Below are 576,716 nucleotides of genomic sequence, written 5' to 3'. Positions count from 1 at the left end.
TTCAGGAGGAAATGAGAAAAGGAAAGACAAAAAAAGTCTGAGCAAGGTACCAAATTGCACAGACAGACTTGCAAGTAAAAATCAATAAAGCCAAGCTACCTTAGTTAACACATTTTACCCATTTGCGGAGTTAAGAGTATGTGCAGAGTTCTTTGTACAGCAAATACTCTGAGAGAACATGAGAGCATCTTTCCAGAAAGACAAAAAGCTGAGATGAGGCTTCATCTTTTTCTGGGTTTTTGAGACCAGCAAAAGCCACCCCACCACCCCATTTGCAGAGCTGAGCTGTTGTTTTGCACAGTTGCGAGTTAACCCCCTTCTTTGATGTCCGTGGTCTAGAGAGCTTATCAGAAGGTAATTTAGAGGTTGCTTCCATTTCCTTAAAAACACTGAACTTACATTCTTTAAAAAAACAACACACCTATCCAGTATAGACCAGTGTCAAGCCTGCCTTTCTGGTATACCTTGGTCCTTTGGCAACCCAATACAGACACTGGGCTGCCTGACAATCAGCTGCAACACTGTACAGGAAGGATTAATATCTGAATGTAAAAACAAATGGACAGGATATCTAGATGTTGCAGATGTTCCAAAAAGTGCAGATTTTCATGTGCTGGGGTGGGTGGCACTGCAGGCAGGAGAAGGCGGAATTGGTAGAAATTACCTCTCCAACATCCACCTGCAGGAGCATCCAGTTTGTGGAGTTCTACTCTGTGGAACTCTAGATCCAATGCAGATGTTGGATGTTGTTGGACTGCAACTCCTATCAGCCCTAACCACCATAGCCAGTGGTGGGGGATGATGGGAGTTGTAGTCCAAGAACATCTGGAAGGCCACACATTCCCCATTCGTGACGTAAAGTGAAAAAGAGGGCCAATGACTACTGGGCTGAATAGATGATGGTATACACGAGGCCTGTGCTGCGAAGATTGGTATCATCACTTGTTTCAAAGTGACATGTGGGTGTAAATGATATATTAAGGATGCACTGTTAAAGGGAAAATGGCTGTTGCTGGGTTGGGATGAAATAACTCTCTTTTTTTCATTCATCAAAGCAGAAGGGAAATAGCTGACACTGTAAGAAGTTGGTGGTAAGTCCCCAGCTTGGCACGACGGTCGGCCTGTCTGGCGCTTTTTTGTTAATGGGTGTACAGTCAGATACTTGACCAGGGAATTACCCCGGGAAATCCGTCTCTAAGCAATTATGATGCAGATTATACGTTGTTTAATCTGCATCATAATCTGCAGCTGCTTTTTGGTGGTCAGAAGAAATGCTTTCGCTTTTGTGTGGGCACCGATAAAATTACTCCAGTGGGAAGATTTATCCCTACAACACTGATCTGACACTACGAGTGGTGATACTGTTCAAAGAACCCTTTCAGCTGTGGCGGGTGGAAGGGCAGGGAGAGAGAGATTCATATTGGGGCCACAACGCTAGGGGAGGTTTCCTTCTGCACTATTTTCCTGATTGAACACCCTTCCCCCAACATACATATACAGCTACTATAGTACACAGGTACCATAATGAGATTCATTATAAGAAATAGACGTGTGGGTGGGAATGCGGATGTTAAGTAGGTTGAGAAAAATATTTGGCCCCAAGAAGTTAAGATAATTTAATCCCTACTAGAGTTGTGCACTGGCCACAAGATTTGGTGATTTGGAAAATGGCCTTCTTGGCCTGGTGGAAAGACTCTGCCGCCATCCACTATGACTCAGTTACTGAACCTGAGTTGAGATTTGAGAATTCAACATTCTCCCACTGATTTTTATGGGAAATGTAAAAATAGCTATAACTGCCCCCCCCCCCCCGGTTTCTCAGAAGTACATGAAATTTGCAGGCATAGTAGTGTTTTAGGAGGGAATTACAACTGCAAATTAACAGACAATCAGGTGCAGGGGTTTGTGTGTGTGTGTGTGTGTGTGTGCTGTGCATCTCTATGTTTTGATTATTATTTGTTAAGGGCACCTTTCTATTTCTTGGCAGAAATGGATGAAATTTACAGAGACAGTTGCTCCTTCTGTGGGGATCATGCCTGCCAGATTTCTGATGAATAAGTACAAGATTTTGGGGGGCCAAAGCAGTCTTTACATCAGGGATGGGCAACATGTCCCTCCTGCAGTCATATTTATTTATTTATTTAAACAGCTCCTGCTACCCCAAATTGCTGTTGAAATTCAGCAATGGAGAGGAAAAAACCCTGCACTTTCCCTATAAAACAATTTATCAGCAATTTGGCAGCAGCAGGGGTTGCTTCCCCCAGTATGATCTAGGGGGGAAAGGAAATTGGCCCCTGGACTCTTTGAAGTTGCCCATTGCTGCTTTACATTTTGAGGGTATCCAAAGAAGGATGCATTTATCCCCCTATGTTCCATGTGGACCATTGATCTGAAAATGATAGACAAAATAAAGGCAACCCTAAGTAAGAAACCTGCTACATTTCATAGAATCATAGAATAGCAGAGTTGGAAGGTGCCTATAAGGCCATCGAGTCCAACCCCCTGCTCAATGCAGGAATCCACCCTGCAGAAGGATAGGTGCAGTGGTTTATGTGGAAGGAGAGTCCTTAAATTTTGAGGTGGATGAGTGATTCTCTGTTTTTTATCTGGGCAATCTGTATGAAGATGACAAACATCATAGAAGGTTCCCAGGCAAGAAACATACAAAGTTTCAGAAGGATAGGTGCAGGGGGTAAGGAGTTATGATGACTGAAAACTGGTTAGACAAAAATGAAGATTTTTCACTACAGGGACAAGTCTGAGAGGATTAATTTAGGGTACAATCCTTTGCTTATTTAGACAGAAAAAAGTCCTATAACTTCTGGCATAGGGGAATTGTAGGACCTTTTTTGTATAAACATGCATAGGATTACAACCTTAACAAATGAGAAGGGGAAAGGAAAGGATATTGAAATCATAAACAAACAGAGTTTGAAGCCACCCCATCCTACCCCAACACATAACCTGACTTCCTACCTGCTTGCTAGGAACAAAACAACTGAGAAAAGAAGGCTCTGAGAAGCAGTTTTGTATATTTCACAATCCCTTCCCCAAAGCAGAGCGATTGGCACGCCCCTTGTAAAATGGGCCCTATGTGTAGAAAGTAGACCTGTCAGTCACTCCACCACACGCACCCCCTCCTCTCTCCCATTAGCATTTAGAAAGAAATGAAACCAAAAGACACAACCTTTCCGAAGCCTGAATGCAGACAAAGGGGGAGTCTACGCCAGCTATTTATTGTAGTTGTCACTAACAGGCCACATGACATTGTCCTGCTCCCATGGTGATCTTGGCTTCACCTCTCACTTTTACTGGAATGATCATTCTGCCATGCCCGGCACAGCCTGGGCATGGGGAGAGGATTGCGGGCAGGGTAAGGGAAGAGAGGTGCCCAATTATGATTGGGTAACTGGGTTAACGACAAGCCAAAAACCAGGCACTTACCCCTCCCAGTTTATTGTGAAGAACGTTTGCCCTGTGCTCCCCCCTTTTGCAAGGTCGTTGCTGTTTGCCGTGACCTCTGCACTCAGCGAACAGCCAATTAGTTGTGAAGGATATGTGCTTAGGAATCAGTGTGTTTTACCACAGAGTGGTTGTTGTTTTTTTTAAAAAGAAAGAAATACAAACGTATCTCTTTGCAGGAGCACATATTCGACAGAGTTTCTATCCCCCATGTGTTGCTGTGTGTCTGCGCTCCTGCGCATCCCTCATGAATAATTAAAAAAATATCCTGTGCCCCATAGCCATCTCCCAAGCCCCGCCCACTTCTAGAAATACACACGTGGAACCACTGTAACTGGGCACACACGCTCCCACAATGGCACTCCTGTAATTGTGGCGCAGATCAGTCACATGTGCCCCGTGAGGGGCGATTGCGGAAGCGGGGAACCTTTGGGACCATGCCTCTTCCATTGCCAAAGGGCTACAGGTGTAAATTAGCCCTTTCATGCAGAATTTGAGGGTGGGGGCAGACTTCGTCATCTTGCATTTATAACCTTCCCATGTTTTACCATCACGCACAGTGACTTCTGATTGGTAGTGCTAGGAGCTGTCCATCTGGAAGCACTCCAGGGGCTTGTCCATACGGCTGTTTACACTGCCTTAAATGCACATCTTTCCATTTTCGGACAGATGACGCAGCCACAAATGCAAAGCCATCAAGGGGCAAACCCTGGGAAATACACTCCAAAAAAGTTGAGCATTTACCCCGACTTTTTTGGCAGCGGAGGCGGCTCGGAGGATCTTAAAAACTAAAAAAAAAAGTAAAACACACACACATAAAAACAGGGGAGGAGTAGAGGAGCAGTGCCGTTCATCTCCCCCCCTTTTTTATTTTTATCATTTAAATCTGTGGAGCTCCACAGAAACAAATATAAATATAAAGGGGAGGACTGGTCAACCCCCATCTGAATATAGAGAGCACCACATATTGGGAACTTTAAATTTAAAAAAAGGGGGGGACTGCCCCGTTCCTTCCCTCCCCCACCCCGTTTCTTTTTTAAAAAAAGTTTTCAAGAGGATGAGTTTTCAAGAGGCACCGGGTAGGATCAACCCCCATCTGAAAAATCGCACTTGCCTTCCTTCCCATGCAACCCCTGAGAAGAAAGGCAAATGCGGGTGCAAGGCGCCTCCCGGTGCCAAAGCGCCTCCTTATAGCTGGGGCCCAGGTTTCTGGGCAGCACCCTCTACTTCCATTGTGGTTCTTCTGGAAATGTGATGCTTGCTCATTCTCTTTTCCTCCACAACCCTTCTGTCAGCTGCAGCTGGAGTTGTGTTTTAGGCCGTAGCTAGACCTAAGGTTTAACCCAGGATCATCCCGGGTTCGTCCTTGCCTGAGCACTGGATGCCCTGTGTGGCACCTAGATGAACAGGTTTGACCCCAGGACAATCCTGGGATAAACCTTAGGTCTAGCTACGGCCTTACTAGTGCTATTAAATCATTCAGTTTAATCATGTCTCAGGGCAAGACCAGAAGCACTGCATGGTTAATTTTGTCTTCTGGGCAGTTTGAAACAAAATGAGACGGAAGTGACGGTGTTTCATGGGCAACCCAGGTAGGTTGTGGAAAAGGATTCTGGAACTGCTAATCAAGACCCCTGTCTTCAGTTTTAAACAGATGTCAGGGTTCTTCCCCACATAGCTTTAAGCTCAATGCTAGCAGAAAGAGTAATGTTAACCAGACATCTATTCAGGTTAAAATATTATTTTGGTTTCTCTTGGATATGTTACAACCAGCTGTCTCTTCACAGATATCATTTTTGGTTGAAAACAATTTGATTTCCTTCCAATTTGGTAAAACCAGCCTGCATCAGATGCAGCTGGATGTAACAGCACAGGGAATTCCATGTTTTAAAAGACCAGCCTTCCTCTAACGGGCTCAAGGCAGCATCCATGATTCCCTTCAACTTTTATCCCCACAACTACGGTGTGACGTAGACTATATTGACACGTACTGACTGTCCTAAAGGCAACCAGGAAGCTTCTTGGTTGAACAGTTATTCGCAGCTGGATCTCTTTGCTCTAAATCCAACACTTTAGTTGCTATACCACTCTGGTTCTCCACCATCTGGCTAGATGGTGGGAATGGGTCCTGTTCAGATGTTAACACCAATGCAAGGACTCAACATGTAAAGCAGGAGTGGACAACTTGTGACCCTCCTGCTGTTTTGACCTACAATCCCATCAGCCCTAGCTAGCATAGCCAGTGATGAGAGATAATGGGACTTGCCATCTAAAACATCTTGAGGGGCACAAGTTGTTCACTGTGGTTGTAGAGGGATTAGCAGGACAGCACCTCTCAGTCCCTTTCCCAACATCTGTGCATTTGTCGATATCCATAAAGGGGAGCATGTGCTTGTACAACTATATATGTGCAACGGCTCTTTACAGACATTACATTCTGATGAATCTGCAGGTGTGGGGCAGGGCAGGGCAAGACCAGCAGGGTACACAATAGTGGAACTACTGTGATCCCCTCCTCCCCTCCATGTGCTGAGCATAGGCATGGAAGTCAAGGTATGAACAGGGCTCTGGTATTTTGTAAAACTGGTAGTGCACACAAATGAGTTTTATAATCTCAAATAATGAGAAATGTTGCATTCAGAGTGATTCTGTTCAGCGTAGTGATGTACTCGGAGTGATCTTGTTCAGGGCAATCCATTCCATTCCCCCTCCCACACAGTGTTCCTTTCCCATCCTTTTAGGGGTTTTTTCCCCCTCTGAAGTGTTTTTTGTACTTCTCCAATCCTCAGGGTTAACCTGAGCCTGCCAATACCTCTCTCTTGTGTAATGATGCCAGTTTGAGTACACAAAGCTGGACACACAGAGAACCAAGTTTGCTATTAGTATAGATGATGATGATGATGACGACAACAATGATAAGTGGGGCCTACAACAAAACGTGCACCTCCAAGTGCTCCCTGTTGAGGCTTCTAGCCAATTCACTTCACTGCTTTTCTCATTTACTATGCAACAGCCAGTCAGCACCCGTGCCCACTGAGCACGCTCAGACACCCTCAGGCTGCATTGTGGGGGCTTCCCCTCCAACAATTTTTTCCCTAAATATTTTTTTTGGGTACTTCCGCAAACCATGGGGTTCCCCTGAATCTGCTAATGTCTCCTTCTTGTGTGTGGACAGGGCCATTTTGGCCACATAAGCAACGTCACTTGGAGAACTGAAATCTCTATGATAATACTGATTAAGGGCACATATTCAGATCACTTTTTAAACTAGTTATGCGACCCCCAAGCACTCAGCTGAAAACTTTTCTTTTTTCTAAAGCTTTTAGAACTTGATTTTGACTTTACTTTTATATTGTTAGTTTTACTCTCCCCTCTGCATGTTTGGTTCATTCCCTTCCCTTTCTTATTGTTTTATTATGATTTTATTAGAATGTAAGCCTATGCGGCAGGGTGTTGCTATTTTATTGTTTTACTACGTACAGCACCATGTACACTGATGGTGCTATATAAATTATTATTAATAATAATAACTGCTCTAAGAATGTGTTGTTTTTTTTAAAAAAAAAATCAGTTTCATCTGTTTTGGCAGGAAAATCAGAGCTTGATCTATTGTTTCCGTACATGGGAATTGTTAATAAGGAAAGATATTGGTACAAAACTAACTTCCAGATGTTGAATAACTTGCACTTTCCTTTTTAAAAAACTTCTTTATTTAAGAACACATAAATCATATATATACATAACGATAATATTCCTCTTCATTTCTTAGCTATACATTCTACTTCTTAAACTAACTCACATTAATAAGTGCCCCCCACCCTCGGGATCTTATTCTACTTTCCAAAATTGCATTGAGTCTTCTGGAGGTGTTCTTCCTCTCCCTTTTGACAATACATGTTCTAGGTACAATTTCCATATATCTTCAAAATCATTGTTTTTTGTTATTCCCCTTCTAAATCTAATATTACATGTTAATTTATAATTTATAGCAATATCCCATATTTCTTTATACCAATCTTCTATATCATAATCTCCTTGAACCTTCCAATTTCTGGATATCATTAACCTTGCAGCTGTTAACAGGTTCATTATTAATTCTTTTTCCATCTGGTTACATTTAAGATTTCCATACATTGATAACAATGCTACACTTGGTGTTTCTTCTAAATCCATTCCAGTTATTTCATTTATCTCTTTATACACCAGTTTCCATAATTTTTGTACATGTTCACAATTCTACCACATATGTATATACGTTCCTTTCTCCTGACATCCTCTCCAACAAAGTATCAAATTCTCTTTATTTATTAAGTTTAATTTTATTGGAGTTAGATACCAACTCCAAATTATCTTATAATAACTTTCTTTTATCCTTACAGACATATTTTTCAACACTCTTTATTTCCATATCCTCGCCCAGTCCTGTTGCTCTATTTTCTCCTTCAAATCTGTTTCCCATACCATCCTAACAGAATCTTCTTGAGTTTTAATTTCCAATAATATCTTATATATTTCACTCATTAATCCTTTTATTGATTTATTTTCTTCTTTTTCTTTCTCTTTTTGTAAGATCAAGTCCTCAAATTTAGTGTTCTTTCTACAATCTCTATTATCCTTTAGCCATTTTTTGGTCCATTGTTCCATTTGGATACAATTGAACCATGATATATTTCCCCCTTTTAATTTTCCTTTTATTTCTTCCTTAGTTCCCATCTTCTCCATCCAATCTCTTATTTTAAATACTTTCTCATCTTTTAATTTCTTTACCAACCCCCTTTTTATAATTTTAGGAAACTCCCTCATTACCACATAATTGGGGAATGAGGGAATTATTGGGGAAATGACTGTAGCCAATTTACTTTTATATATTCTCCATATTTCTAACACATTCTTTAAAAGAGGGTTCTCTATTCCCCTCCTCCACTTTTGATTGTGGTCCTTGAAAAATATATTCTCTAACTTCCAATCTAACTCTTTTCCCTTTTTCCCCTCTAACCAATTTAAATCTCCTATTCCTATTATTACAGGGAAACACGGGAGTGTTTCCCTGTGTTATAGGCGATCAGTGAAAAGAGCATTCCACCATGTTAAGGCCGAAATTGGGGGTGGGTCATTCTGACGTTCATAAAATGGAAAATGTTTCACCAATCTTTCTGAGACGGAGACCTGCCAGAAAGAAATGCTGGTTTTACATACTCTGCACGTTTCAAGAAGATTTATGAAATATTGAGAGCAGGATGGCAGTTCAAAATGGGGGAAAACCTCTCTGGCTCCAAATGGCTCTTTTCTATTTCCGGGTGGCTATGATTTTTTTGCTCGCTAAAAGCTCCGAATTGGGACCCTTACCCTTCAAACCAACGGTGGGATCTTGTCCCCCTGTCCTTCTAGTTGGTGGAATTGCTTTTCTTTTTTCAAAATTCGCTTCCAGTGTTTTTTAATGAACATTTCTTTGCCCCATTAAAGTGAATACAGACTCATAACTCCTAAATTGAGCATGCTCAGTAGCATCGCTCTCCCCCTCCCTCCTGTCTCAAATAGATTGGAATGTTGGAAATAAGATGGCCGCCTGGCTCATTTAGGAGCCATTTCCTTCTGCAGATAAGCCAAGACCCTGTCTGGGCCCTCTCCTTCCCCACAGTGCTGTGAAGGCCAGGGAGGGAGAGAGAAACTATTTGCCTTGCTTGGAGGGAGGCCCTTCCCTGGCCTCCAAGGAAAAAGAAAACCTGGCTGGCTCAGGTAGGGGTTTGATTGACTTTGTTGTGTGTCTGTGACTGTGAAGAGGGAGGTGTGGGTGGGTGTGTTTGAAGTGCTGGTGCATCCTTCTTAATTCAAATTAAAGAATATATGGCAAACTTTCCTTTGGGGTGGCAGTTCCTCACCCAAGCCTCTTAAAGTTTAAACTTTATGGAAAGAAATATTTTGAGACTAGGAAAGAAAGGAGGTTAACCCTGGCCTATCTGCCATGAGTTTAAACTTCTTCAGGTAGTGTGTGTTTCTTTAAAAGGTGCTGAACTAGATTTTAAGTTTTCTTTTATAGATTTGTGTGTGTGTGTGTGTGTGTATTTTGAATTTGAACACAGATAAAGGTCTCTTAAAAAAATCTCTGGTGTGAAGGAAGGTGAATAGTTTTGGTTGTACATAGAAAATATTTCCTTTCTCTGTGTACCTGCTTCTTATAAGCTAAATCTGCTGTTTTATGTTTGTATGAAAGGAAAACATTTCCTAAAATGTACATGCATGAATCTTATACCCAAAACATTACTTCACACCAGAGAAATAGTTAAGGGACCTAGTTTTTGCTACAACCTGGCACCCTCCAGTTGCTGTAGACTTAGATTCACAGAATCATAGAATTCAATGCCCCTCAGTAGTTGCAGTAATCCAGGGCATGTAGTCCTCTTCATCCTCCTCTTCATTTTATCCTCACAATGACCCTGTGAGGTAGTATAGGCTGAGGGAAAGCTGGGAAGGGGGGGGACATAAGGAATTATATTTCTGGGTGTATTTATTTATTACATTGATATACCGCCCCATAGCCTAAGCTCTGCAATAAATACCTAAATGTGTTGTTAACAATGATCTCCAGTTTTTGACATAGCAAGAAAATACGAGCAAGGAAGCAACATTTGGTGATGCCTTTCATCTGGAAGTTATGTGATATGTGGGTTATCAAGCAGTTATATGAAAAATGCTAGATACTCTGATCCTTGGTTTGAGTGGATTCTTTAATGTCAATATAGTAAAAATTATAAATTTTAGTGTAATTTTTAAAATAATTACACTATAGTGTCATAATTTAAATTTTTTAAATAGTGTAAATTGGGAAATTATTTTTTTTAAAAAAATTCTCCCCTGTGTGGGTTCTTTGATGTCTACTCAAGGTCCCACTACAGCTGAAGCTTTCCCCACACCCCATACATTTATATGGCTTCTTTCCTGTGTGGTCATCTGTTACACAAAGCCAGAAATTCAATAAACAAAAAACCTACGGTTTACAAAACAACGTTAAAGGCTCTACAGTGTTCAACTAAACTCCAAAAAGCAGGGAAATTGGGAGTTAAGGCTCACAGGCCTACAACGTCACATCCTCCCTAAGGAGTCAGAAAGTTCCAGTGAAATTCTCATTCTCCCAAAGCAGATATAAACCATGAGGACAGGATGGAGAATAGGATACGCAGAGGTGACTGTGGGGTTGTGGAAAACTGATGACGAACAACTTAGGGCAACCTATTTATCTTTTTATATATTTATTTATTACATTTCTATACAGCCCAATAGCCGGAGCTCTCTGGGTGGTTTAGAGCAGCCCTTCCCCAACCTGGTGCCCTCTAAAGCTGTTGGACTACAACTCCCATCATTTCAAGTCAGTATGTCCCATGGACAGGAATGCTGCAACTTGTACTCTCAAACATGTGGAGAGGTGACTGTGGGGTTCTGGAAAACTGATCGGGGAATGCTGTTCTAGAGCAAGGGCAGGCAAAATGTAGATCTCTAGATGTTTTGGCATTCAACTCATAAAAGTCTCTGTCAGCATGGACAGTGATCAAGAATGCTGTGACCACAGAGGATTTTTCTTATGTGTTTAGCAGTGTGAGAACAAACGCAGAGCTACCACCTAATAGATTCATGTGTAAGGAAGGATTATTTTAAAAACTATTGATGAAAATGATTTTTGTCCTCACCATAACATGGGAGTTGCAGCGCAGCACCAGGCTGGAGTACCAGGCTGGAGAAGGATGGTTTATACTTGGATCTTATACATGTCTTCTCAGAAGCCAGTGCCACTGATTTTACTAGGGCTTCCCCCCCAAGTAGTATAGGATTGCAAACTAATCTCAACTGAAAGGAGTTCAAGACACCCAAACTAATCCTTTTCTGTTCCTCTGTCACTCTGATGAGATGATGTATTGTGGAGGGATTGTGGGGAGTGAACAGTATATTTTGTATGAACACATTTTAAGAAAAAACATTGGTTCTTTGAAGGGCAGGGTATTTACCAAAAGCTGAAAATGCCAGCCCTTGCTCTGGTTCTACATCTCCAACAAATAGTGCCCCTTCTGTTATCAATCGTGCTGCTCTATGCGAGATGTGTGTGAGAAAAAAAAATTGCACAGCCCCTGTATTTGGTAAGGATATAGAACAGCGTTCCCTATCTTGTTGTCCCAGCTTTCCTGACCATGGGACATACTGACTTGCAATGAAGGGAGTTGTAGTCCAACACTTTTGGAGGGCACCAGGTTGGGGAAGGGCTACTCTAAACAAAAAAGAGAAGTAGGTGGCCCTAAGTTGTTCATCATCAGTTTTCCACAACCCCACAGTCACCTCTGCATATCCTATTCTCCATCCTGTCCTCATGGTTTATATCTGCTTTGGGAGAATGAGAATTTCACTGGCACTTTCTGACTCCTTAGGGAGGATGTGGCGTTATAGGCCTGTGAGCTTTAATTCCCAATTTCCTTGCTTTTTGGAGTTTGGTTGAAAACTGTAGAGCCTTTAACGTTGTTTTGTAAACTGTAGGGTTTTTGTTTATTGAATACTCTATTACATATCTCAACTGATTTGCTACATAATATAACTTAATGTTTGGGAGCCCTAAGCCCCCTGTTCTCTGCATTTTGTACCATATTTTCTTATTAATTCTTGCTTTTCTATCTCCATTACAAAAATTGTTGACCATAATTTGCCAACTCTTTATTTCCTTTTCTGATATCTTAATTGGTAATATTCTAAACAGAAAATTAATTTTTGGTAAAATCCTCATTTTTATCAACACTATTCTCCCAAACCATGATAATTGTATCTTTTTTATATTCCTCTAACTTTCCTCTTACTTCTTGCTTTAAACTATTACAATTTTTCTCTTCCATATCTTCCAAATTTTTTGTAATCTTAATTTCTAAATATTTAACTATTTCTTTTAATTTAATTTTTATTTCCTTTCCCCCCATTCCTTCTCTTCTACTTTGCTGTCATTAAACAGCATCGTTTCTGACTTTGACCAATTCATTTGTAATCCAGTCATTTCCCCAAATTACACTTTCCTTTTGATGCGTACTGCTACTAATATTTTGAAGCACACTTCCTATATCAGAGTGCATTTCATCATTTCCCTTTGGTGTTCTTTTAAATCGATCCCTTGTGATAGCAAAATCTGTTCTCAAAAAGAAAAGCACCCCTCGCCCCACTTTTCAAATGAAGTGTTCGTTTTCGAAGAAGACTGTAAGAGACTGGTAACCTATTTACCTACAGGTTCTCTTATATATGTAATTTAAGAAGATGTCTATCCTGCCTTTCCACTGTAATCACAGTGTTCAGGTGTCTTGCAACAATTCAGAATTACCAAATTATCATTACCTAATAATAATAATAATAATAGCATTAAATAATATATTAACATACTGTGATTCTAAAGGGAGTATATGGAAATGGCAAAGAGGAAGTGGGAAGAAAAGAATGAGAATCTTGTCAGTATTTTTTAAAAGATTGCCATCATCATGTCTACAAATAGTGATTTAATTTTTCCAAGTAGTCTAAATGGCACCATTCCCACCCAAGAGGGAATTCTCAGGGGAACCCCGACCTTTGCAAAACCTCTTTGGGGGAAGCCCCACTAAAACAGCCCAAGGAGAACTGATCATGCCCAGGAGGCATGGATTGCTGATTCACTGCTAAAGGGGGAGACAGGAAACAGAAAAATTCTGGGTGACAGGGTATAGAATGGAGTATGCGGGAAAAGGACACAGATGGTCTGCACAAACCCTGAACAGAAGGAGCACTCCATGCTGCCAACATTTTGTTGCTAGTGCCACTGCTTGGATCTAAAACCGATTGGCCCAGTTCACATGTTGCAACAACCCATCAGTTGTTTAACCACTCTGCATCCACTTTCTGAAACATGAATCCATGGTTTGTTGTTGGGTTAAAACTCTGGATTGTTTAACCATCCACAACCCAAAGCGCCAGGTTTAGGTGTCATGATTAACATTCCAGGAAAGGGGTGCTCCTGTGTTGTTTAGCAAAGGGAATGCAAACTGAAAGTGGTGAGCAGGTGGGAGGCAGTGTGCTATCTCATTTCTGCATGGCCCCACCAACTCATGGGTTGTTTAAGCCATGAATTGGCATGATGTGCGAACCATCTCAATGTTAAGAACATAAGAAGAGCCACACTAGTCCAGCATTTGGCTTGCACAGTGGCCAATCTGATGCCCCTGGGAAGTCCACAAGCAGGACATGAGTGCAGCAGCATCTTCTTGCTCATGATCCCAGCAACTGGCGCATAGAGGCATACTACTACTACTACTACTACTACTACTACTAATAAATTTATTTATTTGATACTCGAGGTAATATACAGCCATGACGGTTAGTAGCCACTGATAGCCTTATCTTCCATGAATTTGTCTAATTCCCGTTTAAAGCAATCCAAACTGGTGACCATCACTGCATCTTGGGGTTGCAAATCCCAATGTGCTGTGTGAAGAAGTATTTCCCTTTAACTGTCCTGAATTGCCTGCCATTCAGTTTGTTACATTGTGCCCTGCTCCAAAGCAGCTTTCTATGATTATTCTCAACTTTCGCAATCAATTTCTAAGCAGTTCCCTGCTGCCAAAGAAAAGAAAAGAAACAAAAATGGTGGGGGGAATCCTGTTTGTCACATCCTGCATTGCCAAAGGCAATGATCTGAAGGACTCCTTCTCCAGTTCATTCATTTCCCTGCTCACTGGCAACTGTTGTTTTGTCTCCTCCCACCCCTTCCCTGTATCCAGTTCTGCTTGCTGGTGGCAATGGTAGTTCCTGTTTAGACAATGTGGTTTGTACGCAGTTGGGTAAGAGTTGACTCAGCATGGGATTTTAAACTTCATGCAGCTCTACTGCTGCTGAGGCCACTGAGAAAGGGCACAAGGGATGGCAGCTGGTGGTGAGGAAACACAACAGCACTTGTAGAAACATAGAAAGCTGCCCTATATGAGGTCAGACTACTTGGCTTTTTTATTTTATTTTTTATTTATTGCATTTATATCCTACCTTTCTTCCATCGTGGAACTCAAGGTGGCTACCTGCAGTTCCCAGTTGGTCTCCCCTTCAAGCACTGACTCCCCTCCAAGCACTGCTGAAGCTAAGCACTGCTTAGCTTCAGCAAGGTGGCAGCTTCATGGGCTTTCAGAGCATGCCTTGGGACTCACCTAGCTCAGAATTGTCTACTCGGGCTGGCAACAGCTGTCTGAGATCTATTGCTTTGGTCTGAGAATGGTGTTTCCCATCAACTCCTACCAGGCATGTTGGAGAAATCCACAACAGAACTGTCAGGGAAATTCCCTGGTCCCGTTAGGAAGGAAGCAAAGTCCAAGGCGGGTCCTGATACAAAGGCTTTTATTCAAATTACACATGTAGGAGACAGGTAGCCCCCAGCAAGCTGGAGGACAGACTCTCTGACCATCACCCAACCATGACAAACTTTTGCACATTCAAGTTGAGCTTCGATGAGCTCATTCTTTCCCTCCTCCCTCCTGCGACTGATTACAAGTCCATAAATGTTCCAAAACGAAACTACTTTTGCATTAACAATGCCCAATATTATGGCACCAATAAACGGTACAAATGTAACTTTCTGTTCCTGATAAGCACTCCAACGGCAGCTGGAAAGTCCTGGCGCCTGCTTTGGCTATGGGGCGGTATATAAATTTAATAAATAAATGAATAAATAAAAATGCTCAGTCAGGGGTCTATGAAGACGTTTAAACAATGGAAGGATGAGATCATCCTGTCCATGGTGATATACTTGCATCAGAAATGCAAGGTTTTCAGATATGAACTTCTGGAAAGCGTGATGAGTGACTGGGAGGGGCTAGGAGTCAGTTAGCTTTATCACACCAGCATTATACTGTGCAATTACTGCGAATTGCATGCAAAGGACTCCGAAGTTTTCCAGCTTATAATCTGCTTTTATTGTGAAGTACTCCCATGCATCCTGCTTTAATTGTGCTATAAAGCCAAAAGACCCGACCTATTTTGCTACTAGTTTTGGAGCGAATCATTTGTTGTTTTCTGAGCGGCCACTGGGGGCGCAGGAGCAGGATTTGATACTTTTAAGCTTCAAATTAAACAAATGCTTACATCTGCGTAAGTTTTAAAGATAAAGATATCAACATTGGCACAGTAATAGATATTAAGGAGAGCTTTAAGCATACCAAATTTGAATCGGATTGGGTCATCCGTTGATTTTTTATGGTTTTTTTTACATTTCCCCCTTAAACCCTTTTCCTGGTATGCAAAGGATCTCAGGAGTGCTGCCACCCGGGGTGTGACTTAGCTAACAACAATGACGACAACAACAACAGCTTAGCGCTGTAGGGGATAATTAGAGGGAAACAGGTACGTGGGATGAAGCTAAGTGTGTGGGAGAGAAGCAAAGGGAGCCCTGGATTGCCAGTTATTTGGCTTTTCTAAATTTTATTAGTCCAGAAGGGGTGGGGGCAGAGTGTTAAGGATTCTGGGGTGCTTGTCTACTTTTCATCTGAGACATGAATTTTGGGGCTTTTCAGATTTCCCTGTCAGAACCAGATGAGTTCAGATTTTTATGAATCTGACCCACTGATTCCATGGTGTGCCGGCTTTACCCCTGTCAGGTAGACTCTGCAGACCTTTTGGAATTTTGCACAAATTTCATCATAGAAAAATAGCAAAGGAAAAAAACCCTGGATACGTGAAAATGTGTATTTTGGATACACCTATTCAGAAATCTGATCCCTCACAAGGCGCATTGTGCTTGCACTCTGCCTGTGTGGATTTCTTGCTTTTACTTTGTTTTGTGTATATCTTTCCATACCTCCCTTCTGGAATTGACGAGTTCAGCTGAATTGTTGACAGCATCCTAGCACATGCACCTTTAAAAAGCAAGACCACTTCTAGACATTGGCGCCTGGTGCTACCTATTCATTTCTCTTCCATTGGAAAATCACAATCTTTACGGGGGGAGGGGAGGAGAAAGCATTATTGTATAATCATATTATAGAACCATAATGCCATAATAGAAACATTTGTATGTTTTTGTGATTTTAAATTTTTGTATATTGTTTTTAAGTGTTTTTATCCTATGTAGAGAGCTTTGGCTATGGAACATTAGGGTGTTAGAGAGCTATACCTGCCTTTAAAAAAAACAAAAAAAACTACCTGTTGGAGTGTTTTAGCAATAATTTAAAAAGAGGGTCATCGAATGACTCCAACTGCAAAAGCTATCATAAATTAGTGCTGAGCAGCAAATGGCCTTCCCATGGCAGCTATGTCACTCCCACTGGTGAGGACAGACCATGTACACATAGATGTACGCATAGATAAAATCCCACCACCTACCACTTTCTAGATGGTCATTTGGGGTGGGGTGTCCTGAGTTGTGGGGCCCTTGAGACTCTAGCCCCAAAGCCCCAGCCACATTGTCTGTAGAAATTAATACTGCTGTTGTTTATAAACTGTGTAGGGTGATATATTACTATTCAGTGGTACAGGAGTGTCTCCAAGAACACAGACATTGGGCTGGTTCACATGTAATGGCAAATCATGGGTTAATTAATTAATTAACCCATGATTTACCATGCACAAGTGGTAGATAGTGGGTGTACTGCTGCAGCGTGTCATCCAACTGCTTTTAATCAACAGCCCACTATTGGCCAAGTTGTAGGTTGCTGACCATGATGTCTGAACACAGAGTGCTGGATTGTTTGGGGGCTAAACCCAGGGTTTAACTTATGACTGGTTGTTGGGTTAAACTCTGGGTTGTTTAGCCCCTAAACAACCCAACATTCTGGATGCACATGTCACACTCACAACCCAGCCAATCATAGGCTGTTGATTAAAAATGGAAGTGAGTAGCAGGACGGAGGGAGGGAGCTCCCACTCATGCACAGTCATACCACCCTGAACATGACTGAAATCATGAGCTAACAAACGATTTTCCATTACATATGAACTGGGTCATTGTGTTCCAATGGATCTGGAAATACACCTTTTGTTCCGTGAAAAGGACTATGTATTAATCTTGGCATTGTGCTTGATGAAATTTTTTAGAATGCAGCTTGGGTAACTTCAGTCATTTATACTTTTCTTCTTTGTACATTTTATTTTAATAAAGGCCTTGACTGATGCAAATAAAGGTATCTATCTTGTATCATATTTTGTTCTGTATTTTACCACAGACCAAAGTGCTGCATTTCTAGGTTAGCTCTTATGCACGTTCATCTCTCCATAAAACTGTAAACCTGGCGAAATGCTGAAAGATAACATTGTGATATTCTCTCCAGATCAGTGAACTGGTTCAGATGAAGTATCTTCTCTGATTAATGTTAATTATGTTAAATGATATTCTATATAACAATGTGTGTGTGAGAGAGAGAGAAGGGGGAGTGGGGAGTATTTTAATAGACAAAGGAACAAGGGGACCAGAGATTGAACAGAATATACATCCTGCTTTCTTATAGAATCAGTGGTCATGTTTCTTGGACACTGTAGAGAGTTGAAGAAATCTGCAGTGTAACTCTGAACGTGAAGAAGAGAACTCAAGTTAAAGGGCATTCTCCTATATTTAAAACAAACAATAGACTCAAAAGCAGGCAAACACTAAAACAAATATAATGCACAATCAGCTTCAAAGAACCACTATTACTCCCACATACAGATACGGAATAAGATGTTCTAATTTTGCACACTAGATGGTGCTAAATTACTCACTGGTATTTCTTTGGCAGGCTAACTAGAAGCTAAACAAAAGCCATTGGAGGCTGCTGACAAGGCTAAAGTTGCCGCTATTGTTTTATGGTCATGTGGTAGATTAAGATGCTTAAAATCCAAACTGGTTACAGATTTTTTGGGGGGGACAATTACACTTATTAAATGGTATAGCAAATTCCTGTGAAAGTTTTGTTTTTCTGGTTGTTGTGGTTGCTGTTTTTAAAGCCTAAAAAACCTACAGGCTGCCTTCTTAAAAGATCAATTCACATAACCAAACCTGTGTAGCAAGAATGTTGGTCATGTGAATCTAAACAATGTGCTTAAAAATTCAACAATGCACTTAAACATGATTTATAGAAGACACAGATGCACCACAAAGGATCCCGAAATGCCTGTGTAAACAGAAATGCCTCCCACCTTCCTAAAAGTCGGTAAGGACAAGCATAGCTGGATCTCACTCAGAGTATAAGCATGTGTCCATTTTCACTAGCAAAAACCATTTGTAGGTCTTCTCTCTTCCAATTGTAACCTAAGTACTTATATCCTTGTTATATGTTGGGAGATCTTATATTCATGACATCGCAGTGGAAAACACAAAAAGACTGGACATGTTTTTCCTGGAAGCGATGCTTATTTTCTAAAATGAGAGGTGTCTTAGAGCATCTCTCCATTAAGGAAAAACCCCCGCTCTCTTACAATGCTTTTTTCCCCCTCAGGCCTTTCCGTGTTCACTATGGGCTCTGTTAGATATGACCATGTGATTTGTAATTAAAACTTTCCCCTCTGGGCAATGTTCCACACAAAGCTCAATGAAAAGAGTGCCATCTAATGGCAGAATTAATCCCGCATTAATTTAGATACTGGGTTATCTCTGGGTGGGGTTTTTTGTGGGTTTTTTTAGCAAGATTTCCAGGGGAAGACATGAGAGATGTGCTGGGGTTGACAGCATCATGTAACAGACCTGCAAATTTCCATGAGTGGCCAATCATGAGCATACAATAAATCGCTCATGTAGAGAAGCTCTTACACTCCGACCTGCCGCTAAAGTAGTAGCCCTTCCAGCCATTTTATAAGTGTACAGGGCTAGTTGTATGTACATGCACCATGTACATTGATGGTGCTATATAAATAAATAAATAATAATAATAATAATAATAATAATAATAATAATAACTCAATGACAAAGGAAAAGCAATCTGTGCGTGCTCAAAAGCCACTCATTTCTTTATCAGTGCTAAGCTCTGGGGAACCTTGGCTCAGTTTAAGTTCTGGCTGGAATAAAATTTCAGACAAAAATTATCAAAGAACATAAGTTAGGTCAAACTTTATGGGACATTACAGTAATATGCCGATTGAAGTACAGGTATTAGAAGGAGAAAATCCCTTCTGGGCTTATTTGTAAGCCTTTGTCCATGTATGTGATTGAAATGAGATAAAATCATCTCAAGATAAATGATGCAGAAAAAATCAGTTGAGACAAAAAAAAATGCAAAGGAATTGTATTAATTGGGACAAGTGGTAAGACATGGATAGAAAATTACATGGATAATGAAAGGGGTCTAATTTTGAAATCGTTATTTCCTCAGCTTTGCTCTCAAATAAAATGTTGGTTGATCCAAACAGTTCCTTAATAGTGCAGGGACTTCAGTGAAGTAAAACACAGGCAAGTCCTCTTTCTGTACCAACCAAGCTAAGCGGAACAATTTAAGCAGGAAGAACTACAGCAAAAATGACCAGGTGCCGTGGTTTAGTTTTTATAATAGCTGCACTTAAGTTTGCACCCTGTCTTCCTCCCTTGCTAGATGCTAGTTGGGGCATGGCTTAGGTTGTGCAAGTTTGAGTTCCCATTCTGCAGATGCCATGACACCTGTATGGCAAAGACTTTGGGGAGAGAAGAGCACATGCTTTGCATGTATAAAGTCCCTCGCTTGACCCTGGCATAACCCATTACAAGGATCTCAGCTAGTAGCCTGAGGACCTTGGAGGAGCCACTACCAGTCCGCTACTACTGAGCTAGATGGGTTGTTCAATGCCGGGACCACTGGCCTGTGTTGTCCCTCCACTTCCATTTTGTCCCACATGCTATTTAACCACTGTTACAGGCTGTCTAAAGTTTGGGGATTCAGTGCTACCAGTATGCTGATAGCACCCAACTCTCTCTCTCCCTTCCATCTAAATCCAAGGAAGCTACTCTAATTCTAAATTGGTGTCTGATGTCAGTAATGGACTGCATGATGATGAACAAATTGAAGCTTAAGCCAGACAAGACAGAGGTGCTCTTTATTAGTCAAAAGGCAGATCAGGGAATAGAGATTCAACCTGTGCTGGATGGGTTTACACTTTCCCTGATGGCTCAGACTCATAGTTTTGGTGTACTCCTGGACTCTCTTGTGAACTTGGATGCCTAGGTTCCAGCAATGGGCATCCCCACAGCTGAGGCTAGTGCGCCTACTGCTCCTGTTCCTAGAGATGTCTGATCTGGTCATGGTCATGCATGCCTTAGGAACAAATCTAAAAACATGCGCTACTGGCAGTAGTATTAGAGGAGTCAGTTTCTCCAAGATGTCAATGCACATGAAAAACATCTTGGGCCTAATCTACACCAGGCAGGATATTGCACTATGAAAGCGGTATGAAAGTGGTATATAGGAGGCAGGAGCCACACAAAGCAGGATATAGCACTATGAAAGCCATATGAAAGCGGTATATGGCATGTGTCAATGGGCCCCAACAGTTGTCAGTGCACTTTAATACCGCGATAAAGCAGTAGTGTGGTTCCTGCCTTTTATATACTGCTTTCATAGTGCAATATCCTGCCTGGTGTAGATAAGGTGCTATTTACAACCAGAAATTAAATGACAGGCTTAAAAGTAGGGATGTGCTCTGCTTCTAATCGGACCGGAGAAGCAGGAGCGGAGCGGGGGGCTTCGCCTGCCCTTAAGGCGGAGGCGAAGAGGATTGGGGGGCCGGCGGAGTGTGGCGAAGAGGACCGAGGTGAAGGCGGATCCTTCGCCTCGATCCGGAGCTCCGCCGGAAAGGTAAGTGGGGTTTACCGGGCCCTGCCGCTGTCGCCCGTGCGGCGACGGCGGCAGGACCTGGTAACCCCCCTCCCCACCCTCCTCTCCCTTACCTGCCTCTGTCCGTGGTCCATCAGCATCTTCAATTGAGCCTGCGGTTCCACCAGGAAGTCTGGGCCGCTTGCGGCCCAGACTTCCTGGTGGAACCGCGGGCTCAATTGAAGACGGCGACGGACCACGGACGGAGGCAGGTAAGGTCCCCCTCTCCCTTGGTCCTTTACCGGGCTCTGCCGCTGGGACTGCCTTGAGTCTTGGCATACATATGTATCCCTGGACAAGCTATCATGGTGGCAAGTTTGAGGTTTCTAAAGTGCAAATTGACAGAGCTATGGAAAGGGGTGTGAATGGGGTACCTGGTTTTCATAAATTCCCCAAAAATCAGGGGATGATGGGACTGCCTTGAGTCTCAGCGTGCGTGTGCACCCCTGGATAAGCTTTCATGGTGGCGAGTTTGAGATTTTTAACGTGCAAATTGACGGAGCTATGGAAAGGGGTGTGAATGGGGTGCCCGGTTTTCATAAATTCCCCAAAAATCAGGGGATGATGGGACTGCCTTGAGTCTCAGCGTGCGTATGTATCCCTGGACAAGCTATCATGGTGGCGAGTTTGAGATTTTTAACATGCAAATTGACGGAGCTATGGAAAGAGGTGTGAATGGGGTGCCCGATTTTCATAAATTCCCCAAAAATCAGGGGATGATGGGACTGCCTTGAGTCTTGGCGTGCATGTGCACCCCTGGATAAGCTTTCATGGTGGTGAGTTTGAGATTTTTAACGTGCAAATTGACGGAGCTATGGAAAGTGGTGTGAATGGGGTGCCCGGTTTTCATAAATTCCCCAAAAATCAGGGGATGATGGGATTGCCTTGAGTCTTGGCGTGAGTGAGTATACCTCCATGAGGTGTCATGGTGCCAAACTTGAGGTTTCTAACTTTAACAGAAAAAAAGTTGTATACTTTTTAAGCTTAATGCAAGCCTATGGGGGGGGAAACGGAGCTCCGAGCGTAGCGGAGTGGACATAGGCGGAGCGGGGGCGGGGCGGAGCGGCCCAATCCGCAAATCATGAATCTGGAAGTGGAGCGGAGCGGGGGGTCCGTGCACACCCCTACTTAAAAGGTGGCACATTTTGGACAGATAGTGAAGCTCTTCAAAATTTGCCACCCTATAATTATGCCCCAATCTGCAATCTAAAACAGGGCTTTGACACAGCTCATCGTCAGCATAGCCTTATGTGAAGGTTGTGGTTGACTTGTGTATTTACCACTGAATCCAGGCTTTTTCTTTGAGTGGAAAAGTAAACCCTCTATTCTATAATTTGAGTATTTACTTTTGTTGGCATCAGTGCCTGAGCCAGGAATCCTGTCTTGCAAATTAGGCCTAAGGTAAGTAATACAGGACAGAGACTCACATATTTCTATCTCTGCATCAGCACGACTTCCTGTCTCTAAGTGCTTCTGTCTTTATTGTTTTATTATTGTTTCCACCCTTACTATGAAGCTTCCAAAGTTCCTGGAAGAAATCAAGGTACAAGGTTATGGCAATCCCAGGAACATCTCTTGAGTACTGTCATTAAAGCTTTAGGCAGTGATCCAGAGAAGTGATATGTGTGCACAGCCAGAACATCTTTTGCCCGTGAGAGATGAAATCCTCAGCCAATTCAATCATGCTTCTGTTCAAAAGGAATATCTGCAGGGATTTATATCAGGCTGTACAGGAATTCCTTCAGTTGTCAAGATTTCCAATGCTACAACTGATTTTAAGCCACTACGCATGTAATAAATCTCTTCAAGATATATAGATATAGATATAGATATATAAAATCTGGTTAACAACAATTCTTTGCTTCTCCTCCATATTTTAGATCCCTTCTTGAAATGTAATCTTCATTCAGAGAATTGCTCTGAGATTGAAATGGAAATATTAATTCCTACTTTGGGACCAATTCAGAGGACTACTTCTTTTAACATTGTTCAACCCTCATTTCAAAGGTTTTTCAGAATTCAGATCCCTGCAGCCTTGGCACATGTCAGAGTGCTTAGAAGGCGGTTACTATACCCAACAGATCAACTCATGCTGGCTTGGCCATATTGAAAAACAAAGCTACAAGCTTTTGTTCACTAATCAGTGCAATTCATCAACTATGGCTATAATCCAAAGAAGTGTTAAGATGATGCAGGGGAGAACCACTCACAGAGCTAAAGCTTTGCTAGCAAAGCTGTAGCGTTTCCCACCGGCGAATAGACAGGCCACAGTTCTGTTTTTACAAGCATCTTGTCTCTTCAAATGTGGAAACCGCTGCAACAGAAACAGCAAGCAAACTATTAGCTTTGCACATGTATCACTTTTCTGGATCACTGACTGAAACTTTAATCATAGCATTCAAGTGGGGGATGGGAGGAAGAGAGAAACCCTAGAATTGATTATGTCCTCATGAGAGACTGGCTACTGCTTGAAACTGATCCTTTTTCGTTTCTGCAACCAAAACAGGAACATACATTTCCTTGCATGAGTTCAAGATGTTATCAGTTAGCTGCAGATTTTATGTCCCCTCTCATGCACGTGATTCAATATCTGAGGCCTTTCTCTGAGGGCCACTGCCAAATGAAGTTTGGTTGATGTCCACTAGAAACAGGGTCTTCTTGGTGTTGGCACTGGCTCTATGGAATTACCTGTCCAGAGAGGTCCACCAGGACCAAACAGGCATACGTGGTTTTTTTTAAAAAAAAAAACCTCAACAACCTGGTTTTTCAGAAAGCCTTTAGCTAAGCTAGGGTGACCGTATGGAAAGGAGGACAGGGCACCTGTATCTTTAACAGTTGTATGGAAAAGGGAATTTAGCAGATGTCATTTGTATGCATGCAGCACTTGGTGAAATTCCCTTTTCATCACAACAGTTAAAGATACAGGAGCCATGTCCTCCTTTCCACATGGTCACCCTAGGTTCATAGTGTCCATCTTGCAGGTGCTGTATGCATACAAATGACACCTGCTGATACTCCCTTTTCTATGCAACTGTTAAAGATACAGGAGCCATGTCCTCCTTTCCATATGGTCACCCTAACTATGCCCCCAATAAATATTATTGATTCTTTTTAAAAACACACTTCCATGTTCACTTGTATCATTGCAATTCTCAGGATAAAAACCACTGTTTAAGAATATCCCATTTAGAGCTGACATTTTGGCAACACTATAAATCATCTTGCACTGGTAAAAGTCAGTAGTAAATGAGAGATGTGGGCATAGAAGGTAACACAGTAGAGTATTACAGCTTTCATAACTCTAAATCCATCAAATATGAAATCACAGAGGGATTATGATCCAGAAACACTAGTGAATAGTACATATTTAGTCATAGACTTATCTACTCAAAAGTAAGTCCTATTGGGTTCAAAGGGGTTTACTCACAGGTGTGCATACAGGATTGCACCCAAGACTACACTCCTATAATTCTTAGAGGGAAGTAAGCCCCATTGAAATCAGTGTAATTTATAACAAAGTAAACATGGTCTGAAAAGTCCCATTGAAACAAATTGGGAAGTTGGTTTAACTTAAATCCCCCTACTATCAATGAGACATACTGTATAGCCCAGTTTTATGCATGTCACAGTGTTCAATGGGGCATACTCTTAGGTAAATGTACATGAGATTGCAGCCTTAGTCACAACTAAGGGCCAAACTACATATTAAATTACACACAAACTTTTTTAAAAAATGCTTAAATTGGACACATTTATTTTGAATGAGAAGTAGCCTCAAGGAACCTCAGTCATGAATGTGATTCAGATTGGGGCACTGTACCTCCTTATTTACTATTACTTCCCACCATTATTCACCTCCCCTGACTATTTGCCTCCAAAATTGCAAATAGCACCTTCGACAAACAGCATCTTTGAGGGCAAATAGCAGCCAGGGGAGGGCAATATTTTGTGACACACTGGTATGGAGCCCCAATCTGGATCAGGAACATGTTCCTGTTCCATGCTGGAGTCCCAAACAGCTGCTTTTCCTTCAAAATAAGTGTGGCCAACTTTAGCATGTTTTATTTTTAAAAGTGTAAATAATGAAACATATCGTTTAGTCCTAACATTAGCTGGACTGGCCCAGGGCATTCTTCTTAATTGACAGAAAGTATCATGGTACAGGTAGGATGATTCAGTCAAAATATAAGTAGCATTTTCATGTGTGGGAAAAGTATCATTATCTGTTTATATAAGTGGCGCATCATCATTAGAGCCGTTCAGCTTAGAGGGTTCCCATTTGTGATGTCAGATCATATAAGTCAGCCAGCAGAAACCCTGGGAAACTTGCCAATGAAGCAAAAGTGTGTGGGGAATATATATCACAAACAATTTTTAAATAATTCCTACTAGACTGACCGAATTACTAGAAATGAGCAGAATCATGATCAATACTGAGACTATTTTGCAAGGGAGACTTCTCCTTCCCTGTGTCTTTAATGGCTAGACTTCACATCCCATTTATAAATGGCCTTCTTCAATCTATCTTACATGACGTCCTGAACACCCTTACTAGAAAGCTATATTGAACACAGTGGAACTTCTAAGTAAAAACAAAGAAGCACGCACAGGATTGTACTGCACACATGAACCCCCAAGCGTCCTGAAGTGAGGGAAGTCCATAGTTCAGTGGTGAAATACACTAGCTCCAAACCCTAGGATGGAAGAAAGTATATTTCGCTAGCTAAAAATGGCCCCTGCTTTGCTGGTGTCTCTTGCTGCTCAGCTGTCTGGCTCTTCCCAAAGGAGCAGCAAACAATAGACGCGAGTGACGTGGCCCTGCTGGCAGCACTACTACAACTCCCTTGCCTGACAAGTACCTGATAGGCAATGCTATTTCTGGGTGTATGGCTTCCCTCCCACCTGACCAAGTCCCATAATTCCTTAGGTCAACGCAGCTCGTAAAGTGAAAATTGGACTGAAACTCCAGCCTGTTTATTGCATCCTTAATTGTGCTTTCCTTGTCCTTGGAATGTGAATTAGAGTGTTGGAAACTAATAATTAGCCATTGTTTTCGTTTAAAGATGTGCGCATTTCTGCTGGCTTGAAATCTAGCAATCTTCCTTAGGAGGCTACTGTAGCAGCAGAGTGCACGCCTCCCTACAACATTTAAAGCATGTGATTTTGCTAAGTGTAACTATCACTGACTTCAATAGCTGGAATTGTCCATTAGCAACAATGTCACTAACCCTAAATTACCCTATCAGTAATTCAGTAACCGCTGCCACCCTCTAGCCACCTTTCTCACACACATCAGTAATCACTAAGAAGGACTGGGAATTGGCAGTCTGTGAGCTACGATAGTTTTATCTGGACTTGGGACTTGGTTAGGTTTTTAAAAGGATGTGCTACTTGCAGTATCAGAGGCAGTATGCCTATATAAACCAGTTGCTGGGGAACATGGGCGGGAGGGTACTGTTGCACTCATGTCCTGCTGGTTGGTTTCCGGTCAACAGCTGATTGGGCACTGTGTGAACAGAATGCTGGACTAGATGAGCCCAGGGTTTGATCCAGCATGGCTTTCCGTCCCAGCCGGCGAGGACGGAGTTGGGGGGCAGCGGGGGCGGGGGCGGCGGCGGGAAGGACGTCTCTTCGTCGGCTCTTCAAAAGGCAAGTTACACGCTCGCTTTCACGCCGCACTGGGGTCGCTTAGAAGCGATCTCAGAACGACGTGCGGATTCCCCCCAGGTCTGCCAAACATGTGACCCGAAAAGTTGAATAAAACCCAGTAGTTTTAAATTGTGGCCTGCTGGATGTTTGACAACCCCCTTGTTTTAGCAATTGCAAGTAAGCAGCAAAGGCTGGTCAAGGTCTAGTAGGCCACCATAAATGGCTGATCAGCTATGTTCAGCTTGGTAGATCATGGGTTATACAGTCTTGACTTAGACATTTCCTTAACTTCAAAATCTAACCCCTCTAAGTCTAAATCTGGATACATGGGAGTTATCTGTTTGGCACAAGATCAGTCTGACAACCAGTGGGTTATTAACACAGACCATACAAGTTCAGGGGGTAGTTTCCAATGCTAACATTCTGCTAGGACTAATGAACTTGTGCTAGCACAGGGGTGGCCAACACACGTCACTCATGCTGCCCCCTGTTGTTCCCTGCCATGCCTATCTTTTTTACCTGGAGAAAAAGGGTGAGAAAGTTGCAGTTTGTTACCAAAATTCAGCAGCAAACCACTATGGAGGCTTAGAATGGATAAATTAAGCTCAAAAACAAGCTAAATTCATCCAATCTAAGTCTCTGTAGTAAAGGCTATGATCTAAGTATGACTCTCTCCTTTTTTTTGTGGCACGGGGCCATTGGAGGATAGGGCTGCCCATGACTTACCCTTGACCAGAAACAAAAGAAGGCAGGGCTCCTGCAGCTTTAACTGTTGGGATGACAAAGGAATTTCACCAGGTGCTGCATGCATACAAATGACACCTGCTGAAATTCCCTTTTCTATAAAACTGTTAAAGATACAGGAGCCCAGTCCTCCTTTCCATATGGTCACTCTAGTATAAGGGCAACATATCCTGAAACTTTGGTTTGGCAGCTGGTATAATTGTGATGCACAGCTTTCTCTTAATTACATAGCAAACAATACACATCAACGGATTCTGCTCCCAGCTTTGCATTAATTGCCGACCATGCTGGTCATTAACTTCGGACCATGTTGTCCATTAGTGTTTTAACTCCTGAACTTCTGTCTGAGCTTCTGCTCAGCTTATGGGCAACCGCGAGGATGGGCAACCTGTGGCCCTCTAGATGTTTTGGCTTACAACTCCCATCAGCTCTAGCCAGCGATGAGAGATCATGGGAGTTGTAGGCCAAAACATCTGAAGGGAGACAAGTTGCTCACCCCTGAAATATTATCATTTGCTTTTTGCGAAAGTGTCTAATGGGTAATAGGATGCAAATAAGAGGGTAAAAGACTTAAGAAGATGTTTCCTGACACTTGAGTATCCTTTAGAATAATTAAAACAAGATGCCTATATTATAAAGTATCCTCTTTCCTCAGAAACGGCAATTCCATGGCACTGAGGTGTGTGCAAAAGGAGGAAGTCTTCTGAAATGCACCATTACAAGGCCACATGTTTGCCTGTCCACCTGTGTGTTTGACCTATCTGCTCCTTTTGTTTAAATTGAGTCAGAGCAAGCAGTAAAGAACCCGCGATGCGTCTGATCTTTGCAGGTGTTGAGAAGCAAGAATGGAGAAAGAAGCACACGTCGGCAGAAAGTTCTTTCTCCTCCCTTCCCTTCCCTTTTCCTTTTGAGGCTCTAAGCCAAAGCGCTCTGATCCTTATCTGTAGCCTGCAGAGCCCTTCGAATGAGGTCATCCAGGAAGTTTAACCACTCCTGTATCATTGTCACTATATCCTAGACGTTTGTGCAGTAGAATTCTGCCTGCTGCCATGATCTAATTTATGACACCAGCCGGCACATCTGTTTAAAAACTTATTCCATCCAGGCACACATCCTGTTAATTGGGTTTTTCATGCACACTAACATTGCAAAGCACCAGCCATGTGGAAGAGAAAATCCTTTGCTTTGATCTCAGGGTTAAGCAATGGAAATCTGAATGTGAAAAATTAATGGGACAATGTATTCGAGCCTTTGGTTTGGCATCTGCAATAATTACTTTTGGAGTGGGATGATAGTTCATATGCTTTGCATGCAGAAGATCCAAGGTTCAACCCTGAGCATCTGCAATGGAAAGGATCAGGGAGTGGGTGATGGAGATGCAGGAGATGGAATAATGGGCTCAAGTTACAGGCAGTCAGCTCTTTCCTCTTTTTGCTGTCTGAACAACTGATCAGGAATAGGAAGGACAACTTGGTTCCCATATATATATATATGAAGTTAGCAAGGAGTGGAGAGCTTTGTGGGCACTTTTGGAGTTCCCTGTGTGTTCCAGGGCACCAATGGTGCCACAGTATGGATCCCTGCCTTAGGGAGTTTTGCATGATGATGTGGCCCACAAGCAGGGGTTGTTGTTGTTGTCGTTGTTGTTGTTGTTGTTGTTGTAATATCTATAAGACAACATACCTCACTTTTATTTGAAAACAATTCTGAAATGGGATTTGAACTCCAATTAATACATTTCTATAAGAAAGGCAAGTAATAAAGAATTGAGGAAAATTGTCAGCTGAGAGGTCAGGGTTTGCTTAGATCTCACTGAAAATGCTCTAAGGTTTAGGAGGTGTCTTTTTGCTACTGAACACCTGTCAAGCCTTACAATAAAAGCTCTGCAGTGCAGAATATATCTGGATTCAGCCAACTCATCTTCCGTGTGTGTGGAGGGAGCAGGAGGTGGGGAGGGGTCCTGCATCATCTTTACAGTTGTCACGGAGACCTGAAAGGCCTATTGTTCCTTGCATTCTTACAGCTTTGGTTTTACGCTTAAAGTAATCACTCAGGAGTGCCTGGGGCTCTGTTGGACTGAATGTACACTGCCTGCCTACGGTGGAAACACAAGTACCTTGCTGATTACTGATGTTTTAACAATTGCTGGCTCTAGTGAGAAAGACACAGCTGCCTGATGACGGAAATGATTGGAGGCCTATGTTGGGTTGTCTCCCAATATGTGTGTTCGACCTTGAGGGCTACTTGCATCCTGTTCTACATGGGCAGCCTTAACTGGGTCATAGTCAAACAGTCCACATAGAACAGGAAAAGCAACTTCACAGCCCTCCTTTGTGAATTGTTCCCCCACCCCCCACTCCGTAACATTTTAATCTGTTCAAGACTTCAGGCCCATATTGTTGCTGCTCTTATCAGCTACATTGTTCCCCTGATATCACGTGAGAAAAAAGACAGCCGATCATTCTGTTGGGAAGTGTAGGCTTTAGTTTTCAGTGCCTTAGTTGGAAACCTCATTTGGTTTATGAGCTTGTAGTGACACCACACCAATAATCTTTGTATTGCAGAGTTTCTACCTGTCCCCATCACTACCACCACCACCACTACTGAATGAAAAAGGATTTGAAATCACACAGAACACTTACATGTATGTGCACATACTTTCTACAAATTTTATAAGATAGAATCCTAGAAACTAACTACATTGTCAACTTTTCCCACACAGTATCTTGCAGAGGGGTGGATCTAAGACCATTCCTCTGCAACCTCACAACTAGATCAGGTCCACCAATGTGTGTACATTTTAAGTACATACATATACCAATATATATTACATGTGTTACAACGAAAGCCCACATTTTAGTCTATGTCAACATTCACATGCTAGATAGAAAGCAAGCCTTTCTGGAAACATTTATTTATTTATTTATAATACTTTTATGCTGCATAATAAAATGAAATACCTAACCAGTTCATGATAATCAAGCCACTCATTCCAGAAGAATGTCCAAGATTGCTTAGACGTGCTTCAGTTCAAGTTGAAAAGCAAAGTCGGGGCTCCAGTTACCTTTGTGGGGTAAGAGGAATCCAAATTACTTAGTAGACTTACACACAAATCTTTTCCCTCTGGAAAAGGTAAGCAAGGAAGATCATTTTAATTCTGTTTAATCCAGGAACACTGAGGAGAACAGGGAGTTGAAAATTCATTGATTTGTGTATAAATTAATTATATTTTAACAAGTGCTAATTGACTATGGAAATAAAACTTAATGAACAAACTTGATTTTAAAAAGTCATGGGATCTGATTTCTAAAGGTTTTAATAAAGATTGGAACTGGTAATGACAAATGAAGAAATTGATATAGTCTTGATTAAACTATAGCCAGAGAGAGCAAAATGTTAACTAGTATTTGGATGCCTTCAAGGCACAATAGATTTTTTAAAACTTCCTTTTTTATTACTGGTGTCAAATGTGACAGAAGGAAATGAGCTTTCACTATTCAATTAAAAAAAATAGCAAAGCAAGATAAAAAATAGGCCTTGAATTTGGTTGGAGGATTGGAGGAAGGGAAAAGCAATTAGGGAAAAATATGAATCTAAGTTTAATACAGACTCCAATCGCATGCAACTGTCTCAGAGATTGAACACGCACAAACAGTCCCTTTGCATGAGGTCTGGATCACGTCTCATGTTAAAGCTTATGAACTTGTCTTATACTTCATAGAAAACATAAAAGGATTAATAAGGGGGGAAAAAAGGGAAAGGAGATCAATTTTTGAGCAAAGCAGTATTTGGGTTTGGATTGGCATTTGATTTCAGATGCATCAAGTTTGTATATAGTTTGGTCAAAATAACAATAGGATAACTGAAAATCCTTTGCCTATTGCAACTTGCAGCCATACTGTCCTGAGTGAGGCCGACTTTATCTGAACTAAAAAATAAGCAAGGACAGAACTGGTGGCTGTACTATGGGAAAGACAGCCTGGGTACTGCAGGTTATATTTTGAGGCCAAGGGCCAGTGGAAGCTGGCGGCTCTGATGGCGATGGGACAGTGAATCCATCCAGGTTTCAGTCAGAACTCTAAAGGAGCTATCCAAGATGCACCTTGGGTAGCTCCTCTAGAGTTCTGAGTGGTAGATTCAATGCCCTACTGATATTGGAGTCTCCAGCCTCCACCGCCAAGGGCCATAGCTCAGTGGTGAAGTATATGTGGTGAAGATCACAAGCTGAATATGAGCCAACAGTGTGTTGTGGGACGGACGCAAGAAATAAAGAGACGACACAAGTATTGGAATTAAACTGGGCCACTTTTATTCAAGATCTGCAAAGGGGGGTTCAACAGGGCATCCAGCCAGGCCTGCGTCAGGCCTTACTAAGCGAAAGGGGGCGAGCTTTCCCGGTCCAGCGGGTGGCGATCTGCCTCGCCGCCCTGCTGTCCCTCCCCAAGGTGGGGTAGGGAGACCTTCCTTTGTCACCCCCAACCCATGCCGAAGGCTCAAGGTGGGTGAGAGAGGTTGGCCTCAAGGGTGGTCCTTATCCCCCAGCCTGGCCACAAGGCTCAACACGGGGGGCCCTCGGGAGTCACCCATCACTGTAACAGTGCCTTGGAAGCTCACCATAATATTCCCTCTGGATGCCCTTCCCTACCTGCCAGCTAGGTGACCAAATAACTCAGAGCCAAATTAGCCTAGTTATACTCCCCCGTTGTCTTACAGTGTGGAGTAGGCGAAACAACTCACGTCCAATTCAGGGCGTGAGCAAAAAATTCCTACTCGGCCCCATAATGGCGACCAATGATCACACTGTCTACAGGGAGGGAGGGAGGGAGCAGCGGAAGCAAGAGGGCTTGGGAGGGGTACGACACGTCCTTATATTGGACTAAACCCCTCCCATTCATGGTGACACAAGCATGTGTCAGCAAGGGTGGCCCCGTCTCTTTCCATGCTCCGCCCACAAATCCCTCCCCATGCCCAGGCTTCGCCGGGCATGGCAGAATGGGCCTTGTGGGACGGACGCAAGAAATAAAGAGACGACACAAGTATTGGAATTAAACTGGGCCACTTTTATTCAAGATCTGCAAAGGGGGGTTCAACAGGGCATCCAGCCAGGCCTGCGTCAGGCCTTACTAAGCGAAAGGGGGCGAGCTTTCCCGGTCCAGCGGGTGGCGATCTGCCTCGCCGCCCTGCTGTCCCTCCCCAAGGTGGGGTAGGGAGACCTTCCTTTGTCACCCCCAACCCATGCCGAAGGCTCAAGGTGGGTGAGAGAGGTTGGCCTCAAGGGTGGTCCTTATCCCCCAGCCTGGCCACAAGGCTCAACACGGGGGGCCCTCGGGAGTCACCCATCACTGTAACAGTGCCTTGGAAGCTCACCATAATATTCCCTCTGGATGCCCTTCCCTACCTGCCACAGGGGGCGGCAAGCCACTTGCTTAGTCGCTCCCCCCCCATCTCTCTAGAACACTTTGGAGACCCCTTTGCAGATCATGTAAGAATAGGTCGTTTCCGATATCGGACAGGTGTACACCGTCCTGACGATATAGCTCCCTCCGGGTGAGTGTGATCGCGGGGTGCATGATGCTGACATCCCCATGTTTACAGAGCTCACGGAATATTTCGCTATTAACCCGCCGCCGAGCCCTCTCCATCGGCTTGATCGCTCCGGAACGCCATTCGAACCTGGGAAGTATACAAGACCAAATTATAACTATTCCCGGCCAACGCTGCCGAATGGTGTTAAAATCAGCAATCGCTTGTAGTATTAGCGCCTTGCCCTTAAGCAGCCCCAGGTCATTTCCTCCGAGGTGAATCATGAGGACGTGGGGTGGTGCGGCCGCAGGCGTGTCCTGAAATAGAGTGGGTAGTAAGCGTTCCCACCGCATTCCACGTCTCCCCCGCCACTGAATGTTGGCGAACCGGCTGCAGCCCAGCTGGGTACCGAATGAAGACGTAGCCGCTCTTTTGCCAGCCCAGAAGACCATGCTGTGGCCACAAATGACGACGCGAACAGTCGCCCGTCTTCTCGCATGATCTAAAATAGACAGGGCCGTTAGCAATTGGACTATAATTCGCATTATGGTAATTGTCGAATATAGGAACGGTACGCTACCGACTTCCATCGACCAATGCTTTGAATCGCTTGCTGCGGTAGCTGTAAAGTAGCCGCCGTGGATGCTGCCCCTATTCTGAATGAATGTGTGCCGTAGGCTGCCACCTGCAGGCCTAACGCCTGCAGTGCTGCTTTGGTAACAGTCCAGAATTGGAATTTCGTTAATGGTGTTGAGTCAATATGACAGAAAAGGTAGCCCTCCCGTTCACCCCGGACGTTAATGTAATTTTGTAAGGCCTTTACAGGGCAGATGTCGTCTACTGGGGCGCGGTTCAGCAATATTTCAACACCCCTTCCGGTCTGGTCCGTCTTGGACCTCCTCAACCGTATAGTGACTCCGCGTTTGAATGATAGATCACTAAATAACAGAGCAGTATGCGTGATGTCGTTTTTAGAACACGCTAGAACCTCGGAGATCCGAAAGGCCCCGAAAAATGCTGTTACTGCAACTGCGTGAAATAGCAAAGCTTCATAAGGTGACTGGCACAAGGTAAGCCATTGTACTTTGAGGCGTGCCAATACATCTGGAGTGATCGGGAGGCGGTTATCTTTCGGCGGAGGCGAGGTCTTAGACCAACCTTTTACTGCCTGCCTAATACGGAAATCGGATGTGTTGTCAATCACACCCCGCATTTTTGATAAGAATGCCAGAGCCGCTAATTTACCGGATATGGTCCTTGCCGAAAGGCCTTTCCTATGAGCCAAAACACAAAATTCTAAAATATGATCAACGGGGATGGGCCACAATGGGGCGAGTTGTTTGGATACCCTAAAAGCTTGAAACTCCTTACCTGCGCGCTGGTATGAAGCTCTAGTACTCGGCGCTACTGATTGCCACACAGCGCGCTCGACTTCATGCTGCCAATGTCCCATAGGGTTGGGGGCATAGGCTCCGGCTGCTGACGCGCCCATGGTGCCAATTCCCTGAAGCGAAGCACCTGCTGGCGCGACAAAGCGTCAGCTATGGAGTTGTCTAGGCCTGGGATATGCCGGGCGCGAAATAGGATATTATATCGTAGGCAGTGTAGCGTGAATGCACGGACCAGATTCATAACTCTAGGGTTGCGTGAGGTAAGCGTGTTGATAACGTGTACTGTTGCTTGGTTGTCGCACCAGAAATGAACAACGGAATTAGCCAGCTCCTTCAGCCAAATGTGCGCTGCAACGTAAATTGGGAAAAACTCCAAAAATGTCAAATCGGATGAAATGTTTGAGCGCTGCCATTCCGTTGGCCATTTCTCAGCACACCATCTGTCACCCCAGATTACGCCGAAGCCTAACGTGCCTGATGCATCGGAGTGGATCTGCATCTCTGCTTCTAAAAGCAAGTCTTGTCTCCAAAACGAGACTCCATTGAACCCGGTCAAAAAGTTTTGCCAAATATATAAATCCTGCTTCATTGCCTCTGTGACTCTAACCCTATGGTAGGAGCGCTTTAGGCCTGACATAGCATCGCATAGTCTACGTATGAATGCTCTGCCGGGGGCAACCACTCTACATGCAAAGTTGAGATGGCCTACTACTTCTTGTAACTGATGTAAGGTCACCTTCTTTGCTTGTGTAATTTGGGTTAGAAGTTGGCGCAGTGTATGCAGCTTATCCGAAGGTAATCTGCAACATTGCTTAATGGAGTCTAATTCAATTCCCAGGAAAGTTATGGTCGTGGTAGGGCCCTCCGTTTTGTCCTCCGCTAGGGGCACGCCCAAATCTTCGGATAGGGCGCGGAATTCATTCATAGTGTTGAGACAAAGTTTTGTGCCAGCTGGGCCGACGAACAGAAAATCGTCAAGATAATGTATAGAGTTTGCAAATCCCGTTCTGGACTGTAGTGCCCACTCAAGAAAAGAGCTGAATTTCTCAAATAATGCGCACGAGACCGAGCATCCCATTGGCAGGCTTTTATCTACATAAAAAAGCCCTAGAAAGTGAAATCCTAATAAATTGAAGTCGTCCGGATGAATTGGAAGGATGCGGAAGGCCGACTTAATGTCGCACTTTCCCATCAGAGCGCCTTGACCGTTCGAGCCCACCAGTTTGATGGCGGAATCGAAAGATGCGTAACGCACTGAACATAGTTGGTCAGGGATGTAATCATTTACGGATTCTCCCTTGGGAAAGGAGAGATTATGAATTAATCTATATTCGCCAGGGTGTTTTTTAGGTACGATACCTAATGGGGACACTCTTAAGTTAGGCAGAGGCGGACTCAAATAGGGGCCGGAAACCCGGCCGGCGGCTATCTCTTTTTGAATTTTATCCTTGACTACGTCTTGCATACTGTTCACAGAATTATGGTTGTTAGCAAATGAGGCGTTCCTGGTACCGACAAAGGGGATACGAAAACCATTGGTGAAACCGGCTAACAACAATTCAGCATCATGTTTGCGGGGATAACAGCGAAGCAGGATCGAAAGGGGGCCCAACTTAACTGGGCTGGGACCCTTTTGGAGGAGGCTGTGACTGCTGGCCGCCTTGACGACGTCCCCCTTGACCCTCTTTAAAGGAATTCCTTCCCGATCGCGCTTTGTGGCAGTTGGATGAAGGGTGTGCACCCCCACACACGATGCATTCGTGTCTATATTTACAGGGGGAGCGTAAGCACAATCCCTTGGAATTGTACTCCCAGCAAGGCGGGCGTGATTGAACCCCCCGCCCCGCACTCCCCTTGAAGGTGGCGGGTTGTTTCCTTTCAAGAACATGGCCGCTATCGGCCCTATCGCCCGAAGCTGGTCTGGCCGGAGTCATGAACTGGAGCCACAGGTCATGATCCCTTATGTCCCAATGTAGCGTATGATCAAAGGCCACTTTTTTACGGAAGGCTTCATCGTAAGCCAACCAAGCACCGCCCTCGTACTCGACATAAGCTCTGTAAATCATGTCGAGATACTTAGTCAAGACGAACGCTTTTGTAGGGAAGCGCTGCTGCAAGACCCCCATGTAAATCAAGAACCCAGGCAGCCAATTGCCCCAAGTCCGGGCCGCTTTGCGCCTCCTTAACTGCTCTAACTCCTTTGCAGACAGCTTCTCTTTTTCAGCGCTTTCTAACTCTCTGAAGAGCAGTGAGAAGATGTCCACATACTCTCCCTTCACTATCTTTTCTCTGGTGGAAGGAAGTAGATGATAACCGAGAGGTGTGGAGGCGCTGCCTTGTGGTAATGCGTTGCGCTCCGCCCCAGAAAATGGGTCTGAGTCATTGTTATTTTCGCTATCATTATGTACACCACCACCCACCGGGCCTTGCCAAACTGATGCACAAGCGGCAGTATTTGTGGATGGGCCAGCTTCGTGTGTCTCCAAACCTAAGGGTTGCGTGTTAATTGTGTTGGAGGACGGCGGTTGTGAGACATTAATCCCCACGCCCCCGCTGATGGGAACGGGCCAGGCGGTGGCGGAAATCCCTGGTGTAGTACTCCCAGGCGTGTCCTGGGCGGCAGGTGTGAGTGGATGTGACAAATGTGGCCAGTGCATGGCGGTCATCCACGGGAACCAACCCCACGGGTTCATGTGGGGCGTTGGCATTGTGTGTTGCGTACCTGGACTAGGTAAAGCTGGCACAGCTGCGATCGGAGGCATTGCGTCCGTGGGTGCTTGTGACTGCTGCGGGCCAAGTTCGCGTTGGGCGTTGTCGTCCTCGACAACCACTGCTGGCGCCTGGCTCTGTTCCATAGTTGTGGTGGGTGTGGGGTCGATGGCTTCGATCCTGGCCGCTAGTGAATGAAGCAAATCCATTTGAGTTTGGTTACGCGTCCTGCGGGGCCTTCCACTTGCTGGCTGAGGAGCCGCCGAGGCCGAGGCGGCCAAGCCCCGGCTCCTTTCTAGAGCTTGCACTTTTGCCAGCAAGGCGGCTACCTGCGGAGCCAATTCCTCGTCAGAGGAATCATCCTGATGCCTTACTCTTTTTGACTGAGTGCGAGGGGCTTTCCCTTTTCCCTTGGCACCGCCTAATCCTTTTTTGGGGGGCATCGTGGTTCGAGTAGCAGGTTATAATCTGGGGGCGTCTGTCAAAACTCAATTTAAGGCAAAGGCAAAATGCCGGAGCGTGGAGCGAGCCCGTGCTCAAGCACGCACACACGCCGCGAACCAGGGACGAACGAGTGGCGCTGGCCGAGGGAACACACGGCCTGTGAGCCGAACGTGCGCTCTTCCTCGGACACAGCGCCAACCGCTCCCCGCGACCAAAGTGAGAGCTGGTCTCGAATGCCGCTAGACCACGATTAATCCAGCGACAGTCAATCCCACGCGGGGGGCTGCAGGCCTCCGCGGCGCGAGCGGCTAGCTGTGAGGCTGCCTCTCAGAGCACGCGGCCCCCACAGCTCCCCCACGCCGCTACAACACCTGCTCGCGGGAAGGGTCCTGTCCCTAAGCACGGGCGATGTCCGTAACAGAGCAAGTCCGCCCACACAGCCCCAAACAGTTCCACTAATGCAGAAAACTGAGCAACGTATCAAAAGCTGTTTTAAATACTGTGGTGATATATAAGCGGGCCAAGTGGGCGCTAGCTAATTTCAGCTGATAAGGCTGTCACCACGTGGAACTAAGACACACACACACACCCACGCACACACACACAAAAAAAAAAAAAAAAAAAAAAAAAACGAGACCGAAACTGAAACCAAAAGTTAGGGTCGGCTAGAGAGCAGCAGGCTGCGGAGCGGCCAGGCAAAGAACTGCGAGGGGCTGGCTGTGCACAGGAGGTGAACCGCAGGTAGGCCCCAGGCGCAGCTAATCCACGTGGCGGAGCAGGGAGCTAAGCGGGTGGAAACGTTGGGCGCGGCGGAGGGCTAGGCCGAGCCTCGGGTAGCGAGGATGGGGCTAGGCCCGTTGTGGCGCGATGGGCAGCAGTAGCGGAAGCGGGGCCGAGAGGCCCAGGCGCGACCGTCAAAGGCGCGCCGAGGAGAGGAGCTGCAATGCCAGGGGCGAGTCCCGGCTAAGCCACGTGGCTGCGCAGGGAGCAGCTAGGGAGGCAGGAGATGCCGGCGGCGCGAGAGCGAGAAGCCGGGGAGACTGAGCCGCGGTGGAGCTAGGCTGGGCTGAGGCTGAGCCGCGGTGGAGCTAGGCTGGGCTGCGGCTGTGCCGGGGCGGCGGAGAAAAGGGCCCCGAGGACAGGGGCTAGGCCACGTGGCGGAGCGGGGAAAAAATTAAGGCGATCCGCGAGAAGCCGGGGAGACTGAGCCGCGGTGGAGCTAGGCTGGGCTGAGGCTGAGCCGCGGTGGAGCTAGGCTGGGCTGCGGCTGTGCCGGGGCGGCGGAGAAAGGGCCCCGAGGACAGGGGCTAGGCCACGTGGCGGAGCGGGGAAAAAATTAAGGCGATCCGCGGCGCCGCGTGGGAGAGGCCGGCTATGGAAGGCAGCAATGGAAGGCCCGGTCGCGGCACCGTAGCGCGGCGATCCAACGGGCGGCGTGGTGGTGCGGGCCGGGTCGCGGCAAAGAAGAGCGGGGCTATGCGGGGCCGCGGCTGAGGCGGAATGCGGCAGCGGCGGGATGGGAGGAAGGGCAACGCGGTGCTGTGCCGGGCCGCGGCTGAGGCGGAGGATGGGCAGCCGGGTCGCGGAGTGAAAGGGCAGCGTGGGAGGCAGGAAGTGAAACTTCCGGTAAACCGAAAGTGAAAGTAAACGCGCCCGACCGGATGCTCAGCAATCCCTCCCTCCTTCTCCAAACCTGAGGGCCGAAGCCCTATGAAGCTCGTCTTGGGCTGGCGAGAGGCTCTTTGCGGGCGGAGGAGAAGCTTCTCCACGTGGCACACGAGCAGCCAGAAGAAGCTTGTTCTCCGGGAAGCAGCGGAAGCAAGAGGGCTTGGGAGGGGTACGACACGTCCTTATATTGGACTAAACCCCTCCCATTCATGGTGACACAAGCATGTGTCAGCAAGGGTGGCCCCGTCTCTTTCCATGCTCCGCCCACAAATCCCTCCCCATGCCCAGGCTTCGCCGGGCATGGCAGAATGGGCCATGTGGGTGCAAAAAAAAACCAAATGCTATTTTGGGCTGCATTAATAGAAGTATAGCTTCCAAATTGTGTGAGGTACTGGTTCCTCTCTATTCGGCCCTGGTTAGGCCTCATCTAGAGTATTGCATCTAGTTCTGGGCACCACACTTCAAGAAGGGTGCAGACAAGCTGCAGCGTGTTCAGAAGAGTTTACCCTGTGTTTACCCTGGAGAAGAGAAGATTGAGGGGAGACATGATAGCACTTTTCAAATACTTGAAAGGTTGTTACACAGACAAGGGCCAGGATCTCTTCTCGATCACCCCAGAGTTTAGGACACGAAATCATGGGCTCAAGTTACAGGAAGCCAGATTCCGGCTGGACATCAGGAAAAACTTCCTGACTGTTAGAGCAGTACAACAATGGAACCAACTACCTAGGGAGGTGGTGGGCTCTCCCACACTAGAGGCATTCAAGAGGCAGCTGGATAACCATCTGTCAGATATGCTTTAGGGTGGATTCCTGCATTGAGCAGTGGGTTGGACTCGATGGCTTTATAGGCCCCTACCAACTATACTATTCAATGATTCTATGTGTTCTATGCAGAAAGTTCAGTCCTTGCTATCTCCAGTTAAAAGGATTGGGTAACAAGTATAGGGCCGCTTTATATGCTGACATAATCTGAACATATTGTTCAGTCATAGTCTCTCTTTTATAAATATTTCAGCAAAGATACTTCTTAAAAGCTAAGTACTAAAATGATAACATTAGATGTTAACTCTAGAAACTACAGTTACTAGAGTTTCTTCTATCAATCTTCTCTCTGCTTCACTATAAATGGAGCCTTCGGTTAGGATAAACTAGGGTAGCCATGTGAAGACAGCCCTGTACTCTATTTGAAGGCCATTCTAATCCAAGTCTGGTTTAAAATTAAGAAACCATAACAAGGGAGAGCTAGCCTTGAAATTCATCATGAATAGTTAGCAGCAGACTGAGGAGACACAACACAGGTTTCTTGGTCACAGACTTCCCCATTCTATATTTTATTTTATTCCTATTTATATCATAGAAATTAATTCTAGATTTGCATATGTACATAGAACTTTTTGTACATCTATCTGTACATAGAACATAAGGAAAGCTGAGCGAAGGAAGATAGATGCTTTTGAACTGTGGTGTTGGAGGAAAATTCTGAGAGTGCCTTGGACTGCAAGAAGATCAAACCAGTCCATACTCCAGGAAATAAAGCCAGACGGCTCACTTGAGGGAATGGTATTAAAGGCAAAACTGAAGTACTTTGGCCACATAATGAGAAGACAGGATACCCTGGAGAAGAGGCTGATGCTAGGGAAAGTGGAAAGCAAAAGGAAGAGGGGCCGACCAAGGGCAAGATGGATGGATGATATTCTGGAGGTGACAGACTTGACCTTGGGGGAGCTAGGGGTGGCGACGGCCAACAGAAAGCTCTGGCGTGGGCTGGTCCATAAAGTCATGAAGAGTCGGAAGCGACTGAACGAATAAACAACAACAACAATAATAGAACTTTGCATATCCAAATGTGCAAATCAGCATCCTCTCTGTTAATTTGGCACTGAAACGGTTAAATGATTTTTGCTAACAAAAGACCGAAGGAGCTGGTTCAAACTGAAGATGGCTTATTTGATCTGGAATTGATCCGTATATGAAGATGAGTAAACAATTTGAAACGTTTTAATATTCTGCAAAAAACAAAACACAAAAACAAAACCAAGTTTGGAAAAAACTGTGGTGCAAGTGAAAAGCAACATATTCAAGGAGAAGACAGCACCAGATTAGGATATGAGGAGATAAAACAAATATTTGGATGGAAGCTTCTGCAGCTCTTGTATTATTAAACACATCTACGGTTTGGAAGGCTTCTCTTTCACATGCTTTGAGCTTTCTGAAATTCCCAGGGAATCCAACTGAGTCTACTTCGATGCCTTTCCTGAAGGCAGAATATCAAATTGCTATCATTCTAATAGAACAGGTAGTGTTGAAGTGTGGCTGAGGGAGGCCTTGAAGTATATATCTTGAAGAGTATTGTTTTGTCTCTTGCTAGAAGGACTGTTTGAAGGTTGGTCTCAAATGTATGGGAACATATTCTTATTTTTTTAAACAAGGTGCATTGCCAATATCTCTTTTAGGTTATTTTAACTGAAAGTGTGCATACAGGTACAATCCTGATTCAATCCAAACAAATTGCAAACACTTCTGGAATGGAGTGTTGTTATTTTTAAGATGTTATGATGGTCTTTATATATTTTATATTTATTCCTGTGCTGTTTGTTGTTTTCTATTTTATTTAATTCTTTTAGCTTTCATGGTTTTATATTTTCTTATTTTAGTTCTTTAATCCGCCCAACTTCCTTTGTTGGGTGGATTAAAAAGATAATACATAAACAAATACAGTAATATAACTTTTTTAAAAAAGTTATCTGTGCCAGCAACAAATAGCACTTGGTTTCCCTACAGCTGTTTTGTTTTGTTATGGCCATATGAGTTGTTAAAATCCAGAGCATCTCATCTTTCTTTCTTCCAAAACAAAGAAATCTCTACTCCTCGTGGATTGTTCATTTATTTATTTAAGACATTTCTATACTGCCCTTCAGTTCAAAAATATCCAGGGTTGGGAAGAAAAAAGCTTTTGAAAAGTTATGAAAGAGGTTCACAACTCTTGTAGAATCAGGTTGTCTCATGTAACACAGTGTAACCATACAGCAGCCGCCAGCTGAGTGTTGAGGATCCTTGGACTCGAGTTACCTTCTTGCATGCATTGTCCTTCTTGTTCAAATTTAATGCCTCCTTAGAAAAGATTATTGTTTTACTCTGTACAGCACCATGTACATTGATGGTGCTTTATAAATAAATAAATAAATAAATAAATAATAATAATAATAATATTCTTCAGGTTCTAGAAAAATAAAATGTCGCAAAGCTGTATTTTTATGCTTTCAGGTCTCATAGTTTCTAAGCCTGTTTCAATTTTTTTTGTCTCCAAGACTAAAATCCAGGTGGAAATGATTGCAGAGTGAACAGAACTGTATACATTTCCCACTCCCTCGATTTCAGAAGGATGCGCAAATATCTACACTCGTCTACCCAAATACTTCCTTGATGTTTCCAGCTTTCCCCCAAATAGGAAAGCTTATAGCCAAGAGATAGCCTCTTCAAAACTGAGGACCCTGGGGATGAAGATGGTTTTTGACATACCTTCCTTGTAACACAAGAACTTCAGACTTGGAGGCTTTCTGGCATGTGTGTTGTACACTATGTATGCAATCGGCTTTACCCTGACACCTTGGCTCAAAAATCCATTTTGGCTTCAGTGAAATAGCTTCGGGAGGCTGGCAGAAACGTGATTACCATCTCTAGATGGAGGTTCTCCATCCTACCCCACAGGTAATATTGACCTGCCCTGCTGCTGCAATTATCATTGGAGACTTTCCTGGTTGTGCCACATCTTGCAGATGTTCACATGGTGACATTCAGGAAGAAGGACTTTTCCCTAGTGGCATCCAACTCTTTGGAATACCCTCCCTTCAGAAATAAAGCAGCTGTCAACCCTGATGGAGATCAGTTGCATGTTGAAGCTTTTTTTATTAATCTCAGCATTTGATGATCTGTGTTGCCTGTCATTTCCCCCCCAGTTTTCAAAGGCCAGTGGTTATGCTTTAATATGTTTTTGTTATATTGTAGATTTATATTTGTAGATTTATATCATGGTTTTATTGCTGTACACTGCCTGGCTATGCTGATGGTGGCAGCAGCAAGCTTTTCTCCGCCCTTGATGCTTCACTTGAAGGGTCCTTTCTACAGTGAGGCATTGGCAGGGAAGTGGCCCAGAAGTCTACCTGTGCTGTGACAACACAGGCAATATCCAGGGCCAGCTCCCTGCAATGTCTCACTCTAAGGAAGAATCCCTCATGATGAGTCATTTGGGCCAGGCTCTCTGGAGAGCTGCGCTAGCTGTTCTCTCTTCTGAATGGCTGGCAGGGCTTCCTAGAGAGTTTACTCACCTGATGCCATGCTTAGAGGAATCCTCAAAGCAAGGCATCAGGTGGTGGCATTCCAGATAACTGTTGTACCAGCCATTCTTGCCACAGCAGAAGAGTGGAGTGCTGGGTAGGGTGTGCAGTTCTCCTGGGGATGAAATCAACCATCCTTCAGGACCTGCCATCTGAGGTGGGGGATTCATAGAATCATAGAATCATAGAATAGCAGAGTTGGAAGGGGCCTACAAGGCCATCGAGTTAAACCCCCTGCTCAATGCAGGAATCCACCCTAAAGCATCCCTGACAGATGCTTGTCCAGCTGCCTCTTGAAGGCCTCTAGTGTGGGAGAGCCCACAACCTCCCTAGGTAACTGATTCCATTGTCGCACTGCTCTAACAGTCAAGAAGTTTCACCCTACCTCAATGAAGAACCAGCCCTGTATCACCAGTCCAGTTTAGAATGCTCACACTTTGCCAATAGAACACATGGAAGAATGAGGAAATCCATAAAAAATAATAACCCTTAACCACTATGGCTATGAACAAAACAGAAGCAATAAATTCTATAGACAGAAATAAGTGATCTGTGCTAATCTTGAATATATTTTCTTATATAAATCCTCTTGTCAGGGATCATGCTACTTCTGTATTCTGTATGGCACCTAACACGCTGATAACATGACTTTGTAAATGAAACACAACTCTCTTTTCACTTCCTAACTGGAAGGCAGAAAATTAAAAAGTGTGTGTATTGACTCTTGTAATTATTATTTAAATAATTCAACAGTGGGTGCACGCTAGAGAAACAAAACTGATTTGGCATCAGAAACAAATGTAATCAGTGTGTATTACAAACAAGGTAATTGCAAAATACAATGTTTAGTCCTATGCCGAGCTGTCAAATCTGTTAAAAGTGCTTCTAAAATTCCTACTGCTTTTATTGTTCTGTCCCCATAACAGTCAGAACTCAGGTTAGTAACAATTAACCAATGCTCTCAAAATGACCCTTCCCTTGATATTAATACATTGCAATCATGTATCCATTCTTATTCCTGCCTTGAAGAAAATCTGTATCTTTCTGTAAAATACATCTTTGGTGAAATGACACAGATGTTAAACTGTATTGTACGCTACTCCTGATGCTCTTAAATCAGATAACTTTCCCTGCTAGGCATTGTATCCAATTTTAGTCTAACTTAAATCCCATTCATTTCAATGGGTCTACTTTAAGTAGTACTAATATTGAATATAAACCTTGGTGATAAAGTGGTGGCAATTATTCTTTGGACTTGAGATGCCCCCACATAAAAAAGGCATGCGTAATCCAATTTTGATCCATTTTAATTAGGTGTGGGCAAGTTGTAGCCCTCCAGATGTTTTGGCCTACAGCAGCCGTAGCCAGCATAGCCAATGATGAGGAATCATAGGAGTTGTAGGCCAAATCATTGAAAGGACCACAAGTTACCCCTCCCCCCGGATTTAAATAATGACTACGTGCTGGAGTACACGCATACACTATGAAAGCTTAATTTATTGTTGTTTATCTGTAGCAGGCGCTTACAGCTCAAGAAATAAGACTTTCTTTAAACTGAATAATGGCTTGTCTCTTTGGCAGTGGGAGCTGCTTGTAAGTAAATAACAATGAAAATCTGGCTGTGCAGGTGGTTTGCCCTTGTACATGCACACAACTCATGTGTACGCAATACATGTGTACACAGCATACGTACATACTAATGTATGAGAAATTTGTTTCTCTTTGTTTTTGATCAGGATTTACCTAGTTTACACCTTCTGAACATGGACTTGAATGCAATCTGCAGTCAAAATCTGTACATTTACAAGCTTGCAATGTGATTTATGGATAATTTAAAAAATGTGTTCAAGAGGATGCATACATTTTTTAAAAATACGCATAAAATGCATACTTTTGGAAAATATGCATAAACACACTTTAATCAAGGGGAGAACAATACATACATTTTAGAGATGACCACAACTGATGTGTAAATTTTGAAAAAATATGTGCAGATTTTCACGGGAAAAGAAAAACCAAAAAAATGCACAATCTGTTACAGACATGAGACAGAATGAGCTTTGAGGTGGAATTTGGAGAACTTTGACGAGTTCGGAGTTTGCTTGTATGCCCATCCCTACATGTACAACACAGGTCCCAACCCAAACAGGAAGAAGCGTGGAGGCAGGGCGGCGGCAGAGGCAAAGGAGCCATGCAACTAATTCTGAGAATTCCAACGGGCGTTAGAATTATTTTGCTTGAAAACCAGCCTGCTTTGCCACATGGCAAGTGGCCTTTGAAACAGAGGGCAGTTTCAAAAGTGATTTGTGATATGACATGGAGGAAGGACTGCTCTTCAAAAGGAAAGACAATTCTAGGATTCTCCTGGGCTCATGCAAGTTCCATGTATAAGCTGAAGTAGCTCTTTCGAACCCAGCCCACAGCTGGCTCCGCTGTACTGTTGGCAAATGCTGAGGCAAAGAGGGGAGTCACTTTTAAGAATCCTAACTCTGAGGCAAACAAGAAGAAGCCATCTTTCCCTGCCCCCAACCATCTTGGGGATAGATTTGTGTTTCTGGATTTTGTGGCAGATACAACCCCCAGGAGCAAACAGCGGAGGGTGAGGATTCTTTTCTGTGGGAAAATAGTACAGGGGGGTTTAAACTTTTTCCTTATGCTATGGCCTTGATCCAGATCAAGGGCTCCTGCAGCTGCTTTTTGTGGAAGAAAAAGAAGTGGTAGTTGTAAACACACATTTTAAAGTAAGTGCCTAACGCAAACATGTAGATTGACCCTAAGCTTCATAACAGGTCATGAGGAAACAGCCAGGCATAAATAGGCCACACTGTGCGATGAAAAACAAACGAACCTTAACCTTGCAATCACATTGCCTATGTATCTTGTATCTGGATTTGGGGGGTCATGTGTGTCAAGAATCCCTGATGTATTTCTACAAATTTTGCATACGCTGCGTGTAGTACTTTTTCAGACTTTTAGAAAACAAAGGGTGAGCACGTCCATCATCAGAGAGCATTTCTGCAAGCTTAACCGTGATCTGCAAGGGGAAGAGCAGTATATTAGCAATGGCATTTTTATGACACAGAAGCAGAGACTCCCAATAAAATTGTTAACAGCTTTAATTTCCCTGAGGGGGCATAACAACCCCAACCCCTTCCTCTTATATGTTAAAATGACAATATTATTGGTGACATGAGCCAATATTTGTAGCTGAGCTATAGCAAATCTCTGCTCAAAGCAATTTTCTTGTTTAGACCGTGTGTGTGTATGTGTGTGTATGTATACATGCCTGCAGTATTGTGACTAGAGCTGAAATGCTGTTAGTAACTTATTTCATGCACTTTGGGCTAAATCATCCAATTAAAAATATATATATTGCAGATGAATAAACTAATGGCAGTACTTCAGAGCAATTCTATACTCACATTATGCTAGGAATGACTGCTTGTATCCCTGGGCTTCTCTCAAATCCTATAGCTCCTCAGATCTTCAGTATAAGATTGCGCTCCAGTTTTCTAAAGTGAGAGGTGCTGTGGCTGAAGTCACTGCCTGGAATTTGCATCTTTTTGCCCCTTGTTTGTAATCCCATGTATGTGGGTGGATGAATTTACTCACCGGTGAGGGACAGGCACAAATCTTCCTTATTGCAATCTATGGATTTAAACTTCACCCTGCATGCCCAAAGCATGGTTTGATTTAATTTGAGCCCCTGAAAGTATGTAGTAAAAGTTTAATAACAGGACAGCAAATAAAGATAACTCAAAGGAATGGGAGAATCAAAAGAAGGCAACACATGATTACTGTTATTGCCATTATGCATTTCAGATAAACCCCCTCACAAAGTGGATGACAACGTACTTTAAAATCAAATTGTAAAAACAATTAATATTCAATACATAAATCATTACATTAACAAATAAGATATATAACACAAGACGTAGTGCTGGGCACCAACTTGGATGTCTCTAAAAGACAATTAAATTCATGGAGGATAAGGCTATCAGTGACTACTAGTCATGATGACTAATATTACCTCAAGTATTAGAGGCAGTAACAGGACATTACTCTTGCATTCATGTCCATCTTCCAGTTTTCCCATAGGCATCATGTACAGTGCTTTGTTAGAAAGCACTATATAAATTCTTCTTCTTCTTCTTTGATGGGAATAGAATGCAGGCTCAAAGGGTGTCAACGAGGACGAGGGCTTTCTTCAGTGATGACCCCCCCACCCAATTATAGAATGAGCTCCCCAGCATTGCTATGTTTTGGGTGCCTGGTTAAGACCTTCCTTTACTCCTAAGCATTTGGCAGCATTTGATATTGTTTGGATATGTGTGTGTGCCTATGTGTGTCTGCTTTGTTTATATCCTTGTAGTATAACTGTTTTATATGATGCAAAGTACTGTATTTTAAAGGCATTTAATCTTTGTAAGCCACCCAGACAGCTTGGACTATTAAGCAGTAATAGGAATATAATAATGAAATGAAATTAAATGAAACACCTAGGAACAAAATTACAATAGAGGTTATCAGGCTAATGTTGAACCCATGGAGATGGGTGGGGAAATGCCCCTTCTCACTGTTCTGACATTCAAAACAACTTTATAGGATCATAAAACCCAATGGGCTAGCCAAATAGAATGGATGGGCCTTAATTTTAAAGGCCTCCTTCTCACAAGCAGCAAATGACGACGAGGAATACTTTATGCTGCTGGTGGGGGATAACATGTCTGAATATTCTATCTATCTATCTATCTATCTATCTATCTATCTATCCATCCTACTTGTATATGAAACTAGCTTTCAGGGAGAAGAGTTTTAGCCTAGTCCTCTCCCTAACATTCAGTTTTTGTGTGAAGAGCTTTGGGGGAGGGGCATGAGGATCATTCACTTCCACATCTGGAGTGCTACTGCAGAAAAGACCCTGCCTCACAAGAGACCCAGACAAACTTCTTTAGGTGGTGGGACATACAAAGTGATCTCAACCTATGGGGAAATTCACATAGAAGGAGGAAGCCATGTGACTCTCACCCCCACCTGAAATACAGTGTACACTCTCTTTGTGCAAACTAGGTAAGAACCTACCATTCTGGTGAACTCCACATGAATGGCAGAACAGTGCCTGGATGGCTGCTATATTTTGGAAATCAGATTTTCCAATAGTGATCAAACATGCTGATTTTAAGGGCTGTCCATTATTCCATCCAAAAATAAAAGCATGGCTTATATGTATGTGTGTATATATAATAGCAGAAGTGACATTAAAAAGTCTTGGGAGTATTTCTAAGAATATGTACAGGCTGTTGATGTGTAGACTGAATTTATACCTATTTGCTAGAGCATTCCTGTCAACTATTTAGCTGGCAAAATAATGTATGCCTCACTCAGGACCCATGTTAATACTTTAGGAGAGATTTGTTTTGCCTAACAATAAACATTTATTGCTCAACAAATTTATGACAACATAAAATGGGACAATGGGCGTGAAGATCCCCTGGAAATGGTATTTTCTGATCATTTGGTTTGCCAGCGGATAGGGCAGATATAGACATGGAGTGAAAACCCAGGTGTGTGATAAAATTACACACCACACCTAACTTCCACATTTTCCTATAAGAAAGTGCCTTTAAGAAAATGAAAACAGCAAAGACTCTCATGGTACCTTAAAGGCTAACAAATTTATTATGGCATCAGCTTTGTGGACTACAGTCCACTTCATCACACTCATGAAGTATTATCCCGAGTTACAAGTAATTATACACATATTGTTGGAGGGTGTGTGCGTGCATGCTTAATTGCAAACAATGAGGTCAGAGGGAATATACAGTGATAATTACTTCATTAATAGTAGCCACTCAAAGAACAGTTGTTGGGCAATAACACAATTATCCTTGCCGCCGGTGAACTGATCAACACATATAGGGAGACTGGCAACAAAACAAAATACGCATTGGTCCCTCTTCAAGCCAATGGGGATAGAAAGGATGACCTGCTCGTCCCTTGCCCCAGTAACCACAAACAACTCATTTCCCAAAAGCTGGGATCGTTGCAATAAGAATGCAAGGCGGCAGTCATTTCTTATTTCATCACTCTACACTCCAGGTGAAACAAGTGACCAGAGCGTCCCCACCTGTGTAGTCTCCTGTGTTTCTACCGTATGTGTACTTGGCAGAGAAGTAAAAGAGGGAAGAGTATGAGCTACAGGCTCTACGGCGCCAGAAGGCGTCTCCGGGCGGGAATGAAGGCGGAGGTCGGTGGAGGAAGATGAAAAAGGCAACGCGTTAAAACAAGCTCTCTCGTGACTATTGTTCAGCGCGTAGTCGTCTTCCTTCTCTCGCCCACTCTCTGGATTTTGTTTGTCCGCGTCACAGCAGTTGAACTTGAGGGGGGAAACAGCATCCCTAGGGGAGGGGCAAAGAGCGCTTAGGCTCCTGGCGCATTCGCTGCACCTGTGGGATGAACGCCTCCCGCCGGGGCCTACTTTGGCCGGGGAAGCTCCCTTCCCGCGCAATTTGAGCTTCGTGACTAGCGAGGAACACGCAGGTTCCCCCCACCCTGCCCCCAGCTTTCCCTTCCCATCCCAAAGCCAACGGAGGAGGCGGGGAACGCCGTCCCTGCTATGACAGCTGCCAAGGCGCTCGCCTGCAAGGCGCGCTTTGCATAACAAGAGAAAGGTGTGTGCGCGCGCGAGCGAGCGAGCGTGAGGCTGCCGAAGCAGGAAGAAGGAGGCGGTGAGCGAGCACGGCGGGCTCCTCGGGAATTTAGCATGCATGGCTGGGGGCTCCGTCAAGATGCAGCCCGCGTGTGACAGGGCCGACTCGTTGCTCCTCAGCCGGAGCCCCTCCGGCGCCAGAGACCAGGAGCAGCAAGTGCAGCTGCGGCAAAAGCTGAGGGAACTGCCGGCGTTGCTCCGGAGCGGACTGACGCTGCGGAGGAAGAGCTCAGCCGCCGGGGGCCGGGTGAGTGAGAGACCCGTCGCGTGCCCCCAGGAGCCCCAGCTTAGTATAGTAGGGAGCCCTGTCCTGCCCGGGGCTGTTTAGCCTTCCGGCCTCGTAGACCAATGGGCGGTCTGGGAATCCAGGCAAACCCTTGCGGTGCTTTCTCTGCGTGCGTTTTGCACTTCGCATGGTTTTTTAAAAAAACAGCAATCCCTCATGCACACGACTTATGCACAGTTACACATGAGTAGCCGCCATGGGAAAAGAAGGGGAGTCTGGGCTTCACAGAAACGGCGTAGTAAGGCTACAGCCCTAAATCATTTCGCATCCTAACGCAAGCCTCGTCAAAGTCCGTGGGGTTTACAAAACCTACGGCGATCTAAGGTTTGGGGGCCTTCAGGTAGTGGCTTAAACACGCTGAATTTAAGACTATATGCATGTGGTCGCGGTTAGGGTAGAGGCCTGCTGAGAGGAGGAAGGATGTGAGGAGGCCACTGACTTCCCTTTGGAATTATTTACTCGAGAGTAATTAGGATTGTAGTTTAATTTTAGCCATAGTTATGTAGAAGTAAGCTCCACTGACTTCCATGGGATTTTATCCCAGGAGCGCATGGATAAGATTAAACAGTTAGTTTTAAGGCATTCCAAAGGAGTGTCCCTAGTGTACTGCTTTGGCTTCTGAAAACTGTTGTGACCATCTTATTGAGGCATGAGCTTTGGCAGGTTATGTATTTTTATGCTGTTATCAGCCAGTTTCATCCTTCTGATGAAGCAATGTGTTGCTCATGTCACAATATGCCAGTTAATCCGTCAGGCGTTGTGGCACTTTTGAAGATATAGTGATTTACTTATTTGCAGCTCGATGCTGTACACAAGTTGCTTAGGCATATAACCCTTGCTTAGGTGCATCTTTCATTGCCTTGAGTAGGATTCCTTCCAAGGCAAGCAGAGATAGGGTTTCAGCTTTGTCCTTTGACATAAGCTATTCAGGTGAATAGTTTAAATGAAATGTGATGGAGCTAATTTGCAGAAGATGACATGCAAGGCATTCTGGTATGCATTCTGTGGACAATATAATGTGTTGGGCTTGCTGATCATGCACCCAGTCAGCTGCAATTTCAGTGTCTTTAGTGCTGTGAATTGTTGTTGGATGTATGAGGGTTGTCAATATCACTGGTACAGAAGATAATTGCAGCTGTTTGTTTACTGTGTCTTGCTACAGGATATCATCTTTAATTTGTGTCTATCTCCTACTGATGAATCATCAGAAATGTAACGGATAGGGCTACAATCTGATTAATGGTTTAAGTGTGGGTTCGAAGTCCTTCGCCTATCCTGTGCCCTGGTGCCAAGAGCTAAGCAAGGCAAGAGGAAGATAGAGGCAATTATACCTTCATTCTGAAATGTAAAAAGCGTTTAGATGGGCCTCTGAGCCCATCAAACTCGCTTTTGGTGGTCTGGGAGGGAAATGGAGAGGCCATAGGATATTGCGCAACCTGGCCTCTCCTCTTTTTCCCCACCAGCATGCCCATTTTTCTCCCTCTCAGAACAATGTCCAGTTATGATCTTATAAGATAAGCTTGTGGTGGGTAGGAGGGGAGATAGGTGAAGAGGGAAGAGGGAAGATCTATAATCAGATCCCTTCATAGTTCTGTCAACAGGCCCAGAGCAAGAGATCTTTAGTACACCACAGATGCTGTCTAGGGTCCTCAGGATTCCTCACTAGATAAATTTTAGTTTTAGTCTAGACCAGTGGTTCCCAAAGTGGGCGGTACTGCCCCCTTGGGGTGAGTGGGATTGCATAAGGGGGCGTTAAGAGGCAGGGGGCCACTCGAGGTGGTCTTTTCTGAGAAGCACCTCTCCTGAAGGTCTTAAAACCCAGGGACATTTTTATGGGAGAAGGTAGTTTGGTCCCAAGCCATATAGGGGAAGAATCCACACATGTATTAATACCGTTTAAGAAGAGTCCTTTTAACGGTGAATTGAAATGTTTCAAAAGCACCAAAACGCTAATGAAGAGGCGGGTGCTTTGGATTTTGAATAAATATTCAATTAATTGTTACTGTTTTGAATTTTATTGCTATTATCTTCCTTAGTGGATCGTTGAAAACAGCTATTCTGAATAATGATTTTTATAATGTAGGGTAGGGCACACTGGGCATGAGTTTGTGGAACCAAGGGGGCAGTTACCTGAAAAAGTTCGGGAACCACTGGTCTAGATTGTGGTCCTATACACACTGGAGTAAGTCCCAGTAAAGTCCAGTGGGGCCCTCTTAGACACCCATAAGATTGTATTATTGAGAGCCCTCAATGACTGGAGCCCCCAAAGTTGGGGGTTTCTGATCATCCAGTGCAGGGTGGGAGGAACGGCAGAGGCTATCCTCACCTCCTTGTTATCTTGCCCTGTATTTTTCATTAGATGAGCTTCGCCCCACCCATCTAGCTGGTGCTTCAGTGGGGAGGCTAGAAGAGGCCTCTCTAATCTCCTCCTTTCCCCATCTGCCAAAATGCCCCTTTTTCTTCCTCTCTGAGGTCAGCCTTAGAGCCCAGCCAGTGCACTTTATTCTATGCCAGCTGCAAGGGCTCGGGGGTGGGGGTGGGGGTGGGGGTGGATCTCCAATTTACCTTTCTGAATTTGGTGAATTTTCTTTGTCCTCAGAGTGGGGAATCTCCACTACCCTATGGCCTTCAGACAATGTCTAGGGACCATAGGATTGCTCCCATAATCATTCTATTGATTAAGTTTGCATATGGTAACATAATTCTGTAGCAAGCTTTGTTTCTAGATGATGCACGCATGTGTTGTAGTGGCTGTCATCTTAGAAGAGGCATTCTTCCAGTAAGAGATGGGACAATGCCTCCTAAGATGATGCTTGCCATCTACACTTTTTATAAGCACTTTAATTTAAAATAGTAATTTTATAAAAACATTTTAGCTGCCCAATTAATTGGGGCATCATTTTTGGTTGGGTCATTCTTAACCCCCCCCCCCAAATAAATAAAGCATTACATCCCTATTAATGAGCTGTCTTCTTTTGGCATCCATAGACCCATTGTTTTGTTCTGCATTTATAGCAGGCAGAGAACTCGTTTTTAGTCACCTGCTAAACCAATTGCCTAACATGTTTGGTATCAGCTTTGCGAGGGCAAATCATGGATACATGTTTCTTTAATGATAGAAATAATTGTGATTAATCCAGAAAAAATGTACAGTTTCATTATATCATCTATATGTTACATTTGAGGCAAAATTCATTTTTGATAAGCCTTGTAAGGCTTATATAACTGCATTGAGCCTCTGACATTTAGGAACATGTGAATAATGCAGGTTAGAGATTAGCTGCCTTATGGGGAATAGGTTACATATGGCATTTAAATACTGGTGTAAGCACAGTAATTCTCTTAAATATTATATGTGTACCCAAAGCTCTGTACAAACAGTAATTACTTATGAAAATTATACTTGTATGGCATCAGGAAGCTCTGAAATGAGGTTGCTCACAAATAGCACATTTGCCACGTCCTAGTTAAGACTGTCCTTCATTAGTCTATGTGAGTTATAAAAGTGTAATTACTGTTGTCATATCCAATTTTGCAAAAGGGATACCAAAATAGAGAGAGGATAAATGGCAATCATAAGGCAGCTGAGTGACACACCCGAAAATGTAGACAAAAATCTTTGCCTCCCAGTCATGTATTTCTGAAGCTAGTTATTAGTCTTAAATTATGAGTAGACTAAGAAGAACTGATGTGAATAAATTGTAATGCTAATATGTGTAGGTGATGTGGTTTGGTTTGTGTGTGCAACATTGTGTATATATTGTGACATACACATTGGATTTGTTGACTCATCAGGCAATGAAAACATTCTGAAGACTTAAGTGTCTAGAGTTGCTATATCATTGGAGAGACACGTGGGCATTCAATAGGAACCACAAAGGCTGATGTTAAATTGTTTTAAACTTGAAGGGGGGGGGGAAGAAAAATCTTGGAACTCAGTATTTGTGGGCAGTTAAAGCAGATTCTCATCACCATAGAATAGTGGAGTTGGAAGGGGCCTATAAGGCCATCTCCTTATCTGAATTAATGTGCTGCCAGAAAAAGTTCTGATATTATGTGTGCTTGTGCAGAGATCACAATGGAAGTGCAAATAGGAAATAGATTAGCCTTTCCCAACTTCCAGAACTTTTGGATTTCAGCTCCCATCAGCCCTGGCCAGGATAGCCAGTGTTCAGGGATGATGGGAACTGTAGTCTAAAACATTAGAACCAGGTTTGGGAAGGCTTATAGATGTTTAAAATGAGAAGAGATTGTACTTTAATTTGAAAAGAGCAAAATCAAGTATAGAGAGAATACTATTTTGCTGGAATGTTTAATGCTCTCTTCTAGCTTTTAGTTATTGGGGTGGGGGTGGGGGACTCCTACTGCAAATAGGTGCCAAAGCATTTTTAAAAACTGCAGGAATGAAAGATGTGATGGATGAAATGCTGGGAGGCTCAGCCAACCTGCACTGTAGTGACATGTCAGTAGATCTGCACACACAGCAGCATGACTGTATTATGGAATGATGTGGGGGATGTAATAAGGTGGGTTTTAATGGATTGTAAGGGTTCATGGATAGATGGATGGATGCAACAAATAATGTTGTTGCAATTGAACACTACCAGTACTTTGTGAATGCAACCCTCTGGCTATCATTATTGCCACCCCTTAGTGATTGTGTAACAGAGTTCAGGATGCTATAGCAAATGGGCTGATGACATCCCCTAAAGAAATACTTTATATATTCCAACATCATATGAGGGCAATGGGCTGTTATCTCTTGGATAGTTCAGAAACACCTCTCCAGCTTTCTTATTCCGTGTTGATAAAGTGTTGTAACACTGGTATTCCATGTTGTAGTTTTAGTTCGTGTATGTGAGGCTTTCAGTGGACAGCACTACCTTTCGTGTTTTGTGTAGAAGTATTATCAAAGGGGATATGTGCATTCTGTTCCTTGGACTTGTGTGAGGGGTTTCCTCTTTGTTTTCACTCTCGTTTGAATAAGGTGGATTCTAAGGAGCTCATTGTACAGTTTGCATCAGTGCATGGAGAACCTGCCTTAAGGGCAGTGAATTAGATCAGCCCCTATGATTCCATGAATATTTGAAATTGGGGACATAGATCATAGAGAAGTAGCATTTGCTTTAAAGCTGTAATTTATATTTGTGGCCTTTAGTTTTTAAAGCCTGAACTTTTATTGCCATGGAGATTCAATTTAGATAATTTGTAGCATGTGTCATTATGTGACTAAAAATAAACCCTTTGTATAATACTGAGCTTTTCATATCGTAACTCTCTATTTAGATATTCCCAAAGTAAAATAAATCAAGATAAGCATCTTGCCATGTTTTCCTTTACTCTTTTAACTGGTTTGTGCAGCAGTGGTGGAAATATGTAAATAAAGAATAAACATGCTACTTTTCTTTTCAGATATCAATTGTGATTTTTTTTCCACAGTTAAAATATTGCGAATCTTTCCCCTTTTGGATTTAATAATCAATACTACCATCATTTTAGTGGATTCTCTCCTTTTCATTTTCTTTTTCTTTTTCTTCATTTGGATCCAGCAGATTTTTGATGGTAAAGACACTGCATCTTTAGGAAAAGAGGTGCTGGTGTTAAGTTTATCAAGAAATACTCTCTGAAAGAGAAGTCCTTCCTCCTAATCTTTGATGTGCTGGGGATCTTTTTAATTATTCAGTAAGAGGAAACTGAACTCTGCTGAACAACTTTAGGGACACATTCATCCATTCACTTTCCAAAGAAAAGTCCTGACATTGGAAACAGATGCTAAGGCTGAGCTACAGTGAGTCCTAGGAAAAATTCAGTCCTACAAATCCACCCAGTGTCCCATAAAATCCCTTTTATCTTAAGCTTAGTTGCTAAGTTTGGTGTCTTCACATGAAATGTCTAGTTTAGAATTGCACTGCTTTCATCCTATAGGGGCTTCAAGCTCATTCCCTACTGTATGGTGCAGAGAGTAATTGGGGGTATGGATTGATTTGTACTACTACATTTGAGACATGCTTTTTTTGGTCTAATGGGCATATTAGCCCATTCATAAATTCTGAAAATATGAAATTAGCTGAATTCAAGAGTTGGGTGCCCACAAACCTTGTCCTAATCTATTCTAAACAGCAATGAATTGATAAAATTTGGGAGACCATGATTTATACCATACAAACTTACAGCACATGGATCAAGGAAAGAACTGCAATTATGGCATCTCAATTTAGTTTTTCTCTTCTATGTGTAAACCCTTCAAGCTTCTGAACACGTTCCAGTCAAACTAAATGCATATATCTGATATGACTATGATTTGGCTGTATATTTTATGCACCCAAACACTTTCAATAAACTCAGTTTTACAAGCTCACATATTCTCCTCTTCCTCCACATATATAGTACTTTAAAGCATTCAAAGTGCTTCAAGTTATATAATGTTAATCCTTACCACAGTTATGTAACATAAATCAGCATTATTATTATCCCCCATATTGTACCTGTGGGGACTGAGCCTGAGAGAGTAGCTTACCTAAAGCCACTTGGTAAATTCAGAGCAGAGGTGAGAATCAAAGCAGGGACTCAGCCACTCCATCGTACTAACTAACATACTAAAGAACTGTAAGCAGTAAGCCTGTATTTCACTCTTAATTAGTGATCTTGTTATGTGGTGGCCTTTCTGTATGTGTTGCCTGTATTATTAACATTATTTCAAAATAAATGTGCGTTTGTCAGTTGATTAAAACAACACTTTTGAAAGAGCAGTTTTGAAACAAAAAAGCATGTGTTGTAGCAAACATCACCATGCCACCTTTTCTTAAAATGGCATTTGACACCTGCATAGAAGTAGGGTGAGTATATAGAAAGGAGGACAGGGCTCTTGTATCTTTAACAGTTGTACAGAAAATGGTATTTCAGCAGGTGTCATTTGTATGCATGCAGCACCTGGTGTAATTCCCTCTTCATCACAACAGTTAAAGCTCCAGGAGCCCTGCTCTCCTTTGTATCTGGTCACTCTAATATAGCTCCTGCAGCTTTAACTGTTGTGATGAAGAGGGAATTTCACCAGGTGCTGCATGCATACATGTTATAATTTTGTCCTTTAGGACAAAATACGTCTTCATCTACCTTCCCATTTGGAGGCTCAGAGGCTGGCATCAAGGAATAGGGCTCTGTAGGTGGTAGTCCTTCAGTTCTGGAAGCCTCCCCCAAGGGAAGCTTGGCTAAGGACGACACTGTTATCTTCTCGGCACCAGGCTAAGACTTTCCTGTTCTCCTAGGCTTTTAAGGATTTTTTTTTAAAGTCTTAAAGAGTATTTTAAACATTTCCTTGTTTATGTGTTTTATTATTCTTGTCCCTGCAATCTGGTTTTATCTTATACCTGAGATTATATTCTGTGTTGAGTTGATCCATTTATTAGTTTTATATGGTTGGTTTCAGTTCATTTCATTTTTATATTATGTTTTGATAAAATGGCTAGAGAAATTTATTTTATGAGGCTCTTAAATATGGCTCTCCCTCTACTCGCCTGCCTGTATCTTTAAAATATGCAGAGGAGATTCTTCTCCAGCCTCCCATTATGACCCCCTGCTCCTGAGTTCAGTAAAAAACAATATTTGGGGGAGGGGGTAAATGGCATCCATAGTGGTAATAGAGTGCCAAAAGGGTAAAAATGAGCTTGTATGCTAATTTTGATCCTTTTAGTGCTTCATATCAGTTTTATTTTTTTAAAAAAGGCACCCACAGTGAATCTGGGGGCGAAAATGTCCCCCCCCCACACCCAACAGTTGCTCACCCCTGGTATAGGCAAACCCCTCTCTTCTAAATAAGAGACATCAACAGAAGCTGCTACTAAATGAGCTGTTTTCATCCATACTCCACATTCAAAGGGGAAACCATCAGGTATTGCTATAGATTTCATATAAGATATAACAAGCAGTGTGTGTACATACTCGGAATCTGTGCAAAATGGGCAGGGGGGCTACAAGAAAATCCCTTAGTTAAAAAATCAAGTCTAAAGTTATATGATCAAGGAATTTTGAATAGGAGTATTTTAACCAAAAAATTCTGGCTGAATTCCAGGTTGACTAATTACATTTTGCCTGTGTAATAATTGCTATGGCATTTCAGATGGAAATGATGGCCATTTACTGTCATAAACCACTGATGTGCACTGTTAAAAGAGCTGCTTCATTTCATCCCATAGGTGGTTGCATTTTGGTACAACATGAAGTGACTTTAGAATATGGAGATGCCATACAACATGAGTATACATCCTTATCTTTTTAAAATGTGCATGTATTTTTTAAAAAATCAATACTACAGTAAACATTGTGAGTTACGTGGCTTGATGTCTTATAGTCCCTTTATCAAACCTTTTCAAATAACAAGGTTTATGCTTAAGTTTATTTCTTATTAACAGTTATAGATGTTTTCTAAAAAGTAATCAAGGTGGTGCACAGCATTTTTTTAAAAAAAGAAACCTTAAAACAACAAAAATAAGAATAAAAAGAGTAAAACATTAGAATGTTAAAAGTTCATAATTTAAAAGGCTACATTAAAAAGATATGCTTTCACACACTTTTTAAAACCAATGAACCATTTACTGGGGGCCAATAAACATATTTGACAGCCTTTTCCTGAATGCCTGATGAACAGGTCTCTTGGTAATGCACCACCGCCCCCCGCAAAAGTGCCTCTTCTGCAGATTCTAATGTGTGAACAGGTTCATAATAGACAGGTGGTCCCTTAGATAGCCAGGTCCAAAGCCATGGAAGAAGCAATCCTATGGCCCCTAGACATTGTTTGAGGGGCCATAGGAAATTGGATATTTCCCACTCTGAGGTCAGAGTCAGCACTCCCAGCTTGGAAAGGGGAGTCAGAGATCTGACCCTCCCCTCCCCCACCCCCTTGCAGCTGGAGCAGAAAGAACTGTGCCACTTGCCCTCCAAGTTTGGAAAAGTGACCTTGGAGTGGGGACAAAAGAGGCATTCCAGTGGGCAGGGATGGAAGGAGACCAGAGAGGCTAGGATATGAGCTATCCTGAGGCTTCACCTGTCGCCTTCCCTCACCCTCCAAAGCGCCATTGCTAGATGGGGTGGGGTGGGGTGGGGAGGGGAAGCCCATCTAGTGAAAAATGCAGGGCAGAAGGATGGGGAGGCAAAAGTCAAGAGGGCAGCCCACATGGTTCTTTCTGCACTGGTGGGGTTGAGGAGGGGGTGGATCTCCAACTCCCCCTTCAGAAATCGGAGCACTGACTCTGAGGTTGGAATCCTGTAGCCCCTCAGACACTGTCTAGGAGTGATCGGATTGCTCCCTTAGTAGATATAAACCCACTGTAACAATATTCAGAGCTTGCCTTGTAAGCTTTCAGGTATGAGCTAACCCACTGCTATTGTCTCACCTAATATGGTGGTGGTTTCGGTTTTGGATGTGGTTAGAGTATATAATCCAGCCATCTCTCTGTCATGACTGCTCCTGCAGGGATAGTTTTACTTCCTACTAATTCCATTTCACTACTGATGTTTTCCTGCAAAACCTTAAGAAACATATAATTGTATTAAAAAAATAAATACCCAGCCCTTCATCTGTTGTGTTTTTCTTTCTTAAAAAAATATTTTTGGAAGGTGATTGTGACCAGTCTCTCCACTTTAGATCCACATCTCCAGGTTCTCTCCAAGTATCTGGGCAGGTGAATCAGGCAGGAAGCAGGTGGGAGGGAGCAGCAACTGGGTGCTAAGACATCCTAGGATAGGCTTCTAAGTGCTTAAACATCTAGGATCAGCTTCTAGGTGACAGAGCACAGGTCCAACAACTGTAATTCAGCAGCTGGCAATAGGTCAGCTACTTCATCTCCTGCAGTGTTCTCAAGATCTCAGGTATCTCCTCCCTAAATCTGGCTTCCCAGTCACCAGATCTGTCACTGGAGAACTGATACTTTAATTGAAGTAGGGTAACAGCATCAATGCAACAAAACTCCCCTCTCCCTCTCATTGCTACCATATCTGTCAGTGTTGGAACTTTGCCACTGGCTTTCTTTGCTTTCTAAAGGCACAAGTGTGCTCCCTTGTTTCAATGGTTCTGCCTTTTGAGTAAGAAAATCTCCCCACCTCTCGGCAAGCACCAAAATGTCAGCAGCAAGGAAAAGGAGTCTCATTGTCTTGTGTGGGGAAAAGAGTGTAGTTGTCTGGTGTAGGGATTAGATAATACACAATGAATAGGATTAGTTCTCATAAAGAACTATTTTTGGAAGTTCTTCCTCTAATCAGTTATTGATTGCTGGGAGTGAATATTTCATGTTGTTCCTCTGCACCTAAATGCAGAGGAACATATCAAGAGCTAGCTTTTCTTGCAATTGTATTAGTTAGAACAACTAGTCAAAGTGTAAAGTTTGAAAAATGGTACCTCTTCCCAATGGAAAACTACAGATGGTGCACCACATATGGCAGGGTTTAATTGCTTAGTCTGTCTTTTTGAAGAAACCATTGCTGTTGGGATGACATTCTTTAAAGAGCGCTATGGAACAATCAATCTGTTGTAGCCTGTTTTCTCAAACATTTTTTGTGACTGTCTGACATGAGCGGGGATTGATTACGCATCTTGCATGTTTTACATGATGAAGCAATTTAATTATTTTGTTCATTATATTTTTGATGATGCATTCCTGACTCCTATTAATATTTTTGTCCTGAAATTATAGGTATGTGAATTCATGTTTTGTAATGTTGCCTTCCCTTTTAAGTCATATGTATGTGGGCAACATACTTAAACCTAACCAGGATCTACACTACTGCTTTATAATGATTTATAATGGTTTTGACAAGTGTTCAGGCACAGGATGCATTGCATATACAATTTTCAAACCCTTTTTAACCCTGCTTGGTGTAGATCTGGCCCAAATAACACAAAATATTGGCTCTGCTGCCTCAGTTTTGTCTTTATGCTAGTGGTCACTGGAACCCTTTTTTAATACAACTAGCTGTACCCGGTGTAACATACGCTGTTGTAGTATATCTTAAAGTTTATTAATTAAATATCGCGGGGGTGCGGGCTGCTTGGAGGCCGCCAATACAGCGCCATCTGGCAGATCTGGGAGGTCGGGGGAGGGGGGAGCAAGTATCCCCCTCTCCCCGGGGTTCCTGTCAGTCTTGGGCCGCCCACCGAGCTCGCATGAGATTAGGCTGGGGCCTCGGCTTGCAGCAGGCGAGCGGCCTCCCACCCAGCCACCAAGGGCCCTGGCCGTGCCTCGCTCATGCTCCAGACCGTGGCACTGCCCCCTTCGTGGGGGGGGGGGGAAGCGAGCAAAAAGGCAGAAAGGGGGGTAGGATTACCTCGGAAAGCCCAAAGGAGTCGGGTGAGGGGCTTAGCAACCTGTATCAGCTGAAGCCTTTACGGAAGCATACCTAAGCGTTTTATATATATAGATAATTTTTGGACCACTTAAAGTACAATTCTATGCTTGTTTAGGGGGCGGGGGGAGTCCTAAAAGTCCCAGCTTAGAGATTTTTTTTAATGTCTAAACAAGCACAGGATTGCACCTTTAATCATAACGTAGAAATTGCTTAGAGGCTGTTGATTTAGATATTTTCATGGTGCCTTTAAAAATGCTCCTTCTCCCTGCTAGATAACCATTTTAGCTCAATATAGTTTGGTTCTTAAGTTCTTTCTTGTAGAAGCAAGTTCAAAGCTGCCTCAACTGTAACATGGCTGTGCACATCTATTTTTAGATGTACACCTTACCTTTTTAAAGATGTAAAACAGAACTTAATTCCTTTGTAAGCTGTGAACAAGATTTGTGATTTAGTGTTGAGGTTAGTGCATATTTATAGAAAACCCTAACATCCTTATTCTGAGTCAGCAGTTATAAAATACTTTCAACTCTGAAATCTAAACAATTGTTCTTGCAGAGTCAGGTTTTTGTTGGCTTCTGAGACAATACCAAAGCTAGACAGGAATAAAATGAAAAACTACATTATTCTAATAGGTAAACGTTTCCCAAAATAGATAAGGTGTTTAACAAACATACATTTAGAAGAATAGCTGACAAAGCTGCTATTTGTTAGTATTTCCTTAATGCTGAAAGAAAAGAAGCCATACTGAAGGTGAAATAGCTGGATTGATTGACACTATTTAAAAACAAAACACCAAAACAAACTGATGTGGTTGGTAATTCAGACTTCACCCACATTTAGAAGGGAATATTCTTATTGGCCAGATGAGTTTGAGTCTCTGGTTTCTTCTGTGTAGGGTTCTTTTTCTTCTTTTTTGGTGTGTGTATATGTGTGTGTTTTCCCCAGGAACAAGTTTGTATTACTTGGAACTGTTTATCCAGAACATGTGAGGATTTAAACTGGGTAAGCACCATTTGCCTGAATATGTGAGGGTAAGGCCCTGCACCTTATGTTCTTATGTGCACCAGACCCAACCCCCTCCATCCCCACAGCGAGGCCTGAAGGAGCTTTCTGATTACGGTTGCTTGAATGCAAGTAGAACTCAACACACAATTGAGTGGCACAGATGAAGCACCCCACCTCACAACTAACTTCAGTTGGATTGTGGCATTTGTGCTTCATAAAAGCTTTAACTCTGAAGGGACATGTATGTGCATATAGTGTTAATTACGATGTATCAAAGGCTGTAGCCTTATGCACAAGTAATTAAGACTCCGTGGACTTAGCAGGACTGACATCTAAGTAAATATGCTTACCAAATTCATTGTTAATTTAAAGTACAAATTCTGATCATTCTTGCCTTTCAGAATTCAGTATTAATTCATTGAAAGATAAAATAAATTTCAGCCTGTCATCTGAAAGGCAAAGCCGCTGTCTGAAATGCAATGAGGGAACACAACATACACATTACTTTTCAAGTTTTTGAAAACTGTTTATTGAAGCTTTTATATTGTACTGCCAAAAGTTATGCTTTGATCTGTTCTACTCCCTTCTAAAGTATGAAAGGCACAAAATAGCATATTATTCAGGCTCTTCTAAGATATAGCTGATGGCATAAAAATTGCAAGGATTTTACTTTGTTTCCTTAGCAACAGCTGTTTATGTTCATATTTATGCCCACCTCCCATTGTGGCATATGTCTGCTGTTTTGGACTAAAAGGTACAGTCTCCTTTCATTCATTATCCCCTTCCCAGACAAAGTAGCTGCCTTGAATCACCCATTTAGAACTAAATTCCTCCTTGTGAGCTGCACTATATGACATCTACAATGCATCGTTAAATTATGGTGTTAGCTTCCACAAAATGTGGTGATGTCCACCAAGTTAGACAGCTTAAAAAGGACAGCTGGGGCAAGGATAGATTCACAGAAGATAAGGCTGTTAATTGCTACCAGTCATAGAATCATAGAACCATAGAATAGTAGAGTTGGAAGGGGCTTATAAGGCCGTTGAGTCCCCAGGCTCCCATTCAGCTGTCTTATCTGACATAGATCTTTAGCTTGTCTTTTCTCTGGTAACATTTCCACCTTGGTTACTTCAATATCCATGGATAATCTCACAGACCCAGCTACTTTCTCTCTCTGACCTGCTCCTTTGCCCTGATTTCCCCACTCACTGACTTGACCATTCTCTTGATCAGGTGTTCTAAGGAATGCTTTATGTCAGATCTCCCTTTGATGGAATTCCACCTCTCTGACCCTCTTGTTGCTTTCAGTATTTCACACTTTCTGCCTCTTGCTCCTTTTGTGACTTAAAATTGATTGACATAGAGATGTTTCTTGACCTCCAACTGCCCCAAGTTTACCCCACTGGCAAGTACCGCTCCAGGAGATGAAATCACTCCTGCTTTGAAAATAGTATCAGAGCAGTACTCCCATGTGTTCCTGCTCCACTACACCACTGAACAGCACACAGAGATGTCTGAGGTTCCCTGATACAGCAGTGGAGTTAAAATGCACATGGAATTATAATGTCTTGGACATACAGTACAGAAGAAATGTGAAAGTGATGCTAGAGCCTGCATATTTTGTCTTGGAAAAGCTGCTTATTTTATAATGCTGATATCCATTTCTCAAAAATGGCAATATCTGCTAAGCTGGCAAGTGTGTGAGAATTATTTGCCTAGGCCTTTAGCAAACCGAGGAAATATATGTAAAAAGCAAGCTGTGTTCTAAATATGTTGTGAAACTCCTAAATGATTATTTTGAGTCATTTAGAAACTCCTAAATGATTATTTTGAAATGATTATTTTTTTTAAAAAAAGTAGTCTAATTATATAGATCTGGTTCTTGATAACATTTTAATTATGCTTTAATGATTGGATCCAGGGCTCCACTCATGGACGGGGCCACTATCTTAATTTCAATGATTCCCATCTTTCTCCTCAGCACCCAACTTGGTCCCCTGAGTCTCTGTATAACATTTTCACAGAGCTGGAGGGAACAGGGAGGGGGTGGGATTCACTTCTGCCAACTCAGTTGCACATACCTAAGTCTAGATTTAATCCTTAGTATAATGTTGTAATGTAGCTTGCCTTTATCAGTTGGGTTTGCAGTATGGCTAAAGCAAATGAGTAAATGGAGCTTACATTATATTTTCATGCATCTTCAGTCTTAGACTGCACTGAGTATTGGAGTAATTTGCCACCCAAGGCTATGTATCAGAACATAAAATCGATCCAGGGAAACTGTCTGATTGTAAATATTATGCACCACACATTGCTTCCCAGTTAACAAAATCCAGTACAAAGAGTGCCTTGTCACCCACCATTGTTGCCCACAGAGTCAGAGGTCTGAAGTATCCTATGTTCCTCAGCTGTCCCCTGAAGCAACGTAGGATTGCTCCCTAAATCAGATAAAGGCACATTTAAAATTCATTCTCTACCTGTATATGTGTGCAGAATTTTAGAAGCATTTATTACCATGGCTTTAAAATTAGACTGGAAAATGTGAAAATATTACTGGACCTTTTATCTCCATTTTGATTATTTCTATAAAAAGCTTGGATGTACTTTATGGGGATCTTACAATGGATTACTCTTCTCTCTAGTTATGTTCCCAACGTGCATTACAAAGGGTTTATGAACATAATTCCCTGTGCATTTTGCTGCAACTAATTTCACTTTATGTCAAAGGAATTGGATTCACTCACTCATAGCAGGATGTAGAGAACATGGTGTTAAAAATAGAGGTATTTCTAAATGAAAGCTTGGAAGTCAATTCTGGCAAAATGCAGTCTGACACATACTTTTAGTCTCTCTCTTTCTGATGTAAGCATTTCCTTCCAAAGTTTCCCCCTCTTCTAGAAATGACTTCATTGTAATGTTGTAGGAAATAAGATAATGTAAATAATTCCCTTTTTCGTTGATACTTTTTAGTTAACACAAAGAACTAAAGAACTCACTATTGTACTTTGAAGTAGCAATAATGTGTGCCTAGTTTTTCCAGTAATTATGTTTCAGAAATTGTTGCATTCATGTATTTGATAACATTTGTTTGCTTGACTAATAGATGTTATGTTCTCTCATGTTTGTATTTATGCATTATTATATTGCAACAGAACGTAAGAAAAATGTTGTTTACCTTGAATTGAGAGATGATGTGAGTCAGTCTTTGCATGTATTACTTGTGTGTAGAGCAATCACAGATATAATGGGGAGTGGGATCATGCCATTGTCCCACCTCGCACGTCATGTCCTCCGCTGATACTGCCTTCTTGCTGTCCAAGTAATGTGGAAATTGGCAAAGGGGCATCCACACTTGGGCAGCTACTCGCATGTATGATTGGTTCCCTGATTGCATGGATCGCATATGCACAAGTAATTGGTCATGCATAGAGAGTTTCTTTGTCAGATGTGAATGGTCAGTGGGGGATAAAACAATGGATGTGGTGCCAGCAGTGTAGACCCCATCTCTACTCTATCTGTGATTTTCGTGCATAGGAAAAAGCTCAGGTGCCTCTCATATTTGGTGGGGAAAGGTGGAATCTCTCTAGTTTGTTTTCTAATCCTCCCCAGATCCTTCCAGCGCCACAAAACATGTTCTAATAACCATTGATAGCCAATTTTCCCCACCCAAACAAAATGTCAGACATGGTTCCTACATAGCAGAGGGTGCGGTGAGGCCAGGCAAAGGCAATTTCAAGCCGCCACTCTTGCTTGCAATAATCAGCAGATCATTATTTGACTCACCAATTTCACCTTCCTTGTTAGTAGCTGCCAACAATAAAAAAAAATATATCCCCCACTGGAGAAACAACTGGTGGGTGTGTAACTGCATATTAGGCATACTGGAAATTTAGAGTGACGAAGAGACAGAGTTGCGTGCTTCCTTTTTATATGTGTGTTTTTTGCTTTGTGTGTTTGACAAATTAAAATAGGACCTACATCACCTGAATCTTAACCAAAGTTTTATACTGTGTTTCCTGCCATCAAGTACAAGTAAGAGAAGTCTGAAGGGGCAGACCCGTCAGAGTGTGAGCAGTATGAGATTATCAAGTGAGCCACTGAATAGGAAGAGATTAGCAAGTACAGTATCTTCCAATTTAAAACATGATAAAACTTGGTTCTGAGTTGACCAATAAAAGTAAGACCAGCTCTAGCTTCATTGGGATGCACTTCTCATATAGAGGATCATAGGTCTATAGATTTTAAAGAGGGTTGTGAATGTGGAATTTTTATTTTATTCTTCACCTTTCCACTCTATGCCCCTACTTGCGTCTTACTAAGAAAGATCTAAAGAATTTCCATTCTGTACTTTTCTACTAGTGTTGCAAATATAAAAATATTCTTAAATCAGTTAAGGTTATGTCAGCCTTCCCCTGCCTGGTGCCTGCCAGATGTTTTGGGTGACAACTTCCAGTATTCCTGATAGTTGTCGATGCTAGCTGGGGCTGATGGAAGTTGAAGTGCAAAACATCTGGAGGGTACCAGTTTAGTGAAGGCTGGGCTATGTAATTTGGATGACACAATGAGCATGTGGAAGTTCTAGAATATCCCCAATTTTGGGGGCCAATGGGTACATTTGGAATTTTGAGATAGCATCATGGACGGTAACACAAAATGGCTGCCATGGGGCTTCCCATTGATGAAATGGCTGCCATGGTGGGCATGGCCAGTCACAAAATGCCCATTTCCTAGAAGGCAAAGTGGTGAGGCTAAAACAAAAGTAAGTTGCCCAAGAACTTTAAAAATCAAGACGAAGCAGGGCATTAAGTTTGGGACCACAGTGTGTAGAAAAGCCCAATTAAAAACAAAACTATATGGCTTTTCTATATGCTAATTTACACTTTGATTTACATAGACATTTTATGAGTTTTTCATTTTTATGAATATTCTAAAACTTCCATGATAAACCTTTCATTGCTGGTATGATTTAAGGAGAAACTGTACAGCTGCTTAAACCATGTTTGCAATAAAAATAATTGAATGATTTCTTTTAGTCCCTTCTGCTTCACTGAATTTATGCTTAGACTTTCCTGCTATGCACCTAAGGCCCAGCACTGTAATTAAGTAGAAATAATGGTCTTTTGTTCAAAGTAGAATTAAACCTACAAGAAAGCTTTGTTTCCAAAGAATGAAAGGAAATTACTTTCCATGCCCATCTTCCCCAAACCCTATGCCCTATTCAAAATATTAAGTACCTTTTTGCTTTTGTTTTTTCCAGATTAGGGGGATTATATTTTTCAGGTTAATCCTGCTATCATGTAAGCATATTTGTAACACTGCTTTAGCTCCTGAATTGGGAGAGAATATGATACCATTACAGATTTCCCCACCCCTCCATACAATTTGAAACACTAGTTTGCTGAAACACTAGTTCTCTAGCACACTTAGTGAAGGTGGCAAGAGTTGACAATCATTAAAAAATGGGTCAGGATTCCCCCTTCTCTATTATCATGACTGGAGTATTGGGGTCCATGGCCTTTTTCTTGACTTCGATGGCTCTTTTTATGCTTCAGTGCTGAACCTTACTGGGCCAGTTTACAGAAAACTGTACTCCATCTTCAGAGGTTGAAGATGCCCCTGTTTACCCTTCATAAATGAGCTCCTATAATTCAATTTAATAAAATTCTGGCCCAGGGAGCAAGTTACCTAAAGGCTTTTCTCTCTTGTCTTCCTATGTTGTTATGTTTTGTTGCCTTTATGGGTTTTCTGCAGCATCAACTTTGCATGGTAGTGGTGCAGAGTTCATTTTGCTGTCCAGTTCTTTGAACATACAAACACAGGAAGCTGGTTTATACCAACCCAGACCATTGGTCCACCTAGCCCAGTATTGTTGACACTGATCAGCAGCAGTTCATCCGCTACCTTCGCTCTTGTTCCCGGGCTGCTGAACGCCTTTGGCGTAGGACCAGGGACTGGGCGGACTTCATCCATTACAAATTTGTTCTCTCCTCTTTCTCTTCTGCCATTTCATTGGCCAAACAGCAGTATTACTCTATGTTGATCCAGTCAAATGCTATGCATCCTCAGCGGCTCTTTGCGTCCTTCAATTCTCTTCTGAAGCCTAATCTACCATCTCTCCCCGCCTCTCTGTCTGCTAATAACTTTGCCTCTTTTTTCAATGCTAAAATCCAAACTATTCGCTCTGATCTGGCCAGCTCTGCTTCTCTTCCAGTTCCTGTTCCTCATCTGTCGGTTCCTCCTGCAAATTTCTCTACCTTTCCTTTGGTCTCAGCTGATGAACTTTCCACAATACTGCACTCTTCGAAGCCTTCCACTTGTTCTCGTGATCCAATTCCTTCTCGCGTCTTTATTAATCTTATCCCTGCTATCCTCCCTTCCTTGCTTCATATTATTAATTCTTCTTTGTCCTCTGGTTCATTCCCTTCTGCTTTTAAACACGTTACAGTCTCTCCAATTCTCAAGAAACCTACTCTTGATATGCTATCTCTGTCTAACTACCGACCTGTCTCTTTGTTGCCTTTTGTTTCAAAGATCCTGGAGCGTGTGGTCTACTCTCGTTGTCTTGATTTTCTTTCTAGTAACTCTGCTCTGGATCCTTTTCAATCTGGATTCCGTCCTTTGCATTCCACTGAAACAGCCCTTACTAAGATTACCAATGATCTTCTTATTGCCAAGTCTAAAGGCCTTTATTCCGTTATTATTCTCCTTGATCTAACTGCAGCCTTTGACACGGTTGATCACGATCTTCTTTTAGATTCCCTTCATGACCTCGGATTTTGTGGCTCTGTCTATAACTGGTTTGCCTCCTATCTAGCGGGTCGCTCTTTCAGCGTGTTGGCTATTGGCAGCTCGTCTTCATCTTTTCCCCTTTCAGTAGGGGTTCCGCAAGGCTCGGTGCTTGGCCCGTTGTTGTTTTCTTTATACATGTTGCCCTTGGGTAATCTTATTCAATCTCATGGCCTCCAATATCATCTGTATGCCGATGATACACAATTATATCTTTCATCTCCGGATCTTTCTCCAGATGTTCACAATCGTATCTCGGCATGTCTTTCAGATATCTCAGCTTGGTTGCTTCATCGTCATTTGAAACTTAATATGGCAAAGACTGAATTGCTTGTTTTTCCTCCTAAACCTTCTCCTCATCTCTCATTCTCTCTCACTGTCAATAATGTTACACTTACTCCAGTCAAGGAAGCTCGTAGTCTTGGCTTTATATTTGATTCCTCGCTCTCCTTTATTCCTCATATTGAGGCAGTAGCTAAATCCTGTCATTTTTTCCTGTATAATATTGCCAGGATTCGATCATTTTTGTCTGTCTCTTCTGCCAAGACTCTTGTTCATGCATTGGTTATTTCTCGGTTGGACTACTGCAACGTTCTTCTCACTGGCCTTCCTTCTTCTCACATCAGTCTGTTGGTTTCTGTTCACCACTCTGCCGCAAAGATCATCTTCTTGGCTCGCCGCTCTGACCATGTTACTCCACTTCTGAAATCTCTTCATTGGCTTCCAATTCACTTCAGAATCCAATATAAACTTCTCCTGTTGACCTACAAAGCTTTTCACTGTCTAGCTCCTTCCTATCTTTCCTCTCTCATCTCACACTATTGCCCCGCTCGTGCTCTTCGCTCCTCTGATGTCATGTTTCTCACCTGCCCAAGGGTCTCCACTTCCCTTGCTCGGCTTCGTCCATTTTCTTCGGCTGCCCCTTACGCCTGGAATGCTCTTCCAGAGCATTTGAGAACTACAAGTTCAATCGCAGCTTTTAAAGCTCAGCTAAAAACTTTTCTTTTTCCTAAAGCTTTTAAAACTTGAATAGTTCTGACTCTTATACTGCCTGTTTGGTGCATTCTCTTACCCTCCTTATTGCTTTATTATGATTTTATTAGAATGTAAGCCTATGCGGCAGGGTCTTGCTATTTATTGTTTTACTCTGTACAGCACCATGTACATTAATGGCGCTATATAAATAAATAATAATAATAATAATAATACTCAGGTAACATCTCCTAGCACTACCTGGAGATGCTAGGGATTGAACCTGGAAACTTCTGCGTGCAAAACATGTGCTCTACCATTGAACTATAGGATCTTTTTGTATTTATATTTGCGTCCAGCTATTCCTTTAGGAGTTTAAGTGGTATATCTGGGGCTCCCAGGTGTTGTTCAGGTCTACATGTGAAACATTAGACGCTGCTTGTACCAATGGACAAACCAATGGTCCATCTAGTCCAGTATTTTCTACACTGACTAGCCGTGGCTTTTCGGGGTTTCAGACAGGGCCTTTCCTATCCCTATGTGGAGATGCTGTGGATTAAACCAGGGACCTTCTGCAGGTCAAGCATATGTTCTACCACTGAGCTACCTTAATTTCAGAAGAGAATGTGCATTAGACACATTGAAACCACTTGCTCTTGGGCCATAATCTCATCTACTGTAACAATTACTTTAGCCACAGAAAAAGGTTTCCCAAAACTGTGGGGATAGATATGTATAAATTAGTTCTGAATCAGGATTCATATCTTTATTTTACTTTATAGGTAAGCATGTATGTGTTTCTTAGTATGTTCTTGAGTTTGTTTAGCCTAAGCAGTTTTTATTTCTTTTAAAGCATATGTTTTGAATTAAAGCATTTTCAAAGGTCACATTGATTTGAAGGATGGAAATTTGTTGGTTTTAAAAGAGTATGAAATTGGTGGAACAGTAGGTAATTCAGCTCTAAAAGCAGATCTGCTTCTTATAGATAGGGCAGTTGAAGGACATGTTCCTGTATAGCAGCCTTCCAAAGCCTGGTTTCCTCCAGATGTATTGGATTACAACCACCAGTATTATGGGAGTTGTAGTACAACACATCTAGAGGGCACCAGGTTGAGAAATGCTGCTGTACAGCATATTGAGACTTGGGTATTGATTTTGTTGTTGTTGCTGCTGCCATTCTGAATTCTCACTGGGCTGAAACTACTGTTGGGTACAGGGAATATAAAGAGCAATAGACTGTAACCCAAGAAAGTGGATCAAAGTATAAATGCTTGGTGGTTAGTTTTATAAATCCAATAACTTGCACAAGTGCTTTCACTCAGTTTCAATTTGTCCAATTTACCTGAATTGCTGCTGGATGAGGAAGCACAATGCCAACAAAGAAGAAACAAAGGGGATGGGAGGTTCCTTTGTATGAAACAGTGGTTTTTCTCAAAATGCAACCCTTCCTAATTCTAAGGCTGTTCAGGCAGTTGTGCAAGCAGAAGCAGAGAATAAAGTGGGACAATGGGATAGAGCAAAACACAACAAAAGAGAGAAATGCCGGTTTCTTTGCTAATAGTTTGTTTAAATCTACTTCCTCCCATTGAAACCAATGGGAAGGAATTAATGGTGTCAGGTACAGGATTGCATAGTTTGGGGCCTGTTTGGTGACTTGTTGAGGGAATGGCCTCCCACATGGATCTATGACCATGAGCAATGGCAATAGAGCTTTCTGCTGCTTCACCGGGGCGGGGTGTGTGTCTCTCCCATGGACCTCTCTCTCCCCATACAGAGAGAGAGAGAGAGAGAGAGAGAGAGGCCCCTCATAGGACTGACCCATTAAAGTGCTTTGGCTGGATCATGGCCAATGTTCTTAATATTAGCAAATTGATAATTGCATGGATAATGTGTAGTTTGGCCCTTTGATTTTAGCAGAATTTTGGTTGGTTGGTTTATTACATGTTTATATTGCCCAATAGCAGAAGTTCTCAAGTGATTCACAACAATTAAAATGGTAAAATACAAAACAATAAAATATAGATGATAAAATACAATATAAAACTTTAAAACTTCAGTATAAAAATAAGGTAATCAAACAGAGCTAGCAGCAAGAAATGTAAAATATTTTACCAAATAAAAAACTAAAATTCTAAAATGCCTTGGAGAATGAAAAGATCTTCACCTTGTGCCAAAACAAGCACAAAATAGGCAAAAAGTGAAACTCTCTGGGAAACTCATTTCTGCAACGGTGTGCAGAAATCCCAGAAAAGGCACTCCAGCTAGTAGCTACTTCACTTGCTTTGACAGGACCTCCTAGAACAGGATTGCTGAAGCTGCTCCTAGGGTCCAGGAAGATATATATGGGAGGAGATGATTCTTCAGGTAACCTGGCCCCAAGCTGTTTAGGGCTTTGAATATTACCATCAGCACTTTGAGTTTGGCCTTGAAATGGACTAACAGCCAGTGCAGATGAAAGAATGCTGGCAAAATATGATCATACTGGCCAGTCCCTGTTAATAGCCTTGCTGCCCTATTTTGGATCAGCTGAAGTTTCTGGACCGTTATCAAAGGCAGCCCCATGTGTAATGCATTGCAGTAATTCCGATGAAAGGTTATCTAGCTGAGCTAACGGTTCAGATACAGATATAGTTAATATATCAGCCTAAGCTGAAAGGTGCCTCTGTGCCATCGGGTCCATCTGCGCCTGTTGTAGGATTGAAACCAATAATAGCTTGGATACAATGAGTAGTGGATTTTGCCTAAAATAGTTCCATACTTACAAAATGAATGACATTTATGGATTTGTTTAAAGCAGCTATTTTAAAATATAAACTATTACAAGAATCTTGCTAATTGTCCTTTTTGAGATAGGGCAGACAGACCCAATGTAGTTGAAAGCTTGTTTTTAACTTTAAAATGTGAAAGCCATGTTCGATTTAGCCATGTTTGACCTTTTCATGATATGTATTGGTGGTTCAGTGCATATTTTAAAGCTCACCTTCTGCTACCGCAATATCTGAATGTCAATTTTCAGCTTAATTTTCAGCTTGATTGTTCATATGTTTTCGGATGGTAAATTCTTGATTTAATTTATTCAATTATAGTTATATTTGCAATTCACTCTGCAGGGTAAGTTACCTAACCGGAGAACAGAAATAGTTCTGCTGCCAAGTTAACTAACCCCACAGAGAATTTTGAATACTGAATACTTAAAACAAGCTAATAACTGTTCATAAGGAGAAGAAAAATGTAAACATCCCAGCAGCCTTGAAAAAATTAAATTGTGGGCAGGTGGTTCATACAATCAGGGAGATGGCTTTCAGTCTGTTCTGGATGGGTTTACTGTTCAGGTGTTAACTATTGATGATGGGCCAGTTCAAGACCTCAGACTCTCCCTGCTTATGGTTCTTTATCTTTAAATCAGACTTGGATGGAATGGATGGAAAAGGCTTTCAAGTAGAGGAAGCTGTCAAATAGAGGACCGTCCTCAGTAAAAGAGGAGACATGGCCACTCTATGAAGGCTAGGGGAGTAAAGTTAATGGTAGACCACACCTAGGGATGTTGGAGAAATCCACAGCTGATTCAAAGGAATTCATGTTTCTATCAATCTGACCTGTAGATTCCACAATGGACTGGCTTTTTCCCAAGTTAAGTGGTTTCCCTGGACCGTTTTTTTTTACTTTTGTATTTGCACAAGTGTGCATTAGTGTCATTTTGCGCATGCACAAGAACAACATTCTAGTTTAAAAAACAAAACAAAATTCTGCTATTGAGCAGACAACAGAATCAAAGATGTCGAATGATCCACAGAACAAAAATGGAACAGATTTAACAAAATCTGTACATCCCTAACCACACCACATCACTTGTATTTTGACCACTATTTTCACCCAGAGAAAAATAAATCCAGCCAGGTCAGAAGTCAAGGGCATTTGGCATTATTCCCCTTGGGCACACTTCTCCATTTGACATCATAGCTTTAAACTCAATATTGACAGCAAGGTCTAGTTCAGCTCTAAAGCAATGTGACACTTCTAAAGATATATAAACAAGGGGACAGAAAATAGATCTAGCAATGTTCTGTTCATCTCTATTTTGTGGTGTCTTTTGTCAAGATAATAGTAATACAATGTGTGGCTGCATATGCTTATGTGTAGGGAAGAATGTACTATTTCAGCACACTCTGTTAAACAGTTAACAATGAGTTTTTTCACCCCCTGAAGAGAGGTGCTGATGTTCCTTACAATTTTAGCTGATACTGCATGACCCACTTTGCTCTTCTAACAATGTACAGTAGGAGTGATTTTAACAATGTCTCTGCTATTAAGATTCATCCCTTTTTATTAATCAGTTTATTTTGAAGAGTAACAATACAGTAAAAGAAATTGTATTCCAAAACAGTTGATCTAGAATGAATTTAATTCTTCCTTTGGTCAACCCACCCATTAAGCTATACCCTCCTTTATCTATCCTTCCAGTCCCAATACCAGGATGTCTAAACTGCATAACACACGGTTAACAATTTTTTAAAAAATAGAGTGCAAAAGAGAAGAATGGGTAAATATATAGACATAATCTAATGCTAGGTGCAAGCATTTTCTTGGGGAAATGAGAGCACCTCAAGACTGTGTTTTATAGTAATAATAATTATGCAGTTATACAGTTTTTAAAATATTTGTAATTTTCTGGGATTATTTGGATCAAAACTGCTGGGGCATTCACTGTTGTAATAAAGGAATACATGATGAAAAAAGTTGCCCGAACACCCTCATTATGCTTCATATGTTTGTTAATAGTGTTTGTAATATATTTTTCTTGCAGATAATATCCAGAAGGATTTCAAATCCATATCTGGAAAATCCTCCCAGCAAGGTATTGACAACTCATGTAACTCTTGTTTCATGCTTTCATTCTTTTGAGCTATTTCATTAATCCTGCCTGAAGCTAGATATATTTGTTCATCTTTCAGCTTATGTGAGTCAAAGTTTTCTAATGTAAATAGTTTTAATTTAGCTGATAAGGAATTTCATATCCAAATACAAATAGCTCGGTGAAATCATGCTTGTACTTGTCAGTTGTGTTCTGCAACTTTTATGTAGTACTAATGCTATAACCTTGTATGCTTGCATAATTTATGGTTTGCCCAATTTGTTTTTTCCTTTAGATTTATGGAGAGGGTGCCTCATGTGCTGGAAGAGCACTCAGAAATGTTTTCGTTCTACAAGCTTCTGATCTGATGAAAGACAGAATGTCTCTGATGGGACTTTGCAGGTAGCCATGTTTTCGTTGTTTTAACAAAACGTAGTTTCCTCTTTGCTATTCCTCCCTCCCTCGCATTTGCAGAGCTAAATTTGTTGCTGAGCATATCTGCAGTGGAGATTTATTTCTGGAAAAGGAGTACAACTTTCCCTCCTTAATCCAAAATGTTTCTGAATTGCTCTTAATATGGCACTTTTTCCCATGCCAATGATCCTGATGGAATTTAAAGCTAATTTTTATTCACACTTTATGTTGTATAACTTTTTATGTGCTATGCTATTTCTGGAAAAAAATCATGAAGATCTATGGATTGGTTAAATACATTCTGTGTGATCTAGTCTATGCACATACTTCCAAGTGGCAAGCACATAATATTTCATTTTGTCTCCTCTCCTGAAAAAAAAAATCAAAAACACTTTACTCAAGATGGAAAGGGCTTTCTTGTGTTAGTAAGTGATATATGACAGAATTTCAAATGTGCATTTTTATTGCGTAATATAATAGAAGTCAACAAATAGGAAAAATGGTCATAAGAATCTGTCCTCAGTGAGGCAGTGTAGCAATGTTTGTGGCTTGAATAAGTGGTTCTTATCCTTTGGTATACATGGCTATTATTAAAATTTTATCTTGGTTTATAGCGTTTGGTTTGCGTTCCTTGCACAGTGATTATAAGAGTAATTCACAATATTTGAGAACAAAATTAAAGATGGCTAGCTAAGCATACAGCAAATTGGCCTTCCTCTTTCAAACCAATGAACTCCAAAAATAAAAACAAACGCCATTCCTTTTTATAAATTATTAGGTTTAAAATAGCCTGCAGATTCATTATTTTATCACACTGAAAAGTGATGTTGTGACTTCTCAATTCCACAGAGATATAAAGAATACTAATAAAAACAAAAGGCTGAAATGTTGTGATTTTCTACCTGCAGGACTCTGATCCATTCAGATCAGAGATCAGGTTATATTTACGTAAGGAATAAAATTCTTGTAAAATCCAGTATTCTTTTAAAACTCTTTGGTACAGTATGCCCCTAAAACATATTTGCTTTACATCATGTAAGCCAGGGCTAGGCAAATTTCACATCGGCCTAATTTTCAAAAGCCTCTGCATGTTTTCAAACCTCTGGCAAAAGCAGGCTATTCCTTCCCTGGCATCCCGCTGCATAGGAAGGAAGATGGAAGGGGAGAAAAGCTGTGGCAGAAAGAGAGAAGAAAGCAAGTGGCAAAAAGAGAAAAGGAGTGATCCACCCACTTTTGGATTTGGCCCTGTTCATCACTGTCTTCAGCCCCACTCACAACCAACATGTGGCCTCCCAACAGATTTCTTGCAAGAGAATGCAGCCCTTGGACAGAGAAGAGATTGCTCGCTTCTCATTTAAACCATACATTTCCTCATAAGTTTCCTGAAAGAACCAAGCTTTTCATATACAGAATTTTAGGAGCTGCTTGTTGACTGTGGAAATGTCCCATACATTTGCATGTTGGTGAAATATGTCCTTTTTATTGCCCACATATCTGCCCATGCTAGAAAGAAGGGTGCTGGTTAATGCCACAGCCAGATTACAAAGAAGAGAGAAAGTTGAAACAGATGAGGGGAAATGAAAGAATATTCAAGTGACTTCCGAAGAACTCAAATTATCTGTATATACCAACGTAGAAAGGCCAACAGAAGCCTAGCCTGAAGAAATTATTTATTCCATTTTGAGATAATGAGGAAGTTGACACATAGCGATTAGGTCCGGCCGATTGTGGTGAGGGAAGCAACCGTTGTGGCTGCCCTTGCATGTACTGTGCGCATGTCCGCCATTTGCATTATTCCCTGTGCTGCAACACCAGTTGACGTGTTGTCTGAATGTGTTGCAGTGGGGAGGGGTTGTACATGCCCTACAACCTACGATGTGCAATAGAGGTTGTAGGGTGGAAACAATTGCCCTGCATGCCAGGTTTGCATGCCACGCGAACCAGCACTGCAATGAGGGAAATAATGCAAATGGTGGTCGCGAATGCGACACATGTGGGGTCAGGGGGAACAGCCATGATGGTTGCTTCCCTTGCCTTGATCGTCCGAACTCACCCAGTATTTTCCAGAGGAGAAGGAAATGATTGATGGACTGCATTGAACACCAGGATAAGATTTAATTGAATGTGATGAAGTGAATGCATCTGCTTCTTTTTTCATGAGTTACATTGTCAGTTAAGGTCCAAGTGACTTCTATATAACATGGAGTGCTTTCTTATTGGCTATGGCTAGTACACCAGCTATGACCTGTCCTGGATAACTGATAGTCAGGCCATGGTGATCGCTAGACTGTGCACAGACACCTACCCACCCCCGATTTGACTCAGAGGCCAATTCGGAGCTTCCAAATCACCCCCATTCAACTCAGGGTGCCTTGGTCTCAAACCACCTCACTTCGACTTCAATTCTGAAGCTGAAGCAAGAGAGGCTGCTGCAGTTTCCTGGCCACCCATGGGTACCTGGGAAAGCTGGGTACGAGGGTCACTGGGAGTCCATTGGACTTCCCCCTCCCAGCTGCTGCCCCTGCTCACTCCCAGCAATCCACCCCCCCCCCAGCTGATACCCCTGCTTGCCTGCCGGCCTGCAGGACTTACTGTGGCCTCCATGCGTGCCGACGAGCTGCCCAGCTTCCTCTCCGGACTACCATGTATTTAGTGTTGTAAAGTATGGCAGGCTTTGAGCTTTGGGACTGAGGTGAAACACAGCCCTGGTTATCTCTTGTTTGGATTACTTCATTACATGGGTTGCCTTGGAATACATTGCAAAAGCCATTGTTAAGACAAAACGTAGCTGTCCAGATTTTTTTACAGTTCATTATTTCACCAGTTTCAAAAGAACTTTCTGAACCTGAATAGGTTAAAAATGTGAGGGGACAGAGCACTCCCTCAGTGTGTTTTGTCACCCTCGGCTTGTGGAGGGCAACAGTCTGGAGAGGAGAGCCTTTGGATCCTATGGAGAGTCACCACAGATAGTCTGAAGAGGAGAACCTGCTCTGTCAGCTTCTGTGAGTAGAGGGCAATGAGACACAACAAGAGAGAGTTGCAGGGCTGGAATACTCTCTCCCCTTGCGTATTTCCCCTATTTGGATTTAGCACACTGTTGTGGCATCCAGATTTTATGTTGTGCTCTGAGTTTCCTTTCCATTTAGATATTGCTCTGGTGGCATTGTTTCATGTGGTGTACCTCAGAATCCCACGCATGTTTATTCAGAAGTAAGCCCCACAAGTGCACTGGGACTTATTCCCATGTAAATGTGGTTAGGATTACAGCCTCAATCATCTTTGCTTCTGTCTATTTTATTTTGTTAGGAGAAGCTGCATTGGATCCGAACTCGTAGACTGGCTTTTAAAGCGCTGCCCTTTCATTAAGAGCAGATCTACAGCAGCTGGTGTCTGGCAGCTCCTACTGAATATGGGAATTGTGTTATCAGGTCAGTTTATGAAAGCAAGTCCAACCTGTTTTAGGAAGGTATTCAATTTCCTTTGCTGTCCTAGTCTTTCTCAGAGCATTTGATTTATGATGCTTACAAAGAAAGAAAGAAAAAGACCAATATCTGTTGTAATGAAACTGGGCTCTCTCAGTGCTGCATTAGTGTATATTTATATTTCACATATGATCTTTCATATCCTGAATTACTATAATGAGAGATTTACTAGATATTTTGCCCTTAGAAATACCGGGTAGTTTCCAGAATGTAATAATATTCTTCCCCCATTCTGTTCTCAGCCAGTGGCTAGCTACTTGGGAATTGAATGAGATCAGAGCTTTGCAGAAAATGGAAGATTTAGTAAGGGAACACAACTCAACAATTGTGATTACAAGTCATAAGGGTTAGCTATGATTGTCTAGTGAAGACATCTCATAGGAGAGGAAAGGCAGAGAAGGAGAGTTTTGAGGGAGTTTTGAGTTGTGGTCGCATAACATGAATTCTAGCTTTAGAGAAGGGGAAAGAGGGAGGGGAAGTTACAGTATAACTTGGAGGAAATGGAGAAAGAAAATTTAAAATTGGAGAGAGAGAGAGAGAGAGAGAGAGAGAGAGAGAGAGAGAGTTATTACTGACCCTTTAAGTTCCGTCCAAGGCCCAGGGAGTACAGTTGATCCAAGGAAGCTCTCAACCCTTGCTGAAGAGGCAATAGTGAGGGAGGAATGCATAGAAGAGAAAGAGGAGCAAAGCTCCAATGAACCTTGCAGAGAGAAAGGAAATCTGGGGGATTTCAGTGAAGGAATCCTCATAAAAGGGAGCAGAACTCAGGAAAGTCTTAAGATGCAAAGAAATTTATATACTTGTGCATTTGTAGCTCATTGTATCTGGAAGTTAGTAATGCTAGGAAGCAGATCTCCAGGTAAACGCAAATGAAAGCATTGCCTAAAAAAAGAGTCACCCGTGAAATAAAGTACATCCTGTTGCTGATTAGGGATGTGTGAAAAATTTGCTCTGTCAAGCTTCTTTTTTTAAAAAAACATATTTATCCACTTCACGCTTTTTCAACTGCTTGAATAGTAGAAATGGCTGCTGTGGTTTGTAAACCATGCACAGCCCAGTTCATAGCAAGCTTCTCTATATGATCTGTATACTGAACAAATCTTATGAAGAAAATGCAAGTGTTTTGGCTTGTGTGAACTGTCCCTCAGGTGTAGACTGAAGTCTAATTACTTGATGAAACTCTAAGCACTTAGTTTATATCTTTTGATTTTGTGGCAAGCTGTTAAAAAACCCTTTAAAATTCATTGATTATTTTTTCTTCTTTTTAAACAGTGGATAGACAGATTTATTTTCAAGACAAGTACGTTTTCTACCAATTCTCTGCTGATGAGTGTACGTATTCACATATTCACATATTCTGTGAATATGACAGAGATGATGGATGGAAAAATGGTGTGAAACTTTTACTGCAGCTAGTGCCTGTAATTCCTCCAAGGATTAATACATGCAATCTGTAAGTATATTTTCCATAACTACTCTTGCTTAATGACCTGCAGTATACAGATTATATCAGGGCTCCATAACCTTTTTTATCCCAAGGGCTGCATGTGATGCTGAGTTGGGGGCTACACGTACAAGTGCATGCAAATACATATACAAATATGCATCCTCAAGTTGAAAAGATTGCAGTAGCTCCCGTGTAGCTTTCCACACACCTGCAGTGCAACCTTGTAGAATTACAATCCCCAACAACCAAAGCATTTAAACCTCCCCCCCACAAACAATTGTGCCACTGAATGTATTGGTTATTGTAGTACTCCCTCATTGTCTTACTGGTGGCTTTGAAGGGGGCTGTAGGCCCAGGAAACACTACAAGTCCAGTGATACCTTACGTCTGTACTACTATCTTCCCTGGGACCCCGGTGGTCGGAGTCTGTTGCAGCAATGGATTCCTCTCCAGTACCTGGCACTCTCATATACTCATGTATACTTCTGGACCAATTTGCCAGCTTGAGCGCTGTGATAGATGGCAACACAGATAGTAGCACTTCATTCAGCTTTGCCATGACAGATCATTTCTCCAACAGTCAATCCCTAGTCATCAGAGAATGAGATATGCCAGGCTTCTCCAGCCAGTGAGTGCAGCTACTTTGTTTGATCTGCTCTCTTCCTGGCAAAATGACAGAAGTAGTTAAGGGGGGATTTGGTTTGGGTTCTCATGGGGGTCCATACATAGGGCCTTGGGGCCTCCCATGGCTTGTGGGTTGTGCATCCCTGGATTATATATAACTAACAAGGAGGATGTTGTCTATGTAAGTTCCTATATATAATACACTGAAGGCCGTGGTTATAATAACAGAACACAATTAGGGTACTTAGCACTCAACCACAAAAACTCACATTTAAAGTGGAAAATAAATGAACATTTTAATATTTTTCTACTGTGGGTGAATCATATTTGCATCAACCCTACATATGCTGTCTAGGATACTACTATATAATGGTCATAATCAAACTTACAGAAAGATATCTTCCTCTTGTTGATACACAACCTTTAACACATAGAAATAAAGCTGCTGGATCAGTGCTTTAACACAGTGAAACAAAGCCTCCAACAAGGCGGAAGTGTTCAATGCATAGGTAAATCAAAAACAGTTCATACCAGAATAATATACAATGTATCAGCATTTTACAGAACAGCATGTGAAATTTTTTTTTAGGACACTATTGTACCACCCAACAAGTTCAATATTCTAGGTGTCTAAGTAAAAAGTAGGCAGGTGTCCAGTACAGTGCCCGTTTCGAAATATCTTCATCAGGAGGATGCTGTAGAATAATAAAACACATCACTAAGGTATTAATCAAAGTCATACAGTTTTTCATCCATTAAGTGCAAAAAGGAAGATCAAAATGTGTTAGCCTCACCACCTTATTCAGAGAAGGAGCCGTGGCTGTATGCTTGGGGTGAAGCCCTCCCAATGACACTATCTGTATTAGGGTATAATGAAAATTGTAAGATACCCAGAGATTAGATTAAATATTTAGTGCTACACACAATACGGGTTGAGTTTACCGCCTTATAATTCTCATGTGTAGATCAGCCAAACAGTACCTTAAATGTTCGTTTATTTTCCACTTTAAGTGTGAGTTTTTGTGGTTTTTGTAAGCACCCTAATTGTGGCCTATGTACGTCCCTACCATAATATATTACTTATAGTGTAAGGGGCCACATACACGTTTGTTCTTTGTTTTTATCCAAATCAGGCTGGAAGAATACAGTTGTCTGTCTGATTATCTGTAGGGAGCAATCATGTAGGGTATGTATTAGACTAGCTATTCACTATTGGGTGCTTTCATAAAAACCCATTTATTTATGTTTGAGCTAATACTACATCTTGGAGTTTTAACAAATGAAGAAGCAAGGACTTGAATAAACAATGGGTGGCAAAGTCATGAAGAAAGGAAAGGAGAAAAAAATGTGGGGCTGGGAGGGGTGGCTTAGGGACAAAAGAAAATTTGCTGTTGGTGGAAAGGAAGCAGACAGGCAATAGAATCTTTGAAGCTCATGTATCAAGGAGGCATAGGGTGGACAGCTTTTCCTGCTATAAGTGTTCCTTTACGTTTTATGTGACATATAGAAGGGAAGAAAACAGAAGCCTTCTCAGATCTAGTCCTGGAAGTCAAGAGGCATTAAGGAAAGGATGTGCATTTCATAAGTTGGCTTGAATCAGCTAGCCAAATCCACTATAGAAGGAGAGTGCAGGGGCAAAGCTGGGCCGCAGTTGGTCTAGCTAGGTTCCATCTGTGGATCATGAAAGTCTGGTGAGATGAGGACAAAGCCTAGTTCAGCTCAGATCTCACCATTCTTCTTTGACCTTAGAGTGAAAGAAATATTTCCTTTGGCTCCAATTCCTGAAGTCTCAGTATATACCACTGTAAAGGCTGCTATGTAATAACAGAGGCTAGAAGGAACTCTTTAGCTTCTCTTAGTTTTAGAAGCTAAAACTCTTTAGATTCTTAATCTGGGCATGTTTGAATAAAATGAAAACGTTTGATTGAAATGATCATAGAAACATTTTAATTATGTATAATATTTATACTTTGGTCATAATATGCACCCAGTTTCCCTGTTTATTTTAAGTGAAGCAGTCTAATTGGAGCAATTCTTGTTCCTCAGCCTCAGGTTTGCTTATGAGACATTTTATATGCATTTTTAATCTTTTTCTTTAAAAAGGAACAATAGAAAAATAGAAGACACATCTGAAACCAATGCTGAAATTCTTGCTCGCCTCACTTCTGCAGTAAGTCTTTCACAAGATCTTTCTTGATCAGATTGAAAAGTTATTTATTTGTGACAGGATGTAATTTTGCATCACAGTTCTTGTACCTTTGTATGTGTGACAATTTAATAGCAGTTAAGTTAACAATGGACCTGTTCAGATGACATGCTAAGGGCCACTAGCCCTTTTGCAGCAAATTGTTAGTGAGCATGTTTAAACCATGGTTATGTACACCATGACGTTAGATTAAGGGGCATTTATATGAGGGGTTGGGAGCTCTCTGGAGAGCTGTGCCAGCTATGTTTTGAGGGGTCCATTCTTAAAGCAAGGCATTCCAGGTGAAGTGGGTATGAAGATCACCTGGACTGATGCAGCACAGGCAATCTCCATCCAGAATGCCTCACTTTAAGGAAAGATCCTTTGAAGCATGGATCCTTCTACCATGGCAAGAGTGAATACCCTCAACCCTGGAAAAGCAGCTGCTCCACCTGTCCCTATGATTACTGTCAGAAAGAACTCAGAAAGGGAAGCAGGTCTGTTTGAGACAAAAACAATCAATTAGCAGGTGGGAATGTTTCTCTTGGATTCTGAGGGGATTCCTGATAATCAAGAGGAACAAATCAGCCCCAGTAGTTTGTTGAAATAGGCCGAAGTGACATTACCTGAGCAGACCTTGGGTATAATTTGTTATTTATTAACATTAGAAAGCCTCCTAAGTTATAAGGAAGTGATACAGGTCACAGTCCTCTCCACCGTCATTCTATACCTTGCTTGCCCAACTTTTCTTCTCTGAGCTTTCTCAACTCCTACCTTCTGGATCCAATCCATGAGTTGTGCAAATATCTGTCTGCGTTGTAATAAACTGTTGATGCCAGTACCTTATATGTTGATTGGAAGTCTTCCACTCCTTTCCCCTGCTTGGGTGTTCTAATTCTTGACATGATACGCCATGACATTTGATTAAGAGGCATTTCTTTGAAGGGAGTGCTCTCTGGAGGGCTGCGCAAGCCACACAAAGTGGTTGACACAGCTCTCCAGAGAACTGGCCAGGCCCAAATTCCATGCTTTGAGGGGTCCTTTCTTAAAGCGAGCCATTCTGGGTGAAGTGGGTATGAAGATTACCTGTGCTGCTACAGCACTGGCATTCTCCAGGGCCAAATAATCCAGAATGCCTCACTTTAAGGAAAGTTTCTTCAAAGCATGGAACAAGTGGTGGGGAGAGTAAAGAAGAGGAGGAGGAATGGTGGTGGTGGTGGTTGAAGTATAAGAGGTTGGAGTGAGAGTGGTGGGGGGAGAAGAGATGAGCATGGCCAGGGTGTAGGGGAGTGAAGAGAGGGGGCGAGGTGGTCGCATCTCCACCTGGAGGCCAAAATACCACCTTGCTTCAGGTGCCAAAAAACTAGTGTCAGGCTTGATCCTAATACGTGTTGAACAGGTATACGTGCTTGTTGTACTTAATGTGTAGATGGGAATACCTGGTAACAAAGCCATGAAGGCAACAATCCCCCTTTTTATAATTTGCCTTACAGGAACTATAATTCATTGGGTGTATTTCCTCTGAACCTAGAAATCCTATTTTAGCCACTTTGGCTAATACTGATCCATAGATCTGTCCCTCATAAATAGGCTTAATCCCATGTTGTCATATCCACAGGAAAGTCAGGTTTAAGGCAATATTGTTGGTATGCCAGGCTCTGAAGTAAGAATTTAGAAGTTGGATTTCTTAATCTGCATTAAGAAGTCTGATTGAAGGGCTCTAAAATGGGGATAGAGAGCAGCTGCATACAGGAAAGCTGGCAGACTTGGAGGGTAGAGGATCAATGGACAGGTTGATAGGCAGAAAAATGTAGAATAAAATTAAGGAAGCTAAGGATCTGGCTGCTGCCCAAGAGTAGACAGTGATGTCAAAGCATCTATTGTTCAGCCAGGTGTGAAGGAATAGAAGCTGTGCATAGATTTAGGGACTTCTTTGTCTTGGCTGGTTCATCACAAGGGGCACTAGCAAGTACACCACAGGGCTCCGAGATCTACCGCTTACCATACAAAGAATTTGTTAGGATAATGATTAAATAGCTTTGAACTTCTTGGACATGGAGCTAGGAATCTTACCTTCATACAAAATTTCCTCAAAATGAAGCAAATCCTGCCTCTATCAGGGTTGCGTGCAAAAGGATGATTTTGCAAGTTAAACAGTGTAACAATAATTGATGCATAAAATATTAATATAAATTGTAGCCACATAAACTAAAGTCAAGGTTAGGGAACAACTAATTATGTATGCGTGTGTGATGTAGCTAGAGCCAGTTAGGCATATTTTCTTGGCTTTGCCCCTGCGTGTTTCCCACGGGGGTTCAGTACTTATAACATTGCTTTTGGAAGTATTTTTTCTCCCTCGAAACAATAGTGCAAGTCTCTTTTTCTTGATGATTCAGGCTAGAACCTGTTAGTAAAGGAAATGCATACTTGTTTGAAACAATGGAAGGGCAAGGAACTTTTGAGTGATAATAGCTGTGTTGAATGGTGCCAAGTTGGTCAGATTGCAGGAAACAACTGCAGTGCAGAGGGTTCACTTTCCGAATGCATCTGCAAGGCTACTAAAAGGGACCGAGCATTAGAAATACATTTATTGTGGTTCTTTGCCAGCTCCACTGATTTCTGGTCCATTTCTGTGCCCCATTCAAAGTGTTAGTTTTGATTTTTAAAACTCTTTATGTCTTGTGACCAGGTAACATTAAATATTGTCTGTCTCTGTATGCACCTTGACTTTGAGATATTTGTTGGGGGCTCTTTTCCATGTGCTTTTGCCAAATGAAGTGTGATGGGCGGTTGCAGAGAGAGGGCCTTTTTGGTGGTGGCATCCCAACTCTGGAATATCATTGAAAGAGAGACTTACCTGGCACTTTCCTTGATGTCCTTCCAGTGCAGGCAAAGATCTTATTTTGGCCAGCTGTTTAATCTATTTTACTGGTCAGCTTTAATCAGTTTTTATCTCAGCTTTTTGTTTTTAAAGATGTTCATATGTATATTTATGGTGTATGTTCTTCTGTTTGTGTTTTAAACCTGCTCTCCCCATTTTGTTAGCCACCCTGGGAATTCTGCTGAAAGGCAGATATAAATATCCAAAATAAAATGAAATAAATAATTCACAAACACAGTGTTAGTATATTAGTAGTTTAATAACACAGCAATCTTATATTCTTATTTATCCTTGGGGTGAGGGAAGATAAGCCACAGCTACAGTATGTTGGTGGTACAGCTGCTCTGTCCTATGCCTCAACTTGGGAGGAGAAGAGAGGAAAACACAAATACACAGGCTGTCTATTCACTAGCGGGCCAGGTTTAAAGTTTTAGTACCAGTATATAAAGCCCTAAACAACTTGGGACCAGAATACCCAAGACAGCACCTTCTTATTAATTTACCTGGTCACTGTGGTCATCAGGTGGCATGCTCCTGGTGGTTCTGCATGGACCTATGGCCCAACTGGAGTCCACCTGGAGAAGAGCCTTCAGTGTAGCAGCCCCCTTTCTATGGAAATCCCTGCCTCTAGAGGACAGGCAGGCACTAACATTGTGGCTTTGGTGCCTCCTGAAAACCTCTTTATTTCAGAAAGACTTCCTTGACTGAACAGCCACGTTTTTTACTGGTATTCTGTTTTTTAAAATAAGACATTTTTAATGTGTTTTTTGTTGTTGTTTTTAAAATCTTTTTGTCTTTTATTGTTCACTCGTCCAGAATCTGTTTAGAAGTGGAGTGTTATATAAATGTTGTAAATAAATAAAATAAAACTCCAAAAATAGCCTAAAACCAGCAGATACATCAACTGTGTTCCTGACAAAACCACCAGGGGCAGCCAGTGAGTAACAATACCTACACACGGAGGGAGGAAATGAACTAACATGATGGGGATATGTGCACTGCACACCCCTGCGTTACTACACCCAACACTCAAGACAATATCTCAGTGCTCCCATGCTATCAGCCCCAGTGAAACTGCCAACAATGGATTCTGCTGCTGCAATGTTCCATCCAGCCTTTCAGGCAGGCATTTGAATCCTCTTATGCTCCTAAAAAGCACTGTTCTTAAGCACAATATATAAGAGGGAGGGCATAGAGCCTTTGTAACACAGCAGAAGTCACAGGGCAGGACTCCTACGGAGAGTACATGCATGTATATCAGTGAACATTAAAGACTGTTCCAACACAAAATTTATCGGTGTAATAACCTCCTCCCAAAGAGAAGCAACTACTGGACATTGCCAAAACATATGTTTAAAAGAAGCATTAGCTGTATTGTACCACCAGCAATTAGCCAGATTAGACAATCCATTATTAAAGAGTTGTTGTGTCCAACAAAAGTGTTTGTTGAATAAGACACAGCCTAAGATCCATAGACATGACAGGTAGATGTCAAAGTCGTGATCCACTGATTAGGCATTTTGTGGTGGTGCCCCCAGCATAGTCTCAAATTCCCTAATGTGTCCACAGGTTCAAAAAGTTTAGACGGGGGCTGCCCTATCTCTGCTCTCTTTGGTGAAGTTTCATCTCTTTGGGAGCAACTTTTAATAACGTTCCCAGTCTCAGTGGAGTAACCAATGGGAATTTTCTTGCATCAGGACTCAGGCTGGTGTAAGGTTACACTGTCAACAGAAGTGTGGCTGTGAATTGAAGGGGTAAAGGTTATGGCGTAAGTGTGCTTCTCCCACATGCCGTCTGTGTACTACTACACGCCGTTTCAGTTGTTCTGCTGGTAGTCTATTTCAACTTCCATTGGCATAGCAGGACTTCTGCCAAATCTTGAAGTCCCACAGTGGATATTGTGTATAGGATTGTCTCCTAAGGTAGTAAAAACAAAAAAACAATACATTAGCAGAAATCAATCCATCAAAAAAGTAGTATAAGGCAATATAAGAAATAGTTAAAGGAAACACATAATAGAAAAATAAGAGTAAAATAAGTTCCGTATATAACCTAATAGTTACTGATAGAAGCAATTATAATAAAGTTGTCTAGTATTGCACATTGCTTTGAATTCCAATATTCTGAAGAAGTCTCCATTCTCAAATATCAAGGGAATTTCCCCATATTTAGCACAAAGATACCATATAATTTTGTTAGGTGCCACAGCAGACTCAGTTTGGCATCCGTCTTAATAAAATTAAATTTTGCACAAAAGAGCTGATATACAAGCATATTTAACGCAGTAGAATTCTGCAACTATAAGTTTTGGATATATGGGGTTATATCCAGCATTGTCTGAGCACATTTCCACTTGTGCAATGGAACTTTCCCTCCCTCTCCTATTCCTTGCTGCTTCCCAATCCCCCTACATCTGCTCTGGAGCAAGTTTGAGCAGAGGAAAATCCATTCCATTGACAGATGCAATTCCATTGGCAGGAGCTGCTAGTTGGATACAACCCATGATGTTACACAATTTTAAAGTCAGCCTACTACTACAGAGAGAGTTAGGGGACACAGCGTGAGCTGTGGTGTGGGGTGAAGGGGTTTCCCCAAAATTGGGCAGAGGTGGATCCAAGGCAGATCTTGGATCCAACCTGGGTGAATAAAATATGTAAATCACATCTCCGACCCCTATTTTACATATTGAGACATTGAAACATTGGCTCCAGCTTTTAAACCTTAGTTAACAGAAATTACTTGTTAAAAAGAACGGAAGTCTGTTCCAGGCACATGGCATGATAACTGACCACCTAATGTATTTAACTGTTTAAATAAGCACAATTATCTGAGATAGGATATCGTTTAGATAGAATATTTACTTGTTCGCGGCAAGCCTTACACTGGCAATTGGTGAGCAAAGGTGATCCTTTTTGAATTCACATCTGCAATATGACATTAATATTACAGTTTTGTCAATAGGTCAGTTTCCTGAAGCGTGCGAGGCAGGGAGCCAGAGCGGGGAATGAAGTTGCATATATGTGCACTGGGTGAATAAAAGTTAAAACCATAAATTTCACCTATTGAAAATGAGTAAATGGAACTGGAAGCAAGTTTGTTTTAGCAACAGATGAGACAAAATAAGCACCTGAAAAGCACCCGAAGTGAACATCTTAAGGCCCAGGACTAGATATATATTCATATTTATTTTCTGCATTTATATCCTGCCTTTTTTTCCTCCAAGGAACCCAAGGTGACATACATAATCCTCCTCCTCTCCATTTCTATCCTCACAACAACAACAACCATACTGTGAAATAGGTTGGGCTAAGAGTCTGTGACTGGCCCAAAATCACCCAGTGAGCTTGCATGGCTGAGTGGGGACTAGAACCTGGATCTCCCGACTCCCAGTCCAACACTCTGACCACACTGGCTCTTTGAATAATTTGGATGACAAACTCAGAACAATAGAGTTGATGTATTTTTATTGATCTAAATAGTGTATGCAAATTAACTCTGTTCTGCATTATCTGGCTTTTCTTGAAGATTTGGGATACAGAAAACAACAAAAGATTTTAGCAATAGTCTTAACTCAGAACAGAAATATTTGCCCCACTTCCTTAATAGTCTGTAAGATTTCCCTGCTCCTTCTCTCTAATATAATTTTGGCATTTTGCAACAAACTAATTTATCAAGATGGAAATAAATTTGGAAAGTGTAGTAGAGGCTTTAGTCTTGTGCTGTTTTAAAAAAACAAAACAAAAACACAATTCCGCAAAGTTTATAGAACCTTGAATAAGCCATTGTAGGCAAATAACCCTTTCTTTTGGGATTTAAGTATGAATGAAGTTTAATTCATGCTTTTATTTTTAAACAAACAAGCATAAACATCTCTGGCCCAATAAAGATTTTTCAGCTCTCCTCAGTGAGAGATCTGAGTTTCACAAAGTAGTAATTAAATCGGAGTGATTGCTATCTTTATGCAAACTGCTTCAGTTTCTTTGGTTGACCACACACACTGTTAATCCCTTACCATTTAATTTTCAATATGTGTTGGCTTGTATATGCAGGAGCAATCATCAGAGTATTAATTGAACACAAATTGATTGAGTTACGATTGATTCAGTTGTGATGCCTGCTGAATCTGGCGGTAATCTCAAAATGGCATTTCCCAGACATTTGAACTATGACATTAATCTCTGCCATGACCATGCGAGCTCTAATATGACATCTGACCTTTTCTTCCATGATTATCCAACTGGGTTTTGACCATAGAATTTAAATTATTAAAGCAATTATTAAGGGGATATCAAAGAAGTGATTAGTATAGCTGTGAACTACTTCATATGGAAGTATTGAGCGCTTGAAGGATCTGAGGCTAATCACAATGTGTACATTCCTTTTTCAATACTGAAAATTCACATCTTGGGCTATAAAATCCGTTTTTAAAAAATTAAGCATTATTTTGTGCATTACTTTCCAGTAGCCATAATAGCAAAAAAGAGGTATGCTAGTTTTAGTTCCCAGGACATGAAAGGGAAATCTAGCTGTAGCTGCTTAACAAAACCTGGAGAAAAAGGAATGATAGCGAATGCATAAGAATTATTGCCACCTATTATGGTCTAGAGGAAAATGAGGCACTTCTGATGAATCAATGTGGTTAGAGTAGTTAGGCCAAATCCACATATCTCTTGTCTATGGAAGCTGTGATATTTAGTCAGCCTTTACATTGGCTTTTGGGCAAAGTTGCAGAAAACAGTGACTTCAGTTTGTTGGGCTGGACATATAAACATACAGTTCTGTCACTAGCAGAGCAGTTAACAGTTGGCAAAGGCTGATTAAATCTCTCAGCTGGCACGTACTGCAAAGTTGTCCAGATTTCAATCAGATAAGTGCATTTTAGCTGATATCATGATTTGAATACTGCCACTGTGCTGGTAGCAAGCTTGGTGGGATACTGGCTGTGTTCACACAACACACTATCCCACCCAGTTCGTTGTTGTGGGTTATTACGTTGTCTGAATGCAACACATTTTTCTATAGGGTGGGTTGTATTGTCTGAGCGCAGCACATTTTCTGCTGGGTTGCTCGTTAACCATGCAGTGTGGCTTGTTAACCACCCTGAACAACCCAACAACAAGCAATTGGTTCACAAGTTGGCTTATCCAACAAAAATAAACCACACTGCATGGTTAACAGGCCTGCCTGTGGAAAATGCACTGCGTTCAGTCAACATGTTAACCCACCCTGCAGAAAATGCACTGTATTCAGACAACACAATAACCCATGGCAGGTTAGTGTGTTCTGTGAACCCAGCCATAGTCATCATCATCATCATCATCATCATCATCATCATCATCATCATCATAATAATAATATGATTAAATTTCTTTACTGCTTCATTGCTGAAGCTCTCTGTGCAGTTCACAAAAATTAAAACCTCAAGGTACAGCAAAAAACAATATAAAATATAAACGCTTAAATCTACAATATAAAAATACAACCAGAATAAGACCTAGCAACAATGCAGAGATTTAAAATACATATTTAAAACAGCAGAGCTAAAAGACTAGAATGCTAAAATGCTGGGGAAATAAAAAGGTGCTTAGAGGAGTACAACATAGGCGCTAGGCGAACCTTTCTAGGGGTCTAATTCCAAAACCAGGGTGCCATGGCAGAAAAGGCCCTCTTCCTTGTAACCACCCATCTCACTTCCTTTGGCAAGGGCTCTCAGAGAAGGACCCCTGAAGATGATCTTAGGGTGCAGGCAGGTAACTATGGGAGGAGACGATCCTTCAGATAACCTGGCTCCAGGCCATTTAAAGCTTTTAATGTTAACACCAGCAGTTCGAATCTAGCCCAGACATGGATTGGCAGCTGATGCTCATGTCAATATTCTGACTTCCTCCCATCTATGCCATTTCTGAAATCTGCCGAAATACAGAGAAAGTATTCTAGCCTTCTTGACAGGTGGACTACTTACACCAGTCATTTCTTCACATGGGAAACTGTGTTGAATTAAAAGGGATAAACTATCATGTTTTGAGCTGAAGGGAATGTTAAAAGAAATAGATTTTTTTGTTGTTGGAATTATTTTGATTTTTAAATTTTTTTAGTATTCTATCCTATTCTTTACCAGCATTTCCTATACTAACCATAATGGCCACTTAAGTATTTGTTTTCCTGAAAAATGTGGATACCTGGATGCTGTCGTGTTTTTCAGAAAGCTCCTGCTTTCAACAGGAGGCAAACGACGTGGCTTGCTAAGTAATCCACAAAGCTTTTATTAATCAACTCTTCTACATGAATACAGTCTAAACTCTTGGAAATGTCTCCCTAGGCAAAACTATGCAAACTAAGCAAGACAATTGTCAGCTCAAGAAGAATAGGAAGCCACTTCCCAAATACCCGTAACTTCAGGGAGCCTGGTGCAGAGGCAGGTTCTGGCGTAATTGAACCGACTTTCTCACGCCTTCTTTCCGTGCCGTGCGTTTCAGCTTCCAGCGGACCCTAGCATCAGCTAGCTTGTCAGGATGCTCACCTCCGGAAGAAACCTCACTTCCCACTGAGTGTGTAGGATTTAGCCTTGAGGAGATAAGCTCTGGAGAGGGCTGACTCCCAGCTGGGGAATCACCCATGAGAGCTTCCTGCCCCACTGGTACAGGCTGGCTGGTGTCTGGCGCTGGGTCTTCTAGTTCTGAATCTGATTCTGATTGATTTCTTGAAACATCTTCTCCCAAGACAGGGGCAGTAGTGTTAGACATGACAGATACTGATCTCCACAGCAATATAGGTGATCAAATCCCACCAATTGCCAATCTTGCAACTTCTCTGGGCAGGAGAAAACTTCTCTGAGGGGCAGAAATGATGGCATTTAATGAGACAAATACATGCTTCTGGTGCCAATTGTGAATCATTTCCCATTTTAACTACCTCTACTCCTGGTACAGCTACCTTTGTTTATAGCAATATTCCAGTTGCATATATGCCATTGGGTGCTGTCATCTGGAGTTTTGGAGTGCGTTGTCATCATGACACGCAGCTCTGCTTCTCCTTCTCATCTACATCAGATGAGACTGTGGATGTGCTGAACCAGTACTTAGCTGTGACAATGGATTGGATGAGAGCTAATAAACTGAAACTCAATCCAGACAAGACTGAGATGCTGTTAGTGGGTGGTTCTTCTGACCAGATGGAAGGTGCTCAACCTGTTCTGGATGGGGTTGCACTCACCCTGAAGGAGCAGGTTCGTAGCTTGGGGGTTCTCCTAGAAATGTCTCTGTCACTTGAGGCCCAGGTGGCCTTGGTGGCACGGAGTGCCTTCTACCAGCTTCAGTTGGTGGTCCAGCTATGCTCCTATCTGGATAGGGATAACTTGGCTTCAGTTGTCTACACTGTGGTAACCTCCAGGTTAGATTGCTGCAATGCACTCTGTGTGGGCCTGCCTTTGAAGATGGTTCAGAAGCTGCAGCTTGTGCTAAATGCAGTGGTCAGACTGGTAACAGGGACCAGTAGGTCTGAACATATAAGACTGACTCTGGCCTGCTTGCACTTGCTGCCTGTACATTTCCGAGCTTGATTCAAGGTGCTGGTTTTAACCTATAAAGCCTTACAGGGCTTGGGAACACAATACCTGACAGAACGCCTCTTCCGACATGAACCTACCTTTACGCTACGCTCAACTTCTGAGGCCCTCCTCTAGGTGCCTACTCTGAGGGAAGCTCGGAAGACAGCAACAAGGGAGAGGGCCTTTTCTGTGGTTCCCCCCCCCCCCCAATTCTGGAATGATCTCTCCAATGAGGGCTGAGTGTTCAAAATTTGTTTTAAATGTTAACTGTTTTTTAATGTTTTAAAATTTTGTATATTGATTTTTAATGTTCAGTCTTTTCAATCCAATCTTTTTAATCTTTGTAAACCACCCAGAGAGCTTCGGCTATGGGGCGGTGTATAAATGCAATAAATCATCATAATAATTGATCATAACTGTTTATGGTATGCAGCTTTTTACTAAAGCATGTTTTTTTGTTGTTGTAAATTTACTATCACTTGGGTAATAATGCAATCCTATGCATGTTTATTCAGAGAAATGTTCCATTGTGTTCAATTTGATTTATTGCCAGGGAAATGAGCATAGGATTGCAGCCTAACTCCATTTTGGTCATAAGTTCATGAGCCCCAGACTGCTGGTAGCGCTTGTTACTGCAGCTTAAAGAGGGTGGATAAACTATGTAGGAATCTTTATTGTTCTTATTGTTACATGGTTGAAAATCAATAAAGACTATTCCCCACCCCCCTCCACCCCCCAAAACCACGTTTGCTCTATATATGTAATAGCTTTGTGATTATCAGCACAACTCTAACACTTTATCTTCTTGGTGTGTTAGATGCAGAGAGAATTGGCAGCTGTTCTTGCTATGAAGGCAAGAAAATCAGGCAAGTATACCAAGCTTTTGATTCTGCATTTTTTTTGAACTATTGAAACAAATAAATATATAGAACTGTTTGAATTTAACAAGAAATTTTAGCTAGCACTTGCTTTTTCCTCCAGATTTTTCGTTCCCTGTTGTTCAAAATAATGTTTACTTGATAACAACAATTAAGTTGCTGTTTCAGTTTTTTGGGGAAATTTTTTTACAGATCAAGTGTTCTGTTTGTTTGCTTTTTTGTGTTTCCAAAATTAATTTTTATATATGATTTTCTGCAGTTGAAATATGTTGGTCCTGATTCTAAATGTTTTTGTTTTCATTGTATGATCACTGATGTACAGAGTCATGTTTTTCAATAGTACCAAATGACTTATTTCACTTTTAAAAGATTGCCTCCTAAATAAAATGTGTGTAATAAAGGGAAAGCTTGAACATAGTTGTTCATTTTCAGTGTCGAACAGGTGATGCGTATGTTTAGGGAGGGTGCATGATGCATGGATTGCGTGCAATATGCAAAAAGGACTTGGTCTGTGATATCGTCCCTGATTTTTCTCCCTTCCTTAGTTTCAGTCAGTGCTATTTGCATATGTTGCTTGCTGATATTTACATGGCAAATGGAAGACCTGTGAAAACATAATTACCTAATTTTGGTGACACTCAAATCAATACATATCTGAAATTAAATATGTCCATGAAATAATGTCAGTAGTTTCATTTGTATGCCAATTTGGAGATGCAAAATAATAGTTTCCAAAATGAAGTGGATGTTTAAGTTAATGAACAACATCAGTCAATTACCTTCTCTTAGCATTGATAAGAGTAACTAGAGTTAAATTTTTCTAGTAAAAACTTAGCTTGGCTTTGTATCAGATTGAGAGGCTTTAGTATTTTAATACATTTTTCATCGCTTTTGCTATCAGAAAAGTAAAATAATGGTACAGAGTGACATCAAGAGAAGGATGTGTTGGTGATGCAATCTTTTTAGGCATTAGACCTGCAGCAATGTTTCTTTGACCAGTTGAACTGGCATGTACTTGTAATTTTGAGTATGCATGCAGTTTTTTTAATTTAATGAAACACTGTATATTACAAACGGTGGCAATGGAAACTGTTGTGATAGGGTTCGGCATGTTGCTTTGACAGCTCCATTCATTGTTGCAAAACTTTGAAGCTCAGTTAATGGATGTGGTATACCTCTTGTGTATGTGGAAAGATCTATTGGCTTTGAGCACAGACTTGAAATCACATTATTATTTGGCAACAATTTTGCTATTTTTTGATGCCTGTAAGCAGATTTTCTCAGAAAGCATTGATTTGTTCCTGCTGTGGGACTTGCACACTTGTGAGTGTTTACTGTGAAATCATCTGTCTATGAAGTAAAAGGTACTTAGATATTCAAAGAGTGCATCCTAAAATGCAATTGCTGACAGCTATGTTAATTAAATGACTTGTCCTTATTATCACTGAGATTTCATAGATTTGCTTTTTAAAAAGATAAAATATTAAAAGGACTGAATTTGAGAACAGAAAAATAACCATGCTGTCCAATAATTATTGCTTCTGGGATTGACCCATGGAATTTGTGTCTCATAGAGCCAGATTTAGTTGTGGTACAAGTAATCCAGAACACCTGCAGAGCCAAAACAAATCCCAGGCTTCAACTGATCTTTGGGATTGGGAAGGGTTGGATTTCATTCCCTTTCCTCCATAGTTCCCAGGATTTGGAGGAAGACTTGTGTTCATCTTACTCATCAGAGCCTAGCTCCTCCCTCGCTATAGTGAGGGGATGAGTGAATGTAATGAACCCTGAATGGGTGGTAATTTCTTCTACTTTTAATAATAATGCTCTCCACAAAGTTTTAAAGATGATTTAGTCCCCTGATCTAGAGAACCCCCTAAGAAATTATTAGCGTTCTCCCCCCTCCACTATTAATGTCATTGAAAATATTCATTAATTATTAAAATTTATTTATTTATTTGAAGTATTTTTATGCTGCTCCTCACCCAAAAGGTTCTGAGAGCAATATATTATTATTATTATTATTATTATTATTATTATTATTATTTATTTATTTATTTATATAGCACCATCAATGTACATGCTGCTGTACAGAGTAAAACAGTAAATAGCAAGGCCCTGCCGCATAGGCTTACAATCTAATAAAATCATAATAAAACAATAAGGAGGGGAAGAGAATGCCAACAGGCACAGGGTAGGGTAAGCAGGCACAGGGTAGGGTAAAACTAACAGTATAAAGTCCGCACAACATCAAGTTTTAAAAGCTTTAGGAAAAAGAAAAGTTTTTAGTTGAGCTTTAAAAGCTGTGATTGAACTTGTAGTTCTCAAATGTTCTGGAAGAGCGTTCCAGGCGTAAGGGGCAGCAGAAGAAAATGGACGAAGCCGAGCAAGGGAAGTAGAGGCCCTTGGGCAGGCGAGAAACATGGCATCAGAGGAGCGAAGAGCACGAGCGGGGCAATAGTGTGAGATGAGAGAGGAGAGATAGGAAGGAGCTAGACCGTGAAAAGCTTTGAAGGTTAACAGGAGATGTTTATATTGGATTCTGAAGTGAATTGGAAGCCAATGAAGAGATAAACAATGCAGTCTCTTCCTGCAGGCTTACAATCTAAAAATGACATGACACACAAAGAAAAAGGAATGGGAAGGGAAGAGGGATGGAAAAAGTAATAGTTTTAGCTGGGCTGGTGAGCCCTGTTCTCTCCCTCATATTCCTGAGATTAGTGTGCTGGAATAGCTGCTGGTTGAAATGGTTGAGGGAGGAGGAGCCTTCCCTCTTATTTATTTATTAGTAATATTTATATACAAGGAGCTTCAGCTGTTGGGCACTATAAAAATGCAAATAATAATATAGTGAAAAGTCTAAGCAGTTTACATATACACATTAAAAATCATTATTTAAAATCTCTTTATTTTGCCCCACCTTTTTGCAACAAAAGACATCCAACCTGGCTGATTATAATCTTAAATGTAAAAAAGTAAAACACATCATAAAAGTAACAAAACAGCCAAAAAAGAAGCCACAACAGCAAAAATATAAGTCAAGGCAACTGTGTGAAGGGGAAAGTGTTTTAAGGGCTTTCAGATTTTATCACATGGGATACAATTACAAGAAAAGTATATATTACAAAAATGGCAGGCAGATGTTGTTAATGGCTTCTTCCATGTTCTACTGTGCCTGGGCACGGTAATGGACTGGATGAGGGCTAATAAACTGAGACTCAATCCAGACAAGACGGAGGTACTGTTAGCAGGTGATTCATCTGTCCAGCAAGGTGATGTTTGCCCTGTCCTGGATGGGGTTGCACTCTCCCTAAAGGATCGGGTCCGTAGTTTGGGGGTGCTCTTGGATCCAGAACTGTCACTGGAGGCACAGGTGAACTCAGTGGCAAAGAGCACCTTTTATCAGCTTAGGCTGATATACCAACTGCGCCCTTATCTGGACAGAGATAGCCTAGCTACAGTTATCCATGCTCTGATAACCTCTCGTTTGGATTATTGCAATGCATTATACGTGGGGCTGCCTTTGAAAACGGTCCAGAAACTACAACTGGTACAAAACAGGGCAGCACGGTTACTAACAGGGACTGGCCGACGAGACCACATCACGCCAGTTTATTACATATAGAAATGTAATAAATAAATAAATAAATAAATAAATAGAAAGTGGAAGAAATTAAGCTAATTGGTGACACTGAGTTGTAAACTCACTTCAGACAATGAATGTAAAAAAGTAATCCATAGTAATTAGAATGCATTCTAGATCATAATCCAGTATACAAAGCATTATAATATTAGTTCTTTAAATACAGTCATGTCTAATTTCTGGTGCTTAATTTTGTGGCCTACCTCTCTTGTGGTCAGTTAGCCAGAATAGAGAAAATGAACACTAATTAACTCTGCTTGTAACACAGTGTCACACAGGCCATGTTCTAAAGCCAGAATAGAGAAAATGAACACTAATTAACTCTGCTTGTAATACAGTGTCAGACAGGCCATGTTCTAAATTTTTAATTTTAATTGCAGAGCTTTTTTTTTTTTTAAAAAAAGATGGGACTCCTCCTTTCTATCCTGCTATAGCTATCATTTGCTGTTTATTCCTAAACACTACAAAATGATAGGGATGCTCCTTTATATTTTGCAGAGATATGGAGCTGGCTTGATAGGGTTCTGTTTCGTATTTGATATCTGAGGAAGGGATCCTTTGGGACTGACTTTGTCTCTGGAAACTAAACTAGCATAATGAGTAGCCTTCTCTGCAAATTCAATATTACCTTTACACCTCAGGTCAAAAGAAAGTTAATGACCATTTGCACTCCAGAGATAAGAAATTGCATTTTATTTCATATTTTTGTCAATTTAAAAGTATAGCATTACTCTGGAGTAATTTATATTTAAATTGATTTAAATTGCACACCATAATCATTGCGGAGACTAGAGAACATTGGTGGAAAAAGCTACCAGCAGTGATATTTTTAAACTTGGTATAAGCAGTTATTGCCATATTGAACCCAACAGATAGATGAGATAAAGTTGGAAATGACAACCATATACTAAAAAATGATATGCTTGAATGGAAGAGCAGGAGGAACTGTAGGTACAAAACACATTTTGTTTTGTGTATGTGTATTTGTGATTGCTTCAGCAGATCTCATCATCAAAGGCAAACTGCCTTTAAAATTGAAAACCTCTTATCTCTTTTCCAGTAAAAACTGTTGAAGCAAAAGGAACAAACATTCAATTATAGAAGGTTCTTATGTGTCTCACTTCTTATTGGAATAGTGCTCTAGAAGTTTGCATTTGGCTTTTTAGTTATGCATTCAAATGGTACCTATTCAGCATAATTTTAGATGTCATCTTAACAATTTTGGCCATCTATGCATTTAGCAAATGCAAGATCAATGATTTCTTCAGATGCTTTGGATTAATTCAATTTGGTGCTCTCCAGATGCTTTGGATTAATTCAATTTGGTGCTCTCCAGATGCTTTGGATTACAACTCCCAGAATTCCTGACCTTTGGCCATGGTGGGTGGGGTTGATGGGAGTTGAAGTCCAAAACATCTGGCACTAGGATGAGGAAGGCTGGTTTCTGAATTTTTATTATAAAATAGATAATGTATCTCCACCATACATACTTTCTGTTTTGTACTATGAAATTGACACTTGGCCTGTTTGCAAGTCACACTAAGCTACTCTAGAGAATAAGCTATGGTGGACTGGGTTTTTCCTCACTAAGATGTTCAGGTGCATGGCTTGGCATGGCTTCTTTTCTTCTCTGTCAGCAGTCTACACACCCCAGTCCTCAACACAAAGGTGTCGACTGGATTTGCACGATCATGGAGGGAAAATAAACCAGGGTGGCTTATTTTCTCTCCCAGTGTGGGCAGTTGTGAGCTGCCTAATTAGCATAACTACTCTCACTGGGCGCAGGCTGTCATGATGTCTGAACCCAGCAAGGGTGAGTGGCTGCGATGGTTTACAAACCACCCTGAAACCCATGGTTTATTCTAGAGTTATCTTTGTGTTGAGGTCTGGGCTGTGGAGACATGTCCTATGGCAAAGAAAGAACTCCCCACGGTCCATTATATTTCCTCAAAACCATTATGCTCTATTAGTCTTGAATCCTTTCAGATCCCTTCCTCCAGTTAGGGGAATATTGCTGGTATTTGTGTGGGTCAATATTGAGTTGGCGGAAGCTTTCAACTGTTAGCATTGCCAACAAGGGAATTGCCTTGTGTTTTGTATATCTGCTTAATCATTCAGCACAAAATGGTCAATGTTAATGTTAATCGTTAACACCCTTATAAAGCTAGAGGGAGGAAGTTGACACCTTCCTTGGCTTTATTGTTGCAGTCTATTTGGCTGCACAATGTGTTGACCATAATTCATTAGTTTGTGTTGAGAAGTTTATCTCTCCAACCAGAAGTAGTAAAATAAAATTTAAAAAAAAATCTGCACAATGCAATAGAAAATTCAAAGGCCATGCATTTTATGGTTCTTTATAAATTGTACTTAGGGATAAACCAGCTTAAAAAATATTTTTTGAAGAACTATCAAGTTTGTTCTCAGCTACATATAACACAAAATGAATATGTAATATTCATGTCCAGTACTCCGGATCATATCTGGGAACCATTCTTATTCCGTTCTTATTCTCCTTGATCTAACTGCAGCCTTTGACACGGTTGATCATGATCTTCTTTTAGATTCCCTTCATGACCTTGGATTTTGTGGCTTTGCCTCCTATCTAGCGGGTCGCTCTTTCAGCGTGTTGGCTAATGGCAGCTCGTCTTCTTCTTTTCCCCTTTCAGTAGGGGTTCCGCAAGGTTTGGTGCTTGGTCCGCTGTTGTTTTCTTTATACATGTTGCCCTTGGGTAATCTTATTCAATCTCATGGCCTCCAATATCATCTGTATGCCGATGATACACAATTATATCTTTCATCTCCGGATCTTTCTCCAGATGTTCACGATCGTATCTCGGCATGTCTTTCAGATATCTCAGCTTGGTTGCTTCATCGTCATTTGAAACTTAATATGGCAAAGACTGAATTGCTTGTTTTTCCTCCTAAACCTTCTCCTCATCTCTCATTCTCTCTTACTGTCAGTGATGTTACACCTACTCCAGTCAAGGAAGCTCGTAGTCTTGGCTTTATATTTGATTCCTCGCTCTCCTTTATTCCTCATATTGATGCAGTAGCTAAATCCTGTCATTTTTTCCTGTATAATATTGCCAGAATTCGATCATTTTTGTCTGTCTCTTCTGCCAAGACTCTTGTTCATGCATTGGTTATTTCTCGGTTGGACTACTGCAACCTTCTTCTCACTGGCCTTCCTTCTTCTCACATCAGTCTGTTGGTTTCTGTTCACCACTCTGCCGCAAAGATCATCTTCTTGGCTCGCCGCTCTGACCATGTTACTCCACTTCTGAAATCTCTTCATTGGCTTCCAATTCACTTCAGAATCCAATATAAACTTCTCCTGTTGACCTACAAAGCTTTTCACTGTCTAGCTCCTTCCTATCTCTCCTCTCTCATCTCACACTATTGCCCCGCTCGTGCTCTTCGCTCCTCTGATGCCATGTTTCTCGCCTGCCCAAGGGTCTCTACTTCCCTTGCTCGGCTTCGTCTATTTTCTTCTGCTGCCCCTTATGCCTGGAACGCTCTTCCAGAACATTTGAGAACTACAAGTTCAACCGCAGCTTTTAAAGCTCAGCTAAAAACTTTTCTTTTTCCTAAAGCTTTTAAATCTTGATTTTGTTCTGACTTTATACTGTTAGTTTTACCCTACCCAGTGCCTGTTTACCCTACCCTGTGCCTGTTTGCATTCTCTTCCCCTCCTTATTGTTTTATTATGATTTTATTAGAATGTAAGCCTATGCGGCAGGGTCTTGCTATTTACTGTTTTACTCTGTACAGCACCATGTACATTGATGGTGCTATATAAATAAATAAATAAATAATAATAATAATAATAATAATAATAACCATCTTGAAGCACGTATGAGGGACAGAAATGGTTTAATAAGTATACAGACAATCCATTATTATTTAGAAGCTGTGATAATGCATTAGCTGGTAGCTTTGAAATATAAAATATATTGGTGAGATCTCGTAACTCAAGCTATTACTCCATGTTACCAAATCAAAGAAATTTCAATGTGTTTTCTTGATAAACATTTTCTAGTGTATATGTATATATTTAAATGCAATTTTGGGTGAAAATGAATATCAAATGATCTCAGTAAATAAACAGTGGATTCAGTATTAATTGCATTTTAAATTAGGCATGTGTTCCTTTTGGAACAGCAATTCTTCATGTATCATAACTCCACATACTGTTATATATTCATGTACAACATGCCATCTCTAGTGACCATTATTTTATTTCTCCCACCCCAATTTATTGTTTGGGTAGCCACAATATCCATAACTCCAGCCCATTTAAAAACAAAAAGCACACAATCCACATCCTGGAAACAGCTTTGTTGGAATTGATTTAGTTTTGGGGATGTGTATGTTACAAACACATTCGATAATAGGCTCTTGGCCTTAAATTCTTTCTTCAAAACCACTTGAAAATAGGTTTGTCACATGTCGTCTTTTACAGTCCTCTATTTGAAGGGCTCCCAAAAGATGATCTTCTGTTTGAAAGTGTTCTTTGTTTGAAGGGCTGTCCTGTCTTATTCTGGTTTAAAGAGAATAACCATAAGAATTATTGCCCTTAAACAGTTAGCATCTGGAGAGAAGACTGAACAGGCATGCACACTAGTCACTTGTGCCCTGCCTTCACGGCTCCGTGTTGCTGCCACTTTGCCTTAATCCCAGCAGTTTCGCTGCTGCAGGGTGATGGTAGGTAATCCTGATTGCTGTGGCATTGGGCATGTTGGGTCTGCGACCAGCCTGGCTTCCGGTGGCCAATCAGTGGTTGCCATCTACCCTGGAATGCCCCCTGCTCGACGGCAGAGCGAGATCACACAGTGGAAGGGCCATGGTGACCTCGCTTCTTTGGGAAAAGTCAGGGCAAGACCATGACTTTCCCAATCGTAGATTCAAGGAAAAGCCCCATGGTGTCTGCGAATCCGCAGCTGCATCGTATAACTAACACAGTGTTAGCCACCGCAGGGCTTAGAAGATGTATGGATAGACCCCTGTTAACAGTATTCTACACAATGGTGAGATATACTGTATTTCTGCTTAAATTATAATAATGTCTAGATTTGCATCTATGTATAAATTAGAATACACCAATTTGTGCAAATCACTGTCCTCTTTTCTTGTGATTTATAAGTGTCTACTCTACCTGAAACCATTCTCTATGTGGCAGGTTCTATTTGCCATATTACAGTGTAGAACAGAATTCTCTCTGAGTGGTAAACTACTGAAAAATAGGTATTAATAATGGAAGTGCTGAACCAATCTTAATTTCAGCTGCAGCAAATGATACATGATTATTATCCATCTTAACTGAATCTCCCATTAAGGTCAGGGTAGGTTATTTCTCCGAAAGAGCTCTGAAGAAATTAAATAAGCCTTACTTAGCAAGAACAGTAATCCCCTTTGTGTATAAATATACACAGTCTCTCTCCTGGAGCAGGCCTTTACTTTATTATTGGTTTTATAGAAAATCTTGAAGGAAAATCCTTCCTGTTGCCCACAGGGGAGTAAGGAAATTAAATAAAGGCATAGCCTTCTGATCTTTAAGTGACCATTAAAAAAATCAACATCCTGAACTCCTTAGGCTCATTTGTAGATGGACTTATTTGAAATTGCACTTCAGCAAGCTAATGCTCATTTAACATCCTCAAATCTTTTTATTCATGGTGAACTTTTCCATGGGTAAAACAGGAGAAATACTATAGCTAGAAATGGGGTGTGGTAGTAATAAATCTGACTGCAGTATTTGTACCCTATTCACACTGTTTGTGCTATATTGAACGGATGTGTGGCTCTAATAAACACAGCTTTTGTGTTTAAGTAATAGGAGTGGTTTCCTTTACTCTCAGTTCAGGGATGAATAGACAAGCATTGTTTGTTGGCATTATGGGAATTTTTTATTGTAGGTCCTGACTTTAATCCAGAGTTTGTAAGGCATGCTGAATTTTGAGAGAACTTTCAGATAATTGAGATTTTCTTACTTTTTAACATAAACCAACCACGGTTCACTTTTCATTTTGCTTCTTTTAAAATCTATTTTAAAGTGTTTCATTCTGTTTTTATTTTATCTTGTACACTGCTCTGAAATTTGGAATGGGGAGCGGTATATAAATGTTGTAAATAAATAAATAAAATAAACCAGGATTTATAAGACAAGAACAAACCCTGGTTTAGCTTGTAAACAACATGCTATGCAAGCCATTTCTGGTATGTTTTTACCGACTTGCCCTAGCTGGAGAAGCCAAGTGGGAGTGAACAGCCTGCCTCACCAGTATGTAGTTTGTTCATGGCAAGCTAGGCTTATTGTCCGAATGTGGCCTATGGTGGTTTTTCCAATAACAAGTATGGAGTGCTAGTCCTCTTTAAAAAAAAAAAAAAAAGTATAAAGTTAAGTACTAGAAAGTGGGGAAATATTGCTTAAGGTTAATACTTTGTGAGAGAAATTATGCAATATACTTGCACAGTACATTTCTGTACCATCTGATTTGCACAGACATCTGTACGTTTGTTTAATACGCATGAGTTCATAGGGAAGTTCATGAATTCTTAACTATGGCATAAGATGATAAATAGATTTGGACCAAAACTGCGACTGTTTAAAAAGATTGCAAGTTTTTAAAAGTAAAATAGGTAGGTAGCCACCATAATCTTTGTACATGACTCTTCAACTCTTATCACCCTTTAGTTGTTTGCTGTAGGATTTTCTTTATCCCTTTAATTGCATCACTTTTGCTGCCTCTTACAATTTGTACTTTCTTCTGAAACATCCGCATCAGCCAACTCCAGGTGTTTTGGACTAGAATTCCCAGCTTTCCTGACCATTGGTCATGCTGCCTGGGGCTGATGGGAATTGAAGTTCAAAACATCTGGACGGTACTAAATTGGAGAAGATTGACCTACGTGACCTCTCTCCATTTAAAACTGCATCTTTTCCATGAAGCCTTGGTTCAACACCCATTCTCTAGAGAATCTAAACCTAAATCGTAACTGTATATATTCATGAAAAATATTATGTCAAGTTACTCTTGTCTCTGTTTTTGCTCCCTTCCATTCTCCACTGTTAAACTGAAAAATTAAGTTCATTGCAGCAGCGAATTGTATTCCCCCCCTTTTTACTCTGTTAAGCCTTTGATTGAGTGATGATTTAACTTTATTAAGCATCATCAGCACAGTGGTGCAACACTATTTCAGTGCGGTTTCTTGGAATTTTGTAGAGCTTGAAAATTGCTTTCTAGACAATCTGTTTTTTTAGATTTGCTTTTCTATTATTTTTTTAAGCTCTTGTTCTCTCCTCACCCTAGTGGCACTGTTTTGATCAAAATAAGAGCTCCTTCCTTGGCTGTGTTAAAACAGAAAAAGGGCCATGCTGGATCAGACTAAGGGGCCGTCTAGTCCAGCACTCTGTTCACACAGTGGCCAACCAGCTTCCTGTGTGAAACCCATAAGTAGGACATGATTGCAACAGCACACTCTTGCTTGTGTTCTCCAGCAACTGGTATACAGAGACATGCTGCTTCTGATACTGGAGGTGGCACGTAGCCATCAGGACTAGTAGCCATTGATAGAGCTCTCCTCCGTGAATTTTGTCTAAATATTATCAGGAGATGCAGTCGAGAGGCTCCTGCATTGCATCTATTTCTGTCATGGTCCTGGAGTCTAGGCACCCTACTATCAGAGGGGTTGAAGACAGTGCCTGAGAATGACTCCTTGGGAGCCCCAGCTGTGGGCATCTCTCTGTTACTATAATATCTCTAAGGACACCTGAACCCTTCCAACTCTGCCAAGAGCCAGCACCAGTAGAATAGGGCACTGATACTTAAGTACCTACAGTTGCCTTGGAAGGTTGGAGCTGGAAATAATAATCTGAACAATTAAACTTACAGTTGTCTAAAAGAATTGCTTCAGCAATATCCTAGCTTATTGCTTTTATGTGTTCTGTATCTATCCTGACTCTACCCAGCTCCAGAATGAGCTGAATGAGGCCCGGCTCTCCTGCTCAACCTCAACACTGCCTTCTGTTGGATCAGGCTGGAGCAGAATAGTATTTCCCATTCTTGTGGTGGTTCTCCTTGCTGTAGCTGAAACATCTAGTACAGCTTTCCATGTGGGCCCTCTTAGATACACAAATGTCTCTACACCTGTTCCAAGAAGCATCTACCCCTTATTTGGTGTTCCTTGTTCAATATGGAGGATTCACACCAGTGTTAATGGCAGTTGTAGTTGTAATAAGAAAGTTACTACAGTGAAATAGTAAGCCAGGGGTGGGGAATATCTGGTGTTCCAAATGTTGTTGGACTGCATCTCCCATCAGCCCTAACCAACCAAAGAAGAGGAATTATGAGAATTGCAGGCCAACAGCATCTGGAGGGCCACATAAAGTGTAAACTGATTGAGTACAGGGGAAGGTTTCCTAGGAAAAATAATCTACCACCTCATAAAGTGACATATGATTTTAAGGAAGCTAAATTGACTTGAGAAAGCAGTTTCATACCATACTTCTGCGTGCAGTACATACATGCTTGCAGGCAGACATACAAGCTTGCATGCACATAGGTAAAAATAAAATGAGCCAGAACTGTTAGAATTGGTGCCTATTTCATATTTCAGAAAATAGATTTGATTTGCCTGACTTCAATGCATGTCCAAAATTTGATAATATTAATCCTGTACTTGAAGAGCTAACAAGACACAGATGTGATGCAGTTGTACCATGTTTGATGGTTTATCTAGTTCTATGTCCAGTTTTCCAGGAAAGAACACACAGTATTAGTACTGCCCTATTCCAAGCAACTTTATCCTAGGATTGAACTACTTACGTTTTTGCTATGATTGTGTTCTGAAGTCCATCTTATACATGTTTCTCATTTCTTCTAGCCTTAGCAATGAATCAAAATGATGAAAATAGCAATGAAGAAACAGCAAAGCAAGAAGATCAGAAGGATGTCTGTGATGCCCAGGTACAAAAAAATTAATGTTGAGATTCTTGGACCTTCTTTTGAAACATGCCACTTGCTAAGACCTGGGCCAGATCTACTCCAAGCAGGATATACCACTATGAAAGTGGTCTGAAAATGGTATATTGAATGTGTCATGGGCCCCAACAGATGTCAGTGCACTTCAAAAACGTTTTAACGCAGTCGTGTAGATCCTGCCTTAGTTCTGAAAAGAAAGGTGTAACCCAATGCAACCAAGCATGATATGGAAAGCTACTTGATTTTGACCTTTGCAGTTTTCTGCAATTTAAATACCTAACCTCCACCTGGGAATAATAAGTGTATCCTTTTTTATATTTCTAACATATGGCTTGTGTGGTTAGCGGTGTTTTTAGTGAGCTCTGCATACTGCACTCAGATTTTGATTTCTGAAATTAATTGGTGGTTTGAGGATAGTACACTCAGTTTATCTTCCTGCTCTGTACTGAATGTGGGCATAACTAGGGTGACCATATTTGGGAAACCAAAAAAGAGGACACCTAGTGTGTGTGTGGGGAAGCAGCTTTCTGAGTCCTGCAGAAAGTACGTTATTCCCCCACCACTTTAAAGAACCCGATTGGAGTGGAGGAGGGGAAAGGATTTCATTCTGCATCACCACCATCCACTCCAATTGGGGCCTTTTCTATAATGTCCACGAATGACCCACTTTCCCCTTTAAGACCTCAATTGGAGCTCAGGGTGGGGGAATGATGTGCCTCAAGAAAGCATGTCATTCCCTCCTGCCATGCTAATGGCAGCCTTAAAGGGGAAGGTGTGTCATTCCAGGACATTATTGAAAATTATAGAAAATCCCCCCTGACACCATGGAAAGAACAAAAACCAGGACAAATCCGGGGAAATCCTGACAGTTGGTCACCCTAGCATAACTGCCTTTCTCAGAGGTTTGTCTTCTTCATTGATAGGCAGTCACATTTTGGTGATAGCTGGTCACCAAACATTCTATGTAACCAAATTTCTTTATTAAATTGGTCTTCATTCTATTGAGAGGGATTAGATTTATTGCATCATTAGACAAGCATTTTATTGTATGCTTGCTATTGCCCACTTGCAGATGTTCATGCATCCTTTAGACGACAGTGTCCACCTCCTACGTGCCTCCTGCTTCTTCTTGCCTGTTTTCCAATCCAAAATGGTCTCATTTTAATCTGACTTTTTTAAAAAATGGAATGTGCCACCCTTTCCTGCTGTGTGCAGGAAAAGCAGAGCGATCAAAACAGCCCCTGAATGGGCCACATGGTCTCTGTTTACTTCCTCTTTCCCCGGTTAGAAAGGGGTAGTGTGGGACAGGAGCAGGGGCAGAGAAGTGATGGTAGAGAACCACAATTTTCCTCCGTCTGATGTTGCTCTTATTCTGGCATAAGCTTTCTTGGGCTAGAGTCCACTTTGTTAGATGTATTAAGTGCTATCCTCAGTTATAATGGATGTGCACTCCCCCCTCCCATGTAATATATAACACCTGTGCTATATATTAGGCAAAATATAAAATGTGGGGCCAAATGTTAATGAAATACAAGGTGTAGCAGTGGATCAGAGATATTTCTATGTAGGGGTGAAATGTATACAAAATAAGAACAGTTTACCTATTCACAACAGTAGTCATTGTGAGAATACTGTGCTACTTAAACATACATAGTGGGAAAGAAGTCTAGAGATCAGATGGTTCAGCTAGAACCTATCTTTGAAATATTTGTTGGAAGTGTGGTGTCTTTCCAAGTTGACAGCAGAGTATTGTGGGAGATTGAAATGTTCATCCAGTGGCTTACGGGTGATGCCATTTGTCTCATCAGCCTTGTATCTATTTTTTTCTCTTGCCTATACTGGCCTGTTTGTTCCATGTAGATAGCAGAAGGTGATTGTTGGCAGATGATAGCATATATCACATTGGAAGGTAAAGCAAGTGAATAAGCTCCTGATAGCATGCTTGATAGTATTGCCTGTAATAGTATTGCCTGAGACAGATAGAGATGGTTTGTTTATCAGTTACATAGCCTGCATTTGCTGGTGAGTTGTCAATAAATTATAGACCTGTCTAAGAGTTAACTACACTTGCTTTTTAACTTCCAAGTAAGCATGTCCCGTCCCCCTGATCTGGATCAGGATCACTGTGCACACGTATGGGAGGTTCAAACTCCCCCCTCGCTCTGCCTGTTCCTCTGTTCCCACATGCATGGAGGGGGGAAGAGAGAGAGAGAGAGAGAGAGAGAGAGAGAGAGAGAGAGAGAGAGAGATCATCCTCTCATTGGCACCAATCAAGTTTTTTCCTCTTTTTTTAGCCCCCATGTGAGAGGAAGAATTTAGTGTGATGGTAGTGATTGGGTGGAAGGGATCCCTTGGGTGGAAGGGATCCTCTTTGGCACTATGTGCTTAATGTAGCATATAGTAATGTAGTGAGGAACTGGAACAAATGCAATTGTTGGAACTGACTGAAGATGTCAGGGCTGTTTGCACAACCTGGCAGCCACTGGGGGCTGTGGCATGTGTGAGGTGCTTGTGGACATGATTTTGAATATGCAGCAGGTTGTGTCATGCGAATCTGCCGAGCATAAGGTATGCGAGAGTTAAACAACTCTCTTATAACCTGTGGTCTGTTTTGTTTAACCCTCACAAAACCCACACTCAACAGGTTTGCACAACACAACAAACCCCAAATGGAAATTGCATGTGCAACTTGGCATCCACGGGTGCCGCTGCTCGCCATGGATTAAATAACCCATATAGAGCTACATTGGGTAATCCAAACCTTGTCAATGGATTTTGTGGAGTGTGCTGGCTGCTGGGTAGTAGCTGGAAGCATATAGATGTGGATAGTGGAAGTGGAACTTTGATATAAAGTGGTAGCTATATGGCAACCATATATTTGCACAGTGGTGTTATACCTACCCTTCTGGAATTTGTCACTGATCACATAAGCTCATATAAATGTTCAAATGAACACCGGTCTGTGTTCATCTGCTTCATGTCTACTTGCCTGCCAGAATTGGCCTCTTTATTACTCCTACATAGCTTTATTGCATTTGCATCTCCTCTGTTTGCGGTCTGGCTCCCTCATTAATTAAGAAATGGCTTTGTTTAAAGGACTGAGCAACATAGTTGTTGAGGACATGGATTGTTGCCTCTGTTGGATGTTTAAAATTTAATTTCCTAAAATCAAATTCAATGTTGGAAATCTATTTCAATAACATTTTATAGTGTCAAACTAGCACAAACATAGGAGTTCCGTGATGAGGTTCTACCTCTTCGTTAAGATTAAAAGTAGTAGTAGGCAGGAGTGTTGTTAGTCACCTATGAGATTCTTGGTCCAGGCCCATAAGACCCAAACCTGCATAAAATTTTCATAACATGGTTCATGTTATACATGCAAATGTAGAAATCATTACTAGGTTTTGTTTAAATCTCACAGGCGGCAAAGGCAGCCAATTAATTTCTCATCCAAACAATCTCAACTAAAATATTAAATGAATTTGCATCCTGCCCTAGGCCATCTCAAACCAATGGAAAAAATGTTTTCTAAGCTTAATTGCCATGCAAAGAGATATTTTTGAGATGTGGGGTGCTTTACAGCATGTAGAGAGGAGAGAGTGCTGGGGAACATGGGTGGGAGAGTGCTGTTGCACCGTGTCTTGCTTGTGGGTCCCTGGTCGACAACTGGTTGGCCACTGTGTGAACAGAGTGCTGGGACTAGATGGACCCTTCGTCTGATCCAGCATGGCTCTTCTTGTGAGCGTGGGTTGTTGTTGAACAATGGGAACTTGTTGAAACAAACAGCTGCACTAACAAACCTTTGTTTGTTAACCACAAACAAGCCATGAAGAGAACCCATAGGTAGTTGTTGGGTTGTGAACCCAGTTACTGCCTTGAGACATGCTGTGTTCTTTCTGCTTGAGATACTTAAGCAGAGATTGGATGGCCATTCTCCCATCAGGCTGGTTCTGCTTGCTATTATAATTAGTTTATTTGAATGCTCATTTCAAGCTTTCTTTGTTCATGATTTAAAAACAAAAGAATGCATTAAGTATTCATCTGCTCTAATAGGCAGCATGCTAATAAGATTATATGGGTGGATTATAGAAAACAACAGTAATTTAATTTCAGTGAATCCAGTCATTCAATTTGTCTGGAAGCTACTTTGAACATTTCACAAGTATTGTTAAGTGTATATTAGCTAACTTCCCACTTTTTACTTCATGGAAATTGTTTAGGGTGTTGAAATGGGACAAAAGGGACAGGACCAGAGCAAAAGTAAATACTATAGTTTCCAGCCCATTTCTATACTGCCCCATAGCTGAAGCTCTCTGGGTGGTTTACAAAGATTAAAAACTAAAAATACAATATGCCAAATTTAAAAACATAAACACCACACTAATAGATGGCGGTAGGTTTTTTTCTGCAGACCAAAAGTATTTGTAAATAAAGATGACCATTTAACAAGAGGTAACTCTCCAAGCGTGCATATAATCTCTCAGTAAGACAGCCAGCTTTATTGTTTTGCCAAGTATGGAGCAGAATCTTACTACCCTCCTGTTAGATTTCTGATCAGGTGCCAAAATGTCAGATGATCCGCTTTCACTTGGCAGGCCAATACAAATGAATGGCTTACTAAGTGGTTTTATGCACACTTGTTATTACTTGGTAAACGTTCATCTATGGATTTTTTGATGGAATGCAAAACTCAGGTTTAAAGGAAGCAGAGATGACATTTCTTGCACTTTTTCTATATCCAGCAGGAGTTTCTGTGGAGTAAAGCTAGAATATCCCTGAGGATAAATCTTGCTTAGTAATATTTTGTGTTGAATATTATGAAAGTGATTTGCCCTCTATTTCCCTGGGGATCCAGTATTTCACCTTCATGTCACTTCTAGTTTATTTATTTATCAGTGTTATGGCTTTCCTCTAGGGACATCTTTTCCCAGACTTGCTTTACAGCTAAAACTGCATAGTCAACATTGTGGGGCTGGGGCATGACTATTGCAAAAACTGCAGTAGCAAGTAATTTGTCTTTCATGTTGTGCTGCTTTGAATGCAATTTTTCTACCCAGTTAGTTTCACAGCTTCTTTTTCTGTAACCCTTTCTCATATTTGAATCGGCATGTAGAACAAGCACATTACTGACTCTAACACCCAATATTCCTGCTTTGGGTAGAAGGAGGCCCTATGTGCATATTATTGTATGTATGATTGGAACTGTGACTGCAGAATGTTTTCAATCATGGGTACAGACCGTACATGTATGAATGTGCATGGGGCCTATTTTCACCTTTGACCCAATATGCAGATGGCGGGGGAGGGGCAGCCGTCACAATCCCCTCCTCCTCCTTTTCATAATACATGGATCCAAATGTGAGAGGACGGCTTATAACATAAGGTTTAGTTGGGTTATCTGACACTACTCTGGAGTGGTGCACTTGATTCATTCCTGGTGTGTATGTGTACGCGCACACACCCACACATATCAAATATATTTTTTTTTAAAAAAAAATTCAAAATGCTGTGAGCTGTCTTGCTTGAGTACATGGCAGAATTATGAGCATAAAACAATGGCTTTTATCCAATGTTACTCTAACTTGTCCCATTCATTCCAATGGATCTACTCTAAGTAGGACCAACATTGGATACAATCCACTGTATTTGCTTTTATACCTTTTCCAGCTCCATTATGTGTGAAGCAACATTAGAATGATTGGGTATGTATTTGCTTGCTATCATTTCTATTTAACACACTTCAAAGCCTGTATTTCATACTTACAAAGAAGGGTGGAGTGTGAGAAATAGAAGCTTGTGCTGTTATTTTTAGGGATGACTCTCTTGCTCTCCATCCTTTTCCAGGGCTGTTCTTGGCTAACTTTCCCATGGATTTCTAACCTCTTGCTACGTTTCTCTTATGTAACAGGAAATAGGTTGACGGGAACAAATACACTGCTGGCATATCAGCTGCAACCATAATAGCAGCTGATTTAGTTCATGTTGTCTTCATTCGGCTTAAGCAGATAGCATAGTATAAAAGGACTGTGAGACCTTTTGGTACCTTTTCCCCCCAAGAAACAACTATCATTCTATTCAGTACAAAACTGCAGAATTAAGAATGACGGAGAAGATGTCTTTTTGTTGAAGTTAAAAGTATATGAGTGTCATGTCCTGGGACTGTGGATTTAAGTATCTCTTCGCTTTCCCTCCATCTCTCAAGGCAGGAGTTATGTGCAAGCTTCAAGAACGAGAGGATATTGGACGCCTTGAACTTGTCCAGAAACTGACAAAAGAAAATGGTGACCTTCTACAGAAAGATAAAAATGAGCCAGAGAAGACAGACCAGGTAGGACATTTTCAGTTTGTGTTTTTTCAGGAGAGTAAAGTCACTTGATACAACCCAGCAAAGTGAGTCATCACTAATTCCCAGCTGAATCAATGGAACTCAATTTGCAGTGCAATCCTATACATGTTTTCTTAGAAGTAAGTCCTATTGAGTTCAGTGAGACTTACTCCCAGGTAAATGCATATAGGATTGTAGTGTTAATCATAATTTAAGTCCTGTTCCATAGCTTTGAATGGGACCTAATCATGACTACATTTTGCTGGATTCTGCCCTTTCTGTCCCTTTTAAAATAAATGTAAAATTTAATGTAGTTTAAACCTAGAAATAGCATTGCTAGTAATCGGCATGAAGCATTGAAGGTTTTTTTTATGAAATCAAATCAGAATCACTAAAAGATGTTCAAAGTGGTAAATGTATGATTTTTTTCTGAGAACATATTCCTAAAAAATCATTTTCATACCCACCCCCATTTTTTAAAAAATCCATTTAACTTGCTAAACTACAAGGGGCACAGTTGAAATGAATGGAAAAGTGAAATTACAGAATGCCTAAGCTAATTGGAGTCCATTCTATCTCCAAATATGGAAGAAGGGAAAACTTACTCTGTATCATAAATTCATTTTTGTGTGTGTGCATAGTTATACTACTTCAAGACACCGAAGTAAATTTTGTCTGTTTTTGTAAAATTTTTAGAAGTCTGCAAGCAAAATAACAACAGCTTCCATCACAAAACTATGCAGGGGGCTGTTTGAGCCCAAGTATTTCACTTGTGCCTTTTAGGTTTCTGTTTTGCTTTCTGTTCTGTGTTCTCCTGTAGGACCTACTGATAGCTCAATGAGATGCAGTACAAAAATTAAAGTTGACATTGGCTCAGTTCAGACGACATATTTCTCTATGGTGGTTTTAGAACTCTGTGGTGGAGTTTTTACACTACCATTGAGAAATGTGTCATCTGACTGAGCTTAAGTCTTTGTTAGGCAACTTGTTTTGTTTTTAAAGTTTTTTTTTAAGTTTGTGGATTGGAAGATATTTCTGTTAGCTGCAGCTGCAAGCTAATTTAGAACTCCCCAGAAACAAAAACAAAAAGTCTGTTTGAATTCTGGTATGTAGTATATGTAAGGTTCACCGATATTTTCTTCAGCCCACGATCTGGTTTTATGGAGTTCTTGTGACAAAATGGAAAAATAGCTTTCTAAATAAAGTGTTTGTCTTTTACCGAGCAAAAACAGGAAATGAAACCATATTTAAGTACAGTCTGACCCTCCCATGAAGTGGTGAACACCCCTGTCCCTGCCTCCCCGAGGCAGCAGAACAGGAGGAATGGTGAATTGCACACTTCTTCCCCACCTCCAGAAGGCTTCCTTCTGTGGGTGCCATTAGGCACATGCTGCTGGGTGAGTGGGTGCTCCAGAGAGCCTTGTCTGCTCCTCTCCCACTGTGGCATTTGCCTATAGCAGGAGAACAGACTTGACAGGGCTCTCTGGAGCTGCTGCTTGGGCCGGTGCCAGACTATTTTGTGCCCTAGGCAAGGTGAGCTACTTGACCCCCCCCCAAATTGCCAACTTCAATTTTTAAGAACAGATGTTTTGTAGAAAAAATGAAAAGCACAAAACTTGAACTTATTATGTTTTTTCTTAAAACAGCTAATTTGTATAAAACTGTGAGGTCTGCGCCCTAGGCGGCTGTGCAGTTGGCCTAATAGTAGCACCGGCCCTGTTGGCGGCGCAACAGCAAGTGCTCCAGAGAGCCCCAATAGCCATATCATTCTGCCGTTGCACCAAATGCCGCAGGGCAAGAGAAACCAGCAAGGCTCTCTGGAACAGCCACCTGCCCTCCGGCTTGCTCTCAGTATCTTCGTAGAGTGATCCAGAAGGTGGATGGGCATCTCTATGAAGAACCACATTAGCCATAAAAAGTGGCTGGCACAGCTCGACCAGGCCCAAATGCCTGGCTCTGAGCAGTCCTTCCTTAGAGCCAGGGATTGTGGGAGGGAATATTCCTGGAGATTGCCTTTACTACAAGTGACCTCCAGGGACATCCCCTCCTACAATGCCTGGCACTGAAGAAGGGCCTCTCAGAGCTAGGCATTTGGGCCTGACATCTATCCACAGAGCCGCAATGGCAGCAACAGTGGTAACAACAATGGTGGTGGCAATGGGGAGGTATGTGGGAGACGGAGTGCGTCGGGGGAAGATGGCATACAATGGGGGGGCAGGGAAACATGACATGCAGTAGTGGGTGGTGGGGAAGCATACACACACACACACACACACACGTATGTTCTCCATCATGTATAAAATAATTAGCCAGGTCACATCCCTATAACATAACTACCCCTTGACTAAGCTGCTTAAACTTGTTCTCACGGTATAATTTTCTAGTACCTGAATGCCATTAGCAATTATTTATTTATTTGATTTCATTTCTATACCGCTCAATAGCTGAAGTGCTCTGGGCAGTTTCCAACATTGTTTGATAAGTTCTGTAGGATTGAAGATGTGTTAAGAAAAGTTGTGCAGTTCTTACTCTAATGTTATATCACACACTACTTCATAGCTACCTCATGTAACATTTATGTCATAAGCCTCATCATATCTAGGGTTTGAGCATATTGTATCCATCCTTGGATTTGCTGTGTATACATGGAAGTTAGTATCAAAGGATAGTTCCTGGCAAGTTTCACGATTGTGGAAAAAGTATTAGAATTGCATATGCAGTGGTATGGTGAAATTCCAGAAAACAGAGGTGTTGGGTATCGTTTATTGCAATTGGAAGATGGGCTCTTGCAATGTTATCCATTTCGCTATATCTTTCCTATGGTAGAAATAGGCACTACTACTTCACAGATATTTTGACAACTTGATTCACATGCTATACTTGAATGCACTGAAGTCACCAGGTGGGTGATTTTTCCATCTCGATTCATGCGGTGAATATGTTGTCTAAATGAACTCCCGAGTAGTAATGGCTGGCATGCTGAAGAGAACCTCTGCAGGGTAGAGTTTGTCTTGGCATGGGAAATAACAGCTATTAGTGCATTAGGGCACCTTCTTAAAAATATGTCAACCGTGCAAATATGATGTGATAGAATTACCCGGTGGAAACACATCAAAAAGTAATTTACTAAGTTGTGGAAACATAATAATTTATGCAGTATAAGCATAAGGATACACTCCTACTTAATTTACATTATTAAATCTGGTCATTGAATTTGAGCTTCCTTGGCACAGAATTCAAGTGTTTGGCACAAAATAGAACCTTGAATGTAAGTGTGTATTAATCTTGGATTCAGTAATGAATATGTAGAAGAATAATTCAGTTCTGAAAATGTAAAAGGAGGAAAGGATTTTGTTTTTCATATGTTGCAAACATTGATGTTTAGTGCTGAGATTTAAAAAATAATAATCTAAGAGGTCTATAAAAATGAATGGCTTAATATATTTGGTTTTGTTTGCTCCATATTCCATACCATATAGTAGAGCGGCTTAGCATCAAAACCATGCACATTGTGATACAAGTGTAAAATTTGGCAGGACGGTACTTTTTACCATATAGATTAAAATTAGATATAGGGGCATCTTGGGAAATCATCGTAACAGCCGCCATCTTGGAAAATGGCACCCAAAATCAGTTTTCTCATAACTCTGTAATTTTTAATATCACAGAACAGATGTCTCAGTACAGAATTAAAGAGCATAAAATTTGCTATGAAAAAGCTTCCTATCAATCTTTGCTAGGAACAACTCTTGTCAAGATATTAAGGTTTTATTCCTACCTCTGTCTGAGAAGTCAACAAGATGCACTATCTCACCCTCATTTCAATCTTGTACTTTGTGTTGGAAGCCTGAAACTTTCAGAGGTCATATTTTACACCTTTTTGAACAAGAATATGTATTGAGGCATTAATTTTGCGGGGCAGGGGAAGGAAGTTGGTGAAAACAACGTGAAATTTCTATAAGAGGCTGCTTTTTGCTTGAGATTGATTTCAAGTATAATATGATTTCTTCTTATTGTTTTTAACTTTTCTTAATATCTCCAAAATGGAATTTGGCTGCTGAGCTAAAGAGGTCCAGCATCCTTGCACCCAAGGGGGTTAATCCTCAAAGTCTGCCTGAAGGTGTGTGGTTTCTGGTAGCAAGCAAAGCCATTATACTGAAAGTAACAGCAAAATTTCCTTTTAGTAATACAGGAATGTGTTGGTAGCATACCATAAAAAACTAATGTATGTAAAGTGTGCATCCATTAAAGTTTTGCATTTGCTATAAAGCAAAAGCAAAAAAAATAATATCCATCCTACCAGCAGCTGCTTGTTAATAAAGGATCATGCATATTCCATCAGGTAGAATGAAAGTAGAGATTTGTATACATTTCTGATTATTTCCCATTGAATGATTGTGTTCGGATGCCATGCCACAACTTGTCATGGGTTATTTAACCCACAATGAGCCAGGGCACCCTCAGGCATCAATTTGCATATGCAACACCCACTCAGAGGTTGTTGTGTCATGTAAACTGTGCAAGCATGGGTTATGCAAGGGTTAAATACCCTGCACATTACCGGTGCTCACCGGATTTGCCCAATGCAATATCCCCCTGAGCAAGGGTTGCATATTCAAAATTGTGGCTGCATGCACTCCACATGCACTGCAGCCTTATGGTGGGTTATTTAACCCACCATGAGGCTGCAGAACTTGTGGATCTCATGCTATTCCAAAATGCTATTAAAATAATGGGCCGTCATATGAACAGCCCTATTGTCTATGTAAGTTTAACTCGAGGAAAACTGTTCGTTCCAGGTACTTTTGGGTTGGCTCTTCCTGAGGAGGAAGTGTGTCTTTTCCTCCCTGTACTTTCCCTGAAAAAGAGGTTAAATGTATGTCAGCAGTTTTGTACACACAAACGATGTTGGATAAAGGTCAGGTTCCAGCCTTATGTTGTTCTGTTTTGCTGTTATTTCAGAGATGCAATGTAGTTTGTATCTCTACCCCCACTTCCTAATACATCCTGCAATCTTCCAGGCAAGTCTAGGGAAAGCCCTTGTCTTATAAGCAGGAGAGTCCCTGTCATTGAGTGTAGACAATACTGAGCTAGCAGTTGTGCCATCAGGGCAGGACTTTGGAGCCAATGCCCAGGGCTCCACACAGCAGAATGGGGTAGTGGGTGGGCAAATGCATCAGGGCTGGCTTATCACCTTTTAGAGTAAGTGAGCTAGTCTAGAATCTAAAATTATCTAACTGCATCACTTTGAGCTAGATGGACCAATGGTCTGATGCTATATAAGGCAGCTTTCTATGTTCTTTGCCCCTCAGTCAAGTTGACAATTTTTCTGCTGTCTCTTATGATTTGTATATTGGCTCTGAATACCTAAATCATGTCATACTCCAGTTATCAAATTGCTCCTCAAAGCTCTCTTCTTTTGCAAAATCCGCTTAATTTTTTTCCTGTCACAGCATGACTATTAAATTGTTCATTTCAGTGCATTAGCGTTCCCCATCGTTCCAAGTTGTTTTCTCACTCCTTATTCAAATGCTGCTTCTTAAAGGATCCATATGCACACTGTAAGATGGACAAGGTTCTGTAGAAAATTAAATGCAGTGTAGCATGTGCATTACAAATGAGAACTTACAACTATAAATAGAAGTCCTTCCCTTGGCATGATTGGACATTCTCTTGATAGTCATGGAATGTATTGCAATATTTTTCTTCTTTAAAATTCAGAGGATACATACTTAACCTGTATGGGTATACTGCCCTCACGCAGAGGGACTCCCATAGGACTCAACACAGACTTTTTCATTTATTCCCTATTTATTTATTTATTTATTTATTTATTTATTTATTTATTTATTTCCTTGCTCTCTGAGCATGCACAGACAGTGCATAGAGTAAACCAGAGAATGGGAAATCTTTGCTTACCTCCTATAGCTCCATCTAGGCTCTTGATCAAGCCAAGGAAAGGGGCTTGATGGGATTATGGGAGTTCTACACAGGTCTTCCATTTGCCACAATGGCTGCATCAAGCTGCTTGTGCTTATACCAAAAGAGAATGGAAAACAGGAACCCTGTAGGAATACCTTTGTGTACGTACGTAAGATCATCCCCGTAATATGGGAAATAACTCTACACTTGAATTACCTGAAACTCTTTTTCTGAGAAACCTCATGTGTATTGATGATGGTATGAGAATACTAATTAGCTCATGGGAAATGGATAGTGATTAGGCTCAATCCATAAATGGTCAATTAAACTAAATTCCCATGTGAAATATCAGCCAGTTTAAATTTTGCAATATTGAAATTCCCCATTGTTAGACTATTTCAAACAACTGAGTTGTTGTCAATGGAATGAATATTAGCACATTCCAGATGTGTGTGCAGTATCAGCATGGCCTTACATGAATGCATCCACCATGCCTGAAAAAAGAATAAAGGCTATGAGTTTGGGGAGTTGCTTCTGGGCAATTTATAGAGCAGGGGTGGGGAACCTCAGGCCTGGGGGCCAAATCCAGCCTGCTTGGAGTCCCAAACAAGTCCTCCACGGTTCTCCAGATGGCAACTCAACCCTTTCCCCACAACCACTGATCGTTTGGTGGCTTTCGTTCAGTTCCCCCCCTTTCTAAAAAGTTTAGATGCCTTTCCTACGGCTAAGCACTTTTCAAATAATTGAAAGGTTGTCACACAGAGGAAGGCCAGGATCTCTTCTCAATCTTCCCAGAGTGCAGGACACAGAATAATGGGCTTAAGTTACAGGAAGCCAAATTCTGGCCAGTCATCAGGGAAAAACTTCCTGACTGTAAGAGCAGTATGACAATGGAACCAATTACTTAGGGAGGTCGTGGGATATCCCACACTAGAGGCCTTCAAGAGGCAGCTGGACAGCTCCATGTCAGGAATGCTTTAAGGTGGCTTCCTGCATTGAGCAGGGGGTTGGACTGAATGGCCTTATATGCCCCTTCAAACTCTACTATTTATGATTCTAAATGACAGACATATTTTGTAATTTGGGCTCCCCCCCTTCTGCCTTAGGCCCTGCCCACCACTGGAATGTGGCCCCTGGGAGCTTCTCTAAAATGGAATTAGGCCTTCTGGCTGAAAGAGGTTCTGCACCCCTGCTGTACAGAATACCTAAGTGTGAATAGAAACCTACTGTGTAGGAAATCATTGAGATAGCAACCTGCTATCTAAAACATTATATGTTAATCTTCCATAGGTCCTGTTGAAATGTTACTCCCCACTCCAGTACAAAGATGTGAGAGAACCTGTGTTGTAGCAGTTTCAGTAAGGGAACTAAATAAAACAAATCCAAATAATTGTTATGATTTATCACTTCAGAAGTTACTGTCTTTGTGCAGTGAACGAAGGGTGGGAGGATATGGGCAAACTCCAAAACTGCTCTTGATCTTACCGCATGTAGACATGGAGGGGAGACAAATGTCTGAGCATGCTCCAGTTTGCCAGTTTTCCCAGTAATGGTAGCTCCAAAACTAATTGTCTTGAAGAGGTACCTGTTACTGGATGGGCAGAGAGAGATGCTATTGTTGGCTTTATGTGATGATTGCTGAGCCTGCTAGGAGAACAAGCCCAGGAATGGAATGGGAATATTGACTTCAGATGTGCTGCACCCCAGAATGTCAGTGTGCTGGATACCCATGAATTTGTTATGATGGTTGGAGAAAAATGATCTCTTTAAGCTCTCTAAAAAAGCTAATAGAACATTTTTAATGTCTCCAGATTATTCTTGTATTATCAAGAGGAAGAACACTGTTGGTTACAGGGGAGTTTCCTGGTCTTAAGGCAAGCATTTCAGTATTTATTTAAGGATTAAAAAAAACATTCAAGAAAAATACTGCTGGTGAATCTTAGGGACAAAATGGACATTAGTTTAAATCAGTATTTAGCAGCTATGTCTTTATCTGCCTCCTATTTTTACTCTAGAATAGACACAGCGGTTTCACTCCAGATTGGTCTCTCTCTCTCTCTCTCTCTCTCTCTCTCTCTCTCTCTCTCTCTCTCTCTGTGTGTGTGTGTGTGTGTGTGTGTATGTGTGTGTGTTAAGATCAGGATTTGAGAGAAATTCATTGGGAGAATCCATTGCTAAAAAACTTGTCATGGTAATTGTTTTCTTTTTAAACAATGAATTGCTGTGCCAAAGAAGAAGAAAACATGTTTTGAGATCACCTTGTTTTCTAATTGTTTATAAATTGATATGACAGTAACTTCTCAAAATATAAGCTAAACAGGATGCTACTTACATGCTTCCATCTTATGTTAACTGGAACTTGCACCTGTTCACAAAAATGTTTGGAAGCCTTCTGCTAAAGATCTGTAATTGTTTGTTTGTCAGGTGCTTGCTTTTCATTTCCTCAAAAAGCTTCTTAACTGATGAACAGCACATTTCCTTCAGGAGAAGCTGAGGTGGATTCAGTTCAGAGTAGTTTGATATTTGGCTTCTCTTTCCCCATGGCTGACCTTTGCCCTTCCTTCATCTACAATCTATGTATATTGGAAGGCCAAAAGGGGGGAAAGGATATTAAATCTTCCTTTGGATCAATTGCAAACAGTTAGCCTTCCTATTTTATTAATTGGTGCCACAACATCTATAGACTTTTCTCTTAAAGCAGATGTGGGAAACATGCAGCCTATGGACTGCCTGTACACCCCATGATTGTTTTTCCAGCCCCCACTGCCCCATCTGCAAAGTTTGCCATGACGGCAACACCCCGCCCCCACACACACCCAACATATTTTGCAAGAAAAGAAGGAGCACAGGGAAGCAGAATTACAGGGGCGTGATTCTGCTTGAAGATAAGTGTCTTGTTTCCTTCCAAAATTATCAGTTGTTTCCCCATCCACTGGATGGGGAAATTCAGCATCAGAGGCAGTTTTAAGGGGGTGGTGCATCCCTCATTGGTTTGGAAGGAAATGTGGCCCTCTGAACCCCAGAAGTTGCCTAATCATGTTTTAAAAGTTCTACAAGTGGACGAATAGTGCTTCTGATATTTTACTTCTTTTTTTTAAGTGTTTGCTGTAATACATGCATATTTTTGTATGTTATTGCTTCAGTTTTTAGAACATCCAAAAACTCCTTATTTATTAAGATCATTCATTTGAGATTACTGTTTTTTTTCTTTTACATTTGAAATAGCTTGCAGTTACCTGAAATGTTATGCTTAAGACAAACTTTAAAAACCTCCCACTGAATCATGCATCTTATTTGAACCTTACAGCACATATGAATTGTATTCAGGTTGAGTCATATTTAAAATAGAACCATTGAAATCAATGGGACTTAAGTCAGTCATACAGCCTGTTCAGACAACATGCTAAGCACTGGTTAGGCTGCTAACTCATTTGCAGCAAAGCATTAGTGAGTATGAAGCCACAATGGTTACAAATGGTTCACACGACATGCTAAGCCAGTGGTTCCCAAACTTTTTCAGGTAACTGCCCCCTTGGTTCCACAAACTCATGCCCAGTGCACCCTACCCTACACTATAAAAATCATTATTCAGAATAGCGGTTTTCAATGACCCACTAAGAAAGATAATAACAATAAAATTCAAAATAGTAACAATTAATTGAATATTTATTCCAAATCCGAAGCACCCGCCGCAGGCTTGCGGAGGGAGGGAAAAGAGAGCGAATGCCTGTTTTGCAGCTGATGTGGCGGGTCACACCAAGCAGGGTATGTCTCTTCATTAGCTTCATTCATTTTGGTGCTTTTGAAACATTTCAATTCACCGTTAAAAGGACTCTTCTTAAACGGTATTAATACATGTGTGGATTCTTCCCCTATATGGCTTGGGACCAAACTATCTTCTGCCATAAAAATGTCCCTGGGTTTTAAGACCTTCTGGAGAGGTGCTTCTCAGAAAAGACCACCTCTAGCGCCCCCTTGCCGCCCCTTTGCCTCTTAGCGCCCCCTGCCACCCCCTTGCCTCTTAACGCCCCCCTACGCAATCCCACCGCCCCCAAGGGGTGGTATCGCCCACTTTGGGAACCACTGTGCTAAGCTATAATGTTTAGCTCAAAATGCTTCACCATCGTGGCTTAGCATGTCATCTGAACAGAGTCATAGATTTCAATTGATCTAGTCTAAGTATGTCTTGATGCAGCCCTATACAAAAAGTCTGAATGTAATTTAATATCTTTGTCTCTATAAAAATAAAACTTTGATAAAAATGTAACATGTTGTTACATGTTATAATGATATCAGTATAACAGGAGAGCCTGAGAAATGTTAGTGTACAAAGAAGTTCATATAATGCCTTTACACCACATTTCTCCCCACATTTGTTCCAGATGTTTGCTAAACTTTAAATAAAACAAAAAAAATAATCCTGTTTTGTTAATTGTTTCTATTAGTAGCTTATTCCATATGGAACAACAGCTTAATAAAGAAGGAAGTTCCATTAAAATTATACTTCAGATAATAGACTATATTTAATGTATGTGGATGACTATTTTTTTTCTTAACATAGGAAGAGTCATCCTGGAAAAGATCAAAGACCCATCTACTCCAGAATTCTGCTCCCACAGTAGGAAGCCTACTCTAGGGAATGCACAATAGCATTCTCCTGCTCATGTAGTATATAACCCATCATGACTAGTAGCCGTTGACAGCTTATTCTCTATAAATTTGTCCAATCCCTCTTTAAAGCCATCGGAATTAGTGGCCATTGCTAAGTATTGTGGTAGTAAAATCCATAACTTTAACTGTGTGCTGTCTGAAGAACTGCTTCCTTTTATTTGTCCTGAATCAATTTCATTGCATGGCCCTGGTTTATGAGGAAGGAAGAAAAATGTCTCCCTGTCCACTTTCTTTCATGCCTTCCCCCTTACCTTTTTCTAGGCTAAAGAACCCCTGATTAAAAGTAGCTCAAGTAGATACATTTTTTGCATGTTAAATGTTTAGGAATGGGATTGGAATTGGGTGCTCAAAACTGTGTAAGTATCTTACATAGATTGGAAGATCTCAAATGGCAGGGGGTGAAAGTATATGAAGCAAAGCAGATACATGGGCAGTCTCTTTCAGATTGCATTGGCACATTCATTTCCAGAGGATCAGACTCAAAGGCCGCAACCATTAGTACACTTTCTGGGAATAATCCCCATCTGAACAAACATGCATCGGATTATGCTGTAAAGTAGTTAACATTCTCTTCACCAGTGATATTGCTTACAGTGGGGCTATTCACATGACACTGCCTGCCATGAGTATTTTAACCCATGATGAGGCTGTGATGCATGTGGGGCATGTGCAGTCGCCATCTTGAATATGCAACCTCCTAGCAGGGGTTGTCATGTTGTGTGAACCCTGCGAGCATAGTTTATAATCCTCACATAATCCACACTTGCTGGGTTTGCATGATACAACAGCCCCTGAATGGGGTTTGCATAGGCAAACTGATTCCTGGTTTGAAGAGTAGTTCATAAGGCAAAGTGATGGAATTCTTTGGAATCTATGTGTTCATAGATATGCCTTATCTACTGATAAATAGACTGATTTTTGACTGTAGCAGTTTTAGAGTTGTCTAACTTACGCAGATAATTAAAATTCTCTCAGTTCAACAGATTTTGATCCCTTTGAGACAACTTTTACAGGAGAGAACAACACCTTTTAACTGAAACATTGGTTTGTTTGCTAAAGGGACTATAATCCTGCAGTCTCTCCTACTGGGGGAAGGGGAGAAGGCGGGCCTTGCCAGTTTCCTATTCCTCCTCCAACATCTGACTGTCAGGCTTTGCCGGCTGACCAATGCTGACTTATGAGGAATGGCCGCAAATCTCCTGCAGATAACCCTCAATAAAACTGTCAAGGCCAAGGAAGAAGGGAGGCGAGATGAGACAAAGCAGGGCTTGGGAGATTACCAGTTCTTCGAAGCCAATTCACTGAGGTAGAGAAGAGTCCTTTTTCCAGTCCAGGGTCCAAAATCCAGGGAAGTCCAGGTGGGGCAAGGTTCAGGGTCTCGGAACAGGCAGAGGAAAGTCGGCGTGTTAATCTGAAGTTGCATTTCAGTGCTGACCAGCTTTATCTCCAGTGTCCTGGAGCAGCTGCTGGTAATTAGTCCCCAGTCTCCTGGCAGGCTTTCTTCCTTAAACTAGCAAACACTCATCTCCATTGCTCTCCTACATTAAGTGTCTTTCGCTCTGCAGGAGTCAATGGAACTTGGTCCTCTGAATCAGACAGAGGGCCTGTGGCAGGGCATTGGCCATTATCTGGCAGTGAGGGCTCTGGAGCTATTTCTGTCATAGGACCCTCACTGCAATCTGACCTGCCTCTTCATTGGAAGAATTCGAGGGAGGCATGACACTGACTCTGTCCTGGAGAGTCTCCCTATCATCCAGAGGAGATTTTTAGGGGGCTGCAGAAAAGAAGGAGGAATCCAAGAAAATTGTTTCTCTCCCCCCGCCCCACCTGCTTACAGGATCATATTGCTTTGTTTTATTATGTAAATCAAAAGTTTCCTTAGGATGAAAAAGTTTAAGGAACCTGCACTTTCTCCCAAAAGTCCCTTCTATTTGTTGCACTGTACGATATATCTGTTAAATACAAAGCTTTGTTATGCTCCTTTTGAGGAATTACCTGTGTAATTCACACTACATAGCTATGAAACAGTTAGTGTAGCTTATGAGGATCATCTCCAGTGCTGGGCAGTGTGGTGGCACATCAATGTTTAGGTTGTTCTGAGTTAGATGCCTTGGCTGGTTGTATGTAGCCTCTAGGCCTTTAAGTCATCTAGCCTTGATTTAAAATGTTCTCAGTCGCGCTTGCAGCAATTAGCAATTTTAATCAGTGTTGTATTTCAGTTGCATGGCTATAAAGTTTTATGACGCCAGGTGCAAGATGGTGAAAGAATTGGTCCTTAGATGTCAGCAGGGAATTGATACATTGAATTAGTGTGGAAGTTTCTCTTTGTCTTTCCTAATTATCATTTGTAGACTTATCTGCAGTGGGTTTTTTGTGGGTTTTTTTTGTGGTGTGTGTGTTAAACCCACACATGAAAAGACAATGAATGCCTGAATTCAGAAACATGGGTTTCGTGTTTAATTTCGTGAAAAGTATATTATTAATAGAAACAAATTCTGGCCTATTAGCTACTATGGAATAAGTATTTATGAAATATCAGGAGTCTCTGGTCCTTTGGTGGTGGTAGGGAATTAATCACTGCAAATGTAAGAATCTAAGGGAGAAATCAAATGCATGTTTAGGCAGGAAAAAAAGGGTCCTACAACTCCCAGCTTTCTTGAGCCAACATGCTGGCTGGGAAATGCTGGGAGTTGTAGAATGTTCTTTGGTATAAACATGCATAGGATTGCAGCCTAGGAAGTTTCCTCCTGGAACAGAGCAAGTAGCATGTTTTCCACAGTAGCCAGCTACCGTAGTTTGAAATTTGGCCCGCAAGCCTGATGTTCTGCAGCCTTGCTGTGTACATTGTGGAAAATTGTATCGATGAATCTTCAGAGGAAGCTTCTCTTCGATGGCCTTTATTAAGGATATAATTTCCCCCCATCCATAATTCAGAGCAGTAAGGAAAAAGTAAGCACCATAGTTTTGCTGTAATATTTGTACTGAAGGGACGTGTGTATTAGTGGACTGTGCTTGTTTCTGGATTGATGTGTGAAATATTCATCATATAAGCTTATCACACTCTAGCAAACTTACTGTGTAATTAGATTGCTCAGAATTTAATACCGTTGAATTCAATGGTGCATTCTGAAAGCCAGGGTGGTGTAGTGGGAAGAGGGCTGGACAGGGACTTGGGGAATCCAGGTTCTAGTCCCCCCTCGGCCATGGAAGCTCACTGGGTGACTTTGGGCCAGTCACTGACTCTCAGCCTGACCTACCTCAGTGTTGTTGTGAAGATAAAATAGAGAGAAAGTGAATCATGTAAGCCGCCCTGAGTTCCATGGAGGAAAAATGGAGGGATATAAATGTAATAAAAAAATGGGACTTACTCCCTGTTAAAAATGTATGGAATAATAGCCTTCTAGGTCTGTACTTTTAAAACTCACACGTGTTTCTGGAATCCTAATGAAAGTAGATCACTTTCACGAGAGAAAAAGGTCTTCTCAAAATGATTCAAATTCTTGTTCCATGCATTGAGTTATTTTAATTTATTCTTCAGCTCTCTGTTCCAAGATGCTTTAGTCCCATTGAAATCGATGGGATTTAAGTTATTCATGACTAACCATGACATTACATTATGGTTCGTTATGGGAATTTATCTATTTAGCGGTTTAACTTCTTTCCTGTGTTACACAGTGTAGAACAAAGGCACGTCAATCTTGGAAACTAGGCCTGAAAGCCCTGTTGAAATAAATGGGGCTGATGCCAGTCCAGCATTTTCAGAATTGGATGAAGTAAGAGCCAAGAGAGTGCACGTGTCACTTCTGCTTTTATGACAATTAATGGTTCCAATCCTTTTACAGCTGCTTGCTTCCAATTTACCATGTACATGTTAAGTGCTTGCCACTGCAAACTCCACTCTTCTTTCCATAGACAATATGCCTAATGTACATCAGCTGTATTGCATTGTCTAGGAGAGGGACCAAATGTTAAATGATCAAGGGCTTTTATAAAAATGAAAGCCGGCAGGAAAAACTGCTTCATCATGAGAAATCAGTGCCAATGTCACACGATCTCATACATCCTTGGCATATATATGGAATAAAACATTGGATTTTGTTTGTGCTAGCCATTTAAAATCATGGAGGTGAGTACATTCACCCTGCCACTGTATTTAAGTAAATATAATACAGTGAGTTAGGGTAAGATTTAATACCAAATTTTCAACACTTTTTCCTTATAAATTCAATCAAACACCTTGTACAATTTATTTTTTATAGCTTGATTTTCATGTTTAGGCTGAGGATTTGTAGTTCAAGGCAGGATCTACACTATTGCTTTAAAGCGCTTTATAACAGTTTTGACAATTGTTGGGGCCCAGGACACACTCTATATACAGTTTTCAAAACGTTGTCAAAGCGCTTTAAAGCAGTAGTGTAGACCCATTCTAGATAATCCTTTTGATTTACTTGTTACCTCATATTTATGCTTTCTCTGCTTTTCTGGAAGATGTGAGGCAGATGGTTGTGGATATTACAGCTGATGAGATCTTGGAGCTCTAGGTTAGTTAGGAGTTTCCACCTATAAAGTGGAAAGTGTGTGTGTGTGTGTGTGTGTGTGTGTTTGTGACGTAAGTATGTCCCAAAATGTTTACCCACTTCCACATATGGTACTGTCTTAATGCTGTTCACCCAGACAGGTCTTCATGTACATGGATCAGAAAAAAATCTAAAAACATGAGTTTTGGGGTTTTAAGTATTTTTAAAGAATTTTATAAAAAAGCTAGGTTTATGCCTTACAATTTCCAACATGCCTTGGGTGGGAAGCCAGACTTACTGGCCTTTGGTGGCCAAAACCAGCTGTAAGAGTAGGTCTGTGCTTGGGGGCCAATTCTTGCATTTTTGTTAAGTTTTTGGGTATATAGGATAGGATATGTACTACTATCTCATCTGTTCACAGAAAGATTCATTCCCCCCGGTTATGCAGAAAAATACGCACATAATTCCGTATGAGAGTTTGCAACAATTTACAAAAATTATTAATATGTAATATTTAGTGTATTTCTCCCCATTCCATTCCACTTTTCCTCATGGCATGTGTTTCAGCTGAAACTTATGTATTTTCCTGTGAATGAATTTGCCTAAATTTGGGGAAAGTGAGAAACAAAACGGATGTCCGCAGCCTCTGTGCAGCCTCAGGAGGCCAGTCTGCAGCAGATTCCACAGTTCAGATTCTTAGAAATCTGAACACATTTTTTTAAAAATTGAATTTCTCCAGCATCCATAACTGTAAGATTAGTTATTTTTTTAATTTCATATAATTTGTACCCACTCATGGTTATCAAAAATAGTCAGAAAGGTGTCCTTTCACATACATGTTTTAAAGAGTGCTGGAAAAGGCAGATTTTACTGGAGTGTTTTTTTCATTGTTCAACAAAAGAAAATTCTCTGAGATCTCAGGGCAAAACAAAAAATACCAGTGTTTACTTAGGATGCTTTGCATTTCATGGCAGCTATCATGTGACTTAGTTGTTACCATGGCAGCTATGCATTTGTCATTCCATAACTCGCATAAATGCTCAGATTGCTCTTGTTGGGATAACTTATTCCCTTCTTGAAGTCATATACCACTGTGCAGCATAATGATAATGAAAACAATGCCTGGAGAGAGCGGGGGGGGGGGGGACGGGACTTGGCTATTTAAAGTGATAGAATTACAAATTATACATCAACTTATAGATACAGCAATTTAAATTATTTTGGTCAGAACAGGTTTCCTAGTTTTAAGTTTGTTTTAGTTTTTTCATGGAATAAACCCAATTAACAGTAGAAGTAACATTAGTAGAATATTACATTGTTATATTATCTGTAGGGTATTTTCATAATGTTGCCCATTTTCTTTCAAATGATAGCATGGCAGGCACAAGATGTCCAATTTTAAAACTGCAGCAAATTGTAGATTTTGACCACACGATCTCAACAGAATGTCTTGTGCAACAAGCCCCACTGACATGGATGGATTTTTTTAATTCCCATCCATTACAGTAGAGCATATGTATGAAATACTCTCAGTAAATTGTAAAGCTATGGCTATTGAGTGTAAGATTGCCATGCTAATTTTTAAGCCAGAGACTTCGGTTGCTATTTCTTATCTTCTTCCCTACCTCCACAATTTTATATAAACTAATAAGATTTGTGGGGGTGGGGGGAGCATATGTTATAAATGACTCAGTTAAAAAAAGCTGTATCAAGTTCGGTCAAAATGGAAAAAAAGGATAACAAAAATGCTGAAATGGCAAGAGCAGGACAAACTACGGAGATGACTTGTTTATTCCTTTTTTATATACTGTGGTTAGATTTATTTAGCGTAGCTATATAACAAAGTATTGAATTAATTTCTTTAACCTTTCTTACACAAGAAATTCCAAACTCTCACAACGAGAGAATAACTGATAAATATTTGTAAATATTATATAGTGTAGCTATATAACAAAGTTTTGAATTAATTTCTTTAACCTTTCTTACACAAGAAATTCCAAACTCTCACAACGAGAGAATAACTGATAAATATTTGTAAATATTATATAGTGTAGCTATATAACAAAGTATTGAATTAATTTATTTAACCTTTCTTACACAAGAAATTCCAAACTCTCACAACGAGAGAATAACTGATAAATATTTGTAAATATTATATAGTGTAGCTATATAACAAAGTATTGAATTAATTTATTTAACCTTTCTTACACAAGAAATTCCAAACTCTCACAACGAGAGAATAACTGATAAATATTTGTAAATATTATATAGTGTAGCTATATAAGAAAGTATTGAATTAATTTCTTTAACCTTTCTTACACAAGAAATTCCAAACTCTCACAACGAGAGAATAACTGATAAATATTTATAAATTGTAATACCCTATAAGTAACACATAAAATTTAACACATAAAATATAGTGTGGCATAATTTCTTGTACAAGTGAAGACAGAAACACCAGATAGAAAAGGGGTGTGTGTGTGTGTGTTTGAGACTGTGACTGAGTGTGTTTTAAACACACTGACTTTGTTCGCATGACACGACAACCCATAGTGGGAGCCGGGAAGGCTAGATCTCTCTTAAAGGGACTGGCTGGATTCTCAAGGAAGTGTGGAATGGAAGCAGGGCACCCACAAGTGTCAGCCCAACATTTAAAACCGTGGGGATCATCTTGCTAAGTGAGTGATATTGTCTTCTTTTCCTGACCTGAAATTGTCAAAGGCTTTCAAATTAGCACATATACAGTTTCATCTTGTCAGTTTCCTTGTATGTTTCATACTCTACTTCATTCCCTTTGACAACTGAAACAAACAAGGGCATTGACACAGCAGGGCTATATATATTTGACAGGCTCAAGTGTACACTTGCACAACTTAAAGACCAACTAATATCACTACTACTACTACTACTACTACTAATAGAAGACATTTGCACAAATTCCTGGGGCCATAACACCCCTGTTTGTGCAAATGTTGGGGCCTGAAAAAAAGAGAGTAAAAAGCCAGGCAATGAAAATGCGGTCATGATTTGAGTGAGGATGGGTAAGGCATGAGCAGATGTGACGGGTTCTGCTGCACGGAACTCTGGGATACTGAGTGGAGGACCAAGGGGGAAGGAGAGGGAGACAGATGATCAGGTTTATCCTGGGTTTGGGGTAAACACGACCATCTGTCAAGCACACCATGGGTTGTTCTGAAAATAATCCACACTGCATGGCTTATTTATGTTGTGTCGTGTGAACTCACCTTCTGAGTTCTATAGCTTCAGTTATTGGATGTTATAGAAATGTAATAAACAAATATTCTGGGCTGTAATGTTCTTTGAAAAGTGCTATATCTTGTACATTGTTGTTTATCTGTGTATATGTGTATCTCTGTTTTACTGTTTTATGGTTGTATGATTTTATTGTGCCTTATTGTGCCAATCCCTGCTTTGGGATTGTTTTGTACTGGAAAACTTAATATGTTTTATAAATGAATGAATAAAATACAGAGAATCCAGTATGTTTTGTGGAGCTACTTTGGCGCTCTAATATAATTGATGTTCCTCAAAATCGCAATGTTGTGTGATGCTTCTGGATTTCCCCCCTAATAATTGTGAATGGTGTGTGTGTGTGAGAGAGAGAGAGAGAGAGAGATGTATAATATGTTTTTATTTCCATGCAATCAAATCTTCTTTATTCAGCCGGTAAAAATGCCTTTTTATTCTCCTTGGTACCCATATAGATATAAAAGAGATGCAGAGCCCTCATTGCTATGCCAAATCATGCAGTGACATGAGTGAGCATTGTTTATGGATTAAGAAATGATGGAGCAGGCTCCAGTGATGAGAGGAGGGTGCTAATTCTTTTTTGCATTCATTCCTTGCTTCCTATTCAGGCTGTATGTACCATGTGGGTGATACATGGTCTTTCAGTTATTGTCAGCCTGAACCCGTCTCCTCCTGTAGTGAGGCAACTAGAACTTGAGCTGCAGGAGCTATAGCAGTAGCCTTGGTGAAGTACTTGGGGTAGAATTGTCTAACAGTGCCCAATTGGTGTGTCTGATTCCACTCCCTTAAAATCACTATAGTTACAAAAAAAAAAAAAACACAGCTGGGAGGGTTTAACCCTTTTCTTCCTCACCATGGTCCTGGTAAAAATAACCTGCCCTGAAAATTTATTTATTTAAAACATTTGTATCCCGCCCTATATCACTAGGATCTCAGGGCAGCGTACAGATAAAATTATTATAATATAAAACAATAAATACACACAGCAAAAAACAAATTAAACCATTAATCAAGTTAAAGCCAGTATATAATTTAAAAACAATGAAAACAATTAAAACTGTTAAAACAATGTGCGAGCTTGGTGAATTTAACCATTAAAGGCTTTGTTAAAAAGCCATGTTTTTACTTGGTGCCGGAATAAACCAGTTGGGCTTCCAAGGGGAGGGCATTCCACAGTCGGGGTGCCATAACAGAGAAATCCCTCTCCCATGTCACACCATAGCATATGTCTTGTGTTGGTGGGATGCGGAGGAGGGCTCCTCCAACAGATCTCAAGTCTCAGGCAGGCATGTATAAGGAGAGGCGCTCCCTCAAGTATCGAGGTCTGAAGCCATTTAGGGCTTTAAATGTCATTACCTACCCTTTGAATTCCGACCGGAAGTGTATAGGCAGCTAGTGCAATTCCTTTAACACCAATGTTATGTGGTCTCCGTAAGATGTGCCTGCCAGCAGTCTAGCTGCTGCATTTTGCACTACCTGCAACTTCTGAGTTGTCTTCAAGGGCAGCCCCACATAAAGTGCATTGCAGTAGTCTAATTGGGAAGTTACCAGTGCATGCACTACTGTGGCTAGGTTGTCCCTGTCCAGAAAAGGCCGTAGCTGGCGGATCAGCCGAAGCTGGCCCCAAGTACTCCGGGCCACGGAGTCCACCTGGGTCTCCAGTGACAAGGATGGATCTAGGAGTACTCCCAAGCCATGCACCTGCCCCTTCAGAGGGAGTGCAACCCCATCCAGAGCAGGTCGCTTACCCAAGTCCAGGACTTGGGAACCACCAATCCACAGAGCTTCCATCTTATCAGGGTTCAGCTTCAGTTTATTGGCCCTCATCCAGCCCATTACAGCCTCCAAGCAAGCACTGGTGCAGCACCTTCACCACCCCAGCTGATTCCGACGACAAGGAGAACTAGAGCTGAGTATCATCAGCATACTGATGACACCCAGTCCCCAAACCCCTAATGTCCTCACCCAGCGGCTTCATATAGATGTTGAACATCATGGGGGATAGAATAGAGCCCTGTGGCACCCCACAGCTTAATAGCCATGGGGTAGAACAGGAATCCCCCAATACCAATCTGGAATTGGCCCCACAGGAATGGAACTATTGTAACACAGTGCCTCCTACTCCTATCTCACAGAGCCGATCCAGTAAGATACCATGATCAATGGTATCAAAAGCCGTTGAGAGATCCAGGAAGATCAACAGGGTAGCACTCCCCCTGTCGTTCACCTGGAGTAGGTTGTCGGTCAGAGCAACCAAGGCTGTTTCAGTGCCGTGCCCTGACCTGAAACTAGACTGAAATGGTTCCAGATAATCAATTTCTTCCAAGAATGTCTGAAGCTGCCCAGCCACCACTTGCTCAAGCACCTTGCCCAAAAAGGGGATATTAGTGATGGGGCGGTAGTTCTCACATACCTCTGAGTCCAGGGAAGTCCTCTTCAGGAGAAGGTGCACTACAGCCTCTTTCAAGGCAGCACTCCCTGACAGAGGGAGGCATTTACCAACTCCTGGACCCACCCAATCAATCCACCTCTACTGGATCGAATTAGCCAAGATGGGCAAGGGTCAAGCTTACATGTGGTGGGACGGACTGATTCAAGCATCTTGTCCACATCAGGCTGCAACAACTGGAAATGATCCCAGGAAACATGACCAGATGGGGCACTGGACACCTCCTCAGGCTCTGCGATAACTGTGGCATCAAGTTCTGAGCGAATACGAGCAACTTTCTCCTCGAAGTGCCTAGCAAATTTATTACAGCAGATGATTGAGGGTTTCAATTCTGGTTTCTCTGAGCCTCTTCCCAACAAGCTCTTCACCACTCGGAATAGTTCTGCTGGGCGGCATTTTGAAGATGAAATTGAGGAGGCATAATAAGTTTTTTTTTTTGCCATCCTCACTGCCGCATAATAGGCACAACGAAGAGTCTTTGCTAAATAAAAGATTTTAAAATTCCTTGTACCTTTGAAAAAGTTCCTATGCTCCCCAAACTGATGGGAGCGTCTGCTGGTAGAAGGCATAGCAATGCTGATCATTACTCTTGATTATTTTTTTAAGGACTACATGACAAGTATGGCAGAGTTCTCCAAATAATTTAAAACTTCCAAATAGTTAATAAAATGATGCACTTCTGAATGGTTATGTTACTTATCACTAGTAATATCACAGAAACAATCTGATAATTGCCTGTGACACTTTGCACTGCAGTATTTTACGCTGCAGTACTGTTGCAATTGACACGCTATCCTGCAAGTGAAAGAAAATCTCAGCAAAGAATATTACCATTCGAAAGCTAGGGAAGTGACTGACGAGGGGGCTGTCTAAATGCTTGGAAAGCCACAGGGTGGGTGCTAGTGGCACAGGGTCAATTATGTGACAACTGCAATTGCATACCCATCCCGGGGCTTTCCGACGAAGCTGCAGAGAAAAAAAAGTCAGGGACTTACCCTGACTTTTTTCTCCAGAGCGAGGCAGGGCAAGCCTTGCTCCAGAGTCACAGCAAAGGTGAGGCCAGGCAGTGCCTGGTGGAAAGTGACATGCAATTGTTCACCTTCCACCAGGAAGAGGGCAGGGGCAGCTCCAGTTCAGCCACCCAGAAACCCCATACTCCCTCTTTGGCATTGAGATTAGCTGAGGGCCACCCCAGGGGAGGGAAAGTGCATGGCTTGAGAGGGAGGCGGCATCAACCTGGCACTGTAAGACACCACATTAGGAAAAAAGGGGTTGTGGAAGAGAGTTCAATGAAAACATCGATCCAGTGTGTAGATGCTGTGAAAAAGGTAAATTCTATGTATAATGGATAGTTTTGTGCCAAAAATCTCAATTCTTCCATTTTTGGCATATTATGGGAGTGGGGAAAAAACAAAAACTCTGGCAAAAGACGCTGGGGGAGGTGAGAGTTTCAGAGAGGGGGACAGGGTTTCCCCATACCTGTTTAAGTGTAGAAAGTTTTGTGGGGTCTTTCTATTTATAACAACACCCAGCACTTGCAGGAGCACAGGAGTTTTTCCTGAATATCTATTTGAGAGGGCGAAGTACATGGTCTCCAATAGGAATTCAGGAAGAACTGCCAGGCTCCTCTAAGTGCCAGAGGTGTTTCTTTTTTAAAAAAATTAAAATTAAAATGCATTAAACCTACGTGCAACCATACTTGGGCATGCTGTTAACAGTTCTGGTTATCACACCTCAGACAGAATATTGTGAAGCTGGAATAGGTGTTGAAAAAGGCAGCCAAAATGATCAAGGGACTGGAGTAATTCCCTTATGTGTCAGGTCTGTCTTTCGTACACCCACTCTGGCAAGCTGACATAGGACACCAAAATCAGTGAGACTTTTTATTGTAGCAGATCAGGTTCTACAGCTTCTCAGATCTCATGGCAAAAGCTTAATGCTTGCAATCCCCAATAAATTAGATAGCCTAGGAGATTGGCTGTCACCTTGTTGCTTAGTTCAAGAGGTAGACCAAGGCTAAATTTCACACAGTAAAGAAGTTAAAGTCCAAAGTCTGGCAGGTTAGTTCAAATCATGGATCTCACAGTGCAGGGTTCAAACAGACCTCATTGCTTAGTTCAAGAGATGGTCCTAAGGCTCAAAGACATGCAGAATCACTGTTGGGGTCCAAAGTCTAACAGTGCATTACAAGACAGAGTCTTAACAGTACAGGGTTCAAACAGACAAAGGTCCAAGGTTCATAAGTCCAGGCAAGAAAGTATTTCAGGCAGTTAAGACTTTGTTCAAGAAAAAGTTCCAAGGCTATAATTCACACACACAGATCAAGTCTACATTGGGCTCTCAATGTTATGAGGCAGACAAGGGTCCAAGAATCATGATAAGAAAATGTTCTGGAAAATCAAAGATGAAGGTACAAGATTCAGACAAGAATTCATGGACAGTCCAGGCGAGAAAGGGTTTTGGGCAGTTTTCCCCACTGAATGTTCTCCAGCCTATGCACTGGATTAAATTCAGGGAAGGGTCTGATATAAACCCTGCATCTGAAATCTATCCTGACAAGGAAATCTGGCCTGTACGTCAGAGAGGGTGCCCTAACCTGGGTGGCACCCCTGAAAGCCCCCTTCCCTACAGAGCCTACGCCAGTTTGATTCTCACAGAAGATTTCTCAGGCTGTAAATCAGAGGTCTGATTCAAGGCGGTATCTTGCAGCTCTGACTGATAAAGAGTATCACCCCCCCGCCAAACCCATCCACCCCCCAATCATCCTATGATCAGATGGAAAGCCAAGCAGAGCCAGGCTCTCAGACCCTGAAGCACTGAGCTTCCCATTGTAAATTTGGTCCATTTTAACCTCAGAACCTACACCAAATGGGTCTGGAACCCCCCAGTGGGTAACCCGTTCTAATCCAAACAGACAAACATTTAATCCCAGCTGACAAGCATCACCACAGACATGATTGTAAATAAGAATCTATTGTAAGAATTGCAAAATTAAACGAGTGGCATGGTTATATAAGTATACAATCTCTCTCTCTCTGTGGTTACAAGAAAAGAGAATGAAATGCAAATACAAGATTAATTAAAAGAATTGCAGTTGCCAAAGCAGGTATTACAAACTTATCTAATAAAATAACAGCTTGAGCTTCTACCATCATTATGACTCCTCCTTATCCGCTTCTGTTTACTACTTGTGGTTTAAAGCTTAAGTAAAACACATTCAACTATACTAAAACATAGTAGTTAACCCTCCCTATTCTTCTTCCTGCACACTATTTGAATCTAAAAGCTATGTTGAAGCATTACTAAGTTCCTCTAGGCATGTGAAGAATAAAAGCAGAAATTAGAGTGAAAGAGAAAAACCAAGACTTGGAAATAACTCCAAGTTCCAAGCTCAGAAATAACTCCAAGTCCTAAAGTCTAGAAATACTCTAAGATACAACTTCAGAAAATGCTCTCAAAGTCTAAAAGCATAAAGAGATTCGTAGTTACCCAAATCCTTGGGTCCGTTAATCCAAAAGTCAGAGGTGAAGACAAGGAGAAGGAAAAATAAAAATAAAAAATCGACCTTGCAGCCTTTGCTACCTGTGCTTTCATACACTTGTTTTGGCCAAAGGTGGAAGTCCCAATGAGTGATGAGACCACCATCTCCCAATCACAAATGGCATGAATAAGTGATTAGACCACCCATTCACCAATTAGAAGTTAGATGTCTCCCCTTCCCCAATATCTCACGTGTTATACCCTATATGGGCGTATTATCTTGATTGGCCTATTTCTGTCTAGCATATCCTCTTTGAACTCACGTTCCTCTTCGGACATATTTGGTCATATCCTCCCAAACACCTCCTCCCAAGTGTCACGTTTGCTCAGTATTATGACTTTCCATGCTCAACTTCGAGTGAGGACATTCTCTTATGAGCAAGTGCACACCACGAGATGTCAAAACAGTTTTTTTCTTCCTAGTGGACGTCTGAGCATGTTCAGTTCTCTCATTCAGCTTGCTCACACACTCTCCTGGCACACTGTGGCCTTGAATGTGCTCTGAGAAGTCGCTTGTAAAGTCCACTGTGGGTTTCCCCCCCTTCCTTTTCTTCTAAGACAGTCTTGCAAGTCTTAGCTAGAGTATTAGTTAATGGTATAAAATGAATTAGCATAGAATCAGACTTCAAGGTCTTCATGCCCATGGCTCAGGGGACTGGAATATACCTCTGGGGGTCTTTCAGATATGAATCTGGGGTCTTTTAGGGGATCTTCTTGTAAATCTCCCCAAAACCCTCACTCAAGCCATTACACCATTCCAGATCAAATCATCCATATTTAATCTGAAGCAGCCTTCTTTATGCAGCATAATTTAACCATTTTAGCACCAGATTAATACCCATGACTGTACTGGGTTCACAATTGGATTCTGGCTCTAAAGCCCTAGCGCCCCCAGTAGCACTGGGCTAAGACCCGACACCATTAGGAAACGTTATTGTGTTTGGGGCTATCTAGCACAGTAAAAAGGTGAGGAAGGGAGACGTGATAAAGTTGTATTGAATTTGGAGAAATTAGATAGATGTTTATCTCATTATATTAGAACCTGGGGTGATCCAGAGAAATGACATGGTGGGAGTTTCGGGTCAAATAAAAGAAAGTACGTCACACAGCACATAGTTAAATTATGGAATTTGCTACCGCAAGATGTGATGGCCACCAACTTGGATGGCCTTAAAAGGGGATTAGATAACTTAATAGAGGGTAAGGCTATCAATGCCTTCTATATATTATGTCCTTTATCAGAGATAGCATCCCTCCTAATATAAGTTACTGCGGAACATGAATGGGGGAGGGTGCTGTTGCACTTATGTCCTAATTGTGGGTTTCCCATTGGTATTTGGTTGGCCACTGTGGGAACAAAATGCTCGCATAATAGGCCTTTGGTCTGATCCAGCAGGGCTCTTATGTTATGTAAAGGAATCACAACTGCACATTTATTGATATATGCAATGGTAATTGGGAAAGGACCTTGCTATCAGTGCTATAACCTGGACTGAAGTTAATAAAGTAATTGTATTTTTACATTAGGCTATTTTTACATTAGGCATTTTTAGAGCATGTTTTCATTTGAAAGGCAATCTAGTAGAGTTTATTGATACTGGAATTGCTAACATAGGCCTTATGCAATAGCAATATTTTCATTTTTAGAATGTACCTTAAGCCTGGGCCAGCTGCAGTATAATTGTTTTCTAAGCAGTTTATCATGAAAAATGAGTCTTTGTCCTGTAGACAGTTGGAAAGCAAAGTCCAGGCGGTGGGTGAGTCTCACAGAGTTAATGTGTACATCATATAAGTCTGCCTTAAGGTACCGCCTTAAGCAAGTATAATTGGACATATGTGAGACTGACGTTAATGAGGCCTATTTCCCAGTAAATGTGTTTGGATCTCACTACTTACATCAGCCTTCCCCAACCTGGGGGAGCTCTAGAGAAAGGAGACCTCACATTCTCTAACACAGCCTTCCCCAACACATCCTCAAGATGTTTTTGGCTACAGGTTCCAGCTTGCAATGCTATTGGCCATCCAACACATCTGGAAGACACCTATTTGGAAGGATGCTGATTTTTGTAACTCATTTATATAACCCATCGACACAAACTAACCTATGATGGTTTATTTTCTGAAACAACCCATGATGGGTTAGTGTGTTGTCTGTGGGATGTTTCCTCCCCAATGGTGGGTTATTTTCCCAAAGAAGAACCCACAGTCTGCAGTAATGGTGGGATAGCATGTTCTCTGTCATGCAGCGTGAGCTACAGAGGTCACCTAGAGAGCCGCCACTCTGCTCTTCTCACGTGATCTCTATTCCCGCCACAAAGGAAGCTGGGATATCTGCCTGGCTGGGTAGAAGGACTATAAGAGAAGTAGGCTGAGGTGTGTCTGGGTGAAATAAACTACTCTGTTTAGCTTGTTTGCCTGATTGTCTTGACTGGAGCACAGTAGGTTGTTTGCATAATCACCTACCCAGCATAGCTTGCCACCCACTGTAGGATAGCGTGACATGTGAACCCAGCCTCAGTAGTTGAGTCTGAGTTAGGTAAGTCAGCATCATTAGCCCCCATATTGCAGATGCAGGGGGCAAATGAGGCTTGCCTAAGTATGCCTTAGTGAGTTAATGGCAAAGGAAGACTCAAATCAGGGACTTTCGGACTTTTTAGATCAGTCGCATGGGGAATTTCTACATGAGGCTTTTATCAAGGTTTTACTGGGGGGCTTTTGCCTCCAGATTCTTTGAAGGATTAAGATCGGCTCTTTTACACATGCTTTTTTCCAGGGGATTTCTTACTCTGCTTTTCTGTATGTTTCATTATACAACCACTAGAGGGCACTGTGGTATAGCAGAATTGCGCAATTACACAGTAAGTTTAATGGAACCGATCAGGATATACCAGACTTTCTCCATTAAGAAGGGGGAAAATGCAATAATGACTGCAAAGCACAGGAGAGACCCTGGTGGATGTTGTCATCGTATAAAAGACCCTCAAACTAGTGTGAGTGAGCAGTCTTGAGCACAATTAAAGCCTCATGTAGAAAGGCTCTTAGACAACTTCACTTCACTGGTTAGGCAAGGTGGAAGCTAATGGAATGAAAGCAGTGTGGATTTGTGGATCAATTCCAGCCCTTCTGGCATTCTCCCCATCCACCTTTATTTATGGACCCAAATCCTATATTTATGTCGTAATAATAGTTAATAAAGAGGAATTACAGTTGGACGTCGTGGCTTCTGGAAGAAAAGCTTGTTGTAGTGCAGTTTTAGTATACTTTTGTATTAGTATAGAGCATCTTTCCCCAGCCTGGTGGCTTTCAGATGTTTTGGACTACAAAACAGTTCTAGTCAACCTGGCCAACTGACAAGGGAGCATGAGAGTTATAATCCAAAATGTCTGGAGGGCACCAGTTTGGGGAAGTTTGGTATAAATGATATAGCTTCTGTCCTTTGTTCCATTTAAAAGGATTTTACTAACAATACATTTATTATAAAGTAACCATCTAGATAACACCAGCATTTTGGGGAAAGAACTTGGTGTGTGAATTATCTCATTTGATCTTGTATTTTGTTTTTAAAAAATCCTGACAACAGAGCATTTTTTATTTAAGATAAGCAAGATTTTCTTGCCTTGATATCATTTTGATAAATGTTGATATGTCATAATATCTGGGGTTTGCTAAGGTAGGATGAGGACTTTTTATTGTACAGATGTGTGATTATCATGAAGTTCTAGTTTTATATATCCTGCAGTTAAGCATTAATGGACTTGAGAAAGTGTTTGTTTTGCAAGACAGAAACTTACATATTTCATCACAAAGTTTTTCCACCACGACCCTTGCCAGTACCTTCCTTAAGAAAAGGATATTTGCAACTGGGCAGTAGTTGTCCTATACCATTGAATCCAGAGTGGGCTTCTTTGGGAATGCTTGCACTGCTGCCTCCTTAAGGACAGTAGGGACCATCCCTTGCAAAAGAGAAGCATTCACCACACCCTGGACCCACCCAGTCAAACCCCCTCAGCTAGCTTTTATTAGTCAGGAGGGACAAGGGTTGTCGTTGAACTGTGGGTTGCTGTTGAACTATGGGCTGTTCTGTTATCCGAACCCAGCTGCACTAACAAACCATGATTTGTTAACCACAAATGAGCCATGAAGAGAAGCCATGGTTTGTTGTTGATTTGTGAACTGTGAGTTGTTTGTGATTAACAAACCATGGTTTATTAGCATGGCTGGGTTCACACAACACAACAAGCTAAAGTTCAATGACAACCCACACTCAGTCCAAAGTGTGGCTTGTCATATTGTGTGAACCCAGTCACTCCCTATATGATGGCCTTGAGATGTGTTGGACTACTACTCCCACCTTCCCAAACCAGCAAGGCTAATGGGCATGATGGCTGAGGATGTTGGGAGTTGTAGTACAACATATATTGAGTGCACCAGATTGGGAAAGGCTTCCCTAACATAATCTAGATATGAAGTGTATTGCTAGTCATCTCATATGTAAGGTTTTCTGGAAACAAGTAAATAGCATGACAGAGACCCTGTTCAGATGGCATTCTAAGCCACAGTGGTTAAGTATTCTGAGCTAAACATGATGGCTTAATGTGTCATGTGAACCATGACTTAGCGTGTCCTGTGAAACCGTGACTACATAACCACGGTTTAAACACGCTCACTAACCATTTGCTGCAAAAAGGTTAGTGGCCTAACCATGGCTTAGCATGTCATCTGAACAGGCTCACTGTAGCTGTCCTGTTAGCTGATGATGAGAGACATCCATCTGTAGCATGACTATAACAGGTACATTTTTGCAGAACATCCTCATTGAGATAGTCTGTCAACCCCACTTATATCCAGGCTAAAAATACAACAAATTCTATTCCATTGGTGTCTCTTTCCCAGTGTTGTTGTTGTTTTTTACTAGGTAGTTACTGCTTGCTTCACAGATGCTTATATTTATTTTCACCATTCATTTATTTCATTTTTGTCACCCATGGTCCCAACATTAATCTTTATGTTTTTACTGTATATGTAAAAACCTCCTTCAGCATGTTTCCCCCCTTGACATGTGTGCAGTTGTACCCATGTACCTATATGTGTACCAATAAATGTGAAGTAGTGTGCCAAAGGAAAGGTGGGGCACATGTACCAACCCGGACCTTAAGATCATCTACAGGGGCCCTTCTCCGTGAGCCCCTGCCAAAGGAAGTGAGGCAGGTGGCTACCAGGAGGAGGGCTTTCTCCGCTGTGGCACCCCGGTTGTGGAACGAGCTCCCCAGAGAGGTCCGCCTGGCGCCTACACTGTACTGCTTTCGTCGCCAGCTGAAGACCTTTTTATTCACTCAGTATTTTAACACTTAATTTTAACTTAAATTTAAATTTTACTGTTTTAACTCTGGATTTTAATCTTATATCAGCTTTGCTGTGTGGTTTTATCCTGGTTGCGCTTTTTATACTGTATTTCGTAATTGTGTTTTAACCTGTTGGGTGTTTTACTGTGGTTTTAATTTTTGTGAACCGCCCAGAGAGCTTCGGCTATTGGGCGGTATAAAAATGTAATAAATAAATAAATAAATAAAGATAAATTTGAGGGCAGCATTATGAAGTAGATGAATTTAACTTCTGCAAAGGAAAATAAATTGCCTGCCTGTGAGTGAATGGATCCCTTGGTATTTCTCAAATTCAGCATGAAAACTAAAGATCCAAGTAATGGAAAAGAGGAGGTGGGACAGTAGCTGGAACAGGGATATTCCTATCCACAGTAATATGTGCACTGGTAACTTCCTGATTAGGCTACTACAATGCACTCTACATGGGGCTGCCCTTGAAGATGACTCGGAAATTGCAGCTAGTGCAAAATGCAGCAGCCAGATTGCTGATTGGACCATCTCATAGAGACCATATAACACTGTTCTTAAAGGAATTGCACTAGCTGCTAATACATCTCCGGCCAGAATTCAAGGTGTTGGTAACGACGTTTAAAGCACTAAATGGCTTGGGACCTCGATACTTGAGTGAGCGCCTCTCCCTATATCTGCCTGCTCAAGACCTAAGATCTGTCAAAGCCATTCTCTGTGCTCCACCAATGCGAGATATATGCTGTGGTGGGTCATGGGAGAGGGCTTTCTCTGTTGTGGCACCCCGGCTGTGGAATGCCCTCCCCCTGGAGGCCCAACTGGTGCTGGCACTGGCTTCATTTCGGTGTCAGGTTAAGTCCATGAAGCTTACTTGGTGACTTTGGCCTAATCACTCACTCTCCAACCTTACAGTGTTGTTGTGAGGATAAAACAGAAAGGAGGAAGATCATAAGCTGTTTTGAGCTCCTTGCAAGAGGGGAAAATGCAGGATATAAATGTAATAATAATTATGCAAAACTGCCAGCATGCACAGGTTGGTTAACAAGTTAGTACTTTGTTAATAACCCTGCGATCATACAAACCGGGGCATAGAACCAGTTCCCATGATCAAACAAGCTACGGTGGCTTGTTGCAAGCTGTGGCGCGATTTGCATAATCAGTGTCCGAACCCAGGTGGCATTGATTCTTGGAGCTATTGTAGGGTTATTTGAGAGTTATTTAACACTCCAAAAAGCCATGCTGCTTGGTTCAGATGACCTAATAATCTGTGGCAGGGCAGTGATTATACAAAGTACACCCAGCATGCACCTCAGCTCACAACAAGCCACTATGGATGGTTGTGATTTTGTGAACCAAATTGTAGTGTGCCTGATCACTCCTCTTTGCTTTTATATGCTATTGGTACCTTCAAAACCTGCTGGCATGCTTTTCTGAATATATGCTTTGCCTTATCGCTCAAGGTCATGCCCTGCTACCAGCATCAAATTGTGGGAAGATAGGAAAGCAGATCAGTACTACATGCATCAGCACTATTTAGCTGTGCTGCGTCAGTTTTAGCAAATGCAGCTGTGAAAACAAAAGTTTCCTATTCTGCATGGCCTTATACTAAAGGTATTTAATTTGTTAACGAATACAATGTACAGCCTATATACTTCTGAACATTTTGCTCTGCCGCCTCTCATTACAAAGAGTTCCTTTTTGCATTTTCAAATCACTTCTCATAATTCAAAAAGTTGATATAGTGGCTTGCATAGTTTGAACATCTCGTTTAGTTAATGTGGTCTATTTGAACTAGGTTTTTATATTGCTTTTGTTCTTGGCAAAGTCAGATTCTCTCTTAAACTGCCCTTCTAGCTCACAGGTTATTTCACTGATACTTTGATATAATAGAAAATATTTTTGTTTAATTGGTCAGTGATAATCTTTGTAGGAATTTAGTATTTATATTTATATGCTATTTTCATGATTCTTGTATCGTAGGCAAAAATCACATGCCTTCAATAAGTAGCTATTTTTCTCCGCTACGGTTTCTTCTTGACCTGTATCTTCAGTTAGTTAAAGGAGACTTGCACAAGTTAAAACCTGCTCTGTAAAGAGTTCTCGGGTGCAGTCCTATGGGTTGCTCCCTTGCCAGATGGAAGCCTTTGAATTCGGAAGCTTCCATGTATCCATTGCCCTGCTGGCCTGCATCCAGCAGAGTGGGAGGAATGGAGGAAGAAAACTTCACCTCCTTGTTCTCTGATTGCTCAGTTTTTCATTACGTGGGCTTTTATTGCTTCCAAGAGGGAAGGAAGGAGGCTGGAAGAGGCTCGGGATAGTTCGTATTCTGGCCTCTACAGTCTCCTCCCCTTCCTGTCCACCAGAATGCCCCTTTGGTTTATTTATTTATTTATTAATTAATTACATTTCTATACCGCCCAACAGCCGGAGCTCTCTGGGCGGTTCATGAAAATTAAAAACATTCAAAGTATAAAACAACAGTATAAAACCATAATATAAAATACAATATAAAAGCTCAACCAGATAAAAACAGCAGCAATGCAAAAATACAAATTTAAAACACCAAGTTAAAATTTATTTATAGACTGTTAAAATGCTGGGAGAATAAAAAGGTCTTCACCTGCGTCTAAAAGCATATAATGTAGGTGCCAAGTGAACCTCCTTAGGGAGCTCATTCCACAGCCGGGGTGCCACAGCAGAGAAGGCCCTCCTCCTGGTAGCCACCTGCCTCACTTCCTTTGGCAGGGGCTTGCGGAGAAGGACCCCTGAGGATGACCTTAGGGTCTGGGCAGGTACATATGGGAGGAGGCGTTCCTTCAGATAACCTGGCCCCAAGCCGTTTAGGGCTTTAAATGTTAATACCAGCACTTTGAATCAGGCCCGGACCTGGACTGGCAGCCAATGAAGCTGGAAAAGGACTGGTGTAATGTGGTCTCGTCGGCCAGTCCCTGTTAGTAACCGTGCTGCCCTGTTTTGTACCAGTTGAAGTTTCCGGACCGTTTTCAAAGGCAGCCCCACGTATAACACATTGCAGTAATCCAAACAAGAGGTTATCAGAGCTAGGCTATTTCTGTCCAGATAAGGGAGCAGTTGGTATATCAGCCTAAGCTGATGAAAGGTGCTCTTTGCCACTGAGTTCACCTGTGCCTCAAGTGACAGTTCTGGATCCAAGAGCACCCCCAAACTATGGACCCGATCCTTCAGGGGGAGTGCAACCCCGTCCAGGACAGGGCAAACATCACCTCACCGGACAGATGAACCACCTGTTAACAGTACCTCCGTCTTGTGTGGATTGAGTTTCAGTTTATTAGCCCTCATCCAGTCCATTACCGTGCCCAGGCACTGGTTCAGAACAGCCACTGCCTCACCTGGGTTTGATGAAAAGGAAAGGTAGAGCTGGGTATCATCCGCATATTGATGACACCTCAGTCCACATCTCCGGATAACCTCCCCCAACGGTTTCATGTATATGTTAAACAGCATAGGGGATAAGATAGAGCCCTGCGGAACCCCATGGCTTAGGAGCCACGGCACTGAGCAATAATCCCCCAGCACCACCTTCTGGAATCGACCATCCAAGTAGGAGCGGAACCACTGCAATGCAGTACCTCCAACTCCCAGCTCAGACAACCTATCCAGAAGGATACCATGGTCGATGGTATCGAAGGCCGCTGAGAGGTCCAGGAGAACCAACAGGGTCGCACTCCCCCTGTTTCTCTCCTGACAGAGGTCATCCCACAGGGCGACCAAGGCAGTTTCCGTTCCAAAACCAGGCCTGAAACCCGATTGAAATGGATCTAGATAATCCATTTCATTCAAGAGTGCCTGGAGTTGTCCTGCAACCACCCACTCAAGCACCTTGCCCAGAAAGGGGATATTAGCCACCGGCCTGTAGTTGTTAACATCCTCCGGGTCCAGGTTAGGCTTCTTCAGGAGTGGTCTAATTACTGCCTCTTTTAAAGAGGCCGGCACCACTCCCTCTCTCAAGGAGGCATTTACAACCTCCTGGACCCAGCCGGCGATCCCCTCCTTATTTGATGTAATGAGCCACGAGGGGCAAGGGTCAAGCACACAGGTGGTCGACTGGACTTGGCCAAGCACCTTGTCCACATCCTCGGGCCTCAATAACTGAAACTCATCCAATAAAACTGAACCGGACGGCGCTCTGAACACCTCTACTAGTGGAGCTGCATTAAGTGTGGTGTCCAATTCATGATGAATCTGAGCGACTTTATCTTCAAAGTGCTGTGCAAATTTGTCACAGCGTGCTACCAAGGGTTCCATCATCTCTCACCCTGGCCCAGAGTGTAACAGGCCACGAACCACATGGAAAAGCTCCGCCGGATGACACTGAGAAGACGCAATGCTGGTGGAAAAGAACTGTCTCTTTGCCACCCTCACCGCCACAGAGTAGGCTCGATAATGAGCTCTAACCCGTGTTCGATCAGACCCAGCACGAGTTTTCCTCCACCTGCGTTCTAGCCGTCTCCCCTCTTGCTTCATCGCCCTCAGCTCAGGTGTATACCAAGGAGCTGACCGGGCTCTGCTCAGAGGGAGAGGGCGCTTGGGCGCGATCGTGTCAACCGCCCGAGTCATCTCTGCATTCCACAGAGCGACCTGGGCTTCGACAGGAGCACCGGCCATACCAGCAGGAAAATCCCCCAGAGCCCTCTGGAATCCATCGGAGTCCATTAGCCTCCGGGGGCAGACCATTTTAATAGGCCCCCCACCCTTGCAGAGGGGAAAGGCCGCCAAAAGTCTAAACCTCAATAGAAAGTGATCTGACCATGACAAGGGGGTAGATGTTAATTCCCCCATTTTCAGATCCCCATCCTCCTGCCCAGTTGAGAAAACCAAGTCAAGTGTGTGTCCCTTTGCATGTTGCCAGCCAGTGCAGTTCTTTCTGCGCCAGCTGCGAGGGGGTGGGGAGAGGGGTGAATCTCTGACTCCCCCTTTTGAGGTCAGAACACTGACTTATTTAAAAAATTGGAGGTTCAATAGCTAGTATCAGAGAGGAGTAATATCAAAACATATTTTGGTATATTATAATGCTGTGCCTATAAGTGTGTGTATACTTATAAAAAAATAAATTGAGAAAGCTATGTGTAGAAACTTCTTTTAACTGAATAATTTTAGGTTATAGCCTATGCTTATCTCATTATTTTATGACTGCGCTGTAAATTGTAGGCAACAAAAGCATATACCGTGAAATGGAAGATTACAATTATGCATCAGTATTCCTGCAACATGATGTCTCGCTAATGTCCCCAGGGAATTTTTCAACAAATACTCTATGTTAATTGGCTCAGTACTTGTATGTCTGACATGGCAAAATATTAATAATTGCACAGTATATGTGCAGGTGTGTGTGTGTATAAAATACATACATATATACATACATAATACATATTTGATCCTGGATTTGAAAGCTCTTTAGAGCAAGACCATATCTTTATCCAGGTTCTTCTGGTGTCTAACAGAGCGTAGTTCTTGCTCATTCATTTCTGAATTCCTTCATGCCATTAAGATATAATGGAACAGAAAAGGGTTCACTGTCAAATGATTGCTTTGTAATATTGCCATTCCCATCTAATATAATTTTCTGATGCACAAGGCCAGTTTAATTCTATAATACCAGTTTGACACTATCCATTGTTTGTATCATTTCAGTGTATACAAAGAAACATCTTGCACATTAACCAGTAAAATTGTAATCCAAATTAGTGTTAAGTACTTGACTTAATTAAAATAGCATTAGACTATATGGGTTTTGCCAGGCCTCTTGCCCCACTGGGGTTCTTCTAGGAGGCTCAAGGAAGGAACTAATGAGAGCTCTTCATCAGTTGGTATGTTTTAGTGTAGACTGTTCAGTTAATAACCTTTGCACTGCATAGTCATCCCTCTGAGATAGCTGGTATAAGCTATAATGTGCACAAAAAGTCATGTTCAGTTCCTTCTAGTTTAGAGAACTTGGAATTGGGGGGTGGGGGAAGGGAGTCAGTAGATAAAGCTGTGAAAGTCCAAGCATCAGCTTTGCAAAGAATATCGTTTTTTGTATATTTTGTCCCAAAACTTTAATAGGTTTTGTTTTCTAATGTTAATTGTAGATGATGTGAGCTTTCATTACAAGAAACAATATCATACTTTTCTGACTTCTTTCATTGTCTGCCACCAAGAATGTGAATAGCTTAATAGAATGGTATGTTTTGTGTTTGTGTAGCAGGTATGCTCTGTTGAAATGCTGTAAAGTACTCTTTGACAGTTGTAATTTCCTTGGCAATTTCAGTTTGATGTGTTTAGTCACTAGCTAAATAAACAGATCAGCAAGAGCAGAGCCTGATATATATGAAGCAGTAACAGTTAATAACAATACAACTCCTGTTTCTACTATTAATTCCCCCTCTTTTTTCATTTATGCTTTTATAGTTACAGCATGCTCATGCCCTCTCTGTGCCTCTGGGAAAGGAGAGATCTGCTCAAATTGTGGTGCATTGTGAATTTTCAGAATGTAAATCAAGGGCAGCGGCGGCTGCGTACGGCAGCCTTGATAGAGAGAAAATGTAGCTCTAATCAAGGCTTTCTCCCCACCCCTTTCCTTTCCTCAGTCCCTGGAGGTTTTACTCATTTTTCTCTTTTCTTTGTTGTTTGCCCCCCACTCCAAATTAAAGCTGGATGATGAAGTGACTACTATTCAAGTGAAGCAACTGGACCAAGATGTGCTGGTGCTTAGGAAAGTGTCGTCACATAGCCCAGCCCCCGCATCAGGGAGTGCCGAGAGTGATTGGAGGTAAGAGTTTTTTCCTCGGGTGCTCAGCCACAGCTACACACACAAGCTGACTGCATTGCTCTCAGCAGCCAGATGAACTCAGTTACCAGCAACAGAAACGCGAAGGCAAGACACAGCAGCATGTAGGGAATGCCTTTGTTATTTGCTCTACGCTATGGGAACTTCCAGGCTGAGGATCTTTGACCCCCATGTAGAGAGGAAGGATTCTGCCTTGTTTCTAGGCAGGGAACTGCCTTTGCCCACGTTCGATGTGCCTTATTTTAAATACATTGATGAAGAGGATGAGGAGGATGAATGGAGCAGCCGTTCTCAGTCTTCAACCGAGGATGACTCTGTGGACTCTCTCCTTTCTGACAGATATGTGGTGGTATCTGGGACACCAGAGAAGATTTTGGAGCACCTCCTGAATGACTTACACCTGGAAGAGGTACAGGACAAAGAGACAGGTAAATTGCGACTGCACCCTCTCCTGAAAAGCAGCTCTCTGGGGCCACTGGTGCTCTTAGCAAACTGTGCAAATATTTTACGGTATGGCATTTTCACTTTAAGATGATTATAGTTGTGTAGTATTACTGTTTTGTGTGTGTTTCATGTAAATGGATGCTTGATCATCTTAAGGTAATGTGTCATTTATATATGACAATAGGAGGTCAAACCTTGAAAATAAGTTACCTTTAAAAAAAACAGTCATTCATGCTAACGTTTTCAGCAGCTCAATATATAAGACTCGCACAATTGAAGGGAATGGTGTGTGATAAAGTAATATGCAGGAGGTAGTAAGATGAGGCATACAGCTGCAGGGGTAATATGTCAGCAGTTATTTAAAGTATTCAACATCTTATTGTTTTAGCACCAACTTCTGTTTCTTATTCCCCCCCCCCCAATTAATATCTTACCTACTGCATCCATAGCACATGCTATAGTGTATAGAACACAATGCTAATTAACCCTCTTCTGTACTGTGATTCTCTGTAGCCTGAAACTATCACTATATTGATCTTCGTGTGCATATTATTTAGCAGGACATTTTCTTATAAATTCAATTTTTTCTCTCATCACAGTGTCTGTGCATTGGTAAAGCATTTGAAGGTGGCTTATAGACTTCCGTGATAGCACAATATGCAGTAATATAACCTTCTGTAGTACTTGGCTGTCTTTAACCAGGGATTGTAATTTTGTTCCATCCTGGAGCAATTATATTGATCAGGCTGCTTGACATGCAGACTATTTTTCAGCTTGATCTCCTGCCTTTAATGTACACTTTGCTGTCACCAAAGCTCCTTTGGTAGTTTATCAGGATCACCTTCAATTTATTTACAGTTTTAATTAAAGCAGTCTTGGGGCTATCTTTCAGAGTTTTCAGTATAATTGCAGAGCGGCTGTGAAATGTAGCAGGCTGGAAATGGAGTTGATAGGTTCTTTTTTATTGTTCTCAGTGGAGCTACAATGCACATTCTTAGTGCTCTTTTCCAAATGAGATTACTAAAAATAAACACATTTACAAGGATTAAGAGGATTAAAGCATAAATAACATCTGTGAATTCCTATAGCGGTCTTGAGCCAGGTTCTCTGGCCACAATACAGTAGAATATTGTTAGACACATGGCAGTTGTGCTTAACTGCACAATATAGTTTCCCTACATAATAAGCAAAAAGAAATACCAAGTATCTGATTTATTGTGCTGTCCATTGAGCTGCTTCTCTGTGACTGGAGATTAATATTTTGTGCAGAGAAAGCACTGCTGCCTGATTGCTGTGCTTCCTCAGGTATAATCATGATAATGCTGTGTGTAATTTTACTGGTGGCAAATCATAGGCTATATAATAGAGCTGGTTCATACCAGGATAGTCTTGGCTGTGCTGCATACAACCCATGGAGTTGGGGGAATCCTTTCTGAATACTTGTGTATTTAGGTTTTGAGCAATTGGTTAACAGCTAGATTGTTATCAGCTTTATTCATTCACCTTTAAATCCTATTGAACAAGGATAGACTCCCTGGTAATGTGGTGCATTATTCTCAGATGATTTTATTTCCTGAAAATAATATATCAATATAAGATTACCTGTCCAGTAGTTATTCTTTTATTCTGTTCTCCTCCCCATTTCTCAAACTTAAACATACCTGGCCATAATCATTTCATTTTTCCATACTATAGGTGAAAATGGCCATCTGAGCATGACTGGCAGAGATGATAATCTATTTAGTGGCTAGTTGATTTCCATCTATATTTTCCCACCCTTTTCACATCCCCTCAAAAGACCTCACATTGTCAATCCTGTCATATGAACAGTATGTTTCTAAGAACAATAAAAGAAGTGTAAGTTTACTTTTTAAAAAATTAAATCATATTTCTATTAAAGTGAGTGAAGTAGCCAAAGAAGTTGTCTTGAGATACGGTGAAGTATGAAAAACTGGAGACCGCATTTTGGTGGTGGTGGCGGTGGGACTGGTCACTGCAGTCCTTTTGTTGTTTCTGGAACCCGCAAAGCCTCCTCCAATACTGTTGAGAATTGATCCCATGAGATTCTATAAAGCTGCTCAGTAAATATAGGGCTACCTCCAAAGCCTTCTTAGGGACTTGCACAGTCTTCATCTGGCTTAAACAGGTTGATGGATCTAAGCAGTTAATTGATGGATTGGATGCATCCTCTTTAAAGGTGTTGTGTGGGATGCTTCAGGTCTGCTATGCCACCTGCCCTCAGCCAGGTCAGCACTGGTTGTTGCAACTCCCAGCTTCTTCTGGACTGCCAGTCATATGCTACTCCTGTGCTCACTTTCTGCTAATATTGCAGGAGCTGGTTGGGATTACTGATCATGTAGAACTGTTTCACCTCTACTGGTTTGAGTTTCACAGCCCATTGGCTTTTCTGGAAGCCAGATGATATTGTGGCAGCAATTCAACTCATTGGCCTGGTTCAGACAACACGCTAAACCATGCTGCTTAACCACAAAATGGTTAAAGGAATTCCCTTAACCATTTTGTGGTTAAGCAGCATGGTTTAGTGTGTTGTCTGAACCAGCCATTCTGTTGTTGCCCTGCTCACCTTGAAATTTGTCAGGATTTGCTTCGAGAAAGCATGCTCAAACATAGTGCACACTATTGCAAAACTAGCATATGGGAATTTCAATAAATTGGACCCAGAGCTGTGCCACTTGTTTGCCTTTGTGGGACCTTTGTGCCTTTTGTGGGCAGATTTTGACTCACCATTTACTTTAATGCACATCTGCAATGTTGTTTAAGCTCTGAACCAAACCTGTGCAACCCTTGTATTTGCCTTAATATTATGTGCACAGACAACCTGGCAATTCCAATAATTAATTAAGCTACCATATACTAAATCAAATAAATGGTCTATTTTGCCCAGTATTGATAGTGGCTCTCCAATGCCTCAGGCAAAAGCCTTTTGCAGCCCTGCCATCTGAAGTTTAACTATAAATGTCAGGGAACGGAAAGTAGGAATAAATATACAGTTCTCACAATAGAGGGATGTAAGAAGCGATATGGCTGCAAGAAAGGCAAATATTTCTTGCGATATGGCTGCAAGAAAGGCAAATGCTATTTTGGGCTGCATTAATAGAAGTATAGCTTCCAAATCACGTGAGGTACTGGTTCCTCTCTATTAGGCCCTGGTTAGGCCTCATCTAGAGTATTGCGTCCAGTTCTGGGCTCCACAATTCAAGAAGGACGCAGACAAGCTGGAGCGTGTTCAGAAGAGGGCAACCAGGATGATCAGAGGTCTAGAAACAAAGCCCTATGAAGAGAGACTGAAAGAACTGGGCATGTTTAGCCTGGAGAAGAGAAGATTGAGGGGAGACATGATAGCACTCTTCAAATACTTAAAAGGTGGTCACACAGAGGAGGGCCAGGATCTCTTCTCGATCCTCCCAGACTGCAGGACACGGAATAACGGGCTCAAGTTAAAGGAAGCCAGATTCCGGCTGGACATCAGGAAAAACTTCCTGACTGTTAGAGCAGTGCGACGGTGGAAGCAGCTACCTAGGGAGGTTGTGGGCTCTCCCACACTAGAGGCCTTCAAGAGGCAGCTGGACAACCATCTGTCAGGGATGCTTTAGGGTGGATTCCTGCATTGAGCAGGGGGTTGGACTCGATGGCCTTGTAGGCCCCTTCCAACTCTGCTATTCTATGATTCTATGAAGTGGGTTCCTACTGGGAGTTCTCCTGGAACCAATGCTTTTTAACTTGTCTATTTATGATCTGGAGTTAGGAGTGAGCAGTGGGGTGGTGAACTTTATGGATAATGCCAAATTAGTCAGAGAGATAAAAGAAGAAGAAAGTGAAGAAAGTGGAATAGATTTTTTTCTCCTACTCCCATAATACTAAAAACTGGAATCACCTATCAAAACTGAATGATGTGGGATTCAGGACAGAGAAAAGAAAATACTCCATACAGCACATAGTTACTATGGAATTCACTTCTTCAGGATGTGGTGATGGCCAACAATTTAGGTGGCTTTCAGAGGGGATTAGAAAAAATTAATGGAAGATAATGGCTACAGTTCATGATGGCTATATGTTGCCTCCCGAATCAGAGCAAGGATGCCTCTTTCTACAACAGAGTGGGAGGATGCTACTGCATTCATATTCTGTTATGGGTTTCTCGTAGGCATGTGGTTGGCCACTGTGGAAAACAAGATGATGGACTAGCTAGGCTTTCGGCCTGATCCAGCAGGACTCTTCTTATCTTACATTCTGTCACCTTCTGCATTCAAGTCATGTGCTCTACCCATGTATGACCTTTCTCCAGGATATGGATGTATAGCGTAAACAAAATGTTTTCAAAAGTTGCTGTGTCAGCATTGCAACTCTACTAATCGTACAGCAGATGTGTAGGGAGAAGGATAACTGTGTATTCAAAATATGGAGTTACCCCCTGTGGAGGACACAAGGAGCTGGCTGTGGCTAAGACAGCATTGGGTCCCTGTGAGGCCTTGTCTCAATATTTGGTATTTAGGGCAGTCCACTGTTTCTCTAAATGAATTATTAGGGGCACTCATTGGGCAAAATCCAATATAAGTCCTACTTAGAACAGACCCATTGAAATGAATGGGAACATGTGTTTTAATCATTATTCTATCACTACTAGAGCAGGTCTGCAGAACTGGGTGCCAGGAATTTCAAATATAATTCTTTGCACCCCATTTTTGCATATTTGTGCAAATATCTATGGGCTGCCCAACTAAGCCTATTAGAAGTGGGAATAGGGACAGGAGAATTCCACACTACTTATGCATTGCTTCTTCTTTGCCTGGACTCAGTCCCCCCCCCCATTCTGTTCCAGCCAGACAGCCATGCTGTGTAGCCCATATGTGCCTGATACCCTATAACTGGTGTGAAGTGCTAGAACAGTGAGTTTTGTGCATTGCATCTATGGTATTACCATATTTGGAATGCTGAGTAGAATTCTTTCTGGTGCATATTAAAAAGGATGTTGTAGAGCTGGAAAAAGAGCAGAAAATGCTATCCAAAATTATTAGAGGACTGGAACAACTGCTCTATGAAAAAAGCTATAACATTTAGGATTTAGAGGGGAAAGGCTGAGTAAGAGAGGACATGGTAGGAGATTATAAAATTATAACTAGTGTGGAGAAAGTGGATAGAGAGAGGATTTTCTCCCACTCTCATAATAGCCATAATCATTGGGGGCATCCAATGAAGCTGAATGATGGGAGATTCAGAACACACAAAGGAAGTTCTTCTTCACACAGCATATAGTTAAAGTACGGATTTTGCTGCCACAAGATGTAGCAATGACCACCAACTTAGATGGCTTTAAAAAATGATTAGACAAATACATGGAGGATAAGGCTACTAGTCTTTATTTCTTTATTTAACAACATTGATGTGCTGTTCCACATATAAACAGATTCCAGAGCTGTGAATAATAAAAGATAAAATGAATCAAATACAATATGAATAGTTATTTTAAAAACAGAGTACCAATAAAAACCTTGGCTTGTCAATCAGGGAAGGCTTATTGGATTAAAAATGTTTTTGGCAGGCGCCAGAAACAAAACAATGTTAGTGCCTGCCTGACATCTAGAGGCAGGGATTTCAACAGAAATGGAGCCACCACACCGAAGGCTCTCCTCCAGTTGGATTCCAACCATGCCATAGGACCATACAGAACAACCAGGAGGCACTCAGCTGAAGATTTTGGTGACTGGGGAGCTTGATAAGGGAGAAGGCATTCTCTCAAGTATCCTAGTCTCAACTTCTTTAGGGCTTTATATACTAGTAACAAATTTGGCCCAGTAGTGAATAGACAGCCAATGCATTTCCCTCAGCAAAGGAGTTACATGTTGGAAGGGGGATGCTCCTCACAAGAGCTGAGCTGAGCTGCTGCATACTATGCGAGCTGCAACTTCCGGACCAGCCCCACATAGAGCATGTTGCAGTAATCCAGTCCTGAGGTTAGTAATGCCTGTACCACTTTGGTCCAGGAGAAGCTGCTGCTGGCATATCATTCAAAGCTGGTAAAAGGCACTACAAGCCACCATGGCTACTTGGCTTGCAGCAACAGTGATGGATCTAGGAGTACCCCCAAATTATGGACCTGATCTTTCAAAGAGAGTACAACCCCATCCAGAACAGGCAGTAAGCCTATCTCCCAGACTCAGGAACTACTCACCCACAGGGCTTCAATCTTGCCAAGATCCAGCTTCAGTTTGTTGGCCCCCATCCAGCCCATTACTGAGTCTGGCCATTGGTCCAGAACTGCACAGCCTCACCTGATTCAGATGTTACAGGGAGATAGTGCTGTGGGTCATCAACATATTGATGGCACTTCCCTCCAAATCCTCTAATGACTGCTCCCAGCGGCTTCGTGTAGATGTTGAGCAATATTGGGGACAAAATGGTACCCTGCAGGAGAGGAATAATCAGCTGATGTTATTTTCTGAAATTGACCCTGCAGGTAAGACCTGAACCACTGTACACTGTAACATGTACATCCAGTGCCCAATCGACAGAGCTGATCCAGGAGGATAGCATGGTCAATGGTATCAAAAGCTGATGAGAGGTCAGCAGAATTAGCAGGGTTGTACTGCCCCATCCCTCTTTCAATAAAGATAAATCTATCAGGGCAACCAAGGCTGATTTGGTCCTGTAACCAGGTTGAAACCCAGACTGGAATGGGTCTAGATAGTATCCTCCAAGAGTGCCTGCAGTTGCTTCACCATGAATCCTCTGAAGCATCATCCCTAAAATGGGGTATTTACGACGGGGCAGTAGTTATGGTTCACAGTGGGTTTCTTCAGGATGATCCAACAAGCCTCTTCTTATGTTATGTGCTATTGCTGCTGAACTCTGCATGGAGTAGAGATTGTGGGTGGAAACAGAACAGAACAAAAACAGAGTCTAAAGTAAGATAAGGAGACAATGAATTCAGGGTACAGAAAGACTTGTGTAGTAGGAATTGTGGAATATTGGAGGTGAGAGTGCAGTGAGACCTATAGCAGTGCAGAGAGAAGAGTACTCTAAGTTGTAGAGAGCTAAAAAGAGTAACATGGTGTAGAGGCCTGTAGGATGAGTGGGAATATCTGAGAGAGAGGGATGCAACTCTATGTCTCTGCAGACTGGGAGAACAGAGCATGTTTTATAAAGTGGAGAGAGGGCCACTTCACATGGCTAACACAGCCCACAGTGGTTTGTAGTTTGTGCCGTTTTGAATATTCAAGCCACAGTGGTTGGTCACTGCAGCTTTTTGTGACATACGAACCCAGCGAGAATGGCTTATCCATGGGCTATTTTAGGGTTATGTGAAGGTTATTTATTTAAATCTCGCATAAGCTGCCTTTACTGGGTTCACACAACATGATCAGCCATATCTTGAATATCCTTGGACAATTAAGTAAGCGACATTGGGCTGCAGTGATCTTGCAAATGCCGTCATAGTATGCTATCAAAAGAGAATGAATCAAGGTGGGGGAGAGAACTGAGCTAAGATCGTAATAATGTTTTAACCCATTAATGGAGCAATGTGGCTCTCTTGGCGTGATGTGAGTTTCCCCCCTCCCCCAGCCCTACAAGCAAATGAAAGTTGAGATGAAATTCAGATTGCTGTTGTCAAGACAAGATGGAGGGATGATATATTGCATCTTCATTACCTTGGCCAGTTGCCTTGAAGCTATTCCTTCCTCTTATTAGAGCATTCCATTTGCAAGTTTTCAGGAATGAAGTTGCTATGAAGTAAGACAATGCAGGCCCCTGAGATATCCAACCTATTACTTTACTGGGACGTTGCAACTGCTCAAATAGTTGTTGAGAGCATTTACAACTGGCTCGCCCACTGAGAAATTCTTGATGTATGTACTAGCAAAATGCTTTTTTGCTTTGCTTTTTTTTTTTTTTACCCAGAACAAATTCCATTGACTTGCGGTAGTCATTTATACATTTTAACATTCCTTACTTGCCTGATACTCTAGATAGGAGTATGCTAAGCTACCTATGCCACAAATTGCAGGAGTGCTAATTTATTATTTGACTCATTGTATTTAAGAATACTACAGGATAGAAGTCCAGGATATAAGAATATTGAACTCACTATATTACAGAACAAATCCTTACTTTTAGTCAGAGAACAGAACCCAGTTACTGTGTTCATTGTACACATTCATTTCAGTGTTTCCAGTGTAGTCTAGGCTCAAAGGATTTTAGTACAAAGGTTTTCTTGTTTGTAATGTTTTCTGTGAATAATAAAAGAGTATATTCATCACCCTCCCACAGCATGTGAAGGATGGCAAAGTTAAAAAGCAGCACTCCTTTGCAATATGGGTATTAATCTTGAACCACAGCTTCCAGCCATTCTCTTTCTGTGAATTGTGTTCAAATGGTCCAAGCAACCACAACCTTAAAACTTTTTTGGAAGTATAGGTATTAAATTTAACTACTACTTTCCTGCTACTAGTCTCATCAATGCACTCAAAACCTACTCACTTCGAGGTGAGTAGAATAATAATTCATTTTTCGGTAAGAGGTCTATAAGGATGTTGGACATACTGGACTTTGTGAGATGTGAAAACTGGGGGAAATTGTCTGATTTTCATGCCTGGTTTCCATTTTGTCTTTGTTTTGATTAACACTCATCAATAGGAAATCTTTTCTCAGACTGCTCAGTGGGTCTAGGAAATGATAATTGAATACATAGCATGACAACTGTTATATAGGCTGTGTGTGACAGTTAATTGTTTAGCAGTCTAGAAAAAGGTGTGGAATTGTTAAGTGTTTGCATATGGAAACACCTGAGAATTAATTGGCACTTATTAGCATGTTTTTGGCATTTGTGGGAGAATGAACCTCCACATGATGTACCTTATCTGCATGTGGTATTTCATAGTAGTAGGGTTATGTGAGGGCTGTTTAACCCTCAAATAACTCACAGGGGCCAAGTTCGCACGACAGAGTGCATATTCAAAATGGCAGCCATATGTACGTAGCACACACTGCAGCTCAGCATGGGTTAAATAACCCCTACTGACCTTGCCGTGTTATGCATACCTGTTCATTTTCTTGTGCAGATTCGTCCTGCTTCTCTCTACCCGGGTTTAGCATTATGTTACTGGTCATATATAACACCATAACAGGTTAGAAGGGAACAGGGAGAAGGAGTGCATGGTTCTGTCTCCTAATTCCTAAATTAATGTTAACCATGCTATGGGTAAAGGCCTATCTTCTGTGAAAATAATTTAAAGGGAAGAGCTGCTGTAGCATTGTTGTTGAGAGCACAAGGTAAAAGATAGATGTTTACTCATGTCACATCTGGTTGCGAAGCAATTATAGTGTTATTAGGATTATCCACCGTTTTAGTAAAAATTTCAAAGCATTTAACAGGACTGAAATAAAACTATTAAAATATGTATTTTACTACTGACTACAAAAATAATTATATAGTAGTGCACAGAACCGCAAAACACTACAATAGCATATATAATCAACAGCATAAAAACGCATCCTCTACTAAAAATCCCAGGACAAAAGTAAGGTCTTAACTTGGCACGTAACTTTTTTTAAGCTCTAGGAGTGAGATTCAGAACCAGGGTGCCACCACAGAAAAGGTCCTGTTTCCAGTCAATACCTGCCGTGTCCCTTGAAGCCGGGAGCACCCAGAGCAGTGCTTCTGATGAGGATAGAACAAGATGCTTATTTGGGAGATAGATCTCAAGCAGTTTATGGATTTAGGATGTAATCCTATGCAGGTTCAGACAGAAAAATGGTCTACAACTCCCAGCATCTCCAACCAGCACAGTAATAAATTAAAACTAACAATTTGAATCTTCCCTGCAGATAAATTGGAAGCAGTGCCGATTTTTCAGTATCAGCAGGATATGAGCCAGTCAGCTAGTTCCTGTCAAAAGTCTAGCTACAATGTTCTGAATTAACTGAAGACCAAATGGTCATCTAGCCCCACATACAATGCCTCATACCAATCCCAAATGTAGTAATTTACAAGTAATCTTGTACATAAAGGAAAGGCCTTTGAGGAGAGTCTTTACTTATTATTTTATAATACAAATTGTACACAACAGAAATTCTGGGAGAAAGACGAAGAATATAATTTATGCTAGCGGAATGAGCATGTGTGTGCATAAATGGAAAACCAGAAAACATTAAATTGTAAGGTAAAGATGAAATGTAATGTCTGTCTTTATAAGTGTAAAACCACCTAACAGACTCATTTAAAATAATTGCACAAACAACAAATCTGAGTACACATCCTACGGTTTAGCACACATCTTTAAAGATGGAAATGTAACTTGACCAGCGTCAAAATAAAAGAGCTCTTTGATGAAGGTGTAGCATTAATCTATTGCATGGAGCAGATGGCTGGGTGGAACAATGAAGGCTGCACAATGGATCCTTGCACAGTAATACTGTGGTTTTGCTGTCTAAAATTGTAGCTTTGGCCGTTGTTGCGAATAGCCTAAGGCTACTAAAATAAAAATAATGTTTATCTTGCTTGCTTTTCTGTGTATCATCTTTAAACAGAACAAGCAAAGACTTTTATTCTTCTTACTGCAGTATCAGTATGAGGCTTTAACATTAGCCTATAGTTTGAAGTTGTCATGGTGTTCTTATGTGAAAAGAAATCTCCTATTGTCTTTCCTTGGCTTTGTCATTAATAATAGTGGAGGATATCTTTAATTATGTATTAGCATATACTGATGTGGCATATTTGCATTTGTGTGCAATAGGCTTTCATTTCCTCAATAATCATTATGCATATAATATTCATAATATTTGCAAGGCTTAAAGGAAACTTCAATTGGAAAGAACTGGACATACATAGAACAGAAAAATTGAGTTGCTTCCTTGGTGTAGCTTGGGGTTTACTAAGACAAGATCCTGGACCATTATTTGTGTAAATTAGCTATGGGAGCAACCCTAATGAATAAATTCCCTGACAAAAAAGTCCCTTAAATAGTAAGGAGAGGACAATTCAGGTGTCATTTAAAAGTGAGATATGGCTCTTTAAAAAGGTACAAGAGGCCTCTTTATACATTACACATGTAAAGGGGGCTATACACAGTGACTGGGGAGCAGGGCCATGTTGTTGGCCTTGCCCCTGGCACTACCTCTTGATGTCTTTGCATTGAGCATGGGCCACATGTTGGTAAATGCACATTGATCAGGATCCTATGTACATTGACCTACTTACACATATAAGAGTTCATGTTCAATGCATATTAAGGATGGCATTGAAGATGGAGAAGCAGCATAGCTCTGCTTTCCAGTCATCAAAAATAGCCCCTTCCAAGTGTGTAATGCCTAAGGAGGGCTAGGATATAATGTTTAACATTCCTGGCTTGTTTGGGCCACTGAAGGAGAATGCACATATAAGAAGAAAAAAATAATTCACGTTATGGAACACAGTTTAAGAGCCATTTTACCAAACAAGTGCAAACCCTAGATCTGTATAGGCAATTGGCCTTGTTAATAACAGCGGGTTTTTTGGTTTTTTTTAAAAAATCATGGCTCCCCTTTGAGTATGGTGGACATGGAATCTTTGAACTGGTAGTGTGCCCTTGGAGAACCTAAACCTTCCTGCTCTGGAAACTGATGGGTTCTTTATCCTATCCATGCATTATCAATGTGAAAGGGGCAGTGGGGCCATGCTGCTGGCCCCACCTTGATGTACACATATTGAGCATGGTATCTGAGCAGGGAAGTTTACATGCATAAAGCTGGAAATCCAATGGCATGGGATTCTGGACTGCATGGGAAGATTATGTGCGTAGTCAACTTTCAGGGCAGGGTGAGCAGCACGGCCCCACACAGCACCTTTTATGACTAGATCCTTCTCCACACATAAAATACACGAAAAAGGCTTTTTATGATAACTTCCTGGCATTTGGCCTTGGGAAGGTTATCATTCTATGAAGGGTAAAATCACTGGACCTGCCTCATGATCAAGCTGGTTTGTTACACAAGAAAAAGGGGGAGATACAGTCGGCTTTGTTTTGGATTTATTGGAGACATTATCTTGTTCTTTTAATTAAAGAAGCACCATATGTTGTTGTATAAGAAGAATTGTGAGGGAAGTTTCACAAGCAGTTATGTGATGCAACATAAAGATCTGCTATTGGGGCTGGGGGTGGCTGGGAAGAAAATAAGTGGTCCTGCTGTGTGTGTGTGTGTGTGTTGGTTGTTGTTGTTGGTGGTAAAAGGGATCCTTAGCCTGGTTTGTGGTCTGAGGCTGTTTCATGATTATTCCAGGATCAGTTCTGGCTCTGTCATTCTTGCCCAACCTGGGCATTTTTAAAGAACTGGATTGTTGCAAAGGTGTTCCCTGCTACAGAAGAAGTTATTAATCCTGCAGAAAGAGATTGCCTAGAACATCTCATTACGTAGGGAAGCATTGGATAGGGTATAGCATTGGATAGGGTATAGCATCTCTGAGGTTGTGTAGTTCTAAGTAAATAGCAATATTTTTCAAGTGCTTTTTAACTCTCATATTACCACTGCTGCTACTTATTTCAAATTTTTAAAAGCTGTATTTTCAATTACAAACTATAGACTTTAGAAGAGCAATATAAAATCTTTTTATAGTTTTGCTGAATCTGCATTCTGTCAGGGGAGTTAACTGTTTCCTATCCTGTCTGATGAAATACTTTTGTAAGCCGCCGTGAGAGCCTTTTTTGGCTGAATGGCAGCATAAAAATCCTTAAATAAATAAATAAATGAAAAAAGAAGTGAATTCCACTTCCCATTTTTTAAGTCCCAAGCTTCCAAATACTCTTAACTTAATGCACTACTTTTGGCTTGTGGAATCAGCTGTTGATTTCAAGTATTCAAAGTAAAGCAAATCAATACTGGCAAAAGAAAGCAAGATTTCTTTCCAGCACATTGCAAGCAACTTCTTTCTATTTTATTTTTTGTTCTGCAACGTGTATGCCAAAGTATATGTTGAAGTTTAGATTATAAGGCTGCCTGGATGACTCATCCAATTTTTAAGTCAATATGAGCTTGGAGGAAATATTTAATAGTAGTCAGAGGAAAACCAATCATGTGGCAGTCTTTTCCTTTGTCATTTGTTGTGAATGGAGTATTCAGTAAAACTAGGATTGTAGGACAAAAAGAAAGAAAGAAAATGTTGTTTGGGTGGGAGCGAAGTTGGTCCTTGGGAGGATGCTTTGCTCTGTTTCCATCTTAAAAGCAAGGATGGACAATATATAGCTGCTGTGTCTACAAGACTTTTTGAATGGCTTAGAACCCTAGTTACCGCTTGGAAATGTTTGGAAGAAAGGAAGCAACTTGCTGTGCAAGCCTATATATGTCGCCTCTGAAGTAAGTCCCATAGAGTCCAGAAAGGCTTGTTCCCAGATGAGTGGATATAAGAATGTAACCTTAAAATTCAAATATAGCAATCTTAACTCTCAGGTCTTCTGAGTCCATATATTTTGATAAGTTTGAAGATTATAATTGTTCATTAAGAGTACTATATAATAAGTGCAGCACATCAAACTTTATGTTGTGGACACAAAACTGCTGTGTTATTTTTATTGATGGTAACAAAGTGTACATAATAGGCAGGGTTCTCCAGCTCATGATGGATTATCAGTGTGGTCCTTGGTGTTGAATCACTTTACCATCCCTGTTTTTAAAGTATGCTATAATCCAGAATTAGCAACTTGCAAACATTGTAGAAAATAAAGACCTAAGGATTTGCACAGATGTACGCACATTCAAAGCACTAATAGTAACAACTATACATATTATTGGAGAGGATAAACAGTGTAAGAACATTGCTTACCCCAAGGCTTCAGTTTCTATCCCAGTATGCTTGGGATAAAAGTAGAAATGGCTGTCCACCAAACTAGATGATTATGCTTTGGAAAAAGTTCCTTTTTTACCTATGATTGGGAGTATTGGAAATAATCCAAAAGTAATTAATGAGGAATTACTATTTCTGAGCAAATATAATGCCATAGAAACAGAATGGCGAGCAAGAACATAATGACTCATCAGTAAGTATGTGTAAGCTACGTGTACTAAATCATCTGTTGACTTCTAGCAGGAAATATAAAATGTAGCCTGTAAATCTTCCCTCCTTTTTTGATGGTCATGTGCAACTGAGACATGGCTGACATATAGTGATTAGTTCTTGTCAAAAAAGGAAAATACATAAAAGATGGTGAAAATGTATTTGAGGAAGAGTATGTTTTTGTCTAGTGTTGGTTGTATTCCACAGTGATAATAGGATGTTTAGTCAACCTTATTTCTGTAAATGTTTTCAATGCTTCACTGCATTGTAAATATCCAGATAACTTCAAGTTGACATAGCTGACAAGTTGGTAGCCATTTTTAGTAGTAGTAATTGGAATGTAATTTTAGCACAGCTCTTTGATCCCCCCTTTTCTGGCATTTAAGTCATATCGGAAATATTGGATTCTGGCTTCTTAAATATTCCCAGAAATGCTTTTTACACTGTAATAGATTTTGGGCAGTGCAGGCTAAATAACTAATCTTGATATTCCAGTGTCTAAAATAAATGACTTGCTCTTTTGGTGTGTAGAGACCTCAGTGCATCCATTGTTAGAGGATATAACTGTACAGCAATTACTTTAATGCATTATCAGCATATAACACATTGATGTTCTTTTGTTGCTCGCTCTTTTTTCTAAATGTAATTTTAATTTCCCCCTCTCATGTTGTGTCTTTATTTTGGCATAGTATTTTTCATATTATAATTGAGTTCTTCACTTTATGGTTTCCTTCAAATAGGGAAAAAATATTGATTCAAAACATAAAGATACACATCTGTTAAAAGAATGAGTAAAAGCTAATAACATTTATGTACAGTTGGACACAAACCACCATTAATCAAAAACAAAAGCTAGGTATAATTATGTGATACCACAAGATACATAGAGCCAATGCAGATATACTTGAACTCACCCACTTGGAAGGGAATTTCACCTCATGGTGTTAAAGATTAAGGCTAACAGAATTCCCATTTAACTAGGATTTGAAACCAGGTTGAAGTAGTAAAGCTACTGCAAATCTCGATTAAATAAATTTCTGGTTAGCCATAAGCGTGATTAATTTGGGGGCTAATAGAAAACTTAACCACAGTGTGTTCAAAAGTATGACCTGGTTTGCATGTAACAATAACCCAGAGTATGGGTTGTCATTAAATCATGGGTAGTCATTATGTGCAAAACCTGCACTATGGTTTAACTATGGGACATTAACTACAAACAACTCAGGAAGAGAACCTGTGATTTGTTGTTGGGTTGATGATAATAATAATAATAATAATAATAATAATAATAATAATAATAATAATAATAATAATATAACAACAACAACAATAATATGCTAATCCACCCTGTCATCAGGACCAGCATTGATACCAGGCATCCTTGGACAGCTGCTGGAGCCAATGCCTGCTCTGCCCACCCCCGTTACAAAAACTCTGGCCTGACACTCCAAGCAGTGCCAGGCAGCTGGGGCTAGCCACCATTTAAATTTCCTAAAATCCCCCAGGGGGACACTACATAAAGGGCATTGTGGGAAATTAAAATGGTTGCTCACTGCTGCCAGGTAAGCTCACAGACAGATGTTGAGACCCAACAGGAGGCACTTTATGGCTTAGCGTGTCATGTGAACCATGACTTAGCATGTCGGGTGAACCATTTCTAACTATGGTGGCACTTGCCCACGGCCTCGTCAAACCTGGTGCTGGCCCAGCCAGCCATACTTAACATCAGTGGACTTGTGGATGTATGTTGCTGGAATATACATGTTTTCATTTACTCCACTTCTCAGCAGTGGTTGTGCGGCAGCGGAGATGGAACCAGAAGGAGAAAGAACAGCAAACACTGCTGTGCCTGGGCTCTGACCCCAACAGTGCTTGCTGTGTCCCCCAACCCGCTCTTAACAATAGCTGTGCAAAGTTAGGAATGTCATGTTGGCACTATGCTCCTTCAGTATGTACTATGTGAAACTGGAAAAAGGCCTAGCTGTGTTAGCAGCTCAGTTCAGACAACACATTTCTCAATGGTGGTTTTAGAACTACACAGTGAAATGTGTTGTCTGGAGGGAAAACTCCACCCCATGGTAGAGGTTTTTTTTCAGAAAAGACTCCACGCTGAATATCCATGCTATGCAGAGGAGAGTTCCTGCAAACTGTTGTGTTGTATGGAGGACGCCATGGAGTTTTCCATTGTGTTGAGTGGCTACAGAGCTCTCTGACAACAGTGGCAAAAGGAGTGAGTGCCTCTCTAGGAGAGCTGCCAGAATTGTTATTTTGCAGCGATGGCTGATGAGATATCATTGAGAGGACTAGGGGTGGAGAGAGGGCAGAGGAACTGTCAATCAAATAGGACAATGGATTTTACTCAACTCCACAGTTGCCCACAGTCACACAATAATGGAGTTAGAACATGTTGTGTGGGGAGTACCTCCTAAAAACTAAACCATTGAGTGGAGTTTTCCCACTGCATTGACTAACATGTTGTCTGAACTGAGCCTTAAAGACTGCCATCTGAGTAGCTACTTTTAGAACAAAATGGTGTTTCCTTAAACAAGTAAGTTAATACAAACTTTGTTTATATGTATGGCATTAAAAAACAACACCGCAGGGTGCTGGAAGGGAGAACCGTGTTGTCTGAACTGAGCCAGTGAGTGAGTGAGAGAACCTTATGATAAATTATATGCAATCTACAGTCCCAAATAAGGGTCACAAGAGATGTGAGCATAAAAGCAGTCTTCAAACCTTTGCATATTAAGCTCTGCTTTTATATGTAGGTTGTCAGTTGGCTACTGTTCTGTCATCCTATTCTCTCTTTACATTAAACTTTAATTCTGTCACAATCCATCATAAAGGATAAAAGCAGCAACTGAAATGTATATACATAATTCTTGCAGAGAAACATGCTTGAAACCTGCCAAGGATAAAAGAAATCGCAGCACGGTTCCCAGGACACAAAATGCATCTTGTTTTTCCTCTCACTCCCACCCCCACCCCACTTTAAAAAGTTTTTTTTTTAAATGCTACTTTTATTTTACATTTGGTCATCCTATAAAATGGAATGGTGGTATGTTCAAGATAGACAAAAAGAAGCCTTTCTTCATACATCATATAATTAGCATGAAATGAATTGGTGCAAGATATATTAATGGAGCTAGCTTAGATAGCTTTACCAAAGGGATAAACAAATCCATGGATGATAAGATTATCAATTGTGGTTAGCCATGGTAGTTTCTTTAAAAGGGTTCCTATCCAGAGGTCTTAAATCCTTAAGTCCTGTCACAATATCTAGGAAAACAAAAGTCCCAACAGAGCAATGAATGTGTTGAATCTGAACCTGGGTGATCTGCAGATCCTCCTAGCTTATAGATGAACAAAATGTCCTGGTTTGCACAATCAAAAGAGGCAACTGTGGTGTTTTAAAATCATGGTGTGTGCCAGGCACAGCTTATAGTGTTGTCCGAACCCAGGCAGCATGGCTTATTGGAAGTGGGAAACAACTCTCCAATACATGGGCTGTTATGGGGGGAGTTGTTTTACCCTCCTAGAAGCCATTCCGCCCAGGTTTGGACAACACACGCTGCATCCATGTGGTGATCATGGAAATCATATCCCTCATGCTCCCAGCATGTGCCATGATTTAAATAAGCCACCATGGCTTAATTTGATTGTGAGAACCAGACCACTGGGTAATGTTGGACAAATTGTTACGTCATGGCCTCAATTGGAAGGAGGAATGAAGAATTGCCGTATTATCCAATTTACTGAGTCACAGACCTGGTTCACATGTAAAAAGCAACCATGGGTTAATTAAGTAACTATTGGGGCCATGCAGGAGCGAGCAAGTGCACTACTTCCTGTCCACTTGTCACTTCCACTTTGCATCTAGTTTAGAAAACACCCCAGGAGTGCCCCATTCCTGGGTTGTTCAGCATGATGTGCAAACTTGCAACTCTGGAGTTGCAAAACAACCTAGAGTTATAACCCAAGAACAAACCATGTGTCAAAATTCTGGGCTATTTCCCCCTCAGCAACATCATGCTGAATAGCCCAGAAATGGGGCATTCCTGGCTTGTTTTCTAAATTGGGTGCAAGCTGGTGGGAGGCAGCACACTTGCTTGCTCCTGCACTGCTGACAACCCATGGGGTTTTCGTTATGCAAGAAGCGGATCATAGTATCTTCACTCATTATCTTTTCCCTGGTCTGCTAATCAGGTCTTAGATTTGGTAAATTGTGATGCTTTATAATGCACTGTAACTGATACTGTCTGGTTTATTTATTTATTCATTAAATTCATATCCTGCCTTTTTCTCCGAGAGCCCAAGGTAGTGAACACGATCCTCTTTCTCTCCATTTTATCCTTGCAATGACTCTGACATTGACTGTACTCTTAATGGACAGTTAAGTAGGAATACAACAGTGTTTGATCCCTTTAGGCACTGTGGGAACAATAAAGGCCTGGGAACCTGGAAGGCAAATATTGTATTTCTCTTAAAATGTATGTCTCTTATGTGCTTCTTAGCACATTGTTATGGGTTTTATGAATCTACCCTATGACATGTACTTCCTCCTGCCATGCTTCCTATATGATGTCTAAAGCAAGAAGTCATACATTTTTCCCCATGAGGGAGATAAGCTCCTTAACGTTAACCTAAATATTTCGAAGAAACTGATCTGTAGGAAGAAAAGCATACAGGCGGTCTCTTTCTTAGTATCTAGAATAAGCAGCTATCTTCTCTTGTCTGCCCACCACACCCGTCCCACCAATCAAACTGCCCCATAGTAATATTCCAGCTTGTATAGCCAGTTATTTATTGCTCCAGTTGGAAATGATTTGGAGTTCTATCATTATAGATGTAACATAATCTGTTTGTTTGCCTTTATATAGTAGAGACATACTTCTTTCGTGATTATACAAGCATTTATAAGTAGATATTAAAATGTAATGATCAATTATATTATCTTCAGAATGATAAGTTGTGCTGCAAGTTAAATCAGCTTACTAACTAATATCCTGTAATAGCAACCTTTGCTATTAAGTGTTGAAATTTTTCTCAGGGGAATTTGAGATACTATTTAGTGAACTTTAGTCTATGCAGTTGTTATCCAATATTGTTGAAATTCAGTCAGTATTTACTTCTAGTTATTTAATTTAGTTTACTACATTACTATGCAGTGTTTATAAACTGCACTTTGTATATTTAAGAGGTTATATGTTTGGACATTTAATTTTTCATAGTGTTGGATCTTATACTGAGGAAGTATTCTGAGATAAAATGATATATGAGTGGGAGGACACTAATATGCAGGCTTTTATTTATGATACTCTTTTCAGAGAGAATTTCTGTGAACATGCAGTGAGATGAGGAAATACGTATTTCTGAGTCTGGCTTCAGATTTGTTAAATGCAGTTAGGAGGCGATCAGTGTAATGTCTACACTAGCCTTAAGAATAAAATATAGAGCTTTTTATTTTTGCGCAAGAACTGTTAGATATGCCAAAACTTTCTTTCCCTTGGCAGTTGCCATTGTTCGTGGATTTTTCATGCATACACAAGTGTGCATCTTCTATTTATTTTGTAATTTAAATTTACATGATTAACAATGTATTGCCTGCATTGTGTATGTAGTGTCATTAAATTTCAGTAAGACTTCCATGAGACATATTTTGTAATCCACAGTTGGATGATAACTTTTTATTAGGAACAGCCAAAAAGTCACAAAACAGAATACAAGCTTTTGAGTTATTCAGAACTCTTCATAAGGCTAAATCAGTGATAGGCAACTTGTAGTCTTTGAAATGTTTGGGCCTACAGCTCCCATCATCCTTAACCAGCAAAGCCAATGGTGAGGGATGATAGGAGTTGTAGGCCAAAACATCTGAAGGTCCACATGTTGCCCACTCCTGGGTTGGGTGCTACAAAATTCAGGCAATTGGGGGTAGGGTAAACAAAAAGTCAAAGATTAGACCAGATGTTGCGATTTTAGATTTCTTGTTTTGAGTGAAACACGCAGGTTCCTGGGTAGGCAGAGAGAAGAAGTAAAGAGAAAAATGTCAGTCTTTATACCAGCAGAGTTAGAGATTAATATTGGGTAGTGTACTCAGCTACGCCCCTATCTAGACAGGGATAACCTGGCTTCAGTTGTCCATGCTCTGGTAACCTCCAAGTTAGATTACTGCAATGCGCTCTACGTAGGGCTGCCTTTGAAGACGGTTCGGAAGCTGCAGCTCGTGCAAAATGCAGCGGCCAGAAGGTTTGACCATATAACACCTGCTCTGGTCCGCTTGTACTGGCTGCCTGTATGTTTCCGAGCCCAATTCAAGGTACTGGTTTTGATCTATAAAGCCTTACACGGCTTGGGACCAGAATACCTGATGGAACGCCTCTCCCGACGTGAATATACCCGGTCACTACGTTCAACATCTAAGGTCCTCCTCTGGGTGCCTACTCCGAGAGAGGCTCAGAGTGTGGCAACAAGGGATAGGGCCTTTTCGGTGGTGGCCCCCAGACTGTGGAACAATCTCCCTGACGAGGCTCGCCTGGCGCCAACGCTGCTATCTTTCCGGCGCCAGGTTAAGACTTTCCTCTTTGTCCAGACATCTTAATCACCCACATGTTTAGTTTTTTAACGGTTTTTAATGCTTTATGTGTGTATGTTCTGTGTTTTAGAATTTTAAATTTTGTATACTTGTTTTTATCTCAATTTTAGAATTTCTGTAAACCGCCCACAGAGCCCTGGCTATGGGAGCGGTATATAAGTGTAATAAATAAATAAATAAATAAAATAAATAGTGCGCTAGGTTGAAAAGTCAATTGACTCTACATTGTGTAATGTTACCTAGCAGTTGGAGGGAACCCTCAAAATGCAAAGTCCCTGTTCAGGGGGTAGATAGTCATATTCCTTGTAGTTTCCATCTATAACAGCTAAATACAGTGTTCCAAGGCATATAAAAGCAAAAATAGATGTGCTGGTTCATGAAAAAACTCCAAAATCCACAGTTGGACAATATCTTTATTAGGACCAACGAAAATGTCAAAATAAAGGGCAAACTGTGTGGAAATGATCTGTACATGTTTCCCTTTAGTTCAATGGATCTCTGAACAATTGCATTTTGAGAACAAGCTAATGGAAGTGGCAACAGAGTGAGGAGAGGAAACAGTTAATTCTTTAAATAGAAGTTTACAAAGAAATAACTTGTGAAAACCTCCATTCATGTTGCCCTTCAAAGAGCAGAGATCAGAATGAATAACACTCTTTAGCATTTAAGTTGTGTGCAGTGTTTTACATTGAAAGAATTTGTTATGTATGTAAAGACAATAGCCTCCATAAACAAAAAATATGCACATATTAAACACATTTACATATTGTCTGAGATCAGAGGAAACCAGAACTTTTTAAAGATTAGAAATAATTTGCAATAATAATATAAGGACATGTGGACCCAAAAATCTACATGTCCTTATGTACATTTCTTGTTAGGTGGGCATTCATTTCAGTACAAATATTATCATGAGATTAGAACCACCACAGGAGCTGATTCATACCAGCCTTCCCCAACTGGTGCCCTCCAAATGTTCTGGACTACAACTCCCAGCATTTCTGACCATTGGTCATGTTGACCAAACCTTCTGGAGGTCACCAAGTTGGGAAAGGCTGATTGGTAGCGTCATCTCTACGTCGCCCTGAGCTCCTAGTGATATAGGACGGGATACAAATGTTTTAAATAAATAAATAAATAAAAATCTCTATCTACATCTAGTTGTGATTTAGCATAGTGTTGACCAGGCCTGAGTTTATGATTGTCCACTTCACTTTTGCTCATTTTGTCTAGAATCTGAGGGTTGGATCCAGATTTAGACATGAGAAACTGGGCTGGCGGCTCCTCCCCACGCGGCTTCGCCACCTTTGTTCACATAAGGAGGGGAGAGAAACTGAGTACATGCTGCCTGCGTATAACCTGGTTTATTAAGCCAAGATTTTGCCTTAGTATAATGTGTGAACAAGGTCATTCTATCAAAACAAGTTGAGATTACTATAAGAGGAACATGCTATTTCTGCATAAAAAGTGACAACTGGGAATGTCTTTTTCTTTTTTTCTCTCCTCAGCTCCTGTGAGAGCATTTTCAATCAGCACTCTTGTTACGGTCTGAGGGTCACTCTTACTCATTGGAAGAGAACATGCCCTTCTCTTTTAGAATGGTGATTAGGAAATCCTGGAAGTTAAACCTCCTGAGGTCTTATTATCCAGTCAATTTCATGCATGCATGTAGAGTTCAGTGAAAACAGGAATGTGTCAATGATGCGGAAATTGGACCCATGGAGTTTCATGGCTCTGACATGCATCTCTTTCCAAAGCATGATTGGCTTTGGATCCTTTAAACTAGGAAACACTACTTTGAAGTCAGTAGGACTGAAGAAGCTGCCAGAATAATCTAAGATTAATTAATATCTTTTGAATGCTTTGCTTAACTATTAGCGTTTTTTTAAAAATTAACTGGTGAAGAAACAATGTTAGATGATGGTGGTGGTGATTTTAAATATGCTGCAACATTGTAGGGAGGAAGCAGCAACCAGGCACCTCTCCACCGTGCCTGGGTCCAGCTCCAGCTGAGAGCCCCCTCCCTCCTGCTGTCAACTGTAACTGCTGAACTTTGCAAATAAGATTGTAGTGCCTGAATTTGCTTTCCTTTCCCCCCTCCTCCTCCTCCCTCCCAATCCCCTTTCCTTTTGTGTCATGTCTTTTAGATTGTAAGCCTGTGGGCAGGGACTGTCAAGAAATACTTTTGTGAGCCACCGTGAGAGCCTTTTTTGGCTGAATGGCGGCATAAAAATCCTTAAATAAATAAAAATAAATAAATATCTTCAGCATTTGAAAAGGCATTTGATTTCATTTTGATTATGCAGAGGAATAACATTGTGTGCATTGGTCATATGTAAGTACCTGTTTCACAGCACTAAATCTAATATCATTCACAAAACTCTTAAACCCTTTATCCCAGGGCAGACAACCAGTTGGATTTTTTAAAATTGATCTTTTTAAAAAAAATTAATACAAGTACATTTATAGACTGCAAAATCACAATTGCAAAAATGCCGAAGTTACTAAAGGGAGGAGCAGTTATTTTCTAAATATATAACCAAATAAAACAATAGCTTCCATTCATCATTAGAAGGCCTTAATAGTTCCTTATTACTAATAGAAAATATTAAAATATGGTTTCATTCTTTATCATAATAACCTAGGGTTATGGGGAGTATGTGACTTCCTTGTCAAATTCAGATTGATTGGCTACCAATTGGTTTCAAGGCACAATTCAAAATATTGAATATAACTTCAAAAATCCTAAATAGCTTGGGATCAGGTTACCTGAGGGACCACTTTCTTCCATATTAATGTGCTCAGTTTTTAATATCTTGAGGAGCCGCCTTTCTCTGTGTCCCACCGATACTCAAAGTGTATTTTGTGGCAACTTGAAGGAAGGCATTTTCTGTGGCTGTGCCCAGGCTCTGGAACTCCCTTCCTTGGAATGCCTGTTTAGACTGCTCTTTGGTTGCTAAACAGTAAGAGGTACAACCCTTTTATTTAGATTTGATTGGTGTGAACTGCTTGTGTTGTTGTTTTTAACTATCTGTTGATCTGTGTTTTACCTGCCTGTTCTTTACCTGCTTATTTTTATATACCGTTTTATCTTTTATATGATTGTTTTAAGTTGTATTTATCTTTACTTTGTATTTTATGCTTTAAGGCTATCCAGGGAGGCCTTGCCACCAATGGGCATGGCCTGAGGCCTAGTGAATTGAGACAGGGCTCTTAGTAATGCCACCCCAATTATGATCTGTTCTGTCTGTGATTCTTAGTTGTGTAACTTCGGATACCGAAAATGCAAAAGATAAAAGGGCTGATAATGTACAACTTCTGTCTATAAGGAATAAATTATTACTTTCTCATTTATAGGTTTATTTGAAATTTTAAGTTCCACTATTATTTCTTTAAGATGTGGAATACTGAATGGTCCTTCATACTTATCACCATGGTTTTGGTACCTGAATGATATCATGCCCATCCACTTTATTTATTCTATGATTTTTATAATTTGTTATTTGCAACTTCCTTTGCAGAGACTCTCCTGGATGACTTCCTTCTCACATACACAGTCTTCATGACAACAGATGACTTGTGTCAAGCACTGCTGAGACAATATCCTTCATTAGTGCAAGAAGACAGAATTCACTATTTTCCCTTCTTGCCTCATTGTGATGTTGGTTACATTTAGTTGAGATACTCTGATGCTCAGTCTGATTGTTGGCGGGAAGGAAGTAGTCCTAAGACCTCATGTATTTGTCTGTGAATTTGCAGCGTTCAGATGTACTACATGGTACTGGTGAGTGAGGGACTTTTGGAACCTAGTTTACTACAAAGGGCACCTCTAATTTATTGTAGGTTGCCAGCAACAACCTCAAGAGGTAGGTTAGACTGAGAGATGGTGACTAACCCAAAATCACCAGTGAGTTTCATGGCTAAGTGTGGATTTCAACTAGAACTAGATCTAGACTACTGCTTTAAAGTGTATTGAAGGTGCTCTAACACTGATAACTGTTAGAGCACCTTACACATTCCAAACCCCACTTCCATAGTGTTATTTCCTGCTTTTTGTTCCACACTATCCAAAATATTGCAACAAATGTCATTGTGTCCTATGAGGTATCAATGCACTTGAGGGATTTAGTGTTACTATGATGGCATCATAATGATTTGACACAAGTTTTCTATTCTAACCATTATACCACACTTGCATTCTGATTATGGTGTTAATCTGGTATTAAATTATTCCTGGAAAATCCCATTCTGGAATGGTTTCAAACTTTACAGGAATAATGTTTTTAAAGACACAAAGCTGGACATATTCTGAACCATAAAGTAATTACTTCCGACCTCATAACAAAAATGGAAGTGCCATTTTCCCCCCAAAGGCATCATCTCCTTTACTCAATGCATAGGAATATGGAAAGCCAATGCAATCATGGTCTGCATTATCAGAAGCATAGTGTCCAGATCACAGGAAGTAATAGTTCTGCTCTATTCTGCATTACTCAGACCACATTTGGACAACTTTGTCCAGTTATAGGTTCCTCATTTTAAGAAGGATATCGACAAGTTGGAGCGTGTCCAGAGAAGAGCAACCAGGATGGTGGTGGCGGCTTCTAGAAACCAAGTCCTATGAGGAAGGGTTGAAAAAGCTGGTCATATTCACCGTGGAGGAGAGAAGACTAAGGGGGGTGAGACATGATAGTGGCCTTCAACTATCTGAAAGGCTAACATGCAAAAGATGGAACAGACTTGTTCTCTGTTGCTCCAGAGAGTAGGACTAGAACCAGTGGGTAGAAATTGCAGGGAAGCAAATTTCAGCTAAATATTAGGAGAAACATCCTAAAAGGGAGAGCTGTTCAACAGTGGAACAGATTGCCTTGGGAGGCAATGGGTACTCTTTTGCTGGAGGTATTTAAGCAAATTCTGGATGGCCATGTGTCAGGGTTGCTGTAACTGCACCCAGCTGGGGGTTGGACTAGATGATCTTCGAGGCCTTTCCATGATTCTATTATTATTTAACTTACCAGGCAGAACTCCCAAAGTGGCTTCCATTAAAACATGTTGTGTTTAGAACTGGGGAGACCAGAGTTCAAATGTCAGCTTAGCCATGAAGGTCATGGGATGACCTTGAAATCACCATCTCTCGGTGCATCATATCTTATAGACATGCTAATTTATTTATTTATTTATTTATTTATTATTGCATTTATATCCCAGCTTTTTTCCTCCAAGGAACCCAAGGCAGCATACATAATCCTCCTCCTCTCCATTTTATCCTCACAAGAACAGCCCTGTGAGGTGGGTTGGGCTGAGAGTCTGTGACTGGCCCAAAGTCACCCTGTGGGCTTCCATGGCCAAGTGGGGACTAGAACCCAGATCTCCTGACTCCCAGTCCGACACTTCAGCCACTACACCACACTGGCCTTCTTGGAGGAAGATGGGGTAAAATGGTAATAAGTAAATGTGGGAATACAGTTGATATTTGAAAAGCTATATATGAAGGGACACACAGTATGTTTTCCATGTTAGGCTTCAGGATCTTCGGGCAAGAAAATTTTACTTCCTTGTTGTTCGTAGTTCCTAGCATTAAATGTTACATTAGCTCTAGATAAAGATTAAATATGAGTTGTAGGGGAGGAGCAAATCCCTTCCATGTCCCTTCTCCCTCCCCCCCTCCCCCAAGCGTCTTGGTTTTTTATTATTATTATTTATTGCATACATTTTTCGGCTGCATTTTAGAACAAAATTTCCCCCAAAGTGGCTTACAAAGATTTAAATGTAAACAATATTATAACACCAATACAACAAACAATATAAGCGGCAGGCACACTAACGTATAAACACTGAAAAGATTTAAAAACCTGGTTTCTTAATTGTTAAGATTTGATGTTTCCTTAGTTTTTATATTCCCTAACTTAATGTACTTATTGTGCTAAAAACCATCAAGGCAAGGAAGAAATTCTAGATGTTCCCTGCAGAAAGCGAAAAGTCTTACATTTGGTGTCCCAGTGGACTTCTCTCTACAAAGACTGGTTACATGAGGATGAGCATTTAAAGCAGTTTCTAAAGGTATGTCTACTCAGCTGCATTTTAGTACTGTGTGATAATTTAATTTACATATGTTTATGTTTATGGTTTTTGTTTGTTTTTTAAAAAACAACTTTAAACATAACAGGCCTAATGAAGCTTTCCAAAATGTGTGCATTGATTTTGTACGAGTTTTCAGGCAGGAAGAGACAGAAGTTATTAGATGTAAATACTTTATCCATTAGAGCAGGGATATAGAATCTCCTGCCCGTGTAGGTTCCCCATCTCGCTTGCAGAGGCTTTGCCTCCCTCTGTGGCCCCGCCCACTCACCTTCCCAAGCTCTGTCCCATTTAGATGGGACATGTTTAGCCTGGAGAAGAGAAGATTGAAGGAAGACATGATAGCACTCTTCGAATACTTGAAAGGTTGTCACACAGAGGAGGGCCAGGATCTCTTCTCGATCATCCCAGAGTGCAGGATACGGAATAAAGGGCTCAAATTACAGGAAGTCAGATTCCGGCTGGACATCAGGAAAAACTTCCTGACTGTTAGAGCAGTATGACAATGGAACCAGTTACCTAGGGAGGTTGCGGGCTCTCCCACACTAGAGGCATTCAAGAGGCAGCTGGACAACCATCTGTCAGGTATGTTTTAGGGTGGATTCCTACACTGGGCTTGGGGTTGGACTCGATGGCCTTGTTGGCCCCTTCCAACTCTACTATTCTAACGATTCTAGAATATGGCACGGGCAAAGTGGCCTGGCTGAGGCAGTGTCTGGAGTGCTTCTTCAGCCTCTGCCTTAGTTTATTTATTTTATTTATTATATTTATATACCACCCCATAGCCGAAGCTCTCTGGGCAGTTTAGTTGGGGCCATTTCACTACCTGGTAGCTTTCCCACTTGGTGAAATTTCGTGTGCAGTGAAGCTGGTCTCTGGCTGAAGTGCCAGCTAGAGGTCCAGCCAGCATTTCTGGTGTGGACCAGATGCCATCTAGGGTGTGGCCATACTCCCTTACATGATCTGGCCTACAAAGAGGCAGGTAGTGGACCCTTGCCTTTGGCTATTTTTTACTCCCCCACGGGGTTTTCCTTGCTTTTGCACCTATGGCATAGTTAGACCTGCACCCCTGTTACTTTCTATCCCACATTGCCTTGCTGCCTAATTCTGTAGAGTACAGGCAAACCTACCAAAATACTGGGTTAAAGGGAGCTACACATGTACAGAACTGTTCACTAGAGTTGTACTGGGTATTTCCAGACAGAGATTCCTAGCACTACCAATAATTGCTTTTCCATTGTAAGCTAAAAATGGAATTTCCATTGACAATCCACACTTCAGTCAGTTAGCATGCTTTTGGTTTGTGCATCTCACTATTTTCTGTCCACACAGTGAGTATAACATAGCTGAGTGGGTAGTGTTGTCCCCTGCTCATGGTCACCATATATCCCTTCTCTAACATTTTGAAGTGGGTGCTTTTCAGAACCATTGTGGCACCCTATTTGTGTGAATATGTGTGTGTGTGTGACATCATCATAATTAAAAGAGTGCCTGCAGTACAGGACAAGCATCTTGCAGTCTTATATCTGAGTAAACATGGTTATGATGGGCTGCAAATTCTTGTTTTTTTCTGATCATTTTCACAACCTGGTGGTGGTAGGGATCCTGTGATTCCAAACAGTGTTTCTTCAAGGCAGCGGTTGAAGCTGGTAAGCTGTGTGTCTATATATATATATATATATATATATATATATATATATATATATATATATATACACACACACACACACACACACACACACACATGCACCTTGAGCAATTTCAGTGTGTCCCTATTCCAGCATAGTGAAATTCAGAATTTCTTTCTAAATATAACATGATTGCAGACTTGCAGCCAAATCCTATACATATGTACTCAGAGGTAAGCACCACTGTGTACAGTGGTTAGCTCTCACTTCTGTTTTGGGAGAGAGGGAAGGACTTGCTTTGAAGGACATGAAATGGTTCTGCAACGTGTGATAATGCTTTAAGACAGCACACTGGCACCATAAATGCCTTATCTGGAAGCACTCACTCTCTCAAACTTCGCAGTTAAGTTTGTGTCATGCTTGCCAAAAAGGTTAGCTGCCAGTTCTCTAAGATCCTTACTGCTCAGTCTTCACTCTTCCTTAAGATTCAACCCTTTGACAACACTTCAGTACCATTTCGCACTTTTCAGGTTAATTTTTCTACATGTCTGTTGGGAAGTTCAGATAAAAGGGAGTCTATTATGGCTAAGCTCTACAACTGATTTGATCAGACTGCATGAGGTAGTCTATTCTTGTGACCTAGGATTTTACAAGTGGGTCAGGATTATTGGAGCATTAGTAGTGTTTAGGACAAGTGTACCATCATTCATATAAAATGAATAGTCCTGTTGATAGGATTGCAGTTTTTAAAAGACATCATAGGGAGATTATGACTAGGCTATATGCTGCTATTGTGGGGACACTTTTGATAAAGAATGAACCATCCATATGTACATTGTAATAAAGAGGAAGCAGTGTGAGAGAGCCAAGACTCATACTGGGTTAAGAGTTCTTCTAGGAAATAATGCTATAACAGGCTCAGTAACTAAGGCTGATATGAGTGTTTTGTTCATTTGTATAAGGTTTAGGAACATAAAATTGGTTTGGAATTAGTTGCTAAACTTCAGACATTCAAAATAGTGTAAATAAAATCTAAATTATTTGCTAGTAGTGCTGTTGTAGTTTTGATTGTTGAATGGTGGAGTTGTGATGAATTTAGTGCAGTCATACTGAAAAGAGAGATGTTTGGAAGGTTATGTCAGGCTTTAAGTAATATCCTGAAATGTCACTTAAAAGTGTTCACAGAGACTAATGGGAGTTGACATTTTTAACACCATTACTTAGGAATGGTACAGAGACTGCTTCTTAAGACATCAGCTATCATTGACTGGTAGCTATGTTTTATTATGCACTGAGAATTTTAGCTTGAAAGCATTTGTGAAGTTTTGTTTTAACAAGCTTATAATTGATTTCCTGAAAGGTACTGCATGAAGCTTTATACTTTAGGCATCAGATCAATTTAGTTGATTCATGCATTCTCTCTCTCTCTCTCTCCTGCCTTAAAGACAATATACCGGAATGTGTTAGATGATGTATATGAATATCCTATACTTGAGAAGGAGCTGAAAGAATTTCAGAAATTACTTGGAATGCACCGTCGGCAGTAAGTATTTTTTGGAGGGGGGAATCCTTGTGGGGGGGTTATAATTAGTTTTGTGTTGACAACCTATTTTATTTTTGTTTGAGTGAAGTGATACCAAATGCAGCATAAGTATAATTTCATGCCTTTAATATTTGTTCAGGCAAGCTTTGCTTTTCTACAACTACAAAGGAATAATTTGAAATGACATATTTGACACCTGCAATGTTGGCAAAGAGAAGGAAATTTGGATAGCATCAAACACTAATTTAATTTAACCTTGCACTATGACTAGTATTATAAATAGAAGATTTGTAGCTAGCTCTTTATTAACAAATTACTAATATTTGCAGCGGTGTGTGCCTTTAACAAAGTTTAAAAATCATTGTCATTGATTTTTTTTCTAATGAAAGGAGCTTTGAGATAGTGTAATGTCCTTAACAGTTTTGAAGTATACTGTGTTCATACCTCATGTCTCATATTTTTCAAAATATATGACTGAATGAAAAGGTTTCACTCAGCTGAAAGCAAATAATGGCTTAATAACTGTCTTACAGTTTTGTATACCTGATTTCTGATTTTTGTTCTCTTAGTTATTGTTCCTAAACATTTGCATACTGCATCCCTCTTCCTTAGTCTATATGTCAGACATTGTGCATTTTTTCCATTCCTTTAGGTCCTCTTCACCTAATCTACTGTAAAGCATTAAAGCTGACAACAAATTATGTGTATTTTTTTCTTCCAGGACAATGAGCTAAATATTCTTTACTCCCACCCTGATACCGAAGCATTATATTTCTATAATTATCAAAGATTTGCTATTAAATATTGTCAAAGAATAAACTGGCTGCCTGAAAATAATGATGCACTTTGCATAGGGTCTTGATAAACTTTCAATTTCTATTTAGCACAGAATGCTGAATGAGATAATTATTTACCTTTAAAGTGTGCATGCAGGTCTGTATTTAGTATGTGTTCCATGGAGAAATTGGATACTGAATATCTTTAAAATCCATTCCTGCCATATGGGCAAGAATTGCTATTATTTGGTACTAACTAATGATATGCATTGGTGAATTACATATAATTGAGGGCAGTTGTGGTAACATGTTCTGAATAAGGCTGCAAACCTATGTATGTATCAAGTAGGCACTATTGAATTCAAAGGGACTTGTTTCCAAGTAAACATGCATGGGGGGGGGCAATACGTGGCCCATGGACCTCATAACCCCCCAATATATTTTTTAAAGAAACAAAAGAAGAAATTTAGCGTGCTATCTCCAAATTACGGCAGAAATCCATTGATTTATGTATTTCCCCTCATCCCAGTGTAGAAGGGGTATGTGTGGCAAAAATACCCCCCACCCGACATCCCATATTTGCCCATATTTGTTTGATCTTGATGTATAAGATCAAACTATACTTGTTCTTAAGGTGCAATTGTTAATGCCTTCTCCCCTCTGGACCTGTTACAGAAAAGGTCTGAATATCAACATAATTGGTTTTGGTCAGATAAAACAATGTATTGTCTTTTTGTTTCAGCACTGTAGATGAATATTCACCTCACAGAAAGGTAATGCGGTCATTTCTAGTATTTTAATTGTATCTTGGTTACTGGTGTGCATCCTCATTTTTTATTAGCTAGGTTTTGTTAAATCAATGATGGCAAGTGGCCAAAAGAAAAGCCGAAGAAGAATAAAGCTGGGCTAGACCAGTAGCAGTGCTATTTTGTTTGTTTGTTCCTGCTAGTGTAGCTCTGCTTCCAGCCACATAAGATAAGCTAAAGTGGCCGTGGCATTATTAGTGTTTAACTGCTATGCTCTGAGATGCCAGAATCTAGCCGAAGCCGATCAGCATATCCTTGCCTCTCTGGAGTTGAATCAAAGTAGATTTGGGCAAGCAAATTGAGGCAAAGATATTGATTGCAAATGTCAGTTAGTCTATTGGAGTAGAGGGTGTTGTCTAGTGATGGGGGAGAGTGAGAGAGAGCTTGTTCAAGTAATGTAGAGGAAATGGTATCCTAAACTTTAGACAAGGCTATGTTATTGTGGTCAGAAAATACAGCAGATTGAAGTTTGGGATAAAATAAGCTTTAAAATACAACTGTAGAAGTACAGGAAGCAGAAAATAAGATGGAAAATATAAAATTTCTCACAAAACCGTATGATTGTTATTCTCAGTGTTCTTTCAATCTGCACTTTTTCTGTTTGCCCACAAAGACAACTCTCAGTTTATTTAGCCAAGACAGTATTGATATATTTCTTTTTTGTTTTAACAATTTTGGGCCAGGTTTAGTTTGAGTTGGATCCAAAATTTACCTTCTGCAAGAAAAAGGAACCTTACGTGAGAGGAAGGGCTTTGCTCACTAAAGTCTCTCTACCTAATTTTTTAGGATCTCCCTCTTTACCCATTAAATCTTTGAAAACGGTCCGGAAGCTTCAGCTGGTACAAAACAGGGCAGCCCGTTTACTAACAAGGACTGGCCGGCGAGATCATATTACGCCAGTCCTTTTACAACTTCATTGGCTGCCAGTCCAGGTCTGGGCCCGATTCAAAGTGCTGGTATTGACATTTAAAGCCCTAAACGGTTTGGGGCCAGGTTATTTGAAGGAACGCCTCCTCCCATATGTACCTGCCCGAACCTTAAGATCATCTACAGGGGCCCTTCTCCGTGAGCCCCTGCCAAAGGAAGTGAGGCAGGTGGCTACTAGGAGGAGGGCTTTCTCCGCTGTGGCACCCCGGTTGTGGAATGAGCTCCCCAGAGAGGTCCGCCTGGCACCTACACTGTACTCCTTTTATTGCCAGCTGAAGACCTTTTTATTCTCTCAGTATTTTAACACTTAATTTTAACTTAAATTTAAATTTTACTGTTTTAACACTGTATTTTAATTTTATATCAATTTTGCTGTGTGGTTTTTATTCTGGCTGTGCTTTTTATATTGTATTTTGTATTTGTGCTTTTAACCTGTTGGTTGTCTTACTATGGTTTTAATTTTTGTGAACCGCCCAGAGAGCTTCGACTATTGGACGGTATAGAAATGTAATAAATAAATAAATAAATAAATAAACAAACAAACCACACCTCAGTTGATTAAGCAAAGACTCCTGACTCTCAGGGTGCTGGAGGGACTGCCATGGAGGTTGGAGAAGTCCACTTCTATCAGAGCAGTTGATCCAACATGAATCTAGATCCAACCCGTTGAGTTTTGCAATTATTGCATTTCGTTCATTATTATTTTTTTAACTCCTTTGTAGCATAAAACCATTTTACATCACTTCAGTCTCAAGGAAAACTGGCTTCAGAACAGAGGAACTGTGAATGAAACAGAGGAAGGTAAGCATGGTGGGAATGGAGCATGATGGGAACAGAGCAAAGGGAAGAGGAGGAGTATTATTACACACTAATTCTACATAAATGTAGGAAATAATAACCTTTCCAAAAACAAACTGTTTATGCCACCACACAAGGGCTGAATTCACACACGTTTTCTGTTGGGAAAATGAAATCTGAGTAATCATGTAATGCAGCCGTTCGCAACCTGATATCCTCTAGATATTTTGGACTAGACCTCCCAAGATTCCTGACCATTGGCTATGCTAGCTGGGGCAGATGGTAGTTGAACATCTGGAGGGCTTCAGATGGGAGAGGCTGACAGATCTGAAATCTGTACTGATACTGCTGCCATTGCTATTATTTTACTACTGCTGACCTATGGCAGCTGATGATGGAAGGAAGTGCCTTTGAGGTGGTGGCCCCACTGGGTTCGGCATGGTCTCCCCAGGAAGTCTTTCCTGGCAGGCAAAACCCTTTTATTTTATGGGGCTTTTCAGTTTTTGGCAATTTATTTTATTCTTGCTTGTATATTTTATAGATTTGCTAGTTTTAGCTTATTTTTATGTACTTGTTTTTTATTGTAAGCCATCCTGATAATTTAATTGAAGAGGGTATAAATCTAAATAGATGCTGCTGTTAAAGAAGTTTTTTTGCAGTTGGTTCCTACTTGGCCCACAAACTACTTTCAGAATTAGAAAAGTAGAGTATCTTCTTAGCTCCCATCCAGAAAAAAACTAAATATTCAATCTGAGGGCAGACTCTTTAGCCAGGGAGCATACAACTCCCCTGTTAAAACAGCTTCACTGGCTTCCAGTCTGTTTCTGGGCACAATTCAAAGAGCTGGTTATCACCTATAAAGCCCTCTACAGCTGAGGTCCAGGTTATCTGAAAGACTGTATTCTCCCATATGAGCCTGCCCGTGCTCTGAGATCTTTTGAGGAGGCCTTTCTCTCAGTCCCACCAACATCCCAGGCACACCTGATGGGTACGTGGGAGAGGGCCTTCTCGGTGGCTGCTCCACGGCTCTGGAACTCCCTTCCCAGAGAGGCTAGGCTGGCTCCCTCTGTGCTACAGTTTCGGAGGCAGCAAAAACTTTTTTGTTTCAGCAGGCTTTTGGAACTATGCTGGACCTGTGTTAATGTATTGGATTCCCCCCCCCTTTTAATCTGTTACAGTTTTTTTAAAAATAATAATAATATGTTTTTAATTTTACTGTAGGTTTAATTCTATTTTAACTTTTGTCATTTATATGTTTTAATTGTACATGTTTTAATTTTGTAAACCGTCTTGAGCCCCAGTACTGGGAAAAAGGCAGGATATAAATTAATAATAATAATAATAATAATAATAATAATAATAATAATAGCCATGAAAAATATTGTTGTGGAATTTTCAGTTAACAAATTGGACAGAACTGATTTAACTTTGCACATGGAACATTCCTGTCAGTTGCTCTTACATTTTCATAAAATTCAGCTGGCATCCTCCATGTTGCATGGCCCTAAGATCAAGACCTCTAGACTGACAGATACTAGACCTTTTTAGTGATGGCCTAAAAATTCTTTCCCTAAAGAGGTAAACATATCTGTATCCTCCTTTAAATAGACATTTAATTTTTTTTATTTCCATTTGCATTTTATTGATTTGTTGAGCTGGATCAACAAGTTGTTTGACTTTGCATAACATAGCTTTCTGTTAATGTATTGGCATGCTCGTATTTAAAACTTTGGGGGATTTTGTATATTGTGGTGGTCTGTAAACTGTCTTGGAAGGGCTTTTGCTTTGAGAGGAAGAGGATAGATCTTTTAATAAATTATAATAAAATGGTCTAGTTAAGGAGAGATCGACAACACGGCAGCCCACAATGGGTTAAGTAAGCCATGGCAAGGCTGTGGCATGTGTGACTGCTGTCTTGAATATGCGTCCGCCACTCTGGGGTTGTCGTGTCATACAAACCCAGCAAGGGTATGTTATGTGAAGATTAAACAACCCTTACATCCATGGTAAATTTTGGGGTTATGAAAGGGTTGTTTAAATCTCACATAACTTAGATTCATCAGATTTGCGTGACTTGACAATCCCCGAGAGGTGGTCACATATTCAGCATGACACTTGTGGCCACTGTAGCTTGTACAGGGCGTGTCATCCAAACTCAGAGAGTATGTGCTCTAGTAGCTAATAAGTATAATTTTCCCAACATAACTATGTTCTCTGAAGAAGGGTGTCCCTTAATGAGGACCAGGTATTATACAATTAGCCCTAAACCGGAATCATATCATAGTCGGAGTATATTAGCACATACATAAATTGCACTTTTTATCTGGAAACACTGTTTTTGTTTTTGTCCTTGTATTTTTCTAGGAAGAGGGAAATGTGCCTGTAGGTCAATGCACAGCAGCTGTGGCTTCTGCTGTCAAAGACTGACTGTCAAAGCAGATGTTAATCAAGGCATTGCAGTAGTTCAGTCTGTGAAGACCTTGCACTTGCGTGTCTGTTGATGGAATTATTTTTCTCTCTCTTTTGCAGTCTTTTGTCGTGTGTATATAACAGAACATTCTTTCGTCAGTGTAAAAACTAAAGTATCCACTTCAGCTCAGGAGATCTTGAAAATTGTAGCAGAAAAACTCCAGCATTCACAGGAAGATCTGGCGTTAGTGGCTCTTTCATTTACTGGGGGTAAATTATTTTCAGCTATCTTTCTTTTTATTTCTATATCTTATCTATAAAGAGAGGGTTAGCATTTTCAGGTGTAAGGAGAGGGCTGTTCCCCTATGGGTCCTCAGCTGGATGGCCATAGTTACAATAAGGAGCTGCTTAGCAGAGAGGGGTTTCCATGACAACTGCTAATTCTTCAGTACTGTTGGGTAATGCATTTCCACATCAGGTCTGGATTGCAAGGGACTTATCTTGTTCAGAAATATGTTATAAGGTTTTCCACTCCAGAAAGGTCTCCCACTTCATAACTTAAAACAACCTGGGAGGGCATTAAACGTACCTGTATACAGGGAAGGCACTCTGATATATTCCCCATTTGGACAAGCTAAGGTGATTTAGTATATTGGGGCAGGAAGAGGGAAGAAACTAGAAAATATAACTTCTATAATTTAAATGTTTCCCAAACCAATACAAGTAATTTTTTCATTTTAAAAGACCATTAATCTAGAGCCCAGTCCCCCTCCCATTTTTAAAGAAATGAATCTAATTCTTTTTAAAAAATAATAATCAAGGCCTAGTGACCTACCTCTGGGAAATAAAATTACACAGCTCACAGGCTGCTGCTCTTGTTCTATTTGACCAGCCCTGTCTCAGTATTTTATTGTAACATCTTAGAGTTTTTTATCAAGAGGCTATTGAGTGAAATTATTACGGAGCGTATATTTAAAGCTGCCCCTTTGAAATAGACGAAGTCTGGCTGAAAGATATACGCTCCTCTATTTTAACATGAAATCGAAGCCAATTTAAAACACTTTTATAATTTTGCTATATTTAATTACTAGTTTGAATACATGGATGTGAATTCTTCTTCTGTTAATGAGCTTCTGCATAACTGTACAGGATAAAATCCGTTGGGCACCTTTCCTGCCCATGCCCCATCACGCTGAATAGCAGTAGGACAAGAGCTGGGGCGATATCCCAGGGATCGCCCTGGGATCGTCCCTGTGTGTCCACATGATGCACAGGGGATCCCGGGAGCAGGGAGGGATGATCCCTCCCTTTCCCCCGGATATTGCCCTACCCTTTAATCTTGATTTTTCCCGTGGTCTCGGGATGATCCTGAGACCATGGGACGTGTGACCAGCTGTCCCAGTTTTGTCCTGGCTCCTCGCAAGTAACCGCGAGGAGCCAGGCATAGGGTACAGAGCTTCTCAGGAGTTCCGTGCCCATCGGGGGTGGGGTGGGGGGAGCAGGAGGGTTTAAAAAAACACCCCTCACTTTTTCGTAGGAGCGCTTCTGTGCTCTTTTTCGATTCAAAACAAAAAACAAAATGGCGGGTGCAACATCCTCTTCCTCCCGTGACATTGCATGCCGCGTGTAGACTGAGAGGGAAGATCTGGCGATCATATCACGAGATCATCCCCCTCCACCCCCCTCGTCTAGCCATGCCCTTGCTGAGAAAATCAATGAGTCCACATGGGGTTATTAAAGAGGATGTTTATATATATATATAAGAACAGGGCTTTTCTTCAGAATTCTTCTCTTTCTTTACATGGGATGCCAGTAGTACTACTAGGTGACAGAAGAGCAGATAAATAAGATTTGTCTGTTAAATAAATCCTCATAGAAACTTTGAGTGCTTCAAGAAATTATGGGGAACAGTGATTTCCCCCCCTTGAAGAATGTGTTTTAAATGTCAAAATATGGTGATTATGCTTTTCTTTTTTGTTCCTATATTAAAGAAAAGCACGAATTACAACCAAATGACCTTGCAATCTCCAAATCCCTTGAGTCGTCTGCTCGTATGTTTGTATTTCAAAAGGATCTGACAGATACTCTGGTAAGGCTGTGTGTTTTAAGTTCTGAAGGCTTTTGATTTCTATCAAAATCCTAGGTGGCTGTAGGTTTCTAAAATTACACTGTGCAACTTATTAGTTTCTTGGTATAGAGACTGTGATCAACTGAATTATCTCTCACACCGCTTTAATGTGAACAAAGGCTAGCATGTTCATTTCCTAGCTTTTCCTCCTGACTTTGTATGAGTTTGTTTATCAAATATCAGTTATGTAGGTAGCTAGATGTCACATTCTGTTTGTACAGCTGTGGGTCATAACGAAATATTAATTTTGTATGACATTGATGTTTTAAATTACTTGCACAAATGCCTTACCTTGCATCTGGCTTGCCTGGGCACAGGGAGGCCTTTGCAGGTGGTGTGGGAGAGAGAGGCGTAACTAACCGCCACTGGAGGTGATTGTATGGCACCATGGTGGGGCTTGCAAGGTGCTATTAGCCAGTGGGGCCCTCCTTCCCACCCTCTTCAAAGCCCAGCTCCCAACTTCCCTCCCTGTATGCAGTGTGGGCTCTGCTGGTTGTCCTTTTTGGGGCCAAGTAGGAATTTTTGGCTCCTAGTGTGATTGGCTAGGGCTATGAGTCTTTTCACCTACTTCACACTGTAAGTGGGGTGGGAGTGTCTAAAGGCAAATTTTGGTTGTTAAGTTAATTTGGTCACAATTTTCTAGGTAGGCTGGTAGGGGCAGGACGATTAGGTTCAGCAGGGATGGTGACCTTTTTGAGACACCCACTGAGGGTTTTGCACCCCAGTGGTAGGATAAGGGTTACCTGTGAGGCCAACTCATCTCTCCCATCTGGTGTTTTGCAGCCCAGGTGGGGGTGACACAGAAAAGCCTCCCTTCCCCAAATGGGGGTAGATAGCATGGAAAGTTTTCACCTGAAATATACCACCTGGCTATTTGCTAATGTAAATTAGTGGCCCACCCAGGTTTCCAAAAAACATGACTCAAGTTTTCATACCATACATTTATTTATTTATTTATTTATTATTTATTTAGAATATTTATATACCGCTCCCCATTGAAAAATTTCGGAGCGGTGTACAAGATAAAATGAAAATAAAAACAGAATAAAACAGTTAAAACAAAATTTAAAAGAAGCAAAAACAGAAATCCAAGGCTGCATATTAAGGAAAGGCTTCTTGGAATAAAGATGTTTTCAGGAGGCGCTGAAAGTAGTACAAGGTTGGCGCCTGCCTGACCTCCAGAGGCAGAGAATTCCACAGAGGGGGCGCCACCATGCTGAAGGCCCTTCCCCTGATGGATTCCAATCGGAGGATGGATCTATGTGGAACCACCAGGAGCAGGCCCTCGGATGACCTCAGTGACTGGGCAGGTTGGTAAGGGAGAAGGCGCTCTCTCAGGTATCCTGATCCCAAGTTGTTTAGGGCTTTGTACACAAGTACAAGAACCTTAAACCTGGCCCGGTAGCAAATAGGCAGCCAGTGCAGTTCCCTCAGCAGAGGAGTTACATGCTGGAAAGGGGCAGCTCCAGACAATAGCCGAGCTGCAGCATTTTGCACTAGCTCCAGCTTCCGGAGCTGCTTCAAGGACAGCCCCTCATAGAGCGCGTTGCAGTAATCCAATCTTGAGGTTACCAATGCCTATACCACCGTGGTCAAGTTATTCCTGTCCAGGAGAGGCCATAGTTGGCGAACCAACCAAAGATGGTGCCATACATACATGACTTGTCTATTTATTTCCCCCCTCCTTTCACCTGCAATTAAATCCTTCAGATTCTGTGTCACAGTAATAATTTCATGCAACTTTTACAATCAGGAAAACATTTTTTGAAAAAGAAATATTAAGTATATAGCTTTGGCATGATTTTACCAAACATTTATATATAAATGTTTGAGGGAAATGAGAGATGATATTTTTAATATGTATCGGCTAAGTTTCTTTTAAGTATCTCCTTGTACTATATTTGCTATGTGGACAAAACGTTAATGATAAGAGCAAGCATGTACCTTAACACACAAATGGAAATTTTCATACAAAGAATGATAGGTTTGGTGTTTTATCTAAGCTTTGGTGTTTTATCAAAGCTATTAAGAAATTTTATGCCTTTGCCTTGAAAGATATATCACTTGTATGTTCTCTATAGTTCACAGAATCATAGAATAGTAGGGTTGGAAGGGGACTATAAGGCCATTGAGTCCAACCCCCTACACAATTCCTAGAATTCTATGTAAATTTAACAAGTAGTATTAAACAGATCGTTTCATCCCCTTTGGAAAAAAAATGGCTGCACTCTAAACATGCATAAATTGTGGCATCTGTGACCTTCAAATGATCAAATGTGAGGCTGCACTTGGCTTTAAGTAAGTCAAATTGAATTTAACAGGCTTTACTTCTGATGCATAGGACTGGGCAGTAAGATTACTTTCTGTTTAAATACTTCACTTATATGCAAAATTTCATTCTGTTTTCCAAAGAATTCTAAATCTTTGACAAACTCAAGTGAAACAGATGAATAACCAAGGTGGTGTTCCACTCTGCTAGAAGTTTTATGTACTTAGATTCACAAATTTACTTTTTTTTCCTTTCTGCTTGTCAAGTGTGGTTAGAATTGACATTTTTCATCAAAGAATTGACAATTTTATGAAGTCTAGAAATGTTAATTCTGAATGGAGCCATGTTTATTGATTTATTTAATTTATTACAATTTTATATTGCCCAACAGCCAATGCTCTCTGGCAGTTCACAATTAAAACCATAAAAACAACAAATAAAGCATAATATAAAACTTTAAAACTTGAAAAATACCACATAAAACGTATAACCCAAGCAACAATTATAGCCTAGGGAAAGTCTGTGGGAAAGATGTATTTTCAGGAAGCGTTTTAAGGATGTTACATTTTCTGCCTCCTGAACTACACGAGGGAGAGTTTCCAGATGGTGGGTGCCACTACAGAGAAGACTATGTACTGTAGTGTTGAGTCCATGTAATGTAAAATTGTTTTGTTTAGAGCTTAGAAAGTCATTTTCCTTTTATTTGCAATACAAAACCTCTTGGTGCAAGAATTCAGAACGTAGGCATGGTCATTTGTGATGTTGCTTTCTGTATGGTATTCAGTGGGGTATTTTTGGCTTTTGGCTTTTTAATAATTGATTCTTAAAGTGGTGTAGTTGGCTAATGTAATAAGAATGCATTGATCTCCTTAGTATTGATGCTATTTTAGTCTTAGTGGCCGTAATTATTTCAAGGAAAAAATGTTTAGAGAAAATAAGGTATTGAAAAAAGATTACATTGTGGCTGGATTTCAATTATATATGTCGTTTAAGAACTCTTTTCATCTGTCCATTGATTTAGAACCCTTTTGCTGAAAATGATGAAACCCAGCAACGGTCAGTGAGAATTCTGGGAATTAACACGTGGGACCTTGCTTTGGAATTAACAAATTTTGACTGGAGTCTTTTCAACTTGGTTCACGAGGTAAGAAACAATAGATGAATATGCTCACTGTAAGGCTGAGTTCTCTTGTTTAGTTTGTGCTGATTTCAACATAATATTGGCTCATGTAATGACTTGTTCAGGTGATGCCAAACCATGTAACTTTCTGGGATCAATCCATGAGCAGAATATAAGAGGAAAACAGACCTCTGCTTTTAAAAGCTAAATACATGTCAAACTCTGTATCTAAACTTACAGGTTGGATCCAGATTTAGTCATACTTAGAGTAGACCAGCATAAGTCACATTGATTTCAATGGGTCTACTTTAAATGTAACTAAGCCTGGATCCAACCTGGTGTATAGAAGTAAAAAGCAAAATAATTTTTCTGTTTTCAGTGAATTCTTGTTGCCACCCAAATACATTTAAAAATTCAAATTAAATGCAACTTCCGTGAAGAAAAAAAAAGCAGCAGATTTAATCTAGCTCTCATTAGTTTTCAGAATGAAACCTACCAGCAATTAATGGATCCCAAGTCAGAAATGTTCTTACATTTTTCATAGCTGTGACCTGAAAAGTAACTGCTGAAAATCTCACAAGCTTACTTGTGATTTTGAACTCTTTCTGACCTGAATGAGATCTGTTAATAAATTATTAAAAAGAGTTGTCTGAACAAGTATCAACAGTTACATTTTTCAGATTGTTAAATTCTGATTTGCATGTTTAAAAGCCCAATTATCTGTAACTGTCTTCCAGCAAGAACTGATATACTTCACCTTCAGTAGACAAGGCAGCGGGGAAAACACTGTGAATCTTAGTCTCCTACTTCAAAGATGCAACGAAGTTCAACTCTGGGTGGCCACAGAAATACTGCTCTGCAACCAGCTTTGTAAACGTGTACAACTAGTGAAAAAGTTTATTAAAATTGCTGCTCAGTAAGTTACATGCAATGTGAATGTTGACCCTGGACTCCTGTTGAATATATTCAGCCTTTTAAAACTGCATTGAAGAATAATGAAAGAAAATGTGTTGGCATGTCATACATTTTGGCAAAGCACATTGTAATGTGCATATAAAATCCTATATGCATCTGGAACAACATATTTTGTCTAAAAATAGGTGTGAGCAATTTCATTCTTTTTATTCCTCCACTACAGTCTGAAAAATCTGCACTAGACACTGTCTAGACAGCCATAAGATTTTACAGTTTCTGGGAACCAAGGTCAGAGGTAGCATGCTGACCTTGGTTCCCAGAAGCTGCTCACCCTGCTCCCTCATAGCCTCTCTGTGCCGGCTCCTTCTCTCTTAAGCAAAAACTGCAGGGCGGATGGAGCACAAAGGAGAGAATCCCCTCCATGCTCCATCCGTGCTGCATTGGATAGTCATTAGTCTCTGCATTCAGAGGCTTACAACTTTCCCAGTAGGATTATGTCCTAAACTTCACATGACTGTTCTAAAATAAAGTGTGTGTGTGTGTATACAGTAAGAACTATGACCTGTCCAACTTTTATATTTTAATATTTAGCTTCTATTCAGAGGGTGCATAGTACTACTAAGTACTATTAATACTAAAGTATTATTATTAATCAATAACATGTAGTTATTTATTTATATCATTTGATTCCCTGTTGGTAACAGAGAACTCCTCATGATCTGCTCCAATTGTGTACTTAAAAGTTCTGTCATCTAAACTAAAATCGTTCATGAATTGCATTCTCATAAATCACTCAGAAATGCAGTTTGTGAGCGTACTGTTGAGCAGCCCTTAATTTCCATATTTATCAAATACTAAGTTTGATATATTTTTTACATAGAAAGGACTGATTTTGTGAGACGTGCCATATTCTATTATTTTTATATCCTTACAATACACTGATCTATAGCAGATATACAGGATAACTTTGCCTAGAGAGCAAAAATGTTGAAATATCTATGTTCAGTGCCTTTTCATGGGGGATAAGGCTATTGATGGCTGCTAATCATGATGGCTATATATTATCTTCTGTAACAGAGGCAGTATGCCTCTGAATACCAGTTGCTGGGGAACACAAGCAGGAAGATGTTATTGCACTCATGGGATTTCTATAGATGTTTGGTTGGTCACTGTGGGAGCACAGTGCTGGCCTAGATAGGCCTTGTTAAGTTCTTACGAAATATGAAATTAAAGCAATATAAATTGAGCACTAGAGTTCTTCCATTATTCTAAATATATTTCTATTCTGAATGTAGGCATTGATACAATGAAATATCTAAGTAGGAGGCCACATTATATCTCAGGTTTACTTAGGCCTCCACAGATTACTTTAGAAAATACTGTTAATTACATCAACACCAGATCCAGGTGTGCAAAATTATAAAAATGAAAACGTTGACAATACATTATCTCATTTGCTCAACAATTCCAATATCAATTGAAACAGTGCAGTACACGGACATTCAAATAACAGAATCTGTAAAAACAGGTCCTGCAGACTATTAAAATACACATGGGAATGTTTTCAGTTGCAGGGTGTAATAAAACGCTAGAATAAAATAAATAAATAATACTTTGTACAGGAATTCCCAACTGAGGAGGTTACTGTTAACATTATAACTATTTTACTAAGGTAAGCTGAAGTAAAGGTCTTTCCACATAATCGGTTTATAGTGCCATGTAATGTGCAGTTGGCACTTATTTGACACATGGCATCCATATCTATTTCTTCGAGGCAGTATAGGGTTGTTGCATGTTCCCAGTATTTTGTATTGCTGGGAAAATGAAATTCTTCCACCAGACAGCACTACTGCTACAAATTGTGCGGAATACGGTCTATAATGTGAATATCTAAAAGACACCTGTTTGATCATACTTGTAATGTGAATGTGACCAATAATACCTAATAACTACTCAGTGGAATGTATAGGTTGCACATTAATTAAATTCACAGTAAAAAAGAACTACAGAATATACTGGAGGATGCAAAGGAAGAAAATGAATGAAGGTTTAAGAATTGTAAGAATATGTGTAAGCAACAGTGGGGAGAGTTTTAATTTAGATAAACTCCAAGCTGTGCAACTAGGGAATATTTATTCCAGGGAAAGAAAACAGATCTTTGAATGTTAATAGAAAAATGAAGCATTAGGAAGCTGTATGCCATGATTTCCAATAAATATAATAAAAGCTTCCATGATTATGTGCCAAAATGTTAAATAAATTAAAAGCAAGACTGTAATTCTTCCAAATGTGAATCCCTATCAAATCGAACTTTTGATTGTCAGGGGGACGGGGAAAGAAGAGGAGACTGAACAGTTTTGCACCCTTTGAAAAAATGTTTTTGCACCCCACCATTTTAACATGTATTTTTCAGGAGACACTCAAAAGGGATGTAATTTTTGAGGGTATTCCTGTATAACTCCCCCCAAAAATCTAGCCATTAATGCACATCATCGCACAGCAATAAGGTTTTTTAAAAATATTTTTGTGCACATTTACATTAGTGAATATCCACTAAGAGAAGGCTACATTCTGAAATGCTTAATAGACAATAGGCCCCACTGAATATAGTGGTACTTACTTCTGAGTAAGTTGCACAGGATTGCTCTGTTAATCATTTAATTCCACAATTATTTTTTATTTTATGTGTTTGTGTGCATGAATTATACGAAGGCAGGATTAAAAAGAGTCTCTTAATGTTCATGAGTATCAGTTCACACCAATAGGGCTGAAAAAGAGAGAATGGGCAATGTACCTTCAAGTTAAAAAAAAAAAGGCACCAGGACAACAGCAGACTGGACAAAGGCTGTTTACAGGTATGAAAAGATTGTAATATTGTAAAAGGTAGGATTTTTCATGGAACGTCTCACAACCTTCAAAACCCCAATTTTTGCTTGAAAATTGAAACATCACAAATCCTGCAGAGCACTATTTTAAACACCTGTAAAGGGTCTACTGGCTATATGGATTTTGATAGCAGAGAGAAGTTATTATTCTGACATTAAAGTTGAGTTAGGAAAAGTCCTACTAAGTTTGAAGTAGGCAAAAGAACAATAATCTTGGAACAGCATATTGGACTTGCATCTATTGGATCAACAGAGAATAACTTTACCTTAGTGATAATATAGTTGGTGTCGTTAATCTAGCATATTTCTCCATCCCAGTAATATAAGATTTTGTATGAACAGAAAATGACATCATGTCTTTTTTTTTTTAATCTTATAGCTGTAAAGCCCAAAGAAATCTGAATTCATTCTTTGCCATTGTTATGGGTCTCAACACTGCATCAGTTTGCCGGCTTTCTCAGACATGGGAGGTAAAACAAGTATTTCATTGATGTAGTTCGTCTAAATATTTGTTCTTAACATATTGTCTGTACAGCATATAAGGAAGTAAAAAGCCCAGTTAATTGCAGACATAGGTCATGCAGAAGCTCTTAAGATTTCTCATTAAAAAAAAATCCTATTAGGACAAAACAATTGAAGGCCTCAATGATTATACTACTAATTAGGTTTAAGAAGCATCACTTTTGAAATTCTTGAAATAGGTTGCTGCCTGCAGGCTAGTTAAAAGTGTCTCTATGCTGGTTGCTTCAAAAAGCGAACCATTTGTGGGTACTTGCATGTCTTGTGGAAGAACTCCTAAAATGTGGATTGTCTCCATGACATTGCAAAACATTCTTGGTATTAGCTTGGAAACAAACCACCAGATACAGATCTTCTAGCCCTATGGTGAGCTAGAAGATACAGAATCGTTTGCCATGTGGAGCAGGAGCATCTCTCATGTGGAGGTGGCTTCAAATAATCTCTACATAGTGTCCATATCATCTTAAGCAGTTCAGTCATATAAAAGTAATTGAAGGGGACATTGTTAAGAGTAAGATGACCAGAGCAGAAGTATTATTTATGGGTAGATATTGACTAAAGTATTAACACACCATGACATGTTCCTATGGAGATGTTCTTGCCCAGTTGTTTCTTTTAGAAACAGATCACTGATCACTAAGCAATTGAAGGAAGGAAGAGCAAATGCACAATCCCGTGGTCTGCTTCCAATCACAAAACCATGGTTAGTATTCAGGTAGCGTTAGGACTCAGCAGGCCCTGAGTAGAAGAAATGAAGCAACTGGTTTGTACTGGAGTTGTTGTTTGGTGCCCAAGTGTCCACAAGTGCCATTTTTGCATGGTGCCCATGAGTGCCCAACTTACTATGGATTGTCATGTCATGTGAACCCAGGTAGCAGGGTTTGTTTTAAGTGCGAGCACCCAGCACAACATGATAGCCCTTGCGAGTAAATTAATCCACGGTGAGCTGTCGTGTCATGTGAAGTAGCAGACTGAATCATAGATGTTTTTGAATCATAGGTTGTTACATGTGAACCGTGCAATATGGTTTAACTATGGCTTATTAACTACAAACAACTTAGGAAGAGAAGTCATGGTTTGTTCTTGAATTGTGAACTTTGGGACATTTGTAGTTAACAATGCTTAGTTGAATCATACTATAGGACTTGCACAGAATGACAACCCATGATTCAACAACAACCCGTACTCACCCCATACTGTGCATTGTCATTACATGTGAACCAGGTCAAGGTTCCCTATTAAGGTATGGGTTTATTTATATATTTAGTTACAGGCCACTTTTATCGTATGTACAAAGTTGTCTTACATAATCTTAAAACTTAAAATACATTAGGAACAGGAAAACCTGGGAATTCATAAACATTTTTTAATCACAGGCTTGATAATTCAACACTAATAAAACAGCAGCACTGATTCATTTTTAAACCACCAGCATTAACAAACAAGAGAATGCAGACTGAAATACATGTTTAAAAACCCACTTAAAAGCTTGTAATGTCAGATCTTTCTGTGCCTCAGTGAGGAAGGAGTTCTATAACCTGCTGGTCTAGAAGACAAGCATTAATGCCTGGGGAAATTTGAATGGTTGTAGGTGGACCTTTTATGGCTTTAAAGGTTAAAATCAGCACTTTGAATTAGGCCAGGAAATGCAACAGTAACCAATGAAACAGGTACAGGATTTGTGTTACAGAATCGGTGTCAGAACTGCCTGGCTGCAATTTACATCTAGGTTGCAACACCATTCAACACCAACACCATTCATCTTCAACACCATTTGAAGTTTCCAAACCATCTTCAAATGCAACCTCACATAGAATGTGTTACCATAATAGTCGTAATTCAAGATCTGAAGTGCATCTCCCATTCTTGTTTTAACGTTTGTATATAGAAGCATTAAATACACTACAGAAAAACAAACAAAACTGATTTGTAAATATATTGTAACAGGCTTAACCTGAGAGAAAGATGGTCTGGTTTCTGTTCAGATCATATACATTTTCCACAAAAGAATATAAGAACACCTTATATTCTTATGTGACTATGGAAAGCAGCATTTGGGTATTCCATTTGTTTTTGAGTCCCTGTTTCACTGTTGCTAAAAAAGAAAAGGAAAAAGAATAAGAGAAACAATCCAACCCATGACCGTTAACATTTGGTCTTTCATATGAACAGGCTGAGAGAGTATTTAGTCTTTTTCAGTTCTCACATTTTTAAAATGCCAATTTGCACTGCTGTCTCCAGGTATACAAATTATAATCTGTGTTATAAATGTGCAGCTGTTATTTAGTTTTGTAGGGGTTTCAGACTCTGCCCAAGGGAGTATTTCTGTTGCAGGGGTACTGCACTTCTATAGCAGTCTAGCCTTTAACATTTTGTGGCTGAGGTAAAATGCCATTTTTCCTCAAGCTAACATGTCTTATGATTTGGAGTGCTGTGTTGAAGATAGTCATAGGAGTTATATTCATTGATTAAATCATTCATTGATTATTGGCTTTTATATCACAAGTGACAACATTCTATGAATATAGTCATAGGAATCACAGGGATTCATTAATTATTAGCTTTTATATCACAAGTCTTCCCCCATGCTCAAAACCTGGTGAACATCAGTCAGATTACCATATCTCTGCAGCAATGTCCCACCATTTGAGGAATATTCTTCTTTTTTCTAATTTTGTGTGTGCACTCTCCCATTTGATCACTGAAAAGCAATTTGCTCTATTAATAATAACAACAACAACAACAGCAAACAGGTCTTCCCCCTCTCCCTGAAATACAGCAATCTCCTCTGGTCCAAAGATACTGTACTACCAGTGCAGACTGGGGCGAGCACAGCCATAGTGCTTCTCCCTACTTTTTTTCTCTTTAAAAAGTTATTATTAGGAAAGGTCTTAAGACAAGTAATGCGGACAGACTGTTAGTAAAGAAAGTGAACACAGATGTTAGAAGGCAATGACCATAAAAGAATTATGAAGGGGGGAGTTCCGAAAGGCAAAAGGGTTTGCATCACTCTTAAACATTATTCATAATGGGGAATTCTAGTACTAAGAAAAACAGAAGCTGCCAGAGAAAGCAGTCTCTTGGATTCTTATTTTTTTATTTGATGTGTTATGTATGAGTCACTGAAAAAAATATTAAAATACTTTTCTGCATACTTGATTCCCCCCAGTCTCATTTCCTTTGATTTTTTTTTTTTTTTGTATCACAGAGAATCCCTGGAAAGTTTAAGAAGCTCTTCACTGAACTTGAAAGTTTGACAGTAAGTATTTGCTATCCTCAACTGTTTCACTTCCAGCAGACTTCATATATTACACAGAGGGTGTGTGGTACCCCCAAAATGAATGAATGTACCCATCCTTCAGTTAGTCTTTTTTCTTTAGGAGACCTTTACCTGCATCATTTTCCAAGGAAACCTTCAATATCTAGATTATGTTTAGCTTGTGGACATGTAATGGATTTCAAATTGCCCTTCTTAAAAAGCATATTGATTTCCTTTCCTTTCATAACAATGACATTTTTTTCCAGGACCCTTCCCTGAATCACAAAGCCTATAGGGATGCGTTCAAGAAAATGAAGCCTCCGAAAATCCCGTTCATGCCTTTACTCCTTAAAGGTAATACTATTTGTCCATATCAACTCCTGTAGAATTTATAACAGTGCTCAATCCTATGTGTGTGGATTCAGAAGTAAATTCCTTTGTGTTCAGTGGGGCTTCATCCCTTCTAATTGTGTTTAGGATTGAGGCCTTAGTGACTAAAGGGTAAAGCATGTTGCTTATTTAGCCTGCGATCCTACCCAGTTTGCATGTAATCACAAACAATGGTTTAATTGTTGCCTTACCTAGAGCTAACCCACAATTTGGCCACCAGACGATTGAGCAACCATTAATAGTTTATTCAATTCTTGGGTTATTTGGTTCTTGTCCCCTTCACCCATTCTCTGCCTGTATCCTAAATGCCTTTGTGGCACTGCATTACTGGCATGCAGAATGACTGGGTGTTTGACTGATCTTGCCTGTCACCGTTGTAGCCTCATGAACAACCCAGAGTTCTGGGCTCACATGTAATGACAATCCATGGCTTAAACAACTCAGAGTTCACAATTGAACAACAAACGTGGGTGCTCTTTGTGGATTATTCATGGTTAACTGTAGTTATCCCGTAGTTCCAGGTTCACATGCAACAACAACCCACGATTCAGCAACCCATAGTTGTTGGGTTTTACTTCAAGTAAATGTGAATAGGATCATGCTTTTATAGTATCATTTAACATTTATTTGCAAATTGATACATGGTGCACATTATAGATGGACAAGAGAATAAGGCAAGAGAATAAGTCATAATGTATTGGCAAATGAGTAGTATAGCAGCATAGAGGCATGAAGTTGCAAATAAGATTTGAAGTGACTTACAAAAAACTTTTGCTTAAAGATGTGATTATTGAGCAGGATGTTCAAAGTGGTTAGTGGCTAGTTTGATCAAAGGCTACGTCCTGCCTCAAGTAAATGATTCCCATTTTCATATATGTCTGTTGCTCAGTCACTGTGTTGTCTAATAATTGAGATGTCCTTATTATGCAGAAAATATATTCTCAAGTAGAATATCACTCTACTGTACATACATCTTGTTAAGGCCAATTCAATTCCGATAGCTTCTTTGTAGTGGTGTGCTTTGGATTCAGTTCAATTCCAAACCAAATTGAGATGATTCAGAAAAATAATAATGAGATGTCCACATCAAAGTGGGACTTTTCTAAAGCAGATCAAATTTGAACTCTTCTGAAGCTTTATTAGCTATTCGGAAGGACACATTTCCCCTCAATATCTCCATTTAAGGAAAATGTCAGGGCGGGGAGAGGGTGTAGGGAGAGGAGGGGGCATAGTTCTGTGACTGACAGCTCTAACCACAGTTTTATCAAGGCTCTCCAATCCCAGTGTCTTTGCACAAAGATGCTGAAGTAATATATCGCCAGACTGTTCCAGCGTTCAGTTTTCTCTCTCCCAGACGCAGGAATGTTAAGAGTTTTTGTGGATTCTGTGGGACCTGCAAGGGTGTACCCTTGAGTGCTCCATATCCATTATCTACCCCTATCGTATTGCACTTTATTACTTCACTGCCAATTGAGCAGAAAACAAAAAAAGCCTTAAACCATTTTTCATTAAACGTAATTCTCTAGCCCCTGCAATTATCCTTCTGAAATGTTACAGGTTTCTTGCCTTGGGATACATCTTCGATGTATGCCATGTTCATGAAAACTGCCCCCTCTCCAAAGGGTGAAGGGAAACAAAGTACTCCCTCCCCCATGTGGAGTCTGTACCTATCTTTTAAAAATTGTGAAGGTTTCTTAGCTAGGGCCACCTCTATGCTGTGTGCCAGTTCCATAACAATTGCCCATGAAGAACATAGAGGGATAAGTACACCCATTTTTGGTAAATCCCCAAAGTGTAAAGGCTGCCCCTGCACACAACCTCTAAATCCTGGCAGGCTCAAAGGGGGCAAGTTTGCCTGCAATTTTCATAAAATTCTTCTAAGGAAAAAAGTCAATTCATTTTTTTAAATTTAAAGGCATCTAGTATGACCCAACCCCCTATACCTATTTGTCTGCAACTTAGCTGATTTCATTCCTTCACAAGGGACTACTATGCCTATGTATTTCATCCATTTCTGTCAAAGAGCGTATTTTTTAAAATTTCAAATTATAATCAGTGCAACTATAATGAAGGAGGAAGAATACACCACCAGTGGATTAATGGCTAAGGGGCAGAATACGCCAAATTTCGTGGATAAAAAAAAATGTCAGCCTAAATTATCAGAACCATTTTGATTCAGAGAGGGTTTTTTTCTTTTGTACTTTAAACTGCCCCCCCTTTCCCTCAATGTTTCACCAATCTTCTTGAAATTTTCAGGCTATGTAAAACCAACAATTCTTTCTGGCACAAGTAAATTTCAGGAAGATTGGTGCAACATTTTTTATTTTATGAACGTTAGAATGACCCCCCAATTACCCCTTTATAATGGTAGAATGCTTTATCTACTCTCTGACCTTAAATTTATAAGCCATCTATCTTAGGGGAAGTTCACATAAGATTTCAAGGAGGTCTCTTATCCAGGCATTGACCAGAACCAAACATAAGGATACTACATCATATGCCTTTAGACCATAACCTGGGTTTTCACTACCTATATTAATTCTATGTCTATAATCTATAAATACCCTTGAATTGCTGAGTAAAGCAGAGACAGTAAAATGGGGAGAAGCAAAATAATCACTGTCATTTGGGTCTACTATTATTGGGCGCATTCCATAGTTCCACAGCCTGTGGGCATTCCAAGAAAATCTGGACGACAGTAGAGACGGAGGGGCAACAAATTAGCACCTTCTAAGTATAAATAAGTAATGCAGATGTTCAAAGGAAATTTGAAATAACCCCTTTCTTAAATAGCGAAACAGTGCCTTGACAACAATACCTCCTTTAAGGTAATTGAATTTCTACAGCAAACAGACACTGTTTTTGAAAATCTCGCTGATTTTTCAAATATTTAATAAAACACTGTTTTGCTCTTACAATGTAGCTCAGATGCAATTTTCTGCTCCACTGGATTTATCTAGGCTCATAGTTGTTGGCAGAAAAGCAAATTTCCTTTCTTCCTTTCATTCTTTCCCTCCCTCCACACTCCTCATAAGGCTTTCACTGCTGTCTTTAAAGAGCAAGTAAAAAAATAACCTGTTCTGGCTTTTCACTAGAAAGCCTTCTTTATTAGCATTGACAGTAACAATTTCACCTTCATTTGCTTTAGAGATGGCAATAGGAGTGCATAATACGCCTTGCAACAGGAATGTATAATATGCAATATTGTACCTGATTCTAGGAGTGGTGGCTGAAGAGAACACACAGCAACTTTTGCAAGAAAGGAGAAGTGAACTGCAGTCAGGGGGTCCATTTGCAAGGGGTCAACTCTGAAGGCATTTGAGAGAAAGACTTTTTAGGAGCATATTTACAGTCTATGTACTATGATATTGGTGCTATTGTTGTCTTTTGTTTATTATACTAGATCTGGGAGTAGCAGGTTAAAAAGAAAAAGGGGGAGAGGGTACATATGGTAGCCTATTGGTGTGGTACACATCATTGTGGTGAATTTGTATATATGAGGTTGTTTCTCCCCAAAACAGTATCTGCTTTTTCAACAATCACACTTTCCAGTTATTCACCATGACACTGAACCAGGAACATGATCTGTTGCCTTATATGTGCTCTTAGGGAGTTGTTCAGTAACTGGACATCCTTGTCATGAATCACCAGCATCAAACTCAGTAAGCAGAAGGGGAAAATCAACAAACAGTCCGTGGTCAAAATCCAAAGTATCTGTCCAAAGCCAGGTCAACAATACTGGAATCAGGAAAGCATCAAAGCATAGTCGGGGTACAGTCCAAGGTCAGGCTATGTCCAGGCAAGATCAAGGCACTGGCATGCAAGCAACAAAGACAAGGCACCAAGAACAATAATTGTTTCCAGCATTGCTTTTGCATTCTGGCAGGTCTTTCATGGGAAGTGTGTTGATTGGAGATTGTGGTCAGCTGCACAGGCCTTCAGCTAGCTTCTGCCTGCTTCTGTGAAGGGCCACTACCCAAACACTCCCAGGCTCAGCTGTTCCTCCTTTCTGTTTAATCCCTCAAACTGAAGCACCACAGTCCTTTAGAGACATGGGGAAGGGGAACTCTTACTGACAAAGTTATCACTACCTACATATCCCTCTTCTACTTTTGAGTTGGCAAACGGTGACCTAAGTGACTCTTTCAGGACATGTTCAGGGGCCTCCAATTGCTGATCTTTATCTTGGGGAAAGTTTGACTGACAGTCGCGTAAGCCTTAACTACATTTTAAACATTACAACACTTCCAATACTGATTCAAATGCATAAGTGCCATGTTTTATCCACATATTCCATAGATGGAGGAAGCAGTCTTACTTGGGAGATAGCTTTGCTATAAGGCAATTATATTCACAGCTTGTTTAAAATCAAGGAAGATGTGAGCTTCAGCACTAGAGAGCAGGAGAGCCCAGCTTTTCAAAGAATCGGGGTAGGGAAACCTAAAATAGCAGAAGTTTATCAATTATGAATTTTTAAATGAAATCATTAGCAAGTGATGCAATAATGTACAGAATAAATTCATAGTTCATAGAAAACTGAATTTGCCAAATATGTACGTTATTGCATCACTTCCTAATATTTCATATAGAAATTACAATTCATGGACTTTTGCTTTTTCACTCCTGGCTTTCCCCCACTTCTTAAAAATTGGGTCCTTCCCCTTTCTCTTTGTTTTATCACAGATAAACTTACTTTCATCTAGGGGCAAAAATTTCAAAAAACTAAAAATGTTACCAATATGTTTTATTATTGTCACCAAATTATGCTACCAATTGCTGATCTCTAATCATGATGAAAAATGTATTTGTCTTCTAGATGTAACATTTATCCATGAAGGAAATAAAACTTTTTTGGATAACCTCGTTAATTTTGAAAAGCTGGTGAGTAACATTTCCTATTCTAAATTTAATATTATGATGAAGAAAAAACTACTGCTCAGTATCGTTAGGATCATTAGCTTTAACCAAATAGTCAGACTCAGCTTGCAGTCAATTTACTACCTTTCCAAATATCTCACATAATGTTAATCCAAAATAACCTGAATTAAAAGGAATCATAATATAAATTTGAGGGTTTGTGTGTGGGAGATCGTTTAGTAGTGTCATGAGATACTCTTGCCTGTCTACCAGGAGAACTATAAGTTATATGTCAGCCTTTCCCAAACTGGTGACTTCCAGATGTTTTGGAACTCCTCATCTTCCCCAGCCAGCATGGCTAATACTGGGAGTTGTATTTGAACACAACTGGAGGGCACTAGGTTGGAAAGGCCTTAGCGGAGGAAGGGGAGAGATCTTTACATCTTTTATTACATTTATATTACATTTCTTTTTATATACAGTGTTGTCACTAAGCCTTGTTTCAGGGCTTGGAAAAATATGTGTCTTGATTAAATTACTGACTTCCTTGCCCAAATTGATTTAACTCTGACCTTTAAGTATTTAACTCTGACCTTTAACAAATCCAAATTAGCATTCTTGAATCTCTCTTTGAGGTATGCTGCATGAACATGTATATTGAAGCAGTCTTTGATACATATTTTATTATCATGTTATTCTCATAGTGCCCTGTTGGCATTTTGGTATTTTAACATGTTTTATACATTTTACTGCTGCGGCTATACATAGTGACAAATCTACAGGGGGTTAAGATGTCCAGATACTCTGTGATGGATGATAAAAATGGTGAGCTGCCACTTCTGCCATTAAGCAGAGGGAAAGCGAGGGAGGCATAGCCAGCATGAGAATATGCTTCTGTGCATGCCCCAAGTCTGGATAGACAGTATTATCACCTGGAGACAAAGCTCAGCAGCAGTGAAAACTAGTTTTTTTGCAATCTGCTCCTAGACAATTATACAGGCCCAAGATTGTTAGTCCATTATTTATTTATTTATTTATTGCATTTCTATACCACCCAACAACCAAAGCTCTCTGGGCGGTTTACAAAAATTAAAACCATTCAAAGTATAAAACAACAGTATAAAACCATGATACTGTGCAGAAATACAAACTTAAAACAGCAAAGTTAAAATTAATTTATAGACTGTTAAAATACTGAGAGAATAAAAAAGGTCTTCGCCTGGCGTCTAGAAGACGCCAGGGGAACCTCCTTAGGTGCCAGGCGAACTTTAGGTGCCAGGCGAACTGCCTTAGGGAACGCATTCCACAGCCTGGGTGCCACATATAAAATACAATATAAAAGCTCAACCAGATAAAAACAGCAGCAATGTAAAAATACAAATTTAAAACACCAAGTTAAAATTTATTTATAAGCTGTTAAAATGCTGGGAGAATAAAAAGGTCTTCACCTGGCGTCTAAAAGCATATAATGTAGGTGCCAAGTGAACCTCCTTAGGGAGCTCATTCCACAGCCGGGGTGCCACAGCAGAGAAGTCCCTCCTCCTGGTAGCCACCTGCCTCACTTCCTTTGGCAGGGGCTCACGGAGAAGGACCCCCTGTGGATGACCTTAGGGTCCGGGTAGGTACATATGGGAGGAGGCGTTCCTTCAGATAGCCCAGCTCCAAACCGTTTAGGTCTTTAAATGTTAATACCAGCACTTTGAATCAGGCCCGGACCTGGTCTAGCAGCCAATGAAGCTGGAAGAGGACTGGCATGATGTGGTCTCATTGGCCAGTCCCTGTTAGTAAATGTGCTGCCCTGTTTTGTACCAGTTGAAGTTTCTGGACCGTTTTCAAAGTCAGCCCCACCTATAACACATTGCAGTAATCCAAACAAGGGGTTATGAGAGCATGGATAACTGTAGCTAGGCTATCTCCATCCAGATAAGGGCGCAGTTGGTATATCAGCCTAAGCTGATTAAAGGTGCTCTTTGCCACTGAGTTCACCTGTGCCTCAAGTGACACGATTAATGATTAGTGATAAGATTAACATTATTAAAACTGGTATTTATTTATTTGCATCATGCAGAGACTTTGGAAGAGATGCACCCATGACCCTCAAGGGCCAGCCTCCTTAAGAGGCCCTGGGGGCTCTTAGTCCTGTCCTGAAATCAGAGATGTGATTAAAGATAGTGTCAGGCTTCCTGGTCCCTCAGGCAAGCACACATTCTGGCAAACTGATACGGGAAACCCAAATCAGTGAGATTTCTTTATTGCAGGAAATTTCATGGAAAACGCTTAATGTTTACACACTTCAGAAATCATATAGCTGATGGCCAATAGCTATAGGCTCCAAGAAACTCCAGAACAGTCAAAAACTAATCACCACTACCATGACTGAGGCCCTCCTCAATGTGGTTTCCCCATTGCCATCTCCACAGTTCCAAAGACAAGGGAAGGGTCAATCCACACACAGGTTCCAAACTTGAACAAGGAAGGGGAATGATTCCTCAGGCAATTAAAGGGGCAATTTCTTGGAAAGCCTAACAAACTACCCCAAAGAGAGTTAGTTCAACTTTGAATCTTTTGTTGGTAACTCCAGGCTACGTGTCATGAACGAGGGAAAGGTAACCCACAGATGCAAGGAGTCCCATGTATTGCTTTCGCATTGGTAACTCCACGCCACATGAGTCCAGGCAAAGGAAAATCTAAAAGTCATAGATCAAGCCCAGTCTGTCAGTACTCTGAGCTGACGACAAACAAAAACACACAATCCACAGCAAGTCTATGAAAATCCTGAGAGTACTTTTCATGGCAAGTCCTTAGCAATCCAGATTTCCAATTAGGAGAGTCCAGAAGCCCAGACAATTATAGATCCAAACAGAGAGTGCTTTGGGCAATGCAGACCAGATGTTCCTAGCCACGGCTCCTCACATCTGCACCAGCTTAAAAGGAGAGGGGTGACAATAAGACCCCTCTGCTAGACCCCTTGACAGACAAGGGCATTTGGCCTTTCAGCAAGGCCCCTGTCCAAACAGGGCTTCATTGATCAGGTCTTGAAGAAGATGCTTCAATCTGAGTGACTCTTCTGCAAACTCATCCCCAATTCTGTCAGTTTCTCATGGAGAGCTCCCAGCCTCTCAAGGCCGATCCAGGGGGGAGTAAAGCAACTCCTTCCTGCTCTGTTCTGAGAACCTTGACAGAGATAAGCTCACACAGAACTGACATTCTACAGGTCGAATAGGCCCAAACACTTCCAGACAACTTCTAATTAAATTTTTAGCAATAAACTACAAGGCCCACTGCAGTGCTGAAACTATTCCCTGAAAGTAGCAAGCCTCTGCCGCATGCAATTCTTCTCCCTTAATTATCCAGAAGAACATGGCTGGATATTACCGCAGTTTCTAGCTCTTTGGAGGTTTAATTATGGTGTATAGGCTTTTATTCTGCCCCCCACCCCCATCAGAGTTAGGTCTCCATTTGGAGATGGATTCATATGTTTTCTTGATTGGAGAGGGAAAGAGTACATAAAACTGATAATGAAACCATTCTGATACCGTCATTGACCGGGTTTGCACAATCACAAAGGGAGAAATAAGCCACAGTGGCTTATACCACTACCACCCCACACATGTGCACATGTAATTATTTGCATAATTACACTCGGCATCTTGGCTTGTCGTGTCATGTGAACCCGGCCAGGATGGATTGGGGTGATGGTTAGCAAGCGACCCAGAAGCCCTGTAGGGTTCCAGGGGTGTTGTTGCTAAACACAGCAACAAGTGACCCTGGCCAGGTTCACACCACACAACAAGCCAGGCTCCAAGAGGTGTTATGCTAATCCTCCTGGCGTACAACCAGCACTGGAGATAAGCCACCATGGCTTATTTCCCCAGCTGCAATTGTGCAAACCGGGCTCTTATTATTAACTCCAGCAAGGGAAAGAGCATAAAGTGACTTTAAGAAGTTCCAAGGACCGTCAAAGTTTAATTTCACATGGAGTAAGTCAGAAAAGACTCAAGAGCCATGACATAGACACTGCATCACACATCAAATTTACTTCTTTGTTCCGTGAGCCAGTTTTTGATTTTTGTTTTTAAAGTGGGGCGGGGGAAGCATGAAGAAGCTAGAAATCTCAGCTTGGCAACAGCAATAGTATACATTACAGTTCTTAGACAGAAGATTATATTGAATGTGACCACATCATTAGATTTGGGTTTTTTTTTTTATTAGTTTGAAAAAATGTTTCTAAAAGGGATTATCAGATTTTACAGCAAATGCAAGGCAGATGTTTTAATAAGAAATAACATTAGCGAAATTGGGTAAATCTGACATTTCCACAGAGGTATCACCTATTGCATTCAGCATGTTATAACTCACATTGCTCCTGTGGAATGATCGATATTTCATTATGCAAAGCAAAAACTATTCTGATTTTCTAATCCATTTTCCCTAACTGTTTTTTTGGGGGGAAGTTAATCTAGCATTTTGTGCTTTTTTCCTATATGATGCCATAGCTAATTGTAGACGGGTTGCTTCAAACTAGTTATGATAAATTGTTTTGGTCCAATTGCCCTCTTCTTAGATTGCAACAGTGATCAAATAATAATGCAGGAAAACACTATAAACCAAACCCCTCAGCTGGAGTAAATCAATGTAGCTTCATGGATCTATGCCCGTTCAAATCAGCTTGAGATCTGACCATACATGTGCAGTGAAATTGGAAAGGTTTTCTGTTCTCTAATCGGTGCAGCCATCTGTGACCTATATTGCCTAAGAAAAGAACAGCATAGGAAGAAAATATTTTTAAAACAGCTATTTTTACCAAGCCATTGCAATTCCTAAGGCATACTGGGTAGAGTGATTTCTCTGACTTTTAAGAATTTTTGGCTTCATGTTGTCTGTTCTACCGTAGATAGAATCTGCATTCATTTGAATGGTGGTTTCATTTTCAGGAAATATGCAGGAACTGGATTGTTAGTCACTTCTGAAAATAATATTTATGGTGTGTACACACACACACGCATGTACTTGTATGGTTCTTGTACTTTGGATATATGCAAAATTCAAATGATTGCCAATGTTCCTGTAATGAGGCCTATCAAAGCAGCACTGAGTTAATGCTTTGAGACAGTCATGACACATTTCTCCTTAGTCGTGTGCCTATGCTTTCCAAAATAACTGAAAGTAGAAGGGGAATATATCTTGCCTGCTCTGCTAAAGGAAAGGTGATTGTCTATTCCTTTTGTATCCAAATTTTAATTTCTCCCCCTACTCTTCTCCATTTGTTGTGAAGGGGGTATCCACTAGTGGGTTATCTCCTCCTAATGCCCAGCAAAGGCAGGGATCCTTGCAACATAGATTTGAATACGAATAGCATCATCGCACAGGAAGTAAACTGCACACGTGGGCTGTTTTGATTGCGCTGCTTCTCCTGCACACAGCAGGAAATAGCAGCAACTTCCATCTTTAAAAATAAGTCAAACTTACTGGGGTGTTGTTGTTTTTTGTCACATGAAGAAGGCTAGAAGGGGCGGGAGGTGTGCAGGAGGCAGATGTCATTGTGAGAAGGACCTGCAAAAATCCTTGAGTGCCCAGCAATGAGCATACAATAAAACGCTCGTCTGATGGAGCTGTAAATCGCCTGTACTGGCCTCAACCCCAGTTCTTTCCCTGCCTTTGCCCAGGACAGTATATGCCACTTCAGGCCTTTTCTTCTAGATTACTCCTTCTAGTAATATCTCATATTTCTTTCTTCTTGATGCAGTCTTCCTAGTTTTCATCTTCCCTGTGTGTGTCGTTGTCTTCTTTTTAAAGTGGGGTGGGGGGAAACTTTTATTCTCTCCTACCATGCTGTGGATGTGGCTCAAATGCAGGGTGGGGGGGACACACCTCACTTCCAAGCCTGCAAATCACAAAAGGGAACCAGTATGTTTGTTTGGTGAGTTTTGCTGCAAGTATCCCCAAGCAGGAAGATCGATGTGGTTGCAGATCTAGCAGAGACCTCCCACCTGCACAACCTGTAGCCCATATATGCTGGGGCACTGCTGTCAATGGGGTATTCTGGCAGCCGAGCTGCACTAATGGCCACATAAAGAGCTAGATCTTTCCATGCCAGGTGAAACAGAGAAGGAGACTGCAGCACGGAGGAGGGTCAGCGTATCAATTATAATCTGATCTCTCTTTCCAGTTGAAATGTGGTGGCACCATCTTGGGAGGATGATATACCACCAAAAGGCAGTGACAGACATTTCTCTAGTTGCTATGGCTATCTATGCACATTCTCTGGCGTTCTCTGATACTTTCCTCTCATGAGGATGTCAACCTGAGTCTTTCTTCATTTATTTTGGAGGACCAGCTACTATTAAAAACAACCCCTAAATAAGCTGTAATCAACAATCTTTATTTTTGTTATTTTTAATTTATCCAATAGATTCCTTAGTCTGTGCTCTATCTTACACTTGGCCATGACATGGAACTGGGGAGGAGTATGCCAGCACCAGGCTTAAGTGCTAAAATCTCTGATTCTTGCCATTCCTAGGCAATAGGAGGAGATAGTCCACTATTGGAAGCCTTTGTTAAACCAAACCAGGAAGAACCTTCATGCTAAATGTTGAATTCTATTATATTAGTTTTCACTGATATATTATTTTGTATGTTTTATCTTCACAGCACATGATTGCAGACACAGTCCGATCATTAAGACATTGCAGGCGCAACCAGTTTGGTGAGTAAACTATGTTTTATGATTCCTCTCTAGTCTAACCTTTGAACAAATATAAAATGCTTCTGTATGGGCTGGGCAGAGAGATCTGTTGTATGACAATAAACCATATTTTTGCCCAAAGCAAAAGAGAATACTAGCAGGAAAACCCCTAACATTTATTGTGCCATAAGCTTTTATGAACCAGAATCCACTTTGTCAGATGCATAAAGTGTTTATATATAGATAGATAAACACACACACACACACAAACACACACCACACACAATGTAAACTCTGGGGCCAAAAGACCAGGAAATAAATGCAAGAGATCCAGTATATCTGTGACTTTCACATAAAAAAATTTTTTCTCAGTTTTTGATTTATGTGAAATAATTTCTGTTCTCTTGGACATCATATCATTTAAATGAACTAAAGGAATTTATGTTGAAAGTTTGAGAGATGGACTTACTCTTTTATTGCAATATATTTTGCAAAAATCTTAAGTTCATCACGAAGGCTACGGCTTTGAGTCTCATCTACAAATATATGATGTCCAAGAATGGCCTGATATATATACTTTTGTATTCCTCACTTCTATAGAAGTCATTTGAGGAAAGCAGATATGCAAAGTCAGCAGCTGGGGGTTCATATACACTAACCCATGGTGGGTGGCAAGCTGTGCTGGGTAGGTGGTTATGCAATCTACTGTGCTCCTGTCAGACAGTCAGGCAAACAAGCTACACAGAGTACTTTATTTCACCTTGCCCCTCCTCCTCCTGTAGTTCTCCCACCCACTCAGGCAGGTATCCCAGCTTCCTTTGCAGTAGGAATAGAGATCACTTGAGAGCAGCACAGTAGTGGCAGTGTTTTCGGCTGTTCTTACCGAGCATCTCTGTAGGTGATCTCCATAACCCATGCTGGCATGACAGACAACATGTTAAACCACCATAGGTAAAATAACCCTTATGCAGACTGTGGGTTCTCAGGGTGGCTTATTTGGGGGAAATAACCCACGGTGGTGGGATGGGAGACATCTCACAGACAATGAGGTTGTTCTCGAAAATAAACCATCATGGGTTAGCGTGCGAACCCAGTCAATAGCTTCAGTCCCAGATCTTTGGGGAGTCACCATTGTGCATATCTGTCTCTTAGCATAGAAGTCAATTTTGTTAGAAACCTAAACTGGGTTGTTTTGGAGTGTCAGAGTCAATGATCAATTGCACTTCAGGCATGAATTCAGAGGGGAAAGGCTGCAAAGTAACTGAGCTATTATTTATTTATTTTCTTCTTCTCAAATTTTAGGAAATGAATTGCCCACAAAAGAGCATCAGGAACTGAAGCCCTATGTCCATCACTTGCACATCATCGATAACCAGCAGATGTTGTTTGAGCTTTCTCATAGGATAGAACCTCGTGTGTGAGTTCACACAGGCTCCCATAACTGCAGCACTTTCATTTAAGTGAATGTTTATGCCAAGCATGTTTCTTCCCTAGGAGAGAGATAATTACTGAGTTTTATCAGTAGCTGATGCTACAACATGCACAGGCATCTCATGCAAACAGCAAGAGGAGGGGCTGTTTGGAGCAGCCCTCCAGGATGAAGAAATGCCAAATCCATTCAACTGCAAAACAGGGAAGAGAGGAACAGCATACTCCACATTCAAAAAGTGGTTTCCTTGAAAATGCATCTTGGTCCCTAGTGACTTCCATTCCAGATTCTGTCAGTGTTAAATTGAAAGAAAATATTGTACCACCATGAAGGATTTGTATTTTAGCCAGTAGCGCTGTGTGAGAAAAGGCACTCGTAATTTGCCACATAGGGATGTACCTCGCTAATGATAAGCTGCCAAAAGTATTGACTGTTGCCAAAAAAGAGAAGAAAAAGGGGGAGTACTGAACAAGCTTTCTTGGGATATGTAGCAACAAGACAAATAGAACAATATAGAATTCAAATGAATTGCAAAATTATAGCCAAGCAGCAGTTGATACTTTATTTTACCCTCCCTAACACTTCTGAATGGGGTCCATAGCTTGAAGCAAAATTTCATGTAATAGTTTGTGGTAACAAGTGCAGTGCTTTGACACTGGATTGAGTAGTAAAGTGCACAGTGCTTTCAATGTTTCTCATAGTTATTTCTTTTAAAATTTTAGAACCACATTTCCCCCCTCCTTTCCCAATTACTCTAATCTAGGTAAGCGGTTTCCACAAAGGAATGCAATGTGTTTTATTTTGTGGTTGCTGTACTGTGAGGTAATGCCTGCAATTATCTTTAGATAGGTGCAAACGTATCCCTAAGATGTGGCTAAACAGATAAGCAAGAATCTATCAGAGGATAACTGCAGCCTACAACCAGCATTTCCTACCAAGGGGAAAGGTAGCAACATCTCTTAGATTATGCTTTCACAAAATCAAAATGTCTGTACCTTGGAACTAGATTTCTGTTAAGAGCCCGATGGGTCTCCAGCAAAATTTACATCCATACAAAACTGGAATTCCTAGAGTTTTCTCAGAGCATCTATAACTACTATGTGACACAGCTACCAGCATTATTAAAACTGAAAATAAGAAATACTCTACAGCTACGTTAAACCTAAGTGTACAGTCTTAATTCTTCCACATTGAAAGACCAAATAGACCCAAGAGCTTATCCAGACAGTTATTTCAAACTTTGACCTTACTGAATTTTTCATCTTCATGGGATAGTCCTGCAAGTCCCTATTTAGGGGCAATAATATATGTATACGTAAAAGAAGTGGAGTTGCTCTTCTTGAGGAAACAGCCATGCTGCTATCTCACCTTCCTTTGTTAAAGGCTGGATGTGGGTTCCAGCATAACAGATGAGAAGTGGTCACCTTGCAAAAGGGGGACTCATGCTGCAACTGAAATGAAGTACTCTCATGGCAAAGTCTGGGGAAGTCCTTTGTCAGTTTGTGGTCTCAGGGCAAAATCTGAAGACTGGCTGTTGGGCTTGAACCTGTTAAGGGACAGTGGGCCAGTTCGCACGATCAAAATAAGCCACTGTGGCTTATTTAAATCGTGGCATGTACAGGTCGTGATTTCCATCATCTCCACCCGGGCACAGCTCATCCAGACCTGAGCAGCATGGCTTGTTGGAGGGGGAATCAACCAATAACCCATGTTAACTCTCTAATGAGCCCTGTACACATTGTGATTTAAATAAGCCACTGTGGCTTATTTTGATCATGCAAACCAAGTCAGTTTTTCACTCTGTCATGAGTGTGGTCAGCTTTGGTTCACATGAGCATCTCTTTGACATCTGAGTCCTGCATCACAACTTGATGTGGCATGGGGGAGGGGCATATGTGATTTCATGGGTACTATGCAGCAAGTTAGCTATATTTCAAGAGCACACCCTCTCAAGTTGGAAAAATAAGATAATCTTTGGAGAAAAAGTGCTTTCTTGAGAAAGACATCTGGGTCCTATACAACAAATGTGTGATGGTCACAGATTTTTTTGCACTGTAAACTGTCTGGAATCTCTTGTGTCAAACCCTTTGCTTGAACTCTTAAGTCCAAAGGTCATTCTCTGATGTCAAAACATGACTCGAAAGTAAGTGTTTCCATTTCATAAGTTTCCTTCCTCAACATCAATTTTCATTTTGATAGATCAAAGCAACATTAATATTCCTGAAATGAGGTCTCTGATTTACATGTGTCTTCAGAATGTTTTCATTATATAATAGTATTAAGGTTTCTCAAGGAGTTAGTTGAGAAGCTGTGGCAGATATAAATTGGGGTGTGGTAAATATGATGCAAAGCAATGTGTTACACTGTGAAAATCTATTTATATGCAGCTTTGTATAACATATCCTTTTATAGTGGCAGTGGGAATATAGCTCTTCGTGATCCTATGCCAAACAAGAGAGGCTGTGTGTAACAAGCCCTCTTTGAAATGTGAGTTGACTAAAGCAACAGAATTCTCCTTCTCTTTGTTTGTGGTTGTTAGGGCATAATCATTCAGGAACCTTTTCTGCACAAGCTCCTTCCCAGAGGACTAGGTCCTATGGGAAGAAAAATAAAATCAGCTTTAAGTGGTAGAGGTCCTTTTTGCAGCGGTGTGGAGACTCTTTCCAGTACACTTTGGTCTCCCCAATATGAAAAAAAATGTGAAAATACTGTACAGGTGTAATGTAAAGAGAATGTACATTTGAGAAATGTTACTGACTGTACTTGCTATTATGAATATGTAATTATTTCTCCTAACAGCTTTTCAACCCAGTAAAATGGGGAGAAACTGCCCATGGAGTAAATATTTTATTTAAGTGGTTGCACATAGTGGTAACAAGACAGATAACCTATTTATAGAGCATTCTATGAAGTTTTCCTACAGCAACTTAGCTGAAGAGGCAAGATGCTTTTTAACTGAATAGCAGCTTGTCTCTTCCGCTGCAGGATCTGCTGTACAAAAAAACCTGAGAAATGTTGGCTGCATGCACTATTTCTGCCCGCACATATAAATAGCTTTTTTTGGATCACAGTTGTTGTAGATAAACGTGTGTGTGTGTGTGTGTGTAAGCAAACCAGACCTTCAAAGAGTGGAACTAAATATTACAAAACAAAGGATTTCCAGTCCTATGTTTGCCTCAAAACACTAATGCAGGGTGACATTTGCAAGGAAAAATCAGGAACCCATTGTTTAAACTGCACATCATTGTGAGCTAATATGTCAAAATGTTTTCTATGAGGTGGGATTTAAATTTGTAATATATATATAAACCCTTCCCACATCTTTGGTTCTCCACTATAAAATATATCTGGCTGTTCGTTTGTTTTGTTTTTACTGGGATATGAGACCATAAGAGGCTCAACGGTGGGGATGAATGGACTGAGGAAGGTGGCCTTTGCAAGGGAGAATTGGTAGTTAACAAGAATGGTTAACGGTCACATGCAAGTGCATGTTTGCACGCACACACACACATTCTCACTTGTAAATGGCCTCTTCTACTTGCTTGTACATGAACTGATATGTTTGATATGATGCCACAGTTAAGACTAGCTTTAGTGTCCTTTTTTTCTTGGCAAGGCAATAATGTGAGCTCAGCTCTGGTTTCTGTGTTTATTTGCTGTTTTGAAATCCCCAAACTGCTTTCATGAGCAAGCATATTTTGCTTATTCTTGAGTGTGCAAAGAATGAATACATTTCAAATTATTTAACTCTCTACTGGTTTTGGCTAGGTAGTGATGTAATCCATAGGCAGTTAACCTGGTGCTCCCTCAGTTTACAGCGCAATCCTATGCATGTTTAGACAGAAAAGAATCCTACAATTCCCAGCACTCCTCAGCCATCCATCCATAAGACTACTGCCTGAGTGAAGTAATGGATAATATTTTTTAAAGATTGTCCAGTGGCCACATGGCCAGCACTTCAACCAAAAGGACAGTTCAACATTAAATTATGAGCCAAATATATCGTGCTGTCAGAAATGGACTAGTTCTACAACTTTGATTTGGATCAGCGTATGCAAGAGTTTATGATGGCTGGCTGGCTAGCATGTGGTTAATTTAAGGTCTATTAAAAATAAGGAAATGGCATAACCGTCCCATCCCCATTGATTTTTGGGTATCAGCATGCAGTAATGCTTGTGTCATTTTTTATTTTTAATAATGCTGACAGACCGTGGCAGTGTTAGACTGTTATAAAGACAACCCTCAGTTGTTGTCTTACTGCTAAACAACCAAATGGTAGGGCTTCTCTGGAAGTGCACTCAGACTGTGTTCTGTTAAAATGAACAACATTCTCTCTAGGGTTGAGCTCAGGAAAAAATGGTTTTGCAAGTTTGCAGCAGAAACCATCTGTGCATAGCACTGATTGGCTGGTACCTGTGACTTTTAAAGCCCATGTCTTCCCCATCCCTGGAATAGTGGTGCACCTTTTTTAAAAAAAAATGATTGTTGTGTTTTCTTTTGTTTTTTGAAGAATATGAATAAGATGTCAAATGAACGTTTAAATGAATGAACGTACATGTGGCACTTTAAAAAATATAGGGAGAACTGACCTCCTGAAGCACGAGGGGAGAATTAAGACTGGTGACTTGAACCAGTATTCAAGTAACTGGTATGTACACCTGTCATTTACATTGTGGAGCCAGGAGCAAATTGGAGTTACTCTGCGGGAGAAAAATAAGCTGTTATTTCTGCACAGCCTTAGTCAACCATCCCTAACATCTTGCCCTGCAGATGTTTTGGACTAGAACTCACAGCCAGCATGCTCAATTGTCATAGATGTTGGGAACTGTAGTCCTAAACATTTGGAAGGCACTAGGCTTGGGAAAAGCTGCCCTAAGTCTCCCTTGCTTCATATAGAATATATGTTTTGCTCTCCCATTAAAATCAATGGGACTTATAGTTGCAATCCTATGCACACTTACCTGGGAGTAAATTTTATTAAATGTAATGGGGCTTAGTTGTGAATAAAAATGCATAGAGTTGCACTGTACATTTGCAATCTATGTTAATCTATGTTTGCTGACCTTTAACAGTTAGTGTCAGCAATTAAAACGAGAAGGGGGGATAAACTGTTCTGCAGCAGTGATTTGAGGTAGTCACTTCATCAGTTTGTCAGATGTGTTGGACCCTAATGAGCAAAAGGGGGGGGGGGAAACTGCAACAAATTCAGTGAAAAAGTGTTGGGCTGTAAAAATGTATGGGCTGTAAAAATGTAAGCTAAGTAAGCTGTAAATATTAACCTTTTTAGCAGAGTTAAATTACTATTTATTTGCATAGCCTATTTATTGTATTCTTCTTACACTGTTAGTGACTAAGGCACTGTCAACAAATAGAGGCTATTTGTCTTGTCCATTCTGGTCTCTGGAGTGCCATTGTGCTGTCAACTTGCATTAACAGTAGTAGAATAGATTGCCCAAGCCAAGGTTATTTGCCTAACTTCTCAGGGACCACACCTTGTACTTATCCACCATCGTTAGAACTGGTATGTATAAAATGCTCTGATTTATCAGGAACATGGTTGCCAATGTATTCCTTTAAATATTTCATGCTTGTTGTCCTCTGTATATATCATTGTGTTGTGTATTTATGAGAGCTAGTAAGCAATAATTTATATGTCAAAATGGCCAAGCAATACGAAGATAAACTTGTAAAAGCAAAAGCTATGTTTAAACTTTTTTAATATTGCTTTTCAAAATATAAACCATATTAATGAAATCTGTCTTTGTGAGTATGTTGATCTTCGTTCCAAAAGTACACAGTTCTTGGGTTGCCACAGTGTCCTGTTATAAAGCATGAGCTCTGAACCCTGTATTCGAATTTCTGTATAACCATGAATTCCATGGGTGACCCTAGCTAAGCCATAATTCATCAGTTTTACCCTATAAATCTGTAAAATACTAGTCCTACCTGATAGCAGGTTGCTCTAAAGATTTCTAAGAGAATGATCACTTAGGAAAGTAGTGTGAGTGTGGGAGAGAGAGAGAGGGACAGATGGACAGACAGACAGACATATTCCATAATATTATACAGCAGCCTCAAACTCCCCTCTTTGCACATCTTTCTGTACTTCAGTTATTTTTATGAAAGATATCCAGGGCATAAGTTGAGCTAGCTTACATTCTATTACAGCAGAACATATAGTATCTTAAATTATAATTTCATCTAAATTGAAATATAATCTTGCCTATGTGCGCTCACACACACGCGCACTGTAATGTCAGCAGCCAGATGGAAAGTGGGCAACTTCTGGTCTATGCACTTGATCAGAGGTGCACAACCTGCACCTCCCCAAAGCCTTTACTACATACTCTCATGGTGCTCTGACCCTCCTGCTGCTGCTCAATTCCCCCCTACACTGCCTTTGCTATCCTTCAGTCATAAATCCTCCTATAGACTGCTCTTTTCCTGCCACTGATGACACAGCAAACTCTATTGAGATAGCTTTTGTACATGCATGTGTATACTGGCACATGGCTCCAAAGTTAGCATCACACACAGCCTTTAAGCCCCAAAATAATTGTGCACTGGTGCACTACTTGTGATGAACCACTTCAGGCTTCTTCTGCAGCTAGCTTCCCCCAAACTGGTGCCCTCCAGATGTGTTGGACTACAACTACCATCATGCCCTAGCCAGCATGGGCTAGATGGACAAATAGTCTGCCCTGATATAAGGGAGTATTAGAATCTACTCCACTCCCAGCAAACATTCTAGGACTGACTGGATGAACCATTGAGATGAGATTATTCTGATGTTTTTACATCCCTACCACACTCAAACATACAACAGTCGCCTTTGTGACGATGCAGATTAATTCTGCCTCCAGGGAACAGGATAATATTGCATAATGCACTGATTTGTTCTGTGGCTTGGGAAGGGACCCAAGAAGGGCCTAGTCTCTGTGACTGATTCTGGGGACACGGATGATATATACCTGTCTATCACTGTTCAGTTTTCCCAGTTATCTCAGTACATTTGAGTGGCCTTTGGGAATGGCAATACTTTTACTGGTTAGCCATTTCAGATTGGTCTCTAAAGGCTACTGTATAGCCATCCATCAAACTTGGCCATTTAGAACCAAATTTATTCTCATAGCCATTTGGAAGGAACCAATGAGTTCCCAGAGTATATTTCTCTACACTAGGTCAAGCCAATCATAGTGAATTACTGGCACCAAGGTAATGTAATTTGAAGCTGGGAAAAATTTTAAATTCTCACCCATCTTTTTCCTAGAGGTGGTCTTATTTGTGCATTTTGTATATCTGTGTTAGATATGTGGAACTAACGATCATTTGTAGTCCTGCCATAGACACAGACTAATCTAGTTGAGCTAATACACTTCTTAGTCACACTGGTGGCCAAACCAGATGATAAGGAAATCTGTGAATGCATCTCCTGAAATTTCATTTCTTTCTTAAAAGCAAAGGCTGAACTCGATTTGTGCTACAGTGTTGGGTGATTGGGTTTAATATCTCCACCCTGTACAGTTTTCCCAATCTAAATCACCTTCCCAAAGGGGTATTTGCCACACCAAAGAAAAATATGAGTATATATGTTTCCACACTGGCTACATTTTTTTTTGGCAGGGTGATTTAGATTAGTAAAATGGCATATGGAGAAAAGCTTACCCGCGCAGTCACACACAGACCAGTTTAATTTGCCCTCTTTTCAAGAAAAGGGCAAAGTTGGGAGATCTAATCATGTAATTTCAGCCACGACTGGCAGTTAATACAAAAGAAGAGTAGACAGCCACGATGGCACCTCTTCTATTCAAGTAGGTAAAAATAATTCATTAATACAGATCAGAGACATACTGAGGTGGGAAGTGGATTAGCTTTCATTCCCTCACCAGCTCTGAACACTGACCACCTTAGATAGTCCAATCCAAGGAGAGCAGATGTAAAGGTGAGCCAGAAATGGAATGAGGAAAAATCTGTCACCTACTAGATCTTCCCACACACCCTCACCAACCTTTTCTTTCCCATTTGAGAAGGTAAAGACTATTGCAATTTTCTCTTCCAACATAATGTAGTTCTACAATTCTGAATAAATATGCCTGAGTCAGTGGTAGCCATAGACCTGGTAGCTGAGGTAAGAGGATTGTTCTGCTGGTCAAGTTTATGGAAACTTTAAAATACCAGTTTGCCAAGGAAGGGATTTCCCCACAATTAAGGTGTCCGTTCCTGCATGTAGACATTCTTTGCCATTGTGCCTGCAATACTGCAGACACCACTGACATCTAGCGTCTGAAAGCAAGATGCAAATTCCCAGGAGGAGAAGATTCTGTGGTCCACTGACTTCAATGTATTGAATGTGTTGGCTCTATGTTACTAGAGCAGAGAGCTGGTGGAAGTTATCTGTTGAGCTTTTTTCTGCGTAGTTTCTAAAAACGTTCTGTTTTTATGATGAAAGTGCACTCTGATAGCTTCTAGGTGATAGCCTAGAAGCTAATGGGTACAGACAGGGCTGGTGCTACCATAGAGGCCACTCAGGCAGCCGCCTAGAGCGCCAAGCTAAGAGGGGCGCCGGGCATAGCGCAGCACTCACGCATGTTGGCTGTGAGCTGGCCTGGCCCGAGGATTCAGCTGGGCCTGGGCGGGTGAGATGGTGCCCCGTGCCCGCCCAGCCGAAGCGAAGCCGGGGTGGAGTGACTCCACGTTCGGACTTCCGGAACACGTCCAGAAGAGAGAGAATGAGAGAATGTATGGGTGAATGGGGTGCATGGGGTCTTTGAGTGAATGCATGTGTTCATGCGTGTGTTTGTTTGGAGTGAGTGATGCTGAGTGTGTGTGTGCACGAGCGAATGAGTTGGGGGGGATGATTTGGAGGTGATATTCCTATTAAATAATGCATTTTAGACCCATAGACGGTCCTTTCCAATTTGTTTGCTATAATTTGCATGACGTATTTCTTGCACTTTAAAATAAATTTAGCAGTTTCAAGTTTTGTGCTTCTTATTTTTTCCAGGAAACATATGTTCTTAAAAATCAAAGTTGGCATTTTTGGGGAGGGTGGGTGAAAGTAGCTCACCTTGCCTAGGGTGCAAAATAGTCTGGCCCTGGGTACAGAGTATGGCATTCTGGTATGACACTCACAGCAGCTAGTCAGAACCTCAGCTAAGATTTGTTGCACTGTGAATAGCCGCTTAGGCCAAGCCTTCCCACTAAATGAATAGTATCCATGAGATTTGCCAAAAAGAAATACCTTGCTTAACAGCAAACTTGTGCAGAACTGATATATGACCCTGGTGAGAAGAGACTTGGACCTAATCTACACCAAGCAGGATACTGCGCTATGAAAGTGGTATGAAAGCGGTATATAAAAGGCAGGAGCCACACTACTGCTTTATAGCAGTATAGAAGTGCACTGACCCCTGTTGACCCATTGACACATGCCACATACTGCTTTCATACCGCTTTCATAGTGCAATAGCCTGCTTGGTCTAGATTAGGCCTTGGTATTGAATTAATGAGAAGAGAGTTGGTATTAAATTGATTAAAGTACTCAAAAGAAAGAAACTGGCCAATGACTTGTCCTTTTATAACACCACTACCTTATTAGAAATAGTGCTACTTATGCCTGTCTAGATCTCAGTTAACAGACCAAGCAGTCAGTCAGTCCAGGATATGAGTTTGGGAGGGTGAATGACACTTCACAAAAATAAGGGAATAAGATGGATGACTGATAGAGATAGGATGGTATATGTGTTCTGATACAGAGATACTGGGCAGCAAGAAAGAATATTCTCACATTATTCCATTATCTGGTTTTAACTCAGTGAGCAGATTCCTCAACTGTCTCTTCTGGCTAATTTGTGAAGGACTGAAGCAGCTTGACTAGCAATCCACACATACCACCCCACCCCCACACAAACATATAAAGGTTGATTTTTAAAAATATATATATTATAAAATGTCCATCATCGATAAAGGATCCCAGGGAAGTGTACATAACATCATATGTATGAGCCATATGCTACAATAAATAGCATGAGCATTTCTTGTTGCTATTTCCACATTAAGGAGCATATATATATTACATTTATTTAATATAAATGTGCAGTCAAAATGGGCAATCTTGAAAGAGAGCAATTATATAATTTGGTTTAGAGATCTCTGGGAATCAGGTGTCTGACAATTTCAGGTGTCTGACATGGACCCCACATAAATCCCCCCATTCCTCAGATCTGGCATAAAAAGATCTGGCAACTCCTTCATTAGATTCTTTCACAGATCCCAAACTCACAGCATACACCTGAGCATGCAGCACACACAGAAAAGTCAAGGAGCTTTCCAAAAACAATGCCTAAATCAAGATAAATTCTCAACTGCCATTCTTTTAGCCTTAGACCATTTTTATCTCTCCCCGCCACCAAACACCCCACCCGATGAGAACAAAATAAGCCAGAACAAAATGCAATAACAAGTGGGACCTACAACAGAATGTTGTAGATATTTGCTACATCGACTAGCACCAATTGATGTTTCTCCATGTCTGCATGGCACTGCTTGGCCTCTGTATTTTCAAACAATGGCTCTGTTTTCCCTGAGGACAAAGACCTGGTCGCCTGGTATTGCTTGTGCTCTTTCAAAATTGTCGGCCTTGGTTTGCTTGCTTCAATCTTTCCTCTCAGGATTACAATTGGCCTCTATTAATGGCTATTTTTTGCTTTCCCGGCCCTGTGTCATAGCTCTTGGTGATGGAACTGAACTTTCAATAGTTACCCTGTCTGCTATGATTTAGCTATTTTCTGTTTTATACTTTTTCGCCATTATAGTGCTTACAAAATATGATATATTTAGACACCTGGAATGTATTCATTCTTATTGCGGCAACACACTGGTCAGCGGCTGACTAGGAAATTGTTATTACTATGACAGAAGGGTTTAGTGAGCACCAACCCCCATTCCTGTATGTGTGGGGAAATAAATATTTTGTATGCATGCAATTAGGTTGCTGTCAAAGCTAGAGAAACACTCTCAGACTCTGCAATAAGTTAAGGTTATTGAATGCTGTCTATCACAGCTGAGGGTTGACAGGATAGCAGCCTGCCTCTTGAATATTCAGGGCACATTTTAATTTCTCGGTTGCTCCTGGCATGTTGTTAAGGTTAAGCAACAATTTGGTTTCCTAGTCCTGACTCAGACCAATACTAGTTCCTACATAAGGATGTGCCTTATTCATTTATTATTATTATTATTATTATTATTATTATTATTATTATTATTATTATTATTATTATTATTATTATTATTTATATATTGCCCCATAGCCAAAGCTCTCTGGGCAGTTTACAAAAGTTAAAGTTATGTAGCCGTTTTATCCCACCCTTCCTCTAATGAGCTCAGCTCAAAGAGGTGAACACGATCTTAATTTTCTCTTCACATTGATAGAGGCAATATAGCCACCATGGTTAGGAATGGTTCACACAACACTTTAAGCCATAATGATTAGTTCAACATACTTAACCACCTTGGCTTAGTTCGTCTTCCGAATAGGGAAAAAAGCCAAAGAGGAAGTAGCCCAAGGTTGTACTGTGAATTTCATGGTTGACCAGGGATCCTATATATCAATAGTGAATTAAATTAAGGGTCTATTCTTACATAGCCAAAACAGTACAAGAGGAAGGTATCAGCAGGCTTGGGGGAACCCAAATGTTGGCAGAATTACAAATATATATATATATATATATATATATATATATATATATATATATATATATATTTAGGGGGGAAATACTCCAAAGCAGCTTAAGTAGAACTGAGCATATTTGGTGGGTACATAACGTTGCCTGTTGAGGGGAAACAGAAAACCAGGGGCAGGGATGGAAATTCATATCCTGAAAGAAACCGTATGTGGAAAATTGAAGAGAAGCACTCCAGCCTGGAACATTTTGTTTATTTATTTATTTTATTTATTTATTACATTTTTATACCGCCCAATAGCCGAAGCTCTCTGGGCGGTTCACAAAAATTAGGTTGTAGGTTGTAATTCTTATAGCTCTAATTCTTAAACTTAGCTTACCTTAACTATCCTCCTGACACATTCCCATTTAAACTCGAGTAGTTTAATTCTGCCCATATTTGAGAAACATAAGCTCTATTTGGCCCAGCCAACCATACTCATGGCGGGGTAGCTATTCATTCATATTTCAAGTGCTGGTGAGAAAGGTTAAGTGACAGAATATTGAGAACAAAATGGCACTTCCAAATAAACATATATAACGTTGGGCTGTAAGGAAATACTGTGTGATAGAATATTGAGAAATGGCATAGGTTCTGTGAAGGAAATGAAAGGTTAGTGCTGCTGACGATAAATTCACACAAAGCCAATGGGTAGGAGGAACTGGGTGCGGATTATCTATACTTCCAACCCACTTTCTTCCTCCATCTTTAAAAAAAACATTCTCCAAATTCATCTCTACCTTACTTATGATTTTTTCCTCCATCCAATATAAATCTCCTACTCCCATAATTGCTTCTACAACATGTCTTAATCTATTTGCTACGTAGTATAATTTTATGTTTGGGAGACCCATTCCCCCCTTTTTTTGGCTTAGGTACCAATTATTTTTATTCACTCTTGCTCTCTTTTCTCCATTACAATATTTATTAATAATATTTTGCCAACTTTTTATCTCGGTTTCTGATATTTTTATAGGTAGCATCCTAAATACAAAATTAATTTTAGCTAATATCTTCATTTTTATCAAAGCTATTCTCCCAAACCAAGATAAATTTAATCTTTTATATTTCTCCAATTTCTCTAGTACCTCCTTCTTTAACCTCATTAAATTTTCCCTTTCTAAATTCTCTAGATTTTTTGTAATTTTAATTCCCAAATATTTAATCTCGTTCTTAACTTTCAATTCCATTCCCTTAAATTCCCAATCCTTTTCTTCCTTCTTAGTATAGTTAAACAACATCATCTCTGATTTAGACCAATTTATTTTTAACCCTGTAATTTCCTCAAATTCCCTCAACTGATATTTAATTCTTTCTAATTTTCTTAATGGATTCTTAATGGTCAATAAAGTATCATCCGCAAACATGTTTAACTTTATTTCCCTTACCTCTCCAATTCCTTCTAACTCTTTATCCTCCCTTAGTGCCTTCGCCAAAACTTCCATAACCATTACAAACAGGACCGGCGAGAGCGGACATCCTTGTCTTGTTCCTCTGGCTAGTCGTATCTTTTCAGTAAGTCCGTCATTTACCACCACTACCGCCGTATTTTGGGAATATAGCTGTTCTATTACATTTTTAAATTTATTTCCAAATCCCAATTTATCTATAATACTCTTTAGTGCCTGCCAGCTCACACAATCAAAAGCTTTAAAAATATCTAATGCCATAATACCTGCCTTAATATTTGCTTTTTTTATTACATTTATTACATTTAAAACTCTACCCACTAAATTATGCATATGCCTTCCTACCACAAACCCACATTGATCTGCTCCTATATATTCTGCCAAAAATTTATTTAGTCGTTTGGCCATAATAGATGTAAAAATTTTAGCATCCTGATTTATTAAAGAAATAGGTCTATAAGAATCGGGATTAGTCAAGTCTTTATCTGGTTTTGGGATCAGAATTATCACTGAATGTTCCCATGATTCAGGTATCTTCTCTCCTGATAATATCCTATTATAAAGTTCCATTAATTTTGGAACTAAACAATCTTTGAAGACCTTATAATATTCTGGACCCAAACCATCTGCTCCTGGTGATTTACCCACTTTTAACTTATCAATAACCTCTTCAACTTCTCTTTGAGTTATTACTGACTCCATTAACTCCTTATATTCTGATTTTATTTCCTTCTTTATAAACCTTCCAATATACTCCTCCACCTTTTCTTGTTGAATTTCTTTACCCTTGTACAATTCCTGATAAAATTCCTGAAAAATTTTTATTTTAACTTTCATTGCATGACAATAATTCCCTCGGCTATCTTTCAACGTTTCTATCCCATTCCTCCTTTTTTCTTTTTGTGTGAGCTTGGCAAGCAACCTCGAGTTCTTATCACTGTTTTCAAAAAATTCCCTTTTCATATACATTAAATTCTTTTGAATCTCTTCTATATTTAAGTTTTCTAATTGTTTCTTCTTAGCTTGTATTTCCACTAATTTATATTTATCTTTACCTCGCCAATATCTTTCCTCCAAGTTTTTAATTTCTATCTCTAACTTTTCCTGTTCTGCACGTTGTTGTCTTTTTAAGCTACATGTTTCTCTAATACAGATTCCTCTTGCTACAGCCTTCATGGTGTCCCAAATGACTGACCCAGCTGTTCCTCCTTTTTCATTAATTTCCCATGACTCCGACAATTCCTTCCGAATTTTATCTACTATTTTATTGTATTTCAATATCTTTGTGTTCAGCTTCCATCTATATGCCTCTTTATAATCTTTCTTAACTGTAAATTCTAAACTTAACAAGGCATGATCAGTTACTTTTATTACCCCCATTTCCATTTTACAAATCCTCGTTACAAAGTCTTTTGAAACAAATATATGATCTATCCTGGAGTATGTATGATGAACTGGGGAAAAGTATGAAAATCCAGGCCTATTCCCGTTAAGTAATCGCCACGAATCTAAATAATCATTTTCTTTTACTAATTTATTCAATATAGTCATATTGTTCCTCTTTTCAGCATTAGTGGGATTTGACCTGTCCCATTTATTATCCATAACCATATTAAAATCCCCAGCTAATATAGCATACCCCTCCTTAAATTCTTCTATTTCTTTAAACAACTTTATAAAAAACTCTCTATGCCTCTCATTTGGGGCATAAACATTAATCAAAGTATAGACCTTTCCCTCAATTTTACCTTTTAACATAAGATATCTACCCTTATCATCCTTTTTTACTTCTTCTAATGTAAACCCACTTTTTTTTGAAATCAAAGTGGCCACTCCATTTTTTTTCGATGTCCCTAATGACTTTTCATAATAGGCTAACCACTTTAATTTTATCATATTCGAATTCTCGGAGCCTTGGTGTGTCTCTTGGATCATTATAATATCTGATCCCTCTTTATTAAGCATTTGTTCTATTCTCTTCCTTTTCACGACTGCCCCTAAACCTTTAACATTGAGTGTTGATACCTTTATCTTTTTATCCATAATCACCCTTTTGAAATCTCTTCCGATCCCTTGTGCTCAGCAATTCAAACTTACTTATATAAAAACACAAACTCCATACATAGAACCCCCACCCTCCTACCCCAATCCCTCCTCCCCTACCTTCCCCCCCTCCCCACCCCCCCACTCTAATCCCCCCCCCATATCCCCGTGAGTCTAGTACTCCAGCCATCTACTTTAAAGGGGGGGGGGAGGCAGTGCTGTGCCTGGCCGGCAGGTTTCTATATTAGCATTTCTATTTGCAATTATCTCCAAACATGATTAACAATTCTCTTACTCTCCAGATGTCCCAGCCTCATTCCCTCCCCCACCCACTCCAGCCCCATTTGCTTCCCCATCCAGACCCAGCCTCTTCAGCAAATCTTTACCTTGATCCAATGAGGTTACTCTGTGTTCCCTCCTCCCATATGTAAATCTTAAAAATAATCCACTCCTGAGGACTCAATGGGAAATTTGGAGTAAATTTAAAGGGAAGCTGCTTCCGAGCAACTCTCCCTTAGCACCGATAATAATGTTAAAGAATTTCCCAGAGGATCTAAAGGGCAGATTATGTAAAATATTAAAAGAGAAAAATAAAATAAAATTAAAGGATTGGGTAAGAGATATTAAAACAAGAGAGGATATGGAAAATTTGTTAAAGGAGAAGAAGCTATCTTGGCTAGAATATGGTCAATTAGAACAATGGAATAAAAAGTGGATTAAAGATAATAGAATGTGCAGAAAGATGACGAGGTTTGAAGAATTAGTAGTAAGTAAGGAGAAAGGAAAAGGAGGTAGTATAGTTTCAAAAGGATTAATGAGTGAAATATATAAAATATTGTTAGAGAAGGAGTTTAGAGAGAATACAGAGAAAATGGTTTGGGAATCAGATTTGAAGATACAAATAGGGCGACAGAGCTGGGAGGGACTATGGAAACAAAGAGTGTTGAGAAGTTTATCAGTAAGAATAAAGGAGAATTATTTTAAAATTTTATGGAGGTGGTACCTAACCCCGGTTAGATTGAATAAGATAAGTGATCAACATTCAGCAAATTGTTGGAGAGGTTGTGGGGAAAAAGGAACGTATTTACATATGTGGTGGCAATGCAAATATGTACAAAGATTATGGAAGATGGTGTTCTCAGAAATTGAAGAAATAGTGGGAATGAAAATAGAACAAACGCCAAAGATTGCATTGCTGTCACTATTTGAAGATATAAAGTGTGGAAAAGAAACTATAGAGCTGATATCGAGTATGCTGGTTGCAGCACGATTGATGGTAGCTAGGAACTGGAAGATTCAAGGGGAATATTCTATTGAGGAATGGTATAAAGAAGTATGGGACATAGCCATTAATGATAAACTGACATGTAATATTAAGTGGAGAAAAGGCGTAACTAAAATAAATGAGTTCGAAGGAATCTGGAAACAGTTCCTAGTGTTTGTGTTTACTAAGGGAAGTGGGAAACCACCAGCAGAAGAAACGATTAGATTTTGGACTCAAGAATGATCCCGAGGTGGGGGGTGCACTTTTATGTTAAGAACGAAGATGTTGTAGTGTGATAAGGCATATGTAATAGTTTTTGATATTTGTACTCAACAATTATTCAATATGTATACAGCAGATATTTGATGTATTTTTTTTCTTATTGTGTTTGTTTTAGTTATATTTTGGGAAATGTTTATCTATGTTTATATAGTGTTGAAAATGAATAAAAATTATTAAAAAAAAAAAAAAAAAAGGAGGAACTGGGTGCTATTGGCAAGAAGCAGGAATTAATAAGGATGCTGAGGGGAAAACTAGATGTTACTTTTACTGAGTAAAGATGATTTTTATGGGGAACATACGATCCTAACTAAAAATCACACTCTCTCCACACATACCACCAATGGGATTTTTTTTAAATGATAATTGCTGTGCTGCTGTGTGTTTTTCACTGGGATTGTGGCTGGGGAGGGAAGGGTTACATCTCCCTATGCATTGGGGTTCCAATGAACCTCTGCCCCCCCAAATATGATCAACATCTCAGCATGTTTGCTAATAAAAGTAACAGCAGGTTTTGGTCCTAAGGAGGCAGGGAAGCAGAGCACTGGGTAGCCGAGGAATAGCGGCTAAGAGAGCTATAGGACAGAAAGTCCCATCAACATGGCTTAAGGAACAGAGGCAGTAGACAGACTGCTGTGAAATGGAGAGACAAGGTAAAGATGGAGGAGGCAGAAGAAGAGGTCTGAGAGTGCCACGATGATTTAATGTGGCTGATGATCACATTGATACAAGTGGATGTTGGCTTATTTGGAGATGAAATGGATGCCATGTGTCTTAATTTAATTTAACTGTTTGTTTGTTAAGAAAATGTATATACCATTGCTGCCACTGCAGCCACAGCACTCAAGGCAGCTCACTCCAGTTTAAACCAATATAAAACAAGAGAAAGAGCAGTGTATTCAGCTGAAAGGGACCATAAAGCTTGATGCGCTTATGCATCAGAGGTAAAAAAAAAAAAAAAAGTGGAGGCAAAGCAGGGAAAAAATTACATGAGACCTGTAACTGAACAACCCTGATGTGGTTGTTACTCCAAAGCACACAATGCTCCCCTCAGCAAGAGAAAGAGGTCTTACAGGGCCCATCTAGTCCAGTGGAGGCAGGAAAAATATTCTTAGTGTATGGAAAGGTCTTACAAACACACTTTGTCTCTATTTTCAGCAGTGAAAAGTTGGAGGGTGTGCATTTGTACAATACAGGGGGCTCTACCTGCTCATGATCTTCCTTTTCAAGATAATCTCTTAAGGGGTGTGCACCACGTCCACTTTTACTGCATGCTTCTATTCACACACCATTTATCTTGCAAAGCACAAAGGATAGATAGATACCGGAATGTTTTCTTATCTGCAATAGGAATCCTCCAGCACCATCTAGTGGCTTTTTAATTTATTACTATCCTGTGATGGCACAGATGTTTTGGTGGATGCAAATAGATTTTAATTACATGAGTGGTTAATGTCTTTCAGGGAGGACTGTCATCAGTTTACAAAAAACTGTCACCGCATTACAAAAATTTTAGTAAATCGTACATCTGCATATGCAAACAGTTCTGAAGGAAAAAAACATATTTCCGTTATTCGTGGGTTTTTTTAAGATGTCCACAGGTTCTTTCTCAGAAGCGACTTCATTCTCTCATACACAGGAGAGAATTCTTCTAACATAGCACTTGCCACCTGCAGTTTTTATAAGTATTTGAATTAAAAAAAATGTTTAAAATCTGGCACTACATTAATTGGGTGTTGATTTTAGTTGATCAAATATTTTTAATGGATTAGACTATGGATTAATTATTGCAACCCTGCTTTTATGGCTGCCGTGTAATCCTTTTTATGCGAAGGGAGGCCTCTACTTTGAAGTGATGCCCCACCCTTCCAATACTTCACCTTCCTAAATAACAGGGATGTTATTCTTCGATACTATCAGGTGATATAAAAATCAAACAAGGGGAGCTTCAGCTATTGGGCGGTAAAAAAATGCAATAAATAAATAAATAAATAAATAAATATAAACATCTACTTTCTACCACACAGAAAGTAGATGTTTATTTTTATTTATTTATTTATTTATTTATTTATTGCATTTTTATACCGCCCAATAGTCGAAGCTCCCTGGGCGATTCACAAAAATTAAAACCATTAAAAGTATAAAACAAAAAGTATAAAACCATGATATGAAATACAATATAAAAGCACAATCAGGATAAAATCAGCAGCGCAGAAATGCAAATTTAACATACAAATTTAAAACAGCAAAGTTAAAATTAAATTTATAGACTGTTAAAATGCTGAGAGAATAAAAAGGCCTTCACCTGGTGTCTGAAAGAATATAGTATAGGTGCCAGGCGAACTTCCTTAGGGAGCTCATTCCACAGCCAGGGTGCCACAGCAGAGAAGGCCCTCCTCCTAGTAGCCACCTGCCTTACTTTTACTGTGACAACATAGGAATTGTACTTGTGTATTGTATTACTGGTGCAGGTAAAATTAATGTTATATAAATAATAATACATGCATTCAGAAAACTCTAGTTTCGAATTGGCCAAATATAAGCACCTGAATATTCTTACATCTACAGTATAAGATTCATGTCTGTAAAAAAAAAAAATCTTCAGAAATCTCAGGAAAGTGCTACCTCTTTAGATCTTTTATTTGTTCTCCCAAAAATGCCTGCGCATCAACTCTCACCGGAAGTACCAGCTGTTTAGAAACTTAGTTAGATCTCTGCCCTTCATCAGCTTCCTTTACATTCCACTCAATAGTCTTTTGTCTTTTGGATGCCTTGATGTGATGCTGAAGGGTGAGTTTATAATGACAATGTGTAGCAGTTTTACTTGTTGTGAATATGCCAGCTGTGCTGGTGTATATTGGTAGCAAATAACAAGCGTTCTGCAGACTCGTAGAGAGGGAGGCAGAGCTGTTGTTATAATGCAACCCATGTACCAGATGATCTCAGCAGGTGTCACTATGGTAGGGGAAGTGTGACCTCCTTAGACTGCGGTCAATAGCTACAGCTGCAAGATAATGAAGAAGCAAAGCTAGAAGGAGCCACAAAAGTGCCGTGTAACTGAATTTTTTTCAAGCAACAAATATCGAAAGTTATGGTGAGGCCTTCCTCATCCTTCTGTAAGTATGGTTCGCTTTCTTGGCTACAGTTTGTGGTCTTTGTAGAACCAAAGATACACTATCAAGGCTTGCAGCTGATATGCTTCAATATATGAATAATTCCCTGGGCAAAAACAGAATAAATAAATCCTGAGATACTAAGAGTGGAGTTACTGTAAGGATTCTAGCTTGATGCTTATGCTGTGCACTCTTGCTGACAGTGCTTGGTACCTGGATGGAACGTTAAATTTGTAAAGATGGCCTTGATTGATCTTAGGCACTGCACAGGGAAAGGGACAATTGTATTATTATTATTATTATTATTTATTTATTTATTTATTTATTTATATAGCACCATCAATGTACATGGTGCTGTACAGATTACACAGTAAATAGCAAGACCCTGCCGCATAAGCTTACAATCTAATAAAGTTGTAGTAAACAATAAGGAGGGAAAGAGAATGCAAACAGGCACAGGGAAGTGTAAACAGGCACTGGGTAGGGTGAAGCTAAACAGTATAGGGTCAGAACAAACTCAATATTTAAAAGCTATAGGGAAAAGAAAAGTTTTTAGCTGAGTTTTAAAAGCTGTGATTGAGTTTGTAGTTCTCAAGTGTTCAGGAAGAGCGTTCCAGGCGTAAGGGGCAGCAGAAGAAAAAGGACGGAGCCGAGTAAGGGAAGTAGAGGCCCTTGGGCAGGCGAGAAGCATGGCATCAGAAGAGCGGAGAGCACGAGCTGGGCAATAGTGTGAGATGAGAGAGGAGAGATAGGCAGGAGCTAGACCGTGAAAAGCTTTGAAGGTCAACAGGAGAAGTTTATATTGGATTCTGGAGTGAATTGGAAGCCAATGAAGAGATTTCAGAAGCGGAGTGACATGGTCAGAGCGGCGGGCCAAGATGATGATCTTGGCGGCAGAGTGGTGGACAGAGACCAGCGGACTGATGTGAGACGAAGGAAGGCCAGAGAGAAGAAGGTTGCAGTAGTCCAACCGAGACATAACCAGTGCATGAACAAGAGACTTGGCAGAAGAGACAGACAAAAATGGTCGAATCCTGGCAATATTATACAGGAAGAAACAACAGGATTTAGCTACTGCCTCAATATGAGGAATAAAGGAGAGCGAGGAATCAAATATAAAGCCAAGACTACGAGCTTCCTTGACCGGAGTAAGCGTGACATCGTTGACAGTAAGAGAGAATGAGAGGTGAGGAGAAGGTTTAGGAGGAAAAACAAGCAGTTCAGTTTTTGCCATATTAAGTTTCAAACGACGATGAAGCAGCCAGGCTGAGATATCTGAAAGACATGCCGAGATACGATCGTGAACATCAGGAGAAAGTTCCGCAGATGAGAGATATAATTGTGTATCATCGGCATACAGGTGATATTGGAGGCCATGAGATTGAATAAGCTTACCCAAGGGCAGCATGTATAAAGAAAACAACAACGGGCCAAGCACCGAGCCTTGCGGAACCCCTACTGAAAGGGGAAAAGAGGAGGACGAGCTGCCGTTAGCCGACACGCTGAAAGAGCAACCCTCTAGATAGGAGGCGAACCAGTTATAGACAGAGCCACAGAGTCCAAGGTCATGGAGGGAATCTAAGAGAAGATCGTGATCAACCGTGTCAAAGGCTGCAGTTAGATCAAGGAGAATAAGAACGGAATAATGGCCTTTAGACTTGGCAGTAAGAAGATCATTGGTGATCTTGGTAAGGGCTGTTTCAGTGGAATGCAAAGGACGGAATCCAGATTGAAAGGGATCCAGATCAGAGTTGCTAGAGAGAAAGTCAAGACAACGAGAGTAGACCACACGTTCCAAGATCTTTGAGACAAGAGGCAACAGAGAGACAGGTCGGTACAGAGATAGTCGATCAAGAGTGGGTTTTTTGAGAATGGGAGAGACTGTAGCATGTTTAAAAGCAGAAGGAAATGAACCAGAGGACAGAGAGGAATTAATGATGTGGAGCAAGGACGGGAGGATAGCGGGGATAAGATTAATAAAGACGCGAGAGGGAATCGGATCACGGGAACAAGTGGAAGGCTTCGACGAGCGCAGTATTTTAGACAGTTCATCAGCTGAGACCGAAGGGAACGCCGAGAGATTTGCAGGAGGAACTGACAGGTGAGGAACAGGAGTTGGAAGCGGAGCAGAGCTGGCCAGACCGGAGCGAATAGTTTGGATTTTAGCATTGAAGAAAGAGGCAAAGTCATTGGCAGACAGAGAGGCGGGGAGAGATGGTGGATTAGGCTTCAGAAGAGAATTGAAGGACGCGAAGAGCCGCTGAGGGTGCCTAGCATTTGACTGGATCAACGTTGAGTAGTGCTGCTGTTTGGCCAGTGAAATGGTGGAAGAGAAAGAGGAGAGAACAAATTTGTAATGGACAAAGTCCGCCCAGTCCCTGGTCTTACGCCACAGGCGTTCGGCTGCCCGGGAACAAGAGCGAAGGTAGTGGAGGAAAGAGGTGAGCCACGGCTGGGGTTGAGAGGGGCGAACTATCAGAGTTGTAGATGGAGCAAGATTGTCAAGAGTTGAAGATAAGGAGGAGTTAAAGGAGGAGATGGCTTGAGTGTATGTTGGGTGCAAGTCATTAGTAGCGTTAGCCTTTCCAGATAGTAGGGCCAGCCAAGGAAGCAGTTTGCTGGTAGGAACCACTAAAGTGAGGAAGGACGTAGGGTAACTCTGCCCTTACCAGAAAACAGCATGGCTGCTAACTTGCTGTCATTAGTGAGGGTAACTGTCCAGTCAGCAATTGCATACTTCCATGGTGCTGACTGAGATGCCACCTGCCTTCACCCACTGCCTCTTAACCGTTTCTGATAATTCTCAGGAATTCTCCCCCCCACAACTGTTCCATAGTAACAGACAGCAGTTCCTACTACCAAATCTCTTCACCAGATGCCACAGCTTCGAGACAACTTAAAGACGCAGACTGTTTGTAGCAAGGTATCCAGGCAACATTTCCATTGCTATCATAGACTTGGTGTGGGGGTTAATTCATTTTCCATCAAGCTGCAGTTTGCTATCTCCTCTCTGCTTGAATTCTGATATTACTTTGAGAATAGTAGCTTTGAATGATGCCCCTAAAAGGTGATACAAACAAATCCCTTCTCACCATATTATTTTGGGCCCTTGGTGAAATTTCTCACTTTTAAAAAACGTATATGTGTGTGTATGTATGTGCATACATGCACACAAACACAAATGTGTTTGTGTGTATATGTGTATGTATGCCGTTTCCTTTTTAAGAAACTCTCTGTGCAGCCCTCTAAAGAAAAAAGAAAGCAATAGACAAAAGCCGTGTTACCCCTTCCTCCTCAGCGTTACCCTGTCATTACCTCAACCTTTTTTCTTTGTTTCCTGTTTTTAACTATTATTCAAATGTGGGGTGGGTTGTTGTTTTTTAAAAAAGCAAGCTACACATAGGTCCCTGAAGCAGCAAAGTGATACCCTCAGAAGCACAATACTATTGCATATTGCATATTGCATATTATGACAACAGAATCATGTGGATTCCAGCTACTTTGTGCTAACAGTAGAACATGCTTTTTACACTCTTTTGGAAAAGCCCCTTTTCTGTGACAACTACCCCATTATAAATGTCCCAAAACCGCTGGAGAGCTAGCACAGATCTTGCATCATAGGCATGATGCGCTTCCATTATCCTATCTTTGTCAGGAGTTGAGCCACTACAGCAACATATCTTTTATTCGAAGATAAATGCATTCTCCACCATGCCTGGGTCCAGCTCCAGCTGAGAGCCCCCTCCCTCCTGCTACCAACTGTCTCTGCAGAGGCCACCATGAGGGAGGAAGCAGCAGCCAGGCATTTCTCCACCTTGCCTGGGTCCAGCTCCAGCTGAGAGCCCCCTCCCTGCTGATACCAACTGTCTCTGCAGAGGCCACCAGTGAGGGAGGAAGCAGCAGCCAGGCATTTCTCCACCGTGCCTGGGTCCAGCTCCAGCTGGGAGCCACCTCCCTCCTGCTACCAACTGTCACTGCAGAGGCCACCATGAGGGAGGAAGCAGCAGCCAGGCATTTCTCCACCGTGCCTGGGTCCAGCTCCAGCTGAGAGCCCCCTCCCTCCTGCTACCAACTGTCACTGCAGAGGCCACCATGAGGGAGGAAGCAGCAGCCAGGCACCTCTCCACCGTGCCTGGGTCCAGCTCCAGCTGAGAGTCCCCTCCCTCCTGCTACCAACTGTCTCTGCAGAGGCCACCATGAGGGAGGAAGCAGCAGCCAGGCATTTCTCCACCTTGCCTGGGTCCAGCTCCAGCTGAGAGCCCCCTCCCTGCTGATACCAACTGTCTCTGCAGAGGCCACCAGTGAGGGAGGAAGCAGCAGCCAGGCATTTCTCCACCGTGCCTGGGTCCAGCTCCAGCTGGGAGCCCCCTCCCTCCTGCTACCAACTGTCACTGCAGAGGCCACCAGTGAGGGAGGAAGCAGCAGCCAGGCATTTCTCCACCGTGCCTGGGTCCAGCTCCAGCTGGGAGCCCCCTCCCTCCTGCTACCAACTGTCACTGCAGAGGCCACCATGAGGGAGGAAGCAGCAGCCAGGCACCTCTCCACCGTGCCTGGGTCCAGCTCCAGCTGAGAGCCCCCTCCCTCCTGCTACCAACTGTCTCTGCAGAGGCCACCATGAGGGAGGAAGCAGCAGCCAGGCATTTCTCCACCTTGCCTGGGTCCAGCTCCAGCTGAGAGCCCCCTCCCTGCTGATACCAACTGTCTCTGCAGAGGCCACCATGAGGGAGGAAGCAGCAGCCAGGCATTTCTCCACCTTGCCTGGGTCCAGCTCCAGCTGAGAGCCCCCTCCCTGCTGATACCAACTGTCTCTGCAGAGGCCACCAGTGAGGGAGGAAGCAGCAGCCAGGCACCTCTCCACCGTGCCTGGGTCCAGCTCCAGCTGAGAGCCCCCTCCCTCCTGCTACCAACTGTCACTGCAGAGGCCACCATGAGGGAGGAAGCAGCAGCCAGGCACCTCTCCACCGTGCCTGGGTCCAGCTCCAGCTGAGAGCCCCCTCCCTCCTGCTACCAACTGTCACTGCAGAGGCCACCATGAGGGAGGAAGCAGCAGCCAGGCATCTTTCCACCGTGCCTGGGTCCAGCTCCAGCTGAGAGCCCCCTCCCTCCTGCTACCAACTGTCTCTGCAGAGGCCACCAGTGAGGGAGGAAGCAGCAGCCAGGCACCTCTCCACCGTGCCTGGGTCCAGCTCCAGCTGAGAGCCCCCTCCCTCCTGCTACCAACTGTCACTGCAGAGGCCACCATGAGGGAGGAAGCAGCAGCCAGGCATCTTTCCACTGTGCCTGGGTCCAGCTCCAGCTGAGAGCCCCCTCCCTCCTTCTGTCCCCTGTAACTGCTGAACTTTCCAACTAAGATTGTAGTGCCTGAATTTGCTTTCCTTTTCCCCCCCCTCCTCCTCCCTCCCAATCCCCTTTCCTTTTGTGTCATGTCTTTTAGATTGTAAGCCTGTGGGCAGGGACTGTCAAGAAATACTTTTGTAAGCCACCATGAGAGCCTTTTTTGGCTGAATGGCGGCATAAAAATACTTAAATAAATAAATAAATAAATAAATAAATATAAGTGTTAAGACACCAGTCAATTATTGTCAACTGACTGCCTAATCTAGTATTTGGTTGCAATATTATGGTCAACTATTCCATATACTCAGGAATACCCTTGAATAAATAGCAGCTATACCTTTTTTATTGCATTAAATCAGAATTACACATGCAATTTTCTACAGGAATATTCAAATTTCTCCCCCCAATTAAGCAGCACTGCCCAGCTCCTCCTGCTGGACGTGTGCTGTAACTGCAAGCATTTCTGAGCAGGGATAAACCTGGGTGCATTTGGAAAGGAGGCATATCAGACTAGGCCCTCTGGAGTGGTAAATCCCCAGGAATCCCTCCAACACATTGTCTTGGTTTCAATAATATCGGTTGGATACACCAGGCCCTTTGTGCTTCGCGGTTTAAATTCTTGTCTTGTCTTGTCACATCAGTCCCCATCTTCTGGCATCCAAAACCCACCTCACTTAGGCCCTTTCTGCACCTAAGGATTATCCCAGGAAAATGTAGGGATCTTCCCTGCATGCTCCCGGAAAACCCTGTGTGTCATTTGGATGTACAGGGATGATCCGGGGGTGGGGGTGGGGAAGGCAGGTGTAGAAACGGCCTTACTCTCATAACAACAACAACAACAACAACAACTGATTTGTTACCCGCCTCTCCATTTTGATCAAGGAGGGGAACAACAGTAAGTATAAAATACATAAAATACTGATTAAAAACATAGTATACATAGTTAAAACATCCTAAAAAGGATCCTAAAAGCATCCTAAAATTCCACTGGATAGGCCTGCTGGAAGAGATCAGTGTTTATAGCTTTCTTGAATGTAATAAATAAAATAAATAAATTGAATGCTAATAGACTGTTAAGTTGACAAGTCTAATCCGGCAGGCCATTCCACAGTCTGGGAGCAGCAGAAGAGAAAGTCCTCTCGGTAATACTTGTCAACCTAACTTTGGCAGATGGAAGTAGGTTCTTCCCAGAGGACCTGAGTGTGTGGGGCAGATTGTACAGGAGAAGACAATCCCGCAGGTAGCCTGGACCTAAACCATTTAGGACTTTAAAGGTGATTAACACTTTATACTTCGCCCGGAAACTAATTGGCAGCCAGTGAAGAGATTTTAAAACTGATACACCAAAACCTGCCAAGCTCCACCTCATCATTTGCCAAAAACCAGGTTCACACATACACCCACCCACACACCCAGGCCAGCCCACATTGTCCCCAACATTTACACACAGAATAAGAGAAGCTTTCAGGTACTTGTGGTTAGAAATGCAGGTTCCTTCCTACTGCATAGTGTTCTTGATTAAAGTATAATGCAGCCCTACAGAAACTTTTGGTTTGCTTTCACAAAGCACGCCTTCCAAGTTTTCCACTTTTGTCAGGTGACAGCACATCAATCTGTGTTATGTATATTCAAAATTTTCATCGTCTTGGAACTAGTAGCCACATCATTTTCTAGTGAACAAGGACCATCGGATCATGGGAAAATAAGAAAAGTCACCCACCTCATTATTTGAATTTAAGAGCTGCTTATTAGGATCTTTAATTTACTTTAAAAATGGCTGTGTCCTGTGTTGAAAGCCATAACATTTATATGCACATGTGTGTGTTTTTAAGTCGTATTACAGGCAGCATAGCAATCTTGGCATCACTTTGAAAGCATAGTTAGAAAAGCGGTCTATAAATACTTTAATAAATACAAAAATAAAATTGATTGAGCCCCACTACTTAAGAAACTTCCAAGTTTCTTGATCCCAGAGCACACGACCACTGTGTGCTTTGGTGGGTTGGCTGACTATTACATCCTATATCACTCTGAGGAGTCGGAGTGGGTGGGGGGGAAATGCTTTCCTGGTAGTCCTTGTGGCAACTCTTTCTTCTGCCTTTCACCCCACCCCCAGCATCTCCCGCTGATCTGCTCCCTTGGCCAGATCCTCTTGCCAAACACCCACCTGGCCTAGCTGTGTCTTTCAGCTGCACTCGCCGGCTGCCAAAACAGCTTTTAATCTTTCACTTTTCAATGAGGGCTAAAGTAACAGTTTTTAATTATTCTTCCTTATTCTGACTACTTAAAACAGCAGTAAAGGGCTTTGTAAATCTCAGCTGCCGACAGATCATGGACTTGATTCTGTTCCCAGTGAAGAACATGGTAGCACTCGTTCTTTCTGTGCTATCAACTAGCTTGGCCCTCAAATAATGCCCAGTGACAGCTGCTTCCAGAGAGCCAATTAATCTTTCCTGGCTGCCATTCCCCTAAGGCAGAGGTGCACAACCCATGGCCCGAGAGTTACGTGCAGCCTTCCCAAGGCCTGAGCACTGAATTCCCTCCCTTGGATACCAAAGCTAAATCTGTTTATTGCAGTCAATGGCCAGTTTGAAAAAAGCAAGGAATGGTGTCGGCTAAACAGTAAGGTACATAAAACAGGTTTGGGGATTACCAATATACAGGAGAACTCCTACAATATTCTGTACAGTATACTGCTTCGATTCAAGTATAATGAGATAGTCTCAAAATGTTATGAGTGCTTTATGCCAAGTCGTAGATAAAAATGAAAGTAGCTTTTAAAGAAGAGCATCATGTTATGACAGTGTTGAAAGATGGGAATTATTACAGCAGCTGAGTGCCAGAAACAGGTGAGGCGACTGGGATGAGACAAGGGAAGATCAGAGATGAGAAGACTACAAAAATCAAGAGGTGAGAGACGGCCAGGGTATGGAGCAGAGTTTTTAATTGAGGAGGCATAGATAAACAACACATTTTTGCAATGTTGTAAATGGAGCAGTGGCATGATTTGGTGATGGACTCAATATGGTGTGCAAAGGGGAGTGAGGAATTGGAGATAAATCCAAGGCTTTGTGCCAGTACAATAAGGTGGATGGTGACTTTGTCACAGGGTACAGTTGTATTCAGGGAGAGGATGGTTTGGGAGGAAAGATAAAAAGTTTGAGTCTGGGGTGATGATGCATCCAAGCATAAAAATTAGACAAGCAGCTGCAGACAGGGATACATGAGCATCACATCATGTATGTGGAGCCTTTGCAAGCAGTCCAATCAAATCTTCACTAAGTCTTGAGGGACCAGATGTATTCTGGGTGAATTAAGATGGCAAGCACTTCGTCCAGCATTTCACTTTTCAGCTTGTCACAGCACTGCTGCCCACCCCATCACACCTCTGGAAAACTCATAAGAGGAGCTACCAGGCTGGCACTGGGGCAGGGGATGACCTAGAGAGCACCTTTCTTAAGGCCCTTTCACATGTGGCACTGGCCACAAAAGCAACAAAAAAGATCAGAACAGTACTACTTTAGACTAGAGGCAGAGGGTTACATTTGTGGATGTTTCCCCATTTAAACAAACAATAACACGATTCACGGTAAGTAGGAAACTAGCATAGCAAGGAGTAGGTCTTGGGCACAACCCCCCTTTTATGTACTACTTTAAAAAATACCACATGGAAATATTTACATGAAGGAGCACTGAAAAATGGCATCTTCCACTTGTAGTCTTAAGTGGTACCATCCACTCCAGCACCTCAGGGATCCACTGTCCATGTAAACCCATATCTTGGGCATGCGACTCTTTAGGGGATGCAGATATATAGGCATACGGTTTTCATGCATGATTGGAAAACTACATTTTCAGGGCTTCCAGTCACACAAAGAGAGCTCCATATGCAGCTGTATTCATGGGGCTCTTTTTAGACCTTATTACACATCCATGAAGGTTGGGTGTGTGCAATAACCCCCCACCCCCACCCCAATCCCTCCAGTCTGGAAGAGGCTCCTGAGTCTCTAAATGAGTAACTGCAGAGTTTAAAAGGAGACTAACAGGGGACTACGAGGCTTTTGGTCTTGAGCAGGAAATGTCCTTGCATATGAATTGATATCTTACCTACAGTGTATCCACTGTACTGCTTCCTTGATCTCTACCAATTGTTCTTGACGGGATACATGTTTCTAGATGCATGAGAGCATGACTGTGGTCAGAGTTATGAATTTATAATTTATTCAGATTCTGCGATGATTGCTGAAGACTAACAGACCCAAAATGGTGCTGCTGTCAGTCCCTTCAGCCTCACTTACAGACGAGCACCCACACCCACTTTAGCGTATTAGCAAATATTGCCTCAAACAGGTGCACGCTCATTATTTGTCTATGTATAGCAGGCCCCTATTTCCCCCTCCCGCAAATATGCAGCCCAGGCAAACTCACATCTCTTTTTCATCCTGATAAAGAAAGGGTGTTCTATTCATAGGAAAATAGTTGGGTCAGGCTCGCTGGGGCTTTTTGTTTGTGCTCCACGGGGTGCCTAATAGCGCTGCAGGGGTAGGAATCCAGTCACGCAAGCAACCTACAGTATTCTCTGCCAACCCAAAAAGAGCGTTAATTAAAGGGTGTCAAATTCAAGAAGAGCCAGAACTGGTTTGGGGAAGGGGTGAGGGGACACATTTTCCGTAGAGTAGGAAGTATAGAAGAGATGTCATTAGCCAATCTTTTTTCTACTTCTACTTCTTTTTTTTGAGAGAGAATTTGCAATCCATGTCATTTCTGTAAATTGCTCTGTGACCGGGTACAAAGCAGACTTACAGTTATGGCTCATGTTCAACTAATTTTTATTTATTTTCATTGTTTAATACCAATAAATTTCATTAAACTCACACAATACATCCCCCCACTGTGGGTAATGGAAGTAGTTTTATCCGAATAAAGAGTCCTTTTCAGGATTTTTACTCTAAAATTGTCTTTTAAATTTCTCACATAATATTTGGCACACAAAAGCTTTAGCTTTCACTTTGTATTTCAATGCACTGTACAATTTGCTATACAAGATATAAAACAAACAAATAGTGTCTGAATATCTGTTCATGCCACATAAATCAGCCTTGTACTTAAATCGTATGAGTGAAAGTTCCCCTTTAAAAGAATTTAAATTCTACGTGTTTATTTCTTGTTGAATCAATGGAATGAAATTGCTGGGATTAATTTCCTTCTTGAATAAAGACTTAGTAGAAAAGAATAGAATAATACAGTCATTCACAACCAGTATTATATTGCTTTCATATAAAATGTGTTATATAGACAGACAGAAACCGGGGCCTACGTTTACAAGAACATACCAGAAACCGGGGCCTATGTTTACAAGAACATACCAAATAGGGTGACCATATGGAAAGGAGGACAGGGCTCCTGTATCTTTAACAGTTGTATTGAAAAGGGAATTTCAGCAGGTGTCATTTGTATGATTGCAACACCTGGTGAAATTCCCTCTTCATCACAACACTTAAACCTGCAGGAGCCCTGCCCTCTTTTGATACTGGTCATGCTAGTATAGCTCCTACAGCTTTAACTGTGACCCTAATACCTACTTGTTAATTGAACTATAGGAACCGCATTAATGTGAAAATCAGAGGCACACTGCATTCAGTTTATGTTTTGTCCTACACCTGAAGCCCTATACAGGTTTTCAGCCTACTCACATGAAAGTTAAAAGTGAGGAGGTGATGTGGTGGAATGGTATTTTTATTTTAACTTTTAAAGCTTTTTTTATTATGTTCTGACTTGCTGTATTTTATAGTTTTAATTGTGAACTGCCCAGAGCCTCAGCTATTGACCAGTAAAAAAATGTAATAATAGGGGTCTTGTGCAAGTGCGCACAACTGCCTGTCCACCATTTAGTTCAGCATACTGATATCCCGCTCTTGTCAACGTCCTTGCCAATTTCATCCTCTTCCCTTGCTAGTGTGAACACCCCCACCTTTTTTTTACAGGCTGCTTCATGTACTAGCAATTACGCCCACCCGAAAAGTTCTTTCTCCTGCTCCAGCCACTTTCAGCTCCCCCAACCCTTTGCACTTGCAGGTTCCCTCCAGTGGTCACTACTGTTAGCTGTCATATATACATATGGGTTACAGAGCAGTAAAGATATGCAAATTTCAAGGTAAAGATATGCAAATATCAAGGCAGAGCAGGGAGTGAGGGGAATCAGTAAAGACACACAAATTTCAAGGCAGACAAGAAGGATCAATAAATATATGCAAATTTCATGGCAGAACAGTAAAGCAGGGTGGGAAATTACAGATGTTTCATAACCATGGACTTTTGAATGTGTGCAGTAGCATAAGACCAAAAATTAATAAATAAAATGTGTTCACAACATTCTATAGTGTCCTTTCTTCTAGACTTTTAGGATCATGGGGCAGAGGGCACTGAAAAGGGATGAGGGAGCGCTAGCAAAATAGCAAGGAGTGGCAGGGGCGTTTGCCACTGTTGTTGGGTGTCTCTCTAACTGTTCCCAACAACCTATGATGAATGTGTTCTACCAGGTTTGGACACCACAACCAGCAACACTGAATACAAGCCACCCTGAACAACCCAACAACAAATAAGACACTCTGGAGAAACCACACCGGGTTCAGACATCACAACAACCCACCAAGAGTGATCACCCACGGTGGGTTGTCATGTTGTGTGAACCATGTCAATGGATAGTTTTTCCTCAGTTCCTGGAACAGGACCCAAAATGGACTTTGAAATTAGGCTGAGGAATGTTCAGGGATAAAAACAATACTGACATCTTTTTTAAATTCAGCTTAATGCTATGATATTTTAAGTCTGTGCTGTCATATGTCCATTCTTTTTCTCTCATGAGACACTATGGCTAATTAGTCTTAGGTTTCTACATGCAGAAATGGAATTGTTAACCTTACTCAGAAAATAATAATAATAACAACAACAACAACAACAACAACAACAACAACAACAACAACAACTTTCCACTTTATCATGCATTCAATGTGAATGAAGCTAAGTGGGCTTCAGGGAGTTAAACATGGCTATCACCATTCTTGGTTATATTGTTGGTCATTATTGTTAGCCACTCTGCAAATTAGCAGTACAGAGATTGGTTGTTGCATTTTGTAAAGGTATTAGTCCTTGCAAGGTTGGCAAAAACCATCAGATAAGTGGTATATAGGGTTGCCAACCGACCAGAATAAACTGACACAGCTGGGCTTTTTACCTCTAGGCCAGTTGCCAGAATGTTGTGTGTGAAAGCCAGAAATGTTGCCTGATTGCCAGAATTTTTTGAATAAGGTTGGAATTTTTGGAATAAAAATCACCGTAGTTTTTTGCTTCACTTGCCATAGGTCAGTGGTAGAGCCTATGCTTTGTGTGCAGATGGTCCTGGGTTTAATCCTTGACATTTCCAGTTAAGGGATCTCAGGTTGGAAATGACCGAGGAAGACCCTGCCTGACTCCTTTGAGAGTTGCTGTAGTTCTGAGTGAATACAGAGACCTCTGGCCCTGCTCAGGTACCAACACTTTTGAAATTAGGCAGCATAAACTGCACAAGCAAGAAAGCACCAACACTGCAGGAGGGTAGGCACATCAAGGAATTAAGACCTTCTCCCTAGTCTCTGGTGTTTGAGGATTCTCTGTAGTCAGTCATGATAGAAATACATTCTTTACACGTGTTCAGGAGAATCCTGTATTCTTTATATGCTTCAGAGATGAGCTCTACGTAACAAAATACATTATTACTGGTTCTACGTAAGTATTTGTGGGCAGTGTGGAGTGTGTCTGTATATATACAGGTTGGGTATTATTGTATAATTGTTCTAAGAGAGGTGTATTGTTGTCTGAATCTTGTGCTTCATTTGCAGGGGAGTTGGTCCTACACTAAATGAGGGAAAGATGTATTTTTAACTAGCAGCTGAATCCCAATGCTCATGTTGCTAAGAAACACTTCGATGTTTTGAATTGTCATTTCTTTTTCTTATCAAAAAATAAATTGTTTCGTTTCAATGAAATAGGCTTGAGGACTGGAACATCTCACGCCTAACAGACACTTACCAAAGCAGCATAGCAAAGTGGGTTCTGTGACTTAACCACCTCATCAAAATGCTCTGACTGCATTCTCATAAGTCCAGGATAAAGAAAGACGATAAGAGGTGGCAGAGAGCACATGAAATGTATTTAGCAGGGTAGGGATCGATACCATGATCTACATAGGTCTTCTACCAGGGCAGATGGACAGTAGCTGAGCGAAGGGCTGCCGTCATTTTTCAACCTCCTGGTGTGGCATTAAAAATGGGGCTGGGAGAATGCAAGCCACTACTGGAGTGGGTGGGTGCAGGAGCAAGAGCCACCATGCTGCACATTCAGGGGTGGGGTGAGGAGGCATCTGGGAGCACAAGCCATGTATGGCTATCAGTGGGAGGACTGTGGCCCATCTTCCCAGCCACCACCACCTGTCTCCCCTGAATACCTTGCTTTGAAAGGCCCTTTTTCAAAGCCAGGCTGGATCTCCAGGTTCACCTCCCCGCCAATGTCTGGCTCTTTAAAAGGACACCTCAGAGCAAGGCATTTGGGCTGAATGGTCTCTGTGGAGAAGCTTGTGGCACTCTCTCTTGCTGTGGCCTTCGTTGCAGCAAGCCAGTGTGGCTCCGCATAGCGCTCACCCGTCTATGCCATACTATGAGTGAGGCATAGTATGGGTGGGAGTAGCAGCAGCTACTATTTCTGAGAGCTGCAACAGCTACTTTCCTGTTACATCATTTGATGTAGCACGAGAGGGGCTAGCAGGGCTCTTCGGGGTGCCCGCCCTATGCCTCACTTTAAAAGGCATAGGGTGGTGATGGCAGCATTGGGACTCCTGGGAATGTTCATGGGATCTGCTGCCCTTCTTGATCTGCCAGCTGAAGCAGGGAATTCACCCCGCCTCATGGGAGGGCCAATCTTGGTGATCCAACAAGCATTTGAGACTTTTGTTAAGGTTACCTGTAATATCTCATATCTCAATCTGGAAAAATACAATAAAAAAAATATGCAGGTGTCAAGATAGAAACCTGAAACTAAATAAAGAAAATGCCAATTGGTCATTTTGAGAAACATAGCTAGGATGTTTCTTAGCCAAAGAAGAGCTGAAAGCTAATGGAACTAAAAAATAGAAACCCAGTCTGAAATGCCTAGCCCTAAAGGCAAGGCTTATTTTAAATTAAAAATCTAGTCATTTATCTGGCAAAAAATATTCCAAACATATCAAATTTAATAACTATAACTGTGCACAAATGGCCACTTTAAATTCCCTACCCGAATTCTGGGCAGAGAGATTGCAGGACTGTTTCACCAAATTCCTCCAAAGCAATGAAAAATTCTCCAAACATTTCTTGCTTCAATTTCTTTTTAAACAATTCTGTAGCCATTAAAAACAACAACACAATTATCCAGTCCACATGGTGAAACACCACATTCCAGATGTGGGCAAATTGTGCCCCTGCAGATGTTTTTGTCTATAACTCACATCAAATGATTCCAAATGTCACTGAACTGGGGAATTTGGGAATGGCATGCAGGCTGCATAGTGTCAGGACATGTAATGGAAAAATTTATGTGCTAAGTGGCCATAGGTGTTCGAAAACAGAACACTCTGCAACATTTATGTCCTTGGCACCATTCTAACTTCAGTTATGATTGATCTGTTTTGTTCAAATCAATCTTATGCTGACAAACTTAAATTAAAAATATAACCACTCTAAAATTATTTACATGGAGAAAGAAGATTAAATGCATTGAAATCAAATTATTAAAAAAAAGTGTCACTTTCCACTTCGAAAATCAGTCTTGAAGCTACTTACAAACACAGTACTGAAAGCCGTTATTAATATAACGGGTTTGTGTGTCAATATAAACCACAATCAGCATAATACAAATAAAAATAAGTGCCATAAAATATAATGTAAAAGCAATCCCATGAAAAGGGAAGACTAGATCTAGTCCTTAGATTTTGCATGAACCCATTTTTCCTTAAAAAAAAAAAGAAGTATCATGCTTTAAGTATGTAATAAATACAATACTTTTGTTATGTCAAATCTTGGATGATACTAAATATGCATCTTTGAAAATTTGGTTGAAACCAGTGTTCACTTTCCTCTTTGCTCATTCCTGTGTTAAGTGCGGTATGTTTGGGGTTTGCTAATGCACAGTCATTTCTGAGAGCCCTCCAAACAGAAACCACATCAATAAGATACTAAACCCTTAATTACAGTAATGTATGTACTGAGGATCCCTCCTCCTTCTCCCCTGCATCCCCATTTCCCCTCCACCCCAAACCTTTCTTCATTCCCTTGGGCACCGTCTCCAAACTACAGCATCTCAAACCCATCACAGCGCACGCACTTAAAACGGCTGCAGGAAATTTGTTTTACAAGGCTGGTTTTAACTGAACTACCTGCTGTGCGCCACATTGCTACTGTTTGGGAAATGAATGATGGGAAAAGCAAGTCTGTGATTTCATTTGTTCAGACCGATTAGTCACACGTTGCATACGGTATCATTTGCTTGTCACTTAATGACTGACCAGCCTGCCTGAATCATTAGTGCTGTAGTGCAATGAAAGGAAGACATAAGCATAATGAGGAGCTGAAGGAAAGCGGAGTGCTGTTTTACCTAAAAGAAATGGTGCGCAGAAATCCAGCACAGCTGCAGGTGTTCCAATGACAATGTGGGAAGCAGTTAGCTTCCAATTTAGCAGAAAATTAAGAGCGAAAAAACTGTTATTTGTGAGAGAAGATACTCATGGCAAGCAATCATCCATGCTCTATATCCACAAGATGAGCATTCAGCTGTCTTTGTCGTGACTTAAAACAATTGGTATCTTGGGCAGCATTCAACACCAGATTGGTGCTTATTATCTGCAGTTTATTCTTTCTTGGGATATTTTGTTTGTCTCTCCCTCCTCCCTCCATACCATTTTATGGTTAATTTGCTTGCATGAATGTAAAGCCATTTAAACTGAAAAATCTGGATTGTGGTTTATCATTGTGCTCTGAGCTGTGTGATGCAACATAATTGGCAATTTTGAAATTCATAATTCATTTTGATTCATGCAGCCTCATGCAAACCGAACTTTTCAAACTGTTAACAAGCTAGATTAAAGCCTGCAGATTCCTTTGGTCAAATAACACAAGTCAGAAACAGACTTTGTATAGTAAATTATACATTTTGGCTAGACAAGCATGCTTCACTTCGCAAATCAAAACATCTTGGTACTGGGAATCTAGGGAAGAGATTATGTATTTACAATCTTAACAAGGGACACATGGTCAAGGTGGCGTAGAAAGGAACTATCTACTCTGTTTCATAATCTTGTCAAAGATTTCCTTGTGTGATAATGAGCAAGCCCATATAAAGCTACTTCTCTAATTGTATTTGAAGGACATAGGTGCTTTCTAAGGAATTACATCAGTGACTCATGAAAATGTAATGTCTTGGGACAGCTTCACAAATGACAAATAGAAAGCGAACATTACAGAATTAGCTGGTACCCCCTTCATACCATGTAGCTGGTACACATTCTCTAAAGTGGACCAAAGTGTTAGAAATAAACAACAAAGGGAATTCTCTGGCTAGGAGAGGAAGACTTTGAGATGGTAGTGATGTTGCAACTGTTTTCATTTGGAAGACCAACATCAAACTGTCTTCCAAATAACAACGACGACTACGAAACTTCTGCAAAGCTAGCTTTAAAAGGTGTGATAATGGAAGATGGTTTTGAAAGGATAGGTTTATCACCAGCTATTATTTGCCAGGATAGCTAAATGGAACTTCTATGACTGGTATAACTCTGAATGCCAAAAGCAAGGGAAGGCTGAGGCATCTGATTGGATATTGTGGAGAACAGAATGTTTGATTAAAGGAATCACTGGTCTGAATCAGCAGGGCTATTTGCAAGGTTTACCTTGTATCATTAAAAATATGAAGGGCAGCAAGGTGGGATGGACATTTTAATTTTATTTTATAAATATTTCTAAGATTGGCAGTGAATTTCAGCCTCATTCTTGTAAAGGGTTGAACTTTATTGATGATTTTCAACCAGTTAACATTTCTTGAGTTGATTAATTGCCTTACTTTCAAACAATTATTATTTTGAAAAATATAGTATTTTATTGATGGCGATATTATGATTTCAGTAAGTTTAAGAATGTCCTAACTCATTGTTGGATTGCAGCAACTGGTATAGATAAATTATTTACTATTGGCAACATAATCTTGTTTTATGTATTTATAAGGTTATATGTTGCAAAAATATCCAATCTATTTTTTTAAAGTTGAAAATTACTTGGGGAAGAGGTTTCTTAGTGGAAGTTCTGCAGAAAACTGACAGAACTGGTTTCCTTTGAGCTCAGACCAGGAGAGAAGGTCAAATGTCTCGTCAAAATTCCCACAACAGCCCCACGCTTGTTTTTAGGTATATATACATCCCCTATATTGATATTATGTGGGCTGCCCATCATAATGTCATGGCTTTTAATTCCTGAAGTCAAAGCATATTGATGCTTTGGCCTGCTCTTGTCCCATGTCTGTCCACAAAGTGAATAGGGACTTTCATGGGCAATGAATCTTTACAGAGAGTGAGCAGGTGGTCATTCAGGAAAAGGTTCCTACCTTTCGCAAAGGCAGTTAATGTACTTCAATTTACCCACTTTGTTGTACAAGTAGGGTAGCAAGTTACTGACATCTGGACATGCCGAAATTCTACATTACAATAGTATTACATGCGCGCGTGCACACACACACAATTTTAGTGAAATGCAGAGTAGATTAAAGATTATGAGAGCAATCCTATGCCCCCTAGACAGCATCTGGGGGACATAGTATTGTTCAGTTTCTTCATTTCAAGGTTGAAAACAGGGCTACACTCCAACCTCAGAGCCAGGAAACGGCACTCTGCGCCCCTCCTCCTCAAAGCTGGCGCAGGGAGAACCATGCCAGCTCCCTTTCCATGCTCAGGAAACAGAACATGAAGATAGGAAAAAGGAGGCATTTCCAGAGGCAGGGAGCTGAGGAGATCAGGGCAGCATCCATAAGACATATCCATGGCTGCCCCAGCCTCCTTCACTCCCCCTCTCCAAAGCCTCCGAATCTAGCTTAAATGCAAAGTGGGAGGTGTGACACGCTTCCCAACTCTGCATAGGCCACCCATAAGCCTCTGAGTTTGGAGGCTTACAAGTACTAAGGGCATGGGGAAAATGGGAACTCCCAGCATTCCCCAGCCAGTCGTGCTGGGTGGGGAATGCTGGGAGATGTAGGGCTTTTTTTCTGTCTAAACTTGCATAGGATTTTGTCTTAAATGAGTCAGGAGGGAAAGGGGGTCAGCTCAGCTAAAAACTTTTCTTTTTCCTAAAGCTTTTAAAACTTGATTTTGTTCTGACTTTATACTGTTAGTTTTACCCTACCCAGTGCCTGTTTACCCTACCCTGTGCCTGTTTGCTTTCTCTTCCCCTCCTTATTGTTTTATTATGGTTTTATTAGAATGTAAGCCTATGCGGCAGTGTCTCACTATTTACTGTTTTTCTCTGTACAGCACCATGCACATTGATGGTGCTATATAAATAAATAATAATAATAATAATAATAATAATAATAATAATAATAAATTGACAAATATTAATCTTAATCCTTGGCCTGTAAGGCCTCTTTGCTTGCTATTTGTGTCTTCTCCAGAACTAGTAAATCTAGCGATACCTTTTGATCATTTGACAGTCATGATATCCCTGTAGTAAGGGAAAGCAAAACACTAGAAACTATTGAACAGATAGATCATGCATATACAAAGAAAATGTTTCCTGTGCACACATTTTCCAGATTTTTACATGCATTGAAATAGTTCTCATTGGCCCATTTTATTCTTGTCCTCATTGCTGTGCAATTCTGACCCCAGACCCTCTCAGCGTTTTCCAGGAATCTTTTTTGTCCTTAATGTTTTCCATTAGCTCCAGGTTTACAAAACACACTTATATTGTTCTCTGGTAACTTCATGCATCCATTTCCCCCAATGCACCATTGCTCCTCTTGACTTTTTACACTTCCTTTCAATATTTCCACCCTGCTACGCCCCAAAACTCTCTGTACCTTTCCCCATCTTTGAAAAATCTCTAGGTAGATTCGCTAGATTTGCTCAGTCCTCCAAACCCAAAGTGCAATCTCTGACTCAAATACATTAACATCTGAATAAATGGCTGTACCCAGAATTGTCTTAGATAAATGCTCCACCAGCACCCAAGGTCTGCAAAGTACTCATCTAATGGTCATAAAGAATTCTTTCTAAGCACTCCTGTGCTTTTCTCTGTTTTTACAACTGTTTTAGACTTGATCAGCAATCAATATTTCTCCTGGGATCATCCGCTAGTGGCAATTTGTAGAGATCATGCCTTTGTGTTTTTTTTTACGAATATACTATTTTTCATTTGTTTTCCACTACTGTGATCAATTTTTAGTTTAAGTTTCTCAGCCCCTCAGTTGTGTAAGCCCCATCTACTGTTGGTTCTCTGTCACCTGTCCCCACACCTGTCTCTGTGCCTTCTGCCATACTCTGGTCTATATGCCTGGAATGACACCACTCATGCCTAACATATTATAGCTGCTTGCCAACTATTCCTTCGTTAGGTAGATTTCTGGTTAATAGTCTAGGATGGCTTGCTACTGTTTCATTAATGAGAAGGAGCTAATGGTTAGGAGATGGTATTCTAACAGTTGAGCACCTCTTTGAGTTTTTGAATGAGATGCCTATCAGAGCTGGGGGAAGATGACACCCCTTCAGTGACACACAAGAATTTATAGCTGGACTTCGCTGAATCTGGGATTTCAGCCAAAGGCTTTCTGGAGATCTGTCTTGTAGGAGATCCTGTTTGCCTGCATTTATCTCTGCTTGTATATCTGTAAATTTTGTAAATATTACTAAAATAACCTTAGTCTCCATCTCTCATTCAAAGGAAACTAAACCCAAGGGGATTCCACACGTCGTACTGAGGGCGCTTCCATGCGCCCCCAGTGCGCCCCCAAAGCGATCGTGTAGCTTGCCTGGGAAGAGACGAGGAAGAGGCGTCCTTGCCGCCACCGCCGCCACCCACCTCCCTCCTCGCCGGCCGGGTCGGAGAGCTCGGCGGAAGAAGGCGGGGTGGAGAGTGCCGCCTTCTTCCGCTGAGCTCTCCGACCCGGCCGGCGAGGAGGGAGGTGGGTGGCGGCGGCAAGGACGCCTCTTCCTCGTCGCTTCGAACAGGCAAGCTACACGATCGCTCTGGGGGTGCATGGAAGCGCCCTCAGTATGACGTGTGGAATCCCCCCAGTAGTGCTGTCCCTGAAACGTCACATAATTTGGGAAGTACGAAACACACAACAGTATATTGTAAACCTCAGTAGAAAATACATAGAGAAGTAGAAGAAATAAAGTGATGTGATATATATTATACGCACACACACACACACACACACACACACAGCCGAGCATGCAGGAACATTGGGGGCAGGGCTGGCATCTTTGCCCATGTCTCATCCCCATTGTGGCAGGCAAATGTCTACATAGGACTCTCTCTCTCTCTCTCTCTCTCTCTCCATTCACCTGCAACAATGGGACATGTGGGCAAAGATGCAAGCCCTGCGCCCAATGTGCTTACATGCCCGGCTGTGTAAAGATCTTTGTGTGTTTAGTATGAAGATCTCAAAAGGGGCCTGTAACTACATTCAGCTGGACGTGTTCACAACCTCCCTTTTAAATCTTTGCACTGAACGCAGGGCTGGCCAAGGACATTTTGCTTCCTGGAGCAAAGGACAAGATGGTGCCCCTCCCCTTCCATGTACAAAAGCTGACTGGTGATGGGACAGTGTTCTTCACTACACCTGAAGGCTGCAGGCCAGCTCAGAGGGCGTGAGGGAGGCCGTGTGGCCTGTAGCTGTCGCATCCAACATTTTGCTGCTACCTAGGCTAGCCAGGGCCTGAGGCACCAAAACAAACAAACAAAACTGACAAAAGAAGATACCAATGTGCACATGCTAATTTCCATACATACATGCAAATGTTGAAAGAATCACTAACATTTACATTTTACAGAAGACAAAGCTAATTAATTTCCCAACCACACCTTCCCACAAAAAATAAATAAAAAATTGCACCCTACCGAGGTCACCCAAATCTGTTCTGTTATTCAACTAATTGTCCCCCAGATGTTCCAGATCCTGCTCCAAAATGAATTCCTCTTCAATAAATTACTTCATACAGTTCAATCATTCACATTATTATTACTTCTAAATCAAATTAGTGGTGATAAATTGGGTCTGCATTGCGATTCCCTTCCAGTGACAGCGCTGGGATTGTTACTAGGAGATGAAGGTAGGAGGTGGGTGGGTGGGTGGGTGGCCTATCTGCCTTTCTTATTATTATTTTTTATATAAATGTAAATAATTAAGTCAGTGAAAGCCAAGGCATTACAGCAGCTCAATGGAGCTGAGCTGCCTGTCATGTGGCATGAATGTTATGTTACATTATGCTCCAGTTTATTTCTATGACACCCTCCAGCCAAAAAAGCTCACAAAAATATACAAATACAATATTCAAATATTGAAATACAAGTTTAATACCTATTTAAAACAGAAGAAAACCCTAAAGCCCAAACACACTTTTCCTCATGCCCAAAATGAAAAACGCCAAAGGAGAGCTGGAATCACCCCTAGCGCCTTATAAGGTGTCCCAGGCAAGATGATGGATCAGAGAATATGAAAAGAAAATCACCTTTGCTGGAACAGCATCTTTCCCCTGAAGCCGTGTGCTCCAGCCTTGCTTACAAGGGCTCCAGGCCAGGGGTGGGGAGCAGGTGGAAAAGTTCACCCTAGACGGAACAGTCTCTTCCATGAAGCACTGTAGAATGGACACTTCAAATGCATCTGTGTAGAGAGGGAAACGAAATGCTGTCATTTGCATTTCCTTTACAGGGCAATTGTGCGTATATGTTAGGGTGACCAACTGTCAGGATTTCCCCGGATTTGTCCTGGTTTTTGTTCTTTCCATGGTGTCAGGGGGGATTTTCTATAATTTTCAATAATGTCCTGGAATGACACACCTTCCCCTTTAAGGCTGCCATTTAGCATGGCAGGAGGGAATGCCATGCTTTCTTGAGGCACATCATTCCCCCACCCCGAGCTCCAATTGAGGTCTTAAAGGGGAAAGTGGGTCATTCGTGGACATTATAGAAAAGGCCCCAATTGGAGTGGATGGTGGTGGTGCAGAATGAAAACTTTTCCCCTCCTCCACTCCAATCGGGTTCTTTAAGGTGGCGAGGGAATAATGTACTTTCTGCAGGACTCAGAAAGCTGCTTCCCCCCACACACACTAGGTGTCCTCTTTTTTGGTTTCCCAAATATGGTCACCCTAGTATATGTGTTTATGTATGGAGGGGGAGGCAGAAATGGCCGCCTCCATAGCCTGCCCATAGGGGCAACGATTTCTTTCCCCATACTATCAGCCTGTAAAGCAAATGCAAACAGTGTCACGTCACTTCCCTTCCCTCCCTACACAGAGTCATTTAAAGTTTCAAGCACATCACAAAGTTCAGCTGCTACAGCATCTTGCCTTTGGCTGCCAAGGTAAACAGCCACCTTCTTTTTGTCCAGTATCAGGCATTTTGAATCCAGACACTTTTCTGGGCAGCCCTTAAAATTCTGGGCAGTCTGGGAGAAAAGAGGACATCTGGTCACCCTACTGCCACTTCCTAACATATGCCACCTGAGGTAATTGCCTCACTCTTCCTCAATGGTAGAGCTGGCCCTGACGGAACATGTGAAGAACTTTACACAGCCGGTCACATGTGGAGGTATGGGAGCAACGGCTGTGTGCTTGTCTATGCTCTGTTCCCTGTTCTGTTCATGTTGCTGGCTGAGTGCTAGGATGTAATAATAGCAGATACATTTATGTTCATAAACGTGGGAAGATCCCAGCGATGCGTTTCCAGTTTTCCTTTCTGGGGCTTAACTAAGGAAGCTATTTCCCAATCCCCTTTGCTGTGAAAAACTGAGCTACATCTCAATCCTTAGGGGGACCTCTGTCCATTTGAAAGCCATGCTCCTTACAGCAGTATCAGGGTCTTCAGTTCCATTCTGTGGAATTCTTCAACTTTCCCTATCGTAGCCATTCTGGAATTGCTCCATATAACTTCCTTCCCCTCATTCTGCAGAAAGACACGTACTTTGCAGCTGACTGACTAGATACACTTCTGGGCAGAAGGAAGAAATGTACACATTAAAACACTCACCATATTCAGCTCGTACAATGCTTTAAAATGTTATCTATAATATATTAGGGGCATTTTACACAAGATGAACTCCTATATGAATATTTCTTTGAATGATTTTGCAGGTACATGTGTACACCTTGTATGTTACTCCATCTGCAAAGGGCAGGAAGCCACCATGGGCAGCATGTTCCTGTGATGTACATGTGGCCCTAATCCAATTGTGTGTGCATATAGTCCCGTCAGAGAAGCAGCAATCATAGGTATAGCAAGGAGGGGTAGGTGGAGAACAGAACAACATCCAGCCTCTGCTTATGTTCCCAAACAGTTGATTTTATTTATTTATTTATTTATTACACTTATATACCGCTCCCATAGCCAGGGCTCTCTGGGCAGTTTACAGGTGAGTGGAAACAAAACCAGAAAAACATTTTTATCACAATGCTAAATAACTAAAATATGGCAAATATAAAAAGAAGCTTCTCATGCATCATATTAGTTTCCGGTTTTCAACTATACTTCAGAATGTATCGACTTGTAAAATTTTGATGTGACAGTGAAACAAATTGAATCCACCTGCTAGGGACAAATACCTACTGGGCTGGATGAATGAAAGCAGACTCTTTGTTCATGATCTCTGAATTGTTTACTTTCTCTCCTCCTGCCCTCCCCACCCTCAAGTGTCTGTGTGCTCATTTGTGCTTTGCAGCATTCAACATCTAAATGATATAAAAGGAAAACACACACACACACACACACACACACACACACACACACACACACTTTTAACCAGCAGCACATCCATTTAGGAGTCGCATGAGTGATATCATCCTTTCCCTCTCCTAGGGCCAAATTCTTCTCTCACTTGTACTGACAAGGTTGCTTTGGTGTAAAGTGAGAGGAAATTTCTTCTTCCTGCTGTGGCAAAGAAAAAATGAAATCGTCTCAATGAAAGAACGCTAGTAGTGAGTTAGGGATTTTCCCACAGAGTAAATTGTTTGTCAAAATTGCATGATCTATTGTATTTGTCCCCTAGTTTGATCCCCCTACTGTGGGTTTATGTTGTAGTGAGTCATCCTGGTGGGAGAATGAACCTCAAAATGAAATGGTTGACTAAGTAGTCATTATAATTTTTTTAAGTGTTCTTCATTAGGCAGAACTATGTTGATTTAAACTCCTTGTCGAACGAAGGCTTCCTTTTATAACTGCCAACATTCTTAACAGTAAAGATCTTCTCCATGTAAAGATCATTTTGTAGCAAAGGCTGTTCAGTCATTATCATTAAGGATTGTGAACACAGAGACTTGGATGTTCTATGCACATCCTTGTGGATCAGGGCCAGGATGCAAATGTCCTATAACGAAAGACACGTGTTTGCTTATATAATTAGCTATAACATAATGTAGACATCCAAAGACGCTCAGGCTGGCTCAATCCCTCTTTAAGGTTAAACAAGCAATGAAACTGTATTGTCTTAACAGACCTTTGGCTTTTACTAATGCGTCTGGTCTGTTTTTAAAGAATGGTGTTGGTTGTTTGGTTGCTTTTACACTGTTGTGATTTTATTGTATATTGCTTTGAGGGCCCTTGTGGGCAGAAAAACAATATATAAATACTGTAAATAAATAGTCTTTGGGGGAGAATTGTTTTCCCCAAAAGGCTATTCTGAAATATAAAAGGTAACATAGTTTTAATGATATATATAGATATTGTTAAATAGTATACTTGAGACATGCACAGTGTTAATCTCATATGATCATTTTAATATATGGATTTTATTGGTTTTTGAATATAGTCTCCTAAAGGAGATCTGTTAACCCCAAAGAAACAAGTTGGGACACATATTGGATTAAGAAATATTTGCATAATTTTTTATATTATTATTTATTACATTTTATGTTCCCTTTCTCTGAGGAGCCCAGAATACCAAACATGGTTCCAACCCTCATTATATTCTTACAATTACTACTCCTGTTTTACTGTATTTGTAACATTTTTTAATGAATTAAATTATTTTTATTTTGGTTTTTGTATTGTATTTTTTTACGCAAACTACTTAGAGATCTTAGAATATCATGCAGCATATAAGGGGTTTCAATAAAATGCATAAATAATAAATGAACTACCCTGTGAGGTGGGCTAGGCTTAGAAATAGTAACTGGCCCATGGTAATCCAGTAAGTTTCATAGAGATTTAAATCTGGTCTCTGCAGTCCTGGAGCTTCATCACAGGGGGAAATCATGTTTGCTTACCGTCACTTCTCCGCCTGCGTGTTTGTCCCTCATTACGTCCTCTTTCAAACGAGGAAGTAAACAACTTGCATGTGGCCCATTCAGTGGGCCATTTCGATCCCACTGCTTCTCCTGCACACAGCAGGCGATAGCAGCAACTTCTGTCTTTAAAAATAACCTAATGGGATCTGAGCTGGAGGTGACTGAATAAGAAAGAGATCTCGGGGTTGTGGTGGACAGCTCAATGAAAATGTCAACCCAGTCTGCGGCAGCTGTGAAGAGGGCAAACTTCATATTAGGTATTATAAGAAATGGAATTGAGAATAAAACTGTCACTGCAGAGGCCACCAGTGAGGGAGGAAGCAGCAGCCAGGCACCTCTCCATTGTGCCTGGGTCCAGCTCCAGCTGAGATCCCCCTCCCTCCTGCTACCAATTGTCACTGCAGAGGCCACCAGTGAGGGAGGAAGCAGCAGCCAGGCACCTCTCCATCGTGCCTGGGTCCAGCTCCAGCTAAGAGCCCTCCTCCCTCCCTGCTACCAACTGTCTCTGCAGAGGCCACCAGTGAGGGAGGAAGCAGCAGCCAGGCACCTCTCCATCGTGCCTGAGTCCAGCTCCAGCTGAGAGCCCCATCCCTCCTGCTACCAACTGTCACTGCAGAGGCCACCAGTGAGGGAGGAAGCAGCAGCCAGGCACCTCTCCATCGTGCCTGGGTCCAGCTCCAGTTGAGAGACCCCTCCTGCTGCCAACTGTTACTGTAATTGCTGAACTTTGCAACTAAGATTGTAGTGCCTGAATTTGCTTTCCTTTTCCCGTCCTCCTCCCTCCCAATCCCCTTTCCTTTTGTGTCATGTCTTTTAGATTGTAAGCCTGTGGGCAGGGTCTGTCAAGAAATACTTTTGTGAGCCACCATGAGAGCCATTTTTGGCTGAATGGTGGCATAAAAATGCTTAAATAAAATAAATAAATAAATAAATAAATAAATAAAAACTGCCAGTATCATACCACCTTTATACAAATCTGTGGTGTGACCACACTAAGAATATTTGTACACGTCTGGTCACCACACTTAAAAATATATATTATAGAGCTGGAAAAAGTGCAGAAAAGGGCAACTAAAATGATTAAGGGGCTGAAGCATTTCCCCTATGAGGGAAGGTTGCAACAGCTGGGAATGTTTAGCTTGGAAAAAAGGAGGTTAAGGGGAGACATGATAGAGGTCTGCAAAATTATGCATGGTGTGGTGAATGTGGATGGGGAGACATTTTTCTCCCTCTCTCAAAATACTAGAGCCAGGGGACATCCCATGAAGCTGATTGGTGGGAGAAAGTACTTCTTCACACAGCACATAGTTTAACTATGGAATTCACTACCACAAAACGTAGTGATGGCCACCAACTTGGATGGCTTTAAAAGGGGGGTGGATAAATTCCTGGAGGAGAAGGCTATCAGTGGCTACTAGCCCTGATGGCTATGTGCTATCTCCAGTATCCGAGGCAGTAAACCTGTGTGCACCAGTTGTTGGGAAATATGGGTGGGAGGGTGCACCATGTCCTGCTTTGTTGGTCCCTGGTGGACAGCTGGACTATGAGATAGCATGGAATCTAAGTTCAAATCTTCATTTCAACATATCCTTATTTTCTTGATAGTTGAGAAAAAAAGTCCATGTCCTGAAACTATTAAATTACCAACTTAAGTCAAAGATATAGAAGCATCTGCATCGCACAAGTATCATGAACGTCATGAAATCCTGCAAAAACCTCTACCTATTAAGAAAACACTCTACATTATCAGTAATTACTGTAAGTAGGCTGGACAGTACCAACCAGTTAGGACAGGCAGGCTAGGAATTGGGCCAGACAAATACTTGTACAAAGCTTAGTTACGAACAATCAATTTACTACTAGGAATCTAGGATGACTATAAGGAAAGGAGGACAAAGCTCCTGTATCTTTAACAGATGTATAGAAAAGGAAACTTCAGCAGGTGTCATTTGTATTCATGCAACACCTGGAAAAATTCCCTTATCATCACAACACTTAAAGCTGCAGGAGTCCTGGCCTCTTTGGCTAGAGTGACCAGGGACAGTGCAATCATATGCATGTCTACTCAGAAGCAACTGCATTGAGTTAAATTGGGCATATTTCACAATTGGGTAGCAAACTTAGAATGCAATCCTATGTATGTTTAGAAAGAAAAAAGTCCTAGAACTTCCAGAATTGCCCAGCCAGACAAGGGAGCTCCCCGCAAAAGATCTGATGCATAAAGAAATGCTCCAATGAGTTAGATAAAACAATTGTTCTGGAGAAGAGTATTCTTTCTTTGGGTTTAGGTAGTACACACTGTTGTTGCAACAGAGTGCCTTCTTAAAAGATGCATTCCTTCTAACATGAGAAAAGTGGAGGAGTATTCCATTAAGATGGTTCCTGCCACTCATGGGTTTTGTAAGTATCAGTATTTTTTTTTAAAAAAAAGCTGGGCAGGATCTGCACTACTGCTTTAAAATGCTTTATAACAGTTTTGACAACTGTTGGGGCCCAGGACACACTGCATATACAGTTTTCAAAACATTTTCAAAGTGCTTTAAAGCGCTTTAAAAGCAGTAGTGTAGATCGCTGTGAAACTGAGCAGCAAATCAGAAAGCCCCTGGATTAGATTATTATTATTATTATTATTTATTTATATAGCACCATCAATGTACATGGTGCTGTACAGAGTAAAACAGTAAATAGCAAGACTCACAACTTCTGTGAATTCATAGGGTGGTTTTAGGCAAACCACTATTCTTTCAGCCTCCACCCTGGAATACTGGCTTGCCAAATTATACAGTAGTGAAAAAACAAAAAACAGATGCTAGCCTTAACCAAAACGTAGATAAAAAATAAGCTAAGGAAATAGGTAATACCAAAAATGTATAAAATTTAATACAAAGTGTAATTATCAAAATTAACACTTAACATAAGTTTCCAAGAGCACTTATTATACACAAAGCCAGTAACACAATAAAAATTGTGCTCAATCATCACAAAAAGTATAGGCCAAACGCATTCCAACGGATTGTCTTCTTCAGTGGCTAAACAGCTGAAATTATACATCATCATTATAAATGCCTCATATACAGGACAGGAATAATCATTATTTGAATAATATGGGAATAAATTGAACCTACCTAGGCTTTTATGTACTTCAGAGCAGTTTTTTTAAAAAGGGGGCTGACCTGGTTATTCCCAAATTTGAGTGATTTATAAATGTCACTCCCCTCAATGAAGAATAAAGTGCATCCTGGAATAAAGTAAAATATTTACATATAACTAATCTAAAAGCCAGAATGCACCAAAATATTTGCCAATAATAAAACAAGTAAGAAGTACTCACAGCGTTTGCAATCTGCCTCAGTTTTCAAAAACAAGTAGCTAATCTTTGAAAAACCAGTTTGGAGGGAGGCTATTTCTAGTGAGATAATTGATAGTGATAATCACCTGTGCTCTCCCCAAGGCCAGCTAAATCCTTTCAAAGCCAGAATTCCTGCCTGTATCCTGACAAGCATTACAATCAAATTGCAAGCACGATGAAAAAACATAGAAAAAATACTTGTTACTTGTTTTATTGTTGGCAAATATTTTGGTGAATTCTGGCTTTTAGATTAGTTATATGTAAATATTTTACAATTTTTATTGTGTTATTGGCTTTGTATGTGTATAATAAGTGCTCTTGGAAACTTATATTAAGTGTTAATTTTGATAAATTACACTTTGTATTAAATTTTATACATTTTTGGTAGTATCTATTTCCTTAACTTATTTGCTATTTATATACTGGCTTGCCATACAGGGTTGTTGTAAGCATTATATTCTAAACGTTATGCATATGATGCGAATTGCGCCATGAACATTTTAATGTCCTTTCTAAATGCTAAGTTTTTTTTTTAATTTAAAACATCAGCTGCCTGCTTAAGCCAAGGCACCTTGGCTTAAGTTTTAGAAAGATTTTAAAACTTTTAGATCTATTAAACAACTAAACATTGCATCCCTACTTTAAAAACAACAACCTCAAAACACCCAGTCAATATTTCTTTATATATTTCATGACAATGACAAAAAGCAGTTTGTTTTAAATTCCTGGTAACCATATAAAAATACACCCACAGTCTAGAACTTATTTATTTTATTACATTTATATACCACTAGGGTGACCATATTTGGGAAACCAAAAAAGAGGACACCTAGTGTGTGTGGGGGGAAGCAGCTTTCTGAGTCCTGCAGAAAGTACGTTATTCCCCTTAAAGAACCCGATTGGAGTGGAGGAGGGGAAAGGATTTCATTCTGCACCACCACCATCCACTCCAATTGGGGCCTTTTCTATAATGTCCACGAATGACCCACTTTCCCCTTTAAGACCTCAATTGGAGCTCGGGGTGGGGGAATGATGTGCCTCAAGAAAGCATGTCATTTCCTCCTGCCATGCTAATGGCAGCCTTAAAGGGGAAGGTGTGTCATTCCAGGACATTATTGAAAATTATAGAAAATCCCCCCTGACACCATGGAAAGAACAAAAACCAGGACAAATCCGGGGAAATCTTGACAGTTGGTCACCCTATATACCACCCCGTAGCTGAAGCTCTCTGGGCAGTTTACAAAAGTTAAAAACAGTAAACATTAAAAAGTATACAAAATTTAAAAAAACACCAGAAACATAAAAACAACAGTATAAAAACAACAGTAGTTCCCATGAAAGTACGAATTTGATCTTTCACAGGGTGTATGCATACATGAAACAACTATGCACATGGGGTCACTTTTCATTTCAATTAAGGGATCCAATTGGGATGTTCAAAGGAATACGTATGTGGATCTATAGTCCCTCCTTTGAAATGAAACAGTACGTTCTTGTAGGTAGGAACACTCCATGCCTATAGTGGAGTACTTGGATCCATAAGCAGGCTTGAGTCTCAGGCCTCCTCTACTCCTTCTCCTTAAATTAATTTACCTATAACAAAAACTACTGCACTTACTGGGGCCTAAGAGAGCTCTCTGGAGAAGTAGGTGGCTGCATGGCACTCATGAAACTTGTGGCACCAGTGGTTAGGGTGACCATATGAAAAGGAGGACTGGGCTCCTTGAAAACAGCTTTCATGAATTAAAATGCAATAAAGCTTACCAAGGAACAATTCATCAGACCGCACCAATAGATACTTTGTCAGCCATTTTATTACACAAAATCCTGCATAAATCACGAAGAAAAACAAAAGTGGTTTGGCTAGATGGGTGAATTCAAACCGAAGAGGCCCACATTAAAACAGGATGGCCATATGGAAAGGAGGACAAGGCTCCTGTATCTTTAACAGTTGCATAGAAAAGGGAAGTTCAGCAGGTGTCATTTGTATATATGGATAACCTGGTAAAATCCCTTCTTCATCACAACAGTTAAAGTGCAGGAGCTATACTAGAGTGACCAGATTTAAAAGCGGGCAGGGCACCTGCAGCTTTAACTGATGTGATGAAGAGGAAATTTCACCAGGTTCCCCATATATACAAATGACACCTGCTGAAATTCCCTTTTCAATACAACTGTTAAAGATACAGGAGCCCTGTCCTCCTTTTCATATGGTCACCCTAGGCACCAGCGACCCCTCCATGGACTCGCTCCAGCCCCACAGCCACCTGCTGTAGTAAAAGGGCCTCTCAACGCTTGCATTAAGAGGGCCCTTTCATTACTGGATTGTGCAGATATCCTCCCATCCATGCTAATAGCGCAGCCAATCCACACACTTTCTGGAGGCCTGGGAAACATATGCCCTGCTCCTGCCCTGCTCCCTTCCCCACGCCTTTTCTGGACATTAAAAAGATATTAAAAATTCTGGCTGGACCCCCTCTGAGGCGATTATTAGTCCTGCTGATAAAGTCTTCATTACACCTCCATTGTTTTCTTGGCTGCTTCAGGGGCTCATGGTGTTAAACACTGTCTCTGTAACTTGGGTCTTCACTTGGCATAGTGCCTAACGCTAAAGTCTTATTTTGTTGTAAATGACCTGGAAGGAACCTAGCTGTGGCTGTGGGTGCCTGCCAGACTATGTGAAATAAAGAAAGCAAAGCACTTACTTGCAATCCAGTTCTCTCTGTGAGTACGCCTTTCCAGTATTAGCCTAAACTGATAATAAGGAACATAAAGGCTCCTCATTTCAGTATGGCCTTGCAGTATATGCATTTGTTCAATATTTTCCTTTTACATTGTCCATTACTGCATGACTAGCAAGTGTCTTATGGACACAACCCTTTGAATCTCTTCCAGAAAAGCAAATGTCTGGTTTATTCCTTTGATTGTACGTGACACGTCATCTCAAATTACTTATTGCCTATAAAACATCTTGCTCCCTATAAAAGCTGATGCTGGAAGAGCTTTGTGTATGCCCCCCGCTTTTTTTTTTAAAGATAAATATATGTCTACTTGATGTGTGGCACTTATGGGACAATTCACTCAACACTTTTTCCACCAACTATTGGGAATTGCTCCTGGCTGTGTCTGGAATTGTCTGGTTCACACATTTCAAGAATTATGTATGTGTCTGAAGGTAGTCAGAACTGTTTGTTTGTCAGAACAGGAAATATCAGCAGACAAAAATTTACGTCACCTACTTGCCTAAACTTGAAGCAGGTCACTGACTTGATGGTAATAAGTTCCTGAAACACGTGTCCTATCTAAGATCAGAAAGTTCCTTTCAAACACCTATCATTTGAATCACTGCAATAAGTCTATGTCCTTTGTTATAAAATGTGCTCTCATGTGTACAAATTTGTACACGTTCTGAGACACACATCAAGGGGTCTTTTAACTTTGGCAAGAGTAACCTAATGATACACACATGTAGGTTTCTTTGAAAACAGAAATATTTTATTAATCACCCAAGAATTTAAAATGTACAATATTTACTTTGGGGGATTTAGGACTCCAAACTCTTTGCAAAATGCCAAAATGTTGGTTATCAGATCATATATTATAAACTTGAACATGCAGAGTAAAGCACTGAACACAATTAAGAAATGGATAAGATGAAGATCTGTGCATTGGATTCAAATGGTGTGAAAATTCACTTATGAATCCTCACAGCAGCTAGAACAAGGGTTTTGGGGTACAATGGTCTAGGCCACGGTTGTGCATGCATGATTCAGGTTGGACTGGGTTGGACTTACATTTTTGAGGAGAGTTGCTGAGATTGGGGTTAGGCAAACTCAGACCTTTAGGGAAACCTTTTCTAACGGGAGTCTGTCTATGCTCCCAGTACCCACTCCTACTGCTGCTGAGAGATTCTTTTGAACAAGACTGTGATGGAACCGCTCGGCTTGACTCAGCAATTCCCCGGCCGGAGAAGGGGGGGTCTGACTTGGCCAGCCCAGACACACGCCCCTTCACTACCGCTTTTAACCCTTTGGGAGTCTAGGTTCTCAGGGAACAACACTACACAGGAAATAGGGATCAAACACTTTTATTCTTTACACAAACACACCTTCATAAGGGTCCACACATTAAGGTAAACACGTAAGAGGTTTTGGGGGAAAACAGAGACAAAGGAATGACACACTTCGGACAGCAAGGACTAATACCTCCCCCTTTTACACACTCAGACCAATTGGATTCGCACTCACTCCCCACTAACCACCCACCAGCCGTAACTCCGGCAAGGTCCCTCGCCCACTTGTACCCAAACCTATTCTAAAACAAAACAAACACTTAACACTGCGACTCAACCTCTGTTGCTCACTTCAACTTGGCTTCACGCCACTCGTACTAGACTCCTTCCCTCAGCGGCCATGTGGAGCTTCCGCCATCCAGCCAGACCAGCCCGGATGCTCCTTGCTCACACACCGGACTCCAACACCCACAGGAAAGAGACCGGACCCTTGGGTGCCTAGGCTTTTTATCTCTTTCTGGGACCCCCTTGTCACCAGACCCACCCTGACCAATTGGAACCCCTTAGCAATCCACACCTCACCCGAAGGGAGGGGGGGAATGCTCCCAGACATTGCACAGCTGCAACTTATTACTCTTCCCCCAGTCCCAGCACGGGGAGGCATTATCAGATGCCAGGCACTTCTCGCACAGCGTGGCCTTGGCATTTTACTTGCTACTCCCTTTTCGGACACAAAGAAACCCCTCTCCCTCTCCCTGGGACGAAGCAAAGATGTTCTCTTAAAGGGACCATGGGCCCAGCCCATGACAAAAGACCATTAGAGTTGGATTGTGAGGACTGAAAAGCCTTGACACACCTGTACAGGCACCATCTCTGTGGCAGCCACGGCTAGTGCTAGAAGCCTGCGTTATACTAGAAATGTCATTGAATACACTGAAAGGAGAAACCAAAATTGCAGCTGAGTGCAGCTACAATGGATGATTATAATACAGAGCAAACTATTTCTAGCAACAAAGGCCCTGAGCATATTAACTCATTCAGTGAGTTGCATTGTGTATAATTCTTGCTTACACTTGCTGTCATGCGCCGTAGTTAAAATTTACACTCTTTTATTGGACATGAGAAGATATTTTTATTTATACTCTCTTTTGTTAGCCATTTGGCTTCATAATAATTAATCAAGTCACCAAAGCAGTATCATAGTGGGGAGTGAGGAGGACTTATTTGCATTATTAAGATATTCTAACAGGGTATCTCAGTGTGTTAACAGCTCAGCTACAATATGGGCCTCTTGTTTTATGACAAGTTGCAATTTTCTTGTAATGTTAGCTGAAGTTCATCTCAATAATTATGCTAAATTAAGGAGTCCTGCATATATAGAAATAAACATTAAAATGCATTAAATTGAAGTGAAGAATGTAATTTAATTCCTCTGTGACTAAATGAAAGTCGGTACTAAGGGTGCCAGTTAGTCCTTGTTTCACCCTGAAAGGCCTTGATAAACACAGAATCCTCACTTCCTTAGGTCCCCTTTACGTACGTACCCACACCCAGCAGGATGGGAGCTGCTTTAACATGGTGCATTCTCAAGTTGCAGGGATGTTTGTCTGTGTGGATAACCCAGTTACATGGGTGGTACTAGTCACATAGGTCTTTTTTGAAGAAATCAACACCCTGCCAGGAGGGAGATTATTACTTCCATGGGAAAGACCTATGCAAACATGACCGTATTGTGTCCCTGCAGCATGGAATCCCACAGCACTTCAGTGGCTCGTGTCTGTCTTCACTGCAGAAAATGTCATGCAGATATCCATGCCTGAACGGAGTCTGAAAAACTGCAGTAAATAGTGCTGAGAAGAGATTATGTTTCAGTCCATATTGACAAATTTAAGATTAACCTATTATTGGATCATGATAACCTTTCATTGGACCAAGAGTTCTTAAGGAACTCAAATTTGAAATTTTTACTCTCCTAACAAAATACGTAACTTGGCCTTAAGACCAACTTTTAAAAAAGGGATCCAGGGGTAGCCAATAAATTACAGGCTGGCTAGCTCACCATGTGTTCCAGGTAAATAAGTGGAAAGCAAGCATTATTGAAGATGAAATTATCAAGCCTACAGAGAAACAAGCCTTGCTGAAGAAGACTCAGCAAGGCCTCTGCAAAGGTAAGTCCTCTCTCACTAATCTTTTTGGAGGGTTTTCATATGGTTTAAAGCAGGGGTGGTCACTATTAGTGGGCAGGGAACACCCCAACATATTTACTGCCAAAATTTGGCAGCTGGTGGTGGGAAAAAAAAGCCACTTTCTTGTCAATGCTGCACCAGGTTCAAGAATCAGAGGCCAAAAAGATCAGGGGTAGTCCATTGGGTCCATTTATTGCACACCCCTGGCTTAAAGAAAGACTGCAAAGGACAAAAGGCTCTGGGTCCAACAAAGACAATAAAACAATATAGATGACTCTTGGACATATTCAGTATTGGCTTTGGACGACCTTATAAATGATCAACATGACTTATTGCTAAAGCCATCAGGGGTCTCAAAAGGTCTAGCTCAGGGTGGGTGAAATCTAGGGGCTGCCTTGATGGCGGCACGTTGGTGCCGTGTTCCCCCTAATCCCCGCGGTTTCCCTCCTGCAGAGTTGTGCTGGGTAATTCCCACACCAAGGGGGGAGTGTGGGGTTTCCAGCAGTGTTTTGGGTACTGGAGCCACCGCCCCTGCCCTCTTCTTGGCTTCCGATGACCAATCACTGGTCACCATCCGCCAGGACTGCCCTCCCCCGGATTGGCCACAGCATGAGGTCAGACGGTGGAAGAGCTGGGGTGACCTCGCTCCCAATGAAAAAGTCAGGGTAAGTTCCTGACTTTTTAACCACACAGCTTTGTGGAAAAGCCCCGCAGTAACTACGAATCTGCAGCTGCGTTATATAACTGACACAGCGCTGATCCACAGCCATTGCAGGGCTTTGAACACGTTTAGCCAGCCCCCTAGTCAAAACACTGTTGTGCTGAAATTGCAGGATTTAAGGTTTGGGAAATGCCCATCTGTTGAACTTATCAATATTTATGCCACTCCTGGAGGGAAGACACTCTGTGACTCAAAGGTATGCATATCTACATTCTTGACTGCTGTGTCTGATCGAGGAACAGTGGTGAGGTCTTGGAAGACAAAGCTCCATATACCAAGTGGCCTTTGTGTTCCCGCTAAGTTAACCTCTGGCCTTCTGTTGAGGTGTCCCATTGTCAGCATTGAGGAAAGATTCAGTCTGGTCAACTTCTATACATGGAATGTAGGGTGGGAGGCAGCAAAATCTATGATAATTATCTTAAATACAGTCTTCAGCAATTAAAACAAGCACAGTGCTGTTGTGAATTATGCTCATTTTGCATACATTTTAAGCTTTATATGACTTTACTATTTAGATTGAAATAGTATGAAAGCATGTGCCATATTTTTTTTAAATTATTTTTTAGTTTTTAAAGTGCCTTTGTGACCTTTGCTTCTTCCATCTTTTTTCCCCTTTTTTTTTTACTGCAGAAAATCTGTTATGGAATAAAAGGCAGAATAGCTGCACAATGCTTTATGATTGGTAACACTTGGAGCCCTCTAGCTGGACGCACTTTCTTGTTTTAACATAGGGATAAAGACTTCTCTATGCCAGGCTTTTCTCCCGCACCTTTTCTGGGGCATCTACTTCCAGATTCTTTGCAGAATTCCTTTACATGTGCTTTCCCCAGGGATTTCCTTTCTCTGAAAGTTCTATATGTTTCATTATTCAGCACTACATGGCTGAATAATTAGAGAACATCAAAGGGCTTTTAAAATTAAATGCTGCATTTTCCCTGTTAAGAAAAAAAGCCATGATAATGAACAGAAAGCACAGGAGAGGCCATGAAAGTTGTGTAAAGGACCCACAAACTACCGTAAATGATCAATCATGAGTGCACAATAAAAGCTTTGTATTATTATTTATTATTATTTATTACATCTGTATACTGCCCCATAGCCAAGGCTCTCTGGGCGGTTTACATAGGACAGAAGCCCTAAGTCCTTGTGAGTAAACATGGATAGATTTGCACTGTATATCTGAAAAGGACCTTTATAGCAATAAAAATGGATAGTTCCATTTTCTGATCTCAGTCTCTGTAGTGGGAAACAGGAGTCAACTTATGTATGTTCTTTAACCATGTTGTTCTGTTGTGCAAAGTAGAGGTGTATAATTTGATAGCTAATAGTGTTTTCTCAAAGGTGATCAGCTAATGCTTCTAGAATCCAAAACCACATCATTCTGCCATGTTGGGGGTCTATAAAAATGTAGCGAGTGGGGTTGAAAGAAACAACTTTACAGTGTGTGTATGTGTGTGCATGTACTTAAATGTGTCCAGAGGAATGGAAACAGAGGCCTCATCTACACCAAGCAGGATATTGCACTATGAAAGTGGTATATGTGTATGTGTATGTGTGTGTGTGTGTGTATATATATATTCTATACTGCCCAATAGCCGATGCTCTCTGGGCAGTTCACAAAATATAAAAGACAGGAGCCACACTACTGCTTTATAGTGATACTGAGGTGCACTGACAACTGTTGGGGCCCATTGACTCATATCATATACTGCTTTCATACTACTATATCCTGCTTGTTGTGGCTCCTGCCTTTTATATACCACTTCCATAGTGCAATATCCTGCATGGTGTAGATGAGACCCAAATCTGAGATTTTCACTGGTAAGAATCAACCTTGGGGGCCTGTGAGGGTGTTGCTTATGGGGAAGTGATGCTGATTTCGGATGAAACACTTTCCTTAGAATTCTTTATGGGGAAAGAACATTCTGTGGACTGTGACAATACTTTCCAAGTTCCTCCAGAGCAGGTTGCTATGGAATCATCATCATCCAATCATCTTTCCAAAGCATGGAAGATGCCAGCACATTTATTTGGCATTCTATTTAGCAGGCATCTGGCCTTAGTATTGCTAAGTGCTCAAATTCACCAAGCCAGACATGTGTCTCCTCAACATTCATTTAAGCCAGAAGTACAGAGGGGGAAAAAGAGGATTTAATAGCAAAAACATTACTGTTGTGCAAAATGGAAACCCTCTATTCAGGCGCTTTAATGTAGGAAAGGCAGATATGTGATTAAATGTTTTAAAATTAGCCAGATTGTATTTTCTACATCACTACCTTCCCCATATTCCTATTCCCAAACCATAATTTATAACCATAGTGTCAGAAACCTTAATTTAGAAGTAGCTTTCTCCAATTTGTTTGATCGGTGTTTTTAATAGTGGCTTCTCTAGCTAAGTAATAATTCTGTTGCAAAAAGCACTGAATTTCATCTTTGGAAAATTATGTTTAGGGATAAAATGATCATCTTCATTTTGCTGGTTTCACTAAGCTGCTGCTGCTGTTTAGAGACTTTGCTTATTTTTAACATTTCTTTCCCGCCTTTTTATTAAAAAATATTCAAGGCGGCAAAGTATATCAAAGAATTAAAATATATGGAACATATTAGGTTGGATCCAGAATTTGCCTTCCATTGGAGGAAGGAATTTGCTCATGGAAAGTCCCTCCACCCAGTTCTGGGGGATCCTCTCATTCTACACACCACAAATCACCCCATACAGACTCTCAGCAGTTTCAGGGGGATGGACAGGCTGCAGTGGGAAAGAAGGGGTACAGAAATCTACTTCTATCAGCACAGTTGATTCAGCATATATCAGGACTCTATAACATCCATAGATTAAACCAAATCAACAGTTTTAAAATACAATGTGTTCGGAATACAGTCAGGAAAAGTGTCTTTCAAAAAGAGGATATGGAACCAGTAGAGGCCACTAGTTACAATGTCAGTGAGGCTGTGAATCCAGTCTAGGTCTCAGTCAGAACTAGTCAGAACTCTAAAGGAGCTAGCCAAGGTGCTGATTCTAATTCTGCCAGTGGTGAAGCTAGGGTTGGACCTTGGGGCCAATGCCCATGCCCCACACCCAAATGACCACCCAGAAAGTGGCAGGTGCAGAAGCAAACTCCATTTTATGTCTGTAGTTACTGATGTGCTTTTAAAAAGTGGGTTTAAACAGCAATGCTGCAGATGGTCACAGAATCCCCCTTTTTAATCAGAGTTGGCAAACAGTTTTGTTGGTATTCTAGAATATCAGGAATGAAGAGTTTTAAAGCATAGGATGGTAGTAGGAGGGGTGGTGTGAGAAATGTTTGTTGTATGCTTCACAACTTATTAGACGTGGCCATCATTAAGTCTAGGATCTAAAATTACCTTGCTGCATCACTGGTTAATGCCACCACAAATGGATTATTGGAAATGAAGGCTTTTTAATTATTGCTACAAGCAGTGAATTCTATGAGACATATATTTATGTCTTATCTTATGGTACATTTCCCAGGAAATGTACTTGTGGAATCGTCTTCTCCCGTACAATCCACCCCACACACTCAGGTCCTCTGGGAAGGGTTTACTCCAGTCAGCCACAACTAGGCTGGCAACTGTTACCCAAAGGACCTTTTCTTCTGCCGCCCCCAGACTGTGGAATGGCCTGCCGGAGGAGATTCGTCAGCTTAAAGCTCTCTCTGAGTTTAAGACAAGTCTTCTCTTCCGGCAGGCCTACCCAGATAAATTTTAAACTTGAGAATTTTAAGATGCTGTGATTGTTATTTTAATATTGTATTGGTTTTATATGCTCTTTTAACTAGTTTTATGTATTATATTGTGTTTGGTGTTGTGTTCCCCGCCTCAATCCAGAGGGAGAGGCGGGTAATAAATAAATATTTATTTATTATTATATTTGGATTTTTTTGTGTTAACAGTGGAACATTCTGGCCAGTTACTTTTCCTGATTTCCTGATACAGAAAAACAAGGTGTCCCAGAGCTACAAGATGGAGCTAGTTCCATCTTCTTTGTGGATTTCAGCTTGGCTTTTTCTGCAACCCTGCAAGGAGTCTAAGAAAGATCAGTTGCTTGGAGACTATTGAGAGCTTGTTATTTACTGGACGCAACACAGTTTTGTTTTGTTTTCTGCATGATGGAAAATAAATGTCCATCCTGTTTGGATGGTTTTTTAATCCAAGAAAAGAACACAGAGCTCAGGTAAGTCCGCTTCTCCCCCACCCACACATCCACCAACCCACGCTTCTCCTTACCTCCGATCGAGGAAGCAGGAAGTTGGCAGATCATGAGACACATCTCACAGCTTCCTGATTTCTGACTGCAGGGGTGAATGGCAAGTGAGTAGTGGGGAAGGGGAGGGCTCTGGCAGGGCAAGGTAGTGAGGTCCTGGTGGGCCACATTGCCAACACCTGCTCTAGAGGGATCTGTAGGGTGACCGTATGAAAAGGAGAACAGGGCTCCTGTATCTTTAACAGTTGCATAGAAAAGGGAATTTCAGCAGGTGTCATCTGTATACATGCAGCACCTGGTGAAATCCCTTCTTCATCACAACAGTTAAAGTGCAGGAGCTATACTAGAGTGACCAGATTTAAAAGAGGGCAGGACAGCTGTGGCTTTAACTGTTGTGATGAAGAGGGAATTTCTCCAGGTTCTCCACATATACAAATTACACCTGCTGAAACTCCCTTTTCTATGCAACTGTTAAAGATACAGGAGCCCTGTACTTCTTTTCATATGGTCACCCTAGGATCTGTGACTATTGTATAAAAACAATTCATTGATATGGAACTATACAGAGCAGATCAAGAAGTCAAGTCACTCTTAAGCCCCCTTTGGAGATTAAGCACATGCTGACTTCGTCATTGAAATTGAAGGGGCTGAAAATTGTTAAAATGTTAGCTGGATTGTGCCCACGAAGCATTCTGTGGATGAGTTTGGATGGCCAAGCACCACTGGATAAGGTAACTTTGTTTACATGCAAAGCTGGTCACTTTGCCTTGTACAACATTGTGCAACCCAGTGAGACCCTCTGGTGGAATGAAGAGTTCAACCCTTTTTGACTCTGAGGGGCTACAATGAGAGAGAGGTGTTGAGGAGATTGTGAGCGTGGGCAAGGGCAAAGAGAAGGGTTCTGAGGAAACTATGAGGGGGCAGTCAGCAGCAGCTCTATAACCAACTGTTAGTGACTGAGGCCTAGTATATTGTTATTGTTGTTATTTCCTGCCTTTTTGCCAATTCTGGGCCTCAGCATCTGAGTGTTGGGCTGCACTGCTAGAGATAGGTTTTAAGAAATAACCCTACTTTGGTGGACTATATAATTATTGGACTCCCTTCCCTCCATGTTATCCTATAACAATTTATTTTAAATTATTTAATCATTTAAATCTTGGTTTTATTTACTCCCACCCCTAATTTCCTTCATTCTCCTTTAAAAGTCTCTCACTGATCTAAGAGCAACCTCATATTGCTCAAACACCATACATTTGGCAGGTTAGACAATTATAAGCATACCGTAATTGAGATTAAATATTAAAACGGACAAAGAAATCCAAAACAACTTGATGAAAAGGATCCAACTTAATAATGACCCACTATCATCCAAGTCTGTATTGATTTTCATAAGGTTTTCATTAGTAAACTAAATAGTACTACCTATCACAAATAAAGAGGATTTCTAAGTGACATGTAGTCGTGACAAAACACATTCTGCAGCCAAAAACTGTTAGAATGCAACAAAGGATCAATCATAAGGAGAGAACCAAAATTTAAAAAAAAGAAAAGAAAAGGAGGAGAAAGGGGGAACTTCAGCAGACCAGCTGGCTAATGTTTGGGATAATAACCCTACATTTCTTCAAAGAAATAATGATAGAAAACAATAAAAAAAATAGAGAAAGCCTTCCCATGATATTGTATGTAATGTGGATGAAATCATGTGCTTTTATAATGGTCTTTTCTAATAAGCTAATACCAGCAGGTTTAACAGTGTGAAAAGCCACCTTTTTCTAGTACTTTTTTTTTAAAAAAAAATACCATTACCTCGCCATTTGTTTCAATAAAGTTATTATTGATTAACACCATGCAGAGGCAGAATTGGTTCTATATTATAAGTTCAGCACAAAGCCAATCTTATTTTGTCTCTTGCTGCTTTGGGCACTTGCATTTCTTTTCTCTACAGTTCCAAAACTTTAAAAACGTTTTTATTAAAACTACAACAAATGAAAGGGGAGAACAGTTCCCTTTTGTTTGTCTTTGAGGATTGCTTCTAAGATATGTCATGAAAATATCACTAAGCAGGTAGCTGCTGGGTTGGACAACATCCTGCAGTGTGCTATTATTTAATCCATGGTAAGATGCTTGCCTGCAGGCACCAGATCGCATAAACAATTACCATTCAGGGATTGTTGTGTTGTGTCAACCCGACAAGCGTGGGTTATGCGAAGGTTAACCCCTCTACATGAGCACCTGTAATTGACTTACCACACTTCATGGGGTATAGTACTTTGTGTGTGTGCACATTGTGTTACATTCCATCCACATGAGTGCTTATGACATAGCCATGCTGGAGGGGAAAGCACACTTCAAATCAGTGTGATATTTTAAAGCATATTTGATCATCCTTTAAAAATCATTTATTAAATTTGTTGTTGTTGCTTTAAAAAAATCAGTATTGTGCGATTGTTAAACATTATCCTTCTAATTTTATTTATTCGTCTTTCAGCCTCTGCGTTGGCAATATAACATTGCAGGTGGATTTTTCCCCACCAGCAGATGGCAGTATTGTTACATAAAATGTATACATATACAGCTAAAAACCACGATGTATAAAACAGGAACTATCCGAAAAACAAGCAGTTGTACTGTAAAGAAGCAGGTCACACTTGTAGACTTTGTTTACTGGTAGCCTGACATTTGGTGTCATGGAACACACAAGGAACTAAAGATTTGGCAGATGTAGCCAATAAAGATAGATTGCCTATCCATGATCCTTTAAAGAACATCTTTTGAACATATTTGGGGAGACCTGATCCTTGCCGGGTCACTATTTCATTCTTATACATTTTATTTGCTGTTCAGCTCAGCTAGGCTTGCCAAAAACACAGGAGCTGCTTTACAATTTAAGTCCCAGTTTTAGCAATAAAAAATAATTCTCAGGAAACCCAACTCTTCTAAGTTGTCAGTATTTGTTGCAATTTCCTGCTGTGTGCAGGTGAAGTTTCACTATAAAACGCCCACTAGAGGGCGCTATGCCATTGAACTGTACAATCTACATATAGCCACTGCTCTCTTCCCTGTGTAATTCCAGCTCGCTTCAAATGAACTAAATTTCTGTACAGGAAAACGGGCAGTAAAACTGGTGACTGACAACCTTATATTCTGCCTAAAAAGGCTAACAAAACAGCATAAGGAGTACTTGCAAAATGTATGTATGTGCCCCCTTTGGACTAAACAATAGGGGTGTGCACAGACCCCCCGCTCCGCTTCTCTTCCAGATCCGCGATTTGCAGATCGGGCCGCTTCGCTCTGCCCCTGCTCTGCCTATGTCCATTCCGCTCCACTGCGGAGCTCCAGATCCGGATCGGAGCTCCGTTTCCCCCCCCCCATAGGCTTGCATTAAGCTAAAAAAGTATACAACTTTTTTTCTGTTAAAGTTAGAAACCTCAAGTTTGGCACCATGACACCTCATGGAGGTATACACACGCACGCCAAGACTCAAGGCAATCCCATCATCCCCTGATTTTTGGGGAATTTATGAAAATTGGGCACCCCATTCACACCCCTTTCGATAGCTCCGTCAATTTGCACGTTAGAAACCTCAAACCCACCACCATGACAGCTTATCCAGGGATACACATGCACGCCCAGACTCAAGGCAGTCCCATCATCCCCTGATTTTTGGGGAATCTATGAAAATCGGGCACCCCATTCACACCCCTTTTGATAGCTCCGTCAATTTGCATGTTAGAAACTTCAAATTTGCCACCATGACAGCTTATCCAGGGATACACATGCACGCCCAGACTCAAGGCAGTACCATCATCCCCTGATTTTTGGGGAATTTATGAAATCGGGCACCCCATTTGCAGACGTGGACTGTTCGCTGACATTTGGACAGATAAAAAAAGGGAAGTGGGCACACTCACAGATGCCATCTAGACCCACAATCATGCCAAGGTACAAGGCAATCCTATCATCCCCTGATTTTTGGCGGGGCTTAAACCTGCAGACAGCTCAAAGGGGCCATTTCAAAGGAAATCCCAACATGCCATGAATTGGGGAGTAGAGATAAACCTATGAATCTTCTTCCACACTTGAAAAATGGATTTGGAACTTCCAAAAGTCTAATTGAGTGCAGGAAGGACTTCTCCCCTGAGTCAAAGCCAGACACACACAACATCCCTGTGAGGCGGGCAGGGGAGGAGGGAGGGAAGGCAGGCAGGCAGCAGACATTTCTGGGGGCATGAGGAAGTGAGCCAAGGATAAGCCAGTAATGCATATAAAATGGAATAAATAAATAAATAAATAAATAAAGGAGGGGTGGAATTAAAAGCAGCAGTGTTGCTGAATAAACAACAAGAAGAACTTTTTAAAAAAGGCTATATCTGTCTTTTACCAGTAATAAGGGGGTGGTGGTGGACGTGCCCAGATGGGGAATCATCGGCCAATTTAACTGGTCCTGTCTAGGAACCAGTCTTTTAAGAAGCAAAGCTCTCACTTCAACTCATGATAGGCGTTGCTCCACCGGGTTACTCTCTTTGGAGGGCTCTGATGGCCCTCCAAATACAGGAGTGAGGGCACGTCCACATGCCCTAGGGGAGCTCATCCCCTTGCACCACATCTTTTCAGTTGTTCCCCAAAAGTTAGGGTGGGTAGCAGTGCTGTGTTTCTATCTCTTATTATTGGCTTATTATATGATTTCAGGTTGTGTTTGTGCATTTGGTGGGGCTACTGTTTTAAAAAACACTGGGAAAAGTCCGTTCAGACTAAGAAAGAGAAGTTCCCAGAATCCCAAGTTACCCGTTTTGCCTATCCCCTCCTCCAACTTTGGGATCATGTGATCATGACCGGGAGTTGACTCTGCCCCTCAGCAATCAAAAAGGTAATCTTTTTCCCGCCTTTACCCTACTTTTTAAAAAATTCTAGCAAGCGAACTGCACCACGCAGAGAGCTGAGAGTAGGCTCAAAATGACCCCCAGCCATGACTCTCTAAGCACAAGAAGTTTCAGAAAGATAGCTTCAAAAACAACACAGTTATCCCCTTTTCTTTTCCGCAATGCAATCCTATGGGCGAAATGTTTCAAAATGGCGATCGGATCAGTCCGCGGAAAGAGAAGCGCTCCGAAAATGGGCGCTTCTCTTCGCCTTGCTTCTAGGGGTCCCCGGTCCGCTTCTACTCTGCCTCTGGGCAAGGCGTCGCACCCGCCATTTTTTTTTAAAAAAAGACGTTCTCCAGATCTCATTATATTATTATCTAGAAAATTAGGTCAGCCCCGACTCGTTGTAAACATCCATACATCCCATGGGAGGATTCATTTCATTTCCCTTCATTTTTAAAGAAGCCCGCCCTTCCTTCTCCATATAAAAGTCATTAAACTGTTGTACAGGTAAAGTTTTTTTTCCTGTGGGAGAGGAACAACCAGATCAATTTTTCTTCTGAATAAACTTATATTTTTGTGTGTGACTGTATAAGAAGTGTGGGCTTTTGTCACCTATACTACCTCTCATTTCTTTTGAGGAAATTGTGCTGTTGTTACCCAGTTTGAGGTGTTTGACGATATGATTAGTATTATTAGTGGACAACATACACCAAAAGTTCTGATGGTGAAATGGCCAACAGAGCTTCTTCAAAGTGGGTTAAACAATAATGAAACTTGTAATTTGTATCTGAATTGACATGGAATGTATAGATATATGTGTATATCCAAATGCTGTAACATTTGACCTCTGTAACCAAAACTACTAAAAATAAATTTAAAAAACGAAAAAAGAAAATAGGTTCATGTCTATGCCTTTTCCCCTCCTCTATGGAATCTGGTTTTAATTACAAACCAAAAGAATGAAACCTGGGATACTTTCCATAGGAGATGCCTAGATGCTCTACAGCTAATCTTTCAAGAAAATGTGTTTGTAGTTTAATTTGGAAGGGACTTGTCTTATCGAATCCTCAAAATCAGAGCAGAGCAACAGAAGATAACCCTGGTGATCCATTGCCCTGTGAACTGGATTTTAGTGCTGAGGATTGATAATTTCCTGGCATTGTTTTTTTTTCAACCATTATTTTGTTCCTGGGGCAGCCTGACAAGTTTTTGGAGCTCTGTTATACCAACACTTCTTTCTGGGAAGAAGAGATAAGCCTATTCCTGTCTGGGAAAACAATGAGGAAACCACAATGTTCTGCTAGACTTTAAACATGTAGTTATTCAGCAAGAAAGAGAGTGTGTGATTTGCTCCATAAGTGTTAAAAAGACAGTAACAAAGGGTGAGAAGCACTTGTATGGCAGAATATATCTACACCAATTTATTTTTTTAGGATTTATTCTGGCAAATAGCACTAGTAGCTTTTGTAGTCCATTCTCTGTGCTCTTCAGAGATCCACTTTTTTCCTCAGGAAGCTTTGAGCTAAAATTGCTACCTTATAAAACAGGGACTAAATTTGCTGTGATGTAGTTTTAGCTGGGGTCCTCTAGCAAAACATTTGATCCTTTGATTCCAGCAATGGTGGCAGACCTTCCATCTCAGTTAGGGCCTTTTATCTTGAGTTACTCTGTATACAAATCTATCTATTTAGTAATCTTCATAAAAGACTTTTTTCCAGCTCAATATGTTTCCTTTTCTCTCTTCACCCACTCACCACACTTTATACATGTTCACATATTTCACAAACCTGCCACAATTGACATGATTCATGCTATTTCCTTCATAGGCCATTGCTAGACGAGGGTTTAGCCCAGGCTGATACCCAGGCTCACCCCTGTGCGTCCAGATGACGCACAGGAGATCCCAGGGTCAGCCCGGGCTAAACTTTCCTTTGTCCTGGGATAACCAGCACCAGTTGTGGCCCAGTATTTCCACAGCCCCGGGCTGAGCCTGGGGCTGCGGAAGGTCTAGCTGGTTCCACAGCTTTCCCCGGCTACACGGCTTACTTGCGAGTAGCTGGGAGAAGCCACGCACTGGAAATCGCAGGGGGGAGATGGGGGCCGGGGGGGGGGGAAGAGTGGACCTGGTGGGAGAGCTGGGGGGAAGAGCGGAGCCAGGGTGGGGAGATCGCAGCCGGGGGGGCATCAGACGTGGCGGGTGGGTGATCGGGTGGGGGGTGATTGGGCGGGGGGGCATCGGACATGGCGGATGGGGGGGGGAAGGAGAACGGGGCCAGGGCAGGGAGATTGTGGACGGGGGGGGGAAGGTGAACGGGGCCAGGGAGGGGAGATCGTGGACAGGGGGGAGAAAGCTGAATAAGGCCGGGGGGGGGGGAGATTGCGGATGGGGGGGAAGGAGAATTTTTTTTTAAAAAAACCCACTTACCTTTCCTGGCTCCTGCACTGCTGCTGCTGCTTTAAAAGGAAAAAAAATGGCGGCCGCAACAGCTCTCCTCCAGAGCTTGTCACAGCTCCCGTGTGAATAAGGGTGAGATCTCATGTTATTCATAAGACGAGGTCTCCCCTCCTCTCCCCCGGATTTTCCACCAGGTCTAGCAAGGCCCTTAGAGGTGACATTTTGTATGATGTAGCCCCTAAGTATAATAATTGTTTTATGGATTCAAAAAATCATGTTTCTATAGTCAGTTCCTCTTTCTGGCTCCATTTTGTTCTTCATTTGTTTCTGTTTGTTCCAAATTCTACAACAGAATCTGAGAAAATGCTGTTGTTTTGGCTGCTATTTCGTTCTACGGGGGGTGGGGGACTCTAGAGAATAAAAGCAAGCTTTGTTCCTCGTAAAATTAAATGACACACACATGAAGGAAAAGGAGAATAATCTATAAGAGATGAGAAATGTTTGAATCCAGTGGGTGGAGAAAAAAAAATCTCAGCAATGAGAGGACAGCTGCAAATTTAAATAATCAAAATAGAGCAAGAAAGATGCTGTGAAAATATAAATATCTGCTGCTTAAGCCGCCTGCATTTTTAGATGTTCATTCTCAGTTTACATAATTAAGGGTGATAATATTGACAATTTACTGAACAGGATAAGCACTCCAAGGGATCAGAAGAGGAGCTAATCATATTCCAAACCTAGCAAAGATTTCACTCTTAAACATCCATTTCTTATGGGGTGTTTCTACCATCAGATGAAAATGGAAGAGGGTCCTCTGATTGATCTCCTTATCCTATGGAAGTTACGTTTTAATGACAAGACCCAGTCCTAGGCATACTGCCTTGGGAGTATGTCCTATTCAAAGAAATCAGACCTCATGCCAAGTTTTTTAGGATTGGGATGTGAAGCTAAATGCAACACTGAGCAGGGGGTTGGACTTGATGGCCTTATAGGCCCCTTCCAACTCTGCTATTCTATGATTCTATGGCAACTGATTGTTCATTAGCTTGAACTGTAGAGACTATGGCCATTCTGCCACGCCCGGCTAAGCCTGGGCGTGGGGAGGAAATTGCGGACGGGGTAAAGGGAGAGATGTGCCCAATTGTGATTGAGTAACTTAGGGTGGTGCCACTGGACTGGGAGGGATTAATATTGGGCTCTTAAATTGGGGGGGGGACTAATCAAGTGGCTTGATGCCCCCCATGGCAGGTAGGAACGGGCATCCAGAGGGAATTTTATCGGTGATCATTCAGGCACTGTTGCTGTGACAGGTAATTCCCGAGGGCTCCCAGTATTGAGCCTTGTGGTCAGGCTGGGAGATAAGGATTACCTCTGAGGCCAACCTTTCTCACCCACCTTGAGCCTGGTGGCCTGGGTTTTGGGGTGATAAGGGAAGGTCTTCCTATCCCCAAGAGGCCAGTGGGAGGGTGAAGGATGCAGCACCAACCCACTGGCCAAGAATGCTCGCCCTTACTCAGAAAGGTCTGAAAGCAGGCCAGGCTGGATGCCCGATAAAATCTCTCACCCCTTTTGCAGATCTTTAATAAATGTGGCCCTGTTTAAACCCAAAGTTCTGTGTGTCGTCTCTTTATTTCTTACCTCTGTCTTGCAATGAGCTTTTCTACACAAGGGAATTGTTGTGCGCTCACCATTCCCTACTCATGGTTGTTTACGGGTTCTTTAGACAATGCTGTGGCATTCCAGCTTTGCTTCAGTTTGTAAATAGCACTTTCTGCCAGGTTTTTTTTTAGGGCAAGGGAGATGGGGTATTATTTCTGATGGCAAAAGAAAGTGTGATTTCCTCTAATGTATTTGTGCTATTCTGCTATCCCACAGCACCACCTAAAGCAGAATGTAACAGAAAAGTGGGAAAGGAAATGCTCCTCCTATAGTGCTCGGATCTCAATTCTGCAATGGAACCTAAAGTAGATATAGTGGATTATCCAGCCGGCCAGGCCTGGACGCTCTAACTCACCACGCACATGCTGGACTCCTGACACCCACAGGAAAGAGACCGGACCCTTGGGTGCCTAGGCTTTTTATCCCTTTCTGGGACCCCCTTGTCACCAGACCCACCTTGACCAATAGAAACCCCATAGCAACCCACACCTCTCCCAAAAGGAGGGGAGAATGCTCCCAGACATTGCACTGCTGCAACTTGTTACTCTCCCCAGTACCAGCCTGGGGAGGCGTTATCAGATGCCAGATGCTTCTCGTCCAGCGTGGCCTTGGCATTTTACTTGCTACTGCCTTTTCGGACACAAAGAAACCCCACTCCCCGGGATGAAATAAAGATGTTCTCTTAAAGGAACCATGGGCTCAGCCCATGACACATATTAAAAATGTCATTAACAAAATACTTTAAAATCTACACACACCCCGCACCCAATTTTTAAACTAAGCACTGCCAGATTTCAACATAAGGCTCAACAGAAAAAAACATCTCCATGCCACATGATCCCATTGCTCAGCAATAGAGCACATGCCTGGTATGTTTAAGGTTACAGGTTCAATTCTTGACATATACATCTAAAAGGATCTTGGGCAGTAGACCCTGGTATGCTGCTATTACTTAGAGTAGACAGTACCTAGCTAAACGGACCAGTTTATTTATTACATTTCTATACCACCTAAAGCTCTCTGGGTGCTTCACAAAACAGAGCTCAAACAATATATAAAAACATAAAATATAGCATATACCCAACAACAACAAAATAAAACCAACAACAGTGCTAAGGTAAAAAATAATATGAACACCATTTAAAAAATAATAATCATAGACTAGTTAAGTTGGAAGCGTCCTGTAAGGCCATTGAGTACAACCCTCTGCTCAAGGCAGGAATCCGCCTTAAAGCATCCCTGACAGATGGCTGTTCAGCTGCCTCTTGAAGGCCTCTAGTGTGGGAGAGCCCATGACCTTCCTAGGTAATTGGTTCCATTGTCATACTGCTCTAACAGTCAGGAAGTTTTTCCTGATGTCCAGCCGGAATCTGGTTTCCTGTAACTTGAGCCTGTTATTCCGTGTCCTGCACTCTGGGATGATTGAAAAGAGATCCTGGCCCTCCTCTATCCCTCCCAATTATGTGTCATTGGAAAATTTGATAAGCATTCCCTGCACCTCCTCATCCAAGTCATTAATAAAAATGTTGAAGAACACTGGGGTAGCCCGCTCGTTACCTCCCCACGCTTTGAGAAGGTACCATTTGAGTCCTATTCTGTAGCCTTCTGTGGATCCACCTAATAGTTGTTCCATCTAGCCCATTTTAGTTAGTTTGCTAATCAGAAAATCATGGGGCACTTTGTCAAATGCTTTGTTGAAGTCAAGGTATATTGAAGGACTAAAAAGCCAGGATGAATCTGGCAATAAAAAGACTACAATGTAGAAACAAGACCAGGTTCTCTGGGGAGGCTATTCCCTAATGAGTGCCACCACTGAGAAGGCCCTCTCTTTATTAGCTACTCAGCTCAATTTACTTGGTGGGAGCACCAAGAGAAGGCCACTGAAGGTAATCTTATGGTCTGAGCATATATGATAAGAGATGATACTTCAGGTAACTTAGCCCCAATCCACTTAAGGCTTTAAAAAATTATATTAGCACTTTGAATTGGGGTCCAGAAACAGACTAAATGCCAGTGCAGAGGGCAAACAAATGGCATAATATCGTTCAGTTCCTGTTAACAATCTCATCGCCCTATTTTGGATCAGCTCACATTTCTGGACAGTATTTCGAAGACAGTTCCATGTATAACGCATGGCAGTAATCCAAAGAAGACATTGCTAGAGCATGGATAATTGTAACCACGCTATCTCTGTGCAGATAAGGTTGCAGTTGGTATGCTTATAAAATGCACTCTGTACCACTAGGGCCACCCTGTGTCTCCAGTGGCAATGCTGGATCCAGTGTGTTCCCAAATTATGAACCAAATCCTTTATGGGCAGTGCAACAACCTCTAGAACAAGTTAAACACCACTCAGCTGGAGAAATGAACCACCTACTAACAACACCGCCATCTTGTCTGGATTGAGTCTCAGTTAATTGGTTGCCATGCACTCCATTACTGCACCCAGGCACTGATTCAGAACACCTATTGCCTAACCTGGGCTAGATGAAAAAGAAGGGTAAAGCTGGGTGTTATCTACATATTGATGACACCTCATCCTACATCCTTGGACAAGTTCTCCCAATGGCTTCATGGATATGTTGAAAAGCACGTGGGATAAAATAGAGCTCTGTGGAAACCCCAGCATAATCCCCCCCTCCATACTTATGGTCAATGCCATCAAACGGCACTGAGAAGTCCAATGACCTGACCTGTTAATAACCAGCAAAAAAGGCTTTGGGGGAGGGGGAGCTATGTTTCCAGCTCCCCCTTTCCTTTCCTTTTCATCAAACCCAGGTGAGGCAGTGGCTGTTCTGAACCAGTGCCTGGGCACGGTAATGGATTGGATGAGGGCTAACAAACTAAGACTCAATCCAGACAAGACGGAGGTACTGTTAGCGGGTGGCTCATCTGTCCGGCGAGGTGATGTTTGCCCTGTCCTGGACGGGGTTGCACTCCCCCTAAAGGATCGGGTCCGTAGTTTGGGGGTGCTCTTGGATCCAGAACTGTCACTTGAGGCACAGGTGAACTCAGTGGCAAAGAGCACCTTTTATCAGCTTAGGTTGATATACCAACTACGCCCTTATCTGGACAGAGATAGCCTAGCTACAGTTATCCATGCTCTGATAACCTCTCGTTTGGATTACTGCAATGTTATACATGGGGCTGCCTTTGAAAACGGTCCGGAAACTTCAGCTGGTACAAAACAAGGCAGCCCATTTACTAACAGGAACTGGCCGACGAGTTCACATTACGCCAGTCCTTTTACAACTTCATTGGCTGCCAGTCCAGGTCCGGGCCTGATTCAAAGTGCTGGTATTGACATTTAAAGCCCTAAACGGTTTGGGGCCAGGTTATTTGAAGCAACGCCTCCTCCCATATGTACCTGCCCGGACCTTAAGATCATCTACAGGGGCCCTTCTCCGTGAGCCCCTGCCAAAGGAAGTGAGGCAGGTGGCTACTAGGAGGGCTTTCTCCGCTGTGGCACCCCGGTTGTGGAATGAGCTCCCCAGAGAGGTCCGCCTGGCGCCTACACTGTACTGCTTTCGTCACCAGCTGAAGACCTTTTTATTCTCTCAGTATTTTAACACTTAATTTTAACTGAAATTTAAATTTTACTGTTCTAACTCTGTATTTTAATCTTATATCAATTTTGCTGCGTGGTTTTATCCTGGTTGTGCTTTTTATACTGTATTTTGTAATTGTGCTTTTAACATGTTGGTTGTTTTATTATGGTTTTAATTTTTGTGAACCGCCCAGAGAGCTTTGGCTATTGGGCAGTATATAAATGTAATAAATAAATAAATAAATAAATAAATAAATAAATAAATAAATAAATGTTTTGTCTAAAAGAAATAGGGACAGATGTGCTTGAAGTGGCAGGTCAATATAGAATATGGACACCACCATAGAACATGGGTGGTTCTGTGCTCTTTTGAATACAGCCTAACTGTATTGTAGAACCCCTGTTGAACTTGAAGCTTTAATCTGAGGTCTTCCAGACTCAGGTAGTGACCAAACTATTGTCAACCAGCAGCAAGATCAAGGCAGTTCAAGTACAGCTGAAAGATGATTAGTTAGAATTTTCATGACTGGCAAATGGATTATTTTAAAAGTGTGTACATTGTTGATGGATAGCTGCCCTGGCACAAGCTCTCCAAACACTGCCTGGCTCTGAGTGGGTGGCTGCTCTATCACTATGCAGTTTGCCATGGTGATGGATCAGGACCGGCAAGGCTCTCCAAAGCATCTCCTGGAGGTGGCAGTAGGTCTTCTTGGGGGGAGTGGGGATGGGCAATGCAATTCATTGCTCCTCCTGCTCCATCACCTGAGGTGGGGGCTTCACTCCACCTCATGGGAAGGCCAGCCCTGCTGGCTAGCTTAAGAAATGGCAAGGTGCTCAGATGTGGTTATCTGAAAACTAACGGTGATCCTAAGGCCATTGCCAGACCAGGGTTTAGGCTCGCCTCTGTGCGTCCAGATGACGCACAGGGTATCCCGGGGTCAGGCAGGGGTAACCCTCCCTTGCCCCAGGGTATTTGGCTACAGTTGTAGCCCAGTATTTCCCACAGTCTCGGGCTGAGCCCAAGACCGCAAGCATGTAGACCGGTCCGCCGCTTTTCCCGGCTACCGCAATTACTTACAAGTAGCCGGGAAAAGTGGTGGACAGGGTGCAGCGCTCCACAGGAGCGCTGCAGCCATCAGGGCAGGGCAGGGAGATCGGAACCAGGGTGGGGGGGCAGAGAGATCAGAGCCAGGGGGGAGGTCTGGGCAGGGTGGGGGAGCAGGGAGAACTTTTTTTTTTTTAAAGACTTACCTTTGCCGCTGGAGCGCTCGTGCACACCCGGCCCTTTAACACTACAAACAAAATAGAGGACACAACGGGGCTTTCCTGCAGCCCGTCGCATCTGACGTGTGGATTGGAGCAACAGCCCACACTACTTCTAGCGCAGGCTGGCCCCTCCTCAGCACCGGATTATCAGGTAGGTCTAGCAATGGCCTAAGACTTGCTATGCTAACACGAGTGCTTAGTAAGGGTAGCATGCAAATTAGAAAATGTTATCATTTGGGAGTACATGGGTATAGTATCACAGATTGATATAGTAGTTAAATATGCAGATATTATGTATTGGGTTGTACAAGGTATGCAAACACTGGCATGGATCCAGTGACTCTATGAGTAGAACACCCAGTGGAAGAAGAGGAGGGGGAGGAAATTTTCACCAAGTTTCTTGCAGTCCCCTGTGCTCCCCCAAATCTGCTTGACTGAATTGTGGAGCCCACTGCAAAAGCATGGGACATGGCATGGGGCTGCAGGGCGAATTGGTGGGAATTGGCTCTCCTTGCCCACTCCCTTCTGTCAATTGCAGCCTCCACTGGATTGAAGACCTCTCCACAAACAGAAGAAGCCCTTCCATTCCTGGAAGTGCAAGACTTCATCATCTATGTCATTGGCTTTATTAATATTAAGTCTAAGAAGAACAGCCTAGAACCAGTTAATGTTACATAGAAGCGGTTTTAATGTGTGAGTAGGACTCCTACACCTCTCCTGCAGTGAAATTCAGAAGCCCCTTATTCAAGGACTTGATCCGCAAGTACCAGTTTACCTGTTGCAACAGAAACGAAAAAGAAATCCTCCCTCGCCTGTATCTACGTTATAAACTTTGTCTCATACAGCCTGCCAACCAAATCACCAGTAGATATATTTGGAGTACTGTAGCCACACAACTAGCCACACAAAAGGACCACCATCACTAAAGAAAGCAAAGGCAATGCTGCTTTGCTGCACACATGCATCACAAATTGTGGTTCTATCTTTGTTCCAGAGAAACCAGAGAGAACAAAAGCTTAAGCTTATGATGGCAGCATAATTTTTACATTAGGTTTACAGAACTAAAGGTGCATGATATGCATGTTTATGGCATCTAAGAAAATGATATATTTAGGAATGAAGTTTCATCCAGTAAAGTTATTCCTAAACCTAGGGATTTCTGCTACATTCCATTTTGCCAAGTCTGTCATACCAAGAGGAAGAAAGGAGCCCTGCAGATGCACAAACTACCCCGGGGTAATCTTTCTTGTTTGTATCAAGCGGCAAGGCTGTTTTGTTTAAACTACATATCAGGTGCAGAATATGGGGCAAAATATGTGGTAGAATATGTAATGGAAATAACTTTTCTACAGACTCAAGGTTACCCTTTTAAAATGGAAGTTATACTGCATTCTGGAAACTAGATCACCATATCCTTACATCATGTAAGGAATAAAAGAAAACAAACAACCGTTACTAAAATTCTTTGTGGCTATGAATTAAGACACTTCTGGAAAAGTATGCATAATGAAAGGCTGAGAAAACAAAGGGCATGGAATTAAAACACCTAGACTCTGTTACAGGATGTGTGTGAGCACAAGTAAATCGTAAGACTTTTTAATTTATATTTTTGTATACAACAGTATCTTACCAGATGGTGATTACCTTGCTTTGCAGAATAGGTCTCAGCCATTCTCTTTTACTTACCAGAGGATTTACAGAGCAGGAAAAAGAGGATTACAATTCTTCTCAGCAGCAAGTAATCCTTTTAAGTTAGGTATGTCAGTATTCATTGAGAAGTGTGGGAAAGTGGAGGCTACTTAAAATGTTTGACAGGTCTAGGAGAAATCTGGTGGCAGGAAGTCGGGATCAAAAAATCTCCGTAGTCATTATTACAACAGACACCCCCCAACCCCCAAATTAGTAACTGTTAAATAGAGCAATGAAAAATGGAGCATATGAACTAGGTTTTAGTTTAATATGGCTGATATATTCTGAGAATTGGCAAAAATGCATTAGGAAACACTATTTATTCAATTAAAAGTGTACTTACCCCCATTTGCAAGGGCATTTAATAAAAGATGCCCTTATTGAATAATTATATTTTATGCCACTACAGGATTTCAATGAGGGGGACCCTGTATAAGTGGACAGATTTGATATGTTTTCATACCAGCTAATAATGTCTTCATGTAGACATTTATTCTGCTCAGAAAGCAGCAGTTCAAAAGTGCTTCAGCCCAATTATAGGGTGTATCATATAAGCCTCAAGCAGAATTATGGTTATGAATTTCACTGCGTGGTTTAAATTCAAAGGGCTGGGCTGAGCAATCATCAGAAATACTCTGATAGGATGATGAGCAAAGTCAAAGGCTAGTCCAGACCCAATGGTTATAAAATGCTCCAAATGTGATGTATCATGTTGCAGCTGAAGAGCACCTAGGATCTAGCTATAACATCAAGTCTGAGATGCTGATGAGCGTCTTTAGGAAAGGTAATAACACAAAGACGACCAGGGCTTAGAGAAGAAGACTTTGAAGTAATGTGAAAAGATTTTTTTTTTTAAGTGGCAGAAATTCAGTAACGCTTGGGAAATCCATAGCAGTAAAGTGGGAGGTATTTGCAATACAGTTGGGGAAGTTTCAGCCAAATTAATTCCAGTAAAATGAAAAAAGTGGGCTCTTTTGTTAAGTTAAAAGCAGAAAAAAGCATTCTAAGCACCAAACATTTTAAAAGAAAATACTGGAGAAAGGGATGACTGCATATAAAATGGACGACTGTATAAAAGTGTAAAGTTGAAAAAAGAAGGAAGGGGGTGGGGGTGCAGCAAAATGAATAAAAAAGTCCTGGATATTATACAGTTTTTAAAGAATATTTGACAGTTCTTAAGGTAGCTGCAAATTTGTATTATAATGCAGTGCAATTCAGTTCAATGACATTTATCAACAAGACATTCTACTACAGTCAGTTCATGGGCAGCTTTTAACTAAACAGAACTGCTTCATAATGGCAGTTCAAGCAAGTAGAACCATGGAACATATCTTGGGAACAGAGAAGCCTCTTATTTCACAAGAAGCTTTTGATAGTGTTTATATTCCCACTATTTCTTTCCTCTATTTTTCAACAACGCTTCTTACTTCATACCTATAAGTTGGCAACCGTATATTTTTCTGTTGTGGTGCTGCAATAGAAGCCATTAATTGAATGGCATGCTTTTGATGTAATGTTTCTGTATGCGGGCAACCCCTTTACTCAACATCATTAGCTCTGATATGATTTCACTCTAGCCAAGGAAGTTTGCAACTGGGCAGCATTATTATTTTTTATCAATGAGAGTCTGTTTCATTGTCTGATCAAATATTGCCTCAGCTAAGTTACATGAATATACATCTTTCTGCTTTGTAGCCTACAATTTATAGACAATGGATTTTCCTGAAATAGTAACATAAGGATTTCATCTAAGCCAGAGCATCATCTTGGAATTCTGATACTTTGATTCAGAGCCAGCACTCAACCTTGAAACATCTGGAGAGTGCTCATGAACTTGTAAAGACAACATGTGCCTCCCCACTGAATAACCAGCCTTCGCACTGGTTTGGTAGTACCAAGAGTAGCCCAAGGACATAGCTATAAGGATCTATTTTTAACTAATCAGGTCGTTCATATGACATACCAGCCCAGAGTAAGGATTATCGAATCATGGGTTGTTGTGTGAACCCAACCGAGCTAACAAACCATGGTTTGTTAACCACAAACAATACACGATGAGAAACCATGGTTTGTTGGATTCCATAATTCCCCATGACGCAGTGTGGGTTGGCATGTCATCCAGATCTAGCGTGCAGTACAATAGACAAACCGTAGGTTTTCAAGGTGGCTTGTTTGAGAAAAATAAGCCACACTGCATATTTATCCTGTAGAAAATGTAACAGGTTCAGACAACATGCTAACCCACAGTTCAACAAACAACCCCTACTCTACCAATTCTTCACTGACTTGGTTCACCCAACACACTAACCTACACTCAGTGGTAGAGTGTGAGTTGTTGTTAAATTGTGGCTTCTTTGATGAATCATGGGTTAACGTGTTGCCTAAACCCAGGACATTTTCTCAAACAAGCCACCTTGGCAATCCATGGTTTGTTGTTAGGTTGTTTGGGGTGTCCTGGGTTCAGACAACATGCTAACCCACGGTTCAACAACAACAAAACACGGTTCAATAAAAACCCCACACTCAACCACTGTGTGGGTTGGCGTGTTGTGTGAACAGCCCCATTGCCTCTCTGAAAATCATAGCAGAAAGACTGTTCCTTAAAATACCAGTGGCTTTCCCAGTGGTAAAAGAACATTTATCCCTCTTACAAGAATTGGGGGAATGGGAGTGAGGAAAGGGAGCAGGATTTAAGTAAATGCAATCTGAAATGCAGATTAATTTACCTGAAACTATATATGTCAATGAACCTCTCTAATTCAAGTTTATTTTTGAAGGTATATAAAAATAAATCTAAAAAGGGAAATCTAGAAATTTCTAGTATACGCAAGATTTACTTTTGCTTTAAAGCATAAAGTTAATTTTTAGGTCTTGCATATACAATACTGTAATTCCTTTCAATCCAAGTGGAAACAAGTGGAAACAAGTGGAAACAAGACTTTATATAACAGCTTTCAAAGTGTGCAGCATAATGAACTGCTGAAATGCTGGAGAGGGGAAACCATTAACAAGAAGAATGAGAATTTTCTGCAAATCCAATTAGAGAAATATTACTGTACCTCTGTAATCTTAGATTTTGCAGACAAGTCCACTTCCAAACTTTATGCACTCTATACACAGGTTTTGGAATTTAACGAACAGAGTATATTTTCAAAATGAAGTATGTTTATTTTTCTATAGTCAACCATATTTTACAAAGCCTGCAGACCTGAAAAATACATGCCAAGTTATCACTTTAGAAAGCAGTTGTGGTGTCAAAAGTCATAAAATTGATCCCGATATTTTAAATATTACAGCTCTCCACAACTGCATGTTCCTTTATTGTTTGGGTTACTGAAAACAACTTCATTGGACAGTTTGTCTTCTATTTTGGTTCCTAGAAGTGTGAGTTGTGCTCTCTTTTCAACAACACTCTACCACCATCCTGTACTATTTCTTCATCAGAGTCCACTTTTGATTTTGTATATTCTAGTGTGGGGAAAAGTCCATTGCAATCTCTTGTACAGGCACCAACTTTATCTCCTACATGGTCAAGGTTAAGCAATGTATCTTATTCATAACAGATGGGGTCAAAGTAAGGCCAGGTTTTGGAGCTTGAATCTTTCTCTTGCTCATGGTCTGGATTGTAGCTCCAACCACGAAAGAGCCCACATCTCCCCACCTTTGCAGTATAGCTATGGGTGGATTTTTATTTTTTATGCATTGCTTGTGTGTGTGTGTGTGTGTGTATTTTTTATGCCATGTGTTTTATGTGGGTGGGTTTGTATTTGTATTTTGATCTTGGGTGAGTGGATTCACCTGGATCATTTTTTGTTTAGGAAAAAAAAAGTGGCTCCAAAGAATGTTTCAGATAGATTATATCTTACTATCTTGCATGCAAAAGGTACATGCTGCCAGAACTTCTGGCTGGGATCCAAACATAGCTTTTCTGTGCAACTTCTGAGTTGATGATGATTTTGTGGTGTGGCTGTGCCTTCTCATGGTCCTCCCGTCCCCTCCACCAGCTTCAGTGTACTGTACTGGACAGTACAGACAGCACTTCTCAGTCCAGAAACTCATTGCAGGGCTTGTAGCCCTATGGCTGGCTCAGAGAGTAAAGATCACATCTCCTTTGTCTGCATGCCAAATCAGACCAGTCCGATGAACAATGACTTCACTTAAAGGGCAGTTTATTTGAGCAAAAAGTGCTCAGGTATTTCGCAGTTACATTGTAAGTGGGAAATGGTTCATGAGTCTCTGACTCCAGAAGTCAGGCTCTAAGATTCATTATAATTAAAGTCCCAGCTCAGTCTATGCTTCCCTTATTGTATGTATGGTGGAGTGCTTGGCCTAAAAGCCTGCCAGTTCCATAAGCAAAAGCTGATGGTCACTTGCTGGTTAATATGTAAGAGGCACACTTTTACTTTATCAGAAAAAAATCTATGATGCTTCTGCCCTTTAAGGAAGAAAACGTGAATTTTTCTGCTGAATTATCATTACCCAGTGCCATTACAAATGATCAGAGAAAACTTAAAAATTAACTTAAATAAGCAAAATGCCAACATCATTTGTTGATTTACCCATGGATTTCCTGTTTGGGAAGTGTGCTATGTCTTCCATACTCAAGCCAAGCTTTCCCCTTGTGATTATCCATTATAGTAATTAGACATGTGAGAAACTGCTAATGGATTGCTTTCAAATGTGATTCTATAGTGCCCAATATATCAGGTTTGCAGTCTTTGGAACCACTTGGTGGAATATACACGTTCACACAAATTAATTTAATTCTCTTTGAACCTGACAGCCCAAATTTGTATGAGATCGTTGGAAGTGTTTGGGGGAGGATATCCCAAGGAACAGCTCTGTGTGAATTATTTTAACACCAAAGCAGTGGTTTTTGAAAATCACTCCCCAAAACACAAATGGCTACTGGATGGGCACCAAATGGAACACAAATTTAACAGAAGTCTCTCCATTTTTAAAAGGAAACTGTAAAGTAGCCATCATATTGCAGGCAAAATGTCATAATGTCATATATGCGAAAATATCTCCTTGAGTGCATCCTTGCATCTGTCTTATCTAATATAAACAAGAGCTCCGGCTCCAGTCCTCCTGTGTCAAAGTTAACTTTCTGTAACTTACTGTAAGGCAAAGGGATTGTTTAAAGAACAGAGAGAATTGTTTAGCATAATTAGCTATGCCCCAGTGTTATGTTCTGATTGGTTTATGCTGCAACAGGGCCCTGCCCCTTGCAGGCTCAAATGCTGTGCTGTATTCCCTATGTCTTTTGTCTGATTGCTCCCTTTGAAGAGACCAGGCCTTGATTACTAATCAATAAAGCGCTTTTGAACCCTCTGTCGCTGGAATGGTGGAGTCATGCTTAGGGGCTGTTTGGATTTCGTCCCTGGGAGAAAGAACATTGATCTAACAATTTTGGGGTTCTGCTTTGCTCAAAACAGTTCATGGAATAGTCAGTGTTCAGCCAAGCAAATTAAAAGCTCAAAAATCTGTGCATTCAGTTCTAAGGTTTGCTAGAATCAAAGGCGGAAATCTATTTGGTCCAGCTTTAAGATTTTTTGCAGCAAAGGTTATTTCTCAGATGTCATATAGGGTTGAGATTTGGGGCATCTTACATTCTACTGGGCCTATGTTCACTCTTACAGCTTATATTCGAGCAGAAGCTGGCCTAAAGCTGGTATTATACTCTTATTTTAATGGATTTTTATTGTTTTAAAATTGAAATCTGTAATAAATGAACTGGTCAAAAATTGTATAGCAGAGCTCTGTGCCCATTGGGGTGGGGGAGAGCAGGGATTTTTTTTTTTTTTTTTATTGTTTGTGCATGAGCGCTCATGCGCTCCTTCTCCAATCAAAACAAACAAACAAAATGGTGGGCGTGACGCCCTCTTCCTCCTGAGACATTGTGCACCACGTGTAGACAGAGGGGAAGATCTCACAATAAGCATATCGCAAGATCATACTCACTCCGTCGCACTAGACCCGGTAGGTCTAGCCATGGCCTAGGTGTTCCTTGACCATTTATCAATCTCAAACTGCAATCCTGCCCCTTCAGCTTGTATTTCATTTTTACCAGGGGGTCATAGACCAGGTTTTGGGAAAGGACTGAGCCAAAGTAGTAATTGAGCACTTCTGCCTTTTCTTTGTCGTTATCAATTTGCCATCCTCATTGAGTAGTTGAACCACCATTTCTTTCCTCTGACTTTTACTATGCACATACCTGAAGAAAGGTTTGGGTTTTTTTTGCTTTTAGTATCCCTTGCTAGCCTCAGCTCATTCTCAGCTTTAGCCTTCCTGAATTCCAGCATTTCTGTACTACCTGTCTGTACTCTTCTTTTGTAGCCTGGCCTTCCTTCCACCTTCCTATAGGTGTCTTTTTTGTTTTTGTTTTCAGGTAATCTCGAAGCTTTTTATGGAGCCACATTGGTTTCTTCTGTTGTCTTCTATCTTTTTTCCTTGATGGAATTGTTTGTAATTGTGCCTTTAAAATATTTCCTTTTTTAAAACTTCCACTCATCTTGGACTCCTTTTCTCATTAGGGTCACTTGCCATGGGACCTTACTTATCATAGTTCTGAGTTTATTAAAATCGGCTTTCCTAAAATCCAGAGTATGTGTATGGCTACACTCAGCTTTTGCTTCCTTTAAAATCCAGTACTCAAGTATGACATGGTCACTTTCCACCAGAATTCCTTTAACTGCCACTTTATCCACTAAGCCACCCCTATTGGTCAGTATCAAGTCAAGGAGAGCCAGGTCCTTCCTCCACTTTTCATAGGAGAAAGTTATAAGCCACACATGCCAAGAACTTCTTGGAGGGTCCACTTTTGGCAGAATTTGTCTCCCAACAGATATCAGGGTAATTGAAGTCCCTCATTACTTCTATATCACACTTCCTTGAAACACTGACGATTTGCTTTTCAAAACCTTCCTCCTCATGTTCTCCTTAACTGGGTGGTCTGTAGTAGACTCCGACTATCATGTTCCTTTTGTTCCCTGCCCCATTTATTTTAATCCAGATGCTCTCGATGGGGCTACCATGCTCATCCTCCTGTATTTCTGTTCTCAAACAGTGATAAAAGTATTTTTAACATATAGTGCAACTCCCCCTCCCTTTTTATTCCAAGTTATATGCCTCAATTGCTATATTCCACTCATGGGAGTCATCCCACCAAGTTTCAGTTATACCTATCAAGTCGTATTTGCCTTCAAGTATTAAGAGTTCAAGTTAGTCCTGTTTGTTTCCCATAGTCTGGGCATTAGTATATAGACATTGAAGGTCATGTGCTTTATTGTCTTCTTTCCTACATTATTGTGAAGGCTATTATTGGGAACTATTAGAGTTATTCTCTTTGTTATGTCACATAAGCCTTCAACCATTGTTTATGTCTCCCTCCCCCATAGGATCATAGAATAGTAGAGTTGGAAGGAGCCTCCAAAGCCATTGAGTCCAAACCCCTGTTCATTGCAGGAATCTACCTTAAAGCATACCTGACAGATGGCTGTCCAGCTGCCTCTTGAAGGCCTCTAGTGTGGGAGAGCCCACGACCTCCCTAGGTAATTGGTTCCATTGTTGTACTGCTCTCACAGTCAGGAAGTTTTTCCTGATGTCCAGCTGGAATCTGGCTTCCTGTAACTTGAGCCTATTATTCCATGTCCTGCACTCTGGGAGGATTGAGAAGAGATCCTGGCCTTCCTGTGTGACAACATTTGAAGCACTTGAAGAGTGCTATCATGTCTCCCCTCAATCTTTTCTTCTCCAGACTAAACATGCCCAGATCTTTCAGTCTCTCCTTATAGGGCTTTGTTTCCAGACCTTTGAACATCCTCGTTGCCCTCCTCTGAACACGCTCCAGCTCGTCTGCGTCCTTCTTGAAGTGTGGAGCTGAGAACTGGACGCAATACTCAAGATGAGGCCTAACATAGAGAGGAACCTCTATTACCTCACGTAATTTGGAAGCTATACTTCTATTAATGCATCCCAAAATAGCATTTGCTTTTTTTGCAGCTACATCACACTGTTGGCTCATATTCAGCTTGTGATCTTCAAGAATTCACAGATCCTTCTCATTTGTAGTATTGCTGAGCCAAGTATCCCCCATCTTGTAACTGTGCCTTTGGTTTCTATTTCCTAGGTGTAGAACCTGGCATTTATCCCTATTAAATTTCAGCCTAGCGTTCCAGCCTATCAAGACCACTTTGAAGTTTGTTTCTGTCTTCCAGGTAAGCTATGCCACCCAATTTTGTGTCATCTGCAAATTCAGTTTAATTCCAAAGTTGTGGTATTTGGAAATAGATCTGAGAAAAGTAAATAGCTTCTTGATGGACAGTTGATAGCGAAAGTGCATTCGTTTAGATATTTAGGTCTTATTTTTGAAATAAGGAAATGCAATCCTTTTTAAAAAGGAATTAAAGAAAAAGTTGCACAGCTATCTCATGTTTCTCCCTTGGGGCGCAATCCTATGAATGTTTAGACAGCAAAAATGTCCAATAACTCCCAGTATGTCCCGGCTAGTTGGGAGATATAGGGCTTTTTTTCTGCCTAAACATTCATAGGATTGCGCCCTCAAACGACTTTTTGTGGCGAGGAAAAGGAACAGAAAAAAAAGGAGGAAAAAAGATAGCGTTCTTTTAGAGTGAATGGCCATAAACCAGATTAATCTGCACAAAACGCAACAAGTCCTGAACAAAATGAAAAATGTTATGGTAAAAGGCAGAATCTTTCACTCTCCGCTAGGAGAACACTAACGCACGCTTGCGGGACTGCCCTAAAACACCGCAGGTCTACCAGCAACGTTACCGGCTCACTCTCTGCCGCGTTCTGAAGCCTCGCAGGGGGGAAATTCCCGCCCGCCTCCTCCTCCTCCTCCTCTTGCAAATCGCTGGCTGATGTTGACTGACTCCACAGGCCCAGCCAGCCCGCCGGCCCGCCCTCGCTTTGTGTCCCGTCACGTGTTGCTTTCTGCTCCGCCGAGCCTCCTTTCGCTCCTCCGCCTCTTCCGTGACTCCGCCGGTCCGTCCCCTCTCGCGCGCTCTGCCGCCAACCGCGCGTCCGGCGGTAGGTAGAAATTTCTTTGACCGAAGGTTTCAGTGTGGGGTAGAGAGCTTGGCGGGAGGAGGCTGCCGTTCGCTTGCGTGATAGCCGAGGGTTGTGGAGGCGGGGGGGGGGGGGGTCGTCCCGCCTCCCTTCTTGTTTCAAACTTTGCCAGCGCGCGCTAGACCCGGGCTTTCCAAATGCAGCGTCCCACCCGCGCTAGGAGGCTGCGGTTGGAGAGCCCGGGTCCTACGACGGGTGAAGCGCTTTGAGTTTAAGCAAGGAAAACCGCGGACAGTCGACCACCTCGTAAGTAAGTGAACGGCGACCTCCCCACGCCCCCTCCAATCGTTGCAAAGCCTGGATACGGCCTGCCGTGTGTGTTCACATCTTTCTCTTTTATGTAAGGAGGCCAGATACAAAGGACGGGAGCAGCAGGGCTTGTTTATGCGTTAGGAAGTTTATGTTATGCAATATAATTTTTTTTAAAGCAACATTTACTTAGCAGCAGTTTTGCAGAAGAGGGAATTCTGGCAGGGAATTCTCATCCCCCTGTAAGAAGTTGGAATTGGCACAATTCCCTTTATCTCTCACCTCCTCTGCATCTGGTGGTTCCTCCCTGTTATTTTTTTTTAGAATATATCCTAAACGCGCTCTCTCTCACCCACACACCCACACCCACCCACAAGTGTGTGGGCCCCACAAACACTTGTGTTCACCAAGACCTTGCTCCTTTCATCCCTGACTTAGTACTCTCAAATTTGGACCTGGAGAGGGTGCTCACAGCAAGGATTACACCCATAATTGCAGTGAGCTGCTGAAACATGTGGAGGGCCTGGGACAACTCTAGTTTCCCGCCCCTCCAGCTCTAATCTTTGGACTGGAGAAGGAAGCTGAGACGTGTTTTGGCGCTGGGCCAAAGGTGTTCTGAGCACCTTGGGCTGTTTGGCAGCCAGCCTTCCTCTCCAGAGCCAGAAGAGAAGAGTTGAGCTTGTTTTGGCCCTGGGAGTCTTAGAGAGACTCTGGGTCTCTTTTTGTCACCCTCACCAGAGAGTAATGAAAGACTCACCATGGCAAAGATGGTGCATGGAATTGTAGACCCCAGTAGTGATGCCACTAGTTCAACCAAACTTAGGTTAGGGTGCAATACATTTCTGCTTCCCAACCCACCAGTTGAAGGCTTTTGGTATAGACAAGTTGTTAATTTCACAACATGCTCACTATGCAGTAGATCTACCCAGGTTAAAACATTATTTTTTCTTCAGGTGTGAATCTGTATTTAAACCATTGGGAGTGACAGGCGTTTAAAACAAATCAGTCAGCCATTGTGTCAAGACTGTGCAGTAGTTACCTGCTAAATTACCCCTGAACAGGACAGATTCCTCAGTGCAGCAGTTGCTGGGTAACGTGGGTGGGAGGATGCTGTTGCGCCATGTCCTGCTTGTTCATCCCTGGCTGATGGCTGATTGGCCACTGTGTGAACAGAGTGCTGGACTAGATGGACCCTTGGTCTGATCCAGCAGGGCTCTTCTTATGTTCTTAGGTAGATATGAAAATAAGAGTGCTTGTGGCAAGAAACCAGCTCTCTTTATGGTTTGATGCACTACCGTGGTGTTCAATGCACCACCTTATATAAATCCTGTACGTTGTACAGCTCTCATTTAAAGTAAGGCAGTTAGCTGGATGGGAACTCCTGAATATTTTAAAAAGGCTCTTGAAAATTAATATGGTGGGAGGGAGCCTGGACCAAAAAACCTATTGAAGCTTCTGCAGTGTTACTTTATTCAGAGTCCCTCAATATCCATACATAGAATCAAAAAGGTACTTTACTGGGAAGAGGTTTTTTTCCCCTCATTAATAATCGGTAATTACACCCCCATAATGACTCCTTTGGTGCAGATGCAGAAATTAGTTAGGCATACGATAATCGCAGCAGTTGCTGGCTCAGCTGTACAATAGTGCAAGAACTAATGCACTTGCTCCTGGAAGCCAGTTATTCATAGCAACTAGACTTCACAGCTCTTCATGCGCCTATTCCATTATGCCATTAAAATGTATAGTGCTTCATTTCTAACTCTTCTTGTAGAAAGAAGAGTAAAACCTTTCCCCAGTATTGGGGTGGGGCTGAGAACGTTATAAAACTGTACTTGTTTGTGTATTGGGGAAAGGGGCTGAGTGGTAGGGCACCTGCTGTGTATGCAAAAGGTACCGGGTTCAGTCCCTGGCATTTCCAGGTAGGACTAGGTCTGAAGCCTTGGAGAGCTGGTGCCACTCAGACAATTCTGGGCTAGATGGACCAATGGTTTGACTCAGTATAAGGCAACTTCTTGTCTATCTTTTCCATAGGGCCACGTTGCTCTCAATTAAGGAGAGAGGAATATCATTGTCAGGGTGAGAAATCCCATGGCCCTGAAGTATCTTACGGGGAGCCATAAGATACTTCTGATTCTGGGATAAGAAGTTGGAAACAGTACTTAGAGCCAGGAATCTGTGCTCCCCTGACCCTTGCACCTGGGTGGGGAGAATTGGGTCGGCTGCCTCTCTAAAGTTGGGAAAAACGCCTCAGAGAGGGATTAGAAGAGCGCGTTCCAGTGTGTGAGGAGGGGAAGGAACTGGAGAGGCCAAGATATGAGCTATCCCACGGCTTCTCCAGCCTCCCCCTCCAGGGAAGGGGAAGTGACGATCGCCTCTGCTAAGCCCTCCCGCTCTGCATTTGGGTGAGCCAACGCCTCTGAGTTCAGAGCCTTAGAATCATCAAGAACTGTGCCCAAAACAGGCTTTCCCAACCTGACACTCTCTTGATGCCTTGAGCTATAACTCCCATCAGCTCCTGCTGGCGCAGTTAGCGGTAAGGGGTGGTAGGTGTTGGGGGAAGGCTGCTCTAAAATTACAAATGCTAAATCCTTAGCATTTTATTGCGAATAAGATTTTTGCTAGTCTTATTTTATTTTGCTCTTATTCTGGCCGCTTGGTATGTTCTGAAGTAAACTCATTTTTTAAAATAAATAAACAGATCTTCTGCTCCTTGGCCTCTGTTTCAAGGCCAAGTCACTTTTGTTGACTTCGGACTCTTTTGTTGACCTCATAAATGGAGTTCGACATACAGAGTAAGCAGAAGATATTTAAAAAACAAAGAAGTTACAAGTTGACTAAAGTGCGAAACATGCCATGGTAACAACCTTATATTTTGGCCTGTAGATTCTCTTCAGGTGACTAAATAGGGAAGTTTTAGGGCTCAGGTGGTATACAAGTGTGATCTGCAACAAAATGTTTCAGTGTGGACTGTTCAAGCTGCCAGCCAACCATGTGCTCTTCCAGGATATTTATTTTGTTCCGTTCCCCATCCCCCACTCCAGTTTTTAATTCCTTTCTCAACAGTTAATATTCTACCCACAGACCATGGTGAGCCCATATTGGGGCTTTCCTCCCGTAGGGATTTTCTGAAGTTCTGCCAATCAAGCCTGGATACTGGATGGTGTCATTTTGGCTATATAAGGGGTTGTTGGATCCAGGCTCTGCATTCCATAGATGGAAGGGCGCCATTCATGGAAGGTGCTTCCACACAATTTTGGGGGATCCCCCCCCCCACACACACACCACAGCCTACCCCATTGAATAGCATCCCCCAGTGCTCTCTATTTATTTATTTATTTATTTATTACATTTCTATACTGCCCAATAGCCGGAGCTCTCTGGGCGGTTCACAAAAATTAAAAACATTCAAAGTATAAAACAACAGTATAAAACCATAATATAAAATACAATATAAAAGCTCAACCAGATAAAAACAGCAGCAATGCAAAATTACAAATTTAAAACACCAAGTTAAAATTTATTTATAGACAGTTAAAATACTGGGAGAATAAAAAGGTCTTCACCTGGCGCCTAAAAGAATATAATGTAGGTGCCAAGCGAACCTCCTTAGGAAGCTCATTCCACAGCCAGGGTGCCACAGCAGAGAAGGCCCTCCTCCTGGTAGCCACCTGCCTCACTTCCTTTGGCAGGGGCTCACGGAGAAGGACCCCTGAGGATGACCTTAGGGTCCGGGCAGGTACATATGGGAGGAGGCATTCCTTCAGATAACCTGGCCCCAAGCCGTTTAGGGCTTTAAATGGCAATACCAGCACTTTGAATCGGGCCTGGACCTGGACTGGCAGCCAATGAAGCTGGAAAAGGACTGGCGTAATGTGGTCTTGTCGGCCAGTCCCTGTTAGTAAGCGTGCTGCCCTGTTTTGTACCAGCTGAAGCTTCTGGACCGTTTTCAAAGGCAGCCCCACGTATAACGCATTGCAGAAATCCAAACGAGAGGTTATCAGAGCATGGATAACTGTAGCTAGGCTATCTCTGTCCAGATAAGGGCACAGCTGGTATATCAGCCTAAGCTGATGAGAGGTGCTCTTTGCCACTGAGTTCACCTGTGCCTCAAGTGACAGTTCTGGATCCAAGAGCACCCCCAAACTACGGACCCGATCCTTCAGGGGGAGTGCAACCCCGTCCAGGACAGGGCAAACATCACCTCACCGGACAGATAAACCACCCGCTAACAGTACCTCCGTCTTGTCTGGATTGAGTTTCAGTTTTTTAGCCCTCATCCAGTCCATTACCGTGCCCAGGTACTGGTTCAGAACAGCCACTGCCTCACCTGGGTTTGATGAAAAGGAAAGGTAGAGCTGGGTATCATCCGCATATTGATGACACCTCAGTCCACATCTCTGGATAACCTCCCCCAGCGGCTTCATGTATATGTTAAACAGCATAGGGGATAGGATAGAGCCCTGTGGAATGGCTTAGGAGCCACGGCACAGAGCAATAATCCCCCAGCACCACCTTCTGGAATCGGCCATCCAAGTAGGAGCGGAACCACTGCAATGCAGTACCTCCAACTCCCAGCTCAGACAACCTATCCAGAAGGATACCATGGTCGATGGTATCAAAGGCTGCTGAGAGGTCCAGGAGAACCAACAGGGTCGCACTCCCCCTGTCTCTCTCCCGACAGAGGTCATCCCACAGGGCGACCAAGGCAGTTTCCATTCCAAAACCAGGCCTGAAACCCGATTGAAATGGATCTAGATAATCCGTTGCATTCAAGAGTGCCTGGAGTTGCCCAGGAAAGGGATATTAGCCACCAGCCTGTAGTTGTTAACATCTTCCGGGTCCAGATTAGGCTTCTTCAGGAGTGGTCTAATTACCGCCTCTTTTAAAGAGGCCGGCACCACTCCCTCTCTCAAGGAGGCATTTACAACCTCCTGGACCCAGCCGGCGATCCCCTCCTTACTTGATGTAATGAGCCACGAAGGGCAAGGGTCAAGCACACAGGTGGTTGACCGGACTTGGCCAAGCACCTTGTCCACATCCTCGGGCCTCACTAACTGAAACTCATCCAATAAAACTGAACCGGACGGCGCTCTGAACGCCTCTACTAGTGGAGCTGCGACTTTATCTTCAAAGTGCCATGCAAACTCGTCACAGCGTGCTACCATGGGTTCCACCATCTCTCGCCCTGGCCCAGAGTGTAACAGGCTGCGAACCACCTGGAAAAGCTCCGCCGGACGACACTGAGAAGACGCAATGCTGGTGGAAAAGAACTGTCTCTTTGCCACCCTCACCGCCACAGAGTAGGCTCAATAGTGAGCTCTAACCCATGTTCGATCAGACCCAATACGAGTTTTCCTCCACCTGCGTTCTAGCCGTCTCCCCTCTTGCTTCATCGCCCTCAGCTCAGGTGTATACCAAGGAGCTGACCTCCCTCTGCTCAGAGGGAGAGGGCGCTTGGGCGCGATCGTGTCAACCGCCCGAGTCATCTCTGCATTCCACAGAGCAACCTGGGCTTCGACAGGAGCACCGGCCATACCAGCAGGAAAATCCCCCAGAGCCCTCTGGAATCCATCGGAGTCCATTAGCCTCCAGGGGTGGACCATTTTAATCGGCCCCCCACCCTTGCAGAGGGGAAAGGCCGCCGAAAGTCTAAACCTCAATAAGAAGTGATCTGACCATGACAAGGGGGTAGATGTTAATTCCCCCACTTTCAGACCACCATCCTCCTGCCCAGTCGAAAAAACCAAGTCAAGTGTGTGTCCCTTTGCATGCGTTGGGCCGATGACATGTTGAGACAGCCTCATGGTTGTCATGGCGGCCATGAAGTCCTGAGCCACCCCGGATACAGGAGCCTCAGCATGGAAGTTGAGATCCCCCAGAACCATCATCCTGGGGGTTCTCAACACCAGATCCGAGACAACCTCCTCAGCTCAGGCAGGGAGACTGTTGGGCAGCGGGGTGGACGGTACACCAGCAGAATCCCTAATCTGTCTTGAGTACCCAACACAAAATACAAACACTCCAGACCGGCACTCGACTGAACAGGAAGCCTAGAGAGGGAGATTGTATTTCTATAGACCACTGCAACTCCCCCTCCCCAGCCCTCAAGTTGGTGCTGGTGCTGCACCGAGTACCCAGGAGGGCAGAGCTGGGTGAGAGTAACCCCTCCCAGTTCACCCACCCAGGTCTCCGTGATACATGCCAGGTCAGCCCCCTCATCCAAAATCAAATCATGGATGATGGAGGTTTTATTTTGGACCGACCTGGCGTTCAGCAGAAGCACAACCAAACCCGAGGGCAAGCTGGTAAGGCTGCCAGGAACTATTGGGTTGGGGGAAAAACCAGAAGAGGGGATAGCTGTAAGAAATCTAGCCCCTCTTCTCCTCATCTGGCCTGTTATTCCCCCATCGCCATACCTCCCCTTATCCGTGACCACAGCTATGTGAGCACCCCCTTGCCCCCCTGAACACCCCAGGCACATATTTAAAAATACAAACAGTAAAATAAAATAAAAAGAGATAAAACGCCACAACGTGCTGCTGTTAATCTGGTTGTTAACCAAAGGTAGCAGGACTGTTGTCTTCTTTCCTCTGCTTCTGCTCATTGCGACGCCAAGTGCGCACTTAGCGTCGCACTTTGCGCGATGCAGAGGTGCGTGCAGAGGCGCTGCCCCTGGCAGCCTAGCCCTTATAACTGTTGGGAAGGAGAGGCCAGTCAGCTGATGGTGATGTCTGTCAGGGTGTGTGTGTGTGGCAGCAGAAACAAGCTGCAAGAAAGGGCTTTTCCCCAACCCCAAACACACTCCCCTGTTGCATGTTCAGGGGCTGGAGGGGCTGCTGTATGTGGTGGTGGTGGTGGTGGGGTAGTTGCACACGCCTAAATCTGGATCCATCCTAAGAACTGGCAGACAAAGAACCAAGATCACTATTAATATATATAATAAGGTGGGCTAGTAAAACATTTTAGGGGCTAGCAATTCCTGTGGACTTGTTTTAAATTATTATTATTATTATTATTATTATTATTATTATATTTATTTGTATCCCGCCTTTTGCCCAATTCTGGGCCTCATGGCGGCCTTACAAAATTCAAAAGCTCTTTGCAACAACCAATATACTTTCCTAGGCCATTTACCATAACAAGTAGTATTCCTGGATCATCTTTTTTTTAGGCTCTGTTCATGTTGAAGAATAACCTGGCCTTTTTTTGGCAAGGTTTTGCCTTATTATGATTTCACTCGTGGTCTTGTACTACCAAATGTAAATGTTATGTGCAGGATTATGATTGAATGGACAACCAAGCATTTCCCTGACATATATTAGTAACTTGTCTGTCACTTGGACGAGGTCTCCTGTCTATTTTGCATATTTATACTGTACTCATTTCTACACAGGTTTTCCCAGGTGGTGAATAGAGTTTGAGGAATATACAAGTGATATTCCTTCTTAGACATTTGTGAACTGCAGCAGCAATGCATACCAGCTACATTTCCAAAATAGTAAAGTTATGTTCATATATTTGATTAGTTTAATAAAGTTCCTGAACCAAAAGTCCCATCTGAAGGGGATGTTTTTGAAATATAAGGGGTTGGATTCAGGATCTTTTTCCTCAAGAGGAAGGATTCCGCTTGAGGAAGATTTTGGGGGATTTCTCACCACAACAGCTCACCCCGTTCAGCAGGGTCAACTGACTTTCTGCATAGCATTTTAGAGGGTTGGAGGGGCCGCTATGGAAAGGAGGAGGCAAGGAAATCCATTTCCAACAATGCAGTTGATCCTGTTTAAATCTGGATCTAACCAAACGTTCTGAAGAAGATCCTTGCATTGAGAACTTTTTTTAGTGGGAAAATATATATAAATGTAATAAATAAATAGTCATTTCTGGGTAGCAAACTGTCAGAGGAAATTTTAAGATTCTACTTGAAACATTCTTAAGTTTAAAATCTCTGCTATAGAGTCTTGCAGGCTCTTGCCTTTTAGTGCTTTGAGCTATCCCGCTGGGCAAAATTAAGGTTACTCATACAATCTTAAAAGACCAACTTTATGTATGTTATGGGTGAAAACTAGCATATAGCTAATTCGTGCCAGGGATTAGCAACCTTTGGCTACTGGAAACCGTCCCAAAATGTGTTGCCAGAACTTAAGGAGCAGAGTTGTTTCTGGCATCATGCTATGCCTGAAAATGACATGAGGTCAGGGAAAAATTCGCTCCTTTATCCAGCTCTAAGCCTGGAGTGAGTGTGTGTGTATGTGCAGAAAAGAAGCTACCCTGCCAGCAGCTCAGAACTGTTCTGGCCCTGCATCCAGTGGGTGCTCTTAGCTAGGGCACAGAGCCAAGCTAATGGGCCATGGGTTCAGCTTCCACCCTTCAGCATGGAACTGGAGAGGGCAGAGGCATGTTAGCTTGCCTCTGCCTGTAGCTCCAGGTTTAGATTCTTACTTGCTGGAGACCAGCTTCTCTTTTGTCAGGTTGAGGGAGGTGAGCAAGATTATTGAACACCGGTCCTTACTCATGAGTAGGTGTGAGGTGCTTTGCAACCTGAATCACCCTCACTCTGCTTCAGGTTATTTATTTATTTATTATAATTATTTATATGCTACCTTCCAGGATACAAATCCTGCCAAAGCAGCTTATAAGTAATATAAAAATAATAAAAACACAATAATATTAATTAAAAATAAAATGTTACGTTTTCATGTGTATTGTGTATGTGCAATGGAGCTGAGTAGTAAGTTACTAATGTGCCAGTGTTATTATGAGAATTATTACTTCTATGACTAACTTTATCTTCCATTTCCCTTTATGAACTGAAAACAGATGCTCAAATTGGCAGATATATTTAATGCCCCAAGTGATGATGAAGACTTTCTTGGTTTTGGAGCTGATGTTCCCATGGAAACACTATCAATGGAGGACAGCTGTGAGAGTTTTGATTCGTTAGAGTCAAGAAAAATGGTAGGCAAATCTTGTAACAAATTATACATAAGTTTCTATCTAGTAAAACTTCCTATAAACATAGAGAAAAGCACTATATTTACCTATGGTCAAAGCTGAAATCTGTTTTTTTTCCCCTTCCGGAATAGTTTTCTAAAAATGAAATACCCATTCAGAACGAAGAGTATTTTCCTTTTTGCATTGTACAGTTGCTATTCATAACTGTTCTGCAATCCAATGAAAGTTAAGCACTGTTAAGGCTCATCGATTTCAGTGCAAGATTTAAAGCAAGTTCTTAACAATCTCCTACTGAAGTAAATGAGACATGAAAGTGCTGAAAGATAGTAACTTGTTCGTTGCAAAGGTAGATCTTAAATTCATTTCTCTTTGATCTAAATCTACTGTGGAGATTTAAGGAGTTCTGACCGAGCAGGTTGCGGTAGTCTGAACTAGAGATTACTAGAGCATCCATTATGGTGGAGAGGATACACAGTAGTGTACCATCTGACATAGGAAATAGGCAGTTCTTGAAGAATGCAAGCAGCACAGTCAGGTATTTTTAGTCTGGAACCTGATTCTTCAAGAGGGAGGGTCTGTCTAGAACAAGCTGAAGGCCTACTGCAACATCAGCATGATCACCCACCATTAGCAACTCACATTGCAGTCCAATGTATGCTTACTCAAAAGTAAGTCCCATCAAATTCAGTGGCATTTACTCTCAGGTAAGTGTGTGTAGGATTAAGGTCTTCAGCTTACTGGCTGTCATTCAGCCTAATACGGATTCCATGTGGGCACCAATCTGCAACTGTCACTGATGACATCCAAGCTCCAGTTCCTCACATGCCCAACATCCAGTACATGTATTCCACATAAGTGGTCTGACAGATGGGATGCATAGCAGGAGAATCAGTCAGGGGGCCACCATTAACACCCTTCTGTTGGTACCTTACTGAAGACCAGATTGAACATTGACAAGGTAGGACCCCTGCTACATCCAACCAGGTGACACAAGCCCAATGAGACTCCTAATCCTGAATGATAGCAGGCTTTTTTTTGCAATTCATCTGGCATTTAACAGCAGCAACCCTTAGAGTTGATGGGCCGTTGGTGCTAATCCTCTGACATTGTTGGCTGAAGGAGGACCTGGATAGCAGCCTCTTTCCACTCAGTCTTCCCCTTAACTACAGCAACCCTACAAATACTACTATCAGGAGAAGTCCCTGCTGCAACTGGGACCAGCTCACACCTGACCTTCCACCTCTGTTTGAAAAAGGCCTGTTCCAAGTCTGCCAAGGAAAGTCGTAATGTAGACATGAAGTACACTAGTTTCAGTTTGTTTCAGCCATACAGTTTCCCATTAAAGTAACTTCCCTTTGTGTGTGTGTGTGTGTGTGTGTGTGTGTGTGTGTGTGTGTGTGTACATGGTCTACCCCCTTCTAAGCAGCTGCACTGTACCTATCAACAAAAGAAAGTAATTTTACTGAGAACTCCCTCCAATTATCTTTAATAATTCACAGAATTTGATTTGGTGTGTAGAACGATTTTTCCCTCAAAGTTTTTTCCCCACTCATCTATTGTATCTGATTTTCACTTATATTATCTCAATATAAAGAAGTGTATAATTACATTTAGGAAAGGAAAGGCAGAGAAAAGTGGGAATAAAGATACCTAGTGAAGTGCAATTGTATGAAAGGTCACTTTGAGTCTTGCATGAGAGGAAGTAGTAGTGAAGGAAAATGAGAGAAATGCTTTCAAATAAACTATTGCGATTCTCCAAAGTTTTATGGTATATGAGTCTTTCAAAAGCACCTCAGTGGCATCGAAGGAAAGTGTTGCATTTTCCGAATGGAGAAGAAAATTGCCCACTTGAATGATCTCGTTTGTTTTACCCATTATTATTTATCCACCACTTTCCTTCAGCAGCATCTTATATTTTTTCCCATCTCCACATCTATTTGTTTAATAGTTCACTTTATATTTTGTGCTTCCATGCATATTGGGAATCATGTGTATTTATGCTTGATGTTGCAGGACATTCATTTTCAGCCCACGTACCTAACTGAGGAACTGAGAGAGATTTTCACAGAAGACACGGATTCAGAAAATGAAGCATTTGAAGGATTTTCTTCAAATGAGCATGAAGTAAGTTGCGAGTAAGATATGGAGGTGCAAAGCACATTTCCATAGCATTTGCCTTCATTATTTGATTTTGAAGTTAAAACTCCTAAGATAAAAATGCTCCCATGGAGCAGCTTGCAAATAATCTGTAAAATAAGACAGGTTTACAATTTAAAAAGACATGACACACAAGGAAAAGAGGATGGGGAAGGAAAAGGAAAAAATCAATTCTTTCAGTAGGGCTGGTAGAATGGCCCTGCTTTCCTTTCAGTACAGCCTTTTGGAATGGTTGCTGCTGGTGACATATACATTTGCCCATTTGCTTGTTTTAAGAAATACTTTTGCATAGCATTGAGATTCAGGAGCTACAACAGGGCTCCTTCCTGTGCCACAAATATAACATCAGACACCCCAGACTCCATGAGAAGTGTCAGTGTTGTGTCTCCTTCCAGTTATAGTGTTGGGCTAATTAACAAAAGTGTTGGCTTACAGTGTTGGCTTCTCTCATGTAGCTTGGGGCTTCCATCATTACCTTTGCATGGGAATGAGCTTGCCATCATGGTTTTTGCAGTGAAGGTAACAAAAATGGCTAATAATAATAATAACAACAACAACAACAACAATAATAATAATTTGGAGACCAGTTTGAACTCTCCAGAATCTAAGGCCAGAGGTCTTCTGCAAAACCTGCAACCTGCTCCTTTTTTAACGAGATACTAGGAATTGAACCTGGGACCATCTGCATGCAAAGAATGCGCTCTATAACTGAGCTGTCATCCCTGATCTGGGATTATTTCTTCTAGCACAATTCTATGTATATCTATGCAAAAGTAAGTCTGGGATAGGATGCAGCAGTAGTGTGCATTGCAAGTTAGTTCTGTGCACACAGCTGTAATTTCTATAATGTGTTTTCTGTTGTACTTTAGACAAAATCTGGTACCTCTGAAGTAAGTGGAGACTTTGCAGTGATTCAGATTTGACCTTAAATCAGCCCTCATATTTTTGTCTAAAGCTGAAAACGTTTTGATTATAATATTCTTGGCTCTCTTACGCAGATGGTGGCCACCTATGCCTTGCTTAATTGCAGTGCACCCAAGGAGTAATCCGTTCCTATGGCTAAGGCCGTCTTGGACAGTTTATATGAAATGTATCCATGTAGATTAAAAATCAGATTGTATGTATTTTTTTAAGATTCCTTTTCTATAGGGCCTGTGTGAATGAGGAAAATGAAAAATTAGTTTTTCTGCATGATCTTGAAGTAACTATAACGTAGGCTGTTTCATTCATTCTGTTTTTAGGCAGTGGAATCAGATCTGGAGAGTGGCCCTTTATCTTTAATGGCGGCAGAAGAAGAAGAAGAAGAAGAAGAAGACAGGGCAAAAGATCTCTCTAAGAGAAGGAGCTTCGGCTTTCGTGTAGCATTGCAATTTCCTACCAAGAGATCTGCTGAGAAGACTTCTTCCAAGTTCTGCTTAACGGACAGTAAACACCCACGCTCTCTTACCCAAACCAAAACTAATAAAACATGGGGCACAACAGGTCAGGAAACTTCTTCAGGGTCTGGGGAAGATGCTAAAGAGGCACCAGATGAAAGCTCTAGTGCACTGCTCAAAAGAGCCATGAATATCAAAGAAAATAAAGCCATGGTAAGAACTGGCATGCAAACGGCATTGTCACACACTAACTGTAAAGGTATATTTCAGCATTCTTGGTTTTTCTTGGTATTAATGCAAACTACAAGGATTGAAGGCTGCTGTGTGCATCACAATTCTAGACCAAAAAGTAAGCATGTTCTCTTTCAATTTGATTTGTCTTTACTTATCAGACTGATTTTGAAATCAAATGCTCATGGTACTGCACAGAACCGAAGATAAAACAAATATAATGCACAAAATACACAACTCATTAAAATCAAACTGAAAAAGCTTTATGGAACAAAAAAAAATCTTCACTGTGATGAAATCCCAACAAGGAAAAGAACTGGTGGACCTCTTCTGGGAGGGCTGTTCATAAAATGACCACCACCAAGAATGCCCAACCGTGTGCACACTAGTACCAGACCCCTCTAAAAGAAGGCCCTCAGAGGAGCCTGTTGTCCATGCATTTAGTTTAAGGTGAGGAATATATAGGTGGAGGTTTTCCTTTGTGTATGCTGGGCCTAGGCTGTGGAGGCCTTGAAAGCTAACAATCTGCACCCTGAATTGAGCCTGGAAGGAACTGCTAATGGAAACATTCAGAAGTAAGATGGGGAGAGCAATCCTATGCCCACCAGGCAGCACCTCCGAGGTGCTGCTGCTAGATGGGCAAAATCACTTGTCTAGCAGAAATGCAGGATGGCTGGAGCTCTGCATTGGATACTTGGTAGCCTCCAAGTTTGGAGGATGTCAACTATCTGGATAGGACTGCACCTTAAATTATGGTTTAATGTTATGAGACTGAGCCTCAGGCAGCAACAAGGAGATTGGAATGCTGCCTCAGCAGTAAGCCTATATACACCAGTTGCTGGGGAACATAGATGGGAGGGTGCTGTTGCAGCGTGTCTTGCTTGTGCTTCCCTGGTCGACAGCTGGTTGGCCACTAGCATGGCTCTTAAGTTGACCTCTGTTTTAAATTAACTAGGTTGTTGTGACATCTGAATCCAGACAAACTGCAGTTAGTTTTAACTATGGTTAATGGAAACATCTACTATACATATATACATATATTGCTATAACTTACATTTAAAGTTCCTCACGCCTTTTAAGAAGCACTAAATTATTAACTTGAATTTGTAATACTCTGTCTTGAAATTAAAGCCCAAACCCTTTTACGCTGGAGAGTTTTACATGCAAAGCTTTAAAAGTACTTAATATTGAAAATTTGCATAAATCTGTGTACTTACGTTTAAATCTCTGTTGCAATTTTATTATTGATAATCTAGCCACAACACACTAAGAAAATGAATCTGATCATAGATAAAATGGCTACTAGGAAGTATTGAATGTGTATCTTAAATATTGCCCAATTTATACACTGTCATTTTCCTCTTTTCAGCTTGCCCAGTTATTAGCAGAACTGAATTCTATACCTGACCTATTTCCAGTGAAAAGCCCTCCCTCAACTCCTGTAAGTATCAGTGCATAAATATTTTGGTAGGACTCGTCCCTTTTCTGAAGTGAAACAGTATGGGTATCTAAGGGCTGCTTCTTTTGAGGCATTAACCTGGTTCAAATTATCACTGCGGCCCACCATGGCTTATCAGCCACAGTGAGTTGCGGTACCCACAGGCACCAAGTTACCAATCCAAGCCCCCACTGCTGCAGCTTGGCATATTGGCCAAATCTGGTGAGGGTGGCTCAACCCTACAACAGGCCATGGATTCTGGGTGCTTTGTTAGCCACCCCAACAAGACACCCTTTCGGACCACATGAAAACCTGCCCTGCGAGGGTAATTATGTAAATCAGCCAGCACGTGACCAGATCACACAAGAGTACTCATGAAAGCTCTGTTCTTTCCTCCCTAGAAACAGAAGAAAACACCAAGGAGGACGTTTTCGGAAGGCCAGATAGTGCGCCGTACTAACCCAACCAGGAATGCTCGTCCACCAGAGAAATTTGCCTTGGAAAACTTCACTGCAACTGCTGTCAGATTTGCAGAACAACTTAACAGTTACAGACAACAGAAACTTTTAAAAAAAAGACTAAAAGGGGTACATGTCTGTTTTAGCTTTTCAATGTTTATATGTTGTTTATAGCATCATCATCAATAACAATCTCATAAAATACTTAACGAGGACAGGAGAGTAGAAAGTAAAAAATCTAGTTTAAGAAACCCAGTGGCTATTTAGTGTGCTAAAGCAATGTCATTAACATGCCCATGCAGTCTAAATATATTCTTGACAGTTTTGTTCTAGAATATGGCAAGCACATCCTGGGGGAAATAGGTAGAGTTAGATGGATGGTGTAAGACAAAGGGCTTCCAGCTGTCTAAAAGAAAGAAGGGCATGTTAAAAGTAAAACTGAAGGAAAGAAAGGGAGATAGTTTTGTAGTTTGAAAACTGGCACCAATCTGAATTAAAAGATTGGCACACCAGGGTCTTCAGCACTGTGATTTCCAACCTTACTGCAATGTAAAGTATAGACATATCAGGAAAGTACTAAGGACTGGACACCATCATCACAGTTACACTTCCTGGGATAATCACGAAATGTGGTTTCCTACTGATGTGCTAGATTGTAGTCCTAAATTGCTCATAACATGCGAGGTATTTTTTTTAATGTTTTGGATGGCAGCTCCCAGCATTCCTGACCCCTAACCATGCTAGTTTGGGCTGATGGGAGTTGGGGAAGCCTGCTTCAGCCTTACAAGGATTGCCATCTTTATCTGCGTATGAGCAGCACTGAGTCTAAATGTAGTGGGCCTGATTTTGCTTTGGGTTCTTGTGTGCTCTCAAAATTGAAACTTGTAACGTAAGTGGAGTACAAAGGACATGGTGAAGTGAGTTTCTTTCATAGGGCAATTTGGGACTCCCCAAAAGAAGAAGATCATCAAAATACTGCTCATTCCGGCCGGTTGAAGATATAACTGATGAAGAATTAGAAAACGTTGCAATAACAGTTAAAGATAAAATCTATGATAAGGTTCTGGTAGGTATATGCTTTCTTCTTTAGATACTTGGGTGTGTCTAAATTATATTGAGCAAATCTAATATTTGAGATCAAACCATTTTGACTACCTTGTCAATTTGCTGAATGTTCTTTACATAGATTTGCATTTTGTATGTTGATTAAATTGCCACTGTGCTCTTCGTACTGACTTAGATGTTGCTTTTCTTCCCCTTCTTCAAATGAGACTATTGCTGATATTCCTCTTCTATCATTCTATTCCAAAGTACTTAACGATAGCTTAATTAGAGTGGGTAATAACATTGCAGATTTTTACGACACAGACAGTAAAGCATCTACCAATGACCTGGCAAGACATTATCAGGGGAAGATGGTGCCTGGAGAAAGTAATGCTTAGTGTCACCCTGGCATCATAATAAAAGCTGGAATTAAAACTATTGTAACTCTTACAGCATGAACTAAGTTCGATTTTACACCGTGTTTATCACTATCTAATGTGAATATTTCTGAAATAGGGCACTTAAAAGTATTAGGATTACGTTTGGACATCCCAATCATTTTGGTTGGTGAACACATCTATAATTTTGAGAGTATCATGAATACTCTCACAAAATAGCAACCTTTGGAGGGGTGGTGTGTGCTTACCCATTCAAAAAATGGGTGCCATAATCCAGGCACAAAACCATTTTTCCAGAAGGCAAACTGGTGAGGCTAAAAGAAAAGTAATTTCCCCAAGAACCTAAGTACAAGGCAGAAGTGTGCCACAAACACAAAAGCTCCAGTTTAAACACATATACACAAACACATACCAAACCCAGGCAAAACACACGCTAAACCAAAACAAGCAAACAAAACACAGACACCCCAATAAAAATGACAAAAAAACTCATAGTACAGGCAAAACATCTCCATTCACTCCTTCATGACACTTGCTACCATCACCAGTTTACCTATTTCTTTTTTCTGGGTGGCTGGGCTATAGCCACGCACTGTTTTTATTTTTTAAGAATGCCTCTGGGGCTTATGTGGAGCTCTGAGGCATTCTTGGATAGAAAGATGGCCTAGAAACAGGCACTTTGCTTTTCAGAATGCCCGCCTCCAAGTTAAACATTAAAAAAAAAACCCAACTGAGGGGCAGAGAGCCTGATGGATGCCAAGGGGCCCTTGGTATCCAAATGGGGAACCCAGTATTATCTGCACAAATTTGACTTGAGGGGCAGTTCAGTTTGGGAGTATTGCAAGTAGACAAAAAAATATGACCATGTAAATTGACTAGCTGGCAGAGAAATGTTTTGGTGTCTGTGTTAAATGCACCCACCCACACCCGAAGAAACTCAACAGTAGAAGACTGCTCTGTGCACACACAGTGAATGGAGATTGAGGTGCACACACCACGTGTGATTGTGGAGGATTAGCAGTAACTTGTCTCTGACCACCCATTCTCTGAAACAGGCAGGCAAAGTGTTTACTGAACAATATCCTGTGTAGAAATAGGATATTTATCTATAAATCTAATAAATAGTTATTTGTAAATATTTCTACATGGCTATAACTATGAAGTAGAAGTTTTATTTATTAGATGCATAAATAACTTTTCCAAATAAGTTCAAAGCTCTGGCTTTATAGATATGGCAGATTCACATTACATGTTGTTTCTCAAGACAAGGTTACAGCGTTTTTTGAAACCTTCATTCCATATTGATTGAGGTGGAAAGAGCATTTTCATCATATTCAGCCCATCAACAAAAATGAAGGATAGCTGTGATCTTGGGCAGTAAACAGTTGCTTGTAAAAAATCTGTGCAAGCATTTTAAGAATTGGTCGTAGGAGTCTACCTTGTTTACCTCTAGAAGCACTGGGAAATGGCATTTAAAAAGTTAATGTAGTTGTCTAATTCTCTGTATAATTATTTCCTTCCTGACTAAACTTGCATTAGGGAAGTACATGCCACCAATGTCGACAGAAAACAATTGATACAAAGACCGTTTGTCGTAATGAAGGCTGTGGGGGCGTAAGGGGACAATTCTGTGGACCGTGCCTTCGTAATCGCTATGGAGAAGATGTGAAATCAGCACTTCTGGACCCAGTAGGTACACCTAGTCAGTTGTTTAAGGAGTGGGATACAAATGGACTCATGCTAGCAGAATTATTGGAGATCTAATAGCTTCACTGCAGTTATACACATCTTGAAAACCAAGACACACCGTGTTTGCAGCTATGATGCTTATTATGAGATGACTTCAAATAATTAATGCCCCCCTTTCCTTTAAGGACTGGATATGTCCTCCTTGCCGAGGGATCTGTAATTGCAGCTACTGCCGCAAACGTGATGGTCGTTGTGCCACAGGAATGCTCATCCACCTGGCAAAGTTTTATGGTTATGATAATGTAAAAGAATACCTTGAAAGGTAAGGGGATTTTTAAAATTTGGTATCAGTGGAGTGTGTTCAGTTTTTGTCTGTATGGATACAGGTGATGTAAATGGTGAGAAACTATATTAAAAAAAACTTTGGGTGAGGAGTATTTAAGAGGTTTTTCTTAAGAAGTTACCATTGAACTCTGGACAGAAAGTCCGGTGTGATGACTTCACTGTTTTAAAAGTAAGGTGAAACTCCTATTACCTAGATCATGGGTAGGCAATCTTTTTGGACCCATACACACTTTTGACATAAATGTGTAAAATGTTTGGAAGCACCCCCTTCTCTGAATTCTCATTTTTCTTGCCATCCCCCAGCTCTTTGACCCAGGGGACTTTGGGTCCCACCTCTGTTCAAGTCAATGGAGTGATACCACCCCATTGACTTTAATAGAGGTGGAGAAAAGGATTCACTTTAGAAGGAGTAAATGGCTAGAAAGAGGACCCTGTTGCCCCAAGAGTTCTTAGTGGGGGGTGGCCTTCCTTGTCCCTAAAACTATTTTTTGGCAGGGCACTCTTTTCCCCACCGCTATAAAGTTGTTAGACAAGCATGCTGCTCGGGAAATAAAGATGAGCAGAGCGCCGTGCAAGGGGCCTCATGCACACACTTGGTGCACGGGCAGGAGGGGCAAATTCCACGTTGCTGACACATCTAAATAGAAAACGTTATATATGTTACTGCCATAATCCAGAGACACTGTAACAATAAGCAATAAACGATGTCGCAAATTCTGAGACTAACCAGAAATATGAATAGCTTTCTTCTCCTGCTTTAACACATTCTTTGTTGTATCCAAAGCAGAACTCATGCATTCTTGTACGCACTCTCTCAGATGGTGAGATGCGAGTACTCAAATTGCAGAGTCCTCTCATCTCAAAGCATGAGTTCTGCTATGGAAATTATGGCAGAAGCATGGTGAAGAGTAAGCATTAATTGTAGTTTTTCCAGAAGGTTTGCAGGCATCCTGTATTTATGCAGCAGTCCTATTTATCTGAATCTCTACATGTGCTTGCACCTGACACTTCTGAGTTTTCAAAACATGACTGTCTCAGTTTTGAAAAATAACCTGTTGCGTGCATTTGGCAGTTTGCCTTGCCACTTGCCATGAAGCACAGTAATCAAAGCTGTAATTTATCCTCTCCAATGTGAGTCACACCAACACATTTAACAGAATTATGACCATCTGAAATATAGTTGATAGTATCTACTTACATTTTATTTAACCTCTAAAAGTGAAGTACACGTCTGTTTTTCTTTTCTTTTCCAGCTTACAAAAGCAACTTGCGGAGGATGACTGAAAATACCATAGCTGTGCAAACACTTTTTTTTATTACTTAAATCAGAGTTGGAGATTTAAACTTCTATTACAATGATGTTTATACATATAGAAAGATAGGGCAGAAGTGATTACTTTAAAATTGATGTTGTATATGTTACAAAGATTTCTCAGGTAAATGACTGTTAAAGGAATCTGTATGTTATATGTTCTTTGCCACAATGCACTGGGATATTTTTTTTTCTGGCAAAGCCTTATTGAAATGAATGGCAATTAAAAACAGTTTCCATTCATTTCCATGGGGCTGATGCAGGAGAAATGCTTGTGGGTTATGCTGCTTAGGAATAGACTCCAGATGTCAGTGCTTAATGTTCAACAGAGCTGCAAAATTTATTGAACAGCTACACTTAATTTCATTAGAATTATTTTCAATTCATTTCTTAGATTTTAGAGATGGAACTTCATACTGGAACAATATTTTATTGCCAGTGAAAGAATGTGAATACTCTCAGCAATTTTTTTAACCTCCAGCATCTTATTTAAAACAAATGCCCCCCCCCCAAATATTATTCATACAATTAATATTATGACATTTCAATTTAAGTCAATGTTTCTTAAACTTTTTTGATTCTTTGTGGACGGGATTCAAATGTATTCCATCCTTCTCCAACATCAGTCATCTGTTCTACAGCAGAACATGCAGAGCTTCCAAGCAGTCATAAGAATACAGCCTGAGTGAATAAATCTGTACACTAATAAAATAGTGGAAAGGGAGATTGAATGAGGCATCTAAATTCTTCCAGAACAACACACAGGGAAACACCATCTTGATGAATATTGCCTAAAATTAATCAGAACGGGCACATTCCAGTCAAAGTTGAGCATTTTAAATTCTATCAATTGGATAGGCTTACGTGTGTGTTTAAACCCATCCTCAAAATCATCTGGATTTTGAGAACATAAGAGACCTACTGGATCAGACCGAAGGCTAGTCCAGCATTCTTTTCACACAGTGGCACAACAGCTCTCCTTGGGAAGCCCCAAGCAAAATAGCACCCTCCTGCTTATGTGCCCCTGCAAAGAAGTGCTCAACCTGGGCTCATGGCTAATGTCTTCACAGTGAAGGATTTTACTCTATATGATTTTGCTCTGTATATTTAACATCCATGTCTTGCCACTCTCTAGGAAGAGGTCAGCAACAAGGTACTTTGCCAGAAGGTAGGCTCTACCAAAGATTTTCTCCTTCAGATTCTTTGGATGTAACAAATGTATCAAAGACCTCTTCCAAAAGCTCCTTTCCATCTGATGTAAGCTGCACTATGTAATCAAACTGAGGGGTGTACAATCAACCTGTCAGTGACGGCTGTTTCTATCTCTACTTTTGACACCATCTTAAGAGCCTTTCAAAGTAAATTTTAAAATCTAGTGGATTGCCTCAGAGGTGAAATAGGCATAATGTTTGCACGCATCTAAATATTCAGAAGTTACATGGGCGCTTGCGATCTATATTAATGAATGTTTAAAGCAGTGTAAAGTCTGGATAAATACCCAGAAGACAACTGTGGGCTGTATTGGCACATTAGTCATACTGGCGTCCATTTGTTTCCGTATGCAATACACCGTCTGTCACACCAAATTGAATGGGACAATAAGATGACTACTTTACACACTGGAGTATTTAACCTAATGTTTATTTTGATATTCTTATATTGATATTAAAATGAGCAAGACAACACATTTCTTAAGTGAAATCTATTTTTAAAAAAAGAAAAAGTATTTTACCCTCAGACTGTAAAAACATTTGAGATATTTTGCATTGCCTATGGAGTTGAATGACTCATCTGCTTTGGAACTTTATTGTAGGTGCATATGTACTGTTATTTTTTATGTGCTGTATATTGGGAATACACCATTTTTATATTAAACAGAAGTCTTGAACAGAAGTATCCTGATGGCTGCTTATAACTCCAAGCAGTAATATACATTACAATTAAATGTGAGAAATCCTCTTCTACTTTGGCTTGCGTAGCAAAGGTTGGAATCACATTTTGTGCATGCAGATACATTGCTAAACTGCCAGTAGCAAGGCTACTCCTGCAAGCACCCACTTGGCTGGCTTTTCATTGCTTTTCAAATTAAAAGTCCAAACGTAAGTGGGCCCTCGAATTTTAGTTTTATAAACTGGGCATTTATAAATGTGCTTGGTTTCTTGCCTGTCCACTGGAATTGCTCTTACAAAAATGACCGGCATCACTGGAGTTAAGTCCTTCAGTCGCGCTTCAACTATGATTCCTGCTTGAATGTCCCATCTAGCTCCTGTAACCAGAGGAATACACAGCTTTTACTCGCATAGAAATAAATGTATGGCTAACCCAAGGGAATACTATTGGTTAAATCATTTCTGGAGTTATCTCAGAGTGACTGTAATCCTATACTCACATGCCTGGGAGTAAGACCCATTAATCGCAGTGGAGCTTTGAATAGTCACTGCAGGATCGCACTGTGTAATACACACAACCACAGTATAATACTTGATATGCATTGACTCTGAATTTTAGCTGTTTATCTTGGAGTAGGGACCTATATAACATTTTATGGAAGATTAAGGGAAATCCTGTTCAGCCAATACAAAGTGCTGCAAAATGGTAGTGAATGTAGCAATAATAAAACAGTAGTATGCAATCTTGTATTTTATGTAGAGGACATCAGGTATTCCCTTGAGACAAAGGGAAAGTTGGCCAGGCTGTTGCTCAGGTGTATAGTCCTTTGTTCCTTTCAGAGAAAATGTCTAGTATTTCTTAAAGCTTTCAAAATTGGAATAGCAGAAAAGCAGTAACACTTGAGACTTCACTCTCTAATTTCATTTGGGCTACACAGTACTCTTGGGAAGTGATATGGCAATCCTCAAGCTGTTGATGGTAGTAGGAATACTTGAGGCATTCGTAGTTGGTCCAATAAAAGTATACTTTCATTTGCTGTTTGTCTGATATTTATGGTGTTTCCATGGATGGCTGGCTGAACAGTATTTCAACATAGGGTCAATACTGCTAGGTTAACTTCAGTATACTTACCTTCCATAAAGAGGCCAAAGATATATGCACCTTCCCTTGGAGGATGACCATAATCCTCTCTACTTTTTTTGGTAACATCTATAGTCAGACACATCTTATCCAGAGACCAGTTGTTTTTCCGTGCCATGCTTTGCATTATAGCTTTCAAGAAAAAAGGGTTGGTAGGTGAATGAATTGTTATCTTACAGCCTAAAGCTTATTGTGGGTTTAAACCCACATTTGTTTAAAAATATATAGGAGTATTGTTTCTGGAGTTAGTTTTGTTCAGCTACAAAAAGTTGCAGAAGCAATGTTTTCCCACGTGCGGGGAACAGTAATATGATTTGTTCTGCACAGTTTCCCAATCCAGTTAGGTGTTCTCAATTGCTACTCTTGTCAACTCCTAACTTTGTACTGGACTGTAAAAATAACTTCTATTGTGATTAACAGGATGTAATTTTACATAATTTTAGGGTATTTTAAAAACATTAATTATACTTCTGTCCTGGCTGTCAAGAGTAGCTTACATAGTACTCCAGTGCTACTGATCAGGGCCACACTGACTTATCTCCCAAAGTGCTATCAGTTCTGATACTCCTAGATCATTTACCTGCCCCCTTGCTGATTCAGTATGTCATTTATTCATCAGTGCCTTGACTTTCAGCACCGTTAGCCTCGATAAGTTTTTTAATGAAGTGCTCTCATTTGCTCCATCTGTATCATACTAGCACTTTTATGGCATTTTTATTCTAACTAGCTCTTAAGAAATATGAATACAAAGGCAACCCTTAGCAAACAATTATGTAAAACTCACCCTACTGTGGGAGTCTAATTTCTTTGACCTTTACATATGATGAACCAATACTACATACCAGTCAAAAAAGACTGAGGATTAAAGAAGCCAGAAAGCCACACCACTGCAGGAAATACAAGATCTTGTGTCCAGGTATCAAGTTCTCGGCATCGTATAAGGAGATCGTTAAACCTGAAGAAAAAGCAGCAGAGGATCAAAACTGACAAGGGAAATGCTCATAAAAAAAGTCTTATGTGATTTAGTGTCAATTTAGCATCTATAGTCTTGGTGGAGGTTAGTTGGTAACAGGTATAATCTGTCAGGTGGATTGCTCAATGAAGCAAAAAAGTGTCATTGCTAATTTATTATGAAGCCACCCTTCATCATTATGGATACCAAGGTGGTATAGAATAATACGATCAAAATTGTCATAACCTATAATAATAAAAAGCCATGTGTCAGTCTGTCCACCAGCACAGAACTGCCAAAAGCATGAAATGTAGACCCCTGAAACTTGCCATGCATACTAAGGGGAACCTAGGGATGGACACCTTGGGTTATTTTGTTTTAAAAATGCATTGATTTTAATTGAAATGTAGTTGAAGACTGGTAATCTCTCTAGCCACAGGGGCAGACTTCCAAAACCAGCATACAGCTTTGTAGTTTGAAGTCAGAGGAGATTAGTAAACCAAGGGACAGAGTTTGGCACCTGTGCCCTCCCCCCCCCCATGGGGTCAGACCCCTCCCTCTGGGCTATAGGAGTATACCACAGCAGAAGGCATCCCTAGAAGCAGTAGCAGGCATGGCTTCACTCAAATGGAGTGACCACAATGTGCCCAATTGTTGATAGCTACCTAAGTTTGGTTGGAGGCTTTGCTGTATCAAACTATTCCAGTCTGTGCAAAGCTGTTTACTAGTATACAATAAAAATAAAACATTCTTATGCTAGTGTAGTAAGCTTTGGATGCATCTTGGGGAAAATTTGGAGGCTACCCATCTCTTAAACCATAAGACATATGTGACGACACCAAAATTAACAATGACACAATTGCTATGAAAAATAGTGTAGTCATATGTCCAACTCTATGTTGGAAGAGGGCCTTATGTATTTTCATGCAACAATTAATGGTCCATATTTTAATACGTAGATTTGTAAGAGCATTGGAATCCCTATATGTGTAAGTTAACTGAAATGCCTCATTTAAAAAAATAAATACAGAATGTATTTACCACTGTGCAAGACTGTAAGTGGACGGATAAGCCAATTTGGTCCATGCATCTGGCACCAGGTCATAAAACAGTGATGACTGCAAAGTTTCCATGCTAGGAGAAAATGTCAGCTCACCCTAGATATTTAGAGAAAAACAAATATTTAAATTCATAGGCGCTCTCTTAAATCTCACTTCTTTCATAATACATATATTTAACTTACTTTCAGACCAAGGTCTAGTTGCTTAAGTGACCGTCGTATCTCTCGAATGAGAATATTCATTCTCTCACATTCTTGAAAACAAACAAGAATATAGGGGCTTCGTATAGCAGACTTTTGCATTATTTCAGCCATGTTAAACTCATCTGGCAGCTTTTCCAGAATTTCATCCAGGACATTCTTCACCTTAACATTTGAATAAAAAGGCAAATTAATAAAAATTGCTTGGCCGTGAATACGTTCTCTTGAATATCCTCCAGGATGTGCCTTACAGACAGGTTTGCGGTTGTAATACTTGCTTGTTTCTTAAGAGAATATAGCCTGCTCATGAGATTCTGAAGCAGATGGAGCCTTTCCCTCACCAGCAGCCAAGACAGTTGTGCTGAATGGCCTGTAGCATGGGTACATCACAGATCCATGTTGGATGTGTGAGGGTGATTGCTCATCCACTTCCTAAATCAGATTAGGATGATGGGACAAAGGCTTCTGCTTTGCTTTAACATGCCCCCTTCCTAAAACTACACATGGGGAAAGAAAATGTGCTGTAGTATTCTGTTGCTAAGTGCCAGATCTTTGTCCATGTCAACAGGCATCAGGCCTACCTGTAGAACAGATTGTTTGTGCTGGAGTGAAAGAAGGCAAGAACTTAAAGTTTAAAGGTAAAAGTTTTAGAATTTTAAAAACCTAGAGGAACACTGGGTTAGATTAGTTTTAAATCTTAGGGCTATGAGGCTGGGTATGCAAAACTCTTGTCATCAAATGTATTTTTTCATTCACTTGTCACTCATGCTAAGTACTCTCTGCAATGTGGTATATTCATAGATGTCAAACTAAAGAAGCTGTTGGACCAACCTAGTAGCCAAAATGTGGCAAAGCGCTCCTATTAAGAATAGGATAACTAAAAGCCATGGTAGTTTCAGTGTTGAATTTTCTCTGCCTGTTTTTTTTATGATGATGATGTCTGGATAGAGATTACCATATGTTTTTTATGATCATAAGTGAAAGAGTTTTTACTCAAAGATTAATTTAAACCCCCTATTACGGCTAACAATATATTAATGGAGATGAGTTTCTGGAATTAGGATTATGCAGAACACTGGAATCTCACTTTTTCTTCTGCCGACTGTCCCGCGATCTCTCCAGCAAGCAAATTTCTAGGCTGCATTTCCAAGAGAGTTTTGAAAAGGTTATCAGATAGAACTGTCAAGAAATCTATCTCGGCATTAGGATGGAGACCATATAGTACAGGGCTTTCAACTGGCAGCATTTCATCTATGTACTTGTGATATCCGGCATAATCCAAATTGGGAGGAGCAAGGAAACCTGGAGCCAAAGCAAAGTCACCTTCAAGCTGTAGTTAGAAAAAGAACAATTATGTTCAATATTTAATTCATTTTGCACCTTTCAGGTAAACTTCATTCAAACCTTAAAATACTGGCCTCTAAAAGCTTAAGATGTAGTGTAAAGCATCTTCCCCAACCTTGTGACCTCCAGGTATGTTGAGTTACAACTATCATCCCCAGGTAACATGGTCTGGCTGGCTGGGGATTATGGGACTTGCAGTCAACACATTTGGATGGCATGAGGTTGGGGAAGGCTCGTATAGGATTTAGTTGCTGTACTAGTTACATGTGATTCTTTTGTGTTGGTGGGAATTACATTTTATTCCATTCCATTTCCTAAATCTAGTGTTAAAGGTAAAGATTTTCGTACCGACTTCAATAAAATTATCTTCTCAGGCAGTTAAAAATTCATTCCACTGACATATCTTTGATTGCATCTGCAGAACTAAGAAATAAAAGGCGCATTCCAGCCCCATTCCACAAGGAATGTAACATAATGCTTTCTATTCTAGGTGCACTTCAACATGCTTTGCCATTTCGAGTAAGCAGAAGTACTCCCATATCTCACCTACAAGAATCTAGTGGAGAGAAGGTAGATCTCCAGATGTTTTGGTTCAACTCCTAGAAGCCCCTGTCAGCATGGCCAATGGTCAGGAATACTGGGAGATGACATTCAAAACATCTGGAAATTTACTTTCAGCTCACCCAATCTAGGAGACCACTTCGCTCAACCCCCCTGATGTACAGGCTGCTAAAAGCAAGAGAAATATCACACATGGGATCCTGCAGATTCTTGTCAGTAAGGTGGGGAGAAGGCCCATAAACTATAGTGCTCAGGGTTCCAGACAGCCGTGTCCTCCCCGGGATACTATAAGCTGTATGCGGCTCAAGTCGGTCATTCCAGTTCCCCCACCTTTTCAGTCCCCCCCCCCCAATTGATGGTCACATTCTGTGGCTTCTGAAGGCCGCTGAGCATGCTCAGTCTCATTGGACTATTTCGGGGGTAGGGCTGCTCCTTTGGTTGTACTTCTGTATAACTTGGGGTTCCAGTGGCCATGGTGATACGTCCCCTCTGGTTTATCAGTGGGCTCCAATCCTGTTGCCACCCAACCACCTGAGCTCAGTAATTAAGAGAATCAATTAAAGCAGGTGAAAGAAAACATGGTTTACAAGTCTCCAAACCCATTTCTGCCATAGGCACAGGGCAGTTCCACATGTTATTATGGCTATGCACATGCATCTTTTAAACATCCATGGAGTTGTATCTGGGAAGCCTAGGCCAATCAGGTTTCACAAAGACATGCTTATGGATACTGAAATCTGCATGTGTATATGACACCTACATGCCAGGTGTTTGCAGTGGAGTAACACAAATCTTTTCATAAAGCCTACAGCTGCCTTTCTTGACTGGCCTTGTACAAGTAACACTTTCTCAGTACCGGTTTCTCATCCCTAAGGGAATGCCGTCATTACCTTTCTTCTAGTAGAATGGCAAAGGGAGGGTGCAGATTGTAAAACTGATAAGTAACAAAGTCAGTTCAAGAGATATTTTTTTAATTTCCAGTAGGAATCCTTTCTGTTTTGAATCTATAGTTTTCTGTTATCTTAATTGAAATGTGTTTTCCTTATGGTCATTTCATAGTTTCTGTAAACACACAGTTTGCCTGAATTAAGATGCTGCTGATAATAGTTTTGTTTACTAAAATATTTTTACCCCACCATTCTATCAAAGCAGGTGGCTTAGCAATAATTAAAATAGGCCTTTTCTCTGGCCAAAAATATGTCCAAAATCCCACATATACAATGCTGAAAATTTCAGAGCTTTATTGATAACTTTATGTCTAAATGCAACTTTAACCTATAACCAATGCAAATGCATTCAAGACAAGCCAGATCTAAGCTAGGCATAATGATGAGACAGTTGTGGTGTATCTGTTGACCCTTGTTTATGTTTACCTGTCTATCAGTGTCTGAACGATTTTTTTTCCCTTTGGAGTACTTACAGAGAGACCATTGTCCAATTAAAATGAAATACATTATTTTGTTTTTGAATACTTAAGTAGACCTGCACTCAGGGTTTGTTAACAAAGGGCATCTAATTCCAGCCATTTCTTGCAGGTTTCGTACCTATATTTGACACGTATTTGAATGAAAGTTCAGGCTTGTGAAGGTTAATGGACTGCCTAGACTAGAAATAGTAATACTTAGCCATAGGCTAGATATAGAGGAGGTACCAATGGAATAAGCTTCCCACACTGCCCCCTTGACCTCAGCTGTCATTTAGAGAAATCAGCTTCCGTGGAGGTCAGAAGTACAGTAGTGTTTATCCTTCCCATCTCCATGGTAACTCACTCCTGGGCCTTCCAATTGACTTCCAATTGTGTTAAACTGAATGCGGCTTTGTGACATATGAAAACCTACTCATTAAGGAATGAATAGATGCAAGCAAAGTCACTTCACTTCAAACCACAGCACTTATTTCAAATACAGCATGAACCAGTGAAGATGGAACGGCCTCAAGGCTATCTGTGTTCCATACCACAAATGATCTTTTCATGCTGTACTCACCATCCCCTACCCCCTCTAAATAAATGGCTAACTTTTTGGAAAAGGTAGTTTACTCAGACTGTATTCTACTCCTGCTTGACAGTCATTCTTTTTTTTTATTATTGTTAATAATACAATGTCAGATTTTATACATATTCCCATTGTACAAATTCACAATACTATTCCAGTTAGTTGTTAATTACTTACACTGACCTGGTTCCCATTGATCATCGTAGGTTAGACAAGTCACAGTGGCTTGTTTAAGCCTTGGTGTGTGCCCAGTGCCATTTGCCTAATCACCTGCCTGGGCACAGCTTACTATGTCATCCAAACCCAGGTGGCATGGCTTGTTGGAGTGGGAAACAACCCTCAAATAACCCAACAGCCCATGGATTGTTTGAAGATTGTTTCCCCCTTCCAACCAAACATGCCACCTGAGTTTGGTTGACACAACAACTACGGTGACCATATGGAAAGGAGGACAGGGCTCCTGCATCTTTAACAATTGTACAGAAAAGGGAATTTCAGCAGGTGTCACTTGTAGGCATGCAGCACCTGGTGAAATTCTCCATCACAACAGTAAAAGCTTCCGGAGCCTTGCCTTCTTTTGTTTCTGGTCAAAAGGGCAGGGCTCCTGCAGCTTTAACTATTGGGATGAAGAGGGAATTTAATGAGGTGCTGCATGCATACAAATGACACCTGCTAAAATTCCCTTTTCTGTACAACTGTTAAAGATACAGGAGCCCTGTCCTCCTTTTCATTTGGCCACCCTAGCTAGGAAGAGATTTGTGCCAGTTGAAAATCTTGTGTGCTTCCTGGACCAGTACCAAAGACCAGGTCAGAACTCCAGCCAGATGAGCACGCGGTTCTGGTGATCAAGAGTGTATTTTACCAATTACAACTGATATTCCTGCTGCATCTTTCTGCCAGCCATGCACTGGGAACCTACTAATACTGTAGGTTATATTACATTATACTGCAATATAATAAATACTACATGGGGCTTCCCTGAAGACTTTGAAAACTGCTGCTACTACAGAAAACTGTTGCCCATCTGTCAGTGAGATAATCCATACATAGCCTTGCTCAATTGCACTGGCTGCAATTAACTTCCAGAAATATACTTCCTAAAGCAAGAGCAGGGAACCTTTGGTCTTCCAGATGTTTTGGACTTGAAATCCCAGAAGCCCCAGCAAGCATGGCCAATGGTAAGGAATTATGAGAGTTGTAGTCTAAGATATTGGGAGGCTATCACCTCTGTTTTATAGGTTAAGGCCTTTTAATTTTTTAATTTTAAAGAACTATTCTGTTTCAAAAGCTATGCTAAAAGTATATAACAACAAATAATTGAAAGCATGTAACAACTACCTGAAGGTATACTTTTGGACAGTTGGTGTAAAAAAAAACAAGGAAGGCTTATATTATAGTCTTCCTAACAAAACTAAAGAGGAAGTTATTTATAATTTTGTGGTACTTTTTCATAACTATTTTCTGTTTATGGTTTCCCCCCATATTTATACATTAATACCAGAGAAGGGCTCATAAATTCTTCCAAATATGTGTGGCAGAGTCTGCGGTCCCACTCATCAGTGATGTGTCCACCGTACATAATCTCACCAAAGAGGTAACGCAAATCTTCCCACGGAACCTATGGAACATAATGGAATGTATAATTAAACAAAGAACCAGACAGCTTTCTAAAAGGACAAACCAAAGTCACTTGTAATAGCGCTGGCATGACAAAACACTGACTTCATCAGCACAAAAAGAAAAATCAACATACCGTCCCTAGAGATATTGATAATTATGGTGTTGTGTCTGTATGGCTGTATTTTACAAGAACAGAATCATAATGGGAACACTGACTCAACTTGCTGCAGCTGTATGATATCCAGGGTTGGACTGCCATCCTCCGTTGGCAGGTGAGTGGAGGGGAGGGAAACATGCATACACAGACAGGTAAAGGAGAAAAATTGTAAACAGTGGAAACAAAATGGGTATGAAATGCAGGAAGACATTTGATTCTATTTACTTAGGCTTGAATTATGATGATGGTTTCCTGTCCAAACTATGATAATAGTGTTATTATCAATTTCTGCTGCTGTGAATGATTACTTTAAGTCTTCAGCTTTATGTAAGGTATGTCTATACCATAGGGTGTAGAGGGAGGGAGGGAGGGGGAAGGATCGCTGATGTACCGGCTTCTGCGTTCCCCCCCCCCAATGTCTTGACGGTCGTGCAACATCCCAGAAGGAAGTCGCGGCCGCCATTTCTTTCAAAGAGGGAGAAGGAGTGCACTGGCACTCCTCTGCAAAAAAATGTATTTTTTAAAAAAATAATTAAATGAATCCACTCCCCGTCAAGCACAGACTGTCCCCATTCAGCTTCATGCTCATTTTTTAGTCCCCACTACATGTGGGGAAAACCCGGGAGCAGCGGCCACACGGCACACACTCCGCGGGATGGTCCAGGGACCACAAAAAAAAAAGGGTTTTCTGCAGTTCCCTATATCCTGGGGAAGTCCTTGGTTGTCCCAGGTTGCCCCCAGGATCCCCTGTTTGGACACACAGGGAAGATCCAGGGACTACCCCAGGATATAGGGCTGGTGTAGACATGCCCATGGAATTGTCAAAGACTACTTTTTTTATTCGTTTCACAGCAATTGGACCCTACCCTTTGTATTTCCCCCCTGAATATCCATGTATATACATGCCTACAAACTGAGGATAACACGCCATGCAATGGATTATGTTGATTCTAGTCCATGAAAGCTTATGCCAAAATCAATCTGGCAGTCTTTGAGGTGCTACACTATTCTTTGTTGTTATCATTCCTGCCTCAGAATAAAGTTTTTGGCAGCAACAACACTGTGCAAGACAAGATGGCCTAACTCACTAACAAATAAAAATATTGTATTAGGTGGTCTTCAATAAACCATAAATTCTTATTGTCATGGAATAACATTATTAGTCTCATTTACAGAGAAATTTCAATGTGTATAGATTGATATATTTTGTATAACATCTCAATGGAAAATACAGAGTGACAAAAGTTTTAGTATGATTTGAGATGCACTGATGGTTTTCTGTAATAATGGAAGAAATCTTTATCATCAAATACTTATTTGAGAGTTACATTAATTGTAGGACTCAAATCATAATGCAGTTCCACTAGCTTGTGATTAATTAGAAGGAGATCACAGAATCGGAGTGCTGAAAGGACCTTCTATATTTTATTCAAAAAGATGTTTATTCAAAACATCAATGCTAGATTTGATAATAAATAAACTGGCAAGCAAGTTTTATTCCCTAGCCTTGGTTTACAAAATGTAACAGTTTTTATGATGAAACCATTCCAGACATGAACTTTACACCCTCAGGGGCAGAATTTGTCTCTGAACAGTTCAAATAAAAACTTAATTATAGGGTTTGTATATTGCATGATGAGACAGAGCAGAGCAAGTAAAATAACTGCAGCTATTGCAGTGTGGTTGGTGCCAATGTATTTTAATTTCAATAAATGAATATTTAAATGCATCTTTTCAACAACAAAACAGACTATTAGATTGACGATTCAGCTATTTGTAAAGAAATGTAATAAATAAGATCTAAGACAATTTTGAATTCATTGTGCAAGCCAACATATAAGTCAACAATAAATGGCCACTATGTATATATTAGAAATAGGAAAAGACATTGCATTTCTCCTTTATTATCTTGCACTTCCTGCATACAAGCAAGTGCAACAATTTGGAAAATGCCAAGGTCTGTTGGCAAAGAAAAATGGACCCTATGCTAACATGTATTGTTCATGCCATGCTGTAAAATAAAACCAGTTTTACAGTCACTCAAAGACAGTGGACCCCATGTCAATTTGTTTGAAAGAGAGACAGGGGCAGTGATAATTAAAACAGGATTTTCTAAATATTGGTGGGGGCGGGGAGCTGGGGGAGAAGTATATGTTTTTCTAAATAAAGGACCTTAGGGGCCAAATGTTTAAAAATTGGTAAATGGGGACTGTGCATGTGCAGTACTCTCCTTTCTGCCAGTTTGTGCTCTTCCTGCTTTGAACTTGCGGAAAGGGCGTGCATGCAAAATTTTGTTTTTTCTTCAGAAGGTAGTCCAGGACAGTATGCCTTCATCCTGCAGGAGGTCCAGGGGCTACTTTCACACACACCCAGACCCCACTTTGATTGTTTAATGGCATCCATAGCAGCTATAGAGTGCCAAAAGGGTAAAATTATCTTGTTTGCAATCTAGTTTTCATTTTTTTTAATGCTCTGTAGTGGCCATAGGGTGCTAAAAAGCTCTTGTTTGCTCATTAGCTGCTATGGACGCCTTCCCCTTTTTGTCTATATTGGGAAGGGAGGGTTGCAGGGGCTACATGTTGCCCACCCATGATTTAAGCCAACCCATGAGTGAGGTACATTCTCCCATTTTCTTCCTAGCTCAAAGTAAGGGCAGGTAACATAGTCCAGTTAATATCACAGCCACTTTGATGAGGCAGGAACTGGTACTGATCCTGTGAAAATGATCTGTGTGCAGAAACAGGTTTTTCTGCACACACAAACCTAGAAACAGGTTTGTAGCACAACCGGAGCTACATATCAGTCACACCTGTCTTCACACAGAAAAGTATTTAATATGAATATCATATCAATTACTGGTATATTTAATTTATAAACAGGTATACAATTAGTAATTTTGTTAGACCAATTGTGTTGGTGAAGTTAGGATGTTTTCAAGAGTTAGGATGTTTTCAAGTCACACTGTACTCATTCGGGCAGGAGGAAGAATTCTGGATAGTTTAGAAGGTTGCTAAACTAACTTCACTTATATATACGTAATTGGCTTGATAAATGATATCACCTGAACAGTCACCTGAACAGTCCAGGATCCTCCAATTGGCAACCAATAGAATAAATCACTCATCTAGTTTTAAACTTGAACTCAAGGGGAACATTCCTGAGAAAGTCACAACAAGGTGGCCTCCTTAATACATAATAATGACACACGAATGAAACGCACCATCATTTATACATGTGACGTTCTGTAAATTGCTTCCATCATCAGAATTAATTGTAGTGATTATTAATGTAATGTTATGAACTGTCAGGTCTGCTGTATGTAATTACAGTTGTGCAAATGCTTCATTACCTGCCTAATGAATTTGGCATATATGCACATGTAAACCACTGTTTTTGTTAACATAATGAAGGACAATTTTATTTATTTATTTAAGCTAAGCCACTAGTGTGGAACTAGCTCAACCAATGTTATGAAGCTTAAACATCCTCCCAGAGAAACCTTTGATCTTCTTGATTTGTGTACCCAACAACAGATGTACATTTCAGCTATTTCACTAATTCTTTCAAAGGTAAATGTATTCCATCCTCTCTTATTCACTTTTAAAAGAAAGAAAGAAAACACACACACCCAGTCTTGGCAAAAGGTCAAGTTCTTACTCAATCCCCTAATTCTTACATTAGTGTTTGCCTCTAGATAGTTGTAGAGAACATTGATGCAGATAGTGAGATCTCCTACGTTAAAAGGGTAGCTTCGATTCCATCCTTGAGGTCCGAACTTGAGTCTCCCAGCAACACAGGTGTGAAAGTAGCAGAGAGAAAAGAAGATGCTTTTAAACTCCTGCTCCCTGGCGCATAGTTCAAGTATATCCTGTTAAGCAAAGAATTACAACAAAAAAGACAAGAACAAAAGGTGCTTGAATCAAATCATCAACAGAACCTACATCTGTGGTTTCGTTATGAGGATGAATTATATTTTTCATACAATGACAGGTAAACGACAACACGCAGAACCTATCAGCATATTCATTTTAGCACAAAGTTGAAATGAAAGCTAATGGAATTGTTACCATTGCAAGCAAACACCACGTGCATAATGAAATATTGGTGTTACAACTCCTGTTCTCGGATATAGCCCATATGCTCCAGGCATTATATTTGGTTAATAACCTAACAAGAAACTACTCTCAAACTGCATTGCACCTCAGGGCAGCTTCTTATGTTACATCCCTCCTACCTGGAGGTGTCATCTGTATAAGAAAATGCAGGTACATAAGGCGTTCACAGCTTGCCCACCTACAAAACTGAAAGCAGGTGATCAAGTGTGTGTGGCCTGATAAACATTCTGTTGTCCCAACTAAAAACCTGTTTTTGCTGCCTGCCTGTGATTACAAGAACAGGAGGACTGACGAAAAGGCTGTTGGGGTGGGTGTTGCATGGAACATCTTACATTATGCAGCCCTGACTAAAATTATCTTATATGATATTATTTGTCATAGGTGTACAGAATGGGTACTTGCTAGATAAATCCTCCTGTTATAAAGCTAGCTTTTTACAGACTATGCTTTTAATAGGCCTTTTATCAAATTATGCTGGGTAAAACAAGCTTTGGAAAACAGCCAATACTCTTGAGATCTTTTAAGGAAGGCGTGGGGGGCCACATATGGGTGAGGGGCTGATGACCCCACACACACACTTAGACCTCTGAGGACTGGATGATGTCAAGGTCATCCTCTCCCCTTTTGCTTGGAAAGATATACAGCCACTCCCCATCATTCGTGGTCTGAAGACCTCATTGGCTTTGCTGCATTTGAACGTATATGCTAGTCACCAATTTGGCCAGGACCACTTCACTCGCCTCACGTCCTCCCTCACGGGGGAAGGCACAGCATGGAGAAAGCCAGCTTAATTGAGGCAGAAGCTGGGTAAGTGCTGAAACTGCTGCCTTGCTATTGGCCACTTCACCTACACTGCACCTTCCCCATTGGGGAGGACAAAACACAGGTGAATCATCATTTAGCGAGATGCACACTAAGAGCCTCATCAGATGAGCGAGCATTTTATAGCATGCCCATTACTGGCCACTTACTGATGTTCACGGGTCCTTTTGATGACGATGTGTGTGTCCCGTGCATCTCCTGCTCTTTCTGCTCTGTTTTCCACAACAAAATAAAACCTGGTAAATCCCAATTTTTTTAGGCCAAACTTGCCACCATTTCCTGCTGTGTGCAGGAAAAGCAGTACGATAAAAACATCCACTGAATGGGCCACATGGTCATTGCTGCTTCCTCTTTCTTCCCTGTGTGAAGAAAGAGGAAGCAGCTCATCCCTATTGTGGGACAGAAAAGCAACAGTAGGGAAACATGTTTCCCCCCCTTCTGATAACACTTTTAGTAAGGGGAATCTCCGAGTTACCTACAACCAATAGGCAGCTGGAACAGGGCCAGGGAGTCAGGCTAGGAAGTAATGATGGGGTTCAGAGCCAAAGAGCCAAAATCAACTGCAAAGAACACCAAATCCAGGAAGAACAGCATTAGCAATAGTCTAAATAAGAAGTCTTTTATACCTTTTTCTGCCTAGGAGGGCCCAGTGGCCAGCTGGCATGGCCTTGGCCATTCAAGACACTGAAAACACTTGATTACTGGGGAAATTCTCAAAACTTCAATTCTGGTAGCTCACCATAAGAGGCAGCAGCACAGAGGGTTCCTGGTTTTAGTCCCAGTAGTTCCTAATATGAAACTGAGTTCACATGCATGCAGATGGTTAATATTGCACGGTGGCCCGATTTCCCTAATTGCCCTCACTTGTTGTTACGTGTCAACCCAGCAAAAGTGGGTAGCTGGGGTGGTTAATAAACCACACAGAACCCACAGTGTGTTGTAGAGTTGTGCGAACCAAGCCAAAGTATATTATATAGGCATAGTCCTATGTGTATGTGTGGGTGTACATGTGTCCTGTACAACGAACCTCAACAAACTCTTCTGTTTGATCTTGGGAAAATGCATGGCATGATTAATGTTTCCTTTCCCCCTCTGTGCTTTCTGCAAATTGCTTTTGAATAGTGAAACCCATGACTCCAAATATCGGGGCAAACAAAGCAAAACTATCGGTGCAAATCTCATCATTACCTGGTCAAAATTGTAGAGAGCAGCATGAAGATTTGCCAGCATACCAGTAGGGGGTTCATTAATAATTTTAATAGAGTTCTCTAATATTCCTTGAGGTATAATGTGTTCTTCAGGACTTGGAGCTGGTTCAGCACTAATAAAGACACGGTAGTCAGAATGACTTCCTTGGCTGTATTCTTCCAGCAGTTTCTCTAAGGTCCCCAGCCATTTCACTACAAGATGTATGTTCTATTTGAGAGAATACAACAGTTTCATTATAATAGCAAGTTTATTATTTCTAAAATGTAACATCAAATTATACCATCAAATCCTTACATGGCCAGGCAGTTACATAACACAAAACAGGCAATACTCCCAAGTATCATTTAATTCTGAATTTCCAGACTTACAGATTCTATAACAGAGGTTGTATTTCAATATCTGTTACATTAGCAAGGGCTTAATTATCTCCAGGTGCTATTGGACTTGATTTTGCCAATCAGTTAAGTACGTAAACCATGTCTCTTATATTCACCCCCACACTTAAATTTGCTGGCTATCGCCAGAGCTCAAAATATATTCAGTAAGATTTCAGAATACTGTGCCTATTAAGAATGTATGTATTCATTTAAACTATTTCTAGGCCACCTTTAAGGGCAAACGCCTGCCCCCCAAGCCACAAACATCCAGCTGAGATAGTACTAAACATCAGACACAATTGCAACTGAAACCCAGGAACAGTCCAATAAATCGCAATGAAGAAAAGGGCAAAGAAAACAAATCGGTCTTCAAGGCTTCCTTAAAACGTTGCAATGATGGGGCCTGACAGATGGCAATCCATTCCAAAGGCATGGAGCCACTTCAGAAAAGGCCCCATCCATTGTATTGGGCAACTTAGTTGCCCTCAAATATGGGCAAGTGAGAAGGCCCTCTGTTAATTACCTTAAAATGTGTGCAGGCTGATAGGGGCAGAATATCAATGTATCAGGGGCTGAGAAATTTCCTCATGCCCAACTACCTTGTGTCACGACCCCCTAAAATCCAAATGTTATCTGAACACAGTCACAGGGGGTGAGAGACCAGTGTTGTAGGTTTGATGAGGCACTGGCCTGAGCCCAACCACTGAACCTGGAATCCCAGAGCCAGCAGCCCTCAAAACTCATTCAATTGAGGGACCAGCATCCTCACCACCATCTTGGCCTTGTTCACCACCAAGCCTGGTCACTAACAAGGAGAGACAATGGAGTGCTTGTCTGTAGGCCACAGGGTTGCCTCTGCCAAGCTGTTATCCTAACCTGGCCAAGGTGCTCACTTCACCAGGATTGGACCCCAAGGATGATAATACACTCACATGTTTTTCAGCAATGGAGGCTGCAAAATCACAACCATAGCTGTATCCCCATCTATGGTGGCATCTGATACTATTGTATCATGTGACACAAATAGGATTTCTGCCAGACAAGACAATACTGCCCTGACTTCCTTTGGCTCCAGTTGTGTGATATAACACATACTTAGATAAAGCAAAAGGCTGCAATTTTGTAATCTGATCAGTACCTTTACTGGTGTTTTATCTCATTTTCTATCCTTATTCCCAAATTACCACTGGCAACTGCTGAAAAATGCTAAAATTCTTAAATACAGAGTCCAGCAAGTGAAACCAAGATTCTAGCATTGATCTCTGCTGACATATTAGCTATGATTGCCCAATCTAAATCATAAAAGACAATAAAAGAAAACTAAGAAACATCCCTGTTATTGGATGTACTAAGACACTTTTCTCCAGAACATCCCAAAAATTCTGTCTTGTACATGCGTTCACAAACACAACCATTAGTTACCTTTCCTTTTGCAATTTCATTGATCATTTCATAATGGACACTGAAGGAACAGCAGAAAATACTCCATCGAGCAGACCTAGGAGCTGTCTTCACTACACTGAATTGATGCCACCTTCCCCCAAAACCTCATGGTTTTACTTACCAAGGTGATGTCAGGTAATCCCGATGTCAAGGACAGAGTCCAGGGTGTCCGGTGGTCAGCCGAGTACCGGGGCTGCCCACCCTCTTCCTGGTGGAAGGCAACCAATCGCCGGTCACCTTCCACCATGACTGCTCCCCTCCCCCTGGATCGGCCCTGGAGCAAGGTTAGACGGCGCAAGTGCTATACTGAGCTCGCTCCCACTGAAAATATTGGGGTAAGTCCCTGACTTTTTCAAAGCGCAGCTTCACAGGAAACCCCCGCAGTGGCTGAGAATCTGCATCTCTGTCATATAACTGAGTCTTTCCCTGCATATAGACAGCACCCCCACTGCAGAGATCTTTTCTGATGAAACTTGATCTCCCATTCCTGGCAGCCATTTCGGAAGAGCCAAAAGGACCAAGCAGCAGTTAAGGTAGATGGAGCCATTTTTGTGTTTTTTCAGAAACATTAAAAAAAATTAAGTTACAAATAGCAAGAAACACCCCATTTTGTTCTGCTATTACAGATGGAAGAAATAACTTCTTAATGCTGGGTGAAGCTTTCTTCTCTCATAATTCCTCATCAGGGTCTTTCTTTCTTTCTTGACAGACACTTTCATTACTGACAAACACTTCAGAGGTTGAATATGCACAAAATAGCCACTTGATGGAGTACATAAAGGACATCAATCACACCGTTTTACACTTACTTGGAGAATAACCCAATGCCCATGTTTGGCAGCTTTCTCCAATACCTCCTCCGCAACAATCTCTTGCCCTTGTCCTAAAGAGATATTATGAAATTTCCCAGAATCAATCGTGAAGCCAAGTTTTTTGCCTGCAAGTGGAGGGTGGGCGGAGGTAAATAAAAGTGGAAAGGGGAGAGGGGGTGGAGGGGGGAAAGATAATGCCCCATTAATTTCACTATCACTGGGACAATGCACATCCGTTCTTCTGAAGCACTTCACTCAACATCATTTCAACAAGCAAAATTGCGACCTCTCAACAGCAGCCTTATGGCTGGTATTAGAAGAAAAAAACTGCAGAAATCTGCTCCCTTGGTTTTAAGATAATGAACCTTTTGACATTTTGATAGATGCTAGGTATTGTTACTGAGCTTTATAAACTCTTACAGGGGGTGCAAGCCATTTGCCTTATAAAAAAGGGAGCAACATGTGGTAGCTATCACATCAGTTTTTTAACTGATTGGTTCAGTGGGTAAATGTGCAAGCCTCTCACCTTGTGAGGCCTGGGTTTAAATTGAGCACAGTCAGGTCACAGCTGTATTAACCTGGTATTCTCAGCAGAGTCAGTGGGGAATAGTAATCCTAAGTACAAAGCGACAGTTTCTTACACAATTGAATATAGTTTGTATAATGACCATTATTTAGTCACAGGGGGCACAAGATTACATGAGCATGGAGAAAATTGCCCTCTGGCCCTCATCTAGTCAAAAGGTAAGAAACGGCACAAAAGAGCTTGCATTATGCCAAGCAGAGGAATGTTCAATCTAAAAATTTCTTCACGCTGCAGCGTTAATAGCCTCACACTTTTTATCCACCCTTCCACAGTGAATGGAGGGTTAGGGGCAAAGAGAAGGAAATCTGAAAACTTAACTCTTGTTGAGGAAAACAATCCCAAATTTAAATCTGCTTTATTCTTTGATAATGACTATTTGTGGGATATTTTTTTTGTGAGCTTAACATGCATTAATTAAAGACCAACTCCTGCTCTAAGTCAAAGCACAAACCCCCATTGTTACCAATTATAACCTATGCATTAAGAAAAGGCCTGTGCAAATCAGCAACATTAAAAACGATCAGAGAAATTTCCTCTTACCACCACCAGGTCAGAATTCCTACCCAAAATGTCCACACATGTAGAACGGCAAGTCCTCTCTCCCTCAAGCATGCATTCCCTTTCGCAACACTCTCTAACATAAATGCCCCCAGCCTCCTCCATCCAACAGCAATGTGTCTATCATGTTACTCACATGTTGAGATGCCTGCCCCCACCCCCAAAAAAGTAAACACTCAAAGAAGATATAAGTACAAGGAAACGTATTTGGCAAAAAATATGTTAATTTGCATACCTCTCATTTGCATTCTTTTAACATTTTGGCTTTTTGTAGATTTTTGAATTTTAAGAGTTCACCCGCCCATATTTGTAAACCCGCACAACAATACCCAGTCAATGAAACAGGCTTACCAAGTGTCTCCATATCTTTAAGGGGGTCAACCCCAGGAGAAAGAATGAAAAACATGGGAGTGGCTGGACTGCTTTCTTCGTAGGATTTAGCCAAGTCTATTCTTGTGCCATCTACATACTTTGAACCTAGCTTTTCCTCTACAAAGTTTCTACATAAATATAAAACACATATAATGAATATATAAAGAAACAATGAAGAGTCTTGTGGCACCTTAAAGGCTAACAAATTTGTTATAGCGTAAGATTTCATAGACTAGATTCTTCCTCATCAACAATATTTAGAGAGTGTTAGGATGCTAGCAGACAGAGTTGTGGACTTCAATAAGAGCCAGTTCTGAGCTAAAGGTGTTATTATCTGGAGGTGTCACAAAATAAGCAGCACTTCAAAGGAAAGTGATCAGGATGCCAGATTGTGCATGGGGAAGTTGGTACATTGGGGCATAGTATGTGTGTTTACAAACCTCAGGCTTGAGCACTTTTCCTTCTCCTTTTCCTCTGGCACAACTGAAAAGAGACGTTTGGAAGCATCCACTACATGGCTTAAACTAACTAGACTTTGCTGTTATGACAGAACTGAAAATTGTGGCTAATTTAAAGTATAATTTAAAGGTATGGTTTATTGGAACAAGCCAGAATCAGAAACACCAGTTTGAACTTGGCTTATTTCAATAAACCATACTTTAAACTTGTGAGATGTAACAACAAACTGCAGTTAGTTTAAATCAATGGTAGACAACCTGGGGTAAGATCCAATGGTGACCTTGTGCAGGTGGCCAGATCTGCATGTCCTGGTACATGTGTGGCCCCTACCACTGGCATCTGATATAGCTCTTCCAGGAGCAAGCCCTGAAACGACTGGAAATGCTCATTTCTGGAAGGGGTGTGGCCTGTCCTTTCCGTAAACGAGTATTTCTGGTCATTTTGGGGATTGACCCTGGAAGCGCCACATCACAGATGCCAGTGGTAGGGGCCCTGCATATGCAGGGACTGTCTGGTTGCCCATGCAAGGGCACCACTGGATTCTGCCATGGTGTCTCCAGATGTTTTGAATTATAACTCCCATAATCCTTAACAATTGGGAATACTGTCTGGGCCTTCTGGGAGTTGTAGTCCAAAACACTTGGAGGTTGCCTAATACTGGCTTAAACCCAGACACAGATGTTTCCAATCTCCTTGTCTGACACATACCAGAAAAGGAAGCAATGGTGAAGTTCACAATCCCAAAGTTTAAGCAGGTTCATTTGTCTATGTTTGATTAGGTCCTATGTTTGTCAAATCCAGCGTTGAACTGGAGATAAGGCTGGTGGGAGAAAGCTAGTTGATATGTAAAACCTATGTGCCACACCACATTTTTTCGGTCCTAAAAGCCATTTTCTCTAACCTCCTAACTATTGTTTCATATATATTATATGCTATAAATTATCTATCATCTATCTATCTATCTATCTATCTATCTATCTATCTGAAACCTGAGAAGCTGAGCTAAATTCTGCTCTTTGGCCTGAAGAGGCATTTGGTCTTCAGGTCAAAGACCAAAATTTAGCTCAGCTTCTCAGGTTTCAGATAGATAGATAGATGATAGATAATTTATAGCATATAATATATATGAAACAATAGTTAGGAGGTTAGAGAAAATGGCTTTTAGGACCAAAAAAATGGGGTGTGGCACATAGGTTTTACATATCAACTAGCTTTCTCCCACCATAACTCTCTAACTATAACTTTCTAATATAGTTAGAAGCCACTAACCTCAGGCACAATTCACATCAACGAGTGATTGTCTGAATTGGCACTTTAATTTTTTTTCTGTACACTGCCTAAGATCCTTGTGATATAGAGTTGGATACAAATGTTTTAATAATAAATGAATAAATAAATAAATAAATATGTGCTCATGTAAATCTCGCCTAGGTTATACCACAACAGACTTGTCAAAAATGTATTTCAAATATTTTATTTTCATTGTACACTGCTTTGAGTGTCACCTGTCAGTTAAGGCAGCTTGTATGTCTCCATAAATAAACCAAGTGACAACAAACATGTTTTTTTTGTTGCACACAAAGTCAAATATTATACCTCAGAGCATATGTCATCCGATCTGGGCGTAATGCTCGTAGTATGACAAGCTTCTGGAAAGAATTTTTGCTTTTCCACTCCTGAGGAAGCTTTTCCTTTTCTGGGCACTCTGAATCCACCCATTTTTTCCACCTCTTGGCAGAACCTTCTATATCTCTATCTAATCCTCGGAATTCATCCATTAAGGCAATGGCCTGTAACACATCAATGGCACATGAGAGTTACTGGCACATAGACTATTTGGGCTAGGAAAGAAATAAGTGGTTACTATTGAGATGCTTCTGAATTCGCCGCCCCCACCCCCACCCCACCCCATTACTTTCTTTCTTTCTTGCAATGTAGCAGATTGTCTAAGGTTATGTTCAAACCTCAGCCATTTTTTAGACTGTCAAGGTTAGTCGCTCACTGGCAACATTCTAGTTTCTACATACTGAGGATCCTGTATGCATATGAATTCATTCTCTGATGGAAATAAATGCAAGTATGTATAATTCTTGTGACAAATTAACAAAAGGAATAGTCAACTACACTTCCACCACTCAGAATATTGAAAACTGATATTGTTTTTAAATGAATATTGTCTGTTTTTGTTTGTATTTTATGCTTTTTATGGTTTTAAATTTTGTATATTTCTTTTTGATTTTCACTGTTTTTAACTTTTGTAAACCGCCCAGAGAGCTTCAGCTATGGGGCGGTATATAAATGTAATAATAAATAAATAAATAAATAAATAAAAATAATATTGGAACACAAATTCACAGACAGCTGCAGCACAGGTCAGGTACCACAGAGTACCATCAAACTGATTGTCATTTATTGTAGAAAGCATTATTGCCAGAATGTTTTCCCAAAGATATAAGCAATTGATAGGGGAAGTATTAAATAATCTTCCACCAGTTTTTTTTCCACATGATCATCTTTTATATTCCAATATAAAACAAAGTATTGTGCATTTTAAACATAGGGAAACAAGTGTGTTAAAAGGTTAAAAAGGTGCTCCCAAAACTAATACATCATATTATATTTTTCATTATCCAGAAACAGGATAAAATATATGGCTGGTGGTGGGTAGAATTTCTGGACTTACCCTGATAGCACTCCATGACTGAGCAGTTAAAAAATCCACAGGACTTTTGTAAGTGTTTTCAACTGTGAATAGCAGTAGAAAATTCAATTCAGTGAGTTCTATCTCTTTAATTCTCAGAAGAATCTAAGACAGGAATAATACGGTGGGGGGAAAAAAGAATGGCCATTAGATTTAATCCACTGTTTGAAAGCTACACACCTTTCTATTGGATATAGTTCCCCCTCTGAAGTATGCTTGCTAGATGGGCTTCACCTCTGACACCCCTCCCTCCCTGCACTGGATGATCAGATGCTTCAGTTTGGGGGCTTCCAATCACCGAGGGCGCAATCAATAGGATTGTGACTTTAGAAGCTGTCTCTAAAGTCTAGACCACCCTTTCCCATTCTGGTGCTCACCAGATGTTTTTGACCACAATGTCCACCAGCCCCAGCCAATGGCGAGGAATTATGGGAGTTGTAACATCTAGAAGACACCAAGGATGGACATCTGCTTGTACAACAGGATTTACCCTTCCTCTCCTCCCCATTGCAGATTACCATTAATCTCGAATCTGCTCCAGAGATCTCCCAATGGCCAGTATTTGATACAAACCAAAGCCCTTCAATATTGGGCGCTGAATTTGAAGCTGCTCTTGCTCAAAGAACTACCTCCAACTTTTATTGTGTTATAGTTTTAAAATCTCTGCCCACCCTAAGTATTGTCCTGGAATACATTCTTACCTTTACCAAATATTTCTAAACCACAGACATCTACTAGCTAGACCAGTGGTTCCCAAACTTTTTCAGGTCACCGCCCCCTTGGTTCCACAAACTCATGCTCAGTGCCCCCTACCCTACAATATAAAAATCATTATTCAGAATAGAGGTTTTCAATGACCCACTAAGGAAGATAATAACAATAAAATTCAAAACAGTAACAATTAATTTAATATTTATTCAAAATCCAAAGCACCCGCCACAGGCTTGCCGAGGGAGGGAGGGAAAAGAGCGAATGCCTCTGTTTTGCAGCCAGCGTGGCAGGGCACACCAAGCAAGGTATGTCTCTTCATTAGAGTTTGGTGCTTTTGAAACATTTCAATTCACCGTTAAAAGGACTCTTCTTAAACAATTCTTCCCCTATATGGCTTGGGACCAAACTACCTTCTTCCATAAAAATGTCCCTGGTTTTTAAGACCTTCTGGAGAGGCGCTTCTCGGAAAAGACCACCTCGAGTGCCCCCCTGCCACCCCCTTGCCTCTTAGCACCCCCTGCTGCCCCCTTGCCTCTTAACGCCCCCCTATGCAATCCCACCGCCCCCAAGGGGGGCGGTACCACCCACTTTGGGAACCACTGAGCTAAACTAACTATAACAAAATGATTTTCAACTACATCTGTGATAGGGCCTTTGATATATTTGGTGTTCATGAAGTTGACAGCCAAGTCTCTCCCCAACTTAACATGTAATGTTGTCTTATGCAATGTAATTTGCAATGCACTAGTGCTGTACCCAAACATGGGTTATATCCAATGTTAGTCCTACGTAAAGTAAACACACTGAAATGAATGAGACTAGAGTTAGCTGTGACTAATTTCAATGTGTCTGGTCTATGTAGGACTAACACTGGATACTACCCCATGTATCCCAAGTCTGAAACACCAAAAATAATGAACCAAAGAATCATTGGTTTTTTCCTCACCTGAAATGTTGTCTGGCCCAGAAAAATGAGCTTGTCCCTTTCAAAAAGTCCTTGGCCTATGTAAAGGAAGGTGAAATACGTAATAGCTTCTGTCAGGTTAGAGATGCGCTCCTGGATATCATCTGATGCTTCTGCTTGCTCAACTGCTTTATGAAAAACAGCATTGAAAGCCTAAACAAACACAGAATTTCTAACTTATCAGAAGTTCCTTTTAGTGAGAAACGTGGTTGACAGCAGGATATAGGTGTCTGCTGCAAGCAGAAGGTAAACCATCAAGAAAGCTCTAAGAACAAAACAAACAACGTATATACCACCTCTTGTGAAAAAAGAGGGCCATTGCTGCAATCCAGCAGCTGCAGCCTGTGTATTGACCTGCTGTAGTTATGATGCAATGGTATTTGCTGTTAAAGTAATAAGAATACAAGCAAGAGGTGCACAGAACATATTCATTTCATTCAGTATTTCTGTAGATTTCAAGAGAAATATTCATAGAGTTGTTTCTTCTTAAAGAAACATATTTTCTTGAAATATATGCATAGCTACATTGCATAACTACACAATGCGCATAATAACAGCATTTAATGTATTTTAATAGCATTGTTCTCCCTAAGGGAACCTCAGGTTATGGATGGAATATGTACATTTTGCAATACTCTTGTTCCAATGCTGCCTTTGCAGAAACATCAGTATCTAACTTGTAATGTTTTGCAGGAATGTGCCTGCCAAGGACCAAGTGCACTGGTTGCTCAACACTGCCGAAGTGGTTACTGGTGGAATAAGCCTTGAAGTTGGCTGAAACCTAAATATGCTGCACGTCAAGGCGAATGTATCCACTGTACTGTGGTTGAGGTGGACGCTCCCCCGACCCCACAGCGTTAGGGTAAAAAGAGACCAAAAAAAATATATCTGTTTATCTGAACATGGATGTACGTTACCTATTTTATTCATTTTTCATTCTATTTCCAGAGGGTTTTAGGCACCCTATGTTCACTAATAATAGAAGGGATCCATTATTAATATCATACACATCCATTATTTAGTACAAGAACTATGCACAGTAGCAAGTTCAAATAATGCTAATGTGTGATCTCCCCTTTTAAGTTCTTTCTTGGGCTCATCTACACCAAGCAGGATATTCCACTATGAAAGCAGTATGAAAGAGGTATACGGTATGTGTGAACGGGCTCCAACAGTTGTCAGTGCACTTCAATACTGCTATAAAGCAGTAGTGTGGCTCCTGCCTTTTATATACCACTTTCATACCGCTTTCATAATGGAATATCCTGTTTGGTGTAGATGAGCCCCTTGTTGCATATCTCCCTTTGAGGTTGAAGACCAACAATAGCTTTTAAGGTAGTATGGTAATGCCATTATTGCCAATAGCATAAATGCCTATTTCTTTTCCTTACACAACTCTCAGGTTAAACAAGCTTTTAATGTACCCCCAAACCTGTAAAACCTACTTGAGTAGAGAAAATAGTAGAACAAAGTGATATACACATTCCATGAGTGGCAATGTCTCCATTATACCACTTCCACCTTTCTGGAAAAATGGTCAACCGTCTTCGGTCTGAGTCTCATAAAGTTGGTTGCCCTGTGCCTGCTTTTTAGTTTCATATGCAGAAAAGAAAAAGAAAGAACCTTTAATGAAAACTGATAGATGGGATTGATTTTGCTCAGGTCATGAATGACGAAATAAAGAAGGGAGGCTCTTGCAGCTGCTGGCCTGTAATGTTCTCTGGCTTCATTAATATTAACTTCATTTTCTTTGGCTTCTGTTACCTGTAGAACACCAAATTTGAAAATAAAAGAAGAAAAACCATTATAACCATATCAGTAGTAACCATTATAACCAGTTCAGTCCTCCAAGTGGCTTACTGGCATTCTTTGCAAAGGAGCTTGATCCAAGAGAACACTTAGGCTGCAATCCAAGGCATAGTTCTTTGGAGCAAGCCCTTTTAATAGGGTGGGACATGCTACTGGGTACATATGCAGAGGATTGCACTGCTACTCTAGCATCTAATTGGAACTGAGAAGTCTTTATCATATATGAGTTTTTAGGATATATTTCATTATGCAGTATGTGTATATATAAACTGCATAATGGAATATATCCTAAAAACTCAGTCATTTTGAATACAGCAGCATTAGTAATCAAGAACATAAGAAAAGCCATCCCGGGTCCACCAAGGGTCCATCTAGCCAACCATTCTGTTCACACAAGACCCACAAGAAGAACGTGAGTGGAATAGCACCCTCCTAGTCATATTCCCAGCAGCTGGTGTACATAGACCTCTGGTATTGCAGGTAACATATAGCTATCAGGACTAGGAGCCATTGATAGCCTTTTATTCCATGAATTCTATAGTTTAACTATAGTTTAACTAAAAGCAATACTTTTTTTTATCTGTCCTGAATCTCCTACCAATCAGCTTCATGGGATAACCCTGGGTTCTAGTATTATGAAAGAGGGAGAACAATGTCTTCCTGTCCACACATGCATAACTTTGTACACTTCTATCACATCTTCCCTCAATTTTTCATTAAGCTAAACAGGTCCAGCTGTTGTAGCCTTTCCTTTTAGGGGACGTGCCTCTTGATCATTTTAGTTGCCCTTTTCTGCACTTTTTTTTTTTACTACAATATCCTATTTTAGGTGTGATGACCAGAATTGTATGTAGTATTCCAAGTGTGGTCTCACAATAGATTTGTATAAGAAGAGTATAATATTTGGCAGTTTTATTTTCAATTCCTTTTACCTTTTTCGCAGCAGCAGCACACTGGGTTATTTGCATCATGCTGTCTACAACAACCCCAAGATCTCTTTCTTGGTCAGTACTGCTAGTTCAGAGCTTTAATGATCATTACTTTACACTTGCTTACACCGAACCGCGTTTGCTATTCTGATGCCAGCTCACCCAGTTTGGAGAAATACTTTGGGCACTTTTGTATTCAAGTGGGATGAACTGTTTTGAGGAAGAGAGGGGAGAGCTGCTTTGGCACAGATTACTGTGATACAAGGAAAAACATTGCTTCCTGTTTATGCCAAGGTTGAATGGGGGAGTTGCAGAGGTGGATGGCTAAGGTCAATTAGAGTAGAAGCCCAGAGCCTCAGTAGCAATAAGAAAAAGGCAACCAAGGTCTTTGTAGGTGAACCAGCCACCATGGCAAGCCCCTCCCATCTCCCCAAGGCACAAATGGCTTCATGCTGCTTTTTCTTATTTCATGTAAGATGCTCTGCCCTCAAACCTGGTAAACCCTGAAACACACACACCAGACTTGTTCTGACGACACACTAAGCCAAGGTTAGGGGGCTAACCCTTTTGCAGCAAATAGATAGTGAGTGTGTTTAAACCATGGTTATGTAGCCACCATGGTTAGGAATGGATCACATGACAAGCTAAGCCATAATGTTTAGCTCAAAATGCTTAACCACTGTGGTTTAGCAAGTCAGCTGAACAGGGTCACTATTTCAGCCTAGTGACATATAAGTTTTGCCCTTCTATCTTAACTTGTGATTTGTACAAAATCTTCTCCCATGGGGCATAGTATGGACCGCACATGTTACTTGCAATTAACAAAAACCAAACAATAAAATTGCAGGTGCCTTCAGCTCTATTTCTGCAGCTGTTGACTTTGTTGTCTCAAGTTTCTCGACAAGTTCAGTGTCTCCCAAGAAGCTGCCCTCAGCAGCAGAAAGGCGAAACAGCAGATCATCCTCCAAATGTTTCAGCTGAATCTTGAAATCATTCTGTTGCTTTGTCAGAAGAGACTGGCAAACATAATGGAAAAAGGTTTGGTTTAAAATATGTTAAATGAGGAGTACCAGGAGAAGAAAAATAAATGTTAATGAAAGGCAACAAGGAATGGTAGTACATTCAGCAGCTATCAATACCCCAACCTTCATTCTAACTTATAAAATTGGGTGCATTTCATAAACATTTTCTCCTATGAGATCTCAACTTGCTTTGCACTCTTTTGTGAAAGGGTGAAGAACGATTCACAAGACAAGGAGTTTTTCTACATGAATCTTTTAACTTGTCACTTTACTGAGGCTTCTATTTCTGGATTCTTTGCAAGACTAAGATCTTCCTTTCCTTATTTTCCATTACAAAAGTACTAGGTGTTACTGTGGTATAGCAGAATTGAGTAATTACACTAGGCTTTATTGAGCTATTCACAAATAAAAACAGACTTTCCTCGTTAGAAAGAAACCCCACAAAATTAGTTGCACAGCATGGAAGAGGCATCCATATTCTATTCCAACTAAAGAACTACATACAACTAGAACTGGATTAGGATGACATGGCACTAGTAAGTAATGAAACTGACAGGGTAACAAGACAGGGAGCTTATTTGCCTTGCTGCTGGAGATACATTATCTCCCCATCTCCATACACACATTCATACTATGGGCAATAAGAGGCCTTTATGTCCCCTCAAATTTAATTGGCTATGTGGGGCCAATCATCATATTCACTGGCCTGGTTTGCATGGTCAAACACATGGTTAACAATCCATGGGTTGATTGTGAGTGAGTGGGAGTGAGTGGGAGCAAGTGAATGCATGCTGGCTCCCACCTACTCGCCCACTTCTGTTTTCTAATCAGCCTTGGAAATGGTTGTTGTTGTGACCCATGAATTCTGTAGTGTGACATGTTTTAACCCATGGTTTGTTGAGTTAAAATTCTCTGTTGTTTAACCCTAAACAACCCAGAGTTCACATATCACAACAGCCACCAGATGAAAAGCATAAGCAATGAGTGCACGGGAGAGAGAATGCATAGTTAGCCATTACATGCAAACGAGGTCACTATGTGACCTGTTGTTGGCTGGGACCATGCAGTGAAGAAACCCTTAATGTTCAAAACAAAATGGCTCTGAAATAGCATCCAGTAGAGGAAACAACGGCCGGAAACAGGCATGTAAAACATGTGGATGATATAAGAATTTTTTGTATGCATCCTTTCCCCTTCCTCCAAACAGCAACCTTTGTATTGAAATTTAGTCTCACAAACATTCATTGCAGCACTAGTTCAGAACACAGTAAATGATACAGAACCTTTCTACATTAGGCATTTATTATATGCTTGTGATTCCTCACTCATGGTAGTTTGCACAAACAGCTTTACACAAACAGCTCCAGGGCCTCTCCCATTCTTTGCAACCATTATAGGTTTTGTTTGTTTTTCTAATGAGAAAAGTCTGATATTTTTGTGAATGGCGGCATGAAACCCTGGTATATTTGCACAATTCCGTACATCATGGTGCCACCTAGTGATTGTATAATGGAACAGATAGAAAGGCTATAAAATAAAACCCCTAAAATAAAACATCTGTAAAGGAGCCAACCTTAATCCCACAAAGAACCCAAAATGAGAACCCTCAGTAAAGTGCAATGAAAAGCATCGTGTATAAAATGCCGAGGTTCAGTAGAGTTTATTGAAACTGCTAGGAAACTAATTCATAGGTGGGCTTACCTTAACTGTCTCCAAATCAGGTCGTTCAATATTAACAGTCTCAGCCAACAGCTGGTCCTCCAACCCATCCTTTGTGACTGTGAAGTTAATTAGAGTGGTCTGAGCTTGAAGCTCTGGTTTGTAGTGAGGATTAGCCAGCTTAGTGTGAAGGATGAGACGGAAATTCTTGTTGAATTCACATTCTTTGTCCTCAATCTTGATATACCTGAACTCAGTTAAAATGAAGACTATTTTACTGCAGAGTACCAGATAATGCAGTTTTTTTATCAACTTATAATATGTATAGAAACTATGTCACAGGACACCAGAAAACAGCTGTAAGACAGTGCATAAGAGTAGCCATTTGCCATATGGCATGAGTATCCTGTCGAAAATAATAGAATACTGGAGCGTGTTCAGAGGAGGGCAACAAGGATAATCAGGGGTCTGGAAACAAAGCCCTATGAGGAGAGACTGAAAGAACTGTGCATGCTTAGAGCAGAGAAGATTTAGGGGAGACCTAGGGGGGATCTACACTACTGCTTTTAAAGTGCTTTAAAGCACTTTGAAAATGTTTTGAAACCTGTATATGCAGTGTGTCCTGGGCCTAAACAGTTGTCAAAACGCTTTAAAGCAGTAGTGTAGATCCCACCATGATAGCACTGTTCAGATACTTAAAAGGTTGTCACACAGAGGAGGGCCAGGATCTCTTCTCGATCATCCCAGAGTGCAGGACACGGAATAATGGGCTCAAGCTACAGGAAGCCAGATTCTGGCTGGACATCAGAAAAAAATTCCTGACTGTTAGAGCAGTACAACAATGGAACCAGTTACCTAGGGAGGTTGTAGGCTCTCCCACCCTAGAGGCCTTCAAGGGGCAGCTGGACAACCATCTGTCAGGTATGCTTTAAGGTAGATTCCTGCACTGAGCAGGGGGTTGGACTTGATGGCCTTGTAGGCGCCTTCCAACTCTACTATTCTATGATTCTATGAAAATACTGCAAAAACAATTCTGAAATTTACAGTATGAAGGGCAGGGCCATCTCTGAGTACCGCTGATACCAACAGCTTCACTTACTCATATACGGTTTCTCTCATTTTTCCCACCTAGAGTGAGAGCCTGAAAAAGGATATGCCCTTGTTTCTTGACATAAACACAGACATTCTGAAATAGTGGCCTCTAAATTTTCCTCCCGCCTCATCTTTACCATTTGCAAAGTTGTTATAAAGCATTTAGAATACCCCAGATAAAGAATTAAACAGAAATGTATATTTATAATGAAGTAATAAAAGAGAGGCTGAGCAAGCATTTTCAATAAGCAGCTATAAAACAGTTTTGGAGAACTGGACAGCTGTATTCCAAAATTAAAATACCTTTTTTCTATAAAATGTGGCGTATATTTCTACACTTCACCTCTTGAGCTACATATGTTTAGAGAGATGTCCTGACATTAACATTAGCCAATAATGCACCATTTACATCATCCCCTTCTTTATTTCTCCCTTGAAACGAAGAAATTAAACTAATTCTGCCTTCCTTCTATTTTACTCCCAAGTAATTTCTCATTATTATTATTATTATTATTTATTTATTTATTTATATAGCACCATCAATGTACATGGTGCTGTACAGAGTAAAACAGTAAATAGTGAGACCCTGCCGCATAGGCTTACATTCTAATAAAACCATAATAAAGCAATAAGGAGGGGAAGAGAAAGCAAACAGGCACAGGGTAGGGTAAACAGGCACTGGGTAGGGTAAAACTAACAGTATAAAGTCAGAACAAAATCAAGTTTTAAAAGCTTTAGGAAAAAGAAAAGTTTTTAGCTGAGCTGACCCCCTTTCCCTCCTGACTCATTTAAGACAAAATCCTATGCAAGTTTAGACAGAAAAAAGCCTTATATCTCCCAGCATTCCCCATCCAGCACGACTGGCTGGGGAATGCTGGGAGTTCCCATTTTCCCCATGCCCTTAGTACTTGTAAGCCTCCAAACTCAGAGGCTTATGGGTGGCCTATGCAGAGTTGGGAAGCGTGTCACACCTCCCACTTTGCATTTAAGCTAGATTGGCGTTTTGGCCTACCTAGCAGAGGCTTTGGAGAGGGGGAGTGAAGGAGGCTGGGGCAGCCATGGATATGTCTTATGGATGCTGCCCTGATCTCCTCAGCTCCCTGCCTCTGGAAATGCCTCCTTTTTCCTATCTTCATGTTCTGTTTCCTGAGCATGGAAAGGGAGCTGGCATGGTTCTCCCTGCGCCAGCTTTGAGGAGGAGGGGCGCAGAGTGCCGTTTCCTGGCTCTGAGGTTGGAGTGTAGCCCTGTTTTCAACCTTGAAATGAAGAAACTGAACAATACTATGTCCCCCAGATGCTGTCTAGGGGGCATAGGATTGCTCTCATAATCTTTAATCTACTCTGCATTTCACTAAAATTGTGTGTGTGTGCACGCGCGCATGTAATACTATTGTAATGTAGAATTTCGGCATGTCCAGATGTCAGTAACTTGCTACCTTACTTGTACAACAAAGTGGGTAAATTGAAGTACATTAACTGCCTTTGCGAAAGGTAGGAACCTTTTCCTGAATGACCACCTGCTCACTCTCTGTAAAGATTCATTGCCCATGAAAGTCCCTATTCACTTTGTGGACAGACATGGGACAAGAGCAGGCCAAAGCATCAATATGCTTTGACTTCAGGAATTAAAAGCCATGACATTATGATGGGCAGCCCACATGATATCAGTATAGGGGATGTATATATACCTAAAAACAAGAGTGGGGCTGTTGTGGGAATTTTGACGAGACATTTGACCTTCTCTCCTGGTCTGAGCTCAAAGGAAACCAGTTCTGTCAGTTTTCTGCAGAACTTCCACTAAGAAACCTCTTCCCCAAGTAATTTTCAACTTTAAAAAAATAGATTGGATATTTTTGCAACAATATAACCTTATAAATACATAAAACATATTTGCGGATCCATAACCAATTTTAAAAGGTAAGCTGCACACTTACCTGCAAAGAAGTAGTAAACATATTAGCAGTTCCATAACCGATTTTAAAAAGTAAGCTGCACACTTGAAGCATGTGAGGAGGGGCAAAACTAAAGTCGAAATCAGCATTAGAATTGAAGCAAATTGTCTTGTCATTTTCAGTGCAAAGCTCTCTCTCTCTTTCTCTGTGTGTGTGTGGGGGGGGGGAGCCAGTCCCATTCTGCAGGGAAAAAATCCCTGTGCTGACTGTTACTTTGAGGTATGCCTGTAGGAAACCCATAATTAGTGATAGGGGAAAACAACCCATTGGATCTAACCCCAAACTTTGTACCTAAATATATATCGAAATATCTTTCTCTTTGGTATGGTTTTTCTCTTTGGGTTGGAAACATCTTTCTTTTTGGGTTGGTATATTTCACGAAACTACTTATCTTTAATTATATGTATTCCACTGTCATTTGAATGCATAGTAGCATTAGGTGCACTATACGGAATACATGCTGGACATTTGCACTAACTTGAAGGCACTTCTGTGTTGCAAGGAAAAGTGGAAAGACTGATTTCAGAAATTAGCAACAGAATGAAGAGGGAAATTTTGTAACTCGCTGTTTTCCTTTGTTTACCAAGGAACTTATCTGGGGAGCAATACTGTGCTGGTGCAATGCTAAAATGTCTTGTTCTAAAATGATTTCTGGAGTCTTGCATTGAAACGCCTTCTTTATAGGAGCTCAGTGCACAGAAGTAATAAATTATTAGCAATTTCTGTGGTTATCAGCTATGAAAGGCAAGCTTTGCACAATGATTCAGTGAGTTTTATCACTGCAGTTATGTTGGATCTTTTGATAATCACAGGTCTGGGAAAAATAAATGTTTGTGCTATTGCTCTCTTATGATTCAGCTATGATATTAGCTAAAGGGGTAGGGGGGAAATGACAGAATCCATTCATCAAATTCAATAAAAGACATTTATGTAGAGGTTAGTACTGGAGCTCAAGGTGTAGTGACTATAGCTTTATTTCCAGAATTCTGTACAGGTGATGTGAGCAAAATCCTTAGAGAAATGGTCCTTCATGTAGAGGAAAAGCTGATGTTTGTATAGGCTAACTAAGGAGCCTTTATAGCAAATTGAAAAAGTATCTCCATTCAGCCATACACATACACACACAGAGACTTCAATTGTGACCTTGGGTCAAGTCATTTATGCACACAAATGTTCTCTTGCTGGAAGGGAAAATGCAAAACTGAAGGGAATAAACAAATTAACCTACATTGCTTTTCTATCACCTTTTCTTTCAGTGCATATGTAAACAAAAGGTAGAGATCCTTATGTAGCCAAAAACAGGATCATCTACACACAAGAGGGAAGTATCAGAGGCTATCCAGGGGAACCCCAAGTTTTGCAGAAGGATAAAAAACAATCGGGGGGGGGGGAAATAAGGGTATGGAAACCCAAAAACAGCTAAATGAAGACTGACCATGTTCTGTGGGCAGAAAATGTTGATTCATTGTTGGGGGGAAATGGGAAGAGGACAAAAGGGAGGTCATAAAGGAGTATCCTAGAAAAAAGCACAGATGACTGCCTGGGTTCCTGAACAGGGCCACTTTACCCTGAAACATTTTGTTGTAGGTCTCACTTCTAGTCATGTAAGAATTATTCCCTCATGCCTTACCCTATTTTCACACCTCCATTTTAACTCTGTTCCTTAATTCTACTGCCAAAATCGCCTACCCTTCATTTTGCTCAGTCTATGTAATGCCGGTACTCCAACCCCTGCTGTTATATCTAGCACCTTGTCCTCACCTTCAAGATACTCCACATCTCCCCCCACCCCACACATTATCTCTCTGCTTTGTATCTTGACACTTCATTGCATGAGTTGCCCCAAGGTTTCCCTCCAGATTGCTTAAAACAACTCCACCCATTCCTGGGGTGACCAAATGAAAAGGAGAACAGAGATTCTGTATCTTTAACGGTTGTATAGAACAGGAGCCCTGCCCTCTTTTGTATCTGGTCACTCTAGTATAGCTCCTGCAGCTTTAACTGTTGGGATAAAGAGGGAATTTCACCAGGTGCTGCATGCATACAAATGATACCTGCTGAAATTCTCTTTTTAATACAACTGTTAAAGATACAGGAGCCCTGACCTCCTTTCCATATGGTCGCTCTATTCATTCCCATTGCTGGCACTTATGCCTTGAACTCCTTTCCAGAAAATAGATTGTGTCTCCAGCACATACATGATTTGATTGGGGTCATAATGAAAATGTAGAGAGGGGAAAACATTTGTAAGTGCTTAATTTTTTTTATTCCCAATAGGTAAATAAATAAATAAATAAATAAATAAAGCAAGCAGCCTAAACAAACTACTGCATTTCAGAGCAGCACAGTTAAGGTAAAGAAAGTGACAGACAGATTTCTGGGTAAGAAAGCAAATGCAAACAATATCTTCCCATTTTAAGGGGCAAGTCCTTTTCAAAGAACATCTAAAAAGCCTTATTTCAAGGCCTGCTGTTTGAAATTAAAAGCTTCCACATCCAACTTGTGAACTCCAGCCGCTAATGTACAGAGTGAATTTGAAAATATCTGGTGCAGAGAGGACTTGTCACTTAGCAATCACAGCAGGCAAACTGTACAAGTTGGTCAAACTAGCTGAGACGAGAAAAAATCCTGACTAAAAGTTGTACAGCTGGCTTGAGGTTCAAAGCAAAGAAAGCCATTTCTGTGTAGTACCTGAATTATCTTGCTGTTGTGTGACAGAACTTTATCATCTCAGGTTGATGGAAACTTTGTTTAATATTATCTGTTTACTTTTAATCAGACAAACACTATGACTGGGTTCACACAACACGACAACGCACCATTGGCAGCCAGCCATGATGGGATGTCATCCAAACCTGGCATGTTCTCCATGGGGTGGCTTATTCTTAGTGAACAAGTCACGATGAAAACCCACGGCCTACTATAAGGTTGTTTGTGCCCATAATGGGTTGTTGTGTCATCTGAATCATGTCACAAATCTGCCTGATAGTTTTTTTTTAAAAAAAACCCTGAAAAGATAGCTGCATAGGATGGAGTGAATGGGGAAAAGGGGGAATTAATATCTCACCTTTCTGGACTAGCTGGAGACTTGGGGAAGTGTTAAAAGGGTGGAGGACATTGAGAAGTGTCAGTCCAACACTTAAAAGCGAGAGGATCACATTGCCAAGGGGGAGATATTGTTTTCCCCCTTTTGGGGCACATTCGTCCTGGCTCCCTCCATACTCTTATCATTATTTTTCCCAATGGTCCTTTGCAACTGTGTGCAATTTAGCTTATATGCAGCCTCGTCTTGACAGTTTTCTTGTAGGTTACCTACTCCACTTTGCTGCTTCTTTTGACAGCTGAAACGGACAAGGAAATTGACCAGGCAAGACTATACATATCTGACAACCTGGGCACGGTAATGGACTGGATGAGGGCTAATAAACTGAAACTCAATCCAGACAAGACGGAGGTACTGTTAGCGGGTATTTCATCTGTCCGGCGAGGTGATGTTTGCCCTGTCCTGGACGGGGTTGCACTCCCCCTAAAGGATCGGGTCCGTAGTTTGGGGGTGCTCTTGGATCCAGAACTGTCATTTGAGGCACAGGTGAACTCAGTGGCAAAGAGCACCTTTTATCAGCTTAGGCTGATATACCAACTACGCCCTTATCTGGACAGAGATAGCCTAGCTACAGTTATCCATGCTCTGATAACCTCTCGTTTGGATTACTGCAATGCGTTATACGTGGGGCTGCCTTTGAAAACGGTCTGGAAGCTTCAACTGGTACAAAACAGGGCAGCACGGTTACTAACAGGGACTGGCCGACGAGACCACATCACGCCAGTCCTTTTCCAGCTTCATTGGCTGCCAGTCCAGGTCCGGGCCTGATTCAAATGGCTAGTATTAACATTTAAAGTCCTAAACGGCTTGGGGCCAGGCTATTGAATTTCCCTTATGTACCAAGTTTTCAGCTCAAGAATAACCTTAATAAACACAGGGCCAAGACATAATTTTATGAAGTTGCTTCACAGATCAGCAGATTTGCTAATATGCAAAGCTAGTAAATTTGCTTTGGAAGGTCCATAAGTTGATAAATCTTCCCAGCAATGCTTTCTGTCAATTGATACTGTAAGATATATTTTACTTAAAATTAGGATTGTCTGAAGCTCAGTAGATCTAATTATTTGTAATTACCCAGTTGTTGTCAGTATGTGGTCATTTTATGACAGCAGTAGCTACTGTGTGGGTCAGGTTCAACTGTATATCTTTTCAAACACAGAATTAATGTACTATTGATAAAACCATTACTAGAACCAAATTAAAGTCTGAGCTGATGTATTGGTCCACAGGGTGCTGTCAGACATGAAAGGAGTAATTAGTATTCATTACTTCATACTCTACAACATTCCAATTATTAATGAACTTCAACTGTTGGTCTGCACCATATCTATCATGAGCATCTTTACAGTCTTTCTTTATTAGCAGAGTGGGGGCGGGGACATAAACACAATTACAAAAATAAATAAAAAAGAACAAAATGCTAAAAACTTTGTTAAGCTGGGTTGCATATTTTCTCTGCTGTGTAGCCACAGAACTAAAGGCCAGAACTACATCTATCAACTAGTCAATGGATTACATTGTTAAAGCAACAAATGAAGAACTTTCCTTGTCCTATGTATAGAACAATTCAACTGATCATTACTAATTTAATTCCACAGGGAGAGTCATGATAGTCTGTTGCAACAAAACACAGAGACCCGTTAAAGATGCCAACTTCATCAGATATATGAAGTGTATCCTCATTTAGCAGAATCTCTCTCATTCACACACACACATACACAAGTCCATGAAAATGCAAGAGTGATAAACTGTGATATTTCTATACAAAACTCAAAACATATACAAGTGAGAATTCACATCATGTGGCATAGCATTAATTAGCATTAATATAATCACATATCCACAATTATTGCTGTTGGGGACAGTCACTTTGCTTATCTTGTATACCTTAGAGTTTTGCACAGTAATGTCATGGATTATACCTTGTGCATTCTGTAGCTTTTTGACTGCACTGTTTACATTTTTCTATATATACATATGTATATATGCATCTATCAAATAAAGATACATCTCATAAAGACACATCTCTATAAATTACCACTGGATCATTTTATTTACTTTATATTCCTTTGAACTTTGCACAGACATGTCACATACAGTACTTCTTGCATTTTATGACCTTTTGGTTCCGTGGTTTACCATTTCCCCTCTATACCTATGTATGTGTATGTGTAAGTGAAGATAAACTAAATGCATCTAATGAAATGAGCTCTAGTTTGCAAAATCTAGAATAAACCTGCTAGTCTGTAAAGTGCTACAAGATTCTTCATAACTGTATATACTGCTCAACCATATAGTGAAGTCATATGTATTAATAATATATTGCTGGAACCTGGAACACAAACTTTGTTGCTAGCAACTGTTTCCTTTCTTTAAATAAGGGAAGTTTTCTTCACCAAATGGGAACATAGTTGAATGGGCACAATTGAGGGTGAGAGGCACTGGATTCTGGGTTTGCAATAATCATCCCCAACCTTTAATGAATGCCATCACTTTAATGTCACAAGTGCCATGCGTTAGTGTAGTATAGTAGCAAGAGTGAATAATTTGGATTGGGGAAACCTGTGTTCAAATCTGTATTCAAGTATTAAACCCACTGTGTGACCGTTGGCTAGTCAATATTTTTCAGCCCATCCTACCTCATAGGGGATAACGCTGGGGAGAGGGACCAGATGTAACACCGTGGAAAAAGCTGGAATAAAGTTTTAATAAAAGAATACAATAATATCACAATTCATGCTAATAACCTTAAGCTAGCACTAGCTGATAATGTTACAAGGGCCACTCACTATAAAACAGCTTTCCCCAACTTGCTATCCTCCAGATGTATTAGACCACAACTCCCATAATCCAACAGCCAGCTTTGCCAGGTTGGTGAAGGCTGCTAGAATCATAGAATAGCAGAGTTGGAAGGGGCCTACAAGGCCATCGAGTCCAACCCCCTGCTCAATGCAGGAATCCACCCTAAAGCATCCCTGACAGATGATAGTCCGGCTGCCTCTTGAATGCCTCTAATGTGGGAGAGCCCACAACCTCCTATAGGATATTGAGCTACATCCCTGGAATTCCCACAGCTAACATTAGCCATGAGCTTTTCTAACTCATCTCTTGTCATGCACTGCAATGGTATAACATGTTGGTTGGCAGTGTTAAAGTGCAAATTTTATTTGTGGCTGATGGAGCAGTTGGGTTCTAGGCAAGGGGAGGGACCATAGGCTCAGAGCAAATGGCTTGCATGCAAAAGATCCCAGGTTAAATCACTGGCATCCCCAGGTAGAGCTGGGGAAAACCCTTGGTCTGAAACCCTGAAAATCCACGTTGCATTCAGTGTGAATACTGATTGAGCTAGATGGGCCAACAATGTGACTCGGAATAAGACAGCTGCTTGTTTTATTTTTAACGATACATTTAAAGCTGCATTTTAAAACTGTCCTTTTCCATTTTTTTTTTAGATGCTTTGACAATTTTCTCTCTTTTGAAAATTATTTTAAAATTATTGTTGTTGCTGCTTTTAAATACTTTTTGTTATGGGTTTTATTATTTGCTGTATTTGTCTTTATTATGTATGTCGTTCTGAGAGCTTTGGCTATAAGGTGACTCATAAATTGAAATCACCATCATTGTCTCTGAATCCATAGGCCATATGTTGGTTCCTGTCAAGAGTGGTGATGTGTGTATTAATTTCTAGGTCACATCAAATTTGCAGTGTCAATATTTTACATTATTATGGTAAGGAAAAGGTAATATTTACCTCCCTTTTTTGACTGTGTTTCTTCCAAGCAAAGGATCAAGTACAGGGTCTACTCTTTCATCCAAGTTTTCAATCAGGACAGTATCTCCACAAGCCAGAGCTCTTTCAATAGATTTCAAGAACCTTAACATAAAACCACAAAAGAGGGAGTTAGAAAAAGATGCAGGGGATGGAGAGAAAATCAACAGCCTAAGGTCTCCCAGTAAGCTTCATGGCTGAGTAGGGATGTGAAATACCTATAAAAATGAATGTAGTTACATGACAATAGTGATTTCTATATTTCGGTCTATAGGATTTTTAAAAAGACAATTGTCAGTGGAGGCACAAGCGTCTCTAGTCTCTTTTCTAACAGATATCTTGAGCGTATCAAGAAGAAAAACACTGAGCAATTCCCCAACCGTGCAATATAAGCAGTGGAGTGTCCCCCTCAATAATGCAAAGGATCAATGGAGCGACCCTTTACTTTGAGGAACACATACTTCAAAAATTTTAAAGCATGCTAATAAGACCATATTATCCTGCTCCTTTGTTGATGTTGTTTTAACCTTTTCCTCCTCCAGATGAAGTCAAAACTGAAACCAGCCAGGTCTGTGTTTTGCCATAGATACATTTGGGATGTTTGAACAATTGAATGCTTGGCTTAGGGAGCACCTCAATGGCAAAATTAAAGAACTCCTGCTCTGTAGCACTTGAAAACAGCAACCGGAGTGCATTGCGGGGCTTTGGGTTTAAACAGGGGCCACATTTTATTCAAGATCTGCAAAAAGGGGGTGATCCTATCGAGCATCCAGCCTGGTCTGCTCATAGACCTTCCTGAGTACGGGCGAGCATTCTTGTCCAGTGGGCTGGCACTGCATCTTTCGCCCTCCCACTAGTCATCTTCCTTAGGGGGTAGGGAGACCTTCCATTGTCACTCTCCAACCCAGGCCACTAGGCTCAAGGTGGGGTGAGAAAGGTCGGCCTCAGAGGTAATCCTTATCTCACAGCCCAACCACAAGGCTCAACACTGGGAGCCCTCAGCAATTACTCGGATAGCTCGCCCTTCTCAACCCCAACCGTGGCTCACCTCTTCCCTCCGCTACCTTCGCTCTTGTTCCCGGGCAGCTGAACGCCTTTGGCGTAAGACCAGGGACCGGGCAGACTTTGTCCATTACAAATTTGTACTCTCCTCTTTCTCTTCTGCCATCTCACTGGCCAAACAGCAGTACTACTCAACGCTGATCCAATCAAATGCTAGGCATCCTCAGCGGCTCTTTGCGTCCTTCAATTCTCTTCTGAAGCCTAATCCGCCATCTCTCCCCGCCTCTCTGTCTGCTAATAACTTTGCCTCTTTTTTCAATGCTAAAATCCAAACTATCCGCTCTGATCTGGCCAGCTCTGCTCCTCTTCCAGTTCCTGTTCCTCATCTGTCAGCTCCTCCTGCAAATTTCTCTGCGTTTCCTTCGGTCTCTGCGGATGAACTGTCTACAATACTGCGCTCTTCGAAGCCTTCCACTTGTTCTCGTGATCCGATTCCTTCTCGCGTCTTTATTAATCTTATTCCTGCTATCCTCCCTTCCTTGCTACATATTATTAATTTTTCTCTGTCCTCTGGTTCATTTCCTTCTGCTTTTAAACATGCTACAGTCTCTCCCATTCTCAAGAAACCTACTCTTGATAGGCTATCTCTATCTAACTACCGACCTGTCTCTTTGTTGCCGTTTGTTTCAAAGATCCTGGAGCGTGCGGTCTACTCTCGCTGTCTTGACTTTCTTTCTAGTAACTCTGCTTTGGATCCATTTCAATCTGGATTCCGTCCTCTGCATTCCACCGAAACAGCCCTTACTAAGATCACCAATGATCTCCTTACTGCCAAGTCTAAAGGCCATTATTCCGTTCTTATTCTCCTTGATCTAACTGCAGCCTTTGACACGGTTGATCATGATCTTCTCTTAGATTCCCTTCATGACCTTGGATTTTGTGGCTCTGTCTATAACTGGTTTGCCTCCTATCTAGCGGGTCGCTCTTTCAGCGTGTTGGCTAATGGCAGCTCGTCTTCCTCCTTTCCCCTTTCAGTAGGGGTTCCGCAAGGCTCGGTGCTTGGCCCGTTGTTGTTTTCCTTATACATGTTGCCCTTGGGCAAGCTTATTCAATCTCATGGCCTCCAATATCATCTGTACGCCGATGATACACAACTATATCTGTCATCTCCGGAACTTTCTCCTGATGTTCACGATCGTATCTCGGCATGTCTTTCAGATATCTCAGCTTGGCTGCTTCATCGTCGCTTGAAACTTAACATGGCAAAGACTGAATTGCTTGTTTTTCCTCCTAAACCTTCTCCTCATCTCTCATTCTCTCTTACTGTCAATGATGTTACGCTTACTCCGGTCAAGGAAGCTCGTAGCCTTGGCTTTATCTTCGACTCCTCGCTCTCCTTTATTCCTCATATTGAGGCAGTAGCTAAATCTTGTCGATTTTTCCTGTATAATATTGCCAGGATTCGATCATTTTTGTCTGTCTCTTCTGCCAAGACGCTTGTTCATGCACTGGTTATTTCACGGTTGGACTACTGCAACCTTCTTCTCTCTGGCCTTCCTTCTTCTCACATCAGTCCGTTGGTTTCTGTTCACCACTCTGCCGCAAAGATCATCTTCTTGGCTCGCCGCTCTGACCATGTTACTCCGCTTCTGAAATCTCTTCATTGGCTTCCAATTCACTTCAGAATCCAATATAAACTTCTCCTGTTAACCTTCAAAGCTTTTCACGGTCTAGCTCCTTCCTATCTCTCCTCTCTTATCTCACACTATTGCCCCGCTCGTGCTCTTCGCTCCTCTGATGCCATGTTTCTCGCCTGCCCAAGGGCCTCTACTTCCCTTGCTCGGCTTCGTCCATTTTCGTCTGCTGCCCCTTACGCCTGGAACGCTCTTCCAGAACATTTGAGAACTACAACTTCAATCGCAGCTTTTAAAGCTCAACTAAAAACTTTTCTTTTTCCTAAAGCTTTTAAAACTTGATGTTGTGCAGACTTCTACTGTTACTTTCTACTGTTAGTTTTTCCCTACCCAGTGCCTGCTTACCCTACCCTGTACCTGTTTGCATTCTCTTCCCCTCCTTATTGTTTTACTATGATTTTATTAGATTGTAAGCCTATGCGGCAGGGTCTTGCTATTTACTGTTTTACTCTGTACAGCACCATGTACATTGATGGTGCTATATAAATAAATAATAATAATAATAATAATTACCTGTCATCACAACAGTGCCTGTGAATGCTCACCATTCAAAATCCCTCTGGATGCCCATTCCTACCTGCCAGTAATGAAATGTGACTAAATTAGCTAGCAGTGCTGAATCAACCTATCTATTCTCCCAGACTGTTTTACAGTGTGGAGTAGGTGAAAAAACTAATGCCCAATTTAGAACATGAGTAAAAAATTCCTATTTGGCCCCCTAATGGCAACCAGCAAGCTCACACTGCTTACAGGGAGGGAGCCGCACAAACAAAGTGGAACTGGGAAGGGTAAGTGCCTGGTTTTTGGCTTGTCGTTAACCCCTCCCAGCCCAGTGGCACCAAACCCATTTGCCCAATCATAATTGGGCATGTCTCTTCCCTTTCCCTGCCCGCAATCCTCTCCCCATGCCCAGGCTGTGCCGGGCATGGCAGAAAGGTCATTCTCTGAAACCCGTTTTCAAGCTTAACAGCTAGGTACAATACAGGAAAGCACTGGATGCAAATGAAATGAGGTAGAACTTTATAGTGACAGATCTGATAAGCACAGAAGTTAAAATACATGATAAACAGAAAGAGCAATATCAACTTCAGACCATATAGGTTAAAAACCACCTTGGGTTAGCAGGAAATGGATCATCCATACAATGCTTAGAGGCACTTTTTCAATGCACACTTACCCCTTCTGTCCTAGATGTATGATTTTAAGGTCAGTTCTATATTTATTCTTTATCCATTTTATTCCTTGCAGTTGAGGATCTATGAGAAGTGGCCAACGCTCACAGTTTGTAAGAATGGCAGCATTTTCTATCGACATTCTATCACTGGGTAGTCCTTCATTATTCCATACAGCAATCATTGCATCATCAGTCAACATGGCAACCAGATCTAAATCTTCACTGATTGGAATAGGAATCTTTGAAGCAAAGAAAAATATTTTATTTGTTTATTATTCATTATATTCAATCCACCCAATAACCAAATATAACTTTGTTATAAAGTTAACAAGAGATCTGTCAAGATACTATTGTGGATAAGGGCAGAAATAAAATAGTTGACAATGCTATATTCAGTTACCACTTGGTAAATAAATTCTTGACAATTATTAGCTGTTTTTCTTAGCAGAACTGCATTTTCATAAAAAAATCCTGTGCCAAAATAGAATCCAGGGACAGAAAGGTTCCATGCTGTTTTATACTGCAAAGACTTACTGCTTGTGATTTTATGAATGGAAGCCAAATACTTTCCACCAGCTCTTGACGATATAGTTTGGTAAAGGATCCAACATAAGAAACAAAAGCTGCTGTTAACAGAACATCACCACACACTGTTATTTCTTGTGTTTCAAAGGATTTAATAGCGTGGGTCCAGCGAACATTTTCAGACTAGAAGACAAAGGTTTTAAAATAGTATTAGGGTTACTACAATTGTATAGCTTTCTAGGTAAAATCATAGGAACCTATCCTTCAATAAAACAATCTTCCCCATTCCTGAAGATACAGGACAACTCCCTCATTTCCTGAGGGGTACCATGCTCTTACGGAGCCTTGATATTTATAATTTCTCTCTTTTCTTCTCCCAGCACAGGCCCTTCTAGATCCCAGGAGGAGATTCCAACTGCTAAAGCAGCCTGCTGGCTTCTCCTTTCCCTGGGGCTACTAAGTCCTAATGGTGCTTTCTGGATGGGAGAGACTGGTTCCAGAGCAATAACTGGATCGTAGGCAGAGATTCTTTCATTTCATTAGCACTACTTCAACAGGCGAGAACATATTCATTAAAATAAGTGTATAGTTTTCAAAACAATTCTGGCATCACTTGCTATAAAGCTTTCACGTAACAAATTGCTCTAAAGTGGCCAATGTCATATAGCGATTAGAGTGTTAGACAGTACTGGGGAGACACAGGTTCAAATCTCTACTTAGCCATGAAGCTCACTTCAGCCAATCACTTTCTCTCAGCCTAACCTAGCTCACAAAGTTGATATGAAGATAAAATGGGGCAGAAAGAACCATGGACACCACCTTGAGCTCCTTGGATGAAAGGCAGGAAATAAATGTAACAAATAATAAAGTTGTGACCACAAATTCTTACTATTACTTTTGTACACAGGGGCAGATTAATCCGAAAGAAACTGACTACTTAACATCACTCAATGAGCTTCATGAATGGGGCTTTGAACCCAGTAATAGACACATAATCAAAGTATGACAATATATCTACTACAGCCTTCCTCAACCTGGTGTCTTCTAGATGTGTTTGAAAACAACTCCCAGCATGCTAGGACAATGTAGACCAACAAATCTGAGAGTGCCAGGTTGGGGAAAGCTAATCTACATACCCACTGGCTCGCTGAGAGAACAATTCTAAAATCTCAAAGCTGAACAATGTGTAGTAAGGGAGGAGGAGGAGGAGGAGGAAAGAACTGTTTTTTTCTGTGTGTATTTAAAAGTATCAGTTACTACCCTCTGCAATTCAGTATTATTTCATTCTTAAGCACTCTCACTATCCAGTACTTTTTGCAGAACATAACAGTTTCTTTCTTAATCACCAGCTGAAGTGAACCAAACAACAAACCCATTAATGTGCAAGAGGGATTTTTGATTTATCCAATCTCTCCTCTTGTTGTCACTGGATGGTAAGTCATAAACAATAAAGTGCACCCACCTCATCCTCCAAACTAGCTTTGAAATTTGAAGATTTACTAAACATAGAATGATCGTCTATTTAAATCTTCAGTAATTTTAGTGTACCACTCCAGCATCATAAATCACAAGTGACATTGGCTAACAAGGGTTTAAGAGTTGGAACATGCAGTGTAATAAATTTCCAGACAGTTAAAAATCACTATAATTTTATTCTAATGCATTATAGATTGCCTGTAATATCATCCTGGCTGGGGTGACCCATTTCTAATTTTGAACAGCTGTTCAGCTCGGGAGTTAGTTAATGATTAAATATAAATTGCCTGATTTATTAGTCTGAATGGTTGAGCTTCCAGGTCAATGCTATATAGACAAAATCATCAGTCTTGATGCTTTTCAGAAGTTAACTGTCTCCTGTTCAAGTCAAAAAGAATTTATTCTCTGAGGAAAAGAGTTGATGCTCTCAATTAATTGTTATAATTTCCCCCTTTTCTGTGCTTACACAATAGTCCTCTTAAGGGGGAGGGGACCCTCTCTACTGTTTAGTAATAATTTTCTTATGAGCCAAAGTAAACAGTAAAACTGAGACTTGGACAATTACAACAAAGTAGTAAGATGTAAGCAAGGCATAATAGGACCCAGTGAAGAATATGGAAGTAGTGTTTATTTTTATCTGGCTGAAACCTTTCATACTTATGTAAACATAGATTGCTAGTGATGCATTACAATATACCTATAATTTTTAGTACTACTCTAGAGCAAATGGTTTGCAAGTAGCATGATGCATTGACTATAAATACGGTTACTTTTTAAGTTAGTCTTTTTAAAGCACTAAGAACTTCAGCCAAGCCTGTTTTAAATTTTATTTCATTTCCAAAGCTAAAGTTATATGTAGCCTTAATGCAGTTAATTTTTTCAGCAACTTTCTTAGCAACTGTAAACAGAAGCCTTACAAAAGCTAAATGAACTATGAGTTTTTAAATGTCAGTTTAAAATACATTAAATATTCAGTTAGATATAAAGATTACATATCCATCTTTCACCAGTATTATATCATTGCATGTAGCATTATTATTCATTCACTGAGAATCAATATGTAATAAATGATACTTGATGGCCACTGTCCAGAAAGAGACATGTACCAATTGTCATGCATAACCACAAACCACTTGTGAGATTTCTTCTATGCTGTTCTCTGTGTGTGTGTGTGTGTATGTGTGCACATGCATCACACACACACACACACACACACACACACACTAAAACTCCTGATTTCAGGGTGTTCAAATTGTTCATTCAATGCAATTTGAATAACTGCATTTTAATAGCTTGCTTAAACAGTTATGTAGAAACCGACAATTAAATAATCACCTGTTTTGATATGAAAATGCTTTTCCTCAGACAAAAACAATTAGTACACTGAATTCTGTATAGATGTGTTTTTTATTAGATATGCATTCTGTTCTTATTAGAAGATTAATGGTTTTTATGAACACAAGGCAGAAACAATGCAACTACTGTAGCCCACTTATCCAAAGGTTAAGTGCATTGTGGGTGGATACAAAATGACACAGTCCTGACCTGAGGATTATTCAGTCCTAGTGCTCATTAACCAGAGGCTGACCATGCTGTCAGAAAGTGTTCACTGTTCTGTGCAGATCTAGTGACTTAGTTACAGGGACTTTTCTCTTGGGGACATCCAACTCATGAGCAGGACGCAAAAAACCAACAATATAATGTCTTAGGCTGGATTACAAATTAGGGTCAATACACTACAGGAGAAGGCCCCTACAACACTGGTCCCTCTCTGCAATGTGTCTCAATCTGGAGAGTGTGCACTCATTGTGCTCCTTGCAGTAACAAACACGCAATTATGTGGCTTTTAGTCATTTACATAGTGCGAGGGAAGAGCAAATTTATTTGCTGGAAATTATCATTTTTCTGGTAGGTAGAATGTGAAAGAACATCCCTTGGGGCACATAAAAATGTACTTCTCAAGTGTCCTTGGTGGTGAAACAGGGAATCTTATGCATGGATAGAAATGAAATACCAAACCATTCTCATATATATATGAAAGTATATCTGTGTCACATATGTCCCAAAATGTTTACCCACTTCCACATATGGTACTGCCTTAATGCTGTTCACCCAAATAGGTCTTTGTGTACATGGATCAGAAAAAAATATAAAAACATGAATTTTGGGCTTTTAAGTATTTTTAAAGAATTTAATAAAAACTCAGCCATTGTGATTCCTAAAGTCAGTCAACCCAATTCCACATAAAAGGGAACTACCCACATAAATGGGCTGCATCCATTTGCGGTGCCTCCTCAAACCTGCCATGTGTGGTTTTAAAATCATAACTAGATACAAAGAGTCCTAAAATAACTTTTACTGAAACATAGTATACTATCTCTATTTAGGGGAGTGTGTGTGTGTTTCATGCTCTTGCATGAATATGTCTCATCTGGACACATAAGTTTCCATAAGGTCTAGGGAGAAAAAAAGTCACCCATCATTAAATTATAGTAACAGTAATGGCCGTTCACATGGAATGTTTTGAGCAATGATTGACAGCCATTACTGATTGGCATCGCTTGCTAGTGACAGAGGCAAGAGTCTGCTGGAGGAGCCCTATTTAACTGCCAGCAGCACAGGAACAGCTAATAAAGATATGGCCACTCCATGGTGGCAGCTGCATGCTACCTTCAACTCTCCACATGAGCTACCACTGCATGGCTAACATTGTACACTGACTTTAAATAATTATAGGGCTGGAATGAATGTAATTATCACCTAGTCTGCCATGAGCAATTCTCACTTGCACCACAAAATATATAGACACATACAACACTATACAGTGGTTAATTTCTGAGAAGAGCAGTACTGAAGTGAGCCATGCGTATTTAGAATCTGTACCGTCTGGAAACCCAGACTCCTAATCCCTAGCACAGTAGAGGGGTGGTGATGGTGAGTTGCGGTTTTTTTTTGTAGTGATAGATCCTACTTGTGTTCAGTGGAGCTGTATTATTATTTCATATGGTCCAGGACGCAGTCCTGGTACAGAAAATAAATCCGAGGGCTAAGACCTGGCTCAAATTAAGCCTTTCATGCAAACATATGCATATGCAAACACACACACCTACATACAACATTCTGATTACAATACGCAGAGGAAAAAGAGCAAAATCTCTCTGTACACGTTTAATTTAAACAACCACCTCACCCTGTGATATATGGTATTAATGAAAAGTCCACTTGCCTCAAGTCCTTTAACAAGCCTATTAGCCAGCTCAATAGTCTTATTGGTTTGTCCAACATCTTCTTGACATCTGAGTTTTTCTGCTGTTGCTTTTTCAAATGATGCTGTGAGTTTGCACAGATTGAGATCCAATTCCTACACACACACACACACACACACACACACACAGAGAGAGAGAGAGAGAGAGAGATTTTATTGTAGTTCACTTCATACTTTCATAACAGTAGGTACATGAAGGCTCACCAGGGCCATCAAACCTTTGCTGTGATTTAATTTATTTATTTTATTTATTATTTATTAAACTTATATACCGCTTCCATAGCCAGGGCTCTCTACACACTATTGTTTCTTTGCTTCTCTCTCCCATTCTCTTGCCCTGCCTATCAGCAGCACACCTCTTCGTTCTTGAAATTCACAAAACTGAGCCAAAGCAATCTTTGCCACAACAAAGGGATCATTTTTAAAACACTTGCAACTAAATGGATCACCTTCTGCAGCATTTTGAGGTTTAGAATCAAGTTAAAGAATAAATGGCTTCTTAAGGAACACTACTTGCTTTCCTCATGTGCTTACATTTGCCAAATGAGCCCTTCGTTACTTGCGCAAAGGTGTGCTACCCATGTCCTATCCCTGGGCTGCTGTGGCCTCAGCTAATGATGTGTCGGCCTTTGATGTTAGACACCTTTAGTCCAAACATGTAGGGGTATTTCTCCCCACTCTTTTTTTTTTTTTGGACAATGGAGAAATATTTGAATCTATATTCCAATTTCCATGAGCTATTTATGCAAAATTGATTTTTAAAGATATAATCATATCTCAGCAAGGTCTTATTGAGAAAATGACACTTTGCAGGTGCAGATCATTTGAGTCAAGCAGTCCTAAACCCTGCTCATGGAGAGGCACAAACTCTCAAGCTGCTTATCCGACAGAACCCATGTGCATATGTCCATTCGCAAAGCTTTTATCTGTCAATACTGTACGAATCTTCAAAGTCAGTCTTCTTTTTAATATTCTGGGTGCCACTACGATCTCAAGTACATGCTGCATTTTATTATTTATAAATATAGATATAGCTGATGTCAAGAGCCCTTACAACATACTTTATAGCTGTGGACAGGGAGACTACCAAAGGAAGCCACAGAAAAATTTAAAGTGACGGCATTATAAAAGTGGAGAGAAGTGAAACAGCTGTAATGCCTGGCTAGCCAGATACGCAAGTGTGACTGGAATTCTTCTGGGTAATGAGGTAGCTGATCCAATTTTGTTTATGGAGGTGTTTATGGTAATGATTTTAAGGATGACCCATTCTGCATGGCAAAATGCCACCAGCTCCTCTGAGAGCTTTTAAATGGAGACTTGAGCAATGTGGAACATTAGCCGTGATCCTATCATGTTTAATGGACTATGAACAAGTCTTGAATGCGATGAGTAGTAAGAAGGCTAACATGAAGCCATCCCCCCTTTTTCTTTCCTTACTGAAGCATAGGGAAACATGTTATCAGTGACAGGAGCTAATAAAACAGCACCAGGCACTTTTCCCAGAAAAAAATGGTAGTTCTTTCCAGAATGAAATTATAATTGTTATATTTCTCTGAAATATCAGCCAAGTTCAATGGTTGTTCCCACTGGAGAAGAGACTTGGGTGTTTTGTGTTTTTTCAGTCTTCTTCACATGCAAAACCTGTGAACCTCCGTGCTATGCATAGCCCGCTAGCTTAGTATGGAACAAGTCAAGGACTTGATAAACCTCTTGGTTTTATGTCTGCCTATGACTTCAGAATACAGTGGGACAATCATGTAATTGTCAGATCCCAAAGAGGGCAAGGCTCTTGCAGCTTTAACGGTTGTGATGAAGAGGGAATTTCACCAGGTGCTGCATGCATACAAATGACACCTGCTGAAATTCCCTTTTCTATGCAGCTGTTAAACATACAGGAGACCAGTCCTCCTTTTCATATGGTCACCCTACCATAATGCATTGCTGGTCAAGAGTATTGTAGTCTTGCAACAGCTCTTGACCACCAGTACTGGTTGATGATGAACTGGACAGATGCATATGCTCTCTCTGTAACTGCGTACACCAGAGTATTTTTTCAGTAGACAAGGAGTTGAAATATGTTTTCATGCTGGGACCCTTCACATTGCTGAGGCTTTGTTTTTCTGCAATCAATTAAAACGCCTGAGTGAAAATGTCCTTCCAAAATTCTCCTCTCTGACTGAGAAACTGGGGTGGGGTGGATTTGTCAAATATTACCCATGGTGCGTGTGTGTGCGCATGCGTGCATGTAAGAATTCTTTAACAGTTTTAGGGTGGGCTAAAGAAGAAAAAGTTCAGAAAATTCTCTTCAGAGAAAATTTGGCTTGGTTAAATATTGAATGAATCTATAGTGTTGCTTTATATTGGTGGATAAAGTAAACAATGGCTAAGAAATAAAGATTGAAAGGAGAATGGATCAAACCCATTGCTTCAACAATATTAAATAACATTAAATGGTATTAAAACAGAATTCACAGTTGCATCCAAAATTCTCCACTACTTTAACATGTGGAAAACAAGAGGGGGGGGGAGATTTCACTGAACATTCTTTGGGGGGAGGAGTGGGATTAAAACCATTCAGGTGGATCTTGTGTGTGTGTGTGGAAATACATACGTTATCTGAAAAAACATTTTCTGATAAATTTCATCCAAGCTCAAAGCTCACTGAGGTTCCACAAAGCATATAATATTGTGTTATCCAGTGATGCTATCACCGTAAACAAAATCTTTTTATATAAAAAATTACTTACAAGAAAATGTCATACAACAAAAGGTCTTTCCCAATGTTTATTAAAAGCTTCCTTACAAGTCAACCTGTTTTATTGCTTTCTGTTCAGCATGTCTGGTGGGGATTAAAGATTAATTGCCCCCTGAATAGCCTCTCTAATGATTCTGATACTGTTGGATGTGTATATTTATAAATTTATAAATATGTGATGGTATTGTACTGTTTTTCTTTTCGTGCATGTTTTGGTGGCCTAGGCTCCAAGCATGAAGTTATCACCACTACTATTGCCACTCTTAATTGCCCCTTATTCTCAGTTTAATTCCTGTGTGGGACAGTTAATAACAGATTTCCTCTCATACTTCCTCCAACATTACATATATAGGGAAATAGTGTTATATAAACATGGAAGTTTTAATTAAAAGCTCAATAGTACCCAAAAGCCCCAAGAAGACTTTTCCTGACGACAATAGTCAGGATGGCACTGCAAATATGTGTTACCACAGATAGGTTAAATTAAGAGCAACTGAAATTTTGAATTATATCTTGAATGTATATGCATCATTTCTGTGTTTTTCTCAAGTTGAGGAATTTGTATACATCAGGAATGTAATCACAACAGGGCTTACTTCAGGATTAAAATACATTTTTAATTATGCCTTGCGCCTCTAAATGTGATTACAGCAGTCTTTGGATAGCACTTGGCAGTGGTGACTAGTAATGCACGGCAGGTTCTCCTCTGCCATTGCTGAAGAGATGTAGCTTATGTATCTGCACAGGGGAAATATTTTTGAGATACATACACAGAAGCAAAGTTTGCATATAAAAAACAGATGTGTAGATTTAAATCAGAGCTATTATATCAGTCCCAATTTTTTTTTAACAAAGTAAAATATTTTCATGGGTGGGTTTTAAAAAAATGGTTTTGATAACATTCATTTTGCTGTTGCATGCTGTTGACAAGGATTTAATTTTTCATTTTGAAATATATTTTTAGCAAGCATTAAAATGAAGGGTTGTTAGCACAGTGCCATCCAAATTGATGATGTATTATTGATTACCAAGGAATAGCTGCAACATTTATTAATCATTATAGAAAATTACCAGCTAGAAAAAAAAATCTGTATGAAAAATTACTACAACACTTTCCCCATTGAAAAGCACTGGTTTATAGGACAGGATTCCATTGGAAATCTATGACTGGGGATGACTACCTGTGACATGATTTTTCAAAGGAGTTAGGACATAGAACGAAAGAGAGAGCGCATAGAAGGCCAATAAATGGTAAATAGGCATAATGCTAAGGGATGCATTGAAAGTTAAAGACCAATGAGCAAACAGATCAAACTATGGATAAAGCATGCTATTTGATGGGAAAGTAACAACCATGTAAATGTACATTGCATAGCATCTAGTCTCATTAAAAACAGTGGAATTTAATTTAAATTAAAAAGTGCACAGTTGAATTTGAGAGTAACTGAGACCTTTAATTATAACCTAGAAAAAGAGATTAATCAGAATAGCATACATTTCTATTACAAGGAGATGGGGTCATCTTTCCTTTGAATTAGTCCAGTAGAAGACTAGATTTGTATTGGGCATGTTTGCAAAAGAACAATCCTTACACTTTCCAGAGGGCAGCTGTGATAGTCAATTGTATCAAAAATATGTATTCAAGATATATATGCTATTTAAACGATGTGGCTAAACACGTTTTGGGGAAATTCTGTAATTTCATGTTCAAGATTCAAGGGCTGTTTGTGTGTAATGGTGACAAATTGTAGGTTAATTAAACCCACTATTTACCGCTGTTACGTGCAAACCTGGCCAGAGTGTACCAAATACAAGAATGGATGATATCTTCAATTGGTTTAAAGGAAAAGATGCAATAATGTCTAATAGAACCATATCTTACCAGTGACAGTAAAACAATGATTTCATATCCCAGCAGAGCAAGGAGGCAATAAAATCCCTTATCTTTACAGACAGCCTCTGAGCATTATCACAAAGAAAAATGCACGCCATTTACATTTGCTTGGGAGTGGAACAGAATTAAGACAGGACTAGGGTTTCACTTACAGCAAGTTTTTTCCTGATGGCTTCCAGCTTTTCAGTAGCTGCTGCAAGTTCAGCATTTGCATGAGCCAACGCTTGACGTTTTGGCTCCACATCACAGTAAACCTGGGAATTCATATATTTGACCATTAAACAAAAAAAGGCCAATTAAAAGCAGGTTAAACAAAGGAAAGGAGTTTAACAGGCCAAAGGAAAAAGTTTAACAAAAAAGATAAAACAGGAACAGTTGTTCTCTCAAGGGGATCTGCCTTCTGTTGTTTTCACAGGAGTTTATTAGGCAATACTTCAACTGGAATTGATTGCATCCTCCCTTCTTTTCAAGATAACAAGATGCTCTTAAGTCATAGGAAGGAACATCACAGAATAGATAAATGGATGTATTCGATATTCATTTAATTAAAGCAACATCCTGGAATGTGATGGATAATCTAATACTTATATTTCAAGTATTTTCCATCAAGTTGCTTTATACTTGTTATTTTGTATATGCATCACTATCTGAGCTTGTAATACATTTGCCCTGATCTGGAGAAGCAACTGGATCTTTCCCATCCTTCCCTGAAAAGTCTTTTTTTCAACAACACATTGCTAGCTGCTTTCTGAACTGTCAAACCACTGCCAAAATTTAAAAACATCTCTTGATGGTGCACATGAAGGAGGTTGTTGTCTTTTTTGGGCTATGCTATTTCCTGCAACCTTGACTTTCTTGGCTTTTGTACACTTTCTAACAGACTATCACCAATATGTATAAATTCTATGGTGTTCTTATAATGTTCAAAGTGTTTAACATCTCAGTAATGATCACATCACAACAACCTTGTAAGGCAGGCCAGTATCATTATCTAATTGAGGCCTAGAGATTCAGGCTTGCATAAAGTCAAGTAGTGAGCATATGACTAAGAAGAAGCTTTAACTGAGGGCTTCCTCACTCATATATCAGAGTGACCCAGGTCAGGAAGGTTGCACTACAATAAATGATCATGATCTGAGAAGGTTACATACAACTTACTATTCTATTTCTACTGGAAATCTTGCTTCTATAACGAGTGCCCAAACACTCAAGTAATTTACAGCAAACTCCGTTTATTTCTCCAAATGCAATTATACACATCCAGTACCTGATAGAATTTTACTATGTTGATAACCCAGGCACAGAGACCAGCTGCTGCAAATGACTTATTGCGAACCAGGTCTGGGTCGAATCCCACATCTTTCAAGTAATGTTCCTTGACCACTTTCAGACAATTCTCTGGGATATGCTCCTTATCATAGTTAATTAAAGCTTGCAAGAATTCATCAACCTAGAAGAAAGCAGTTAATGCACCTAACTCATTATGGATGATCACCACTTCAATTCAATGAGTTGATTTCACAACTCAAAAGGTAAAAATCCAAAAAGACATAATGAACTCAGTTTTGAAAATTACAAGGTATGACATGTAGGCCTAAAAAGCATATCCAGCTGCTCACTAACAGCAGTTTCAGATAGTGGAGGGAAGAGCCAAGGGATTCTGAGTGGTTGGCACTTTGTCTCCCCAACCTCCACACTTGGAAGAGGGTCTTGTCTCAAGAGGGTGTGCAGATCCCACAGGGAAAAACCCCACATTCTCCCAATGAGGTACTGACTGGATAACTATGTGTCACATGCAAATCCTGAAATAGAGCCCAGACACCATATTTAAACATAGAAGCAGTTTCAGGGCGATTTGGGGGGAATTCTTTAAAGCAAAACAAAACAACACTATGGGTTTATAACATGTATTTGCACAAAATGTTTAGTTGCATAGAATGTTAGTTCAGAGATGCACTGTTCTTTTTCTTCTGAATTGGGAAACCTACCTAACAGGAAGTACTAGCTCATAAAGATCTTCCTCCAATGGGTTTTTTTTTTCCTTTGCTAATAATTAGTGCCTAGCAAAGACATTATGGGAGATTGTGATGTTTTACTGCTTATTGCCAATTATATATGGTGCATGTATTTGTAATGTTTTAATGATTATTGATATTTAGGATGAAAGTGCTGTTTGGACTTTGAGTAAAAGGTTGGTAAGTGGTTAATTCTGTAGGGAGGGGGAGTGAATGAATAGAATGGGAAGTCAATGCGGACTGGCTGGTGGTTCAAAGGTTTGGATTGGCAGTTAGCAGTGAGAGGGAGGAGTTAGGGGAAGAGCAGTTGAGAGGTGTGTGGAGAGAGAGGAAGCGAGAGTCTGGGTTTGTCTGCCAAAGTGGTAGGAACAAAAAGGTATTTTATTATTTTGGGGAACAGAATGAATGGTAGAAGATAGTGTAGGTTAGTGGGTAGTGTAGGTAGGGTTACATATGATGCTGTATTGAAACAAACAAGTAGTGTGATAAATGAAACCACAAGCTTTGTAAACTGCATAAACTTACTTATTGTTAAATAAAAGTTATTCTGTTTTATAAACTGGGTTGGATTCTTGAAATACCTGAGGTAAGGTACAGTGTTATATGGTGGCAGCAGTAAAGAAAATGGGTGAATAATGAGTTCTGGGCTGGCTGCTGTGAGGCCAAAAAGCGTCAGTGAGTCACAGAGGCCTTAGCTACACGGGGCTTTATCCTGGGGCGATCCCCGGGATCGTCCCTGTGCATCCACATGACACACAGGGGATCCCGGGATTAGAGAAAGATGATCCCTCCCTTGCCCCGGGATCTCGCCCTCCACTTTAGGCCCGGTTTTTCTGCAGTCTCAGCCACACGTTCCACAGTCTCGGGCTGAGCCCGAGACTGTGGAACATGTGCCTGGGCGTCGTAGTTTGTCCTGGCTCCTCGTGGTTCCTCGCAAGGAGCCGGGAACCACGCACGGGGTGCAGAGCTCCTCAGGAGCTCTGCGCCCATCGGGGATGGGGAAAATGATTTTTTTTTTTTTTAAAAAAAAGGACTTACCTTTTGTAAACGATCGTTGCTGCCTCTTTAAAAAAAGTGCGCTGCTGCCTCTTTAAAAAAACAAAGCAAAATGGTGGGCACAATGCTTCTCCCTCTGAGGTAGGTCGTTGCACACCGCGTGTGAACAGAGGGGGAGATCTTGCGATAAAAATATCGTGGGATCTCCACCCCTCCGTCCTGCTAGACCGCTTGGTCTAGCTGAGGCCAGAATCAGTGAGCAGCATCCCGTTTGGGATCCTTTGATTATAGAGTGGAATAAAGGAGACCAAAAGGGGGTACGTCACAGAGATTACTTAGAATTTATATATATCTATATCTATATCTATATCTATATATAGATATATATATATCTTTGATTTGCTATTATTTAAATAGAGAAGTTACATAATTATGTCACAGCACATTTTAATAGCTGCCAATGTTGCAAGTACCTTTCCCATGAAGTGTCTAGCAGCTTTCCAGGTTCGGTCTTTTGGTATTCTTCCTTTATTTGCCATTAGAACCATTACTGCAGCCATGACATTGGACACTGAAATTGTTGGGTTAACAAAGGCTTTGAGTTCGGAAAGATTGTCCTGAAGAAGAACCACACACACAAAAAATACATAATAATGAAATCCAATAATAAGAGAACAAGGGCTGTTATGAGAATCTGAAGAGACTGGCTTGCTTAATTGTGATCCCTTCCTCCACTAAGAACTAGAGTTGAAGTGTGTATAAGTAGTGAAGGGAAGCCATTCCATTACTGCATCACACCAAAGACCATATAGTCTAGGTCTCTCAGACTCCAACAGATATCATAACTGCAATGTCACTGCCCCCCAAACTACATAATACAAAATTAAACATGCTACCTAATGCGGGGGGGGGGGGAGGGGGGAATTCAATAAAAAATAATAGTTATTGTTTTGGATATTTTATACAACTCTTGCATTATTAATTACAGTTTTCTATTTTGTGCTCTGAATCTATCCCATTTTAAGAGCTAATGGTGTGTTTTTTAAGATACTAGAGAAGAATGTTTATCTCGTGTGATTCTGTGATGATGGAATTCCAAGTGGAATCTTGCATCTGATAGCTAGCATGGATTCATGGGATCCTTCAATTTCCATTACTCCCCATCCCAACACACACAATCATTCAAACATTTATTATGGTCATAGACCAACATTTATCACAAATAAATGGTTAAACATACCCATAACAGAAGTAATGATGCGTGGATCCTATACAACAAATATAACACTCCATTTATTACATTAAAAAATACAATGACCTGAAAATGCTCTCGAAGTGTATAATTCTTAGGTTTGTTTCACAGTAGCAAGAACTATACCCCATTCAATATCTCAGGAACCTCTTCTTACAAAGTGATGAACTATTATGTAAAGTACAATGAAATACAACTTGCTGCCAACAAACCATACAGCAGAGATTATTGTACAACACTTTGCCACTTACCTTATTAAGTGTATTTAAAGCTGCAGTAGCAGCCACCAGAGCGGGTTCAGCTTTAATTAAGTCATCTTCACACTCTTTCTGTTTCTGAGATACTTCAGCTTGGATGGCAGCAACCTATTTGAACACAAACTCTTAGTTTTAATCTGAGACTCTTGAAGTCTGAAATCCTAAAGAGACTTGCTTCAAAGGAAATTCCAGCAAATTCAAAGAGAATTATTCTGAAGCAAACACTGCTAGGATTAGGCTGTGTGATTATGACTGTAAGGGGGCAGTGTATGGCTGGAGCATTGCTGAAGCCAAGTAGGTGTGGGACTGTCTTCAAATATTAGCCTTGCTACACAAGGCATTTATTGAGCGCTCATGATTCCTCACATATGGTAGTTTGCGGGTGCTTTACACAACATTCTCCAGGGCCTCTTTCATTCTTTGCAACCATTTTAGCTTTCCCCCTCCCTAATGAGGAAAGCCTGGTATTTCCATGAATGGCAGTATGACACCCTAGTAGGGAATGGTGAGCTCCCCGGGAGATCGGCTACTGCACTCGCTGAGTTCTGCCTGCTCAGCCCTCTTGGCCGAACTGGCCTGGCGAGTGCACAGAGTTGTGTGCGTCCGAGGCTCCCAGAAAGTGCATAATTCCCACGGCATGTCATTAGCAAGCGTTAAGAGGCCCTTTCGGCCCCAATGGGTGAGAAGGGGGGGAGGGCTGGAAAGTGCACTTTCCAGGCTGATGGAGGAATCTGAACACTTTCCAGAGGCAGGGAAAGCATGGTTTCCCATGCCTCTCCCCATCCCCCCTTTCAGGGGGCAGGGCAGGAAAAAGCACACTAAGGCCTAAGACCCCCATTGGCAGAGAGAGAAGGTCATCAGTGGGATGGGGAAGACTAGGGCTGACCCCAAGGCTGGGGAAATTGTGCATCTTTCCCCACACCCAACTGGAGGAGAGACCATGGGACAAAAATCCATCAGGCCGGCTTGCCAGGGCTCGAGAGGGTGGAGCCCTGGGAATCCGTTGAGCTTGCAGGCCCTAGCAGATTTTCTCCCCACCCTTACACCCTAGTGTATCTGTGCATTTCTGCTATGCCACAACACCACCTAGTTAGTGGTTGTGTAATGAAACATATAGAAAGGCGGAGAACCCCTCCCCTCAGAAAAAAACACGTGTAAAAGAGCCAAGCTTAACCCAACAATGAATCAGGAAGTAGACGCCTCAATAAACTGGTAGGTTAAAAGCCTCATGTAGAAAAGTCCTGTATGAAGGGCTGTCATGTGGAAGATGGAGCAGACTTGTTATCATTAGCTCCAGATGGCAGAAAACTAGACACAATGGGTGGAAATTGCAGGGAACTAGATTAACTTTTCTTCTGTTAAGTTCCTTACATCAACTTATCTCAGGATCCAAGACTATGAATGCAGACTGAACTGCTCAGTGTGTATCTTTTCCACCCAGTCACATTTCTTACTGTAGGTACACACCACTTTTTTACATAAAACCCCCCTGTGAAACCAATAGGCACACAGCCCCCAAAATGGGAAAAAAATAAAACAAAGAAATGGCATCTGTAGCAACTATGGCACACCAAAAAGATTAAATTCATCTTGGAAATAAATTAAATTTAAACCTTGTAGGGATCTGTAACACTATCAAAAATTCAGCAGCAAACAAGCAGTTTTTTGGATTATTTAAAAAAAACATGAGGGGGGATACCCATGGAGTGTGACTCATGGGGGGAATTAGCCCCCGCGTCTGCTGCCCATCCCTCATGTGGATTAATCTCTGTAGATCAACTTCAGCCTTTTCAGGCAGCTTTAAAATAATGCTGATCAGGAAGATGTTATTAATTCATAAAAATGTTTTAGAAAGGCAATAAAAAAAAGTATGGGAATATTTTTAGAGCCATGAAAAATAGTCTCATGCTTGAAAAATGTCCAAAAGTGGTGATTATCTCATAATAATCACATCATGTGTTCAATGAAGTGTTTTGGAATGTGTTAATAGCATTTCCCTAGCATCTAAAGCCATCAAAACAATACAGAATTGCTGCAAGCAGGTGAATGGGAGATTTTACTGTGGTAGAGTAATTGAAGTTTTTCCTAAATTCTCCACTTTGTGCAAATTTGATGATACTAGTTTGGTCTTTTATAGCTCATAGCTTTTTAATACTCTAGTGAAATTGCTTCAGGATGTTTCATAATTATTCAAGGCTGGAAAGGTTCGTTGGTTTCATTGGGTCTACTCTAAGTCTACAGCCAACCCTTGGTGATGCTGCCAAAGTTCATAACAACCTAGCCTGATATACAAATTTATTCAGCTTGTAATGATTTGATATAACTTTTGCAAACCACCCAGAGAGCTTCGGCTATGGGGTGGTATATAAATGTAATAAATAAAATAAATATCCTGCAAATCAAGCATCTTGTCATGTCTAGCCTTGCTCCCCCCATTTTGGAAGAAGGTGTTTCAGGTAATCAATCAGAATCAGACTCTGAAGTAGAGGAGTTGGCCCCAGATGCAGGCCAGCCAGTACCAGTGGGGGACAGAGCTCTCACACTTTCTTCTCCAGCTAGTTCTGATCTCTCTCCAGAGCTTATCTTGTCAAGGGCAAATTGTACAGAGGCAGTGGGAAGCCAACATTCCTCTGAAGGAGAGCCCACCAACAGGCCAACTGATCCTAGGGTGCGGTGCAGGCAAAAACGCACAGAGTGGAAGGCAAAAGGAAGTCAGGTTGGCTTGCATCGTATCTGAAGCCACATCAGAACTAACCTCTCTGAAGTTAATGCTTGTGAAAAAAAGCTTTCCCTTCCCCTTGAAAGGACAATTGTCTCGCTTAATTTGCATAGTTTTGCCTAGGGAGAAGGTTCCTAGAAATTAGACCCTCTTCAGGTGGGAAGAGATATTTATGGCTTAAATAAAGCTTTGTAGATTACTTAGCAGGCCTCATTTTTTGTCTCCTAAGAAGGTAGGAAGTTTAAGAAACACAACACATCTTTTCTGAAATAAGTTGCTATAAAGCTAAGACGGTAAAATGAGATTCTGCAAATACAACACCAGTGAATTCTTAACGGTCCCTAAATGTTATCTATTTTTGCCAAGTCCAAGTCCTGGGTCAGCAAACTGCAGCCTACCAGATATTGCTGGACTCCAACTCCCATCAGCAAAAGACAGCATGCCCAATGTCCAGGGATTATGGAAAATGGAGTCCAACAATATATGGAGGATAACAGGTTGCCCACCCCTATCCTAAGACACTAACCAAAGCTCAACAGAGCTGTGCAAAGCCCTCAAAGGCAGATTAATAAGGGCCTAGGAAACTTCTTTCCCTGAAGAACCTCCTTTTCTCTCCTCCCCCATGACCAGCCAACTCATTCCTAGTATCTCCTTTTCTCTTTCACCCCAGCTCAATACCCATAGACTCTCTCTCTCTCCCCCTCCCCCTCTCTCTCTCACCCCCCCAGTCATCCATCCATCATCCATTCACCCACTTGCCTGACCTCCCCCATCCCAGCTGGCTTACTGCTGCCCTTCATAGTGGCCCCCACCCTGCTCCACAGCTCTCCCTAGCTTACTAGACAGAAGCGACAGGAGTCTTTCTTTCTTTCATTCATTCATTCGTTCATTCATTACATTTGCATACTGCTCCAGACAGATTTCCCTTATTTTTCTTGGTGGCTGGGGTGCTACAAAGGAAAGCACTGACCTGCAGCTGCCTGTCATTTTCATTTCCTAAGAACGTCTCTCAGACCCACATGTGGCCAAGAGACATTCATGGGATATGAAAATGGCGGCAGCTGGAAGCCCTCATTTTTTTCTGAAGCAACCAAAGCTATCAGGAATATTAAACAAACAATCATAAAAGTGGGAGGGAAAGGGCATGCTGGAAGGCACCAAAAAAGGTGTCTGGGTTACACTGGTGCCTGTGGGCACCATGTTGCCTATCCCTGTTCTAGAAAATTGGGCACAGAGATACTTCTGAGACTGGTAAGAACCCTGCCTTAGACCACACCCAGCTTATCTGGGCTTGGGAAGGGTTTGCTTTGAGAATAGATGTTTCGGCTCATTTGGATCAGGGAAGTAAAAATAAAATTATTATTTAAAAAGTAACACCAACAGAGGCTACCCTTGAAGTGCAAATAGCAGCTTCAGAGAGGCAATTTGTTTCAAGAGTACTGCAGGGGAAAGAGAAACACCATAACAGAGGAGTGGAGAAAGTGGTCCCTCCCCTCCATCATAGATGTAACCTCCAGTGTGAGCTGTGGCTTTCACATGAATGGCTTTCACACAAATGGCCCATTCATACAATTTGCCCACCCCCTCCTTTTGAAGGGGATAGAAGCCCCTCAGCACAACTGGCCATTCTTGTGGAGATAAAGTTTCTGGGATTCATACACAAAAGCAAAGTTTATATATTTCTTATTAAACCATACTGCAGCTTATCTGCCCAGAGGAAAGAAGAGGATGACACTGCTCCTCCACCATGCTATTTCAGTGTTGGACCCAGTTAAAGTTTGAACCTGAGCTAAGAGGCATGACAAATGGAACACTAAGAAGAGCCCAAAGGCCTATCTACTCCAGCATTTTGTTTCCACAGTGGCCAAGCAGATGGTTGGCCACTGTGGAAATAAAATACTGGAGTAGATAGGCCTTTGGGTTGATGCCTACACAAATCCCACAAGCAAGACATGGGTGTATGAGAGTTCATACTAAAACAGAAGACAGTGTTGGGATTTATTTGGTGACTGGCATGAGGACTGGCAATACTGGGTACTTGGCTAGGCCAACACTTTATAGGCCAAAACAAGTTTAATGCAGAACATGGAAGGCACTTTCCTTTCCTTGAAAAGCAAGGGTAAAGAAAAGGACAGAGGACCTGACAGTATAAAGAGGCAAGGAAAGACCTGCCAAAAGTGAAGGATATGTGGTAGCATACAGATAAAGATGGGTAATGTAGGGCAGAAGCAGCAGCAACCCATCACAATCAAGGATTCAATTTGTATAATGTTAGTGAGAGAGTAAACTGGAGACCTTAGTTTAGGAGGGTTAACAGTTCGATGCAGTTTTCAGAACTGTAGGTGAAAGAACCCTAACAAAGCCTTGTCAAAGATAACAAAGGCGGGTAAGGAGCTCCAATGTCTAGGAAGGAACCCTGGGAAATGGTAGAGTAAAAGACAAGTATTCCAAAGTGTTGTTTAGAACTATGATATTCTTAAATCTATCTATGCCTAACATGGTGGGAGTTCTGATCTAAGATTCATGGAAATTATTTTCTTGCTATGGAAACATTGGTTTGGATCCAAAGAAGTGCAAGTAAAACAGTGCTCCTCCAATCACCAGCACTTCCTCTTGCAGGCCCCTATGCCCCCCCCCCAAAGCCACTTCTGATAGTCCGGAAACCCTCCAGAATGGCATGGGATGTGAAACAAGGACTGCAGCAGGAGGGGGGAATCAGAGGAAATGGGTGGTTGAGTGGGAGAATCATTCAAACAGAATGATAAGCCAGGACCCCCCTGGCTTATTGTGAAAAAGTTGTGTACTGGTGCATGCAGCCAGTTGTGTACTAGTGCATACAGCCCACTAAACAAATGAGAAAAGGTTTAGTGGGTGTGTGTTTGAACCAGATCTCCTTGCTTGTGGTGCCCCTTACAAGCCAGAATAGCAAACCAGGGTTTGTTACTGGTTTACGATGCCCTTCTTGTTTGGAAGTGACAACCCAGGAATCCCGGTTAAGATAACATGCTAAACCAGCCTTCTTCAGCCTGGAACCCTCCAGATATTTTGAACTTCCGCCCCAGCAAGCATGGCCAATGGTCAGGAATGCTGGGAGTTGTTATTCAAAACATTCTGGAGGACACCAGGTTAGAGAAAGCTGTGCTAAGCAAGCTATGCTTCCTGGTTTATTTAGCATTTATGATAGCTAGGAGCAGCAAAGCAGGAATGAATGGCTTGTACACATCCTCATTCACGATAAGACAGGATTCTCCAGAATGTTAGCTGATCATTCTGTGTGAATGCAGCCACTGTATTGGGAAACAGCATCACACCTGTAACGTTACTTACTGTTAAAAGTTCATTCTCAGTTTCTGTCTAGCGTTTGGCAGAAGCACAGAATGTATTAATAAAGCTAAATATAAGTAATTTCATGATGAAACATGAGTTCAGTATATAGAAGGAAAGGAATCAGGATTGGAACAGCTAATGTTGAAGCTCAGAAAGTACATCACAGAATGTAAGATTTGGAAGTAAGACTGCAAGTCAGTGGAATGGACTTCAAGAACAATTGAGTTGTTCAATTGAACTAAAAAAATCAAAAGCCTTTAAAAACCTGAAGTGCTCTGAGATGACTCCCTGACCTTTACTGTATTACATACAGGTCTGATTCTCAAGATCCCCATCCATTATATGCTTGAATGAGCTCAGTACTTATTGTTCTTTCATATCATTAAAAGAGCTAAAAGGTTGGAAAAATGCATAATGTAAAGAAAGGTCAAGTGGTAATCATGGTGTGAAATGCTGAAACATGTGTAAGTATAATAATTCTTTAGATTTTATGCTCCCTGGAGAGGTAGGTGTTCAAAATTGTTCACCTACAAAGGTTTATTCTGTGCTAAATATAGCTCAACAACACTAAATTGTGGAATTACACTGACCTTTTGCTCCTCTGCATCAGCAATGGCCTTTTCCTTGCTCACTTTCTCAGTCTGAAGCCCTATCTTAGTAATCAAAGCTTCAGCATCTTGATTTCTCAGTTGTAGTTCTGCCTCTTGAGATGCAAGTTTGTATTTTAAGTCCTCCACCTAAAGCAAGGCAGCAAAGGCATTAGTTTGGAATAGGTGCTACTGGGAAACATATTTAGCATGGACAGCTTTCTAAAAACCACAGGTACTCAACAGCAGGGTGTCAATGAGATATATATTTTAGATATGACTATTAACCGCAACAAGACCCCAAGTAACTATTTGAACTCTCTTCTCTAACTGGTTAATCAAGTGACTTCTATGTGGCCCACTTTCCTCTTCCCTTCACTTTACCTCTGGATAAATATATACTTTCCTGTCTTCAAGCCGTTAAAGAACATAGAGAACCTTTTTAAAAAATAATAATAATAAAGGAACATCTCAACAAGAGTTTATGTCATATTCTTGATATGTTTCATACATCTATGTCTGCATAATTACTGGCTTTGGGTGGTGTATTCATTGAAGGTAAACTAGCCAGTATTATAGGCAAAAGTGCCTTTTCTCTAATAACTACTTTATAGCTGATTTATTTACAGCAGGGGTATGCAACCTAGTATCCTCTAGAAGTTTTGGACTACAACTCCCATAATCCTTTATGATAAGTCATACAGGCTGAGGTTTATGGGTATTACAGTGATAGGGCAATAGATGGCCTATGACACACAGGAGATCCCAGAGTCAAGCAAGGACAACCAGAGACTTTCCTTGGGATAACTGGGACCGTGGATTCCCTGTTTTTTCTGCAGTCCCGGGACACTCCTGAGGTCCACAGCTGGCGTGGCGTGTGATCACAGGTCGCCCCTTCTACCCCATGAGTAGTGCAGCTCTGGAAACGGGCATGGAGCTGCATGGGGGTAGTCCATGCCCATCAGGGGTGGGGTGAGGAGCAGTTTCAAAGTTGTTGTTTTTTAAAAAAACTTACTTGCAGTGGAGCACAATTGCGTTCTGTTTCCAGGGGGGAAATGGCGCCCGCAAAGTCCCTCTTGATTTTTGGGATGACCCATGGGCGTGTGCACACAAGGGGATGATCCTGGAGGCTGTAAAGCCCGGGATCATCCCCCCTCCCTCCTGGAAGGCTCATAGGTGTAGATGACCCCTAGGGAAGGATAAGGAATGGAATCCTTCTCTGTCTTAGATTAGCTGTAGAAGAATGTGGAGGGTGGGGGAGGAGAAATGCCTCTTTCATATTCAAGCCGAACAATATGAGCCTCCAAGACCTGCATTTCCAAGCTTTAAGTACAACTTCAGTGAAGTTGCTAATGATGACTAGCTCTCCAGTTGCCAATTCAGAGGTATGGAGTATACTGAAGCTGTGGCAACACATCATTAGGAAACTTTGATGGGGGGTAGGGGAACCTTTGCCCACCAGATCACACTCTTTTTTCTAATTCCAGAGGGGTAGCCATGTTGGTCCTGTACAGAAAAGAGAATCTGCTAAAGTGTCTGGTAGCATCTTAAAGACTAACAGATCTGTTCATCATAAAGGTGCCACATGACCTTTTATTGTTTTTCTCTTCTCAGAGTGATCCCTGGTCAAAACTAGGACAACAGAGTTAATTGTGTCTTTAGATGTATACGAATAATTATATAAATACAAACCAAGCTCCAGGATATTCCAGTTATACATTATATAGCATGGAAATGCTATGAATAATTGTTATTATCACTATTGCTACCTGAGAAGATGTTGTTTTCAGTTTCTGGATGCCATTCACAAGGTGTTCCTTGCGCTCGGACATTTTCTGGATTTTCTTCTCCAGGAGGTTCTTGTAAAGCATGATTTGTTCCAGAAAGCTTTTGGGAGTTGTATAGTTGTACCTCCTCTCATTCTGCTGAAACTTTGCACTCATCTCATTCACACTGGTGTGGGCGTAGGCCATGAAATGGCAAATTGAATCATAAAATAGTGGCTGAAAATATAAAGAAGGTAGTTTGAATAGAACTGCTGAAAATTCAGTTGGCCAAGTGTACAGCAGGTCCCAAAGTCAAAGGATATTTTTACTCAGGCCCTGACACACAAGCCCATTTTAGAAAGGGGGCAATGGGGACAAAATGGGGGCCATATTAAGATTGACAAAGAGTATGCTCCTACAAAGGGGAAGAAATGACATTGACATTTCTCAAATTAACATTCTGCCCCAAGATCTCTTGGAGCCTTAATAAGAACCCTGTTGGCATCACACCTGCTCATCAGAGGAGAATCTTGGAATCCCTGTTAAGCCTGGAATTGTCAGGAATGTGGATTTTCCATACAATGCACATATGTTATCCTGCCTCCCTTCCATTCTGGGTCAGATTATTTGACAGCAACCCACTGATTAAGTTTATTTCATTCATATTGTTCAGGTAGTGGGCAGAGAGAAAGACACAGACTATTAAATATCAGTGGAACTCATTCCTTTCTATTTTCTTTTCTTTCTTTCTTTTCTAAATAGCATTTCATGTAATACTATTTTTGATATTCAATAGTACACCCAAACACAATTCATTACATATACATGTGTGTGCGCATACACACTAATATAATGCAATGCAATACAATACAAATAAATATATATGGACAGCAGCATGATTGACAGAGGGCTTAAGTATGCCTACAGATACAAATTTGAATATTTAAAAGCACTTATTTCTAAAAAGTTTTCATTGTATATATCTGTGAATTAAATGCTGCGCTTATCAATGTAAGTAATTTCCATTTTGTCCTCTATGACTTTTACCGTACTTAACTTTCTAATTTGCAGAATCACATCTCCCTCATTTTAATGATTACATATTGTATTCAGCACAAGATGTACCCAGTTCAATTAATCAAGGGAAACTTAAAAATCAATTAATATGAATTAAATGAGCTACAGCAACTCTTAGGAAAGTCACACATAATTTACCAAAGCATTGTCAATAATGCTTAGAGATCTTTTGGAAAATTACTCATGAGCGGTTGTTGATACAGCTAAACGTTTCAAGCCAATATAATTAATATTACAAAGAGGTTCATTTAGACAACTTGTAATTTATCTCTGAAACAAAACTTATCTTTGAGCATGGCTTCTTTAACATGAGCTGCCTTTAAACTAGAGTAATGGGAGTGAGACAGAAATACAGAATGATTACACTACTTTGGTGCAAAGTGAGCAACCTCTTGCATCCCCCAGGAAATGCACATCCAAATAACTTTTTTGACAAGGTTCAAAATTCATGTTAGACCTTGCATCATTCTCTCTCTCTCTCTCTCTCTCTCTCTCTCTCTCTCTCTCTCTCACACACACACACACACACACACACACACACACACGCAAAGAGAACTTTCTTACGGAGTGACTGGCTTCTGCCCAGCCATGATCCTTATGAGCTGTCCTGAAAAGCTTTTGGTAACAACAGTTTCATTTGTAAATCAGCCAGGGTAGAAGGGGGTTCCGGTATTGCTGGAAGTGGCCTAAGACAACTTGTCCCAATGGGGCAAAATAACTATTGTTATCAAGCTTAACAAAATGGCACAGCATGGGAGGCATGCTGAGCCAGGGAGCAGCTGGTTGTAATTCACACTGTTTTTCAGAAAACTCTAATCGTTCTGAGCAGACCTCTTTGATGATTGGTCTTCCCTGCATTTTCAATTTGTCACTTTCTCTTATGATAAGGTCAGCAGTGACAGCACTTCCTGACATTAACAGCTGTGGCTTCTAAAAGGGTCATTGTGGAACTACTAATTGCAGTAATTTCATTAGCATAAATTATTTATTCTGCCATTCATTTATCTCCAAGGTTTTGGTGCTGTTTTGTTCAATACTACACCTTATTTCCCCCCACCCCAGTATGAGCTCCATCAAGCAGAACAGCAAACAATTTATTTATTGCTAATTTGACCTCTCTCTCCTTTTTTAAAAATAGTAAAATTATACAAAAATCCTTTTTATTTAATTCAGAAGTGTTAAACAGCATGAAACCAAGAAACACCACTAACTAGCTATACATTGGAAGTGTTAAATATTCCATATGATTGGGCAATACTGTTAAAAAAAAACCTTTGCTTTTCAAATATGTGTGCCCAGATCTAGCAAAGGCAATCCATTTTAGAAATAAAAAACAACACATAGTTTCCCCTTCAAAACATTTTTACGTGCATGCAAAAGGGTGCATTATGGAGGGGTGGGGGGAATCCCATGACCATTATCTGTGGTTATGCTGCACTATGGTTTTGCAGCCTGGGTGCATTGCTGAACAGATGGCTGATACTGCCAGCCAATCACCTATTTGGGTTTGGAGACACTGACTTCAGGTACCCTTCTCTTCCACCTACCCTTCCCAAAACAACTGACCAGAGCAAGCCTCAGTTTGGCAGAAAAGAGACTGAAAGAAATGAGCATGTTTAGCCTGGAGAAGAGAAGGCTGAGGGGAGACATGATAGTACTCTTCAAGTAATTGACAGGTTGCCACACAGAGGAGGGCCAGGATCTCTTCTCAATCATCCCAGAGTGCAAGACACAAAATAATGGGCTCAAGTTACAGGAAGTCAGATTCCGACTGGACATCAGGAAAAACTTCCTGACTGTTAGAGCAGTACGACAATGGAACCAATTCTCTAGGGAGGTAGTAGGCTGTCCCACACTAGAGGCATTCAAGAGGCAGCTGGACAACCACCTGTCAGGGATGCTTTAAGGTGGATTCCTGCATTGAGCAGGGAGTTGGACTTGATGGCCTTATAGGCCCCTTCCAACTCTACTATTCTATGATATGCAGGCATGCAGTCCACTGTTCCTGGGAAGTATTTCTGGACTGAGGCCAAAGGCTTCCTTCCTTCGGACTTCATAATTGGAAGATGTTCTATAAATGTATCATCGTTGCATATGTGGAGCTTCTTACACCATTGAATAAATTGGTGAGGCCAGTCATACGGGAGATCTGTGTGCACACTTCTCCTGTTGTCTGAGCAACAGTGCTGTCTAAGAGTTTCAAGAGAGCTGGAAACTTGGCTGTGATATCTTATTCTGATTGATTATTTCATCCGCCTAAACTTCCAGACCTTTCTTGATTTTTACAGTGTCTCGTTGAATGCAATTACTATGGCTTTGTAAATCATGGGGTTGGGCCAATTAGCAGTTGAATGGAGGTTCTACTAATGAATCTAATTATAGATCTTGAATTTGTTGTCATGAGTTTACTGGATAATGTAGCTCATGCACACTAATGACCATGATATGTGGTCAACTGTCCTTTAACAAATGGAAATAAAAGGTTTCCCCTAGATATTTAAAATCAGTGTGCAATAGATACATTGTTTAAAGTAAAAGAGAAAGCCAATCTACATCAATCAGTCTGCAGCAGACAGAAAACTCTAGACCAGTAGCATGAATTTTCTTTTTCATAGAGGTTATATTTAATCTTTCTATGGTTTATCCAATATCCTCAAAAATGCATTTTGATTTTCACTAAACCACTTCCTTCTCCATTCTTCGTTAAAATGTTTACTCTCTTAAGTCAATTCCACTTCTTTTTTGAGACATCCAAAACAGCTTTGTCCCTGCCCTCTGTTCTTCCCATCACATGTTGAATCTGTCACTGTTGCCATCACACCTACCATAGTTCTGTTGTTCCTTCTTCTAGCCTTTGAAGACTATGATTCATCTGAGGATAAAAGCAAGAGGTAGAACCCCAACTCTATGTACACTTGGGCCAGTGTGGTCTTGTCTTGTGCTGAACCAAGCATGGCTTTCCTGCTTCTTATTCAAGCCTCTCAAAAATTAGTCACTTTTAAAAGAATATCACTTTTAAAAGGATGCAACATGAAACAAGAATTTGTGGAAGAGAGCTGTCACATTTCACAAAGTCATCACAATTGCAGTAGATGCATTAGCCAAGAGAAAATGGCATTTTCCCAACATGCTTATTCTGTTTGAATTCCATACTGCTCTTATACAAACATTGTGGAGTCAGCAACCATCTTTATTCTAAAGCTTACACAATATGAGAATAATTTAATAGAGAGAAGAATGTGATTTCCCCTCAAAAAAAGCAATATCTTGGGGAAAGACATCTACATTTCCATGCAACAATGTGCAATAGGTTCCAGGTAGCTTATTCTTTTTTTTTTTTTTTTTAAAGATCCTCATTCAGGCCCTCCTTCTTTCAGTTCTACTAGCTACATGTAGATGGTGCTCCACAAAAGGGGTTGTAGTCAACACTTCACTCTAGTTCTACCCTCCAAACTCCTAGTACTTCTCCTGGCCCCATTACCAAAGTGGGTGCTTTCTCTTTTGTTCGCACCACAAGCCCTTGTACGCTAAAATAGGATAAGCAAAAGCCACAAATTGGTGGTTGGGGGAAAGGTGGTGGGGCCAGGGAAAGGAGGCGTGCCCCTCTGGGGAACTCTAGAGGGATGGATTAGGACCCCCCAGTGGGACAAATTTGGCCCCTGAGCCTGGGGTTCTGCACCCCTGTGCTATAGGATATAATGGTCCAGTCATCTTGGAAGTGAGGTCCCCGGGGGTTGGTAGAGGCTTTCACATCTCCCACCCTGCCACCAAGTTGGACTGCAAGGAAAGGTGGATGCTGCCGGCTGTGAAGGCTGCACCAGGAGAAGCCAAGGGCTGAGCACCCCTGATGTTGGCTCAAGGAAGACCTGGAACTCTGATGGAGAGATTAGTAAAAATGATGGAATCCTGGATTAATTTTAATTTGCTCCTAGATGTCCAAAGCTGATTCTGTTATACAAGTAAATAATACACGAGCAATTCATAATAAAAACTTAAAGTGGCTCTCAGTGTAGCAGTTTCAGTTAAAGAATTGGTATAATATCCAGAAAGAATATATTTTCACCTTCAAACCAATGGGAGAATGGTTCATAACAGTATTCTGTTTTGGATACATGTGTTATACTCTACAGAAAAGAATGAAGCCCTAGAGACAAAAGAATTTTTTCAATACAACAAAGCAAAGGTGATAAGCAATAGATATAATCAAGTGCAACACAATCCTATGCATGTTTACTCAGAAATGAGACCCACTGTGTTCAATGAATCTTACTCCATTGCAGCCTAAGGATCTCTCTTGATTCAGAAATCGAATAGGTTGTGTCAGTATACCACTGGATAAGCAACTACAATGGATACCAACTTAAGACTGAATCTGTGCAGGATAATATTTGAAGGAACAGGAATTACTTTGCTCTTATGCTCACTAGCCCTGGTTTAACACTGAAGGTTTGCTAGTGCACAAGCACTGGGAGCACTTTCAGTTTTCTCTATTATTGATTGCAGCCAATTACCGGAGGTGTGCCAAATCAACCTAGTGGCAGCATTGACCAGACTAAGTTATAGTCAGCTTCAAAATTAGTAAATTTTATTCCTAAAAAAGAAGAAGAAGAAAAGAAAGGAAATCTTAAATGGGAAGGCATTGCTGAAAGGAATAGATAGCTTTGCACTTGTTTCATTTTTAAAGAAATTCTTAAACACATATATAGATATGAATCCACCCTTTCATGTACTAAAACAAATGAATATTAAAAAAAAAAAATCTTGGAGAACCGAAAAACTGATTGGATGCAAGAAATGACAGCCCTACGATACAGCCTCCCAATATCTGAAAAGCTATCATCTGTACACTGTCTGGTTTAGAAAATAAAGACAAGTCTCTCCATGGCCAGTAGATGTCATTGGCCACGCTTTGTAATATCACAAAAGCAGTTTCATTACTCAATATTGGCAGAAGAAGAGGTAAAGGAATGAAAGCAGCATTTTAGAAGTGGCAGCACTAAATATCAAGCTCCACCCCTCTCTGTCCAACTATTTTAAAATCATTCTGCATAGTTACTTGTAGATGGAATGCAAATTTTGAAAAGTATTGTTTGTCACAAGAAGAGATTACATTACCTTGACCATTGAAACTGGCTTCTTGTGTATATGGTGGGAAATATATTTACTGAGTACAGAATAGCTTATCCATTTTCTAGAAGCATATCCCCTTTTTTATCTACCTAGTGAGATAATGCCAGAACACGCACATATCCAAAGCACTGTTACTGCTGTTGGCCCCCTTCACCACATTTCAACAGTGTCTGTCTGCCATGAACCCCTCTTTTGATAGCAGAGGGTAGAAATGCAGAATATTGTTCCATTCATCCCTTTTGAAATAGAATACTTCTCAACATTACAAGTCATCTACATAACTTAATGGCATCGCAGCTATACCCAACCAAAACATTAGAATCATAAAGAACACAGAGATGTCCTTTCCTTTCGTTTTGCTTGTTTATAAATCAGTGTTTTTCATCATACATGTTTTTAGAGTTGCTGAACTATACAGCAGAAGAAAATATTTTTACAGTAAGAACTACATTTTCTACTCTTACACCTCTCTGTTATCAGCACCAATACTGATGTCAGGTCATTAACATTTGTCTTTCCTCAATGGTTAATCACTTGATCTAAAACTTGACGTTTCCTGAACTTCCTATTTCTGGTCAAAGTTGATTGGGGTGGGAGGAAGTCAAATGATGAACATAACAAAACACCTTTGAGGGTAGGAGGCCAATGTTTTATGAGCATTTCTCCATCTGACTCTTTATCATCCACAAGAGAAAACTATAGGAGAAAATGAAGCTCAGTAATTTATAAGGTTCTATAACAACAGACAGTAAGTATTAAATTCTGACTTCCTGAAATTCTTCAAGAAAGCACTACATTAGCAATTAGCACGTGGTTATTTAGGAGTGCTTCTGAAGGTATTCCCTAATTCTATCATGCAAAAGTCTGCAGTAAAAGAGGAGAGAAAACGTTCTGAATTTAAGGGCAAACTGAGTAGTCACATTTTTATTTGCTGGGTGATCGTAGACAAGATACGTGCAAAGTTTACATTAACAAAACCTTACAGAATGAAAAAAATGCCAGTAAATTCAAATGATGCATACACTAAGTTGCATTCTGATCCATTTCCCCTATCTTCAGATCTACACGCGCATGTTGGATTTCAATGAAAAGCTGAAGTGAAGCCACTAAGTTGGGACTATTCCATTTTGGTATCTAACAGCTCATGAACAGATATTAGTATTTTTCTGCACTTTTTGCAATTTTAAAAAAGGTTTTGGGTGCCTCCTATTCCAAACTCTTTAAATGGGCTGTACTATATTACAGGAATATAGTAACTGCACTGAACTTTGCAACCTTAAATGAAGACAAATTTTCCCCTCAGCTTGTTCCATTATTGATCTTCCAGAGGGCTGCATTGCTTTTGCATATGATTGACGAGCCTGAAACTCTGTACCTTAATCCCAGGCGTCTCCTCAATGAACCTCCTGCTGACGGACCGCAGGGCCTCCTGCGGCCACTCATGAAACCAGTCAATAGCTGTGCAGTTAACTATGGCTGGGAACTTCCGAGCTCTAACTCTCAGTGTGGAACCGACAGGAGAGAAACACAAAATGATCTGTTCAGACGAAGAGAGGAAAGAGAAAGGGAGACTGAAGCATTACATGGTGATCAAAGAGAGGAATGCAGTCAACTGTGGTGGCAACGAGCCATTGCAATCAGGCTCACAAATGAAAATGCAATCTATCTAGCAGCTAATGAATTTAGTCAAATTAGGATTTTGCATCCAGAAAATGGCACTTTGTTCTCTTGTGCTGTGCTTTATACTTAGTTCTTCACCAAACTCTGCCCACTTGTGGGTTGTTTCCCCATCCAGTTCAATATCAGTCAATGAGCCTTATATGCATTAATCAACAATGCAAAACCCTAACAACAAAATTCAGTCAAAGCAATCAACCTGACATAATACCACTTCCTGGATTTCTGATCCTATGTAGGTTCAGTGTGATTAAAATAATTTGAATCAACATATCTATTCCTATTTGGGTATGTTCTTGCTGTCAATACAAATGCCTTGACTACCATTCCTCAGGGTGTCTCACCAATATCAGAAAAATCCAAGGAACTATGTAAGTGCCTAGCAATTTTAAGGTAACAATCTACTTAAATTATGTTTAGCTGTCCTTAAACCCTGGCTCTAAACACATTTACATGGAAGCAAGTTGAATAGATTTAATAAAATGTATTACCCAGGAGGTGCGCTTAAAACTACATTATAGCAGACTGTCTCCCCTTCCATTGCTACATGTTATCTTGCAAAAGTTTTCCAATGAGTTAAATATTTTCTACAATATGTGGTCCCTGCTTTGTAGCCCTTTAAAATGTGTATCGATGCTATCCATAGCTGCCTCTGGAAGTACTAATTTTGCACAGTAGGACACTTGCAAGGCAGTAGTAAGGCAAGGCACATTTTGAAAGCAGTTTTTAAAAAGCTGTTACAAATAATGAAGTCATGGGTGAAATTAGAGAGGAGATCAAAGAGGATAGAAGGAAAAGAAGTTTTAGAAAAGGTATATGCCATGATTTATATTTTTCCTAAAGCCACTGGCTACAGTCAAAAATCATGAGAGCAAGAACATCCCAGTTACTAGTTCACAATAACATTTCAATTTTCTACTCTACTTGAAACAACAATGCTAGATATGGAACAACTGGCCAAACCTAGCCATACTCCAATTTCAAAGACACCTGCTTTATGGTGATTTTACTGTTTTTGTTTTACTTCATATTGGCTTCATTAATCTCACCTCTAGATCATTTAAATGTACTAAGGGAGCTGTCCTATGATCTGGTAGGTGAAGAAGACTGCCTTTGATATCATTCAGTAAAGTGCGTTCAGGCATAACCTTTCCTTTTATAATAAAGATGTTAAATAATAAACAAAAAGACATCTGATGCTCAAAATAAGGCACAGACAGCCATAGCTTGACCAAGACAGTGTTTTTAACAATAGAAATGTTAAATAATGAGCAAGGAGGATGATAAATGTAGAAGGCACATCTCATGAGAGAGATGCCAATGACACTGGGAATATTTACCCTAGAATAGGTACAGGCAACATATTCGACACAGAAGTCCACATCAGAAACACACACACAAAATTTAAGGGTTCCAGTTAGAAAAATTGGTTCTATATGATGTAATTTTATATAATTGGTGTCAGCTTGACAGATGAAAATCAACTGCTAGTTGACACATGCTTGTATTTCAAAAGACAAATCTTGAAAAAAACAAGTTCCAACTTGCTAGAGACTGTCGATAATGAGAGAAAGATGGTCCTATATGTTTTCTAAATCCTATGGTGTTAATACATCAAATAATTCAAGTGTTTATCACTAAATATTGGTTCTCATTTTTAATCCCAGATATACAGCTTCTTACTTTCAGCTGCAGTCGTACTCTATCTAAAAAGAAGTTCCAGCAGTTTTCTCTGGTGTCAGTAAGACCGAGTCCTCGTATTTCACTCTTAATTCCCGCAATTATCTCATCCCTATCCTCATCACTGAACAAATCTGGAACTTCTCCTACATTAAAAAGGAAGGAAGAGAATTAGGAAGTCCCTGCAATTACAAAATGAACACAGATGAATCACAAGCTTCAGTCAATTTTACTATTTTGGATATTAATCCTTTCATATGTGGTATGAATCTGGATGGAATTAAGGCCCTTTTTACACCTAAAGATTATCCCAGGCAAATGGAGGGATCGTCTCTGCCTGCTCCTGGGATCCCCTGTGTGTCATTTGGATGCACAGGGTTGATCCCGGGATGATCCTGGGATATAGGCATGGTGTAGACATGCCCTAAGCTAGTCACTGAGGAATGGCTTTAGTTCTGTTTTAAAATGTTGCATGTATTGTCATAATCTTCTATGGATTATTCCAGGGGTCCCCAACTTTTTTGGACCTGTGGGCACATTTGGGAATTTGAAAAACAGTTCTGGGCACCATCACAAAATGTTTAATCAACGGATTGCCACTTTGGTGTGTACTGTCACTTCTAGGGATCTCACACTGCGCCTTATTCAAGTCTATTGGACACAGCAACATCTCTTTAATAATGGATTGTCTAATTAGGCTAATTGCTGGCAGTGCAATACAACTAATGCTTCTTTTAAGCATATGTTTTGGCAATGTCCAGAATCAAATGGCCAGTATCATACTGCCCTTATACATAACTATGGTGCGACCACACTTAGAATACTATGTACAGATCTGGCCACCACACTTAAAAATATAGATTATAGAGCTGGAAAAAGTGCAGAAAAGGGCAACTAGGGGACCATCTCTCCTATGAGGGAAGGTTACATCAACTGGGATTGTTTAGCTAAGGGGAGACATGATAGAGATGTACAAAATTATGCATGGTATGTAGAATATGGATAGGGAGACGTTTTTCTCCCTCTCTCAAAATACTAGAACCCAGGGTCATCCTATGAAGCTGATTGGTGGGAGATCCAGGACAAATAAAAGGAAGTACTTCTTCACACAGTGCATAGTTAAATTATGGAACTCACTACCACAAGATGTAGTGATGGGCACCAACTTGGATGGCTTTAAAAGAGGGTTGGATAAATTCCTGGAGGCAAAGGCTATCAATGGCTACTAGCCCTGATGGTTGTGTGGTTTCTCCAGTATTCGAGGCAGTAAGTCTGTGTGCACCAGTTGCTGGGGAACATGGGTGGGAGGGTGCTGTTGCACCATGTCCTGTTTGTTCATCCCTGGCCGATGGCTGGTTGGCCACTGTGGGAACAGAGTGCTGGACCAGATGGACCCTTGGTCCGATCCAGCAGGGCTCTTCTTTCAGGAGGAGGTTGTTACACAGATACATTTTGTGCTGGAACAATCTTTAATATTCATTGATATATGTACTCTTTTAAATTATTTACCTGCTTCATGGAAATTAACAAATGGTCAGTGTGAATTGATTATCTGTATCCTTTTGACAGCTAAAAGACTATTATAACATTGAAAGGATAAACACTCACCTCCTAAAATGCAACTTTGGAACACTTTCAATATTTGAATGGGTGGCATATAGACACCATCTTCAAATGGATACTTATTTGGATAAGTGATTGCTTTTGCTGAAGACTATGTATAATTGCTAGAACACTGTATGCATTCCATATGTTCATTGCTATGGATACATACAATTCCATGTATGTATATTTTAAAAATGGAAATAAATAAAGTTTTGTAGATGCCATGTTGGAGACCTCTTCATGGATGCTATTGGAAGACCCCTGGACTATCCTAGTTTTAAATATATGTCCCACTCTGAACCTTTCAAGAGGGCAGGACAGAAATACATTAGCAAATCTATTTGTTAAATAATTCACTAGCTCCATTCTAGACAATTCTCTTCTAGAAATTAGAAATGTGCCTTTCACAACAAAAAAAATCACAAATTAGTTAGGTTACCAATCATGCCTTCCAAAACATCACTTCCTGCAATCCCCCTAAAGTATAATACTACAGAGTTCACCTCTTTGTGTAGCTAATTAATAGGAAAATGTGTTGATATGCCTGATTTCCCAGTTAAAGGACTTTTTACAAAATCAGCCCCACTATTGATCTAAAAGACTCATAGAAGCTATGTTTCCCTCACTCCCAGGGGCCATGATGGAATCAGACAATCCAGTGAAGTCAGTGGAAGTGAAACACTATTTTTAAAAAACTTCCACAAATAAATGGAACTAAAGAATATGTATTACATGACCTTGATATTTGCTTCAAAGGAGCAGCATTGTTTGTTTTTAAGCAAACTATGCACAATTCTGAACTTAACAGGGTTAATATACACCTTTTCCCAAAGGACACACCACCCACATTGTGGAGCATCTCAAAGACAAATAATCCTCTTTTTAAAGTTCATTGAAACGGCAGATAATTTGTCATTGGGAGGATCTTTCAAGAAATGTGTAGGTCTAATCACCTGATGCCAACAAGTCATTAATCAGCACAAGAAAGCGTTCATCTGGAACTTGAGCATCTGTCAGCAAAAACACAGTGGGAATGTTCTTGGCTCCCGTCTTGATATACAGATTGGCAAGATCTACCTGTAAGGAAAGGAAGCAATCATTCATGTTACATTAAAGTAGAGAAACAAGAAAGGGTGGAGGGGTAACCAGTGTGAAAATGCATGAAAATTGAGAGCAACACAATGCCAATTTGCACTTTCCCTTCATTTACATATCCTTAATGTGACTCATCCTTTCCCCAAGGATTCCTTAAAAACCTACCTGTAATTTTTAAGATGCCAGGTGAGGAGAACTGCGGCCTGATAAGATTGCAGGGTGAAAATGAAACAAGTAGTGAATCAATAGAGGAAAACCTTCCCTCTGCCATTTGGAAAATTTATGTTTACAGGAACAACACCAAAATAAATTTGTGAAGAGTAATGTGCAGTGCATTTGTTCTAGGTCAGGAATCTCCAGCGTGGCACCCATAGATACCACTGCACCCGCAAGACGAGGGTGAGGTATCTGCCAAGCTATTTTCACTCTCTATATAACCTGATGAAGTGATTCCTCATAGGCTATTATAGGGAGCAAAACTGGGAGCCACTGCTGAAAAACAACTGGAGGGGTGTGTGAAGAGCACCCCCTTACCAAGGACCCTTGGTGGAAGAAGGACCTTGGCTGAGGATGAGCTTTGCACCACCCTCCAACCAATTCTTCCCAGGAGGGGCTTTTTTACTCCCTATACAAGCCTATGGAGCGATTCCTCATAGGCTTCTTTAGAAAGCAAATCAGCCCCCCTGCTGAAAAACAGCCAGAGAAGGGTGGAATCCATGCCCCACCAAGGACATTGGGGCAACAGAGTCCTTTGTGTTTTTTGGGTGGTGGTTGCTTCGTTTCCCCCTCCACCCCTTGGAAAATTGCTTAGTTGGAAAAAATGCTCCATTCATGGGGATGGGGAGGGAGGGAGAAAGAAAGAGGAACCAGTGAAAAAGAGAGAGAGAGTGAAAGAGATAAGGGAAGAGCCTCTTCAAAGTGAAGAGCAATAGAAAGGGATTGGGGGAGAGAGAAACCAGGGGGAGTGGGAAGAGGAGAAGAAAGAAGGGGGAGCCAATGAAGAAGCAAAGAAAGAAAGAAAATGAGTCAGAGAGAGTGAAGGAAAGGATGAGGAGGGTGTGTGACTGAGACAGAGAGAGAGAGAGAGAGAGAGAGAGAGAGAGAGAGAGAGAGAGAGAGAGAATGAATCTAGAGTGAATAGCACACACACGGGGTGCACATTCTTGCACACCCAACAAACACAGATAAGAAGGCACTCCTAACTATTTTTGCGATTGGCGTCCCACAACAGTCAATTTGTGTGGTGCCCGGCCACTTTTTCAATATGTAAAATGCGCTGACAGGCCCAAAAAGGTTGGAGACCCCCCTGTTCTAGATACACAATTCAGGTTCCTTGGGCAATTGCTTAGGGTCAGATGACATATGCACAACAGTACCTATTAAATGTTCTCTCAGATTTGTGGAGGCACTTGCCCCACATAGACAGATCCTACATAGTCGAGAGAAGGTCCATGTGAGCCTGCCAAAAGGGTGAGGTTGTTTGCATGGGCCTTTCCCACATAATTTGTATTCCCACCCTGGTGGGATCCTGACTTTGTGGAGAAGACCCACAAAGAGATTAGATGACTCACATAGCTAGGAGATTTAGATGCATTCTCTCAACTACATGGGATCTCCTCATTGATATGTGACTCCCAGGCAGCTGAAATCACTTTTAAAAGACACATTAGTGTCTGGGAATGTGCAAATGTACAATTTTTCCTGAGTAGGGAAAGGGCTTCATGGAAGGGCTTTCTGGCAGAGCAGCATCTCTTGCCTATTCATGCCCAAGGAAAGCAAAAGAAACCACATCCATAACAGCCGAGTGCATCCCTCTTTAATCTGCCACCAACAGAGGGTTGCTTCAAACATCAAAGCAAACAGAAAAGCAGACTGACAAACAGAAACGTGCTGGCAGCCAGAAAACCAATACCTAAAAGATTTGTCCAATGATAATCTGAGGTGCAGACAAAAGTGTTATCTTTTCCCAGTCCCTGGGCGACACTCTCACTGACATTACCAGACCTTTCTACCAGAAGCTTTATGCCACTTGGGTGGGGATCACCTCAACCTTTTGCAGTTCTGGTGTTCTTGCAGTCATATTGTTGGCTGGCTACATCTCTCCAGTGCTCTGCCTGAATAAGGAAGGCAGAAAGCCTAAGAGGTCTGCAGCTACTGTTTCCCCAAATGTGAGGGATGGCAGTGGGTGGGGGAGGAACCTTCTGGTGAAGAACAGAAAGGAAGGAAGGAGTGACATTTTTCGGCTTTTGGCATTTAAGTTACCTCTTGATGTATACAAAAAGGACGAAACCCATCCATAAAGAAGGCAAAGGCTTTATTTCATCTCCGTAGGTTCCAAATGGCCTGAGCAATTACGTAATAACTACAGTGTTTACCCTGAGGTCTTGAATCGTGTAGTCTTTCCGCAGTGTAATCTGAAACACTGCAAGAGAGCCAATGTAGGCAGCCAGTCTAGATAAGCTTTGTTTTCCACTGCCACCCACTCCAATCAAAAGTGCATAGCCACGAGAGGACTCTAAGATCCGGCTGATACGACATCTGATAATGAAAAAGGAGGATCTTATGTTAGTATGTTGCAACTGGTTTGTATAAGACAGAATGGTCGCGATTTACGTTAGTGTTCATAAATGAGATCACAATTTTTATAACAAAAATTAGGCGAAGTTGTCAAATAGTATTTATATCTATGTAAAATCATGCCTGATGGTGCTATATAAATAAATAAATAAATAAATAATAATAAGTGCTCAAAAAGTAACAAAACACCAAATGATCCAGATCCAACAGTTACTCCCTAGCGAATTAGGGCCAGCGTAATCAAAAGCAATGTCATCCCCTGTTTTTGAGCCCAGTGGGGAAAATAGTTTTGATAAAACAGAACAGCCAGAAAATTTGGGGAAAAACTTCATCAGTTTAATTTTCAGAGTCTACCACTTCTTAAGTTTCTAATGCTATATAGTTTGCCTCTCAAGTGCAAGTACAGTGAGTAGTTACTGTCCAGAGCATTTCAAGAAAATTAGTGATATATCAGAAGGCTTATTTGTGAACCGCCCAGAGAGCTCCGGCTATTGGGCGGTATAAAAATGTAATAAATAAATAAAATAAATAAATAATTAAGAAATTTAAAATAAAATATAATGCAGCATTCGTAATGTATAATGTACATTACAAATGCAGCATTATATTAAATACATTATGCATATGTATCACATACACAAAGAAAAAACAAAGAGCAATGCTTGTAAAACCACAATAGCAATCATTATCTCATAAGAACTGATAGAATTTTGCAAATAATAAGATCTTTCTATGATAAAGAACTCTTAAATCTGTCCATATATCTCCCAACCTCTTGAACTGAATAAAATAAGAACTTTTCTATATCCTGGGAAATTATTGCTCTCAACTGGGATAACAGAATTCAAAGTAACTACCCTGTGCAAGAGTCATATTATTCTTTTTAAATAAGATTTTGAAAGTGTACAAAATTTAGGAAGTAAACTTCCACAGCAGATTGCTCTGTGAAGAGTTTGTCTCACAGTTCCTGCCATGGTGAAATGCGGACCCATATAACCAAAGAGGCAAAAATAATAGCATAATTGGTGCTAGGCAGGAAGAAAACTATCACCACAAGCAATTATCACTTGTAACACCCCCACAGAGGGAACTCAGGGTAATACTCTGTAGGGCTTCAGTTTTAAGCACTCTTATTGGATAACATTATATGCATATGATGAAGTAGGCTGTAGTCCATGAAAGTGTATGCTACAATATATGTGCTAGTCTTTAAGATGCCACAAGACTTTTTGTTGTTTTCACAAACAATGCGAGCTCTACTTTAATAAAATTACTAAAGTAACACCACCATTTACTTTCTTTATGTATGGTTAAGAGTGGTTTCAAATAGCAGCAGCACAATTTACTGCCTAAAGCCAAACGAGGTTTAATAGTGAGTGGAAGTGTGTGTGAATACTGTGTTGATTGTCTTGAGCACAATTTGAAAGTCATTTTAGCAATGATTCAGCAAACCATCTACGAAAACCCTCCCTTTAATCTCAGTAAAATTGCAAAGCTGCCCAATTGCCATCAGTATTGGGAAGCAAAACAGCATTGCTACTCCAAGGATTACAGATGGGGAGCTGAGACTGAGTAGTTTACCTGAAACTACCCAATGAGTTCATGCCTCATGCAAGTTCTGATTTTCAGACTGCATATCATTCTCTTAACCATATGCTACAATAACAATCCTGCATTGTGTTTTATTCCTTGATCTGCATACAAAAATGGATGATTGTAAACCAGAATGTATAAGTTGTGCACAACTATGTTTAGCTCTAACTCAGGCCATAACTAGATGTTTACTTACATGTGTTGTATGGCATCCTCAAATAAAACTAAATTCATAGATGCATTCAGTTCATTGTAGTTTTCTAGAGTCTCTACAAGTATCTTTTTCAATACTTCCCAATCCTTGACAGGCATGTAGTTAAGATCTGCCACACCATTTGCAAAATGACAGTAAATAAGTGGTTGCTGGAGAAGAATGTGATCTTCCACATCCTAACAAATTGGCAACATAAAACCAAAAGGAGAAATTAAAAACACACACCTGGAAATGAATTGCAATTTATTCTGCCTTACATATGCAAATCATGCCTTGCCCACTGTTAGGATTGGGGATTGCTCAATGAATTTCTTTGATCACAAGGTGAGTTTCCATGTGCACCATAGGCTATGGATTATAAATTTAGTAGAAACATGTAACTGTATCTTTAAGGGCACCTCTTTTATAAATAAGAAAGCAGAGTGGGAAGTATCTTAGGAAAGAGTGAGATATCGGCTCAGTTCAAACAACATGTTAGTCAATGCAGTGTGAAAACCCCACTTAGTGGTTGAGATTTTAAGAAGTACTCCCCCACAACATGTTCTAACTCCACTGTTGTGTGATTGTGGGCTACCATGGAGTTGACTAGAAACCACTGTGATGTTTGATTGACAGTTCCTCTGCCCACTCTCCTCCCCCGGTCCTCCCAATGGTATCCAGCCATTGCTGCAAAAAAATAAAAAATAAAATCCTGGCATCTCTCCTAGAGTGGTACTCACTCCTTTTGCCGCTCTTGCCAGAGAACTCTGTAGCCAGTGGGAAAAGTCAACTCAACACAACGGAAAACTCTACGGAACCCTCCACACAACATGCAACGCAACCATTGTGCAGGAACTCTCCTCTGCACAGCATGGATATTCAGCATGGAGTGTTTTTTTTTAAAAAAAAAACCTCTACCATGGGGTGGAGTTTTCCTGCCAGACAACACATTTCTCAACAGTGGTGTAAAAACTCCACCGTGGAGTTCTAAAACCACCATTGATTTTAGATTGATTTATTGATTGCATTTATATCCCGCCTTTTTTCCTCCAAGAAACTCAAGGCAGCATACCTAATCCTCCTCCTCTCCATTTTATCCTCACTACAACAACCCTGTGGGGTAGGTTGGGCTGAGAGTCTGACTGGCCCAAAGTCACCCAGGGTGCTTCCATGGCCGAGTGGGGACTAGAACCTGGATCTTCCGACTGCCAGTCCAACACTCTAGCCACTACACCACACTGGCAAATGCCTTGTCCTAACCCTATTTTGCTTTGAGAATGAGCATGGGAAGAATGCTTAGCCACCCCCTATCCCATGATTCCACCTGAACTAGCAATCCAGCCAAAATTTTAAATACAAACTATGTGTAGTTAAGCAACTCCTCTCTTATTCATAAGTGTCTTCAAAATCTCTTTTCAAAAGTGGAAGGTGTGCACATACAAATAATAAGGGGGAACTAGCATTAAACTGTTACTAGGAATGTGAAGTTTTCGGTAACGGTTTTAAAGGCAATTGTGACATAAAGTGGGTCATAAAGGTCAGAAGACTGGGTTGCTGCAGATCAGCCTTGCCCAAAATGGTGCCCTCCAGATGTGATGGACTACAACACTCACCATGCCCAGCATGTGTGGCAAATGGCTATGCTGGCTGAGGGATGATGGTTGCTGTAATCCAACAACATCTGGAAGACACCAGGGGGCTGTCTAAATGCTCAGAAAGCCCTGGAGTGGGTGCACGATGGGGGCTTTCATCCGAAGCTGCAGAGAAAAAAGTTGGGGAGGATGCGCAAGACAACATTAAGACATCCCCTAAGACTCGCTCTGGAGCTGCAGAAGATGCATGGCTGGATGGTGCCTGGTGGAAGGTGACCTGCGATTAGTTGCCTTCCATCAGGAAGAGGGCAGGAGCGGCTTCAGTACCCAGATGGCCACCCAGAAACCCCACGCTCCCTCCTAGGTGTCTCCTAGGGCTTCAGAGGGACATGGAGTCAACCCAGTGCCGTGAAGACACCCCCAGGTTGGTGAAAGCAGCTGTGGATCTAGAAAAGTTAGAATAACTCTTTAATTAGCAAAATAAGTGATGCTATAAAATACGTTATTTTTTAAAGAAACATCTCTTTAATAATAGCAATATTTGTACTACCTGGCTTGGTGGATTCTTTTATTAGAGCATTAATCTGAGCTCTTAAATGAATCCCTCACAACCAAAGCCTTCACTACCATGTTTTCTCTCATTAAAAATGGCCTCCATCAATTTGACATATCTTTTTTCTTTTCAATTTGACATATCTTTTCCCTATCATGTCAAGTCAGAGTTCTCCTTGACCAACTCATTATTTGGGTTACATTGATTTTTTTGTGACTCCTTGGAGATTCTGATTAACACACCAAATAGTTTTCAGATATCAGTGTATGAGTAGATAAGTATTAGCGATCCTTAGCCTTACCTCAAAATATTTATGAGCAGTATCTATCAGCTTTTTATTAAAGAAATTACAGTCTCTTGCTTCTACCAGTTTATCTCCATAAACACGTGAAGATTCATGAAGCCACAGACGTACAAGATCATTTGGATGCTTTAGACACTCCGGTTTAGCAAACAGAATTCCCTAGAAATGAAACAGCGTGAGTATATTTTTAAAAAGTTGAAAAAGGTGGTTACAGCAAGTTTCACAAAGTACATAAGGTACTGTCAACAGCTTAGCTTAAAACAAGAGGAGGTGTGGGGGGAGGGTCGAAACTACGTGAAAAACATACCCTCTGACTTGTGACCTTTCCTCCCACCTAGCCCCAGCTGTGTTAAGATTGCCTCTGGTTATTTTGCTTATACCTGTAAGGGCTCTCTTTGCTATTAGTCTCACCAGAGCTGAGACAAATATGTTCTGTGAATCAAGGCTCAAATTAAGTTCTGGCAATATATTGATAATGTGGGCTTTTCAAATGAATGGACTTGCTTCCATTCTGTCCAATTAAGAATGCTGCGTATCTTGAAAGCTTGTGTATTCATAATATAATCCTCAAGATCATCCCAATTTCCATCATTTAACTCTCTAAGAATTGCAGCCTTCATAATTTAAAATAAAGAGGTCACTTATAGATAATTTACTTTATAGTGTTTCAGATGTTGGTCAACCTTTCAGTCTTATGGAATTATATTTGCCTATGGTCCAAACTACGTATGATGTGGCATATGTTTGCTTACTATGCCCAAATCATGAATAAAATGGGAATTTGGCCCTGATTTTAAGAGTAAAACAGGCATACAGGTGAGGATACCCTCCCTCCTACTGTGGTTTACCTATCTCAATCACTTCTTCCTACTAGGCTCGCTTCCAGTATCAGAGCCCAGAAGAGATAAAGTGAAGCTGCTAAAAAAAATTAGCTTAAGGAGGCTTTTGTTCCTTTAACCTTACCAGCACTCACCAGCTTAAAATAGAGCACCCTTAACACCATTTATACATAATCAGAGTAGACCCAGCTTTTTTTTTTTTTAGAAAAACAACCACAGGTGCAGTTTGATCCTCAGTAGCAAGGCAATTTTAACTGCAAAGCAAGACTTCAGCATTTTATACATCCCCAAATGGACTAATTCTAACCTGTCATTCAGAGAAGTAAAAACAGTTTAAATTCAAATACACTGTCTTTACCTACAGACAAGATCTGATATATAGACATAGATATGACACTATACACACACACACACACCCCAAATTGCTTTTCTAACTTTTGTTTTAGTAAGTAGCTTCTTTTCTTTTCTCTCCCCCCGAGTCCCTGCATGCAATCTGCAACAACACACATCACAGACCTGGAAGATGTTGGAAAGGTCTCGAAGGTTGAAAATATAATGGAATTTAATAGCGGTGGGGAGAAAATTCTGAACCATTGCTTGGTGCAGCCATATTGCTGCTTGGATTATGGCAGGTGCATGTTTTAATGCTGATGGATTAAAGCCATGCTGCTGAAAATGGAAATCAAGGATCTTGCTATAGATGGTGTTTAGAGCATCAGTGGATGGAAAGTTCATTGAAAATACTGCAAAATGTCTCTAAAACATGAGGGAAATGAATGTGTTTTAGTATTTTGTAATATAGTTATCAATGATAAACTGTGTGAACAGATTTTTGAATCACTGAAGATGTGAATAGAGGAAAATCGTTAACTTAAGGCATAACTACCCATTTTGTAACCCGCCCAGATAGCTTCGGATATTTAATTGGATGGTATAGAAATGCAATAAATAAATAAATAAATAAATTTGGCATAAGTATTCTCATGGTATTTTTCAAATCAGCTGAAGAGCTATTGTCAAGGAATCGGTTTCTTATGTTGCTTTTCTACACACAAACTCCATGTACAACAGAACAGAAGCCCAACTACAGTCATAATGAGACTCCCTAAAATATCACAAAGGCTCTTTATCTCTGATTGCAAAGCTTGCAAGTCCAATTGCTTTTTACAGGACAAAGTTATTCTAGGTGTATAAACACACCCAACTTCTATGTTATCACTCCCCAATTTAAGAGTCTGGCCCTACAGGATTCCAGCGGCATGGATGCGACTGCTTTATAGTAGTTGAACCAGCTTTTAACAGATGCATTGCACAGTTCTATGTGAATAAGAGAAGCCCAATGTGCCCATCATAAAAATACTACAAGGTAAAAAGGCTATGGGGTACATCTAGCGAACTCTGTTCTTTCAAGGATTCAAAAAGCCTGACATGCAGATTAAGAATAACCAGGAGTTGATAACAGAGATTTTGGGATGTGCTGAAAGGGGACCATTCAGCGCCTGCAGCACACACTTTTATAATATCACTGGAGAATTCTTACAGCAATATTTGGCTACAGTTCCAACATGGGGTTGAGGGCTGTGTTCCAGCCCCTATTTACGTTAGGCGTATGTGATGGGGAATAGAATGGCAAGCAGATTTATTTAGGATATCCTCTGCAAGCAGCAGCCAGGCTAAAGAGCGGCAGGTTTAATGCAGCTTTTTTTTTGTCACAGAGTATAAACAAATACTGCTTGCACTATAAAGTACTGACTTAGGGCTTTGCTAGACCTGCCGGGATAAGCCGGCAGGGAGGCGGGGTGGCAGCACGCTGATGTTAGCGCGCACCGCCCGGGCTTCCAGACGCAGGACGCGCAGGGACGTCGGATCCCTGCAGCGTCCGCCATTTTTTTTTTTAAGTTTAAAGGGGCCACGTGCGGCCCGAAGACTGCAGAGAAGGTAAGGGTTTTTTTTTAGTTAACCCTCCCCATCCGCTCCTGTGTCGTCTCCCCTTCTCCCTGCATGTGTGTGTGTCTGTCCTGTGTCGTCTCCCCTTCTCCCTGCGTGTGTGTGTGTGTGTCCTGTGTCGTCTCCCCTTCTCCCTGCGTGTGTGTGTGTGTCTGTCCTGTGTCGTCTCCCCTTCTCCCTGCGTGTGTGTGTGTCTGTCCTATGTCGTCTCCCCTTCTCCCTGCGTGTGTGTGTGTCTGTCCTGTGTCGTCTCCCCTTCTCCCTGTGTGTGTGTGTGTCTGTCCTGTGTCGTCTCCCCTTCTCCCTGCGTGTGTGTGTGTCTGTCCTGTGTCATCTCCCCTTCTCCCTGCGTGTGTGTGTGTCTGTCCTATGTCGTCTCCCCTTCTCCCTGCGTGTGTGTGTGTCTGTCCTGTGTCGTCTCCCCTTCTCCCTGCGTGTGTGTGTGTCTGTCCTGTGTCGTCTCTCCTTCTCCCTGAGTGTGTGTGTGTCTGTCCTGTGTCATCTCCCCTTCTCCCTACCGGGATCTCCCCCGGCTGATGGGCACAGTGCTCAGCGCTGTGGCCAGTCCGCGGCTTTTTGCGGCTACTCACGAGTAAGCGAGTAGCCGCAAAAAGCCACGGAAGTAGCTAGACGTTCCCAGCCCCCGCCTCAAGCTGGGGCTTGGGAAAAGGCGCGCCATAAGAGACTTCGCTTATGGCGCGTTAGAGGAGGCTTCAGTGCGGCCTGGAGCCGGATCCCCCTGTGCGTCATGTGGAAGCACAGCAGGGAAACCGGCTCTTAAGGCGCGCTAAGGCCTCATCTAGCAACGCCCTTAGTTGAAACTTGAATTAGTATTACTGGAGATTTTATGTATGCAGTCTAAATCACCTTCAAAGACTTTTGCAATGAGAGGCTTATTTTTAAGAAGTCTATATATACTTTAAACTAGAAATAGTTGAGTTACTATGATATAATATTTGTAACCTTACCTGAAGCCGGGGGTTGATGGTGAAACTGCCTACCGTTGGATTCATACAGGCAACATATTGACAATTATGAATTTCTTTTACAGTTAATGTATGTCTATCGTACCTAAGGAGATGAAAATACTTTAAAATATTTATAATCAAACTGGAAATTATTATAACTGCTGAAGCCTCACAGATGATAATGACACAGAACTCATTAACACATGTAGTTGGTCTCAAGCAATAGATTTGCCACTCAGCTTCAACTGAAATATAAGCAAAGCCATAAATGATAGTTGCTCCCTAGAAACCAGATTTTGCCATGGAGCAAATTAGCAATTCTCCAGATAAATGAAAAGTTTGAAATAAAACACATCACTACATTTTGCACTACTATTTTTTATCATTCTAGTTAATAACAGAAATAGAATGCTTATACATTTTTATCATAAAGAACATAGGTTTGACTTAACTCCAAAATGGAAAGCAGCACTTACCAATGTCTGTAATCTATATGTTGCCGAATCAATGTGTGAGGCTGAACTGTTCCATAAACATCCACTTCTGGCATGTTCATATCATCGATAAAGTAAACCAACTTCTTATTTCGCACTGGACCGTAATTATGGCCAGCTTTTTTCTCCAAGGGTTTTTCAAGAATTCCTAGAATGTATTATAATGTATGATTCCTGATTATCATGGGGAAAATGTGCAGAGGCTTCTAACTAGAGAGCTTCAGCTGAGGGGTGGTAAATGTAATAAATAAATAAATAAAATAGAAACAACATAATTAAGGCACAAACATTTAAAGGTATGCAAAGCTGGAAACTGGGCCCAGGTCTCGAGTCAAAGCAGAAGCAGCCTTTGTTACAGCAATGTAGTATTTTCTTTCTATATACAGGTGGACAATATAGGATGGTTCCCTCTCAGTTTGAGCATGTCTACACCAGTCTTTATCCCAGGGATCATCCCTGTGTGTCCACATGATGCACAGGGGATCCCAGGAACAGGAAGGGATGATCCCCCATTTCCCCGGGATATCTGGGAACACTTGTACCCCGATTCTTCCAACGGTCTCAGGATTGTCCCAAGACCGTGGGAGGTGTGAGGGCGCCCATCCGGGTTTTGTCTCAGGATGTCGTGTGCACATGTAGACAAAGGGGAGAATCTTGCAAGCAGAATATTGCGAGATCCTCCCTGCTCCCTCCTGGAATGCCGGGAGTTGTGAAAAGGCCCTTTGTAGGGCAGCATACTGTGAGCCTCTGCTTTAGCCATAAGTTATACTACTTATTGGGAGTTTCCAGGAAATGAAGGCAGAGCCAGCTAAATCTACCCCACTTGCTGGGAACAGTGTCAGACTATAGCTACTAGGCACTATGGCCTAATTCAGGGTTAGTGATTTAGTGATTTAGTGGAGTCAGGGTTTGCAGAGTTGAAGCTTAGCTGCAATCCTCAAAACAGCTGGGGAGAAATGGATTTTACCCAGCAGCAATATATTGTTGTGAGCCATCCCTGTTGGATTACCAAGTATTTTGGGGTAGCTTGGTATTGAATAAGTAATTAAGACCCATTCACTTTACAAAAGATCTATAAAAGACAGTGAGAAATGGATCAGCACACCTGCCTGCATTGTTTTCTCTCCTTGGGTGACATGGCTATGGAAACTGACATGATGAGCACATGCACTGCAAAATTTACCAACTTTACCAACTTTAGAGTTAACACTGAAATCAGAATTTAAGGATTGAAAACAGGTTGCAAGATCATGCATGTCCTCTCCTTCCTGTTAATCACCCCACCCCCTCATGGACTTTATTTCACAGCTACATGTGACTATGGCTGACCTGTGTTAAAAAAAATGGGGGGGGAATCTATTTGGGGGCTTTACTCACTGATCCATGCAAACCCCGCAGCATTGCTCCTGCGAGGAAGCATCGATAGACTTACACAGCAAGAGGGAGCGCAGGCGATCCAGCCAGGAAACACCGCAGCACTGTTGTCAGATGGCGGAAATGGGGAGAAAATAGAGGGACTGGAAAACTGCGAAAAACTTTTTTTGGGGGGGCGGCAAGTTTGAAAGCCTGTAGCAGCGCAGTTGCTTTGCTACAGTTCATTTAATTTCTTCATTATATATCAGAACTGCCCTTACTTTACTTTCCCCAGAGTTTCACATGGCCATGGAAGCCATTCTTCTAAGCTTGTCAAGCCTGCCCCCTGCCCCTCATTTCCACACTTACCCTGCACTGGGGACCACCCAGAGCTATGCCCACCTTATTAACCTGAACCAAAGCTACCACTGACAGACAAGAGACAACAGTGGTGACATTGGAGCAATAGGAAAAGTCGCAGGAAACCAACTCTTAGAAAAAGTGCAGTTTTGAGGAGGAAAACCCGGATGTAGCTTGGAGTTGCCGGTTGCATCATATAAACAATGGAGCACTACTGCACAGCCACAGTGGGGTATTTAGAGCATACAGAAAAGCCCTGCGTCTTCTAAACAAGGCACTATCAATAATAAATCTTATTATTAACCATTGTATACTGTTGCTGTGAAGAAGCACCAGTTATTGGAATTTACTTATTACAAGTGATTAATTACTTTAAGCCATGATCCAGCAGGTTCCTGGCACTAGAACAAGAAGTTCTGCTACAATCCTACCCTTTAGGTTCATGCAGTAATTTTGTGGAGCCCTATGCAAGCCGCAGAGAAATGAACAACATGTTTGCAACAGCTTTTGATGGATTGTACCCCAAGAAGATCTAGAGTTGAAGATGTTTTTGCATCTTAACATTTATTCTTAGACTCCTTAATGGAACAGCCATAAATATATATTTATTTACTAGTCACTTGAAAACTGCAGCAGGTACTTTATTAACTATTTCCCTTAAGGACTATTAAACGTGAATAGATTTCTTCCTCCTCTTTCTTTCGCTCAGCCTCTTATGTCCTAGAAACAAATATGTCACAGAAAACAATCTCCAAATGAAATCAGGGAAAAGATCTCCTTACCGAGAAACATTTCATAAGCTCTATTCAGAGTTATCACTGTCCTAATACTAAAATTGGGTACATGATGTTTTAATACATAGCATACTTATTGTGCGGTAATAATCTTATTAAAACAGCAGGCAAATTAAGTGAGTTCACTGACCTTACTGGCAGGTTTTAAAGTCTTACAGCTTGAATTATTGTTCTCAAAAATGATATTAACTAGTTTGCCGTGCTTGCTGTTACAATGTTTTTTAGCTATGCCCCAGGGGTATAATAAGAGGAATAATAAGATATTTGAAAAGCATTCTAAACTTATACATGAAATGTGTGCGGGCGTAAGATACACCATATCTGTGTTAATAAAACACATTCTTAACTTTCTATCTCTCAAGTTAAACTATATTGCAATCATTGTTAAAGAGGATTTTGGAGAAATAAAACAGGCGTGCAATTGTATATATGTTAACGAATCTTCCATTAACTAACACGAGTTGATTAACTGAATATATGCAAATGTAAACAACTTGTGCAAAGAAAATATAGTTACAATACAGCCCTCCACCCACCATCAGCAGAGAGAGAGAGAGAGAGAGAGAGAGGTGTCATTCTAGGAGCAGCTTCCAGAGTCCCTTGCACTTACTAATGACAACACTAACCCACACTGTTTGCAGGGGACACTGATAGCCAGTATCCCCTAACCCATTCATTATGCCATGGAGCTTGCAATGGATCCAGTAGTACAAAATTAACCCTCACTGTATATGACACTGTGTTCTGGGACTGGATCAGGGCCAAAGTGTGCAGCTGTACCCTCCTATCACTTGCAGGGAGATCCTGGGCCTGGTCTCTACATGCCACTAGCATGTGGGAGCAGAGGGAGAAGGCAGAATTGAATTCTATATGATTAATTATGTATGCAATTTTAATGTGATGCATGCTGCAAGGTAGACTCCAGTCAGCTCCGTTCCACACACATTGCTTGTCAAGGCTGAACTCTGGTTTGACTTATATAAGGTGGCTTGTTATGTCCTTAACTACTTATAGCAACTCTACAAGCTTTATCATACAGAAGTAGCCCACCAGGGAAACAGTCTACTGGGATTTTTTTTTTATGGGTAAGACCATTACAATTATTTGGACAAGCCCAAGAACATGATCTTGCAAAAACCCTGCTCATTTCAATCTGGGTTATGCAGGATTAATTCTATGTGGATGTGGCAGAATTGTAGCCTACACACTTATGAACCTTGTACAATTATTCCCTTTTAGGAACGATGTAGTTCTTGATTTATTTATTTTGTGTTATGGAAGCAAAAGAAAATAGACTTAATTTGGTTATTCAGAGTAATCCATTTGTATATTATATTGAGTTGTAATGTTCCATTCCTTTTGCTTATTATTATTTCTAAATAAATTCATTTTAACTAGTTTTCTTCATGCAATGTCAACAGTGGAGGAACCTACTTTGTAGTGCTGCTGATGTAGTGTAATAGTTGAAAGGAACTTTGGACACCATGAAATCCTCAGAGAGACTTGCAAGGCATTCTCCAATAAATACTGTTTTTCCCACTCCAGCATTTCCAACAAGCATTACAGGTTTGCCTTTCTCCAAAAGCAAATCCGTAAAGTATCTGAGACATGTGGTCTCAGATGTGTGAACAAGGACTCCCTAAGGCATCAAAAGAAAACCAAACATTTAGGTTAATACAATTTGCGTTAACATGTCACGGAAATTACTTTTGAAAATAGCTTATTCCATATTGATACATATGCATTTTTGTGCAAGTAAGGGTGAAAATCTAAAGAATTGCCCTCATCCAGTAATTTGCTGTGTACATGAAGCATTTACACATGCAAGGGCTACTGCATTCATTTCAACAGAGGGAGTAGCTATGTTCATAGGTTACTCTAAATGTGCAAAATTTGGGCAATAGTAGCACACAATGTTATGGAAAAGAGCAATTAGTCAAGACAATACCCCTTGCTGTGGAAACTATCATCCAATATCTGGCCACTTGCAACATGGAAGTAGCCAGAACAGCACCAGTCTAAGATGGCTGTATGCTACAAATGTAACAATCCTACACATGTCCTCAGCCATATGCTTCAATGACTGCTATCTGAAAAAGTCAAAGGTATTCTGTGTCATTCACAATTGAGAACAATAAAGTCACACTTTTGCTTCTTCTTAGAATACAAGTGTTTTACTAAACTAAACTATGGGGCAGTTCACATATAATGACAGCCTTTGGGTTAAACAAACCATGAGCTGACGGGGATGAGCGGAAGAGTGTGGGCATGTTTCTGCAGAGTGTCAGCCACTTCTGCTTTTAGTCAACAACCTGTAATCGGTTTGTTCATAGGATGTTGAGCATGACATGTAAACCCAGACCGATCAGTTGTTTGGGAACTAAACAACCCAGCAGTTAACCCAACAACAAATCAGGGGCTAAACAACCCATTGGTCCAGGTTCGCAAATCATACTCAACAACCACAATCAAGCTGATCATATGATGTTGAGTAAAACTGGAAGTAGCAGGCATGTGGGAGGTAGCGCACTTGCTCTCTCCTACTCATGCCAACCCATGGGTTTTTGTTACGTGAAAATCAAGTCACAATAATACATGTTGTTTGATTTTTGTAAAATGTAAATACAAGGCTGTGTTGGAAAACTGTACAATTATGGCAGAGTTTACATTGGCTGCATTGAGTCATAATGATAAACAATGGTTTATCATTGGTTTATCATTACAGGAATGAGCCTAAGCAAGCCTTGGGCTTGTGTACTTCCCTCACGTTTCCCCTGTTGCAGCAAAAAGGAAGGGAGCAGAAGCTTTATCTTCCACTTTCAATTAATCACTATTCAACTGAATCCTAAATTGTATCAACTATGGTTTAGAAACAAAAGCCAAGGACATAAGCCATGGTTTGATGTTGGTTTGTTTCAGTGAACCACAGTTATCACTAAGCACAGTGTCAGGGTCCGTAGATAATGCTAAATTGTGGCTAGTTAAAAATGTTTGTAAATGGCTGCCTAAATTCATTCCTGTAACAATAAAATCATGGCAGTAAGTAGGACAAACATTTCACCCTTGTTGATGTCCCCCCACAATCAGCAACTGCCCCTCCATGTACAGCTTGTGCAAAGCTACATATATCCATATAAGTGTATACCTGCAAGGGTGTATCTGGATCCATATCAAAACTGATAATTTTATCACTCCACGGAAAGAATTTCTTAGTTTTGTGGTCAAGATAATAATCAAAAATTGTACCGTGGGATGGAAACTTCACAGCTTTCATCTCTTTCAGCCACCAGCGACTGAATTCAGCTTGATAATTGCAAAGCTAGAAAATATTAAATGAGGTCTTAATTTGTGATAAGTACCCTTTCATTATATAAAGATATTTCTTAAACTACTCAATGTTCATACTGTGCTATGGGAACATTTGTAGTATGTTTGATAGTTATGTATAAGATTACAAAATCAATCAGATTACATAAAATTAAGAGCAGCCTTATTACTCGAATACAGGTAAATATTTCCACTGAAGAGAATGAATTTAGCTGGCATCCTCCTTTAAAAGTCCAATTCAGGCGCCAAAAGATTCTAAGTAAAGGAACTTAATAAATATTGCTTTTCTTAATTCCCTTTTGTACATTATTTCTCTGGCCACAAACATTTGCCCAAGTTATTAAGACAAATTTACTAAACATTCCAAACATTCCACCAACAACTTTTTAGAAGACTGGCTAGGACAGCAGCATTACTTGTTTTCTGATGCTTGCATATTTCACACTTCTCTCTTTTTTTCAGAGGATCATAGTATCTCATAGACCTGGTTTGCATATAGGGACAACCCAGATTACAGGCTGAATTGTGGGATGTTATAAGCAAACCCTGAGCTATGGTTTAACTATGGTTTAACGCAGTGTTAAACCATAGTGCAACCCATGATTCAACAACAGCCCACAGTTCAACAACTCATGTGCAAACCCTAGCCTGAGCTGTCATTATGTGTGAACCAGGCCTTCTGTACAAATACATATACACCTGTGCCATTTCCACCATAATCCTCTGGGCTAAATCCAGCATTATGAAAGCCGTGTTCCACTTCACACAACAGGAATTTCCCTTCTTTTCCTCTCCACCCCCACATATTCTAAATCTCTGGGGAGATTTGGAGAGAGTGTAGGGAATGGAATTTGTTTCGCCAGCACTGCCTTTTCCATTGGTGAAATGATACAATTAAATACAACCCTCTAGTTCTTACATTTCTGGTGCCTGCTCAGCTGCTTCCCAGTTCTTAAAAATAGCCTCACACTACATAGACCCTTGATGCCTGCATGCTCTTTTCACTGTTCTTTTTCTTCTAGCCAAGTTAAGTAAGTGATTTTTGAACACAACTCTTCGTTTCTGCAATCCCAGTGGGCTCAGGATCCACACCTGAAACCTTGAGCCTTCTGGCTCATCACCATCATCACCCTGTCCTGTCATCTGGTACTCCATTAGTTGGCCCTTCTTTGGCTGGAGCACAGCATTTTATCCCTGTATTTTCCATATGGCCTATTTACAGAGTCTATTGAGTTGATTTTCACCAGTGTTTTACTGCACAGATTTCTGAGAATACACTAGAATGTAATACTCTGAATAAACCCACCAATTATTGGGTTTCAGTCAACTGCTTTCTACCTACCTGATCTTGAAAGAGGGCCCCACCAAAAGCCCACACACAGGCAAAGGCAAAATATATCTCATACAATTCTCTAGGACCATCCAGGGGCACGTTTTCAGGGATCAGTAAGCAGTCGAGGAGAGAACAAAGAGTCTATAAAAAGAAAGGATTGAAAAGAAAGCATGAAATATATTTGGGGACTTTGGCTGATTACAGAAATGGAAACATAAGAAGCTGCCTTATACCAAATCATACCACTGTTCTATCTAGCTCAATATTGTGTACAGGGCTTGTGGTCTATGGCCCAATTTCCAGTTTCAAGAGCTTTCTGTAAGTCAACTGTTCAGGCCTCTAGCAAAAATGAACTGTCTCACCTCATGTGGGTAATCTGAATCATAAAATTTTGGCATCTACAATAGAGCAGCTTAAATGACTTGGATAAAGGTCGCAAAGGGCATTTGTGACAGAAAATAATACCATTTAGACATACCCCTTAATTTGGAAGGGGAAAGCTATCATTGACCTGACCCCAGCAGTAGAACAAACATATTTTTTCTTTCTTTTACCATCTAGTAACGAACAGAAAGCTGGCATGTCATCTTTTATGAAAACTGAAGTTGTATCTCTTACTGCTTTCCAATCAAAGCAAAATATTTGACGACGTGTTTAGACAAGGGGAAAAAACCACACTCAGTTTGGGTAAAATAGTAACCACTTTTAGCTAAACTTGGAAGAAAAATATATGCAGCTTAGTTGACTTTTACTTTGGTAGACAATACTAACTATTTTGTATAAAGAACACAATATATTCTTTAGATCACAATTCTGGTATATACTCCTAAGTACTATTTATAAATGCAGTTTAGAATGTAAGAAACTCCTGGGAGTTGTTCCAGAGATAAGTGTGAGAACATAAGAAGAGCTATGCTGTATCAGACTAAGGGTCCATCTAGTCCAGCACTCCGTTCAACCAATGTCCAACCAGGAGGGGATCCGCACGTCGCTCCCAGAGCGCTTCTATGCGACTCCAGTGCACCCCGAAAACGATAGTCTGACTTCCCTGTAAAAGAAACGACGAAGAGCCGTCCATGCCGCCACCACCGACGATGACGACGACGACGAGGAGAGCTTCTTCCGCTCTTCACCCCACCTTCTTTTGCCGAGCTCTCCTCGCTGGCGGAGAGCTCTCCTCGTCGTCGTCGGCGGCAGCATGGACGGCTCTTCGTCGTTTCTTTTACAGGGAAGTCAGACTATCGTTTTCGGGGTGCACTGGAGTCGCATAGATGCGCCCTGGGAGCGACGTGCGGATCCCCCCCAGCTGTCGATCAGGAACCCACAAGCAGGATGCAGGTACTCTCTAAGGCTCTCTGCTATGCTGCCTGATGTGTTTTTCATTTATTTGTTTTTATTTATTTATTTATTTAATTACATTTATATACCGCCCCACAGCCGAAGCTCTCTGGGCGGTTTACAACATTTAATGTTTTAATTATATTTCTATATTGCATCTGTATTTTAGCTGCCCTGAGCACTATTTTTAGTGGAAAGGCAGATTATAAATGTAATAAATAAATAAATAAATAAATAAATAAGGAATACTAATACTAATATATTTCTTACCTGCCTCTCCGATTGGATCGAGGCGGGGAACAACAATAAGCATAAAATACATAAAATACTGATTAAAAACATGATATACATTGTTTAAAAACATCCTAAAAACATCCTAAAATTCTACTGGATAGGCCTGCTGGAAGAGATCAGTCTTGACAGCCTTCTTGAATGCTAAAAGACTGTCAAGCTGATGAGTCTCCTCCAGCAGGCTATTCCACAGTCTGGAAGCAGCAGAAGAGAAGGTCCTCTGGGTTATGGTTCTATTTGGGTATCAGGCTCAAGCAGAAGATAACTGTTCCTAAATGTTTGCTCTGGATATATGTCTGTCATACACAGCTATGTTCACATACGTTCACCTGTGGAAGCTCCATGATTATTCATTTGAAACTGAGCTTTTTTATTATGTACATGCTATTTGTAATAAAATAATACAATAATAATAATAAATGCATGATTGAAATCATACCTGCACCATACTATTCTCAGGGATGGGAGTGATAGTTTTAAAGTTTGTTCTGAGCTGATCCAAGCATGGAGGAACATATTTATCAAAGAGAATAGTCAAATGGGCTTTTTCAGACTGGTGACTTCTTGTTTCTATCCAGCTTGCAACATATCTGAAAAAGCAAAGCAAAAACCTGTTTAATCAATGCAAAGACATACAGCTGCTTTTCCTCCAGTGTTGGGAAGGCTTAGGGATAGCTACCCATCTGTCTTTCACAGATGTTGGCTCAAGCATTAATATGTCTGGGGCAACAGCAATATGCAAGGCTCCACCTCTGAGCTGTCATGCGCTAGAGGCCAGTTGAAACTGAGTCAGGGCTGAATGTGTCCTGTGGGATTATCTCTGCATTCTAGTATTATTACGGGCCAATTACTGATTTGCAATAATACTGGAAAGTGATGAGGAAAATCCCAGGAGACAGACTGAAGATTTGTTAAAAACAGTTTGATCTACTGAAATATTTATAAAACTGCCTTTCAATTAAAAGTCTACAAGGCAGCTAATAATACAGATTAAACCAGTATAAAACACCCTAGAAACTTATTAAAAGGAGCACCAGAAACAAAAGCAACAATAACTGATAAGGACAATGAGCCTACAAATAAAGGTCATTTGGCCTGGGGTTTAAAAGCCAATAAGTGAATCTCACAATTGAAGAATGGAATGTTCCAATTATTAAATACCATCAGAGACTACCTACAAAGTTGATGCCAGAACATCATTATTCCCTTTGATTTTCTATTATCATTTTTTTAAAAGCGAAAGAACTTACGGATTCCAACCAAGGTCCTGAGGGTTGACGTACAAAATACCTGCTCTAGACACTGTAGCAGGAGTAGCTGTTTTTAAATGATGTATCTCAAACAGCAGTCTCATTGATGGAGTCAGAGGAACCCGTTCATTGCTGGCAAGAGTCAGCACCTAGGCATTAGCACCACAGAATAATGTCATTCTATCAATAAAATCCATTGCATACAATCTGATAATTGAGTCTTGTGAGTCAATTTGAGACTAACAAATGTATTCTGCCATAACTTTTGTGGACACTGTTCACTTCAAGAGATCCACTTTCATTTTATGAAGTGGACAGTGCCCATGAACACTTATACCAGAATAAATATGCTAGTCCCACAGTATTCTTTGTTGTTCAGGCTCATAAATGAACCAGAGAACTGCTACCTTGAAAAGATCTGTTCACATTTAAAAATGCATCATAAATAAAAAAAACCCTTGAACTTCAGAAGGGCTATTCTACATTTTGGAATATATAATCTACAATTTATATATAATGAAGGCTTCTAGAGATAATGGGACACCAGATAAGCTTACTTTTATTGTTCCAATCAATTTCAAGATAATAAAATAAATTTAAAAACTGTTTATACACATTATTTATACTATCTTAATTTAGGAGATGTGCACTTGCATGTAATAAAAGCTATAACTTATTTCTATGAAAAACAGACACTCTCAAAGCATATAGATCAATGCCAGTCTCCCCCAACTTGGTGCCTTACAGATATTTTAGACCACATCTCTCATCATTCCTGAATTTTGTCCATGTTTATTGGGACTAATGGGAGTTGATATCCAAAACATCTGGAAAACACCAGATTGAGAAAGATTGATTTGCTATAAAGCACGAGTTCAGAACTTATGGGAAGCCATGGTTTCCCACTAATTCAGCAGAAAGTAACAAGCCTTGGGACTGCATACTCCACATGCCAGAGGAGAAGACTGGAAACATCTTAAACAAAGTGCAGTTCCCTGTTACACCTGACCTCAGGTACTGTGGCTTATTTAACCTCTTGTCTGTCAGCAAACCAGGATTGGAAACCAGAGTTTGATACTGGTTTGTTTGAACTAACTAAACAAATCATAGTTCCAAGTCTGAATATAACTGGGAACTATTTCAGTTTAAAACAAGAAGGAAATATTTTGAATCTTCTCCTCTAGATGTCTAGAATATACCAAAAGATGAGAAGGCAATGCACAAGCCTGATGCTCACTGTGACTTGTTCACATGTTGCAATGTAATAAATAATAATAATAAATGCAATAAATAATATTAAATAATAAATAATATTGGAAAACATTAAATGAGAAATATCAGAACACAAGAAAGCAATACACCCTGTTTGTAAAGACTAACTATGGAGCAAGGCAAGATATAGACTAGAGGATGCAGATTCTAGTAATCAGAAATAGAGAAGGAAAAACATGACAATTGGAAGCAAAATAAGAAAGGAACATAAAACAAAATGTTGAATTGTCTAATGGGAAGGTGCAGATTGTATTTGCTCGTTGCTCACCTTGTTATCATCCATAACAGTATTGAGTGACTCAATCCACATAGGATCTATGTCCCCATCTAAGACAATCCATTTTGGCCAATTATGGATAATATTAGCTTGCTCTCTCAAAAGAGATGAAAAGAGTCCTGGAAAATGCATGTAAATGGGTTTTGAATCAAGAAACGTCTAAATGATGAAAAATCAGATTTTCCAGCTGAGAGCAAAAGAGCTCTGCAAGAGCACTCATCTGCTTCTATGAATGCATGGGGAGATTCCCGAATGCCCTCCTCCAACTACAGAAAGCATCTATTTAAACTTGAAGGGCAGGATTCAATAGCCTTTGGGTCCAGGCAAAGTACTCTGTTCGGCCTGAAGAAAAATTATATCTGCTTTCCCCATGATCACTTCCAGTACTTTCAGTTGTGCGCCAGAATGCTGAAAACAGAAGGAGAAGTGATGCAGCCGTGTAAATGCGCTCTAAGAATGCTCTCGCTGAGAATGCTCTCAGATGGCCTCGGTAGCACAGAGTGCTTTCTACAAACTCCGGTTGGTGGCCCAGCTACACCCCTATCTGGACAGGGATAACCTAGCTTCAGTTATCCATATTCTGGTAACCGCTAATTTAGATTACTGCAATGCCCTCTACATAGGGCAGCCTTTGAAGATGGTCCAGAAGCTGCAGCTTATGCAAAATGCGGCGGCCAGATTGATAGCTGGAACAGGGAGGTTTGAGCATATAACACCGATTCTGGCCCGCTTGCATTGGCTGCCTATACGTTTTCGAGCCCAATTCAAGGTGCTGGTTTTAACCTATAAAGCCCTACATGGCTTGGGACTGCAATACCTGATGGAACGCCTCTCCCGACATGAACCTACCCGTACACTGCGCTCAACATCTAAGGTCCTCCTCCAAATGCCTACTCCGAGGGAAACTCTGAGGATGACAACAAGGGAGAGGGCCTTCTCGCTGGTGGCCCCCCAACTGTGGAATGATCTCCCTGATGAGGCTCACTTGGTGCCAACATTGTCATCTTTTTGGCGCCAGGTCAAGACTTTTCTCTTCTCCCAGGCATTTTAACAGCCTTTAACAACGTTAAGTTTGTTTTTAATGGACCCCAGAATTGTTGTTTTTAAATGGATACTGTTGTTTTTATACTGTTGTTTTTATGTTTCTGATGGTTTTTTAAATTTTGTAGACTTTTTAATATTTACCATTTTTAACTGTTGTAAACCGCCCAGAGAGCTTCGGCTGTGGGGCGGTATATAAATGTAATAAATAAATAAATAAATGTGGGATATGCTGAAGGTAAAACTTTGCATGTAAGCAGCTTGATACCTAAGGAATTATCTATATGCAGCCTTTTTGGGACTGTACCATCTCAGATTGCTACTGGCAACAGACTCTCATTTGAATACTTCTCCATATAAAAACTGCCTGCCCATAGAAAAGCAGCATGTCAAGAAGAAGGATAAGCTGAATTCTTCTAACATACTGCATTTATATTCACAGCCAGGGTTTTTTATTTACATGGGGAACATTTCAGCATGAGCTGCCCCTCACCTGCACTCTGCGATGATACAGCTCCATGATACTATGCAGTTTTTTCCCGCATGCGTAGATTGGACATATATATCCTAACAGAGTAACATCCAAGGAGTGGTTTCAGATGTTGAAGGGAAAGATGGAGATAATCTAAAACATCACAGTAAGGAATCTAAATATGTCCTCCACTTGCCATCTTTCCATTCTCGAGTAGCATGATGTATGAAACCAAAGAGCTCATCAGTAGTCACAGCTTTGGGGTTCAAGTCATTCCAAAGAGGCTTCTTTTTCATGTTCATGTAAGTCCTATTCAGAGTTTTGAGAACCTGAAGAACAACCGGGTGTGGGGGTGGGAGAGTTCCTTGTTAGGGTTCAAACATGGATTTTTGGAAAAGGAATAATTTTTAATGGAAATACTGAAGACCTTTGAGCCTTTCCTAAAGGTATGACCTACAAAGTTCTGATTTTCTTCCATTAGTCAGCTTTGGAAGATTTCAAGTGAAAATTAAGTACTGCAAGATTTCAGAGTCCAATGTACTCTCTCCTTACAACTTTTCCTCAACCTCAATCCCAAATTCAAGTCCCAACCTTGAAGTCTCTCTAAATTTCTATAATATCAGGTCATGTTTTTGTAGTGCTTTGAAAACCTTCGAGACTTGGCTTGAGCAGAAATGACAGTGGGACAAAAGAAATAAGTGTGCATACCACAGGTGACAATGCGTGTCTCATACCATATTAAACTTTCCTAAACACTAGACTAAGAATGAGCAGGAATAAGAGGAAAATGTCAAAAACAGGGAGCATTGTTCCAGAAAGTGAGAGAATCACTGAAGGCTCCAGAATTATACAATAGGCTGCTTCAGCTGAGCCTCCCCTTCCACGATAAAAGGAAGCCACTCGCCAAATCATTAATACTTTCCCTGGAGATCCACACTTGCGTTTTATTTCTAGGGGACTCAAAGGCTGCTCTTTCTACGTGGGTAGCCAGCCAAAAGAAGTTGGGAGTTTTCTCTTCCCAATGAAGTGGTTATTAGATTTGAATTAATCCCTGGATAACTCGAGTCCCAAAGGAAAAAGTAACGATCTCTTGCCATGATAGCCTAGCCATAACAATATATAACAGTTGAGCTTGCACTTTAAATCAGAGCTGATGGTATTGGCTAACGTGAAGCATATGGTGTCATGCCAGCTTTCACAGAAGATAAATCTTTTCAATTGCAAAATCTGCCATGAAATAATAGTTAAAAGTAGAATGGGTATGCATTGTACCTTGCTTTTTCCTGTGCCTGCATTTCCCACTACAAAGACAGAGTGACGCACTGCCAGCAGTTCCTCAAGCTGAACAACCTGCCAAACAGAATTAATACGCAGCTAGTGGTTTTGTTTCCTTGTCCTCCCATTACCACTAAGACACTAATTACTTCCCACATAGCAGCTTCCCACCCACCCTCTCATGTAGTCAGGAAACCAAATTGCTGCTTTCTCCAAATAACTTCAAACTGGGTAACCTGAAGAAGGTGTATTAGTCTCCCACAGCCCTATATCCAGGATCGAATTAGAGGAATGAAACTCAGGAAATGAAAACAAATCTCCCCATTACTTTTGATGTAAATGTTTTTTTTTAAAAAAAAAAAAACTCCTGCCAAGGGCGGGGCAGGGGATGGATTTCAGGATGGGAATGGCTGAGAAGGAAAGGTTTAAATCTCTCCTCCCAGCGTGCAATGGTCCTGATCTGAATTGAGGCCACACTCTAGAGCAGGGATGGGGCATGTGTGGTCCTCTAGGAATGTCATCAGATGGTGGGGAGGGGGGAATTGCAGTTCCTTACTGCCACTTCACCACCCCCTCTCCTGTCCCAGGATACTTTCCCTTTCTACCTGGAGAAGACAGAGGAAGTAAACAAAGACCACATGGCCCATTCAGGGGGCATTTCAGCCCTTACTCGGCTTCGTCCTTTTTCTTCTGCTGCCCCTTACGCCTGGAACGCTCTTCCAGAACACTTGAGAACTACAAACTCAATCACAGCTTTTAAAACTCAGCTAAAAACTTTTCTGTTCCCTATAGTTTTTAAATATTGAGTTGATTCTCAAGCTGATTCTATCAATGGAGCATAAGACCGGCAGCACCAGTCTCTGCTTCACCTCACCTCAACCGCTCTGTGCTTATGGCATCTCTGCCTTCTGAGAAGCACAATTTCTACTGAGGGAGGCTAGTGAGAAGAGGATGAATCCTGACCCAACCTAATTTTGATCTCCCTCATGAAAGCCACAATAGCGGCCTTAGAGCTCTTAAGCCTGATCTCAAAAGCATCACGTGGTTGCTGTCTCTAAGGGCTTGTCTGCAAAACATGAGATTTGGATTCATATTAGATTACTTTTGATGGCCATTTTGATTCTACGATTTGCATAGAGCCTTGTACTTTTCCACCTACTCTACAGACAAATGTGATTGCTATGACTGAATCTTGGGGTGCACAGTTTAAATGCCAATATGAAAACATTCCCCCCGCCCACTGAGAACTCTTCCATTCCACAAAGTTTATCTGTTTTGATTAAATAAAGAAACACAGCAAACGGGAGTGCCCTAATTTTTGTATTATGGAAACTTGAGTACCACCAATTAGTAATCATCGGTACTCCATTATTTAATAGCAAACAGGCTATTAAATAACCACATAGAAGCAGCATATGCTACACATTATATTGAAATATGTATCTTTATAACATTGTCCTACACACTTTCAGGACTGTTATTGAAATGCCAGCACAAATAGGCAATAGGAACCTTACAATGTACATAAGGGTAACCTTCACATCCAGTACAAGCTGTCTGTAATTATTTTGATTGAAATTCTTAAGGGGTGTAATTAAAGGCAATGGGTTATTTTACTTTGAGAATAAAGCTCTCCTCAGGCTGCAAGTGAAGCTCCAGGGTAGATTGTTTAACCATCTGTTCAAATTGCAAGTCCCTCTTCCTTGGAACATCCAGAGCGAGAAACAGGTCACTGATTAGGCCCATGAAAATGGGAATATCATCTGTCACTATTTTAGGCAAGTTGAAGTCCCTCAAGGCTCGCATAAGTACCTGGAAAAGGACAGTAAACCATGTATTATCATATCTGCAAAGAGCTTTCAATAACCGTTCTTGAACAGAATACTTTCTTTCTCACTAACAGAGAAGAAGCATTTGCACCTCTGAATAAATTGCAAATATATCCATTTAAAGGCATGCAACTGCCAGCTGCCTATTTATGAACCACAGATCTGTATTACTGTGCATACCTGGTCTTCAGGTCTGTTCTTGTCTTCTCGCTTCAGAGATCCAGCAACTACCAAGACAGACTTAACAGCACGAAGACCCCAATCATAATGATCCTGTGGCGAAGTCATATAAGAAAATACAAAATGATTACTCATGAAACTCTGCTTAAGAAAGTGGTTCTTGATATTGTATTTTTAAAATACGGAATCCAAAGTTGTTTTACTGTTTCTCAAAATGAGAGTATCTAGTCAAAGTCTTCAAAACGGTACTAATCCAAATGTTGATAATTAACTAAGCAAGTATACCAGAATACATAAAACCTGACTTTTAAAATCATGAATAGTTTGAGCAAATGTTAAAATGATAACAAGTATTAAATTATTTCAAGATAAATATTCTGGAAAATTAATATATCAAGTAGGGGTAGTAGAGATGTACTAGAGAACCCAGGACAGACCTAGAGCGAGGACTGAAGTGGGCTCACTTGGGTCTGATTTAATGACTTTTTGCCTGGCTCCACCCTTGAGGATTAACCTACCAGACTATTAAACTTCTAGGACAGACAGAAATCCCTATTTACAATGGACTAGTTGGCTGCTTCTCCAGCTTTACTGATTCCTTGCCTGAACCTTTTACCTGTTTCCCATCCAAGTTGCTCCTTGTCTTTCAAAAGCCACCTCAATTTGTCTTTCACCTGTGCCTGCCTTTCTGCTCTTCATTTCACCAATTTGTCTTTTTGCTCTTCATTGTTTCCCAACATTCCACGGGGCTGTCTTGACATCAGTTAGATGAGACGCAGCAGCAGATTTGAAAGAGCTGAAGATGCACATCTGAAAAGTCAGGGACTTACCCTGACATTTCTATCCAGAGCGAGGGCAGCCTAGCTCTTCCACCAGTCTGTTTTCGCTAAGGAGCTGCTCTGGGGGTATTCCCGGCAGATGGTGGCCCCTGATTAGTTGCCTCTGCTGGGGCAGAGGGCTGGCTGGTGAGCTGAATGGCCGCTGGAACACCCCCCCACTGCCTTGCCATGGGGAGAAGAGTTATGGGGAAATAAATTATTTTCTTCCCCCAAGCTGCTGCCACCGACTCCTCACCCTCCATCCATCTTTTCTTGTCTCTTTTGGAGGGATGGGGGAGGGAGCAGCTGACCGCCATAAACCCTGCATTTGCTCTTCGGCTTGGGGATTATTTGGCGCAACCCCCCAGGAGTGAAAGCACGGGTTTGGGGGGAACACAGCACTAACTCAGCGCCATGAAGATAGCCCCCATGTCTTTCATTACCAACCCCAGTTTGTACCTGAAAATGCTTTTCTTCCAGGTGGCCAAAGGACCAACAGCTACTAATCTGAAATCACACCTACATCTGCCTTGAAACAGACTTCCCTGATTGAATGGACCATCTCCTGCATCTTATTTCAGGCCGTATTCTCAATCCCATGATCACTCACAATAGAAAGCAATGGACAGAAGCTATCCATGACCTGGCTTATAACATATGCCAATCCCCCTCACCTTTTGAGAATATGCTCAGAGTCTTACAGCATTCCAAAATAGGAAAGGAGATTATTTGTGATATACTTGGAATCAAGTTTAATTAAAAATCAATGAAGATTACTTCTAAATAAATAAAGATTTTTTAATTACATTTTTGAGTTACATTTATTACAGATTTGAGTGTAAAAATATTTGATATTATATGTGCAAGACTTTTGTTGGAAAACTAGACTGCATACAGACTGGAAAATTGATTATAGTAATTGGAACAAGGCAACAATATATTGCTATAATATAGAACACCACAGAGACAATTTAAATTGTTTCCACTAATGCTGAAATAAATGAACACAGCCAAAACAAATGAATATTCAAAAGACATGAAAATGATAAAGTTTCACATAGGGCAAAGTAAGCAATTCCCTTTTAACTTAATTTCATTGGCTCAGTTTCATATGTTTTAGACTGCAGGACTTATTCTGACAGGATAATTCATCCAATAAAACTGAGCAGAGTTTTCAATATTTTCCTCTTTAAAGTAATTGTAGTAAAGTAATTGGAAATTGTTATGAATAATAATAAAAAAGCCAAAAGTAGTAATGTCTGCAGTAGGTTTTTAGAGATTAGTCCCTGTAGATCGTATCCTACTGACCTTATGAATACTGAAGTTAGCATAAATCAGAATCAGTGATGTGGTTTGCATTATCACAGCTGGGGAAATTAGCTTATAGTCACATGTCGGGGAGATTAACATAATTACCTTGTCATACCAAACTGACCAGGGTGGCTTGTTGCTGTGGGTAACAAACCACTCTCAGCCCCTGGGCTGTTGTAGGGTACTGGATGGTGTACTATCCACAGCAACAAGCCTTCCTGACTGGTACACATGACACAACAAGCCATGTTGCCGCGGATCACTATGCTAATCTCCGGGGCTTGTTATCCACCTGCTCAGGGTGGATAACAAGCATCGTGGCTTATTAAACACCTGGTGACTGTGCAAACCAGGCCAAGTGTTAACTTGAACTAAGAGATAGGCATTGAAAGACTCAGGAGCATTTTCAACTGAAGAGAAGATAGGAATTATTGGAAACCCACAAACACTCTAGGAGGGATTAGAGTGGCCATTTACGCAAAGCAAAAAAAGAGGATGAAAGAGAATCTCAATTTCCATAAAATGCACCTGGAAATAGAGGACTGTCCTCTGTGAAGTAGGACACATGGTCACCCTAGATGGAAGGAATTTTTAAATCTCAGTTAACTAAATTATAAACACTAATGAACTGAAGTAGTTGAAATTGAAGTTACCAGAGGACTAGAACAGAATAAAAAATAAGGGATACATATCAAATCTGTATAACATTAAAGAAGAAATAAACTTGTCTGGGCTGTACCATTCAGACTGTGTGGGATCATATCATGGAATACTTCCTCATTAAAAACATCAAGTAAGGTAGAACTCTATATTTTAATCATTTCCCTTGACATCTACTTTTCTAGATACTAGGGATTTATTTATTTATTTATTTATTTTGTGAAAATGGGAGAGCATTAAGTCATTTTAAGCCCCACTTTCAGACCAAAACAGTGTAGTTCACACTCCAATTGAGTGTCTTGTTTTCTATTTCTAAGAACAAGTTGAAAGTAACACTATTCTTCTTTATTTGATAAATGTTTTACTTTGTGTATGTCTGTGCCATTGAATTCACATATTCAAACCATTCATTTAATAAACCTAAATGTGCTTTTATCAGATGTACAGTAGTAATTTAATGGGAACCTCATCACTTGTAGATGTGTTGTATTGCAGATAATGCCTTCTTTATCATGAATAGCTTGAGCAATTCTTTACTTTCAAAAGCACCCTAAAATCATTCTCAGTTTCATTATGCAAATTGATATTGCTGCACAACACCATTTTATTAGTATTGGTGAAGCCCCCAGCTCCAAAAGAGCTCCCTTACCTGTTTAGAGAGAAGCTCTCTACAGAGAGTATATAAGGTAATAAACTTCTTGGCTAACAAGCGTGCGTCAACAAACCCCTCAGCAACCAGCATAATTTCACAGATTAGTTCAATGTCAGGGACAACCATTGCACAGGGTCTAAATCAGGGAATTGGGGAAGCAGAGACAGAGAAGAGAATGTAAGCATATTGAGAATAAGACACCTAACCCACCTAATTGAAGACACTGATGTCTACAGACATTTTAGGATGTTTTAATAATGTGTACTATGTTTTTTAATCAATTTTATGTATTTATACTTATTGTTGTTCCCTGCCTCGATCCAAACAGAGAGGCGGGTAAGAAATATTATTATTATTATTATTATTATTATTATTATTATTATTATTATTACTATTATTATTATTATTGCAGAGCTCAAGGGACTCACAATTACAAGTGTCACTCAGCACTAACAAGGACTATTTTTCTAGCAAAATGGTTAATTACTTCAAAGGAGACAGCTAAAGAGTTGCACTTTTCAAGTCAGATCCTTCTGGTCCATCACAGACAAACCTTAAAAACAAATGTAGGAAGCTTAATGGGCAAGCTTCAAGATGGCTCCTTATGCTGATAAGAGCCAAATCAACATTATTTCAATTCTTCCAAAATGAATTTCTGCAAAAATTACACAATTCCCATTGGTTCCAAGAAGAAGGCATGTTTGTAGATAACCTTCTGAATAATCTTTTGTCCAAATGTGTTTCCCCCCTCAAAATCACAAAATAATTAATCACTTAACACACTACCATAATTAAAACACCTCATTTATGTTAAACCATAAACATATATGATTGCAGAACAGTAGTAGTAGTTCATCTAATCAATTGTCTTTGGAATATCCAATAGCACCTTAAAAGTAAGAAGCATAAGAAATGCTTCAGAACTCAATTATGATACATATTTCTTCATCATAAACCTCTTATTTTTAACATCCCCAAATTTCAAATTTTCTAAAAGACCAAAACTTTGGCAGTGGCAACCTCTGATTTTACAATAAGGCTTTTCAAGCTAAAAAAAATGTATGATTTTATAGAATTTTAACTGATGATGTTTCATTACTTTGTTATGGAGTATCTGGATGGGTTTCTTTTTCTTGTCTAGGTATGCTAGACAGTGGCCTCCCTTCTTATATTGACTGGGTTCGCACAATCAGGGAAGGAAAATAAGCCACCATGACTTGTTCTTGGAAGACATGACTTGTTCTAGGGTTTCAAGGTGATTTGTAAACCACCCCTGCCATCTATTCTTGGCTGGGTTCAGACGTCTGGAAGGGTAATTATGATAATTAGGCTATATGCAACCAGCACGTGGTGGAATGGTAAAATAAGCCAAGGTGGCTTACTCTCCCTCCCTGATCATATAAACCCATCAATTATGTAGTAGCTTGGGATTACTACATAATGTTCTTTACTGTGAAGGTAACATGACAATGTGTGGAGCACATGAAACTGACAAGGATATTTACAAGAGAGAATACGTTCTCTTCCCCTCCTTATTGTTTTACTATGATTTTATTAGATTGTAAGCCTATGCGGCAGGGTCTTGCTATTTACTGTTTTAATCTGTACAGCACCATGTACACTGATGGTGCTATATAAATAAATAATAATAATAATAATAATAATAATAATAATAATAATAATAATAATAATAATAATAATACATAGCAGATGGGCAGAATTGTAATTGTGCACGTTTGCACAAAGCTGCCAATTAAAAAAATATTTTAAAACTATGTCCGCATTTGTGTAAATTTAAAGATCCCCCAACAAAACAAAAAGACCAATTTGCAGAAATTGTCACCATTTAAAAAACCCAGAATCTGCATTTTGGCTTGATCCACAACAGATCAAATTGACACCAGTGGGGGAAAATGGAACAAGATCCACCAGGGCTAAAACAGAAAAATCCATCAAGCTTTCACCCACCCCCCTGAAATTCTCATACATTCCAAATTATAAGATTTTTTTTTAAAAAAAAATCTTTACTGTGTATTTAGCAAACGTATAAAAACAATTTAGCTCCCAGACTTTTCTGTCAAGACTGTAACTTTGCAGAGCTTTCTCACACAATCACTGTATAAAAAGTTTAGCTGCTCTCTGTTGCAAACCACACAACTGACATTAGGTGGCGTAAGTGTTCTGAATGCAAATTTACTTCACACTTGCCTGAAAAGAGCTTTAAGATTTTCAGGTAATTCTGTTCGACCAGCGTAGCCTGGGTTCATAGTAATAAATATTCCAACTGATGCCTCCAATGTAATGTTTTCTCCAAGGAATAAAAATCTGCATCAATTATGTGATGGAAATAAATAAATAAGAATAATTTATTTAGATTTAGGTCATTCTCTTTGATTCAAAATTATTCTCAAAAACAATATTCAAAATACAATAAAAGACTATGACTGGGATCAAAAAAACATGCAACTCATTCTGTACACCACGGTGGTTTGGGTTTTGTATTTCTTGAAAAGCAGCCCTCTGACCCATTCTCTTACTGCATTGCAAATGGCTGAAACTGAGGAGATTTTTCAAAATCTGTTAATGGTATGTCATGGGAAGTCCACTCTTCAAAGAAAAAGAAAACCCTAAAATCATACTGAATAGGTTCACATCCTTAAGTACGCATGAAGTAGTTTCATTTCATTTATGTGTTTATTTGTACCCCACTTTTCTTTTCAAAGTGGCTAACAACATTATACAAAGAGAAATACAGTATCTGAAGATACCCAAACCATTCTTGGGAAGGATCCCAAGATAGGAAGGTGGGCAGACAAAAAAGACATCACAGCCTGCTACCGTTGTACTGTCCCTCCTTGAAAGGGCTATGTATCAGCAACTGCCCTGTGGGAAAATTACTGATGTCTTGCTATATATTGATCTCGTTCACCTTTTTTAATGTATTTTGATGTTATTTGTAAACTGCCTTGGAATGATGAGAGGCAGGACATAAAAACTAACTAACTAAATAAAGTTATGTAATAATAAATATGCAAAGTTAAACCTATGGATTAGAGCCCCAATTTAATACCCAGGAAAAAGGCAGTTCAATTAAAAAACAATACAATATTCATAAACATGAAATCAATAAATAACAAGGTGATAATAAAACAGAACATATAGTTTAGCGAGCATATATTCTGGATCTGATTCCCAGCCAATATCACATGATGCAAAGCTATCTTAGCTTCTTAGCTATTGTTCCTTGTCTTCTTTATTGAACTTCTACTGTGAACAATGCTTTATAAATGATATTGTGTCGGTAGGTGGTTATTATTTCTATGTCACACATTGGAGCCCAAGACCAAGAAAGAGTGACTTGTCGAAGGCTATATATTGGGGATACTTGCATGACATGACAGGCCACCATAAGACTGTGGTGTGTGTAGCCGCCATTTTGAATATGCACCCTTCACTTTGGTGTTGTGTGAATCCGGTGGGCATGGGTTTTGCAAGGGTTAAACAACCCTCACAACCCAGTGAGGTGGTTACCTAAATATGCTGGGGGGCAGAGGTAGCAGTGAGTTGTTGGAAAACAGTGCAATGCATGCTGCGCAGCCTGGATTGAACCCCTTAACCTAGCTTGCCCTCCTCAGGTGTGGTGGTGAACACTGTCTCATCACTACTGTTGAAATAAGATTCAACAACCACTCTGGTTGAATGGTGTGTGGGGGTGTCATTTTATGCCTCACCTCAAGAAACAAAACACCTTGGGGAGCCCTGCAGTATTTATAGGGTTAAGAATAAAGTAGCAACAAATTGTTCTAATTCTAGAAAGAGAGACAGGTACAGATGCAAATGTTTCTCTAAGAGGATTTGAAAGGTAGCACCAGCAGGTGTTTTATTAATACGTTCACTTCCCTTCAAGTCATGTTTAATCCTTTAAAAACAATATTTAATGAAACTCTCCCGATACTCACTGCTTTTTCTTATTTCTTATGGCATCATGAATAGTCTTTACTTGTACTGCAACAACTGAAAGAACTTCTACTGAAATTCGGTTGAATTCATCAAAGCACCCCCAAGCTCCTGTCTGGACCAAACCTTTATAGATGTTTCCTATGGACTATAAGAAAGAAATAAGAACTTTGTGTTTGTAGTTCTATTTGAGAGGAAGCTTTCCTTGCAATATACATCCATCCACATATACACAGATGCATACTCACACACACACAGATAAATTCCACAAAACCCGTACTATAGTGCTAACATTTATTTGCTGGGTTCTTTTGTCTAGTGTGTTCAAGAAATCATGGAGCTATGCAAAACAAGATACTAAGCTAGGAACTAGTTCGTTTTCCAGTTGTTATCATTCAATTCTATGGGACAAAGTATAAAGCTTGTAATTAGGGACACAATTCAGGGAGACATACAGGTTTGGTGTCCCTTTATTTTCTGGAATATAGATAAATGGCTAGACTTCATTCCTCTTTTAAAACAAACTTTATTTTATTGAGTGTTTTTTTAAAAGGCATTATGCCAAAATAAGCATAAAGAGAAGACTTAGCCTTCCATAACCAAAACACAGACACCACCCTTGTCATATAGAGTCTTCCCTCCACAGACACCCTTCCTGAGGACAGGCACCTTGTAATCCATCTGTTCAGAACAGTTGAAAACATACACCATCATCCCAAGTGCATGGCCCAAATCCTTGGTGGTCTCCGTTTTGCCTGTCCCAGCTGGACCTGCAGGAGCTCCACTCATTGTTAGGTGAAGAGACTGGGTAAGAGTAATGTAACACCTTTATGCAATGAAAAGCACAGTTACTATAAGAAAGTCATAATCTCTTTAATGATCGACACTCCAAAACCACAAAAATGCAGTAATATTATAGATGAACTTGCAGTAAGCTTTTATATTATTATATCATTAACATTTATTATTTAATATTTATACCCTCCTCTTCTACCAGTAAGTACCCAGAGCAGCAATCCCTTGTTTAAAAGACCTGCTGTTTAATATAGAATACTGCAGCGTGATGTATTGTATGGCAAGGAAGGGATTGTGAGGTATGGAGGGTGAGAATTAGCACATTCTTAATGCATAGCTGCAGAACCAAGGTCCTGACCCCTCTGCTACCACCAGCCCTCCTCCCTATCGTAAAGATCACTTTCTGTCTGACACTACGAGCAGCAACGAAAGTGGCAAGATTAATGGGAGAGGCAGCACAGAGGAAGGGAGGAAAGAGCAGCCCCTCCTCTAGAGTCTAATATGAGGAATTGGGCAGATAAACAAGAAGGGAAGACACCATCCCATAGAAATGTGTTCCCTCCTCCTTCCATGCAGTCATTTCTTTCAACAGTTACATTTATCTCATTCTGTGGCCATATAGGTTACCCATCTTACAGCACAATCCTATGCATGTTTACCCAGATGTAAGTCCCACAGGGTCCATTGGGGCTTACTCCCCAGAGCATGCATACCCATTTACCTGGGTGTAAGCTCTCTTGAACACTGTAGGACTTATTTTTGAATAGACATGTCTAGGTTTGAACTTTAAGTCTTTCTCATAGGATCCGAATCTTTATGTTTCGGCATCTTTATTTTGCCTCAACACTTCAAAGATTTATTCAACTGAACTATAAATAGAAGAAAGCTGCAACTGCGTATCAGTTCGTGAAAAATAATCTCATTGGAAAACATAAATCCCTATTAGCCTGGTTCTACACTTCTCAAGTACCTACCCGTGGTTTGTCCATTCCTTCTTTTCAAACTGTGACCCTGTTCAGACAACACACTAAGCCATGGTTAGGCCACTAACCCTTTTGCAGAAAATGGTTAGTGGTCATGTTTAACCCATGGTTATGAAGCCACCATGGTTAGGAATGGTTCACACGACATGCTAAGCCATAATGTTTAGCTCAGAATGCTAAACTACTGTGGCTTAACATGTTGTCTGAACCGGGTCACTGTATTTAAACTGAGTACTTGAAAGCAAACACAACTAGCCACCCTTGCAACACATTCTGTAGCAGAACCGTGCAGATTGTATGGAGATATTTTGTATCCCCAACACAATTACTTTATTTTACTATTTCTCAGTAGAAAGATGTGATTTACCATATTAAGAATTTCTCACGGGAGAGGATAAATAAGGTTCGACAAGGTGGATCAAGCAAAGACAGCCCATTATTAGACAAACAGATGTTACCTGTCAGTCAAAGGTGTAATAACTAGCCGAGGGGTATTTCCCAAGTATTCATAGTAGTACTGGAACTGAGCATCACATATGTTGGCAAAGCAGTGCTTTTGGGCCCAATCCCATCTATGGCGTAGTTGTGACAACCAAGCAAAAGCTTGGGAACTGGTGACCTGAAAACAACACACTATCATTGCACAACTGCTATTTATGCAGACGCTGTTAAAGATGAAAGAATCCAGACATGCCAAAATACCTCAACTGTCATCGCAAGCTTTCATGCTTCATTCCCAGTCTTTCACAAGTAATAACCCCACACACACTGGCAATTATAAGGGATTAGACTCACTCGTGGGCATCACTGTGCCATACAGAAGCAAGTGTAATGCAATATCTCCTTTTTAATGGAAGCTTTGTTGCAACAGACATGACAACTTCTCCTGCCAAGATCTCTCCTTCTCCTTTACAAGAAAAAAAATCCAAGGATTTGATATGACTCAATTTTATATGTGCCTTCCAGCATCATTCATTTTATTCCTCAGATCTGATTAGTTCTTCTTTTTTAATAACATGCTCTGGGCTCCACAAAACAATTATATCTTTGATGTCTCATTTGTTTCTTTCTTGCCTTTTGAATACCATGCAGTGCCCCTGGATTACCTCTAAAATAGCAGTGGTATCAGCAAAAATCGAGCCCTTTGTGTCATAGGAAGATGATATAGGGCCCTTGCCTGAATATGGCCCATGAAGTAGTGTGTCAATTATAGATAGTAGAGTCTACTTAGGGTTTTTAGCTCAGTACCTACCTTTCAGGCTCCAGGACACAAAAGCTAAAGTGAGACAGTTGCCTCCCATAGCTTTATCACAAAAGCATAAGAACATAAGAAGAGCCATGCTGGATCACACTGAGGGTCCATCTAGTCCAGCACTCTGTTCACCCAGTGCCCAACCAGCTGTCTGCCAGGGACCAACAAAGCAGGACATGGTGCAACAGCACCCTCCCACCCATGTTCCCCAGTAACTGGTGCATATATGCTTACTGCCTCAGATGCTGGAGGTAGCACATAGCCATCAGGGCTAGTAGCCATTGATAGCCTTCTCCTCCAGGAATTTATCCAAATTCCTTTTAAAGCCATCCAAATTGGTGGCCATCACTACATCCTATGGTAGTGAATTCCATAGTTAAACTATGCACTGTGTGAAGAAGTACTTCCTTTTATATGTCCTGAATCTCCCACCAATCAGCTTCATGGGATGACTCCAGATTCCAATATTATGGGAGATGGAGAAAAATGTCTCCCTATCCACATTCTCCACACTGTGCATAAATTTGTACACCTCTATCACATCTCCCCTTAGTCTCTTTCCCCCCCCCCCAATCTAAACAATCCCTGGTGTTATAACCTTCCCTCCTAGGGGAGATGCTCCAGCCCTTTGATCATTTTAGTTGCCCCTTTCTGCACTTTTTCCAGCTCTACAATGCCCCTTTTTAAGGTGTGGTGACCAAAACTGTACACAGTTTTCTACAAATCACCATAGATTTGTATAAAGGCAATATGATATTGGCGGTTTCATTCACATTTCCTTTTCTAATAATGCCTAACATGGAGTTTGCCTTCTTTACAGTTGACATTTTCAGAAAGAAAAAAGCATTAAGGGTCTTTTTGAATATACCCATTTAGAAGGTTTTGCTCAGACTTTGGCCATAGCTATACCAGGCCTATATCCCAGGATCGTCCTGGGATCATCCCTGAGCATCCAAATAACTCACAGGGGATTATTATTATTATTATTATTATTATTATTATTTATATAGCACCATCAGTGTACATGGTGCTGTACAGAGTAAAACAATAAAATAGCAAAACCCTGCCGCATAGGCTTACATTCTAATAGAATCATAATAAAACAATAAGAAGGGGAAGAGAATGCACCAAATAGGCACAGGGTAGAGTAAAACTAACAGTATAAAAGTAAGATCAAAATCAAGTTTTAAAACCTTTAGAAAAAAATAGTTTTTAGCTGAACTTTAAAAACTGCGATTGAACTTGTGGTTTGCAAATGTTCTGGAAGAGCATTCCAGGCGTAAGGGGCAGTGGAAGAAAATGGACGAAGCCGAGCAAGGGAAGTAGAGACCCTTGGGCAGGTAAGAAACATGGCATCAGAGGAGCAAAGAGCACAAGCCTGGGAGCAGGCAGGTACGACCCCTCCATTTGTCTGGGATAATCCTTAGGTCTAGCTAAGGTCTTTGTCATCAATGCAGGAGCATCATGTGGGGCCATGCTAGCAAGCCCTGGCCCCATCTCCCAACATTCACGCACTGAGCACAGATGTCTGAAGAGGCAGCATCTGCACGCAATCTTTCACTGGGATTTACTTCCAAAGAAGAATGCTTAGGGTCAGGATATATATTCAGGATTGCAGCCTAAATCTAAAGAATAAAACAAACGCACAAACAAAACAAAGAGCAAACAAACAATGCGTGTAAACATAACAATATGAAGCAGCACTAGACCTTGGCAAGGAGACTGAGATAGTGGCTTAAGTTTACCTTTTGAGCGACAAGCTTTGCCACCACATCTCGTGCATGAACATCTATTGTGCAAATAGTCATAATTTTCTGCCTGTCACTGGATGTCAGCTCTCCCAACAATAGAGAGATAAGAGCATTTAACTGAGTGATCTGAAAAAAGAAAATAATTTTACAACCCCTCAACACCACCAATAATCCACTGATGTCAGTTTATTCTCTGCAGGAATTGAATTCAACTATTTTACCAAACCTACTGTATAAAAAAGTAGCTAACAGTTTCTCTCTCATGCAAAGCACAAACCTGTAGTATATGTAGTAGTCTATACAATGCTAATTGGTAATACAATCCAATACCTGTCCTCTTCACTAGCTTCTCCTATGTCCATTTTTTGCTTTAATACAAAGCTATGAAAACTATGTATGTGTATATAAAGACATTGAAAGGATCTATGAAAAGGCAAAGGCAATGCTCCTTCTATTATAGTTAAAGTGAGTAGCCAATATATATAAACAGACAGGATGTTGCTTAACATGCTATTCAAATCACTCCTAGAGACACATTTCATTTATGTTACATCAATTGACACAATTGCAACAAAAACAACAAAACTGAGTGGAAATGCTTTTCCTGCATTTATATCCAAGATATACAGGAAATAGAAGTGCAATTTGAAATATTTCCTCATTTAAAAAGCTGTATGCACATAGAAAACTAGCAAGAAAGGGAAAATAATCTAGCTCTCCCTTGACATGTTCTTTTTCAGTGTTCAGGGAGTGTTGTTTGTGGGAAGCATTTAAACAAGCAACATCCACATACTGTATTTCTTCAATTCTAAGACACACTTTCCCCCCCATATAAACATCTCTAAAAACGGGGTGCGTCTTAGAATTGCGGGTGTGTTTATTATTTCTTAGAATCAAAGCTTTTTTTCTGTTGGTGGTACTGAAATTAGTGTTCGTCTTACAATCGATGGCGTCTTAGAATCGAAGAAATATGGTATATACCCGAAAACTAAAGTAGTAAAGTCCAGGTAAAGTTTTACCATCTGGGTCTGCTGGTCGTACAAACATGCCCTATATTTTGCATGTAGTCTGATTTTATATGAATAAGGAAGACACCAATACCTGTTTTTTATGATAATCTTTCAAGGCTGTTTCAAACCCTTCTTCTAGCCTATTGAATGCTATCCCCACATCTGTTGTCCACCAGATTTGAGAGCCAGTGAGTGCTACTTGAGCAGGATAGTCAAAGATCCACTGCTCCCTAGACTTTTCTTCATAGGCAGCTATAGCCTCTGTGATGTGATGGCGCACCGTTTCCCGCATGATTTCTTCCAGGTGTTTTAACCACGTTTCCACCTTTCAGGATAATAAACCATTACATATTGAATTTTGATCCAGACTAAGTTAATTGTACTTAAGTTATCCTAGGTATTTCAATGCAGCCCAAGTTCAACGAATTTGGTATGGATCCAACCTAACGGATTGTTTCAGACATAACACCAATAGATGGGTTTATACCACATGAATTACCTGGTGCGCCCCCATTCCCCCATGTGCTCCAATTCTTTCCTAACTTCCAAATTTGCCATTACAGCCCAACTGAGCAAATTGTGGTTTGTACGAACTATATATTCCCCATTCAAATTTAATCAACTACGGTCTACCATAGAATCAAAAGTAAGGAAGGGAATCAGCGTATACATGGGAAGGAGGGAGGGTGAGGAGGCAGCATGTGAGCAGAGGGCTCATTCATATAAGAGTAAACTCACTAAACCATGGTTTGTCATTACATTTGAACGCACGCACCCCATTTGATTTCTAGAAGAACATGACAGGATAAGACTCCTTCCAGATCACACAATGCAACAAATACATTTTGATTCTTAAGAACTGTATTTTCCAATTCAAGTATGAGGTTTCTCCATTTCCTGTGCCCCAACACCCACCTGAGATCAGCAATAGTTTTAAACACAACCACCCACGCACACACGATAATACAACACCTGTGTTATTCTTTATTAGTTTATTTTTGCTCAAGGAAAGGGGTTTGGTTTAAAACTGTTTGATTTAAATCACAAAGAGAAAGGACCAATTTAAATAATTTATTTAATTAAGATTTGACTTTGTACTGCAGATATTTCCATTAACAAAAATTCATACTAACTGACATAATTATCAAAACATATTGGGTTAGATCCAGACCAATTTAGTCTCACTTTAGTCCCATAGAAATGGGACAAATTAGCCCCATTGAAGATCATAGGTGGTAAGTTGGTCATGACTAACCTGTCCCATTGATTTCAATGGAACTACTGTGTAACAGGCAAGGCATCCTGTCTGAAAGGTTGGAGCACTCCAACATCAGAGCATCTGACATATCCAAAGTCCTACCATTGTGAGCTCAGTAGAGAGTTGGGGAGGGGGGAGTGCTTGGTTTTGTTTTGTTTTTACTGTTGTCTTTTGTTTTCTTTCTTGAACTGTTTCCTCTGATTGCCATCAATGGGAGGGAAATTAATTATGCCAGTTCTAGGGCTGGCTTAGTTCTCTCTCCTGTTCTGGGGCCATAGCTGGGGTCGAGGAGGGCTTTGGATCCTTTCCCAGCACATGCAGGGACCACCAAATGATCTGTCCCCCTTTCTCCTTTCTGATGTCACTGAGGCAAGGATTGTGGAGGTTTCATCAGGGGTGGGAAAGTTTTAAGGTTGGATTTCCCTTTCTAAGGTCATACCTCTCTCTCTGGCCCCAAAGAGGGAGACTCAATCTTTTCTATGGCTCTCAGGACACCCTCCAAAGGGCAAGAGTATTGCAGCCTAAGTTAGTCTGGATCCAGCACACTGATTTGCTGGAATAGTATCTTTTTAGTGACCTGGTTCACCGTGGCATCTGCTGTGCCATCCTGAATATTTAAGCCCCAGCCATGGCTTGTCATGTCATCTGAACCCAGGGACTGTGGGTTTTGCGAGAGATAAACAACCCTCGCAGAAAACATGGCCTGTTTTAGGATTATGCGAGGGTTGTTTATTATTCAAAATAAATAAATAAATAAATCATAGCGCACTATTTGATAATACAAACTAGCCCACTGTCTTATGAATGTACATTTAAACTACATTTCTATATATGCAAGGTCAAAATACAAGCCCATTTCTTTGAAGATTAAATACACTGAACTTTCCCAAAACAAGGAGACGGTGCTGGGCAGATTGGTATTGTGTAATACCAATACTGGGCAGATTATTGTGTAAATAGTTAGAGGGGATAATTTACATAATTTAATATGTCTTGCTTGACCTCCACTATCACTATGCAGATAACACAGTGTTTTTATAGTTATAGCAGTTAAATAGAAATATTTACTATGTTCGCCCTCCTCACCTCCATCAGAAGTAAATTCCAAAAGAAAATTCAATCAACAGTCCACAAATAATCCAATTTAGTTTTCTCTAACTGTCTATTCCAGATAAGTATGCAACAGAGCATGCAACATATATTAAAAAACCTGAGTTCATTCAAAAAAGGTGGCATCTTCTCTAACCTCTTTTATACTAAAGGAATGTATAAGAAACACTATGGAAGAGGAATAGATATAAATCAGCAAGGAATTTGTACAAGGTGTAAAAAGTAGAGGAAAAGACTGTCTTAACATTTGATGATTAAGTATTAATGGGACAGCAAGTATGTGTCGTAAATTTAAAACTCATTTATGTGTCATGAGTTCTGACCAAGGAATCCAGAAAAGCATAACTCAGTAATCTTCTCTGTACCCTCACAAAACTACAGTCCCCAGGATTCATTGTAGGTGGGGGGAGCACTGATTGTAGACCTGTGAGTTTGGTTTTTAATATAAGTAAAATTCATCATGTGTTCCATCTCACTGTACCTATTTTTGCTTGAAAACTGGCCACATATAACAATAGTGCTACACAACCCCATACAAGTAACAACATTTTCCCCCTTTGGGATTTAAGCTTTGATCATTATGATTGTGCTGGTGTGTCCATGGTTTCCTTTAAGAGCAGCTGGACTCAAAAACATAATGGCATACGTATTTTGACAGCTCATATCATGAGACTTAATTTCCCTGACAGAGAATGAAACCTAACTTATCTATTGCCTGAAGTGTTTAAACACAGCATGTCTTTCTGTTCTCCCCATCATTAAATATATTTGGTAATATGAACATCCAGTGTATACTTCCAGAATAAAGGGTTACTATACACAGTGAGAATAAGAGACGGATAAGATATTTTTGAAAATTATATAGGTGGGACAAATTAATGGAGAGTTTTGCTTGTTTTCTAGGAAATAAGTATACTATCAAGATTAGTTTAAGAACCATTAAAAAGAAGAAGCTTCCCACTCATATATTTTTTAAAACCTATCTACCCCACATGTGAGATTTTGCAGGGGGTGTTGTCTTGAAAAGTTTGTTGCAAAGTTGCATACTTATATTACTAAATGTTTTAACAGACACTGTTTTCATTTTTAACTTCATGTGTCATTAAAAACCTATGTGGATTAATGACTCTCTATTTATTAGCACATTTATTACTATATTCCATGTCCTTTACACATTTCAGTTTAAAAAATGGTGGGTGGGCATACCATTTGAAAGCCTTTCACGTTTTAAAAAGAATTCCTATTAAAAGATTAGGTATAAGACATGGCAGCAACCTTTCATCATATATTATTCATGCCTCGTCAAAATTACATTTCTGATACGCTAATTTACTTAATTACTTTCTTCTAATTTTAGTAAATAAAAGAAAAATTCCTCACTTTAGCTTTGCAAATTAAAGAAACAACATACCTGACCAACACATTCGAATTCTGCATTGAATGGGACATATTCCTTTTCTTTGCTGTACATCCCTAGTACAATATTCTTGGATTGGTCTTTGTTGTCTTGAAATTTAAGATCAGCAGTGTTGTCAAAAAGTTTAATAAGATGACAAGTCACCTGCATTCAAATAGCAGCATACAATTAAGGAACTTGATCATCACAGGTTTTCTCAGATTTTAATCACCTCCTCTTTCACTTTCTAGTATCATATTTCTTTGCAGAGAACGCTTTAAATATGATTGCAAGAAATTTTACCTGTTTTGGCTGTGCTCCTTTTGAGAGAATGTCAAGCAGATCAGCAGATGAAACAAAATAGAACCGAGGAAAAGCTAAGCGCTTGGTTTCTAAGTATTCAGCAAGAGCTTTTTCACAAAGGGAAAGCCTGAAAATTAAGGAGGAACACTTTGGATATTTACATTTAAGAATCTTTGCACCACAGTTGTAAGCATATAGTAGCTGGCTGTCAGGTATAGTAACATTTCAGATTTCTTTACTCAACAGTGCAATCCTATGCATATCTTAAGAACTAAATTCCATTGAGCTCAATTTGATTTTCTCCCAGGTAAGAGTGTATAGGATTGCAGCCTTACACTGCAACTCTTAAGGCTTTTTCAGTGCACATGTCCATGTCGATAATTAGATGTACGAGTAGGAACCAGCAACATGCCTGACACCAGGGGTATGACAGCAGTGTGAAGAGCTCTACTGTGCTTTTCAGTTTTCACACGTTGTCCCCTTCAAGCAATTCATGTGTGAAGAGGGCTATTGTTTGTTTGTTTTTAAATTACAACTAAGTTTGCTAGTATTACATTTTTCTATAAAAATACTAAAGTATTGTTATTTGTAATACACCTGCTTAACAATGAGTTCAACTACTGTACATGTATGTTTTAAATTCTAATGAAGTGTTATAAGAAAGAATCCAGACCATGTTGAATTCCAAAGCAAAAACAAAATCCACGACTTTGCTGATAATTACTGAATACTAGAATGTGTTATAAGCTCATTGTTACCTGAGTTGCAAATCTTCAAGCCTTTCATACAAATTGGGCTTGGTTGTAGCTTCCAATACATTTTTTGTATTTGCTGAATTGTTCATTAATTCCTAGGTACATATCAGAATATTAGTTCCAATATTTCATGCTCACAAAGCTTTTCTTGTCATATCTTTTTTTTTTAATACAAGGAACATCTTCTATATTGTAAAACTGTATTCTCTGAAGCATAAAAATTACCTCACATTGCCAATTTACAAAGAGTTATTCTCAAATCTGCAAGTGAAAGGCTGGGATAACATGCTATATTAACACATGATGGCTTAGGGTGTCATCTGTAAGCTCTTTTCCCACCCACAGTGGTTTATTTCCCCAAAATAAACCACTCTGATAAAGCACGGTCTGCAGTAAGGGTTATTTAGGATATCATAGGTAAACATGTCATCTGATGCGCAGACTGGGGGCATGTCTACACCAGCCCTATATCCCAGGATCATCACAGGATCGTTCCTGTGCATCCAAATGCCACACACATGCAAACCCACCCAATGACTTACTCAAGGAAGATTTTTGCTATGATTTCGAAAAAAGACTTTAGAGTAAAACAGCAGCCCCTCAAAATATCAATGTCCATTTTACAGCTTTTTAGATTTCATGTGAATGGAAATGCTAACATACATTAAATCAAGGAACTGTGCCAATCACATAATGGTGGAAATGGTTTTTATGTGACAGTGATTCTTTTCTTTTTTTTGTACATAAAATAATTTATCTATTATTTTATAGTTATTTAAAACTATATTTGATCTTAGCCAGGAAGCACCAGGCGGAATCCAACAGGGTGCTTATGCCTCCACCGATTCTCTTGCCCCCCACTGATTCTGTTGCCCAGTGGAACTCAACAGCAATGTAGTGATTCCCAGAAGAAGCCCTGAAACTAGCAGAAACTCTCATTTCTTGAATGGGGCAGATCAATGGAATTCCCTTACGCAAGCTCCACTGACCTGCCCCATTGCGAAACGAGAGCTTTCACTTGTGTTTGGTTGCCCTGGAAGTGCTAAATCTTCCTTCCGCAAGTGGCGGGTCCCACTTACAGAAAGGAGTTGAGAGGACATAAGGGAATCAGCGGAAGCGTAATCGCCTCATTGGATTCCGCCCTGTGCTTCCTGGCTAAGATCAAATATAGTTTTAAATAAATATTAAATACAAATACACACCAAAATCCATAACTTGTCAGTGCAGATACTCTGTTCCATAAAGCAATATACATCCCTGGGGATTGGACCAGTGGACCAGGCTTGGGACCAGGTTTCCTCCTTCTACCATACAAGCCTGTATGGGCTTAAAGATATTTGGGAGGGGCCCTTCTTTCAGTAAGACCATTTTCAGAGGAGTGTTTGGTGTCAATGCAAGAGAAGGTGTTTTTTTGCTGCTGCTCCCAAGCTGTGTAACTCCCTGCCAAGGGAGGCCAGGTTTTCTTCCTCTCTGTTGTTCTTCTGCTGGCCAGCAAAGATTCAAGTAGGCCTTTGGCATAAGCTAGTCTGTTGGGTGGTGTGTGTTTTCTGTTATTGCTGTGTTTTAACTGCATTTTTGATGTATTTGTTTTATTATTGTTTTAATTCCTATGATTAAAAACTGCCAGGAGGGCCATTTTTTGGAAGAAAGGGAGGGTAGAAATCAAATAAATAAATATGGAGATTTTCCTCACGTACAGAGTATTTTCATTCATGGGCTACCCTTGCTGTATGGAAGCATATTTGTTTTCCTAAAGGAAAGGTTGGTTTTCCAGACTTTTGAGGAAAGAAGTAATACTTGGAAATGCCAGGAGACCTGCTTCCCTCCTTCTCACACGTCCTCCATATCCATGACTGCTTAAGTCAAAAATTACAAGATTGTAATCCATAAGAATTGGCCATTTTGTACTCCTTGTTAGACTGACTATATATGGTTTAGGGATTACAGGTTTTTCCTTTAAGAAGCTCAGATTGGCCTCATAACAATCCTATGAGGCAGGTTAGACTGAGACAAACATGTCTAAGGTCAAAGTCAAAGCTTGCTTCTTAAAACTGAGTGGGATATGAACTTTGCTTACCTATACTGAATCCATTAAAAAGACACTGGTTTGATGTCTACCCTTGCCAGAAGCCCGTCATAAATATTTTGAAGAAATAGAGTGTAGCAATAATAAATTTTAAGCATTTCTTACTACTTCCTAAACTGTTTACTTTGAAGGAAAAGGTTTTATGAAAGATAGTTACAAAATACTTTTGGTTTTTGTATACACATTGAGGGTGGGCTATGTAATTTCCCCATTATTTAATTAATTAATCAATTATACTTTAAACTGCTCAGTAACCCAAGTTTTCTGGGAAGTGTACACTACATTAAAACATAAAATACAAATGAAAGAATAAATAAAACAGCACATAATAAAACCAAGGTAAAATAAGCAAGATAAAATCACCAACAAAGAATTTAATCACTCCAGCACATAAAACCAAAATAAACCAGCAGCAATAAAAGTGCAGTATCGACAAACACTAAACCTGGTCTTAAAATATGTGGAAGAATAAAAACGTCTTCACCTGCTGCTGAAAAGACAATAATGTAAGTGCCAGGTGAGCATCTTTGGAGAGGGCATTCTACAGACAGGGTGCCACTACTGAAAAGCTCCTCTTTCTTGTAGCTATACAACATTATCATCATATTTATTTGTAACGTTTATATACCTCTAAATATTATAGAATCTCTCAGTGCGTCACAACAATAATATACAACATTAAAAACACAATATTAGAACACAGCATTAAAACAAGTCCAACAACAATAAAGGTGCAGTAAAACAGAGCAGAAAAATGGAAGTGGCATGATTATTTCCCTTGCAGCCCAGGGAAAGCCTGGTTGAACAAGTATGTCTTTATGAGGCCTCAAGACTACCTGTTTAGGTAGTGACCCTGGTGTTTTTGTAGGTAAATATGGGAAAAGATGCTCCTTCAGGTAACCTGGCTCTAAACCATTTAGGGGACCTCAGGCCCAGGGGCTGAATTTGGCCCTCCTTGGTTCCCAGATAGCCATACTCCCTTTCCCTGCCCCACCTCTTTCCCCCAACCACCAATGGTTTGATGGTTGCCTGGCTTTTGTGCAGTTAAAACAATGAAATGGATCTGCTAAGGATTAGTTTCTGGCAGTGAGAATTTTAAGCTAAAATAAGTGGGTGAGGGTTCCCCACCTACTTGTTGGTCCTTTCCCCTTTGCCTTTGGCTCTGCCCCAGCCTGCCTGATGGTATCAAAAGCTACTGAGAGATCCATGAGAACCAACAGGGTCACACTCCACCTGTCACTCCCTGGCACAACGCACCCTACAAGGCATTTTCTATTCCAAATCCAGGTCTGAAACCAGATTGAAATGGATCTAGAAAATCAGTTTTATTCAAGGGAGCCTGAGTTGATCAACAACTATTGGCTCAAGCACTTTAGCCAGGAGGGGCATTTTGGCAACTGGTCAATAGTTCTTTTCATTTTCTGGGTCCTGGTTAAGTTTGTTCAGGAGCGGCCTGATTACTGTTTTTTTTTAAAAAAACCAGACTGCTACTGCCTCTTCTCTGAGAAGAATTTACAACCCTCGACTCAGCTGGATGTAATAAGCCAAGAGGGCCCAGGGGCAAGCATTGTTGTTGTTTATTCATTCAGTCGTTTCCGACTCTTCGTGACTTCATGGACTAGCCCACGCCAGAGCTTTCTGTCAGCTGTTGCCACCCCTAGCTCCCTCAAGGTCAAGTCTGTCACCTCCAGAATATCATCCATCCATCTTGCCCTTGGTCGGCCCCTCTTCCTTTTGCCTTCCACTTTCCCTAGCATCAGCCTCTTCTCCAGGGTATCCTGTCTTCTCATTATGTGGCCAAAGTACTTCAGTTTTGCCTTTAATACCATTGCCTCAAGTGAGCAGTCAGGCTTTATTTCCTGGAGTATGGACTGGTTTGATCTTCTTGCAGTCCAAGGCACTCTCAGAATTTTCCTCCAACACCACAGTTCAAAAGCATCTATCTACCTTCGCTCAGCTTTCCTTACGGTCCAGCTCTTGCAGCCATAGGTTACTACAAGCACTATATGGTTTGGATCCAGGCTACCTGCAGGATTGACTTCTCCTGTACAATCCACCCCACAGCTCCTCTGGGAAGAATCTACTTCAGTCTGCCAAAATTAGGCGGACAAGTATTACGGAGAGGACCTTCCCTTCTGCTGCTCCCAGACTGTGGAATGGCCTGGCGGAGGAGACTCATCAACTTAACAGTCTTTTAGCATTTAAGAAAACTATAAAGACTAATCTACTCCGGCAGGCCTATCCAGTGGAATTTTAGGATGTTTTTAGGATGTTTTAATAATGCATACTATGTTTTTAATTCAGTTTTATGTATTTTATACTTATTGTTGCTCCCGCCTCGATCCAGACAGAGAGGCGGGTAAAAAAATATTATTATTATTATTATTATTATTATTATTATTATTATTATTATTATTATTATTATTATTTCCACATCCTAAGGCCTTAACAACTGAAAAACATCAAACACAACCAGTAGATGGTGTTTTGGATACCTCCAATACTGAGTTTGCTGTAAGCTTGAGCACTAAGCATTTGTCTGGACTTGCATATCTGATGTAGACTGATATTGCCTTTTAAATTATTATGTTTAAAACATTATATATTCCTAAGTTTCACAGAAATATTAAGAGAATTGAGGCCCAATATTTTTGTTCTAAAAAGAAAATAGCGGGGGCAGGGAACAGGTTGGGAGATTTTGATGATGATATTATTAGTAGGATTATTCCTCATTAACCTTAAAATCTGCATCAATGCCATCAAATCTTTTTGAATCTTCAGGAAGCTGATCTCTGATATCATTTGAGCCAATGAATATGCTTTCAAGATGAGACCATGTACGTTGAACTTCCATCCAAATGGAAATGACTGAGTCTGCCACATTCAGCTTTTTTTGCCAGCTTAAGACTTGTTCAATGAAATACTCAACGTATTTACTTTGTAGAACTGTTTGCAGCTGAACCTTGAAAAACAAAAAGAGGATGGGGGTTTAACATTAAAGGGTAAATAAAATTATTTGAACAGGCATAGGAGTCACAGCTACAAAGGTTTTACAAAAAAAAAAAAAAACCTCCTGCAAGCTATTATTACAGTAAATCACAGCAAAAGACATTTTCAAACCTTGCAAATGGACAGCGTATTATTAAATGATTCCATACTATCTAACGGGGAAAAAGAGAGTCCACGGACCTGTAATTTTGCTAACTCCTACACAGACAGGAATTTTTGTTAAAAAATATACAGTCAAGAACACATATAATTTTACAGACTAACATCTGGGACAGCCAAGATTCACTGTAAATACAAATTCTGGAAACAGAGACGCAAATTCAGCCCAATTATAAAAACACATTAGTAATTCAGCAATGAGCACATTTACTATTTACATTAGCAAACAGCATCTTACTTGGTTATTGTCTAAAGTCTCAAAAAGCTGTTCATCAATTTTCAGCAAATTAACACTGGTCCTGTGATGCTGTTCATAAGAAAACTCCATGGTAGCCCATATTTGTCTGATTTCTATGAGAATCTGGTTAATACATCAAAACACTGGTTAGAAACACTTTTAGTGGAGCAATATATTTCAAATAAATATTTTACAGAGCTCTCCTGAAAAGATTCATTGCCATTATTGATCTAAAGAGGTACCATTTTTACTGATTATGCTAGATTTCATGTAATCCTTAGGCTAAGGGTTTTCACTGTGGTGCCCATAAGCACCACTGGATTGGATCCAATGGTGTCCTTCCACAGGTGGCTCAGGTGCACTGCTGCCCATGCACATGCAATCCCAACTGCTGGCGGATGCAATGCAGCGCTTCTGTGGGCAAGTACTAAAATGAGCAGAAATGCTTATTTCTGGAAGAGGCAGGTCATGCCCTTTCCAGAAATGAGCATTTCTGCTGACTCAGTGCTTGCCCTGAGAAGCTCTACATCAAGGCCACCAGTGGCCCGGGCTGTCTGCAAAAGGATACTGTTGGATCCAACCTAACATGCCCACAGACACCTCTCTTGGTGCCTGTCAGGCTCCCTCCTCTTCCTAATTTTTATTTTATTTCTTAAGACTGTTTTACATTATTATGTTTTAAACTGGTATACTAGTATGCTGCAAAGTGAAGTAATGCCCTCCAGTTCCATCTGTACTTGGGTCCACCTCTGCCTTGCAATTATGTTCTTGCATAAGTTTCTTTTCTTTTAATCTCCCCAGTTTGCCTTCTGAGAAGTGAGTAATCAGGCCATGCCCACCATGGCAGCGATTTCATGAATGGGAAGCTCCATGACAGCCATTTTGTGATAGTGCCCACAACACTATCTTAAAATTCAAACTATGCTCCAAAAACATTAGGGGGGCCATGCCATAGGCTATGAGCAAATGACTTGCAGAAATCCATGCAATTTGTCTGTCAAATATAGGCAGAAGAGAAAGAGGATTTCCTCTGTGTGGTATCAGTTCACTTGCCCTGTATTCCACTCCTCTTACATTACAGTTTAACTAGGAGGATTTCTAAAATTAATTCCAGACTTGGAGAATGTGAATTTTGCCTCAGCTTTCAGTTCCATCTGGTCATTTCCATCTTTCTCACCATCTGCATTACTGATTTGCAACTGGGCATTAATAAAATACTGGGGAAAAAGCAATCCTAAGATGAACATACACATCAAAATTCTTTTTGAATAGTATTGTACTGATATGCACATGTGTTCATGCATTGTTTTCTCGATGCACACAAGTGGAGATGCCCATCAGTAAGACTGAGCACAGAGCGAATCTTGATGCAAATAACTCAAGATTGCGCTTTTGAAGTATTTTATTAATGTGTAAATAAACATTGGTAATGCGGAGTTGAGGGCGTAGGGAAAGGCATAAATGCACTGAAGGAACAGGACACTGAATTGTTGTTGTTATTATTATTATTTTGCAGGCACAGTGCCCTCTGCAAAAATAAGGAATTAGAAAAAAAAAGAATAGAGAAATTCTAATGTATCAGTTCTATTTCAGAAACTAAAAGACTAGGTGATTCGAAATTCCAAAATCTAGGAAGAAATTTGGAGAATTTTGGAAACATCCCAAGAAAAAACAGAAACGTAACCTTTTCAGTTCCAAGCTCTTTCACTGCTTTGTCAACAATGTTCCGGACATCATCTTCCACCTTATGCAGCTTCAGTGCCAAAAGGTCTGCTAATGTTGTCTCTTCAGTTATTGAAAATTGAACCTGCAAAATATTTCAAGGGAACATCACGCTTTTTGACTTCCCAACTTTTTCTATTAATGGTCAAAGAATGTGCCCAATTCAAGGTGCTGTTGTTAGCCTTTAAAGAAGGGGAGAGCAACACTTGGCCAAGGGATGCATGTGGCCTGTGCAATCCACAGGTGACATGACCCCCAAGGTGTCCTGTCCCCACCCCCACCCCCGCAATTCTACCCTTCTCCTCATGCTACCACCATGCTACACAAGGAGTACAAGGAGGAGAGCTTTCCCTGTGCACCTTGTGTAGAGCAAAATTAGGCATATTTTTCATTCTTGGAGTGGCTCAAAAACTGCAATATTTATCTCATTGTATAATGTGAAGTTTAATTCAAGAGATGAATTTATTATTTATTTATTTATTACATATTTATACTGCCCAACAGCGTAGGCTCTCTGGGCAGTTTACATGGGAGTGAAACATCATTTGTACAATATGTTTCTATGGAGATGGTTCTTCAAAGCATGGAAAGCAATGGTTTTGCTCAGGTCCTATTATATCAGGTCCTACTATAGAATTTGTGAAGGAGATGGACTGGTGGATTGAGTTTCATGTGGGGATATAAATTACTAACATTCAGGAAAAGAGAGTATTCTCTGACTAAATACTCCACATTGCAACTCTATAAAAGCCATACACTGGCCAGATCTACACCAAGCAGGATATAGCAGTACGGAAGTGGTATATGGAGGCAGGATCTACACTACTGCTTTATAGCGGTACTGAAGTGCACTGGAGCCCATGATACATGCCAGATACCAATTTCATAGCACCTTCATAGTGTTACATTCTGATTGGTGTAGATGTGTCATGGACCCCAACAGTTTTCAGTGCACTTTAATACCACTATAAAGCAGTAGTGTAGATCCTGCCACTGATGGCATATTTCTGGAAACAGATTCATTGAATAAAAGTTGAGTTGCTTTTGTAGAGGTCTGAGTGATGAAGAAGGGTGCTATTGCACATGTCCTGCTTGTGGGATTCCCATGAGCAGCTGGCTGGCCACAGTGTGACCAGAAAACTGGACTAGAATGACCTTGATCTGATCCAGCATGGCTCTTCTTATGTTCTTATTCAATGTGTGACAATACAGTTGAGATAATTTTACAATGGTATTAGAAATATACTTACACCTATTGCATCCATCAACTGATACCAGTGTCTGTCCCTCATTGCTGGATTCTGCAACTCTGTTACAACCCTCAGTGATGTCAACAGGTTCTTAATTCGTATCTCCAGATTTGTATATACATTCCAGGAATGAACTTCTTTATCCAATGACCACATCTCCTAAGGGAAAGCATCACAACAATTTTAAGGAACACTGTGGGCATGTCTACACCTCCCAGCAATCTAGGAGGTAGGGGGGAGGATCTCATGATATGCGGATTGCGAGATCTTCCCCCTGCGTTCACAGGCAGTGCACAACATCCAGGGAGGAAGGAGGACGTTGCGCCCACCACTTTTTTTAAGAATACAGGAGCTGGAGAGCAGTTGCGCTCCAGTGAAAAAGTAAGTAAAAAAAAAAGCCCTGACCCTGTCCCCACCCCACCCCCGATGGCCCTGGACTCTTCCTGTCCTGGCTTCTTCCCTCAGATGACCCCCGCTACTCGTGGGGAAGAGGGAAGAAGCTGGGACAGCCGGCCACACCACCCCTGGTCTTCAGGATTGTCCTGGGACCGCAGGAAAAACCGAGAAAAAAGGGTATGGTGATATCTCGGGGAAATGGAGGGATCATCCCTCCCTTGCTCCCGGGATCCCTTGTGTATCATGTGGACACACAGAGAAGATCCCAGGATACTGCCCGGTGTAGACATGCCCTGTGTAATCTAGCAATTGATTGCAACACATTTCTTTCATCTTATTTCATCAGAATGAACAATTAGACTCCAGGAATTCTTCTGAGACAACTAATTCTTCTTAAGAGTAAAGGACAAGCATCCCACCTTTCCATGTTGGGCGGTAGTGGTGAGGCATGGGCTGCTGCAGCCAGCAGCATAGAAATTCACCATTTCCAAACAAATGTGCTGAGGTGTTTTCTGGAGAAAGCCTAATTGGCCGCAGTCATTCATGCCATGGGAGCATCTGGGCTGGATCAGTATACTGTACCGTACATGGGGCTGCCTTTAAAGAGTGCTGAAAAACTTTAAAACTGGTCCCAAATGCTGCAGGAAGGACTTACTACATGGAGCATATAAAACTTGGGTTACCAATTTGTTTCCAGGCCCAATTCAAGGTGCCAGTCCTTACCTTTAAAGCTCCAAATGATCTGGGACCAGGATACCTGAACAGCTGCCTCATCCCACATGTGCCTATTTGTGTGTTTGTTCAAGATTTGCAGTTCTGCTCCAAGTTCCTCCACTTTCAGAACTGAGGCAGAGAATATGGAAGACTAGGATTTACCAGTTACAGCATTGTAATTGTGAAATGCTCTCCCAAAGGCAGTCCACCTGGCCTAACTATTGGTTCAGTGAAAAGTAAAAACCCGGTCTTTTAGTAAAGGTTTTGAGATGTTAATGTCAGGCCTGGTAGTTATACTTAGAGAGCAGACCCGCTGAAATCAATAGAATTGAATTTAGTCATAATAAATCCCATCAATTTCAATGGGCCTACTCCAAGTATGACTAAATCTGGATCCAATCCTTTACGGTTGGCTCGGGAACCTGCCTTGGCAAACCTTCTGAGCTCTACATCCATCTGTTCCATACTAATCTCTCTCCAACGGCTTTTGGTCCAGTCATTAATGTTGCTCTGAAACAATAGGAACAGGGAGAAATGTCAATAACATTTGGTAGAGACAAGTTTCTGCAAGGAAACGGATATTAGAGGTAGGACTGATAATTTTTTTAAAGTATCAGCATTACTTTTAAAGGTCTTCCCACTAACATAAATGACTAAAACAAGCCACTGTGGGGTGTAGAGTCTTGAACTGGGAAAATTAGCAGCAGGGCCAGGTGCCTTATTTGTTGATCTCTTCTGCACTGCAACAGCACCACTTCAGCTAGTACAGGCTTAAAACTGCAACTAACAATAAAGGAGGGATCAGGTGACACAAGGGCCAAAGAGACAGAACTGCTCATAGACTGCCTGTCCCTGCTTAATTCTACTTGAATCCAATTTAACTCTACTTAATTCTACTTTAATCCAGTTTAACATTTTAATATTTTGTGAATTGGAATATACAATGCAAACATTCTATATTAAGCTGCAGAATTTCTAGCATCCACAAAACTTATGAGAAATATAAAAATTGAAAATAGAACAGAACTAAATATTTGCCACATGAGGGTAATACTTGATTGATCACTAAGATATGACAAGACTAGGTAATTATATCAGTAGTGACCAAAGCCAATCCTTCCCAAGTAAATGACAAATATCCTCTCTTCCTTGATTTAGAGAGCTTCTCCAACCACTCCTTTTTTCTTATTTTCCATTTTGAGAAATATTGTCAATGGGTTCTCTTGTTTTGGAATTTATATTCTTATGTCCTTTCATTTTAAGATTTCCTACTAATTTTAAAAGTTTGTGTATCCCCCCCACCCCATTCCTCTTGGAATTTGTTTAAGCAAAGAACTTTTTTTCCACCTAAAAATGTGGTGATGCCAAAAAAACCCACACCAGTTCAGTTATTTCAAATGTTTGCAGCTCATTGTTAGTATTAATTTATGGGAGTTGCGAAAACTCCAGCCTTTAGGATTCAACATTCAGCAGAACTGCCAGCTGTACAATGTTCTTTTGAAAAATATAAAATAAATCTCTTACTGTGACATAAATATTAATATCCCACACTCCCTTCAGCAACTTTATTTCCTTGCGGCATAGTTTCATTTGTTTATATTCTGGAATGACCACTTCAAAGAGATTGGCAGATCCCTGTATATGTAACATTTCTTCTTCCAGCGCCTCCAGCTCCTGGTTTGCCTTAAAGACACAGAAGCAAGATCAGTTAAAATCTAAATCAGCATATACTGAAGACAAAGGAATTAATTGCATAGGTGGATAGTTGACAGGGATTACTGTTGGAATACTGCATGATCCATTTTGCTTCCTGAGGTTCCAAAAGGCTTGCGAGGTTCATTTATGGCACAATTCCTCAGCAGGTATAAATCAAATTCAATGCAGTAGCACTGATTTACATCAGCTAAACTTCTGCCTCTCTAGATTTATACATATATATACACACACAGCTGCATACAAACACCAGGGATTTGATCATATGTGCATAACATGCAGTTAAAGATATACCTGTCACACCTTTATTCTAGTAATATTTACTTTTTTATTTTTCATTACGTTTCTCACTTAAATAAAAATTAGCTATGAATTCTTTAGAACAAAGGCAGTTAGCACAACCTACCAAGCACTCTCTTGTCCAAGATCCTCTGAGGCAACATTTTACAGACCCAGTTTGCATGCTGGCCAGGTTTCCACAATTCCCCTTGTTGGCACAGCTTGCTGTGTCATCTGAACCAGGGCTGCATGGCTGGTTGGAGAGGGAAGCACCAATCCTCAAATAACCCATGGACTGTTGCTGGGTTATTTGAGATTTGCTGTCCCTCTATCCAAACAAGCCATGCCGCCTGGGTTTGGATGACATGGCAAGCGGCACCAGCAAGGGTAACTACGGACATCTGGCCGGTATGTGCTGCTGTGGCTTATTTTCTTCACTGTGATCATGCAAACCTCCCTACAGTGTGCTTCCAAAAGATCCAGTTCTCATCCCACTGAGGTCAGTTAGCGCGTCATCAGACAAACGATTTATTGCATTCTTGTTATCGCACGCTTGTGGCTTTTCACTTCCCACGCACCTCCCACTAGTTTTTCCGTTGCAAAAAAAAAAGAGACCCGGAAAATTTGACTTATTTTTTTTAAAACAAAACTTGCCACCACTTCCTGCTGGGCGCAGGAAAAGCAGTGCAATAAAAACACCTGCTGAATGGACTACGTGGTCATTGCTGCTTCCTCTATCTCTCCTCATATAAAGAGTTTGTTGCTATTGTGGGACAGCAGCAGGAAGCCATAGCAACAGTAGGGAAATGCAAAAATCCTCCTGTCTGATGATGACCTTAGGAAACTTGCATTCATTTTAAATAAATCAGGATTACAGCTAACATCTGAATATCAGGTGGGAGGGAGAACATTTCACTATATACAAAATGTTCTGAAGCTATTTTTCAAAAATCAAGTGCATTTTAAAAATGTATATTTTTTCTGAAATGGTACATGGCTTTAAAAAGAAAACAAGCATGCATATTTTAAGCTGCACGGGTCACATAAACTAGCACTTTAAAATGTCAAGCTCTACCCAAAAAAAATTTGATGTCAAATACAAATTGTACAATATATAAACAGTGATCTCCATTTTTAATGAGAGATTATCAGCATAACAAGTACCTCTGTCATTTCTCCATTACCTTATCAAGAAGCGCATATGGGTTTTTGGCATCAAAATGAAAGGGACCATCCACCCTAAATCTTTCTCTGAATCCTATCTGCTTCCCCTGATGAAAGAAATGTAGGCAATAAATTTTTGTCAACAATCTTGTCCTCATAAAACCATACGTGGTGTGTGTGTGTATGTGAGCACGTGTGTTTAAGGGGGGAAAACATTTTAGCTTACATCAAAAGCAGCACATTTTTTTCTGAGAAGGGTGACTTCAGAAGTCAGAAGTGGAGCCACTTCATGCTTTACAGACACAGCAAGCTTTTTGGTGGCATTCCATCTTTCAGGCAATTCCTACAAAACAAAGGCGAATGATGTAGCAAGAGTTTCTGGATCTTTCATGCCATAGGACAGTTTAGTCAGATTCCCCTTTTTCACATTCTGCCAAGCGTGTGGAAGCTGCTCACTCATGAGTTGTTCCCATGCACCTAGGATACTTTGGCACATCTATTGAGGATGGGGGTACAGAAAGCATATAAAATTGCCTGGCTCAAATTCAACTACAATTAACATTACCACTTGTGTTGAAAACTCATTTAAAAACAAGTCACAATGCCTCTCAGTATGTAACAGACAAATAAAGATGGAATATTTAGAAAGTGATGTTTACATCTACCTCAGCCCTAGGGAAGGAAAGGAAGAAATGCACAAGGACTCTTATAAGTCACGGATGTAAAATCCATGGGCTGCTGTTTGAGAATGCACAAGTCCAAAGTCACAGGTGCTTCTCTGAATCCTGACCAGTATATTTTATTTCTTTCGTATTTTTCAGCAAATATATATATGTTCAAATCAATTCTTACTTTCTGTCTATTAGTTGGGTCACCTTTCCCTTCACCAGAATCAGTTCACCATGTTTGCTGAACCATAAGGTAGATACAAAGAAACAGAAAGCTTCTAACAATATAACTGGAAACTGGGATATTATTTCAAATTAAAGTACAGAAGACCTTGCTTCAATTTTCATTTATTTATTTGCTTTGTTTCCCACTTTTCTATCAAGAAATGACACTTAAGGTGGCTCAACACTTATAGACTGCGTTCAGACAACACGATGATCAACGGTGGGGTAAAAATCAACTTGACAGTTGTTTATCTAGGGGGTACTTCCCACATGACGTGATAATAATCAACCATGGTGTAGATTAGGATCAGCGTTGAGTTGACTCTCTCCCCTGCTCAGTCCTCCTGCTAGTATCCCATCAGCCACTGCTGCTGAAAAACTATCCTGCTGGCTGGCCTGGAGCAGCAGCTGCTTTGACTGCTCTTGCCTTGCAACTCAGTGGCTGACAAAATAACCAACAGTGCCCGTCACATAACACGATAACCAACGGTGGTTCAAATAGCCAACTTTGCACAGCGTTGGTTCTTTGTGTGGGTTATTTGGCCAAATAATAAATCACTGGTTTAAAAAAATTCTTGCAGACAACATGATAACAGTGAGTTAAATAATCAACTGTTGAGTATTTAAACCACTGTTAGTCATTGTGTTCTCTGAACCCAGTCATTGACACAGTGCAACAATAAGAAAAACAACAAACTGGGGAACAATGGGCCCAGTCTACCAGGAAATTCTTCCAACCAAGCCCTTTAGACATTAGAGAAACTCTTGTACATCTATTTATTTCAGTGGGCCTTATTCAGAAGAACAGTATAGAGTATTTTTCCAAATGTACAGTACCTCCACTTGGACATAAATATGATCTGGCATCTTCTGTCCATAGCTTTCCAAGAGTATAATAGTATCTTTTAGAGGCTCAAAAAGGTCATCTGTAGCTGCCTGCCTGTGTTTCACAGCGAGGAGGTGAACCATAACGTCTATGAGTCCATTATAATCACCTTCTTCTAACTCTTTGTGGAGACCAGCATCAGTCATTTTAATGAATTCTTCTAGGTCAGCTAGGCTGTCAGAGAGAGAGAGAGAGAGAGAGAGAGAGAGAGAGAGAGAGAGAGAGAGAGAGAGAGAGAGAGAGAGATTCAATGCCAGATGGAAGTTCAGAGGACGGCAATAAGGGAGAGGTTCTTCTTGATGGTGGCCCCCTGCTTATGGGCTCATTGTGAGGTATACCTGATGCCAACATTGTCATCTTTCTGGCACTAGATTACGACATTGCTCTACTCCCAGGCATTTGACAGCATATTAGAGAAAAATTAATGGGTCCTGGGATTTTTATTGTTTATTGTGCAAAATTACTTTTCTGTTTTTATATGCAAATGGTTTTATATTATGGTATTACATATTGTATATTTAGGGTTTAATCTTTGTAAACCACCCAGAGACCTTTGCCTATTCGGTGGTATGACAATGTCATAAATGAAATAAAATGCAATCTTTTCTAATATAAGTAAACATGTAATGACCATTTCAATCACTATTATTTAGAGTATAATGTCAAATATTATTAAAACAGTTTGGGTATGCTACACTTAAAGAAGAACGGGGGCAGGGTGTGTGTGTGGAGAAGAAGAGAAATATTACCAGAACAAGAGCTGGGATCTCTTTGTTTCTTCAATCCCTCTCAATATCTGTTCCATCCTGCACAATAGTATGTACTCCCCAGGATCAATTCCACACCCCTATAGGACCCTTTAGGCTTCAGGCTATGTGCACACACCCTCAGAGGCCAATTCCTCACCCTCAGTAGGGGGACTGACCCTTAATTACTGAAAAGGATCATGGGGGTGGAATTGGGCTTGGAGAATGTTGTTCTTCCAAGTCGATATTTACCCTTCTCCTACAAATTCTCACAGGTTTCAACTTGTCACTTAAAAAAAATCAATAAATCAAAAACATTATTTTATAAAAATGCCATTTTACCTGTCAACAACAAATCTCAGGAGATACTCTTTGAACATCCAGCTCCACTTCTTAATAATGTTCAGCAAACTAATTTTGAAAGGTTTCATATCCATCTTAAGCCAGCCTTCAAAAATTCTGAAGTCTTCAAATTTGCTCATCTGAATGTAAAGGTTCTCATAGATATCAATCTACAACAAATAAAAATGTATTACAGATATAACACTTCAACTAATTTCACATTGGGGAGGGATTCTGAATTTAAATATACAAAAAGTATCCACTTTCTTGCCTGCTCTTTAAATTGTTCAGTTATTGGGCGTTGATCAAGGGCCCCAACATCTGCACGTGTCTCTGTTTCTTCTGAGGTTAACACAGGACCGTAGAACAGAAATTGTTTCATAAATTCTGATCTGTCATCTACCCATAGATATGCATAAGAATCAAGAGAGTTTCTGAAGTCCACAGCTTTGGTGATGACATCTGTCACTCTGTCCATAATCTTTTGCCTGGTCTCAGACAGTTCTGATATACTGCCCATGTCATTCTATGTCCAAAGAAAATCAGAGGGAAACTTATTTCCACAATTGTAATACTGTTACTCCTTCTTTGTATTGTATATGAGTAGCACTTACATTTTTAAATGAGCTGGTCTGTGCACTTCATTTTTCTTCTAAGTTACATATTTAATTAAGTTAAATAGTTAAATTACATTACCTGGTAATGTTGTATTTCCAGATGTGTTGCCACTCTTTTCACCTGGGCAGATATTTTGAAAATATCACTTAAAAGTTCATCTATTAGATCATAAAAGCCATCTCCAGCTTCCTTGTCCAGTGAAGGTTGGAATTCAATTTCTAGGGTACTTAGTGTCATTTGAACCTGAAATAATGGAGCTGGCTTCAAGAGTTTTTCTGTGTTTTCTAAGAAAAAGTTTAAATTGTGCATTATGGCACTGAAAAAGCCATCAGCTATAATGTCATCAACGAATTCCAGGTAAATCTTCCAAGAATCTGATTCTGGATCTGCTTTAAAGAGCATTAGGTTTTCCTAAAGAGACACACCAAAAATAAACACTTTAATTCTTCTCTTATGACAGTTTTCATTTAAATAACTACTTAATTGAGTAACTGGAAACCAGCTCCACATGGTGAACTGAGGATACTTTCACGTGTACAAAATTAGCACCAAAACAGCTCTATCAATGAATCTGATTAATAATAGTTTTCATACTAAAGGGCATGAAATGGTAAAGCAACATTTTATCATCCTTAATTAGTAATTGTCATCCCACATTTGACTATATTTTTGCAGTGACTGATGTGTTGGTACATGTGCTGCAAAAATCAAAATATTCCTCTCTTATCATGCTAACTTGCACCAGGTATTACCTCTACAAGTCTATGGATCCTGTAGCCATCTTCTTGAAATGACATGAATTTTTTAGCAAGTCTATCGTCTTTGTCCTCCAGGTTCAACAAAGCTTCTTTTTTATTGTCTTTTCTAGAAAAGAGGGGTTGCTCCATCCAACACTTCAGAATTTGCTGAATGATCTTAACATTGTCCTTTGACTTTTGAAGTCTCTGCTCCAAGTCATGAACTTTAGCTTTCACAAACTCAATGTACTCCCAACAGTTCTCTTCCTGCCATGTAAATACTTCTTCTGCTTCCTTTAGCTGATCATCAGCTGTTCTCAGCTCTTTTTCAATCAGAGGGTACTCTACCTCCAGAACAGTCTGTTTAACCTTATTATACCACTGGACTACAAGTTCAAGATTTCCTATGTACTGTTTGTATAAGAAACAACAATTACAACAACAACAACAAGAAAAAAAAGAAGAAGAAAAGGTTGAAATCTCTGCTGTGAAACAATACAAACTAATGTCTATATGGTTCTTGATGGAGATAGTACTCAAGCTGCTGGATGGATATCTCTATCTTTTCAGCATGTCTAGCATTCTCTAAGGTCACCTGTGTCTCTGGTCCACTCACCATATTTCCTTATAACACTTTGCATGAGTAATTATTCTATTCTTATTAATTCTCTTTATTTCATTCATATACTGCTCAGTAGCTGAAGCTCTCTGGGCAGTTTTGAAGAGTTAATGACGCAATAAAATATAGCATAAAAATTAAATATCCAAAATTGAAAACTATTTAGACAGCTAAAATCAGTTTCTATTTATTTCAATTCTGTAACTAAGAATTAAGCATGGGTAGCTGGGGTCATGCCTGGAGTTGCAGGCCTTTTTTCTGTCTAAATGTGCATTGGGTTGCACTTTAAGGCTTCTAACAGCTAAAGAGCAGGTAAGGAAAGGACCAGCGTAAGGGCACTGTTGATTTTAAAAAAGGAAAATATGAGAATAGGCAGATCAGTGACCCTAATGTGGGCCTTCAGGCCATCTATTGAGAAACAATAGCCTTGTGGGAAATCAAGTACCATACCCATGGACTTGAAGGAAAATATGCTTTAGTTCTCAACATGATTCTATACAGTGCCTAGAATTTTCCAGTTACTTTAAGTTGCCACAAAGGAAAGAAAAACATCATCTATACTAACGAGAATATACAGTCTGTGTTCAAAATGAACACAGACTGCTAAAAGCACATACCTTAGCAAATGTTCCCCTTTTCTCATATAACTCTAAAGCTGAACTTGGAATATCAGGTTGATCCAAAAGCAAGAGATATTTCACATCTCTTAGAACAGCAAATAACTACAAGAAACAAACAAACAAAATCTTTCACAGGGTAGTATTGCATACTGTATACATTTTAAGTGTTTACTCATTCCGAGATTCTAGTTTCACAGAAAGAATTATTTCGTCACACAGTGCATAGTTAAACTATGAAATTCACTACTACAAGATTTGTGATGGTGTCTACCAATTTGGATGGCTTTAAAAGGGGATTAGACAAATTCATAGATAAGGCTATCAATGACTTGTAGCCATGATGACTAATTGCTTCCTCCAGAATCAGAGGCAGCATGCTCCTGAATACCACTCCCTGGGAACAAAAGCAGGAGACGGCTGTTGCCCTCATGTGCTGCTTCTGTGCTTCCCAAGATGCATCTGGAAAGCAGGATGTTGGACTAGATAGGCCTTTGGTCTACTACATAAGTAGTATTCTTCTTATGTTCACACCATTTATGATAGAAATATAAAATGAAATGGTTTGGAAAGAATACAGATAGACTCATGCACTAAAGTAGGAACTTTCATACCCAGTCTGAAAAAAAAATCTATAATTTGGATTACAGGACTTTCTAAGAACAGAAGCATCAACATTTATTATACCAAACACAGGACAAGGATGAAATTTACATCTCAGCTCTACATATAGTATCCACTGAAAAATACCTTAACTGCAATATTTACACAGGTTGGTCTGCAATAAGATCACACTAATTCCTGATTTAATTGTGGATAGAAAGGCTGACCTGGCATGCATTACTGATATTTGGGTGAGCTGAATGGTGTTGATCTGCTTATCTGGGTAGTTGGTGCAGTGCAACGTAGGTTGGAGGGCCGGAGAGGTGGGGGGAAGTTGCTGTGGTTCATAGTGAATCTCCATCTCTGTCACCAGTAAACCATTCCACCTTGGAACAGGCTTGAGGGTTGCACCTAGTGCTAGTCCACAGTGACAGATTGAGGATGCTGCTGCTATACTGCCAACACTGCTGCCTAGCATCCTTCCTGACTGAGCTGGCATAGGCAGTCTCAAGTGTGGTGTTGGAGGAATTCAGGATGGTGGTTCTGGGTGACTTCAACTTCCATGCTGAAGCTGTCTCTAGAGTTCCAACTCAGGACTTCATGGCTTCCATGACAACCATGGCACTATCTCAGTATATCATCGGCCCAACACATGAAGCAGGGCATACCCTTGATTTAGTTTTTGCATTGTGAAATTCGTAGTCTGAAGATGGGGGGGGCAGTTTCCAAGTAACCTAGGGTGACCCTATGGAAAGGAGGACAGAGCTCCTGTATCTTTAACAGTTGTATAGAAAAGGGAATTTCAGCAGGTGTCATTTGTATGCATGCGGCACCTGGTGAAATTCCCTCTTCATCCCAACAGTTAAAGCTGCAGGAGCCCTGCCCTATTTTGTAAGAGCTGTGGTTGAGAAGATAGAAGCAGCTTTGGGTGGGCAGAAATGAGGGAGGATATGGTAGAACTGGCTTAGCAAAGTGGTGGGGAAAACATATAATACTCCCACTTGTTGGAAGCACCAGCCACCACTGGATTTGACAGTAATGATAACAACTCTCCTATCCCCTGAATACATCAGCTATTGTCTTGCACATATCCCTACTATAAAGAAGACTTAGGCAGTTTAAACTTTTGAACAACAAAAATTCTCAGTGCCAGAGTACTCTAACTGAAGTAAAGTACTTCTTTTAACATTAAAATGTTGCAATCCCATACACACTTTCATGGAAGTAACTCCTATTGAACCCAAAGGGGATTACTTCTGAGTAGGCATGAACTATACTGCCATTCACTTTGATTGTTATTCATATTTTCTGCTTGTTCATTATTTTAAGGGATTAGATTCGGACTTAGTCATACTTACAGTAGACCCATTGAAATCAATGGGCTGACTAACCCAAGTATGACTAAGCCTGGATCCATCCCAAGATATATAACAGGTCAATTTATCTAGACAATAAAAGTGTTTGTACCATACCTTAGGATCAAAATTTACATTAAGGAGATCATCTTCATTGCGCTTAATTAGAGGTTGATCTAAATTAATTTGACAAACAGCATCCACCTTGGATTTCCATTTATAATAAATCTGATCTTCATACTGGTTGAGTAAGGTCAACATCTCCATATATTTCTGATGGATTAAAGTAGCTTCTGGGCTTTCTAAGATTCTAAAAAGAAAGAAATTATAATATACTAGTAAGCTGCTTACAGAATGATGTGGATGGAAATGTGGTCACACAAATGCTTTGTCAAGACAGTTTGTTTCCTGAGGTGATAGACAAAATGGCTCCCATTCCATGCACAGAGCTGGACTGGCAGTTGAATGTTTCTTCAACACTGGTGATGAGACAGTGTGCTCCACTACACCGAAGGGCACATACTAGCTTCAGAGGCATACAGAATTGTGTGCCCTTCCAGCACCTCACCACTTAGTGCTGGTTCCAGGTTTTGCACAAGGCACCCTCAACGCCTTCCCCCATCAATGACGTTATAATTTATTATATAATTAAAATAATGTAATTATTTTAATTTAACCAGTTTGATACCTCCGTGGAAAGTGGTATACAAATCTGAGTAATAAGTCAAATACATAAATATGAATGAGGGAATTTTTTCTCTGGCAAAAGCTGTAGCAAAGAGAGACAATAAAGTATACTTTTATCATTGCATTTTTTTCTACTGCCCTTATATCATGTTTCTAACCATTTTGAATCTGTGCCACACTTGACACAGCTGAAAAGAAAAGCCAAGATTTCCATCCAAATGATACAAAGCAGAATCCCATTCATCTAGACTAGGGAGCAAGCACTTTGTAAAGATTCACTGACAGTACATTCTTATATTCAGATGTAATTCAGATATAAGTCCCATTAAGTTCAGTAGAGGTTATTCTCACCCTGCAATCCTACACATACTAAATTTGAAGTAAGCCTCATTAAAGTCAATGGGACTTACTTCTCAGAAAATAAGCACAGCATTGCATTGTAAACAGAATGTGACTTGCATCATTTATAGCCCATGAGAATTCACTTTTTTTATTTAATTTATTCATTTTTGAGAATGATACACAAATTCTAGCAAACAAGAAAAGTGAGCCCACATTACAGAACAAATTTCAATGCAAATTCTAGAGCAGAATCTTTTATTTTGTGTGTTTCATTTTTCATGAAATTTCTCAGAAACATTCTGGAGAAATGCATGGGGAAATGCCTTTGGTATTTTCCTCTTATTTCCCCGCTTTCATCTGTACAAAATGTACAAATATGGACGAAGGCTGTAATCCTATACTCACCAGAGAATAAACCTTATTAAACTCAGTTGGTCTTTCTTCTGAGTAGATAAGCATAAGATTGCACTATAAATTTCTTTAGTCACCATATACATTCCAGAAAAACTATTTGATATGAGATGATGAAACTCTAAAACAATGGATGCCTTGAAAGACTGAAAGAGACAACCAAACTACAATCTTAATATTTTTCATGAACATTTCCCAATCCTAAAAAGATATACTTACGGGTGGGAAACAAATGAGAACTTTGACCAGAATGACTGTATACGGGCTTTAATTTCTTTGGACCATTTAAGGTTTCCTGAAGTAAATGGCATGTTTTTATTTATTATTTCATTCCCCTCCTCCACCTGTAATATTTAAAGAATACCTGAGTTATTATGAGTAAAGAGATTATGAGAGAAGTGCACATGGAACATTTTGTTCTTAGTTTGTCACATACCTTTTTAATGTGCTCACTGTAGAAGTGTTTGCAATTATCCAGCTCTTCACTGAACATCTGCAGTAAAATTTTGTAATTTGGGCTAAAAATGTCTGCGATAAGAGGCTTCTCCAAAAAATATCCAAGAATGGCTAAAAGCTATATGAATAAAAGACAGAACTCCCGATTACATGAGTCTATTTTTATTTCTTCCTACCTGGATACAGTGATACCAAAAATCCCAAATGAGATCAGAATAGTTTTTTTCCAATGCAGAAAGTTAGTACAATAACCTAAAAGACCACGGTAGGACTGAAACGTTAGTAATAAAATCTACATGTCGTAAAAGTAAAGTGTTAATGTGATAGAAACAAAGCTAGAGTCCTCATTTAACTGCTTTTACCTGCTTGATCAGAAACTATATCAGGTCGGAAAAAATAACCGTACATACCATGGGCAATGTAAGTCAGATGCATTATGCAAGATAATTAAATATGCACAAATTTGGTTAACTTGTACTGATCACAGAATTCTGTTTATCTTCCTGGAAAAATTGAATTATTGTGGCACATGTTTGTTTGTTTTTAGTTTGCAGAATAGACCCTGTACTAATTCAATGCCCAGACTACCAAGATACAGAATTTAGAACAAGAAGTTAAACTGCACATAATGGGGGAGTTTGGATATAAAATTCTTCACTTAACCTAAGAACAAACATCCAACTGATGAACTCCCACCATGCTTCTCTTCACCTTGTATGCCAACCAACTTTGACGGTTCAATTCTGCTTTCTTTAAACCAGAGTCCCCTGTTATGTTCCAAACAGGGGACTGTGATTTAATGTCAGTTTAATCCTGATTAGTAAACCACAATTAAACCACAATTCCCTATTTTGGATGCACCAGGAAGTGTGGCTTAAAAGGACTAGGATCAAAGCACCAAAGTTGGCACAAGAGGAGAGGAGGAACATATGAACTCAATGCATGTTCCCAGTTGAATAAACTTTGGGCAGTATCCAAAAGTGTCATTCCACAAACTCAAATATTGCTAGCAGAACTCCACTGAATCTTTCTGTTGCACAAGTGGTTGCTCATTATGCTTGCGCAAGTGATGTCGCACTAACAGAAACTAGGTTCTGAACTATGCACAAGATAAAAATCTAAATAAAGTTACGTTTGCGAAAGCAGTTTTGCAATGGGTTGCACAAGCATAATGCACAACCACTTGCACAACTGTAGCTTTTGTTGGAGTATTAACTTGTGCATAGTTCAGAACCTAGTTGCTGCTAGTGCAACATCATTTGCACTAACAGAATGACACAGCTGGCAACTGCCCAATGTGTTGTTATCCAGGAATGTTGTGCTCAAACTAGCCCAAAGTGAACAGTAAATATTTGGAGTGTAGCTATAATTACAGGGAACACAGTCGTGTTCCCTGTAGTTAAGGACGGTCAGTAAAACAAGCATTCCGCCATGTTAAATGGAGTTACTGGGGGGTGGGTCAACCTAGCAGCCTAAAATGAAAAATATTTCAGCAACCTTTCTGAAACGCAGTACTGCCAGTAAGAAATGCTGGCTTTACATACCCTATGCGTTTCAGGAAGATTGGTGAACTATTGAGGGCTGGATGGGAGTTTAAAGCAGAAAAAAGGGGGGAAGCATGTCTGTTTCAAAGTGATCAGACTTACTTCCGGGTTGGCGACCATTTTTTTGCGCACTTATAGCGCCAAATTGGAAGCCTCCCCATGCAATCCATTAGTAGGATTGCATTGCCATATACTCCCCATTGATGGAATGGTCTTTCTTTTTTCAAAAGACCATTCCATCAATTTTTAATCCTTTTTTAAAAAACCCCATGTTTCCCTATGGGGAATCTGATAAGCTAACGCATGTGCGTCAGCGTCAGATTCCCCAGAGGGAAGGGGAGAAAAGGGAGAGCGCGGTTTGCGCTCATCCCTGAAGGGATGAGGTAAGTTGGGGGGGCCTTGCCTGGAGCCGCCAGGTGCGGGGTGTGTGAGAGAGCGAGCTAGGGGGGCGGGAGTGGGCGGGCGGGAGAGAGCGAGCGAGGGGGCAGGAGGGAGCGGGCGGGGGTGGGAGAGAGCGAGCGAATGGGGGGCGGAAGTGGAGGGCCGGGTGCGGGGCGGCCGTAGCAAGCGAGCGGGGTGGGCGGGAGTGGGGTGGGTGGGAGAGAGTGAGCAAGGGGGGGTGGGGGTTCCATTTAATCCCGGACCTGCTAGGAGCAGGTAAGTGACGTGGGGAGTGGGTGGGCGGGTGCAGTCAGGACGGGACGGTGGGGTTTGGGGGGGGGGGGAATTTCACCAGGTGCTGCATGCATGCAAATGACACCTGCTGAAATTCCCTTTTCTATACAACTGTTAAAGAAACAGGAGCCCTGTACTCCTTTGCATATGGTCACCCTAGCCATATGGAAAGGAGGACAGGGCTCCTGTATCTTTAACAGTTGTATAGAAAAGGACATTTCAGCAGGTGTCATTTGTACACATGCATCACCTGGTGAAATTTCCTCTTCATCCCAACAGTGAAAGCTGCAGAAGCCCTGCCCTCTTTTAAATGTGGTCACTCTAGTATAGCTCCTCCAGCTTTCACTGTTGGGATGAAGATGGAATTTCACCAGGTGATGCATGCGTACAAATGACACCTGCTGAAATGTCCTTTTCTATACAACTGTTAAAGATACAGGAGCCCTGTCCTCCTTTTCATATGGTCACCCTAGCCATATGGAAAGGAGGACAGGGCTCCTGTATCTTTAACAGTTGCATAGAAAAGGGAATTTCAGCAGGTGTCATTTGTATGCATGCAGAACCTGCTGAAATTTCCTCTTCATCACAACAGTTAAAGCTGCAGGAGCTATACTACAGTGACCACATTTAAAAGAGGGCAGGGCTCTGGTCATCCTTTACAAAAAGCCATGAAATTCAATAAACAAAAAACCTACGGTTTATAAAACAACGTTAAGGACGTACACTTTTCCACCAAGCACCAAAATGCGGGGAAATTGGGAGTTAAGGCTCACCAGCCTTAACGCCACATCCTCCCTAAGGAGGCAGAATGTACCAGTGAAATTCTCATTCTCCCAAAGCAGATAAACCATGAGGACAGGATGGAGAATAGGATATGCAGAGGTAACTGTGGGGTTGTGGAAAACTGATGACGAACAACTTAGAGCCACCTACTTTTTTTTTGTTTAGAGCAGCCCTTCCCCAACCTGGTGCCCTCCAAAGGTGTTGGTCTGTGACGGTCCATCATTGCAAGTCAGTATGTCCCATGGTCAGGAATGCTGGGACAGCAGGATGGGGAACGTAGGGCGGCAGCTCCAGGCAAACCCCCCCTACCCCACCCCACCCCACTTACCTGCTCTGTCGTTGCTGGGCCAGGGCTTGAACTGAGTGCCCTGGTGCACCCGGAAGCAAGGCCACACCTGCAGCCTTGCTTCTGGGTGGACCCAGGGGCTCTATTCAAGCCTGGGCCCCCCTCCCCCGCCTGGCCCCTTACCTGGACCCGCTGCCACCGCTGCACAAACTGCAGCAGCTCCAGCCAACCCCCCTCCTGCCTGGCCCCTTACCTGGAGCCGCCACTGCACAAACGGTTGCGGTGGCAGCTCCAGGCAAGCCCCCCCCCCCGCACCCCACCACTTACCTTCTCCGTCATGGCCTGGCCCGTGCTTGAATTGAGCCCCCGAGTCCACCCAGAAGCAAGGCTGCAGGCGCGGACTTGCTTCCGGGTGGACCAGGGCGCTCAATTCAAGCCCGGGCCCAGCGACGACGGAGCAGGTAAGTGGGGTGGGGGCTTGCCTGGAGCCGGCGCCATAGTTCGCACAGCAGCGGCAGCAGGTCCAGGTAAGGGCCCAGGCAGGAGGGGGGGTTCTTACCTGCTCTGTCATCACCAGGCCCAGGCTTGAATTGAGCTTCCGGGTGGACCAGGGTGCTTAGTTCAAGCCCGGGCCCAGTGACGATGGAGCACGTTAGTGGGTTGGGGCTTAACTGGCAGCAGGGCCAGGCAGGAGGGGGGGGGGTTTCTTACCTGCTCTGTCGTCGCAGTCCAACACCTTTGGAGGGCACCAGGTTGGGGAAGGGCTGCTCTAAACAAAAAAAGAAGTAGGTGGCTCTAAGCTGTTCGTCATCAGTTTTCCACAACCCCACAGTCACCTCTGCATATCCTATTCTCCATCCTGTCCTCATGGTTTATCTGCTTTGGGAGAATGAGAATTTCACTGGTACTTTCTGCCTCCTTAGGGAGGATGTGGCATTAAGGATGGTGAGCCTTAACTCCCAATTTCCCCGCTTTTTGGTGCTTGGTGGAAAAGTGTACGTCCTTAACGTTGTTTTATAAACTGTAGGTTTTTTGTTTATTGAATTAACAACATAAATTTGTTACATGTTTCAGCCATTCTTCAGAGTGTAACATGAAGAGTTTATTTTAGTGGCCAAGGTAAAAAGAAATATATATTATAAGTTAAGTTTTCCTTTCTTATGCTGCATTTAAGTAAGGCAATAGATACTCTGACTATTCCATAGCAAATTTTTCGCTTAGGGTTAAGATTAAAAATGTTGTTTGCAAATATTGTTCTTCTCATAGTAGTAGACTAAATAAGCTAAACATTGTGCATGCAAGCTTTTAAAAATTCTCACATATAAAATCAATACCAGAAAAGGTTACTTTTATTTTGAAGAATATAAAGTAGCTGTCAACGTATGATGACCAAATTATGCAAAATGCCAAGTATCAAACAGGAGGTTCTAAATTATCTAAATTCTCTCTCAACTCATGAGGGTTAAATTTATTATTGCGGATGCATTGCGAAAGAAGAATAAACTGAAAAACAGTGTGAATATTTTTGCAAGCCCAAGAAAGCACTGAACTTGGGTTTCTCAAATAGCATTCCCAGCCTGCTCCCGCCCCTTGCATTGGTAAACCTGTCAATGGAATAGTAAAAGCAATTAGTACTATGGGGATCTGCTGTTCAAACATTGTTGTTGTTTTTAAATCTCACTGGGCTCTGCAAAAACTTGGGTTCACCTAAACTTTAGGTCCTAAAGTAACTCTGAGTACCAGTCCAAAGCAGGATCTACACTTATGATTTATAACAGTATTGACAACTGTTCGGACCCAGGACACATTCCATATACTGTTTTCAAAATACTATATCCTGCTTGGTGTAGATTTTGCCCAAGTTAAGAATGTTCACATCTATGAACAAACTATAATTAATGGGTTAAAATGCATACAAAGATCTCATGCACTAACAGAGAAATACTATAGGGATGTGGAGGGACAATCTATGGTGGAGAAATCACCTGTGCCAGCCAGTGCAAAAAGCTGAAGAGTTAATTACTTCTTTCAGACTATTTTGTCTTTTGTAAAAACAACAACAACTAGACCTACTTAAAGGCTGACAGAATTTTTCTCCTCACCCACCATTCTGGGGGTATGTCTGGAAAACAAGGGATCCAAAGCCTCCCCATGTCTACTTCTAACATGCCCGCATAATGTCTGCTTTTTGCCCTTACTGTACCAGAGCAGCCGTGGTGACAGAGCTTACTGCCACTTGTCAAGTGAGGACCTCCAGAGCAGACCTCCCTCTCCACCTACGGGGGGGGGGGGGGTGTCACAGTATTCTATGGTGCCTGGGACTCCTTCACAGGTACACTTTAAACCTTGTGTTATAATAGTGTTCATTTATTTATTTATTTTAGCAGTTTTATCCCACCCTATAGCCAAAAAGGCTCTCAAGGCGGCTTACAAAAATATTTCTTAAGGCAGTCGCTGCCCACAGTCTTTCAATCTAAAAAACATGACACAAAAGGAAAGGGGAGTGGGAAGGAGGAGCAGGGATATATGTCTATATTCTCATCAGCAAAAAATACATAGCAAATGACTGAGAAATTCACTTATGTAAACCTCCCTGAAACAAACTGGAAACATTCAAGAGCAAACTCTTATGTCACTTGCATTCACTTAAACAGGTCACGGACAATATAATTGTCTGGGCCAGCCCTATGATTAGGCAGAGTGAGGCAGCTGCCTCAGCTGGAAGAGGATAGAGGATGTTGCCCTCTTGTTGGGAGAAAAGAGCTGTTTATGCCCTGCACCCCTAAATTATACTCTGGTATGGTGGAAGATGCTGTCATATTCAATAGCTAGCCCAGTTGGCTTCCATGTGTGGACTTGTGGGTGGGAGAGGTCATATCTTGTCTTTCACATCAGGTAGGAACACATGGGTCAGTTTTGATAATTTTCCACTGAATTTTGATGCTCTTTGTAGTAAGTAACTTCCAAACTGTTTCTAAGATAACACCCAACACGGACAGTTAATTTCCCATAGGGTCGTCTTAAAACACAAAGATTATGCTTGTACTTAATATGCAAGACAGGAGAGCAAAAATCAGTCCAAAATTATTTTTATTTTTCTCAGTGTCTCTGAAACACTCTTCTTACACATGCCTCTTCTATTCTTACACACCATGGATACTAATATCTAAATGTACTGATTTTTATAGTTAGAACCTTTAATTATGTTATTTGATAAATGGTGGTAGTTGAATGAAGCAACATTTTTATCGTTGTGCTCTTCATAACTGACCTTGAATGCGGATTCTAAACCTGAAGAATCAAGAAATCCCACACAAAAGATTGATCCAAGGCGTCTTTCAAACTCCAGGATTTTGTGTTTAAAATCAACATAATCTTCTTCAAAGTCCTATGGAATACAAATTTACAACCAGTATATTTTTTAAGGAAAAGTCATATTTTAAACTTTCTTTAACATATGCAGTCCATAAACATAATAAAACATGCAATAAAACATCGATTGTTTTACTATTGATTTAAAGCCATTGATTTAATGACTTTGGAGTAAGCTATGGTATACAGATTCCAATTCTAGTCTGAGTTCAATGGGGCTTACTTCCAGATAAGACAGCAGCCCTAATCAGTTTGGAGAAAGGAATGCCAAATAAAGGTAGGATAAAGTTGTTTATCATGTTCACTAAACACCGGTACACCTAGGGGTGACCACATTACCCCAGTTTTAAAATCTCTTCACTGGCTGCGAATTAGTTTCCGAGCAAAGTATAAAGTGTTGGTTATCACCTTTAAAGCCCTACATGGTTTGGGTCCAGGATACCTGTGGGATCGTCTTCTCCCGTACAACCCCCCCCCCCCAAAGTATTCTGAATATGATACCTTTTTGGCAAAGGATAAGCAGCTACGAAATGCTTTTGATCTTAACAGTTATTTCTGTACAATAATATTCTGTATTAATACAGTGAAATAATTATTGCTAAAAAGAGGGAAATACCATTACTTGAGGTTTCCAGCTAAGAAAAAAGGCTGCAATTCTGCTCACATTGAAGCCCCATTTACTTTGGACAGCCTAACTGGATGCAAGATTACACCCAAGTGGGTGGAGCTGAACACCACAGTCCAAATATATCAGAGCTGTCCCGACAATTTCATTGCTCAACACACATGTAAAACATTTTCCAGAAAGCAGTTGAACATAATAACGAAGCTATTTTATATTGCCATAGGCTTAATCTTGAAGCTTCTGTCGTATTAGCTTTTCTGCTCGCAGCTATTGTTTGGAAACGCTTCCAGTTAACATGCCAAAACCCAAAAACAAACACTTCCTGAAAATATGAATGAAAAGGCTGTAGTGACAACAAATAAAGCATAACTTATAAAGCTAACAATATACTTAAGTATATTACAAAATAATATACTTAAGCTGAAAAATCAACAATCTTCAAACAAGAACTGAATGTTCTGAAATGCACCAGAAATGTTTCTGTATTAAAGGCCAAGTCCTGAACAACTGACTAACATAAAACACTAATCAGTATTTGATGTTTTGCACACACAAAAAACCCTATAAATTTTTAGTAGTATTTCAATGTAATAATATTGAAACATATCACCAAACTGAGTAAACTACAAATATTTCAAATGCTCATTAGTAGAGAGTACAGCGAAAATTCTGAACATATAGATGATATAATGAGTTTATTATCAGTACTGTATTGTAAATCCTATATACAAAATTACCAAGATGAATTGTTATCTAAAGTACACATTCTTAAGGAAGAAAGCAGTACAGAGTTCAAGAGATTTAAAAAATTCATCCTCATCGTCTTTGAATCAAAGTTTACATTTATTAATATTTTCTCATTACACCTTCCTCCCAGCCACCTATGCTATACCTACTTATAATTTTTTTAAAAGGATTAGCAACAAACAAACACAAATATCCAAAATGAAGAATTACCACATTGTTGTAATCTAAGGGGTTATATGCCCTTTCTTTAAAAATGCTACAAGACTCCATAAATTCTTCATTCAACTTGAATATTTGGTCATTCAAAGTTTTCCCCTTGATTCCACCAAATTCCAATTTCTCCAGTTTTTCAAATTCAAGCACGGCAACAAAAATAGCCTAAAACAATAAGATTACCATTAACTATGATTGCAATGAAATCTGATTAAAACATATCCCTGAAAAAGCCACACACAAAAAAACATACATACCACACCAGAATACCCCCAATCCATCAGCCCCAATGGCACAGGTAACAAAACCTCTGCTATTGCAGGGATCCTGCCAGACAGAAGTTTAGCTCTCTTTATGTGCCTTAGAAGAACCATTTTGCAGTACAGCACATAAAGGGAAGAAGATACACAGCACCCACATAGCTCACCAGGAAGGAGGCCACAAGGAGCATATACAGGGCCAAACCATGGACTCTCCAGTGGAGACTTTTTTTTCTTTATCGTGCCACAACGAGTGGAATTTCGAGGAGAGGGTTTTCAAGGGGAAAATGGGTTGAGGGAAGGTTTAATTCTCTCTCCTGATGGCTTAACTCCGCCTCCTGATCTGAATTGGGGCTGCTCACATTTACACAGGAGAAGGTAAAACTACTATGCATAGCTGTACTACAAATGATCAGCAGAACGTTTTTGGACAAGGATTTGAGATTCACAGAGGAAAGGAAAGATTCCTCTAAGAGGAGAGGCGGCAGCAGGAGCTAAAAACACACTAACAACCAGTCAATTACTTTTACAGGGCAGGGTGTCATGGTGGAAGGAAGAAGTGTAAATTTGAGCCCCACCAATGGGAAGTGGAAGGGCAACAGAGAGAAAGCTTCAAGGACTCAAGCCTACATTGGAAACAATATAGAGCAGTTCCCTACCCAATTAGATACAGTAGCAGAAAGGAATCAGTCACCTCATGAGGCATTTATCTTGTCCTCTGCCTCAACACCCAGTCATGGATTCTAACATGACATAGGCTTCAGGAGAAGCCCTACCCTGGTGGAACAGCCCATTAATAGATGCAGGGGGTGGGTGGGTCCCATGATAGATAGATTCCAGGGCATAGCCCCATACCAGGAAAAGTGGGGAGTGGTTATATACCTTTAAAATTAAAGAAAAAGAAAAAACAATTTCTCAGGTAATCTACTTTGACTGTAATGCTGATAGCAGTTGTTAAATATTACCTCTACTTTCTCCAAGCGATTTAGGAATGTATCAAATCTGGAAAATACCATTTGTGGCTCAAAATCCCATGGTTTAACTTCTTGATTGCTAGTGAAATAAATTGCCATCTTTTTTCTTTGACTGAAAAATGCATTCTTAAAATTCCTTAAAACATTAAGAGCCTTTTGCACTTGTTCCAAAGTTTCTTCAGTTTCTCTTTTCATAATATCTTCAGGTGAAAGATACAATATCGCCTAAGGAAAAAAAAGCATATTTTTTTTAAAAAAGCTAACACAACAATGGACCATCAATGAAGTAATTAATCTAAATGACCTAATTACAAAGTAAAGGATTTAAGAATATTATCTCATTTAGCTACTAGTAAAATGGGCTAATTGATTATATGCCTGCTTGCCTGCCATGAAAACAATGTCATCGATGCACTCTAAGGTTGCAGTCCTATAATCACTTACCTAGGAGAAACTTCCACTGAATTCAGTGGGCCTTCTTTCTGAGTAAACCTGTATGTGGTTTGTACCAAATTTAGACCTAACAAGTCCCATTGATTTCAATGGGTTTACTCTCAGTATGACTAAATCTGGAGTCAGCACAGCCTGTTTGCCGCACATACCTACATCAAATCTATACTTTGCAAGAAATTAAAATCAAATAAATAATACATTTTCAAAATCTACATACCTATGCCAAGTAGTAGGTATATGCAAATTTACTACACAAATAGTAAAAATCTTCTAATTGTAAGTGCACCCAGTTTATCATACAACCATCAGCTTGATATCAGAATTAGTTTGCTACAGTTTTGCATAAGATGTGTAGAGGCTGGCTTACAGAACGACCAACGACACGCTAGAGAAAGATTGAAAGCTGCTTGCAAATTTATTTTGATAACTACTAAGTTAGAAGAGGTGGGGTGTTTGTGTTGAAGATGGTTAAATATACTGCAGGCGTGAAATGTGTCTCAAAGGGCTCACCTACAAAGGGGTCGCTGACAGAAGAGGTTAGGGTATTCACAATCTTGAAACACCAGTTTTTGCCACTATCTAAACAGACCCTAAGAACAGTGTACTACTTTCATCCCTTACAGGTATGAAGGGCTGTCACTTATGAGAAAAGGCTAAACCACTGTCGTTCAAAGTGGGAGCAAAACTTTCCTGCTGATGTAAACTCACAAAGGCTTCTAACACAAAACAACACAGAAAACTACATCACTCTGACACACATTGCTAACCCTTGGTATGGATAGTTGAATTCTGGGTTGATACGTGACAGCCAGCACTAACAAACAATGGGTTGTTAAACCTTGAACAACCCAGAAAGAGAACCAATGGTTTGTTGTGAACTCTAGGTTGTTTAAACGATGGGTTGTTGTTTATGTGTGAATCCAGAACCTTGGCTGAGTTCGGACGACACACTAATCAGTGAGGTGGTGTTATAGGAACAGAATGGGAAACAACTGTTGATTAGCGTGTCGTCTGAACTCAGTCCATGAGTTGTTCATGGGTTGTTTCACCAGACTACAGAGGCGGGGGGCAAGAGTGGTTAAAAAAAACACCTAGCCATTCTATGTGCCAGTACTATAGCACCGCAAAGACATTTGGAATACTCAGCAGGGGAAGAGAGGAAGGGGGGAAGGAGGATGGAATCAAATATCCCAGGGCTTGAGAAAACAAATCATGGTTTGCTCAATTGTCTGTGAGACAAATCCTGGGTAGAATAATAAACTATGGGTTACTTATAGGTTAAATAAACCACAGGTTAGAGTTATGAGCAAACTAAGTAACTGAAACAGTTGATACAATGAGAGATTTTGTTTACAGATAGAGTTAAGAGTTCTTAGTAAATTATTGGGATTGCCCCTTTACCAATAGGGCAGATTATTTATGTCAAACTATAAAGCAATTAGCTCACCAATTAATTTCTCATAGTTTTGAAAAGAGTATACATTGCGCTCACAATGTTATTATTTGATAAGTAATTTCCATTAACAATGTATTAAAAATTGACGCTGTACAACATGAAAGCAGTTCGTAAAAGGCTGTCTGATCTTTAAAGAATGCCACTTCTTCAAACAGTATATTGTATTTTTGATACAGAGCACATAAAATACCTAGGGTGACCATATGAAAAGGAGGACAGGGCTCCTGTATCTTTAACAGCTGCATAGAAAAGCGAATTTCAGCAGCTGTCATTTGTATATATGGAGAACCTGGTGAAATTCCTAATTCATCACAACAGTTAAAGCTGCAGGAGCTATACTAGAGTGACCAGATTTAAAAGAGGGCAGGGCACCTGCAGCTTTAACTGTTGTGATGAAGAGGAAATCTCACCAGGTTCTCCATATATACAGATGACACCTGCTGAAATTCCCTGTCCTCCTTTTCATATGGTCACCCTAATTAAATAGCAGAATTTGTTACTATAATTATTTGGTTGTTATCTAGTTTTAATTGTAAAAATAGTATCCTAGGACCCCAGTGAATTCATGATAAATCCTCTGTAAAATGGAATTTAGAAGTAAGTACCAGTGGAAAAATATATACTCCCCCTTGTCTTTAACATTTTTTTATACTAATGGTCTCATATTGACTAAGACTGCAATCCTCTACACATTTACTACGAATAATCCCCACTGGAACTCAAAGGGATGTACATCTTTGTAGAGAGGCATAGAATTGTACTGTCCCTGCTAATATAGTTTTCTGTTCATAATTTGTGTTACCTGGTCAATGAACAGATTGCAGAATTCCTGCAGTAGAAATATGATTCGTGCTGGCATGTTGTAAAACTTGGAGTGACTCCAGATCAGACAGATGGTGTGGAACAAAGGGGGAATTAAAATACGTATCTCTGGAAATTCTGTCTCTTCAAGACACTGAATATGTCTTTGCAGAGGTCGCAGGTATAGTTCAATGTCCTGGGCTTCAACAAGTGCTAAGAAAGAAAGAAAGAAAGAAAGAAAGGAAGGAAGGAAGGAAGGAAGGAAGGAAGGAAGGAAGGAAGGATAATAAATAAGAATAAGTCGGTAGAAGTCTGTGCAAAAAGAAAAAAACAGTCTAAAATAAGTTCCAAGGAAGCCCAATTTCTGTGCCAATGATAAAGCATGCTGGTTGGACAACAGCCAGAACTCAATATAAGGTGCCAAGTCCAAAGCCCCACATGTTTAATTAAATCACTGTGAATCGCGTTACAGCGATTTACAGAGAGCAAATCTGGCAAAGACCTCTACCTTGAAGAGCAACTAGAACTCAAAGTAGATAACGCTGGAAGAAAAAGACCACCAATATGACTTTAGTTATCTATATAGGTTTATAGTACAGTTGCATTGTTTTACTTTGCACATGTGTAGGCAATGTGGTGCCCACAGGCATCAGTGCACACCTGGATGCTTCTCTTGGCTCCCACCAAGGTGCCCTATACGCCCCACGTGGTGTTGTTTTTAAAACAAACACATCTTCTTACATTTTCTAGTGTTGGACTAGATAGTTGGGGCTGGTTGGCCACTGTGTGAACAGAATGCTGCATTAGATGGACCCTTGGTCTGATCCAGCATGGCATTCCTTATGTTTCCCAGAAACTGACATACATACTGCCATTAATACTGGAGATAATGTATTGCCATGTTGACTAAGGACTCATCTACACCAAGCAGATATATTACTATGAAAGTGGTATGAAAACAGTATATAAAAGGCAGGAGCCACACTACTGCTTTATAGCAGTATTGAAGTGCACTGACAACTGTTGGGACCCATTGACACAGACCATATACTACTTTCATACCACTTTCATAGTGTTATATCCTGCTTGGTTTAGATGTGTCATGGCCCCAACAGTTGTCACTGCACTTCATTACCACTATAAAGCAGTAGTGTGCCTCCTGCCTTTTATATACCGCTTTCATAGTGGAATATCCTGCTTGGTGTAGATGCACCCTATGTATAAATGGATGCTGCTGTTTTTACACTGTTGTTTTTATGTCTCTGATGGTTTTTAAATTTTGTATACTTTTAATGTTTACTGTTTTTGGATTTTGTGAACCGCCCAGAGAACTTCAGCTGTGGGGCAGTATATAAATGAATGTAAATAAATAAATAAATAGCCACTGATTGCCATATCCTTCATAAATGTGTCTAATCCCCTCGTAAAGCTATCCACATTGATGTCATCACTACATCTAAACTTTAGCTATATATTAACTATATGCTATGTGAAGTAGAACATCTGCAGATATACCTCTATTTCTTTAATGTTTTTGCAAACAGCAGCAGTGGCGTTGCTTGAACCAGATTGAGAATATGGTGCAAGGGGGGTGGTACTCTTTTCCCCTCACATTGTTTTCTCATTATAATTACTTCCCACAGTTTCCATTTCCTTCCATATGTTTTACCAAACTGCACAAATTGACTATTGATCTCTTTTCTCTTTCTTTCTTTCTTTCTTTTTTTTACCTAGTACACCATTTAAATGATCTCCAACCCTAAAAACTGCCTGGTCTGTCTCTATTTCTGATTCCCATTTACCAAGGAACCTTTGTTTTTCACCTAAGGATGGTAACAGCTGGATTTTATATTTTTAAAGATGGAAGAGTAACCAATGTGCATTTCCTTATCCCATTGAATAGATTTAATACTTTCTTTGTGAAAGCTTAGTGGCAGTAGTTTTCCATGTGAATCTTGATACAGCTTATCCTTCTTGGTCATATTGGCTATATACTTTATTATTTTACAGTGGTGAGGAATTCTATACACCCATAATGGTGTGTGTATGGTTGTGTGAACATTATATACCATGAATGCTGTTTTAATAAAGTCATTATATTATAAATCACTGGGGTCTATATATTTATTTTTATGAACTGTTGTAAACCGCCCAGTGAGCTTTGGCTTTGGGGCAGTATAGAAATAAATAAATAAATAAATAAATAAATATCCTTAACAGTTGTATAGAAATAGGCATTTCAGCTAGTGCCATTTGTATGTATGCAGCACCTCATGAAATCCCCTCTTCATCACAACGTTTAAAGCTGTAGGACCAGATAAGAAAGAGGGCAGGGCTCCTGCAGCTTTAACTGTTGTGATGAAGACAGAATTTCAGCAGGTGCTGAATGCATACAAATGACACCTGCTGAAATCCCCTTTTCAATACAACTGTTAAAATTACAGGACCCCTGTCCTCCTTTGCATATGGTCACCCTACCTTAGCTCTATGGAAATCCCAGGTGCAAACAGAAACCATCACAGCACCCATAAGAACCTAATTTAAATGTTTGCAACCTCCCCACATAGTCCCATGAGTAAATAAAGACTCCATGACTTCAACACCAGCCCTGCTTTGTTTACTACCTAATGAAAGGTACTGGAGAACTCCAAAGGTTGTATGCTATTTTATGACCTTTGGCTTGGCCTAATAAAGGAATTGGCCTAATATGGATTTCTCATGAGCAACACGGCTACTGCTGCTTTTTGTGTAACATTTGCTTTTTATGCAGCTACAGAATGTGATGCTTTTCTTCCAAATTGTAAAAAAGAGATATAATGTTCACCTCCCTAGCAAGACAGTGTGAAGTTTAATCATTTGCTAAACTCTTTGAGCATTTTGACAAAATGCCCTATAAAAATAACAAGCAGTATAATAATATTTTATTGACATTTCGTTTGATCAATATGCAAACAAAATAATAAAACATGAGCCTCTGGGTAATACACTAACTTTAACTATGTTTATGCTAGAAGTAAAACTATCAGAATTACTACACAGAACAATTCAAAATAATGTTTACAAGTCATACAGTTTGTTAATTTATTATATATTTTCCTCTTTCTCTTTTATAAACGGAAGGAAAATATCCAAACAAACTTTATACAAATACATTATAAGGACATCTAAGACTGTTCGACTTAATATGAATATGTACCAAGGCAACAAGCAGTTTATTAATGCACATTATAGTGATATGTCAAAACAGTATTATGGATTATTCTATAACATGCATACATAAATGTGGACAGAATATATACATTTCATTGGGGGAAAAGCTTACCATTTTCTACCTCCTTGCAAATGTCTTGAAAAGTAGGGTAATAGCTGCTCATCTTGCCTTTTAAGATCCTCATCATTTTCTGAACAACAGGGCTCCTAAGCTGAAATTAGAACAGGGCAACTGATCTTGAATCAAAAACATATGTACTTTAAAAACCTATTTTGCTATCAAATTGTATTATTTATTTATTTATTTATTTCATTTCATTTCATTTCTATACTGCCCAATAGCCGAAGCTCTCTGGGCGGTTCACAAAAATAAACACCATGAAGAGCATAATAAAACAACCAACAATTTAGAAACACAAATACAAAAAACAATATAAAAAGTACGACCAGGATAAAATCACACAGCAAAAATTGATATAGGTTAAAATATGAAATTAAAACAGCAGAGTTTAAATTTAAGTTAAATTAGGTGTTAAAATACTGAGAAAATAAAAAGGTCTTCAGTTGGCGACGAAAGGACAACAATGTAGGCGCCAAGCGAACCTCTCTGGGGAGCTCGTTCCACAGCTGGGGTGCCACAGCAGAGAAAGCCCTCCTCCTAATAGCCACCTGCCTCTCTTGTATAGGTGGAATTTGAATAAAGAAAATTTGTAAGGGCCAAGCAAATTGAAGCAAGAAGATTTCAGAGACGTCTGAAAATAAATTTGAGAATGAAGTCCCAATCTAAACAAATCATGCCTAACATGTTCAAGCGTACCAGTATTCTTTTGTGAAACACCTAAAGAATAAATGATGGCCAGAAAAGTAAAGCAGTGCTGAATGACTCTTTGAACTAAATATTTGTTGCATTAAATTTCAGGGACTACAGACCTTATATATCAATCCATCAGAGATATCTGATCTGGCTATGGTATAAGGAATTTAAAATGTAATGTTAAAAAGCTTATTTAAAACAACAGTCATATTAAACACATAATAGAGGCTTAGCTAAAAAGTCTGGTTTCTGAACCCAACTTTTGATTTTGAGAAAACAATCAAGGTCAGGTTGACCTAAGAAAAGTGGAAATTGACAAGAATATGCTATGGGTTCATTCCCCAGACAGTGTAAAACTACAGAGAACAACTTGGAAAGTTTCAATAGAATTCTACAATTAAAAAAATACTTCAGCAAATACAAAAGCAAGAGGGTGTGTTACTTTGATTATGAAGAAGAGTATTTGGGGAGCCTAGACCACCTTACTGTAATCATTCAGAGAGCTTAGAGCATTATGGCTTCCATTTATAGAAAAAGGTATAGAAACTGGCACAATATAAATCTCCATGCCCTAGATTCTAGGGTCTGCCTTATTCAAGATTCCTAGGGTCTCCTTCAGCCCCTTTCTGAGGGTATTTAAAGGAAGGCAGATCTTTCACCTGTGAATATAGGCCTAATCTACACCAAGCAGGATATTGCACTAGGTAAGCAGTATGAAAGCGTTATATAAAAAGCAAGAGCCACACCAAGTAGGATATAGCTGTATGAAAGCAGTACATGGTCTGTGTCAATGGGCCCCAACAGTTGTCAGTGCACTTCAATACTGCTATAAAGCAGTAGTGTGGCTCCTGCCTCTTATATACTACTTTTATACCACTTTCATAGTGCAATAACCTGCTTGGTGTAGATTAGGCCATAGTAAGCCAATTCTATTCTTCTTCTTTTTCTATTTTTATAGTAAGGCTGGATGAAAGGGGTGTGTGTGTGTGTGTGTGTGTTATTTCCTTTAATAAAAGAATTATTTCCTATTTCAAATAGTTGTCTGTGTGATTCAGGGCTTCCTTGCACCACAAGATAAACCAGATATCTGAACATAAGCCAAATAAACAGGAAATAAGAGGCTGTCCCTAGTATGTAGAGGGTCTGGATGATGATGATGATGATGATGAGATTTTCTCCTTAGAACACTAACACATGCTTTAGTTATAACCCATTTGAACTATTACAACAGTCTCTAGGTAAGACTGTCTCTGAAAAATGTTTAGAAAGTTCAACTGGTCCAGAATGCTGTGGCCAGACTGTTGACCAGGGGCAGTTATAGGGAGCATGTGACTCCCTTGTTACAACAGCTCCACTGGCTATCAGCTTGGGCATGATTCAAAGTGCTGATTATAACCTATAAAACCCTATATGATTTGGGACCAGGCCATCTTCAACACAGCATTCGTCCATATGAACCTGCTTGGGTTTTAAGACGTTCTGGGGATTCCATTCTCTCATTCTTGCTGCCATCAGAGGCACATTTAGTGGGAAGATGAGAGATGGCCTTTTTGGTGGCTGCTCCCAGGCTTTGGAATTTCCTGCCATGGGAGGTTAGGTTGGCTTCCTCTCTGCTATCCCTTCGCCAGCAGGCCAATGCATTTTTATTCAGGCAGGCCTTTGGCATTTAAGCTGGTCTGTTGCTAAAGTGGGTTTTCCTGGATTGCATTCTATTTTTATTTCTTTAATTGTGTTTAATTGTGCCTTGTTTTTTTTTTAATGATTTTAACCAAGTTTATTTTAATCTCAGTTTTAGTACTGTTAGCTGCCTTGAGTGCCTTTTTATGAAAGGTGAGGTATAAATCAAATAATAAATAAAGAGGAATGTGTGTGTGTTATTTTCTTTATTTAAAAGAATTCTTTCCTATTTCAAATAGTTGTCTTAACATAAAGATCAAATGTGCAATCTTGCCCACTTTGATAGTGGGGACGTGTTGGGGATAGTGCCTTCATAGTGGTGGTGCCCTAATTATGTTCTACTGTCCCCATGTACCTACTGTATTAGCTGCTAGACACCAGGTGAAAACATCTTTATTCTCCTGAGCTTTTAGTAGTTACTGTTCTAGCAGTTTTATTCATTGTTCCATTGTTTCTAATAGTTGGTCCCCTCCTAGTTTTGGATAGCTTGCCCTACCCCATCATGTCATGTCAGCACCTGATTGCTGCTGCATCACAGGAAAAACATTCACTTCAAAGGAAACCCTTCCCAGACTCCTGAACCTGGCCCTCCTTCATTTTGTGCTGACCCTAGCCTTCATACTAGGGGCTTAAGGGGAGTAGGTTAACATGAGAAAAATGATGGATTCCCTTGAAGTGAATGTCCTGACTGTATGCTGAGAACAGTAGTGGCAAGCCAGCATGTAGTTAGACTGGTCTCCAGTGGAGCTGCTTCTGATGTTTCACTGTTTTTATTCCATATATCTGTATTGTAAATGCTGTTTGGACTTCATATGGTAAAGATGGTAAGTGGTTAATTCTGTTGGGAGGGGCAATTAGTGCATAGAATGTTGGAGTGAATGCTGATTGGCTGTTAGGTTCAAGTATGTAAAGGAGAATGACAGTTTACAGTTAGCAGTTAGGAGTGAGTTAAGAGTGAGAGTTGACAGTGGGCAGTGAGAGAGTGGGGGTTGTCTGCTGAAGGGAATAGATAGTGTAGGGTCTGTGTTTTATTAGAGAAGAGTAGGCAAGGAAAACCTGATATATTTAATGTAAAAATGGAGTACTGAACAAATGAAACCACAAAGCCTTATCAAATACATAAACGTAATTCTTGTTAAATAAATGTTATTCTTTTTCACTCTGGCATGGATTCTTTAAGTACCTGAGGTAAGGTACAGAGTTATATGGTGGCAGTGGTGAAATAAAAGGATAAATTAAAAGGTACGCAGAGTGCCAAGCTGGTTGCTGTGGATCCAAAAAGGAGTCATAGAACCACAGAACCAGGGAACAGTAGTATACCATACCAACTGCGTCCGTGGCTGGGATCCTTTATAGAAAAAGGTAAAAAAAGAGACCCAAGGGTAGCAGTGGTGACACTGCTCAGGACACAGAGAAAGCAGGATTATGGCCACAAATGAAGGCATTTGTAAATGTAAGTGTAATTTGTAAATGAGGATATTTGTAAATGTTAGTAGAACTAAGCGTGAAAATATGTGGAGATTTTAAGTTGCACTCTTTCAGCCTACAGCTACATGGTGTCATGGAGATTTAAGCGAACTGCAGAAGCCTGCTGCCCGCCCAGCCGGAACAGCTTGGATGGGGGCAAGTTTTGTGGGTGGGAAGGAGGAGAAGAAAGACGCTGCATGTGCAAGGACACTTGGGCAGCATAAAGTGTGGGAGGGCAGAGCCTATAAAGGCCTGCCCTGCTGAAACTCGGCCTCTGGGGGCGGGGGGGTAGGGCAGCAAAGCAGAGACTTGGCACCCTCCTGTGGCGGGGTGTGCAGGAATTTGCATGATATTACAATAGGGAGCACTCTAGCACCTTTTGGTGATTGGCATATCCGGAGGTCCTGCTCCTCAGGGGCTGTGCAGCTCTCATGTCAGGATATAGTTTGCCTTTGGGGACCCTCCTGTCTCATCTACTTGGAGCTGGGCAGCACTGAGTGGGGATGATGCAGGCCCACACTTTTAACGCGTACCGTAAGAAAGGAGCTGGGTTTATCTGACTCCTGGCTTTGGAGAGTGGCTTGTCCATAATGGCAGGCTAGGTGCCTGAAGAAAGGATCTAACAGATTCCTGCACTTTCAGGGAGGGGTGAAGTTCCCTTGTTTAAATAAAGAGGCCCGAGTTTACCCCAATCTCTGGTGTCTGTGTCTTTATTCATGCTTCCTTCTCCACTCACAAATACAAGTACAACAATTGTCATATTGCTATTATGCTGAAAATTGCTTACCTGGTCATATAAACACAAGAGATTATATTTCCTTTCCTTCCAAAACTTCAGTTCAATCTGAGGATCTGGGTGAAAGTCATGAAGAAGAGTTTGAGCCGAATTCCTTTCCAAAATGTCTCTTATTTGATGTGACCACTTGATTACCATTGATTCTATTGCATGCAGTACTAGCCTTGTATGAATATCCTGCCTGCAAAATAGGAAGAAAAATGATAGGTATCCCACTCTCTTATAACCAGTGTAAAATGTCATTAAATTTAACTGCCATGTATTCAGCTCCTACTTCTGTTCCTTTGTAATGATCTGACAATAGAGGGTATTGCTTAGCATTACTTGTCCTATCACATTTGTGTTTTGTGTCAAGTAATTTCAAAAGTATACTGGTATGTCTTTTTTTTTTTAGTAATAAAAATGTGCTTAGATTATATTAACACTATAGCCGTTTCCACACCTGCCTTTTTTCCAAGGATTGTCCCAGGATCATCCCTGTGCATGCAAATGACACACAGGGGATCCCAGGAGCAGGCAGGGACGATCCCTCCATTTTCCTGGGATAATCCCTAGGTGTAGAAAGGGCCTATATCACTGATTATAATAAGTCTAAGGCATTGTCACACATGAAGTAGGTCTTCCTTCAATTGGATTTGTAGTGTGAACATAAAAACTTCCATTGGCTACAACGCTAATTAATATTACCAACACGACACCACTGTCCTTCCTGCTGCAAGAACAGCTATCATTAATGTAAATAGAGAAAGAGATGATCAGATACTATTTAAGACTTATATGTGAAAACATCCTAGTATTTTTTTTTTTTTGGACAACACTGAAATATACATTAATACATCATGCCAGTCACCCCACGATTTCCCTGCACACTCTTCCCTTCCCTCACACTGCTAGACCATAGCATTAGCCCACCATCCTGTCTCATTACCTTAATGATTACTCTTTATAAATGTGATTTAGCCTGGGTTGGGGGAGGATTAGAAGTGGAGAAGCAGAGACCAGAAAAAGGGTTAAGCATTCCCTATCCCCATCTTTTCTCTCTTTTTTCCCTTAAATGATGTATCTAACATGTCATTGTGCTTTTATGTAGGGTGATCATATGCAAAGGAGGACCGGGCTCCTGTATCTTTAACAGTTGCAAAGAAAAGGGAATTTCAGCAGGTGTCATTTGTATGCATGCAGCACCTGGTGAAATTCCCTCTTCATCACAGTTTATACTGTTTTTATGTTTCTGATGGTTTTTTAAATCTTGTATACTCTTTAATGTTTACTATTTTTAACTGTTGTAAACTGCCCAGAGAGCTTCAGCTGTGGGGCGGTATAGAAATGTAATAAATAAATAAATAAAAAAAAGCTGCAGGAGCCCTGTCTAGCATGACCAGGTACAAAAGAGGGCAGGGCTCCTGCAGCTTTAACTGTTGTGCTGAAGAGGGAATTTCACCAGGTGCTGCATGCATACAAATGACACCTGCTGGAATTCCCTTTTCTATGCAACTGTTAAAGATACAAGAGCCCAGTCCTTCTTTCCATATGGTCACCCTATTTTATGGTTTGTCCAGCTTTTTGCTCTTCATTCTTCTGCCCAATTCTATCTAATTCACAGCCTGTTCCTTAGCATCCTGGGTCCAATTCACTTAAACTGTGACAAACTATATATTTCCCTCTGTCTGGGGTGGACAATGTGGACCTCCAGCTGTTTGGGCCTACAATTCCCATTAGCCCTAGCCAGCATAACCAATGGTGAAGGACATCTGAAAGGCCACCAGTCCCAGTTAGAAGCCTAGCAACTCTGTTTTGAACTAGTTGAAGTTATTGAGACTGCAAAGGTTGCTCACCTTTACCCTTCCCCATTTCCATTGTGTAACTTACGCCTGCATACTAACTAAACAGAACCTGCATAAGTGCCATAGTTCTTATTCTCAGACAAATATGCTCTCAGTTTGGTGAGCCAAACTGTAAGCTCTGTTTTTGCAACTATCCAGCTTTAAGCCCATATCTTGCAATTTTAAAAATAGCCATACTAATTATTTAAGAAATCTATGCTGTATTACTGCAATATGTTGTACATGGGGCAACCTTTGCAGTCTCAAGAACTTCAAGTAGTTCAAAACAGAGTTGCTAGGCTTCTAACTGGGACTGGTCAATATTATAATATGATGCTGGTGCTTTACCAGTCGCACTGGCTTCCAATCCATTGCTGGCCCCAATTTAAAGTGTTGCTGTTTACCTTAAAAGCACTAAACTGCTTGAGGCCAAAGTATCTAAAGGAAGTCTTCCTATAGAGCATCTTCAAAGGTTCTCCTCCTGATACCCCCACTAAAGGAAATTAGGTGGGTGGCTGCAAGAGAGAAGACCTTCTCACTTATGATGCCCCACTTATGGGATGCTCTCCCCAAGGATCCTTGCTTGGCACTTACACTGTTACCTTTTCAACACCAGGTAAAGAGCTTTACTTTCTTCCATTTCGACTTTTAGCTTTTATGGTTGTTTTTATATATTTTTCCTGTGCTGTTTGTTGCTTTTTGTATTGGGTTTATACTTGTAAATCTATAAAAAGAACCTCATTATTGGGTGGATTTATGCGCTACGTTCTTACTAAAATGGAGAATTGAGCTCATACTCTCTTTGGGCTACAATCAGTATAATCACTTACTTGGGGAGAAATTATTACATGGGCGGGTAACTCCCATCTTTCAGTTTATTGGCATCATTAGAGATATAACTAAAATATTTACTTTCTGATTGAACAAACATGAAGCATCACACACACACACTCCTTACTTATTTTCAGAGCACATCTCATGCAACTCAATCTCTGTTGCAACCGTTGGAATCGGAAGGAGAATTCTCCCTGACATAAGTCCTCTCATAACCTGTGTCTTATTTTTCATTATTTCTACATGCCGTTCCATATCCTGGGAAATAAAATGTGGCCAGGATCCATTATTTTTCTTACTGGAAAGAATGGGCAGCATGACCTAGAAACAGAAGTGAGATAATTGGGGGTGAGGGGTGGGGCAACAAACACACACAGATCAGTGTAATGGATAATAATGTTCAAACACCTTCAGTTTCTTGGTAACATGTCCCAGCTTGTTATTTCTGCAGCCCTTTCCAACTCATATTTGGACAATAGGTTTCTTATCTTCCACATACATTAATTTTCCTTCTTTAATTCTCTTTAGTTTGTTACATAAAGCCACATATTCAATAAGGTACATTAATGGTACAGTGGACCAAGAATCCAGTAGCTCTAATGCACACATGGAAGCTCCAGCACATATGCATGCACGCACATTTGCAAATGGAGTGGTCTGCCTTGTTATTTTATATGAACCGAACAATACTCTAAGAATGCAATCAGCATTCCCATGGCAGTCACAAAACATTTCCCCAAGCCAAAGAACACAGTAACCCATACACAAGTAGAGCACCATATGTACACTGGAGTCCTGCATAGCTCTTGATTATGCTCACATAAATTAGAGATTACAAAACAGCACAGGGGAAAGGGTTAATCTTTGAGTAGATGAGGCATAATCTTTTTAAATTAAGTGTATATAATTAGTAGCTAGAGTTAACTAGTAGTCAACTAAACCAAATAAATAAGCACTTTGGCTTGGATCCTATGGGCTATATCCAATGTTAGTCCTACTTAGAGGAGACCCATTGAAATGAATGGTAGTGAAGTGAGATTAACGTTGGATACAATGCTATATTCACATGATACGCGTGCTAGCAATTTTCACCAATTTCCCTTTCCCCATATAGCTGTGCTACCAAAAGCTCCATTCCGGAGGGTTGGGAGACCCTCCAGAACAGCATAGAAAGTAACACTGGGGGCTGCAGGGTAAATTGGGAACTGCCAAACATCTCTCCCAGCTATTCCTGTGAATAGAGTTCCACTCTGGGATCTTAGCAACGAAGTCAAAGTGCTTATTTACTTCCACCACCAGCAGGTTCCATTGGATAAAAGCCGCTTTCATTCACAAAAATGGAGCTCAAGATCCAAGTCATTTAGGGCGCAATCCTATGGGATGCATTCCTGATAGACAAAGAGCTCCAACTCTCTGCCTATCTTATGCCCTGCCAGCAAAAACCAGGCAGGGTGAGATGCGAATGGAGGCAATTCTGCCTCTGTTCCTCCATTTAAAATATAAAAACCAGCTAGGTGGGCCTCTGAGCCTCTATCTTGTAACTTATCTTTTAGTGGGGAGGGAACTGGGGTGTGTATTCCAGCTTCTAGTCTCCCGCCTTCTCCTTGTCCACCTGCACATCCCCCTTTCTTCCTCTCCAACTTCTCTTATGAGGTTGCAAAAGCTTTCTATGGCAGCTGGGAAGGGAGGGGATGGGAGGGGAGGGGAGGGGGGAGGGTTTGAGCCCAGAGAAGAAGAAGGGCTCCTTCTCTGGGCTTGTAACGCTGCCTATGGGCACGGAGGAGGAGATCTGTAGCATCCTATGGTGCCCCAGACACTATCTAGGGATCATAAGATTGCACTCTGATTATATTAATCTCATCTCAGCAATAGTCTTTACAACATTATTCAGTAGATGGTAGAATTTAAGTTTAGGGTGAATTTCAGGGGAAACTGAAGTGGGGTAGAAAAAAGCAGATTTATTTGCATTCCAATGCAGTATGAAGACTTCAGGTTGTTCTCCAATACTGATTAATCAGAAGGATCTGTACTAATGCAGCAACTTTAAATATTTGACCAGGCATTTCTGTTCTTGCGAAATTCCCAGTTGATCTCTGTGCAATAAATTAGACAAGTAAACAGCCCGAGTAGCACTATAAATATGATTTGTAACCACTACATTCCAGAAGTTTGTTTGTTGTCATACATCTCCCATAGTGATAATGTTAGTTAAACAGAAACGTGTTTTTAAAAGAAGAAATGTAAAGTAAACACACCAGCTTCTACAAGGGAAACTGTATACTAAAATAAATGTGGAATTTAGAAATAAGATAAGATGAAACATATTTGCGCTAACAAGTAGAAATCTTTCAATGGCCAAGCTAGATGAGACACCATTCACTCAATTAGTGATTGTGAGGGGGGCAATCTGGATCAGTATCCTGGTGGACAGGAGGGGGCTTTAACCTTTTGGCCCCTACAGTAGCCCTGATCTAGATTGAGGCTATCATACCAGCTATTTGCATTGCAAGGAAATGGAAACTTGCCTTCTAATACAAACAGCAGCAATGAGGAACAAGGAGAAGAGTTAAAACTCAAACCTCTCCAGGACTCTATTGAAAATGGCCTCACTGTACTTGCAATTTACTTTAAAAGTAGTCACATAATTACTAATCACATGAATGGCATCTTGTTTAGTTTGACCTTCAAAGAGAAAGCAGGAATGCAAATTACCATCATCAACAATTTAGGTTTGTTTTTTGTTTTTGTTTTTCATTTGTTCAGAGATATTCTCTACTCTATATCACTGCTATTTGTCTCTTTTAAAATTTTGGTTTGTTTTCTTGTTCTCTTATTTTCTCTCTTCTGTCCCTTTTATTTCCCATATGGCCTTGTGTGAAGTTCAGAAATAATTCCATGGCAATTTATATTCCACCCTTCATAATGCATATCCCAGGGTAGTTCACAATAAAAAAAAACTTGTAAACAATAAAACAAACTACAAAACAACTTAAAAACAATGGAGTGACACTTTAGGAATTAGTTTAAAAGATACGCTCATACTCTTTCAAGTGGAAAGCATGGAGGGACAATGTTCTTCACAACATATGACCAAGTAGCGAAGCATTGTGGGAATAAACATTGAAGCAGGAATCCTAATCTCATCACATACTCCCCCAAATGAGAGGTCTCTCTCATGTAATAATTAGCCCAAACCATCTGGGTGCCATTCCATATCAGTGGTTAACTGGAGAGAGGGAGGAAAGGAAAGGAACCTCTAGTGCAAGCACTGAGTCATTACTGACTCTTGGAGGGACACCAGCTTTCGCTGACGTTTTCTTGGCAGGCCTTATAGTGGGGTGGTTTGCCGTTACCTTCCCCGGCCGTGGTTACCTTTCCCCCAGCTAACTGGGTACTCATTTTACCGACCTCGGGAGGATGGAAGGCTGAGTCAACCTGAGCCGGCTGCCTGAAACCAACTTCCGCTGGGATCGAACTCAGGCCGTGGGGAGAGTTTCAGCTGCAGAAACTGCTGCTTTACCGCTATGTAGTTTGGGTTTCCAGCAGCAACTACACTTCCTCAATAACATATAGCCAGCCTCAGAAAACACAGCATATCATACCAGTGAACTGAGAAGAGGCCCTGTGGATTATGGGGAGAAGAAAAGTGCTCTTCTTGGGGCAGGGGGAAAATAGTCTTGTGGCACCTTAAAGACTAATACATTTATTATGGAACAAACTTTTGCGGCCTAAAGTTCACCATCTTTTCCAAACCAAAAGCCACTGAGGATTCTGTTAGTCCGGATGCAGGGTTTTCAGGTATCAAAGAACAGGTCCTAGGTTTTTAATGGGACTCTTCAGTCAACATGCTAAGCCATGGTTAGGCTGCTAACCTTTTGCAGCAAATGGCTAGTGAGCATGTTTAAACCGTGGTTATATAGCCACCATCGTTAGGAATGATTCACACAACATGCCAAGGCGTAATGTTTAGCTCAGAGTGCTTAACCATTGGCTTAGTGTGTTGTCTGAACAGGGTCTATGTCTCTATTGTTTTATGCATAGACACATCACATTGTTACCAATGCCCATAGCCAGAAATTTTGGGGTAAGATGGCCTAAGGCAAGGATGATTAATCTGTGGCCCTCCAGACTCCACAACTCCCATCTGCCCCTCCTGCATGGCCAATTGTCAGTGAAGATGAGAACTGGGAGTCAAACAATCTCAGGAGACCCACGGGATCCTCACTCCTAGCATAAGGCAGGAATTAATCCATGCAGAACAGAACCTTTAGTACATGTAGCCCAACATATCAGAATTGTAGTAAATATTAATACTACATTAATTTTAAAGAATGTATTTTATGTGCCTAGTGCCTGTTAGCAATTCTAATATTTGAGTACTGAGTGGGATTATCTATCGAAAAGCAAGAGAAAGCTCATTTCTATGAGTTATTGGGGGCTACTTTTTTTTTCCTTTTAAGCAAAAGCTGAATATTCAGGACAAGGGTCCTGGAACTTATCTGAGAGGCCAGGTACTCCTGAAAAGCCTGGGTCCCTTTATCTGAGAGGTCCTGCTGCTACCCCTTCTGGGCAGCCTCAGAGACTTGAGTAACCAACCTCCTTGACAAACATATTTTTTTAAATCAGGTATTAGGAGGGAACTTTTTCCATTTTGCAAGTTCCTGAAAATAAACTTTTCTTAAAAGCCACTTATCTTATATATAACATATATTACTTAAGACTCAAATTTTACATTATGACTCAAATGTTAACATTATGAGAGAAATATATAAAATAAAAGTACCTCTTCTAAGAAAACCATTACATGCTCCATGGGTTTTCCAGATAATTCTGCAAAAGTTATGCCTTCCTTGACGTTTTCTGGTCTAATGCAGTCTGTCGTCTTCATAATACAAACTATTTTATGTTTTATACCACAGGGCACCTAGAGCAGAATGATACAAGAAAGTTATAATCTAAAGAATGGATTCTGTCCTCCTCCTCCCACAATTATGGTTCCGTCACAGTGTAGAAAAGTTTTGGTCAATAATACTACAACCATACATAATTGATCCATGTGTGCATGACGTACTTGTTTCATAACCCACTATGGAAACTGTGAAAGTGCAAGTTTCCCAGGACAGCTGTATCTAAAACCAACCATCCTGCAGAACAGCAGTGTTCATGGAGCTCCCTTTACTAAGGAGGGTGGAGGTGGTGCATACTGTAAGCCCTTAAGGAGGTCTCTATAAGCAAATTAGTGGTTGCATTTTCTGCTGCTGTGCTTATGTACCTCTGGATTGCATCTTCCAAGGTATATAAAAGTGGGCCTGCTAGATGTTAGATTCCTTCACACACTGGCTGTTTAGCCTCTCATGAGGCTAAACAGACTATTATTATTATTATTATTATTATTATTATTATTTATTTATTTATATAGCACCATTAATGTACATGGTGCTGTACAGAGTAAAACAGTAAATAGCAAGACCCTGCTGCATAGGCTTACATTCTAATAAAATCATAATAAAGCAATAAGGAGGGTAAGAGAATGCACCAAACAGGCAGTATAAAAGTCAGAGCAAAATCAAGTTTTAAAAGCTTTAGGAAAAAGAAAAGTTTTTAGCTGAGCTTTAAAAGCTGCGATTGAACTTGTAGTTCTCAAATGTTCTGGAAGAGCGTTCCAGGCGTAAGGGGCAGCCAAAGAGAATGGACAAAGCCGAGCAAGGGAAGTGGAGACCCTTGGGCAGGTGAGAAACATGGCATCAGAGGAGCGGAGAGCACGAGCGGGGCAATAGTGTGAGATGAGAGAGGAAAGATAGGAAGGAGCTAGACAGTGAAAAGCTTTGTAGGTCAACAGGAGAAGTTTATATTGGATTCTGAAGTGAATTGGAAGCCAATGAAGAGATTTCAGAAGTGGAGTAACATGGTCAGAGCGGCGAGCCAAGAAGATGATCTTAGCAGCAGAGTGGTGAACAGAAACCAACGGACTATGAATGAAAACATCTTTTTAGTTATTTTGTTCTTCTTATTCCAGCAAAACGTTGAGCCAATCTCTCCCCAAGAATACCAGCACCAATAGCCTTGATGTTAGATTCATAAAATTTGAAATTCATTGTTTTCCTAAGCTTTAGTCTAGAATAAAGATGCTTATTTCATCAGGGTTGATCCACATTTGGAAAATATTGATACAGTGCTGGAAGAATTAAGTTTCAGCATATTTCAAAATTATGCTATAATGATTTAAGGTAATAGAACAAAAAATAGAGTATGGTATTAAGTTGTTCTGTAATAATTATAATGTGCAATTAATAAAAGTTCAGTATTGCAATTTGAATTATAACGTATTGACACTATGGGTATATGCTTCTTATGGTTAAGCTAAACTATGGGAACGGTCATATATATTGACAAAATGTAACACAGACATACACTATAGTGTGGCAGAGGAGGCCTTCACTTGCTATGTTTATGAAACAGATGAGTTGTTACGGAGGTTAAATATGAAGTTGAACCAAGTCAAGAGCAAGCAAAGAAGATTCTGGGCTATCAGGGATTCTCCTTACCTCCCTTGAGACTTTCACCTTGAGATTTTATCTTATCACAAAGAATGTCTTAACACAAAGTCAGCAGAACAAAAGAAGTAAATTATAAATTGGTGTTAAAATTGAGCTGTTATAGCATAACCTACGTTACTAAATGTAGACTCAAGGCCAAGATAATTTGGCATAACATCACAAAGTAAACAGCTTGTTATAAACCACAGCTTCTTCTTCTTATTATTATTATTATTATTATTTATTTATATAGCACCATCAATGTACATGGTGCTGTACAGAGTAAAACAGTAGATAGCATACATCCATGCATTGCCCATTTTACAAAAAAGTCTCTTTAAGTGGGTTCTGTGCGCAGGTATGATCACATGGAAAACCCCCACAAATGACTGGTACATATGTGTGAACAGATCTTATAACATTTCTATAGAGAAAGCACATCAGTGTGCAAACCAATAATGATGATGATGATGATGATGATGATGATGATGCATGAGAGACACTTGTATGTGTTGGAGATCAGCTACATGTTCAGACTACTGCAAAGCCATAACTGGTCAGTTTGACCTAAACACTCGATAAGTTTTTGGAACAATAAGCTCAACAGATGTTTCTAACTTTACCAGTGCAGTCATCACCAATACCAGGGTTCATTCTGTCTTTGCCAAATAATAATAGTAACAACAACTGAAATAAACTGTGTGCAGCTGCATGCACACAGAGCCTATACAGTGGTAAGAAAGAAACGGCAAAGGTATAAACGGGTGTCATTGTTATTAAAGTCCTACAAAAGAACCTCCCCAGCGGTTTACCTCCGTCCCAGCCGCCAACCCTCCTGCGGGGAGGTGGTACAGAGCCAGGAAAGCGGGACCCCGCCTGCTCTCCAAGAAGTCCTCCAGGAGCTTCTGGTTCCCCTCGTCTTCCACAAACGCGCTCCATTGGTCTTCCTTAAGCTTCAGCCAGCGCGCCAGGCGGCCTCCCAGGAACTGGACCCTCGCGTCCTCCGCGAAACTTTTTTCCTGCACCGTCTCGTCTTCGTCGTCTTCCATCCCCCGAGTCCAATATTTACGGCGGAGGGTCGAGGGAGGCGCGCCGAAGCGTCACCAAGGGCTCCTCGGCGCGGGCTCTGCGGAGGCACTGGGGACGCTTTCGTAGCTGCTGTGTTGGGATGCGCTTCAGGTCAGCCCCAGCCTCTTCCGAAAGTCGAAGACGCCGGGCCTCTTTCGCTCCCCTCTCACCCCGCAGCCTCGCGCGCCCTGGCAGCTCACCTGCTCCTATTTGGCTCCCCGCCGGCGGCCCCTGCGTTCCCTCCCTAAGCCGCTGCCTGCTCCAATCAGCTCTCATTAATTACAGCGCGGCGGCGGGGACCGCGTCCCGTTGCCCTGGGGACGAGCTAAAGCCACTCCCAGGCCACCCGCAGCCGCTCCTCCAGGGAACAAATCACGTCTCTTGAGCCACTTTGGAACCCGCCTTTTGGGGGAAGGAACCACCGGCCGCTGCGACGCCGGGGGAGGAGCTGGCGAAGGACGCCTGTTCCTGAAGAGCGGTGATCCCGTACGTTGCTGTCCCAGGCTAGATCTACACTACTGCTTTATTAAAGTGCACCGATGGAACACATGACACAAGCCATATACCGCTTTCATAGGCCTGGTTCAGACAACACACTAAACCATGTTGCTTAACCTCAAATGCATTCCCTTAACCTTTTGTGGTTAGGCAGCATGGTTTAGTGTGTTGTCTGAACCAAGCCATAGTCTTATTTCTTGCTTTTTATACCACCACAAATGTCATTGTGTGTCCTACCATTTATAAATGCACAAGAGGGATATAGCACTACCGTGATGGGATAGCAATGATTTGACACAAGGTGTAGATCTGGCCCCAGCAGGTCTGTGTGGAAGTAAGTCCTATTCAGTGTGTATAGAATGGCTGTATGTCTGGTGGGTCAGAATCACAGGTGACAACTGTGTCTCCGAGAGTCCTAACCTCCCCACCCACCCTTCCCAAGCATGCACCATATAACGTCCTCCACATGAGCAATGGACCCGCTTTCTTCTTCTTTCTTTCTTTCTTTCTTTCTTTCTTTCTTTCTTTCTTTATATAGCACCATCAATGTACATGGTGCTGTACAGATTACACAGTAAATAGCAAGACCCTGCCGCATAGGGTCCTCCACACTTTCTCCTCACTTTCTGCTTCTGTTACTTTAGACTGCTACAGGAAGCAAGCTTTCAAATTGCACAGAACTCTTCTTCAGGCAGTGTTTGCTGCACTCAAAAACAAAACAGCCACCAACTCAATTCAAGCAAAGAAAGGCAATGTTACAGGATTTTAATTTTTTGGAATTTTATTTGGGCCACTGCCAGAATGTCACAGACATTCTAGCTTTTCACTTGCAGGTAAAATTTAAATGACAACCCAGAACTGATTGATGTGTAATCCATTATGGTGCAAAAAATAGATGTTGAATTAAAAAGAGTCTCAGATCTTTTCTGTCTACAAGTGGAAAGAACCACCCTACTCAGGATAGATAAGAGTTTCTCATTAACAATCATGTCAAGTTGAATTAGTGATGGACAAAACTCTATCAAAACTTACTTGTAAACTTGTGCAAGAATCCTATCTTCCAGCCAGGATTGCCAAAGGTTGGTCTGTGGATAGGTCCTTTATAGTTCTGTCTGAAACCAGGAGAGGATTCACTGCCCCACTGACATCGGCTCCACCAGCCTCCACTGTCAATGTCGTTTAAGAAACTCTAGTGCATAAGCTCTTCTTAAGGAAGATCACACATTCATCGAGATGGCAGCTACCCACTTGAGTACTTTCCAATACTTTTGAGTACAGATCCAATACTTTTATGTTCTTAAAATTCATGTTTTCATTTTCCATTTTAGAGCCCATTTCTAATAAGGTGTTTAGTCATATAACTGCCGCCTCACACCAGAGATGCTTGCTACTTTAACCCAAACATTACTTTTGAGATGTTAGTTACAGTCAATCAGTACATATCAATGTATATGCATGACGACTCTGGCTGCTATTTTTCAGTGAACATAGCCATTGAGAAACGGCATTCCATAGTTCAGTGATTGAGCACGCGCTTTTTGAGATCGAGAAACCCATCAATTTGGTTTCTCGGTTTCTCATTTTTCCAGTCCTCAGTTCATTTCATCCCAGTTCTACATCAGTTTGCCTGACTTTTTTTTTATTTAACTTTACATAAAAATTTGCATGCATTTTTGTGCAATTTTCCATGAACACATATTTTTGTATGCAATTTTGTCTAAGCACTTTCCCTTTATACTTTTGTACATTCTTTTCACTAATATACACTTTTAAAAATATGAGGTTCCTCTATGTACTTTTGTAGGCATTTTTTTGCTCAGATCACTACCTCGCAAAATTCTTAGAAGTGCGAATGTCAAAGGATAACTTTGTTCTGGGTTGCATATTTATTTGGGAACTGCAAACTAGGCACGGTCTTATCCAAATGCAAACTGTACAAAATTCCTCCCCTTTCTTACATGCTTTGTGTGTAGTTAGTCACAGGTTCACTTCCTGGCATCTCCAATTAAAAGGACCAGGTTGGGGATGATGGGTAAGATCTTGGTCTGAGAATCTGAGTGCCATTGGCAGTCAGAAGAAACAATAGCGGAGTAGATGGACCAATGTTCTGATAAGGCAGTTTCATATGTATTTGAGGAAGCGGTATAGGGCAAAGACTGAGCCTCAATAGCAGAATATTTTGCTTGCAAAAGATCCTGGGTTCAACCCGTGCCATCTTCACATGAGGCTGGAAAAGAGCACTGGCAGGTACTCTGGGCAATATTGAGGTAGGTGAGGCTGTAATCTGTTCTTGATTTGGGAGCCTCAAGGGTTCATAGCACAAGTGAATAATGTAAATTATTCTTTGTAAATTACTCTGATGAAAAATAGGCACTGTGTGGGTGAGAGGGGAAACAAACAAACAGCTGCAATTTACAAAGAAGCCTAGTTCAATCAACATAAAATAACAAAATAAAAAACAAAAGATAAATTTACAAAATATTCCTGTATAGCTTATAAAATAAGTGTTCTCACATCACTTCACTCAGTTTGGAAGAAGCTGCCATTATAATGCCTTGATTTCAATAAAAATCAGATGCTTTTTTTGATAGAAACCTAAATGAGTGAATAACCTTATTCTTAGCATTTTGTTAAAAAAGAAAAAGAAAAGTAAAAGCAAAAATAGGTGATTCACGTTTACTTTCCCCAAGGAACTGTAACCAATGGCTTAGAGATAATCCTATGACTCCTGGGGAAGTGTCCCAGGGAACATAGGATTGCTTGGAAAAACCCTTCCGAAGTCAGAGATAGTGCTCCAACCTTGGAAGGGGGAGTTGGATAACTGACCCTGTTCCCTTGCAGCTGATGCAGAAAAACTTGCTGGCTGCCCTCCAAGGTTGGAAAAGCAACTTTGGGAAAGGGGGTGTTCTGGTGGGAGGGGAGGAGACCATAGAGGCTAGTATTGCAATAACCGGAGACTCCTTCAGCTTCTTTCTCTCCCCTTCCAAAGCACCCTTGGTAGATGGGTTTAAAAGCCCATTTACCAGAAACACCAAAGATGTTGGACAGGGAAGGAAAGAACCTCTCCACTGCACCTCTGGCCCTGCTGGCTTCAGTCCAACAGGGCATAGGTATCCTGGAAGCCTCCCAAGTTCAGACATTTTTCTCATAATTTTGTAAGGACCCAGGATAGAGCCTGCATCTCAACAGTTGCTATCACAGTGAGCAACTAGGTAGCTCCTTCAAAACCAGTTTGACCAAATAGTTTTTCTTCCCTATTATGTTTTTAAAATGCTTGCAATAAAATTCTTAGTGTAACTTTTGACTCCAAGAGTTGAAGGAGCTTCTACTTTGTAATTTATTATTTATTTATATAAGAATGTATATCTGGCCCTTCTGGTGCTTATGTGCGCCACCCAGGGTGGCTAACAATTAAAACCAAGAATAAAATACAATCAAATTCTAAAAAAGAAAAATGGACAGCTGCAACAGGTAATACCAAGATTTCAGATAAAATTTACCCAACCCTAAACAAGGATTTTGCCATTTAGCAAAACACTATTAAAAAGCATCCCAAATTAACCTCCTGGGACAAAGAATCCCAGTTTAGGTATGGCCATTGCCCCCATCCACTGTGCCTGCATGTAGTTGAGGAATAGAGAAGAGTCTCTTCCATCAGATCTTAGGGTATGGGAAGTTCCTAATGCAGCCTTTCCCACCAGATGTTTTGGACTTTGACTCCTATCAGCCCCAGCAGCATGATCAACGGTCAGCAATTTTAGGAGTTGCAAGCTAAAACATCTGGAAGACACTAGGTGGGAGAAGCCTGGATCTACATCACTTACGGCACAAGGGCATCACCAAAACTTTGGTTTGTAGCCAAAAAAGACAGGTTGCTTGCCTGTAACTGTAGTTCTTCGAGTGGTCATCTATGCAGTCACACATATGGGCTCTGCGCCTGCGCAGGGCCAGCTTCGGAAACTTCTCTAGCTGAAAACGTTTTAGGTGGGAAAACGTTTTTACCCCTCCCCCACCGTCCACTGAGCATGCTCAGGGGTTCCCGCCTAATCCCCTCAGTTCCTGAAACCGCCTAAACAGTCTCACTGAGGAGAACCACCAGGTGATCAAAAAATAATGACTCCATAGTGGGGACGATGGGAGGGTTGTGTGACTGCACAGATGACCACTCGAAGAACTACAGTTACAGGTAAGCAACCTGTCTTTCTTCTTCGTGGTCTCTGTGCATCACACATATGGGCGAATAACAAGCTGACTACCGGAGGTGGATGGTGTCAGATGATGGATGAAAATTCAACGGATTGCCGATAAGACGGCACGCCCAAAGGCACAGTCTCTACGCGCTCTGATGTCCAGACGGTAGTGACTGGCAAAAGTCAGAGGTGTCGACCAGGTATCCGCTTTGCAGAGGTCCGGTATGGCAATACCTCTTTCAAAAGCTGTAGCAGTGGCCCCTCCTCTGGTGGAGTGAGAGCGCACTTTCCCCTTCAGCGGGGGGCCAGCAAGTTCATAGGCTAATTTAATAGTCTGAAAAAACCCAAGCAGATATTCTCTGCAGAGATGCTTGGAGTCCCTTTTGTTTGACCTATAACAAACAAAAAATCTTAGGGATCTCCGGAGAGTCACTGTTCTGTCCAGCGTATGTAGTGTTGACTCAAGAAGAGTTGTCGGCGCAAGGAAAAAGCTTGGCAGAGTAAAATCCTGTCCAAGGTGAAAGGAGAAACAACCTTTGGAAAAAAGCTGGGTCCGGTCTAAGGACCACTTTGTCGGCATGAAAACCCGTATAAGGTGAGTCCATACGGAGTGCCGCTAACTCTGATGCACGTCTAGCAGACGTTATGGCAACAAGGAATACCACCTTAAAAGTCGGTAAACACAAATCTGTCTTTGCCAACGGTTCGAAAGGCTTGGCAGACAGTGCTTTGAGCACCATGGAAAAGCTCCATTGCGGAACAAAGGGACGAAGGGGTAGAACTGTATTTTTCATCCCTTTCATAAAGCGCTTAACCAGTGGATGAGTGAAGACCGAACAGCCCTAAATCCATAAATGTGAGGCAGAATCGCTGCCAGATAAACTCTAAGTGAGGAAACTTAAGGCCTCTTTTAACAAGGAAAAAGGGAAAGTGAGGATGGTGGAAATAGGCTCTGAAAGGGGTTTCTCATTCCTGCTTAGTGCCAAGGAGGAGTGAGCTTCCCATTTGGTAGCATATGACTTTCTAGTCACTTGTTTCTTAGCTGCTAGAATTATGTCCCATATATCAGGGGGTAAGGATTGACAGTCTAACATTGTGGTTTCTACTATGAAGTCCAGAGAGCTCAATAAATTGAGGATTACTCCCACTGCCTTCGATAGCATCCTCTTCTAAGATGCCACTAGAAGCCAGTTGTCTAAATATAGGTAGACTTTCACCCTGTGTAGGCAATGAACTGCCATATATTTTGCAAACATTCGGTGGGCTGTGCTTAGGTCCATAGACGCACCCAAACTGGGACATATCGGTACCTATGATAAACCCAAGGTACCTCTGGCGAGTGTTCTGAATGGCTATATGGAAGTATGCATACTTATGTGTATGGGGCAAAACCTACTCCCTTCTTGAGGAGCAGCATTAAGAAAGACAGTGTGTCATCTGTAATTTGCTGGTTCTGATGCAGGAAACGAGATGAGCAATGAGATTGAACAATCCTTCACCATCGGATGGTAGGTCTTCAATCTATTTCACAGAGTGAGACCTGCTAAGCATAGGTATGCATGCGAAGCGCCAGAGCGCGCACCATCGCTCTCAACTCACAGGGAAGTGACGGGTCATGTAAAGTTGCTGACAAGAGGAAAAGTTGTATGTGGACATCGTAACTAGATAGTGTATGACTCTGGGGCCCAAAGCAGATGAATATGTTCTGAAAACTCCCCTTGGGGCTAACTGAACTAATATAGAATTGGAACACGGGTGCACAAAGAAAAAAACCCATGTCCATTAGTGCACTTTAAAGATTCTGCACTTTCCAATGTCAGAGCCATCAAAGAAGGGCCCTTCCAGGAATTTTTAACTGTCAGAAGCAGTGCTGGGAGGAAAAATATCGACACTGGAGTTGGCTTCTCAGTACTTACAGCATGAGATACAAAATCCTGCACTTTATTTTCCTAGTTATGTGTCTCAATACCAAGCCTGGTCATCCTCAATGACCGGGAAGTGGTATAAGTCCTCCAAAGGAGGTTCTGCCCTGTGTAGGTGATGCAGAAGAGAGCAATGTTGAGACCGACTGATAGTCCTCAAAGGATTGAAGGGAATCAGGTCTATTCTTATGCTCTAACTCATCTTCCCCAAGTTGATCTCCTAATGTCCCATGGAATGGGGGTGGAATGGGGAAGAGCTAAGTAATTGTGCTGACGCATTGTGGCTGTAACAGCTGAGCCCTGTGTATCGGTCGCAATGACAATGATCACGGTTGTACGTATCCTCATCACGGTACTAAAGCCAGTATCCATGCTTGTATGGTATTCTCAGGAGCCGTGGCCCATTTAACATTGTATGCCCTCCTCTTCCAAGGGGGGGGGGGAGCCCCAAGAATGATGACATCAGACATCATGGTAATAAAACGCTCTCCATTGAAAGCAAAGCACTCAGAGCGTAGAGACTCTGGAATGGGGACCTTGAAATAGGTGGTTAGCTTGCAAGGTATACACTGCCTGATGTGGTGGACAGATGTCCATTGGCTTTGGAGGGGAGAGATATTACATCTCACCCTCTGACATTGAAGCTGCATGCGAGATGCCCTCTTGGTATCAAGAGTCTCAGCGTTTGTACCAAAGAGCTATTAACATTATTGTGTTATTGTCATTTTCAGTACCAAAAATTTCAACCTTGGTACCAAAAAAACCAGTTATGTTCATTGCCAGTGTCAGCATAGAGAACTCCAGCGTCTGCATTGTAGATGCTAGTTATGTAATTGCCACTGTTGGTATCGAGGGCTCCAGTCTGTACCGAAGAAGCTACATTGTTGCCGGTCTCGGCATTGAGGGATTCATTCTTGGTACCGAAGAAACTAGTTATATTGTTGCCAGACTCGGTATCGAGAGGCTTCAGGCTCCGCACTGAAGAAGCTAGTTATATTGTTTCTCGGTATTGAGAGCAGTCTATGTACCGAGAGGTCACAGGCTAGGCACTGAAGAAGCTAGTTATATTGTTGCAAGTCTCGGTATCGAGAGGCTTCAGTGTACTGAAGAACCTAGTTATTATTGCTACCGAGGAGGCCAGCCATGGGGACTCTAACAGTAGTGGTTAGATCTGGCTTCCATCAAACGGCAGATCCTCTGGGACAGCCCTGCGGACCTCAGCTACGCATGCCTTCGTAGCGCAATGGAAACTACCATGGCTTTGAGGCGCAGTCCGTAGCGTGGCGTGCTGTATTAAGCTATTGTCGAGAAAGTCTCATAGCCTCAATACAAAAACATCTGCCAGTTCCCTTTGGTCATCTGGCAAGAATCCGGAGAGAGATGTAATATTCCCCCATAAAAAGAGCTTACGTTTTTCCATTGTGGCTTGGCAATTATGCACACAAAGGGATAAAGCTGTAGAAGAGTATACTCTTCTCTCCAGGCCGTGCAACCTACGGCCTTCTTTGTCCACTGGTGCATTATTTGTATGTAAATAGGAACGGGACAATTTAGTCCTGCATCTTATAAATATATGTTATCTAGCCTCCTCGACGTTGTGGCATAGAGGAGGGCAGCTTCCATGATTGTTGTGCTGTGCGCAGCAGCACAGGCAAATATGGAATAGCCACTGGGGTTGATGACCCACAGTATACATCATCGTAAACTGGGTCATTAAACTTCTCTATAGGTTGGGATATTTGAGCCCCTAGGGACCTTGCCATTCTTTGTACCTTATCAGTAAAGTGTGCTAAGTCCTCTGAAGGGGACACCACGTCTGCAGTGACCACGAGGTCATCTGGTGGTGATGTATCTTGTGAGGAGTCCGATTGGTAATCCTCCTCCGATGGAACATCCAGTCCCATGTCTAATGTAGGCAACGTTTGCAATTGGAGGGTGGTTGGCGGAAACGCGGGTACGGGTCGTGTTGCCGTTCCTACGGATACTGATAATAGTAATCTTGGTGCCTTCTGTGTCTCCAATCCTCGTAATAATACGGAGGATACTAGGGAGGTTGCCAATCAGTGTAATAGTCCCACATTCTTGGAGGGAACAGATGTCGCTCATCATAGGTCATATATTGAGGACCTGAAAGAGCTAAAGCCGGTGAACGACCCCGGTCGTATCTGTAAGGAGGCGTATGTCAGTATCGATAGCCTTCGGTATCGACCGGCGGTTGCTGGTGAGGCGTGTGTCGGTATCGATAGCCTTTGGTATCGACCGGCGTTTGCTGGGGCACTTGTCGGTAACGACGTCCGTCGGTATCGATGGGCTGTGGTTCCTCTCAGTACCGAGGGGAACTGGGACCCCGATCAGGTACGGTATTATCCAGGGAGGAACTTCTAATTTCGCCTTCCGAAATCGATGCTCTTACGCTGGGATCATCTGTCGGTACTGTGATGATCTGCAGCGGAGAAAATATCGGTGAGCCAATACTGTGCCCTGCCTGGGGCAGAGAATTCGATACCAGTGGTGCGGATGGTGTCGCCCATCTCGGTATCGAAAATGGTCTCGGTAGCGATAGCCTCGGTATCGGGCTTATCGGTTCCGGAGGAGACCTTTGCAATGAAAGGCTCGACATCGGGCTCCTGTGCCCTGTCGGATGCCTCGGTACCGAAGTGCTTGGTACCGGGCTCCTCGGTACCGACAAAGTCGGTTTCAACGGTTTTTTTCTTCCCATTTTCCGTCTTAAGTTTGCTCTTTTCTTTCTGGGGTTGTCAGCCCCAGAATGCTCTCTCACTCTCTTAGAAATCTTCTTTGCCGCCTTTGTTGATGCGGCTGAGAGGAGGAAGGGGGAAACGATAAGGCTTCACTCCGCGCGGGAGGAGGTTGGGGCATAGACTCCATTATAATAGGAGATTTGGAGCGTCGAGATCCTCTCGGTACCTCCACTGCCTCCAACGCCTTTTTTCAGAACAACGCCCAAAGGCGGTCTGATCGGTTTTTTCTCGCTTGCCTCGAGAATTTTAGACAAAACACACAAGATTCCACAATGTGTGTCCCCCAAGCAAAGCAAACAAAGGGAATGTCCGTTGGTTAGCGTGATCTTCAGCCCGCAAACGGGGCACTTCTTGAAGAGGCCTTGATGTGCCATAAGCCACAAGGCTAACTAACAACAAACAAATTCTTTTTTTTTTAATATATAGAAAAGATTAGAAAACTGGAGAGAAAAGACAAGAAGGAAAATAGAATATTTTCAGCTGAGGTAAAGTATACCACACACAAGAAGTCTCCACAAGCTGTTGACCCTACAGGCGGTTGAAGAGAACTGAGGGGATTAGGCGGGAACCCCTGAGCATGCTCAGTGGACGGTGGGGGAGGGGTTCCCGCCTAAAACGTTTTCAGCTAGAGAAGTTTCCGAAGCTGGCCCTGCGCAGGCGCAGAGCCCATATGTGTGATGCACAGAGACCACGAAGAAGAACAAATCATTAACCTACCCTGTTTCCCCGAAAATAAGACAGTGTCTTATATTAATTTTTGCTCCCAAAGATGTGCTAGGTCTTATTTTCAGGGGATGTCTTATTTTTCCATGAAGAAGAATACGGTACACATTTATTGTTGAACAAAAAAAAGAGGTCTTATTTTCGGGGGGATGCCTTATATTACAGCGAGAGGCAAAACTGGAAGTAGGTCTTATTTTCGGGGGATGTCTTACTTTCGGGGAAACAGGGTATACAGCACTTGAGTAACAGGGGTAATATGATTCTGTGAGTGCCCACCAGCACTCTCACTGCTGCATTCTAGTATAGTGGTTGGAGTGTTGGACTGGGACTCAGGAGATCTGGATTCTAGTCCCCACTCAACCATGAAACTCAGTGGGCCAGTCATTGACTCTCAGTGTCATCCACCTCTGTTGTGAGAAAAAAATGGAGAGGACTACATAAGCTGCCTTGAATTCCTTGCAGGGGGGGAGAAGGGCAGGATATAAATGTTATTAAAAACAACAACAAATAACTTCTGAATACTTTTCAAAGGTAGCTCCATGTGGGGTTTATTGCTGTAATCCAATCTAGACGAAAGTAAGGCATGTGTCTCCATGGTCATATCTGACTTCATCAGGAATAAATGCAGTCAGTGTACCAGTATGAGCTGGACAATGGCACTCCTGGCTACAGCCACTACCTGAGCATCCAACTGCAAAGCTGAGTTGAGAAGCACTCCCAAATTGCAAAACTTAGTATCAAACACAACCCCATCCAAATAAGTTCCAGTACCTAGTTTGTTTCTCAAATACTCAACAAATAATATTACAACAGAGATCTTGTGGAGCTAGATCTTTTGCATAAGTAATGTGCTGGGAAACCATATCAGTTGTTTTCCCATTGAGCAGATTTACAGTGATAAACTGCTTCTGAAATGGAGCAGTTTCAAAAGTAATTTGTAATATGGACTAGGAGTCAGTGTTGGCTGGTGCCCAGTAAGGGTAGTAGGGAAGAGGGTGGGTCAGAGCCAAGGGGTGGGTTGAGATGGAGTTGCCAGCCCATCTCAGCAAGCCAAACAACACTCTCCACATTTTGCTACAATCGACTGAACAGGAAATGAAAACTGAGGCATGCCACTCCAAGTGTTACAAATAAAAAGCTTTACATAACCTACATGCTACCCAAGCCTAAAACATATATATTACAGTCCCACCCCCGCAAGCCTTTAAAATAACTGCAGATCCCCAAGACCACCCCAAGGTGTTTTTTTTACAAACCCTGGGGCCAACCCAAGCCATAAAAACTAGACCCCAGAGGCCTTACAGACCTTTTTTTTTTAAAAAAAACTAAAAGCTAAATTTCATTTTGGCTGATGCTCCTGTCTGCTGAGGCGAGGAAAAATGCATCCAGAGAGGCAGGATGTGATAACGGTAGAAGGAAAGAGAGCAGAACAAAGGTAAGGAGGTGAAAGGGGCTAGGTGGAGAGATGACCTGAAAATTGCGCAGAAATAGGAAGAAGAGAGACCAGAGTGTGGTTGACAATCATCAGAATCATGTTAAGAAACAAGACACAATCAAGGGAGAAAAGGTTTTTTTAAAAAATAAATTGGGCAGGCCCACATCACATATGGTGGAACTAATTTAAAAAAATAATTTGTGGAGAAGGATGGAAATGATCTTTACTATGAGGCATCCTCCCATCCCCGAAAATAACTAAATTTAAATGTTTAAGAGGCAGCAGCAGATAGCAGTTCGCAATCAGAGCTGCTGCATGAACTCTCTCCCTCTTCCGTCAAGCATGCATTTGCTTCATACATGAGCCAGCCAATGGGTCATGTACGAAGGACCATTCTTATTGGCTCACGTTAGCTGCATGTTTATTTCGGTTCATTCTCAACAACACCCGTTCCTACCCATCCATAGAGAAAATGGGGTCATTTTTGATTGGGAGACTCAATAGGGGCTTGCCAAGCTGCCACATTAATTTTTTTTATGAATTGCCAGCCAGAATCAGGGGATTGTTCCTAAAGTTGCTTTCCCCATGCATTTGAATGGGGGTGGGGAGAGAGATTCATGTGTTCATGATTCAGTCAATGCTGCTGCTGTCAGGCCCACCTACTCCACAACACACTGCTGCAGAAATGCCCAAACAGTTTGGGGCTGAGAATAGGGAGATTGATAATGGGGAATGCTGGGGACAGGGAATTTAATTTGTGGGGGGAGGAAGGTGCTGTGGGTGGTATGTTTCTCTAACTGTTTCAGTGCCCAGACAGGCACAGAGGGGTGCTGCTATGAGAGGTTAGTGACTAGCTGCCCCTGGTAGAAGTGGAGTTGTATGTCTGCTGATTTTATTTAAGACTGTACTTTGCTGCCGCTGAACTGTATTGTGCTTCTACAGCACAACCCTATACATATTTACCCCCCCAAAAACCAACAACTTTGTTCAATAGGACTTACTCCCCAGCAAGTCTGTTTAGGATTGCAGCCACATATTGACATTCTGATATTTTAAATGTTATTTGGTAAGCATGCTTGAGTGATCAGTTTCAGTGGAAACGTGAATCAAATATTTTAACTGAATATATAAGCACATGAATGTATATATTAAGTTTTTAAAAAGAAATACAAGTTTTTAAATAAACATACATTTAAACTCAAGAGAATTTTAATAGGTTACTTGCAAAATGTCATTGCAGGCAACAACGTCTACACAGTTTTAGTTCCAAATCCACAAAAACCACACAAAATTTATACAAATTAGCATAGTAAAAATTAATGCCTTAGAGGCTTTGCTGGCAGAACTTGTAGGTTCTAGAATGGGTGTTGCTTTTTATCCTTTTTTCTTTTTATTACAAAAAATTTACAAGTGAAATATTACTACAAAACTTTTTATAAGGTTTTCTGCAAAACATTTACAATTTTACCACCAACTATTTCTCTGTTTCAAAATCATTATGTAGATTTAACACCCTATGCGGGACACCAATTTTTGTGGGATGACAATTTAGTGACATGCATAAAAAAATCACAAGGCATTAGAAATGGAGACTTAAATACAAATATTGTTGCAATAAAACAGTTATAAAATTGAAAAATAGGACCCAACAAACATCATGCTTACCTAAGTTTAACAAAAACCTTTTCTCCTAAATTACACACTTTTATTACTTCTCTCATGAAACAGTGTGATAAATAATGACATAACACCGATTTCTAATGTAATCAGGAAACACATACACAACCTTATTCCAAGAAAGTATATTGAAAGAAAGAAAAAACCCTATTTCAACACTGGAGTTCTACCATGATAAATACACTTTGCACTGATAAGTACAGTAAAGCAAAAAATTTATAATGGCAGCAAAGGGAATGAACAGTGAAATGCCATTGAACAAGCTACTACTGCACATCTGTGCCCCATTACATACAACAGTTATATCCCACTGAGTCAAATAAAGGACACTGAAATTTACGATCCTTCTAAGACTGAAAAGTGGACTCAGAATAGTATGCAGAACAGACTATCAAAATGTTTTTAATTCCAGGAGTAAGTGCACCTGCTTACACAGTTTAATCTACATTAGATTGTGATACCAACCAGATTTTGATACACTTGTAATAGGGATTTTGCTGCAGATTTAAAATAATTTCCATTTCACATCTGCACACATGTGTGCAAAAAAGAATATTTAACAGCTGTGCAGAGTACTCTTACCTTCAGTTTACAAAAAATCTTTACTTCTAAGTTAACATGATCCTATTAGGAGATTTTATTTGCTTAACTACGTTTTTAGAGCACTGATTGTGAAGCATAATGATAAAATATATATTTGATGTTGCAGTTCATTTGCAACAGAAAATAATTAGTATTACCTAATGGCCATCGGTATTAAACATATCATCTAATTGATTCTGATGAGTTAAAGCCAGATATATCAGTTGAAAATGTTTTAACTAAAATATACAAAAACCCAAATAAAATTTAGAATGTTAAATGTCTACAAAAGGTTTAAGAAACTTTAAATTCATTAACTACAGTGTAAAATTGTTTTCTTTGCTATGTATGTAAGCTGAAAGTATGAAAGCCTTTCAGCTACACATTTCACTACACAGGGCATCCCTAAAGTGTACACAGTACAAACAACTATCTGTAGCTCCTTGTCTTTAAAAATCAATGCAATGTCACAAAATGTATAAGGATATAAAAGTATTTGTTTCATCTCAAACAGCTCCCGAAAGAAATTATAACTTTTTAAAAGGAAAAGAGTTAACTTCCTGCACTGAACTTTTAAGTTAAATCACCAAAATATTTTGGTGTAAAAAATGTAAAAAACAGGCAGTCATGAAATACCTTTCAACTTGTAAGATTTGTAAAATATTTATGCCAATGGGAAATGTTTAAAAATACAAAGTATATTTGGCCATATTTCTACTGTGTACTAAATTTACACTGATGCCTCTATCTAGTGAGAACTGGATTCAGAAAAAGCCTTTCACAGGACTAGCTGATATGCATGTGCATCCCTATCCATACAATCCTATTGAGTGCCAGAAGTTCTGAAGGATAACTTAGTTGCCACTAACAACAGCTAGATCTGACATAAAATAAACTGGTGTTCTTTTACTTTTTAAAAATGTGCTGTATTAATGAAACATGTATTGAGAACATAATCACTTATGTTCTTATGTCAAGGTAAAAACACACACTATATTTTTCTAATAGGCCTTGTTTCTGCAAAATCAAAATTACTGATTGAATAAACATTCTTTAAAATTATACGTTTCTGGCCTATTTAAATACAGAGGGGAGGAAATGTTAGATTTTACCAGGATCCAAAATCCCTTGCAGCTAGGTCCACACATCCAAAGGGACTTGGCTTGAGTTTCTCAAATAGCAGCCCCCTATAGTACATAGCATACCATTTTTGACACTAAGGGGACTTTCAAAAGGAATTTGTTATATGGCACATGGGCTGTTCAAAGAGAAACAAGAGGAAAAAAATCCTACTGAGTGTGCTGAAACCCTACGGAAAGCCAAAAGTAGCTCTTTGGATTCCGGCCATTATTTTTCAAAAGGAAGGGTAGGTAATATATTAATTTACAGTTACACTTTTGGTTGAAGTTATTCATCCTTTTCTTTGGCTGTTATGTCAAAGTCTAAAGAATTCAGTACATTGACCACAATATTTGATATTGACAAGGTTGACAGTGGTAGGTAAGTTCTGCAACATTCTACTTCCTACCATTTCCAAGTATTCTAATAAAATTGAAATATTTAAATTATAAGCTTTGCAAATGAAATTAACCAAGGTTTAGCAACAGATAACCTATGTCTTGAAATGGGATGAGTAAAGTATAGGACTTTTCATATTTGTTGCAATATTTCATTTTACATAGAAGTTAATTAAAATCTTATGTCAATATATTTCTAAGATTCAATATTTGCTACAGTATACACTCGCTCTATAGATCTCTTACTTCTCCTAGAAAGAGAATGATCTGTGTTTACTGATTGTCATTATACACACTACTATAATGTAGTGGCCAAAATTATCTGAGATGCACCTCAGACCCACTTAACATGCTGCCATCTGAACTAGTTTTAAAAATGAGCAAAGATGGCCAAATTCAGTATGTTTCACAACCTGAAAAGAAAGAAAAGTTTTTCACATCTTCACTAGACTATTATGCATTTTATTGTGCCTTTTGGACAAAGAGAATTCCCATGAAAATAGAGACTTCCATGAGAAAAAAAAACCTAACCAACAGCCATCCTGTTGCATATTCGTATCGTTTGTTGCTACAACAAACTTTTACATAATGTTAAAAGAGAAGAAAAAATCCAATTAAAATTCCATTGCATGATATAGAACTACATAAATTAGTACAGTGTGGAAGCAATATTTTCCTCATCTGCTTTATCCATAATTTATATCTTTGTCAACTGGCTCAGTTTTCATTTTTGAAAATGTTGTCTTGTTGTACAATGTACACTTCCTGTGCTAATCCTCCAACTTGGAATACTTACAGAAATCAAGACTGAATACATGATTTCCTGCTCTGTAATACACTTTTACCAGCCCACTTCCGTATCTTGAAAGGTATGTAAACTTAAGTGCAGCTCTAGGCATTTGTATAATCTTTCTTCAGAATTCCTCCATGTTTGTCGAAACATTAGGGGTTGCTGGGTTTGAATCTTGAGAAATGGCTGCAACCGTGACAATCCTTGGAGATCCAAGAACCTCAGTAACTGAAGAGTCCAATTCACCTGAGGTAACTATTGCAAGGGCTGTTCCCCCACCCTTCTTGTTCTGATGGGTTTTGACATGCTTGGAGAGATGGTCACTTCGCATAAATCTTTTAGAACACTCTGGGCATTCAAATCTTTTCTCACCTATTGAAAAATAATATTACATTTTATATTAACATCATTTAATAATTAACTGGCTACAATCAGTCTCAGTGATTTCAACTGGTTATCTTGTCTTTCTATTTGGTCTTGCTAAAGTATAATAATTTTAGAAATCTTTTTATTATTTTGAAGATACCATAATAAACATGAATGTATTTATGTGACTATTTAGTGAAACATACATCTATGTTTAGTTTACATTGCTAATACTGGCAATGGGTTGGATCCTATTAGTCAAGCTTTAGTCCCACTGAAATCTATGGAACATAGATTGCAACCTCTAATTTAAATGTATTTAAAGTGTGATTAATGTAATCAGGATCCAACATACACTGTCTGTAGCAAATATTCCTATATGAGCTTCCTGGGAGATTTATGGTTCTTTATATTATGACCAATTCAAATCCCATGTAAGTAGCCTAACATGTGACTTTTTCCACAGTAGATATGTGCATTCTCTCATCTAGCTTTCAATGTATCGCTGAATGCACATCTTCTGAACAGATTCAATAACCCTCCTTATATGAGGTTTCCATGGTGTCTTAAGATATGTGTGAGCATATGTGTTTTAAAAAGTAACTTGGAATTGTCCACTGGAGTACCTAACATGACAAATGTGAGTAACCTATCACAGAGTGGCCAGAGAGTACCTAACACAGTAAGTTATATTGGACAATTATTAGCTAGCTGCTATCTTTTCAGGTTACAAACTGGAAGCAGCTTAAATGGGAAGTTCCTTGTGAAATCACTCCACACAATTTCCAGCAATTCCCCCATCCTATTGCAGCCCAGCCCCCCACTACATTCCAAGCCATTCTGAGAGTATGCTAACCCTCTGGAGGCTCTCTGGCAGGTGAAAGAGATTGCAGTGGGAAAGAGCAGGCAGGAAAGCCATTGCACGGATGGATGTTGTTTAATGTTGAATACAACCTATAGAACACTTCAGAAGAGTATCATCATCCACAATAAGTAATATAGTGGATAGCACCTGAGGTCGCAATTCTATATACTTGGGAGTAAGTCCCATTGAACTCAAAGGGGCTTCCATCCGAATAAATCTGCATGAAGTTAACCACATGAAACCAATATGTCACTGCAAAGGAAAAATCCAAAAGCTGGTGTTGGATCTTTATCTCATCTATAAGATTGGGTATATAAAATCTTACACAATGCTTGAGTTTTGAAAAATCTGAATGTATTGTTTGATACCCAACCTCCTCAAAGGAAGTATTAGCAAACTTTCCCAAAACAGAGTAGAATCTGGGAATCTTTGCCAGTTTTTCTTGTGAATTATTTCAAAAGGAAAATAATCTACACAAATGCATCCTTCATATAAATGTATTGTTTGTTTACATGTAAGTATTGCTGCCTCTGTTGCTTTTGTTAAAATAAACTGTTACTTTATTGCAATGGCTATGTGTCAAAACTTCATGAAAATTGCATAAGTCAAAATACCACGTTTGCCTAAAACTTTCAATAGTAATAAGTTTCACTCACAAATGCCAATTACGATTCTGTTTGTTTGTGGGAAAGGTGTTTTTTTTTTTTTTACACTACACTTCAAGTTCTTGGAATAACCAATCTCTCACTTTTCTGCTCAAGCAAGGTTCTATGTTTATTTAAAATTTAGAACTTTTTGAAGTACACTAAAGTGTTTTTTAAAATATAAAATAAACTTTACCTTTAAAACCTTTATACATCCTATTCACTCACCTGTATGGGTTCGCCTGTGTCTTTGCAATTCATCACTCCTTGTAAATCTTTTTCCACAGAAGATCCAATTGCATACAAATGGCCGTTCTCCAGTATGCCAGCGAAGGTGAGCTCGGAGATGAGATGTTTTCCCGTATACTTTTCCACAGCCTTCAATATGGCAAATATGCTGTTTCTTTTTTCCTGGTTCATTACTGCTTCTATAAAAAAAAACACTAACAGTTAAAGTACAATTTACCACAAGACCTCAGTATAAAGCAATAAAATAAAATAAAATAAAAATAACAGGAATGCAACAGCAAAAGAATCACAGTTGGCCCCCAAAAGCCTGATCGTTTACAGCTATTACGACAATTACCTTCCTTCTCCTTCTCTGCAATTAGGGCATGAGCAAGCAACTCTTCTTAACCTTTTGCCGGGCTGCACTTCTTGATCAGAAGCTTGCTGGGCTTGTTGCAACTGCACCTGAGTTATCTGATCAGGACTAACAGCACCAATCGCCGCATTAGCAATGCCTCCTACTGCTACAGTTACCGGAGCTATTGTGGCTTGCTGCACTTTCACTCCTCCATCCTGTCCTTGTTGTTGACCTGTAAAATATGAAAAACTTTAACTTCTACAATTTATCAAAGTAAGGTCACAATGTATTTTCTTTTAAAAAATCTGTTTAGTTTATAAGTTGAAGAAAATTTCTCTCATATGCATAATACTGTGGGGCAGGAGGCGCCATCCCCCCAAGCTTATTAAACCCAGAATCATTTATATTAAAAAGGAAACCACTAAAACCCTCAGAAATATACTGCGCTAATTGCAAATAGTGAGGGAGAAATTGTGTGCTTACAAAATTGCTGAATTCCTTATCAGAGGTGGCACGCTGCTGTCTTGGCTGCAGTTGTTCCCACATTGTGCAGTGAAACCATTGTGGGAAGAGCTTGCTGCCAAAAATGGGTATGACTGCATAGGAAAAAATAAATAAAAATGTGGACATAAAACTGGTTGTATTTGCCCATAACTGTTGCTGTTCAACTGGCCTTTATAAATTTAACAATGTTGAAAGTCACTTTAAATTACATAACTTTAGATACAATTTATTGAACTCTTCAAAGTGTTTCATCATCACACATGAAGTTAGCATCCTGAATAACTAAATAAAGATGGCCACAGGAAACCAATGTCATTTAAACAATAAAGACTACTCCCTCAAAATTCTTTCTCTAGTCAGTTTCTGATGCTGAATTTTCATTTTTATCCCATTCGTTCAAAAGACTAAATGTGGCAAACTTCTGTGGCATTTCAGCTTGTTTCTTGATTGAGGGCAGTATCAATGATATTATTCCACAAACTCGAATAGTTCTAGCAGATCTCTGCTGAATCTTTTCGTTGTACAAGTGGTTGTGCATTATGCTTGATCAACCATGCTTGCACAAACATAGGGTTGGATCAAATAAGACCGCTGAGTTGGTGTCCCAGGTGCACCAGCAGTGGGGTGCGCACAGTTGGCCCCTGCCATTTGTGGCTGTGATGTAGTGCTTCTGAGGTCAAGCCCTGAAAGGAACGGAAGCTCTTGTTTCTGTAATGGGCACAACCTGTTCTTTCCAGAAGCGAGCATATCCGTTACATTGTGGCTGGCAGGGGTATGTGTGCACCACTGCCAGCAGTCTTGGGACACCAGTGCAAGAGTCCTAATGTATCCAACCCATAACTTCTGTTGGATTTTCCTCTTGCACATAGTTTGCAACTTCGTTTCTGCTAATGCAACATCATTTCTGTTAGCACAACATTATTTCCACTAGTGAAATGACACAGTTGGATATTGCTGTTAGCATATAGATTTTCTAACACTTGTTGCATAAAATTGAAAAATTAGAAGTGAGAGATTTGAGCATTGCATATTTCTAGAGTATGCAGAATTTGTAACTGGCCTAATACTGTAGATTATCTTATTAGAAGTTTATTAGAAAGCATTTTGAGGGAGTAAAAGGACAGCTAAAATAATATTTAAAAGCTTGCCTTAAAGCATTCACTCATCATTCTAAAGAGAAAACAGTTCATAACAGAAGGTTTAAAAACAAAAACAAAAACCCACTATCAGCCTCAACATCTCTACTAAGAGGTACTGATCCACGTTTGTGTTGGGTTCATCAAATCCCAGTTCATAGGTTGCTATCCAAGAGATTGAAATAGCAACCAATCCTTCGCCCTAGATTTGGAATATTTGTGTGTTTGCTCTTTTAACTCTTGGCTGACACAGATCTTGCCCATATTAGTAACCTCAATATTTTATTATCCAGAGTACAGTTTCAATAGGACGAAAAACAGTAATTACTATCATTAAAGAATTTTTACTGTCATCCAAGAATTATATACCGGAATTAGTTTTTTCTTTCCTTTTCTGTTCTGTGACTCTTCTGTCACAGGTCCTCTAGCTTCTTTGGAGAAAGTTAATGACCACAACAAAGCATGCTACCTTAGAGCAGCCCTTATAACATGCAGAACTTCCCTGTGCTATGTGAGCCTCCAAGGAATTTGAAATAAAGTAACTAAACAATAACCTATTACACTGCTGGCACCTTTTTTAAATCATCTCCAGTATTCTAGAGACTGTCTGACATGTAAATACCTTTCCCTCCCATATCTTCAGCTACTTTTAGAAATCCTGAAAAGATCAGCAATGTTACTGTCAGTATGCAACATTTTAAATATTAACAACTCTAGGTTCAACTTTGTCACACCTCTCCAATGCCTTGGCCAATAGCATCACCTACTCCTTCCTTGTAGAAGCAGAAATGCTCACTAGGGGGGAAAACCACTTAAGATCTGACAAGTGTTCCTGAAACAATGGGTCAACACATTAGTTCCCTTTCCTACTCAGAAGACTTAACATATTTCAACCCAAAGGCTGGTACAATGGCAACCTCTATATCATCTGTGGACAATCTGTGGATATGAAATCTACTGCTAAGGCTTTCTCCAAAAGTTATGTTCCTAGATGTATGTGCTGATCATTTCTTGGTTTTGGAGTAAATGTTTTAAGTTTGCACAACTTTCGACATACTCTTGGATGTCAACTTTTATGTCATTCTGGTTTCATTAAATTGTTACTGGTCCGGTCATACCATTTGTCAGGCAAATAGCATGTTAATGGACCTGCCCTTGGAACTTCTTGCAACTCAAGGAAGCAAGGAGCACTAAGGGGAATGTTTCTGACCAGACTAGTAACCTAGTGTTAATGGCCTGAAATTACAAATGAATAAGAACCATGTGCAGTCTTAAGAATTGCTTGTCTCTGTACTAAAGAAATCAAAGTCTCCAATGGAAGTGAAAAGGAATTTGCTTGCCCTCTTCCTTCTTTAAAACATGCTCATAAAATGGTCTTGCCAGAGGAGAGAAACTGGAGTGTTTGTGCTGAATGTAAGGTTACAATGGAAGGGCCATTCCATTACTGCAGATTTGAAATTACAGGTTTGAAACTGCAGCTTGTGTAAGATGTGGCAGCCATATTGACAGCAGGGATCAGGTGGTCTGAACATATAGCACTGATTCTGGCCTGCTTGCACTTGCTGCCTGAATAGCTCCTAGCACAATTCAAGGTGTTAGTTTTTATCTATAGAGCCTTACATGGCTCAGGACCACAAAACCTAATGGAAGGCCTCTACTGGTATGAACCTACTTGCGTACTATGATAATCATCCAAGGCCTTCCTCCAAGGGGGCCTTGGAGGATGGCAATATGAAGACCTTCACAATGGTGTTCTCCCCTCCCCACTGTGAAATGTTCTCCCCAACGTTGTCGGAGTTTCAGCACCAGGCTAAGACTATCCTGTACTCTCAGGCATTTGATAGAATATGAAATGGGTTTTAACAGGACCTGGCATTTATTGTTGTTCAAAATTGTTATATTTTTTTATTTAACTGGCTTTATATTATATTATATTTTAGGGTTTTAATCTTTATAAGCCATCCAGAGAGTTTTGGCCATTGAGCAGGACACAAATATAATAAATGAAATAAGCTTGAAGATGATAAAGGCTAGAGTCCAAGATGCTGAATCAACTTCAGTAAAGGCTTGTGTGTTGCTCGCACATGTGTGTTCTGGTGCAATTTTTGACACATTTCAAAATACAAGAAAGGATTCAGAGGCCCTTGTCCAAATTTGATTAAGGCATTTACTACATGTGTTATTCCAAATTTCCTTGATATTAAATAATGAGGAAGACTAAGCAGAACAGAGTGATAACTACTTTTCCCCATAGCATACTAGTTCTGGAATTCAAAACTTTACATATTGGTAGTATTCTAACAAGATTTTTCAAATTTTATTTTACCCATAGAACAAGACTGAAGAATCTGATATTTCTATAGTAACTTGGTTCACTCAACACAACAGCTCAGTAGGTTAACTTACCCACAGGGCTGTCATGTTATGCTGGGGGTGGTGGGGAGACACCATTTTTGCATGGCGCCAAAGGTCCTTTGGGTTGGCTTCCCATGGCTGGTTGTGTTGTGTGAACCCAGGTGGCAGAAGTGCTTGAGGTTAGACAACCATCAAATAACCCTAAAACAAGCCATGGATTATTTAAGGGTTGCCTAATTCTCAATAAGCTCCTGCTGAGTTTGCACAGCAAGCTGGAAGCCATGAAAAATGGTGTCTGCAGGCATCTGACACAATGCAACAGATCCCATAGGTAAATTAATTCAAATGCCTTTGCATGTGTATTACAAAAAACAACAATAAACTACAAAACAAAAAACTTTCTTTTACATCTCCTTGGCTAAAACTCTGGTCCATGATTTGATAACCTCTTACCTTAACTAGAGCAACTGTCTTCTATCGGGCCCTGTCTTCTCACCCACATCTTTTATCTCTCATTTCTGTGCAGAACTCTTCTTCCAAAATTATTCATGTCTTTGTTGTTCAAACTATATCACAAACCTCCACAAATCCCTATAGTGTTTTTCCCTCCCTTCCATATCCAACCCAAATTCCTTTTTCTAATCTTATTCTATCTTAATTTCCCTTTTATTTTACAAAATATTCCTGACTGTGACCTTTGCTTCCCCATCTGTCACCCTAAGCTGCCCTAAGATCAACTTACTTTCCTGTGCTCTCCTTCATCCATGGAACTGTTTTCAATTTTCAGAAGCAAGACACAAGTAACATCTATTACTAAAATATATTCATAAATATATTGGTTTTAGTCAATATGGAACATGCTTATACAACTTAAGTCCTGCTGAACTGAATGTAGACCATGTACTGTGTGTACTTGTCAACTTCCACTGTTTTTGTAGATTCAAACAGGCAATATAAGCAAGGAGGTTCATCGGCACTACTGCTCTATCAGTCAGAAGTAGGTCTGGCAGAGAATGATATCCAAAGGCAACAAAACACAATAGATGGAGGGCACTGTTTCAAGTGCCTGCATTCCTACTTGCAGTTAAAGGAAAGGTGCAATTATTCTCAGTTTTTGTCATTACTAGTACTGCTTTTTGAAGAAAGAATGAGTTGTCATTCTGGTTTATTTTTTACAATTCTAGTTAGTAAGACTGACTGAGAAGTGTTTTTCCTTGAGGACAAAACTGGGGATGTAAGGCCTCAAATAATTTATGAAACAGTCCTTGGTTTAAAATGGATCATCTAGAGATTACTTTACTTTCTGGTGAGTATTTATGATCCTTTAAGACCATGGCATTTTCAAAGAAATATGTCCTGGGCACAAAGCTTACTGTGGGATTAAAGGAAAGATATATGGCTTGTTGGTGAAGATCAATTTAAGGAAGCTGGAACAAATTTTACAACTGCAAACCAAGCTGGAATTAGAATACTTCAATTTGGACTGTGCAGATAACTATTAGGAAGATATGGATCCTTCAAAAAGAGAAACCTTTCAACACCATTAGATATAATTGTATAAAACATTGCTCCAGTCTGCCTAATCCTAAATAATCTTACTTGGAATTAGTATCTTGGTGGAATTAACTTCCAAGAAATTGTGTTTCCTGTAGCTGTGGATCAATTCTTTCCTCAAAACATGCCATGCAACTGCATCACAACCTCTACTACAAAAAAGTAACACACAGCTAATGGAGCTAACTAGGAAGCTTTAATTCAATGCTAGAAATGGCAAAACATTTTTTTTTATTTTGCTTAATTTAGATAGCCAGGACTATGTGACTTAGGCTGTAATACGCACTTACCTGGAAGTAACCCCTATTGAATTTAATGGGACTTATTGATGAGTAGACATAGGATTACATTCTAAGAGCAATTTTTAAAATATGTGTTTTAGACTGATTTGAGTATTTCCTTTCTAGAATGCATCATTAATGTCTTGGGTATAATTGAATTGAAGGACTTGTGTTTTTACAAATAAGACTGACCTAAATTGATATTTCCTGAAAACAGGCATAAACTGAATGAGGGATGGAAGCATACACTTCATTACTTTGTAAATGGATTACTATGAATTTGTGAAAGGGTTGGGATTGCACTGGCTGGCCGCACCAGCCATCACCATACATTTGAGGTCCCATCTGCATCAAGGCCTATACGCATATATCATAATGTACATAGGCACTATCTGTGTGATCTATGGTCAGAGCCTACGCAAGTTGGACACTGTGCAGACAATAGGTTAAAAGCCTAGAGATCTAAGTATGCCATCCCATAGTTTAAATGCCTATAGAGATTGTTTTGTCAACTCAAATATACAGAAATAGCACATACTATGTTGCAACTTGCCTTATAACACTTCACAGTGCAGGTAAGAGATAGCATATCTTAATATTCTGCATCTGCAATGAAAAGTTAGCTTGTTAGGGAGAGAATTTTAGACTGGGCTCATCCTCAATGCACTAGTTTTCTATATACAATTATTTCTTTTAATGGGGAAGCCTATAAATACACAATCTTCCACTTGCAATCTAAAATGGTACTCTCTGCATATTTAAATCAGACCTCTCTAGTAACTTGAAATCAGTATCTGTTGGTATGCTGTTTAAAGGTGATACATTGATGAAATATATTTTGAGAGATTCTTTAAACGCCAAGACTTAAAACAAGTTTTTTTCTTGGACAGCATGTCAACAAAACAAAAACGCTGTGGACATCATATATCACTTTAAGCCAGAAATCCTGTCTTATTAAATTATAAAGTGTACAAGCTATAGGGCATGGATAGTTTAGTGTTATGCCCAAACCTGGAATTATGCTTTATTGAACCCACCTTTAACCCATGATTTTTTGTTGATTTATAAATTCTGGCTTGTTTCGGACATAACACTATGCTACCCAAAATTAGTTTGTTTACCTGCTCGCATGAGCAGCAAACACGGAGCAAATGGGCTGAGCGCATCAGCACATGCACACTGTCATTTAATAAACCAGAATTCCTGGCTTAAAGTGACATGCAAATTGAGCCAGTGTGTTTGTATAATACACTAATGGGCAAAGATTCTACATCAATCCAGCCTAAATTAACCCCCTTGCCCCATAATAGATCGTATGATAGGATGGAAGAGAAAACTTATTTCCTACTAGATCAAAAGAACAAAGAAATTAATGGTGTGTGTCTTGCAGTCAGGCTAAACAAGTATCTGTGCTGTGCATTACCAAAGGTGTGAGTGCACAAGTTAGTGACTTGATCACTACTAAGAGACTGTGACATTAGAAGACTGACCAAATATTCACAATGACTGACCAGTAAAAGAATTTGGATAACTCAATGAAAATGTCGACCCAGTGTGTAGAGGCTGTGAAAATGCAAATTTCATTTGGGGAGTCATTAGGAGGAATTGAAACTAAGGCCATGGCTAGACCAGGCCTATATCCTGGGATCCAAATGACACATAGGGTATCCCGGGAGCAGGCAGGGACGACCCCTCCATTTGCCTGGGATAATCCTTAGGTCTAGCTAAGGCCTAAAACTGCCAGTATCATAGTGCATTTATATAAATCTATAGTGCAACCACATTTGGAATACTGTACACAGTTTTGGTCACTGTATCTTAAAAAAAAAAGATATTGTAGAGCTGCAAAAAGGTGCAGAGAAGACCAACTAAAATGATCAAGGTTCTGGAACAATCCATAACACATGTATAAAGTTATGCATAATTTGAAAAAAGTGGATCGGAAGATATTTTTCATCCTATCTCATAGTACTAGAACCCAGAAAATTCAAGATGTACTTCACACAATACAGTTAAACAATGTAATTCACTACCACAAGTAGTAGTGATGGCCACCAACATGGATGGCTTTAAATGGGGATTAGATAAATTCATGGAGGGTAAGGCTACCAATGGCTACTAGTCATGATGGCTATATATTCCTTCCAGTATCAGAGTTAGCATGCCTGGGGAATATGAGCAGGAGGATGCTATTGCGCTAATGTACAGCTTGCAGGCTTCTCATAGGCATCTGGTTGGCAACTATGGGAACAGAATACCAGGACTAATGTAACAGCTGTTCTTAAGACTTTGTGAAAAGCATGACACAACACTAAAGCCAACACATAATCCAAATTTGGCACCCTTGTTCTGAGGAATTGGATTGTTTAATTACCAGATGCAGGTAAACTACTCTTCAGGCATTTCAATCTTCTTACATAACATTGGACAATGTTATTATCCTATTGTGGAGATCTCCTTCTCCATAAGCTGCTTGCACGTTCTAGAGCACTGTTTAAGGATCTATAGTCTGATCATAGCTTGACTCAGATGAAATAGATGCGCTACTTTCCATAGCCTCAAAGCTCTGAGATGAAAAGCCTTTGCATAAAACAGGTAACATTGGAGAATAAAGTCATATATGGAAAGGAGTAGCTGGAGTCATAGGACAGGTGGATCCAGATTCATGTATGTGCAATTGGACTGGTGGAAGCCAATGCCCCTAACCCAGTGGTTCTCAACCTTCCTAATGCCGCGACCCTTTAATACAGTTCCTCATGTTGTGGTGACCCCCAACCATAAAATTACTTTCGTTCTTCTCTACACGATCCATTGTCATGGGATGGTTTGCTAATGAAAATAATACATAACAATAGCTTTAATAATACAAAAGATGATACATGACATAGTTCAGTCAATACAGTTTCCTAAGACCATCAGAAATATGTGTTTTCTGATGGTCTTAGGCGACCCCTGTGAAAGGGTCATTCGACCCCCGAAGGGGTCCCGACCCACAGGTTGAGAACCGCTGCCCTAACCCGTCCTACCAATGATAGCCCCTTGAAAAGGTTACAGAGAGCCAGGGACCTTGCTGAATGGGATAACTGTGGTGTGTAGGGAGAGGGGATCCCCCAAAATCAGGGAGATCCTGAATCCAAACTTATTTTAAGTTTAAACCATGAGGGGGAATTTAAGGTGAACATCAATACTGAAAGTCAGCAGTGATGGCAACAGAAATGCATTTTGTTATAGCAAGTCCAGTACTGATGAGCAGTCCATCTGTGCATACATTGAAAAGCAGCAACCCTCAAAAGCATCAATGACTGCAACTACATCAGTTGAATGAACTAGGGAAATGCTTGGATTCTGGGAATAGCAGCAAAGCATTGACTTTGAATCCTATCTTATAAGATACATATTCAGTCTGGTTGGCAGAACTCAATGACTAAGCTTTATTTGCAATCTCTTAGCTTTCCATAGATATTGTATTCAGTTCAACTGGTAATATATGTATGTATCTTTGGCCAACAGTCTGTAAGGTAGATTTAGATCAGGAAAACAGAAAGGGGGAGATTTCAACCCTAAGGACTGATACTCTATGTAAGCTGAAGCCTGATCATTAGAGATTATGCATGTAGTGCTGGAATAAACTGCTTAGTTCCTAAAGGTGCCATAGAATTTGCTCAGCTCTTTCTGCTATGGACTAACACAGGTATTATCTTTGGTTTAAAAAAGAAAAGGAAGGGAACACTTGAGGGCAAGCATTTATGTCACGCGAAAGCTAATCAACACTTCCCCTACATTTTTAGCAAGGATAATATTGACCAAATATTCTCAAATTCTATTTCTCCACTTTCGTGAGCATTGACTAAGACAGAAAACTCAACTACACTCTCAAATGCAGCAGCATATAACATTTAGTTAGCTTCTTAGTGCACTTAGTCTGAGGAAGTAATCTCTCTTAGTGTCATTAGAACTGACATGTAAAATAAGCAGGTACCTTACTTTTCACTTCAACTTGCGATAACTTGCGATAGGCTGAATCACAGCAGATTTACATGACCATTATGAAATGGAAGAACAGCCATATGGTGATTCTGCCTAATACATGGGCAGCAAAATGGTCATGCAAGTAAGCATCAGCACTGGCTACAAGAGAGGCAACAAGGCAAAGAAGTATATATACAAATTTTTACATACAACAGGTTAATTGCAAAGCAACTTCGCCTACTCTTAATTTACCTAGAAGAAAAAAGCTTCCTAAAAAACTTGCTTAAATGTGTATAGTCAGCTTTCCTCATGCTCATGTTGTCCAGATGCCTTTGAATACAGCTAGAGATGTGAAAGCCCCCAAAACTGGAACAGCCTTAGATTATGAAAGTTTTTGTAAAAATTTAAGACAAAGGCCACAGCTAGACCTAAGGTTTATCCTGGGATCATCCAGGGTTCACCCCTGCCTGAGCACTGGATCCCCTGTGTGTCACCTAGATGAACAGGTTTGACCCTTGGACGATCCAGGGATAAAACTTAGGCCTAGCTATGGCCAAAGTCTTTATTCCCCCAAAATGATTTGTTAAATGATGTAATAAGACTTAGAGATGTAAAGTGTCTGAAAAGAATGACACCATGGGGGGGGGGGAAATGTTTTGTTAATCCTATCTGTAAGATTCTCAGCATAGTTACTTCTTCCACTACTTATTAATATTATTCTAATGTGTGCTTTACTGACAGACATTTAGGGATGCTCCAGATCAGTTTCCCAACATGTGAGTAGAGTCATAACATAGTATGGAAGAAATGTACATTCTTCTACAGAGTCCTGTGTTTCTGGGCTTGTTCTGGTTAGATGCTGTAGCAGTCAATTAATGTAATATTAATCTAAAACACACATATGAAAAAAAAAACCCCACCACTGTAGGTTATCTCACTACTGTCATGAGATGTGATGGACCAGCATAGTGGTTATCCCACCTATGTTTCTTTAAAACAAAACAAAAAATATTGAGCTTGGGTCTATGGAACTCGCTGCCAATGTTTTTAATGAAGTTCTCAATTAGACCCCTTACTGCTAAGAAATACTGCCTCAGCTATAAGACTCTTGACTGGTGCCATCAGATTTAAAAAGTTTCCCTAAGCTTCCCCACAAACAAGAATAGATGCAGTACACCAGACTTCCTCTGCCTCCAGTTCTTTCCGCTTCTTCTGGCTTCTAGGATGGTTCAGATGTTTCAGGGACTAATTGCTGAAGTTCCCTCTGGGTCAGACATAAAATAGTAATCTAAAACATGGTATGTAAAAGTTGTTTTGCCCATAAAATTATCATGTTTGTTATATTAAAGGTTGCTTTATATTCCTAAAGTAGCTTTCCACAATCTGGTGCCCTCCAGATTTTTGGACTATAGTGCCCATTGGCCATGCCACCTGTGGTTGATGGGAGTTAAGTCCAAAATACCTGTAGGGAACCAGGTTGGAGAAGGTTGTCCTAAAGCAACAAAGTGACTTTAGATCAGTAAAGAGCACTAAACAAATAAATATTGCTTATTTTTTAATCCCCCCCCCCCCCATTTCTTTTCCTGGAAAAAAAGTTCTCACAGGAATTATAGATGGGAGAGGAAGAGGAACTAAAATTAGGTAAAGAGGTCATATCTCAAAAGGTTTGGCTATATCAGTTGCTGAAACAGAATGAACAATTACACTGAGCAGAAATGCTGAATAGAGCATGGGAATTAACCACATTCTTCAGCTACTTCTCCTTGGTATTAAATAATTTCTGGTTGAAGATTGAAGTGCATAAGGAGATGATGTTGAATCTCTTCCAATCAACTGATTTGAGTAGCTTGAGTCACCACTCAACCAAGTATAATTAGCCCTTTTATTAGAATGTGTAATATAAACATTGCAGACTGAGCAGGGGATGAAAGAATACAGAATAAGAGCCTATGTGAGCAATAAATGGCAAAATGCAATGAGAGATCAGGTAGTTTTAGGCCTATTCTAAACATGCAAGAGAATGAGATGGTAGACTTCTAAAGGGGTATGAATAGACTGTGTCACTTCAGACTACAATGATGATACCAGGTTTTGTTAATGCTACACATGTAAAAACAGCATATTCCATGCAAGTAGAGAACTAGCAAGATATGGAGAAAAGTTCTAATCCAGCCTTCTCACTGTTATGCTAATTTCCTACTTATTTAAGAGATTTTTGTTGCTGTTGCTTTAGAAAGGGGAGCGTTAAAATGTCCTTATGCGTTAAGATACATTTTCTTTAAATGTTTATATTATTGGTATATGATAGCAAAAAACCTAGCAAAGATATAGCTAATGTTAGCAATGCTTCTTGGAAATGAGTGTGTGGGGGGGAAACAATGTAGACTTGCTTTACACATGGTGAACCTATAAAAAAGTTATAACCCATTTAAAGAGAATTATTAGATATCCTTTACCTATGAATCCTATGTACATCTTCCTTGGATATTTTAATGATGTAAGAAATGAGCATATGAAACTGATAGAAAATCTTTCAACAGTGCAGAATTAGTTAGATGACATAATGGAAGCTGCTAAATGGAGATTAGTCTACATTCATTCTTTAAAGGAACGGATGGATAAAATGAGATTCATTTCCTCAATGGTTAAATTAGCAGAATTTGTTCACCTCTCTCCATGAAGGTAGAGAAACATAAACGTTGAACTATTTACTTTTTACATGAAAAATTTGGACTGATGAATACAGAGCATTACAGGTACACATTTCTGATGTGGGCTTCATATTGCTATAGATATGTTGTTTAATGTGAAAGTAGGAAGGTGTAGAATGCTTTAGCTATTGGTAGTTTAAAATTACTTTGGCTATTGATAGTTTAAAATTACTTAAGTATGTGTCTTATGTTTCATTTCATGTTTTTGTGTGAGGTTGTGTGCGCGATATCTCTTTATCTCGGTAAATCTTCTGCATAGATTCCACTTCGTACACTGGGAAGACACTCACTATTTGCTTACTGCTATGCTGCACAATTAGGATAGAGTAAAGGCTCCAGAAAGTGTAAAGATTGTGATTGAGAAAATGATATCTTGTTTGCTACAATGTGAACAGTTGATATTCAGTGAGATATCAAATCAATACAACCACTAACTTAAGGACAGGAGAGATGAGAAAGTCAGTTCTCATAGGTTTTGCAATTGTAACTGTAGGGCAAGCTACACATGACAGGAGCAGAATGTGAGTTATTCTCACTCTTATAAAACAGGAATGAGTTGTTGAACCTTTTCCCTATCCCATGCATTTCCCCTCAAAATTGCTTCTTCCCATTTCCTTCTCAGTGGGAGTTCCAGCCCCATTAGGGGGGAAAAACATCTGGGAAGAAGGAATTTCAGGAAGAAGTAGGGGAAAGGAAAAGATTCAACCACCACCACCAATTAGCCTTCAGCCCTTTATAGGAATTTAGCAAGATATTTACTCTGACAGGTTGCAGCAGTGTAACATAGGTCACAGAGACTTAACTATATCAGAGCTCAAGGGGCAATCTCATCTATATGAAAGATGCTAGCACACAGAGAAAGCATTTAAGATGTGACAGTAAACAATGGCATCAGCTTTGGACTCATGCACTTCTTCTTTCCCATGTTCCTCCCTCATGGTGATTAGAAATGTCCAAATTATGGTTTGTAAACAAGCTGTGGCTTGCTATATTCAGACAAAAACAACAAACTATGGTTGTCACCAATGACATGGGTTTTCTGGAAAAAGTCCCAATGCAAGTTAAGGTTATTTACATAGGAAAAAATAAATTTACATAAGAAAAAGTTCTGATGGCCTATTGCATGAGTGCTCTTCCAGACCTTTTGGTCTACAACTCCCATCTTTCCTCACCATTGGTATGCTGGCTAGAGCTGATGAGAGGTGTAGCCCACCAAATGTTCTGGCCTACATGTTGCCCACTCCTGCCCTAAAGAACTAATTTAGCACGTTTATTTTACTTGTATTTTAGTAAACAAAGTTTTAAAAAGTACACCATTTTAATGTTTTGTCCCAATACACCGCAAGTATTTTCCCTGCAATATCAAAGTCGGAAAAATTAAAGCACATTTAACTGTTATATGTAGATTTTTTTTATTGAAATACTTGTAAAAATGTAAAGACAATAGCATGCAGTTCCCTTACAATGTTTAAATTTAAGGGGAGGGGGAACCAAGGTACTGAAACTATTGACACACTAATTAAACTTAGCAACCCAAAGAAATGTGCCTGATATGCAAATAACCACTCATCTACTTCAACAGTGTTCAACTTTCTTCCATTATGGTTACTGGGATACCTTCAGTTTCACTGTCTTTTTTTTTATTAGTTCCATTTCACTCTGACACATTTATGTATTTCAATGATATATGTATTCTCTCACATACTTGCTAAAGATAATCAGATGAAAATCATTAATTGCAACTTTGAAACTGCCAAGCTTGCCTAATATTGTATTTACAATTGGCATACATTCATTTTTATGAGTGAATTTATGAAATGGATTTTTTTCCTGTTTTAGGAAATTTTCTGTCCCACTAGCTGTACCTGGCGTAACATACGCCGTTGTAGCATATCTTAAAGTTTATTCATTAAATATCATCGCAGGGGCGCAGGCTGCTTGGAAGTCGCCAATACAGTGCCGTCTGGCAGACCTGGGGGCAGGGAGGTTGGGGGGCAGGTGTCCCCCTCTCCCCGGAGTTCCTGTCAGCCTTGGGCCGCCCGCTCAGCTTGCATGAGATTAGACCGGGGCCTCGGCTCACAGCAGGCAAGCAGCCTCCCACCCAGCCACCAAGGGCCTCGCTCATGCTCCGGACCGTGGCGCTGCCCCCTTCGTGGGGGGGGGGGAAGCAAAGAGGCAGAATGGGGTGTAGGATTACCTTGGAAAGCCCAGAGGAGTCGGGCGAGGGGCTTAGCAACCTGTATCAGCTGAAGCCTGTACGGAAACATACCTAAGCGTTTTATATATATAGATATCACTATTTGCCACTAAACCTCAGAGGCTGTTTTGTATTAGCACATATGAAGGAAGGGAAATGCAAGGAGTGAGTGAGCGTTACATCTGAATGTCCATTCCACTCACACTGGGAAAACAAGTGCTAATTTTATGTCAACCGTTTCTACAAAGAACTCTTAATGATGTACGCTGCAGGGAAAGGAAATGTTCATCTTCCATACGTTTTTGATCGTCATATATTTACCACCTTAGAAATGGGTACCAACCGTATGCTAGTGTCCCATTTTGACAAAGATTTTTAATTTTAATAATCTCTCATTAACTAGAATTATTCTTCATTAAGACTGTAAAATATCAACATTCTATCAGTTACAATAGATATGATCTTACACACCATGTACAATTCTAACTAATGTTGCTTTTCAACATTTGGGTTTTGCAACTTCTAAAGTATTTTATGTTCAGTTTCTGAAAGTTTTTAAAAAGTCTGCAACTTTTCCTTAGATATTGAAATTAACCATTAGTTTGTATAGTGAATTTCTGGCTTCTGAACAGAATTAGAACAGTATTAGATATAACATAAATTCAGACAGCACGTTATTACATCACTGTTTAACTGCATGGTATATTCATGTTCTAGGTTTGGGTCTGGAATCAAGACTTTTAAGTAGTGACTTGAATTAAGTGCTTATTTCTTCATCAATTCACAAGTAATGGCTAAAATCATGAGAATTGTTAGCAGTTACCAGCCATACATTTTGGTGAAAAGCATGAAGGTGAACATAGACCAAGTTCAAAACAGACACTTTACTGCAACATTAATTTATACCATGGTAACCTGTGAAGACTTTCTATTAATACTTAATAATAGGAACCCTAAAGATCATTTGAGATGTTCTGCACATTGGGCCTTTCCTTGCTCCCCTATTTTGCCATAGGCCTCTGCACCACCCAAAAAGCCATTTTTGAAGGCCATCATTTAAGCTAAAAAGGATCAGCAGTTGCTGGGCAGTCTATAATTTTGTTAATAGGCCTTAATTATATTTTATAGAGCACTTACCTGCAACACTTGTAATGGTGACTGGAACTCCTTGCACTTGAACACCTGCAGCACTCAAGTTGGCTACACTTACTGTCTGAAGATTAGGCACTGAAGCAATCTGAGCAGCATTTAGCGTTATTGGTGTGCCAGCAACAGCTACTGGTGCAATCTGAGCTATGGTGCCACCACTTGAAGATACAGGGGTAATTGTTAGTTGTTGGGGTAACCCAGCATTTTGAACCTGGAGATTTGAAAGGCTTTGAAGATTTTGGACCTGCACTGTCTGCCAACTGATCTGCCCTGATGGAGTTAAAGTTGGTGCTCTTATGAGCACTTGAGTAGGACTCATTGCTTGTAGCTGAACATTTTGCAAAGACTGCTGCTGAATGGTCTGAATAGTTTGTCCTGATTGAAGCTGAAAAGACTGTGGAGAAATAGCCTGAATGATCTGCTGCTGTGGCTGTTGGATCTGTATCTGTTGTAAAATAGGTTGACCTACTATTTGTACCTGCTGCAGCGAATTTGACTGATCTTGCACATTTTGCAATCCATTAGATTGAAGCTGATTAGAGTTCTGAGCTTCTGTTTCTGACGTGGTTGTTTGAGTTTCTTCATTACTAGGCTCAGAACTGTTTGCTGTGCTTGCATACTGGCCAGTTTCTGCAGTGCTTACTAAAGTTTCACTGCTTGTTAGCGATGTGGAGGCAGTAGTTGTGCAAGTGGTAGAGGAAGGAGAATCTGGCAAAGTACTAACAGAAGCCGTTGTGACAGGTGCTGATAGCAGCTGATTTCCATTGGAAACTCCACTATCAGTGGACTGAGTGACCTGTCCAGAACTACTACCAGCAGCAACATTTATTACTGGTAATGCTAGAGTCACTCCCCCAATGTTTATAGGCAGTGATGTTACAACTTGTGCCTGAGTACCAGCAATAGGTAGCTGCAGTGGAATAGAAACACCGGGCCTAATCTGGACTGGCACTGTTTGATTTGCCAAGTTCTGAGCAATAATATTCCCAGAGGCTGTCCTATTTGTAGTTGTAATAATAGCTTGATTATTCCCTGCAGGGATGAGCTGAATTTGACCCTGTAAATCTTGCAGAGCTGTGGCATTAGCAGGATTTATTTGAATTTGTTGACCTTCCGTTGTCTGAATCTGTGGAATCACTTGGTACTGAACACTACCACCTGGATTCTGTACTTGTATGACTTGAAACTGTCCTGGAGTTACTCCAGAAGAATTGCTTGGTTTTGTTTTTGAAGGGGATGCATTTCCGTTGTTGCTGCTAGAGGGACTTGCTGCACTTGAAGCAACAGAAGATGCTTGTTGGATGTTGTTCTCTTTTGAAGCAGGAGCAGCAGCAACAAGCTGCCAAGCATTTCCAGCAAGCTGAGTTGTTACTAATTCTAATTGTTGTGGTTGATTTTGAAGCTGCACCAAACCTTGACTCGGATCTATGATAATCTGTTGTCCAGTTGCTTGATTTTCACCAGGAGTCCCTATTTTGCTGCAAGTTGCTGCCAGCAGAGCCAGAGGTGAAGGTTGGGAATCCTAACAGAAACATAGTGCATGTCAAGAGATAAATAGAACTTGTGAACTACAAAGCAGTAGCAGGAATATTAAAGATTGCTAGGAAACAAGATACTATACACATGGCCATGGATAGCTTACCATCTAGTGTATTATCAAACATCCAAAGAAGTTAACTTTAATTACTCCAACCAAGAATTTAATTTAATTAAAGTTAACTTTAATCACTCCAACCAAGAATTTCTTCCTCCACTGAAACTTCCACAGGCCTTCACAGTAAAGTTTTTGATGAATACAAGAAAACCCTTCCCCAAATATGTCCAGGCAATAATGATTTGATCTTGTTCACTAAGCCGCACAGCAATATCTCTCGACCTGAAAATGACTGAGCCAGTTTTTATATAGGGAACTCCCCCATTTTCCTACATATTTTACCTGAGAGGCTCCAGTTTTGCTTTTCTTATTGTTGTTTTCAGCCTCAGGAGATTTTTCTCCCTCTGAGGCCATAGCTTCCTCCTTCTTTTGATCTGAAAAAAAAAATCAAAACACCCAAACCCATTAAGCATTGTTATCCTCTTTTATTTGTACAAAAAGTAACCTGTGAGAGCATTCTCACCGGCTCCCTGCCCAACTCCTCCTCCTGTCTGAAAGCCACTGTCCACATGAGTATTGCAGAAAAGGGAAACCTAAGAAACGTGGTTTGAAACCCTGCCTACGGGGGCTGGCCAGTGAACACCCAGAAAGGGGAGGTTTGATTGGTTTCTGGTCTCGGAGCCTGTAAGGCGGAGGGGGGGAAATCCACCCACAACTCTCCTCCTCCTCCTGCCCCTAAAGCATCTACGGCTACTGAGTGGCCCAGGATGCTTTAGGGGCAGGAGGAGGGAGGCGCAAGGGAGGGGAAAATGGGAGGAAACAGAAACGAAGGAGGGATGGATGTGCACAGGAGGGAGGACTAGGAAAGAAAGAGGGAATGGAAGAGGGAGGAAAGGAGGAGGGTCAGAGGGAGGGGAGAAAGAGGGGGGCTCGGAAGAAATGGGGGAAGGCAGGGCGGGAAGGCGCAGCAGAGAGGGGGCGGCGGGGGCGGGAAGGAGGGGACGGAGGAAGGTGTGGGCTACGTACCGCTCATCCCGCATTAACGCCCGCTGAGGCGCGGCTCGAGGAGGAGGGGAGGGACGGAGGGCGGGGTGCTGGGGGCAGCGGCGGGGAGAAGGCCGGTCGCTGCCGGAGCTGGGAGGAGCAGGTCGGCCTATTTTTCCACGAATGGCTGCCGCTGGGCTGTGGCGTAGCTGCCCGTCTCTCCGCCCGCTGCCGCCGCCTGCCTCAGCCCCGGCCCCTGATTGACAACTTGGAGCCAGAGGAAAGGGTGGGGGGGAGAGGAGAGAGCGAGCTGGGGATGGAGGAGGGCGGGGCCCTGCGAGGCCCAGGCTGACACCCACTGAGGAGGGAACCGAAGCTAGCAGCAGCTGGCCTGAAGGGAAGGAAGGGGCGGGGGAGCGGGAGGAGGAGGCGGGGCGAAGGCGGCGCGAGTTCCGCGTAAGCCAGGCCCTCGCCTTGAAACAGGCCGGCCGGCCTACAGACAGAAACCACAGCAGCGCGAGCAGGAAAGGGGGGGGAGCAAAAGGAGGAGGTGGGCGTGGCCAGGGCGGCGCGAGGGAAGGAAAGAAGCCTGACTAACTGTCGTTGTGGGTGGGTAGCTTCCTTCCCCTCCGCCCACTTGACAGCAAAAGGAAAGCGGAGGCGGGATCAAAGGCGGGGCGAAGGTGGACTTGTGCTTTCCGCCCGCCCCTCTCTCTACCCGAAAGCGTGCGGTGAAGCTGTTGAGACGCTGATTGACAAGCCACAGAGAACCCGGCGACAAATGAAATAGGAAGGAGAGAGAAGCGCGAACCAATTCGCGCGCCTGTAACTGACAGCGCGGGAAGGATGCGATGCCGCAGCCGCTCCCCAGCTACTGGCGCCTCACCCGTTTGAAGGAAGGTCTCGAACTCTAATTGGTCGGGACAGACTTTTTAAAGCCAACTTTGTCCGCCTGTTTGCTGCCTCTGTAGGACTCGGAAGGGAGACAGCTGCCCCCCGCTAGAAGGGCATGTATCTGCAAATTCAGGGTGTGTGTTTTTAAACCCCTGTTTGCGGTTGGATTTAGTAAGGCGCACTGCATGCTGGGATTTGTAGTGTAGAATAGAGCCTGCGTCTGCGCAACGCAGGCCAGGTACTACTTTAGTTAGGTTACTTAAATATCCCAAGTGAGGACACGAATAGTTCCCGATAATGATGCTTCATCATTTATTCTGATCAGCAACAGATTTGGTTCATGTTCAAAATAAAAGACCCCGATTCTATTTTGACGACTTTGGCTTTAGGTGCCACTGGAAAACGTTAGTCTACTCTCTGAGCAACTTGTGGCCCTCCAGATGTTTGACCTGCAACTTCCATAATTCTTCACCAGGTCAAACATCTGGAGCACCACAAGTTGCTCACCCCTGTAGAGAGTAGACTATCATTTTCCAGTGGCATCTAAAGCCAAAGTTGCCAAAATCAAAATAAACTCAGTTTCCTTTTCTTTTAAACCTAAAGGCAAGAAATAGTGAGAAGTTGCCCACTTGCTCTACAAGTTGATTATTTGAATTACTGAAATACCTGGAATATTCTTTCTGTTCACATATAGCAGTTTGCTAGATCCAAACCCAGAGAGGACAGCAGATATGAAATAAATTCAAACCATATGTTCATAGTAATTGATAGTCAATAATTACTAAAAATGGCAACATATAAGTGACAGGATTGCAGTTTGGTAGAACCTGGTTCTCCCACACAAAATAACCTCCAAAACTAGAGAAAAGGCCTTCAGCAAGTTTGTAGTAGGTATTCTGGCCTTCATCTCTTTAGTTCCATATTTGAGTTCTGTTCCTTTGTTCCAGATCAAAGTACCTATTATACTTTGATCTGGAAAGTGTGAAAGTATAATAGGGGAGAGCTGATATTTTAAAAATCTGGAATGCAGCTGTTTGTGGGAGGGGGTTGTCACAATTAAAATTGCAATCTGTCTTTGTCTGTTACCTGGGGTTACTCTTTGGTGGATGGGCTTTCTTGTCATTCTACTACTTGCTAGGTATGCTTGGGCTGCCTGAAGATTCAAACCTGTCTAGGGGTGAGGCTGGGGTGCTTAGCTTGTGGCTACAAACTCTTCCCCCTTTCTTTTTAAATATCTACATGAAACTGCTGGCAGCAGTCACTCAGAGCTTTGTAGTAGAGGGCTGATGACACCCAACTCTATTGCTCTTTGTCACCTAACACCAAGGAAGCAGTTGAAACCCTTAAACGGTCTCTGGGTTTGATAATGAGCTGGATGAACAAGCTGAAGTTAAACCCAGACAAGACAGAGGTGTTGCTCAGTAGAAAGCCTGACTTGAGGACTGGAATTCATCCTATTCTGGAAGGTGTTGCACTCCTCCAAAGGATCAGGTCTATATTTCGAGAGTGCTCCTTGATCCTATGCTGTCCCTGGAACATCAGGTGGCGGTAAGGAGCGCATTTGCACAATTATGCTTGGTGCGTCAGCGGCAAACTTTCCTGAAACAGTCTGACTTGTCAGTACTTATCCATGCCTTGGTTACATCATGTTTAGTTTATTGCAATGTGTTCTACCCCTGAAGAACCCCTGAAAGCTTCAATTGATGCAAAATTAGGCATCTAGGCTGCTAAGAGAATCACAGTCATATTACACCTGTCCTGAAAGACCTGCATTGGTTGCCAATTGTTTTCTGTGTTCATTTCAAAGTGTTAGTTTTATCTTTTAAAGCCCTAAATGGTAGACCCATCTGCCAAGTAATAAGATCTGCAGGAGAGATCCTTTCGATGGAACCATTATCTGCAGAGGCCCATTTATTGGGCACTTGTGACAGTGACTTAAGTGGGCTTAGGGGGTCATAGCGACATAGGATCAGACTGCACGAACACTAAGATGCACATAAATAGGCAGTGCAAGCTTTTAAAACCAAGGTCCATTTCACATATTTTAGCCTTGACACATCTTTAAATACCATACACAACCTTTCCAATACCTTACATTATCTGCATATTGCCAAAGACAGTGGTATTATTGTTTTGCCAATGATTATTTTAAATATTAAGAAGACAGATAAATCTACAAGGTTGTAAGTAATATTGACAATGATATACCATAAATTTAATGGCTGAATACTACAGAGAAATCAATGTGATTTATCTGGAGAAAATAATGATTCGCATTGCATGTGGTAAGCATTGCCTTAATTTTCACTAACCAAATTCAACCAACTTCTCTGCCTTGAATAGATTTTAATGGAAGTACTACTGAGTTCCAGTTAGTTCCTTCACCCAAGAATACAGTGGAAACTTAATACTCTCCTGTTTTAAGGGAGATTTGAAAGCAAAATCGGTGAAAGCAAAATTCTCTTTCATAGTGGTCATACTTGCTGTTTTCTCTGATTGAATTATGATAGACACATGAGAAGAGCTTTTTGTTATAGAAAAACATTGAGTTAAAAATCAAATTATAAATCATATTGACATTCTTGCTTCTTCAAGGTTTAGTTATTATGTGTGAGAGAAATGAAAATTGCTTCCCATACTCCTTGGAATTATGTGATACTTGAAAATGCTGTTGCTAAGGAATAAAAGAGTTCAGCCTCTTTTACTTGGAGGTGGTTAAAGAGCACGGCCATGAACAGATCTCCATCTCCTAAGAAGTGCACCTTGATTTATGGTTGAGTGTACATATTTTTTATCTTAGAGCAGAAGCACAGTTGTCTGACATCAAAGGCAGCTTTCTTAGGCTGCAATTTATTGTACTTTGCTAGAACCAGTAGTGCACGTTGCTGCAAGCAATCCACAAAGGTGGACAGAACTAATTTGACACCATGTAACCCAGACACTTTAGTCTACCAACGAAGAACTACTAAGTGTTTTTATGTCAAAGTTGTATCTCCTGTAATGGTAGATAACAACTGTAAACTACCTAGACACTTCAATAGCTTTTGACTGCTCTGAAAGCTCAACAGGAAATCCTAATTCAACTGATGTGGTTTCTTGCTGAAATACATGTTTCTGATGACAAATGGAGGAATGCTGTGCCAAAGCCATTAAGCCACTTCCACTTAAACAAAGACTATTTGCCTAAATGGGGATTAATATCCAACCTAACTTCGTATGCAAAAAGTTGCTACATTATTCAAATATTGAGGAAGGTAGAAATAAAATTCAAAATGTCAATGACGAACCTCTGCTAAGTATTGTGAAACATGCACATTAATACTACAATTCTTTATCTGCTTACCTGGGACTAAGTCACATTGGATTCTGGGCTGACATGTACGGGACTGCACTGTATGGATGCAATCCAGCTTCATTAAAATAAATGGGAGTTTGATCATTCTTTTTAGTGGTTGTAGTCTGTCTGAATCCTAGGAAGGGTAGAAGAGTGGCTAGAGGAACATTATCTTCTCCAAGCTGGTGCCCACCAGATGTTTTGGACTTCAACACCCATCAATCCCAGCCAGCATGGCCAGTGGTCAAGAATGCTAGAAGGTGTAGTCCAAAACATCTGAAGGGCACCAGGCTGGGGAAGGCTGCCCAAGCACCAACCGAGGGACAAAATGGGAAATTTAATACCTTTTAATTATTATTCAAATTATTTTCCAACTTTCTGCATATAGCATGCTTTCTGCATAAGGCAACTAACAACAGAGACAATACAGTACAACAGAGACAATACAATAATAAACAGTATTAAAATAAAATAAAAAGAGCAAATAAAACCAATCACAAACACTAACAATGACATATTAAGGTATATTAAGAACAGTAAATAAAAATAATACCTGTTAATGAGGTGTTCACCTTCCATATGCACACTGTCATAGAGGGAACACCAAGTAATCATCTGTTGACAAGCCTTTTGCAAGATTTCTAGGCACACATTACATGCATACTCGTAACTGTCACAGTGGTACCTCATATACTGAAGCATCTGTGTGGTAGACTGTTCCTTCTTCTGCTACCTTGCTGGATATACACAAATGAACTCCCTTCTCTAATTAAAAACTTCAGTGAGTCCTGTTGCACCTTAAAGACTTATAAATCTGTTGCAGCATGAACTTTGGTGAGCAAGAATATACTTTAGATATATTAGACAGTGAGGTAGTGGGATACATACACACACACACACACACACACACACACACACACAGACATTAGGACTGCAATGTTTAATCAATTTGTTAGATGAGTATTTTGAAAATTTTAATCAACTAAAAAGATGCCCTGATTAATTAGATAGCAGATTTTTTTAGAAGTATTAAAAATATAAATATATAAAAGCTAATGATGACAAACATCTTAAAGTAATTATTCACTCCTTTTTAATAAGCAGATCAATGTTTAACATATTTAGTTTTCCAACATTTTTAGATAGCAATATCCAGCCTAACCTACGCCACAAGGTTGTCGTGAGGATCTCTCGGGCATTTGCCAGCAAACAATGAGCTTAAATTAATTATTGGATCGTCTTGGCTGATGGTTTAACAAATTGTTTTAGATATATATGTTGTCTGTGGTTTTATGTAAATGCCTTTTTTGTATTTTGTATAATGTGTTTTTAATTGTAAACTGCTCAGCTTCAGCCATGTGGCAGTATAAAAAATGTATAAATCAAATGAAAATGAACTATGTATGTCATAGAATTATTTTATTCTCTCTGATTCAGGATTCCCTTTCTTTCTACATGGAAAATGGGGATGGATGACATCGAGGGCCAGGGCTTTGGGGAGAGAAGCCTACCCCTGACATCAACATCATTTCCTCACCCCAACCCCTAGATTGGTCCTAGAAAGTAATCCAGCCTCTGGGACCAATCCAGGCCCCTACTCCGCCCTATAATTTTCAAACTCTTAAAACTATGGAATTCACTACCACAAGATGTAGTGATGCCACCAGTTTGGATAGCTTTAAAAGGGGGTTGGATAAATTCCTGGAGAAGTCTGTCAATGGCTATGAGTCCTTGATGGCTCTGTGCTACCTCCAGTATCAGAGCAGTAAGCCTATATACACCAGTTGCAGGGGAACATGGACATGAGGGTGATGTTGCATCATGTCCTACTTGTGGGTTCCTGGTCGACAGCAGGGTGGCCACTGTGTGAACAGAGTCTTGGACTAGATGGTCCCTTGGTCTGATCCAGCATGGCTCTTCTTATGGTCTTCATTTCTTCTAATTTTATTAATTTATTTTATTACATTTATATACTGCCCCATAGCCGAAGCTCTCTGGGCGGTTTACAGAAGTTAAAAACGTGAACATTAAAACAAGTATACAAAATTTAAAACCATCAAGAACATAAAAACAACAATATTCTTTTAAAACAACTATTCTGGGGTCAAGTAAGGGCAAACATTTATTTCTTACATTTATTTTATTACATTTGATGCAAATTTGTCATATATATATATATATATATATATATATATATATAGTTATTAGTGGATTATTGTTAGTCCGTTATTTGAGATAGTAACTCAGCAGTTTTTTAATCTTTATATTGAAAAATTGTTTATCTTATGTTTTATATATATAAAATAAATACATATGTATATATGCTTATAGCTTGGGACATATATTAATTCATATCAGGGATGGCCAGTTTATGTCTACTTGGGAACAAACACTCAGTTTACACAGTCCAGGTGCAGCAAGTGTATTTGATGGGTAATGAAGTTTGATAACATTGGTCCCATCCAGCAGGGAAGTTATGGAACAATGGAGTCTGAAAGTGCCTAGACACCATCAGTGTGTGGTATTGTTTAGGTTTTGTGCCTGGGATAACCTTTAGTTCTAGATAAGATGTATTTTTGTTCCTATTTAAAGGTTTGTTTGTATTTCTTTTTGTTAGGCCTTAGTATGAGTTATAAGCAGAGTGTTTAATCCTGGTGCATATTTATTGTGATATGTTTAGCCTATTTGTATGATTATTAAAAAATTTCTATGACCCATAATTGTTAGTTATCCAGAAATGTTGCTGTAAGCAGCTTTGAGCATGATTTTACCATGGAAAATCAGAATACATAAACTGAGAAGTAGGAGGAGGACTAATAGTGGTCAAGCTGTCTTTCAGGAAGTTTGTTCACTATCATTAACCTCACTGAGGAAGTTCAGATTTTCCTGAAGCGTGGTTAAAAATCTCTGTAAGGCATTTCTAAATTACATATAAACCCAAAGAGAGATTCAAGTGTGGACCAGCCCGATCTCTTGCAGAGTGTAAGCATTTTGGTAGTATCCAATGCTAGTCCTACTTAGAGTAGACCCATTTAAATGAAGAGGCCAATAATATCAATGGGTCTACTCTAAATAGGACTGATATTGGCTGCTACCCATTGTTTTCCGTTTCCTTACAACTGAAACTATGGAGAAATCTTTTCCCAGGGTCAGATAAAACTGCTTTGGCTGCCTAAGCCATCATGCCAAATAGGTAAAATGCTAACATGTTTGGCCTAACTTGGGCTTATTAGTAAATAGATTTACTGGCATCAACCTTTTGGGTAGCAAAGCTGCACACTCGTTCAACTTCAACTGACAGGAAATAGTCCAGTCTGTCTGTTCTTTCATGACAAAAAGGAAACCACATTTCTTTATTTTTGTTTTCACCTATACTGTGCTATTTCCTGCAGTGAGTGCTGGAAGCAGTGAAGTTAGAGGTGGTATTATAATTAATTATGAACAGACTCAGCACCTTCAGTGCCTTTTCTAAAAAGATTTCAGAGCTACTGGACGTATGTTACCCTCATTCAGTGAGAATGTGTCCATGCCAGCTTTAAATATGGACTATGCCAGTGGCATAATAAATCAATTGATCTGGTAGCATTTTACTGCTTGGAACATACAGAACCTCACCAGTTTTATTTCCTAGCTGCAGATCAAACATTTGATCACCAGCTTGGTACTCACAGCTTTTATTCCTGTCTGCAGCCAATACAACTGTACCTGCTCACCCCACACATATAAATACTTCAGGAATGGAGGCATCATCTCCAGCCTGGTTTTTTTTTTCATTCCAAGATGCAAAATAGCAAAAGTCTCAGGGAGTTCTGATAGAGAAACACTATTCCACAAAACATTGAGAGGGGAGAAAAAGAGCAAAACATCCTATTTCAAAGCTTCATCCCATGTACCTGCTTCCCTCGGATTATCTCTGTAGTGCTTAGCTTTCGCGGTTGTTGTTTTTGCTACCAGGCGACAGTGATCCTTTGCATACCAGGAAGTGAGTTTAAGGGGGGGGAAATGTAAAAAATCATAAAAAATCAATGGATGACCCAATTCAATTCAAATTTAGTATGCTTAAAGCTCTCCCTAATATCTATTACTGTGCCAATTTTGCTGTCTTTATCTTTAAAGCTTACGCAGATGTAAGCATTTCTTTAAAATCCTGCTCCTGCGCCCCCAGCGGCGGCTCGAAGATACGCTCAAAATTGGTAGGGGCTAAATACAGCGAATCTTTTTGCTTTATTGCACAATGAAGGCAGGATGCATGGAAGTACTTCACAATCAAAGCAGATTATAAGGTGGAAAACGTCTGAGTCCTTTGCATGCAATTCACAGTGATTGCACAGTATAACGCTGGTGTGATAAAGCTCTCACTTCTATTGCTTCCAGGTTTTGAAAAATTGTGTTGGCTTTTCCCCGTACATCACAAGACACACTCTTAGTGTGTGACAAAAGAATGATGAATACCTTGCTTAGCAATTCCAGTGGGTTCTTCAAAAGTACAAAAAGTAGCAACCATAGGAGAAGTTTCTCTTACAAACAAAAACTGTGTGAAGCATAAAGATTTACCTGGCTCTGATACATTGCTCTAGCCTTGCATTCCCTCTTCCTGAGTGGTAGGATGTTCTAGATGCCTTATTTCAGGCTCCAGTATTCTTTGGAGTAGAGAGCACTGGGAACTTAAAGTATTTCATAGTGTGTTGTTTATTTACAAATGTAAATATTGGCTATAAGGAAAGCGTGAAGAGAGGCACCTATTCATGCACTATGAATTTACTCTGAACAAAAGCACACATGGGTGGTTTTCAGAGTAATATGGGAGAAGAGTACTCACAGAAGATGCAGTAGGATGCATGAGCAGTGTGAAAATCCCTGCTTTTTAAAGTTTCTTTGCATCTTCTGTAAGTATGACTTGAACCCATTATATTGCTCAGGAGAGTAAATCCTGTGTGAGTCAATCATGGCTAACTTATAATGGATGATTCAGTTCTTAGAGATACTGAGAAATACATAACAAGCTTCACAGCCAAGTACTACAATATTTCCTATTAGCAAAATATTCTTATGTTTAAAAAATATTTTTATGTGTATATATGTTTTATCTGTTCAATGGAACAACCTATAGATAAGGGCAACCCTAGAAAAATTGCCACGTAGGGCATGTCTACACCTAAGAGTGTAGAGGGAGGGAGGATCGCAGACTTGCTTGCTTCCATGATCATCCCCCAGTACCTTGATGGATGTGCGACAACCTGTAAAGGAAGAGGGATGTCGCAGTCGGCATTCCCTTCCCCCCTGGAACAGTGATGGAGTGCAGTTGTGCTCCAATGTATATAAGTTTTTTAAAAAACAATAAACCTTTGAAATGTTCCAACCCCCCTCCCAATGGGCATGGACTGCCCCCATGCAGCTTCATGCCCATTTTAAGAATCCCGCTACTTGCGGGGAGGGAGAAGCCGGGGGCATGTGCCATACCTCCTGTGGTCCTCGGGATGGTCCCAGGACTGTGGGGGGAAATCAGGATAACTGGGCAACCAGTTATCCTGTGAAAATGGAGGGGTCATCCCTGGTTGCTACCAGGATCCCCGTTCGTCATTTGGACGCACAGGGATGTCCCCAGGAAAAAAGGCTAGTGTAGACATGAAGTAAGAATCTGTCACAAGAAGTAAGAATCAGTTTGGCATATCTCCAGAATGAGACTCTTTTCCAAATTTCAAGGCTTCTCATACAAGATTGGATATATTGCTACGTTTCTTCCTCTGGCCCTTTCCATGGTATCTGCTACTACTTTAATTAAGTCAATTAATGGTCAAATTAAAGCCAGTAAAATAAAGCAGGTTTTGCCACATACTCTCATCCTTTCCTTGGAGATTCTTTCTTCCATCCATCCCCACCCCACTCCCAAAGAAAATAGCAGAGGACAGCCAGCCAATGGTTCCCTTCTATCTTTACAAAAACCTTTCCTATTTGGAAGAATTGTGAAATAAAATTTTATACACACAGTAATGTTCGTTTTTCTAAATATGTATAGAATCTAAATACAAACCTTATATAGTATTCACTAACAAGTGGCAACAGTCTGTACTTCTTGAAAATCATTGTGCCTAGTGGAAAGCAGAATTCGGTATCCATAGCTTATTCATAATGTCCAATTATGCTTTTACATACTATTCCCATGGAAGTATCATTTAATTTCTGAAACAAGAAGAGGCAAGAGCCTGGATTCAATCTAGAAAGTAATGGATAAAGCTTTCACTTGGATTGACGAAGACAGCAGAGTAGAAAGAAGTCTGTCAGCTTGAAACACTAGACAATGGATTGAGAAGATGTCTATGTTTATATTAGGAAGGAAGAAAACTAATCAGCCAAAGACCTTCTGACATGAAAGCTTTTAAGCAGCACCAAAGAAGACAAAAGTTGAGGTCATGAAGGAACAAGCTGGAATCCTATTCACTAGCCTTCACCTGGTGCCCTACAGATGTGCTGGACTACAACTCCCAGCATACCTCTGCCAGTATGGCTGGCAAGGGGCTGCTCAGAGTTGTCGTACAACACATCTGGATGGCACCAACTTGGGGAAGGGTGCTATGCACATTACCTGGCAGTTCAACCCATTGAACTCAGTGAGTTACTGGAGAGTTATTGACTTACTAGAAAGGAGGAAGAATAGAAGACCCATATCTTCCCTATTATGACTGACCACCTGACTTTGTAGCAGCATTTAAAGGCCAGACTTGTATCTTACATGGGAAATCTTTCTCAATTCCTTTAAAAACTTAAATGAAGTCATCAGGACTTCTAATCTTTTCAAAGCAGTGCAGAGAGGGAGTGTTTATCTTTCCCCCATGTGTTTTCCTAAATGTATACTCACCACCACCACCACTCTCATGTTTGCCCCATGAGGGTGGTGGTGGTACAGGTGCGTATATTTCCCCTTCTCCCATGCCCCCACACCCTGTAGGGAACAAAACCTAGCTTGGACTGTGGATTCTGCATGCCTCACAGAGGCTGTACTACTGCAGATAATGAGGACTAGATTCTCAGAAATCCTAACTCATTTGAATCTGTTGCAGATTTCTCTGACACCCTGGGATCATCCAGGGTTTGCCCCTGCCTGAGCACTGAATCCCCTGTGTGTCACCTAGATGAACAGGTTTGACCCCTGGATGATCCAGGGATAAATTTTAGGTCTAGCTATGGCCTGAGAGTCTGGTGGCCATTTTTACTCCCTCCCCTGCTGTGGGCTGCACTGGAATGGAATGGGTTTTTATTTAATTGCTGGTTTGCCCATTCCATAGCACTAAAAGGGTTAAATTTAGCTTGTTTGCAAGCTAAATCTGACAAATTTAGTACTCTCTAGCAGCTAAGTGTGCCCATTTTAGCAGAGCCCCATTTTGGTGTTTTTGTTTTTTTAATTACTTCACGTCATGTCATGGGAAACACTAGAGGATGTGATGCCCATACAGTTGTTTAAAAATAAAGGAATAAGATGGAGCCTTGTGATACCCACAAGCCAATGGTCATTGGATAGAAGTCCATCATTGCCTCACCCACCAGCCCCGTTCAGAAGACACTTTAAACCACAGCTTTGACCACGGTGGTTAAGCCAGAAAGCTGGACCTTGTTCTGAAGACACCAACCATGGCTTTAACCACAGTGACTAAGGCAAAAAGCTTTATTCACTGTGGTTAAAGCTGTGGTTTAAGGTGTCTTCTGAGCACGCCCTGTTTTTCTAGCTTAACCACCATGGTTAAAGCCATGATTTAAGGTGTCTTCTGAAGGGCTCCACCAACTCCTGCTAATTCAGAAAGGAATCCCCCATTCTATTCCCAGGCGTAAATCATCTTCAAGATTGACCAAGTTTATTGCCATTTCAAAATAAAACCTGAAATGAGATTGGAACAGATCCAAATGATCAGTACATCCAATACTACCTGGAGTTGAGAGGCTACCACATGCTCCAACACCTTGTCCAGAAATGTTAAATCTGACACTGGGTAGTAATTATGAGAAACTAAACCAGGTTTCTTCAGGGCTGACCTCATCACTGCTTCCTTCAAGCTAGGGCAGATACTTGCGCCTGAATGTACTTTTCTTTTTTTTTAGGAAGTACGTCTGAAGAACTAAGAAAGAGATTGACAAATAAAATGTGACAAATAACTATTGACAAATTACAAAATTAATTTGGAATTTCAAGATGGTGTCCGCATAACCACTGTTCATTATGCAGACCTCTTTATTCTGTCATGGACTTTGCTTTTTTTGCTTTTTTAAAGTAAGGATCTGTTTAACATTATGCCTGACTTTAACACCAGGTTCTCCATAAGATGTCTATCAACAATCCTATACATCAATTACTGTATGCTGGGGATTGGAGGGAGAAGAGGCAAGCCATTACTATGTTGGTAGATTGGTCGTCATATTCTATACCCACTTGGGAGAAGAAAACATACCACTCAGAAAACCCCCTGAAATGACATAAAAATTGCAGTCATGCCTCCAACATCTTTGGAAATCCTGTTGAAGCCTACTAATCAAAGACTGCCCTGGTAATAATGCCCATATACCAGGCACATAGAGGGAGCCAATGAACTCACGATGTTGAGGACACGTGATGCCTTGTGTGTGCTGGACACAACACACAAAATGGCACCACAGTGCTACAGCGGCACAGGAAGCAATTCCACCCCTCACTATTGTCAGTTCCCTGGAATCCATCCAGGCAGGCATTTCAGTCCCCATATGGTTCTCACAAGCATAATTTCAAAGCACAGAACTCAAAGGGAACAATGAAGGATCCACATAACACAGCATCAACATAGCCTGAAGAGAGCACACACCCCTACCTCCTGGGGAGAGGGGAGGTTTAGGACCTATGGGGCAGAAAAAGACACCTGCAAGCACCTGGGGAGTAGGTGAGACATGCAACAAGAACAGCCATAGACATACACTGGCACTGCTTAGGGTGTGAGCTTTGGAAGCAGAAGATGGGTGTTTGAGTCACACCAGGGGCAGCAGACATGGCCCTATTCAGTTCTTTTGTGCCTGGCCAAAAGGAGTCTCATCAGGGGCAAAAGAGAGGTTGCTCCAAAGACTGAAACCACGGCAAACACCACAGAGCACTTATCTAAGCACCCGGGCACAGCAGCAGACAGGAAGCAGGCACACCAAGGGACATTTGTCTTGCCCTCACACCTTGCCCTACACCAAGCAGGATATAACACTTTGAAAGTGGGTTGAAAACAGTATATGGAGTGTGTCATGGGCCCCAACGGTTGTCAATACTGTTACAAACCGTTATAAAGCAGTAGTGTAGATTCTGCCACTGTCATAGACACCAGGAGAACAGGGACTGCCAGAGTTAACCTAGCTGGCTGGAACAGCTTACATTTTACAAATTTCCCAGACACCTGGATACATCTGAGCATTGAGGAGAAGTGCTGGATAGACCTGGCACCTGTGTAGGCCAACCAGCACTTTGGACACAACCTAACCATCAGTCTGGGCTGATTCAAAGTGCTGGTATTAACATCTAAAGCCCTAAATGGCTTGGGGCCAGGTTACTTAAAGGAACGCTTCCTCCCATATGTACCTGCCCGAACCTTAAGATCATCCACAGGGGTCCTTCTCCGTGAGCCCCTGCCAAGGGAAGTGAGGCAGTGGGCTACTAGGAGGAGGGCTTTCTCTGCTGTGACACCCCGGCTGTGGAATGAGCTCCCCAGCGAGGTTTGCCTGGCGCGTACACTGTACTGCTTTCGTCGCCAGCTGAAGACCTTTCTATTTTCTCAGTATTTTAACACCTAATAACTTAAATTTAAACTTTGCTGTTTTAATTCCATATTTTAACCTATATCAATTTCTGCTGTGTGGTTTTATCCTGGTTGTGCTTTTTATATTGTATTTTGTATTTGTGTTTTTAGATTGTTGGTTGTTTTATTATGCTCTCCATGGTTTTAATTTTTGTGAACTGCCCAGAGAGCTTTGGCTATTGGGTGGTATAAAAATATAATAAATAAATAAATAAAACAGAAATAATGGATATTTTTAGAAATCCCCACCACCATCACCATTGAAGTAAAAGGGAGAGAAATTGTTTGTGCCTGGTGCTTGGCTGAAATATTGCCATTGGAAATGGCATCGTCGTGGCCTGCAGAAGTTTAGGATACTGCTCCTCCATTGTACTGCACTACCCCACCCATAACTGTGCCTCATTTTAGCCATTCTCCCAGCATACCTTTGCTGGCAGAGAAGCTATAGTGGTGGAAGGTGTCACCGGCATATCTGGGCAGTTCTGCCAGTGCATCTGTCATGGCGGTGCCGTATCTCATATTCTACTGGTGTAGTGCAGCTTCTTCGAAATCCTGTAGCCCCTTAGCCTGTATAACTAGAGCAGAGGGTTGCTCTTTAAAATGCCCAGTTTGTGGAAGTCCAAGCCTTGAGAAAGTGAACAACTTCTTGTGAATATTAAGATAGGCCAATATACAATTAATTCACCCACACCTTCACTTTTTTGATCATTTCATAACTTTTACATTCTTTTAAAATACCCTTCTGTAAGCAACATAGAATCAATCCCCAATATATATATATATATATATATATATATATATATATATATTTAAATGGGACTGTTTCTTCATTGTATTTTGTTCCACATGAAAGTCCTCCTTTATTGGGGTAAAATTTGATTCTTTTCCATCTCTTTGAACTCAGTAAAACAAACTCTAGGTGAGTTATCAAAGAACTGGCAGAGTTGTCTTACTAAAGGAATTGCCGGGCTCTCCAACTAGGTGACATGAACTGTAACACCCACATCTATTAAAAGGAAATACTGCTAAGGATCAACTTCTGGCACCTTCTAGTGCTTTAGTTAGATCCTGTCCTTTGGGACAGCTTTTGAATAGAAAGGGCTCGATTTAGTCAGATGCTGCAGCCTTTCTTTGCTGCCAGCAACTTAAAAGGGTTGTTATGGAAGATGAGCAAAAGAATCTTCCTGTCTCAGATTTTTCTAACACGAATTTAAATCTCCAGGGGGTGTTTTGTGATAAATGTTTGTGGGATTTACTCCCACTACGGCTTCTGTCAGGGAGATTTAGGAACGTCCCATTGAAAAGCACTGGTGTCAAGTCAAGGCACTAAGGCACTAAGTCAAGGCAAGCTCTAGGCATTTATCCTATATGGCAATATTGAAATAATGCTTCCTCCTTACCATGTGCCAGAAGAAGGACCTAGCAGTCCTTCACCACTCATTCAGTCTAACACTGTGGCTTATTATGGCCTGATAGACCTTCTTTTGCCCTTCTTTTCCACTATCTCTTGTTAAGGTCTTGGCCTTCTCCTAGCCCGTAGTCAATAACGTTGTGATGAGGAGGCCTAAGGCCTGGTGCTTGTCAACTATCAGTGTTTTTGCACTCATTGACCAGAACACTGGAAGGCATGAGCAGGTTCACTTCTTGGGCATGACAACTCTATCCTTGATCTTGGAGAGCTCCAATGACAGAGCCTCCATGGTATCCAATGCCCTGCCAGGCTCAAGTCAGCAGGACAGAAGTGAGGGAGAAGCAGCATTTTTGCTTTTTTTCTCACTCCTCAGATGGGGCTTTGTCTTCCATTTACTGATTTCCTCCCTGAAAAAGCAATGGAAGGGAATTAATCTATGTCAGCTCCAGGATGATGGGTGGGTCTGAGGACAGGGAGAACTGTAGGTCCTTTGGATCCACAGCCCCTCCCAGCACACCCACTGCCACGCCTGTTGCCCCAAGCATGTCTCCTTTCCACCCTCTCCAAAATTGGAGGGACCGGCAGCAGACGTTTCGCAGGGGCGTGGATGAGAGATCCAAGGATGTATCTCTTCCTCTGAGGGCAGACTCCTCTTTTTTGCACTTGGAGGGTGAGATGCAATAAATCCTATGGCCCCCCTGGGACACCATCTCAGGGACTATAAGGCCAGATCTACACGTCGTTGCGAAGGCGCTTGCGTGCATCTGGAGTGCGCCCCGAAGCTCATTGAGACACACAGACTTACTTTCAAATCGCATTTTCCCGGCTTTTGAGCGCTGTTATTTACTCCATCTTAAGTCAATTTAAGGCGTTACTTCTTCCAACGTGTGTAACAATTATTCACTCTTTCCTCCCCGCCCCGCTCCGCTCAGACTTATTTTGTTGGCTTTCGACTTCCGATACCATTTCTGGTGCGAACAGCAGCATCCATCTTTAATCATCACCTTTCCCACGTGCGAGGACAGGTGTGGTGGGTTCCATTTTCCTCATTCCTTTCCTCTTTTGCCTTTCCCATTTTTAAATTTTTTTTAGTAGTTAATAGGGATGCGCATATGTGCATGTTCGGTTAATCTGCTGTTAACATAGCGGCGTCTATTGTGCTTTAAAGCCTATAGCCAACCCACAAATCTGGCGCGAAAAGCAGCATCCATATTTACTGTTCACCTTTCCCGCGAGCGAGGAGAGGGGAGCTGTGTTCTCATTAACTTTTTTCTTTAGAAGAAAATGCCAATGTTTTTATGTCTGCTGATGATTGCATGTTCTCTTTTTAATGTATTCTTCCCCCTACCTCATGGCATAATTTAAGATTATTGGCATAAGTGGACATGGCATAAGTAAGAACAGATACTTCTGTTATTCCCCCCCCCCTTTCCAAAAACTGCACTTTTACACAGAATTTTTCTTAGCAGAACTGCTTTTGCTGCCTGGTCAAGCTCACTTCATTTCTGCATGTTGGAATGTAAATAATGTTAAGTTTCTCCCCTCCACACACAAACCCACCCCACCCCTCCTTAGATTACCCTTTAATTTTGATCTTTTTATGTCTGCTGATGAATGCATGTTCTCTTTTTAATGAAATGCTATTTTTTATTTATGTACATTATTAATTTAAATAAAGTTATTTTTTAAACAAAACTTCATTTTTTGGAGGCTACTGGTTGAAAAGGGAAGTACAGATGCCAATACAAAAGGTTTTTATTCAATATGAAACAATGTAACACAAAACATAAAGTCGCGAAGAGAATGAAGGAATATACAGGAACAACATTGCAATTATTGTACACTTTAATTTTACCTATGCAACTCCCTATTGCGCCACAAGTATGTGCAAATAGCATCCCTAACTTCGGTTCCCTCAGCTACACTCTCGTTTTCATTATTAACATAGGGTTGCCCTAGGGTCGCAAGTGTTACACGGTTTTGTGGTCCGTCACTGTTAATGATTGCATAACCTCTGGCTTCACAGATGTTGTGCAGAATTACGCAGGCACCCCGGAATCCCAAAGCTGCAAAGCCGTCCATTACCTGTATTAAAAAGTGAAGGACAATGTTTAAACCAACAGGAATGTTTAAATTGAAACACATAGCAGTTCGTCTCACATACGCACGTGTACTGGCAACATGGGCCAAAGGGGGGGAAAAAACCTTCCTATACATAGCACTAGTTCGTTCATCACACACGCGCACGTGTGCATCCAACTACGGGCCAAAGGAAAAAAAAACCTTCCTACATTCATAACAGGAGTCTGATTGTCTCACATACGCACGTGGACAGGCAACTTCGGGCCAAAAGGAGACAAAACCTGCCTGTACAAAACTCTTGATCGTTCGTCTCACATACGCATGTGTACCGGCAACTTGGGGCCAAAGGGGAGAAAAAACCTTCCTATACATAGCACTAGTTCGTTCATCACACACGTGCACGTGTGCATCCAACTACGGGCCAAAGGAAAAAAATTTCCTATATACATAACACGCATTTGTTCGTCACACATGCGCACGTGTGCATCCAATTTAGCTTAGAAGAAAAAAAGAAAAACTTTCGAAAATCGCCAAGATAGACTGTGCGACGAAGAAGACCTAGCTCCATTGCCAAGCACACTCCAACTGTCGAGCGGCCAACCCCAAACTGCTCTGCTGCATTTTTATAGAACCCAGGGTTCTATAACAGCATCCTCTGTCTGCAGTGAATTTTGATGATTTTTCAGAGTTGTGCCCGGCGATGCCGGTACTCATCCTCGAGCGCAGACAGCGCTCGAAGAGCACATAGAAGTAAATAGATAGAAACAGCCATGGTGCTGACTAATTCCGTTTGGCTATCCATGGACTCCATCTTCTCCACAATGAGCACAATGGCCCAAACAGGGAATTCTGGGATTTGAGGAATTTTTAAAAAAAGGGGGGAGCAAGGGAGAACGTCACAAGCATCCACCAAAGCCAGCCTCTAAGAAACGCCCACTTGCGATGGAAGGGACGGAAGGGACAAATTTAGAAGAGTGTGAACCGCTCCAATGAAACGAAACGAAAGAAAAGGCGCATGAGGCAGTAAAGGAAGAGGCGCTTCATTTAGGTACGTATTAAAAAACGGCGCACGGAAACGCCTTCACAACGACGTGTAGATCTGGCCTAAGATTGCAGCCTCAATGATCAATTGAGTAGGAGATTGCTCTCATAAGTCATTTTCTTATGTTTTATGAGAACTAAGGATTTCCCCCCCCCAAATTATAGCTGAAAATACAGAGAAGGAGGCTGAACTATTCTTGAACAACTCCCGCTCCCATGCCCAAAGCCCTGCCTTTTCCTCTCACCTCTGCATCTCTCTGCCTTCAGTGCCTAGGTTATAAGGAACTACTAATCCATCCATACCTTGCACCAAGTCCTGTTAGATCCAGCCTCTTCCTTCCTACATCTGGGATCTCCTGCTCTCTTAGGCAGCGGGCATCCTTTCCTTCTGTTGACCTCTGCTGTTGTGAATCCAATATAAACTTCTCCTGTTGACCTACAAAGCTTTTCACTGTCTAGCTCCTTCCTATCTCTCCTCTCTCATCTCACACTATTGCCCCGCTCGTGCTCTTCGCTCCTCTGATGTCATGTTTCTCACCTGCCCAAGGGTCTCCACTTCCCTTGCTCGGCTTCGTCCATTTTCTTCTGCTGCCCCTTATGCCTAGAACGTTCTTCCAGAGCATTTGAGAACCACAAGTTCAATCGCAGCTTTTAAAGCTCAGCTAAAAACTTTTCTTTTTCCTAAAGCTTTTAAAACTTGATTTTGTTCTGACTTTTTACTGCCAGTTTGGTGCATTCTCTTCCCCTCCTTATTGCTTTATTATTATTTTATTAGAATGTAAGCCTATGCGGCAGGGTCTTGCTATTTATTGTTTTACTCTGTACAGCACCATGTACATTAATGGTGCTATATAAATAAATAAATAAATAAATAAATAATAATAATAATAATAATAATAATAATAATAGTAGAGATACTGAATCAGAACTGGAAAGTTCTTTTCATCACTGAACCAAAACATTGGATCCTAAAAGCTGGACCTCTAGAATCACTGGAATATAAGAAATCTTTAGTTTGGCACATATACAGCAGGACTGTCTATTTCCTGTTAGAGAAGAGGGCAGGGATTTCTCTCAGCCTGGACCTCTGGATTCTGAAATGAAAGAAAAGACAGATAAATGGTTGCTATGGTGACAGAGCTTGGCCAAACTATGAGATAATGGACCAGTATGAAGAATATACAGAGTTAGATATTTCCAATGGCTCTGGGCCTGGAGACTACCCTGATAAGAACCTAGGATCAAGTCAGTTGCACCAACATGTGGAGGGGAGTGAGTGTGCAAACAGTTAATCTCCGCCCATTTGCCTTTACATTGAACTATACACATGTGGGCAAAATCGATTGCCTCCTGCACACATACAGTTCAGTGAAGTTCTTTCCTATGCACGTTGAATTGTATGGTTAGCAATTAGCCAATTAACCCTTATATTTACAAGTAGGGACAGCGCGGCAGATGACCATGGAGGAGCTGTGCACAGTTTATTGACTGAGTCTCCATATTAAGCAAAACACCCACACCTTTCTGCTTTTGGTTTCTTTGCACGGTCAGGAGGGGGTTCTTTACTCAGCAGGCATGTGACTTGAATCCAGGGAGCACCTCCCTCCCTCCCTGGCATGTGTGAAAAGGAGCATGGGTGTGTGTGTCTTGCTATCATTGCTTAACTTGTGGTGCAGCTCCCAGGAAAGCTATGACTAACTTCTGAGAAGTCATACGATTATGCTTTGAGTTGGCAACCCTAGGCCCACTTACTTGGGAAAAAGCCCCATTGAACTCAATGGGCCTTACTTCTGAGTAGATATAAGATCACACTGTAACTCTGCAATGCTTGGCACACTTATTTGGGGGTAATGGGTTGCTCTGAATCAACAGAGAATGTTGATTCTGAACTTGGCAAGGTGGGGGATCAGATCTGTCTCCCTTTCTTGCAGGAGGGCGTTTTACCCTCTTCTGCCTCTGATTGAGAAATGTGCTCAAACATTTACATGGCAGATGCGTGGCTTGAATTGAGGAAGGTCCTTCCTCAGCAAATTCATAGCGCTACACCGGCATTACACACTCGCAATATGGCACCATTAACTTTTATTACTAGCTTTTTTTCAATCTTTTTGAAAGTGGGATAAAGAGGGAAATGTGCGAGAAATGTTCTGGAGGTTGACAACATCGTGTAAAGGACCCAAAAACTTCTGTGAGCAACTAATCACGAGTGTGCAATAAATCGCTCATGTAGAGATACTCATAGACAGAGAGATCTTTAAACACTTCCCTCCAAGTTAAAAAGGAGCAGAATCTTTGACTGACCTCCCAGCATCCCTTATGCCAGGGGTCGACAATGTATGGCACCTGAGCTGCATTCAGCCTCTGCTCCCCTATTAGCCCTCATTGCTCCTGCCATGCTCCTAAAAAAATTTTGTGCAGTGGGGAGGAAATCATTTGTGTATTATTATTTTTTAAAATAGCACTATGAAACTAAAAGGGTCAAATTTAGTTTAAGAACAAGCTAAATTTGAACCATTTAGTGCTCCATAGTGCTAACATGGCCACTAAAAAGACAAATCTAATTGTTTTCATACAGCCCACAGTGGGGGGCTGGAGGGTCATAATAATCCCCGTAGCCCCTGTTAGCTGCCCACCCTTACCTTTTGCTCTAGTTATGTAGGCTTAGGGACTACAGGATTTGGGAGAAACTCTACTATGCCAGCAGAATACGAGATATACCACCATGCTGGGAGTTGTAGGCCTTTTTTCTGTTTAAACTTACATAGGATTACACTTTAAAGAAAGCACCTGATGTACATAAATTGGCGGGGGGATCCTTTGGATAAAGGAATACACTAAGGCCAAGACAGGAAGCCACTTGGACCACAAGACCATGACTCTATTCTGCTTTATTCAGGATTCTACTTTGGGTTCTTATGATTTCTGGGTTTCAGATGCCTCAGAGCCTTCCTAGACGAGGGTTTAGCCCGGTGCGAGGCCCGGGCTCCCTGCTGTGTGTGCAGATGACACACAGGGGATCCCGGTGTCAGGCCAGGCTAAACCCTCCCTTGGCCCGGGATAACCGGCACCACTTTTGGGCTGGTTTTTCCGCAGCCCTGAGCTGAGAACTGGGCTGCGGAAAGTCTAGCAGTTTCCGCGGCTTTTCCCGGCTGCTTGCTTACTTGCGAGTAGCTGGGAGAAGCCGCGCACTGGGCACAGTGCTCCATAGGAGCGCTGTGCCCATCGGGCCGGGGGTGAGGGAATCGTGGGGGGGGGGGAGTGATAGGGGCCAGGGGGGAAAGAGTGGACCCGGCAGGAGAGATGGGGGGAGAGCGGAGCCAGGGTGGGGAGATCATGGCCGGGGTGTGTGTGGAGGGGGCATTGGACATGGCGAGCAGGGTGGCGAGCAGACGGGCGAGCGAGCGGACAGGCGAGCAAGGGGGCGAGGGGGCGAGCAGACGGGCGAGTGAGGGGGTAAGCGAGGGGGGCGAGCGAGGAGGGCATCAGACATTGTGGGGGGGAAATCGGGGTAGGGTGGAGCGGGGAACCCTTTATTTTTTTAAAAAAACGACTTACCTATTCATTGGTGTGCTCCTGCGCACATGGCCCCATTAACTTTTTTTTAAAAATGGAGGATGCGACAGGGCTTTCCTTTCCCCGTCGCGTCTGACATGTGGAAAGGAGTGACAGCCCGCGCTACTTCTAGCGCGGGCTGGCTGCTCCTCCCACACGGATTCTGAGGTAGGTCTAGCAAGGCCCTCAGTTAACACGTAATGTAAAAACTGGAATTTTTAAAAATAATTTGTTCTTTGTGAAGTCCTAGAATAATATGTATACAGATAATGGGTTAGATCTAGATTAACATTAATTGAACTTGAGTCCCATTAATCTCAATGGGGCAAGTTAGTAATGACTGAAGTCACATTGTTTTCAATGGGAACTAGCTGCAAGTAATCCTTGACTGGTTATTTTTTTTGGTGTGGTGGTGCTTGAAGTTGGTATTATTCTGTCTAAAAACATTAAAATTTCCTTAGTAGAAAAGCCCTAATCCTTTTTAATATAAAAAAGTGTAATACAAAACAAATAACAAATTATTTGTAAGTAAATAAATGAACCACAGCTGGCAGGGTGGTTGAAGGAGTTGTAGCCCAATGCATCTGGAGGGCACCCGGTTGGGGAAGGCTGAAATAAATCCACACCCAAAAACTCAGCTAAGAGCTAACACAAATTACAACAAAAACCCTCTTGTGCCCTCTTGTGGCCAGTATCTGCCAGATTTAAAACACAGGGTTGTCAGTATTCTATGGATAGGGTATTTGCTGTTGTCATGGGAATATTTTGCAATTAGAAAAATCTATGGAGACAGTAGAGCAGGAGTTATTTACTCAACATGAAATAAAGATAACTTATTTTTTTAATCTAAATAAAGAATTCAGTGAGTACCAAAATCAATCAGTTCTGCATATATTGTTAACTTATCTAGATTGATTTATTTAAACTATTTTTGATCAGGCCCTGGAGCTCAAGTGCTCTTAGGGCAGCTAGCACATGGAATGGTCCCTCCCACCATTTCCTTTTATTCTCATAACACCTCTGTGACGCTGAGTTTGATCAGTCCAAGGTTCCCCAGTGAGCTTTGTGACTAGGTGGGGTCTTTTTAATCCTAGCCCAACACTCTTAACTACTACACCACACCCTGAGATTTTCTATTTGGGCACTTTCATGAGTGACACCAACAGCACAATCCTATGCATGCCTATTCAGAAAAGTCCATTGTGTTCAAAGGGACTTACTCCCAGGTAAGCGTGTATAACAATGCAGCCTGAAAGTATTTTTTTAAACCTATCTTGTATTTTTACATGCACATGTAAATGACTCTTTGCCGTTTTGAATGCGCAAAAACCTTGTTTTTCAATCAGTTGCGCAGGAAGGTGGATTTAGATGTGCCTATTAAAATTCATGCACTTCTTGTTACCTGTGGATAGATAAGCTGTTCCTGAAATGTATGGTTGGTTCTTGAGCTACCGTCATTACCACCATAATGCTGTGGACTAGGCCACTCGAAGGGTTTGGTGATTTTGAAAGGAATACAGCTAATATGGGTCAATTTTGGTCACTTGTGAGTATGCCCACAAATATTAGAACTAAAAGGAAAGTTATAAAGCAAATCATCACCACTGTCAAACTATATAAAAACAAGCATTTTGTGCCACCTTAATTATGGCATACATTTTATCTGTCAGTCTTTAACATGCCACAAGACTTCTTTGATGTTGTTGCTTTAGTGGATCAAAATGGCTGTCCCTATGAAAGTTTAAAAAGGCATCAATAGTGAGTTACATATGAAATAAAATAGCTGTCATCAGCATTATTAAATCACATTTGTATCCCTCCTCAAAAAATAAAATTAGGGTGGTGTGATTTTCCAATTATATAAAATATAGGATAGTTAATATATGGTATATATATCATTATGGTATAATGTAAGGCTTGTACAGTTGTTGTTTTAAAGGAATATAGATTAAAGAGATACTGATAAATACAGTTCTTGTATTTAAACTATCAAAGTATCATACTTTCTTATAAGACATTACCCTTACAGCGCAATCCTATACTTGTTTACTTAGAAGTACTCAGTCCCATTGAATTCAGTAGGTGGGTATAGAATTTCAGCCTAAATGTCATACTTTAGATAGTGTTGCAAAGAAATTTAGTGTGTTTGTGTGTGTGTGTGGGGGGGAATACTAGTGGTATTTGTTACTTGCAAATACTTTGTTTTTTCTTGTCTATTGTACCATTCCTTTTTGGTTTTAGTTCTTGTAAATAAGGAATCAAGCATGAGATTTTGAAATTCAGAGGAGAGAATGCTTTAATCTATGGACTTGACAAAAATATGATTATATGCAAAATGATATGATAAATGCACATTAGACAATTTAACATTACCATATTTTCAATATACTAAAACATCAGTTTCATGAATACATGTTTTAATCATAACATTAGAAAGAAAATGTGATTTGCAGAAAAATGCTAAGTAGGTACAGTGTATGAGCCTTCAATAACTCTGTTTCCTTTTTTGCATCTTTAAATTCCATTTTACTGTTTTCACATCATACATTGGCATTTGAAAAATAAATAGCTACAAGTATGCTATTCCATTGTTCTCCCTTGCTAGCACCATAATGGTAACTTGAGATATTTGTAGCATGGATCCTTTATTTTTCATATTTTATTTCTGAATGAATAAACATTGCCTAATCTAGTTTCTATGGAGAATATTTGCTGCTCTGTTTAAGTCACACTATATGAAATGAGAGCATGCATAGTCTCTATTATTCTGCCACTGATGTAGTCTAAATAAATTTCAGCTTAAAAAAAAAGTAAAATAAAGTTCCATAAACATTGTCTCCAAGATAACTGGCTTACTGTATAATGTAAATACCCGTATTTCTTCGATTCTAAGACACCATCGATTGTAAGACGCACACTAATTTCAGTACCAACAACAGAAAAAAAGCTTTGATTCTAAGAATAATAATCGCACCCGCGATTCTAAGGCGCACCCCGTTTTTAGAGATGATTATACGGGAAAATAGTGTGTCTTAGAATCGAAGAAATACGGTAAGTACAATTTTTCTTATAACTATAATAAAGGTACTTTTTATAACAGCATTTTAAAAAAAACTACAGGAAGAATATGTTTGCAGAAAGCATTTGTGAGGAACCTATTGATGTGTTTATATCAAGTTAGGCAGCAATCCTATTCTGAATTCCATGGGACTAAGCACCATTGAACTCCATAGGATTTGCTTTTGGGTAAACATAGGTAGTATTGCACTGTTAGTCTCTCTCTATACATACAGTATATCTTGTCATACACTTTTTTAATTTGTCAAAAGTAAAAAATAATTGTCACACTAATAAATAAGCAGAGCCAAGTTGCCACGTGATGCACATTTAAGCTTTGGAGAGAGTTTCCTTTCCTAATTATAAACCAACTAGAGATAAATAAGATGGGACGGAAAAGAAGAGCGTGTAATCAACCGTCTGTGTATTACATGAAATAAAACATGCTGTTTTTTGCAGCATACCAGAGCATCATTATTTCCATCTCACAGACGCTTAATACAAGACATCAATGTTACACTCAGCTTTTTTGCTCTTTTAAGTTTAACCAGGGTTGGGTAATAATAATCTACAAAACAATTTTGGATTTCCAAGTGCTGAAGGTGGCTGCTATTTTTCCTACCTACTTTTATTATGTTTTAACATCCCTCCCCCGAATTCTTTTAACTCTTGGTGCAATCCAGCCAAAACTACAGGTTGACTATCCTCAGAAATAACATCTGAGATTCAAAAGCTGATGAGGCCCACACAGGGAGCTAGATCAGTAATTTAAAAAACAAACAAATAAACTTTTCTTCTTTGAAAGGCTGATATCAACATCATATCAGAAACTACTCCTCAGTTTAAAAGCAGTTTTCCATGTAGCAATGAGGGCTGCTGTTTGAGAACAGCGACCCCCAAAGTGTCTTGGGCTTACCATGGTTTTTCCCCCCCTGGCCAACACATTTTGCAATTGAAACATGAAGAAAAAAGAAATCAGCTAGCTAATTCGATTAGCATTTGTGTGTATTCTTGTATGTGCATCTCATGTTTGTATGCTTGCTTTGCCATGCTTTCACAGTCTCAGGATAGCACATGTTTAATTGTTTAAATTAATATTTACGTGTTTTTTTTTGTTTTGTTTTTTGCAATGCTGGCATTTTGTGGTCACTGAATTATGAAACTGTCACATTTCTTGCTGAGAATGAAATGGAATTGCATAGGTGCAACCTTTTTTTGAGCAACAGAGGGCACTCTGTGGTTTTAAAAGAGATTCAGCAGCAGTCTTGTTGCTGAGCATGGCTCTGACAGACTAAGGTTGTGGAAGAGCATGATTCAACAACAAATAGAAGAGTGCAGACTGGTCAATCTATAATTTATTGGAAACATTACTGATCTTTGCAATAGCATCTAATACATGAATGAAAGAGAACCCCATCATTTGAAACACACACACACACACACACACACACACACACACACACCACCACCACCACCACCAGATACCAGAGATTGTTATGTCTGCAAGGACACATCATTATTTTGCAGCCAGATATTTGCTTGGGTTGAAAATTATCAGCATAAGGCTGATGTACATTGAATGGAATAGTTTCCTTAACCCCCCCCCCGACTTATTTATTCTGTGCTGGATTAACATATATCTGAATAGTTTACCTACAGACCTTTTAGTGTGATAGAAATGATATCAATAGTGTAATCCTGTACATGTCTACTCATAAGCAAGTTCCAATGGGTCATACTGCTAGTTAAGTGGTATAGGAAAGCAGCCTAAGTAAGATACTGGGAAATATTCCCTATTACGTTAAATATTCTACAGCTACCATTCATGCTAACCATATAATAATATTTATGATAGAGAAAATGCATTGTTTCCTTCTTTTGTTTTCAGTTTCTTTTCTCTCATGTGGCAGAAAGGAAGTAGAAAAAGAACAGTTTTAACAAACCTGTATGTTAGGATTCCTGTTTAGAAAATGCAGTAGCATAGCTTATGATTGATTGCATTGCATTTCTATACTGCCCGATAGCTGAAGCTCTCTGGTGGTTCACAAAAATTAAAGCCATAAAGTACAATTTAAAGTATAAAACTTAAACCACAATATAAAAATACAACCAGAATAGAACTGAGCAGCAATGCAGAGATTTAAAATACAGATTTAAAACAGCAAAGTTGAAAGACTAAGATGGTAAAATGTTAAAATACTGGAAGAATAAAAAGGTCTTCACTTGGCTTTGAAAAAGGCCTTAGCTAGACCTAAGGTTTATCCCGGGATCGTCCCGGGGTCATCCCTGTTCATGTAAATGACACACAGGATATCCTGGGAACAGGCAGGGACGACCCCGGGACGATCCCGGGATAAACCTTAGGTCTAGCTAAGGCCTTTTTCAAAGCCAAGTGAAGACCTTTTTATTCTTCCAGTATTTTAACATTTTACCATCTTATTCTTTCAACTTTGCTGTTTTAAATCTGTATTTTAAATCTCTGCATTGCTGCTCAGTTCTATTCTGGTTTTACTCTGTACAGCACCATGTACATTGATGGTGCTATATAAATAAATAATAATAATAATAATAATAATAATAATAATAATAATAATAATAATAATAATAAACTTTAGGTCTAGCTAAGGCCATAGATTCCAGGCGAACTTCTTTAGGGAGTTCATTCCACAGCCAAGGTGCCACAGCAGAAAAGGCCACTCACAACCTGTTATCTCAAAAGGAATTTTGTCACCAATTAGAGTGGTATAATCACTGGGGCAATGATGCAGATGTTACTGTTTTAACAAAGTAATCACATAGATGTAATGATACTACTAGAATTATTTCTTATGCAATAGTACTTTGCTAACACAGTCAACTGGTTCAAGGAAAAAGATGAAGTCAATGTTTGACATTATTAGAACTGCAATATTTAACATTAATGGTTCCTATTAAAATTAGGTAAATATATAAGCATGCCACCAGTTCTTTCAGAGTTGTTTCACACATGGCACATGTGTGCTGGTTATTCAAACAGCTGGATATGTGCTTAAGACACATGCACTCTCCTCCCAAATGTTCTGTTTGCATGACCTGTAATCAGGGCTTCATTCATCTATGTATATTCATTACTTGCACATCTATAGTTTGTGATGTGCTGAATACAAGTCAAAATGACAAACTCCAAATGCAAGACAAAATATGAGACTAAAAAAAAGATTCATATTTTACATGTGCTCTGAATATATACCCCAAATCAAGTAAGTTGTGAAAGGATAGCATATTTTATTTCTGGGGTATCCAATGTGTCTGTGGTCACTTCTCTTGGTGTTCGCCAAGCTCCCTGCCCCTCTTGATTTGTATTTTATTTTTGAGGTTGTTGTTGTTGTTCTTATTGTTGTTGTTATTGTTTTAAAACTGGGAGGCAGGTATGATGCAAAGTGATGTGCTGCCCTCCAACATCATCTTTATTTGGGTTCCAATAAATTATTTTGTGTTTTGGAACTGAAATTCCACCTCTGTCTTACACTTAGGTACTTGGTCAGGTTACTTTCCTTTTACTCTCACCATTTTACCTTCTGGGAAATGAATATTTTGTGATGAGACACCCCCACACACATATCAGCCCTTTTGTGAGACCGTCACAACACCCTCTCAAAATCCCATATGTGCCCCCTGCCCCAAAAAGGTTGGTAACTCCTACTTTATTCCCCCCCTCTATTAATCCATGAATCTCAGTTGGATCTGAGACCTGTATCACTTGTATCAATACATGAGTTATTCATAGGTATAATGTATTCAGATATTACAAGTCCATTAAAATCCCTGTTAATGTAAAGAGTGAATTGGCCTTAACTGAGCTGGTTCACAAATTTATGGCTTATTGCAAATCTAATGCCACAAATAGAGATTTTCATATTACCTGAGAAACAATATTTTTAGTGGAATCAGTCCAAACATGCAGCTGCCAGCTATTTGGTTCACAAATATATATAAGTGAAGAGATTTCAAGCAATGGGAAATTCACATGCATGTGTAGATCAAATTCCCTTTTATAATTACCCATTATTGAAACATCCCATTTATATCCTACTTTTCCATCCAAATATGTAGTCTGCACTTACTTAGACAGCCACACATGGACCTCATTTTGATGTAATGCTAAACTATGGTTTAGTGTTATGTGACTACACCACAGGTCTGTGCAGTGCCCCTCCCCTGTCCTCCAACATGGCCACTGGATTGAAAACTTCCATTTCCATTTTTAACTAACCGTAGCATTATGTCCACCAAACTCAAACAAACTATAGTTAGTCTTAACTATGGTTTATTGAAACAAGCCAACTTTGAACTGTGATTTATGAAGTGGCTTGTTCCAATGTACTACTAGAGTTAAGACTAATCACAGTTTATGGTTTGGATCAAATGCTGTACTGTGGTTAATTGAAAATGAAAGCAAAATGTTCTGATGCCCTCCTTCCAGCTATACTAGGGGATGAGAGGGGAGTGGGGAACTTATGAACCCACGTCTCACTCATGTAATGCCATTAGAAAGTATTTTTCTTCCTTTCTTCTCGAGTTAAATTAGCTGGACCTGAAGCGGATTGTATTAGGAATAAGGCTAGGTGTTAAGAGGTCCCCCACAGCCCTGTCTCCTCCTTATAGTTCTATAATTATCAAGATAGCAAAGTTGGAACAGGCAGAGTCCCAGAGTAGCAAAGATGGAAATGTTGCTCCCATTTCTCTTCAGAATGTCTTCAGAAATTATCCAATGCCACCATCTGTAGCTCCCCTTAGGTTTGCATATGCTAGGCCTTTTTCTCATTTAAAATTTCATTTTTTAAATATTCTTTAAGAAAATAATTAAACACTGCATTACAGGATAATATCTGAAGTTCTTCAGAAATATCTTAGAGTGTTAGGTCCAGGTTATTAAGAGCTTTTCAGTGTCCTGTTCAACTTTTATGGTTGCTTTTCCATCGGGTAAATATAGGGTGACCATATTTGGGAAACCAAAAAAGAGGACACCTAGTGTGTGGGGGGGAAGCAGCTTTCTGAGTCCTGCAGAAAGTACGTTATTCCCCCGCCACCTTAAAGAACCTGATTGGAGTGGAGGAGGGGAAATGATTTCATTCTGCACCACCACCATCCACTCCAATTGGGGCCTTTTCTATAATGTCCACGAATGACCCACTTTCCCCTTTAAGACCTCATTGGAGCTCGGGGTGGGGGAATGATGTGCCTCAAGAAAGCTTGTCATTCCCTCCTGCCATGCTAATGGCAGCCTTAAAGAAGAAGGTGTATCATTCCAGGACATTATTGAAAATTATAGAAAATCCCCCCTGACACCATGGAAAGAACAAAAACCAGGACAAATCCGGGGAAATCCTGGCAGTTGGTCACCCTAGTAAATATATGAATGTTGCATTTTCCCTCTATAAAAAGTGGAATAGAAATCTCTCAGATTATAGACCTATATGCTTAATTGACATTGTGCCTTATTTATATGTCAATTATTTAATTAGCAAACTTGAGCAGATGCTAATGATGTCTTTGTTTTATTTTGTTTGTATTTTGCTGAAGAGCAGGCTGGAGTCAGGTCTGGCCATTCAACCATGGATCATTGTTCTGTATTTATTCACATTATATACAAATATGTGACAGTACAGAAGGACCTTTTGTTTGTTGCCTTCATATCTTTAGCTGGCCATTTTGACATTATCTGCAGATTAGAAAGTGATTTTGGGGAGATAAAAATAGTTAAAATTCTTTATTCCAGCACTTGTATAAAAATTAAAAAAAGTTACATCTTCTCTCATTCGATCAAAAACATCTGTTTAAAAGGTAGATCTTTTCCCATTGGGTTTTTAACTAAAGCCATATCAGTGACCTTGGGTATTAAACAAGGATGTATACTTGCTCCTTTTAAATTTTTTCATCAATCATATATTTGCTGAGCTTGGCAGTGATATTTCCCCTATTATAAGGAAAATAACACTGAATATTAATTACAACAAAATTAAAATGGTTGTCTTTCCGAGTTGGTTATTATATTCACACCAAACAAACGTCAACACTTTTTTATACCTGGAGATCCTACTTTCATGTCCTGGTAATTGGGAAAACCACTTTAAGGCCACAAAGTTGATGGCTGAACAATCAGCACTTGGCATTCCAAGTTTCTGGTGACCCTGTGGGGCACATTCAGGGTTCTCCTATTCCTGCAACCAAGCTGTACACCAGATGCTGTATGATGCTGAAATATGGAGCTGTGATGCTACTTTTAACTATGAATCTTTTCAGAAAAACCTTCAAAAGCAACAGAGACAGAAAGGTTTAGCCCTGTGCCTCACACCTTGATGTTCTACTTGCTGAGTCTTCTATATTCCTGGTGCTGTGCTGTAGCCTGGCTACATAGTCCTATGCTCCAATGTCCTATGCTCCAAAGAGCCGGTGTGGTGTAGTGGCTAGAGTGTTGGACTGGGAGTTGGGAGATCCGGGTTCTAGTCCCCCTTAGCCATGGAAACCCACTGGGTGACTTTGGGCCAGTCACAGACTCTCAGACCAAACCCACTTCACAGGGTTGTTGTGAAGATAAAGTGGAGAGGAGGATTATGTATGCTGCCCTTTGGTTCCTTGTAGGAAAAAATACAATGATGATGATGATGATGATGATGATGATGATGTAGCAGCTAGGGAGAGTGTGTGGAAGTGAGGGGCAACATTCTCTCTGGAATGTCTATTGACTCCAGGGCCGTATTTACTTATGATACCTATTTTGCAGATGTAACGTCATGCTGATAAGGGACCTCGCTCCACGATCCAGCTCTAGAGGAGGGTAACATACCAATGAAGCTGGGTTTTCCTCTACTCCTTCCCTAGCTTGTCATCTCCACCTACATAGCTACAATGTTACAAGTGCACAGAGAAATGTGTAACCATGTCACTATGCTAATATAATTTCACTATAATGACATAACAGTGATTTAGTAGGAATCCTGTCATTGTCCAGTCAGCATAATTTGAGAATGCGCTTGCACTATAAAATAGATATGCACAGAAGAAGAAAAATAATTTAGCTGACTTGACTGAAATTGCCCTGAATTTACCCACAGTCATAAGATACTCAACAAGCCTCACTAAGATCTTTATTGCTCACCTAACTAGTAGATGCTAAAAGCTGTTTTCCTTGCTTTTGCACATAGATTTGCCAGCAGCTGTTTCAACATTTATAAACACTATTCTCCCTGATTGCCAAATAACCATAAATTCATTTATGCATATTTTTGCATTGCAGGCGTAAAAATAATTACATGTCTGATTAAATCCACTTATGCCTTCATGTCTTACTAAATCTCTAATAGATATAAATTGTACTACATTGGCGCACATAAATATTACAAGTGCAGCCCAGTTTATCTTTAGTATGGTCTGTAGCACAAACAGTGGATGGGTATCATTCTATTCACACTGTTTCTTTTAAACTGGGTAATCAGTATTTGCCCCCTGATAATGTGATGGTCCAGGCCAATAATTAAGGAAGACTTAACTGTAAGTTATTCCTTGCCTAAAAGTTAAACTGTTCTCTTATAAGGCAGCACATATATTAAAACAGAGAAGGTAAATAGCACACTTCAGTAAAGAAGATCTGATGAGTTTTCTTGTATGAAGGTACCTATTATATATTTTCCTTTATTCCTACAATAATATTAAGCCACAACACAGTACAATGGCTAAAAATCTTGATTTCATTGAAGCGAGCCTATTTCCTTCAGTAGAAGCAGAATCTGACCCATAATATTTAACAGTGTGTTCAAATCTATCTCTAATATTGAATTAAGCAAATATCACTACATTGCTTGGTAATGGTTCTTTTAAGTGTTCAACTACTATTAATTAATTTGGTATTCATTGTAATACCACTTATTATAATGAATTCATTGGGTATTCATCTGAATGTCATCAGTATTTATAGTTATATTGCAATTTAGTATTAATTGATGTACTATCTAATTTCCCCTACAAAAGAAGAATATGTGCTCTTCTCAGGAAATACACTCCCTTAACATTTTATAGCGATAATAATGTTGGGATATCTAATTCATAGATTGGATTTTATACTTTTACAATCACACTAAAGCAATGGTAGAATATATGGTAGTGTGCAAAATTACTATAAGTGCAATGTATGCATTTATTAAATAAAATAAAATAATTTGCTCCAACTTGAAGTGTGCTTTTATCAACAGACTAGCATAATATAGCACAAGAAATCACTTCTAGGGTATTCAGTCTAGAACATTTGGAATCTTCTCTGTAGACACAAGTTCAGACTAATGAGGAGAACTGTCTTAAATTTCTGGTTCCAGAGATCAGATATCTGAAAGAGAAGAATTAAGGCCTGTTTCCCCCACCAATTTTAGAGTGTGTGTTTTAGTAGCATCACTGCTTGCAGGAAATTTCAGAACAAAGAACACTTCCACATCTTCCCATCTGTTACCAGGAAGAATACCATTACTTGTGGGGGATTTCTACAACCCCAGTGCTTACTATTTCTAAGAATCCCTTAAATGCCACTATTTGCATGTTATGAATAACTGTTGGCTAACTGCAAGGCCAACAGTTTGTTTGTTTTTACCAAAGTGTTGAGTTTCCATCAAAATTTGAATTTTTGTCATGGGCTGGGATTCAAAGTCAATGACAGGGCGTGTTCAGTGGGCTTTCCCTCCTCCCCCTTGAATAGCTGATTCTCATATCCTCTCACAGTCTGATTCTGGGAATCTAGCCTCAGATTGGTTTAATATAAGGCATGATGAGATGTTGTTTAAGAAAACTAGCCAAAGTTCTCTTTGGTTATATTAATCTTGTCACACACTGTTTTGGATCCTGGCCATGGTCCCATTAACTTCTGTGTGGTACAGAAGTTCTCTACATGAGCGATTTATTGCATCCTCATGACTGGTCACTCACAGAAGTTAGCAAGCCCTTTACACAGCATCATCAACTTCCAGGACATCTACCACGTTCTCTCCCCCTTATTGTGCTTTCAAAAAGATCAGAGATAAGCTGAAATAAAAAAATAATGCGGCATATCGGCAATGTGTAATCCTGGTGTAGCACTGTAATACATCCACTAGATGGCACTGTTTCATTGAACATATAGAGCAATGCTGAGAAAGGAAGTTTTCAGTTTTAAATCATGTGTTCACCATCTAAAGGAGCCCCTCGTAAATATGGAAAGACTCCAGAAGAAGAAAGCCCAGTAAGGTTGCAGGAGTTTTGCTTAATGTAGAAAAGCTCACAGTGATGCTGCAAAAAAGGTAGCTGGAGCTAGAACCAGCCTAGTTCAGGCTACAAGTGAAGAACAGCTTAGGCACAGCTATACTTGTACTGGGTTGTTGCCATACTCAAGCTTGAACATAAATTAACAATATACAAGTTTGGTTTTATTTTGTACATGCATGAAGAGTGAAGTTCTCCAAGCCCTGCTCCTGTGAATGCCCAGTTCATTTCAATGGATTCCAATGAAGGCACATGACAGAAAGCACATCCTCACTGATTTAAATACAGAGCTATGTAGTCCTCAGAATGCACATATGGGAATAAATGAGAAGGTATAGCATAGTTCAACCAAATACAGACTGTGAGAGAACTATGAAGTTCTATAAAGTTCACTCATCATAAGCAGAAAAAATGGAAACCTACTAGGTCTCATTCATCTATAACGGTATATGTAAGATAAAGAGAAACTGGTTTTGGCAGGTTTGGGGGTGATAGAAATCCATCTGTCCATGGGAGAAGATTGTCAAGGGGTACAAACCAGCTGCATATGCCTATTGGAGGATTAATCAGACGTATGCAAGTTATGATCATGTTCAAATCCCATATATTTTAAGGTGGTTTGCAGTGGAGACGTTTTTAGTGGCTTCTATACAAGGCCTCTTTGCATCCACTCATCTTGGTACATTCCAATTTAATGTCTAAAAATAGGCCTATATGTATATGCCAACATATTTAGGTATACAGTATACATAATTATTTCAAAGAATGGTCTGGTGTCAATTTAATCTACTAGTGCACAGAAGAAGTTTGTTTGCAACTCCTGATCTTTTATTAGTTCTTGTCTCTCCAAGCAGGTAAATTTCAGCAAGCAAGCTCCAGTGAGTACTCTTTCATTTCCGAGAGAGAGAGAGAGAGATGGAGGAATGGTCTATGCGGTCCTAATGCTTCTCTTTGCATGATAAAATAAAGGAAAGCTTTGTAGCCATCATTAAATACCTTCACTCTAAGATTTACTGTGGTAATCGTGAGGAAGCAAATGGCTGTTTCTTTGGCAGGAAAAGAGTTTTAAGAAGACAGTAGGCATTGTTGTTGTTTGCCTTGCAAATTATAAAATACCTCAAAAATTACATGGTGTCAAACCGTGTGACACAGATTATAAAAATAATATACAGCTCTGAATTTTATTAAGAAAATTACACCAGATTAACTCTTAGTTTCCCTCAGACATGATAATATATCTTAAACTTTATTATTACATAGGAATGGCATTTAGTTGGAAGTTTTGTTCTGAAATTTTGGAAAACATAATATAAAAAATACACCCATACTAAATTGTAGCAGTTTTCAAAGGTTCGAATCAAGTAATTATTGTCCTTATTAAAGGTAACAGCAGCTCTGAAGTCTAGTGACTTATTAAGCCTGTTGAATTTTAATTATTTATCATTACATAGGAATATATGTAATCTGACCCTAGATTAGACTATTTGTCCCTCTGGCCCAATATTTTCTACTCTTCATTTCATTGACTCTCTCTGTCATATCACCAGCTAGCTGACTCCTTTAACTGGCTGTGACAGAAACCAAAGCTCCCATCTTTCTGTCTCTTTAAGAGTTCTTATGCTCAAATACTTCTTCCATAAGAGCAAAAGCAAACACCCTTCCCAATTATACAAATAGATGCTTCTCTCTTGATTAATCCAGGCTGGTAGAGAGTCAAGAGGAGACTGTTCCCTTTCACACCTTCTTGACCTACCTTCTGGGTCAAGGCTGGTCCTAGTGACAGAATCCTATGTCTATGTGATGTCCCTCAAGTTTAACAAAAATGCTTACTTGCTGATTTGCTGGGTCTGCTCTTTTTCCTCCAGGTTCTCTCCTAAATCTCTAGAGGTAAAAGGCTTCTCGGTGTTTTTCTCTGACCTGGTATGCATGACACAACCTACGGTGGCTTAATTTACCCATGGGGGCAGTCATGTTGGGACAGGTGCCCGCAGGTGCCATTATGGCACCTGTGGGCAGCCGGCATGTCATGTTATGCAAACCCAGACTGCAGGGATTGTTTTAGGGTTAGACAACCCTCAAATAACCCATCACTAGTTTTGGGGTTATACAAAAGTTGTCTAACCCTCAACCTCTGTGGCTTGATTTGCATGACATAACAAGCCTGGCACCCATGGGTAGAGATATAAAATTTCTGAGTTTCTCCCCCCCCCCTCCATTTTTTTCAAAACGCCCCCCCCCCGAAATTTTAGGAAAAAATGAAAAAAATGCAATATTATCACTTTTTACAGATTGAAAGTCACTTTGTTACTTTAGAAACATAAAATGCAATTATGTAGAAGTTGGTTTGGCATAAAATTATCACACTTGGTATATTAAAAGTACAGTGTATTCAAATAATTATTACAAATTGAATTTACTTTTTTTTAAAAAAAATTGTAACAAATGGAGCTACAAGCTCCTGAACTGTAAGAAACACTTGAACTATAAGGAACTTCTTTGGTTTTGCCAGTTTATGAGGAGCTGGTAAAAAACAATTTAAAAAAAAACAGAAGAAACCATCAACATTAGTGATGGAAAATTATTTATGTCTCTGCTAGTCCTCCACAGTGTTAAGCAGACATAAAGCACCCATACCCATAAAAAGAACCGAGGGGAAAAGGGGGGGGGGCAAGATTCAATGAATATGTATGAAATTTACTCAGACTCATTTTCTGAGCTATCAGTTTCAATCTCTGCTTCAATGGCAGTGCCCCCTAGAGGCAGAAATGCATCTTGCTCTTGCATTTGAGAGTTATAGTCTCAGGGCCTTGCTAGACCTACCGGATAATCCGGCCAGGAGTCGGGTGCACTACAGCTAGCGCCCCCGTCGCCCTTTTCCACACGTAAGACGCGACGGGCCACCATTTTTGTTTTGACTTAAAGGGTCATGTGTGCAGGAGCGCGCCGCCGGAGAAGGTAGGTGTTTTTAAAAATAAATATAGGGTTCCCGCTCCCCCTGCCCCTGATTCCCCCCCACAATGCCTGATGCCCCCCTGTCCGCTCGCTCGTCCTCCCCCCTCCCCGATGCCCATGCCCGTCCTTCTTTCCCCCTCCCCCTCCCCGATGCCCGTGCCTGTGCCCGTCCTTCTTCCCCCATCCCCGATGCCCATCCTTCTTCCCCCCATCCCCCCTCCACGATGCCCGTGCCCATCCTTCTTCCCCCGATCCCCCATCCCCGATGCCCGTGCCTGTCCTTCTTTCCCCCTCCCCCCTCCCTGATGCCCGTGCCCATCCTTCTTCCCACCCTCTTTCCTGCCACGTCCGGTCTTTCCCCTGGCCCCTATCTCCCCCCCATGATTCCCCCCGACCCGATGGGCACAGCGCTCCTATGAGCGCTGTGCCCAGTCCATGGCTTCTCCCGGCTACTCGCGAGGCCTGGGCTGCGGAAAAGCTGGGCCATAAGCGAATCCGCTTATCCCGGCTTAAGGGAGGCTTTAGCCCAGCCTGACCCCGGGATCCCCTGTGCGTCATCTGGATGCACAGGAGGGAGACCGGGCCTCGTCTAGCAACGGCCTCAGTTTGCAACCTAGGATTTGCTTGTCCTCAGTCCACAGAAATTATAATAATCTGATACTGTAGACAGTACAGCTGGAGACCTTTTTATTTTCTCAGTATTTTAACACCTAATTTAACTTAAATTTAAACTTTGCTGTTTTAATTCTGTATTTTAACCTATATCAATTTCTGCTGTGTGGGTTTATCCTGGTTGTGTTTTTAGACTGTTGGTTGTTTTATTATGTTTTTCATGGTTTCAATTTTTGTGAACTGCCCAGAGAGCTTCGGCTATTAGGTGGTATAAAAATTAAATAAATAAATAATAGTTTTTAGAAATCATTTGGAGAAATAAATATATGAACACCTTGTCTTAAACATTTTAATCATCATGCTAAAATAAAATATTCAACGATCAATTTTTCTTCATCCCCCCCCCCCCCAATTTTTCCAAAAAAGGCTTCGGGTGTGTGTGTGTCTCCCCCCAAAAAAATTTAGTTTTTTTTTTCTGGGCCTTCACACCTCTACACATGGAGGCACCATGCAGAAATGGTGCTCAGCCTGACATGACAGCCCCTATAGATAAATTAAGCCACACTGGGCTCTTGTGTTGTGTGAATCAGCCATTGTATTCAGAATACCTTCTACAAACAAATTGCCTGAGATGACCCATTATATTTGCATGTCAGCTGAAGATACCTTGTAATTTATTCAGGGTACTTCCAGATGGAGGACTCCTAGTACTACCAAACAAAAGACATTATGCAAGTATTTTGTCTTTTCCTCTCTAACAGATTTTTTGTGTGTGGAAAGAAAAACGATGCTAGGAACAGTGGGAAAACACAAGAGGGTTACAAATGGAGGATTATGTTATTTGGCCTGTCCCCCATAGAATTCTATGAATGGGGCAGGGTGATTGCACAGAAAGCATTCAAGGTCTGCTTCAGACTCCAATTTGGTCAATATTATTTAATTACTTGCAAATATGTTTTATTTCTTTTATCACAGCTTTGCCTTTCATCCATTCTCTTATACTGCTTTAAATCTGTTCCTTTTAATTTGAACTCTTAGTTATATTCTTGCCTAGCCAAGCATCTAACTTCATCCATGGTGCCTGGCCATTTGCCCTTGATCCAAGTTAAGAGTTAAACAGGAATGGAAGGATTGGGTCTGGGCTGGCAGTGACAATTTATTTCCCTACTCTCAGAAATTCCTGTAACTCTAATGTAGTTGTGGCTTACAGTCAGGGGATATTCAAAGGTAATGGCGGCACTCTCCAGGAATACATGCCTCTCAGTGAAGAAATATGTGACAAAGTGTTGTGCCTATACTTTTAAGCCCATAGGTACGACAGGCTGCAAGATAACCCTTTTGCCTATATTCCTCCAAGATAGCAGCAGTATCCACATATTTTTAAAATGTCCCTTAGTCTGCCACATGAGAAGACAGACTTACGGCTTTTATAGATCTCTGTTTCGGAGCCTTGTTTAAATTCCTTAAGAAATAGGTGAAGTATCTAAAGTTGCCAAAGCAGTAACAGAAACAGCAGCAAGAGAAATGGGAAGCTTGTACTGCTAGGGCAAATGAATACTACTCGAAGCAGCCACTACCACAATGGGATAGCTCAGCAGAGCTTGTGGAAGAGAGAGCCACTGATTTGTCCTGTTCTGGAAGTGCTAGTTTCTAGCTTCCCGTTACACTTGTGGTCATTCTTGCTAGTGCCTTGTGTTTAGTGCTGGAAAATTACCAGCTTTGGATACTGCCCCAGGTTGCCAAACAGTCCAGCACACATGGTAAAGCAAACTCCAGGCTAAGGAAAAAAATAAAAACAACTCTACTATTTCCAATTCAATATATTTATTAAAGAACCAAGCAGCAAGAAGTTAAGAAATAGTCAGTTTCTTTTAAAATAAAATGAAGCATTACATGAAACTCATCAGGAGCCTAAGAGTAACTCAGAAAGCAGCTTTCAGGTATGGGAGGAATGAGGCGCACTTGGGGTCCAACTTGGCTTGTTCTTGTCTTCACTCTTTGCCAAGCCGCCAATCACAAAGTACAGTCTCAAAGACCAAAATATTTTTATGGGATTGGGCTGTTCCCAGGGAGGGAGATTAAAACTGACCAATCAATAGACTGGGAGGACCTGGTCATTCATCCTTCAAGTTATTTCTACAGTACCTCTTTTACCTGAGTTATGGTTATATAAATGCAGTTGATGTCTACAGTTGCCTGGCTATGTTCTTTGTTGGACTGTATTTCCAGAAAAAGGATAGGGAGGAGAGAGAGAGAAGGTTAGAAAATGTGTTTAGATTATGATTTTTATGGATTTTAATATGTTATTATAGGTTGCTTTAATATGTCATGACCTGCCTTGAGAGGGGCAACACTGAAAGGCAGCCTTAAAATGAATGAGGGTGCAATCCTATGCGTGCCAACTGGGGAATGCTGGGAATTGTAGGACTTTTTTCTGTCTCATCATACTAGTCAATTCATGCACCTGGTGACCCACAAATTATGCCTCTTCCTGAGAGCCTGGAGGAATAAAGCCTTTAAAAACAAAACCAAAACCCCCTTAGTTCCTCCAGCAAGCAGTTATCCAGCCAGCCTCATTTTGTCCTTCAAAATGGCAACGCTTAAGGTCTAAAACATTTAGAAAACCTTAAGGTCTAAAATTGTTGCATTGGTGTATTGTTGCTGCATAGCCCACAGCACATTAGCAGACGGTTCAATAAAATTGGTCCTTTATTGAGTGTCCTCTCAAATGTCTGTGTCAGATTGCTGGAAGGTTTTCAAGCATGTTTCCACTTGTGAGTAATATCTGGCATCAAGCATATTCATAAGTATCTCTTTGTGGCAATACTTGTAGATTTAAGTGGCATTAATTAGAAGCTAGTATTCATCGTGGAGGCGTATATGAGGCAATAAATACCTTTTGTGGGTGACTAAAGGCCACAGAGCTGTGAACCCAAGGTGTTTGATAATCAGAAAAACTGTTTATTGCAAGTTAGGTACAATATGGTGGGCCAAAGACCTAGTGCTTGATGTAGCCTTGGAGAGCACGGGATCAGATTAGGGCAGGACTCTAAAGAAGATTTTAAAACCCTCTTTGTGGTTCACTAATTCAGGCAGCTGGATAGTCACAGGGTGTATCAAAGAGAAGCTGCTTAAAGCTGTAGTGCATCATTTAAACCCATCGAAATCCAGTAAAAAAAAAAAAACTCAGAAAAATCTAAAAAACAAATAAATAGAATAATGCTCATGAAAAGTTTACTTCTGCAAGCCACACATGTTGATCCAAAATAGCATATCTGCTTGTAGATGTGAATTCAAGGTTTGTGCAATCGCCCACCTCTAAAATGAGATTCATAAGTCTTCCTTATATAGGTCTTGCAAAGGCAAACACAATTTAAAATGTGCAATTAAACACATGTGCAATTTAAAACACGCTGACCTTCATTCAACCAGATCAACTTCAAAACAGCCTTGTAAGGTCAGTTAAGCGGATATCCAATGACTTACAAGGCTGCCTTCAATATATTTAGGAGGTTCAGAATTATAGAATCATAGAATAGTAGAGTTGGAAGGGGCCTATATTGCCATCGAGTCCAACCCCCTGCTCAGTGGAGGAATCCACCTTAGTTTAATTCTAAAACTTCTAATATAACTGGTTTGTAAACTATGCTTATTCAAACCCCATAAGTGTTTCACAAGGAGAGCAGCAGGGATAAGATATTAAAATTGCCAATTTGTCAGTTGTCCTTTACAAAAAATAATGAGATTTTGTTCTCACAATTTGAGGCATCAAGATACCCAAGTACAAAGACTGTTTTCCTATTTCAGATGTGTATTGCCTGGGGCACTGTGTTGCAATCTAATGTCACTTCTTGCAACAGAAGTTTTAAAGACAACCCTGCTATTCCCCGACCTTGAAAATCTTGCAGGAAATTGAAAGTACAAGCACACACAGTTATGCATAAAAGCAGCAGCATCTATGATGCATATTGGTAAATATTCTTAATCTCATGGACAATACTGCAAAGAAGAAAAAACAAAAGGTAAAAGTAGCTGTAGCTGTTTGTTTAAAAACGTTTTTTTAAAATAAATGTCATCTTTTGAAGGCTGAAAGTAAACAAATGGATTTATTTTTTTATTTTTTTGCTTTTTAAATATAGTCAAGGCATGCACTTTGCTAGAAAGTGAAAATGTAATATTATCTATTCTCTGTACAAAATGCATACCAATGAACAAGGGGGAAAATGGTCCCTCAATTTTTTTCCTGTAGATACACAAAATGATTGAGAAAATGTAGTCTTAAAAGACCATGACCCACAATAAAAGAAATGTCACCAAAGGTATTTTATATGTTCTGAGAAATAGTATAATGGCGCCCTTGTATTTTAGAAGCAAGTATAGCTCATGAAGAATGGTAAATAAGTACATTTTGCTTCTTAGCTTCTTAAAACATTTTTTTTAAAAAAATAACCCAGAAAAAGTACACTGATTTCAAAGACTCCTTTGAATAGGCACGTTTATGATGTGTTCTAAACAAACACTGTGCAAAGTTCGGCCTTTCAATGAGAAATGGTATATGTAAGTTGATACCATCTTTTGTAAAATGGGTATTTCTCTACTGGCATTATTACCACAACAGAACAATTATAAATGATTACCCATGTACTTATTTGCAGTGGCCAGAAGAGTCTGCCTGTTAAAAAAAATATTTTTTGTTTCCTTAGTATTAAGAGACAGGCAGTGATTCTATAGCTGGGAAAGTAACACCTTAGAGGCCAACTGACTGTATAGAATCAGCTGTGGGCAGAAAATATGTTATGCGTTCTTTTTGTGTAGGTTTTTCTTTTATTTTTGTTAGACAAGGAACTGAATACTTTCTAAGTATATCAGAATTCATCCCACTGTAACAACTGCATCACTTTAAACTTCTAACTGATATTGGACAAGTTGTTCCACTGTAACTACAAAGGATTTATTTTATTTTATTTATTTTATTTATTTTATTTATTTATACAATTTATTTCCAGTCCTCAAAATAAATTGTTAGAATACTAAAGTTTCAGATGGTTAATATTCGAATATTAGCACACTACATGGAATTAAATTTAATTGAAATCGATGGGACTCGTTTCTGTGTAATGTCTTTACGTTTAGGGACTAATATGTTGACCTTAAACACCTTTACTTAATATATGTACTGATTCCAAGTGCTTCTGAATGTCAGTGTTTAGAATTGCACTCCAAATTGATTTAATTCTAAAACCTCTTATTTAACTTTGTTTGTGAACTCCGCTTATCCGTATCGTTCCTGCAGCTATTGGTGAAACCACTACACTGTGGCAGTTCAGATATAAGACTAAATTGTGATTTGTCTCTACAACAATGAGCCTGGAAGGAACTTTAGGCTCACATAACTCCCATCCCTCCTCCCCTTGTAAGCCCAGAGTTCCTGATTTTCAGAAAAACATAGTTTTCCATTATATCTAAACCAGCAAACCATGTTTTGTGCTTCTCTTGTAAACCAGGATTTCAGCAGGATTTGTTGAAAACTAGAAATAATTCTAAGTGTGTAGGGAAAGGAGAACACACACACACACAAAAATAGAAGAAACGTGCTGGATCAGAGGACCAAAGGACTACCTAGTCCAGCATTCTATTCGCACAATGGCTAACAATATTCTTATGGAAGTCCAAAAGAAGGAGATGAACACAACAGCAGCCTCCTGCTTGTGGACGTCCATAAGAATATTGTGGAGATGAACACAGGAGATGAACACAATAGCAGCATTTTCCAGAAACTGATATTCAGAGGTAGACTGGAGGTAATATATGGCCATGGTGACCAGTAGCCATTGATAGACTTGTCTAATTCCTTAGATAGAAGCCATCACTACATCTTGTGGTAATGAATATCTTGTGGAAGGGAATGGGGAAGGCATATGAGCCCAAGTTTCCTTCTAGACTCATTCTCAATTACATCTGATCTAGCTGGTGTAGAATAATGGTTACATGCAGAATTGTGAACAGAAAGCCGCAGATT

At 40.7% G+C, this 576,716-nt stretch overlaps 5 protein-coding genes and 1 pseudogene across 6 annotated transcripts; 3 read left to right on the top strand and 3 right to left on the bottom strand.

Annotated features, from left to right (window-relative positions):
• Positions 1-50,439: 50,439 nt before the first annotated feature.
• LOC134413416 (rap guanine nucleotide exchange factor 5-like) lies at positions 50,440-114,897 on the top strand. The gene is made up of 11 exons (XM_063147593.1): positions 50,440-50,639; positions 69,930-69,940; positions 75,603-75,653; positions 75,946-76,052; positions 79,371-79,492; positions 80,819-80,999; positions 83,721-83,787; positions 95,047-95,095; positions 107,634-107,716; positions 113,934-114,059; positions 114,877-114,897. The coding sequence occupies exons 1-11, from the start codon at positions 50,471-50,473 to the stop codon at positions 114,895-114,897; spliced, it is 987 nt and encodes a 328-aa protein (XP_063003663.1). The 5' UTR covers positions 50,440-50,470.
• Positions 114,898-150,618: 35,721 nt separating this feature from the next.
• Positions 150,619-213,409, top strand: RAPGEF5 (Rap guanine nucleotide exchange factor 5). Its single transcript, XM_063123957.1, has 16 exons — positions 150,619-151,006; positions 175,177-175,255; positions 177,571-177,715; positions 180,807-180,904; positions 182,423-182,453; positions 184,136-184,214; positions 186,741-186,890; positions 188,612-188,709; positions 192,039-192,161; positions 192,875-193,053; positions 196,317-196,407; positions 199,665-199,715; positions 199,982-200,069; positions 204,922-204,986; positions 211,614-211,668; positions 212,950-213,409. Exons 1-16 carry the CDS (start codon positions 150,715-150,717, stop codon positions 213,066-213,068), a joined length of 1,743 nt encoding a protein of 580 aa, XP_062980027.1. The 5' UTR covers positions 150,619-150,714; the 3' UTR covers positions 213,069-213,409.
• Positions 213,410-291,994: 78,585 nt separating this feature from the next.
• On the bottom strand, positions 291,995-293,337 carry LOC134413415 (iron-sulfur cluster assembly 1 homolog, mitochondrial-like; annotated as a pseudogene).
• A 4,359-nt stretch (positions 293,338-297,696) lies between these two features.
• On the top strand, positions 297,697-317,956 carry CDCA7L (cell division cycle associated 7 like). Of its 2 annotated transcripts, none has more exons than XM_063123883.1 (10): positions 297,697-297,758; positions 306,867-307,004; positions 309,030-309,125; positions 310,400-310,747; positions 312,135-312,206; positions 312,605-312,790; positions 313,596-313,727; positions 315,643-315,792; positions 315,978-316,114; positions 317,391-317,956. In XM_063123883.1, the coding sequence occupies exons 2-10, from the start codon at positions 306,867-306,869 to the stop codon at positions 317,419-317,421; spliced, it is 1,290 nt and encodes a 429-aa protein (XP_062979953.1). In that variant the 5' UTR covers positions 297,697-297,758; the 3' UTR covers positions 317,422-317,956. The 2 variants fall into 2 exon arrangements, with proteins under 2 accessions (XP_062979953.1, XP_062979944.1); XM_063123874.1 differs by having other exon boundaries at positions 309,015-309,125.
• Positions 317,957-319,414: 1,458 nt separating this feature from the next.
• On the bottom strand, positions 319,415-495,700 carry DNAH11 (dynein axonemal heavy chain 11). Its single transcript, XM_063123804.1, has 82 exons — positions 495,464-495,700; positions 492,899-493,039; positions 488,240-488,436; positions 485,450-485,639; positions 480,817-480,916; positions 477,496-477,707; positions 474,776-475,009; positions 473,548-473,715; positions 471,865-471,981; positions 465,286-465,423; positions 465,069-465,193; positions 463,527-463,719; positions 461,452-461,556; positions 460,231-460,626; positions 459,557-459,889; positions 459,132-459,386; positions 458,861-459,030; positions 457,724-457,946; positions 456,220-456,336; positions 456,014-456,100; positions 454,362-454,520; positions 453,264-453,347; positions 451,728-451,886; positions 450,440-450,562; positions 448,756-448,878; positions 448,087-448,311; positions 443,267-443,358; positions 442,509-442,635; positions 442,221-442,370; positions 438,533-438,766; positions 437,426-437,557; positions 434,887-435,047; positions 433,320-433,476; positions 432,653-432,798; positions 430,902-431,018; positions 428,691-428,829; positions 425,253-425,345; positions 424,861-425,055; positions 423,241-423,318; positions 422,165-422,297; positions 420,447-420,574; positions 418,907-419,055; positions 418,096-418,246; positions 416,037-416,168; positions 414,513-414,686; positions 412,802-413,006; positions 408,843-409,008; positions 408,367-408,469; positions 405,968-406,207; positions 404,610-404,771; positions 402,167-402,360; positions 400,176-400,338; positions 397,659-397,782; positions 395,104-395,246; positions 393,119-393,280; positions 385,540-385,773; positions 383,774-383,920; positions 377,132-377,245; positions 376,102-376,245; positions 373,885-374,067; positions 372,770-372,871; positions 367,930-368,064; positions 363,237-363,410; positions 362,706-362,941; positions 358,815-358,937; positions 348,959-349,163; positions 347,087-347,251; positions 345,121-345,261; positions 343,480-343,650; positions 341,805-341,927; positions 340,718-340,911; positions 338,642-338,790; positions 337,144-337,271; positions 334,494-334,721; positions 332,045-332,236; positions 328,090-328,209; positions 323,780-324,022; positions 322,675-322,857; positions 322,473-322,588; positions 321,322-321,434; positions 320,471-320,611; positions 319,415-319,715 (listed from the first exon to the last, which is right to left on the bottom strand). Exons 1-82 carry the CDS (start codon positions 495,698-495,700, stop codon positions 319,468-319,470), a joined length of 13,413 nt encoding a protein of 4,470 aa, XP_062979874.1. The 3' UTR covers positions 319,415-319,467.
• A 12,733-nt stretch (positions 495,701-508,433) lies between these two features.
• Positions 508,434-533,078, bottom strand: SP4 (Sp4 transcription factor). The gene is made up of 6 exons (XM_063123712.1): positions 532,750-533,078; positions 532,066-532,157; positions 530,118-531,651; positions 514,274-514,505; positions 513,916-514,115; positions 508,434-512,184 (listed from the first exon to the last, which is right to left on the bottom strand). Exons 1-6 carry the CDS (start codon positions 532,754-532,756, stop codon positions 511,937-511,939), a joined length of 2,313 nt encoding a protein of 770 aa, XP_062979782.1. The 5' UTR covers positions 532,757-533,078; the 3' UTR covers positions 508,434-511,936.
• Positions 533,079-576,716: the final 43,638 nt, after the last annotated feature.

This window comes from Elgaria multicarinata, chromosome 1, assembly GCF_023053635.1.
Source record: "Elgaria multicarinata webbii isolate HBS135686 ecotype San Diego chromosome 1, rElgMul1.1.pri, whole genome shotgun sequence".
Classification (NCBI taxonomy): domain Eukaryota; kingdom Metazoa; phylum Chordata; class Lepidosauria; order Squamata; family Anguidae; genus Elgaria; species Elgaria multicarinata.
The sequence above is the reverse complement of the archived record's forward strand: the minus strand, read 5'-3'. Positions and strand labels throughout refer to the sequence as shown.

Coding starts and splice junctions, on each gene's coding strand:
- CDCA7L (XM_063123874.1), top strand. CDS start 306,867: ATGCTCAAATTGGCAGATATATTTAATGCCCCAAGTGATGATGAAGAC. Junction 310,748..312,134: donor TCAAAGAAAATAAAGCCATG/GTAAGAACTGGC, acceptor TCCTCTTTTCAG/CTTGCCCAGTTATTAGCAGA. Junction 313,728..315,642: donor AAATCTATGATAAGGTTCTG/GTAGGTATATGC, acceptor AACTTGCATTAG/GGAAGTACATGCCACCAATG.
- SP4 (XM_063123712.1), bottom strand. Junction 514,506..530,117: donor CACCATTACAAGTGTTGCAG/GTAAGTGCTCTA, acceptor CATATTTTACAG/GTCAACAACAAGGACAGGAT. Junction 514,116..514,273: donor TGCAGAGAAGGAGAAGGAAG/GTAATTGTCGTA, acceptor TTTTTTTTATAG/AAGCAGTAATGAACCAGGAA.
- DNAH11 (XM_063123804.1), bottom strand. CDS start 495,700: ATGGAAGACGACGAAGACGAGACGGTGCAGGAAAAAAGTTTCGCGGAG. Junction 408,470..408,842: donor CATATAGATTACAGACATTG/GTAAGTGCTGCT, acceptor TCATCTCCTTAG/GTACGATAGACATACATTAA. Junction 320,612..321,321: donor TCCTCAGTCTTTTTTGACTG/GTATGTAGTATT, acceptor TTTTCTTGAAAG/CTATAATGCAAAGCATGGCA.
- LOC134413416 (XM_063147593.1), top strand. CDS start 50,471: ATGGCTGGGGGCTCCGTCAAGATGCAGCCCGCGTGTGACAGGGCCGAC. Junction 83,788..95,046: donor TTGCTCGCCTCACTTCTGCA/GTAAGTCTTTCA, acceptor TTGGTGTGTTAG/ATGCAGAGAGAATTGGCAGC. Junction 95,096..107,633: donor TATGAAGGCAAGAAAATCAG/GCAAGTATACCA, acceptor CATTTCTTCTAG/CCTTAGCAATGAATCAAAAT.
- RAPGEF5 (XM_063123957.1), top strand. CDS start 150,715: ATGGGAACTTCCAGGCTGAGGATCTTTGACCCCCATGTAGAGAGGAAG. Junction 151,007..175,176: donor GGTACAGGACAAAGAGACAG/GTAAATTGCGAC, acceptor CTTCCTTTGCAG/AGACTCTCCTGGATGACTTC. Junction 182,454..184,135: donor AATATTCACCTCACAGAAAG/GTAATGCGGTCA, acceptor ACTCCTTTGTAG/CATAAAACCATTTTACATCA.